The following is a 573,646-nucleotide window of genomic DNA, read 5'->3' on the forward strand; positions in this document are numbered from 1 at the left end:
ATGGTTTCAGCACCAGCAGGTTTGTCGCTGCAATAGCCAATTTGTAGTTTGTAGAAGTTGTCATCTTCTTTTTGCACATTCATTCTCCTTTTTCCTTGGTTATGTCAAACAAATCTTTCAATAAATCAAAGTTTTGTTTTTTTCTGTAGTGCGTTGTCTTTCAGAAGTTTTGTAAGTTTTGCACAAATGTCTTGATCTGATATATGCGGGAAGTTCAGTGTTTTGCTCGAAAAGAACTTAAGCTCTATAGCAATTAGATCGATCCTCTCTCTCCGTTCTTTGGTAGTGAAGTAAAGAAATTTGAAGCATCCAATGATGTGGTTTTTCAGGGGCGTGCGAATCCGTTCACTAACTGGTCCATCAACAATTGCCACGTGACATATTCGTAATGGTGCTTGATACTGGCTAGGTTCATTTTCCAGATTTCCTTGTTCTTCTTTGTGTTAAAAGAGCTCTTATTGAATGACATGTTGTATTGTATTGTATTGTATAGAGTACGAATATCCAGCGCTAGTCTATACTAAAACAGTGTGGATTTATGCCTGTCCAATTGATACCAATAGGCTCGGCATAGGGCAAGCAATACACTCGTCCGATGACCAAATCATTTTCCCCCCCTTGGCGCTCAAAATAATACGTTTTCCTCATATTTCTTTTACTAAATTCTAAAAATCAATTACAAACATGTCATTTTTGGGTATAATTTTTAAAGTTTATTCATATAATATTCAATAATTTATATATTTATATATATATATATATTGTAGGTTTTAAACTTTCCACTTCGTTCTCTTCGTTTGGTTTAAATTTGTTCTTAATTGTACATAGATCTACTAATATCGTTTCTAAAATAGAATATTCTTAATTCGTTTGTTTCATAGTATTTTGCAATGTTGTTGTTTTTTGTTTTTATTCATTATAATTACTATTATAATAATATTCTATATATATTTATATGGTATTTATAAATTAATCATTACCTTTTTGCATTTGTTTGCATTGTGTTACAAAGAACAATTCAATTTCTTTGTTTCGTGTGGTAGAAAAATTTTGCTTGGGTATGGATTTTCTTTGTCTTTGTAATACGAACAGTTGTTTTTTTTTTGGAAAAGTTTGCACAAATATTTGTTCTTCTTATATTTTATAGAAAGATTTACATGTAATGAGTATTGGGAAATAAATTAACGTAAAGAAAACTAAAAAATTTGTTTTTGATACTTTTTATGCTTAAAAATGTCTAACTCGATCAGTATCGAGAATTTGGTTTTTGCTTCTTCTCTTCTTGCTAGTGTTTGATGAAATTCATATGTTTGGTTTGCTTGGAAAATATATTTTTTGTATTATTTGAATTTTTTAAATATTTATATAGACAATACAGTATGGGGTTTTAGGTTGTTGTTTATTTTTGGGGGAAGAGGGGTCCTACATTTATTGTTGTATGTTTTTTTTTAATAATTATTTTTATAGCTAAATTATTATTGTTATATATTTATCAATTAATTCCTCTGTAATCTAAAGTTCCGTTTCTTGTAGGTTTTCTTTTTGGGTTTTAAATTTAAATATGTTTAAATTATATATATATATATATGGTATGTATATATATGTAAGTATATATAATTTAAAATCGTTACATTTATTAAGTTATTTTTTTTTTTTTTGGTTTCTTTTATATCCTAACTGGAAGTTATAGTATGTTTATTTAGTATTTTTTTTGTTCGTTTTCTTTAAAAACTATTTTCAAAATTCAAATATTTTTCTTTTTAATGTCTATTTCAAAATCTTCCTCTTGTTTTTGGTTATGAAAATGCATTCACCATGCATTTTCCCCCATATTAAAAATAACTTTGGCACTGTTTTTTGTTTTTTTCTTTTTTTTTCATAAATTATTATATTGTAATATGTTTGTATTTATCTTTTTGTTTGGTATCTAACATAATTTGTAAACAATTTAATTATTTTTGTTTTGTTTTTGTTTTTAGTAAACTTAACATTGTTGTATTTTCTCTAGAAATTAGGGAAAACATAAATTCGAAAAAATCCTTAGAAAAATAATCCTAACAAAAATAATTAAAGTTGGACTAAGGCTTTAATTGGGATAAATGATTTTTTTTTCTGTAATACACAACTTTTCTTAATTTTATTTAATTTAATTTTGTTGGTTTATTTTTGTCATACAAAATGAACCTAAGAAATTTTTTTGAGCAATTTTTCTCAAAACTTATGAAAAAACAAGCACCTGTTTATTTTTAAAAAAGAAACAGTTAACATTATAAATTTTTTTATTGTTTGTTTTTCTGCTGTTTTTGTCTGTTTTTTTTTCACTATATTTCCTATATTTATCTTTAAATCGTGTCTTATGTTAGCCCTACAGAAGACTTTCATTTCAGTAGTGGTCATGGCCATACATTAAAATTTCTTTAAAAAACATTTAGCCTTTCATTTAAAATAATCTTACATGTATTGCATTTAGCCCAGGCCAAACATGTTAATTTGGGTACTAATTACAATTATAATAATTTTTTATTTTTATATTACTATTCACAAATGATTTTTTGTAGTATATACAAAAAATCAGAAAATGTCTATTGGGAGACTCCTTTACAATTCTAAGGATTTTTAGAAACTTGGAATGAAAAGAATTTAATAAAGCATAGCCAACAATTATTGATCAACCCCGAAAAAAATGTAAGAGAAATTTTCAGATTTTTGACAATCCAAATATCTTGTTTAAGCCGTTAAGGGGAACCAATTTGTATTTAATTCGCTTCGTAAGAATATCTATGCACCTGTAATAGATAAGATTTTATTTGAAAAGTGGAAGAATCTAAAATGACATGTTTGCCAATTGGGGCAAAATGGGTATCAAATGAAAGGTTATTTGAAATACGAAACTTACATAAAATTTAGGGTCAAGTCCCAGGGGGGCCGCTCCAGGTTAATCAGTTTTTAAAAAGTACTTATTTTTTCACTATTTTTCAACTTTGACTGAAAATAAAAAATATACACTCGCCATTTTTTCTCTTTCTATAAGGCGTAGCACAATTTCAAAAATTAATTTCAGATGCTAAACATTTATCTATCATATGCCGTTCAATACAATTTTCTTATTCGGTTCAAAATATATGACTTTTGCAGCGTAAAAACTTAAGTCGCACCACTGTGTTACAGCTACCACCGCAAGTACTTATTCTCATGAGTCTCTTGTGTATGCGGTGGGTTAATGGGTGTTTTGTCAAAACAACGCAAATACCCACATTCTTTTTAAACATAATACAGTTGAAAAATAAATCATCAAAAATTATGAAAATTAAAAATAAAATAAATGCTAGCAATATTAAAATATATTTTTGTTAAAATACATGGGCTTTCTCTTCGTTGCAAAAGATATAGTGCAATTACGATTCGAGTCAATGTGTTGTGCGGTGTTTGCGTTGTTTACATTCTTGTCCTATATTCACTTTTAGCACAGCCATAGAAAAATACTATGTTAAAAGCGATGAAAATAAATGTACGAGTACTCATACAATCGCCGCTAATATGAGTGTGCTGAGCATAACAACGCATCAATTGTGGTGGCTATAGATGCTAACATCGAATTTTTATGAGTATACCGCAAATCAGATAAATACCACCGCTTGCAGTTCTCTGGTAGAGATGCATTTTTCTGAAAACGATAATGCAAATTGAAACAAGTAAGAGCCTGCTAAGTTCGGCCGGGCTAAATCTTATATGTCCTCCACCATGGATCGCATTTGTCGAGTTCTTTGCCCGGTATCTCTCGTTGTGTAAAATGTCAGTCAATTCGGGTAAGAATTGCGCCCTTTACAAGCTCAAGAAATAAAATCGGGGGACCAGTTTATATGGGAGCTGTATCAGGTTATCGACCGATTCAGACCATATTTGACACGTATGTTGAAGGTCATGGGAGAAGCCGTTGTACAAATTTAAGCCAAATCGAATAATAATTGTCGATTTAAAACAACAAATAAATCACCTATCCAAATCATATATCATAAGGAAAATCCAACCACAAATGCCTTTCGGAATCTTAAAATACAAAGCCTATGTCGGGCAAAATTAAAAAAAAGGCAAAAGTACCCAAGATCAATAGACATTGGAGTCCTAAAGCGAATTCTTTTGTAGGGATTTTCGACTAAGAATGTTGGAAATCGGACCATAAATGACGATATGGCAACAACAAGTTTTAGAAATGCCGTGGTAACCAAGTTTAGGGTCCTGTCGAGAGGTACATGGACCAACTAGTACCTTAGAATTTGGCATTTTATCTCGTTAATAGCTCAGCACTAACCACTTACAATTTCAAAAAGATATCTTTTCCAGTAGGATCAGTGTGGACTTTAATTTTATAACGATTGTTCCAAGAAATATCGTCTGAGATTAGAGCTGGCAAAATATCGGTGGTATTATCGATATCATCGTTACTTTATTTTTTGTCTCAATATCGATTTAAATTTTCCTATCGATACTATGGGCAAAGTTAAATTTTTTCCAAAATTAAACAAAAATAAGCAATACGCCACTGAATGTATAAGATACATTGCGCCTATAGAGGGCGCAATTTTCATAAAAATTTTGTACAATGATTTCTTTTGTGACTTCCAAATGACTTTGTTAAATTTGGTTTACTTCGGTCAAATTTTTTCCAAAATTAAACAAAAATAAGCGATACGCCACTGAATGTATAAGATACATTACGCCTATAGAGGGCGCAATTTTCATCAAAATGTTGTACAATGATTTCTTTTGTGACTTCCAAATGACTTTGTTAAATTTGGTTTACTTCGGTCTGGGCTTTGGTATTGCTTCTATTTAAATTAATCTCCAGATTTTCGCTTCTCACTTTCGTTTGAAATATAGGTACTAGGAAATTAAAGATAGTATCGATATTATCGATATTGATTATTAGAAATATTGAAAATATCGAATGTTGCTATTATCGATAGTTTGCCAGCTCTATCGCAGACAGGTAGCTATAAAACCTGTGTTAGAGTTAAATGATAAGGGGCCTAATTCTTATAGCCGTGTCCGAAAGGTTATACTTTTTACAGACATGTTTTGGATTGGTTCAATACCTCATGCCACTGTTTCCAATTTTTTTTTAGTTTCTCTTCAGCATGCGAATTACGGCGATTAACACCTCCTCAAAGCTTAAAGAAGGCAAGCAAATACTTTCTGCGAAAGTTGCCAAGAGGTCGATTAGGAGAAATCCTTTGCGCATTAGCACGTATATTGTGTCCAAAATAGTACGAATAGTTTGGCTATGAGCACCCCACGCGAACATTGAGCACAAATTTGCGTGGTATTCATCTTCATAACAAAAAGCTCTGCTAGGATCAACGGCGCGTCCACAGGCTGGCAGCAAGATTGACATCTTGGTAGAGATTGACACCTTAAAACTTGCAACACACAATGAGAAGAGACACGCAAGTCTTCTTCGCATATGAATAGTAACATAATTTGTTCTAATTCCTGGACCACTCTCTGAGTCCTTATAACGGGTGCCCGAAAAACTTAACCTTAACTTAGCAGTAAGGTCAATTCAATATTTATTCAACATATACATAACTCAATACTGAATTCTTTTGCATCTATATTAGGTTTATGAATGTCATAATAATCATTTTTAATAATCGAACTTCAATTTTCACCTGTGACCATTGGAAATACTTTAAAATCCTTTGAAATATTTTACTATGAAGTTCTGCACTCTGAGCAGAAGTTGTCCAAGGCTAACCACTAGAATGAAGCTATCCAATTCGTTGTAATAGTTGTTCTATATAAAATTATACAAACAAAAAAATTACATCCATATAATTATATAGTTTTTAATTTTTGTTTAAATCACGATTTAGTAAGACAATGAAAACGACGAACAACAATACAAATAAGCCCAATAAGAAGAAAACGATACGAAAAACTAATTCGTCATATCAAACATTTAAGTGTGCGTATTGTGGTGGAAATCAATTATTGCTAAAATATGATCTTTATGATGTCAATGGAATCTCTGTCAAAGGATTCCTCTCTAGATGTCTTAGTATAGCTAATTGGATTTCTTTTTCTTTCTTCATTTTGATTTTCTTTGTTTTTGTCATGTTATGAATTCCTAGGGTTATTTCTTTTTTGTCTCTTCAAAGACATTTGGAGTTATAAAAACTTTCCATTTCTGTTTGTTTCATTTGAGGAGTTCATTACAAAAAACACAGACAAGAGACATACGTAGTACATACTAAATTCCATAATGGCAGCTCATCGTTCCTTTAACAATCAGGTGTTGTAGTAGTATTAGCAAAAAGAGTGTTGTGGTTGTATCTGATTTTACCATGTATAGGTGTGTATGGTTTAGAAGGGGTTGGACCAGGCTCTGAGGGATAGGACAATTAATAGATGACTACAAATATTAATTTTCATTTTGTATCGAAAATTCCACATTGTCTTCTGCTCTTTGTGTCCCAAAACAGCAGATAACAAGTGTTAAGGGTTTTATTTTCTCAAGACTTTTAGTGGCTGTCTAGCTGTGACATTTTAATCGCACTCTACCGCGTGCTCAATTGCACCGATGTCGAGGACATCTCTACGCGTTGGCATTGGCGGCGTTCGACAATGACCGCCGTTGATATTGACTAATCCACTGTGGGTCATACGTTCATCGCATAATACACGGAGCCCTGAGCTGAGGTCTGTTGGACATTATTTTGAACTTGCTGCGACTGCTGCTGTTGCTGTGATGCCTGCTGTTGTTGTTGTTGTTGCAGTTGTTGCTGTTGCTGACAACTCATTTGTTGTTGTTGCTGCTGATGCTGCTGTTGTTGAGCCATTTGGGTATTTTGTTGCTGTTGCTGCGGCTGTGACTGTTGCTGTTGCTGTGTGATGGTCATGGGTTGGCCCGATGTGGGCGACACCATGCCACTGCTCGTACAATCACTGTGTGAGACGGCTGCCGCACCCTCGGGCACCCCACGCTCACTGAAACCGGCCATAGTGGCATCTTGTGCGAATTGATAACGTTGCGTCATAATGCGTTGATGTTGATGATGATGTGTAGCCGCCGCCGGTGCTGTGCCATATTGGGCAGTGGTATGTTGACCTCGGCCAGCGACTACATGCAACTGCATGCCTGGTAAGGCATAACCAATTGGTACACGTATGGTCTGTTGAGTTACCTGTTGGAAGGTTGCAAATGGTTGGGAATTCATATTAAAATATATAGACAATTGAGTTGAGTCGAACATAACAAGGTATGACAACATTCAGCTTATATAGGGCAAGGAGAAGGAACTTGGAGAATGTTCAATCGAAATGTATGTAATATTCGTTAGTATGAAAACATACAATAATTGTTTCAATATAATAAAATTACAAATTCAATTTAAATAAAAACTAAATAAAGTACCATTTCAACTAAAAACCAATAAGGAAGATCAAAGGTCGGGCGGTGCCAACTGTATAATACCCTGCACCTACCCTATAATTATAATGTGGGAGCAATATCCAATTTTTATGGACCTCGGCGGATGTTTTAGATTGTTAAACAATCCCTATCAAATTTCACAAGGGAATCCTGTGCCAATTTTCGTGTGAATCGGTTAAGAACTGACCAAATTATTGGAAAACTAGTCCAAATCGAAAGAACATATATATGAGAGCTATATCTAAATCTGAACCGATTTTTATGAAATTCACCAATTTTGAGACTTATAAGAGAATCCCTCGTGCAAAATTTCGTGAGAATCGGTTTACAAATCGGTTACTAAAATGCAATTTTAGTCCAAATCGGACGAACATATATATGGGAGCTATATTGAAATCTGAACCGATTTTTTCCAATTTCAGTAGGTTTTGTCTCTAGGCCCAAGAAAATGCTTGTGCCATATTAGATGACGATCGGATAAAGATTGCGTCCTGTACTTTGTACAAAAGTACTGTACTTTGTACAAAAGTACCGGAGTCGATCGGTATACTTATCAATGAGTTCATATTTCTTCATTCTGGGTGTTACAAACAAACTCACTAAGTAATAATACCCTGTACCACAGTAGTGGTGTAGGGTATCATTATGTTGAGCCTAATATTGAATTGAAAGTAAACTTAAATAATAAACGTGTAAGAACGTGCTAAGTTCGACTGCGCCGAATCTTGGGTAACTCACCGCCATGGACTCCACTAAAAATTAGCCTTTATTAACTCAGTTCGTATTGGGTTGCCCAAAAAGTAATTGCGGATTTTTTAAAAGAAAGTAATTGCATTTTTAATAAAACTTAGAATGAACTTTTTGGCATATTTCAATTATTTTACAACAATCAAATCGGAAAGTAGTTGCAGCTGCTAAGGTCTCAAGTAGTCATGTAGGGGAATCGGTATTAAAGGGGTTTATATTAGTTTATAAACCGAAGAGTATCATACTTGGTATGGACTCTGGAAGTCATAGCAGATGTCTTTGTGTTAAATTTCAGCCAAATCACGTGAAAATTGAAGCTTCAAGGAGCTCAGGAAGTCAAATTCGGGGATCGGTTTATATATAGAGGCTATACTAGTATATACACTGATTGGCATCATACTTGACATAGATGTTGAAAGTCATAGCAGAAGTCTTTGCGTCTAATTTCAACCAAATTAAATGAAAATTGAAGCTTCAAAGAAGTCAAATTTGCCAATGATGTTGGAAGTCAGAACAGAAGTTCTTGGGCCACGTTTCAGCCAAATCGGATGAAAACTGAATCTTCTAGGGGAATCTTCAAGACGTCAAACCCAAGCATCGGCTTATATATTAGTTTATAGACCGATACAAATGCTACCCGGCACTGAAGATGGAAGGCAGAATGGAAGTCCTTGTGCAAACTTTCAGCCAAATCGGATGAAAACTGAGACTTTAAGGGGCTCAAGACGTCAAATCCGAGAATTGGTTTATATATAAGTTTATAGACTGATTCAAATCACACCCGGCACTGATAATGAAAGCCAGAACGGAAGTCCTTGTGTTAAATTTCAGCCAACTCGTCCGATTGAAGCTTTTAGGGGCTAAGAAGCCAAATCCGGTGATCGGTTTGTAAGGGAGCTATATCCAAATCTGAAGCGATATGGCCCAGCGACCTACATCAATAAAAAGTCCCTTTCAAGCGGAAATCTTTATTCTTTTGGCCGCCATTGTGATTACGGCAGACGTAGGGAGGGACGGACGGACCGACATGACTAGATCGTCTTAAAATGTCAAGGCGATCCAGAATATATATATTTAATGGGGTCGCAGACCAATATTTCGAGATGTTACAAACTGAATGACTAGTTTAGTATACCTCTATCCTATGGTGATGGGTATAAAAACGCATTAAGTTCGACCGAGTCTACAGAATCTTATACCCTCCACCGTAGGATGGGGGTATATTCATTTTGTCATTCCGTTTGCTACACATCGAAAAATCCTTTTTCTACTCTACAAAGTAAAAAGTTAGGACGATCTAAAAATGTCTGTCCGTCCGTTTGTCTGTTGAAATCACGCTACAGTCTTTAAATATATATATTGAGCTGAATTTTTAAACAGATTCTTTTTTTGTCTATAGGAAGTTCGAAGATGGGCTATATCTTGATATAGCCCCCATGTATACCGATAAACCGATTTCAGGTCTTGGGCCCATAAAAGACGCACTTGGCACAACAAGTTCTGATAGGCTCTTCGGCGTTCATACCGAATATGGTTTAGATCGGGCTATATTTGGATATAGCTGCCATATAAACTAAGTTCCCGATTTAAGATATTAAGCCCATAAAAGCCGCATTTGTTGCTTTAAGCGTCTCGTCATTCGACCCGAACATTGTCTAAATCGGACTCGCAAAAGACCCATTTATTATCTTATTACGCTGTAATTTGAAACATTGGGTTTTATTAAGCCTACCGACATCCGACGCACATAGGACTATATTTAGATATAGCTGCCATAAAGTCCGATTTGCCGAATTAGGGTCTTAATTAGGGTCATAAATGCCTTATTTATTACCCGATTTAGTTGAAGTTTGAAACAGTAAGATATTTTAAGTCTTCCGTCGTTCGACCCGAATTCGTCCTACAAAAATGTATTGAATATCTCTAATGGTTTATGAGTTATTAAACTAAAAAATTTTTGAAAATTTTAGTCAAGGTATCGCCAGTATTTCTGAAATAGTGGGACTATTTGTGAACCGATTGACATGTTTTTACATCGTTTGAAAGGTTACAAAATTTTTGGGAGTTTAAAAAGTGATTCGCTTCAAAATCTAAAATTTCCAAAAAAATTGGATTTTATTATTTCCATCATAACTTTCTTTTCCGGTAGTGGTAATTTTCTAGTCAGAATGAGGTTCATGTAGCAATGACCGATTAAAAAAAAAAAACAAGAAAGCAGGAGCCAGCCAGCAAGGTTGCCAGCTGACCGGATGCGATATCTTGATGAGGCTAGAAGACCGCATATTCGATTATTGGAAATCCATCACACTTCGTCCCTTAAACAAGAGTGGATACAAGGTTGTGTATGCCAACTACAATGCAAATTTGCCCACCAACATCCCATTAAGGAACTGGGGCAAACTTCTTACATATCAATGAGTGCTGTCGAGTCGAGTCCGGACGGTAAATCGCTAATGAAAATTAAATAAAAACCAAAATAATTTCGTTTGAACATTTCCAAGTGAGTGTCCCTCCTTTGAAACCATCACCAATATAGTATGTACACCATAACACCAATTCACAAAGCCAATTCAGCATTCACCAATCACATTGATTACAAAAACACCAATACGAACAAATTTAGAAAAGAATTTCGTTGTGTCTTACTTGTGTCATCTCGCCTACCTGTTGGTATTCCAAAATATTCTGCCGCGGTGCCATGTGTGCCATTTTGGGATCTATGTTAGTCGCTGCGAATTGTGAATAGGTTTCCGCATTGTAGGGTATCAGTACCATGGTCTGATGATAGTTACGCAGAGGTGGTGGCGATTCGGGACGGCGCGTTGGACTACGGGCATAGTGCCCGTAATGGGGTTGCGGCGCCTGGGGTTCTAGCGTGGTGGCCATGGCTTGGCAATTTTGGGCATACATTAGGGCTTCGTCGGGACCCTGCTGTTGGTGTATCATTGTGTGACGGAACATGGCTCCCGCCGGCAATGTTTGATAGTAGGTCTGTTGCATAGCTGCGGCAGCAGTTTCGACTGGAAGACGTTGCGGTTCACCGCCGGCACCACCTGCCGTTTCCGTATAGAAACTCCAGGTGCGCTGCTCCGTTTGCTGTTGGGCAATTGTGGCATTAGCGGGCAATTGTATGGCATTTTGGGGCACAACTGCACTGCACAGTTGTTGCTGTTGCGGCAATTGGGTTTGAGCGTTAGCCACCATTGTGGGGTGGGGTACATTTTGGGGTGAGGGCTGTTGCTGCTGGGCGATCTGTTTGCTCATGGCACTGGTACTGGATTGCTTTGGCAGAGTGTAGCTTTTCATGGCTTGCGGCAGAGCTTGACTCTGGGCCACCGAGGGCATTTGTTGGGTAAGCTGTTCCTGCATTTGCTGCAGGATTTCATTGGTCGAACTGAATTTGGGTTTAATTCCTCGCACCGAGGGCCGTTTGTTAAAACCATAGTCGTTGCCCTCATCATCGTCGGAATTGTCTTGTCTCTCCTTCTCTTTTTCCTTCTCCTTGCTCTCTTTGGCATTGGTCGCTTCGTTGCCGTAGCGTTTTTTGATCTTCTCGGTTCGATTGGCCTCCTGTTGGGCAAAGGCAGCCAACTCATCCTGTGGCTCTTGGCCTGGGGTGCCGGCAATAACGTCGGGGGCCACCTTGCGCACCTCGTCGCCCACCCCTTGGCCCACAAGACCCGCTGAGTTTTGTTCACCCGCCACCAAGGCAGCAAGATTATATTCCGAGGCATGTATGTGTTGGGCGGCCTGATTGTGATGGGCCGCCGCCAGCGTATAATATGAGGATAGGTCATCTTTATTGCCGGCCACACAAGCCGTCAGGGGAGCCAAGGTGGAGAGGAATTGACGCTTTGGTTCTGTTTGTCGGGGAGGAGTTCGGTGAATTTGTGTATGCACTACAGGCACTTGAACGCCCATACCCAAATCTGGAGCTGCTGGACAGCGACATTCCTGCGAAAGAAACTCATTGTCATTTTCAAATCACAAATAGGTGATTAGTTCTCCTACTTTACCTGAGGTATTATAACAATAGGATTCTCTTCCATTTCCATGATTTTCTCTTGTGACTTTTTGTCACGATTGAAAATCTCTGTGATTTTCTTGTAAGCTGAAGAACCACTAGACGAGCTGGACACCGATGAGTTGGGAGAGAAACTCTTATCGCTGTTGTTTGCTGCCCCATTACCAGTGAATTTTTGGGGATTTTCTTCACCAGCTGGACTATCACGATGCGAAAAGTCTGTGCCATCTTCGCTTTTGCTAAAGTCATCATCGCCATTGTCGGCATTCGATTCGTCGTTGTCCTCGTCTATGCCACAGGTTAGTTGGCGTATGCGATCTTCCAGCGATATATCGGATTTCACGGCCTTTTTTCTAAAAAGAAATTCCAATATAAAGAGGGCCTAAATTTTAAGACAGTTCCACTTACTTGATTAGCGAACGTCTCAATATATTTCTTTCCATGCTACGCCTTAGAGTATCTGAATCACCAGCACCGGCACCTGGCAATGTGGATACCAATGAACCTGCCCGCTTCGATTCATCGAAAGCTCGCAAAGCTTCTGAGGTAAGAGTTTGATGGGCCACACTACTGGGAAATAGCTGTTGAACAGCTGAGTTGGGGCGTAAAGCATTCTTAAACAGTGTCGAATGTTTCTTAATCGGTATAAGTTCATTGATTTGATTATCGTTGACATCGTCCACGGAGGAAGAGGCCCCATCGATGTCGTCACAGCTATTATTCAAATCCTCTGTCACAAAACGCACTGAACGTTTAGTGCTTGTATTTGAGGTGGAACCAGCCTCATCTTCGGATGTGGTATTATTTTGATCATCAGACTGGCGGAACGGAAAAAGAAAAGAAAAAAGGGTTTTAATCAAGGGAAAATTTTAAAACAAAATCAGTTATTTTTCTTTGTCACCGTGGCAAGCTCTGCCTGCCGACAACAACATGCGTTAAACGGATTGTTAGTAGTTAGGATTTCATAAAATCTTTGAGCAACGAACAGCAGGCTGTGAAACTGTATGCCGGTCAGACGGACGGAAGTATAACGATTGTGCATGACAAAGATGACCTTACAACTCATCGAAACGCGTCCACCAGTGGTGTGGTATAGGTCCTGCTTTATCTGAAAAACTGACAATTTCCTTTCTTCAAAACTCATTTAAAAACAACGTCTCTTTTGTGTGTAACATTCGTTGGGTCATTCATCGCGACACAGAAGACACTTGCAAATATTTTTAATTACCAAAAAAATATAATGTTAATGGTAACCTTTGAGTGAACTGCCTATTACGCGAGGGGCTTTGCTAAGCCCGAGAAAGCAATCCGGGTCACGACGAAAGAGATTAAGTATTATGCCCCAGCAGCGTAATCGGGAGAACGTCAAGAATCATGATAGGGATAGAACTGATATTCCAACCAATTATACTAGAGCTGGAAAGAGAATCAGATATCCCGAAGTGCATAACACTGCTAAGACGCTGTAAAATATAAAGAGCTCCCTTCTTTGAGGTACTCAGGGAAGGCCAAGCCAGCCCTCCCGCAATGCAGGCTTCAGACAGTGTGCTGCGGAGGGAGATAAAGTCGGTACAGGTACAAAGGAAGCGCACCCGGCCCCTGAGCCTTCATGAAGGACTGTGTTTTTCATAAGGAAGCAACAGCCATCACGGAAGGGGAACATGGTCGCTGAAACAGGTAAGGAGAGGTTTGGCGTAAGAGACCTCTCCTTACCTGTTTCAGCGACCCAGGCAGGAAGCACAACAGAGGCATGCCGATTTATGAAATCAACAGTGCATCCGGTAAAATTCCACCAAATCATCAGTTCCATGTGGAGGATCTGGTTAACATCTGGTGAACCTCTTGATGCTAGGGGGAACATCTTGATGCTGCGCTTTGCGTCCGCAGAATGTATTGATACCATCAGTAAATACCTCATTTCATTGGAGGTATTTATACTGCCTGGGAGGGTGCAAATCTCGAACTGGTGACAAAGATGGACATCCCTCAGCTCACAAAGGCTTCGGTCTTCATCAAGGGTGGCGGCGGCAAATTCGCAACGGAACGAATGATGGAAGTATTAAACTAGCAAAACAAAAGTTTGGTCGCGGAGGAATGGTAGGTCTACCATAAGAAGGGGAAAGAGGAAGGAACTCACCTTGGGGTAGGCCTTACCTAGTCTCCATAACAAGTTTGGCTAAGGCTAAAGACCCATGGGTGTGATTTGGAAGATTGAAAGATTTATGAAGATTCGAAATACTAGGATAGGCATAGATCCGGAAGTTGAGGCCATCGTAGCGCAGAGGTTAGCATCTCCACCTATAGCTCTGTAAGCCAGGGTTCGAATTTTGGCGAGAAACAGAAAGAATTATCAGCGATGGTTATCTACTCCTAATGCCATTTATGAAGTAATTTGCCATCTAAAACTTGTTCTCAAAGAAGGCAAATTGGGTCGGCTTCAGAGAGTTCACCAATCGCCGCTTCAGAGAACTAAGGCAAGCTATGGTATACTGTTAAGTCACTCTCGAACCACGGCAGACGGGACGACAAGTCCCCAGTCACTTTTGACGATTTAACTGTAGGTGATCGGAAGAGATGCGCCAGGTTGCTTAACCGTCTATTTATGGGCATCCTGGATGTGACAGGGCTAGGAGGAGAGCCATTCATCGTATCTGTGGTCTTCGAGCCGCCGCACAGCTATCACAGTTTACGAATGATGCTAAAGTATCTGGATCTACCTGGAGTTGAGTACCTTACAACTATCCTCAACCTGTCTTTGAACACTCTTTTAGTACCCGATGTCTGGAGTATGGACAGAGTGATATCGCTACTGAAGCCTAGGAAGGACCCGATCAAGGGGGAGTCGTACAGACTCCCTTCTCTCACCAGTAACCAAGACGCTACCTCCTCCCGAGGCTCGTTGAAGAATTTCCATTCGCAGAGCATCACCATGGATTTCGAAGACTGAATTGCACAACAACTGCTTTACATGCCACCACTGCACACATTTGCCGTGACTTCAATCAGCCAAGGCCATGTGGTAAGACGTTCCTTGTGATACTGGACCTATCGAAGGCATTCCACATGGTTAGTCATGCCAAACTATTTGAGAACAATGTCAATACGTCCCTTCAGTCAGGTCTGAAAAGCTGGATTGCCCGTCATTTGTGGAATTTTGGTATAAGAAGTCAAAGCAACAGGGTGTTCCCCAAGGTACGGTGATAACTCCGGCACTGTTTAACCTCTACCTATCCTCCATTCCACCTCCCCAGATGGCATAGAGATAGCATCATAGGCGGATGATTGTACGATTGTACGATCATGGCATCATATTGACATCAGCGATTGGTTAAAAGTTTACCTCAAAGAACTTGCTTTATATTTCGCTGCAAGAAATCTCAAGATATCTGCCACCAAATCTACAGCCACATTATTCATTACATACACGCATGAGTTGCATAGGAAGCTGAAAGTGGTGGCCGGTGGGGTGACAATTCCGACCATCAAGTGTTCCAAAATACTTGGTGTCACATTTGACAGCTCTTACAAATTCTCCTCACATGCCACAGCACAAAGGTCCTCAAGTCACTTGCCGGCAGTACCTGGGGAGCTGAAAAAGAAACCTTTATGACCACATACAAAGCAATTGGCCGGTCTGTGGTAAGTTATGCAGAGCCAGTATGGTCTCGGCAGCTATGTGACACGCAGTGGAATGATACTCAGATCTGGCAGAATGCCGCCCTTCGAACTGCGGCGGGCTGTCTCCTAAGTTCTCACGTAAACCACTTCCATCCGGAGACAAAGATCCTACCCGTGCGAAGGTATAACTACACGCTGTCTAAGCAATACCTTCTGGGCTGTTATAGCAGAGATCATCCAAATCATCATCTTGTGCATAGGTATCCACCGACCAAAACTTTATGGTAGATCTACATGATCTAGAGCGTCCAGCGCTACAAGAGAGAACCTCTAGATCAAGCGGATCTAGACAACATTCATGTAGACACGGTAGCAGATGCGGTGAATTGCTACCGGGTGAATGTGGTCCTAGGAACCGCCTCCCATTGCACCCAAAGAAATTGAACACCCCCTTCAAACCAGAGTAGTCTTGACTCAATTACGATTCGACAGATGCAGTCGCATCAATTCCTACAGAGCAAGTATTGATGCCAACGTGGAGGATGTATTACGACCAGGGACCACACGTCGTCTGTTTAAATAGGTATGGCCTACTCGTCCCAGACCCAGATTCCTCTGGACGCAACCCATCTTAGTCGCAGAGTTTCTGGATCGGGTACTCAACGGAATCAAGCAGACGAAAGATAATTTTTCAAGAATTTACCATAAAAGATCTTACACTTTTGCCGTAAACGTTTTTTACAAGAGAAGTTTAGTTGTCGAAAATATCGTTTATGGTAAATTAAAGTTTTAATGATAAACAAATTCGGGTGGTATTCAATATTAAAAAATATATATGAAGAAACATTTGTTGTTTTTCACTTTTTTTCTTAAAACGAAAAAATATATAATATTAAATAATATTATTTCCAACTCACCTGTGAGATAGAATCCTGTTTCCAGAGTTTACCTCCTTTCAAAATGCCACTTATCTGGGTGGTCGGCGACGATTCCTTGGGTGGTATGGGTGGTGGCTTCTCTGAGTTGTCGCCACTGTTGTCCACATTATTTATCGATTGCATTGTAGCTGGTTTGGCAGGCAAGGCTGGTGGCACCAGATTTTCGTCATCATCGTCCAGTCCCGCTGCAACACCGCCTACATGGGGTATGGTCATATCCTCGGTAGCCTCACGCACTATTCGCCTCTCGGTCACTGTAGTGGTAGTCATAGTTATAGTTTCAACGACATATCTTTGATTGGTTTTTTGTACAGTTATAAATTTATTGTTGCTTGTATTTGCATCCTTTCTACTTGACTTGACTACAGATGGCGCCATATTTGCAATAGGTGGAGTGTTGTGGTGGATGGACAACGATTTGTCCCGAAACATTTGCAATGCATTGCCATGCCCATGTCATATTGATGGCAATGGCATCAACGATTGATGCCGACACATGGTGGGAGTGGGGCCACACACAAGTTATGTTAAATTGTCAGAACCAGTGATGGTTGGTAGGTAGGTAGATAGGTGGGTTGAGCATGGTGGTGGTGGTGGTGGTGGTGGTGGTGAAACCCATTAGGGCCGTAGGGCAGAAGTACATACACATACAGACAAATATTTATTTGCAGGAGTTGGGTATTTGCCACAATGCAAAGAATGTTAATACAGAACAGAATTAGCAAAGCCGGTCAACATGTTTATGGTCTACTTGTTTATAGACATACACAGTGCCTCAACCACACATCTATACACAGACACATGGTTTGAGTATTTATGTGTGTTAGACGTCGCATAGTGGGCCAAATAGGAAAAAAATTGGAAATAAGTCCACAACTTGTTATCTGTTGATCTCAGCGGTAGAAAATGTTTTAGACATTTGTAGAGGAGAATGCTCTCAGGAAATAAACTTTCTTTAATCCATGGTGAGATACATCGTGTCAAAGTTGACCACTTGTCACTTCTCCAACCTTCAAGAAGCTATAACTTTTGATCCACTGACTCCTTTCCAATTCTTTCGCCTGTTTGGCCCACTGTGCGATGTGTTTAAAATTGGCATTTGATATTACGCACACACGAAAAGAAACGTCAAAGCTCTATAAAATAGGAAAAATAGCACTAAAAAAAACGGAAACGGAAACCTAGGCATTACCAATCCCATGAACTTAGCTAGGAAGCCATTGCAATACAAACGCATACGCATTGATTTCAATTTGATGTGATGATTGGCGCTATTGAAATGCAATAAATCGAAAGCAATCAAAGGAATTGAGTAAGGCTGTAGCAAACGTAGCGGTAGGTCAGTGGTTTAGGAATTTGGCCATAGGTCAAAACTGGTTTGTGCTAAGCAAATGCTGGTGAAATCAAATCGAATGGTTTTGTTACACTTCCTTAGTCAAACGAAAAATCACAAAAAATGCGAATTTTTGGGACATCAATTAGCCAATGAATGAAACAAATAAAATTTTGCAATAAAGTGAGTTATAGTTAAACAATTTAAATATCAGGTGTACATATTTTACACACAAAAACAAATTTTGTACCCTCCAACCTAGGATTGGAAGTAAAGTAACTTCAATCAGAAAAATTAGTCTGCTGATATCAGCAAACACTGTCTGCTGATATTAAATTTAAAATGTTGATTTTTTCAATAAATCTATTCAAAATATCTCCACTTCGAAACAATAATTAAAGAATTTTTTATATATTAGGAAAAAAAAATGTAAAACTTCTCTCCAAAGAGGTGTCGCACTGCGGCACGCCGTTCGGACTCGGCTTTAAAAAGGAGGCCCCTTATCATTGAGCGTAAACTTGAATCGGACTGCACTCATTGATATATGAGAAGTTTGCCCCTGTTCCTTAGGGGAATGTTCATGGGCAAAATTTGCATTTACAAACGGAATGACTACATTTGTATACCCCCATCCTATAGTGGTGGGTATAAATTAAGAAATCAAAACCGGAGATCAGTTTACATGGGGGCTATATTCAAATCTGATCTAAGGTCAATATTCAATATATCGAGGTGGTGTTACACACTGAAAGACTAGATTAGTATACACCTATCCTATGGAGGTGGGAATAGAAATATGCTCATTGCTATCCTTTCCACCCATGCATACACTAAGTGGAATTTGTTAGTCAACACAACAAAAGATTTTGTTATGTGAGAAAATCTGGTAAAAGGAGGAAAACAGTAATTTTTGATAATTTGGCAGCTTGAAATTGGTTCCTCCAGAAGATAGTAAATTTTTATCATATATCAGCAGGCTGTTTGTGCTGATGACAGCAAACATAGTTCTTTTGGGTGTAAACCAATTTTCCTGAAATTTTCACACAATTTGGGATATAGACCACCATTGAGAATAGAGTACTACATTTTTTACCCTCTACCATATGATGACGGTATATTAATTTCGTCATTCCATTTGTAACACCTCAAAATATTCATGTAAGACCCCATAAAGTATATATTTATGATCGTCATGACGATTAAGCCATGTCCGGCCGTCTGTCCGTCTGAATAAAGTACCCTAACTTTCGAAAGAGTAAAGCTAAGCCCTTGAAATTTTACACAAATACTTCCTATTAGTGTGGATGTATTGTAAATGGGCCAAATCGACCCATGCTTTGATAAAGCTGTCATATCAACCGATCTCGGATCTTGACTTCTGGAGCTTCTAGAGGGCGCAGTTCTTATCCGGCTTGGCTGAAATTTTTGCACGTTGCGTTTTGTTTTGATTTCCAAAATCTTTGCAAATAGGCCTATAAACTGGTATAGCGGCCATACAAACCGATGTTCCGCTTTGACTTCTTGGGCCTCTGGAAAGCGCATTTACCACCCGATTGGATTGAAATTTTGCACAGTGACTTTTTCTGAGATGCTTAACATACGTGCCAAATAAGGCCTCGTACGGGTCATAACCTGCTATAGCTCCCATACAAGCCAATCTCCCGATTTTACTTCTTGAGCCTTGAGAGGGCGTAATTCTATTGCAAATTGGCTGTAACCTCTTTATAACCTCTTACATACGTGCAAAATAGGGTCTGAATCGCTCCATAAGCTGATATAGCTCCCATAAAAACCGATCTCCTGATTTTACTTCTTTAGCGTGCGGTGGGCAAAATTTTAATCCAATGTGGCTGAAGTGGCTTTAGAGAATTTTGCACAATAACTTTTGCTATGACATTCAACATACGTGACAAATGTGGTGTGAATCGGGTTATAACCAATAGCAATTCTTATCTATTATCCTTTGTTTGCCTATAAAGAGATACAGCGCAAAGATATTGACAAATGCGATACATGGTGGAGGGTATGTAAGATTCAGCCCGGCCGTACATAGCACCCTCTTACTTTTTTTTCAAATTCAAAAGAGGTCTGGTCCTCTTTCCAAGATGGTTGCACCGATCTAAGCGAAATTGTTAAACAAAAATTCCTCCCAGGACTATGGGACCACACACACACCTCATCCTGTGTGAACGCCCAACCCAAACGGACTTGTTTATGGATAGACATATTATGGGTATCAAATAAAAGGTATTTGGAAGTACAAAACGAATGTGATATAAAAATTTGGGAAATATATCTGGGAGTCCGCCCCCATCCAAAAAAAAAAAAATCCTAAATTGACATATTGGTCAGTAGGACAATCGAGAGTGAAAGGTATTTGAGAGTAGAGTACAAATTTCATATTCGTATTTAAGACCGTTTGGGACATTATGAAATCACAAATGAAAGGTATTTTGGGTGTGGAATTCGAATCTTTTACAAATATTTGGCACCAAGTATCTTGGGCGACGCCCAACCTCAAACACTCCCAACGAACATATTTGACTTCACAAAACCAATCATTGGTGACTGTTTTTGCTGAACTTGTGAACGCTGAACCCCCATGATGTAGTATTGCAAGATTACTCTGGCGCCGTTCAATTTAAGGCCGTGATTGGCTATGAGTTGTAAAAATACATATGGGTATTGCTCATCTTACTATTCCCCTGCGTGAGTTTATTGGTTTAGAGCCAAGGTCCTTTGGCCGTATGTGTCTCAGAGAAGGACGTCATTTGGTCTGCGACTGGCGAAGCAGGTCTAATGACTAGTCATTTCGACCTCAGGGTTTTGAAGTTTTGTCGGAGACCAGAGGAGAATTTGTAGTTATGAGGAGCATTTTAAAACGGAGGGTGGGGAAAGTCCTTTTCCCCTTTTTGTGTGCCTTGGTTTCCTTTCCCCTTCTTTTTTTGTTCGATTGCTACAAATTTATTTTCTTATCTTCTGGATCATAAACGAGGCACGGAAATTTTGTCTTTAGAGAAAATTTCATGGATATTTTGTCTTTAGAGAAAATTTCATGGAAATTTGGTCTTTAGTGAAAATTTCATGGAAATTTTGTCTTTAGTGAAAATTTCATGGAAATTTTGTCTTTAGTGAAAATTTCATGGAAATTTTGTCTTTAGAGGAAATTTCATGGAAATTTTGTCTTTAGAGAAATTTCACGGAAATTTTGTCTTTAGAGAAAATTTCATGGAAATTTTGTCTTTAGGGAAAATTTCATGGAAATTTTGCCTTTAGAGAAAATTTCATGGAAATTTTGTCTTTAGTGAAAATTTCATGGAAATTTTGTCTTTAGAGAAATTTCACGGAAATTTTGTCTTTAGAGAAAATTTCATGGAAATTTTGTCTTTAGAGAAAATTTCATGGAAATTTGTATTTATGGAAAATTTCATGGAAATTTTGTCTTTAGAGAAAATTTCATGGAAATTTTGTCTTTAGAGAAAATTTCATGGAAATTTTGTCTTTAGAGAAATTTTCATGGAAATTTTGTCTTTAGAGAAAATTTCATGGAAATTTTGTCTTTAGGGAAAATTTCATGGAAATTTTGTCTTTAGAGAAAATTTCATGGAAATTTTGTCTTTAGAGAAATTTTCATGGAAATTTTGTCTTTAGAGAAAATTTCATGGAAATTTTGTCTTTAGAGAAAAAAAAAGAAAAATTTCATGGAAAATTTGTCTTTAGAGAAAAATTTCATGGAAATTTTGTCTTTAGAGAAAAATTTCATGGAAATTTTATTCCTCTACCCTCCTTAACGAAACAATTAGGCCCTATTAGTTCGGCCTTAGACCTGTAAATCCAAATTGGGCCACGGGTACTTGCAAAAGAAAATGAGGCAGTACTTGGAGTGTTTCAGAGAAAGAACCTTCGTGAGATATATGGAGCAGTCTACGTTGATGAAGAATATAGGTGTTATATGAACCACAAGCTTTGTGGCGACAAAAGCTTAGTAATATAACATTTGCATTGGCTAAGTCATGTTGTTAAAATGAATAAAGAATTTAAACAAAGCCCAAAAGGAGACGACAAAACACCGATGGAGTGACAAAATGGAGAAAGACATTCCGAAACTGGGTGTCAAAGATTCGAGAAGCAGCGCAGATGAGAGTCAAAATCTATTTTATGATCGGCTAGATGAACAAATGACCAAAATGTCATGGCCAACTAAAGTAAAGTAAAGAATATATTTTTTTAAATTTTTGTTGTTTTCTTTTAAATTTATACATAATAATATCCCATAACAAGTGCTTGTACTACGAAACGGAAATCCAGCCGCTTTATCCTTTTCTCCAATTCCTTTCGCTTTGGTATTATCTCTTGGAAATTGGAAACAGGCAAAAAATATACTCAGTCATAACTTTTAAAATCCCCACCATCGCACACTCTGAACAAAGCTCCTCCACAATGGCACAAGTACATGTTGCACGTGTAACCCACACCATGCAATTAAATCGAGTTCAGTAAATTTCAATTGCGAAAAAATATGACTACCTTCTGTTCGCCATGAAATTCCACATCTGAAATGTAATTACTGCAAGTGAACGTGGGCTGACTGATATTCATACGAATGAGAAGTACAAAATATACCAAACCGGTTTACGGTATATGTACATATGTATGTGCTCAAATACAGAAGATATTAAGTATGCCTCTACACTATACAAAGTTGAGGAGGCTCTGCGTGATGTAAATACGGCAGTGTACAATTTGTATATAATGAATGACATTAATTCAGCGATGGTACTGCAGTGCAAGAAATGTCATTACATGCATTAAACAACAATCACAGTGGCTCAAAGCGAAGAAAATTTATTAAAATTGGAATGAATTTTAAAATGTTGAAGTTTTTCATAAAAATCTCATAGTGAAAATTTAATTTCTAAAAAAATTGCTATAAAAAAATTTTAATTTGACAAGATTTTCTGCTAAAATTCGAATGTGTATCAAAACCAAATTTTGACCAAATTTTTCTGAAATTCAAAATTTTATGATTTTTTTTGAAAATCGAATTTTGTTAAAATTTTTCTATGAAAGTAATTTTTTGATTGATATTTTTTACTAAATTACAATTTTGACTCGAAACCTATAAAAATCAAACTTCGACCAAATTTTTATAAAATTTAAGTTTTACCAAAATTTTCCAAGAAACTCAAAATTTGACAAATTGTTCCATGAAAAACCAATTTTTCGAAATTTTCTACCAAAAATCAATCCAATTTCAACAAAATTTTCATTACAATTTTTTTTCCTTCCTTGCAGATGGCTTGTGCTTTGAGCCATTGTCTGCGACAACTTGCTGTAGCTCATTTTTGAATGCCCTTACCAATAGGCTTCTTGGTCTGTCTATCTTTTGGTCCCACATAGTAGTACATCGTTGTTAGTATACATGCCAGTTGATGATTAAGCCCATTTTCACTTGGGTGTTTATTTTCTTTGTTTTTCTTCTACTCTCTGTTTAAGCTTTTTTTTTCACTCGCTTACTTTTCGTTTAGGCAATGCTTCTTAAGCACTACTATATGATTAAGTATTAGTTACAAGCCAATGTATATGAACGTACAAATCCTTCGTGGATATGGTGAGAATTTTTTTACATATTAACCCAGTTCTTGAAATCTCAAGGATATTGACTACATTATAGAGGTGTGTGTAGCTGCACATTTTTTTGGCATTCATTAGGTCGTTATGGGAAATGGGAAAACAGAGCATTATGCAAAATTTTAGACACTGCAGTGTTAAAAATAAGTTCAAGCTTAAATGCCATTTTATAAAGTAAAGTTGGTAGTAAGTTGTCACAGAAGGACTTAAAGTGCACAAAAAGTCTAAGGCTAAAAATTATTTACTTTGCTGTTCCAATACAAATTGTCCATGATATAAGTTCGTAAAAGGACATTGGTAATATGTTTAATAAAATTGAAAATTTTGAAGAAAATTTATTTGGGAACTCCAATTTTGGCGATATTTTACAAAAGTTTGTGTACACAACATCTTAGGTATTTATATTGACCACATATAGAAAAAATCCCATTAAAATGCAACATTAAGAACTCGTCCAACTATATCGAAATACGGTCCGATCTGGGCCAAACAGACAGCGATCGTGGCGCAACACAACTCATTCTTCAGCGAAGTTGGGTTAAAATGCAGCCATTAATGGGTGAAATCCGTGCGGAGTTTCCACGCTACATAACCCATTGGACGCTTTCCCAGGGGGTGGATTGGGGAAAGCTCGTCAGATATGACGGTTAACGCAGAAATAATATATGCGAGGCGAACCAAAAAATTATCATAAGCAGGACATGTCCCGCTTGCACGCATACGAATACGAATACGAACACGGTGGGTCCGTGCAAAAGGGTCGGCAGCGAATCAGCCACAGATATGGTCAACATTGGCGCTCTCAGATTTTCAGAAGATTTACCATCAAGAAAACTCGGCCTAAAGTGTCGCTGGGAACACTCGCACTATGTACCGACACAATGGCCCATTTAGCCATTAATCTTAAAATCACGATTACAGAAACATCAACAAGAAATAATGAAATTGAAACCACCCTTTGACGAGCTATTCAGAACACAATTGGAATATGGAACGTCAGAACTCTCTCAGAAGCATTGAGACATTACCAAGTTCAGAATGAGATGTCAAAACTAAATACATCCTCGGTTTAAGTGAAGTACGACGGCCGAAATCCGGAACCATGTATCTTTAAGGTGGCTACCACTTCATCTTTACAGGCGATGAAACCCATTAAATAAATGGGGTCGGTCTTTTACTGTCGCCGAAAGCAAAGCTAGAACTTCTATTAGACAATGTTATATCTGAACGCACCTAGACGGCAAGATTAAATTCACAACTCCGCAAAAGGGTGATTTTTTAAGAGCTATAGGAAATTTAATATTTGCAGATAATTTCATGCAAATGTTTACCGCGACTGCGCCTCAAATGGTCCACCCAATTTACAATATTTTGGGCGGTATATCACGAATAAATGCTTCAATGTTGCCTTGCAATGCGTCAATTGAAGAGGGTTTGCCTGTATAGACGTGAGCTTTAACATAGCCATACAATAAATAGTCTAAAGGCCTCCTAATGCTAATGCAACATTTGTGAGATACTATGCTATGTAAAAACTTCTCTCCAAAGAGGTGTCGCACTGCGGCACGCCGTCCGGACTCGGCTATAAAAAGGAGGCCCCTTATCATTGAGCTTAAACTTAAATCGGACAGCACTCATTGATATGTGAGAAGTTTGTCCCTGTTCCTTAATGGAATGTTCATGGGCAAATTTGCATTTGCAGTCTTATAGATGTACCCATCGTGTAGTGCCCTTGTGGCTTTGGCTCTGTTGAAGATTTTTCTCCAGTCCTTCCTCAGACCAACCAGATCTGGGGTCCAACTTGGACAAGCTGACACAAGCGAGTCATTCAGGGCCTTCATGATCCGCTTGACCATTATGTCTATATCCAGGGCAGTTGCCACTTCCTTTTTTTGATCTAGAAGGGATAGACGTACAGAATTTGTGTCGAAATTTATCCCGAGCCGAGGGACCACTTCTGCAATATTTCCCCCAAGGCTGAAACTCATATAGCCCAAGAAAGTCGTCAATTGCAAAGGTTCGCCAAATGGTGTAGATTATTACACCGACACAATAGGTTATTACTAGGCACATTCCGAATTTCGCTTTTTTCCCCTACTGGTTTTTTCCTTTTTACCACATCTGCGTATATTATCAGAGTACGTATTAGACTTGTTATGTAAAACATGACAATGTGTACAGAGAAAAAGCCAACACAAAGAGGAATTGATTTTCACAGAATCAAAAAAGAAAAGAAAAAAACAGCATAAGGAAATAAGAGGAAGGCTTTGGTGTCATTGGCGTCATCGATGGCAATGCACTTCAATTGCACTTCGACACGATGCGTTTGTGAAATTTTTTTGCGTTAGTTTCCTTTTTTCGTTGCCTTTATTTGAGATTCTGCTGATTTTCCGTTTCTTGGCCTTTTTCCATTTTATATTGGTAAGATGTGTTTAATTTCAATCACATGACAAGAATTTTCCTATAACTAAATGGATTGCACCGATGAAAGGCGACAGTTTTTTCGTAGTTTACCATTGCTGACATGGCAAAAGTGCCACATTGAATGCATTTGCATGGCAAGAAAATTAAAAAGAGAGATAGAAAGGGAATTGCTGAGCAGGGAGGTATAAAGGCAATGACGCCAGAGCACTATTTCAGCTCAAAAGATGAACTACAAGTGGTACTCGAAAAAAAATCAATAAGTCTTTTGAAGAATATTGGACAGTTGCACCAAATCGGTGCATTCGTTCACTTTGTTCTTTCCTCTCTCTGTCTAAATGTACAAACAAATTTTCTTAACAAAGACCAAATTTATCAGAAATAGAGGATGGGAGGTGTCTTTAGTACGAGTTACACTTTAGTCTTCCTATATAATAGAGTCAAAGTGTTGTTGTATGTTTGTTAATTTTAGACTCAAGTAAAAACCTGCTAAGTTCGACCGGGCCGAATCTTGCAAAACCACCACCATGGATTCTACAAAAAATTTACAGAAATGAGCATAGTTGAATGGCATATGTGTACTGTACGCAAATCTGCCCAAAATTAAAGGTTCTTGGGGGCAAATCAGGAGATCGGTTTATATGGCAGTTATTGGTTGCCCAAAAAGTAATTGCGGATTTTTTAAAAGAAAGTAAATGCAATTTTAAAAGAACTTAGAATGAACTTTAATCAAATATACTTTTTTACACTTTTTTTCTAAAGCAAGCTAAAAGTAACAGCTGATAACTGACAGAAGAAAGTATGCAATTACAGAGTCACCAGCTGTGAAAAAATTTGTCAACGCCGACTAGATGAAAAATCCGCAATTACTTTTTGGGCAACCCAATATATCACGTTACAAACCACGCATTTTGGAAATGATATCAGAATACTACGTACAAAATTTCAGCCAAATCGGATAGCAATTGCGGCTTCCAGAAGTTCAAAATCTCAAATCGGGAAGTCAGTTTAGATGGGAGCTTTATCGGGTTATAGACGGATAACGGAACACTATGTGCCAAATTTCAGCCAAATTAGAATTAATTGCGACTTTCAGAAGCTCGGGATCTTAAATCGGTGGACTGGTTTATATTGGAGCTGTACTTGGTATGGTTTTTGAAAATCGTAGCAGAACACTGCGTGCAAAATTTCAGCTGAATAGGATAACAATTGTGGCTTCTAGGGACTCAAGATGTCAAATCGAGAGATCGGAGTCCAAATCTGAACCGATATTGTCCATTTGCAATCCCCAATCACCTACATATTCGTTCGACCGATATCTTGATTTCGACAGACGGGCGGCGGACGGACGGACATGGTCAGAACGACTTGGAATGTTTTAGTGATTTTTCGAACATAATCTAGCTCGAGATTTTCGATGCTTTCCATTCACAAGAACTTATAAAAGTTGGCAAGTGTGCGATGTTTTCAAAACACTTTGACTGGCATGGTGGATCGCAATTTCTGATACGCCATGTATCTTCATCAACACCTTTGGCATATTGATTAAGGATCTCTACATCTATAGTCAGTAGGACGGTGAAAATCCTATGGGGTGATCCGGATCGTGAGAGGACGAGGCTATTACTGAAAGGAAGTAAGAAGGAGGGCAGTATGGTTTTAAGTATCATAACGGGGCACATAGGACTAGGAGCTCACTTATGCAAAATCAGTGCGGCAAGCATGTGTAGGGCATGTGGGGACGATGATGAGTCGTTGGATCATTTCCTATGTCATTGTCCGGCTTTCGCGGCTAACAGACACCGGTACTTAGGTGGGGACACCATACCAGACATGAACCAATTTAGGAAAGTGGTATGGAAAACAATTAAGGATTTTGTAAGTAGAACGGAATTCCTAACTTAGATTTTCTGTTTCGAGGTTACTTTTTTTGGTATTTAGAGCGCACAACAAGCCAATTACTTGCTTAGTTGTATGTCTATAGAAGCATGGGAAAGATTAATCTGCATCTTCTTTTCAACCTAACCCAAAGGTGCTCTACGTAACCAACGACTATTGAGTATCATGATAAAGAGTAGAACATCCTACGAACTGCTCAAATACAAACAGCATGCATAAGAAAAGGTCGGTGGAGACGAATCCTTCGATGCCAAGACGTGCACATTGGCGGTATGCATTGACATCGAGGGGGCTTTTAACAATGTGCGGATCGACACACTGATCCAATCCTTAGATAAACCATACGCTAAGGAACAGGTGGATAAATTGAGGGTGCCATGACGCAAATATAAAAAAGAAAGTGGCGTAGGCCACCCCTTTGTGTGACCAACGTCAATCACCTATTACGGATGCTGACTGAGCTGGGATTCGAACAGATGATGTTATAATACTTCTAAGAGGTAAAGATCCGAAGCAGCTATGCAGAAGGGCTGAAAGGGTCTAGCAGATGGCATACGACTGGGTTAGACCCAGGTGTTTCAATCTTATCCCAGGGAAGTCTGATATCTGCCTGTTCACGAGAAAGACAAAGCGCGAATTTGACGCACTACGCCACAGGTGGCATTCTTTCGTCACTCCTATGGGTGACCACCATAAATGACCTATTACGGCTGCTGACTGAGGTGGGATTTGAACAGACAATGTTTTAATAAATCTAAGGGGTAAGGATCCGAATCAGCTATGCAGAAGGGCCGAAAGGGTCTAGCAGACGGCATACAACTGGGCTAGACATTGGGGTCTCATTGGTAACCCAGGGAAGACTGAAACACGAGAATGACGAAAGTGGGCAAATTTGATCCACCAAGTTTCCTCAATAGAACGATTTCAATATCTGACAAGGTCAAATATTTAAGAGTGATCATGGACAGGAAACTGAATTGGAAGTGTTCAAGAGCGTACTGAGAAGGCTCACAGATGTTGGATACTATGTAGACGGGCCGTGAGCTCAAAAAGAGGTCTGCATCCAAGGATGGTTTACTCGACCTAGAGGAGCATGATTAGACCAATACTTAGTTACGCCTCAGTAGTTTGGTTGACTGCGATGGAGAAAAAGTGAAACATAAGAACCATACAAGAAGTTCAGAGAACATGTTGTCTTGCCATAAGCGGAGCAATGAGGACCACGTCCACTAGGGCAAATGGCAATTGCAAATTTTGCCCATGAACATTCCATTAAGGAACAGGGGCAAACTCATCACATATCAGTGAGTGCAATCCGATTCTAGTTTAAGCTCAATGATAAGAGCCCTCCTCTTTCTTAACGAGTCCGAACGGCCTTCCGCAGTACACCACCTTTTTGGAGATAAGTTTTTATATGGCATAGTACCTAACAAATGATACCAGTATTAGAAGGGGAAAACCACAAAAAAATTTTGTTTCTGATGATCTCGCAAGGATTCGAACACAACCGTTCAGCGTCATAAGCGGACATATTAACCTCTGCGCTACGGTGGCCTTCACTGGAGACTATTCTTGATATCGGACACATTGAAATACAGATTAAGTGTGAGGCAGCCACTGCGACTATAAGACTTAAGGCAATGGGAGAATGGATAGAGGGCAGGAGCAGGTGATGTATTAGAAGAGGTTCCCGATAGGATACCTGAGATGACACTTGAGGTCGAGTGCGAGTTACTGCTGCCAGAGGCACAGTCTGGGATTGACGAAACGTATTGCCATCTTGGGGATCATACAGATAGATCAAAGCTAGAGGGAAGAGTGAGCCTGGGGATCTACATTGAGAACCTGGGGACTGAAATCTATTTTCGACTCCCCGACTATAATCTATCCCGCAAGTAGAGATCCGGGCGATTACGAAATGCGTTAGGTGGTGTAGTGTTCACGCGATGACGTCGAGTGTGAACTTTTTTACGTACGTTAAACTAGCCATCAGGGCAATAACAACCACTCCGGTAATGTCGTGAACAGTCTTGGATTGTAAAAAGGAGATTAACGTCTTCTCTGAGAATGGCACAATCTGTATTGTTTGGACGCCGGGTCATAGCGGAGTGAGGGGGAATGAAAAAAACAGACGATTTGGCAATGAAGACCAGAGGACTGCCGTCAAGGCGTCAGGGTTATCACGGAATGCGTAAGGTGGTGCAGTGTTCACGCGAGGACATCAAGTGTGAACATCTTTACGGACAGTAACCTGGGCATTAGGGCAATAACAACCACGCCGGTAAAGTCACGAACAGTCTTGGAGCGTAAGAAGGAGATTAACGCCTTCTCTGAGAATGGCACAATCCGCATCGTTTAGGTGCTGGATCATAGAGGAGTAAGGAGGAATGAAAGAACAGACGATTTGGCAATGAAGACCAGAGGACTGCAGTCAATAAACTCGTTTACCTGAAGCCTTTCTGGTCGACGCAGTCTGAGTTATGGGCGTGGTCGACTAATGCGCATGTAAAACTGAGGAACAGCGAAATGGTCGGTACGTCGGCGCAATCCTATGGGAAGATCCGGATCGTGAGAAGACGAGGCTATTACGGAAAGGAAGTAAGAAGGAGGTCAGTACAGCTTTCGGTATATAAACTACGAGCTCACTTATGCAAAATCGGTGCGTCAACCGATAGTAAGTGGGGAAGATGATGAGACGACACCACTTAGTAGAGAAATTTTAATATGGCAGGATAGAAATGTAGCCAGAATAAGGAAGGGAATAACCACGCTGAAAATGTTTCAGATGTTCGCGCAGTGATTTGAAGTCAGTCGCTTGGCGTTGTGGTGTATCCACATTTATTATTCTCAATCGTTTAAATTATTTATTTTTTAACAAAGTAGGTTAAGTTTTCATTTTCTTTGTTAGTTTATAAAACACTTTTGAGTTTTAAAAAATATGTTAGATTGAGTAGGCATTGGATTGTCATTTTCTTTTCTTTTCATTGTACAGGAAAAATTGATTGATTCAAAAAAATATAAGTGACGTGTCAGGAAGCAAAATTAAAAATATTCATAAATTTGTTAATTTTTTGCGTTTTATTTCGTTTTCCACCTTAACCACGTCAGCGTCATAGGCGGACATACAAACTTCTGCGCCACGGTGGCCTCCGTGATAGGTCAATTTGGCCCAGATAGGTCTTTTTATTGTCTGATTTTGCCGAAATTTGGCACATTGAGTTGTGTTATTGTGTGCCATTGACATATTTTTCAATTTGGTTCAGATCGGTCCCGATTTGGATATAGCTGCAAAATATACCGACCTGCAGATTGAGGGTTTTAAGCCCATTAAAGCTGCAATTATTATCCGATTTCGCTAAAATTTGAAATAGTGAGTAGTTTTAACACTCCCGACATCAGACTAAAATATGGTTCAGATCGGACTATATTTAGGTATAGCTGCCATATAGACCGATCTGCCGATTTAGGGTCTTAAGCCCATAAAAGCCGCAATTATTATCCAATTTTGCAAACATTTTAAATAATGAGTTGACTAAAGCCTCCCGATATCCGACTCAAATATGGTTCAGATCGTTCTTTATTCAAATATAGCTGCCATATAGATCGATCGCCGTTTTAGAGCCTTAAGACCATATAGGCTGCAATTATTACCTGATTTTAGTGGAATTTGACACAGTGACTTGTATTAAGGCTCCCATCATCTAACCAGCATATGGTTCAGATCAGGTTATATTTATATATAACTGCCATATAGAGCGATTTCAATTTATGGTCTTAATCCCATAAAAAGTGCAATTGTTGCCCGATTTCGCTGAAACTGTGACTTGTATAAGAGTTCTCGGTATCTGGGATATTACTGTGAATATGGTAGTGGAGTTGTTATAAAAGACGATGGTTGATTTATCCACGGTGGTGGGTATCCAAAGTTCGCCACGGCCAAACTTCACATGTTTTTACTACTTTTTTTTTTGTTTGACTTCTAATAGTAATCACATGGACGGTCCTTCTACATCTGCATATGTTTCACTTATATATTTTTGAAAAAGAAGTTGTCAAATGCGAACCACGGTGGAGGATACATAAATTTCGGCCTTGCAGAAGTTAACGCGCTTCTACTTGTTATGATATCATTCTTACTTTTTTAACTTCAATCATGATCAAAGATACATTAATGATTAAGATACACCATTAATAGCTAAAATTCCACAAACTTTTACAAAAATTTCTCCAATAAAAATTTTACGTATTGAAAATGTCCTTAACACAGTTTTATTTCCTTTACAGCGTTTTCAACTATTTGGGAGAGAGATAAAATACGGATTGCAATATCTATGGACTTGTGCTACTAAATGAATTCTCGCCTACTGCAACCTTCGTCTACAACTGTAAGTGCAATACTTAATTGAAAATGAATTGAAATGGAAAGTGTTTGTTTTATATAAGAGGATTATTTTCCCCACTCCATTAGTTCTTTTATAATTCCCTTTTTTTATGAGAAAAAGTTTATCTTTAGAGTTAAGTTAAGCCAACTTGAATGTTGGAAAATTGATAAAAGAAGGATGGCTGATTGGATAAATTTATTCAGGGTATTGTATTTTTCAAATTTTTATTGGGTATAAACTTGGGAAGCAGTTCTCCATTTGGTAGTTGTTGCTAGTCTCAACAACAACACGCCCTTAGCAAGGGCAAGTACACAGAAACAAGTCACGACCTAGTTGAATACATAGAAGGCTCCCATACTGTTAAGGAATGTAAAGGGTGATTGTTTAGCTATTATCTTTTTGGAAACAGCTCACGCACGTTTCACTGTCAACCATCTTCAACTTAGACAGACACTTCCGTCCATTGGGACAGAAGATCGCTTTAAAAATTCCAACAACTTGCGAATGTTCACATCCGCTAGTCTACCAAAGACCTAAACAAAACCATTCATTGGTGACTATTTTTGCTGAAGTCGTGAACGCTGAACCCACATGATGTTGTCTTTCAAGACTACTAAAGAGTAAGACACTGAAGATAGAGTAAAACGAACAAGTTGTTGTTGAGTAGATAATTTTGAAAACAATCACCATTCAGTGTTTAGTATTATTTTTATCTCGAATTCATCGCCATTACAGTGAGATATGAGAAATTACTCTCTGTATTCCTGCCAACATTTTTGATCGCTAAATAATCTTCCGCGGATCTTCTAGAAGTAGATTACGATCGCGAATGAGCTAGTCTAAGAGTCGTAGAGGATTCCCCCGTCGTGAGGAGCTGTGTCTTCAAGGCGAATCTTCTGGAAGAGTGTTCCGCGAATCTTCCGGAAGAGTGTTCCTCGAATATTTCATATAAGTTGCTAAAGAGTAAGTCAAAAAAGTTTTGGAAAATCTTAAAATCGCGCAAGAATCGTGTGGGCGCATAACAAATGAGTGTTTTGGAGGATAAATGAAATACTCTTCTAGAAGAGTTGCGTATTACTCCCCTGGACGAGTAACAAATTAATGTTTTGGAATATTTATTCAATATTGCTCTAAAAGACTTGCGTGTTAATTGCTTAGAAGATCTAAAAACGCATACCAAGATTAGTTGTTCGTCAAAAACGTAACAACTTAAACAAAATTGTTTTGTACTACTCGTCATATTCGTCGCATAAGTATCAATCGTCATATAAGCCAAATGAGAATTCGGTTTGGTGTTGTGGAGGTTGTCTCTCTCAAAACAAAACATCGAATAATATACAGCGGTCAAAAAAAGTATTCATCATTAGCAAAATTGATAATAAATTCACTTATTTTGGGTAATTGAAGAAAATTTAAAGTAAACAAATAATGCAGTTTTATGCAATAATTTATTTTTCGTAATATGTTTTAAAATAAATTCAAAAAATAAATTTAATTAGCGCAAAAAATGCAATTTTATATAATAACACCAAAAACAGAACAAAAAAAGTATTCATCATTGATGTGCTATCATCAAAGTCAAATTCAAATATTATTTGGGAATCCCCCTTTTCTGTTTTATTTAGTAAAGGAGGCTTTGCCCTTGACAGCAAATATTTAATTTCATTGAAAATATAGTTTTTGTCAAAATGGGTCGTAAGCAAAACGAGGTTTCTGATGAGGTAAAAGTTTTGATAATAAAACACCACAGGAATGGTTTAACTCAAAAAACTATCAGTGAAATATTAAATAGACCACGATCTACTATACAATCCATCATCAGAAAGTGGACAGAAACGAAAACTGTTGACAATAAACCAAGATCTGGTCGACCAAAAGCACTTTCAGTTGGAGATGTGCGTTGGCTAGTGCGGCAAGTTCAGAAAACTCCGAAGACAAATGCGACCATTCTTCGTAAAAACACTATGGAATATTTAGGGAAGGAAGTTACTACACAGACAATTCGAAATACACTCAAAAGGCATAGTTACAGAGGAAGAACTGCACGTAAGAAGCCCTTTATAAATAAAATAAACCGAGTGAAAAGGCTAAACTTCGCAAAAATGTATGTAAAACAGCCCGAATCATTTTGGAAAACAGTCATTTTTGCAGACGAGAGCAAGTTTAATCTTTTTGGGTGCGATGAAAAGGTCATAGTGTACAGAAAACCAAATACAGAGCTTGAAGAACGAAACACAGTTGCTACTGTAAAACATGGTGGAGGTGGTTTAATGGTTTGGGGGTGTATGGCGGCTTCAGGAGCGGGAAATCTTGAAATTATTAATGGAGTAATGGATCATAAGTATTACATTGACATTTTAAAGAGGAATTTAAAAGATAGTGCTGTAAAACTTGGGCTTGGTAATAACTTTCAATGTTATCAAGATAATGACCCCAAACATTCTGCTTTAAATACCAAGATGTGGATGCTGTATAACTGCCCCAAAGTCATTAAAACTCCTCCTCAAAGTCCCGACTTGAACCCAATTGAACATCTTTGGGAACTTCTCGAACGCAAATTGAGAACGCGCAATTTTTCGAGCAAGAGTCAAATGCAACAGGTGATAATGGAGGAATGGACTAATATAGACCAAAATATAACCGCTAAATTAGTCCAATCGATGTCAAACCGTTTAAAAGAAGTTATAAGACGCGGTGGTCGAATAACAAAGTATTAATTTTTTTAAATTATGTTATTTATTTTTTTGTTTTTTTGCAATGATGAATACTTTTTTTGTTTAATTTTTTGTGTTCAGCTGTAAAATGGCCCTTTTTGTTCCAATAAATACTATTTTTTTCTTTAAAAACAATGAAATTGTGTACATATATATCACACAAGCACTACTGCATCATTAGTTTAATATGTTGTTATTCCAATTGTCTTTTGTAGACTTATTAAAAAAAAAAACATTGAATGATGAATACTTTTTTTGACCGCTGTAGTTCAATACAAGTCCTAAACGCATCAGTCTTGGAAATAAAAACAATCGCTAAAAGTTAATTTGCATGATTAATAAACAAATCTTCTGGAGTATATAGCGATGGGTTGTGTAATAATCGTCGCGAAGTGTTGCTAAAACTTCCACACACGCATTTGATTGCCCTATGATATCGTAAAAGAGTATGTTTTACGAGTCTACGGAAGATTATAACAATCCTCATGAATTGTAAGAGAATCGTCGCGAAGTGTTAATAAAACGTCCGCACATGGAATGGATTGTCTAATGGTAACCTAGAAGATTGTTTCACGACCTTAACTCATACTCATATGGGAGAACAATTGCGTAAAAATCTTCCAGAAGATTCTTAATACAATATACATACAACCTAAGGTCTCATACCAATCTTCCGATTTTACTTTTAGTTTACTTTGATTTGGCTGAAATTTTGCACTGATTTCTACTATGACCTTCAACATCCGAACCAAGTATTGCTCATAACCTAATATAGCTCCAATAAAAACCCTATAATGAGATACCGGGCAAACAACTTGACAAATGCGAACCATGGTGGAGGATATATATAATATTCGGCCCCACCGAACTTAGCACGCATTTGATTGTTATACTATAGGATGGGGGTGTACTAATATCGTCATTCCGTTCGTAATACATCGAAATATTCATCTAAGACCAAACATATATATTGTTGATCGTCTTGATATAGCTGTCATTTTAATCAGATTACCCGATATGACGTCAAAGGCCACTAGACGTCGCAAGTATCACCCTTAGAGAGAGCAATTTTTATCGGATGGGGTTAAAATTTAGCATGAAGTGTTTTCTTGTAATTTTCAAAAACTGTGCCAAGTATGGTCTTAATCAGTTCATAACGTGATAAAGGTTATGAACCTTCTTACGCCGCTAGATGGCGCAATTCTTATCAGATTTGGCTGAAGTTTTTCATGAAGTGTTCTGTTTTGACTTCCAACAACTGTACCAAGTATGGTCTAAATCGGTTCATAACCTGATATAGCTCGCATATAAACCGATCTCGCATCTTGATTTCTTGAGCCGCTGGTGGGCGCAATTATTACCCGATTTGGCTGACATTTTTCATGAGGTAATTTGTTTTGACTTCCAACAACTGTGCTAAATATGGTCCAAATCGGTTCATAGAAGTAGATCTAAATCGGTTCATAACCTGATATAGCTCCCATATAAACCGATTTCGAATCTTGACTTCTTGAGCCGCTAGAGGTCGCAATTATTATCCGTATAGGCTGAAATTTGACGTGAAGTGTTTAATTTTAATTTCCAGCATCTGTACCAAGTATGGTTTAAATCGGTTCATAACCTGATATAGCTCCCATATAAACCGATCTCGGATCTTGATTTCTTTAGCCGCTAGAGGGCGCAATTATTATCCGGATAGGCTCAAATATTGCATGAAGTGTTTTGTTTTAACTTCCAACAACTGTGCTAAATATGGTCTAAATCGGTTCATAACCTGAAATAGCTCCCATAAAAACCAATCTCGAGTCTTGTCTTCTTAAGCCGCTAGAGGGCGCAATCATTATGCGGCTAGGCTCAAATTTTGCATAAAATGTTTTGTTTTAACTTCCAACAACTGTGCTAAATATGGTCTAAACCGGTTCATAACCTGATATAGCTCCCATGTAAACCGATCTCGGATCTTGTCTTTTTAAGCCGCTAGAGGGCGCAATTATTAGCCGGATAGACTGAAATTTGACGTGAACTATTTAGTTTTCACTTCGAGCATCTGTGCAAAGTATAGTCTAAATCGGTTCATAACCTGATATAGCTCCCATATAAACCTATCGCAGTATTATACTTCTTGAACCTCTAGAGGGCGTAATTCTTATCTGATTTGGCCGCAATGAAATTTTGCGCAATGAACTCCACTCAAGTCTGCAACCGCCAAACCAAGTATGACCCCAATCGGTTTATAACTTGGTATAGCTCCAATGGCACAGCAATTCTTATCGATTATCCTTTGTTTGCCTGTAAGAGAGATATCGGCCGAAAAACTTGACAAATGCCATCCATCGTGAAGGGTATATAAGATTCGGCCCGGCTAAACTTAGGACGCTTTTACTTGTTTAAATTTAATTAGTTTAATATTATAAATGTCTTTTATAGAAATATATAGCCATTTGTTTTTCAATTTTTATATGTCTATATAAATTTGAAATGTAGTTTTGATTGAAATTATGAATTGAGTCCTTAATACAATTTTCTTGATAATGATTTATTCACTTTATATCATCTCCCATACCCCTTGAGAGTGACATATTGCGTAGGGGTAAAAGAAAAAAATCTCTGGGACTGTGAAAGAGAACAATGCGTCTGGCGTTAACAATCCCTCACAATATGCAAATGAAATCGCAAATGGCTTGATTAAACACGACAAGAACAGCAACTAAATGAAATAGAAAGAATTCATGCGTTTTCTATTCTCTCTGCCGTTTCTTTTGCCTGGTATGCTTAACAAAATTCATAGAAATTCAAAAGAAAACAAAAAAACGAAACGTAAAACAATTCATAGTCAGCCAGCTAGCTAATAAGTATTTACAGGCACGCACAAGGATCACATCCTTGAAAAAAGGAAGAGAAATGCATAAATCATGAACCGATTACCATACCAATTGTCTGATTGATTGATTGCATGATGCGATACTTGAAGCTATTAAAGGGGTTGGTAGAAAATTAAGTAGAAGGAGGAGGAGGGGAGGGAGAAGGGGGCATATTGCAAATATGGCGCTCGTGCTGTGGTGAGAAAAATCATATCCTTGCTAATATTTCTTTTTTCGATTTTTTCTTACTCTTCATCTAATAAATGATATTTACAATGGATTTGGGGAACAAGAATAAAATGAGATTACTAATTTTTTTTTATTAATTTTGAAAGTTTGGCAAAAAAGCCTTTTGTATTTCGCTGTTTATTTTTGTGTATAAAACTTAAGGATAACAATGTTATCCTTTGTTGTGGCAAAAGGGTGCAAATTTTTCTTAAGAAAAGCAAATTGAAACTGTAACAATACCACACAAACACACACACAAAGAATTTCTTTTGGTGGTTTTAGTTGGTGAAGGAGAGAAGTACATGTGTGTGTGTGTTTGCGTGTGTATGGCGTTTGAGTGTATACATACCTGGTGATGATTTATATTGAGCCTGCAGGACATAGCGGGGCCTCTCTTCGCCAGCTATAATTTCCTTTTGTGTAATGCGACGTTCTGGTGAACTGGTGTGCAATGGCAGTATGGCCACAGCCGGGACACCCAATGGTGCTGATGTCAAGTCCTCTTGGCATTGGGGCGAATGGCATTCTGCAAAGGCAAAAGGATAATAAAAAACCATCAAGAACAAATTGCATAAATTTCAGGGCAAAAAATGCAGTTAACCACACAAGGTACTGAAGTAAAATATTTTATGTGTTCCACCATGGAATTTATTTTGAACCTCTACTGCGAAACAAAATTCTTTTACACATTTCCCTTTGATTTTGTAAATCTTCCTTATGAAATATTTCATTAAGCAACCAAAGAGAACAAACAAAGTGTTTTTCAACACAGTTTTTCAACAGTCTCCTAGGTCCTGGCGATTTAAAACAAACCAAATTATCTTTTCATCGCCTTCAACTCACCTTTATATTCTCTTAACTCTGTCTTTTATACAACCCAGACCTGTTCAACCAGTTCAATCGACCCCCATGGTGGTCATTGTTTGTCCCTTGGTTTAGTTCAAATACATGCAGTCTTAACCAAGTCGCTCAGCGCGTTCGTGATCCGCTTGACCAACAGATCAAAGTCCTACAAAGTTTCCAATTTCTCAAGCCTACCCGTGTATATCACCTTAGAATGTGCTCCGAAACATATCTCAATCCTCCTTTCTTCTATTTGGCGATAGGACCAATTGTGCAATATTTTCACCAAGGTTGAAACTAATGTAACCATGAACAGAGCAACTCTTGCAATCCAATACTTCTTAGGCTAGGTTAGGTTAAAGTGGCAGTCGTCCATTGTGATACCACAGGAACTGGAGTAGGAAGATACCTTCTAGTTCCTATCGTTGAACCATCCAAATCGCTTTATAAAGCCCAACAACTTGCGAATGTCCACATCCGTTTCTCAAAGCAATTTTATCCTAAAGTGGAACTACTTCTGGCCGCCACTGCGGGACACACACACAGCAGATGTTCTATAGTCTCTTCTTCCTCGACATCCTCACAGCTTCAGCAAAAGTCGTTACTGGAAACCTTTCAGCATAGTGAACTATCATGACGGACACAATGACTGAGACGTCTGTTCTAGCCAGTGACAAACGGTAGACCTCTTCAAGTCTAGTTTATGCCACATAATTTTGGATTGCTCACCGCCCCCCCTTTGTGACCATTGGTTGTCCTTCGGACCTGACTCGGAAAACTTATCCTATATGTCGGGAAACTGGAATCTGTGGGTATACCTCTAACCCGCAGATTCCTGTTTCCCTAGAATGTGTAAGGTAGTTCTTAATCTCGCAATCTCGTCCGCTTTAAAATTCCCTGGAATTTCTATGTGGCACCCTGAACTGTTCAGCCATTTCGTTGAGAGATCTATATAACTTCTATTACCAGGGATATAGTTCCAATCGGTTCTGTCAGGTACTTTTTGTCAACAAGTGGCTCAGGCAGATTGTAATCCACACTGCCTGGAACATCGGACATTGTATCAAGGATAACACATTGTCCGTAGCCGCCACATGACCCAAGAGAAAGCTCCATAAGCCTCACAGCAGCGGTTGCAGCAATTTACCACGCCACAATGTCCGGAGGCATAAGGAGTAGCATAAAATTCAATGCATCAGATGGTGTCGTCCTCAGTGCGGCTGTGAAGTACAAACAAACCATCCTCTGGATCCGCTTCACTATTGACTAGTAGGTGGACTTTTGAAGCGCCGTCCACCAGACCACAACACCATATATCATTATAGGTCTAACAACTGCAGTATATACCCAGTGAATGGCACTCGGTTTAAACCCCCAACTTTTACCAATGGTTGTCTTGCAGGTGTATAGGGCAAAAGTTGCCTTCCTTCCCTTTCCAAAGTGTTGGATTTGAAGATCCATTTCCTGTCCAGCAAAACACCCAGGTATTTGTGCTTTCAGTAAATGGAACATTCTCTTCTCCCAAGTAGCCAGGTGCCACTGCAGGCAACTTGTATCTCCTGCTGAAAATAACAACATCTGTTTTGCACCGATTTACACCCAGACCACTTTCAGTAGCCCACTTTGCCGTGGCTCGTAGAGCTTCCTGAAGTATATCTCTTTGAGTTCTGGGAAACTTTCCCCTAACCGCAATAGCCACATCATCCGCATATGCGACTACTTTTACATCTTTTTCTTCCAGAGACAAAAATATATTGTTAATGGCTAAGTAGAGGAGACAGTATACCTACTTGAGGCGTTCCTCTCCTGACCCATCGTTTTGGATCCACAGATTCCAAGCCTATTATTAATAAACTTTCTTAGGGTAGAGTTGATGCCTAAAAACTCCAACTCCTTCATGATTGACGTCGGTTTAATATTATTGAAAGCACCTTCAATGTCAAGAAATGCTACTATTGTATATTCCTTGACAGCGAAAGAACTCTCTATGCAGCCGACTAGGTCGTGAAGGGCTGTTTCAGTAGACTTGCCTATATAATATGCATGCTGCTGCCGAGACAGGCGATCTCCAGGGATATTTGCCCTAAGATATGTTTCTATCAACTTCTCAAAGTCTTCAGCTTAAAGGATGACCGACTAATAGGACGAAAAGCTTTCGCTTTCGTTATGAAAATGACCTTTGTGTCCTTCCAGCCCACAGGTATCGCCCTTGTATTTTCTTAACTTAGCCTTATAAAGGATGATTTTTTTAAGAGCAATAGGAAAGTTTTTCAAAAAAAAAACGAATAAAATTCAGAAAAATGCATGAAATCTTTATTTGAATCGATAGTACGGTCCTGTAAATTAATGTTTGGTGATTATTTCATGCAAATGTTTACCATGACTGCGCTTTTAATGGTTCATCAAGCTTAGTATATTCTTTCCAACATTTCGTCCGCTAACTTACGAATAAATGCTTTAATGTTGTCTTCCAATGTGTCAAGTAAAGCGGGCTTGTCTGTATAGGCATGAGCTTGAACATAGCCACACAAAAAATAGTCTAAAGACGTTAAATCGCACGATCTAGGCGGCCAATTAACCGGTCCCGAACGTAAAATAAATAGTGCTGTGTGGCATGAGGCACTAGCCAGTAACGAGACTTATTTATTTCAAGGCTGGCTACTACTGAATCTTCAGTGCTTAGCGACGGAAAAGTATTTGGACTACACTTTGCAAGAATACAGGATTCTGTGTCTTCCATTCCCCATACCCTTGAGTACTTCAAATCCAGGAATTCTTATACCGAAAAAAATGTTGTCCTAATTTTGAAGATTCGATCCAAAGTTTAGCAAACTTAAGTCAAAGATGATCAATTTTCCAAATTTTTAAGGAAACAAACTCTTTGGTGAAAGATTTTTTCCTTCATTTTAAGGATTTCTTTTTTTAAATGGTAGGTTAATAAATCCTAAACATTGCGTTTTAATATTAAGGACAAAAATCTAAAATGAATGGTAAATATCGTTGAAAGCTAGGAAATTGACCTTGGGACAAGACAACAGTGAACTGTAGTCAAAGACGCAAAATAGCCTTGCAAATAGGAGCGTCTTTAAATGTTTCCTTTTTTGGGTTAAGATGCTAAGTCTAAGAAAAGAATTTTTCAAAAAATAATAATTGGAGAGTTATCTATGAAGTAAAATAAGAATCAATCAGCGATGAAAATATGAAACGGATGGTCATGTTCGTTAGTAAATAGGAAATTTAATTTAAAGATAGCTTCTTTATTTTAAAGTTTTGGTTCTCTGGCTTGTTTTCATTGCTAAAATGCTACGAACATGGAAAAATCTTAAATTTTGGGTCAATTTTTTTTAGTGTAGTCCACGAACCATTCCTCCTTCCATCAGAAAGACCTTTAATGTCGCCGAAGCGGCCTTACAATGGTGGGGACCGGACCATAGTTAGGATTCATAATTTCCACCACTGTTGCGTTAGCCTCGTCTTCTGAGTCTGCCTGGAGTTCATCCCCACAAGATTCGTTCGATCTTGTTAAGATGAGTTTCCTTATGCTTCCAGGGGCAGTTTAGAAAGCAGTGGAACCACTCTCCTCAGGACACTGAACACTTGCGGTTCTTATTATTCTGATGGAATATGAATATGATGAAATATTAGCTCAAATTTATTATATTTACCAAAAAGAAGCAAATGTTGACTTTGTGTTCATAGTACACATATATATCTTCTTATATATAAAAATCAATTTGTGTTTGTTTGTATGTTGGTTTATGTGTTCCTTATAGACACAAAAACGGTTGAAGCGATTTTCATGAAATTTTCACTGATGGTGCATAATGATCCCGTGGTGAAAATAGGAAACTAAATTTTTTGATATCTAAAGGGGGAGCGGACTCTTCCTCTTACCCTTTTTTCAGTAACGCCAAATCGCGGTGATGGGTGCTGCGATTTAAGCGAAATTTAGTGTGCTCTCTTTTAGTAACCTAAAAATAAAAATTTGGTATCGAAAATTCGGATGGGGTACCTAGGGGGGCCGCCCCACCCAAAACCTACCAAATTGATATTTAAACCAATCACGACAATATGGGATTCAAATGAAAGGTATTTAGCATTAGAAAACGTACCTGATATCCAATTGTTGGGTTAAGTGTTAGGGGGACCACCCCAACCCCCAAAACACCACTAAATCGGACATATTTACCGACCATGGCAATATGGGACTCAAATGGAAGGTATTTGCGAGTAGAATACAATGTGGGACCAAGTTTCTGGGGTCCACTCCTTCCCCAAAACACCCCCCAAACAGTACTTATTTACTGACCATGGCAATATGGGGCTTCAGTAAAAGGTATTTGAGTGTAGAATTCCAATCTGGCATCCAAATGTCAAGCCAAGTGTTTGGAGGGCCGCATATCCCAAAAACACCCTCCAAAGAGGACTAATTTACGACCATAGCAATATGGGGCTCAAATGAAAGGTCCGTGGGAGTTAAGCACGAATTTTATATCAATATTTAGCAAAAAGTGTCTATGGGGCCATCCTTCCCCCATAACACCACCCATATACGGCGTATTCGCTTACCATTTCAATATGTAATAAGTGGTACTTCAGAGCAGAAAACGAATCTGATATATATTTTCAAGGCCAAGTCACTGAACGGCCGCCCCATCCCCTAAAACACCCCCAAACCAGTCATGGAAATATGGGGCTCAAATGAAAAGTATTTGGGAGTAGACCACGAATTTGATATCAACATTCGGGACAAATTATCTAGGGGACGTCCCACTCCCATAACAACTCCCAAATAGGACGTATTTGCTCACCATGACAATTTGGAACTTAAAGAGAGTGCCACTCGATGTCCCGAAACGGGACATATTTGCTTACTTTTGCAGTAAGGGGTTTGAATGATAGGTATTTGGGCTTAGAAAACAAATTGGATATCCAATTTTTAGGCTAATGGCAATAAGGTTCAAATAAATTATATTTGAGAGAAGAGCAAGATGCTGATATATTTTCAGGACTAAGTGTCTGGCGGACAACCTCACTGCCCAAAACACTCCTAAATCGGGCATATTTACTGACCATGTCAATGTGGGGCTCATATAAAAGGTGTCGGGGAGTAGAGCACGAAATTGATACCCATTTTCGGGACCAATTTTCTGAGGGTCTACTTCTTCCCCAAAACGCCCCCCAAACAGCATTTATTTACTGACCATCGCAGTATGGGGTTCAAGTAAACGTATTTGGGAGTAGAATACGAATCTTATATCCACATGTGGGATCATGTATTTTTTGTCCAAGGGTTTGGGTGCCGCCACATCCCATAAATTCCTCTTGAACCAATGGCAATATGGGGTTTAAATTAATGGTATTTGAGAAAAGAGCACGGGCCAAGAGTCTGGGGGACCACCTCACCCCCGAAAAAAAGTGGAGTATATCTAACATCCAAACTTAAATAACCCTAAACCCACCAGGCGGATTCATAGACCAATAAGGATCATATGAGATTCAGATAAAGGCGTTTATATCGTTGTACTGCTAGTCAATCGATATACATTTACTATTTTCGTAACATGGTATTCACTTAAAACTCTTTTACTGTCGAAAATAAATATTCAAAGATAATTTTGACCCATATAGAGTAAAAGAAGGCGCAGCGGAGCGGGTCCCGTGCAGCTAGTATGACTTTTGTTATGACTTTCAACATTTATGGCAAGTATGATTAAAATCGGTTTAAAACCTGATTTAGTTCCCATGTAAATCATCTAATCTGCCTATGAAAATAATCGTTTAAACAATATGAATAATGCAATCTATTGGTGGAGAGTATATAAAATTCGCCCTTGCCGAACTTAACGCGTTCGTACTTGTTTTATTGCAACTTTTACTGATTATTTTTTCAGTAATTGCCTTCAATGGATTCAAATAATCGATAGATCAACTAGATACTCGAGTACAATGTTTTATGAGTTCCCTGGGAAACCCAATTTAATTTGACCCCCAATTGCTGGCTCACTCTTTAGGCCGTTTTTCTCTTTGATTTATTTCCCACCCTTGTAAACTATTCCATTACGAGTATCCAGCAAAAAGAACAATAAAAAATTTAATAAAATTTCACATTGTTACTCAACAAAAACTTGTTGATTGGCAGTGACGGTGGTGGAAGTGGCGATGGTGGAGGCAGAGATACGATGGGTATTGGTTATGGTTGGGCCAATACGGATTCATGGTTGAAGGATTTTATGGTATACGAAAATAAGTTCCACCACCGGCACAACTACAGTTACAGGCAACAACAATGCATGTCAACTGAAGTCATCATCATCATCATCGTCATCGTTGTCACCATCGACCCAAAAATTTGTTTGTTAATTTTTTATTTTAATGACAACGAAAATAGTTTCACGTTATTGTCACCAGATCACCTTTGCTCGTTGACCGGCCATTGATATGAGCGGGCATGTTTTTCTCGATTTTTAAACTCTTCAACGCACAAAAAATGGGTGGGGTCTCTTTCACTCCATATCACACTCGCACACACACACACACACACGTGTAAGTTTTTGTTTTAACAATTTCCAAGTTAATTTTTTTTCTGCCATTTTACATCAGTTTGCCACATTTATGGCAATTTTGGGGGATTGGCTCTTGGTGGTGGCAAATCGTAAATCTTCCACATCGAGTTTTTCCACTTTTGACTTATTAATAACAGCCGCAGCACCGTCACTCGTTGCCATTGGTGCAGAGCCTCAAGTCATATACCATTGACGTCATTTCGAGAGAACTGTTAAAGGGTATCTAGGGTAACGGAAGGGACAAAGTTCCTTCCTTCCTGCTTAGCTTTCGGCTTGGATGGATAGTCTTTTATTTATAAACTTTTCAGTTTCACTTATGATTTTCTAATTAATGTGAAAATGACGTGGAAGATAATTCTAAGAATTGGAATCAATTTGTAGATATTTACAGCTCAGTGAAGCGTTAATGTCGCTAAGCAAAGCGACGGCACCGATGGAAAAAAACTAGAAATATTTGTTTTTATTGTTTTGGGAATTTAACGTTGGGCTTTTAAAGGTGAAAAAAAATAATACGACCTGAAATTCTGCACAGATACTTTATATTAAAGAGATCATTGGGAATTGGGTCATATAGCTAGCATGCCAAAGGGAATGAAATCCAAAACTGTGGTAAAAAAAATCTGCAGTTCGACTACACATGAGGATGTGGCGTTCAAAAAAAAATTTTTAAAAGCATGAGGTGACCAACTTTAGACGCCTATTAAGAGACGCCCTGACCACCTATGGTAACACCTCAGCACTAACTACACAGAAAAAAATCAACTAAAAATTTTCGATTAAAAATTTAATTGAAAATGAATTTCTTTTCAATTAAAAAATTAATTGGTTCAGTCATTTTTAAACCCTCCACCTTAGGATGGGGGTATACTAATTTCGTCATTCTGTTTGTAAGGCCCCATAAAGCATATATATTCTTGATGACATGACATTTTAAGTCGATCTAGCCATGTCCGTCCGTCCGGACGGATAGCTTTACTACTTTCGAAGTAGTAAAGCTATCCGCTTGAAATTTGATCAATTTTTATCCGATTTGGCTGACATTTTGCATTAGGTGTTATGATATCCAACTACAAATGTGCTAAGTGTGGTTCAAATCGGTCCATAACCTGATATAGTTGTCATATAAACCTGAAACCTAAACCCTGACATAGTTGTCATATAAATTCTTGAGCCTATAGAGGGCGCAAGAGATACCGGACAAATAACTCTACAAATGTGATAAATGGTGGCGGCTATATAAGATTCGGCCCGGCCGAGGTTAGTAGGCTTTTGCTTGTTTTTCTTGACAATGGGAGGGGGGCCAACCCCGTGAGTCGGAAGTTAGGGTGGTTATTTCGATGACAGCCCAAGAAAAACTATTTAGATAGAAGTTCACAGTGGTGCTTAACCCTAAGGATCTTAGTCTCCTCGTGTAGATGGTCGGTGCTCGCCATTTGTCATACTGTGATGGTCCTTAGTGCTGCGTTTGCACACCCCTACGGTCTATACCTGTGCCTCATAGTTTACCACCGGTCGCCCTAGCGCCCATATAACCCGATCTCCGATTTTACTTCTTGAGCCCATAAAGAGAGCAATTCTTAGCCGAATTGGCTGAAATTTTATACAATGACTTCTACTATGGTCTCAAAAATTCAATTCAATTATGGTCCGAATGGGATCACAAGTTGATATTGCTCCATTATTCTTTGTTTGCCTAAAAAAAGATAACGGGCAAAGAACTCGACAAATGCGATCCATGGTGGAGGCTACATAAGATTCGGCTCGACCGAACTTAGTAGGCTTTTGCTTGTTTTTCTTGATTATGGAAGAGTCGGAAGTTTGGGTGGTTATCTCGATGGCATCCAAAGAAAAACTGTTTAGATAGAAGTTCACATTGGTCCTTAACCCTAAGGATTTTAGTCTCCTCGTGTAGATGGTCGGTGCTCGCAATTTGTCGTACTGTGATGGTCCTTAGTGCTGCGTTCTGCCTGATTTATAGGTTACACCAGTGTGTTTCGCACACCCCTACGGTCAATACCTGGGCCTCAACGTTTATCACGGGTCGCCCTAGAGCCTTATAGGTCATCAACATGGTTTCCTTGTTCATTCCCTAGGTACTGCTGGCCAAAGATTTGAGAATACTGCTCTTGTTGGAGGCCAACGTGGCGCAGAAGTCAGAATGTCCGCCTTGGTTCAAATCCCGGCGCGAACGTCAGAAAAAATTTCAGAGGTGGTTATCCTCTTACTAATGCCATCGAACTGCACTCATTGATATGAGAGAAGTATCCCCTGTTCCTTAATGGAATATTTATGGGAAAATAAGTAGAAGTAGTTCTTAATATTGAGAGGAAGTTGCCGAGGGTTAGTTCCAAGATTTCTGGGCACCTCACCGTTGGCATCGTTTGTCCATTGACCTGAATATCAAGCTCTCTAGTGTAATCAGTTGTCCATGTGGTGAGTAATGTTGCTGATGATTTTGTGGGGGAGATTTTTAGGTTACGGCTCTGCAAAATTCTGCCAGGTCCTGGGGGTAAATACTTATTTGCTCACACAGTCCGTTGGTGTTATTGTCTGTCGCCAGAACGGAGCAGTCATCTGAATTTGATTTTATCTCCTCGCCAGAGGGGAGTGGAGTGAGTTTTTTAAAAGGTAGAGCTAAAACAGGATTGGGAAGAGGACACCCCCTTGTGGGACTTCTTGTTTAACACTACGGCGCACAGTGAGAGAAATATGTTCCGATCTGTACCACATTTGACAGGAATGGGTAAGGGTCTACCAGAACACACTGTGACAAATTCGAATTCGGGTAATAAATGGATCTTTTATGGCTTCAACACTACATATCGGGATATCGGGTGGTCAGTATAAGGGCAGCTATATCCAAATATAGTCCGAGCTGAACCGCATTTCACAGAAAAGAATAGGGGTCTACCAGAACTCACTGTGCCAAATTTCATAAATTACCAGTTTATAGCCTCAAGACTTTAAGTCTGGAGATCGGTCTATATAACGGCTATTTATAACTAAGATACGATTTTATGAGATCAGAAGGTCAAGTTTATATACAAAGAATACAAAATCATTACAAATTTTTTGAAAAATTTTTTTTTAGATATCTGCAAAATTATAAATACCCAGCTTTTGGGTATAAATGGGTAAATACCCGGGTAACTACCCAATTTACCGGGTAAATACCTTTTAGGTATTTACCCATCGCCCATCTCTAGCTATGAATTATGGCACATAGGTACACAAGAGCAACCTAAGCTGAATAACTTAATGAGTTTTTGGACATTTGTACATTTAGGTACCAAAAAAGTACGAAAAAGGTACTAAATTAGTTAAAGATTAAGCTAAACTTCAAAATGTGTTTTAAATGATACAGTTGGAAAAAATTCCCGAAAACGTACTTTTAGTACAATTGGTACCATTTGGTACATTCTTAACGTATTGAACCTGAGCTCTGAAATTTGGCATACCAAAAATATTTTGGGTGAGAATTGGACATTTGTACATTTAGGTACTAAAAAGTACCAAAACGGTACTAAATTAGTTAAATTTGCACAACTCGAAACTTGGTTTAAATGATACTGTTGGAAAAAATTCCCGAAATAGTAGAAAACGTACTTTTAGTACCGCAATTGGTACCATTTGGTACTTTACTAACGGATTTAACCTGAGCTCTGAAATTTGGCATACCAAAAATATGTTGGGTGAGAAGTTTTTTTTTCAAAATTCGTAATTTTTGGTACCAAAAGGGCAAAATAGTACACGTACGATATGTCCTTACAAATCGTACCAAATTACAATTTTTTGTACTTTCTTTACCTGTACAGTATATTTTGGGTATATACAGTATATTGGAGGCCACCGTCGCGCAGAGGTTAGCATGTCCGTCTATGACGCTGCACGCCTAGATTAAAATCCTGGAGCGAAAACCAGAAAACATGTTCAGCGGAGTTAACCCCTCCTAATGCTGACGACAATCATAAGCCAGGGAACGATCTTCGGAGTCAGGCCCCTTTTAGAATCTGCAACCAGCCTACATAGTGCTCAACATCGTAGTTCAATTTCCTGTTCAATACCTCTCTCTAGCATTGTCGGTTATCAAAATCATTCTGTTTCAAACATGTGGCTCCTCCAAATGGTCATTCTTCATCTTTCTCGTAAACAGACATATTTCAGTCTTCTCTGGATTAACGATCAGACTGCAATGTCCAGTATGCTGTATTAAAGGCCCTTTCGGCATAGCTGATTCAGATTTCTAACCTATAGAAATATTATAAATGAAATCACTCCTCAGTCAGGATCAAAACTAAGCCATTCATGATGGTAGGCCATTCGTAAAGGACACTTGGTAAAGTGACCCCACTGTGACGCATAAAAGGATTTAGTTTGTATACATATTTGACAGATTACATGATAGCGCGTACCCACAGTACATCCCGGGCAAACATAGCTTTTTTATTTGTTTTTAATTTAAGGATTTGAAAAACTCTAAAATGTTGTCGCTTTCATTCATTTATTTGAAGTTTACATTTAAACGTTGACTTTTATTTTTAGCTCGAAATCTCTTTTACTCTTCCAACCTCTGGACAAAATCCCAATTAAATTAATAACTTAAAAGTGCCAAGCTCAATTTCGCTTACTCAACTAACTACTAAGGCTTCTGAACCCAAATTTAGGAACTCACTACTGTCGTTAATTTCTGTGTCAGTTCTGGTAACCATTGTGTGACACATTTACCTACCTTCACTAGCACTACTTGCTCTTCTCTCTCTCTCTTTTTGAGCTTTTCGCATTGGCATGGACATGACTACATTAGCATGTGGTCATTATGGCATGTTCACATTCTGTATGGAACAACGGGCCAACTCTCAATTAAACTTGGGGTTATCTGACAATGATGTAATTAGTCTGATGTGACTATAATGGCTTTTCACCAACAATTTGCTGTTGGTGGTGGTGATTTTTGTTTTGTTGCAGCAAAAGTTGTGGTGGCCAAGTAAAAGGGAGCAAGAAAAAAAAAATTAATGATACATGGAGAAAAACTACCCCGCAATGTAAGTGTTACAAAAAATTTTATCTAAAGACAAAATTTCGATGAAATTTTATCTAAAGACAAAATTTCGATGAAATTTTATCTAAAGACAAAATTTCGATGAAATTTTATCTAAAGACAAAATTTCAGTGAAATTTTATCTAAAGACAAAATTTCAGTGAAATTTTATCTAAAGACAAAATTTCAGTGAAATTTTATCTAAAGACAAAATTTCAGTGAAATTTTATCTAAAGACAAAATTTCAGTGAAATTTTATCTAAAGACAAAATTTCAGTGAAATTTTATCTAAAGACAAAATTTCAGTGAAATTTTATCTAAAGACAAAAATTCAGCGAAATTTTTTCTAAAGACAAAATTTCAGTGAAATTTTATCTAAAGACAAAATTTCAGTGAAATTTTTTCTAAAGACAAAATTTGAGTGAAATTTTATCTAAAGAAAAAATTTCAGTGAAATTTTATCTAAAGAAAAAATTTCAGTGAAATTTTATCTAAAGAAAAAATTTCAGTGAAATTTTATCTAAAGACAAAATTTCAGTGAAATTTTATCTAAAGACAAAATTTCAGTGAAATTTTATCTAAAGACAAAATTTCAGTGAAATTTTATCTAAAGACAAAATTTCAGTGAAATTTTATCTAAAGACAAAATTTCAGTGAAATTTTATCTAAAGACAAAATTTCAGTGAAATTTTATCTAAAGACAAAATTTCAGTGAAATTTTATCTAAAGACAAAATTTCAGTGAAATTTTATCTAAAGACAAAATTTCAGTGAAATTTTATCTAAAGACAAAATTTCAGTGAAATTTTATCTAAAGACAAAATTTCAGTGAAATTTTATCTAAAGACAAAATTTCAGTGAAATTTTATCTAAAGACAAAATTTCAGTGAAATTTTATCTAAAGACAAAATTTCAGTGAAATTTTATCTAAAGACAAAATTTCAGTGAAATTTTATCTAAAGACAAAATTTCAGTGAAATTTTATCTAAAGACAAAATTTCAGTGAAATTTTATCTAAAGACAAAATTTCAGTGAAATTTTATCTAAAGACAAAATTTCAGTGAAATTTTATCTAAAGACAAAATTTCAGTGAAATTTTATCTAAAGACAAAATTTCAGTGAAATTTTATCTAAAGACAAAATTTCAGTGAAATTTTATCTAAAGACAAAATTTCAGTGAAATTTTATCTAAAGACAAAATTTCAGTGAAATTTTATCTAAAGACAAAATTTCAGTGAAATTTTATCTAAAGACAAAATTTCAGTGAAATTTTATCTAAAGACAAAATTTCAGTGAAATTTTATCTAAAGACAAAATTTCAGTGAAATTTTATCTAAAGACAAAATTTCAGTGAAATTTTATCTAAAGACAAAATTTCAGTGAAATTTTATCTAAAGACAAAATTTCAGTGAAATTTTATCTAAAGACAAAATTTCAGTGAAATTTTATCTAAAGACAAAATTTCAGCGAAATTTTATCTAAAGACAAAATTTCAGTGAAATTTTATCTAAAGACAAAATTTCAGTGAAATTTTATCTAAAGACAAAATTTCAGTGAAATTTTATCTAAAGACAAAATTTCAGTAAAATTTTATCTAAAGACAAAATTTCAGTAAAATTTTATCTAAAGACAAAATTTCAGTGAAATTTTATCTAAAGACAAAATTTCAGTGAAATTTTATCTAAAGACAAAATTTCAGTGAAATTTTATCTAAAGACAAAATTTCAGTGAAATTTTATCTAAAGACAAAATTTCAATGAAATTTTATCTAAAGACAAAATTTCAGTGAAATTTTATCTAAAGACAAAATTTCAGTGAAATTTTATCTAAAGACAAAATTTCAGTGAAATTTTATCTAAAGACAAATTTTTAGTGAAATTTTATCTAAAGACAAAATTTTAGTGAAATTTTATCATTTCATTGAAATTTTATCTAAAGTCAAAATTTCGTTGATATTTTATCTAAAGTCAAAGTTCAGTGAAATTTTATCTACAAAGAAGATTTCACCTCCGCCGTTTGTAACACACCAAGATAATGGCCCATCAAGATTTGAACCCATAAAGTATATATGTTCTTGATCGTGACGACATTTCATGTCGATCGGGCTATGCCCGTCTGTCTGTTCGTCTGTGAAAAGCTCCCTAGCTTTCGAAGGAATAAAGATAATGGCTTGAAATTTTGCCCAAATACTTCCTATTAGTATAAGTCGATTGGCATTATAAATGGGCCATATCGGTCCATATTTAGATAAAGCTCCCATATAAACCTATCTCCAGATTATACTTCTTGAGCCTTTAGAGAGCGCAATTCTCACCGGATTTGTCTTAAATTTTGTACAGTGGCTATCATTTCTAATATACGTGCCAAGTAAGGTCCCAATCGGTTAAAAACTTGATATAGCTCTCATATAAACCGATCTCCCGATTATTCTTCTTGAGCCTCTAGAGATCGAAATATTTATCCGATTTGGACAGTAACTTTTACCATGACCTCTAACATGCGGATCAAGTGTGGTCTAAATTGGTCCATAACATGATGTAGTAACGGTCTCCCCATTTTACTTCTTGAGCCTCTAGAGGGCGCCATTCTTATCCGATTTGGCTGAAATTTTACATGCCAAGCATGGTCCCAATCGGTTCAAAACCTGATATAGCTCCCACATAAACTGATCTCGCGATTTAACTTCGCGAGCCTCTAGGGGGCGTAATTCTTATCCGATGTAGCTGAATTTTTTCACTACGTGCCAAATGAACCTTATGTAGCTCTAATATAAACCTATAACCCGATTTTACTTCTTCAGCGCCTACAGCGTGTAATTCCTAGCCAATTTGGCTGAAATTTTGCACAATGCCATCTACTATGGTCTTCAACACTCAAGCCAAGTATGGCTCCAATAGCATAGCCATTCTCATTCATTATCGTTTATTTGCCTAAAAAGATATACCGGATAAAGAACTTGGCAAATGCAAGCTGTGGTGGAAGGTATATAAGATTCGTCCCGGCCGAACTTAGCACGCTTTTATTTGTTTTTTTTTCTTCGTGTAGTAAATCCAATAAAGACCATTTTGTCAGTTTGAATCCAGAAAGTTGCCTTTTGTTATAGTCGGACTAACTTAAACAAACAAAAACGTACACCAACAAAATGCATTCATTTCCACAAATACCATTTGGACATTTTCAAACGACAATAGCAAACACAACCAATGCCCCCCCACACAGGAAAAGTTGTTGATGGTGTCGAAAACTTTGTGTCGTGTATTCATCTACGGAAAAGAATTCCACACTACGATCCTTGATGAGATGATAGCACATCAAGCGGTAGAATATTTGAAAAGTACGACGAATGTGTCGCAGAAGTTCAAATCAGGGCATCATTGGGGGGGTGTGGGGGACAAGGACTTTGGGCTAATTTGCATTTATGCCACATACACATTCGCACCATCCATCTATCAATTTTCATATGCATATGTGTTAGGGTCATTTCGCAAACACTCTTCGAGTTGTTTGAACAATTTTTGGTGTGGGAGGCGTGTGTATCCTTAACTGAGACATTTTGTAATGAAAAGAAATCGCACAAAAAATGCAAATGTTATTTAGGGGTCCGTCGTACAAAAGAAAAAACGAGCAAGAAAAGGAAGGGAAAATACATTTTGGTAAGACTGTTTAAATTATATACGCAGCTCCCACTGAAGAAAGGAAGGAAGGACGGAAGGATGGATTGATGAAAATGTAGTAGGTATAATGGATGAGTTTGTTATTTCTATATATGCATTGTTTCTTGTTTGCATAACATTTCCGACATGTTATCATTATTAGCTAAAGCTTTATCTAAACTTTGTGTATCAAAACTTAAAAATTAGATTTAAATTATCTTTTTTAAGAGGATGAGTCCTTTTAAAGTTCAATTCAAGTTAAATGTTCATACAAACGAAAGTTATCGTGCGTTCAACAGACATAGACGGCCTTGGAAAGGTTGATTCAGAATGTCATGATGATATCGCTCGTTTTCTTCTGCCAAATGCTTTTTTTTGTTTGAGTCACATATTGCCATAGCCGGTAAAAATGTTCCGTTTTTTAGGGTGGTATGTTCACCCATTCATTTAGCCCTGAAAATAAATTTAAAATGTTTGATCTACTCTGGAATAGTCTAATTTTATCCCCATATAACCAGTATCAGTAAATAAGTCCTGTTTGGGAGTTTTTTTTGGTGGTGGGATACAGAAACAGGATCCCAAAAATGTGTACCAATTTCGTTCTCTATCATTTCTAATAGCTTTCATTTGAGCCCCATATTGCTATCGTCGGTAAATAATCCGATTTGGGGTATATATATTTGACGAGTTTTGGGGGGTGTGCAGCCCTCTATGTACTTAACCTCAAATTTGGATACCAAATTCTTGTTTTTATACCCTCCACCATAGGATGGGGGGTATACTAATTTCGTCATTCTGTTTGTAACTACTCGAAATATTCGTCTGAGACCCCATAAAGTATATATATTCTTGATCGTCGCGACATTTTATGTCGATCTAGCCATGTCCGTCCGTCTGTCCGTCCGTCCGTCTGTCTGTCGAAAGCACGCTAACTTCCGAAGGAGTAAAGCTAGCCGCTTGAAATTTTGCGTAGGTCGGTTTTTTTTGTGTAGGTCGGTTGGTATTGTAAATGGGCCATATCGGTCCATTTTTTGATATAGCTGCCATATAAACCGATCTTGGGTCTTGACTTCTTGAGCCTCTAGAGGGCGCAATTCTCATCCGATTTGACTGAAATTTTGCACATAGTGTTTTAGTATCACTTCTAATAACTGTGCTAAGTGTGGTTCAAATCGGTCCATAACCTGGTATAGCTGTCATATAAACCGATCTTGGGTCTTGACTTCTTGAGCCTCTAGAGTGCGCAATTCTTATCCGATTAGAATGAAATTGCACGACGTGTTTTGTTATGATATCCAACAACGGTGCCAAGTATGGTTCAAATCGGTCCATAACCTGATATAGCTGCCATATAAACCGATCTTGGGTCTTGACTTCTTGAGCCTCTAGAGAGCGCAATTCTTATCCGATTTTACTGAAATTTTGCACGACATGTTTTGTTATGATATCCAACAACTGTGCCAAGTGTGATTCAAATCGGTTCATAACCTGATATAGCTGCCATATAAACCGATCTGGGATCTTGACTTCTTGAGCCTCTACAGGTTGCAATTATTATCCGATTTGCCTGAAATTTTGTACGACGGATCCTCTCATGACCATCAACATATGTGTTTATTATGGTCTGAATCGGTCTATAGACCGATACAGCTCCCATATAAATCGATCTCTCTATTTTACCTCTTGAGCCCCCAAAGGGCGCAATTCTTATTCGAATTGGCTGACATTTTACACAGGTCTCCAACATATAATTTAATTGTGGTCTAAACCGGATCATATCTTGATATCGCTCTAATAGCAGAGCAAATCTTTTCTTATATCATTTTTTGCCTAAGAAGATATGCCGGGAAAAGAACTCGACTAATTCGCTCCATGGTGGAGGGTATATAAGATTCGGCACGGCCGAACTTAGCACGCTTTTACTTGTTTTTTTTTTATTACTACTAGCATCCCGGTCGTCCGTTTCGCTACCCCCATTTTGGATACGCCCTTTTTGCGTAGGACTTCCGAAAACCTACATAGTCACTCAATTTATAAGAATATGAAGTGTTGTAATAATTGTGTATCAACTTTCAGAAATCTGCCCCCTTCTGTAAAGATAGTACCAAGAAAAACAATTCATGGGAAAATCATTAAGTCGTCTAATATATATTCTCAAGGTATAAATAAATCCCAATTTTGAATGCTTTTGCTCAATTCATGAAGAAAGTACCATTTAGTACCTTAATGTTCGATTTAAAAAAAATCTTCTGATCGCCCAAAGTTTAAAGTCAAAGCATAGCTGTATACAAATTTGGAGAGCTTAAGATCACTCTGTGAAGAAAGTACCATTTTGTATGTTTTAGTACCTAAATGCACGAACTAAAAACAAATCTTTCAACCGCCCAATATTAACTGTCTTTCAAGGTATCAATTGCACTACAATTAGTACGATGTTTGTCAAATTGCTTAGTTTTATCAGGCCCCGTTCGATGTATGTAGATAAACTATTTCGTACCAAAATGTACGAATTTTGAATGGAGTATTTAGTTACCCATTATATATTTCCTTCTTGTATCTACATCCTAAATGTCAGACCTCTAGCTCCATGTGTAAAGAAAGTACCAAATGGTGTCAACATTGGTACCAAAGTGTATAAATTTTTTATATATCATTTAGTCACCATATATATCATATCATATATTTCTTAGTTATTCCTAAATGCCAAATTTCAGACTTCTAGCTTCATCTATAAAGAAAGTAGCAATTGGTACCACAATTTAGGTACCAAAATCTGTGAATGGTGAAGAGATCATTTAGTTACCTATCACATATTTCTTAGTTATACCTAAATGCTACATTTCAGACCTCTAGCTCCATCTGAACAGAAAGTACAAAATGGTACCAAAATGTACGAATTTTTAGAGAACTTTTAGTCTCCCATCATATATTTCTTAGTTGTACCTACATACAAAATTTCAGACCCTTAGAATATGAATATGAAGAATATGCCAAAATGGTACCATATTTGGTACCAAATTTTATGAATTTTTAACAGATCATACATGCCAAACTGCGCACCTTTAGCTCTATTTATAAAGAAAGTACCAAATAATAACAATTTTAGTACCAAAATGTTCGAATTGTGAAAAAAACCAATTAGTCGCCCATCATTTATTTCTATGTTTTACCTACAAGCCAAATGTCAGACATCTAGCTCTATCTACAAAGCTAGTACGAAATGGTACCAATATTGGTACTAAATTGTACAAATTGTTAAAAGATCATAGTTACCCATTATATTTTTCCTAGTTGTACCTGCATGCCAAATTTTATATCTTCATCTCCATTTGTAAGGAAAGTACCAAATGGTACCAATATTGGTACTAAACGTACGTTTTATCCCCTTACCAGCACTATTTTCCCATGGTTTTTCAACCTTTTACCTTTTGCGCCAGTTATCTTTTAAGTCAAATTGCAAAATTCTACCCCTATCCATACGCCCTGTAGAGAGTTGATCCATTTCGCACCTTTTTGTCCTTTTTTTAGTACCTAAATGTACAAATTTCCAAAAGCTCTTAAAGTTACCCAATTAAGGTTGCCTAGTGCAACTAAGTTCCAAAAGCTCCCCACACCACTACTGTGGTACAGGGTATAATAACTTAGTGCATTTGTTTATAATACCCAGAAGAAAGAGAGGTAGACCCATAGATAAATATACTGATCGACTCAGAATCACGTTCCGATTAAGCTATGTTCGTCTGTCTGTCCGTCCGTCCGTCTGTCCATGTTAATTTGTGTACAAAGTAATAGGGTCGCAGTTTTCATCCGATCGTCTTCAAATTTGGTATGGGCATATCGTTCGGCCTAGAGACGAAGCCTATTGAAATTGGAAAAAAACGGTTCAGATTTGGATCCCATATATATATTTTCGTTCGATTTGCAGTAATACAGCAATAAAATGGTCGTTTGTTATCCGATTATCTCGAAATTCGACAGGAAGGATTTTCTTATGGCTCCCGACATTACCGGTGAGTTTCATAGAAATCGGTTCAGATTTGGATATAGCCCTCATATATATGTTCGTCCGATTTGCAGTAATACTGCAATAAAATGGTCATTTCTTATCCGATTCTCTCGACATTTGGCAGGAAGGTTTTTCTCTTAACTCCCGACACTACTAGTGAATTTCATGGAAGTCGGTTCAGATATAGATATAGCGTTCATATATATATATATATATATATATATATATATATATATATATATATATATATCTCCCGATTTTAACTTCTAGAGCCACAGCAAGCGCATTTATTGACCAATCTTGCCAAAATTTTGCACAAAGCCTTCCTCGACGATTACGACAATATCTGAGAAGTTTGCTCGAAATCGGTTCAGATTTAGACATTTAGATATAGGTCCCATATGTTGGGTTGCCCAAAAAGTAATTGCGGATTTTTTAAAAGAAAGTAAATGCACTTTTAATAAAACTTATAATGAACTTTAATCAAATATACTTTTTTTACACTTTTTTTTAAAGCAAGCTAAAAGTAACAGCTGTTAACTGACAGAAGAAAGAATGCAATTACAGAGTCACAAGCTGTGAAAAAATTTGTCAACGCCGACTATATGAAAAATCCGCAATTACTTTTTGGGCAACCCAATATATGTTCATCCGATTTGCAGTAATATTGCAATAAAATGTTCTTTTGTTAACCGATTCTCTCGAAATTCGGCAGGAAAGATTTTCTTATGACTCTCGATATTACTGGCGAATTTCATAGAAATCGGCTTAGATTTAGATATAGCTGTCTTTTTTATATATATATTGCCGCTGCAAGCGTATTATTTGACCAATCTTGCCAAAATTTTGTACCACGCTTTCCTCTACCACATTATCTGAGAAGTTTGCTTGAAATCGGTTCGGTTCGGTTCGTCAGACGTAGTTATTACAGTTTAAACATATTTGATCGCCGAGGTCTATCAAAATTGGTTCAGAATTGGATATTGTTCCCACATTGTACTTATGGGGTAGGTGTAGGGTATTATACAGTCGGCAACGCCCGACTTTTGCCCTTCCTTACTAGTTTTTATATATAAGAGAGGAAGTGCTTCGCATTCTACGTGGTCTCTGCTTGTCTTAGTACTTGAAATGTCACTTTAACGACGACAATCCCCTAGAACTCGACGTGTGATGATGCTCAAATGCGATACAAGTTTCCTATACCAACCTGAAGTAGACAGCTTTGCAGAGGTTTATTTATTCGCTTCTTTTGAGAAAACACACGAACCGACTCTTGGTATCAAATCCCATCAACGGGATTCCATGGTTCAATTCCATTTTTCTCGGAAATTTTACCTCAATTTAATTTACCTTCATGCGGGAGTGCAGTAGTCAGCGGTAGTCATGAAATCCTTTGCAGGCATGACTGTTGGCTCTGTAGGATGGGATGTGACGTTTCCCTCAGTTACTTGAACCTTATTTTAGATATCAGATTCGTGTTATTGGCGTTAGAGTGAAAAAATCTCCATGATCGAAAGCATTCAAGCAGCGTGGTAGACGATCGAGCAATCATTACCTTTGCATAGCCAAGGTTCCTACATTAAAGGTGCGTAGAAATATTCTATACTAGGTGCGCAGAAATATACTATCTGACTCAAGGATGCCGAAAGTCGCCAAACGCAACATATTGCAAGTTCATACTCCATTCGACTGACCCAATTGCATAAGGAAAGCGCTCTTGGTCCCGCTAATACAGCATCGCAATGGCTTTCCATTGCCCACTCCATAGAAGATTCCCCGAAGTTCGATGGGTAGCAAAAATCTCCTCCAAGTAACCCATGGTACCTGTTACTGGAGCCAAGAATGCGGCATACAGAACAAGCCTACAACCCCAACACCTAGCGTTTCTGGACAAAAGAAAGAAAGGATAAACTTCCTTTCGTGAGCAACAGAAGGGAAAATGGAAAGTCCTGATTGTATGAAAATCGAGATGTTCAGGGGCCAGAATGAAGTCTTGAAATTCTTCCACAGATTTTAACATCAAACGGATGGCTTAGGTACAGATACATTGTCTGGCAAAAACAACGGTGAAATTTGGTATTTAAAAAATAGATATAGAATTTTTTCCAGTTTTATATATACCATAGTGGTGAGGACGAGAATACCACAGAACCAAAACATTATGGAGGTATGGAACGTGCGCCAACTAGATAGAATGAGTCGGCGTAGCAATGAACCGGCTAAAGAACATCAAGGCAATAGGAGCCAATGGGTTATCTGCCGAACTATTTTAGACCGGAGGCGACGAGGCGAGTAATGACGATATAACCCGGCTTAAGAACAACAAGGCAGCAGGAACCAAGAGGTTACCTGCTAAACTATTATCGACTGGAGCCAACACTCTGATGAGGCTAATACCTGAAATATGCGGCAATGAGTGTCCCACAGAACTAGTAATGATTATTTAACACGGATTATTTCCCCATCGGAAAAGCAAAAGCTGTAGCACGTAGACGCTGTTCGTAAAGAAGCTTTTCTAGTCTAAGTACTTTGGCACACGAAGTTCTTGCCTGTTTGCGTAGCATATCGGTATTGACATCCTTCTTTAGACGCCAATTGCTAAATGCATCCTCTTTTGATCTGACAGCATCGCTGCATGCCCGGTTATACTTTTTTATAACCATCACCACGGTATGGAGGTTTACTAACCTAGTCACTGTGTCTGTAACACTTCGAAATAATGATGCGAAGCGGTCGAACAAATAAAGATAGCCGCTTGAAATTTTCCACAGAAACTTTTTATTGATATAGGTCGCTGGGGTCATATCGGTTCAGATTTGGATATATTGGGTTGCCCAAAAAGTAATTGCGAATTTTTTAAAAGAAAGTAAATGCATTTTTAATAAAACTTAGAATGAACTTTAATCAAATATATTTTTACACTTTTTTTCTAAAGCAAGCTAAAAGTCACAGCTGATAACTGACAGAAGAAAGAATGCAATTACAGAGTCACAAGCTGTGAAAAAATTTGTAAACGCCGACTATATGAAAAATCCGAAATTACTTTTTGGGCAACCCAATAGCTTACATGTAATCCAATCTCCCGATTTGATTTATTGAACCCCTGGAAGCCGCAATTGTTATCCGATTGTGCTGAAATTTTACACAAAGCGTTCTGTTATGACTTCCAAGCACGGTCCAAATCTGTCTTTAACCGGATATAGCTTATAAAAAGATATAACCATTTAAACCGATCCTCCGATTTGACTTCTTGAGCCCCTAGAAGCCACAATTGTTATCCAATTAATTTAGCACGAAGTGTGTTGTTATGACTTTCAACAATTATGCCGAGTATGGTCCAAAGCTGATAATAACCTGATATAGCTCCATTGTATAAACCGATCTCCCGATTTGACGTCTTTACCCCCTGGAAGCCGTAATTGCTAACGATATGCCTGACATTTTGCAAAGTGTGTTTTGTTATGACTTCCAACAACTGTGCCAAGGACGGTCTTAATCAGGCAATAAACTGATATAGCTCCCACATAAACCGATCTCCCTATTGAGCCCCTGGATGCCGCAATTGTTATCCGGATGGGCTGCAATTTTCCACGAAGTGTTTTGTTGATGTAGTTCCCATATAAAGCAATTTCCCAATTAGTCTTCTACGGCCCCTAAAAACTTTAATTTTAGCCTGATTTTTAGGAACTTGTTACCTTAAATACACATATGTCTTAAATTGAATTTATTTCTGGAAATTTTTTTGGAGATTCTATGATGTTGGGAGAATCTATGGTGTTCGGCCCGGCCGAACTTAGTACATTTTACTTATTTTTTTTATAATTCCCTCAATCTTCGCATTCATCTCAACCCTTTTTGATTTGTTCCTAATTCCCGCACTTGTTTCCTAAGTGAAGTCTATTTGCTTGTAGAACGTGTGCCCCATGTTAAGCAACATAATTGTTTATGTCACTTCCTTATTTACATTGAAATTATGGCTTGTGGCACTATATCCTTCAACCATGAAGTGTAGACTGTAGCTGCGCATCTCCCTAGACATTCGTTTACAAAAATTGCAGTAACTATTTCTTTGGTATTGTCATTAAATTATTTACATTCAAAAAGCCATCATCAAGACCCTTTGCTTCCTCGCACCCTCTCACCAAATATACATACATAAGCTGTGTTTCCACAGCTTCATTTGTGTCTACATGAGTATGATGAAGGAAATATTCGCTTGCCCATGTAATTTACCTGTGTCCTGTTGTAATTGCTTTGCCGCACATTCAGCACACTCTGCACACTCCGTGCACACACCTTGGGTATCATCGTCCGGAGAATGTTGCTGCAGTTGGATGGTGGTCACATTGGCATTGTTGGCAGCTCCCGTCCCACCAACACCAATTACACCGCCCACCGTTGTCGCTGACGCTGTGCTATTTGGTGTAGCGGTTGCTGCTCCAGCTCCTGCTGCTGCTGCAGATGCTGGCGATGACGGGTGTTGTTGGTTAACGGGTGGAGGTGGTGGCGGGATTTGTGTATTGTTGCGAGCTGCCAACATGGCAGCTCTTTGCTGTTGCAAACGTTGTATGACTTGCAATTGCTGCAGGTGCTGTGCACCAAAGATGTGGCCGCTTAGAGCGCCTCCAAGTGTATTTTTCAAACCATTATCCTTGTAGCCATCGGGTGGACTGAGTGCGGCCTCATCAACAAATTCAATGGGTGGTGCAAATTTAGGACTCTGTAAATGGTACAAACAAACAACAACATCAACAAATAATCATTAGAAATGTAATCTTCAAGGATGAAAAGTTGAAGCCATAAAAAGTGGATGTTTGTTGATAAAAATATGCTAAGGACGTATTGCCTATTTTTTATACCCAGCACCAAAGCACGGGGTATATTCATTTTGTTATTCGGTTTGTAAAATGTTCGAAATATTCATTTCCGTTGTAGATCTTTGTAAAATTCTAAGACCATCCAGCCGTGCGTTGTCTGATTAAATCTCGCTACAGTGTTTGAAAATTAAGGTATTGAGAACTTTCACAAATTCTTTTTCTGTCCATAGGAGGGTTAAGTTCGAAGATATAGCTATATCGGATCATATTTTGATATAGCCGCTATATAAACCGATCTTCTTACTTAAGGTCTAGTGAGTTGTATTGGGTCCCTCGACATCCGTGCCGAGTATGGTCATATATGCCAGGTAATAAAAGACGCAATTACGAGGTTTGCCTTTTATATTTAGGGATTAGAGAACACAAAAACAAATATGGTCCTATGGTCGTGGGTATAAAAAGGATAATGGATAGAAATTGCTGTGCTATGGGAGCTACATCAGGTTATAGACCGACCATACTCGGTTTGGATATTAGAGACCATAGCAGAAGTCTTTGTGATAAATGTCAGCCAAATCGAATAAGAATTGCGCCCTCTAGAGGCTTAAAAATTGCGCCGCCGAAGCTCAAGAAGTCAAGATTCCGAGATCGGTTTATATGACAGTTATATGAAAATATGGACCAATGTGGTCCATTTACAATCCCAACCGACCTTCACTAATTGGAAGTATTTGTACAAATTTGCCTCACAATTGTGGGGCAATGACACAGCAGGTGCTCGAACGCCTCCAACTCTTCCTTGTCATGGCAAATCCTTCAAAAATACGCCTCTGCTTGCGCCCAGTGCGACGTAAGAAACCTGATATTGTAATGAACAGTCAGGACCCTCATCAGCAGTCCTATGTCATGCGATACGCAAAGTCCTGTTTCGCTAAAAACTCGGCGCAGGGTCTTTGGACACTCTACAACCCACAGCACAAGACCCCGCCTTATTAGCGCGGTAATCGTCCACCGCACCAAAGCGTCCACCCTATTAAGAAGCACTCACAGTGGAGGTCTCACTAATTCCATTCAATCAGGATCTGTGCCAATCAGTGATCCATTCCTGGCCAGCTCATGGGCCCAGGACCCACAAGAGCCTGACAGCCTTTCCCGTGGTTCGAAGAAGCTCTTTGCATCTGCTTACAAGTTTAGAACTAACGCGGCCCGACGCCAGAGCCTTCAGTGCCGCCTAACTTTCCACGTATATCGTGATGGTCGGTCGGACCGCGAGATGAATGGCTGATCGTGCCGCCGCTTCCACATCAACATCGTCTCCAGTGCCTTCAGGATCGCGAAGACTTCGCGGGGCGAACCCGTTACCGGTCTTGCCTACGTGCCATTTGTCGAGCTACTGAACACAGTAGAAGAGATGGCCAAAGCGGCGTCGGTTGCAAAATGGGACTCGGCGTATGGTATCCCAACTGATAGACGCTCTGGCCTGTCATTGAACCTGGGAGGCAGTTATTATGCGATTTGGGTGATATTGCGAACGTTCCTCTCAGAGGCCTCCTAAAATTTGTTGACGGGACGGACCCTTTTTGAAGATTTTGATGTAAAATTTTTCACACAATTTCATTAACACCTCAGCTCTAACCATTTCACATTCCAATAAGATATTCCCCTTCCCTTTCTCACACGACATATTTTGTACTAGTTTTTTTTCGATTTTCTCCCACTGTGCAGCGTGTCGCAGTGCGACACCTCTTTGGAGGGAAGTTTTTACATGACTGTCATACCATTTTTTTTCAAATGACATGGTTCCTCCAGCCGCAAGCATTAGAAGGATAGGTTCTCGCCAGGATTTGAACCCAGGCGTTTGGCGTCATAGACGGACGTGCCAAACTCTGCGCTAGCGTGACCTCCAAATTTGGCTCAGCTAATTGCGTTAGGCTACTCTACATTCGTACCGAATATGATTCAGATCGGTCGATATATGGATATATCCGCCATATAGAAAGATGAGCCGATTAAAGGTCTTAGGCCACATTTATTGCCCGATTTTGCTAAAGATCAGCCGATTAAAGGTCTTAGGCCATTATCAGCCAAATGTATTGCCCGATTTTGCTAAAGTAGCCCATTGAGTTGTGTAATGGTTCCGATCAGTTTATATTTGACACCGATCTCACGATATATGTTTTTGGGTCCATAAAAAGTCACGTTTATCACCCAATTTGGCTAAAATGTTCCCCTTTTACGCATTTCGATGTTCGTGCTAAAAATGGCTGAGATGGGGCCATATTTGGATAAAGCGCCCCTATAGTCCGATCTCCCGATTAAAGGTCTTTCATTTTATTGGTGTATTAATTAGCCGATTATGTGCCCCGGTTGTTGGTAGCGTGCTCGGATAGACAGTGCGGAGGTCGTCGGTTCGATTCCCACCAGAGGCCTTGGTCCGTCGCCACTGTGGTATCACAAAAATACAAATTTTGCCCATGAACATTACACTAAGGACAGGGGCAAACTTCTCACATATCAATGGGTGCAGTCCAATTCAAGTTTTAAGCTCAATGATAAGGGGCCCCCCTTTTTATAGCCGAGTCCGAACAGTGTGCCGCAATGCGACACCTCTTTGGAGAGAAGTTTAACATGGCATAGGAGCTCACAAATGTTGCCAGCATTAGAGGGGAAAACCACCGCTAAAATTTTTTTGTGATGTTCGCGGCATGGTTCGAAGCCAGGCGTTCAGCGTCATAGGCGGACATGCTAACCTCTGTGCTACGGTGGCCTCCAACTGTGGTATCAAAAACAGTCCAAGTGAGTCTGTAAAGGATTACCACTCTTACCTAGTCTAACCTGATTATCCTGATTTTGCTGTAATTTTTTATAATAAACCCCTGCAAATCCTTTCCAAATCCTTGCCATATTCAGCGATATCCCTATTAACGGCCTTGCATCCATGTAAGGCCTATGTAGTACTCAATTTCTTGAAATTTGGAACATAGAGAGTTTTAGACCCCTCGAGATTCGTTCAGATCAGACCATAGTTCAATATAACTGCCATGGATGTATAAATGGTGCATTTTCATCCGAATTTGACGAAATGAAGTTATAACATGCATATATACATCCGATGTGATGGGTTTCCAAAGTTCGACCCTGCCGAATTTAATGTCTTTTTATATATTTGATTTTTGGATGGGCTGTATCGTATAAACCACAAGCTGTTATTAGCTACATGCCAGCTTTTTTTGGGATTACCACCGTTAACATTTATTCATGGCCTGCCCATTTTAGAATGGTGCAAAAAAAAGTGCACAAAACTAAAAACAACCACAAGTTGACAACTTTATCTTCAAAGATGATACTTAAATGGATATTCAAAACATGTGGGCGTTATTTAGAAAAGTTGCAAAAAAAAAAAAAATACCCACAGACTGTGGAAAAAGTATCCTTCTTAGTATCCTAATTTGTCGAGGGATAAAGATGTCCATTATGTATGCCCTTACATACTGCAAAAGGCAACATTCACTACTAAATGTTTAATGAAAGCTCTCAGACACTTAAACAAATTCAATTCCCTCCCCCTGCTGTTGACAAGGCGACATCTTCAAGTGTATCCCCAACCAAATGGTAGTAGATAAGAAGTTCTCGGTTTACACCATGTCTGAGATTTACTTGTCCAGAGGCTTTCAATCAAGTGGCGCCAATAGCTTCCATTAATCTTAATTTGAGGTTCATGGTCTAACAGTTTTCTTATTAATTACAGCGATTTGTTTTGCGCCACAAGCCAGCCACCCAGCCAGCCAGCAGTCACCAGTCACCAGTCTCTTAAGATGGTTGATGATGATGGTACCTTATGGTTTTGAAGGACATTCCTTTTTGCGGGGGCAATTTTTCTCTTCAAGGCCATCACCATCGACACATGGGTATAGTAGGAAAATCAACTTAACTTAAAATTGATTGACAAGTACACATCCTTCATTTGCTAATGGAAATTTTTTAAGAACTAAGCAAAATATTAGTCTGAGAAATATTTATAAGTAAATGAGATTAAACGAGTAGGCGACCAAAGAATTATGGTTAACAATGAAATAGAATAGAAGGTGTATAAAAAATTCTCAATGTTAAGTTTAACCAAAGCTTAGTGGAATAAAATTTACATATGATTTATTTTGTTGTGAAAACATTATTTACATAAATAAATTTTTATTGCGAAGATTTAGTGATGAGACAGGTGGGGATGTCTTATATAAATAAACACAGACTAAAGCGAACTCCCATTTAGCCTTGAATTAACTCGGGGAAGGAATATGTAAATGATGTACGTTACCCTGGTATTTGTTGTTACGATGCTCTGCTCCCTTATGCTTTAATAGGTCTTGAAGTTTTTATGTTTTTAAGATTATTTATATCCACTACCACAGGCAAAAAAAAAACACGTTTGCATCAATTTTAATATAAAGAAAATACTCTAATCACAAGGTTTTTCTTTTATTTCAACTGTGAAATGTTTCGTTTCAACATATCAAACGTTAGCCATAAACGTAGCATTAAGGAACGTAACCAACTTTCTTTATTGTAACTCTTTAACAGTTTCGCCTACGGTAAAATGACCTTGCTTTTGTTCTAAAACCAAAAACTCTTTTATGGCAAAGGTGTTTTGTCAACCGCAAACGATTATTCCTTTACCGAACCAATAATTATTCTCTTGGGCCTCTCCTACTACAGAGAAAGGGTGAGTATTTAAGCCTATAGACCAGTGATGGGCAAAAATACTCACACAATTGCACATTAATGTGTACGTCTACAAAAAACTAATAGAAAGCAAGTCCATGGGCTTTTACATAATCCCAATTGTGTGCTCTTCACGAGTATCGAAACACTCTCGCACACAAAATATTTTTCCTATATATTGACAGAGCAAATAGCAGTCGGCATATTGAGCAGGTCGGTCGAGAACGGATAGTAAACTCGGAAAGTTTTTCATTAGGTAGAAAAGTGCTGCTATGTCCAATGACAAAAATTATTAGAGTAAGAGACAAATAGCTGCCAGTTACAAGAAAATACAACATGAATTTCTAAGGCACATACGTTGTTTGATAATATTTATGCAATAAAGCAATACCATCCCAAAATAGATATTTAAATGTGCGAAACAACAACAACTCCCATAAGTATTTTTTTGTTCTATTTAAAGCAAAACGAGAACAGCAGAAAAAAACAGAGGGTTTTGGATATAATTCTGTATCATAACTTGTGTTACATTTGAAGAAAATTCTTTCCTTCCAAACTAGATATTTAAATGTGTGAAACAACAACAACCCCCATAAGTATTTTTTGTTCTATTTAAAGCAAAACGAGAACAGCAGAAAAACAGAGGGTTTTGGATATAATTTTGTATCATAACTTGTGTTACATTTGAAGAAAATTCTTTCCTTCCAAACTTTAACAAGGCCGGGCTTCGGCCGGGCCGAATCTTATATACCCTCCACCATGAATCGCATCTGTCGAGTTCTTTGCGCAGTATCTCTTTTTAGGCAAACAAAGAATAATGAATATGGACGGAGGAGGAGGAGGAGCTATATCAATTTATAGTCCGATTCGGGGCTCAAGAAGCAAAATCGGGAGATCGGTTTATATGGGAGCTGTGTCAAGCTATAGATCGATTCAGACCATATTGCACACGTATGTTGAAGGCCATGGGAGAAGCCGTTGTACAAAATTTGTGCCAAGTCGAATGAGTATTGCGCTCCCTAGAAGCTCAAGAACTCAAGATCTCTGATCGGTTTATATGGCAGCTATATCAGGGTATGGAGCGATTTGGACTTTACTTCGCATAAATATTGGAAGTGATATCAAAACACCACGTGCAAAATTACAGCCAAATCGGATAGGAATTGCGCCTTCTAAAAGCTCAAGAAGTCAAGACCCAACATCGGCTTATATGGTAGCTATACCAGGTTATGGACCGATTTGAACCATACTTAGCATAGTTGTTGGAAGTGACATCAAAACACTATGTGCAAAATTTCAGTAAAATCGGACGAGAATTGCGCCCTCTAGAGGCTTAAGAAGTTAAGACCCAAGATCGGTTTATATGGCAGCTATATCAAACCATGGATCGATTTGGCCCATTTACTATCCCAACCGACCTACACCTATAAGAAGTATTTGTGCAAAATTTCAAGCGGCTCCCCCTACTCCTTCAAAAGTTAGCGTGCTTTCGACAGACAGACGGACGGACGGATGGACGTACAGACGGACGGACATGGCTAGTTCGACTTAAAATGTCACGATGACCAAGAATATATAAACTTTATGGGGTCTTAGACGCATATTTCGAGGTGCTACAAACAGAATGACGAAATTTTTGGGTTGCCCAAAAAGTAATTGCGGATTTTTTAAAAGAAAGTAAATGCATTTTTAATAAAACTTGAATGAACGGTTGATTTTGGTATATTTAACTTCTCTATCTCACGCTCAGTTACATGACGTTCCAATTCGATTAATGCTTTGATTTGGTCATCATCAACTTTATTTGGCCGACCTGAACGTGGCTCATCTTTAAGTGAAAAATCTCCAGAACGGAATTTGCAAAACCAATTTTGACACTGTCTTCCTTTTAAGGCTTTATCACCATACACATCTCGTAACTTTTTAGCAACTTGCTCCGCGTTTTTTCCTTTACGGAAATAATTAAGTAAAATATGACGAAAATGCTCCTTTGTGGGCTCCAATTGACGCCAAACAAACAAATGTCAACAAAATTTCGCGCACTTTTTTTCTAAAGCAAGCTAAAGTAACAGCTGATAACTGACAGAAGAAAGAATGCAATTACCGAGTCACAAGCCGTAGAAAAAATTTGTCAACACCGGCTATACGAAAAATCCGCAATTACTCTTTGGGCAACCCAATAGTATACCCCCATCCTATGGTGGAAGGTGTAAAAAGAATCCTACCAAAACAGATCAAAACCTACCAAATTTTTTATAAGCAAGAAAATGCGGTGTATTTTTATACCCTCCACCATAGGACGGGGTAAACTAATTTCGTCATGCCGTTTGTAACACATCGAAATATTGATTTGAGATCCAATTCTTGATCGTCTTGACATTCTTAGTCGATTTAGCCATGTCCATCCGTCTAAGATTAGTGCAAGTCGGTTGGGACTGTGAATGGACCAAATAGGTCCATGTTTTGGTATAGCTGCCATATAAACCGATATCGGATCTTGACTTCTTGACACTTCCACCCTCTAGAGGGTGGAAATCTTATTCGATTGGCTGAAATTTTGCTGCAAGTGTTTTAATTTGACTTTCAACAAATCTGCCAAGCATGATCCAAATCGGTTCATAACCTGATATAGCTCCCATATAAACCGATCTCGGATTTTGACTTCTTGAACTTCTAGAGGGCGCAATTCCTATCTGATTAGACAGAAATTTTGCTCCAAGTGTTTTAATTTGACTTTCAACAAATCTGCCAAGCATGGTCCAAATCGGTTCATAACCTGATATAGCTCCCATATAAACCGATCTCGAATCTTGACTTCTTGAGCCGCTGAAATTGGCCCTACACTCGCACCAATTACCGTCAATATTGGACCATATACACTTGTCCCCAAAGTTTAAAAGAGCGACCTCTGGAATGGAGGCCACCATAGAGCAGAGGTTAGCATGACTGCCTATTACACTGAAATCCCGGGTTCGAATCCGGGAAAATCGAATCAGAAAAAATTTCAGCGGCGGTTATCCCCTCCTAATGCTGCCGACATTTGTGAGTTATATGCGATGTAAAAACTCCTCCCCCAAAAAGGTGTCGCACTGATGCACGCCGTTTGGACTCGACTATAAAAAAGAAGTCTCTTATCATTAATCTTAAACTTGAATTGGGCATTGCCCATTGATATGTGAGAAGTTTACCCCTGTTCCTTAATGGAAGGTTCAATGGCAAATTTAAGTTCTCGAAGGCGAATTAGACCACACGACATTCGTGTTGCGTATGGTACAGATTGGAAGATGTTTGAATGTAACTGACATATAAACTCATCAGCATTTTGGACTCATAGAGGCGCAACCTACCAAAATTGAGTTCTGCCTACCAAATAAACTCTGAAAGAATCCAACTGAAATCTGCATATAATTGGTAAACATTTGAGTTCGAATGTAAGGTTAGGTTAGGTTGAAAAGAGGTGCAGATATTAATCTGCCCCATGCCACTATGGACATACACCTAAGCCAGTAATCGGCTTGTTTTGCGCTCTAAAAACTATAAAGTAACCTCTTAAAAAATCCTTAATTGTTTTCAATACCACTCCCCTAAGTTGGTTCATGTCTGATATTGTGTCTCCACTTAAATACCGGTATCTGTTGGACGCGAAAGCCGGGCAATGATATAGGAAATGCACCAACGTCTCATCATCTTCCCCGCATACCATACACATGCTATTAGTTGCCGCACCGATTTTACATAAGTGAGCTCGTAGTCCTATGTCTCCCGATATAATACCAATAGCTCTACTACCCTCCTTCTTGCTTTCTTTCAGTAATTGCCTCGTCTTCTCACGATCTGGATCCCCCCATAGGATTTTCGCCATCCTACCGACCGTTTCGCTGTTCCACAATGTTGCATGCGCATTCGTCGCCCACTCCCTTAACACGGACTGCTTCGACCCGAAAGGCTTCGGGTTAACCAAGTTTATTGACGACAGTCCTCTGGCCTTCACCGCCAAATCGTCTGCCCTTTCATTTCCCCTTACTCCGTTATGGCCCGGCACCCAAACGATGCGAATTTTCCCATCCTCAGAGAAGGCGTTAATTTCCTTCTTACACTGCAAGACTGTGTGACCTTACCGTCCTGGTTGTCATTGCCATTGTGGCAATTTTACTGTCGATAAAGATGTTCACAATCGACGTCCTCGCGTTAGCACCACACCACTTCACGCATTCCGTAATCGCCCGGATCGAATTATATTACAAAAATAAATTGAACCTGGCATCCTTTTCAATATGGACAATCCCTTTTGGCAGAGGTACTCTTTGTATTGTTCACTAATTCTTTTTGAATTTTGTAGATTTCTACAAATTCCTGTTCTCTAATTATTGTTCTGGATATATATGGAAAGCAAAATAATTTTTCTTATGGTGTTCTACAACACCATTCATCTACGAGTAAAATAATTTAAAACATGTCTTTCCATGTTCATTTAACATTCATACTTGTACTCTGTGAATTCGAAAATATATTTCAATTTATTTTCTTCTTTTTTTTTTTGAACCACATACATAACGAAAGGGATGAAGAAAGGATGACTCTCTCCCCTGGGTGTAGTATCTTGAGATGGTTGATGATACAACCCCTATGCACATTGTCATTTACATTCGTTGCATACTTCTCTAGTATGCTGAGTTGTGCAGCATGAAACAATTGCAAAAACAACGTACTTAAGGACAATCAAACATTTAAAACAATGCACCACATTGATGCAAATCTCTACAAACATTTGATATATTTTTTACACATATAAACTACGTACAAATGAGAGAGTATGGCATACATTGTACATGTGCGTACAGTTACAAAAATGTATGAACTTGTTAAATTTGTACAACATTTACATTCTTCTTCTTACTTTTTGCAGAACATTTTACATGTACGTACCCCTGACACTTGAAAACAATGTTATGTGTTACGTGCTACTTATAGGTACGTATTACGTTTTCAACTGACAGTGGTTACAAATGGTCGATTAAGGTAATAAATAAAAGCTAGATCACCATATACACCAACCACTCGTCGGCCATATTAGGTGTGAAGGCTTCAAGGGCCGTACGTTTGTATGTTCTATTTATAGCGTTTTTATTGCGAAAAGCCTCTATGATATAAATACCACATTACCCACGCCCGACTACCCTGTCTAATAGTTGCTTTCCCAGAAGCTCCCCACATTCACAGTTACGATTAGCATCATCTTTGAAGAAGTACGGTCCAATGATCCAACCATCCCATAAGCCGCACCAAACTGTGAATTTCTGGATGCATTGGTAGTTCTTGCAATACTTCTGGCTGATCTTCACTTCAAAATCGACAATGCTTCTTATTTACGTACCCATTGAGTCAAAAATGAGCTCCGTCCTCATTAACAGTTGCGTTACGATTCGCATTATCTTTGAAGAAGTACGGTCCAATGATGCCACCAGCACATAAACCGCAGCAAACTGTGACTTTTTCTGGATGCAGTGGTAGTTCTTGCAATGCTTCTGGCTGATCTTCACTCCGAAATTGACAATTATACTTATTTAAGTACCCATTGAGCCAAAAATTAGCTTCGTCTTTGAAGAAGAAGAAGCGTGCGATGAACTTTCTTAACAGAGCACGCATTTTGATAATAAAATTCAAGAGCAAGCGTGGTTCGTTTGTAAGACGATTCATGGTTAAATTATAGACTAAACTGAAGATGCTTGACAATAAAACAAAACGAGAAACCTCCGTAAGCTGTTTAAACCAGTGTTTCCAAAAAGGTAATAGCTAAAAAATCATCCTTTATTAATTTTCCTGATTCAACTCCACTTATACCTTCTGTCACACATAATGGATCTAAGGGCTGTGAGTGGAGCGGCCAGTAACCGGGGTTGCTAGTCGCATGCACCTCAACCAAACCTAATTTGATCATTCCGTTTGTAACGGCTGGAAATATTGATTTGCGTCCCCATCAAGCATATAAATTCTTGATCATCTTGATCCAGCCATGTCGGTCTGTCGTTATCACAATAGCTGTCGAATTCTACTCCCCTTATACCTTCTGTCACACATAATGGATCTAAGGTCTGTGAGTGGAGTGGCCATTAACCGGGATTGCTAGTCGCATGCCCCTCAACCTAACATAATTCGATCATTCCGTTTGTAACGGCTGGAAATATTGGTTTACGTCCCCATCAAGCATATAAATACTTGATCATCTTGATCCAGCCATGTCCGTCTGTCGTTATCACAATAGCTACCGAATTCTACACCCCTTTTACCTTCTGTCACACATAATGGATCTAAGGTCTGTGAGTGGAGCGGCCAGTAACTGGGTTCCTAGTCGCATGCCCCTCAACCTAACCTTATTTGATCATTCCGTTTGTATCGGCTAGAAATATTGATTTGCGTCCCCATCAAGCATATAAATTCTTGATCATCTTAATCCAGCCAAGTCCGTCTGTCGTTATCACAATAGCTGTAGAATTCTACTCCACTTATACCTTCTGTCACACATAATGGATCTAAGGTCTGTGAGAGAAGTGGCCAATAACCGGGGTTGCTTGTCCCATGCCCTCTAACTTAATCTAGTTTGGTCATTCCGTTTGTAACGGCTGGAAATATTGATTTTCCTCCCCATCAAGCATATAAATTCTTAATTTTCTTTACATTCCAAATCGAGCTAGCCATTTCCGTCTGTCTGCTGGGCAAAATCGGTTTAGATTTAGACGCTATATAAAGCGGTCCTTCCATTTGTCATCCTGAGTCCATAGGTTAGGTTGAATTATGGACATACACCTTAGCCAGTATTAGGCTTGTTATACACTCTAAAAACTAACAAGCGTGCTAAGTTCGGCCGGCCCGAATCTTGGGAACCCACCACCATGGATTCTGATAAAAATTTATGAATAATAAGTCTGGTTAAAGTGTGTTCTACATACCAAACTTCTGTTAAACCAGCAAAAATTAAAGCTTCTAGGAACCGAATAAGGATGATCCGGAGACCGGTTTATATGGGAGCTATATCAGGTTATAGACTGATTTGGACCGTATTTGACACAGTTGTTGGAAGTCATAACAGAACACCACATACAAAATTTCAGCCAAATCGGATAAAAATTGCGCCTTCCAGGGGCTCAAGAAATCAAATCGGGAGATCGGTTTATATGCGAGCTATATCTTAATCGGAACCGATATTGCCCATTTGAAATGCCCAACGACCTACATCGATATTAAGTACCTGTGCAAAATTTCAAGCAGCTAGCTTTACATGTTCGACCTCTATCGTGGTTTCGAAAGACGTACAAACGGATATGGCTATATCGACTCAGAACGTCGAGCAGATCAAGAATATATATACTTTACGGGGTCTAAGACGAATATTTTGAGGTGTTACACACGGAATGACTAGATAAGTATACCCCCATCCTTTGGTGGTGGGTATAAGAAGTAACCTAGAAAAGTTGGTTCATATCTGGAATCGTGTCCCCATCTAAGTGCCAGTATCTGTTAGTCGCGAAAGCCAGGCAATGACAGGCGAATTGCTCCAACGCCTCATCATCTTCCCCACATGCCCCACACATGCTATCACTTGCCGCACCGATTTTGCATAAGTGAGCTCGTAGTCCTATGTGTCCCGTTATGACACCAAAAGCTGACCTGACCTCCTTCTTATTTCCTTTCAGTAATAGCCTCGTCCTCTCACAATCCGAATCACCCCATAAGATTTTCGCCGTCCTACTGACAGTTTCGCTGTCGCATTCGATGCCCACGCATTCGATGCCCACGCCCTTAAATCGGACTGCGTCGACCCGAAAGGCTTCGGGGTAACCAAGTTTATTGACCGCAGTTCTCTGGCCCTCACTGTCAATTCGTCTGCCATTTCATTTCCTCTTACCCCGTTAGGCCAGATAAGGCGTAAATCTCCTTCTTACACTGCCAGACTATTCGCGATCTTATCCTCCTGGTTGTTATAGCCCTTATGGCCACGTTACTGTCCCTGAAAATGTTCACACTCTACGTAATCGCGTTAGTACCAAACCACCTCACGCATTCCGTGATCGCCCGGATCTCCGCCGGCAGGTAACCGGGGTATGGTAAGTGTTGAATTGTCCTTCTCGGGTCTTTTCCAGGATTTGGCGCAGTATGAATATCTGGTCTATGGTGGATTTACCAGGTCTAAAGCCGCATTGATAGGGCCCAATTATCTCATTAAGTTTAGGTTTCAATCTTTCATGCAGTAGGCTCGAGAGTATCTTGTATGTGATGGGGAGAAGACTTATTTCTCTGTAGTTGGCACATTCCGTCTTGTTCCCTTTCTTGTGTACGGGACATGGTATGCTGAGATTCCAATCATCGGGTATGCGTTCTTCTGTCCAGATTGCGCAGACAAGCTGATGCATACACCTTATCAGCGCATCGCCTCCGGTCTTAAATAGTTCAGTGGGTAATCCGTCGGCTTCTGCTGCCTTGTTGTTCTTCAGTCGGGTCGCTGCTACTTGGAGCTCGTTCTGACTAGGAGGTAAACATTTTATACTATCATCATTGATTGATTATGCGGTATCCTCTTCGCCGCCAACATCGGACACTAGCAGTTGGGTAAAATGTTCTTTCAATATCCTCAGCATGCTATCTGTGTCAGTTACCAGATTTCATTCTTTGTCTCCGCAGGAGGATGTGCCTGCAGCAAAGCCATCGGTTTGATGTTTAATTCTTTGGTAGAATTCCCGGACTTCATTCTGACTCCTGTACATCTCAATTCACTCACACTTACGCCTTTCCATTTCATTTTTCTTTCTGCGGAATAGACGTTTCTCCTCACTCCGTTTCTCCCCATACCACTTCTTCATCTGGCGCGTTGCTACTATGCCGCAGGGTTGCTCTATATGCCGGATTCTTGGCTTGAGTGGTTTATTATCACTTCCAGTATCCATGGTAAGCATTGATCAAATTGGTATATACCCCATATAAAGTGATCACACGATTAATCTACTTCGGCCCCTAGAAGCTTAAATTTTTGACTGATTTGCCAGAAATTGGGTACTTTAAGTACATATATGCCCTCCAACTTAGTAAATTTGTGAATTTTTTTTTGCACAATCTAAGTTGGTGCGTTCCCAAAATTTGGCCCGCCCCACAGTGTGGCGGCAATCATTTTATTAAAGAAACCATCCTTATGTATGCACGTTGGCGGACAGATACTTATGGCACCGCTTAAAGCTCTTATTGAAGGGATGATGGAGAGAAACCAGCCATTGTTCTTCTTGTCACTGTATAGACGTAGACCCTCAATGGCTGAGATGGCATAAATGGTTGAATGTTGTGTGTGCATTAACTGTGTCCTACACTCATTTACAGAAGGCGTAGGGCGGTGCAACACACACCACTCACCAAAGGATGCTGCGGAGGCAAGCATAACAAGGATGAGTATTTTTAAGCAGTATCACACTGTTTGTGTGCGGATAAATCAGTTGATGATGATGATGAAAGAATGACAGAAAGAAACTTTTACGTTTCTTATGAAATTAGGTTTATGTGTTGCTTTTGATGTATAAACAGAAAAAGTGGATCTAGTAGAGCATGGCGCTGCTGCTTGTACGAAAAGGAAAAAAAAACACCCCTTTCAACGCAGCAACAGTGGCAAACATCCAAAACAAAGTGTTTCTTTTGCTTTGCAATGCAGTTTCCTTTTGTACTTCTTGTTGTTGTCGCTGAGCTATTGTCGCAACAAAACAGCGGCCCAGGATTCAGGGATAAGAGGCAATTTGGAACATGTGCACATTGACACAGCGACAACGCATGAACATTTGTGCATACATTTGATACTACGCTGGGTGAAAGGGGTGCTCGTGTTTCTTATAAACTTGTGAATAGTGTTACCACTTAGAAACATGTTTTCCTAACCCATTAACGAAGAATGGATGGAAAAATACCCAAAAGAAAAATGCTGTCTTAGAAAAATCCAAGTTTGGAAAGAGGTTTCCCAATGCTATTTTAAAGCTAGTAAAATAATATTTTGCTCATTATATAAGATCATGTTTTGGAAGAAAATTGACAGGTCAGAAGCTCTTCTTCAAACAAAAAATTTCCTGAAAATGAAAGTGAGATTCCTAGAATTGTTTTTTATTGCATTTGATGATTTCTACACAGAACGAAATAAATTTTTTCTCGTTCACGAAATTATTTGATCCAATTAATTTTTTAATTGAAACTGCTCCAATCACTAAAATCATAATATTATTCACCACTTTTGAAAAAGTAATTGGAATTTTTTTGCAATTAAAAAAGTTGCATTTTCTATTAAAAATATGATTGAAATTTTTGAAATTTTCAATAAATTTTTTAATTGATCCAATTGAAAAAATAATTGAAATTTTTGACATTTTCAATTAATTTTTTAATTGATCCAATAAAAAAATGATTGAAGTATTGTGAAAACTCCTATTAATTTCTATATTAGGTACATGGATGTTTACCTCCTGAAACATGAACTTGAGGTGCGTTGTTTATGCAAAGGTCCGTGAGCACACATATAAAAAAAACTCCCCCGCGGGGGTTCTCCAAATAATTTCAGATGTCGTGTAGTGGTGCCCTATAGATTTGTTGTTGATGTTGTAGCAGTGTTTTGTCCACAGAGGCGGCAGCCCTTGGCCGATGAAGGATCCCATCGAGTTAAACCGACAGGTAGAACCGGCTGCCATGGTATTGGTATAGATTTGTCGAAATGTGTGGCGTATGGACCTTTGAAATTTCCTTCCCTTTATATTGTGGGGGACAAAATAGCCTTTAACTAAATTTACTTAAGAGCCATATTTGAAACATTATTAAGATTCGATTAGAAAAATTATTGAATCAATTAATTTTTCAATTGAAAATAACAACATTTTCAATCACGATTGTGATTAAAAATTTGTTCAAATTCAATTAAAAGATTGATTGAAGCAATTAATTTCTTAATTGAAAATGGCAAAATTTTCAATCATGACTGTAATTGAATAAAAATGTTTTTTCAATTAAAAAATGATTGATTTTTTGATTAAAAAATTTTTAGCATTTTTTTGTGTAAATTGAAAAACATATTTGAGGCGATAAGCCTAATGCAACAAAACACGGAGTCTTATGAACTTAATAATAGCATCGGTGACCGGATGCAACTTAGCTTCACTGTTTTGTATGTATTTTTAATCGACGTCTATATCGGGTTATATAAACCGATCTCCTAGCGGAAATTTTGCAAATCAGTTTTTTTATCTCCAACATTTTTGTAAAGTACAGTCGCAATCGGCTCATAAACATTTGTAGCCCCCATATAGACCGATCTCCCGATGGTACTTCTTGAGCCCCTAGAGGGCTCAAATCTTATCCGATTTGAATGAAATTTTGCATAATTTCTCCCACGACCGCCAACTCCCGTATAATCCAAACTCCCGATTTTAATTCCCAAGCGTCTAAAGGGCGCAATTATTATTTGATTTGATTGAAATGTTGCATAATGATTTCTCCTTTAACCTTTAACATCCATCCGGGTCTATTGCTCCTATATAAACAGGTCATCCGACTTAAGTTCTTAGGCACATATCGGAAGCAATTCCTAACCAAATTAAAAACAAAAAGAAGTTATAACACATTAAGCCGAACATTGGATACCCATCACCATGGACATATTTTTTAAATGGGCCAAATCGGCCCATGTTTTGATATAGCTCCCTTATAAACCGATTTCCCGCTTAAATTTCTTGGGCTTCTAGAGGGCGCAATTTTTATTCGGTTTGTTTGAAATTTGCCACATGTCGTTTTGGTGCGACTTCCAACAAATGCGCTAAGTGCAGTCTAAATCAGTCCATAGCCTGATATAGCTGGCGTATAAACCGATCTCCCGATTTGACTTCTTGAGCCTCTAGAGGTTGTAATTATTATCCGATTTAGCTGAAATCTTGTGCCAACTATGTTCGAAATCAGTCTATGTCCTGATATAGCTGCCATATAAACCGATCTCCCGATTAGACTTCTTGGGCCTCTAGAGGTGGAAATTCTTTTTCAATTTAGTTGAAATTTTGAGTATGTCGTTTTGGTGTAACTCGCGAAACTAACTTAGCACGCTTTTACTTGTTTATCCTATTTTATTGTATATATGTTAATGTCCAAGTATGAGCCGATTTGGAACATATTCGGTTCAGTCACAGTTTAAAATTTCAAAAAAAATTACGTAATAAATGAGGATTTTATGACTTAAGATTCCAGATCTACAGATCGGTCAATGTCTTAGCTATATCTAAAAATAGCCTGATATGAACCATACGCGGTTCGTATATCGGGTGGCCTAGTGCAACTCAATGTTACAAATTTATATCTGGACCAAATTTGGTTCGGACAACGGGAAATCTAGTCCAACTCACTGTTATAAATTTCACCAAAATAAGAAAATACGCCTTTTTTAACGGCTTAAGACCATAAATCGAAATATCGGTCTATATAGCAGCTATATCAAAATACAGTTCGATCTGGACCAAACTCGTGGCGGATGTCGCCAGTACGTCGCTGTTCTAACTTTCTAAGAAATCGGGGAGTAAACGCACCCTTAAATCGGTAGGTTTGTCTATATGGAAGCTACATATATTTAAGGCCCGATATGGACCGTTTCCGGTTATGATATTGAGGGCTTTGGTACAAATAGCGGTTTAAAATTTCAACGAAATTTGACAATAAAAGCGGCTTTTATGGGCTCAAGACCCTCATCCGGAAGATCGGTCTATATGGCAGCTTTATCTAGATATGATCCGATTTTACTCGTTCAAGAACTTAACTTGCGTATATATAAAATACGCATCTATGCTAAATTTCAGCTCAATTTGTCATATTTTGAAAGTTGTAGCGTGATAACAACAGACGGCCGATTTCTATGAAATTCACCGGTAATGTCGAGATTCAAGATAAAATCCTTCCTACCAAAGAGAATCTGTTAACAAATGACCATTTTATTGCATTATTACTGTAAATCGAACGAACATATATATGGGAGCTATATCCAAATCCGAACCGATTTTTTCCAATTTTAATAGCCATCTTCTTTGGGCCGAAAAACATGGCTGTACCAAATTTGAAGACGATCGGACGAAAATTGCGACCTGTAGTTTGTACACAAATTAAATGGACAGATAGACAGACGGACATAGCTAAATCGAATCAGAAAGGGATTCTGAGTCGATCGGTAGACTTATCATGGGTCTATCTCTGTTGCTTCTGGGTTTTACAAACAAATGCATAAATATATATGTATCACAGTGGTGGTGTAAGGTATAAAAATCAGTTATAGGTCAGTCATCGGATATACTACATAAGTAAAAAAAAACATTTTGTTCATTCGAATAATGATTTCCAAATGTCTCAACCTTACTAGAATTTTAAAAAAGTAAGACAAAATATCTCCATTTTCTTAAATTTTTTGTTAAAAAATTTTGTTAAACAAATATTAAAAAATTTTGGCAAATCATATTTGCGTTTTCCAAAGATTTTCATGGAAATTTGTTTTAAAAAATATCCTTAAAGAAGCTGTAGGTCGTTATTGCAATAAAATTAACGATTTTAAATGTCCAAAAATGGTAACACTGCTCATGACCATGTTAAACTGCCATACATGTTTTCGTAACGAGCATTGGCAAGAGTTTTGTTTTTTATTTGAAACACCGCATGGCATGCAACATAACATCAATGAGAACAAAAATAAAAACATAATAAAGTGGGCTGGGTAACATAGTCCCATTGCTGAATTGAGTCTGACATGTACACATTGAGTGCTGCAGGGCTACTATACCCTCCTTCTTGATGAGGTCATGAGGGCACTTGACATTACATTCGTTGTTCATCATATTTTATTCAATACCAACAACCTCAGGAAAGCTCATCGAATGCTATTTCTCATAATGATGAAACATTCCCTGGCCCCCGTAAAAATGCAAAATAAATGCCAAGATTTTGCATCCCATACAACTTACTGCGAGCGTAGGAATTAGTGGTGCCCATGTTGCACCGCTTGTAATCTGATCGGATTACGAACGAGGAATACAAATACTTGAAATGTTATAAAATGAAATCTTTTCAGAATTATTTGTGCATTTAAGCAGAAATTACATTTTGGAGTTCAATGAACATAACCCAGCAAAAGAAATATATAAAGAAATGTTCTATTCAAAACAAATTTCAATGAAATTTAGGTTTGCTTAAAGAACACTGTAGCCAACTCAGATGAGTGTTTTACACCGTACCGCAGTGGATTAGGATAAAAAAAAAAAAACTAGTAAAATCTCTGCCGTTTGCGAACGGATAGGGATCTCTCTTCAAAAATTTATGTAAAGCTGACGTGTTAAGGAGATCATTTGCAAAATTTTAAGGGCCAGATGGTCCGAGCGTCTCTTGGCATTTCGAAAGCTTGTTCGGGATGACAAATCTTCATAGATAGTGCTGGAAAATCTCGGCAAAAATTTTGCTTGAAGTCTACAATAACTATTTTGTTCTCGGGAATTTTCGGGTTTTATTTCTTTTTTTTAGAATTTTGGCTGAGATATGCTTTGGATTTTGAGTTTTGCGAAAGAGTTTGTGGTTCTAATTGCATTTGGATTTAAGGCAAAATTTAAAACGACCTTGCCGCTAAGAGTGTTCAAATCCGATTATCCAGTTAAAAAAGAAGGTCAAAAAAAGTAATTTTATTGTTCAGTCTCTATTGAAACAAGTGAAAGCGTGCTTAGTTCGGTCGGGCCAAATCTTATATACCATCCGCCATGGATCGCATATGACAAGTTCTTTACGCGATATCTCTTTGTAAGCAAACAAAGGATAACAAATACAACTTGCTATTCTATTGGAGCTATATCAGATGATAGACCCATTCGGACCATACTCGGTTTGGATGTTGGACATCATAATAAATGATGATTTTGTAGCTATTATCTTTTTGGCAACACTGGTTTAAACAGCTCACGCAAGTTTCGTGTTTTCTTTCACTTTCAAACATCTTCAGTTAGGTCTACAATTGATTCGTGAATTGTCTTACAAACGAGCAAAGCCTTAAAATTATTGAATTTTATTATCAAAATGCGTGCTGTGCTGAGAAAGTTAATCGCATGTGTGTTCAGCGACTATGCTCATATTTGGCTCATTGAGTACGTAGATAAGCTGAATTGTCGATTTTGGAGTGAAGATCAGCCAGAAGCATTGCAAAAGCTACCAATGCATCCAGAAAAAGTCACAGTTTGGTGCAGTTTATGGGCTGGTAGCATCATTGGACCGTACTTCTATGAGATAAGATAATGTGAATCGCAATGTAACTGAATGGTGAACGCTATCGTGAGATGATATCCAACTTTTTTTTGGCCAAAATGCAAAAGCTTGACTTGCATGACATGTGGTTTTAACAACACGGTGCCACATGCCGCGTAACATTGGACTTATTGAGAGGCGAGTTCAGTGAACATTATATTTCACGTTCGGGACCGGTCAATTGGTCGCGTAGATCGTGCGATTTAACGCCTTTAGACTATTTTTTGTGGGGCTATGTTAAAGCTAATGTTCATACAGACAAGCCCGCTTGCATTGAAAGACAACATTGAAGCATTTATTCGTGAGATACCGGCCGAAATGTTGGAAGGTTAGGTTGAAAAGAGGGTGCATATACCAATTCCCCCATGCCACTATGGACATACACCTAAGCCAGTAATTGGCTTGCTGTGCACTCTAAAAACTTTGAAGTAAGTTAGGAATTCCATGCTACTTACAAAGTCCTTAATTGTTTTCAATACCACTCCCCTAAGTTGGTTCGTGGGCCTAAGTGCCGGTATTTGTTAGACGCGAAAGCCGGTGCTCCAACGTCTCATCATCTTCCCCACATGCTATCACTTGCCGCACCGACCCGAAAGGTTTCGGGTTAACCAAGTTTATTGACGGCAGTCCTCTGGCCTTCACCGCCAAATCGTCTGCCCTTTCATTCTCCTTATTCCTTTACGGCCCGTCACCCAAACGATGCGGAATTTGCCATCCTCTGTTCGTGACCTTACCGTCCTGGTTGTTATTGCCCTTATGGCCATTTTACTGTCGGTAAAGATGTTCACACTCGACGTCCTCGCGTTAGTGCAACATCACCTCACGCATTCCGTGATCGCCCGAATCTCCGCCTGTAGGACCGTATTATGGTCAGCCGGTCTAAAACAGATCTCAGTCCCTGGGTCCTCAATGTAGACCCCCAGGCCCACTCTGTCCTCTAGCTTTGATCCATCCGTGTAACATGATCTTCCAGATGGCAATACTAGGGTTCCGTCAATCCAGGACTGTGCCGATGGAAGCAGTGCCTCGCAATCGACCTCAAAGTTCATCTGAGGTATCCGATCGGAAGCCTCTTCTCTTCCTTTCAGGTTTCCTATCGTCGCCTCGATTATACCGCGATGGTATGAGCTGCTCTTATCCTCAATATATTCTCACATCGCCTTAAGTCATATAGCCGCAGTGGCTGCCTCACACTTAAGCTGTATGTCAATGGGTCGGGTATTTAGAAAAGTCTCCAGTGCCCCTCCTATGCCAAGACAACATGTTCTCTGACCCTGTTGTATTGTCCTTATGTTGCACTTTTTTTCCATAGCAGTCCACCAAACTACTGAGCCGTAAGTAAGTATTGGTCTTATCACGTTCCTGTAGAGCCAGTGGACTATCCTAGGATTCAGGCCCCGTTTCGAGCCTACGGCCCGTCTAGATAGCGCCCAACATCTGGGAGCCTGCTTAATACGCTCCTGAATGTGACACTTCCAATTCAGTTTCCTGTCCAAGATCACACCTAAGTATTTGACCTTGTCAGATATCGAAATCGTCGTATTGAGGAAACGAGGTGCGTTCAATTGGCCCACCTTCGTCTTCCTCAGATGGCTCCAAGATGGAGTCAGGGACTGGATTTGAGATCTACTCTGATGCACTCAATATAAGTATGTCTTTGAGACTGCCGGACGAGTGTACGGTCTTTCAGGCAAAGGTCTGTGCCATTAGACCTTTGCAAGAGAAATTCTGGTAATGGGCTTACCGCCCTCGAAACTCAGAATTTATGAGGACAGTATGACTGCGCTCAAGTCCTTGGGGTGGAGGATGATGATGTCGAGATGCGTGGTGGATTGTTTGGAATCCCTGGATAGGATCCGGGCCCACGTTGATATGGGTTCCTGGACATAAGAGTGCGCCAGGAGGGGTTCGTCTGCGCCGGGGGACCAGTCATCGCTCTCGCCTTCGTGCCATTTGTCGAGCTACTGAACACAGTAGATGAGATAGCCAGGGAGACGTCGGTGGCGAGGTGGGATTCCGTGGATAGTTGCCGGACTGCGAAGGCGCTATGGCCGGTCATCGACCGGAGGAGAACGATGAAGTTGCTGGCGTTCGATAAGAGGTCGATGAGTACTTTGACAGGGTTCATAAACGGATACAGTGCCATAGGGCGCATGGCGGCGCGTGTGGTGATACCGCACCTCATCATCGAGGATGAGGAGGAGAATATTGAGCACTTGCTGTGTTCCTGTCCGGGTCCGCAGATACGTAGGCTCTCCTTTCTGGGGAGCCGTTTCTTCTGTGATCTGGGTGAACTTGCGAAAGTACCTCTAGTATGCCTTCTGAGGTTTGTTGAGGGAACAGGATGGGGGCGACGTGGGATGCCACAAGCTTCGGCGTAGGTAGATGCTTGTGTAGGGACGGGCGGTTCTTCATCCCCCGCTCGGATTCTCCACTCCTCCTGTATTTTCTTTTATTCTTGTATATTCTCTAGTCCGAGGTTTTACATTTTCTTTCTCTAAGGGATCAACAATGGGCCAAACTGGCCTCCGAGTGAACTCATCTTTGGTGGGCAACCCATTCAACCTAACCTAACCTTTTCAATAAATCCATAAAGAGAATATTAATAATAATTAAAAAAAATATTACGTCTCAATTATAGGCTTTTTTTAAATCAAACAATTTAGGTTCAAAATTTCAAGTGTGTTCAATACATTTTAAGTGCTCATAAATATTTGGGTTTTGTTATTCGCTTTTTTCGTCTCAACACTAAATATGTGCTCAATTGCCCGCCTATTGTACCAAATTGTAATGGAATTATCCCACCTTCAAAGAATATCATGTGATTTCAAAAAGAAGAAAAGAAAAATGAAACACCATTCGACGGCAAAAACCAGCGATACGTATACCATGGAATTGTAATCAGAGATTTATTTGCCAAGGACAAACTTAAATCTAAGCCCATCGGCATAATAAAGTTTATTCGTTGAGCTCACAGCATCTCATATCCTGTAGACGCCAGTGGTTGGGTGGCCTGTGGTAAAGGTAGAGGAACGGACAAAGAGAAGGCGTTGACTTGTTGAAAAATTTAGAATGAACACGAGAAGTTTTTAGAAGGTCCCATTGTTTTTTTTTTTTATTTATTTTCTTTGGATGTAGAAAGAATGCCATTGTTTTTGTTTTATTGTGAAATCGTGTCTCATATTCTCCCACTCTCACAATTTAATGTGTGTGGGTGGCTGCTGGTTATGCATTTGGCTAAAAATATGTACATATGCATTTATGTGTATATATAGGTGTAACAGGGTTGCCATTATATGTAATTTTGCTTAGATTTATATTTACCAGCCACAATGGACTCGCGGATTTTATTCGCGAGTTTCTTCGACATATGAAAGTTGGAAAATAGACAAAGTCCTGACCATAAAAAAAAATTGGAACTCAGTTAAAATTTATTGCGATATCCACATTTAGGGCGAAACGGCTTGTCATCTATATGTGTGGAAACTATTGATAACATATGAACATCAGCAATATTAAGCTTGATTTAAACAACATTTTCGCAAAATTCTTCCTACCATTAAATTTTAGCTTTTTGTTGGCAACTCTGGTTTCCGAATACACGAATATATTTTCATATTGTTTTTCTTTCCAACAATGATGCTATGGTGGCGATATATGCCTGCGTGGGTGATGATGGTTTTGTGGGCGTCAAATATTCCTTGAAGGATGTGTTTTTCATAGGTTTTCGAAACTTAATCTTTAACTATCCCTTTGCATTGTTATAACAATGTTATTAAAGGTCCTTGTACTTTGCAGCTCAAATCTGCTCCGTTTTTGTGTCTTCTATTCTTTGCTCTGCTCTGTTTACATGACTTACACACCAAGTTTGAATTTATGCAGCGGGAGAAAGCTTTTGGGTGGTGGTGGGACGGGGAAAACGTAGGTGATATTCTAGCTGTTTATTGGTGCAGGCGGTTTATCCCTCCTTCATTAAAACAGTAGTTACTGCCGCAGCCATTCAGAGTATTTGTTTGTGTGTGTGTGTATGTATGTATAGATGCAGTAATGTGGTAATGTGTACTATGTATGTATGTGGTGCATTATAAGTATAATAAGTCCTTAAAATAATAATAACAATGAAATTTTCATTTCAGCACACAATAAGATGATGATGACGATGATGATGAAGACCATTATGGCGTTTTGACAAGGCAGTTGATGACAAAAACGTCACTAATGATGATGAAGACGAAAAAAGGAAACGAACATCATGGCATCATGATTAGAATATACAACAACGAAACAAAAGGAGTTGCTGCCAAACTAAGGATTCCACTCAAGTAAGTAGTCTTTTATATCAACTCTTAATTGTCATTATGCTTGGGTGGTTAACATGTTTTACGTCATACACACGTTCCAGAGTAGTGTGCAAAGTTTTCTAATTACATTTTATGCAGTTGGAAAATTTTAGATTAGTTTACAAAACGTTCTTAAAATATTTATAAAAAAATTTGTCAAGTGTTGATTGTAAAAAAATGTTGGGAATGTTTGTCATGGAAAATTTGGTACAAATTTAATTGTGGAAGAAATTTGGGCAAATTTTGATTTCATCGTAAATTTTTGTAAAAATTTTATTCTTACTGAAAATTTTACAGAAAATAAATTTTTCTAGAAATTGTTTGTTAAAATTTGATTTTCTAGAAATTATGCTAATCAGCATAAAACATTTTATAGAAATCCGATTTTTATAGAAGTTTGTGTCGAAAAGTGACGTTTTAGCAAACTTTACCTTTGTCAATTTTTACAACTTAACCCTGTCAATTTTATATAAAAAAGTTGGATATTTTCTTTATCAAAAAAAAAATGTTTTTCAGAGATTTTTTTTTTTTGAAAATTTCATTAAAACTAGAATTTCGTAAAAAATTATTTCAAAATTGGATTTTTTTTACAGAAAATTTTCATCGAAATTGTTTTCTATGCATTTTCCCGTTTTTTCTTTTCAAAGAAAAGCATACCAAAAGACTCTTAGAAGTTAGGCAAATGTATGCTGTTTTCAAAGCATTTAATTGACATCTCGAGTGGCGGTATTTAGTTCGTCAGGACCATCATCAACGAGATTTGTCAACCGGATTATATTGATGAGGTCAGCGGTTCCGGTGGTTTCGCTTTGCACTAAAATTATTTTTAAAATATATACAGTTCTTTGAATACCTTGAAGCTGGTGCCCTGCGGATCCAAACTTATTCAGAATCTTATTTGTTTAGAGTATTTAAAAGCTACTTTCATGATTCTATCAAAAAGGTGGCGTCATGACGAGACAAAGGCACTCCAACTTGAAAAAGGTAATAGACTCCAAATTTGGGTTCTTTTTGCATTATGAGAAATGTACCCTAAACAAATTAAACCCAAATGTACTCCAAAAATAAATGCAATTTCGACCACATATAAAATTGTGGGCAATTTCGTTTTTGAATTTGGGATGTATTTTCATAATTAAATTTCAGCTAAAAATATCAACACGCAAATCGACCCCAAAATTTGCATAATCACTATGCGCCGCAATCGAAAAATATTTTAAACGAGTGCGCAATTTTTCGAAAAGGTCAAAAGGTTAAACCCACTGCAGTTCCTGCCATTCATCATCCCTTCTTTAGCGGTATTCGTCAACAAATTATTCAGTTGTTGTTGTTGTTGTAGCAGTTTATTGTGTTCTATCTTTCGTTTGCTTGATTCTGTTGAGTGTGAAGACCCAGGAACTATGCGATCCATGGTGGAAGGTATATAAGAATCGGCCCGGCCCAACTTAGGACATTGAAAGATTTGGATCTGCCTATAAATAGTGTGCTGGCAAGCAGTATAAAGTTCAGCTCTAACTTTAACCAAATGTCACCCGCGGAAGGGTCAGTCCCTGCACCCAGTAGTGACAACAATTTTCGCAAAAAAAAGTTTGAGGTATCCTTACCAATTTCACAGAAAAAGAAGAATTTTGACAATTTTCGTCCCCGGCTCATGCAAGTTTCGTGTTTTGTTTCACTATCAAACGTATGCAGTTTGGTCTATAATTTAACCATGAATCGGCTTACAAACGAACAACGCTTGCAAATTATTGAATTTTATTATCAAAATGCGTGCTCTGTGAAGAAAGTTCATCGCGCATTTCTTCTTCTTCAGCGACGACGCACATTTTTGGTTCAATGGGTACGTAAATAAGCAGAATTGCCGATTTTAGATTGGAGATCAGCCAGGAGATGCATCCAGAAAAAGTCACAGTTTGGTGCGGTTTATGGGCTGGTGGCATCATTGGACTGTACTTCTTCAAAGACAATGCGAATCGTAACGTAACTGTGAATGGCTATCGCTACCGTGAGATGATATCCAATTTTTTTGCCCAAAATGGTAGAGCTTGACTTGCATGACATGTGGTTTCAACAAGACGGTGCGGTTTATGGGCTGGTGGCATCATTGGACTGTAGTTCTTCAAAGACAATGCGAATCGTAACGTAACTGTGAATGGTTATAGCTACCGTGAAATGATATCCAAATTTTTTTTCCCCAAAATGCAAAAGCTTGACTTGCATGACATGTGGTTTCAACCAGGGCTGCGGAGTCTAGTCCTCGACTCGGGTCGGAGTCGAAGTGTTAAGCCAGAGTCAAACTCCAAATCCGGCTCCGACTTCGATTCCTACCTTAAAAACTCGACTTCGCAACCCTGGTTTCAACAAGACGGTGCCACATGCCACACAGCACGCGTATGAATGGACTTATTGAGAGGCGAGTTCGGTGAACATTTTATGTCACGTTCGGGACCGGTCAATTGTCCGATCAGATCGTGCGATTTAACGCCTTTAGACTTTTTTTGTGGGGCTATGTTAAAGCTCATGTCTATACAAACAAGGCCTCTTCAAATGACGCATTGGAAGACAACATTGAAGCATTTATTCGTGAGATACCGACCGAAATGTTGTAAAGAGTATGCCAAAATTGGTCTAAGCGGATGGACCATTTGAGGCGCAGTCACGGTCAACCTATGAGGCTCATACTTGGCACTGATGAAGAAATAGCTAATACAATTCTTAACTTCGACGACAGCGGATGAAGACTAAGCCTACCAGAAATATTATAAAATGAGACAAAACTAATTTCTGTACCAAGTTTTAGTCCGAAAGCATTATTTGAGAAAACAGTAAAGTGCTCTAAACATATAGGCAGGAAGACACACAAATAAAAACACTGAAGTGATTGCAGTGGTTCCAATACACAAAATTACATAGTATAGCTACGTTCTATGCCTGACACCATCGTATCATCAGATTCGTTCAGTTTTTGTGTAACTTCCAAAAGTCGGAATTTTCCCATATTTTTCCTCAATAGTCAGGAGTTGGAGCAGCCACCGAAAGTCGGCATAATCCAGACCAATCCCGACCAACTGACAACCTTACTACAGCCACCGAAAGTCGTCATAATCCAAACCAATCCCGACCATCTGACAACCCTACTACCGCCTTATGATGGTCCAATTCGTAATTGGGGAATATCTGTATTAACACAACACTTTGTTCTCTTTCTCATATTCTTTTTCTTAAATAAATGACAAGAGAACTTGTAATATATGCTTCCATTACAAATTTTAGCAATCAGAAGATATTATTCATTTACATTTCAATAACTCGACTTTCCTATTATAATATGAAAACTTATAAATAACCTTCGCCTTGGGTATCGTCCTCCTAAAGGATACGGTTTTAGTAAACTTTCATTATTGCTGTTTTGAAGAATATGAAATGATTTGGCCCATAAGTTTAGTGTATACTCTACATTATGTATTGGGACCTTAAAATAAATGGATTTAATGTTTTGATTATAGCCTCAGAAAAAAAATTGTCCTTCCTACGCAGTTTATTGGTTATAATGGGTCATTTCGCATGTAAATACATACACATACACAAACATATATGTAAATATGAGATTATGAACAAAAACATGTTCGCTCCTTGTACCATCATCATGTTGTTGTATTTTTCCCAAACAACAACCAAACTGTGTAACATAATAACCATCTGTTGGCCCATAATAATAATAGGGTCTACAACAACAACAACAACTACAACAATTCTTTTTACTCCTTGTTTGCTGCTTCTAGCCCATTTAAAAAGAAGAAAACAAACGATTCCTTTAAGTGAAACAACCTTCAGCGACTGCTGCTTGATGTGCCACCAACAGACAGACATTCAGGCGGACAGATGAACGAAAGGACATTGTTGTTGTCACTAAAAAGTAGCAAAAAACAAAAATATCTGTATTCTAGATTTTGGTGTGAAAATCCTTTGAATATGGTCATCATAACATTCATTAGATTTTATGTTCTCTTAAATTCGAGCGACGGCAATGTAGGTCAATTTTTGTTACATCCTACTCCATTCTATTTTTTTCTCACCCTGCTTCCTTTCTCACCATGACATGGCCATACATTAACATAATGAAATTTGGTAAAAACAATTAGGAGTGGAGTTTCCTCGATACAAATTGTGAAAGTATCGCAGGGAAAAAGGGTTGGTTTCTTGCCCTAAGAAAATGTGGGTCACAGGACAATAAAATGTCACAGAATTCTTTATGGGAGAAACATTTTTCGTAAAAGGAATTTTAATGGTGGTTGTAAAATGGAGAGAAAATCAAATGGAGATGGAGAAAGGAGGCGCCAGTTGGGCCAACCGAAAAAAATGTAAATGGTTTTAAATCGTTTTTAGATTGTACTTGAAATATAATTGCGTTTTTTCCAAATTACCGTAGAAATTTAAACCATATTGTTTGTGTTGTTATACCCTCCACTATAGGCTGCGGGTATACTAATTTCGTTATTCCGTTTGCAACACATCGAAATATTGACCGGAGACCCAACAAGGTATATATATTCTTGATCGTCTTAACATTCTAAGTCGGATAAGCCATGTCCGTCCGTCTGCCGAAAGCACGCTAGCTTCCGAAGGAATAAAGCTAGGCGCTTGAAATTTTGCACTACTACTTCTTATAAGTGTAGGTTGGTTAGGTTTGTAAATGAGCGACATCGGTCCATATTTTGATATAGCTGCCATATAAACCGATTAAGAATCTTAACTTCCTGGTCCTCCTGAGCCTCCGATAAGTCTGAAATTTTGCATGAGGTTTTTGTAATGGCTTACAATGACTGAGCTGACTCACATAGACAATTTTAGGACCATTGTGATACCACAGTAGCGACAGACCAAGGCTTCTAGCGGGAATGAACCGTCTAAATCGGTTCCTAATCTGATATAGCAACCATATAAATCGATCTTGCCCTTGTCTTCTTGAGCCTCTGGAGTGCGCAATTATCATCCGTTTGTGTTGAAATTTTGTACAACTACTTCATCTGTGGCCTTTTGTACGGTAGTTATATCATGTCAGGGGCCTGATATAGCTCCCGTACAAACCGACCTCCCGAGATTATTTCTTAAACCCCTATTGGGCTCAATTCTTATCCGATTTGGCTGACATTTGCGCACTGACTTTCACTATGGTTTTCAACATCCAAACAATTCCAGACAATCCCATAGCAGCCGGTTTTACGCATCGGATTGACCCGATGGAATCCTTCATCGCCAAGGACTGCCACCTCAGTGTACGTGTTCGTGCTTTTTTCATCATGGGAGAGGCACATCCCGGAGTGCCTTCTCCGCGCGCTTCGTGTCGGGATTGAAAAGAACCCCGGACCCTGGCTCCGTTCGGTTTGCCAGAACCGCCTCTATCATCGGTCGGTGTTGGTGAGGTGTAATCGGTGCATGGAGTTGATACATTTCCGAACTTGCTCTGGCCTTACATCACTACTGGAGTATAGTCATACTGAATATGTTGCAACATAGACAGCAATGGGTCCCAAGCGTCGTCGACCTCTCCGTGGCAAGATCGACGAGATTGTGGATTTTATGAGTCGGAAGAACATATTGGTCGCAGCGATCCAGGAGACCAAGCTGATCAACACTACAATGTGTTACATAAGGATCACTCAAGGAATGGAGATGGCGGAGTGGCCTTCGTGATACACCATTCCGTGCAATATAGACCCATCTCGCCTGCGCATGGCGCTAGTGACCCTTACATGGAGTGCATGGGGATAGCAGTCACGTCCTGTACTGCCAAGATAGAGCTATACAACGTATATATGCCGCCGGTTGGTAGCTGTGTCCCAATTAATGGCCAAGCTTACAACAGCGACATAAGTGGGTTTCTATCTGCCCATAATGGTCTGGTTCTAGGGAACTTTAATGCGCATCACATTTCATGTAATTTTCTGCTAGGTAACTATCAATTGGCATAGCTTTGGCAGAGCAGATTGAAGGCTCCACGTCCATGAGGATGACCCTACTAGGATTACGAATAGGTGTAACAGCTCGTCAGACATTTCCATTGCATCCCCTGATCTCCTGAGTCACGTATGCTGGCAAGCCGTCTTCTCTTTGGGGTCAGACCACCTTTCCATAATTCTCACCATTGACCGACCACCCGACTTCAAAACCTCTGACCGCCGGACGTTTATCAATCAGAAAAAAGGCCGATTGGGCTGGCTTCAGAGAGTACACCAATCATGTACTGGCACCCCTCTCGGATGTGCTTCAGTGAACTGACACCCCCCTCGGATGTTCTAGTTGCCGCCGCTTGCTTTATACCAGCCGGTCGAATACACCAAGTGCGGCGCAATTTCCCGGCGTAGGCAGTGGTATTCGAAGACGAGCGTGATGTGATACGTTGTACGGACCCCACTAATCCCAGAATCAGCAAGCTGAATCTGGAAATAAACAGGGTGCTCAGCGAACATATGCGGAATTTGTGGCTGGAACACTTGGAGCAATGTAACTTAGCCACCGGTTTAGGAAAGCTGTGGTATACTGTCAAGTCACTCTCGAGCGCCGGTAGACGGGATGACAGGACTTCAGGCACTTTTGGCGACGTAACCGTGACTGATCCGAAGAGATGCGCCAGGTTGTTCAACCGTCAATTTCTTGTGCCACCCGAGAGTGACAGGGCAAGGGGGAGAGCCATTTACCATTTTCGTGGTCTCCGAGCCGATGGACAGCCATCACAATTTCCCGTGGATGAAGTTACGAATGTAATGCCATCTAAGACGTTGGGCCTCGACGGAATCTCTACACTGATGCTGAACAATCTGGATTTACCTGGAGTTGAGTACCTTACTACTGTCCTCAACCTGACTTTTAACACTCCTATAGTTCCCGAGGTCCGAAAAATGGGCAGAGTGATCCCGCTACTAAAGCTTGGAAAGGACCCGAGTTTGGGGGAGTCGTGCAGACCGATCTCCCTTCTCCCATCAGTAGCAAGGACGCTTTAGTCATTACTCCTCCCAAGCCTCGTAGGAGAATTTCGATTTGCCGAGCATCAACATGGATTTCGAAGACTGCATAGCACAACAACTGCTTTGCATGTCATCACCGCACACATTTGCCGTGACTTCAATCAGCCCAGGCCATGTGATAGTACGGTCCTCGTGGCTCTGGACCTATCGTAGGCATTCGGCGCGGTCAGCCATGCCAAACTATTTGAGGACATCCCCAATATGTCCCTCCAGACAGGCCTGAAACGCTGGGTCGCGAATTATCTGTGTGGTCGCCAGTCATTTGTGGAATTTAGGGATAAGAAATCGGGGCACCGTAGAGTGAAACAGGTAGTTCCCCAAGGCGGGGTAATGTCTCCGCCACAGTTTAACCTCTACCAATCCTCCATTCCGCCACCTCCAGACGGCATAGAGATCGTATCATATGCGGACCATTGTACGATCATGGCATCAGGCCCCACCACCCATTGTTGACATCTGCGATAGGTTGAATGTCTACCTCTACGAACTTGCCTCATATTTCGCTGCAAGAAATCTGAAGATATCCGCCACCAAATCGTCAGTCACATTGTTCACTACAAACACGCGTGAGGTGAATGCTGACTGTGATGGTCGACGGAGAAATGATTCCGACCATCAAGTGTCCCAAAATACTTGGCTTCACATTTGACAGCTCTTACCCATTCTCCCCACATGCCACAGCAATTTGCGATAAAGTCAAAATTAGAAGCAAGATCCTCAAGTCACTTGCCGGCAGCACTTGGGGAGCAGACAAAGAAACCTTGCAATTGGCCGGTCTGTGGTAAGTTATGCAGTACCGTGTGGTCTCGTCAGCTCTGTGACACACAGTGGAATAATATTCAGATCTATCAGAATGCCGCACTCCGAACTGCGCTATGCTGTCCCCTCAGTTCTCATGTGGACCACCTCTATTAGGAGACAAAGATCCTACCAATGCGAAGACATAACTACATGCTGTCTAGGCAATACCTTTTGGACTGTTATCGTAGAGACCATCCATATCATCGTCTTGTGGATAGATATCCACCGCCCAGAAGCCTTAACGTAGATCTAGAGCGTGAGGTTCAGAGTTACAACAGAGAACCTCTAGATTATGCGACATATCAAGCGGCTCTAGACAACATTCATGCAGACACGGTAGTCGATGCGGTAAGTGGCTACCGGGTGAATGTAGTCCTTGGAGAACGACCGCCTCATATTGCACCTGAAGAAATTGACCTCCCCCGGCAAACCAAAGTAGTTCTGGCTCAATTACGTTCTGGCAGAGGCAGCCGCCTCAACTACTACAGAACAAGGATTGATGCCGACGTGCAAGATGTATGTCCCGGTTGTGACCAGGGACCAAGCGATACACGTTACCTTATTAAACTGCCAGCCAGACCCACTCGACTCAGACCCAGATCCCTCTAGACGCCCCCCATTTAGCTCCAATAGCATAGCAATTCTTATCCATTATCCTTTGTCTACAAAGAAATACCGGACAAAGAACTTGACAAATGCGATCCATGCTAGAAGGTATGTATCATTCGGTCCGGCCGAAATTAACACGCATGTACTTGTTTTGTGTAAAACAGTGATGAACTTTGAATGAATATTGCTGAGAACATTTGGGAAGGGTCATAGAATTGTGAGGAAATATTTCTGCAATTTCACTTTTTTTATATTTTTCCGGGTCACAGATTTGTTATATTAAAATTTTTTGTTCAGGATTTTGGTAAGCAAAGCATACTTTTGGGCGGCATTTTTCATTGTAGATTTACATTACCTTACTCTAGCGTACAATAAACCACAAAAAAGGAATAGAAAAGAGAAGATTCTTCGAAATATTTGCAAACTTAAAATATGTTAATGGTGTTTGCCTTTCGGTAGAATTTTAAGCATAATGGTGTTATTGTAAATTACTTAGAGCTTGAAGGAAATTTGATTTTAATTAAAGGCAAATATTTGAGATATATTTAAAATGGTATGGTAATTTTTTCTCCTATATTCCATTATGGAACAGGCGATCCTAGGAAAATGTGTGCAAAAATGTCTCTTATTTTGACCTTGAAGCAATTGTGCGTATATTTGTTACACTCTTATTTTTTCTCTGGCAAAATGCAAATTTGCCCATGAACATTCCATTAAGAACCAAGGGCAAACTTCTCACATATCAATAAATGCTGTCTGATTCAAGTTTCAGCTCAATGATAAGGGACCTCCTTTTTTATAGTCGAGTCGGAACGGCGTGCCGCAGTACGACACCTCTTTTGTTTTCAAATGACGCAGTTCCTCACAAATGCCGCCAACATTAGGAGGGGATAATCACAGCTGAAAATTTTCATAGGTGGACATGCTAACCTTTGCGTTGCTGCAAAGCGACGCCGACAGAAGTTGTTACATGGCAAAATACCTCACAAATGTCGGCAGCATTAGGAGGGGATAACCACCGCAGAAATTTTTTTCTTATGTCACCGCCAGAATTCGAACCAAAACAGGGATTTCCCCAAGGTGGGTTATCAACCTTTATGTTGGTTCAAGTCTGGTACCTAACTGCTGGAGTCTGTTAGCCGCCTAGGCTGCACATTAAAATAGTAAAATTTCTAATGTCGCATCATCTTACTCACAATGCCCTACACACGCTGTTGTCGCACCTATTGTGCATAGGTGCGCCCGTAGTCCTATGTATACTGTAATGATCCCGAAAGCCATATTGATCTCCTGCTCACGTCCTTAATTCAGACTGCATCACCTGAAAAGCTTCTCATTCACTAAGTTTACTGATGGCAGTCCTCTGGCCCTCCGCCATCTCGGCACCCAAATGACCTCAAGGGTCATATCAGGTATGCTATCCGTAACCTCTTACAACCCATTACGGTTTCCTACCGTTGCTTTGACTTATCCCGATATGGTATAACCTGCTCCTATATTCTATAGACACTTTCATCTACTTAAGAAGTATGTACAGTGCTCTACTGTATACACCCCTGGCTCCCTGTTCCAACTTTTCCTTATCTCTTTATGTCATGAGACCCACAATTTATCCACCTGTTCCTTAGCAAATAACTTACCCAGTCCCTACACAGAAAAAATGAAAAACAGGTTTCAATCGCAAAATTAATTGATCCAATTAATTTTTTAATTGAAACTCCTTCAATCATGAAAATGATAATATCAATCACAGTTTTCGAAAGAGGTGATTAAAAAAAATTCAGTTAAAGAAATTGCATATACAGTCAATAAAAAAATTATTAAAAATTTTTCAAATATCCAATTACTATTTTAATAGATTCAATTTAAAAAGAGTTATTGAAGTTTTTCAATCAATTTCCAAATTCAATTACATTTTTAATTGATCCAATTAAAAATATGATTAAAATTTTTCAAAATTTTCAATTAATTTTTTAATTGATCCAACGGAAAAAGTAATTGAAATTTCGGGTGTCGGGTAGGGGTGCCCTATTTGATTTGTTGTTATTGTCGTCGCAGTGTGTCGTACACTGAAGCTAATGAGAAAACACTAGAACTATTCGTTGAAACACATTTCCCGGGAAACTCTGCAACGGAATACGTGGCGCCATAAGTGGTGGTTGCCACTGGTATACATTCGTCGGGGTTTATTGGGGAAATTGTGTCAGAGCTGAAAATCCTTTAAGCGGTAAAAAGTTTCGAATCCTTTAAGTAGCCAGGCCCTGATGATGTATCACCGGTTGCATTACTAGCTGTGTCTAATAGACTTAGTCCTTAGGGAGATGTACCCTGCTTGTATCAGCATGTCATATATACCTGCGGATTGGAGGGACACAAAGCTCATTTTCACTCCGAAAATAGGGAAACCTTACCACACCAAGGCGACAGATTTGCGTCCTATTAGTCTGTCTTCCTTTATACTGAAGATTCTTAAGAGGTTGATAGAAACATATCTTAGGGTAAAGATTCCAGGAGATCGCCTGTCACGGCAGCAGCATGCATATAGTAAGGGCAAGTTCACTGAAACAGCCCTTCACGACCACGACCTAGCTACATAGAGGATTCTCTCGCTGTCAGGGAATATATCATGGTAACATTTCTTGACATTGAAAATGCTTTCAACAATTTAAAACCGACATTAATCATGAAAGAGCTGGAGTTTCTAGGCATCAATACTACTGTAAGGCATCAATACTACTGCATTACGGCAGGCCTGGAATCTGTAGAACTGAAACTGTCTCCTCTACTTTTGAATATAAACATTGTCTTATTGTCTCTAGAAGAAAAATGTGTAAAAATGTTCGCTGATGATGTGGCAATTGTTGATAGGGAAAGTTTAACAGCACTCCAAGTGATATACTTCAGGAAGCTCTATGAGCGACAGCGATGTGGGCTGCCGAAAGTGGTCTAGGCGTAAATCCGTGCAAGACTTCTATTCAGCAGGATATACAACCTGCCTGCAGTGGCACCCGTCTCCTTGGGAGGAGAGAATGTTCCAATTACAGTAAGCGTAAAATACCTGGGAATTGCACCTGCAAGGGAACCATAGGCAAAATTGGGAGTTTTAACCGCACATCATGCAGTGGGTATATATTGGAGTTACGAGTCCTTTTATGCTATAAGGTGTTGTGGTCTGGTGGACGGCGCTTCAAAAGTCCACCTACTGTTCAATACTCAGCTGGATCCAAGGGATGGCTTGTTTGTGGGGCATCACAGCCACACTGAGGATGACACCATCTGCTGCCCTGAATTTAATGCTACATCTGGACATTGTGGCTAGACAAAATGCTACGACCACTGTCGTAAGGCTAAGAGAGCTTTCTCTTTGGTCATGTGGCTGCTACGGACACTGCGTTATCCTAGTTACAATGTCCGTTGTTCCAGGCAGTGTGGATTACACCCTGCCTAAGCCGCTTATTGATATAAATTACTGCACTATTATTCCTGATAGAACCGATTTGTAATGAAAGCTACATAGACTTCTATACGAATGGTTCCAAACTAGACGACCAGGTGAGTTTAGAGATGTACTCTGAAAATATAGATCTGAGGCCGAATTTCGGCATACGTGAACGAGTAAAATCGTTCTAAATCTTTCTATTGTGAATTATGTATCTTTTTATTGAACGGGACCCTGGTCATATCAAAAAGGTTACCCAATCACTGCAATGTATATCAAGCCGAGATCCTCGCAATTAAGGAATGGTGGAATGTCCTAGATATAATGTCATAACGACGATTGGCATAAATATCTTCTCAGACAGCCAGGCAGTCATTAAATCCCTGGAGAATATATTTCTGAACACAAAAACCGCCGTCGACTGTCGCAGATCTATCAACGAGATGGCTGAACAGTTCAAAATTCAACAGTTCTGGTTGCCGATCGATAAAGATATCCCAGGGAATGGTAAAGCGGATGATCTTGCGAAACTAGGAACTTCCTTACACATTCCAGGGGAACTGGAATCTGTGGGTATGCCTCTAGCGACATGTAAGCTAAGTTTCCAGGATCTGGCTTGAATGGCAACGAATGGCAGATGGTCGCAAAGAGGGCATTCCAAAACTATGTGGCCTAATCTAGACTTGAAGAGGTCTACCGCTTTGCTATCACTGGCTAGAACAGACGTCTCAGTCATTGTTTCCGTCATGACAGATTACCGTCTATTCGGAAAACATGCTGACAGACTGAAGGTTGCCGGTAACGACTTTTGCAGAAGCTGTGAGGACATCGAAGAAGTCGAGACTATATAAAACACCTTCTGTGTGTGTGTCCCTCACTGGCAGTCAGAAGGAGTTCCAGTTTAGGTTCTCATTTCTTTGAGAACATGTCTGTGAACGATTGCAAGTTTTTGGGCTTTTTAAAGCGATCTGGATGGTTCAACGGTAGGAACTAGAAGGCAGTTCTATATGCCTTTAAATTTGAAAGCAAATTTTATCTAATATATAAAAATGAATTTGTGTTTGTTTGTATGTATGTTCCGTATAGATCCAAACAAGGCTGAACCGATTTTCTTGAAATTTTCACAGCTGGTGCATTATGAACCCGTGGTGAAAATAGGGTACTTCGTTTATGATATTTTTTGATATCTGAAGGGGGGCCGGCCCTCCCCCTTACCCTGATTTTCAGAAATGCAGTACCTCGGAGATGGGTAGTGCGATTTTAGAGAAACTTTGTGTACTCTCTTATAGTAACCTAAAAACAAAAATTTGCTATCCGAATTTTGGGTGGGGTACATAGGGGGGCCGCACCACCGGCAAAACCTACCAAATAAATATATTGACCAATCACGACAATAAGGGATTTAAATGAAAGGTATTTAAGAGTAGTAAATGTGTCTGATATTCAATTGTGGGACCAAGTGTTAGTGGAACCAACCCAACCCCCCAAAACACCCCTAAATCGGACATATTTACTGATCATACCAATATGGGACTCAAATGAAAGGTATTTGCAAGTAGAATACGAATCTGATAAACAAATGTGGGACCAATTTTCTGGGGGTACATCCCTTCCCCAAAGCACCCCCAATCAGGCCTTATTTACTGACCACTGGCAATATGGAGCTCAAATAAAAGGTATTTGGGTGTAGAATGCGAATCTGATATCCAAATGTCGGACCAAGTGGTTGGGGGCCGTCCCTCCCCAACAACACCCCCAAAGAGGACAAATTTACGACCATAGCAATATGGGGCTCAAATAAATCACGAATCTGATATCAATATTCGGGACAAAGTGTCTGTGGGGCACCCTACCCCCCTAACACTACCCATATAGGACGTATTTGGTGACCATTGCAATATGGGGCTCAAATAAGAGGTATTTCAGAGTACAACACGAATCTAATATTTATTTTCAGGGCCAAGTCATTGAGTAACCGCCTCATGCTCCAAAACACCCCCAAACCGCACATGTTTGCCGACTATGAAATATGGGGCTCAAATAAAGGTATTTGAAAGTAGAATAGGAATCTGATATCCATATATTAAGGGCACCTTCCCTTCCCCAAAACACCCCTCAATGAGTACACATTTACCAACCATGGCAATATGTGGTTCCCATGAAAGGTATTTGAGATCAAAAAACGAATTCGATGACCAATTTCGAGGCCAAGTGTTTGGGGGACGCCCCATTCCATAAACTCACCATTAACCAATGACAATATGAGGTTTAAATGAATGGTATTTGAGAGTAGAGCACGAGTATGATATATTTTTCAGGTCTAAGTATCTGGGTGACCACCGCAACCCCAAAAAGCACTCCTAAATCGGACATATATATTTAGCGATCATGGCCAAGTGGAGCTCAAATAAAAAGTATTTGGGAGCACGAAATTCATATCCACTTTGGGGAGTCCACACCAACGGGGGGTCCTCACCACCCTGCCCTAAACCCTCTGAGCGCATTCATAGACCAATAAAGTTAATTTGGGATTCAGGTAAAGGCATTTATATTGTTATACTGTTAGTCAAGCGGTATACATGTACTATTTTCGTAGGATGTTATTTCACTAAAAGCTCTTTAATTGGCGAATATAAACATTCAAAGGATAATTTTTTTCCACATAAAGTTAAAAAGGTGCAGCGGAGAGGGCCCGGTTCAGCTAATATATTATGAAATCATTTATTGAATTTAACAAAGGGACCAAATGTTGTCCATCTTCATGATGAAATTGTTTTTTATCAGAATAAATACAATTAATGTTTTAGAAATGTAAAAAAAAAAACACAAATCAGTCTGTCTTGTATTTTTCTCATTACATAAGGATGCTGTCGACTTTGGCCTCACAACAAATTGTTTCTTATGACGCACACAACATATTCAAATATTTAATATTCCAAATAAATTTATCCCTTAGGATATTTGCTTCATGTTTTAGCGTAGCACACACTCCTTGTACAAATAACCTTCAGAAGTATAAACATTCATAAGGATATTTTGGAAAGCTTTGTCTGCTTGTCGAATATTGCATGTCGAAATATAATTTAATAGATGAATGCTTTTGATTTGTTTAATATTCTTAAGAAATTTGCCTCCTTACTCTTTTTTTCTCTTTCTCTTCATCAGCCATCTCCAGCATTCAAGGCTCCTCAATGCGAGCCAATGTAGCCATAACGACAGACGGAAAACAAGATGATATCTCTACATAAGATGTACATAATTTATTTGGGAAAAAATCTATTAGTGGTTATGCCATTATGGACATTAGGGTGGAACGTAAATGGAGTTGAAAAAAGGTAAGACTTTGTAAAACTTGTTATTTGAATGAAATTGTAGCTCTAGGGGTAATTTTTGTGGAAGTTTTATTTCAATAGCAAATTTCTTTTTTTCCAATTTTGATTTTCTTCGCAAATTTTATAAAAAAAATCTGCAAACTTTTAATTTAATTTATATTGTTCAAATTTGTATTTTTATTGATATAAAATTCATAGACAAATTTATCATTTTAATATAAATATTTTAATTGTATCCAAATTATTATTATTCGTTACACTCATTTAAACATTTTACACATCCTACTTGCATTCATGAAATTCCTCAAGATGTCAACAATTTATTTGGCTTTCACATACATCACATTTAATTAATTTGATTTTTAAAATACTTCTGAACACTCATTCTATTGAGGTTTTATGAGACTAAAATGAAAGCAGCAAGAAAAGGTGATAAGTCCTTAGCCTGTATATCTTCAATAAGGAATTTGCAATGTTTTCATTAGGAAATCCTTTACATCCGAAAGGCATTTAAAGGTTCAAACTATGTATGTAAAGATTGAAGTGATTTCAAGGGTCGATTAAAAGGAGCATAATGTGTTTTCAATAAAATTAAAATGCTGTAAAATAAGTCCCTTAGAAGATTACAAATTAACCAGTTAATGAATCCTGGCGATGACATCAACAACTTTTTTCAGATGAGGGGATACCCTTATTGGTTCTGGTGACGATTTTAAATGTTGGCACTTTGTAAGATTGCTCTGTATGAAGTGTTGTTCCTTATTGCGGTGAGGGTAATTAATTAATTAAATTAAAATCAAGTAAGCAGGCATAAAAATTGGCCAAGCTGAACACCACGGATGTGTATTATTCACATTTAAAATAAATCAAATGGAAATCCAGCTTTTACGAAGCTAAGAACTTTATTGGACCGAATTGGGTCACATTCACCAAGGATGTTGTTGTTGGCCAAAGAGCTTAAATCGGGAGATCGGTCCATACGGCAGCACCTGAATATGGTGTTCATACCAGGCACTGACGTCGAAGGATCTAGCAAAACTCACTGTTTCAAATTTCAGCCAAAACGGGGTGATAAATGAGTTTTATATGGGCCTAAGACTTTAAATTGGAAGATCAATCTGCATCGTTTTCAGAACTTTTATAGTTCTTATGCAATTAATTACAGCAAAATGGGATAATAAATGCGTATTTTATCGACTCAAGATCATAAATCAATCTATATGCACACAAAAAATAAAACCGTTTGGGTCATTTTTACGACAAACAAAATACTTTTATCGCGAAGTTTTTCTTTTATTGTAACTTAGTAACGTTTCGCTTCAACCTATCAAAAGTTAGCCATAAACGTAGTATTATTGAGAGTAACTAACTTTATATATTGTAAACCCTGAGATCAGCTTCGCTTACGGTAAAAGGAACTTTCGTTTGTTGTAAAACCAAAAACTCTTTCATTGCAAAAGTGCCTTGATAGACGCAAACGATTACTCGTGTAACGGACGAATAATTATTCTCTTGTGTCTCTCTTACTTGAGAGAAAGGGTGAGTGTTTCACCAGTGGTTGGCAAAATTATTCGCACTATTGCACATTACTTTGTACGCACAAAGAAAATAATCCCAAGCAAGCCCATTGGCTTGCAAATAATTGTAATTGTGTGCTCGTCACTGGTGCAGACACATTCTCAAACACATCATGTTGGCTTTTATGTTTTGACTGAGGAAAGAGCATTCAGTATATTGAGCAGCTCAGTCGAGTGCGGGTGATGGTAAACTCGGAAATTTAAAATTTTTAAAGTTTCTCCTTAGGTACAAAAATGCTGGTATGTCCAAGGCAAAAAATCATTAAAGCAAGAGACAAATGGCTGCCAGTTACAAGAAAACACCAGAATTTTTAAGGCACATACATTGTTTAGTAATATTTACAAGGTTAGAAAATATGCATTCCAAAGTAGGTATGTAAATTACAACAGTTCATAATACAAAACCATAATGAAATTGTGCTTATCATAACTAGAGTTCGGATTTTTAAACAAAATGGTATATTCCCATATATTTTTTTTTCATAAATAATTTATAAATTTTTGTAATTAATATTGATTTCAAAACTTCAATTCCGCTAGTAAATATGCAATATACCATCGCATTTGCCAAATAATGGATGGAAAAATTTCGATTTTGCATAAAAATCCGGAAATAAGCTCTGAAAAAATTTGCATTACCAACTGAGATCTGTTTATAATTGGTAAAAAACAGATGTTTCTTTTCCATACCATGCCCCTAAGTCGGTACATGTTTGGTATTCTGTCCCCATCTAAGTGAAAATAAAGCCACAACTTTTTACCTGTTGGCCTGAGCGATAAAGAAATGTACTAGACAATATTAGAGGAGGACATATTGGCTTTCAGGAAACTAATGTTGTTGGTCTATATCTTTAATAGAGGGTGAAATACAGGGTATCAAAGTTTTAAAGACGAAAACCCCCGAGACCACAATAGATTTTGTAGATCTCAAGTGGATTTTTTAAGGATTTTTTACACTATCCACCAATAAATGAAAATTTGGCAGCCCGAATAAGTTTCCGAAATGTCGAGGTGACTAACTTTAGAGGAAAATGAAATTTTCAAGTGATTTCCCATAAACTTCCTTTAAGGAACAGGGATGGTTCTCAAATTACTCATATAAAAACAATCCGATTAAAGTTTAAGATTAGTGATTAGGGCCCCCCTTTTTTATGCGGACTCCGAACGGCGTGTCGCATAGCAACACCACTTGGTAAAGAAGTTTAAACATAGTAGGATACGGCACAAATGAAGCCAACATTAGTAAGGGGATAACCACCGCTGAATTTTTTTCTGATGTCCACACCGGGATTTGAATCCAGGCATACGGCTTCATAGATGGACATGCTAACCTCTGCGCCGCGGTCGCCTCCAACCTCAACACCCCATCTCTAACCATTTTAAATTTCTCAATCTCTCTCACACGGCAGATTTCTTTCAATTATTTTTCGATTTTTGGTCTTCCTACATACATGCACTATCTTCCCCACATGCCGCATCTATTTTGCATTAATGAGCTCGTAGTTCTTTGTGTCCGGTTATGACACCGAAAGCTATGCTGACCTTCTTCTTACTACCTTTCTTCTCACGATCCGGATGTCCCTATAGGATTTTTGCGTTTGTCGCCAACGCCCTTAACTCGGACTGCGTCGCCCCGAAAGGCTTCCGTTTAACCAAGTTTATTGAAAGCAGTCCTTTAGCCTTTACTGCCATAACCTCCGTTCTTTCATTCCCCCATACCCCGCTATGCAATGCAAATGCAAATTTGCTCATGAACATTCCACTACAGAACTGGGGCAAACTTCTCACATATCAGTGAGTGCCTTTTTATAGCCTAGTCCGAACGGCGTGCGACACCTTTTTGGGGAGAAGTTTTAACAAGGCATAGTACCTCACAAATGTCACCAGCATTAGGAGGGGTTAACCCCCACTGAAATTTTATTTTCTGATGTTCTCGCCAGGATTCGAACCCTATGCCCATGCGTTACAGTGACATCCACTCCTGATATGGCACCCAAAAAATGGGGAACGTGCCATCCACAGCGAATGCCTTCTCCATCTTACACTCCAAGACCACTCTTGACCTTTTCCCCGAAAAGATGTCGCACTGCGGCAGGCCATTCGGACTCGGCTATAAAAAGGAGGACCCTTGTCATTGAGCTTAAGCTTGAATCGGATAGCACTCATTGATATATTAGTTCAATGGAATGTTTATGGGCAAATTTGCATTGCATTGAAAGTCTCAAGAATAATGAAAAAAAATTTCTGATATCTATGTCAAAATTTAAACCAAGGTTTTAGGGTAGTAGGTAGACCCTTAAAAATTATATACGTTATTAATATGAAATCGAGAAGTCAAGATCCAAGATCGTTTTATATGGCAGCTATATCAGGATGTGGACCGATTTGAACTATACTTAGCACAGTTGTTAAAGTCATATAAAAACACTTCATGCTAAATTTCAGCCAAATTGGATAAGAATTGCGCCCTCTAGAGGCCTAAGAAGTCAAGATCCCAGATCGGTTTATGTAGTTATGTATAGTTTGAACCATACTTAGCAAAGTTGTTGGAAGTCATAACAAAGCACCTCATTCAAAATTTCAGCCAAATTGGATGAGAATTGCGCTCTCTTTTGCTTAAGAAGTCAAGATCCAAGATCGGTTTATACCAGGTTATGGATCGCAAAAATCATGCAAAATTTCATCCAAATCGGATGAGAATTGCGCCCTCTAGAGGCTCAAGAAGTCAAGATCTAATACAGTTTTACGTGGCAGCTACATTAGGATCGATACCATACTTAGCACAGTAGTGCAAAATTTCAGCCAAATCGGATAAGAATTGCGCCCTCTAGTGGCTCAAGAAATCAAGATCCAAGACAGGTGGCTTGGCACGATTGGGACAATATGGGTATCAAATGAAAGGTATTTAAGAGAAGAGTACGAATTTGATATAACAACTTGGCCTCACGTGTCGGATAGCCCGCCCATCCCCGAAAACCGGTAAAAAATTACATGTTTACCAATTGACAATATGGATATCAAATAAATGGTAATTGGAAGTAGAAAACGAAACTTATATAAAAATTTGGGGTCAAGTCCCAGGGGGGCCGCCCACCACAAAAATCACTCCCAAACGAACATGTAGATCGATCGGGACAATATGGGATTCAAACGAAATGTACTTGAGAGAACAATACGAAATCTATAAAAATAGCTTCGGTTCTATTCCTAGGCGGGTCGTCTCAGCCCAAAATTATGCACCAAACGGGACAAGATGGAACGCAAACGAAAGGTATTAGAGAATAGAATACGCAAATGAGACAAAAATTTGGGTCAATTCCCGGGTAATCAGCCCACCCCAAAATTATGCCCAAATGGACATTTATAGCAGATCCCATGACAGCCGGTTCTTCGTATCGCATTGACCCGATGGAATTCTTCATCGGCAAGGACTGACGCCTAGAGCTGGCAAAATACTGATGGCACTTTCGATATTATCGATATTTTATTTTTTGTCTGAATATCAATTGATATTTTTCCTATCGATATTTTCGGCAAGCTATTTTTTTTTGCAAACTTGGACAAAAATAAGCGAATCGACACTGAATATATCCTATAACACACATTGCGCCTCTAGATGGTGCGATTTTCTTCCGACTAGGCTTAAATTTTGCTCAATGATTTCTCTTATGAATTCCAACTGACTTTATTAAAGTTGGTTTCATTCTGTCGGTGCATTGATATTGCTTCTATATAAATCGATCTCCTGATTTTTACTTCTGATTTTAGTTTGATATATAGGTGATGGGAAAATAATGATACTATCGATTCGATGGATATTTATAAGTAGAAATATCGAAAATATCGAATGTTGCGGCTATCGATTGTTTGCCAGCTCTAAGAGTTATGTCCTCTGTGAAAATGGTGTACTTAATTTTTTAATATCCGCGAAGGGGAAACCCCTCTCCCAAACCATAATTTTCGAAAACGCCAGATCTCAGAGATGGGTGCATCGATTTAAGTACAATTTGGTATGCCCTCTTATGTTAACCCAAAAATACAAAATTAGTATAAAACTTTGGGGTTAAATAACCAAGGGGGACGCCCTACCTCGAAACCCACCCAAACGGACAATTTTAGCGATTGGGACAATATGGGATTCAAACCAAATGCACTTGAGAGTAGAATACGAAATCTATAAAAAAAAGCTTCCGATCTATTCCCAGGCGGGTCGCCCCACCCCAAAATTATGCACCAAACGGGAAAAGATGGAACTTATCTGAGAGTAGAATTCGAAAATTATATACAAATTTGGGTCAATCACCCTACCCCAAAATGATGCCCCAAATGGACATCTATATCAAAAGTAACAATATGGAATTCTAATGAAAGTTATTTCAGGGTTAAATACGAATAAAAATAATATTCAAACTTGGACCATGTCAAAACAGGCCTGCAAACACTTATCGGTGTAGCGAAGCACATAGGGCCAGCTAGCCTTAAATCACTCTTCCAAATTCCTATGAAATCGGCTAATAAATGGATCTTATATATGTTCAGGACCGTAACCTGGGAGATCGATATTTATGGCAGCTACGTATATTCACATACGATCTTATTTGCGCGATATTAAGGGAGCATATGTAGGGGTTTAACATAGCTCAGTGTGCCAAATATCAGCAGAATCTGTTAATAAAAAGGTACGTTATGGGAGAAAGACCTTCAACCGGGAGTTCGTTGTATGTGGAGAAAAAAACCCAATTACTGACCTAAATTATACTTGCAAAGACGTCAAATAGCAAAACACAGCTGACTGTGTCAAATTTAGGAGAAATCGAGCAAAAAAATCGTCTTTTATGGGCCTTAAATCTGGAAGCGATCTTTATGAGAATTTAATATATAATCCAATCTAGATCATACCCCACGCGCATAGCACCACTCACTGTGCCAAATTTTAGCTCAATTTCTCAATTTTTAAAGGCTGTAGCGTGTTTACAACAAAATTAAGGATGGTCGAATGGTCATAGAATTTTACGACGATGAAGAAATGGATATTTTGATGTGTTGTAAACAGAACGACTAAATTTAATATAACCTCTATCCTATGGCGGTGGATATTAAAATACAATTTAACAAAAAATCTACCAAAATCGAAATGGGCCGTCCATCCGACCGAACCCTCCGCTCCGTTCTCTTCAAGGTTATGGAGAGCATGGTAAATCACCATAATGTGAGGTATTTAGAGTCTAATGGCCTTCTTAGCGACCAAAAGTATGGGTTCCGCAGAAATGGTGAGAGTAATGTTGTGGCTCTGAATATCTCCAAGGCATTTGATAGGGTCTGGCACGGTGCACTACTATCAAAGCTTGTCGCATTTGGTGTCGATAATGGTTTCGTTCGATTTACTTCGAGCTTTCTCAGATATCACACTATATATATGAGTCGTTATAGATGGGCATAAATTGACAGCAGGTGTCCCCCAGGGCTCTATCCTTTCTCGTTCTCTTTTTCTTATTTTCATCAACAATCTGTTGAGTCAGACATCGAATCCAATCTACACATTTGCGTACCAGTAATCACTGTCATTCGTACTCAATCGACCATAGTCCAAGTCTTCGAGAGATTAAGGACAAGAGACGGGCTATGGACGATACACTCTACCAGAATTTGCTAGCCATTTCTGAGTGGGTCGATTTTAATGCACCCAAGACTCATTTCTGTTTGTTGTCACACAAACGATTCGCTGACCCTTTACGATCATATATAGATGTTGAGCAATCAGAAGCTTTTGATGTTCTGATCATGAAAATACGATGTGATGTCCGTTGGGTTAAACATGTATTTGAAGTGGCGAAAGAATTATTCATGTGCTTAGGCTTCCTTAAACGGTGTAAGAATTACTTCACTCCTTCTGATCTTCTTACCATCTATACTACTTCCATAAGGCCGAAAATGGAGCTACTGGACCGTGTACAAAGGAGAGCGATGGCGTTGATTGGGGACAGTAGGTTATCCAACTCTATTGCCTCCCTTGAACATCGTCGCAATGCGGGTTGTTTGGCGCTATCGGTCTTCTTATTCCTGATGTAAGGATGCTTGTCAGAGATACTAGACATTCCAGGAACTCACACCCGTTTGTAATTGATTGGCCAATGCATTATAGAGAGAATTCTTATTTTGACCGAACCGTTCGCATGTGCAATCGGCTTCCGACTAATGTTTTCCAACCCACTATGATACCAGAGATTTAAAACAAATTTCAAAAAAACACTACACCTTGCCCACCCTCCAATTCCTTATTTCCATTCGCCTACGCAATGCACTGTATTCATAGTTAGTTGATAGAAAAAAAAATAAATTTTGGTAGAAAAAGCCCAAAACGGCAAAGCTGTTTGAGAGATTATGATCAATATGAGTTTAAATTTCCATATAATACTTAATTTTTTTTTGTCTGTGTACGATGACATTTTCTCAATTCAAATTAACGATCTCAATCGATTCATAGTAGGCCACCACCTGGTTGGGATCGTGACAATGATCATCACTCGCCTACCACAGTTCTTTTGTAGGTAAATAATTAAGGCTAATTATATATTAACCACATTCATGTGCTACATACCTGTGGTGTACGATTGTTTTCATCTGTGGTGGCCGGGGCCGTTGTCGAATAATTACATTGACAACCCTCCTCGCAGCACAAACGCACCAGCTCGTGTTCACCGCACGTGCAGGGCTCCTCATCCTCCTCGTCGTAGGCACAATCCTCACGTATCAAAATGATATAATCGGCTTCGAAAAATTCATTACGCGTCTCATCGAACACGACACGATTTTTACGCGCGGGCGGAGGACGATTGGGTTTTTTGAGTAAACCACGCAACTGACCGTTTACTTCACGCATTTTGAGAGTTTCCACGAGACCGTAGGTGGGGGTAACAAATTTTGGCGGCAAAGGAGGAGTATTGTTGTTGTTGTTGTTGTTGGTTAAGGGATCAGCAAACTGTTTTTTGTTGGCTTCGTCTTCTTCGAGTTGACAATTTAGGCAATCGCATGGAGAAGAGGTAGTAGAACTTATAGACTGATTATCCGCATCTGCATCATCATTAGCGGTATCAGCTTTTGCTGAAGCAACAGTTGAGCTGTTGGTCTCCAGAAATGCCCTCAGAGAGTTTTGGTTCAATTGCTGAGATTCTTGTTCCAGCAATAATTCATCATAACAATGATAGATAAGGGGTGGAGAGGAATAGTAAGCCTCACTATTGCTGCTGCCTACTACAACACTCGTTGCCAGGTGCTCAAGTTTCACGTGTGCTTTGTCTATTGGATTTCCACTTTGTTGCTGTAAAAATTCACTGAAGCGTTTTGTATCAAATTCGGCCGGACCCACAAGATCCGCTTGATGGCCTGTGATGGCGGAGAGAGTTTCGTTTGCTGTATTTCCGTTGCTGCGGCGGGGTATTAAGCGACTCTCTATTTCCGGTTTTGTTGGCACAAATGCACTTTTGTATATGAAGGGCCCCTGGGGGTTTTCCCTAATTGCTATCTCTTGTTGTTTGGCTTGCTGCGAGGATAGCTGCGTTTCTTGCTGTTGTTGCTGTTCCTCCTCCTGTTGCCTCAGCAATTCTCTGGTGTTGACAATATGTTGCAGATTAAGGTTGCAACGTTTAGTGGGCGATGTTGTTATGGCGTAGGTCTCTAAAGTGCTGTCGTTGTTATTTTTATCCTCTTCCAAGGGAAACCCTATATTTGCATTTGCATTGTCTAGTCTGCTGTTATAAGGGTGCTGGGGATGATGATAATGGTGGTGACAGTGTTCTATGGCTGTTGTCGTTGCAGTTGCAATTTCGCTGCCAATGCACAATTCTTGGGACTGTTGCTGCTGCTGCTGTTGCTGTTGCTGTAGCGTGGGCAGCTTTTCTCCCAAGTTAGGCTTGTTTTGGCGCAGCCGCACTACCTTGGCTGTGACATATGCCTGTGGTGAGTTGGTCCTTTGTAGCTCGCAACTCAATATATTATTTTTGAAATTTCCTTTTGTGTTTTCAATTTCTTCTACTTCTTTTTCTTGCTGTTCTTTGTTGTTTGTTTCGTTTGGTTTCTCTTTTGGTCTTTGTTTTACTTCATGTTCCTTTGGAGACTCATCACAGCTATTATGGCTGTTGGTATTTGGTGGTGTGTTGTTGGTGCCTTGGCTTTTATGTGTTAGTATCCCATGCCCCTCCTGCTGCTGCTGCTGGTGTTTGCATGAAAACGACCTTTCTAATGTTGTTTCACAGTCTGCCTGAAGTTTGTTAGCCTTCGTTGAGCTTAAGGCAATAGCATTCTTAACCACAATCACCACCCTATCTGAATCACTTGGTGGCAGTGACTGATGGTGTTGGTAGTCCTTAGCTGGGAGATATTGCCCTCCCCCCAACTCTAAAGCCTTGCCTTTGTCTTTGCCTTTGTTGTCCTTTTGCTCTATGTTCTGCCTTTTGATAACTAAATTCAAGGATTTTGGTGTCCTTGTCGGTGATGGTGTCCTTTCCCCACTGCCCTGCTGCTGTTGCTGCACTTCATCCACTTGTTTTATAGCTGATGTGTTGGTGGTGGTAGTAGTAGTTTCACTTGTTTGTTGCTGTTGTTGGAATTTTAAGGGTATAGTGTTTAGTAGTAAACGTTTCAAGCGTTGACTGGCCTCCACAAATTCCTCTGGATTTAAATCGACTTCATTATGGCGTGAGGCGACAATAAGTGGTGTAGGTGCTGCTGTATGAGATCCCAAGACCTTGGTGTTATCAACATTTGTTATTATGGCTGTGGGGTCTGTTGTTGTTTTTATAGTTGTTACTGCTGCTGATGATGATAATCCCTTAATACCCTGCTCATTGAGGTTATGTGTCAGCTTTTTGTTATCTTGCTGCTGGCACTGGTATTGAGAATGCTGTTGTGGTTGTCTTTGTTGCCGATGATTTTGATTACAATGATGATGTTGTGGCCCCAAAATGAGTTCTTCTCCTTTTGGCTTGGCTAACCATAAAGGATTATTACAAATATTCCTGTTAGTAGCTGGGGATTTGTTCAAATTGCTCTCAATTTCTGGGAATTTTTCATAGAAATGTTCATAATTGTCTTTTATGGGATTTTCTGGCTTTTCATCATGGGAGTCGGCAGGTGCATAAAATTCCTGGGCTTTTATTGTTTCTTTGGTACACAAATAATCTAGCTCAATGTTATTATTAGAAACGGGGGGTTGTTTTTTAAGCACTTGTTCACAATTTTGCTCCAAATTACATTTTTTTCTTAGATTTTCCAAATAAATTTCAAAATTTTCCAAGGCATTATCCTCAGTGACATTTAAACTTACTGAAGTGACTTCTGGCTGATTGTTATGATTTTTTTCATAAATTTTAGGAATTTTTTCATAAATTTCTACACTTTTTTCACTATTGTCTTCACTTATGATGTTTATATGGGAATTTTTGTTTTGTTTTTCTTGGTTTGTACGAATTTCTACACATTCTTGTGGATTTTTTTCATTTTCTTTATCTTTAAGAATTTCTGCATATATTTTGGGAATTTGTTCATAATCCTTTTGATATACTTGAGAATTATGAATTTCTGCACTTTTATCATGAATTTGTTCCTTTTCGGGTATTATATTCTTTGGCTTTTGGAGATTGGAAAATTTTTCACAATTTCCCTGAATTTCTTCAAAATTCTTAATTTTAGTTAAAATTTCTAGAATTTTGCCTTCCTTGTCACTTTGTTCACAATTTTCCTTAATTTTTTTAATTTTTTCATAAATTGTTTGAGAATTTTCACAAATTTCCTTTGTTTTGTCTTGCTGAGCTGTTGCTTTTTGCGATTCAATTAAATCTCCCCTACAAGAAACTTTTACATTTTCAGCCAAATCCTCCCCTGAGCCTCTGGGGCATTTGTCTTTATTGTTGTTGTTGTTGTTGCTGCTACAGTCTTCTTCATTTATTTGATCTATAAATATGTGGTTGCTTGGTAGAAATAAATTCTTATTCAATACATCATCATTATCAGTAGAATGTTGACAATTCTCTTTTTCTGCTTGGCAAATTTCTTGACGTAGGGATAATGCTAAGGACGAAGATGGAGGAGAACAGGTAGCAGAGGGAGCACCACCTTCATAACCTTCTACAGCCTTGGATTTCAAACAAATTCCATATGTTTTATTCAAACCACATTTATCATTATATGGCTCTTCAACAGCAGCATTTGTAGTGTGAGTATTGTTGTTGTTGCTGTAACAATGTCTGTTAAATATGTACCCTGTTTTTGTTGATTGTCCCTTCGTTTCGTTTTGCCTTTGCTTTGTCTCTTCGTAAGAGTTGACGTTGCAGACGTCAGCGTCGTAGCAGTCGTTGACAACGGCGTTGCCTTGTTTTGTTGTCGGCGTCGTCGTCACCTGCTGGCCTTCGTTTTTCGGCCATATATTATTTTCAAAATTCAAGCAAAGTCCTGCTGCTGCTGCTGCTGCGACTTCTCTTGCTGCTGCTGTTTCTACTGCCAACGGTGTTGTTGTTGTTGTTGCTGCTGTTTGTTGGGCCAAAGAGCTTGAAATATTTTTGTTGGTATAGATTTTTTCTTTAGGCTTTGGCAATGGAAAAATTTCACAATTTTCTACAAATTCTTTATTGAAATTTTCCCCAATCGCTGGAAATGCCCTAACATCACCACCAAAAGCCTTCACACAGAGTTTAGGCTCTTCTTTAGATTTTAGTAATGGCCAAAAGATCTGGGTATCCTGGAATTGTGTATCCTTTTTTGCTGATGCTATGCTGTTGGCCTCCTCAACTCCTTTGTTGTCTGTGCCAGATTTTTGGCAAATTTTATTTAAATCATTATCAACCTTTTCATTATGTTTTAATAAATCAAATTTCGCTTTTATAATATTTTCACTAGCTTTTGTTTCTTTTTGGTATTCTTTTTTCTTAGTATCATTTGCATTTGCAATTTTTAGTATATCATTACATAAAGGACTTTTTACACTTGCATATCCTTTTTCATTGCCTTTTACTTTTTCTAATTTTTTAACACCTTTTCGAATCACTTGATTTTCTTGGGTATTTTCTGTACACTTTTCTTTAAGCACTACTTCTGCCTTTGGCAGTGGCAATGATTTTATTTCAAAATTGGGTGTTGTTTTCTCTAGATCTAGGATTTTATGAAATTTTTGCAAATTTTCATTTTGTTTAGTGGCTATTGCAATTGTGTATGTATCGACGCCAGTGACTTCGACAATGTCCTCGTCTGATGATGGTTTCAGACATTTTGCAAATTCCCCAAACGTATACGCACTAGTGAACTGACAGTTGTGTAGCTGGTGCTGCTGCTGCTGCTCCTCTTCTCTATCTTTGTAATGGTTTTCTTCTTTATTCGCAGGCTCTTTGCTGTCAAAGGATATACCATCGAAGCAGGTGGTAGAAGTGGTGAGTTTTAATTCACTCCAAAGTGTAGGTGGTGAATTCTCTTCTACAGCATATGGTTCACATATGAGAGTACTGCCACCACAACTGTCTGTGGTAAGTGTTGATTTCGTTGTAAATCCAGTATTCCATACATCCACTGGTGGTTCTGCTGCTTCTGATACTGCCAAGCCAATTGTCACTTGTCTCACTGGCTGTGTTTTATTATTTTGACACGTCTCTATGGCTGCCAACTTGGCCAAAGCGCATGACTCTCTTTGCCATAGATTTATTGACTCTCCGCTAGTCTCTGTTGTCATCCCATGCAGAGCGTCAACCTCAAAAGCTCTGCCTCTGTCAATGTTTGCTTTGCCGTTAACTTCATCGCTTTGCCCATTATAGAAGGGAACATTTGTGCACGTAACTGGTGTTTTTGTTTCATTCACCTTCTCCTTCATGTCATCGTCTGCCCCCCTTGTTAGACCTGCCCTCATCATAGTTAAAAGCATTTGTAGTCTATCATTATTTTCACATACACCACCATGCATAGTGGTGGCCCCCTGGGCCTGAGACTTTGGCGACTCTGCTGCACTTTTTGCAGGTTCTGGTATCTCTTTGCTTTCCAAGAGATTTTGTTCTTCCAGTGTTTCATTCAAGTCACAGAATATGGTTACGTTTTCGAAATTGTATTGTGTAAGGTTCGGGGATTTTGGGATTTTTAGTTTATCCTCTGGGCAGGCTTCGAAATCGTTTAGCAGCAAATCATTTAACAGTTCATGGGGTGGCAGGGGAAAGTCAGGCATTTCAATTGATTCTAAAAAGTGAATTAGAGAACAGTTACGTTTTATTTGTATATGCTAAATAATGATTAAAAATAATAAAAAAAAATGAGCTTTTTAAGTATCTTAACTGAAGAACAAAAACCATATTTGGGACAAATTATAAGAATTTTTGCCAAAATACAATGGGAATCTTTGTTGAATCGTTAAATCTAACCGCCTAATATTTACTCTTAAGGTGTAACGGTATCCTAATTTTGAGTGCTTTAGCTCAGTTCATAAATAATGTACCATTTTGTACGTTTTAGTACCTAAATTTACGATATGAAATATTCTTCTGGTCGCCCAAAATGCATGTACTTGTATCTCAATTTTGAAAGTTTTAGCTCACTCCGTTGAGAAAGTACCATTTTGTACTTTTGAGTACCTAAATATACGAATAAAAATACCTTTTAGTTGCCCAATATTTTCTTTCATGGTAACAATTACACCATAATTAGTACGTTTTCTTCCACATGTCGTATTTTTGTCAAGACTGGAATAACTGTTAAATTTTAGCAGTCCCCTATCCCTGTAGTCAAAGACAAGCTGTTTCGTACTCTTCTTCACTTTTTGGTACCAAAATGCACAAATTTTGAATGGGTCACTAAGTCACCCATTACATATTTCCTTCTTGTACATACATGCCAAATCTCACACCTCTAGCTCCCTCTGTAAAGAAAGTACCAATTTTGGTATCAATATGTACTTACATATCAAATTTCAGACCTCTACCTCCATCTTTGAAGAAAGTACCAATTTTAGTACAAAATGTGCGAATGGTGAAAAGGTAATTTAGCCACCCATTACATATTTCTTAGTTGTACCTACATGCCAAATTTCAGACCTCTAGCCCCATCTATGAAGAAAGTACCAGATGGTATCAAAATGTGCGAATGGTACCAAAATGTGCGAATGGTAAAAAGCTAATTTAGCCACCCATCATATATTTCTTAGTTGTACCTACATGCCAAATTTCAGACGTCTAGCTCCATCTATGAAGAAAGTACCAGATTTTACCAAAATGTGCGAATGGTGAAAAGGTAATTTGGCCAACTATCATATATTTCTTAGTTGTACCTACATGGCAAATTTCAGACCTCAAGATCCATCTGAACAGAAAACACAAATCTGTACCGATTTCGGTACCAAGTTGTTCGAATTTTGAATAGATCATTTAGTCATCCATCATTCATTTCTTGGTTGTACCTACATCTCAAATTTCGGACCTCTAGTTCTATCTACAAAGAATGTACCAAATAGTACCAATTTTGGTACCATAATATTACAATTGTGAAAAAAAAATTATTTATTCGGGCATCATATATTTCTAAGTTTTACGTACCTACCAAATTTCAGCGTACATACCAAATGGTACCAATATTGGTGCCAAAATGTATGAACTGTAAAAATATCATAGTCACCCATCAGAAGAAAGAAAGTACTAAATGGCATCAATTTTGGTACCAAAATGTACTACAATAATATTGAATAGATACTAAATGATACCAACTGCGGTATTAATTCCGTTTCCTCCCGTAAATGTACAAAAAGTCTTATAGGCACCCAATTATGTACCTAAGTTCAAAAATTCAGGGCTCTAGTTCAATTTACATAGAAAGTACCAAATAGTACCAATTGTGGTACTAAACGTACTATTTCTCCCACTTACGGTATGATTTTCCAAAATTTGTTCACCATATCTTATTTTTCCGAGACGCTGTTTAATTTAAGCCTAAGTACATAATTCTAGCCCGTTCTATTCACGCTGGGCAAATATGTACCATTTCGTACTTTTTAGTACCTAAACGTACGAATATTACCAAATCCAGCCTATCCCGTGCCTATGATCTAAGACCAACATTTGTGCAAAATTTCATGATTCTAGCTTTAGCCGTTTGGGCTGGGTAATGATCAGTCAGCCTGTTACGCTACTCTTTTATACATATATAGAAATATCTTTGGAAAACTTCTTCCCTACCAATTACAGATTACACAATGTGTGATGGAAATTTAAGTAAAGGAAATTCCAAAAGGGTTTTGCTTCTCTGACCAAACTTTTTTAGTGTCATAAAACCCTAACCGAAGACGAAGGCGGCCATCGCTGCGCAGAGGTTTGCATATGTGTGAGGTAGCTAGCCAAATATCTCTACGAAGTGGTGTCACTATGCGTCTTGCCATTAGAACTCGGCACATAGTTGAGCTAAAACTTTTGTCGGACTGCACTCTGTAATAAGGGAGACGTATCCCTTGAACCTTAATGGAAGGCGAAGTCGAAAGGTTTGCGATATATCCAAGATATACATATATTGGAATTGTTAGAAAAATTTTTTTGCTTGAAAAGGTACTAAATCTCTCGTGGGGAGTACTAAGGTACTCCTTGGGTACTGAAAAAAGTACTAAAGTACTGATTCCTGGTCACTACGGGCGGAGTCACCTTTTCTGGAGAACATTGAGACGCTAAACAGGAGGATAGCCGCACATTATATTGAGCTTGACAAGCGTCTGATAAAGATGGGACCATGAGTCGTACACAAAATAGGCTTAGTGACCAGTTTCGGAGCCATAAAGTCAATTTTTAAGCTTGGCCTATGAGGGGGCGGAACTTTCCCCTAACCACAGTTTTCAAAAATGCCTGCTAGCCTATTATATAAAAATCAAATTGTTGCGCTTTATTTGTTTGTCTGTTTCGTATAGACCCAAAAACGGCTGAACCGATTTTCATGAAATATTCACAGATGGTAAAGTTTGAGGCTCCCGGTGAAATAGGGCACCCTCCCCTTTAACCCAATTTTCAAAAACGCCAGATCTCGGAGATGGGTGCACTGATTTTGAATGCCACCTTATGGTACCCCAAAAACACGAAATTGGTAGAAAATGTTGATGTCAAATAACCTGGAGGAACGCCCTACGCCAAAACCCACCTGAACAGACATGTATACCGATTAAGACAATATGGGTATAAAATAAAAGGCATTTAAGAGTAGAGTACGGACTTGGTATAGAAATTTCACCTAAGAGTTTAGGGGGTCCCCCACCCCCAAAACGCCAGGTCTCGGAGATGGGTGCACCCATTTAAACGAAATTTTTTATGTCACCTTATGGTTCCCCAAAAAAACGAAATTGGTATGAATTTTTGTGGTCAAATAACCTGAGGAGACGCTACATCCCAAAACCCAACTGAACGGACATATATACCGACTGGGACAATGTGGGTATCAAATGAAAGGTATTTAAGAGTAAAGTACGAACTTGGTATACAAATTTCACCTAAGTGTTCCGAGGGTCCCCCACCCCCAAAAGGACACGCTTTGGGCAATGGGGACCGCTTTGGCCAATATGAGTATCACATGAAAGGTATTTAAAATTAAAGTACAAATCTGAAAAAAAAATATTCCTCGGTGTCTGAGGGACCTACCCACTCCCCAAAACCCCCTAGCAGGCCATATTTACCAATTGGGACAATATGGATATCAAACCAAGGGTATTTACAAGTAGGGTAAGAATCTGGACATATATACCAATTGGGACAATATGGGTATCAAACGAAAGTATTTGGAAGTTGAATACACATCTGTTTGGTAAGGAGCCTGCGGAGCCTCCCAAACCTTAAAAACGCCCAAAATGGGCATGAATGTCCAACGTGACAAAATGGGTATCAACTATAAATTCTTTTGGGAGTTGACTACGAATCTGGTATACACAATTGGCAGAATCAGGGACCGGCCCACCCACTTAATACCCTTCAATAAGATGGGTAGTTCCATCGGGATAATATACGAATTAAAAGAAAGATCTATGACAGTAGAGTTCGCATCTAATGTTGATGTAAATATCCAAATATCTGAGTCACGTCCTGCCGTTCAGCAGGACATGTAGATCGCGACATAAAAGACTCAAATAAATGGTCCTTTGGATCTTAGTGTCGTAAAGCACAGCAATAAAAGGTATTTGATAGTAGAGTACACATTTTGCCCTCAAATTGGGATAGACGCAGGAAGGACCTGCGGATCTTAAAAATCACCAGCTTAAAAATGCTTTAAGAAAAATCCATTTACAAAAAGCCATTTTATGGTGTAGCCGGGCCAGCCAAATTTGCGTTTTTTTTGTGATAAAGTATTCTGCAAAAATAGGTCGAATGTATCAAAAAAACACAATATCACCAAATTTTTTTAAACCAAATTTTGAGAATTTTTTTCAATTATTTAAAAAAAATTCTTTGTTCGAAATATTTTCTGCAATTTGAAAATCATTGAACTTTATTCTAACGAAATAATCCTTCAAAATCTATTAGTTTAAAATATAAACAGTTTTTCTTTGTAAGAACAACATTCGAACAAAATCTTGTATTTATGTAAACTATTTTAATAGCTTTAAATAGTTACTAAGGTTACTACTTATGTTTACACACCCATCTTTTCTGGTATTTAAACAAAACACATCCATTATCATGCTTAAGTAACGTACGAAAATAATTCTTAATGCTTAAGAAAACAAATTTAGCGTTAATTACCTCTTTCACAAATTTTCAAATCCAAATTTGCCCCAACTCTGCCAGCAATCATCGTAGTATCTTTACCTTGGCAACATGTCTCCGAAGATGATAACACCAGGGGATCATTAATTATCTCAGTAAAATCCATTAGATCAACGGAACCATCACCCAAAGGTTGTTGGGTATGGCCATTAGAAGACTTTGCATTACTGTGGAATACATCATCATCATCATCGTTGCCATTGTCATTACAAGAAACATGGAAGTGCGATGGCATTGCATTTCCAACTGGGTCTTTGTTCTGCTGCTGCTCTGTGGCAGCGTAGTGACTGAGACCAGGCTGAGCAATGGAATTGGAATAGTGATTGTCTACAGGAACAACGGATGACGTTAATTCAGCCATGACAAATGTTAATGATGATGGTGGTGGAGGAATAACTGTTGTTCCTGCAGTATCGTCAGCAGTGACAGTGTTAGCCGCAGCGCTGTTATCAGCAACATTAGCTTTTGGTGATGCATTATTCCCTGTAGCACCTATGTTTTCATTTACCTCGCGTGTTGACAAAACGCACTGAACCGTTGCAACAATACCGTCAGCACCACCACCACCACTATCGTTATAGCCATGGCAATTTTCAGTTCGCTGAATAGTGGTGCTGGATTGCCCATTGTTTTCATTGCTGGTGGCATTATTTGTTGGGTGACAACCACCACCACAACTAACATCATCGGAACTGGGAATGCCACAGTCGAATTCATGGCTATTGCCTGCAGTGGCAACAGCTTTGGAATCCCAAGCATTTATATCACTATTTCCACTATCAGTATTTTGTTGCTTTCCGGCATTTTTGGTGTCTACATAGCCATGGAGATTTAGTGGAATTGATTGCCCCACCGTCACAGAATAGTCTGGGGTTTGGCTGCCAGTTGAGGGAGTAGCTTCGTTATCATTGGGTAAAATGGCCGAAACACCATGCCCCTCTCTAACACTGTCGGTATTGCTCACAACCATAGTGGGCCAGCTCTGATTGCGAGTGCTAGAATTTATTTTGCCATAGGTGTCACCAGATACTTTAGCCAAAACTTGGCAAGTTGTTGTTGCTACTACTGCTGGAGTTGTTTGAGCCAAGTTTAGTATATTTGGTTGCTGCTGTGGTTTGTCTTCATTGTTAGCAGCCTTGTCTATGCAGTCGTTAAGCGATTCTAATGTGTGGCAGAAGGAGTAAGAATGGGTTGTTGGGGGTTGTATTTTGCCACAGATACATTCCCTGTTGATAGTGGGAACGTTGCATTTGCATTCTGTAGTTGCTATTTGCAACAAATCCAACGACTTTTCAGGTTCACTCTGCTGTTGTTCTTGGGCCTCCATTGTCTTTGGGTTGCCGGTAATTGTTGTCACATTTGTTATTGTTGTATGCAAGCCTTTGTTGCTATTGTCATTGTTGGTGATGGTGTTTTCAATGGATCGTCGTTCTTCTTCGTCACTTGCAGTTGGAGTTGGGATGGGTGTAGGTGTAGGTGACTGCATTCTAATGACAACAACTTCATCAGCCACTTCCTCCAGGTATTGTTGTTGGCATTGTTGCTGCAACTGTTGTTGGCCTCCTGCAGGCTGTTTTTGTTGCTGCAGACATTTGTGGGTTGTCATCTCATTGGACTGCGATGATGATGACGATGAAGGAGGCAATAAGACAATGGTCGTCTTTTCGGGCAACAGCTCAGCAATTGTTGAATATGCCGATGTAGATTTGGTTAAAATTTGAGATTTAATGCTGGAAACCGTTGCTAAACTCAAAGAATCCAATATGAACATAGTTAACCAAAAAGAAAGCTGGCTATAGCATTACTCTGCTTTAAATGGCATTGTTATCTAAAAGAAAGAAATAAGCATATAAAAAACAACATTAATTTTAATGTATTTCCCTAAAAAAAAAGAAAATAAATAAATATTCTTAAATGTATTTCCCTCTTTTAAAAAGGGCGAGTCATTCTTAATTCCCCCCTTTTTTGCAACTCGCTGCTCATTCGTTAATCAATACAAATTGATGTGCCTTAAACGCTTCATTGATTATTTGTGCCTTTTTGATGTCAAGGTCCAATGATATCTACTTCGCGTTGTGTTTTTATCGTTACCCTCAAGCAGCCAGAAATGAAACGAAGGGTCATTAATTTTATTTCACAAAACACGAAAAACAAAAACCGTCTTCAAATATGTTCTCAAGTCAGTTTTCAACGCCACAAAATTCCTTTCAATGGCTTTATTAATCGATTGAGTTCATTGCACTGAAATGGAACGATTTTCAAATAGGTGTTTCGTATTTGTATCCGCTTCCTGTTTAATACCCCTCAACGGTAACTGCCGTGGGGAAGGATTTTGCATCCATGAATTCATGCTTCAATATTTGTCAATTAAAAATAAATGATTACAAAAACAAAAAACAAGTAAAAACGTGGCATGACCGAACTTTGGATACCCACCACCATGGATAAATTGACCATCATCTTTTATAAGAACTCTGCTGCTGGGGCTGCTCTGGATCATATTTGATTCGAGCCACAGTTTCAGCGAAATCGGAAAACACATCCGCTTTTTATGGGATTAAGACCCTAAATTCGAAGATGGGTCTATATGGCAGCTATATCCAAATAGAGTCTAATCTGCACCATATTTGAGTCGTATGTCGGAAGGCTTAATACAAGTCACTGTGTCAAATTCCAGCGAAATAGGGTAATAAATGCAACTTTTATGGGCTTAAGACCCTTAATCGGCAGATCGGTCTATATTACAGCCATATTTGAGCCAAATCCTGCAAAAGTTGCTCGCGCACGAAGTACTTCCAAGAAAATGATCACCTGTTTTGTCGGCAAAACTGGACATGTCGCAATCGTCCCACTACAACAATCAATTCTGAGTGGTACACAACCATTTGTTTGCCAGTTGTCTTCCAAGAAATCCGGAAAACCAACCGCCGATCACTCTTCGCCTTGACATTGCGAGATGAATCTCCAATCAACATTTCCCGAAATAACCAATGCGGTGAGCGTACGATCAAAGTTATGCGAGACTTATACAACTTACAACAACACTACGATTCATTCTCTCCCGGCATGGTATAACTATCAGCATCACACAAGCTGGAACTTTGAACTCCAATCGGTTCTTCGCTATCACGAAAAGCTTAGCTGCGAGCTACCGGGCGCGTCCACAGGTTGCGGACAGCTCCATGCGGAGTAGCTGCAATTGCAGTCATGGACAATCAGCGGTATCGAGCGGAGAGTTTCAGTGAGAGCCCGGGTGGCACCGGCTCTTGCATAAATACTGAGAGTCTATGATGATCAATATGACAAGGCGAATTATTGGCGACTTTAAATAACCAATGGTCACCCTGTTCCCGCGGCGATCGGTTCTTTGGACCGGAACGAGCTTGCTCATCTACAGGAGCTTGACGAACCCGAACAATGCCGTGTACTAGGGTGTGCCTCCTAGCCACCAACCCGTGTATTGTGCCGTATAACATGGTGTGCCTTCTTGCCACCGCGCCCGAAACCCCACTTTTATCAACGGAGTGCCCTCTGTCGCCTCCTCGTGCCGTCAGCTAGTGAACCCGAATAGTACCGTGTACTAGGTTGTGCCTCCTAGCCACCAACCTGGGTATTGTGCCATATAAAAGGGTGTGTCTTCTTGCCACCGCGCCCGAATCAACACTTTTATCAACAGAGTGCCCTCTATCGCTTCCTCGTGCCGTTAGCTAGTGAACTCGAACAGTGTCGTGTACTAGGGTGTGCCTCCTAGCCACCAACCAGGGTATTGTGTCGTATAAAAGGGTGTGTCTTCTTGCCACCGCGCCCGAAACCCAACTTTTATCAACGGAGTTCCCCTCCTTATACCGTCAGCTAGTTAACCCGAATCGTGCCGTGTACTAGGGTGTGCCTTCTAGCCACAATCCGGCGTATAGTGTCGTATAATAAGGTATGTATCCTTGCCACCGCGCCCGAAACCCCACTTTTATTAACGGTGTGTCCTCTCCCGCCATTCCCCTGTGGAACCGAACATTGCCTTGTATTAGGATGTGCCCCTGACACCAAATCCCGTGTCACCCATCGACTCTCGAACCCGAACCCCAGTGCCCAATCGTGTATTAGGGTGTGTCCGCTCGCAAGCCGACCTACCGAGCCCCTCAGCGACCGTGCCCTCGAAACACTTTCCTTACCTTTTAGTTTTGAGACTCCTTCCAGCAAATAAGACATATAAAACCAAATTCAAAAGCGTTTCACTCTGCCCCCGGTGAGTTGAACCTTGTTACAACGGATAGAAATATCTCTTTGAAATGATTAGGGATGAGGTGTTAGCGAAATAGTGTGCAAAAAATCAAGGCCTAGGTTGTCCGGTCGCCTTTTGGCAAGCCCCTAAAGTTGGTCACCTCGGTATTTCGAACAATTGTTCGGGCTGGCAAAAAAACATTTGTGGTCCGATTTACAAAATTCTTTTTTTTTTTGCGCAAGATATTTGAACAAGATATGTCAGCTTAAACGGGTGCTACATATGGGCATTTTTTTTTGTAAAAAAAAATGGAAAAACCCCTCGAGTTCAAAAATTCTTAGATTCTCCAATGACGCACACGTTATTTTACTCTACCGATATTTTACTCTACTCTACTTAGCGATAAAGGGTCTGAAGCCCACAAAAGCTTTATTTTTTATCCGATTTCGCTGAAATTTGAAAAAGTAAGTAATTTTTGGCTTCTCAACATAGGACCAAAATATGGTACAGATCGGACTATATTTAGATATAGCTGTCATATAGACCGATCTCCCGATTCTAGTTTCTGAATCCCCTATAAGCTTTAATTATAACCCGATTTCGCTGAAATTTGAAGCAGTGAGTATTTTTAGGCCTCCCAACGTAAGACCCAAATATGCCACAAATCGGACTATATTTAGACATAGCTGTCATATAGACCGATCTGCCGATAAGGGGTCTGAGGCCCATAAAAGCTTAATTTTTTACCCGATTTTGCTGGAATTTGAAACGGTGAGTTGTTTTGAGCCTACCGATAGCCGACCTTAATATAGTTCAGATCGGACTATATTTAGATATAGCTGTCATATAGACCGATCTCCCGATAAAGGGTCTGAAGCTCATAAAATTTTTATTTTTTAACAGATTTCGCTGAAATTTGAAGCAGTGAGTAGTTTTAGGCCTCCCAACGTAAGACCGAAATATGGTTCAAATCGGACTATGTTTCGATATAGCTGTCATATAGACCGATCTGCCGATAAGGGGTCTAAGGCTCATAAAAGTTTTATTTATAACCCGATTTTTGCTGAAATTTGATACGGTGAGTTATATTGAGCCTCCCGATATCCGACCTTAATATGGTTCAGATTGGACTATATTTAGATGTAGCTGCCATATAGACCGATTTGTCAAGCTCATACAAGCTTTACTTTTTATCCGATTTCGCTGAAATTTGAATCAGTGAGTTGTTTTAATTCACCCTCCATCTGAGCCCCAATATGGTAAATATCGGAATGTATTTAGATATAGCTGTCATAAAAGCTTTATTTATTACCCCATTTCGCTGAAATTTGAAATAATGAGTTGGTTTAAGCCTCCCGACATCCGACCCACTTATGAGTCAGATCATATAGCTGTCTTATAGACCGATCTTCCCATTTAGGGTCTTAATCCCATAAAAAGCATATTTATTGTCTGAAAGTTTTACTTGTAGATGAGATCTCGGGACCTGAATAAAATATGATCGGGACCAGCCACTAATAAGATATAACTATGGATATAGTAGTGGAGTTATAATAAACCAGGATGATTATTATATCCCTGTTTAATATGGTCCAGATCGGTCCAGATTTGGTCACAGGTGCCATATAGAACGATATCTCGATTTAAAGTCTTGGCCCTATAAAAGCGCATTTATTATCCGATTTCGTTGAAATTTGACGCAGTGATTTATGTTAAGATTTTCGACATCCGTGTCCTATATAGTTCAGATCGGTTTATATTTGGATTCAGCTGCCAAAAAAAAAAAAAAACAATATTTTGGTCTACAAAATTGAACAATGACTTGTATTTATTAGACCACTCAATGTCCGTGCCGAATTTAGGTGCTTAAGTTATCCAATTTTCACCGGATTGTGACGAAAGGGTGTTTACATGTATACCCGAGGTGGTGGTTCGGCCCGGCCGAACTTAATGCCTTTTTTCTTGATTTTAAATACACTTTTGTGTGAAAATTCTAAAAGAATTACTAAGATATCTTTATTTTTCTCTTAGAATTTTTGGGCCAAAAGGCGCCCGGTCCTTAACATTTTGCACACGATCTGGCTAACATCTCAGCTCTAACAATTTCAAAGAGATATCTACCCGTTCTCACACAACATTTTTTTTTTGTTTTTTTTTTCGATTTTCTCCCACTGTGCTTGGGTTACAAATTATCAATTCTAATACCAATAGATTATCCTAGTATTTTGACTGTATGGCAAGCAATTCAAAATTTAACATACTCTAGGTGACCAACTTTCAATACCCATGGGTAAGACTCTGAACCCACTGGGGCCCAAAATTTTGCATACTTTTTTTTGTAAAACACCTCAACATTGTCTATGTATCTCTATCCGTTCAAAAGTACCAGAATTACTTCCAAGATTTTTCGATTTGGCAACATTTTACTGCGCCTTTTTAACCGGCCAAAACGTCGAATCGAGGGGTTATCCGCCGTAGAATACTTTAAAAAACAATAATGCATTTTTTATGTTAAAAATGTATATTTAGTCCAGAAATTTATGTAGCAGCCCTCGCATACTTCTCATTCCCCAAAAAATAGTCTCGCAAAGCCTTAAACAACAAAACACTATAACGCTTTAACAAATCTGCTTGAGTTAATTTTATTTTTAAAATTTATATTTAAAATTTTCATTTTGCCACCTGACCCCTCACGAAGACTCTCTTCTCGAAATCGCCGACTGCCCGCTGCCGCATTTGCAGCTATTCCGCATAAAACGAAGCTTTCCATCATCCGGAAACGTCCGGGGGCTTTCATCTAAGCTTCCCGTGATAACGATGAACACCACACAAGGCGGAGCTCACCAGTCTGTGTGGTGCTCATAGTTATCCCGTGTCGACCGGTTCAACATAATTCAATACAAGTCCTTAACGCACCACGTATGGAAATAAAAGCAATCATGAAAAGTTAACTCAGTCGATTTATAAACAAATCTCCTCGGCGATTATAACGCAATGAGTTGTAAAAGAATCGTCGCGAAACTTTCGCACACGCAATGGATTGTCCAATGATATCCCAGAAGAGTGTTCCGCGACTCATACGGCCGATTAAAACGCAATGAGTTGTAAGAAAATCGTCGCGAAGAGTTGCTAAAACTTTCGCACACGCTATGGATTGCCCAATGATATACCAGAAGAATGTTTCGCGACTCATACGGTAGAACAATTATGTTTAAAATTTTCCAGAAGATTGTTTTATTCATCGCAGTGACGAACGCCCTTCCAAACCAGTAAGGAAAGACAAAAGTCGGGCGGTGGCGACTGTATAATACCCTACACCTACCCTATAAGTATAATGAGGGAGCTATATGCAATTCTGAACCGATTTTGATGGACCCCGGCAAATGTTTTCAGATGGGTTATGGGTTACAGTCCTAAATCCTAAGCAATTTCGAAAAAAAACTTCTCAGATATTGTGGTAGTTGTCGAGGAAAGCGAGTACAAAGTTTGACAAGATTGGTCAATAAATGCGCTGCCAGTGGCTTTGGGAGTGAAAATAGGGCGATATACATATATGGCAGCCATATCTAAATCAGAACCGATTTCTATCACCAGTAATGTCGAGAGTCAAGAGAAACTCCTTCGTGCTAAATTTCGAGAGAATTGGTTAACAAATGACCATTTTATTGCATTATTATTGCAAATCGAACGAACATAAATATGGGAGCTATAACTAAATCTGAACCGATTTTTTTCTTTGAGAACCTTTCTGATTTAGTGGATGTGAACATTAGCAAGTTAATGAACTTTTTAAAGCCATCTGGATGGTTCAAGGGTAGGAACTAAAGGGTGATTTTTTTGAGGTTAGGATTTTCATGCATTAGTATTTGACAGATCACGTGGGATTTCAGACATGGTGTCAAAGAGAAAGATGCTCAGTATGCTTTGACATTTCATCATGAATAGACTTACTAACGAGCAACGCTTGCAAATCATTGAATTTTATTACCAAAATCAGTGTTCGGTTCGAAATGTGTTCATTCACCGTAACGTTGCGTCCAACAGCATCTTTGAAAAAATACGGTCCAATGATTCCACCAGCGTACAAACCACACCAAACAGTGCATTTTTCGGGATGCATGGGCAGTTCTTGAACGGCTTCTGGTTGCTCTTCACTCCAAATGCGGCAATGCAACAAAATTTGTCAAAATTTGAACACATTTCGAACCGAACACTGATTTTGGTAATAAAATTCAATGATTTGCAAGCGTTGCTCGTTACTAAGTCTATTCATGATGAAATGTCAAAGCATACTGAGCATCTTTCTCTTTGACACCATGTCTGAAATCCCACGTGATCTGTCAAATACTAATGCATGAAAATCCTAACCTAAAAAAAATCACCCTTTAGAAGGCATCTTCCTTCTTCTGTTCCTGTGGTATTACAATGGACGAAAACGTCTAAGTAAGTCTGATGACAGGCTGCCACTTAAACCTAACCTAACATGAACAGACGAATAAATCGAATCAGAAAGTGATTCTGAGTCCATCGGTATATTTATCAATGGGTCGATCTCTCTTCACCGTAGCCACCGTAGCGCAGAGGTTAGCATGTCCGCATATGACGCTGAACGCCTGGGTTCGAATCCTGGCGAGACCATTAGAAAAAATTTTCAGCGGTGCTTTTTCCCCTCCTAATGCTGGCAACATTTGTGAGGTACTTTGCCATGTAAAACTTCTCTCCAAAAAGGTGTCGCTCTGCGCTCTCACGCCGTTCGGATTTGGCTATAAAAAAGAGGCCCCTTATCATTGACCTTAAACTGGAATCGGACTGCACTCATTGATATGTGAGAAGTTTGCCCGTGTTCCATAGTGGAAAGTTCATGGTCAAAATTTGCATTTCTCTTCCTTCTGGGTGTTACAAACAAATGCACTAAGTTATATTGGGTCGCCCAAAAAGTAATTGCGGATTTTTTTAAAATTAAATTTTTTTTAATAAAACTTAGAATGAACTTTAATCAAATTTACTTTTTTTACACTTTTTTTCTAAAGCATGCTAAAAGTAACAGCTGATAACTGACAGAAGAAAGAATGCAATTACAGAGTCACAAGCTGTGAAAAAATTTGTCAACGCTGACTATATGAAAAATCCGCACTTACTTTTTGGGCAACCCATTATACCTTATACCACAGTAGTGGTGTAGGGTATAAAAATGTAAAATTTAGAGCAATGAAGTCTTCTTATAGCCGCACATTAAGAAAAAAAGGCGTGGTCAATGATTTTCCTCGCCAAAAGATGCTGTTGAAGATTTAAGATAACCATGTTTTGGAGATGTCTTTATCGTAATGAAGAAAGCCCTTCCACAATTGATTTGAATGCAAGCAAAATTGTATAAATCATCTTGGAGAGTATTTTTAAAAACAATAATCCATTTTTAATGATAAAAATGTACATTTAGTTCAGAAATTTATGTAGCAGCCCTCGCATACTTCTCTTTCGAAAGAAACGGAAGTAAGAAAACATTTCCCAAACAAAAAAGTATCACAAAGCCTTATACAACAAAACACTATAACGCTTTCATCAATGTGCTTGAGTTAATTTTATTTTTCCTTTTCTTATCAAAAAAAAAGGGGGGAAATGTGTAAAAACAATTGACATAAATTATTTCTAATCTACTAAGTAGACATGTAACAGCAGTAGCTGCTTAATGCTTTTAATAACTTCACAGGATTAATTTAATCTAGGATCTAACAATGAAAATAAGCATAATTTATTCATTTGATTTCTTGCCTATGACAGCCTTCTAATTTAAATATGCCTCTGAACTGTTGCTTACCATTCATTCTGCGCTCTTTCACTTGGCCAGGATGGCTGCAATTAATTCCAAATTCCTGTAGGGAAAGACTTCACGTACACAAATAGAGAGAGAATAACCCTCCCTTTTTTCTCTTTGCTTGGTTTTCTCAACTTGGTCTAAAGTAAATTTTGGTTAAACATTTTCACAGACATAAATGCTCCTTTAGGCTCACTCACAAAAATGAATAACGAAAAGCTTATTTGCATATTAATGCGATTTTGCTAACAAACATGTTGGTGTTTTTTTTTTGGTTTCGGTTTTTTTTTTTCGTTCTTGGCTTTCTGTTTCCTCTTTTTTCTGGCCACACTCTTTATGTTGTACGTTTTGGGCGCCGCGTTTTCAACATTTCCTTCTTATCATGTTAGTTTGACTGTTGCTTGCCTTGTGTGGGGAGGGGAGGGCTTTAAGGGGTTTCCCTCACTTTGGCTTTGTTATTTGGTGGGAAAATATAAAAATTTCCAGGCATTATGCAAAACATTTCTCGTAAAACATTAACAACAATAAGAGCTCCACTCGCACAGTCAGACAGTCAGATAGACAGACAGACATACAGATGGATGAATATGTTTCTCAACGGTACACTTTTTTCATTCCCACAAAAAAATAAATTCAATTTTAATTTAAACCCCGAATGGGATGGTAGACCGACCATAACAGGTGCACACTTGTGTTTGCCAGTCCAAAACGAAACATAAACAAGGTTGCACGTGACCATAAACTGCCAGAAAAAGGACAGATGATGAAAGATGGGAGCGAAAACGGCCGAACTAGCAATGCCGCCTTTTTTGACAAATATCTCTCGCACACACAAACACTATGCTTAACTGACCTAACACACAGCACACAGGCCAGGACATAGGACACAGGTGATCGATTTTCCAAAATATCAGCAACAACAATTATCAAAACATCATGGACAATGTTGGTGCACATGCGCGCTTAGCTGTTCGTTCTATGTAAGTTGGTGTTTTTTGAGGGTTGTTACACTTCAGTGCACTACGCCTGCGCTCTAACATTAAATGCTCTACAATTTTGAGAGACAATGTATTGTCGTTATAATTTTTACGTTAGATTATTTCTCTCTTTGCGTTTGTTTCCGTTAATAAAAATACGAATACGCTTTAAAAGGAAACACGTCCGTTCTCGAAGACATTTCAAAGTAAACTGAAAACCATAATGCCAAGCCATGGTAAGTCTCTGGCAAGACACTAGCGCCCAGTTGTTGATGAAGAGCAGTAGCTCTGAGAAAATTCAACGACTAACCCTCACCAAAAGAAGGGGGACATTTGTCGTAGTAGCTTTATTATTAAAAGTCTTTTATTATGGTTATTTCTCAACTTTTTGTTTTGTTTTTATGAACAAGCCGAGCTTGTCATCGTGTGAAGTGAGCGTTCAGCAGTTACCGGGTTTGCTTGGTTTTCTGCATTACTCTACTAAACCGGCAATTTCTTGTCGGCCAACAAGAAGGTTACCGTGAAAATAATTTGGGGTTTATATCCATCATTCTTAGACAGACATTTGGCAGAAAATTTCCCAAGCGCAAAAAACGCAATTCTCTTCTTTGTTTCAAGGCAAAAAGTTCTCAGGGAATTTAGTTATCACCATATTGTCAGTGATATAAGAAAAAGAGTGGATCACACAACACGTTATTGAGTACGAGAGGCATTAATAATAAAAAAAAAACAGGAAGGGCAAAAGTTGGGCCCACATTGTCCCCTATAAATACAATGTGGTAGCTATATCCAATTCTGAAGCAATTTTGATGGACCTCGGCGGATGTTTTCAATTGGGTTATTAAACAATCCCTATCAAATTTCGAGCAAATATGTTCAAACTGTAATAACAACGGTTGACAAATGACAAAACTATTGCAAATTACCCCAAACCTGGCGAACATATATCTATGGGAGCTATATGTATCTAAATCTGAACCGATTTCGAACAAACTTCTCAGATATTGTGGCAATCGTCGAGGAAAGCGTTGTCCAAAATGTTGGCAAGATGGTCAATAAATGCGCTTGCAGTGGGCTCTTGGAGAGAAAATAGGGCGATATACATATATGACAGATATATCTAAATGTGGGCCGATTTCTTTTAAATTCCCCAGTAATGTCGAGAAGCATAAGAAATTCGTTCCTGCCCAATTTCGAGAGAATCGGTTAACAAATTAGCATTTTATTGCAATATTTCCCAAAATCGGACGAACATATATATGGGAGCTATATTTAAATCTGAAGCAATTTTGAGAAAACTTCTCAGATATTGTGGTAGTTGTCGAGGAAAACGTACAAAGTTTTGGCAAGATTGGTCAATAAATGCGCTTGCAGTGGCTCTAGGAGTGAAAATCGGGCGATATATATATATGAGAGCTATATCTAAATTTGGACCGACTTCTTTGAAATTCCCCAGTAATGTCGAGAGTCAAGAGAAAATCTAAGACGATCTAGACATGTCCGTCCGTCTGTCCGTCTGTCTGTTGAAATCACGGTACAGTCTTTAAAAATTTGGATAATGAGCTGAAATTTTGCACAGGTTCGTTTTTTGTCCATAAGCAGGTTAAGTTCGAAGATGGGCTATATCGGACTATATCTTGATATAGACCGATCGGCCGTTTTAGGGTATTAAGCCCATAAAAGCCACATTTATATTCCGATTTTGCTGAAATTTGGGACAGAGAGTTGTGTTAGACTCCCGAAAGTCTTTTGTTAATTTTGCTCAGATCGGTCCAGATTTGGATATAGCTGCCATATAAACCGATCCTCAGATTTAGGGTCTTAGTCCCATAAAAGCCACATTTATTATCCGATTTTGCTGGATTTTAAGACAGTGAGTTGTGTTAGGCCCTTTGACATCCTTCATCAATTTGGCCTAGATCGGTTCAGATTTGAATATAGCTGCCATATAGACCGATCCTCCGATTTAGGGTTTTAGGCCCATAAAAGCCACATTTATTATCCGATTTTGCTGAAATTTGGGACCGTGAGTTGTGTTAGGCCTTTCGGCATCATTCGTCAATTTGGCCCAGATCGGTCCAGATTTGAATATAGCTGCCATATAGACCGATCCTCCGATTTAGGGTCTTAGGCCCATAAAAGCCACAATTATTATCCGATTTTGCTTAAATATGGAACAGTGAGTTGTCTTAGGCCCTTTGACATATTTCTTCAAATTGGCCCTGATCGGTCCAGATTTGGATTTAAATCGACCTATTTCTCGATTTAAAGTCCTGGCCCCATAAAAGGCGCATTTAAAATCCGATTTCACTGAAATTCGACACAGTGACTTATGTTAGGTTTGTAGACATTCGTGTTGTATATAGTTCAGATCGGTTTATTTTTGATATATTTCGATATAACTGCTATGGGACAAAAGGTATACAATTTTCACCGGATTTTGATGAAAGGTGGTTTACATATATACACGAGGTGGTGGGTATCCAAAGTTCGGCCCGGCCGAACTTAACGCCTTTTTACTTGTTTCCAATTTCAATAGGCTTCGTCTCAAAGCCGAAAAACATGTCTGTACCAAATTTTGAGACGATCGGATGAAAACTACGACCTCTACTTTGTACACAAATTAACATAGACAGACGGACAGACAGACGGACAGACAGACAGACAGACAGCTAAATCGAATCAGAAAGTGATTCTGAGTCGATCGGTATGCTTATCAATGGGTCTCTCTCCCCTCCTTCGGTCTATTTTTGATGTTTTCGTATTCTTTATATATAAACCTGACCTTCTGATCTCATAAAATAGGATTTTAATTATATATTGCCGCTATATAGGCCGATCTCCAGACTTAGTCTTGAGGCAATAAAATTTCTTTGAAATTTGGCAAAATGTGTTCTGGTAGACCCCTACCCATTTCTGTGAAGTATGGTTCAGATCGGTCTATATTTGGATATAGCTGCCCTATAGACCGACCACCCGATCATCCAATATAGGATATTGAGGCCATAAAAGATCTATTTATTACCCGAATTCGATTAAATTTGGCACAGTGTGTCCTGGTAGACCCCTACCCATTCCTGTCAAATATGGTCCAGCTTGGACCATATTTGGATATAGCTGCCATATGGTTCCAAATGGTATCAAACAGCCCAATATATATTGTCAAGGTATTAATTAATCGCATTTTTGAGCACTTTAGCTCATTTGTAAAGAAAGTACCATTTTGTATGTTTTAGTACCTGTTTTGCACTTTTTGGAACCAATATGTATGCATTTTAAATGGATCATTCAATTACCTATTATATATTCTCTTTTCTTCCTACATGCCAAATTTCAGACCTCTAGCTTCATCTGCAAAGAAACTACCAGTTTTGGTACAAAATTTTATGAATTTTTCATAGATCATTTAGTCATCTATCATATATTTCTAAGTTGTACCTTCATGCTAAATTTCAGACCTCTAGCTCCATCTATGAAGAAAGTACCAAATGGTACCAATTTTGAAACCAAAATGTGCGAATGGTGAATAGATCATTTAGCCACTCAATATTTATTTCTTAATTGTACCCACATGCCAAATTTCAGACCTCAAATTTTGATACTAATGTAAAGGGTGATTTTTTTGAGGTTAGGATTTTCATGCATTAGTATTTGACAGATCACGTGGGATTTCAGACATGGTGTCAAAGAGAAAGATGCTCAGTATGCTTTGACATTTCATCATGAATAGACTTACTAACGAGCAACGCTTGCAAATCATTGAATTTTATTACCAAGAAAGTTCCAAAAAGTACCAATTTTGGTACTAACATTTTAGAATTGTGAAAAAATCATTTAGTCGGGTATTACATTCAATCACCTATTATATATTTCTCTTTTCTTCCTACATGCTAAATTTCAGACCTCTAGCTCCATCTGCAAAAAAAGTACCAGTTTTGGTACCAAAATGTATGAATTTTCAATAGATGATTTAGTCACCTATCATATATTTCTAAGTTGTACCTACATGCTAAATTTCAGACCTATAGCTTCATCTATGAAGAGAGAACCAAAATTGGTATAATTTTGGAACCAAAATGTGCGAATGGTGAATAGACCATTAAGCCACCCAAAATGTATTTCTTAATTTTACCCACAAGCCTAATTTCAGACCTCGGGATTCACCTTACCAGAAAGTACAAAATAGTACCAATTTCAGTACCAAAATGTACGAATTTTGAATAGGTTATTTAGTCATCAAACATTTATTTCTTATTTTTACCTACATGCCAAATTTTGGAACTCTAGCTCCATATACAAAGAAAGTTCCAAAAAAGTACCAATTTTGGTACCAACATTTTAGAATTCTGAAAAAAATCATTTAGTCAGGTATTACATATTTCTAAGTTTTACCTACATCCGAAATTTCAGTCCTCTAGCTCTATTTGCACAGAAAGTACCAAATGGTACAGATATTGGTACCAAAATGTAAGAATTGTAAAGAGATCATAGTCAGCCATTATATTTTTCCTAGTTGTACCTGCTTGCTAAATTTCAGACCTCTAGCTCCATCTGTAAAGAAAGTACTAAGTGGTACCAAAATGTACGAATTTTGAATAGATCTTTTAATTACCCATCATATATTTCCTAGTTGTACCTACAGGCCAAATTTCAGACCTCTAGCTCCATCTGTAATGAAAGTACTAAATGGTACCAATTGCGGTACTAAAGGTACGTTTCCTCCCCTTACCAGTACTATTTTTCCATTTTTTCTTTTTACTCTCACCCTTTTGACATCGTTAAAATACATCCTTTAAGTCAAATTTCAAAATTCTACCTCTATCCATCCGCCCTGTACATAGTTCACCTATTTCGTACCTTTTTGGTACTTTTTAGTACTATTTTCCAAAAAGTCTTATAGTCATCCAATTATGGTTGCCAAAGTGTACCTTAGTTCCAAAATTCAGAGCTCAATTTTTGCTCAATAAACAAAGAAAATACCAATTGCGGTACTAAACGTACCATTTCTCCCACTTCCGGTACGATTTTCCGATCGTTCGGGCAAATATGTACCATTTCGAACTTCTTAATACTTTTAGTAACTAAACGAACGAATATCACCATATCCAACCTTATCCCGTGCCTTTGACCCAAAACCAACATTCGTACAAAATTTCATGATTCTAGCTTTAGCCGTTTGGGCTGGGCGATGATCAGTCAGTCGGCAATCGGTCTGTCACGCAAATCTTTTATATAATTAGATAATTCGCCCGATTTACACTTACAAAAGTATAGTACAAAAATTTTTAACAGATTTGCATGAAATGGGGTATGGAGTGTTTTATTACTCATCTGAAAGCCTTTGCCAAATTTCATCAAAATCAGTTACGGGCATATTTAAACATATTTATTTTTAAATTAATACATATTTACAAGAACATTTCAATAGCGTATAACATTACTATAAACCTTAAAATAAAATTGCATTCGAGTCTCCAATTGGTAGGTATTGTCGAATCCTGAAAATATACAAAAAAATAAAAATTGTGCGATTACTAAGTATTTCCAAAAAAAAAAATTATTGGGTTCAAATTAACACGATTTCAATTGAAAAGGCATGTTATCAATTTTAAAAAACGTTTCGCCCCGTTTAGGGATAAAATAATGAGGAAATTATTAAACCTGCCCGGGTTATTTGGAACCAGATGCCGATTTTTGGGATCAGCTGTCGATTCTTTATGTGCCTTGCTGGTCCCCAAAAAACTAAAACCAAAAAAACACGGTATATAATTTCAAAAAACCGTAAGAGAAGTACTGGTGCCTAGTGCCAAGAAACCGGTAGTTGGGGCCCAAGAATCCCGTAGCTAAACCAAAACCGGCACCTGGACCTAAAAAAATTGGCAGCTGGGCCAAAAATGGTTGCTGGTGCCAAATAACCGGCAGTACTGAATGCTGAATCCGGCAACTTGGCCCAAAAAACGCGAAGCTAGCCTTAAAATCGGTAGCTGGTCCCAAAAAGCCGGTAGCAGTGTCCAAAAAAGTAGTAGCTGGCATCAGCACCCAAAATCCCGGCAACTGGTCCCGGTACTTTGGTACACAAACCCCAAATAACCGATAGCAGGTTCAAAAACCGCTAGCTAGCCCCAAAAAAACTTACCAAAACCGCTAGTAGCTGATCCCAAAAACCGGCTGCTGATTCGAAAAACCAGCAGCTGGGCCCAACAACCGGCAACTGGGCCCAAAAAACTGGACGCTGGGCCAAAAACTGGTTGCTGGTGCCAAATAACCGGAAGTACATGATCCCTAAACCGATGACTGGTTCCAAAAACCGAAACCAGGGCCCAAAAAACTGGCAGTTGGGCCAAAAGCTGGTTGCTCGTTCCAAAAAACTGGCAGTATTTGATTCCGAAACCGGTAACTGGGTCTAAAAAACATGCAGCTACCATTTAAGCCGAAAACAGGGTCCAAAACCGGTAGCTTAGTCTAAAAACCCGATGGCTGGGCCTAATAACAGGTGTTAGTACCCAAAACCCATTAGTTAGGCCCAAAAAAGAAGCTTACCCTAAAAACAGGCAACTGTTCCCACAATATTATACCTCATCTAAATAACCGGTAACTAGGCCCATGAATACGTATATGCCTAAAAACCTGTAGCCGATCCCTAGAATCAGGAACTGGCCAGTAGGAACAGTAGCTTGTCCCTAGAACCAGTAGATGTTACCATAAGCTGGCAGCCGATCCGAAAAACCGGTACTAGGCCCAAAATCCTAACAGAAGGACGCAAAAACAAGTTTCTAGTCCCAAAAAGAAAAAGCTGCTCCCAAAACCGGCAGCTGAGCCAAAAAAAGCGGCATCTGGTCCCGAAAACCGACACCAGAATGCAAAAACTAGTGTCTAGTCAAAAAAAAAAAAAAATAACGCTGGTCCCAAATACCGGCAACTGGGCCAGAAAAGCGGTAGCCTGTCCCAAAAGCCGGCAGCTGGTTACAAAATCTGTTGGCCCGAACTAGCCAAAACCGGTAGCTTGGCCAAAAAAGCGGCAGCTAGGCCAAAAATTCGGCAGCAGGTCCCAAAAACCGACAACAGGGTACAAAAACTAGTGTTTAGTCCAAAAAAATAACGCTGGTCCCAAATACAGGCAGCTGGTCTCAAAAATAAACCAGCTGGTCTCAAAAAACCAGTAGATGGTTTCAAAAACCCAGTTCCTGGTCCTTGCACCGACAGCTGGTACGAATATTTTGTAGTTCGTCAAAATAACTCGTTAACAAGCCCGAAAGACCGTAGCTGCCCAGAAACCAGGAGCCGGTTTCTAAAACCAGTAGCTAGCGCCTAGAAACAGTAGTCTCTAAAACCGGTAGATGGTCTCAGAAGCCCGCAGCCGGTCCAAAAAAAACGGCAGCCGGGCCGAAATACTGTTCCAAAAAACAGGGAGAAGAACGCTGGTGCCAAGAAACCGGCAGTTGGGACAAAAACATCCCGGAGCTGATCCCTTAAACGGACAGCTGGGCCGAAAGACCGGCAACTGAGATTAAAAACCGGTAGCTGGTTCTGACCAGGTACTGGTTTTTAAGACCAGCTACCGGTTTTTGCGTCCAGCTGTCCGTTTTAAGGTCAGCTACGGGATTTTTGGGCCTCCACTACCGGTTTCTTGGAACCAGTTCATTTCTCCATGTTTTTTGGGAGACGGTTTCGGCCTAGCTGACAGTGTTTTGATCCCAGCTGCCGTTTTGTAGACCCAGCTGCGGTGGTTTTTTGGCCCAGCTATCGCACTTTGGGACCAGCTGCGTTTTTTAGACCGGCTAACGATTGTTAGGCTGGTCCTACAACCTAAACCTAGTCCCAAAAACCCATAACTGCGCTCCAGAAATCAGTAGTCTGTCAAAAAAACTGGATGTAGCTCAAAAACCCGATAGCTAGTTGGTTCCAAGAAAGCGGCAGTTGGAGACCAAAAATCTCGAAGCCGAGCTCAAAAACAGACAGCTGGGCCTAAAGACCGACAACTAGGTCTACAGGTCTACTGGGTCTAGGGTTAAAAAACGGTAGCTTGGTTCAAAAAAACCGGTAGTAGGTCCCAAAAACCCGGTATCAGGGCGCACAAATTAGTGTCTAGTCCAGCTCTAGTAGTGCCTAGTCTAGCTCCAGAAACCAGTAGTCTGCCCAAAAAAACATGGATGTAGCTCAAAAAACCGATAGCTAGTCCGTAGAATAGAAAGTTGCTCCCAAACACCGCCAGTTGGTTCCAGAAAGCGACAGATGGAGACCAAAAACCGGCAGCTGGCCTAAAAAAACCTGCAGCTGGGCCCAATACGCAGCAACTGCGCAGGAATGCGGTCCCAAAAAACCGGCAGCTGCTCAGAAACCAGTAGCTGGCCTCTTGAAACAGTAATTGGTCCCTAGAACCAGTAGATGGTCCCAGAAGCCCGCAGCCGGTCCAAAAAACGGCAGCGGGGCCCAATAACCGGCAGCTGGGCCGAAATACTGTCCCAAAAATCTGGTGCCAAGAAAACGGCAGTTTGGGCCCAAAAATCCCGTAGCTAATCCCTAAAACGGACAGCTACTGGTACTAGGGACTAATAAACCGGCATCAGGGTCCAAAAACCGGCACCTGGACCCAAAAAATTGGTAGCTGGGCCAAAAGCTGGTTGCTCGTGCCAAATAACTGGCATTATCTGATTCCGAAACCGGTAACTGGGTCTAAAAAACATGTAGCTACCATTTTAACCGGTAGCTGGTCCCAAAAACCCGGTAGCAGGCCGCAAAAATTAGTGTCTAGTCCCAAGAAGAAGCTAGTCCCAAATACCGGGAGCTAGTCTAAAAAAGCTGGTAGCTGGCAGCTGGCCTGAGCTAAACCTGTAGCCCAATACGCAGCAACTGTGCCGAAATGCGGTCCCAAAAAACCGGCAGCTGCTCAGAAACCAGTAGCTGCCCTCTTGAAACAGTATTTGGTCCCTAGAACCAGTCGATGGTCCTAGAAGCCGTCAGTCGGTTCGAAAAAACGACAGCTCGGCAGATGGGCCGAAATCCTCTCCCAAAAAACCGCGATAAGTGTATTAGTGCCTAGTGCCAAGAAACCGGCAGTTGGGGCCCAAATATCCCGTAGCTGAACCCTAAAACTGACAGCTACTGGTGCAAAGAATCGTGGTGGCCCTAATTAACCGGTAGCAGGCAAACCGGGACCTGTACCCAAAAATTGGCAGCTGGGCCAAAAACTGGTTGCTGGTGCCAAATAACCGGCAGTATCTGATGCTGATGCTAGGCCCAAAAAACACGAAGCTAGCCCTAAAATCGGCAGCTGGTCCCAAAAAGCCGGTAACAGGGTCCAAAAAAGTAGTAGCTGGCATTAGCGCCCAAAATACCTGCAACAGGTCCGGGTACTTTTATAGATAGCAGGCCCAAAAAACAGTAGCTAGCCCCACCAAAACCTTACCCTAAAACAGGCAACTGTTCCTAAACTATTATAGCGCATCTGGTCCAAAAACCGCTAGTAGCTGATCCCAAAAATCGGCAGCTGGTTCCGAAAAACCAGCAGCTGGCCCCAAAAAACTGTAGCAAGGACCAAAATCGGTGGTATGGTCCAACAACCGCCAACGGGGCCCAAAACTGGCAACTGGGCCAAAAGCTGGTTGCTCGTGCCAAATTACTGGCAGTATCTGATTCCGAAACCGGTAACTGGTTCTAAAAAACATGTAGCTACCATTTTAACCGGTAGCTGGTCCCAAAAACCCGGTAGCAGGCCGCAAAAATTAGTGTCTAGTCCCAAGAAGAAGCTAGTCCCAAATACCGGAGCTGGTCTCTAAAAGCGGTAGCTGGTTCCAAAAACCGGCAACTGGCCCGAAATAAACCTGCAGCTGGGCCAATTCGCAGCAACTGCGCCGAAATGCGGTCCCAAAAAACCGGCAGCTGCTCAGAAACCAGTAACCGGTCCCTAGAACCAGTAGCTGGCCTCTTGAAACAGTAGTTAGTCCCTAGAACCAGTAGATGGTCCCAGAAGCCGGCAGTCGGTTCGAAAAAACGACAGCTGGGCCCAATAACCTGCAGATGGGCCGAAATCCTCTCCCAAAAAACCGTGAGAAGAGTACTGGTGCTTAGTGCCAAGAAACCGGCAGTTTGGGCCCAAAAATCTCGTAGCTAATCCCTAAAACGGACAGCTACTGGTACTAGGGACCGTGGTGGTCCTAATAAACCGGTAGCAAGGTCCAAAAACCGGCACCTGGGCCCAAAAAAATTGGCAGCTGGGCTAAAAGCTGGTTGCTCGTGCCAAATAACCGGCAGTACCTTATGCCGAATCCGGCAACTGGGCTCAAAAAACACGAAGCTAGCCCTAAAACCGGTAGCTGGTCCCAAAAAGCCGGTAGCTGGGTCCAAAAAAGTAGTAGATGGCATCAGCGCCCAAAATCCCGGCAACAGGTCTCGGTACTTTAGTGTACAAACCCGTTATTTGGCTGGGCCATATAATAGATAGCAGGTCCAAAAACCAGCACTTGCCCCAAACAAAAGCTTACCCTAAAAACAGGCAACTCTTCCCACAATATTATACCTCATCTGGTCCAAAAATCGCTAGTAGCCGATCCCAAAATTCGGCAGCTGGTTCCGAAAAACCAGCAGCTGGCCCCAAAAAACTGTAGCAAGGACCAAAATCGGTGGTATGGTCCAACAACCGCCAACGGGGCCCAAAAAACTGGCAACTGGGCCAAAAACTGGTTGCTTGTGCCAAATAACCGGAAGTACCTGAACCCAAAACCGATGGCTGGGTCCAAAACCGATGGCTGGGTCCAAAACCCGGAACCTGGGCCAAAAGCTGGTTGCTCGTGCCAAAAAACCAGCAGTATCTGATTCCGAAATGGGAAACTGGGTCTAAAAAACATGCAGATACCATTTTAACCGATAGCTGGTCCCAAAAGCCTAGAGCAGGGTCCAAAACCGGTAGCTTAGTCTAAAAACCCGGTGGATGGGCCTAATAACCAGTAGCAGTACCCAAACCCCATTGGATAGTCCCAAAAAAGAAGCTTACCCTAAAAACTGGCAACTGATCGTAAATATCATTGCTCATCTAAATAACCGGTAACTATGCCCATGAATCCGAATATACCTAAAAACCAGTAACCCATCTGTAGAATCAGAAGCTGACCCGTAGAAATAGAAGCTGGTCACTTGAACCAGTAGGTGTTCCCATAAGATGGCAGCCGATCCGAAAAACCGGTAGTAGTGTCAAGTGCCCAAACCCGGCAGCTAGGCCAAAATTGCGGCAGCTTGTCTCAACTTAAAAAAATAACGCTGGTCCCAAATACTGGCAGCTGGTCAGAAACAGTAGCTAGTCTCTAAAACCAGTAGATGGCCCCAGAATCCCGCAGCCGGTAAAAAAAAATGGCAGCCGAGCCAAAATACTGTCCCAAAAAACAGGGAGAAGAGCGCTGGTGCCAAGAAACCGGCAGTTAGGACCAAAACATCCCGGAGCTGATCACTTAATCGGACAGCTGGGCCTAAAGACTGGCAACTGAGTTTAAAACCCCGTAGCTGGTTCTGACCCGGTACTGGTTTTTAGGACCAGCTACCGGTTTTTGCGCCATTCCGCTTTCCGTTTTAAAGTCAGCTACGGGATTTTGGGTCCCAACTGCCGGTTTCTTGGAACCAGTTCATTTCTCCATGGGTTTCGGCCTAGCTGATGGTGTTTTGGTCCCAGCTGCCATTTTGTTGCGGTTATTTTTTTGGCCCAACTGTCGCCTTTTGGGACCAGCTGCGTTTTTTAGACCGGCTAACGATTGCTGGGCTGGTCCTAGAACCTAAACCTAGTCCCAAAAATCCATAACTGCGCTCCAGAGACCAGTAGTCTGTCCAAAAAAACTGGATGCAGCTCAAAAAACCGATAGCTAGTCGATAGAATAAGAAGCTACTCCCAAACACCGCCAGCTGGTTCCAAGAAAGCGGCAGTTGGAGACCAAAAATCTAGTAGCTGAGCTCAAAAACAGACTGTTGGGCCTAAAGACCGGGAACTGGATCAATAAACATGTGGCTTGCTGGTTCAAAAAACCCGGCAACAGGGTTAAAAAACTGTAGCATGGATCAAAAAAGCCGGTAGCATGTCCCAAAAACTCGGTAGCAGGGCGCAAAAATGAGTGTCTAGTCCCAAGAAGAAGAAGCTAGTCCCAAATACCGCTAGCTGGTCTAAAAAAGCGGTAGCTGGTTCCAAAAACCGGAAGCTGGCCCGAAATAAATCTGCAGCTGGGCCAATTCGCAGCAACTGCGCCGAAATGCGGTCCCAAAAAACCGGCAGCTGCTCAGAAACCAGTAACCGGTCCCTAGAACCAGTAGCTGGCCTCTTGAAACAGTAGTTGGTACCTAGAACCAGTAGATGGTCCCAGAAGCCGACAGTCGGTTCGAAAAAACGACAGCTGAAATCCTCTCCAAAAAACCGTCAGAAGAGTACTGGTGCCTAGTGTCAAGAAACCGGAAGTTTGGGCCCAAAAATCCCGTAGCTAATCCCTAAAACGGGCAGCTACTGATACTAGGGACCGTGGTAACCCTAGTAAACCGGTAGCAAGGTCCAAAAGCCGAAACCTGTGCCCAAAAAACTGGCAGCTGGTTGCTCGTGCCAAATAACCGGCAGTATCTGATGCCGAATCCGGCAACTGGGCCCAAAAAGCACGAAGCTAGCCCTAAAACCGGTAGCTGGTCCCAAAAAGCCGATAACAGGGTCCAAAAGTCGCGATTGGTCCAAAAAAAAGTAGTAGCTGGCGTCAGCACTCAAAATATCGGCAAAATATCGGCAACAGTTCCCTGTAATTTGGTGTATAAACCGGTGGCTGGGCCAAATAACCAATAGTAGGTCCAAAAACCAGTAGCTAGCCCAAAAAAAATATTATAGCTTATCTAAAAAGCTGGTAGCTTGGCCGATCAATACGTATCGACCCAGAAATCAGTAGCTGGTGCCTAGAACCGTAGCTGGTCCCTAGAACCAGTAGATGTCCACATAAGCCGGCAGCCGGTTTGATCTCCAACAACGGTGTCTTCGAACCCAGCTGACGGTGTTTTCGTCCCAACTGCCATTTTGCAGACCCAGCAGCCGCTTTTTTTTGGGCTGGTCCTACAACCAGTGGCCAGTCCCAAGCATCCATAGCTGCGCTCCAGAAACCAGTATACTGTCCCAAAAGCTGACTGCAGGCTCCAAAACCCGGTAGCTGGTCCATAGAATAAGAACCTGTTCCCAAACACCAGCTGGTTTCAACCGGCAACTGGGTATACAAACCAAGGTAAAAGAAGGGAGTTTGGACCACAAAAAACCGGTAGCAGGACGCAAACCTTAGTGTCTAGTCCCAAGAAGAAAATGCTAGTCTCAAATACCTGTAGTTGCGCCAAAAAATCTGCAGCTGGTCCCACAAACCGAGAGCAGGATGCAAAAACTAGTGTCTAATCATCTGGGCTAAAAAACTAGTGTCTAGTCTCAAAAAAAAAAAGGAAGCAGGTCCAAATACCGGCAGCTGGTTCCAAAAGCCGGCAGCTGGTTCTAAAATCCGGCTGTTGATCGAAACAAACCAGTAGCTCAAAACCGTCAGCTGACAGCCTAAAAATTGGCAACTGGTCCTAAAAAATTATAGCTTATCTGAATAACCATCCTAAAGGTCCCAAACAACCGGCAACAGAGTGTACAAACCTAGCTGATGGTATTTTAGTGCCAGCTGCCGCTTTATTTTTGGTCCAGCTGCCGCTTTTTGGGACCAGCTTCCGTCAGGGTCCAAAAAACAGTAGCTTCCAGTGTCCAAAAACCGGTGCTAGTCCACAAAATAAGAAGATGCTCCCAAACACCGCCAGCTGGTTCCAAGAAACCAACAGTTGGGGCCCAAAAATCTCGCAGCTGAGCACTAAATCAGACATCTGAGTCTAAAGACCGGTTATTGGTTCTAAAAACCGATAGCTGGCAAGTTCCGAAAACTCGTCAACAGGGTTAAAGAAGAAAAGAAGACCAAAAACCCGATAGTAGGTCCCAAAATCCCGACAGAAGTGCGCATATACTAGTGTCTAGTCCATAAAGAAGAAGCTGGTCCCAAAAACCGACAACAGGATGCAAAAACTAGTGTCTAGTCCAAAAATATAATGCTGGTCCCAAATACCTGGCTGGTCCCAGCTGGTCTCGCAAACCGTCTGTTGGCACGAACTAGCCAGCAGCTGGTCTCAAAAAACCAGTAGATGGTCTCAAAAACCCAGTTGCTGGTACGAACATTTTTTAGCTCGTCACAATATGCTCCTAAATCCAAAAAAAAACGTAGCTGCCCAGAAACCCGGAGACGATTCCTAGTACCAGTGGCTGGCCCCTAGAAACAGTTGCTAGTCCCTAGAACCAATAGATGGTTACAGAATCCCGCAGTCGGTCAAAAAAAAAAAAAAAAAACGGCAGCCGGGCCCAATAACCGGCAGCTGGGCCAAAATACTGTCCCAAAAAACAGGGAGAAGGGGCTGATGATATTTAACCGGCAGTTGGGGTCAAAATATACCGTAGCTGACCCTAAAACGTACTGCTGGACGCAAAAACTGGTAGCTGGCCCTAAAAACCAGTACTTGGTCAGAACCAGCAACAGGTTTTTAAACTCAGTTGCCAGCCTTTGGGTCCAGCTGTCCGTTTTAGGGATCAGCTAAGGGATTTGTTGGCCTCATCTGTCGGTTCCTTGGCACAAGCGCTCTTCTCCCGGTTTTTTGGGTCAGGATTTCGGCCCATCTACCGGTTATTGGGCCCAGCTGCCGTTTTTTGGGACCGGCTGCGTTCTTTTGGAACCATCTACTGGTTCTAGGGACTAGCTTCTGTTTCTAGGGGCCAGCTACTGGTTCTAGGAACAGGCTCCTGTATTCTGGGCAACAACGTTTTTTTTGGGTTTATTTACGACTATATTTTGACAAGCTACGAAATGTTCGTACGAACTGTCGGTTTTGGTATCAGCAACTGGGTTTTTGAGATCATCTACTGGTTTTTTGAGACCAGCTGCTGGTTAGTTCGTGCCAACAGACGGTTTGCGAGATCAGTTTTTACATCCTGTAGTCGGTTTTTGGGACCAGCTGACGCTTTTTTTGGCTGCCGGTATTTGGGACCAGCTTCTTTATGGACTATACACTAGTTTTTGCGTACTTCTGTCGAGATTTTGGGACCTACATACTATCGGGTTTTTGGTCCAAGCTTTCTTTCTTTAACACTGTTGATGGGTTTTCGGAACCTGCCAGCTATCGGTTTTTAGACCCAATAACCGGTCTTTAGACTCAGCTGTCTGATTTAGTGCTCAGCTGCGAGATTTTTGGGCCCAAACTGTTGGTTTCTTGGAACAAGCTGGCGGTGTTTGGGAGCATCTTCTTATTTTGTGGACTAGCACCGGTTTTTGGACACTGGAAGCTACTGTTTTTTGGAGCCTGGACCAAAAATAAAACGGCAGATGGCACCAAAATACCATTAGCTAGGTTTGTACACTCTGTTGCCGGTTGTTTGGGATCTTAAGGACGGTTATTCAGATAAGCTATAATTTTTTAGGACCAGTTGCCAATTTTTAGGCTGTCAGCTGACGGTTTTGAGCTACTGGTTTGTTTCGATCAACAGCCGGATTTTAGAACCAGCTGCCGGCTTTTGGAACCAGCTGCCGGTATTTGGACCTGCTTCCTTTTTTTTTTTGAGACTAGACACTAGTTTTTTAGCCCAGATGATTAGACACTAGTTTTTGTATCCTGCTCTCGGTTTGTGGGACCAGCTGCAGATATTTTGGCGCAACTACAGGTATTTGGGACTAGCATTTTCTTCTTGGGACTAGACACTAAGGTTTGCGTCCTGCTACCGGTTTTTTGTGGTCCAAACTCCCTTCTTTTACCTTGGTTTGTATACCCAGTTGCCGGTTGAAACCAGCTGGTGTTTGGGAACAGGTTCTTATTCTATGGACCAGCTACCGGGTTTTGGAGCCTGCAGTCAGCTTTTGGGACAGTATACTGGTTTCTGGAGCGCAGCTATGGATGCTTGGGACTGGCCACTGGTTGTAGGACCAGCCCAAAAAAAAGCGGCTGCTGGGTCTGCAAAATGGCAGTTGGGACGAAAACACCGTCAGCTGGGTTCGAAGACACCGTTGTTGGAGATCAAACCGGCTGCCGGCTTATGTGGACATCTACTGGTTCTAGGGACCAGCTACGGTTCTAGGCACCAGCTACTGATTTCTGGGTCGATACGTATTGATGGGCCAAGCTACCAGCTATTTAGATAAGCTATAATATTTTTTTTGGGCTAGCTACTGGTTTTTGGACCTACTATTGGTTATTTGGCCCAGCCACCGGTTTATACACCAAATTATAGGGAACTGTTGCCGATATTTTGCCGATATTTTGAGTGCTGACGCCAGCTACTACTTTTTTTTGGACCAATCGCGACTTTTGAACCCTGTTATCGGCTTTTTGGGACCAGCTACCGGTTTTAGGGCTAGCTTCGTGCTTTTTGGGCCCAGTTGCCGGATTCGGCATCAGATACTGCCGGTTATTTGGCACGAGCAACCAGCTGCCAGTTTTTTGGGCACAGGTTTCGGCTTTTGGACCTTGCTACCGGTTTACTAGGGTTACCACGGTCCCTAGTATCAGTAGCTGCCCGTTTTAGGGATTAGCTACGGGATTTTTGGGCCCAAACTTCCGGTTTCTTGACACTAGGCACCAGTACTCTTCTGACGGTTTTTTGGGAGAGGATTTCAGCTGTCGTTTTTTCGAACCGACTGTCGGCTTCTGGGACCATCTACTGGTTCTAGGTACCAACTACTGTTTCAAGAGGCCAGCTACTGGTTCTAGGGACCGGTTACTGGTTTCTGAGCAGCTGCCGGTTTTTTGGGACCGCATTTCGGCGCAGTTGCTGCGAATTGGCCCAGCTGCAGATTTATTTTGGGCCAGCTTCCGGTTTTTGGAACCAGCTACCGCTTTTTTAGACCAGCTAGCGGTATTTGGGACTAGCTTCTTCTTCTTGGGACTAGACACTCATTTTTGCGCCCTGCTACCGAGTTTTTGGGACATGCTACCGGCTTTTTTGATCCATGCTACCGGCTTTTTTGATCCATGCTACAGTTTTTTAACCCTGTTGCCGGGTTTTTTGAACCAGCAAGCCACATGTTTATTGATCCAGTTCCCGGTCTTTAGGCCCAACAGTCTGTTTTTGAGCTCAGCTACTAGATTTTTGGTCTCCAACTGCCGCTTTCTTGGAACCAGCTGGCGGTGTTTGGGAGTAGCTTCTTATTCTATCGACTAGCTATCGGTTTTTTGAGCTGCATCCAGTTTTTTTGGACAGACTACTGGTCTCTGGAGCGCAGTTATGGATTTTTGGGACTAGGTTTAGGTTCTAGGACCAGCCCAGCAATCGTTAGCCGGTCTAAAAAACGCAGCTGGTCCCAAAAGGCGACAGTTGGGCCAAAAAAATAACCGCAACAAAATGGCAGCTGGGACCAAAACACCATCAGCTAGGCCGAAACCCATGGAGAAATGAACTGGTTCCAAGAAACCGGCAGTTGGGGCCCAAAATCCCGTAGCTGACTTTAAAACGGAAAGCGGAATGGCGCAAAAACCGGTAGCTGGTCCTAAAAACCAGTACCGGGTCAGAACCAGCTACGGGGTTTTAAACTCAGTTGCCAGTCTTTAGGCCCAGCTGTCCGATTAAGTGATCAGCTCCGGGATGTTTTGGTCCTAACTGCCGGTTTCTTGGCACCAGCGCTCTTCTCCCTGTTTTTTGGGACAGTATTTTGGCTCGGCTGCCATTTTTTTTTACCGGCTGCGGGATTCTGGGGCCATCTACTGGTTTTAGAGACTAGCTACTGTTTCTGACCAGCTGCCAGTATTTGGGACCAGCGTTATTTTTTTAAGTTGAGACAAGCTGCCGCAATTTTGGCCTAGCTGCCGGGTTTGGGCACTTGACACTACTACCGGTTTTTCGGATCGGCTGCCATCTTATGGGAACACCTACTGGTTCAAGTGACCAGCTTCTATTTCTACGGGTCAGCTTCTGATTCTACAGATGGGTTACTGGTTTTTAGGTATATTCGGATTCATGGGCATAGTTACCGGTTATTTAGATGAGCAATGATATTTACGATCAGTTGCCAGTTTTTAGGGTAAGCTTCTTTTTTGGGACTATCCAATGGGGTTTGGGTACTGCTACTGGTTATTAGGCCCATCCACCGGGTTTTTAGACTAAGCTACCGGTTTTGGACCCTGCTCTAGGCTTTTGGGACCAGCTATCGGTTAAAATGGTATCTGCATGTTTTTTAGACCCAGTTTCCCATTTCGGAATCAGATACTGCTGGTTTTTTGGCACGAGCAACCAGCTTTTGGCCCAGGTTCCGGGTTTTGGACCCAGCCATCGGTTTTGGACCCAGCCATCGGTTTTGGGTTCAGGTACTTCCGGTTATTTGGCACAAGCAACCAGTTTTTGGCCCAGTTGCCAGTTTTTTGGGCCCCGTTGGCGGTTGTTGGACCATACCACCGATTTTGGTCCTTGCTACAGTTTTTTGGGGCCAGCTGCAGGTTTTTCGGAACCAGCTGCCGAATTTTGGGATCGGCTACTAGCGATTTTTGGACCAGATGAGGTATAATATTGTGGGAAGAGTTGCCTGTTTTTAGGGTAAGCTTTTGTTTGGGGCTAGGTGCTGGTTTTTGGACCTGCTATCTATTATATGGCCCAGCCAAATAACGGGTTTGTACACTAAAGTACCGAGACCTGTTGCCGGGATTTTGGGCGCTGATGCCATCTACTACTTTTCTGGACCCAGCTACCGGCTTTTTGGGACCAGCTACTGGTTTTAGGGCTAGCTTCGTGTTTTTTGAGCCCAGTTGCCGGATTCGGCATAAGGTACTGCCGGTTATTTGGCACGAGCAACCAGCTTTTAGCCCAGCTGCCAATTTTTTTGGGCCCAGGTGCCGGTTTTTGGACCTTGCTACCGGTTTATTAGGACCACCACGGTCCCTAGTACCAGTAGCTGTCCGTTTTAGGGATTAGCTACGAGATTTTTGGGCCCAAACTGCCGGTTTCTTGGCACTAAGCACCAGTACTCTTCTCACGGTTTTTTGGGAGAGGATTTCGGCCCATCTGCAGGTTATTGGGCCCAGCTGTCGTTTTTTCGAACCGACTGCCGGCTTCTGGGACCATCTACTGGTTCTAGGGACTAACTACTGTTTCAAGAGGCCAGCTACTGGTTCTAGGGACCGGTTACTGGTTTCTGAGCAGCTGCCGGTTTTTTGGGACCGCATTTCGGCGCAGTTGCTGCGAATTGGCCCAGCTGCAGGTTTATTTCGGGCCAGTTGCCGGTTTTTGGAACCAGCTACCGCTTTTAGAGACCAGCTCCGGTATTTGGGACTAGCTTCTTCTTGGGACTAGACACTAATTTTTGCGGCCTGCTACCGGGTTTTTGGGACCAGCTACCGGTTAAAATGGTAGCTACATGTTTTTTAGACCCAGTTACCGGTTTCGGAATCAGATACTGCCAGTTATTTGGCAAGATCAACCAGCTTTTGGCCCAGTTGCCAGTTTTGGGCCCCGTTGGCGGCTGTTGGACAATACCACCGATTATGGTCCTTGGTACAGTTTTTTGGGGCCAGCTGCTGGTTTTTCGGAACCAGCTGCCGATTTTTGAGATCAGCTACTAGCGGTTTTTGGACCAGATGCGCTATAATATTTTAGGAACAGTTGCCTGTTTTAGGGTAAGGTTTTGGTGGGGCTAGCTACTGTTTTTTGGGCCTGCTATCTATAAAAGTACCCAGACCTGTTGCAGGTATTTTGGGCGCTAATGCCAGCTACTACTTTTTTGGACCCTGTTACCGGCTTTTTGGGACCAGCTGCCGATTTTAGGGCTAGCTTCGTGTTTTTTGGGCCTAGCATCAGCATCAGATACTGCCGGTTATTTGGCACCAGCAACCAGTTTTTGGCCCAGCTGCCAATTTTTGGGTACAGGTCCCGGTTTGCCTGCTACCGGTTAATTAGGGCCACCACGATTCTTTGCACCAGTAGCTGTCAGTTTTAGGGTTCAGCTACGGGATATTTGGGCCCCAACTGCCGGTTTCTTGGCACTAGGCACTAATACACTTACCGAGCTGTCGTTTTTTCGAACCGACTGACGGCTTCTAGGACCATCGACTGGTTCTAGGGACCAAATACTGTTTCAAGAGGGCAGCTACTGGTTTCTGAGCAGCTGCCGGTTTTTTGGGACCGCATTTCGGCACAGTTGCTGCGTATTGGGCTACAGGTTTAGTTCAGGCCAGCTGCCAGCTACCAGCTTTTTTAGACTAGCTCCCGGTATTTGGGACTAGCTTCTTCTTGGGACTAGACACTAATTTTTGCGGCCTGCTACCGGGTTTTTGGGACCAGCTACCGGTTAAAATGGTAGCTACATGTTTTTTAGACCCAGTTACCGGTTTCGGAATCAGATAATGCCAGTTATTTGGCACGAGCAACCAGCTTTTGGCCCAGCTACCAATTTTTTGGGTCCAGGTGCCGGTTTTTGGACCCTGATGCCGGTTTTTGGACCCTGATGCCGGCTTATTAGTCCCTAGTACCAGTAGCTGTCCGTTTTAGGGATTAGCTACGGGATTTTTGGGCCCAAACTGCCGTTTTCTTGGCACCAGATTTTTGGGACAGTATTTCGGCCCAGCTGCCGGTTATTGGGCCCCGCTGCCGTTTTTTGGACCGGCTGCGGGCTTCTGGGACCATCTACTGGTTCTAGGGACCAATTACTGTTTCAAGAGGCCAGCTACTGGTTTCTGAGCAGCTGCCGGTTTTTTGGGACCGCATTCCTGCGCAGTTGCTGCGTATTGGGCCCAGCTGCAGGTTTTTTTAGGCCAGCTGCCGGTTTTTGGTCTCCATCTGTCGCTTTCTGGAACCAACTGGCGGTGTTTGGGAGCAACTTTCTATTCTACGGACTAGCTATCGGTTTTTTGAGCTACATCCATGGGCAGACTACTGGTTTCTGGAGCTAGACTAGGCACTACTAGAGCTGGACTAGACACTAATTTGTGCGCCCTGATACCGGGTTTTTGGGACCTACTACCGGTTTTTTTGAACCAAGCTACCGTTTTTTAACCCTAGACCCAGTAGACCTAGTTGTCGGTCTTTAGGCCCAGCTGTCTGTTTTTGAGCTCGGCTTCGAGATTTTTGGTCTCCAACTGCCGCTTTCTTGGAACCAACTAGCTATCGGGTTTTTGAGCTACATCCAGTTTTTTGACAGACTACTGATTTCTGGAGCGCAGTTATGGGTTTTTGGGACTAGGTTTAGGTTGTAGGACCAGCCTAACAATCGTTAGCCGGTCTAAAAAACGCAGCTGGTCCCAAAGTGCGATAGCTGTCTACAAAACAAAACAAAAAACGGCAGCTGGGATCAAAACACTGTCAGCTAGGCCGAAACCGTCTCCCAAAAAACATGGAGAAATGAACTGGTTCCAAGAAACCGGTAGTGGAGGCCCAAAAATCCCGTAGCTGACCTTAAAACGGACAGCTGGACGCAAAAACCGGTAGCTGGTCTTAAAAACCAGTACCTGGTCAGAACCAGCTACCGGTTTTTAATCTCAGTTGCCGGTCTTTCGGCCCAGCTGTCCGTTTAAGGGATCAGCTCCGGGATGTTTTTGTCCCAACTGCCGGTTTCTTGGCACCAGCGCTCTTCTCCCTGTTTTTTGGAACAGTATTTCGGCCCGGCTGCCGTTTTTTTTTTGGACCGGCTGCGGGCTTCTGAGACCATCTACCGGTTTTAGAGACTACTGTTTCTAGGCGCTAGCTACTGGTTTTAGAAACCGGCTCCTGGTTTCTGGGCAGCTACGGTCTTTCGGGTTTGTTAACGAGTTATTTTGACGAACTACAAAATATTCGTACCAGCTGTCGGTGCAAGGACCAGAAACTGGGTTTTTGAAACCATCTTACTGGTTTTTTGAGACCAGCTGGTTTATTTTTGAGACCAGCTGCCTGTATTTGGGACCAGCGTTATTTTTTTGGACTAAACACTAGTTTTTGTACCCTGTTGTCGGTTTTTGGGACCTGCTGCCGAATTTTTGGCCTAGCTGCCGCTTTTTTGGCCAAGCTACCGGTTTTGGCTAGTTCGGGCCAACAGATTTTGTAACCAGCTGCCGGCTTTTGGGACAGGCTACCGCTTTTCTGGCGCAGTTGCCGGTATTTGGGACCAGCGTTATTTTTTTTTTTTTTTTTGACTAGACACTAGTTTTTGCATTCTGGTGTCGGTTTTCGGGACCAGATGCCGCTTTTTTGGCTCAGCTGCCGGTTTTGGGAGCAGCTTTTTCTTTTTGGGACTAGGCACTAGTTTTTGCAGTCTGTTGTCGGTTTTTCGGACCAGATGCCGCTTTTTTTTTGGCTCAGCTGCCGGTTTTGGGAGCAGCTTTTTCTTTTTGGGACTAGAAACTTGTTTTTGCGTCCTTCTGTTAGGATTTTGGGCCTAGTACCGGTTTTTCGGATCGGCTGCCAGCTTATGGTAACATCTACTGGTTCTAGGGACAAGCTACTGTTCCTACTGGCCAGTTCCTGATTCTAGGGATCGGCTACAGGTTTTTAGGCATATACGTATTCATGGGCCTAGTTACTGGTTATTTAGATGAGGTATAATATTGTGGGAACAGTTGCCTGTTTTTAGGGTAAGCTTCTTTTTTGGGCCTAACTAATGGGTTTTGGGTACTGACACCTGTTATTAGGCCCAGCCATCGGGTTTTTAGACTAAGCTACCGGTTTTGGACCCTGCTTTCGGCTTAAATGGTAGCTGCATGTTTTTTAGACCCAGTTACCGGTTTCGGAATCAAATACTGCCAGCAACCAGCTTTTGGCCCAACTGCCAGTTTTTTGGGCCCTGGTTTCGGTTTTTGGAACCAGTCATCGGTTTAGGGATCATGTACTTCCGGTTATTTGGCACCAGCAACCAGTTTTTGGTCCAGCGTCCAGTTTTTTGGGCCCAGTTGCCGGTTGTTGGGCCCAGCTGCTGGTTTTTCGAATCAGCAGCCGGTTTTTGGGATCAGCTACTAGCGGTTTTGGTAAGTTTTTTTGGGGCTAGCTAGCGGTTTTTGAACCTGCTATCGGTTATTTGGGGTTTGTGTACCAAAGTACCGGGACCCGTTGCCGGGATTTTGGGTGCTGATGCCAGCTACTACTTTTTTGGACACTGCTACCGGCTTTTTGGGACCAGCTACCGATTTTAAGGCTAGCTTCGCGTTTTTTGGGCCAAGTTGCCGGATTCAGCATTCAGTACTGCCGGTTATTTGGCACCAGCAACCAAAATTGGCCCAGCTGCCAATTTTTTTAGGTCCAGGTGCCGGTTTTTGGTTTAGCTACGGGATTCTTGGGCCCCAACTACCGGTTTCTTGGCACTAGGCACCAGTACTTCTCTTACGGTTTTTTGGGAGAGGATTTCGGCCCATCTGCAGGTTATTGGGCCCAGCTGTCGTTTTTTCGAACCGACTGCCGGCTTCTGGGACCATCTACTGGTTCTAGGGACTAACTACTGTTTCAAGAGGCCAGCTACTGGTTCTAGGGACCGGTTACTGGTTTCTGAGCAGCTGCCGGTTTTTTGGGACCGCATTTCGGCGCAGTTGCTGCGAATTGGCCCAGCTGCAGGTTTATTTCGGGCCAGTTGCCGGTTTTTGGAACCAGCTACCGCTTTTAGAGACCAGCTCCGGTATTTGGGACTAGCTTCTTCTTGGGACTAGACACTAATTTTTGCGGCCTGCTACCGGGTTTTTGGGACCAGCTACCGGTTAAAATGGTAGCTACATGTTTTTTAGAACCAGTTACCGGTTTCGGAATCAGATACTGCCAGTAATTTGGCACGAGCAACCAGCTTTTGGCCCAGTTGCCAGTTTTGGGCCCCGTTGGCGGTTGTTGGACCATACCACCGATTTTGGTCCTTGCTACAGTTTTTTGGGGCCAGCTGCAGGTTTTTCGGAAACAGCTGCCGATTTTTGGGATCAGCTACTAGCGATTTTTGGACCAGATGGGCTATAATATTTTAGGAACAGTTGCCTGTTTTAGGGTGAGGCTTTTTTGGGGCTAGCTACTGATTTTTGGACCTGCTATCTGTAATTTGGCTCAGCCAAATAACGGGTTTGTACACCAAAGTACCGAGACATTTTGCGTGCTGATGCCATCTACTATTTTTTTGGACCCTGCTACCGGGTTTTTGGGAGCAGCTACTGGTTTTAGGGCTAGCTTCGTGTTTTTTGAACCCAGTTGCCGGATTCGGCATGAGGTACTGCCGGTTATTTGGCACCAGCAACCAGTTTTTGGCCCAGCTGCCAATTTTTGGGTACAGGTGCCGATTTTTGGACCCTGCTACCGGTTAATTAGGACCACCACGATTCTTTGCACCAGTAGCTGTCAGTTTTAGGGATTAGCTACGGGATATTTGGGCCCCAACTGCTGGTTTCTTGGCACCAGGCACTAGTACTCTTATCGCGGTTTTTTGGGAGAGGATTTCGGCCCATCTGCCGAGCTGTCGTTTTTTCGAACCGACTGACGGCTTCTAGGACCATCGACTGGTTCTAGGGACCAATTACTGTTTCAAGAGGCCAGCTACTAGTTTTTGAGCAGCTGCAGGTTTTTTGGGACCGCATTTCGGCGCAGTTGCTGCGTATTGGGCTGCAGGTTTAGTTCAGACCAGCTGCCGGTTTTTGGAACCAGCGACCGCTTTTTTAGACTAGCTCCCGGTATTTGGGACTATCTTCTTCTTGGGACTAGACACTAATTTTTGCGGCCTGCTACCGGGTTTTTGGGACCAGCTACCGGTTAAAATGGTAGCTACATGTTTTTTAGACCCAGTTACCGGTTTCGGAATCAGATACTGCCAGTTATTTGGCACGAGCAACCAGCTTTTGGACCAGCTACCAATTTTTTGGGTCTAGGTGCCGGTTTTTGGACCCTGATGCCGGTTTACCAGTACCAGTAGCTGTTCGTTTTAGGAATTAGCTACGGGATTTTTGGGCCCAAACTGCCGGTTTCTTGACACCAGGTTTTTTGGGACAGTATTTCGGCCCAGCTGCCGATTATTGGGCCCCGCTGCCGTTTTTTGGACCGGCTGCGGGCTTCTGCGACCATCTACTGGTTCTAGGGACCAATTACTGTTTCAAGAGGCCAGCTACTGGTTTCTGAGCAGCTGCCGGTTTTTTGGGACCGCATTCCTGCGCAGTTGCTGCGAATTGGACCCAGCTGCAGGTTTTTTTAGGCCAGCTACCGGTTTTTGGTCTCCAACTGTCGCTTTCTTGGAACCAACTGGCGGTGTCTGGGAGCAGCTTTTTATTCTACGGACTAGCTATCGGTTTCTTGAGCTGCATCCATGCTTTTTTGGGCAGACTACTGGTTTCTGGAGCGCAGTTATGGATTTTTGGGACTAGGTTTAAGCTCTAGGACCACCCCAACAATCGTTAGCCGGTCTTAAAAACGCAGCTAGTCCCAAAAGGCGACAGCTGGGCCTAAAAAACAACCTCAGCTGGGTCTGCAAAACGGCAGCTGTAACCAAAACACCGTCAGCTAGGCTGAAATCCTCTCCCAAAAAACCTGGAGAAGTGTACTGGTGCCAAGAAACCGGCAGTTGGGTCCCAAACATCAGGTAGCTGACCCTAGAAAGGGCATCTGGGCGCAAAAATCGGTAGCTGGTCCTCAAAACCAGTTGCCGGTTTTTAGGCCCAGCTGTCCGTTTAAGGAATCAGCTACGGGATGTTTTGGTCCCAACTGCCGGTTGGCACCAGGTTTTTTGGGACAGTAATTCGGCCCAGATGCCGGTTATTGGGCCCCGCTGTCGTTGTTTGGAACGGCTGCGGGCTTCTGGGACCATCTACTGGTTTTAGAGACTAGCTACTGTTTCTAGGTGCTAGCACTGGTTCTAAAAACCGGCTCCCGACCTCTGGGCAACTACGGTCTTTCAGCAGTTGGCAGTGTTTGGGAGCATCTCAACACCAGCTGGCAGAGTATGGGAGCATCTCTTATTATGTGGACTAGGACCGGTTTTTGGACCCTTCAAGCTACTGGTTTTTGGACCCTGACGGAAGCTGGTGGCAAAAAGCGACAACTGGACCAAAAAGAAAACGGCAGGTGGAGCTACGAAACGGCAGCTGGCACCAAAGCTAGATTTGTTGGTTTTTTGCCAATTTGCTGGGTCCAGGTGCCGGTTTTTGGACCCCGCTAACTGTTTATAAGGACCACCACGGTCCTTAGTACCAGTAGCTGTCCGTTTTAGGGATTAGCTTCGGGATTTTTGGGCCCCAATTGCCGGTTTTTTGGCACCAGAACTCTTCTCACGGGTTTTTGGGACAGTATTTCGGACCATCTGCCGGTTATTGGGCCCAGCTGTCGTTTTTTTGAACCGACTGCCGGCTTCTGGGACCATCTACTGGTTCTAGGGACCGACCACTGGTTTCAGAGCAGCTGCCGGTATTTTGGGACCGCATTTCGGCGCAGTTGCTGCGTATTGGCCCCAGCTGTAGGTTTTTTCAGGCCAGCTGCCGGTTTGTGGAACCAGCTACCGCTTTTTTAGACCAGCTCCCGATATTTGGGACTAGCTTCTTCTTCTTAGGACCAGACACTAATTTTACCAGGTTTTTAGGACCTGCTACCGGTTTTTTTGATCCAAGCTACCGTGTTTTAACCCTGTTGCCGGGTTTTTTGAACCAGCAAGCCGCACGAGATTTTTGGTCTCCAACTGTCGCTTTCTTGGAACCAGCTGGAGGTGTTTGGGAACAGCTTCTTATTCTATGGACTAGCTATCGGTATTTTGAGCTGCATCGTTTTTTTGGACAGACTACTGGTTTCTGGAGCGCAGTTATGGACCAGCACAACAATCGCTAGCTGGTCTGAAGAACGCAGCTGGTCCCAAAAGGCGACTGCTATTTGGGACCAGCTGCAGCTGGGTCTACAAAACGGCAGATGGGACCATAACACCGTCAGCTAGGCCGAAATCCTTTCCCAAAAAACATGAAGAAGTGTACTGGTTCCAAGAAACTGGCAGTTGGGGCCCAAAAATCTCGTAGCTGACCCTAAAACGGACAACTGGGCGCAAAAACCGGTAGCTGGTCCTAAAAACCAGTACCTGGTTAGAACCAGTTATCGGTTTTTAAACTCAGTTGCCAGTCTTTAGGTCCAGCTGTCCGTTTTTGGGATCAGCTACGGGACGTTTTGGCCCCAACTGCCGGTTTCTTGGCACCAGCGCTCTTCTCCCATTTTTTTGGGACAGTATTTCGGCTCAGCTGCCGGTTATTGGGCCCCGCTGCCGTTTTTTCTGGACCGGCTGCGGGCTTCTGGGACCATATACTGATTTTAGGGACTAGCTACTATTTCTAGGGGTTAGTTACTGGTTCTAGGAACCGGCTCCTGGCTTCTGGGCAGCTACGGTCTTTCGGGTTTATTAACGAGTTATTTTGACGAGCTACAAAATGTTCGTACCAGCTGTCGGTTTTGGGACCAGCAACTGGGTTTTTGAAACCATCTACTGGTTTTTTTTAGACCAGCTGGTTTGTTTTTGAGAGCAGACACTAGTTTTTGTACCCTGTTGTGGGTTTTTGGGACCAGCTGCCGCATTTTTGGCCTAGCTGCCTCTTTTTTGGCCTAACTACCGGGTTTGGCTTGTTCGGGCCAACAGACGGATGTTGAGATTAGCTGCCGGTTTTTTGGACCAGCTGGCGCGTTTCTGCACAGTTGCCGATATTTGGAAAGTGTTATTTTTTTTTTTTGGACTAGACACTAGTTTTTGCATCCTGTTGTCAGTTTTTAGGACCAGCTGCCGCTTTTTGTTTTGGCCTGATACCGGTTTGGGGACCAGCTTTTGGTCAGGATTTTGGGGCCTACTACCGGTTTTTCGAATCAGCTGTCAGCTTATGGGAACATCTACTGGTTCTAAGGACCAGCTACTGTTTCTACGGGCCAGGTTCTGATTCTAGCGACCGATTACTGGTTGTTAGGCAGATACGTATTTATGGGCCTATCCTTACCGGTTATTTAGATGAGCTATTATATATAAGACCAGTTGCCAGTTTTAAGGGTAAGCTTCCGTTTTGGGACTAGCTAATAAGTTTTGGGACTGCTATCGGTTATAAGGCCCAGCCTCCAGGATTTTGAATCCTGCTGCCAGTGAGGCTAGCTACTACTTTTTTAGCACCGATGGCGATTTTTGGACTCTGCTTCCGGCTTTTGGGACCAGCTATCAGTTTAAATGGTAGCTGCATGTTTTTTAGACCCAGTTACCGGTTTCGGAATCAGATACTGCCGGTTATTCGGCACGAGCAAGCAGCTGCCAATTTTTTTGGGCCCAGGTTCCGGTTTTTGGACCCAGCCATCGGTTTTGGGATCATGTACATTCGGTTATTTGGTACCAGCAACCAGTTTCTGGCTTAGCTGCTAATTTTGTGGGCCCTGCTGCCGGTTTTTGGACCATACCGCCGATTTGGCCCCTGCTACAGTTTTTTTTGGAGCCCAGCTGCTGAGAAGCTGGTCCTTTAAAACAGTACAGTAAACTGTAGCTGAGATTAAAAACGGCACATTGGTTGACCGAACAGCGCCAGCGGTTTTTCATAACTGGTGCCAGTTTTTTCGTAACTGGTGCCGGGTTTTGAGCAGCCAATAGAAAAAAAAACAGCTACAGTTTTTGTTTTGAGGGCCATCTACTGTTTTTGGGGACCAGCTACTTGTTTTTTAGGACCAGCTTTTGAATTTTGGACCCTTCTGCCGGTGTTTCGGAAACAGCTACCAGCATTTTGGTCCAGCAGCTGGTTTTTGGACTCAACCTTAAAATGAGCCTAAGTAAGAGTAGAGCTGCTGCACCGCAGCCTGATCTTACTAACCAATAGCAGTTCTACTCCACCACCGCAGTCCTTCAAAACCCCAAAGCCAACACTATGTTTGCAAATGCTTAAACTTAAATGCTTAAACTACTACAGTTCATCCTCGTATTTTCATGACAAAAATAATCATAATAAGAATCTTCAAACCATCTCTCTCTCTGGAAATTTTAAAACAATAGATGAACGAACGTCCAGTTATTTCTCATCGCTCTACTGTACCGATTCAAACAGCCCAAATTGTATTTTTACTCTACTCAAATTGGTGGAAGTAGAGGAAGTGTCACTCTGCTCTTCAATAGAGAGACATAATGGTAGCATTGCTGGCCGGTGTTGCCGCTTGCTTCTTTGTCATGACGACTATTTCCTTATAAATCTGTTTAATTACAATATTTTGTGTAAGTGTAAAATGACACCCAAAAACAAAACCGGAGCAGAAGACGATGACAAGGTCCGAACAAAAGTTTTGCGGTTTTGTTGTCATTCTCTGTTTAACTTTGTTTTACTAGTGCTTAGAGTACAGACAGCGTATAAAGTATACGTATATTAGCAATTGAAAAAAGAATCACTGTGGGCAGGTTTCAACACTTTTGAACATTAAGGTAAACCTGCCTGCAATTTTCAAAAACGACAAATCTCGGACATTGGTGCACCGATCTAAGCGAAATTTTGTATGCCACCTTATGGTACCCCAAATACCCCTAAATCGGTATAAAATGTTGGGGTCAAATAACCTGGGGGAACGCCCCATCCCAAAACCCACGCGGACGGACATGTTTACCGATTGTGACAATATGGATATCAAATAAAAGATATTTAAGAGTAGAGTATGAACTTGACATAAAAATGTCACACTAAGTGTCGGAGGGTTCCCCTACCCCCACAAACACCACCCAATCGGACACCTTTACCGCTTCGGGCAATATGGATTTCAAATGAAAGGTATTGAAAGTAGAGTACATCTGATATAAAAATGTATTCCTTGGTGTCAGAGGAGCCTTTCCACCCCTAAAAGCCTCCAGCAGGATATATTTACCGATTGGGACAATATGGGACTTAAATGAAAGGTAATTGGGGAGTTAAATACGAATATGGTATTAAACATTGGGTCCAAGTACCAAAGCCGCCCAAAATCAAAAGTGAAGCGATCGAGACAATATGACTCAAATGAAAGGTATATCAGAGTAGAATATGGATATGATATTTAAAATTGGGTCCAAGTACCTAGGGAGCAGTCCCAAACCGCCCAAAAATACTGCCAAAAATCGATCGGGACAATATGGGGCTTCAGTGAAAAGTTTTCGGGAGTAGAATACAAAGATGGTGTCCGAAATTAGATCCAAATAATTAATGGGTGGCCCCAAGAGTAACGCCTAAAATTAAAAGTGGACCGATCGGGACAATATAGGACCCCAATGAAAGGTTTTCGAGAGTACTGTATGACTATGATATTAAAAATTGGATCCAAGTGTCTAGGTCCTAAGCCCAAGACCGCCCAGAATCAAAAGTGGACCGATCGCGACCATATGGGACTCCAATGAAAGGTATTCGAGAGTAAAGTACGAATATAATTATAGAATATTAAAACTTTGAGGGTAATTACCTAGGGGGCCGGCCCAAAACCGTTCCAAGTGGGCATATTAGACCATCATGGCAATATGGGACTCAAATAAAAGGTTTTCGGGAGTAGATTACGAATATGATATTAAAATGAAGGTTCAAGTGATGCATTCTACCTCTCAAAACACTTTCCAAAATGTGAATATTTGTCAGTCATGGCTATATGGGGTTCAATAAAAGGAATTTTGTAGTAGATAAACAATTTTACTGGGGAGATACATATGGTAGTAAGTAAGAAACTTATTTTTTGTGTGGTGTTAATGAAGGCACAGCAGAGCCGGCCGGGAAGCAATAAACGCTAACTCGTTTTTTGTTACTTTACAGAAGAAGGAAAAAACTTGACTTTTTAAAATCGTTATAAATCTGCTATTTGCAATTGTTTCCATCTGAAGTTTGGAAGAAAGGTGCTTCTCACATTTGTCTTTCAGAATAATCAAAAAAAAATAATTATTTTGAAAAAAAGTGAGTTAGGCCCTTTTTATATTAAGGAATCGAGTTGTTAATGTTGTTTTAGTTCTCACTATTCCTATAAATTTTTTTCCAAATACTGTTAATGAAAATGTTTTTTTATTTGTTTCTTACAGTTCAGTTAAGGTATCTTCGGCGAATATGTCCTGGATTGCATTCTACATTCAACATCAGTGATAAAGACATACCGAATTCAACCACCACTAAGATATTTGTTAATGAAAAAACTACCATTTAAAAATAAAGTTTCAATAACTAAATTAATAAAAATTTCATATAGAAACAGAAATTACTAAATGTTACTGTTTGTATCACAAACACACAGGGAGGTAATAAAGTAAACGTCAATATATGAGGCCACCGTGGCGCAGAGGTTAGTAAGTCAACCTATGACACCGAACGCCTGGGTTCAAAACCCGGTGTGAAAATCAGAAAAATTTTCAGCGGTTGTTGTCCCCTTATTAATGCTGGCTACATTTGTGGGGTATCCTGCCATGTTAAAACTTCTGTACTAAGTGGTGGCGCAATGCGTTATGCCGTTGGGACTCGCCATAAAAAGGAGGCCCCTTATCATTGAGCTTAAACTTTAATAGGACTGCATTCATTGATATGAGAGAAGTGTCCCCTGTTCTTTAATGAAATGTTCATGGGAAATTTAGTAGGTTAGTTACAAAGGAGTAAGATAGTCAAAGGTGAAGCCACATTTAGCACTTAACTTTTTGTCTAATTGGAGGAATATATGCGTAGCACAATACCCTAAACGGCGGATCGATATGATCGAAATTAGACCTATGTATACCATTGATTTTACAGATGTGCGGGGATCTTATATAAAACACTACTAAAAATGTCATCATAATAAAATTTCGGAATAGAGGTGGGTTTTGGTTTATCTAGACCATATGAAAGTCAAACAAGTAAAAGCGTGCAAAGTTCGGCCGGGCCGAATCTTATATACCCTCCACCATGGATCGCATTTGTCGAGTTCTTTTCCCGGCATCTCTTCTTAGGCAAAAAAAAGGATATAAGAAAAGATTTGCTCTGCTATTAGAGCGATATCAAGATATGGTCCGGTTTGGACCACAATTAAATTATATGTTGGAGACCTGTGTAAAATGTCTGCCAATTCGAATAAGAATTGCGCCCTTTGTGGGATCAAGAAGTAAAATAGAGAGATCGATTTATATGGGAGCTGTATCGGGCTGTATACCGATTCAGACCATAATAAACACGTATGTTAATGGTCATGAGAGAATCCGTCGTACAAAATTTCAGGCAAATCGGATAATAATTGCGCACTCTAGAGGCTCAAGAAGTCAAAACCCCAGATCGGTGTATATGGCAGCTATATCAAAACATGGACCGATTTGAACCATACTAGGCACAGTTGTTGGATATAATAACAAAACACGTCGTGCAAAATTTCATTCCAATCGGATAAGAATTGCGCACTCTAGAGGCTCAAGAAGTCAAGACCCAAGATCGGTTTATATGGCAGCTATATCAGGTTATAAATTGAACCATACTTAGCACAGTTGTTGGATGTCATAACAAAACACGTCGTGCAAAATTTCATCCCCATCGGATAAGAATTGCGCACTCTAGAGGCTCAAGAAGTCAAGACCCAAGATCGGTTTATATGACAGCTATATCAAAACATGGACCGATATGGCCCATTTACAATACCAACCGACCTACACTAATAAGAAGTATTTGTGCAAAATTTCAAGCGGCTAGCTTTACTCCTTCGGAAGTTAGCGTGCTTTCGACAGACAGACGGACAGACGGACGGACATGGCTAGATCAACATAAAATTTCACGACGATCAAGAATATATATACTTTATGGAGTCTCAGACGAATATTTCGAGTAGTTACAATCAGAATGACGAAATTAGTATACCCCCCATCTTATGGTGGAGGGTATAAAAATGTAGCAGAGTGGGAGAAAATCGAAAAAAACTAGTAAACAAGTAAAAGCGTGCTAAGTTCAGCCGGGCCGAATCTTATATACCCTCCAACATGGATCGCATTTGTCAAGTTCTTTGAATTACTTTTTCAAATATATATGAGCTATATCAAGTTATTGACCGATGTATTGTAGAAAGTACTTGACATGTCGTACAAGTCGTAGAAAAATATCACTTCCAAAATATCAGGCAATTTGAGTAATAATTGCGCCCTCACGAGGCTCAGAAAGTCAAATTGGGAGATGGGTTTATATGGCAGCTATATCTGGACAAGAACTTAACACAGTTGTTGGAAGTCATAACAAAACACCTTACGCAAACTTTCAGTCCAAACGGTTAAGAATTGCGCCCTCTAAAAGCTCAAGAAATCAAAACCCAGGATCGGTTTATATGGCAGCTATGTCAAAACATGGACCGATTTGGGCCCATTTACAATCCCAGCCGACCCACACTAATAAGAAGTATTTGTGCAAAATTTCAAGCGTCTAGCTTTACTCCTTTGAATGTTAGCGAGCTTCCGAAGGACGGACGGACAAACTGACGGACATAGCTAGATCGACTTAATATGTCATGAAGATCAAGATTATATATATACTTTATTTATGGTCTTGGACGAATATTTTGAGCTGTTACAAACGGAATGACGAAATTAGTATAACCCCATTCTATGGTGGAGGGTTAAAAAATGTAAAAGTGTCTTTAAAAAACTAAAAATTATTTCTGCCTGAAATTTTTTAACAAAAATCCTAAAAATACCCATTTTGGGCAAAGATGGTACATATGACAGCCACAGTAGCACAGAAAAGTCTACATACATCTCTCAAAAAACACGTTTTAACAACGAAATTTAGGTAGAAAAATGTTGGGGTAAAATCTTATCCTAAGTACGTTACTGCCAGTTTACGTAACTGCTGTTTATGAAAAGGTATGTAGACATATCTGTGCCACTGTATATCGAAATCTGGACCGATCGGGGCCGTATTTAACTGGGATATCGAGGACCCTAGCACAACTCGATATACCTAATTTCTGCGAGAGCGGACAATAAATACGCCATTTATGGGCCAAAGAGAAATCAGAGATCGGTCTATATGGCAACTATATCCAAATTTGGACCGATCTGGGCCGTATTCAACAAGGATATCGAGAAGAATAACGCAACTCACTGTTATCGGGCAATAAATGTAGATTCAATGTTCCTAAGACCTTAAATCGGCAGATCAGTCTTTATGGGGGCTATATCAAGATATAGTCCGACAAAGCCCATCTGCAAAACTTAACCTGCCTATGGACAAAAAAGTCTCTATTTTTAGAGACAACTGCCAGACGGACAATGCTAGATCGTCTCAGATTTTTACGACGATCAAGAACATATTTCCTTATAGGGTTGGATATGGATATTTGTTTATGTTGCAAATGGAATGACAAAATGAATATACCCCCATTCTTCGGTGGTGAGTATAAAAAAAAGTTGTCAAGTCCTTTTTGGAAAACGCAATATAAGGCTTCTCGGCTCTTGAATCAAATTTTATTAAAATCGGCTTTTATTTCGATATTACTCGCCATATGGATATAATGGGTGGTTGAGGGTACCCAAAGAATTCAATGCATTTTTGATTGTTAACAACCAGAAAAGTCTTCTGATATCAGCAAACATTGTCTGCTGATTTAAGATTAAACAATTTTTTTAACTTTCAAGGAAACACTTTCAAGTCTGAACATTTGAACGACCGTTAAGGCTTATATATATACAAATTGCAAACTTTGTCCGTGAACATTCCGCTAAGGAACAGGGGCAAACTTCTCGCATATCAATGAATGCAGTCCGGTTCAAGTTTAAGCTCCTTTTTATAGCCAAGTCCGAACGGCATGCCGAACATGCGACACCTCTTTGGAGAGAAGTTTTTCCATGGCAAAGTACCTCACAAATGTTGGTAGAGTTTGGAGAGTTTAGATATTTTGAACCCTTTAAGACTAAAACAAATAAAAGCGTGCTAAGTTCGGCCGGGCCGAATCTTGGCAACCCACCACCATGTATTCTGCTAAAAATTTATACAAACTAAATTTGAATGACACACTGTTTTATTCTACATACCAAACTTCTGTCAAACCAGCAAAATTTAAGTTTCTAGGGACCGAACAATGATATTCGAGAGACCGGTTTATATGAGAGCTATATCAGGTTATAGACCAAATTGGACCGTACTTGGTACAGTTGTTGAAAGTTAAAACAGAACACCACATGCACAATTTCATGCGGTCCGATTTGGTCCTTTCTTAACACAGTTGTTGAAAGTTATAAGAGAATACCATGTTAAAATTTTCTGCCAAATCGTACAAAAAATGTGGCTTCCAGGGGCTTAAGACGTCAAATCGGGAGATAGGTTTATATAGGAGCTGTACCAGGTTATAGACTAAGCTGGACCGTACTTGACACAGTTATTGGAGGTCATAACAGAATGCTACGTGTAAAATTTCAGCCAAATCGAGTGAAAACTGCGGATTCCAGGGGCTCAGGAAGCCAAATCGGGAAATCGGTTTAAATGGGAGCTATATCAGGTTCTTGACCGATTTGGACCGTACTTGGCACAATTGTTGGAAGTCATAATAGAATATTATGTGAAAAGTGTCAGCTAAACCGGACAAAAATTGTGGCTTCCATAGGATCAAGAAGTCAAATCGGGAGATGGGTTTATATGGGAGATATATCCAAATCTCAACCGCTATGGCCCATTTGCAATCCTCAATGACCCACATCAATATTAAGTAGCTGTGCAAAATTTCAAGCGGCTAGCTCTACGCGTTCGACCGCTATCGTTATTTCGACAGACGGACGGACGGATATGACTAGTTCGAATCAGAATTTCGAGACAATCAAGAATATATATACTTTATGTAGTCCTAGATCAATATTTTAAGGTGTTACAAACGGAGTGACTGATTAGTATACCACCATCCTATAATGGTGGCTATAAAAAATAAGATGAAGTATTTTTTACATTTTGAGACTATAATCAAAATTTTTTTGTGTGATAACAGCAGAAAATGTTTGCTGTTTTAGCGTAGAAAATTCTGCTACTAACAAATTTCTCTCAGAAAAAATAAAGAGTTTGGTAACTTACTCCCTCAGATATCTAAAAATGGAGTATCATCTGCGAAAATTTCAAAAAAAATCAGTTGAGTTGTTATTCACACTGCAGTCAGTGTTGGACAAAAATTTCAGATATCTCCTGACTCTGGTGACACCAGATCAAAGTACTTCTGTAGAATTTGTGTAAGGAAATGTGCAAAATAAATGTGACACCACAAGTTAAATTTTCTGTAAAATTTTCAAATAGTTTTTTCTTTAAGAAATGCATCAACACTTTTAAGACTAACTGTAATAGGGTGCCATTGTCATTTGTCGCATGTTATTTGATCGGTATGACAAAACAGTGCGACATAATACTTTTATTTTGGCCTATCCACTGGACAAACGCAGCACAATCACTTTAACAACATTCAATTCACTATCATCCCCCTTTCCAAAGAAACAAAAACAAAACATACATCAACAACAGCGCATGCGTCACTTGCGTGCTGCTGAACCGCTGGATGAATTGATCCCCTTGTTGTTCATTTAGCCCTGGCTCTTGTTTAAGCATAACCATAATTATTTTATGAAGAAGGTTTTAATGTTTTTTATGTTTTGTTTTATCAGAAATAATAAAAACATGCAGAAGAACAACTTCATGTAGTTCGTAGCGTGTACATGTAGTATGTGCGTCTAAAAAGTTGTTAAAAAGATATTTTCTTAGCAGCAGCATATATTACATTTTACAGTCCTCAATTATAAATTAGTGTGTGCTTTTTTCAGATTCTTTTTATTTGAAATTATTTCATACAGTTTTTTCGACCCGTTCGCCATCTCATCCCATAAAGGAAGGATTACCTGCATATTAGGAATTTAGTTCATACTTAAAGACCAGACGTACATGTATAAAAGGTATTTAAATTGTTTAGGGTAGCGGTAATGGTCGTTGATTTTCTTTTGTATGACAGTGGCGTAGAGTAAAAACTTGAAGTTTGTTATAACAAAACATGGACCAAACTTGACCTCCCCCGGGCAAACCAGAGTAGTTCTGACTCAATTACGTTCCGGCAGATGCAGCCGCCTCAACTCCTTCAGAGCAAAGATTGATGCCGACGTGCACGGTGTATACCCCGATTATAACCAGGGACCGCACGATACACGTCAGCAGTTTAACTGCCCATCCAGACCCAGATCCCTGTGGACGCACCCCATCTTAGTCGCAGAGTTCCTGGGACTTGACACTCAACAGAATCAAGCAGACGAAAGATAGAACACAATAAACTGCTACAACTACAACAAAATGGACCAAACTTTTTATGAAAATATTCTGAGAACCAATATGGGACTCAAGTTAACGGCGAGGTAAGCTTAAAGAACAAATCAGGCAACCAAAGTTAATGCATTATTTAGGGACCTACCCCACAAGGGATCATGTAGACCTGAGGCAATATGGGTTTCAAATTAAAGGAATTTTAAGGTAGAGTAGGAATTCCCCATTAATAAATGTTCTGTTCTGTCTCTAATCCTCAAAACTCTCAAGCGGACAAGTACAACGATCGGGACAATATACGACTCAAATGAATGGTGTAAGAAAGAGCAGTACGAATCTGCTATCCAATTATGTGGTTTGGTCGTCCCACCTTGCATAAACCATTGCAGCATCTTGTAGACCGATCAGAACCACAAGTGACTCAAATGTCCAGTCTTAGTTCTTGAGAGCAGACTAAAAAATCTGCAAGGCTAGCAAGTCTGGAAAAAGCCGATTAAGATATTGCAGCTCCTATTGTATGGTAGTACAGTTTTTTTTTATTAAAGTAGGGATCAGACAATGAGTAGTCTTAGAATATCGGGCATTGTAACAAGGATTATGACCTTCACTATGTTTAGGAACAGGTCAAGTCAAATAATCTATTTTCAAAACCACTAAAGTCGATGCTTTTGGCGAAAACTCTCTTGGTGCTGGGTCTGTTATATGGTAACATAATTCGCTCCGTATATGGCTAAAAAAGAACAGACAATGTATCATCATTCCCGAATTCTACATACGAATGCAATTTTAACACCCTACTTAACATTATTTTAGTACAAAGTAATTTGTAATTAAAAACTCAGTTATTTGTTTAATAGACTTACGTTTACTAATAGAGAAAATCCAAAAGAAAAACCATAAGACTGCGAAGTCTAGTGTCTGATGACAAAAGGCGTTGCAAATTCATGCACCAATGGTGTTATTATCATAAACAGGCGTTGTTGAAAATATTGTCAATATAAGGTTTGATTTTGGGAAGGCTCGTCTTTGTCTCATGCACCGACCGTTGTGAACATCGTCCCTTCAAAATGTGTATGTATACCAACCTTAAGCTCAAATGACTCTTAAAACGTTGTTTGTGGAAAGGCGTTTGTAATCACGCAGTTATGGGATGGATGGAACACAGAACACAAAAACGTTTTGCATCTTTAAAAAAAACTGTGCATTGCATGTTGACAGAATATGAGCGCCTTTGGATGTTTCGTTTTCAAAAATTGTTGTTGATTTATGAACATTTGTGGTTGATCAGTTTACATCTATGTGTTGATTCATTGTTATGATTTGTTAACGCCGTGCTTGGTTTTTTCTATGGGTGTAGGAAATATTCTTGCTTATGATTTACCTAAAAATACCAATTTCGGGCAAAGATGGTTTCGAAATCAGCATTTTTACTAAATTGGCGGTTGAGGTTACAAAAATTGTTTGCATGAGTTTAGCGGGCATCTGAACAAAAACAAGTAAAAGCGTGCTATAGGGGCTCAAGAAGCATAATCGGGATATCAATTTATATGGGAGCTGTATCAAGTTTAAGACTGAATCGGACCACGTATATTGAAGGTCATAGAAGAAGTCGTTGTGCAAAATTTCAGCCAAGTCAGACAAGAACAAAGCCCTCTAGAGGCTCAAAAAGTGTAATCGGAAGATCGATTTATGTGGGAGCTAAATCAGGTTTTAAACCGATTCAAGCCATACTTGGCACGTATGCTACAGGTCATAGAAAAAGTCTGCCACATCGGATAAGAATTACACGCAAGTTGTGCATAAAAGTTCGTTCAAAAGTTCTAGAATTATTTCCAAGATTTTTTGATTTGCCAACAGTGTTCAAATGAAAGTACTTTAAGCTATTTATCAACTAATTTCACGGAAAATAGCGTGAGTACATAAAATAAAAAACTTTGAGATGAGTGGCAGGATGCTAAGCAAATTCTTTTCCAAAACAGGAGCGATTATTATTCACAGCTTTATCTAACCCTCCTACCTTCCACTGTTTTAGAAAAGCAACGATGGATGTAATAGATTGCCCCTTCCCATATATTTAAAAAATTTCAGGCTCTGCCCAACGGCAGACCTTCTATCTCACTGCTCTGGATTTTCAAGAAGAGTTCATCAAAGTGAATTTTCTTTACATTAAATTTAGATTATGGGAATTTTGTATAGCGCCGTGAGAAAATAATTAACGAAAATATGAAACTATTTAACACACAATGGCATCATTAAATAGTACAAACACCCAAACAGAGAGTATTTAAAGAGTGAAGCCTCTACGGACTTGGGCCACACGAAACAAACTGACAACAGCCATTCACACCGTACTTTTCGCCAGAGATATGGCATGATACTTAACCAACCACGAAAACATTAGGGGGGAGTACACTAGAAAACCAAAATACAAAACGAAAGGAAAATTTTCAATAGAAATAAAATTTTGACAAAATTGTCTACAAAAATAAAATTTTGAAAAAATTTTTCTTTACAAATAAAATTTTACCAAAATTTTTTCTATAAAAAAATTTGCCAAAATTTTCTACAAAAAAAAATTTCGCTTAAATTTTCTATAGAAAAAAATTTTGACAAAATTTTCTATAGAAATAAAATTTTGACAAAATTTTCTATAGAAACAAAATTTTGAAAAAAATTTTCTGTAGAAATAAAATTTTGAAAAAATTTTCTATAGAAATAACATTTTGACAAAATTTTCTATAGAAATAACATTTTGACAAAATTTTCTATAGAAATAAAATTTTGTTTGTTTCTCTTTCGAGACGAGCTCTATGATGGAAGATTTTCATTGCAAATGGAAAAGGAAAGCCAAAGATCGCAACACTATGGGACGCGTTTCGTCTTAGGTTAAAAGACCTTTCAACCATATTAGGTGTGATGGCTTCAAGGGCCGTGCGTTCGTATTTATTGCGAAAACGCCTCTATGATACAAATACCACATTAACGACGTTCGACAACCCTGTCTGTTGCTGAACTTTTCCCAATGCATGTGTTTTCGTGTAATGACAGATTTTTTTTCTGCGACAATTACACTACTACCATGCTACACATGATTAGGTGCATCTGTTGGAAATTATGCTGGCAGTGGAATGATTTTTAACAATCTTTAAAAAATTTTCTAAAGTTTTTTATTTTTTTAGGAAAATACATTGTATTTTCATCGATCCAACCTATCATACTAAAACGCAAACAAATAAAACCATACACACCCAGATATACAAGGAAAACTCAGCAAAAGAACAACTTATTTGTCGATGGTACTCCCTCTCAAGTCGTCATCAACTTTATTGGGATCAGTGAATAAGGAGCACAGTAGTTAAAAAGCCTTTTAACAGCGAATTTCAATGCTTCATATTTATAGCATTTTTCATTTAAATAAAATTTTACACAAAACCATAACATGCTTATTTACATTATTACTCCAGAAAAAGAAAGAGGCAATTTGACCATTAAATGTATATCATTAGAGTTAAGGCGTTTGGATGTCGCGTAGTCAGACCTATAATGCTGTATGGTGTTGTGGTCTGGTGGACGGCGTTTTAAAAGTCCACATTATGTTCAATACTCAGCCGGATCCAAAGAATGGCTAGTTTGTGAATGACAACCGCACTGAGGTTGACACCATCTCATGCACTAAATTCGATGCTACACCTATTGCCTTTGCACATTGTGGCTACACAAAAGCTGTGAGGATAAGGGAGCTTTCTCTTTGGCCATGCGGCAGCTACTGGCACTGTATTATCCTTGATACAATGTACGATGTGCCAGGCAGTTGCCTCAGCCGGTATTTGATAAGAACTTTCGTCGTCTTATATACGGATATTCTCAGACTAGACGACTAGGATGGCTTTAGGGTTTACCCGACCACTGTAGAGTATATCAAACGTAAATATTTTCAATTAAAAAAGTGGTGAAATGGCTTTAATTTGAATTTCTTATTGAGATGAACCTTCAATATGTCTTTTTTGGGCAGTTTTGAAGTTGGTGTGGCCCCCTGGGTACGTCGACCCAATTTTTAGTACTATATTCGTATTCTCCAATACCTTTCATTTGATACCAAAATTATCGCAATCGGTCCTATTTTGATTTTGGATGGTGTTTTTGGGGTAAGGAGGAGGCTCCGCCCCATTCGCATACGAGTATTAAAAAAGCAAAAGCATGCTAAGTTCAGCCAACCAGAATTTTGGGAACCCACCACGTTGGATTCTGCTAAAAATGTATACAAAAAAATTAATTGAAGGGCATAATTTTATTCTACATAACAAACTTCTGTCAAACCAGCAAAAATTAAAGCTTCTAAAACCGAACGAGGATGATCGAGAGACCGGTTTATATGGGAGCCATACCAGGTTATAGACCGATTTGGACCGTACTTAGCACAGTTGTTGGAAGTTACTGTATAACAGAATACTATGTGCAAAATTTTAACTAAATCGGACGAAAATTAAGTCTTCCGGGAGCTAAAGCAGTCAAATCGGGAGATTGGTTTGTATGGGAGCTATATCAGGTTATAGACCGATATGGCCCATTTGCAATACCAACCGACCTACACTAATAAGAAGTATTTGTGCAAAATTTCAAGCGGCTAGCTTTACTCCTTCGAAAGTTAGCGTGCTTTCGACAGACAGACGGACGGACACGGCTAGATCGTCATAAAATGTCGCTACGATCAAGAATATATATACAATACTTTATGGAGTCTCAGACGAATATTTCGAGTAGTTACAAACAGAATGACGAAATTAGTATCCTATGGTGGAGGGTATAACAAAATTACGAATTATGATGAAAATTTTAAAGGTTGAAAGAGTAAACGAAAGTAAAGGCTGTTTACGAACCTGGTTTATAAGTTTCGGGTCGACGCAATCCGTGTTAAGGGTGTGGGCGACGAAGACGCTTGTAACACTATGGAAGAGCGGTCTGTAGAAGACGAAAATCCTATAGGGAGATCCGGATCGTGAGAAGACGAGGATTGAAGATTTGTTTTCGACGTAAAGAAAAAAATCTTAAACAAGAAATAAAGACCCCAGATCGTTCTTGGCACAATTATTGATTATGAGTGTAGTCCGGTTCAAGTTTAAGCTCAATGATAAGGGGCCTACTTTTTGATAGCCGAGTCCGAACGGCGTGCCGCAGTGCGAAACCTCTTTGGAAAGAAGTTTTACATGGCTTAGTACCTCACAAATGTTGCCAGCATTAGGAGGGGAAAACCACCGCTGAATTCGAACCCAGGCGTTCAGCGTCATAGGCAAACATGCTAAACTCTGCGCTATGGTGGCCTCCTAACCGACCTATACCTATAAGAAGTATTTGTGCCAAATTTCAAGCGGCTAGCTTTAATCCTTCGAAAGTTAGCTTGCTTTCGACAGACAGACAGACGGACACGGCTAGATCGACATAAAATGTCATGACGACCAAGAAAATATTGGATTGCCCAAAAAGTAATTGCGGATTTTTCATGTAGTCGGCGTTGACAAATTTTTTCACAGCATGTGACTCTGTAATTGCATTCGTTCTTCTGTCAGTTATCAGCTGTTACTTTTAGCTTGCTTTAGAAAAAAGTGTAAAAAAAGTATATTTGATTAAAGTTCATTCCAAGTTTTATCAAAAATGCATTTACTTTCTTTTAAAATATTCGCAATTACTTTTTGAGCAACCCAATATATAGTTTATGGAGTTTGAGACGAATATTTCGAGGATTTACAAACAGAACGACGAAATTAGTATACTATGGTGGAGGGTATAAAAGTTATTCCACTTAGTAACCATTTTTCCACAAATAATTAAGCACCTAAAAGGCGTAGCACCCTTTTCAAACATTGATTTTGTAGACTGAACACTAATCTGTCATATGCCTTTTAAATCATTCATTGAGTTCAACTTGAGTGAAAATTTTTTGTCGGCTTACCTATCAGCTTGCATTACCGTCAGCCAATAGCGAGCACAATTATTATCCGCTAGAGGGCGCAATTTTCTGATTTGCCTGAAATTTTGCATGAAGTGGTTTGTTTTGACTGCCAATTACTGGGATATGTATGGTATTAACCGGTTTACAACCTGATATAGCTCCTATATAAACTGATCTCCTAATTAAACTTCTTGAGCCTCTAGAGAGAGCAATTCGTATCAGATTTTGCACAACGACTTCTTGTACAACGTTTATCAAACGTGTAAGTGAGACTCCTCAGACTGTTTTATAACCTAACCTAACATGACCTAGATGTTCTCATAAAATTGCGGCAAATTTTCCAAAAAGCCAAGATTTAATTCCAAATTTTAATTTTATAAAAAAATTACAAGCGGCTATTGTTGGCGAACTCAAACACGTCAAAGTGAACAAAATGTTTGTGTATCACACCATAAATCATTATAATGATAGTAGCATTGCCAAACTCCAAGGTAGTGATAAAAAAAACAGCAACAACCCCTGAAATCCATGCCGTATTGGCAATCAAAAGCTCAACATCTGAAAATATCCAATGAAAGGATTTAACATATATTTATAAACGAAGTCAAGGTTAAGCCTTACAAGTACCAATAGGTACACAATATTGCACCAAAGCGACAACAAAAGTTAGAATCCAAAGAGCAAAGGGAATTGCTGCGCTTGCACAAACTTGGTGAATTTCTGAAAATCGTGTTCTCTGACGCGAAAAATTTCCTAACTGAGCAATTCGTAAACTCCCAAAATTATGGTGTTAACCTAACCGAGCGGGCTTACGGCCACCCGAAGTAATTTCCCATCTCATGTGATGGTATCGGCAGCTATATCCACCGGTGGCCGATCTTCAATCGCTTTCATCGAGCCTGGCTGGGGCGTTGTTTTGCAAAGATTTCGGTCGCAGACAATGAATGTACCAACAAGGCACGGCACCGTGACATAAAGCACGTGTAAACCAAGAATAGCTTAAAAATCATGTTACACACTTCTTTCCGACTCGGTGCAGTAGTCAAGGCAGAAGGTGGTCGTATCGAGCAAAAGTAAATGGATTCATTTGAATTAATTAAAAATATTTTCATACAAGAAAAAAGTTGGACGTAACACTTGTGTCTGCTGCCCCACAATGTGTGTTAGGTTGTATCACTGTGCAAAGTCATTACTGCCATCCTTTCCCTTGCAAAAGTTCTTCACCAGCTGCTTTGAGTATAAATGAAAAAAAAAATTTTGATGATTTGGTATAAAAAGCTTCAAAAGAGATGAATAAAAGAAATCCACGCGACTCGGGGATGAATTGAACCTGTCTTGCCGTTCCCAAGATGAATATTTTGCTTAGGATTTTTTTATTGCACTCTGAAGCCATGGCCCGCAGGCGGCCTTCTGCTACCATTTTCTCAACAATCTGTTGCCGTTTGCGTGCCAAAGTTTGAAGATTTTTCCAGCCGCTGCTGTTAAATGGAAACTTAACAACCAGCAGCCATTCTGTCAGCTATCCTAAAAGCAAGTCGGCCAGGTGGCAGCAGTAAGCACTCATGAATTTTATATGAATTGCTTCTGAGATAGCCTTTGCTGCGTGTGTATGTGCGAGAGCTTGTTTTGCGTGGTAACAACTCTTTTTTTTTTGGCTGAGTTAAATTGCAATTATACAAAATGAATGCTTTAAAGCCTATTTTGAATTGGAAATATGTTTAAAGAAAATTATAAGAAAATCTCTTATCAGACTTTTGTTTTATGATGTGAACCAACGCATGTAAATCTTATGGGATTTATTTTTTTTGTTCAAGTCATTACGTTCGAACGTTATGACTTGAACGAACGCGTACGTAGAATAAATTAAAAATAACAAGAGCCTTAAGAAATGATTCCGTGAGCCAAAATGACGACAATTCTCATTGAATTTAGGTGATCTTATTTATTAAGATTTCAAATGCATGAAGGTTGTTCATAATGAGCCAGCTTTATATCGAGGGGTCGGAGATGAATTCTTTTAAACATTACAAAAACTTACATTGTGGAAATTTAAAAATTAAATTTGTCTGCTTGCGCTCTTTTATTTTGATTTTTAAAATATTTTTGTGATTTTCGAACATCTTGCAGTTCGAGATCATATTAGATGCTTTTTATTCATAGAATAGCATAGCAAAGAACTTATAAAAGTAGAGCAGGTATATGTTGTTATTCAAAACACTTTGACTGGTTAGTGTATCATGATTTCTGTTACGTCATGTAACTTCATCAGCACCTTTGTCAAATTGATTATGGTGCCCTACATACCCAACGACTTTTGAGTACGGTGTAGAGCACGCTCCAACTCTCCTTAGCGCAGCAAGAGAGAAGAAAGCCTAACTTTCCACAAAATTACGAAGAGTAACTCTGCAGGTGAGCAGCGGTCCTGTAACGTGAATTCACCCGAACCAACAGGTTCGGCAGGGACGTTATATCTGCATGTCCCAACCTCATGTTACACACAACAAACAGGCACACAACATACACTTAACCTAAACTTTACACAACGTTTACTGACCCGACAAGACAACATTGACTTACCCCCCCTGCGAGGATTCCTGCGATGGACTCTCGGGAGTTGGAGCGATCCAGCTTTATGAAACGCATGAAGAGGACGTCCAGATGTTCTCCTCAAAATCGACAGCAGCCGGAAAGGGGCTTCATCATCGGATGCGGTAATAAGAAAGCTCTAGATTTTCTTTAGACCATCATCGGTGGTCTGGACCCTCTTTGGCCTGGCATAAAGATAGAGCTGGTCCCGATTGATCAGATCCCTCGCCAGACGACGCTGCGAGTGTGGATTCCCCCTCCAGTACAGGCTATATACAGGCTGCTTAAAGGGCAGAATAAGCATCTGCTATCGGAGTGCTGGACAATTCTAAGAGTACGAGCGAGGTATAAAAGTAACGGCAAGGTCCTCTGGATCAGTGTTGGTTCAGAATCCTTGTCACTCCTGAAGTCCTGGGTGAGGTCAAGTTCGGCTTAAACCATGTGAGAATGGTCCTGCACGCCGATGAAGACGACGCCACCTAAGGTACTAAGGGGTATGGGCTGCCTGAAGCTAGTGCAGATTACCCTGCACCACTCGGAGGCAGCCACGGATGAGCTGCTGAGAGCTATGGGGAGAGATGTCACTGATGTAGCCCTTGTTCAAGAACCGTGGTTACGATGTAACAAGACCCTCCAATTCTGAACCTCATCTATTAGATTTTCCGAACATATCGTCACATCTAAATTACGCCCATAAATTACACTTTTTTTAAATCAAATTCACTGAAATTTTAAACAGTGAGTAACATTATACGCCTCATCATCGGTGTCAAATTTGATACAGACCAGACTATGTTTGGATATAGCTGACATATAGACCGATCTTACGATTTAAAGTTCTGGATCTACAAAAGGCGTATTTATTTCGGGATTTCTCTGAAATTTAACAAAGTGATCTCTCGACATTTTTGCTGAATTTGGTTTAAATTGGATCAAGTTTGGATATAGCTGCTATATAGACCGACCACCCGATTTAAAATTTTTGATCCATAAAAGGCTCATTTATTACTCGATTTGTGTGAAATTTTAAACACTGGGTGTTGAGAAAGGCAACCGTAGCCCAGAGGGTATCATGACCGCTATGATGCTGAACGTCTGGGTTCGAATCCTGGTGATACCATCAGACAAAATATTCAGTTATTGTTTTCCCCTCCTAATGCCTACAACATTTGTGAGGTTCTATGCCATGTAAAAGCTTCTCTCCAAAGAGGTGTCTTACTGCGGCATGACGTTTGGACTCGGTTATAAAAAGGAGACCCCTTATCATTGTGCTAAAACTTGAATCGGACTGCACTCATTGATATGTGTTGTGAGGTTCTATGCCATGTAAAAGCTTCTCTCCAAAGAAAGGTTCGAGAGTCAAGAGAAAATCTTTCCTGCCAAAATTCGTGAGAATAGGTTAACAAATAACCATTTCATTGCATTATTACTGCAAATCGGACGAACATATATATGGAAGCTATATCCAAATCTGAACCGTTTTTTTCCCACTTCAATAGGCTTCGTCTCTAGGCCCAAGAAAATGCTTGTACCAGCTTTGAAGACGATCGGATGAAAACTGCGAAATCGAATCAGAAAGTGATTCTGAGTCGATCGGTATACTTATCAATGGGTCTATCTCTTTTCCCTTTGGGTGTTACAAACAAATGCACAAAGTTATTATACCTTGTACCACAGTAGTGGTGTAGGGTTTAAATACAAGTAAGAGCGTGCTAAGTTCGGCCAAGCTGAAACTTATATACCCTCCACCATGGATCGCATTTGTCGAGTTCTTGGCGCGGTATCTCATTTTAGGCAAACAAAGGAAAGTGGATAAGAATTGTTATGCTATTGGAACTACATCAAGTTATAGTCCGATTCGGACCATAAATGAATTGAATTTTGAAGACCATTGTAGAAGTTGTGTGGGGTTTAAAAACAAGTAAGAGCGTGCTAAGTTCGACCAAGTCGTAACTTATATACCCTCTACCATGGATCGCATTTGTCGAGTTCTTGGCGTGGTATCTCATTTTAGGCAAAAAAAAGAAAAACTGAATAAGAATTGTTATGCTATTGGAACTACATCAAGTTATAGTCCGATTCGAACCATAAATTAATTGAATTTTGAAGACCATTGTAGAAGTCATTGTGTAATATTTCAGACCATTCGGATAAGAATTGAGCCTTGAAAGAGCTCAAGAAGCAAAATCAGGATATTGGTTTATATGGGAGCGGTATCAGACCATATTGAACACCCATGTTAAAGGTCATAGGAGAAGCCGTTGTACAAAATTTCAGGGAAATCAAATGGGAATTGCCCCCTCTAGAGGCTTAAGAAATCAAGATCCCAGATCGGTTTATATGGTCATGGCTATATCAGGTTATGTACCGATTTGCACTATATATAGCACAATCGTTGGGAGTCATAACGGAACACTTCATGCAAAATTTCGGTCAAATCGAATGAGAATTGAGCCCTCTAGTGACTCAAGAAGTCAAGATCCAAGATCGGTTTATATGGTAGCTATATCAGGTTATGAACCGATTTGAATCATAGTTAGCACAGTTGTTGGAAGTCATAACAAAATACTTCATGAAAAATTTCAGCCAAATCGGAAAAGAATTGTGCCCTCTAGAAGCGTATGAAGTCACTATCCCAGATTGATTTATATGGCAGCTATATCAGGTTATGGACCGATTTGAACCATACTAAGCACAGTTGTTGAAAGTCATAACAAAACACTCCATGCAAAATTTCAGCCAAATCGGATAAGAATTGCGCCCTCTAGAGGCGCAGATCGGTTAATATGGCCAGATCGTTTTATATAGAAGCTATATCAAAACATGGACCGATATGACCCATTTATAATCCAAACCGATCTACACTGATAAGAAGTATTTGTGCAAAATTTCAAGCGCCTAACTTTACCCCTTCGAAAGATAGCGTGCTTTCGGCAGACAGACGGAATATATAGGCGTTAGGGTTTTAGGCAAATTTTTCGAGGTGTTACAAACGGAATGACGAAATTAGTATACCTCCATCCTATGGTGGAGAATATATAAAAACTCATTAATTCCCTATGACCATATCTTATAACGTAATGTTTGCAGTAACTGTACTAGTCTATTTAAAAATTTATATGTGGGTGGCACATGCAGTAAACTCCTGAAGGTTACAAAACAACGCAGCAACTACTTTTGTTATTTTCATCATTCATTGTTTTAATGGCATTGAATAAAAATGTTTTATCCTTAAAGCAATGAAATCAACGTGCATTGCACCTAAACCATGCACATACATCCATATGAGCATCATCCAATGGGAACCTCAACAGCATGTGGGCCTATTTTGCACTCAAAACGGAAGTAGTTATTTGATATCCGCGTGATATAGTATGTATTATTCGTTATTCAGTGAAGGTTCCACATAAAAACGCAAAGCGGCGCGCATTAATGCTTCATAAAAAATATTTAAAGCTACCATACATATTATTAATGCTACTTGAACACGTACTTCACGCTTTAAGTTATGAGAGTAGTTTTAAATACAATGAGGGTTTGAAGTTGAGATAGCACATCCTCTTGCGCATATAATACAAGAAAATTTGAATTTAATTTACAAAAAAAATTAGTATGTATTATTTTTTAAGAGAATCAAGTTTTCCCAAACATTTCTAAGGAGATGGAATTTAAAAAGAAATATCAAAACCAAATATCGACAAAAATAAGGACAAAAATCAAAATTAACAAGTAAGAGCGTGGTAAGCTCGGCCGGGCCGAATCTTATTGTATTGTATATACCCTCCACCATTGATCGCACTTGTCAAGTTCAATGCGCGGTATCTCTTTTTAGACAAACATAGAATATTAAATAAGAACTGTTATGCTATTGGACCTATATCAAGTTATAGTCCGATTCAGACCATAAATGAATGCTGAACATTGTAGAAGGCATTGTGTAATATTTCAGTTCATTTGGATAAGAATTGCGCCTTGTAGGGGCTCAAGAAGCAAAATCGGGAGATAGGTTTATTGGGAGCTGTATCAAGCTATTGATCGATTCACACTATATTAGACACGTATGTTGAAGGCCATGAGAGAAGCCGGATGAGAATTGCGCCCACTAGAGGTTCAAGAAGTCAAGATCCCAAATCGGTTTATATGGCAGCTATATCAGGTTTTATACCGATTTACGCCATACTTAGCACCGTTATTGGAAGTCATAACAAAACACCTCATGCAAAATTTCAGCTAAATCGGATGAGAATTGCGCGCTCAAGAAGTCAAGATCCAAGATCGGTTTATATGACAGCTATACCAGATTATGAACCGATTTGAATCATACTTTGCACAGTTGTTGGAAGTGATACCAAAACACTACGTGCAAAATTTCAGTTAAAATCGGAAGAGAATTGCGCCCTCTAGAGGCTAAAGAAGTCAAGACCCAAGATCGGTTTATATGACAGCTATATCAAAACATAAACCGATTTAAACCATACTTAGCGTATTATTTACAAGTGCTACCAAAACACTAAGTGCGAAATTTTAATAAAATCGGACGAGAATTGCGCCCTCTAGAGGCTCAAGAAGTCAAGACCCAAGATCGGTTTATATGGCAGCTATATCAAAACATAAACCGATTTAAACCATACTTAGCGTATTATTTGCAAGTGCTACCAAAACACTACGTGCGAAATTTTAATAAAATCGGACGAGAATTGCGCCCTCTAGAGGCTCAAGAAGTCAAGACCCAAGATCGGTTTATATGGCAGCTATATCAAAACATAAACCGATTTAAACCATACTTAGCGTATTATTTGCAAGTGCTACCAAAACACTACGTGCGAAATTTTAATAAAATCGGATGAGAATTGCGCCTTGTAGAGGCTCAAGAAGTCAAGACCCAAGATCGGTTTATATGGCAGCTATATCAAAACATGGACCGATGTAATCAAACTTAGCGTAGTTGTTGGAAGCGATACCAAAACACTACGTGCAAAATTTCAATAAAATCGGACAAGAATTGCACCTTCTAGAGGCTTAAGAAGTCAAGACCCAAGATCGGTTTATATGGCAGCTATATCAAAACATGGACCGATTTGGCCCATTTACAATACCAACCGACCTACACTAAAAAAAAGTATGGTTGCCCAAAAAGTAATTACGGACTTTTCATATAGTCGGCGTTGACAAATTTTTTCACACCTTCTGGCTCTGTAATTGCATTCTTTCTTCTGTCAGTTATCAGCTGTTACTTTTAGCTTGCTTTAGAAAAAAGTGTAAAAAAAGTATATTTGTTTAAAGTTCATTCTAAGTTTTATTAAAAATGCATTTACTTTACTCCTTAGATACTACATGGCTAGATTGACTTAAAATGACATGACGATCAAGAATATATATACTTTATGGGGGCTTAGACGCATATTTCGAGGTGTTACAAACAGAATGACGAAATTAGTATACCCCCATCCTATGGTGGAGGGTTTAGGAACTTAAGCCTTTAAAAGCCGCTTTTATTTTCGAGTTGTACTAGGGCCCCCAATAACCGAAGCGAAAATAGTTCATATCAAACCATAATTAGACATTGCTGCCACATAGACCGGTCTGAAATTTAGAACAGTAAAAGATCGAAATATATATTTAGATATAGCCTCCATACAGACCGATCGACCAATTAAGGGTTTAAAACCCATATAAGCCCCATTTCTTACCCGATTTCGGTGAAATTTGTAACAGCAGTGTAGGCCCCCAGATCCACTCTGTCCTCTAGCTTTGGTCCCTATGTATAGCGCGATCTCTCAGATTGCAATCTCAGAGTTACGTCAAACGAAGACTGTGCCTCTGGCAGCAGTGTCTCGCACTCGACCTCAAGTGTCGTCTCAGATATTCTAATACCTTTTTAGATTCAAGCCCCATTCTACCCGGCCCGTCTACACAGTACCCAACATCTGTGAGCCTTCTAAGTTTCCTGTTCAAGATCACTCCCGGCCAACCTAGGGCCTTTAAATTTTGCAAATGATCTCAATAACACCTCAGCTTTAACAATTTCAAATTCCAAGGAGTTAGCTCTATCCTTTCTCAAATGGCATATATTTTACTACTTTTTTTTCAATTTTCTCTCACTGTGAGTCATAGGCGGACATGCTGACCTCTGCCCCACGGTGATAATAACATTTAGCAAAAATTGCTCCGCAGCCCTGGTTAGGACTCGGCTATAAAAAGGAGCTCCCTTATCATTGAGCTTTAAACTTTTATTGTACACCACTTATTAATATATGAGAAGTTTGTCCCTGGAAAAATAGGAAAATCATATCAATAAATTTGAAATTGTTGATAATCACTCAACAAAGTTCTATTTTTTATTTGGGAACCCTGAGAAGTTATCAACATTGAGTAACCAAATCGACTAAACGTATTAGAACTGCCATGAAATTAAGCCTATTCAAAATATGAGTAATTTATTTTAAGTAAAATCTAACCATGGAAAGACAAAACGTTTTTTGTTATGACATGCATTGTCGCCGAACTGTACAGTGAGCAACGAGACAACAACCGGCTACGACTACCTTCGACAACTACGAATCGCATCAGCAGCAACATCAACAGCAGCGCACAACGTTAAGAAACGGAGCAGTCGCCAAATTCACGTGTCTGAAATGCGTGACTGGCCCAACAAAACAAATGTGGCAGAGCACACTGGCACATAAGCCTCAGTCGAAAACTGAACTTTTTGCACTATGTCAAGTGTTGGCAAATGGTTATGAAATAATGGGAAATTTTTTTTTAATTCGAATCAATCGAAAAAGGGTCTAATTATCAAATACTGAAATATTATAAAGGATTTCTACCAGATGTTTGAGCTATAAAAAAAAACACCTATTGAAAAATAAAATTTTAACAAATGTAAAATAAAACAGTACTAAAGTGATTCCAATAAAATAAGGCCTTTGGTTAAATTTTAGACTAGCTGAACCGAACCCGCTCCACTGTGAGCTTGTTTCAGTCTCTATTATCTTACATTTGGACCATATATATACTGATAGAAAAAAGACACCGGTGTGGACACAATACCAGCCATGAACCAACCGATTCAAATGGTTCATTCGTAAGGCCCTATTTTGCACCACTTGTATTGAACGAATAACACGCATTATTTTTTGCATGAATATTCCATTATGGAACAGGGGTAAACTTCTCGCATGCCATTGAGTGCTGTCTAATTCAAGTTTAAGCTCAATGAAAAGAGACCTTCATTTTATAGCCGAACCCGATTGCGCAGCGTACTACGACACCTCTTTAGGAAGTTTTTTCGCTTTTCATTTTGAAATTTGTAGCAAAGTACCTAACTTTTTCGTTCAATATGACTTAAATATATAGAAAATAAGCATGGACCATAACTTTTGATCTTGTACCAAAAGATATTTGGTACAAGATCGCGAAAACGGGATGAAATTGAAAGCTTTGAGTTCCAAATATAAAATATCAGAATCTAGGGTCAGAAAAATGATTGCTTTGTATAAAATAAGGAAGTCTAATAAAAGTTTGAAAAAAATATGTGGCAGAAAACGTAAGACCACGAGGCTTGAGGATGATCATATTGCAATTCTAGTAAAAAGAAATTCTTTTACGACAACCAGAATTAAATATTTCGACTCGAACTGTTCAAAGAAGACTTAATGAAAAGGGTTTAGAAAGTGCCTTCGCTAAGAAAAAACCTCTCCTACGAGCAGCCAATAGAAAAAAATACGAATCAAAATATGAACTGAAAAATTTCAAAAATCCAAAAAGAGTGTGGTGTGATCTAACACAAAGGCTAGAATCGAAAAACCTTAGACATACTGTAAAACATGGCAGAGGAAGCCTCATGTTGTGGGGAGGTTTTTCCTCTGCAGGAGTTGGTAGGCTCGTAAAAATTGACTCTAAAATTACTGAAGAGCACTATGTAAATATTTTGAAAGAAAATCTTAATAGCAGTGCGGAGGAAATGGCGTTTTCTTTCAACAAGACAACGACCCCAAGCACACGAGTAAGGTCGCTAAAAAATATTTTGAAGAAAATAACATTGAGAAATTAGAATGGCCTGCTCAAAGCCCTGATCTAAACCCCATAGAGCATCTTTAGACTATCCTATATGACGAATTACCGATGGAATCCAAATCAAATCTTCAAACAATTTGGGAAAAAATGCAATTAAATGGAGGGCAATTCCAACAAATACTTTGAAAAAACTTGCTTTATGAATTTCGAAAAGATTGAGAGAAGTCATAAATAACAAAGCAGAAGCAACTTTGTACTAAATTTTAACGTTATTTAATTTCTTATAATATTTATTAGAGAAATGTTAATTTATTTTGTCACTGGAAATTCCTTATGTGCCATATAGTTTGTATTATAAATAGAAAATATAAAGTAAGAGTTCAATGTTATGTTCATTATTAGATAAAATATTAATCGAATTAAAAATAAAGCTATAATTTATAAATATTCTAAAACAACAAATATGTGTTTCATTCAAAAAATTAAAAATATTTAAAACCGCACTTTATTTTGTTCGACAGTGTATATATATTTATATATGAGAGCTATATCTAAATTTGAACCGATTTCTATGAAGTTCACCAGTAATATCAAGAGTCAAAATTCTTCCCGCCAAATTTCGAAAGAATCGGTTAACAAATGACCACATTATTGCAATATTAGTCCACATCGGACGAATATATATATGAGAGTTAAATCCAAGTCTGAACCGATTTTTTCCAGTTTCAATAGGATTGGTCTCTAGGCCGAAACATACGCCTGTACCAATTTGAGACGATAGGACGAAAATTGTGACCTGTAGTTTGCACACAGATTAATATGGACAGACAGACGGACATAGCTTAAACCAATCAGTAAGTGATTCTGAGTCGATCGGTTACAAACAAATGCACTAAGTTATAATACCCTGTACCACAGTAGTGGTGTAGGCTATACAAATTATATAGCCCAATACTCCTTCCAGACATTGTTATTTTCAAATTAAGTTTCTTCATATAATATTTATAAGATGCCGCGAAAATTCGCTTTCATTTATGTATTATTACTTAACACACACAAAATGCAAGTCTTAAATAATTTTGGGAGAAATAACATAGCTGCAAATGAATTTCACTTGTTCCAACTATGCTTATTTTAAAATTATGTATAAACCAAACCAACAAGATGAATATTTAACGTTTCACTAAACCGATTTCGACGGATGTATAATGGATGAATTGATAGACATATAAGGTATAAACAATTATAAAATAGATAAATTTGGTACTTACATGTAAGTAGGCTTTACGAATGAAACCTGTAGGGAAAAAAAACACAAGAAAGTAATTAATTAAAGTAAGTAATTGTAATTTAGATATTTCAAAAGAATTGGGAGATATGTCAATAAACCCTAAAATGATTTTAAAAATAAATTGTTCTTCACAATGTTTAGTTAAGATGGTGCCTAGATGACAAAGATATTTAGGCTCATGGATCCTTTTTAGATGCACATTATTTAATATGTTTAGCCTATTTGTTATCTACTAAATATCAGATTCGTATTCCAGAACCTTTTATTTAAGTATCATATTGTGCCGCTTGTTTTTAGGGGGTTTTACGGGTCGGTCGACTCACCAAGTACATGGTCCTCAATATTATTATCAAATGTGTACTCTTTTTCTAAAGAACTTCCAATCGGTGTAAATGTCCGTTTAGGATTCTTTGGGAGTGGGCCGTTATGAAATTTTCATATCAGATTGCAAATACATTTCTCTTAATCTGGCACCAAATTTCCCACTACGTTAACCAGTACAAAAAAATATTCGAAAGCTGTCAATTGTGACTTAAATATTTCTTTATTGAAGAAGTATTAATAAATAAAATAAAGAATTAATAAAATTAATTAATAAGATGAAATAATGATAACTAGCCCACCCAAGCACGCCCTCTTGTGCCTTCCCTGTGTCCCACAATGCACAGAATAAAAATCCACATTGTTCACATACACAACTTTCGGGAGCTATATATAGTTATAGACCAAATTGGAACGTACTTGGCGTAGAACACTATATTCAAAATTTCAGCCAAATCGGATAAAAATCGCCGCTTGTAAGGGCTTAAGAAGTCAAATCGGGAGATCGGTTTATATAGAAGCTATATCATATTCTTGACCGATTTAAACCATACTTTATACAGTTGTTGGGAGTCACAACAGAACACCATGTACAAAATTTCAGCCATATCATATGAAAATTGAGGCTTCCAGGGGCTCAAGAAGTCAAATCGGGAGATCGGTTTATATGGGAGCTATATCAGGTTCTTGACTGATTTGGACCTTACTTGGCAAAGTTGTTGGAAGTCGTAACAGAACAATATGTGGCCGATATGGTCCATTTGCAATCACCATTGACCTACATCAATATAAAGTATCCGTGCAAAATTTCAAGAAGGTAGCTTCGTTCGACCGCTATCGTGACTTCGACAGACGGATGGACGGACAGACAATGCTAGTTCGAATTAGAATTTCGAGACGATCAAGAATATATATACCTTATGGGGTCATAGATCAATATTTCGAGGTGCTACAAATGGAATGACTAGATTAGTATACCCCTATGCTATGTTGGTGGGTATTATAAAGGGTATGCGTCAGTAGGGTAAAAATTTGAGATTGTTGGCACAAAATTCCGATGCTACATTCCTACTCTATTCTCAAATACCTTGAATTTGAGCCCTATATTGTCATAGTAAGGCTACATGTATGTTGGTGAATTTTGGGTAAAAATCCCAGAAAGTTGAATCCTTATTTGGAAGTAAGATTCGTACTCTGCTTATAAAACCCTCATTTTCATTATAGGTCGTTTAAGGAAAAAGGATGACTTCCAAATACTTGACTTCATATTTTTATGCCAGATTCGTTCTGCCTTCCATTCGAGACCCCATATAGCGCTACAAGCCGTTTTGGATTGTTCAGTGGCGGGAAAATGCCTCACACAACACCCTTTCTGATATTGAAATATAAAGTGTACTTTTTTGTCACATGATCATTTTAAACTATCTGAATATTGCGAGTAAATCTAAGTCTATACCGACATGGAAACATACAAAAAGATATTAATTTTTTACCTTAAAACATATGCGACCCATACATTTCACTCTCTTTTCTATACTTGTTTTAACTCTCCACCAACTATTACATTCATTAAATTCATAGTGTGGCCACACAATTAGAAACGTTGACTCGTTTTAATGTTTACTTCAATTTTTAATAAGTGCGTTGCCAAAGTTGTATTTAGCCGTTGCCAACATATTAAACCACAAACGTCATTGTCCGTAGCCGCAGTTTAAGCTACTGACTAACCTCCATTCCAAAGAACACCAAGTAGGGCCAAACATCACACAACCACACACCCGCATCCCGATAGTGACCTCTGTTAGCATACTCTTTCTCTCGCACATACCAGTCATCTCTCGCACTCTCACCACTCATCTCCAAAGCCATAGATGCGCTTTGGATTCACACAAACAACAGATGCTTAAGTAATAAGCTACAACAACTTGCAATGCTTCTGCTTCTTCTTTTTTTATTGAAAATTAATTTCTTATTTTCATGGATTTGCTTTTCGGAATGTATATTTTCATAAATATTCTGCACATCTCTGGTAAAATATCTTTCAATTAATGGCAATTTTATTAAAATTCATTCATGATCGTAAGATGAAGCCCAAATTCGCTTTTAAAAACCCAGCTACCATCAAACAACAACAACAAAAATGCCTCGCACGCCGAAGCCGAGCCATACGGAATAAACCTACATATCAAGTAGGGCCACGCATATTACACCCCCACAACACATTCACCTTATAAATGGTGATACTCTTCCTGTCGCACCATTTGTTTCTCTTACTCTCCAAACTAATGCTCCCACATATGGCTTTGTATTCACACCCATAACGAATGCTTTAGGAAAAAACCAACAACAATTTGCTGTGCTTGGTTCATTAAAAACGAATTCCTTATTTTCATGGATTTTCTTTAAGGAATATTAATTTTCATATATATTCGTCGCCTATCTAGAAAAATTAAAATCCATTCAGCCGTTTGGCCGTAATATGTACCACAAATCGCCTTTATAAAACCCTTGGCCATTAAAAATTGTATATTTACGGCCTTAAAGTTTTGTAAATTAAAGTGATCAGGATATTAAAAAAAAGAATGAAGTAACTAATCTAAAAATATTCATGTGATATTGTCTTGCTATGAATGCAGTTCGATTCAAGTTCAACTCATTGAGAACCGAGATGAAAAGTGTATTTAAGCAATTCGTATGAAAATTTTACATGGCTGAAGGTGTTATAAATTTCGCATGCATTATTGAGGGGATAACTAAAACGATTCCTTAGGAACTAACACTTTCAAAAGTCCAATTCGCCCTTATTATTATTTTTGGATAATAGACACCAATACTCCCACATCAAATCTAGACAACAATATGCAAATATTTGTTAACATAAAACCCATTGTGCGCAATATAAGGTTACCAATCCACCGTTGCTGCTCTCAGCGGGTAAAGTTGTAAATAATGCTACATCTCTCCTCGCAGCTAAACACTTTTACTTTTATTATGAAACACAAGAGAACGACTGTGATAACAAGGGGAGGTGAGTTGTTGGCTTTGCACGTTTAAGGGGGAGAATAACATAGAAATGCAAACAAATCTCAATCAATAATATGGCACTTAAGCTGAGAGATAGACGAATAAAAAACAGATTCGCATACATACAGCCCCGTGAGTAAGTTGAATGCAGCTGAGCTCTACCGCCAGCCGTTTGACGAACTGCTGCACATGTTCACTCACCCCATGCATTCATTCGTTTGTTTGGTTTAATCAATTTTACAAAGATTGGCATACGCCGACTATTCGATGGAAATGGACGAATTTATCCAGAAACGCATGTACAGTGTACTAAGCAACTTTGTATGACTTTTTTCAGTCGACGCATTGTTGTCAAAACACAAAGCTACTTCATTTAGTTGATCGTTCGAGATGTACTGCCCTTGCAAACCTAAAAGTAAGTTTTTTAACTGGGTTAGTGTGCCCGTCACTGCTCTAAAAAAAATTATATTTTCCTATTTTATAACTTTATAGCCTATAGAAAAATATTCTAAGGTTCACGCTGAGAAGTGTATGATTCTACCAATGTGGAGCCTAGAACAATTTGACAAACTTAGAGAGTTGATTCAAATTTATTATCTTGTGCGCCACTAAAATTGGAATGTAATCAACTAAAAGATCTTTGAAGAATGATGTGCCGCGGTACAAAGTACGAATTGATAATTACTCAATAAGCACAACCGACATTACGGTTGTAGTATTTCCAAAGGTGACAACAATAAAATTTTTCCTTAGGACAAAATTTCAATGAAATTTTTCCACCGTGTTTGCCTTCAAAATACATTTCCATGGCCTGGGATGATTAAAGCCACGGCAAATGTGTGCGGTGATGGATTACAAAGCACTTGTTTGTGCTATGCAGTCTTCGGAATCCATTTTAATGCTCGGTGAATGGAACTTCTCCTACGAGGCTCGCGAGGAGTAATTGGTCAAGTCTGCGTGACAAGTTTGGCTAAGACTAAAGGCACGGCACTACGGGACCAAGGTTTACAAAAAACACACATATTCCGAAAAATGTATGATCTCTTAACTTGAATCGGTATACGGTCCATATAATTTTATGTTTGAATATTATTTGATGCAAATGTTGACCGTGACTGCGCCTCAAATGCTTCATTTGCTTTGTCCAATTTTGTCATACTCTTTCCAACATTTCAGGCGGTATCTCACGAATAAATGTTTCAATGTTGTCTTCCAATGTGTCAATTGAAACGAGCTTGCCTGTATAGACATGAACTTTAACATAGCCCCACAAAAAATAGTCTAAAGGCGTTAAATCGCACGATCTAGGCGGCCAATTGACCGGTTCTGAATGTGAAATAAAATTTTCACCGAATTCACCTCTCAATATGTCCGTTGTTACGTGTGCTGTGTGGCATGTGGCACCGTCTTCTTGCTACAACATCTCATACAAGTCGAGATCTTGCATTTTGAGCAAAAAAAGTTTGATATCACCTCACGATAGGGCTCACCATTCACAGTTACGTTACGATTCGCATCATCTTTGAAGAAGTACGTCCAATGACGCCACCAGCCTATAAACCGCACCAAACTGTGACTTTTTCTGGATGCATTGGTAGCTCTTGCAATGCTTTTGGCTGATCTTCACTCCAAAATTGACAATTCTGTTTATTTACGCACCCTTTGAGCCAAAAACGAGCTTTGTCGCTGAACACAAGAAGCGCGCGATGAGCTTTCTTTACAGAGCACGCATTTTGATAATAAAATTCAATAATTCACAAGCGTTGTTCATTTGTAAGACGATTCATGGTTAAATTATAGACTAAAGTGAAGATGTCTAACAGTAAACCAAAACACGAAACGTGCGTTTGCAGTTTAAACCAGTGTTGGCAAAAAGATAATAGCTAAAGAATAACCTTTTTAAACCCATGACACCAAGTTTCGAAGTATCTCCCACCACTTGTTCTTTCCATCGGGCTTTGGTCGTCCCGGTTTGCGTGTACCACCGTGTTTGCCTTCAAAATACTTCTTTGCTGGAGCGTCTTCATCCATTCTGGCAACTGGACATGGCAAGACACTCAATACCACCTAACGAACAGAGAACCGACGACGAGGTCATCACCGACTTTATCAGTAATGGCAAGACTAGGATAAGCAAATATCCTAATATTAAAACATCAGTCAGTACAGGGACGAGAGACTCAACACAGCCTAACGAACAGGGACGCGATGATAAGAACCAGCAACAACTTTCTCAAGATTAGGAATACTACTAGAATAGGTGAAGATCCTAATATTGAAGTATCAGGTAGTGCAGTGATAGGAAACTCTTTACACCCTAAGGAACAGGCAACCGAACAGGTAAGACCATACTCTACTCCCAAGATGCCCATTTACTCAAGATTTGGAAGACTAGGATAAGCAAAGATCCTAATATTAAAACATCAGCCAGTGTAGTGACGAGAGACTCAACACAGCCTAACGAACAGAGGCCCGATGATGAGAACCATCAACAACTTTCTCAAGATTAGTAATACTAGCATAGGTAAAAATCCAAATATTGAAACATCAGTCAGTGCAGTGACAGGAAACTCCTTGCACCCTAACGGACAGGAAGCCGACGATAAGACCATACCCTACTCCCAACACTAAACGACCAGGTGGGCTTTGGGGTGTACTCTAAAGATCTAGAACTGGTCATATCGAAAAGGTTACCCGACCACTGCAGTGTGTATCAAGCGGAGATCCTTGCAATTAAGGAAGTGGTGGAATGGCCAAGATATAATGTCATTACGACGATTGGCATAAATATCTTCTCAGACAGCCAGGCAGCCATTAAATCCCTGGAGAACGTATTTCGAAACACAAAAACCGCCTCGACTGTCGCAGATCTCTCGACGAGATGGCTGAACAGTTCAAAATTCACCTGTTCTGGGTGCCGGGCCACAGAGATATCCCAGGGAATTGTAAAGCAGATGAGCTTGCGAGACTAAGAAGTACCCTATACATTCCATGAGTACTGGAATCTGTGGGTATGCCTCTAGCGAAGGATAACGAATGACAGATGGTCACAAAGAGGGGACTGTAAGCATTCCAAAACTATATGTCCTAATCTGGACTTGAAAAGGTCTACTGATTTGCTGTCATTGGCTAGAACAGACGTCTCAGTCATTGTGTCCGTCATGACAGGTCACTGTCCAATCGGAAAACATGCTGACAGACTGAAGGTTGCCAGCAACGACTTTTGCAGAAGCTGTGAGGACATCGAAGAAGAAGAGACTATAGAACACCTTCTGTGTGTGTGTCCCGCACTAGCAGTCAGAAGGAGTTCCACTTTAGGTTCTCAGTTTTTTGAGAACCTATCTGATTTGGCGGATGTGAACATTTGCAAGTTATTGGGCTTTTTAAAGCAATCTGGATGGTTCAACGGTAGGCATCTAGAAGGCATCTTCCTTCTTCTGTTCCTGTGGTATGGTATCACAATGGACGAAAACGTCTAAGTGAGCCTGGTGGCAGACTGCCACTTAAACCTAACCTAACCTAGTTTATTCTTTTATTTTTAGTATATTTTTTTTTGTTCTATCGCTTTTATTTTCCTTGATTTAGTTTTTTTATTTTTCTACTTTCATCATTTAGTACTTTAGAAATTCGACTTGCACCTACCACCTCTATTTCAGTTGAGTTTATTAACACAATTTTTGTCGTGCTAGACTGAAGGCTATTTTTCTTTTCTCAATTTTATTTACGTCGCACAGTGGGCCAAATGGCAAAAAAATTGGAAATAAGTCTACAACTTTTTATCTGTTGATTTTAGCCATACAAAATGTTCTAGACATTTGTAGAGGAGGACATAGGCTTTCAGAAAAGTGCTGTTGTTGGTCCATATCTTTAATACAGGGTGAGCTACAGGGTGTCAAAGTTGACCACTTTTGACTTCTCCAAGCTTCTGGGGGCCATAACTTTTGATCTACTCAACCGATTTACATGATTTAGGACTCTAGAGAAAGAGCTTGACAAGATCTAAAAAACTTATGCATAAAGTACCATGCCATCGTGTACTGTTAAGGAGTTATGAATTGTTTAATTTTAAAATATGAAAATTTGGCCTTGGTTTTTTTCAGTGTTTTTTAAATAACTCCGTCAATTTTAAAGCTATAAACTTCATACTTCACACAAATTATGCCAGCATATGTGTGCATAAAATACAAAAGGAATCACGTGAATATCTTTGGCGGTTTAAAAATGGCATCGTTTTCAATATGAAAAATATTTTTTTTGTCAAAAAATTGCAAAATTTTTCAAAAAAGATACTCCCATTTCCTTTAAGTTTTCGCAAACTTTGGCCATCAAAGCATTATCATTTCTTTCCATTTTCACAAAGTCGAGGTATTAAGAAAAGTTTTAAGTGCTAATTTGGCTAATTTCGATATCAAACAACACCGTTATCTTAAGACCAAAATGGCCAATTTTTTTACTAAACTTCAAAAGTTTCTCACTGGAAAAAAAGTTCCACGGGGATTTTTTCGCTTTTTTTGAACTTAAATGAAAGCTTAAAATGTTCCCAACATTTTAAGGTATGTCTCGCCATATCCTAGCCATAAATGAGATCGTAGCGATCAAAATACTGAAAAAAGTCAATTTTCAAGTAGTGCTATATTCATTGCTAAAAAACAAGTATTACGTCACATTTTATTGCAAAGATGTTAAATAAACTTTTATTTGGTAACACTTCTTCTACAAAACACAAAAAGAATCATGGAAATATCTCTATTCTATTCCATTTTATGGAACCGGCAATAAAAAAGTCAATTTTTCAAAAAAGTCGAATTTCCCAAATTTTGTTTTTGTTGTCCTAATTGCACATGACACACTATAGCCATATTTACGCAACATACCTTATCGTAAAGGAAATTTTCATACCTTTCCAACGATGTATAAAACATTTCTCAACTCGGATTCTATCTACTCTAAAATTCATTTACACTTCATTAAACTCTATATAAAAATGTCTATTTGTGAAATGGAACCTTATATGGGGCCTACACTAAAACATTGATAGATTTGCCCAGGGTTTACAATACAAATGTGTTAGAATAAAAAAAGGTCTCCTGCCAAAGTTTAAAAAAATTGGAATAAAAATATGTGTTTTAGAGCGAAAACACTTCGCATCGGCGTGCGTTTATATGTATATTAGCTACTCCCAAAATAAAAAAGCATTTTAGTTTTGTATTATTTGATTTTATTCTCTACCAAATAATCTAAGGTATCAAAATTTAAAAGCTCTTTAATTTGAATGGCATCGGGATCGTCCTTATCTATATCGTCACATATTTTTGGTAGCCATTTAGTTCTGATGCTGTATAGTACCGGATCAGACGATAACAATAAATATTGAAGTAAATCATAATTTTGGTTAAATTTGGTGCTCTTTCGGGTATTGAAAAGCCGGAACTGTTTAACATCTCTATTACGGGATTCCTGAGCTTCTTCTGTAAGTTCTCCTAACGGAAGTATGTTGTATTCCACAATTTCCTTGCCATGATGTAAGACTTTATGTACTGTCGGTGTTAAAGCTTTCCACGAATATAAATCAGATAAAATGTTTTTTGTGTCATTACTATAAGCTTCAAATTTGGTTGAATTTATCATCTTTTTGCTATTGATTACAGCCAAAATCACTTTGAATCGTCTTAGCAAGTGTTCATCAAGACCGGTTATTTTAGATGTCGATACGGGGTCCTCAAAAAACCGCCTTGCCGAGTTGCCATCATTTGTGCTTCCGTATCCGTAAAGAGGTTTATCTATTATAAGTCCCTTTTGTTTAAACTCCAACTGGATTCGATTCTTCTCTTCCTGCCTCATTTTGTGAAGATCTTGGTTGTTTCTAGCAGAGACATCGCGGTTTCCAGGGCTAGTCCGATATTTAAGGTCATACGATAAATGCAAACAATACTCCATGAATCGAATTCTACAGTGCAGGGGCGAAATACCGAAATTGAGCGCATTTTCGTTTACTAAATTTTCATCAGACTTGTCCTCGAATTGCCCATTCTTCTTGGCACAAATATTGCATCTCCAATTGGACATAACGCCAGTTAATGCGTTTGCCACCTTTCCATCGATCATAGTGAGTTGTAGTTGAAACGAAACTTTTATATTTCTTCCCAATTGGTTTATAACAATCATGGGTAATGCAGCAATTTCTTCCTTTATTTCGTTCACCAAAGATCGTGTTGTGTTCCGGTCTTCCTTTGTATACTCAAACCGAATTGGGCGACATAAATATTTTGACCCAGGTGTTCTATTTATCCATATATCTTGAAATGCATTTTCTTTCGATGATGAAGATTGGTCCTTGTACAATCTCATTCTCAATGGTACTAATGATGCCATGAAAATTGATGCGAAGTTGGTATCTATTTCTGTTTGTTGCTTATATTCGGAAAATCCAGATGATCCATCACAACCCCATTTGCTGATCAAAACCACTTCGGAATTATTACATGTGTTCAACTGTTCTTCAGTAAAATTAGAAATAATTCTAACAGCTGTATTTTCAACAAGATCAGCAAGTTTCACTCTTGCTTTTAATTCGTCCACGTATATATTTGATGGCACCATTTTCGTCCTGGTGTTGTACAATTTATGTTTTGAGGGTAAACAACCCCATCCTTTTTCACGAAGAGCCTTCCTCATTGTTGAGTATTTGTTTCTTGAGAGGCCTAGGTTCAAAATCAGGGCCAGTGCATCTTCCTCCGTGAATTCTGTAGTCGATTTTGGAGTTGGAATACTTTCTACCATTCTCTTTACCCTTTTCGGAGATGCTAATGGTAAAACATCGACAATTCGTCCAACATTTTTTGGTTGTGTTTTTAACAATGCTGTTTTGAACGTATCTTTTATTAAATTTGGCGGATGTGCCGCCAATAGTTCCTCTTGTTTTTTCTTTTTGGTTTTCTCCGTAACTTCGTCGTATGCTTTGCTAGGCCGGCCGGGAATCAGCGGTTTAATTTCAATAAGTAGATCCGATTTCAGCCACTTCTCATACATTTTGAAAAACTTGATTTTTGCGAATGAACATTCTGGCAACCTTCTCTCAAATGATTTGTAGAATTTTTCAAGTTTGTCTAAAGCGTCTTTATTTAGCCTTATTCCATATATGTGGTCCAAAGTGTAAACAAGTTCCTTAAATGACTCCGTGTATGATTTGGAATCATTTTTGATGTCCCATACAATTTTCGAAAGAGTGGAATACTTCAGTATGACTTCCATAACTTATAAATGTCCTTTACGCCTCTACAAAATATAATGAAGAAAATTTGGATTTTGTTCAAATATTTATGCAATATATTCACAATTAATGACCCATTTCAGGTATCAGACGCAATCGTAAAAAGGGGTCCAAAGTGCCTCTTTTTACTTACTCTTCTATAATTATTTACCTGGACTCGAATTTGGTTAAAAAAAATGACAATGAATTTTTTATGGGTAGGTTTTTTCACATTCATTGATACGGTGGATTTCCTGGGAATTCGACATAGCGAAACAGGTAACATTTGTCTGCATCAAATCTTAACACAAATATATATATATATGCAGGTATATTTCTAGGTTACTTTTTATTCAAAAATCATCAGCTTACATTAAAAATAGATGTAGGTACTATACAAACGCACGCCGATGCGAAGTGTTTTCGCTCTAAAACACATATTTTTATTCCAATTTTTTTAAACTTTGGCAGGAGACCTTTTTTTATTCTAACACATTTGTATTGTAAACCCTGGGCAAATCTATCAATGTTTTAGTGTAGGCCCCATATAAGGTTCCATTTCACAAATAGACATTTTTATATAGAGTTTAATGAAGTGTAAATGAATTTTAGAGTAGATAGAATCCGAGTTGAGAAATGTTTTATACATCGTTGGAAAGGTATGAAAATTTCCTTTACGATAAGGTATGTTGCGTAAATATGGCTATAGTGTGTCATGTGCAATTAGGACAACAAAAACAAAATTTGGGAAATTCGACTTTTTTGAAAAATTGACTTTTTTATTGCCGGTTCCATAAAATGGAATAGAATAGAGATATTTCCATGATTCTTTTTGTGTTTTGTAGAAGAAGTGTTACCAAATAAAAGTTTATTTAACATCTTTGCAATAAAATGTGACGTAATACTTGTTTTTTAGCAATGAATATAGCACTACTTGAAAATTGACTTTTTTCAGTATTTTGATCGCTACGATCTCATTTATGGCTAGGATATGGCGAGACATACCTTAAAATGTTGGGAACATTTTAAGCTTTCATTTAAGTTCAAAAAAAGCGAAAAAATCCCCGTGGAACTTTTTTTCCAGTGAGAAACTTTTGAAGTTTAGTAAAAAAATTGGCCATTTTGGTCTTAAGATAACGGTGTTGTTTGATATCGAAATTAGCCAAATTAGCACTTAAAACTTTTCTTAATACCTCGACTTTGTGAAAATGGAAAGAAATGATAATGCTTTGACGGCCAAAGTTTGCGAAAACTTAAAGGAAATGGGAGTATCTTTTTTGAAAAATTTTGCAATTTTTTGACAAAAAAAATATTTTTCATATTGAAAACGATGCCATTTTTAAACCGCCAAAGATATTCACGTGATTCCTTTTGTATTTTATGCACACATATGCTGGCATAATTTGTGTGAAGTATGAAGTTTATAGCTTTAAAATTGACGGAGTTATTTAAAAAACACTGAAAAAAACCAAGGCCAAATTTTCATATTTTAAAATTAAACAATTCATAACTCCTTAACAGTACACGATGGCATGGTACTTTATGCATAAGTTTTTTAGATCTTGTCAAGCTCTTTCTCTAGAGTCCTAAATCATGTAAATCGGTTGAGTAGATCAAAAGTTATGGCCCCCAGAAGCTTGGAGAAGTCAAAAGTGGTCAACTTTCACACCCTGTAGCTCACCCTGTATTAAAGATATGGACCAACAACAGCACTTTTCTGAAAGCCTATGTCCTCCTCTACAAATGTCTAGAACATTTTGTATGGCTAAAATCAACAGATAAAAAGTTGTAGACTTATTTCCAATTTTTTTGCCATTTGGCCCACTGTGCGTCGGCGAATGGAATAAAACAACAGTCGCACCCAGCGCTCACGGATGGAGAATATTTTCTGGCAAACATTTGTGGCAGAATTGAGACAGAATTTATTTCATTTTCTTACTCTCAATCATTCAATCAGTTTATGTGTGAAATTGTCGGAGTGAGGACCTAAAAAACAACTTATCTCAGTGTAATTGTTGCAAATCGTTTCAAACCTGGCAAAAGATTTAAAAGAACAAAATAAAAAACCGAATAGAAGTATAATTTACAAGAAAATGTTCACAATCTATCATACCTATGTATATTCAAATGATTTTAAAGAAAATGGAAAAGTTATAATTGTCGGTTTTGTTAGCGCACATTAAAAATTCATAAAAGTGAAATAAAAATTTGCCTTTGAATATCAAGTGAATAGATTTACAACGGAAAATAAATACAGAATATTGAATTTACAAAACGAAAGAAAGGAGATTTTTCAATAACAAAAAACTATTTTTGAAATAATGTGTTAATTTGTGAAAAATTATTCTGAAGTATAAACTTAAATAAGGTATAAATCAATGAAAATTTTAATAAAAAAAAACACACACATGACAAGAAAAATTTGCATTTTGAAAGAAAATAAAATAAAAAAAACATGTAAATTACGAGGTTAACTATAGGCACTGCAAATCTGACAAGCTAATATATAGAAAAATAAAAAGGAACGAAACATATTAAAAATAAAAAAAAATTCATAATAATTATTTCAAACATTAAGAAAAAATTGTTCTCTTTAAATTTATGAAATAAATAAATAATAATATATAAATAAAATAAATGTGTAAAAAAAGAAAATCCCAATAGCAACAAGTAAGAGCGTGCTAAGATCGGCCGGGCCGAAACTTATATACCCTACACCATGGATCGCATTTGTCTAGTTCTATGCGCGGTATCTCTTTTTAGCCAAACAAAGAATATTGAATATGAACTGTTATGCTATTGGAGCTATATCAAGTTATGGTCCGATTCGGACCAATGATGAAAGCTGAACATTCTACAATGTTCAGCTTTCATCATTGTGTAATATTTCAGTTCATTCGGATAAGAATTGCGTCTTGTAAGGGCTCAAGAAGCAAAATCGGGAGATAGGTTTATATGGGAGCTGTATCAAGCCATTGATCGATTCAGACCATATTAGACACGTATGTTGAAAGTCATGAGAGAAGCCGTTGTACAAAATTTCTGACAAATCGGATGAGAAGTGCGCCCTCTAGAGGCACAAGAAGTCAAGATCCCACATCGATTTATATGGCAGCTGTATCAGGTTATATACCGATTTGCGCCATACTTAGCACATATATTGGAAGTCATAACAAAACACCTCATGCAAAATTTCAGCCAAATCGGATGAGAATTGCGCCTTCTAGAGGCTCAAGAAGTCAAGACCCAAGATCGATTTATATGGCAGCTATATCAAAACTTGGACCGATTGAAACCATACTTAGCGCAGTTGTCGGAAGTGATACCAAAACACCATGTGCAAAATTTCAGTCAAATCGGATGAGAATTGCGCCCTCTAGAGGCTCAAAAATCAAGATCCAAGATCGGTTTATATGGCAGCTATATCAAAACATGGACCGATTGGGCCCATTTACAATCCGAACCGACCTACACTAATAAAAAGGATTTGTGCAAAATATCAAGCGGCTAGCTTTACCCTTTCGAAAGTTAGCGTCCTTACGACAGACAGACGGACATGGCTAGATCGACTTAAAATGACATGACGATCAAGTATATATATACTTTATGGGGTCTCAAACGCATATTTCGAGGTGTTACCAACAGATGACGAAATTAGTATACCCCCATTCTATGGTGGAGGGTATAAAAATATTGAAATTTAGCACCACATTTAAAACCAAAATAAGTTTTATAAAAAAACTAAGTTTAAACAAGTAAAAACGTGTCGTACCTACATTTAGCTTCCCATCACTTCGGGAATATATGTAAACAAGATTTCTTTAAAATCCGGTGAAAATGCATGATTCTCGGCCTATAGCAGCTTTATCGAAATATGGACCGATCTAGACCAAACTCGCCATAATTCATTATTGAAAATTTCAGCACAAGCTGGTGCAAATGCAAATTTGTCCATAAACATTGCATTAAGGGACAGGGGCAAGCTGGTAATAAGTCACAAATGGGTTTTAGACTGTCAATCGGGAGATCGATATATAAGCAGCTATATCTAAATATAATCCTATCTGCAGCATATTCGGTAGGATGTGTATGGGTTTAACTTAGCTCTCTCTTTACTTAATGTCATGAAAAACGAGGAATAAATATGCTATTTATGGGTGAAAGACCTTCAATCGGGAGATCGGTCGATATGGGGGCTATACCCTAAAATGGTCCGATCTAAATCAAACTCAACATGGACGGGGGGCCCTACCTCTTACCCTAATTTTCAGAAACGCCAGATCTCGGAGATGGGATGTGCGATTCAAGCGAAAATTCGTGCGCTCTCTCTAGAAACCTAAAACCTAAAATTTGGTATCCAAATTTCGGATGGAGTACCTGGGGGGACCGTCCCACCCCAAAACCCATCATATATATTTATAGACCAATCACGACAATATGGGACCCGAATGAAAGGTATTAGCGAGTGGAATACGAATCTGATACCCAAATGTGGGACCAAGTGTTTGGGGGACCACCCCGACCCCCAAAACACCCCTTAATCGGACCTATTTACCGACCATGGCAATATGGGACCCAAATGAAAAGTACCCCAAAACCCACCAAATATATTTATAGACCAATCACGACAATATGGGACCCAAATGAAAGGTATTAGCGAGTGGAATACGAATCTGATATCCAAATGTGGGACCAAGTTTCTGGGGGTCCACCCCTTCCCCAAAGCACCGCCCAAACGAGACTTATTTATTGACCTTGGCAATATAGGGTTTAAATAAAAGGTATTTGAATGAAGAATACGAATCTAATATGCAAATGTGGGGCCAAGTGTTTAGGGGACGCCCCTCCCCAAAAACGTCCCCCAAAGAGGACAAATTTACGGCCATAGCAATATGGGGCTCAAATGAAAGGTCTTCGGGAGTAAAGCACGAATGTGATATCAATATTCGGGAAAGTGTCTATGGGGCCACCCCACCCTCATAACACCACGCATATAGGAAGTATTTGCTAACCATTGCAATATGGGGCTCAAATAAGAGGTATTTTAGAGTAAAACACAAATCTGATATATATAAGGGGTTTAAATGAAAGGTATTTGAGATTAGAAAACGAATTTGATATCCAATTTCGAGGCCAATGGCTAAATGGGGTTCAAATAAAGATATATGATAATAGAGCGCGATGTTGGTATATTTTCAGGGCTAAGTGTTTTCGAAGCCAATGGTTATATGGGGTTCAAATAAAGATATATAGATATATGAGAATAGAGCACGATGCTGGTATATTTTCAGGTTTAAGTGTTTGGGGAACCACACGATTCCCTAAAAAACCCATAAATCGGGCATATTTACCAACCATGTCAATGTTGGACTCATATGAAAGATATTGGGGAATAAACACAAAATTGATACCCACTTTCAGGACCAATTTTCTGGGAGTCTACCCCTTTCCCAAAATACCCCACAAAACCCAAAATCGGACATCATGAGAATATCAGGCTGAAATAAAGTTTTAAAGAATGAAGTACAGCTGACATCCAAACTTTAATGACATTAAACCTTCCCGTGAATTCGTACTCCAATAAAGATCAGATGGGATTCAAATAAAGGCACTTGTGTCTGAGGCAGCACCTCACCCCCGAAAAACCCCAAAATCGGACATCATGAGAATATCAGACTGAAATAAAGTTTTTTAAGAATGAAATACAGCTAACATCCAAACTTTAATGACATTAAACCCTCCCGTGATTTCGTACTCCAATAAAGATCAGATGGGATTCAAATAAAGGTACTTACATTGTTATACTTTTAGTTAAGCGACTCTCCTCAAAACAATGGCAGTATGAGGTTTAAATAAATGGTATTTGAGAGAAGAGCACATGCTGATATTTTTTAAGGCTAAGTGTCTGAGGGAGCACATTGCCCCCGAAAAACCCCAAAATCGGACATCATAAGAATATCAGACTGAAATAAAGTTTTTTAAGAATGAAATACAGCTAACATCCAAACTTTAATGACATTAAACCCTCCCGTGAATTCGTACTCCAAAAAAGATCGGATGGGATTCAAATAAAGGCACTTACATTGTTATACTGTTAGTTAAGCGATATGCATGTACTATTTTCGTAGCATGGTATTTCACTAAAAGCTCTTTAATTGTCGAAAATAAATATTCAAAGGATAATTTTGTTCCATATAAAGTAAAAGAGGCGCAGCGGAGCAGGCCCGATCCAGCTACTCGGGCAATAAATGCAACTTTAAAGAGCCTAAATCGGAAGTTTGATCTATATGGGGGCTATACCTAAAAATTGTCCGATCTAAATCATACCCGACATGGACGTTAAGGGGCTGAACATAGCTCACTGAGTTATATTTCAGCGAAATCAGCCAATAATTGTCTGCAATGCCCTGGGACCTTAAATCGGGAGATCATTCTATATAGGGGCTATATTAAGATATAGACCCATTTGAACCATATTCCTGAGCTTACAACCTTAAATCGGCAGATCGGTCTATATGGGGGCTATATCAAGATATAGTCAGACGAAATTTTTAATATTTCACTTTCCGAGTTTACCATCCGCACTCAGTTAAAACAAAAAAAGGGAAAAATATTGTACACAATTGCAATTTGCAAGCCCATGGGCCTGCTTGGGATTTCTTGAATACACGCAAAAAGTAAAACGTTTGAAATATCTTTAGAAAAACATATCTGCTTTATTGGGTTGAACGTTAGTCTTGAATTTACCATAGTTTGAAAAGTAAAACCTTAAACGACTTCACCAGTGATAAGGAATGGCTCTTTTACTCGTTAATTCAAACATTTTTTTAAGCCAAAAATGTTTTGCTTACAGCGAAAGATGCCTTGTTATACGAAAAATTGATTCGTTTATTTATTTTTCTCTTGTGTCTCTCCCATTTGGCAAAGAGTGTGAGAGCGTGATCGTAGGAATACGTACGCTCAAAAGATTTTTTCATTGAGTAACAGTCTTTCTGGCTGGCTGTCAGTAGCAAAGTGTACATTAGACCGTCCCATGCTATAAAGAAGAAATATTTGATTGGAAAGAAGTGCATACCCTCCATTTGTTATATTTTGATTCCAGTATGCAAAATACGAACTATTGTGGCGATCGGTTAACGATACATTTGCCGACACGTCGTCCAAAGTTAGGCGTAGTGCTATCTAAGGAATCCAGTTGAGTATTTTGGGTCCTAACCTAACATTTGGAGCTTATAAACGTACATTACATTCCAAATCGGAAGAGAAGTGAACTCGGGAGATTGTTTTATATTAAGCTTTTTTTGGTAAACCTATCTGGGCGGAGTTTGGTGTGAGTAATGGAAGGAAAAATGAAATTTACATACTTCTTCTTTGCATACAGGCTTCTAAGAGTTTATGAAGTCAAGTCGAAGAACCACTTTACATGGTATCTGTATCCAAATCTAAACCGATATTGCCCCAACGACCTATATCAGTAAGTAGTCTCTGTGCAAAATTTCAAGCAAATGCAAATTTCAGGTTTGCCCATGAACATTGGATTAAACAACAGGGGCAAACTTTGCACATATCAATGAGTGATGTCCGATTCCAGTTTAAGCTCAGTGATAAGGGACCTCCTTTTTTGTAGAAGTTTTTAAATGGCATAGTACCTCACATATGTCGCCAGCATATGTTAGGTGAACATTTTTTTCTACCATGTCCGCCTATGACGCCGAACGCCTGGATTCAAATCCCGGCGTGAACATCAACAAAATTTTCTGCGGTGGTTATCCCCTTACTAATGCTGGCACGCTATGCGGCACGCCGTTCAGACTCGGCATAAAAAAGGCCCGTTATCATTGAGCTTAAACTTTAATCGGACTGCACTCATTGATATGAGAGAAGTATCCCCGTTTCTTAATAGAATGTTCATGGGAAATTTAGTATTATATTTTAACAACATGTGATAGAAAATGTAGATGGAAACATTTTTTAAATCATATTTCTACAAATGAAATCAGTTTCCGACAAAATATGTAAGAAATTGTATTCCAGTTATTCTTAGTCGCTTTGCTGAAAAACGATTTCCTAACTGATATTGTGAATCATTCGTTATGACTGCTCACGTATACCCCACCCCCACTTTTACAAATAATTATGAGACCTGTGATTACCAGAAGTCACATGTACTGCGAGCATAAAACATGTGTAGAGTGAGCACACTGACATTCTAAAAACCATTGAAATAAGCACTCATCGTGACTTAGAAATCTATAAAGAGATGGGCAGAGAACTGTATGAACAAAAGCCAAGAGCACGCACTCTCATTCACTCACAAAGTTTACATATCGTTGCCTGATATAAAAATAAAATACAAAACAAAAGTGGCAAGTTGTACACTTTTTTTGTCCTCTTTACGTACTTTGTACACTTAACAATCAGGGTTGGAAAGTTATAATAACCGATAAAAATACTTGCAACTAAGTCCAATAAGATTACAACTCTCTAAGGTGGCAATAGGCATAGACTATTTTGATTTAAGACATTTGTGATGCGTAGAAATGTCATCAACATTTTATTTCAATTTCCTATTTCATGTTAGGACCTAAAATAATCAACTGGATTCATTAAATAGCACTTTATCCAACTTCGTACGTCGTGACGGCACGAGTTATCGTTAATGCATCGCCATAATATTTCGGATTGTATGCATTTCTCTATTTGCAAAAGCTATTTTTCTCCTTTATAGCATGTATTTCGAACGAGCAAAGCTGGCCGCTCGAAATTTTTAACAAATCTTATTGATGTACGTCAGGATTGTAAATGGGCCAAACCAGTCCATGTTTAGATATAACTCCCATGTTTATATAAAAACCGATCTCCCGATTATATTTCTTGAACCTCTAGAGTGTTATTCTTTTGCGATTTGGATGATTGGATTGGATTTGCACAATAACTTTTCCTATGACCTCTAATAGCGGAATCAAGTATAGTCCGGAATCGATCAAAAACCAATTTGACAGAAATTTAGAACGAGACGTATATAGCTCCTTTATAAACCGACCTCCCGATTTAACTCCTTATACAGCAACAGAATTATATACTTATATCAAAAATTCATGTGGATTTCTCCCATGATCCTTTTTTCAGCCTATAAAGAGAAACCGTGCAACAACTTGACAAATACGATCATTGGTGGAGGGTATATAAGGCTCGGCCCAGACGAACTTCAGACGCTTTAACTTGTTGAAACTACTACTCAATCGATCGGCCCTAAATTTCAGTCTGGGCCGTTTTTCATTTGGGATGGGGCGACTCATCTAACAATTAGCCCCACTATTTGGATATCTGATTCCGGCTCTACTCCTAAATAGCTTTCATTAGACATTTTCTTGATTGGTCTACATGTCCGTTTTGAGGTTTCTTTAGGGGTGAAACAGCCTCCAGACACTTTCATTTGATTTCCATATCGATCTTATTAACATACACGTCATTTCGAGGGGTTTTTTTGGAGATGATCCCAAAATTGGATATCAAATTCCTACTTTTATTTGACACTCATATTGCCTGATCATGTCAGTTTTAAATTTTCAGATTTTATAAAATCAAGTAGATTACCTTCAAACGATAGAAGGTCCATATGCTGACTTCTCAAAGTCTACTTTCATCAAAAGAAGTTCAACCGTTTTTGACTCTACAGGAAACAAAAACACTTTGAATTTTATATATAAAAAAATTTCGTCGAAAATTAGGTTTTATATAGAATTTCGTCAAATTTATCTAATATCCAATTGAGGACAAATACAGAAAAATTTCCATTAAGTAACCGCCATTCCCATCTCTGCCAACTTAAATACATGACAGACTATTGTAAACATGGTTATTGTAGTCGTCGTAACAGTGACTGCAGGCTCGCAGTTACAGAGCATATGTTCAATGCACGTGAATTTAACCGAATGGCATCGACTGCGAGAGTCATTCGAGTAACGTCATTGTTTATTTCTCTCGCGGAGGCATATGAATGCAATGCGTGCAAAGCAACTAGTATGTACACTGTGCAAAAACAACACGCAAATAACAATGTGCTGTAACAGGTGGTCCTACAAAGCCGGCAAGTAGTTAAGTCTGTATACACATCCAAAACACTAATTAAATGCAATGTTTATTTTAGTACAGATTGTCTTGAATAGGTAAATATGGAGCGATGTTATGAATTAAACCATTGAATACAGCATTGTAATTTGTGGTTTAGAAATAATAAATATGAAAATAAAATATAAATAAGACGATCTCGGATGGAAGTTAAAAATAATTTTTAGGGGAAATTTTTACTTATACAACACAATTTGAGTGAGCATTTCTGCAAGGTAATCTTTTAAGTGCCAAGGGGCCTTATTTATTTAAATTTGTATCGTGCTCGAGAGTGATATTTCACGCGAGTTCTCGGGCTCGAAGCGTAACGCATACTCACGCGCGTCTTTTTTCGAACTCACAAGCGAAAATAAATTTCGTACATCCTTCGGGCATTGCCGAAAGAAGGTATATCCCACTACAGAATTTCCGATGGTTGGGTTAGTATGAAAATTAATACACCCCATGTCACTTTTGACATTGACCTAAGCCAGTAATCGGCTTTTTGTGAGCTCTAGAATTTCAGATAAATCGATTAAATATTGCGGATTCTTCTATAGGCAGAAACTTAATGGAATAATGGGCGATTATAACAAGAACTTATCATGGGGTTTTTCATAAATTGGGCTAAGAGAATTGGTTTCGGTAGGTGCTCAAGATGTCAAATCGAGAGATCGATTTATAAGGAAGCTATATCAGGTTATGGACCGATTTGTGCCATACTTGGAATTATTATGGGAGGTCTTAGTAGAAGACATCGTGTAAATTTTCTGACGAATAGGGTAAGAATTGCGCCCACTTAAAGCTCAAGAAGTAAAATTGGGAGATCGATTTATATAAAAGGTATACCAGGTTGGCGATTGTTTAGAACCAGACATAGCTGTTCGAAGTCATAGAAAAAATCGTCAGCAAAATTTCAGCCAAATCAAAGATGTATAGTTGGAAGATTGGTTTATATGGGAACTGTCATTAGATATCAACTGATTCGGACTGAGATGGTCTCGGGCCCGGCTTAAACCAATGCTCTATGCACTTTTGAGAATTTGCTTCAATTACTTTTCCACGAACAATTTTCAAAGGATTTGGCCCGTCTTTGAAGACCTACACGGTTGATTGTTGTTCTGTTTCAGGCTTATACTTTTAGATCTACGATTCGCCATCTTTTACGGTCTTACAAACGTTTTTTGAAGCATCGCGAGCATATTTTTTCAACATTTCTTTGCACTAATCAACACGAACCTTTTTTGAACGATTTTCAAATTGGGCGGAATCCAACGAGAATAAACCTTTTTTAGGGCAAGGTGTTCATGTAATATCGAATGTATGCCGGTGAAATGGCCAAGGATGCCTCTGTCATTAACGCACTTTATCAATGTTCTCTGATACAATGGCAATTTTTGAACGACCTTTACGAAATTCGACTTTGAGCGAGCGTCGGTCACGACTGAATTCGTTAAATCAATTTTTCACAGGGTTGTAGGATGTTGCTTCATCTTCATACAAAAATTTAAGTTCATCAATGTACACTTCTCGTGTAATCCACGCCAAAAGGTGTTAAAAATGGTCGCACAAAAATGACGATTGAATTCAATTTTTTTTATCAATTTAATTTTTTCAAGCTATTGTCAACAACATAAATGATGGTCGTGCATCAAAGCGTTCCGGATACGATTATGTTAGAAAATGTAAAATTTTCCAATTAAAATGTCAGATTGCACCTGGCAACACTTGGTGTGTCCTGGGCCAAAAACTTATAGAGCAACCATCGTATTATCGAGAGATTGGTTAATATGGGAGCTATGTCAAGTGATGATCCGGTGATTCGGTGGGAGCTGAATCAGGTTATAGACCGACTACTTTCATGGTTGGTTTAGATTGAAGGGCACGGGACTAGTAACGTCGGTTACAAGCCGCTTCACTCGGAGACCTAAGGTCTATTGTGTTTATGATCCATTCAATCAATTCAGACCTCTAAGAACTCAAGAAAAACAATCCAGGAAATTGCTGGACAGTGACACAACAGGTGCTCGACTATCTACAACTTCTCCTCGTCATCGCAAATCCTGTAGACGTCTCCCTCTCCCTGCATTCAGCCCCACTTCAAGAACCGGACGTTTCAATGACCAGTCAGGACTTCTATTAGCAGTCCTAAGTCATGCTTAGGCCCCAGGATAAGCGTACTCGTCCACAGGGCCTTTGACACCCTAGAACCTACAGCACTAGGTCTCGCCTTATTTGCGCAGTCATCGTAAAAAGCGTCCACTTTAGCAAGAAGCTTGCACAGTGGAGGTCTCACGGATTCCATAGCAAGATGTGCGCCAATCAGCTATCTATTGCTGACTAACTCGTCTGCCGTTTCGTTCCCCGCCACACCTTGATGGCCTGGCACCCAGCAACGCCTGATATCCTTTCCCATGGTTCGAAGAAGCTCTTCGCATCTTCTAAAAAGTTTCGACCTCACGCGGCCCGATGCCAGAGCCTTCATCGCCGCCTGACTGTCCGTGTATGTCGTGACGGTCTGATCGGGTGGCCGCTTCCGCAGCAATATCGCATCCATTGTTTCAAGATCACGAACACCTAAACCTGAAAGAGACTGCACCCCTCCAGAAGTCTATAAGATTCCCTGGTTCGTGGTTTCAAGCGTAACACCGAGGCCATACCGAAAGTTGGGCTTATGTGACCCAACTTGGCCCTGATTTGGAAGGGGCTTTACAACTCATCGGTCTTAACTAAAAGGAAAACAGAACTGCACCAAGCGTGTGTGGAGCAAACAGACAGACACACGAGCGGATGTGACTTATAATTGTTTGTACAAAAGAAGTTACCTAGTATTTATACTTCCGATTCGTTCAATATTCGTGTTGGCTCCAAAAGTGAGGATTTTCTCATATTTTTGTCGAATAGTCGGGATAGCCAGAAAGTCGGAATAATACCGACCATCTGGCAAGCCTATATCTGACAAAGTCGTATACTTAGGTGTGATCTTGGACAGGAAACTCAATTGAAAGTGTCACATTCAGAAGCGTACCATGAAGGCTCAAAGATGGTGAGTATTATGTAGACGGGCCGTAGGATAGCCCACTAGCTCTACAGGAGCGTGACTAGAGCAATACTTACACCTCAGTAGTTTGATCGACTGCGATGAAGAAAAAATGCAATGTAAGGATAATACACCAGGTTCAGATAACATTGTGTATTGGCATAAGCGGTGTGATGAAGACCAAACCCACTGGGGCACCGAAGACTAGATATCCGATTCATAGGCATACAGATTAAGTGTGAGGCAGCCACTGCGGTATGAGACTTAAGAAGATGGGAGAATGGATAGAGGATAGGAGCAAGTCATACCATCGCGGCTGATAAAGCTCCCGAATAAACCGATCTCTAATTTGCTCTTGTACGCTTCCTAGAAGCTTTAATTTTTAAAAGTTTAGGTATGTAGAGTTAAATTATGCCCTTCAACTTTATTTATTTTGAGTAAATTTTTTGCAGAATCCATGGTGGTGGGTACCCGGGCGAATTTTTTTTACATTTTTACTTGTTAACGTTTCATTTATCCAGTTTCGACTGTACAATAAAATAGGATGATGAATATATCCATGGTGGTGGGTATCAAAAGTTCGTCACGGCCGAACTTAATACGTTTGTACTTGTTTAGTATTAGCCTTGTTTTCTCAAGATCCGGTTCTCCCCAAAGAATTCTCCTCGTCCTACCGAACTTTTCCACAATGCCACATTCGCTTTTCTCGCCCATGCCTTTATCTCGGACTGCATCGCTCAGAAGACTTTGAGAACCAAGTTTATTGACGGCAGTCCTCTGGACTTCACGGCCAAATAGTCTGCTCTTTCATTCCTCGTTACTCCGCTATGGCCCGGCAACAAAATACTGAGGATCGTGACATCCCCATAAAAGGTGTCAATCTTCTTCTTACATTACCAGGGTACCTATTTTTTCGATATCGGAAAGGGGATGGACCCTCTCCCTAACCCCGATAGTCAATAACACCAGATCTCGTAGATGGGTGGAGTGATTCAAGAGAATTTTCCTTTAGATCCTAATTATAACCCAAAAACACGAATCCGTCATATAACTTTTGGGTTGGGGTATCTGGGCGACCTCCCCAACCCAAATCCGTCCACACGGATCAAAGCGTCTAAGGATCCGCCCCAAACCAGACATATTTACCGACCATAGCAAAATGGGGCTCTAATGAAAGTTATTTGGCACTAGAGTATGTTACTGATATCCTCTTTTGGAGCCAAGGCATTAGCCTTCAATTTTAAATATAAATGAGTAATATAATATCCTGAACTTATTGTTCGCGAAATCTACTTGTAGTTTTTCGTGAAATCCAGCCGATTTGAATATTTTCACACATACCATGAATATTTCATAAAAACTAGTAGATATGTTAGTTTTTACCTCTTACATTTCTCTAAGATATGAATGGCCAGGAGAAAAATGGAAACCGAGAAACCAGAACGTTTGCAAACATACGAAACTTCTAGAAAGGGAAAATAAATTCGCAGCAATGCCATCTCTACCCCTTGCCACCATTTTGATGGAACATGGCATAAGGACCACATGGACATATCGCTTTCCTTTGCATGCTTTTGAGCACACAAAGCACATTGGCCACTGTCGTGATAGCAATGCCGCCTAGGGTAAGCTATGGTGATGCTAAGGGTGAACAAATGATGGTAGATTTGAGGCAAATTATGGTATTGGTGTAGGGTGGTATGTCTGCGCCGCACAGTACGCAATCACATAGATGTAAATATTCCATAGAACATGTGCTGCGACAGCAGCTCGAACATTGCCAGTGACACGTGAGCCGAGAGGGATACATGATACTTTGTGGCAGATATAATCAAATTGTTTTGATGCGAATGCTTTCAGTGTCAGACTTAATGGCAAGCAGTGAGAACAAAAATAATTTGCTATTGACACAAAAATAAAATCAAAAACACATATAAATACATATACGTACTTATAAACAAAACAAAACAATATCATATTACCATTTAAAGAGAAGGTAACATAAAATAATGTTCTACTTTGGTGTTTTGTGTAAAAATAGATAAAAACGGAGAGCAAACTAAAACGGATTAACGAAGTAATAAAAAACAACAAAAATAAAAATATATTTTTATAATCCAAAACTTAAAAATCATTGTTGTGAGTAAACCCTCAACATGGAAGGAGAATCTACAGAATCAACTCACAACACTAAGGTGTCTGATTCCGCATATTCAAACAGTTGCAGCAACAGTCAATCACAAAGAAGGTAAATATTTTATAGTTTATTTGTGCTGCGCTTATTACAAAGTTTAGTGTTGACAATTCGAAAGTTTATTTTCATTAAATACGAGCCACTATCCGCACCAATGTTTGCTATGTATTCTGGAATAAAATCTATCTAACAATAACAACTAAAAGAAATCCTCCTGGGAGTCAAAAAACTATTACGGAAGATCGGTTAATATGGGAGCTATTTATAACATAAAGCGGCCTATATCATTCATTCTCTTGGAAGATAGTGCACTTTCGAAACACGGGCGGACACGGCTTTATGTCAAGAAAAAGAATTTTTAACCAGAAAGCAATCGGATTTCCTGGTTTTAAACATAAATTTGAACAAGTTTAAACCTAGCGACTTGTAATTAAGGTAACTCTTCTCCAAGGACGGAGTAGAGTTACAGAAAGTTAACTGTGATTCGGATAATATAGCTGCAGCATGGTTTTCACAGGACCTGGGACATCTAAAAAGCTGAGTAGAAAAGAGTAAACAAGTAAGAGCGTGCTAAGTTTGGCCGGGCCGAATCTATATACACTCCACCATGGATCGCATTTGTTGAGTTCTATGCGCGATATCTCTCTTTAGGCAAACAAAGAATGTTGAATAAAACTGTTATGCTACTGGAACTATATCAAGTTATAGTCCGATTCGGACCATAAATGAAAGCTGAACATTGTAGAAATCATTGTGTAATATTTCAGTTCATTCGGATAAGAATTGCACCTTATAGGGGCTCAAGAAGCAAAATCGGGAGATAGGTTTATATGGGAGCTGTATCAAGCTATAGATCGATTCAGACCATATTAGACACGTATGTTAAAGGTCATGAGAAATCGGATGAGAATTGCACCCTCTAGAGGCTTAAGGGATCTTAAGAATTCGAGATCCCGGATCGGTTTATATGGCAGCTATATCAGGTTCTATACCTATTTACGCCAAACTTAGCACAATTATTGAAAGTCATAACAAAACACCTCATGCAAAATTTCATCCAAATCGGATGAGAATTGCGCGCTCTATTGGCTCAAAAAGTCAAGATCCAAGATCGGTTTACATGACAGCTATACCAGATTATAAACCGATTTGAATCATACTTAGCACAGTTGTTGGAAGTGAAAACACTACGTTTTAGTTAAATCGGACGAGAATTGCGCCCTCTAGAGGCTCAAGAAGTCAAGACCCAAGATCGGTTTATATGGCAACTATATCAAAACATGGACCGATTTGGCCAATTTACAATACCAACCGAACTACACTAATAAAAAGTATTTGTGCAAATTTCAAGCAGCTAGCTTTACTCCTTCGAAAGTAAGTGTGCTTTCGACAGGCAGACGGACATGGATAAATCGACTTAAATTACATGACGATCAAGAATATATATACTTTATGGGGTTTCAGACGCATATTTTGAGGTTTTACATACAGAATGACGAAATTAGTATATACCCATCTTATGGTGGAGGGTATAAAAAGGATCAATGGAGTTGAAAATGGCTCAAAACACAACCTGGATGGACTTGTGCAGCTCCATGTAAGACACATCCACGGCCCTAAGCTATGGAAGATTTCAGCCTTCACACCTGCTACAATAGGAACTCTGTGGTTGTTGTTGTTGTAGCAGTGTGTTATACACTGAGGCGGCAGCCCTTGCCGATGGATAACTCCATCGGGTCAATCCGGTACGTACAACCGGCTGCCATGGGATTGAGCTCTGTGGTCCAAGTTTACAATCGGTAACGATCACTGGGAGTGAATGCTATCTAGACCCGCATGAAACGCTGAATGGCATGCTGTAGGCTATTTTTCCTTGCAGAAGCCGCTTCTTAAGTCAACAACTTAAGGCTTGAAGGTGGCATCTTTGAATTGTTTGCCAGGGAAGCCAGCCAGTAATGGGACTTATTAATTTCAGGCTGGCTACTACTGAATCTTTTGTGCTTAAGAGCGAAAAAAAAGTACGTTTGAGTTTAAATCCAGAAGTTCTTAGCCCATGAACCATTCCTACACACATCCATGGTTCCTGGATTATACCAACTTCAAATTCTCCTGCCATCGCAAATGCAAATTTGCCCATGAACATTGCATTAAGAAACAGGGGCAAACTTCTGACATGCCAATGACTGCAGTCCGATTTAAGTTTAAGCCCAATAATAAGGGACCTCCTTTTTATAGCCAAGTTCGGACGGCGTGCCGCAGTGCGACACCTCTTTTGAGGAGAAGTTTTTACATGGCATAGTACCTCACGAATTTCGCCACATTAAGAGAGGATAACGACCGCTGAAAATTTTATGATGGTCTCGCCAGGATTTGAACCCAGGCGTTCAGCGTCATAGGGGGATATGCTAATCTCTGCGCTTCGGTGGTCTCCTCCTCCTGCCATTAGAAGGACTTTTAGTGCCACCGAAGCGGCCTTACAATGGTGGAGATTAATCTGCAACAACCGGACTGTAGTCAGGTTCCAGAATTTCTACCAACGTTGCGTTAGCCTCGTCTTCTGAATCTGACAGGAGTTAATCATAGGGTGGGGCGATTAGTATGAAAGGAAAATCTTAGGCCCTTCGCGATTCTGATTCTTGGGATTGCACTGAGTAAAAAGCACGGTGAAAATCGAGACTTTAGAGTTTGATTTGTCCGACTTTTGTCACGAAATAGTCAGAGCTAAATGCAAATACTCCATGTCTCCGATTGCTATCAGCCTCATCCAATCTACCAATCTTCCAGTCAGTGGTTGAAAGGTTTGAATTGCAGTCCCTTAGTTTTCCAAGTATGGTTTCAGGATCTGAGGGAATCCTTGGTAAAATTTCTTTAAATTTTCTCAAAAGACAAAATTCTTTAAAATTTTCTCTAAGGGCTAAATTTCAATGAAATTCTCTCTAAGGACAAATTTCAATGAATTTTTCATGACCTAGTGGCTACAGAGAAAAAGTTCATAGTCGGCTAGGCACAATTGGGGAAAAAAGTCTGTAATTTCTGAACAGAATTGTAGAATTTATCTGTAAAATTTCAGGGTCCAAGAAGGCAATTTTGAAAGCCTGCCTGTTGGTGGGCTTTCAAAATTGATTAGCTGACGTTATGTATGAACGTCATATGCGGACATGTTAACCTCTGCGCTCCATAAAGTATATATATTCTTGATCTTTTTGACATTCTAAGTCAATCTAGCCATGTACGTCCGTTTCCCGTCTGTCGAAATCAAGAAAGATTTTGCGCAGTCACTTCTTATTGATGTAGGCCATTGGGGATTGCAAATGGGCCATATCGGTTCAGATGGGGATATAGCTGGCATGTTAACCGATCTCCTGATTTGGCTTCTTCCAACAACTGTACCGAGAAAGGTCCAAAACGGTTTATAACCTGATATAGCTCTCATATAAGGCGAAGACCCGATTTGGAATTGTGCGACCCTTGAAGCCGCAATTGTAATCCGTTTCGGCTGAAATTTGCACGTAGGGCTTTGTTACGACTTTCAACAACTGTGCCAAGTACCGCCCAAACAGGCGTATTAACAAATATTGCTCCTATATAAACCGATTTCCCAATTAGTCATAAACGGCCCTATAAGCTCCAATTTGTGCCAGATTAGGTAGAAATTTGGTATATAAGCTCAATGATAAGATACCTCCTTTTTCTTACCGAGTTCAAATGGCGTGCCGTAGAACGAAACCAATTAGTAGAGAAGTTTAACACGGCTGAGTACCTCACAAGGGTAGCCAGCATTACTGATGATAATTTTTTTCTGAGAATTCTTCTGACAATTTTGTTATGATGTTCTCGGCTGGATTCGAATCTAAGTCTAAAACAAACTCACTGTTCGAAATTTCTGAGAAATTATAGTCACAGGATCTTAAATTTTTTTCGATTCATTCATAAACAGCAAGGATGCTCAGGTGTCTAATATTTCTGATTTTATGGGCGTAAGACCTTTCATCACGATCGGGTAATAAATGTGCCTTTTAAAGACCCAATATCCTTAACCGGAATATTGTTCTATATCCAAATAGAGTACGGTCTGAACTACAGTTAGTTTGAATCTCGAAAAGTCAAGTACAACTCACTGTTTCAAATTCAAACAAAATCGGATCAAAAATAGACTGTAGCGAGTGTAAAAAGTTCTCAAAACGCAAATCCCAGGAGATTCTTAAATTTTTACAAAAACTTTTTCAAAGATTGGGAATCTTACTAAAAACTGTTATGGCCGGTATGGGAATTAAAAGTATTTTTTCTACAAATGTGTGCAAAATGTATCCGACGGACACTTGGCTTAATCTGAGTCTGTCTTTTTCTCTCTTTGACTAATCAGAAATGCGGGCCTAATAAATAGCTGATAACAAATTCCAATGTACTTCTATGCCATTTAATATAGCCCTTTGTTTATAAAGGTAGTCTCGCATTTATTTTTTGAAATAACATATATACGGCATAGGAAAATTTGATGTTTTTCCTACTACAAAATTTTTTGAATAAAATCTTAAAGAATACTATTTTGTTTTTAATTTTAATTTAAAAATTATTCTTTCCTTTTTCACAGCGGCAGTTCGAAGTCCCGCCTTAGCGGTAGCCATTCCTCCGGAAGCAGTGGATATGGCGGCAAACCTTCTACACAAACAAGCAGGTTAAAACTAAAGCTTTCTAAATATTTTGATGAACCTAATTTAAGGTATTCTTCTTCTCCCGTCTCTTCTTAAAGTGAAATTCATCTCACCAAACGCGGTAAAGACAAAGGAAGAAAGAAAAAGAAGCAAAAATGCTCATCAACAACTGTGGGAAATACCCTGGACTCACAGGAGGATGTCACCAAAGCAAACGAGGCAAAGGTTGACGAAGATAATGATCTCAATGATATAACCATGAGTAAGAAATCCGAAAGAGCATATTTAACATATGGAGCTTATTTGGATGTACATGTATATTCTTAGGTCAAAATAATCGCCAAAAGGAGAATAAGGAAAATTTGGAAAAGGAAACTAGTGAACATAAATCCGAGAAATCACTGCAATCGCCTATGCCGTCTCCGTTGTCGGGTAAGCAGATAAAATTAGAATAACTAAACTTTAAAGGAAAGTAGCCTTTCCCATATTTTCAATAAAAAAAAAACTAAAAAGGCATTAAGTTCGGGCGGGCCAAATTTTAAATACCCACCTCCTCGGATATATTTAAGAAGTTTATTCGCGAAATTGACAGGTTTATATGACAGCTATATCCAAATATTATACGAGATGGAATACCCTTCACGGTTGTCGAAATGACTACCACAAGGGACTGGTCCAAATTTAAGCGAATTGGGCCTTCTATAGTTTCAAAATATAAAATCGGCAGATCGGTCTATATCGATACATCCAAGTATGGTCCTGTCTGCACTATATTCGGGGAGGGTGTGTAGCGGTCTACTAGTTAACTCACTGCAGCAAATTAAAAAAAAATCGGTAATAAAAACCTGTTCTATGACTTTGATCAGGAGATCGAACTAAATTCCAGCTATATCCAAATATAGTCCAATCTAGACCAAACTCAGCATGGAAGAGGAGGGTTCGGACACAACTCACTTTTCAAAATTTCGACGAAATCAAGCCTTATATGAGCATCTAATAAGGCAGAAATATGCAAATATGGTCCTATTTCCACCATATTCCCAAACTATGTGTAAGGGTCTAATTCACTGTACTGAATACTGCTTTTATAGATGAAAGACCTTCAATTGGAGACGGATCCATATGACATTATGGTCTGATCTAGATCAAATCTTGGTACGGATGTCGATGGGTCAAATACAACTTTCTATTCCAAATTTCAGCTAAGTCGAATAATAAATACGCGTTTTATAGAACTTAAATCGGCAGATCAGTTTATATGGGGGCTATATGAAGATATAGTCCGATCTAGCACATCTTCGAACTTACGGTGCCTATGGTAAAACAAGTAAAAAGGTGCTAAGTTCGGCCGGGCCGAATCTTAGAACCCCACCACCATGGATTCTCCTAAAAGTTTATACAAAATGGATTTAGTTGAAAGGCATAATCTTATGCTATCGTACATACTAAACTTCTGTCAAACCTTCTGTCGAACAAGGATAACCATCAGACCGGTTTATATGGGAGCTATATCAGGTTATATATATATGATGACTAAGAGCACCACATGGTTTGGATCCCTTAACTTCAATTTATGTGGTGTTCATCGTCATCACGAGAAGTTTAGCTGAGAGCTACCGGGCGCTTCCACAGGTTGCGGATAGTGGAATGCTCCATACGGAGTAGCTGCAATTGCAGTCGCGGACAATCAGCGGTATCGAGCGGTGAGTCTCAGTGAGAGACCAGGGGCGCAGGCTCATGTATAAATACTGAGTGCCTATGATGCTCGATATGAAAAGGCGAGTTTTTGGAGCCTTTAAATAACCACCGGCCACTTGGCATCGGACATTATATCAGACTTGAGACTGGTCTATATGTTCACACCGACAGGGACAACATGAGACTAATATGTAACTTTTTTGGGAAAAAATAGCAATCTGACATCCAACTTAAATGGACAAAGCGTCTAACCAAATAAATGAAAGAGATTCCTATTTTTCTTCTATGTGATTTTTTCAGCCCACACTAATCAGGGAGCCAAAACGGAAAAGACTTATGAATCTGCACCAGGAAAATTGGAGAGCTCAGGCAAAGCAGAAAAACTTAAGGAGGTAATTGTCGATCTAAAGAAACAAACCGTTCATTGAAAGACCATAACGCTAACCATTTCGTGGGAAACAACCCCGGCTTTTTTTTATTGTAGGATAGCTTTTGCTGTGTCATTTCTATGCATGATGGCATAGTATTATACACCACACCCAGTATTACGGATGTTCTCGGCTTTCCACGTGACATGTGGTTGGGACGATCTTTCATCGATTTCGTGCATCCCAAGGATAGGGCCACCTTTGCCAGTCAAATAACTACTGGAATACCAATTGCAGAGTCTCGCAGCAGCATACCCAAGGACGCGCGCAGTTCATGTTGTGTTATGTTAAGGCGTTATCGAGGCTTAAAATCGGGTGGTTATGGCGTCATAGGACGCTCCGTGAATTATGAACCATTTCGTTTGGGATTAACATTTCGCGAAGCTCCTGAAGAGGCCAGGTCAGATAATTCGCTGCCCAGTGGCACCAACATGCTCTTGGTCATATGCGCTACACCTATAAAAAGCGCCTATAAAGGTAAGGACTGCAGTATGGGATCATAGGTAACGTTTCGATTTTTTTCTTTTACAGTCTGCGATGAATTACTTTCGCGTAAAACTCCCAAATTTGCGATACGTCATACCAAAACTGGGGTTATATCGACTGTGGATAGTGGTGCCGTTTCGGCATTGGGTTATTTACCCCAGGATCTTATAGGTCGCTCCATATTAGATTTTTACCATCACGAGGACCTTATTGTGCTAAAGGAAATCTACGAGACGGTAATGAAGAAGGGTCAAACAGCAGGAGCTTCATTTTGCAGTAAGCCATACAGGTTCCTAGTACAAAATGGCTGCTTCGTTCTGTTGGATACTGAGTGGACAAGCTTTGTCAATCCCTGGTCAAGGAAGCTGGAATTTGTTATAGGACATCATCGAGTATTTCAAGGTAAATTTTCAAGTCCCCTAAGTTGACAAAACTAAAACCCAAAATTTTTTATGTTGCTCTCTTCTTCTTCAAAACAGGTCCCAAGAATTTGAATGTCTTTGATCCGCCACCTAATAATAAACCCAAACTGTCTGAAGAAGCCATGGCACGTATAGTTCGCCTTAAAGATGATATCGTTAAGCTTTTAGCCGAAACTATTTCACGTCCTTCCGATACCGTCAAACAAGAGGTCTCAAGACGCTGCCAGGCTTTGGCTTCATTCATGGAACCCCTTATGAACGAAGTTGCACGCAAGGATCTTAAATTGGAACTACCAAATGAAAATGAACTCACGGTATCCGAACGTGACTCGGTTATGTTGGGAGAAATCTCTCCACACCATGATTATTACGACAGTAAAAGTTCGATTGAAACTCCACCCTCGTACAACCAACTGAATTATAATGAGAATTTGCAGCGTTTTTTTAACAGCAAGCCTATTACAGCCCCCGTGGATTCGGAGCTACTGAAATTGGAACAATCCTATTGTACTCCGGCCGATACAAGCAGCAATCTCAGTCCCATGCAATGCTTTGAGGATAGCGGTGGCAGTGGCTCTTCAAGAAACTGCACTTCGGGCAGCAATTTGAATATGGGCAGTGTGACCAATACCAGCAATACAGGCACTGGCACATCCTCGGGCAGCACTCCTTTGGTCACTTTGACCGAATCATTACTTAAAAAGCATAACGATGAAATGGAAAAATGTATGCTGAAGAAACACCGCGAATCGAGGGGCCGAGGCTGTGGTGAAAAGAACAAAAAACCTGTGGACAAAGCCATGGAGTACAGTGGACCGGGTCATGGATTAAAGAGGGTGGGTTGCCACTCATGGGAAGGTGATGCCAATAGGCCTAAACAACAGCACACCAATCTGGTGGATATGCAGCGCGAATTTATTGAACATCACAGTGTGTCACAAGGTCCCTGCGTCAGCAACAACAACAAAGTATTCAATAATCGTCAAATTACTTTGGATAGTTCAGCGCTACGCATCCCCTACACTCCAGGTTTAAATTACACCAGAAATGTCAATTTATGGCCTCCATTTTCAGTAGGCCTACCCACCCATCCAACTCACACAGCTCCCATAGCCCAAAATAGTTTCACCCCAGCACAACACAGTATGTTCCCCGCCATTTATTATATACCAGCACCCACTCCAAACGCCGCCGCCGCAGCCGCTGTTCAAGCTAAACGCAACACAGCCGATATGCCCAGTACTTCAAGTCAAACTCTACCCCTACAGTATATGACCGGTGTCATGTATCCACATCCGCCATTGTTCTACACACATCCGGCTGCTGCCATGATGTATCAGCCAGTATCGTTTTCAAATGTGACCAGCAACATAAGTATGGCACCCGAAAGATCGAATCCTGCGGTTGAATATAGAACGGTATGTGGATAAATTCTTTGACTGGAATTAGAATTATGTTAACTTTCAGCCTGGATATATTTCATTTTTTCCAACACAGAATCCTAATATAATAATTGCACCCACACCAGCCAAACCTCAGCAGCAACCACCACTACAACAGGGAGCCTTTCACTCCATCACACCCGTACAAATACAACGTCCTTCGTCACAAGCAACTTCGGTAAAAGCCGAACCAGGTTCGAATATCGTAAGTACTGTGAGGTCATCTGCTTTATATAGCACTAAATCTAATAATTTCTTTTGTGAAAATTTCATAAAAAATTCTTAGAAAAAAAATTTCATAAAAATTCTCTGAGAAAATTACCTAGCATTTTTTCTTTAGACACAATTTCAGCTTCAGATAAAATTTAATGAAAATTTTATGTTTGGAGAAAATTTCATAGAAATTTTGTATTCATGGAAACTCTTCATAGAAAAATTCATGGAAATTTTGTCTTTAGAAAAAATTTCATGGAAATTTTGTCTTTAGAAAGAATTTCATGGAAATTTTGTCTTTAGAAAAAATTTCATTGAAATTTTGCCCTTAGAAAAAATTTCATGGAAATTTTGTCTTTAGAAAAAATTTCATGGAAATTTTCTCTTTAGAAAAAATTTCATGGAAATTTTGTCTTTAGAAAAAATTTCATGGAAATTTTGTCTTTAGAAAAAATTTCATGGAAATTTTGTCTTTAGAAAAAATTTCATGGAAATTTTGTCTTTAGAAAAAATTTCATGGAAATTTTGTCTTTAGAAAAAATTTCATGGAAATTTTGTCTTTAGAAAAAATTTCATGGAAATTTTGTCTTTAGAAAAAATTTCATGGAAATTTTGTCTTTAGAAAAAATTTCATGGAAATTTTGTCTTTAGAAAAAATTTCATGGAAATTTTGTCTTTAGAAAAAATTTCATGGAAATTTTGTCTTTAGAAAAAATTTCATGGAAATTTTGTCTTTAGAAAAAATTTCATGGAAATTTTGTCTTTAGAAAAAATTTCATGGAAATTTTGTCTTTAGAAAAATTTAATGGAAATTTTGCCTTTAGAAAAATTTAATGGAAATTTTGCCTTTAGAAAAAATTTCATGAAAATTTTGTCTTTAGAAAAAATTTCATGGAAATTTTGTCTTTAGAAAAAATTTCATGGAAATTTTGTCTTTAGAAAAAAATTCATGGAAATTTTGTCTTTAGAAAAAATTTCATGGAAATTTTGTCTTTAGAAAAAATTTCATGGAAATTTTGTCTTTAGAAAAAATTTCATGGAAATTTTGTCTTTAGAAAAAATTTCATGGAAATTTTGTCTTTAGAAAAAATTTCATGGAAATTTTGTCTTTAGAAAAAATTTCATGGAAATTTTGTGTTTAGAAAAAATTTCATGGAAATTTTGTCTTTAGAAAAAATTTAAGGAAATTTTGTCTTTAGAAAAAATTTAAGGAAATTTTGACTTTAAAAAAATTTTAAGGAAATTTTGTCTTTACAAAAAATTTAAGGAAATTTTGTCTTTAGAAAAAATTAAAGGAAATTTTGTCTTTAGAAAACATTTCTAGGAAATTTTGTCTTTCAAAATATTTCATGGCAATTTATTGTTATTTTTTCCCTAAAGGCACCTTCGGATTCCTCGAAAAAAGGTATAGCTGGCTCACCAATAGTATCTGTTATGGGCGATTATGTGTCAGATCAGCACAATGAAAACAATCTTAAGGTAGAAGTTACTTCCGTAGTAACTAAACCTATGAGACCTATCTCTAAATATCTTCTTTTCAATTTTTATATTTTGCAGCCCAATACCGACAGTAATGGTAATAGCGATGATATGGATGGTTCGAGTTTTTCCTCATTCTACTCATCATTTATTAAAACCACAGATGGCTCAGATAGTCCTCAGGAAAATGACAACAGCAAGGAAGCGCGAAAATTTAAAGTACATTTTTTTTTTTTAAATAAATTTTATGGTTCATAAAAACCATTTATGTTTTGTACAGGTACAGACTGAAGAAAAAATAATGGAAAATGCTGAAGAAGATGAAACACAGCATGGTGGCCTGTAAATAGTCGATTACACATGACTAAGGAGAGAATAAAATAAATGTGTTTATTACAAATGCGTTTATCATGTCGTGTATGCATCGCTCAAGTACAATACAACTGGGATTGAATACCGTAAGGTTCACTTCTTAATCATAATGTAACCTTTCATGTATTTAGGTTTTTCTTTTTATTTTTCTCCGTTTTAGTATAAAAACTAACCTTATGGACAAATGTATATGTAGCAGTTTTCTACTACAAATTGTTAACAGTCGGCTTTTTTGTTATACTATACTATAGAAGTAAACGAATGTTAACAAAATATTTAAGTAAAAGTAAGAATGACGAATATTACGCTGTTTAACAATTAAACGTAATTAAAAAAATATATATAAACTTACGTGTTGATAATTTCCTTTCATTTGTTACGTTTCTTTTTGGGTTTCGTTGGTGATTTTTCAGTTTGTTGATCGGTTTGAAATTGTCGTAGTTCGGAGCAAAATAGAACCTGGAAATAGTTCAATTCAAACTTCGAACAATTTTGGGTTTTGAATGTTTCATAGAAATTTTGGCTTTAGAGAAAATTTCATGGAAATTTTGTCTTTAGGGAAAATTTAATAGAAGTTTTGTCTTTAGAGAAAATTTAATGGAAGTTTTGTCTTTAGAGAAAATTTCATGGAAATTTTGTCTTTAGAGAAAATTTCATGGACATTTTGTCTTTAGAGAAAATTTCATGGACATTTTGTCTTTAGAGAAAATTTCATGGACATTTTGTCTTTAGAGAAAATTTCATGGAAATTTTGTCTTTAGAGAAAATTTCATGGAAATTTGTCTTTAGAGAAAATTTCATGAAAATTTTGTCTTTTGTCTTTAGAGAAAATTTCATAAAAATTTTGTCTGAGAAAATTTCATGAAAATTCTGTCTGAGAAAATTTCATGAAAATTTTGTCTGAGAAAATTTCATGGAAATTTTGTCTTTAGAGAAAATTTCATGGAAATTTTGTCTCTAGAGAAAATTTCATGGAAATTTTGTCTTTAGAGAAAATTTCATAGAAATTTTGTCTTTAGAGAAAATTTCATGGAAATTTTGTCTTTAGAGAAAATTTCATGGAAATTTTTGTCTTTAGAGAAAATTTTGTCTTTAGAGAAAATTTCATGGAAATTTTGTCTTTAGAGAAAATTTAATGGAAATTTTGTCTTAGAGAAAATTTCATGGAAATTTTGTCTTTAGAGAAAATTTCATGGAAATTTTGTCTTTAGAGAAAATTTCATGGAAATTTTGTCTTTAGAGAAAATTTCATGGAAATTTTGTCTTTAGAGAAAATTTCATGGAAATTTTGTCTTTAGAGAAAATTTTGTCTTTAGAGAAAATTTCATGGAAATTTTGTCTTTAGAGAAAATTTCATGGAAATTTTGTCTTTAGAGAAAATTTCATGGAATTTTTGTCTTTAGAGAAAATTTCATGGAAATTTTGTCTTTAGAGAAAATTTCATGGAAATTTTGTCTCTAGAGAAAATTTCATGGAAATTTTGTCTTTAGAGAAAATTTCATGGAAATTTTGCCTCTAGAGAAAATTTCATGGAAATTTTGTCTTTAGAGAAAATTTCATGGAAATTTTGTCTTTAGAGAAAATTTCATTGAAATTTTGTCTTTAGAGAAAATTTCATGGAAATTTTGTCTTTAGAGAAAATTTCATTGAAATTTTGTCTTTAGAGAAAATTTCATGGAAATTTTGTCTTTAGAGAAAATTTCATGGAAATTTTGTCTTTAGAGAAAATTTCATGGAAATTTTGTCTTTAGAGAAAATTTCATGGAAATTTTGTCTTTAGAGAAAATTTCATGGAAATTTTGTCTTAAAGGATGTGTCATGGTAATTTTGTCTTTAGAGAAAATTTGAAGAAAATTGCTTGTCTTTACAGAAAATTTTGTACAAATTGTGTCATGCGAGTTTTTTCAGAAATTTTATCTTGGAGAATGTTTCCTAGAAATTTTGCTTTACAACATTTTTTAAATATGTTGTCTTTAGAGAAATTTTGTCTTTCGAAAAAATAGCTTATAGATTAAATATATTTAGAGGAGATTTCATTAATTTTTTCTTTAGAAACAATTTGTTTATATCGAACTTACCGCCTGAGTCCAGCCCGCGTACGCTCCATATATCTGACGAAATTTTTCGGCTATCTCTTCGTAAATTTTTGGTGTGACTGCTTTAACTGCACGAAGTTGTGGCATATACACACTCTGAGCTATTTTAAAAATGTGTGTATCAATGGGCACTGATTCCAAGTGATTCAAAGACATTAGACAAATACAATCGGCTACTTTAAAACCTATGCCAGGTACCTTTGCAAGTTCGATGCGGGCTTCATTATAGGGAAGCGTTCGCAGTTTTTCAAACCAATCATAACCACCAAATTCATTAATTTTCATTACAGATTGAGCTATAAATTTGGCACGGTATCCAAATTTGGCAGAACGTAATCTCGATTCCAGCTAAAATATATACTTTATGTTAATAAAAACGTAATTTCTTTGTTTTAAATTCAACCAACCTCATTTTGGTGTTTGATTAAGGATTCCAGTGTAGGAAATGAGTATTCATCTTTTGAATGGAAGTTGCCGATTTTATTGCCATAATTTGAGCAAAGCCAGTTTATCATTGTTGAAATTCTAAAAATAATAAAAATTATTAATTAAAAAAAAATATAGGCCTTTAGCAATTCCTTATTACAACCGATCAACATAGTGTTTTGAACTCAAATAAATGTTAGTTGCCTTAGAATTATTTAGACATGGAAGGAACTAGCGGTTCATGAAAATTTTAGGACTTTACTTTTTGCTGTACGATTTTGTAGGGAAAAATTTATCTTTATTAAGTATTCACAGAAAATTCCTACTTACTACTGCTTCTCAACCAGGGCAAAGAGCGCCAATCGATTGTTCTCGAACCTTCGGAAGGCTTTTCATACGTTCAGTCATGCCAAGCTTTTTGAGGTAATTGCAAGACTGAAAAGCTGGCTCGCGAATTACTTGTGTGTAGCTTTAGGTCAACGCTTTAGACGTCTACCTCAACTGCCTTACCGACTATTTCGGTCACATTGTTTACTCAATGTACGGTGAAAGTGCTCTGAAAGCAGAATCTGAGTCGAAGGCGCAACTACTCTGAACACCAACTAACCTCAAATACCAGGTATCACAAACAAGGATGCCGGCACGGTATAACTATGAGCACCACACAGGATAGAACTTTGAGCTCCGATATACGTATGGTGTTCATAGTTATCACGAGAGCTTAACTGCGAACTACCGGGCGCGTCCACTGGTTGCGGATAGTGGAATGCTTCATACGGAGTAACTGCAATTGCAGTCAGGGACAACCAGCGGTATTGAGCGGGAAGTCTTAGGGAGAGGGCGCGCGGCACCAGCTGATGCATAAAAACTGAGTGCCAATGATGTTCGATAAGACAAGGCGAGTTATTGGCGCCTTAAAATAACGAACGACCATCATGTTCTTCCGGCGATAGGTCCTTTGGACCTGAACAAGCTTGCTCACCTATAAAAGCTAGACGAGGTTCGCCACCTACGCATATAGACATGTGGCTACAACAACAAACAAGGACTTCGATCGAGCACTTGGCGGTAAAACTTGGAGAGCAATAAGAGGACATTTCACTAAGGAACAGGGGCTAACTTCTCACATATCAATAAGTGCAGTCCGATTCAATTTTAAACTCGATGATAAGGGGCCTCCTTTTTATAGCCGAGTCCGAACGGTGTGCCGCAGTGCGACACCTCTTTAGAGAGAAGTTTTACATGGCATAGTACCTCACAAATGTTGCCAGCATTAGGAGGGGAAAACCACCGCTGAAAATTTTTTCTGGTCTCGCCAGGATTCGAACCCAGGCGTTCAGCTTCATAGGCGGAAATGCTAAATGCGCTACGGTGGCCTCCCGCCCCTAGCAACTGATGAAATTAAACAAACCCTTATACATAGTCATGTGTCCACTGGAATCCGGCCGATAAGCCGCCTCAATACAATTGTGATGGGATTAAAGCATATTTTTAGAAGCGTGTTTCGCTTGTTACTGAGGCCACACATAGTTCGTTTGTCTTGACAATCTAATTTGGGCAAAGCTGCCGCCTTACTTACCTTTTGATGTTGTTGTTTTGACTGCATATAAATGAGAGAATATTTTCCAATGGTTCTTGATCCAATACACGTACTGCTTTTAAATTGCCCGAAATTTCATGAAAATGTGGGTGCGACTTACGCCACTGTGTCACGTTTTTGTTCAAGTTGAAATCCAGTCGAAAATACCGTTTTAACAAATTCTCATAAAACACGTTGTCATGTTTGGTGCTCAATGGTTCCGAATAAACCTTGTAATGCAAATTCTTCGTATCTTGCTTCAGCTCCCAATAGGCATTACAGGCGACACCTTTCCACAAGTTTTCATTATCTGTAATCTGCAACTTTTCCCATCTTTCATAGAAAAAAAACTATAAGGAATACGCTATATCAAATCGAAGGCGAGTCTTACCTAAAACTTTGACCTCCTAATAATGTTAAGTCTAAATTTAATTCATTTTCGTTAACTGCAATACTGCCTTGTAATTCTAACATTTTATTTTAACATACAAAACGAAAACTAATTTTTAGATGTTGAAAAACGGACGCTTTTGAAAAGATTGCGAAAAAATTGCCCGCCATGAAATGTGATTTTTCAAACAGCTGATAACTTTGTAGTGTGACCGATTAGTCATACTGACGTAATGTGCACTTGTGACTAGAGCTGGCAAACTATCGATAAACGCAGCATTCGATAAATTTGGTATTTTTTTATAATAAACATCGACATAATCAATACTATCGTTAATATCTCATCACATATAGCAGAGTATTATGCTCAGCTTTCGAGATTGTTGCGAAAAAATTTAACCAATATCTCAAAATACTTGGCGTCACATTTAAAAGCTCGTACACATTCTTCCCACATATCACAGCAATTTGCGATAAAGTCAAAACGACGGGCTGTCTCCTCAGTTCTCATGTAGACCACTACCATCAGGAGACAAAGATCTTACCAGTGCGAAGACATAACTACATGCTGTCTAAGCAGTTCCTTTTTGGGATGTTATCGCAGAGACCAACCAAAATCATCATCTTGTGGATAGATATCCACCGCCCAGAAACCTTAAGGTAGATCTATATGATCTAGAGAGTGAGGTTCAGCGCTACACGAGAGAACCTCTAGATCAAGCGGCATATCAAGCGGGTCTAAACAACAACTACCGGGTTAATGTAGTCCTTGAAAAAATTGACCTCCTCCGGCAAACTAGAGTAGTTCGGCTCAATTACGTTCCGGCAGATGCCGCCGCCTCAACTCCTACAGAGCAAGGATTGATGTCGACGTCTAAGATGTATGTCCCGATTGTAACCAGGGACCTCACGAAATACGTCACCTGTTTAACTACCCAGCCAAACCGACTCGACTCATACCCAGATCCCTGTGGACGCACCCCATCTTAGTCGCAGAGTTCCTGGACCTTCACAGAATCAAGCAGACGAAAGATAGAACACAACCATGGCGAAACAATTAAAGGTGGTCTCATTTGTACAACAAAATCTGACATCTTAATACCATCAAACCTGGCCGCCTGTTAACAGCTGTTTGCGTGAGATCACCTTTTTAAATCCGCCTTGGAACACAACAAACTGCTATTACAAGAACATGGCTAAATTATTTAAGGGTTGTCTCATTTATACAACACATAAAAACCATATGGTATTGTTGTTAAAGTTGTGAGAAAGCTGGTTAAATCATAAATTTGTGAAACAATTTAATTTGGGTTTACTTTCATTCGACTAACAACAAAAACAGCTGATTTCTTTATGTTTTTGTCAGATGGAATAGAGCACTCTTTAATCGAAAGAAATTAAATGTGCTACTTTGAAAAGTGATTTTCATATGTCAGTTTCGTTTGTATCACACGACATGTACAACTCAACATGGGCTAAATTTGACATATCATAAGACAACTACATGCCGCGTAATAGAGCCTTTAATTATACCACATTGTACCATATTGTACTACAAATCTTCACGTTTGAACGACTTTTAAGGTATGCCAGTACTTTGTGGCGTCAACACCTGTGAAATGTTTTGTTGATAAACAATTATTTCTGCTTATGCGACATATTTGATAAAATATAAATTATTGATTAAAATGCCCCGAAATCTTTGGGGCGAGTTTAAGGAAGATGAAAAGACGCAACAGAATGAGTTGACCAAAATGGTCCCCGTAAGTGCAAAAAGGCTGAAATTATCCGAAGTTCAAAATCAACTACCGGCCGAAGTGAGCAAAAAGTAAGCATACAAAACTAATTTTATTTTGTTTTTATAAATTTTTGCGAATTTACGCTCATTTTCTTTCAAAGTGTAACAGTTAAAGTGAAAAATCCTTTGGTTACACAGACTATAGAGGTGATGAAGCAAACCGAGATGTTACAATCTCTGATTGACACCTATTCCAATAAATCCGTAAGATCATTACCGACATCAAAAAATCAAGTATAAAATCTGCAATGACCACTTTTGCATTTATAGGGTACTTCAAACTATCTATTGAATCCATGTCAAATGATACCAGAGGTTAATTTCCCACCCGAGAATGTGGCCAATTTTGTGACAGATGATAAATTTACTAAACCTATATGGTTTGTTCCACCACAAGATACCAACTTCGCCAAAGGTGTACCCCAACATTATCCTCAAATAACTTCAGATATATGTAGAGCATCTTTGCGTAAAGCAGTATGTGGTCAAATGCGAGTGGCTGGCTTTACAGATACCGCAGAATCTGCTCTCATACTGTTTGCCGATGCTTGTGAGGAATTTATATTGAATCTAATGCAAACTATTCGAGAAGTCCATGCAAATGATCAAAAATTGGAAACACAACGTGACATTGAAGTTAAAAATCTAGAGAAGGCTTATTATTCTATGACCAATAATTCCTTGACTCAAGTCCACAATTATTTCAAGCATCATTTGATAGCAAAGGTATGTTAAAAACATTTGACCACAAACACTCATAAGTAATTAAACATGAAAGCAGAAATATGTATGTTTTTGTTTCCTTATGGATATCTCTTGCAATAGAGCATTGGAATTGCAGTTTCCCACGAACATCCCATTAAGAAGCAGGAGGGAGGTTTCTATCATATGAACGAATGTTGTCCATTTAAGGTTTAAGCTCAACAATTAAAGGCTCTCACTTGATTTTGATAAGACATTAATTCTCCGCACCATTCCTTAATGTGATGTTCGGCAAAAAAATATGATGTTAAACCTTAAACCTTAAATGTTGTCCATTTAAGGTTTAAGCTCAACAATTAAAGGCCCTCACTTGATTTTGATAAGACATTAATTCTCCGCACCATTCCTTAATGTGATGTTCGGCGAAAAAATATGATGTTAATGTTACTTCATTAATAGCTTTATTTTAATTGATTGCATTTTTCTAGAATCGCTTGGAAATAGCAGAATTTAATGGTGTATTCCAGGAATACGATAAACTGATGAAAGAAAGTCAAAGTATGCAAAAAGAAGAATTTCAAGAGGGCGATTTTATGAATATTTTTGAAATGCCATCAACATCGGACGGCAATAATTTAGCTATGCAAGATTTTTCAAACACCACAACAGGAAATATATCCAACAACGTTAATATAGTCAATCAGAATACGCTGATAAACCTTTTAGATGGCCAAAATCAAATAACAATCCAGCAACAACCACAAGATGGAGGGACACAAACAACTGTTGATCTGCAGACATACACCACCGATATAAATACACATTTTCAACCACAAGAATAAAATTTCCAGTGAAATATGAAAAAAGGAGTTTTACTAAATATAAACATCCATGGAAAATGACGACAACATATAATTTTGTATGTTATGGTGTTGGTCTTGACTTCCCCTAAAAACAAAGTCCAACAATTAATTCCGTGTAATAACACAAGTTGTTTCAAGGGGTAAAGTGACGCCATGAACAGGCTTAAATGTCAATTTGATTTTCTTTTATATGTCGTTTATGTGCTTGAAGAATGGCATAACTTAAAAATTGCGTTGTTAGGTAATAATTTATAAATATGCTTTATACCAGAAAGAAAAATGGTATTCATGTTAATCAATTTTTCAAATGAAGAAAGATGCAGAAGAAAAATCACGAAAAGCTTTCAACAAATATAATTACACGGTCTCAAGACACAGCAATAGATTCTTGCGGTAAGTGTGGCTGGAGATATTAAACACTCTGACAGTGCTAGGAAGCATATTAAACAAACTGTCTATTCTAACTACGAAGGACTCATTAATATATAAACTAAACATTGCCTTAAATAAACATTTCTAATACATGTATTGTCAGCTTTTTTTTAATTTTCTTTTTTCCTTGAACCTACATTTCTATTAAAACATTAACCCATTACCGTCTGACCCTCGATTCCCTTGTCCGATTGAGGAAATTTCATATATACATTATTTGGTGCATAAGTAGCAAAAATTAAAAAAAAAAAATCTTTCCATCTCATTTGCCACTATGTTTTCACAACAAAAAATCTGTTTTCTGAATATTTTATGACCATCTAAGGAAAAAAGTGGATTTTAGGTTAGGTTGGGTTTAAGTGGCAGTCTGCCATCAGACTCACTTACACGTTTTCGTCCATTGTGATACCACAGGAACGGAAGAAGGAAGATGCCTTCGAGTTCCTACCGTTGAACCATCCAGATCGCTTTAAAAAGCCCAATAACTTGCGAAAGTTCATATCCGCTAAATCAGACAGGTTCTCAAAGAAATGAGAACCTAAAGTAGAACTCCTTCTGACTGCTAGTGCGGGACACACACACAGAAGGTGTTCTATAGTCTCGTCTTCTTCGATGTCCTCACAGCTCCTGCAAAAGTCGTTGCTGGCAACCTTTAGTCTGTCAGCATGTTTTCCGATTAGACAGTGACCTGTCATGACGGACACAATGACTAAACCGTCTGTTTTAGCCAATGACAGCAAAGCAATAGACCTCTTTGAGTCTAGATTAGGCCACATAGTTTTGGAATGCTCACAGCCCCCTCTTTGTGACCATCTATCATTCGTTGTCCGTCGGGCCTGGTCCTGAAAACTTAGCTTACATATCGCTAGAGGCATACCTACAGATTCCAGTATCCCTGGGATGTGTAGGGTAGTTCCTAGTACGGCAAGCTCGTCCGCTTACAGTTCCCTGGGATATCTCTGTGGCCCGGCAGCCAGAACAGATGACTTTTTAACTGGTCAGCCATCTCGTTGAGAGATCTGCGACAGTCGAGGGCGATTTTTATGTTCAGAAATACGTTTTCCAGGGATTTAATAGCCGCCTGGCCATCTGAAAAGATATTTATGCCAATCGTCGTAATGACATTATATCTTAGCCAGATAAGCCAGGCAGTGTAGTCCACACTGCCTGGAACATCGGATATTGTATCATAGGATATCATTGTATTCAATGAGAAAACTCCCTTAATCTTACGGCAGTGGTCGCTGCACTTTGGGTAGCCACAATGTCCAGAGGCATAATATGAAGCATTAAATTCAGTGCATCAGATGGTGTCGTCCTCAGTGCGGCTGTGATGCACAAATAGGCCATCCTTTGGATCCGGTTAAGTATTGAGCAGTAGGTTGACTTTTGAAGCGCCGTCCACTAGACCATAACACCATATAGCAATATATGTCTGACAATTGCAGTATATACCCAATGCATGACACGCGGTCTGCAGGCCACCGTAGCCCAGAGGTTAGCATGTCCGCCTATGACGCTGATCGCCTGGGTTCGGATCCTGACGAGACCATCAGAAAAAATTTTCAGCGGTGGTTTTCCCCTCCTAATGCTGGCAATATTTGTGAGGTACTATGCCATGTAAAACTCTCTCCAAAGAGGTGTCGCACTGCGCCACGCCGCTTTTGAGCTTAAACTTGAATCGGATAGCACTCATTGATATTGCCACTGTTCTTTAATGGAATGGAATGTTTGCCGCTGTTCTTTAATGGAATTTTCATGTCCATTTTTGCATTTGCACTTTTCTAATACATGAGTGATATGGATTAAAAAATTTGATTTGGTATATAAATTGACAATTTCTTTAAAATGTACTATGAGGCGACCCCATGGCTTTGACTTCCCTAACTTGACGATAATGCTGCAAAGCACAAGCTCAGCTTTAGGTGTTGTTCAGATAGGGGACGCCATGTTCATACGTGCCGGATAGGCGCTTGTTCCCTACTTTCGCCTTTCATTTCTCCATCTGCCTATCTCGGCTCTGGGTCTCAAACTTTTTTATTTAACTTCTCATTTTCTTCTCTCCTGGTAGGTTGTAATATTGGACCAATATTGGTTGTTGTTGTTGTAGCATTGTGTTTTTCACTGAGGTGGCAGCCTTTGTCGATGAAGGACTTCATCAATCCCAAGGCAGCTGGCTGTATGCACCAGATTAAGCCGATGGAGTTCTTTTTGTTGTATTCACATTTTCATGTGGAGCATTCCCCCATCCGTAGCCTGTGGTTGCACCCGTCACCACACAGATCGAACCTCAATATTCCAACCTGTGTGCTGCTCTAAACTATCCCGTACCAGGATGAAGTTCTTCATCGGCAAGGGCTGCCGCCTCGGTGTACAACACACTGCTACAGCAACAAGGACTTCATCGGGTCAATCCGGTACGTACAACTGGCTGTCATACGGTTGGGACCAATTTAAGCCGCAGAAAGAACTCAGATTTGCTACCCTTTTATCCTTATTAAACCACAAGTGGAGAGCCTGGCAGGCTTCAGTTTTCTTAAAAACTGCAAAAATAAAAAAAAAATTTTTTTAAACTGAAAATATTAATTTTTCAAGCAGTTTATTTCAATGATACAAGACGTATATGACAGCAAATAAGTATTTTTTCTTCTTAAAGAATGAAAATAACTAATCATGTTACGTTACAAAATATACGGCCCTATTCACAAAACTTAAAGAAGCCTTAAAATCTACATAAAGTTTTGTGAATAACAGTGATAACCTTTTATCATTTTAAATAATATCTAAAAAATAAATGTAGAACTTTCTACGTTTTTTGTTAATATTTGTATATGGAAATGTGTGTTTCATAAATTGTCCAATCTAAAATTCAAATTTGCGACACTTGGTTTTCAATAGTTTCTGTTGTAACGACCATGATTTTGGTTTCCACTACTAGTTGGTGAACTATCTCTATAACGCTTAGAGTCATTTCTTCGCTGGCGGGTGGGAGAACCATCTCTATATGAGCGAGGCGAACGATCTCTATATGAGCGAGGGGAACGATCTCTGTATGACCGAGAAGGCGAATGATCTCGATGTGAACGGGAAGGCGACCGATATCTGTGTGAACCCGAAGGCGAACGATCTCGGTACGACTTTGTAAAACGATTCTTATTTGCTCTAACAGGAGAACCATCCCGATAAGACCGTTGTGGTGAGCGTGAGCGTGAACGTTGTTTAGGTTGAATAGGTTCACTGATATAGTAGGGATCATCATCACAATTGTAAGTTGTGTTTGTTGGTCTACATCCCGGTGAGCGACGTAAATTAGAGCCATTACTGACAACTGCGTTGTTTCTTAAAGATTGGCCATCATTAATGCAATCTTCACCTCTAGCGTGTTCCTCCTCATCGCTGTCCGCATCTCCCAAACGTTTGCGTTCTTCCTTTATGAAGGCTTTACGCAAAGAGGGCGTAGGACCAAGGGGCTGCCTAATAACATCAGCTTTCTCTACGTATTTTGTTGGATCATAATCGGGCACATCAGTATCATCCCAGTTTTCTTCGCTTTGTATTGGTTCGTGTTTTGGATGTTCTTCTTCAATAACTTCATCGGGTGCATCATATTTGTACTGAGTTATTAGTTTACGATCTGAACAATTGGTCACATGGTGCTAATTTGATAAAAAAAATCAAATAAAATTTGGTGTGAAATGAAAACATTTAAATCTTATTACCGTAAATTCCGGCTCAGGTATCAAATGCGAGAGGTTAAATGGGCATTTTCTTAGCTCAACATCCGGATACTGAATGCGACATTTCAGCAGATGTGATTGCAAGCGCTTTCGAAGCATGCGATGTGAATTGTTGTAAGGACACTCCACCATATCGTCATCATTTGCAAACATCATTTCGTATAACGATTTTTGCTTTTTTTCTTTTTATTTTTCTTTGTTTTGATGGGTCTAAAAATGTGGTGCAAAACTCGCCGAATATGTTGGAATAGATTTTATTTTTGGATGGAAATATATTTTTTTTGGCTTACCTCGAGTGTGGTTAATTTGCCGCTCAGATGTTGGAAAATGCTTTCTGCACAACAAGTTATTCGTTAAAGTAAGCGTCGCTATTCACAATTATCAGAAAAATTACTTTGACAAAGGTCTAAGTTATCGTATACGATCTTTAAATTTGTTGATATCAGCTGATAATGGTTTCAAGCATATGTCAAGTTCACATCTTACGATATATGGAATTACAAACTGTTAACTGGAAAAGCAATTAGTTAAACCGTAGCAGCGTATCGTAGCAGGAAATAAAAAGTTTTGGGAATTATTATTAATTCCCAAAATCTGCACGAAATTTTCTTTGCATCGATGGGTTTGTAGCCACATACATATTTGCAAGTGAAGGTAACTATCCTTGTCAAGCTCCTGTAGGTGAGCAAGGTCGTTCAGGTATAAAGAAGCGATTGCCGCGAGAACGTAATATCAATTGAATGTTTTAAGGTGCTAATAACTCTCCTTGTGATATTGAGTATCATAGCCACACATGGCAAAACATTTAAAGGCGGTCTCATTTGTACAACAACCACAAATCATATTGTGCAATCCGCCATTTTGCCATCAAGCTGATCGACGTTTTGCCAACACACACAAAGAATTTTTAGTGCGTGTGTGTGTCCGCCTTGATAGCCACATTGCATTCAGGTCAAGACGGATTTAAAAAGGTGGTCTCACGCAAACAGCTGTTAAAAGCCGGCCAGGTTTGACGGTATTAAGATGTCCGATTTTTTGCATTCTCTTTGTTGTTATCTTCTTTGTCGCATATTCTCTGCTCATTTCTGCACACTTATACACACACACAAATTTCTTTGCGTGCGTTGGCAAAACCCCTATCAGCTTGATGACAAGATGACGGATTGCATCTTGTGATTTGTGGTTATTGTACAAATGAAATCATCTTTAATTGTTTCGCCAAGCATTCAGGTAAATATAAGCAGCGGTTACAGGCACTGTGTTATTCTTTATACGAGACCCAAAATACCAGGCAGGATTCACTATTGATTGAATATCCCAGGTAATAAGTGGAACAAAGGGATCTATAGGGATGGTTCCAGACTGGACGACAACGTGGGTATAGTGAGAATGTGTATCAGGCGGAGATATAATGGCTAAGATATAATCTATTAACGACAGTTGCTATAAATATCTTCTCAAACATCCAGGCAGCTTTAAAATCCTTGGAAATCCTTTGACTATCACAGATCTTTCAAATTGACAAACATGATGATTACAGAGATATCCAGATAATTGTAGAGCGGACGGACTTGTAAGACTAGAAACTACATTACAAATTCAAGCTAATTCTTTGATGTAAGGTCTAAAGAAGGACAATGGATAAAATATGGTCACGAATTGGTGGCTGTAAACTCAATAAGATTATGTAAAACAAACTAAATTTGAAAACTTTTATGGCTTTGTTGTTATTGTTGGCTAAAACAGATGAACGCTCATTGTGTACGTCATGATAGGTCACTGTCCGCTTGATAGAAAAAAGGTTGCAGTAATCATTTCTGCCAAATATGCTCTGACAAGAAGTTCTTTGAGGACTTGTCTTAATTAGCGGATGTGAACTTTCACATGTAGGCTTTCGTAAGCTATCTGACTGGTTCAACGGCATCGCAATGGACGAAAATGTTTGAGTCTGATTGCAGACTGTTCCTAAAACCTAAACTAAACCTAACTCTTGGACGCTTTTTTCATAAGTAGAAGTGTTAAAACATATATGCCTTGCCGAGTATGGTTCAGATCGTATCATATTTAAATATAGCTGCCATATACAGAAACATCTTTCCAGTTGCGGTCTCAGGTCTACAAAAGGTGCATCTGTTACCCGGTTTCGATTAAATTTCACATTGAGTTTTTAAGGCACCTCGAAAGCCGAATATATATAGTTCAGGTCCAACATATTTTGATATAGTTGCCAGATACACCAATTTCCAGATGTATGGTCTTGGGCCCTTAAATGATGAATTTGACAAAATGAATTCTGTTACTTCCTCGATGTCCTTGCCAATTAGGGTCCAGATAGAACCATATTTGGATATGGGCCGGCCCTTGTATGTTTGAACCCTTTTGATGAAATTTAGATAGTGACATGTGCAAAACCACTTTACATCCGTGCCGAGTATGGTTCAGACCAGACCCTATTTATATATAGATATCAAACGCAGCGATGCCCAAATGTTGGGACTTGATTTCGCAGAAAATTCGTACAGTGGGTATAACATCTAAATTAGAAATATGATGTTCTCGTGCAATTCAAAGAAAACCACAGTTTTACAGGCTAATATTGGTTGTTTTAATTAAATAAAAAAAACTAATTCAATCAAGTTTAAAGTACACAACTATTTAAACGTTAACTTAAACAAAATTTAACTCCATTAAATTAATATTATAGTAAAACGACAATGATTGAAGTATAACACTGGTACTTGATCAAAATATACTGATTAAAAACATCACTTCAGGGATTGCAAACGCTTACGTTCGGCCAAGCGAAAAGCAGAACGCTCAGATGGGGACAAACCCACTGGAATACGTAGAACATCAGATTTGGTGATATATTCCAAAGGATTATAACTGGGAACTTCTGGGTCATCGTCCCACGTTTCGGATGACTCTACAAATTCAGCGCCAACTATGGTAACATCATTTGCAGTATCGAACGATACACTAGAATTGGTGTCATTATTTACACAGAAAGTTCGATCAATTGATGATGACAATCCCACAACAGCAGCAGGACGATTTCTAAAACTTTCAAATGTTTTTCTTTCAAAACAAGTTGATAGATGCCACTGGAAATATTGATAATGCTTTAGACACGTTGTATATCACTTTGTAATATTGGAAAATTACCTCCAATTCGACTTTATTCACTCGATGTGTAACATTAAATGGACACGTTACGACTTCAGCCTTAGGATGAGACTTTCGGCATCGTATTAAATGGACTTGCATACGTTTACGCATTATCAAATGCGATACCTCGTAAGGACATTGGAGCAACTCGGTTTCAGATCCCACAGCGGTAATTGGAACATTCATTTTAACTTGCAAAGCTGAGAAACCGATTTGTAGAATAAAATGTTTAGAATGTATGCCGCAAAATGAAAACCAACGGTAAATAGAAAAAACTATTCGCTCATTTTAGACTTGCCAATGCATTATTTATAAACGTCAAAAGAATATAAAACTGTTTATGGGACGATCACACTTTAATATTTATACCTACACAAGTACTGTGGTAGAGCGTACTATCAATACCCCTATACTGTAACATATTGTATAACGAATATCGTATCCAATCCCATGGCAGCCGGTTGTACGTACCGGATTGACCCGATGGATTCCTTCATCGGCAAGGGCTGCCGCCTTAGTGTACGACACACTGCTACAACAACAACGAATATCGTTTAGTTAAATATGTCGAAAAAAATCGTTTGCACTAACGATTATGTTATTCTCTAATTTCTCCCATGGCGAAACAATTAAAGGCGGTCTCGTCTGTACAACGACCACAAATCATATGGTGCAATCCACCATCTTGCCGTCAAGCCGATCTTCGATTTGCCAACACACGCAAATAAATTTGAATGCGTGTGGGCATATGTGTGCATGAGCAGAGAATATGCGAAAGAAGATAACAGCAAAGAGAATGCAAACATAAATCTGACATCTTAATACTGTCAAATCTGGCCGGCTGTTAACCCCTTTTCGCGTCAGACCACCTGTTTAAATCCGCCTTGAACCATTCCTGAGTATTCTGTTCAGCTTTTCAGGCGGAATCCTGTCAAATTCCATTTAAAAAAGAAACACTCTACCACGCATATTGATTGTACACCAGGATTCCCTGAATAAGGTTAAGCCAAGCGATCAGCCGATCAGGCTTGAAGCTATTGTCATTTAGATTTACTACAAAAATAAAAAAAAATGTACTCAACTGTAAAGCCATTGTAAATACAAAATAAAAATCAAACTGGCAGCACTTAAAACTAAAGCGGGCATCATTTTTGTTTGTTTCAATGGTACATTTTCCATATTTATTTGCGAAAACAATAAGTGCAGATAAAGAAAAAGTTTGGGTATTGAAACAAAAAACATTTGATTGCTGTCAAATTTCAATCGCGGAACAATTAAAAAATTCAGCGACTATTCCGAAAGCAGAATAGATTACCATCCCCAACTTGTAAAGATCCCATTGAAACCTTAGCATGCAATGGCAACGATTTTAAAATAATACATTAGAGCTCTTGAAACTGTACATAGCGCCTCAAGATTTACTTCAAAAAATTGTCAAGTATCAAGTTAGTTTACTTTAATATAAAAAAAAGAAGTATATATATTACCTTAGTTGCAATTGAGAAAGTTTAATTAAGGAATAAATTCCAAACAAATTACAAATATTTTTTCTCAAAATTTCCTTTTTGAAATACTTTTTTTGTTTAGATTAACCTCATAGTGAAGTTAGTTGTAGTTGATTTTGACATATGTCACGTCATGTGAAGTTGGCTGTAATTGTTCTCTTTCTTGTGTCGCTCTTTCTTCTGTGGTCTTTCGATCCAAGATGGTAGGAATTTATTGAAAATTATGAAAAAGTTTTTAAATCTTGAATTTTCCCAGCCATCACAAGTGAAAATTTTGAGAAAATGAATGGTATATGTCAAACGTAAAATAAATTATGTTCTGCGTCCTAGGTTTTGCGAAAACATCGAAGTATGCATAAGCAAAATCGGTGTCAATGAAGTTAATGTTTACACAGTGATTTTTGTGGTGATGGATTTACGGTTCAGTCAAGATTTAAAATAGTTATTATTAAACAAAGGAAAGTGCAATAACAAACATAAATAACAACCATATTTTTCTAATTTTCCACAGACGAAAGGTACATCCAGCTTTGGTAAACGCCATAATAAGACGCACACTTTGTGCCGTCGTTGCGGTCGCTCTTCCTACCACATTCAAAAGTCAACTTGTGCCCAATGCGGCTATCCCGCTGCTAAGTTGCGTTCCTGTAAGTATAAATATAATTTTGTCAAGCAACCAATAACTGACATAATATTAGTGTATATATTAGACTAATTGGAATGTTTGGTTTCCACATTCATTGGTTTCTTAAGTGGTTTTGGAAATCTTCGCTGATTTTACCTATAACATATATGTCTGTGTTTTGAAGACTTTAGCTTCTTTGCCATAGCTTTGCGTCCCAAGCACACAGATAGAATAATTGAAGCACTTCATCATTAATGGGTTAAAAGGGTAATTTATCTCAGCGACCATATGATTGTTTTGAACATTTATTTGCTTAAAATATTTTGAATTTAGCACTTCATTTGTTTTATTTATACTTATTGTTGTTTTCTTCGCTTTTTTTTGCAGACAACTGGTCCATCAAGGCCAAGAGGAGGAAGACCACTGGTACCGGCCGCATGCGTCATTTGAAGGTTGTCCGTAGACGTTTCCGTAACGGATTCCGTGAAGGCACTCAAGCCAAACCCAAGAAGGCCACTCAAGCTAAATAGATGCTATGTATCTAAGTAGTCGACAGTAGGTTTGTGGGTTGTCGCCGGTAGAAACCTTTCTTTTTTTAATGACCATATTTTTTATGTTAACGTTTGTTTATTGAATGAACAACATCAATGATAATGTGAATACGTTGTGGAAAACAAAAATAAAAAACAAGATGATTTTTAAAAAAAGATAAGGTACATTTTGCACGGTGTTTTCAAATCTGAGAGAGTTACATGTGGGAGATTTTTAAATTTTAAACTAAAACAAAAAAGGGTCATCATGGGAATAAAATGGCAAGTGAGCTTCAATTAGTGATATGCGGCTTGATGTTTACCTCTCTTATAGTTTAAGCTTTTTGGAGAGAAGTGGTCCAGAATGACAGGAGCTAGCCCAAGCGCGGAAAGAAGTGTTCACATGGAGTGCATGGGGATAGCAGTCAAGTCCGGTACTGCCGAGAAAGAGCTATATAACGTGTGCATACCGCTGGTTGGTAGTTGTGACCCAGTTAATGGTCAGGCTAACAAGGCCGACATAAATGGTCTACTGTCTGGCCACAATCGTCTGGTTGTAGGAGACTTTAATTCGCATCACGTTTCATACATTCTCCCCTAGGTAGCAACCAGCGGATCTTGGCGATAGCAGCCAGTTGGTAGTTGTGACCCAGTTAATGGTCAAACCTTCAAGCGCGACATAAGTGGGCTACTATCTGGCCATAATCGTCTGGTTAACCTAGTTAACGATTAGCGGGTCTTAGCCTTGGTAGAGCATATTGAAGGCTGAGGATGCGACCACAACGATTATGAGGAGGTGCAGCAGCTCCTCACACATATCCATTGCATTCCCTGATCTCCTGATTGACGTAACCTGGCAAGCCGTATTGACCGACCACCCAACTTCATGAGCTCGTTTCCGGACGTTTATCAATTAAAAGAAGGCCAATTGGGCTGACTTCAGAGAGTACACCAATCGCCGCTCAAATGTGCTTGTTGCCGAGACGTCGGTCGAATACCGGCTGGAAATTCCGAGACGAGGGTTGAATACCGGCTGGTACTCACAAACGAGCGTGATGGGATTCGTTGTACGGACCCCACTAACCCCAGAATCAGCGAGCTTAATCTGGGAATTAACAGGGTAGTCAACGAACATAAGCGGAATTTGTGGCTGGAACACTAGGAGCAATATAACTTAGGTATCTGTTTGGGTAAGCTGTGGTCTACTGTTAAGTCAGTTTTGGCGACGTAACTGTGACTGATCCGAAGATGCGAGTCAGGTTGTTCAACCATCAATTTATTTTGCATGCTGAGAGAGACAGCAATGAAGAGTGACATTCATCGTATCCATGTCCTACCCGATGAACATCATCACAATTTGTCCATGCCGCCAAATCATCCAAGATGTTGGGCCCGACGGAATCTCTACAGTGATGCTGAATAATATGGATCAACCTGGAGTCGAGTAACTTACAACAGTCATCAACCTGTCTTTGAACACTCTTATAGTACCCAATGTCTGGAAGCCTGGAAAGGACCCGAGTAAGAGGGGAGTCGTATAGACCAATCTCAATACCCTCACCATTAGCCACGACGCTTGAGGTACTACTCCTCCCGAGCCTCGTTAGAGAATTTCCATTTACCGATCATCGTAATGTATTTTGAAGTCCGTATAGGACAACAACGGCTTTGCAAGCCATCACCACACACTTTTGCTGTGGCTTCTATCAGCCTAGGCCATGTGATAGGACGGTCCTCGTGGCACTGGACTTATTTGAGGAAATAGCCAATACGTCCCTCCAGCCAGGCCTGAAAGGCTGGGTTGCGAACTATCTATGTGGCCGCCAGTCATTTGTGGAATTTAGGGATACGAAATCAAAACGCCATTTGGTGTTTACGTATCCATTTAGCTAGAAATTAGACTTGCATGAGTGCATGGAAAAGCGTACACCAGTGGTGTGAATATTTATGACCTGATTTGTCAAAAAAATGGAAATTTTTTTCTTCCATGTATACATAGCCGTTAACCACTCATCATAACTCAAATGGAGCCAAACTTATTCTATGTGTTGCATTTTGTGTGCACGACTTTTACAACAACATCGATCAAATATGTGTTTAGGAACTAGTACTACAATCTTGTTTACATATTCAACATTAAATGGCTATACATTTAACATTTTTTTGAACAAATTTTTAATTTATGATTTGTATATCCGTATGTGTAATATTTTTATTTAATTGCAGGGTGACACACAAAAATGCAAATATGGCTGGATGCTTTGCTAAAGCTTTCCTACACCGTTGCATATTGTAGTATTATTTTGTGAATAAGCTATTGTGGATTTCATTTCAAAAAGATTTAATTTGTAATTTTATACAAAATAACATATTGTTAAAAACGAACAAATATATGGTTCCAAATATATTTTAACCACGTAATATAAAATAAAAGTATATAATTATAGAGTAAGTTATTAAGTTGTTGTTGTAGCAGTGTGTTGTACACTGAGGCGGCAGCCCTTGCCGATGAAGAACTCCATCGGGTCAATCAGGTACGTACAACCGGCTACCATGGGATTGAAGTTATTAAGTAATTCATAAATGTTATTAAAATTAATTGATCTTACAAATTATCCATTATATGTATATAAACGATATGATAAACTGTATATAAACGATATGACTATGCAATGAACCCCGAAGCGTCCGCTTTAGACGAGTGCTAAATGCAAAGTGATTGACAAATTTGCTCAATACATACTACGAAATACCGCCGGGACGGGATAACTATGAGCATCACACAGGCTGGAACTTTGGACTTCAATCTGTGTGTTGTTCTTCGTTATCAAGAGAAGCTTAGCTGGGAGCTACCGGGCATGTTCACAGGTTGCAACTGGAGTCGCGGACAATCAGTGGTATCGAGTGGAGAGTCTTAGTGTGAGGCCGGGTGGCAACGGATCTTGCTTAAATATTGAGTGCATATGATGTTCGATACGACAAGGCGAGTTATTGGCGTCTTAAAATAACCAATGGCCATCATGTTACCGCGGCAATCGGTAGTATAGACCGGAACGAGCTTGCTCGCCAATTCGAGCTTGACGAGGATCACCAACTCCACATGCAAACAAATACCTAACGATAGGGGGATAAACCAACTCCCTAAAACTACTACTAGATTATGCAACCATGTTTTAGAGCTTTTGCATAACAACAAAAATGAAAATTTGCGCCATATTTCAGTGTCAATAATAATCAAAGGAAGGAAAGGACAAAAAAGAAATGATTTGTTAAATTAAGTGTTAAGAAAGTGTAAAATGTACAAAAAAAGTCAAATAAAATATTGTATATATACAATAGATAGTGAAAATAAAATATCAAAGACTTTTGTTGGAATATCAACGTATAATTCTTCAAATTATCATTACAAGTGTTCCTGTTAGCCGTCATTTGTTTTCATTACAAGTCTTTTACAATAATTGCACTGGCATTTACGCGTCTTCGATTTGTTTATATATGCAGTGCATTTTATAATAATAGTGTAAACAAGTTAAGTGTAGTGCAATATTCCAAAAATTCTTGAGTATAGCGTGTGATATTACAACGAGAACAAATCTTTGGGCCCAAGTAAGCAAAGCGACTTATATAGGGCTTATAGTCGTCTGCCAGATGACTGGTGTGTGTGTATGGGTGTGTTTGTGATCTAATAGAACATAAGCCAAGTAAATGCAAAAGTAAGCAGGACATACTATCTTGAAAATCTAGTACAATGTACTCTTTGGTCACCCCCGTACGTCGATTACGATATAAGATATAACAAAAATAAGGATTAAAGCAATGGCTAGTTGCATTAGTTTGCAATCAAATAATTGCATATTTCCGGTTATTACACGACGGGAAACTTATAACTGATAAAGAGTAGTGCCATAAAGTGTTAAAATGTATTTGAAAATTTCATTTGATTTTGTAAAAACTGAAGGTAAACAACAACATAACCTCAAAAAATTGGCGACGTTGACGAAACAAAAAATGGTAAGTTAATTTTTTTACATTATATGGCTGTTTCGAAAGCATTTAAGACTTCGGAAGGTTTTTTGATTTGCTTTTAGAGTAGGTACATATCTCTGTATTAAAAATGCATTGCCTATTAAGATTAGATTATGTTTATCACTTTACAAACTTTTTCTTAGAATCACGTTTGAACGATGGGCAGGAATATGAGAAGTTTAGAAGATATCTTTTAGATAAATAACAAATGTCATAGCCTTTGTGGTTGTGTTGTAGTCACTGCATTTGGAGGTACCGATCCTCACCAAACTCCTACAGATGAGTCAGCTCGTTTTGGTCTATAAAACCGGTCGCTGCGGCAACGTTGTTGTTGTAGCAGTTTGTTGTGTTCTATCTTTCGTTTGCTTGATTCTGTTGAGTTTTAAGATCCAGGAACTCTGCGACTAAGATGGGTTGCGACTAGAGGGTTCTGGGTCTGAGTCGAGTGGGTCTGGCTGGGCAGTTAAAACAGTTGACGTGTAACGTGTGGTCCCTTGTCTTGTACGTCCGCATCAATCCTTGAGAACTGAGGAGACAGCCCGTCGCAGTTCGGAGGTCGGCATTCTGTAAGATCTGAATATTATTCCACTGCGTGTCACAGAACTGACAAGACCACACTGGCGGTGCATAAATTACCACAGACCTGCCAATTGCTTTGTACATGGTCAACAAGTTTTCCTTGTCTGTACCCCAAGTGCTGCCGGCAAGTGACTTGAGGACCTTACTATTTTGGACTTTATCGCAAATTACTGTGGCATGTAGGAAGAATGGGTAAGAGTTGTCAAATATGACGCAAATATGGGACACTTGATGGTCGGAATCATTTTTCCATCGACCATCACAGTCAGCTCGACATTCACCTCATGCGTAGTTGTAGTGAACAATGTGGCTGAAGATTTGGTGGCAGATATCTTCAGATTTCTTGCAGCGAAATATGAGGCAAGTTCGTTGAGGTAGACGTTCGACCCATCGTAGATCTCAACAATGGGTGGGAGGGCGTGATACAATGATCGTACAATTGTCCGCATATAAAACGATCTCTATGCCGTCTGGAGGGGGTGGAATGGAGGATAGGTAGAGGTTAAACAGTGCCGGAGATATCACCCCGCCTTGGGGAACTCCCTGTTCCACTCTACGGTGCTCCTCGCCATTACGGGGTCGAGGTCGTAGCATTGGTTTTGTTAAATATTCTGAGTCCGGAGGATGTGGTAGAGAGTCGAGTAGGATTGACGGGACAGATTAACATGCGAAGTGTAGTCCCACTTGGGACACACAACTATCACGTGAATCAATCTTAGGAATAGAGATGGCTGCATTTGCTGGATTGTAGTTGAGTTGCAACTACTCTGTTTTGCCGGGAGAGGTTAACCTCTTTATGTGCTATCGGTGGCGGTTGACCTCAAATGTTCACATCCACTCTGTAGCTATTCGCCGTTTCCGCCACCGTAACCTCCATTAGAAATTCCGTCACAGTACGTAGAATAGAAGTCTGGCAGGATGAATCTTATTACTCTGGCCAATTGCTTTATATGCAGTCAATAAGGTTTCATTATCAGCACCCCAAGTTCTGTCAGTAAGTGACTTTAGGACTTTGTTCCTACTTCTGACTTTGTCAAGATTTGCAGTAATATGTGCGAAGGACCTGTAAAGGTTGTTAAATGTAAAAAGAAGCATTTTGGTATAATTGATGTTGGGAAGTGTTACACCACCGACTGTCAAATCTAATTGCCAACATATTTCCGCTATCCATGTAGTGAACAGTGTGGCTCAAGATTTGGCCAATATTTAAAATTTCTAGCAGACGACGAAAATGCAAATTTTGCCCATGAACATTCCACTAAGGAACAGGGGCAAAATTCTCACGTATCAATGAGTTATATTTTATTCCGATTATATTTTAAGCTCAATGATTAGGGACCTCCTTTTTATGGCCGAGTCCGTACGGCGTGCCGCAGTGAGAGAAGTACCTTACCAATGTTGCCAGCATTAGGAGGGGAAAACCACCGCTGAACATTTTTTAGGTGGTCTCGCCAGGATTCGAACCTAGGAGTTTAGCGTCATAGGCGGACATGCTAACCTCTGCTCTACGGTGGCCTCATATGTATGTACTATCTTCAAATTTCCTACAGGAATTAAGTGGCAAATTAAGGTGAGGATGAGGTTCAACATATCACAGATGTCTTTAACGAGAGTTAAAAATTGCCGTTGGTATTACAAGGCTATTTCTTATTATTCCGAATTCTCCATACCAATGACGAGCATACGAATAACTCGCTGTCCAAAGTTTCAGGCCTGGATGGAGGGATGTGCTGGAGATCTCGTCAATAAGCGTGCCATGGCTGACTGCATCGAAAGCCTTCGATTGTTTTTAACCCACGAGGACCGCCCTATCGCATGGCCTGACTTGATTTAAGAGACTGTTAATATGTGTAGTAATGGCAAGCAAAGTAATCAACGTGCTGTACAATCTATGGAATCCGCGCTGATGTTCAGCAAATGTAACTTCTTTAACTAAGCTCGGGAGAAGAAATCACTCAAGCGCCATGGCTAATGGCGAGAAAATGGAAATCGTTACGTACGACTCTCCTTAACACGGCCCCTTTCCAGCTTTCAGTAGCGGGATCACTCTGCCCATTTTTCAGACATCAGAAATTATGAGAGTGCTCAGAAACAGGTTGAGGATTTGTATCATGTATGCAACTTCGGGTACATCCAAGTTCTTCAGCAACAGTGTAGAGTTTCCTTCTGCGCCCAGCGCCTTGGATAACTTGGCACTGCGAATGAAATTTGTAACTGTGATGTTTGTTTATTGGCCTAGAGATCAAAACTACGACGAATGACTCCCCATCTTACTCAATAAATAGACGGTTGAATAAACGGGCGCATCTCGTCGGGTCAGTCTAGTAAAAAACTGCGTTTGAACACGGGTACAGATATCTCTTTGGAATTTTAAATTTTTAATTTAAATTTAAATTTAAATTAATTTATATGCAAAATTTTATCGCCCTAGGTGATCCGCTTGCATCTTGGCAGGCCCCTAAAGTGGGTCACCTCGCCTTTTCGAAAATTTGTTCAGACTGCAAAATCTTTATTTGTGGTCTGATTTTCAAAATTCTTGTTATTGCTGGGTAGTGAGTAAGAAATGTCTGTTGAGGTCGACAATATCTACTCTGGTGTCGAGGATTTTAGACTTTTAATTTTTTTGAATTTTGGTTGCGATTGGCTTTGTATTCTGCGATTTGCCAAAGCATTTATGCTTCCATTTTCATTTTGATGCTAATAATCAATTCTGCCCGAATTTTTCTACAAAAATCCTCAATATCGGACCATTGCTGCGCTTTTGTCAGCTCGAACAAAATGTTGTTGGGCCGAGGGGGTCAACTTTAAGGGCCCACCAAGAGCTCTGGGCTTTGCAAAGCAATGACATTTTGCACATAGTCTGGTTGCTTAGCAGATCGTCCTTTATAAAGAACGCTGAGCAAAAATAAAGTTTCCGCTTTTATATAAAATATATTCAGACTGACCCAACTTTGGATACACATTACCTCGAGTACATGCATATGTAAACATATACACATGTTCCAATATGATTCTATCTGCGCGATATTTGGCGACCAGCGTACCAAATTTCAGCAAAATCGGATGACAAAGTTATGGGAGAAAGACCTTTAACCGGGAGATGGATCTGTATAGGGGATATTCCCAATCTAAACCATTTTCGGCACGGACTTCAAGAGCACAGGCAACTAACTGTGTAATATTCAGCGAAACAGGAAAATAAATGCGGCCTAAGGCCCTTGATCTAGGAATCGGTCTATATGGAGGCTGTATTAAGATATAATCCAATCTAGACCATACCTTACGCATTTATAGGGGGTCTTAACACCACTCAATATGCCAAATTTCACCAAAAGCGTATGTCGGGTATCTTAACACAATAAATGTGGCTTTTATGGGGCTAAGATCTTAAATCGGGAGATCGGTATATATGACAGCTATATCGAAATATAGTCCGATCTAGAATATATTCGGTACGAGTATTGATGTGCATCATATAACTCGCTGTGCCAAATTTCAGCGATATTGGGTTATAAATGCAATTATGAGTTCAATACCCTAAATCGGGCGACACGTCTATATGGGGGCTACAATAAGTAATAGTCCGATATAGCCCATCTTCGAACTTAAACTGCCTATCTACAAAAGAAGAATCTGTGCAAAGTTTCGGCTCAATATATTTATCTATGAAGACTGTAGCGTGATTTCAACAGGTAGACGGAAGGCGGAAGGGGGATGTGGCTATAGCCATGTTTTTGGATTTGGCGGACGATCTCTAGATTCAAAACCGAATTGGACATATCTATCGACCATGGTAATAAGGGGTTCAAACAAAGGTAAAAGGCAATAAGGCGCACTTCACCCTAAAAATACTCCCAAAAAGGACATATTTTCCATCCATGGCAATATGTGGTTTAAAGAAAGGCATTTAAGAGAAGAGCAGAAGAGCGAATTTTTGTAGGGTGTGTCCCACCCTCAAAACACCATCAAACAGGACTTTTTTTACGGAACATGCCAATAAGGGGCTCAAGGTATCAGAAAATGAAAGAAGGCGCTGTGGAGTAGACCGGTTCAGCTACCTAAAAATAAAAAAAGTTAGAGTTTTTTCTTTAAATTCTTTGTTTTTATATTTTATTTGGATTTTTTATCTCTCTACTTTTCTGTACAAATGTATGGCTTAATTGACAAACAAATGACTAAATAAAACTCTTTAGTTTCGAATGAATACAAATTAAAAAATAATACTACACATGAATGCAGGTGCGTGTATGTATGTATGTATGTACAGGAATAAAGTCGTTTAATGTAAAAAATTAATTTAGGACTTACATGAAAAAATGCGCTTAGATGAAGAAAAGTTTTAACGTTATATATATATAATCGAATTAAATAAGACTACAACTAGACTAAACTATTAAATACACAAATCACATGCCCGTAGACATGTGAATTTAGAATGGATGTAACTGACCCACCCCCCTATGCAGAATGAAGATGAAAGGGAGATCACATCATTCTCTGTTGCCCTTAGTCGGAGTGCAGATGCTGCGATGATTTATCTATTGTTGACGAAGACGAGGATGATGAAGACGGGGAGGGTGTAGAAGCTTCGCTAACATCACTTTGGTTGCTTTTGGTTGTGGAGGAGGAGTTTGTGATGGCATTTTCTGAGGTCGCTTTGGTTGGACGTTTCATAATTATTTTTCGTATATTTTGGAAGGGAGCATCAAAAAGGACAGTCAATGTCACCGAGGCCAAAAATATGCATATGAACTCATTGGTATCGATCTAGGGAGGACAAGGGAAAATTGTGTTAGTAAAAAATGTAAAACTTAAATTGAGACAAAAGTATAATCACCATCATTGAAACGAAGTTATAATAGTGATGCACATGACGACGACGTCCGACATTGAAGAAGTATGCAGGGAATTGTGTCAAATATATGGCATATGATAGTTTTGTGGTCACCTGGAAACCATGCCAAGAACTCAGTTTTGTTATGAAGTCTGAAAGGGCAAAAGAATATAGGATTAATAACAACTCAGCTGGAGAAGTATATCGGCAAATTGTAAAAAAATGGTGCAAAAAAAAAATTCATGGAAATTTCATAAAAATTTTGTTTGCAAAGAAAATTCAATGGAAATTTTGTAGAGAAAATCTTATAAACATTTTTGTTTTTACAGAAAGTCTGAAGGGAATTTTGTCTTTATAGAAAAATACTTTTTTGCTTTGCTCGGCTCGAGGTTATGAAAACAATTGTTAAAAAACTGATGACAATTGGCCCTGAAAAAAGATCAGCATCGCGCTCTTCTCTCAAAAATACATTTTTTTAACTCCACATTGCAATTAATTTCGAGGGGAGTTTACACGATGAGGCATCCCCTAAACACATGGCCCAAAATAGGTTATCAAATTCGTTTTCTAATCTTAATTGGTGAGCAAATACGTCCTTTTTTGGGGTTTTCCTGGTGGTAGGACGTTCCTTAGACAGTTGGTCCCTAATGTTGATATCAGATACGTGGCCTACTCCCAAATACCTTTAATTTGAATTCTAAAAACCCTTTTATTTGAGCCTCATATTTCAATAGTGAGCGAATACTTCCTATTTGGGTGGTGTTGTAGGGGTGGAGTGGCCCCATAGACACTTTTCTCAAATATTGATATCAGATTCGTGCTTCGATTCACGCATCTCCGAGATCTGGCGTTTCTGAAAATTAGGGTAAGGGGGAGGGTCCTAAAGAAATGTCGCATTGCGGCACGCAATTCGGACACGTCTATAAAAAAACTTCCTTATCAGTGAGTTTAAACTTAAATCAAAAAGCTTTCATTGAGGTGTGAGAAGTGTGCCCTCCCAAATACCTTTCTTTTGGTAAATACTTCCGGTTTAGAAAAACACTTGGCCTTTAATGTAAATAGACGCTTCGTACTCTTCTTTCAAATACATTTTATATGAGCCCCATAATGGCATGATCGGTTAATAAAATCTGTTTGAGGGTGGGATGAACCCCAGGGACTTTGTACCGAAAATGAGTATCAATTTCCCGAAAATCCATCAATTTAAATATCAAATAGCAGTTCCCCAAACACATGGCTCTTCAATTGGATATCAAATTGGTTTTTCCCTCAAGCACCTTTCGTTTGAGCTCTATATTGTCGTGATTGGTCTATATATCCATTTGGCGGGATTTGGACGGCGCCCGAGGCACCCGACCCCAACAAAAGAAACCATGTTTTGTTTTGACTGTGAGAGTGCAAGAAACATTTTCGAACGAATCGCATTACCAATCTCCGAGATCTGGTGATTTTGAAAATTAATGTAATGAGAAGTGCTTTTTGAGGGAGGGATGGCACTCAGATTCGTAATCTACTCCCTAATATCTTTCATTTGAGGACAGTATTGTCATGAACGCCCTATATTTCTGTTTGGGGGAATTTTAGGGTTCGGGAGGCTCGATGGGTACTTAGACCCCAATTTTAATACCATATTCATATTCTATTTACCAAAACCTTTCATTTGATAGCCATATTGTCCCGATTGATTTTGGGTGGTGTTCTTTGGTAAAGAGGGAGGGTCCGCCCCCATCCGAAATCAACAAATTATAAAGCCTATTTCTATTTCGTGGCCATATTCACAATCTACTCCCGAATACCTTTCATTTGTGTCCCATATTGTCATGATCGTCCAAAAGACCTATTTTAGGGGGTTTTGGGTTTAGGGCGGCCCCACGTTAATATGATTCGCACTCTACTCCTGAATACCTTTGATTTAAGTCCCATTTTGTCCCGGACGGTCCATTTTTATTTATGGGTAATAGTTTTGGGGTAAGGGGGAGGGTCCGCCCTCTTCCGATATAAAAAAATTATATAGCCTATGTTTCCTTCCAGACCAACCTACACAATCTGTAAAAATTTCAAGGAATCGGTTCAGCTGTTTTTTGAGTCTACACGGAACAAAAGTTTCTACGCCCTTAAGGTTTGGAATGTGTCCTGTCAAGCTGCAATGAGCGTCAAGTGCCGTCATTTGTTCTATATGTTTGTGAGACAGTTTTTGGTCCGATTTGTGGTCCGAAATTCGAGTTTTTAGTTTTGTACTTGTAGTGCCTACATATTCCATTGGGCATGAGTCAACCTCATTTCCATTCCATTGTATCTTATTAACTATATCAGACTTATCTTCTTTATATATTTTAGTCTTTGTCCTGCTATAGAGATTGCCTACGTTGTTGTTGCTTTAAATGGTAATCTGTAGTTATTTTTGATATATATATCCGAATTTTTTAAGCGTTCCGAAAAGCCGGAGATGTAAATTGTAGATTTGAATACCTTTGGCGATTTATCCTTTTCCGTGTTGGAAGATTTTTTCATTACGTGTTTGATAAGACTGTTTATGGCGTTGTTTGAAAAACCATTTGGAAATGCAAATTTTGCACACTTCTCACATATCAATGAGTGCTGTCCGATTCAAGTTTAAGCTCAACGATAAGGGGCCTCCTTTTTATAGCCGAGTCCGAACGGCGTGCCGCAGTGCGACACCTCTTTGGAGAGAAGTTTTACATGGCATAGTGCCTCAGAAATGTTGCCAGAATTAGGAGGGGAAAACCACCGCTGAAAATTTTTTCTGATGATTTCGCCAGGATTCGAACCCAGGCGTTCAGCGTGATAGGCGGACATGCTAACCTCTGCGCTACGGTGGCCTCCTTGAAAAACCATTTAATCAGAGGATTTGTCGTATTTTCTTCTCGTTCTCGTTGTAAAAAATGGTGTCACTGATTTTAATAACCCTCTCTATGAAATTTGTTGCTGTATTAATCTTTATCCGTCATGAATGTTTTCATTGGAAATTAATTTATCTCCCTGACGTCGTACCCTTTTGGTACCAGTTTAGTTTTAACTTGTATTCCTGTCTATAAACCATGGTGCCCAGGTATGGTAATTTGTTCTTCCTCTCGTGTTCCATTGTAAACTGGATTTGTTTGTCAAACGAATTCAGTTCTCGGAGTGTATTTTCCATATGGTCTACATATCTGTCAATAGTCTTGCCTCTTTTTGTTAAGTTCTTCCTTGTCGCATTTAGAAATTCTTCCATTATGATGTCTGCAATAATCGGTGAACAAAGAAAAGGCATTGGCATGCCTTTTCTTTGTTCATATATCCTGTCAATATATGTAAAATACCTGGAGTCCTTTATGCACAATTTACATATCTATTAATTTATCCATTGCGATCTTGGCAGACTTTTCCATGGTAGTCCACTTCTTTTTTATTACCCGAATAGCCTAATTTACTAGTACGATTGGAAATACGGAGATAACATCCAATGAAACGAGTATCTCCGTATTGTGGGTAGTTTGATCGTTGACCCCGTTTCTAAACTGAAGTCCATCCTTAATGTTAAACTATGAATCGGTTGTCAAGTTGTTTAAGTCAAATATTTAGATAGCCCATATGTGGGAGAATTCATGGAAGAGCAGAAAAGTCTTAGGGGCATTCCTGCTTTGTGGATTTTCGTTAGTCCATATATCCTAGGTGCCGTGGCCACACGGCTTGAGAGCCTGTTTTTATCCACCATGGTCAAAATATTAAGTTTGAATAATTTTTCCACGATTTTATTATTTTTGGCCTGAAGTCCTGAAATAGAAATTTTGTCTTTAGAGAAAATTTCATAGAAATTTTGTCTTTAGAGAAAATTTCATAGAAATTTTGTCTCTGAGAAAATTTCATAGAAATTTCATAGAAATTTTGTCTTTAGAGAAAATTTCATAGAAATTTTGTCTTTAGAGAAAATTTCATAGAAATTTTGTCTTTAGAGAAAATTTCATAGAAATTTTGTCTTTAGAGAAAATTTCGTAGAAATTTTGTCTTTAGAGAAAATTTCATAGAAATTTTGTCTTTAGAGAAAATTTCATAGAAATTTTGTCTTTAGAGAAAATTTCATAGAAATTTTGTCTTTAGAGAAAATTTCATAGAAATTTTGTCTTTAGAGAAAATTTCATAGAAATTTTGTCTTTAGAGAAAATTTCATAGAAATTTTGTCTTTAGAGAAAATTTCATAGAAATTTTGTCTTTAGAGAAAATTTCATAGAAATTTTGTCTTTAGAGAAAATTTCATAGAAATTTTGTCTTTAGAGAAAATTTCATAGAAATTTTGTCTTTAGAGAAAATTTCATAGAAATTTTGTCTTTAGAGAAAATTTCATAGAAATTTTGTCTTTAGAGAAAATTTCATAGAAATTTTGTCTTTAGAGAAAATTTCATAGAAATTTTGTCTTTAGAGAAAATTTCATAGAAATTTTGTCTTTAGAGAAAATTTCATAGAAATTTTGTCTTTAGAGAAAATTTCATAGAAATTTTGTCTTTAGAGAAAATTTCATAGAAATTTTGTCTTTAGAGAAAATTTCATAGAAATTTTGTCTTTAGAGAAAATTTCATAGAAATTTTGTCTTTAGAGAAAATTTCATAGAAATTTTGTCTTTAGAGAAAATTTCATAGAAATTTTGTCTTTAGAGAAAATTTCATAGAAATTTTGTCTTTAGAGAAAATTTCATAGAAATTTTGTCTTTAGAGAAAATTTCATAGAAATTTTGTCTTTAGAGAAAATTTCATAGAAATTTTGTCTTTAGAGAAAATTTCATAGAAATTTTGTCTTTAGAGAAAATTTCATAGAAATTTTGTCTTTAGAGAAAATTTCATAGAAATTTTGTCTTTAGAGAAAATTTCATAGAAATTTTGTCTTTAGAGAAAATTTCATAGAAATTTTGTCTTTAGAGAAAATTTCATAGAAATTTTGTCTTTAGAGAAAATTTCATAGAAATTTTGTCTTTAGAGAAAATTTCATAGAAATTTTGTCTTTAGAGAAAATTTCATAGAAATTTTGTCTTTAGAGAAAATTTCATAGAAATTTTGTCTTTAGAGAAAATTTCATAGAAATTTTGTCTTTAGAGAAAATTTCATAGAAATTTTGTCTTTAGAGAGAATTTCATAGAAATTTTGTCTTTAGAGAAAATTTCATAGAAATTTTGTCTTTAGAGAAAATTTCAGAGAAAGTTTGTCTTTAGAGAAAATTTCCTAGAAAATTTCATAGAATTTTTGTCTTTAGAGAAAGTTTTATAGAATTTTTGTTTTTAAAGAAAATTTCATAGAAATTTTATCGTTTTGTTGTTGAAAGTTTGATTTCGATTTCTTTATATATGCACTTTATTAGTCCTTGTTTATTCCAGGGCTGGGAAGTCTGACCCTAGGCTCCGAATCCGGGTTGGAGTCTAAGTCGGTGTCGGGGTATTAGCCTGAGTCGGAGAGTGGTTCAGAGTCGGGGCAGTTTCGAACCGAATTCCGACTGCGGCTCAATAGTTCGACTTCGACTTTGGCCACAAAACCTCGACACCGGTCGACTCCGCAGCCCTGGTTTATTCAACTTACTTGTATAGCCGTTGTGTGAAACAAACACCACCCAACAGAAGAATATACACCAGGTGATGGGTATAAATGCGGCATAGATAGCCGAGTGTGTACTATTATAGGTGTAACTCATAGCGCCCATAGGAGCTGGGCCCACAAGCGAAATCAATAGGCAAGCGATGGCCACAAACCAGCCCCAACGAAGTTGACTTCTTGACAATCGTATGCCACGGAATTTGCGTAAACCATAGCCCAGGAAAATGCCCATTATATAGACGGTTGAACGCAGTGGAGGGAATGAGTACATACGATCAGCAGTGCGGAACAAGCGTTTAATGCTAAATGAAGAAAAGGGGAATGAAAATAATAAAATAAAATTGTTTCCATTCTAAAAGTATTTAAAATCAACTTACTTTGTTCCAAAGTATATATAATTTGATAACTCATACAACACTGTAACATAGTAACGACCAATTGTGGCAATGAGGGCCAAGGCCATAAGGGCCATTGCTCCTCTACGTGGCCACTTCCACAGAGTGAAAATCATCAAAGGAGCCACAGTAAAGAGTTGCGTATCAATGCCCAAGTGATGCGTATGGGTGAGGCACATATTGCCAAAGCCAAAGTAGTTGTGAATGAATAGAAGATTACGCCACCAATTCTGTTTGCAAATATCAGCATGATGTCCAACTACCAGGTTCCATTGGGGTCCCGATCCCATCATAGGCAAGATGAAGGTACAGAAAAGAATCAGAGCGGCTAGAGGAGGGACGATGCTAGAAGTAAAAAAAATTATAAAAAATTATAAAATATTGCATAAAAAAATTGAACTAAACTTATAATCTGACTTATTCTGATGGTCTTGCCTGACTTATATTTCTGATGGTCTTGCCAGGATTCGAACCCAGGCATTCAGCGTCCTTGGCGGTACGGTGGCCCCCTAACTGAAGTTTTGCAAAATGACTTCTTCTATAACCTATGACATCTTCACCAAGTATAGTCCGAGTCGGTATATAATCTATGGTTGGTTTCCAATGGGGACTTGACAACTTTAATTTATGATCGCACTCTTATACGAATCATCGAACTATCACTGTCAATTTATTCTGTAAACTCAAAATTTTCGTCATGACAAAGTACACGAATGAACAACGTCTGCCAATCATAAAAATTTATTACCGAAATTCGGAGTCGGTGACCGCTACTTTAAGAACGTTAACTCTAATTTTGACAAAGCTCATTTTTGGCTTAATGGGTTCGTCAATAAGCAAAATTAGCGTTATTGGCCAGATAAGAATCCATGTCTCACGAATAAACACTTCATCCTCAAAAACAGTTTGGTGCGGTTTGCATTCCAGCGGCGTTATTGGAACATACTTCTTCGTCGAAGATGCTAATCTTCACGTCACCATGAATCGATAACGCTACCGCACTCTAACCACAGATAATTTAAGGTCTGAATTGGAAGATATGGACCTGGTTTCAACAGGACGGTGCCACAAGCCACACAACACACATTATAATCGATATATTGAAAAGTTCGTTTGATAAGCGTTTTATCTCAAGAAATGGCTCAGTTGATTGGCCGCCTCGTTCGTACGATTTGATAACTCTAGATTATTTTCTTTGGGGCTACTTCAAGACATTGGTATATGTCAACAAGCTTACGACGTTGGAATAGCTCAGAGCCAACATTGGATAGGAAATATCGACCGTTGTGGTTAAAATGTATGGCCGAGACATCGAAAATTGGGTCTTACGTATCCAACGTGTTGTACCCGCGTAGACTATTCGAAAGAAGTCGAGTCCCATTCACTCTACTAAAGAATTAAACATCGAAACGATGGCTTTGGTGCAGGGACATCCTCGTGCAGAGACAAAAATAGGAAATCTGGTAACTGATACAGATAGTGTGCTGAGGATATGGAAACAACATTTTACCCAACTGGTAGTGTCCGACGATGGCAGCCAAGAGAATACCGTAGAATCAATCCCTGATGATTGTATGGAATGTTCACCTTCTAGTCAGAATGAGGGCCAAGTTGCTGTGGCAACAAGGCAGCAGGAGCCGACGCTGATAAGGCGTATGCATCAGAAGAAAGCATACCCGAGGATTGGTACCTCAGCATACTATGAATACAGGTCAATAAGGAATACAGGTCAATAAGCCTCCCATCCTTCATTTTGAAAACTTTGGTGAGACTAATCGACACATGAATTAGGGACCGTCTCGACCCTTCACTGTTCGGTCGGTTGATAGTGCCCTTCATGATGTGGTTGGCTACATGGAGGGGAATTCGGGTATGGGCGACTTCACTTTGGATGTCTTCTTGAACAAAGAAGGGGTCTTTTAATAACGTGAAGTTGGACTCCATACATAACGCTCTGGTGGGCATGAAGGTCCCCCCTCTTTTAGTAAATAGGGTTGATATGATGCTGAAGGGCCGGATTATCAACGTGTCACTGGCAGAGGGTTCGATAAGGATGATTGTGACCAGTGGAACTATGCAAGGAGGAGTTTTATCTCCTTTATTCTGAGTTTTTGGTAATCAATGGGATTCTGAGATCTTTCGAGAGGATGAAAGTCGTTGCCTACGCGGACGACGTCGTCATCATGGTGGGTGGACCTCGTTCAGGGAGCTTTGAGTGAGCTGTCCGAACGGGCTTGCTATAAATCCCAGAAAGACTGAACTCGTCTTTTTCACCAGGAGGGGGAAGCTGGGTGCTTTTAAGGGACCTGCATTGGTTGGGGTGGAGCTGACGCTATTTTCTGAAGCCTTTGTATACACTGATGGGTATAAATTGAATAGTGGCACTGGAGCATAGAATTCCTTGAAATTAGGGAAACTTATAGATTTCTAGATGGCTATATCGTCTTTCGATCAGACCGTCACGATATACGTGGACAGTCAGGCGGCGCTGAAGGCTCTAGCGTCGGGCCGCGTGAGGTCGAAACTGGATAAAAGATGCAAAGTGCTTTCTGAACCATGGGAAATGCTATCAGGCCTGCTGGATCCCAGGCCATCAAGGTGTGGCGGGGAATGAAGCGACAAACGAGCTGGCCAAGAATGGATCGATGATTGCCGCAGATCTTGCTATGGAATCAGTGTAACCTCCACTGTGCGACCTTCTTGGTAGGGTGGGCGCCCACTACGACGACTGCGCGAATAAGGCGTGGGCAAGTGCTGTAAATTGTAGGGTGTCAAAGGCCCCGTGGCCGAGTATTTCAAGAAATAGGACGTCACTTAACCTGGAGCTTAGAAAGCATGACTAAGGACTGCTAATAGGAGTCCTGACTGATCATTGCAACGTCGCGCTGGGTGCAGGGAGAGGCAGACTTCTGCAGGATATGAGATGACGAGGAGGAGTTGCAGACGGTTGAGCACCTGTTGTGTCACTGCTCCGCAATTGCTAGGAGAAGAACACCTCTTTCTGAGCCTAGATTCCGTACGGCTTCTTAGCCCTCTTGTCATTCTTGAGTTTTGTAAAGGCCTGAATTGGCTGACTGGAACGTACTCCCGACGGTGATTATGATCCAGAAAAAAATAGTTTTTTGTATTTTTGTTCTTGTTTGCTGTCTCGTATCGTTCTGTGGTGTATAATTATCTTTTTTTATACCATGTACTCCACCATAGGATACGGGGAATTTTCAATTAGTCATTGCGTTTGTAACACATTGAAATATCCATTTCCGAGCCTACAAGGTTTATATATTTCTGATCGTCGTAAAAGACGATTTAATGCTGTCCGTGTGTTTTGCACAGTCTCGCATTTCTTCTATACGCAGGTTATGTTCTTGAATGGGTCACATTGGACTATATTTAGACGTAGATGCCATATAGACATATCTGCCATATATACCCGATTTAGCTGAAATTTGGAATATAGTTTTGTATCAACATCTGTTCTGAATATGGTCCAGATCGGGCTATATTTATATGTAGCTGCCATAGAGACTGATCTTCAGCCTTAGGGTCTAAAAATCATAAAAGACGCATTTATTCTCCGATTTTGCTGAAATTTGAAACAGTAAGTTGCACTAGGAGCCTCGACATCCGACCCGAATATGGTGTACATCGGATCATATTTACTTATACCTGTCATATAAACTAAAAAAGGCGCATTTATTAACTGATTTTTGCTGAATCTCAGAACAGTGAGTTTTATTAGGCCCGTCGGAACATATTTTGATATAGCTGTCTATCGATCGATCTTGAAGAGGTCTTCTGCTTTGCTACAGTTAGCTAGCACAAGTATTTCACTCTTTGTGACCATCACGACGGAATATAACATACTAGCTGTCCGGGTGAGCTTCGCTTCACCCTTAAGTTTTTGCGGCCTCCTTTTGACATGAACGAAATTTTACAATAATTCATATAGGTATTTAACTCTTAAATACTTTTTATTTGAAACCCATATTACCCTGTCTGGTATACATGCCCGTTTGGGGCATAATTATGGGGTGTGCCGACCCCGGGAAAGTGACCCAAGTTTTTATATAAGTTTTGTATTCTACTTGCAAACACCTTTCGTTTGAGCTCCATATTGTCCCGTTCGGTGTACATGTCCATTTGGGAGAAAATTTTGGTGTATGGGGTGGTTTTTGTAGGGCGGCACCTCTTGGACTTGACTCCAGGTTTCTAATAAGTTTTGTAATGCAAATTTGCCCATGAACATTTCATAAAAGAACAGGGGCAAACTTCTCACATATCTTTGAGTGATATTCTATTTAAGTTTAAGTTCAATGATAAGAGGTCTCTGTTTTATAGCCAAGTTCGAACGTTGTGGCAAAGTGCGGCATCTCTTTGGGGAGAAGTTTTCACATGGCATGGTATACCTCACAAATGTCGTCAGCATGAGGAAGGGATAACCACCGCTGAAAATATTCTTTGATGTTCACGCCAGGACTCGATCCCAGGCGTTCAGCGTCATTGGCGGAGATGGTAAAATCTGCGCTTCTGTGTTTAATAAGTTTCGCATAATGCTTCCAATTACTTACATTTGATACCCATATTGCCCCAATCGGTAAACATCTCATTTTTTGGCCGTTTTTGGGGGTGGGGGACGGGCTCCCCGACACTTTGGGTAAAATTGTTGTATGAAGCTCGTTCTCTGCCCTTAAAAACCTTTTATTTGATACCCACATTGTTCCAATCGGTAACATGTCCGTTTGGGTGGGTTTTGGGGTAGGGCGTTCCCCACGATTATTTGACCCCAAAGTTTTATACCAATTTTGTGTTTTTGGTTTACTATAAGGGTTGCATGCCCCCTAATAAGCTTAAACCGATGCATCTATCTCCGAGTTTTGTTGTTTTTGAAAATTGCGGTTAGGGGGAGTGTCCGTTCCCCCCGCGGACATTACAAAGTGAAGTGGCGGGGTGGCCAAACTCTACCATCTGTGAAAATTGCATGAAAATCGGTTCAGCCGTTTTTGAGCCTACTCGGAACAAACAAAGTGCAAGCATTTCATTCTTATATAATAGATAGATTATATAATAGTTTAAATTATCACCAATACGTTTATTTTTGCTATATGAAGGTGAAAAGTTAAAGACAAAATTTTCCGCTTATTACAAAAAAGGTGCAGCGAAGCGTGACTGTTATAGTAAGTAATATAATTAAAAGTCAGTATGAAACAATGATGCTTCTTTCATGCATTTGGTAAACAATAATTTATGTTGAAATAATAAATTAGGAACCAGGTTGTAACTCTCTGATCATATGTATACACGATTTTTTAACATTTCTAGCAAAATGTTTAAAATTTAAATATTTTTTCTAGAGATTTACAGTCTCTTATATTGTGTTAACGGTGTTTGCTTAAAGTGTTATAATTAATAATAATTTCATAAACATATAGCAACAAAATTCTAATGCGAAGGAGATTCTCTGATATGCATATAATGAAAAATAATTCTTTTAATCGCATTTAGTTTATTGGATTTGTAATTGCCTTTTAATTTTCTTCAAAAAAATTTATTCGAAACATGATATTTACTTTATTGTCTTTATTTTATCTTAATTGACCTTTCAAAGATCGTAGACAATTCTCTGGTATTTTACTGTTACTATGTATCTGTGTGTTTTGTTAGAAACCAATTAATCATTTGAATTTTATTGCTGGCCACATTATTATCAGCTAACAATTTTGCCAGTAATGGTCTTGTTTGGGAGTAGATTAGAAGTTAAACCACTTTTTTGATTAATGAAATAGATTAACGGCGCTTAAAATTGAAAAAGCCTGAAGATACTGCATTTAATGCGTAAAAGTAAAAAAAATGCGTTGTTCAATCAAGGCCATATAATGTGGGAGACATTTAAAACGGGACCAATTTTGAAATTGAAACTAAATTTCGAGGTATATCTGAAAAAAAAAAAAAATTTTGGTGAAAAAGTCGAAATTTGATCATTACCATGCATTTAAATATCAGCGGAGGGTTTCATTATGGAAAAATTTCCTGTGAAAATCAAACTTTGACGAATAACTTGATGAGTTGCAATAGAAATAAATTGCATAAAAAACTTTGAAGATTTCTAAGACAACTAAATCTAATTTCTAACCATTAACCGTTAACACACATCTGTAGCCCCATAATAACTGTATGGGAATCAAATAAAAAATATTTGACCATATCGAAAAATAAAATGTGATGGATAAAATATTGTATTTCACTCGCTTTCAAATTTATACTCACTTTCAAGTTCTCTTTTGCCTGTTAGGGCGAAGACCATTTTAATTTTACAATTGTCGTTTGTTTCGTTTTCGAGACGAGCTAAATGATCAGGGATTTTTCTCAATTTCTTTAAATGAGTTTGTCGACATCGGGAATATCCAACTAGACGACTCTGAAGTTCTTAAATCAATTTTTGAGTTAGATGTTAATAGGTGTGCGGGCTTTGACTATTCTCTCTATTCTTTCGTAACTGTGCGAGTTCTTTACATGTTGCTCGTACAATAATATTTAATAAGTCACTTTCTCAAGGTCTTTTCCTGGATGATTGGAAAATGGGTTTTATTGCACCAATTCTTAAATCCGGACGTAGAGATATGGCTGATAATAACCGCCCGATAGTTAAGCTTTCTACAATACCGAAACTTCGGGCCTTTCTTCGATATTTAGAAACTATATTTCTCCCAGTCAACATGGGTTTTATCACGGTAGGTCTTCTTGTTCGAATTTTGCTCTTTTAACTCACTTTTGTTCTGATTCCTTGGAGAAAGGAAAACAAGTAGACGTAGCAAAGCATTTGATAAATTTCCGCATAATATATTAATTGCTAAACTTAACTTGAAGTTAGGTATTCATTTAAATCTGTTGTCATGGATATCATTATACATTTGTCAGAGTGTTCTTTTTATTGAAGTTGTCGAATGTATGTCAGATTCCATTGATGTTGCATCTAGCGTTCCTCAAGGTAGCCATCTGGGCCTATTATTATTTTTATTATTTATAAATGACATTCATCTTTGTATTTATCGCTCTTAGTGTTTGTTCTACGCTGACGATTTGAAGATTTTTAACGAGATTCCTGCATATTCTAATTGCATAGACTTTCAAAACGACATCAACACCTTGATGAATTGGTGTCAAGTTAATCAGCTAGTTCTTAATCTATCTACAATAAATGCAAAGTTATGACTTGCACTCGTAAGCATTTAGCAATACTATGCAATTATACGGACCACTTTGGTAACAAGTTAAAGATCTTGGAATATTTTTTCATCCCATTTAAACATCATATTGAGTATATAATCTCAAACTAATTTTCAATTTGGATTTTTGAAAAGAAATTCAAAAGAGTTGTCTAGAAACACACTGAAAACCATTCATGAAAGCTTGGTTAGGCCTTATACTGAGTACCTGTGTATTATTTGGGATCCATTTCATAATGAAGGAATAAATAGAATAAAGTTCAAAAACGTTTTACAAGATTTGCTTTAAGAACTACAATTTAGAAGGACTCTCCTAGGTATTGTTTTTATAAAAGATTTGATTGACACTAACATTGACTGCTTAGATTTGTTGCCTCTTTTGCCATTCAATGGTCCTAATCGATTTTTAAGAGACCATCATTTGTTTGACATTCCTTTCCATAGAACTTACTACGGGATGAATGAACTTTTAGCGCGATGCCTCTGCTTATTTAACTCCATTGCAAACCAAATAGACTATCGCATAGAACGACACATTTTTAATAGAATGCTTAGAATTTTGCTTGATAATGATAATACATAACCATGTAAATTTGTATAGTTTTTGGCAATGATGTAATTTATAATTCTAGTATATTGTAATTAATTAATGAAATCTGTAAGAGCATAGCTCGGTAGATGAAATAAATAAATAATTTTTTTTTTGCAATTGAAAAGGAAAGCTTGGGATCATCACACACACCAACCACTATGGGACTCGTTTCGTCATTTGGTCAGAATGACACATCAGTCATATTAGGTGTGATGGCTTCAAGGTATGTTGTACTTATATCGTATTTATTGTGAAAACGTCTCTATGATATAAATACCACATTACCCACGCTCGACAAATCTGTCCGCTAGCTGTTCCTTTCCCAATACATGTGTTTGTGTAATGGCAGATTTTTTGTTTACACATTTACAATACTCCCATGGCATACACATGATTCTGTCGATCTTTTGGAAGTTGCATTGATGGCTTCGAACTCTAGAAAACGATAATGGCTCTCGTTGTTACTCCGTGTTCCCAGGTTCGAAACCTGGTCGGGCTCCTCCGAATTTTCACTTTCAAGTTTTCTTTTGCCTGTTAGGGCGAAGATCATTTTAATTTTTCAATATTCGTTTGTTTGTCTTTCGAAATGAGCTTATTGATCAGAGATTTTTTTGCAATGGAAAAGGAAAACCAGAAGTCACAAACACATCAATCACTATGGGATTATGGGAATCATTTGGTTAGAATAACTCATCGGCCTTCACACTAATATGGGCGATGGGTTGTTCTAACCAAATGACGAAACGCGTTCCATAGTGATTAGTATGTGTGGTGAACTCTGGCTTTCCTTTTCCATTGCAAAAAAAAAAACTAATCATTGAGCTCGTCTCGAAAAAGAAACAACCGAGAAGTTTATAATCATTTTGATAATTTTTGTCAATCTCTGTCCACCTTCTTTTGTTTGAGTTCCATATTTCCGATGGGTCGTTATATATGAATTGTAAACACTAGATTACACTTACCGTATTAAACGACTGAGGTATTCATTCTTCAGTTTAATAGGTTGTCCCTTGTTTAAACGGCCAAAGAAAGAATAAGCAGTTAACATGCCACTGAACAATAAAAAGGGATCGGTATACAAAGAAGCTGCACGTCCCACAACAGTCCAGGGTTGTCCCAATTGCTAAAGAAAAAATAAACAATTTCAATTTTCATTTAATTAAGTTTGTTCTAATCCAATAATTAGAATAATTTAACTATTACAAATCTTACCTGAGCCATTTCAGTACGATTGTCGTACGCATTGAAGAATAAAGCCATTGATTTATGCGATATCAGCAACATGACGGCATTCATAAAACGTAAACCATGAACGGCTTCTATGTCATCGGACGAAGAAGAAGTGCTAAAGAGCCATGTCAAATTCTTTTGTAAAGAGAAAGCAGTCAGCCATTCGCCTATGGGGTGAACAAAAAAATTTAAATAAGATTAATTCTAAATCTTTAAATTCCAAAAGAAACCAGTAAAAGCGTGATAAGTACGGCCGGGCCGAATCTTATATACCCTCCACCATGGATCGCATTTGTCAAGTTCTTTGGTCGATATTTCCTTATAGGCAAACAAAGGATAATGGATAAGAATTGCTGTGCTATTTGAGCTATGTCAAGTTATAAATCGATTGGGTTCATCCTTGCTTTCCAAAGTGGAATTCATTGTGCAAAATTGCAGCCAACTAGGAAAAGAATTGCGCCCTACAGTGGCTCATGCAATAAAATCGGGAGATCTGTTTATATGGTAGCTAAGCAGGTTATGGAACGATTCATGACATATTTAACACCTACGTTAAAGGTCGTAAAAGAAGTCGTTGTGCAAAATCGTATAAGAATTGCTCTCTTTAGAGGCTCAAGAATTATAATCGGGAGATCAGTTTATATGGGAGATATATCAGATTGTGAACCGATTTAGATCATACTTGGTACAATCATTGAAAGTCAAAACAAACCAATTCATGCAACTTTTCACCCAAATCAGTTAATAATTGCGCCCTCTGGCTGCTCAGGAAGTGAATATCCGAGATCGGTTTTATATGGGAACTATATCAGGTAATGAACCGGTTCGGACTGTACTAAGCACAGTTTTTGATGGTCAAACCAATACACTTCATGTAAAATTTCAGACAAATCGGATATTAACTGCGCCCTCTAGAGGCTCAAGGAGTCACGATCCGAAATCGGTTTATATGGGACCGTATTAAGCACAGTTTTTGATGGTCAAACCAAAACACTTAATGCAAAATTTCAGACAAATCGAATATTAACTGCGCCCTCTAGAGGCTCAAGGAGTCTCGATCCGAAATTGGTTAATATCGGTGCTGTATCAATTTAAAGGGTGATTTTTTTGAGGTTAGGATTTTCATGCATTAGTATTTGACAGATCACGTGGGATTTCAGACATGGTGTCAAAGAGAAAGATGCTCAGTATGCTTTGACATTTCATCATGAATAGACTTACTAACGAGCAACGCTTGCAAATCATTGAATTTTATTACCAAAATCAGTGTTCGGTTCGAAATGTGTTCAAATTTTGACAAATTTTGTTCAGCGATGAGGCTCATTTCTGGTTGAATGGCTACGTAAATAAGCAAAATTGCCGCATTTGGAGTGAAGAGCAACCAGAAGCCGTTCAAGAACTGCCCATGCATCCCGAAAAATGCACTGTTTGGTGTGGTTTGTACGCTGGTGGAATCATTGGACCGTATTTTTTCAAAGATGCTGTTGGACGCAACGTTACGGTGAATGAACACATTTCGAACCGAACACTGATTTTGGTAATAAAATTCAATGATTTGCAAGCGTTGCTCGTTAGTAAGTCTATTCATGATGAAATGTCAAAGCATACTGAGCATCTTTCTCTTTGACACCATGTCTGAAATCCCACGTGATCTGTCAAATACTAATGCATGAAAATCCTAACCTCAAAAAAATCACCCTTTATGAACCGATTTGAACATTACTTGGCGCAGTTGTCAGAAGTTAAAACAAAACATTTCATGCAAAATTTCAGCCAAATAGGATATTAATTGCGCCTCTAAGGCTCAAGAAGTCAAGATCCGAAATCGGTTTATATGGGAGCTATATTAGGTTATGAACCGATTGAGACCATACATGGCACAGTTGTTGATGGTCACACCAAAACACTTTATGCTAAATTTTCAGCCAAATCCGATAATAATTGCGCCCTCTGGAGGCTCAAGAACTCAAGATCCGAAATCGGTTTATATGGGAGCTATATCAGGTTATGAACCGACCATACTTGCCGTTGATTACCACACCAGAAAACTTCAAAAAATATCAGCCATATTGAATAGTAATTGGGCACTCTAGCGGCTTAAGAAGTCAAGAAATAACGATCCGCGATCGGTTAAAAGGAGAGCTTTAGTAAAACATGGATCGATATAGCCCATTTATAATCCCAGCCGACTTACATTAATAGGAAGTATTCCTCCAAAATTTCAAGCGCCTAGCTTTATTCCTTCGATAAAGTTAGAGTGCTTTTGAAAGTCGGACGGATATGGCTAAATCGACTTAGAATGCCAAGATGTTCAAGAATATATATACTTTATTGGGTCTCAGATCAATATTTCGATGTGATACAAACGGAATAACGAAATTAGTATACCCCCATACTATGGTGGTTTTTACAGGCTTACGGCCCTAAATCTTATGTCTTATGGAAGCTATATCTGAATATGGTCCGATCTGGACTATATTTGGGCGGGTGTCGAGAATCTTAATACAACTCAATTTTTCAAGTTCCAGCGAAATCGGATAACAAATGAGTCTTTAATGGGCCTAGGCCCAATGTCGGCAGATCGGTCCATATGGTCATATTCAAGTCAGATGACTGGATGCTTAAAAATACTCATTGTTTCAAATTCCAGCGAAATCGTATAATAAATGCGTCTTTTACGGACTTAAGAACCTACGTCAGTGAATCAGTCTATGTGATAGCTATATCTAAATAAGGTCCGATTTGTATCATTTGGGTCGGATGACCCTGCTTATGAATCGAAATCGGATAATAAATGCGACTTTTATGTGTTTAAGACCTTAAATTGCCAGATCGTTCTATATGACAGTTATATCTAAATATTGTCTGATCTGGCCCACAGTCGGGTCGGATGTCAAGAATCTTAAAACAATTCATAGTTTCAAATTCCAGCGAAATCGGATCATAAATGTGTTACGGGCTGTAGACCCCATGTCGGCAGATCGGTCTATATGGCAGCTATATCTAAATATCGTCCTATCTTGACCATATATGGATCGGATGACAGGCGCTTTAAAACTCACTGCTTAAAATTAAAGTGAAATCAGGTAATAAATGCGGCTTTTATGTGCTTAAGACCACAAATCGGCCGACCGGTCTAAATGGCAGCTATATCCAAATATGGTGCGATTTGTCCTTTTTAAGAACTTTACCTGCGTGTAGAAATTATATGGATCTGTGCCAAATTTCAGCTAATCTAATTTTTTAAAGGATGTAGCGTCATCACAATTAACGGATGGACGGACAAACAGACAGACAGAAAGACAGATTCATGGAAATCGTTGATTAGTCTAAGAGTTGTACGATGATCCAGAGTATATCTGATATGTTGGGTCGGAACTGGATATTTCGATGTGTTGCAAACGGAATGGCTAAATGAATATAACCTCCATCCCATAGAGGTAGGTATAAAAAAATTAAATTCTATGGTTATTTGAAACTATTTATATACACCACAATGGGATAGGTGGTATATTCATTAAGTCACTCCGTTTGCAACACATCGAAATACCGATTTCTGACCCTGTAAGTATATATATTCTTGATTCTTAGACGATTTAACGTTGCCCGCCCGTCTGTCAGCCCATCTGTTTTTATCGCGCTATACTTTTTATTAATTGAGGTGAAATTCGGCACAGATCGGTATTTTTTCTACAAGCAGGTTCAGTTCTTGAACGGGCCAAATTGGAACATATTTGGATATCGCTGCCATAGAGTCCATCAATTAATTAGACACAGTGAGTTGCTTTAAGCCTTCAGTCATTCCGAATATGGTCTAGATCGGACCTTATTAAGATATAGCTGGCATATAGACCATTATGCCGGCATAGGGTATAAAGCCTGTAAAAAGGCATTCATTATCAGATTTCGCTGGAATTGAAATAGTGAGTTTTATTAAGATTCTCGATATCCGACCCAAATATGGTCCAGATAATATAGAATTTCGACCCAAATACGAGCCCATAAACAGTGAGTTGTTTTAAGCCTCCCGTCATTCCACCCGAATATGGTCCAGATCAGACCATGCGAGGGTTGCCTTTTATATTTCGGGATTAGAGAACACAAAAACAAATAAAAATCATCAAAAGTCGCTTTATTGTTTTTCGAAATATTCCCCATTAAGATCAATACGTTTTGCATGCGTTGAACCAATTGTCAAAGCACTTTTTCCACTCTGGTTGAGGTATCTCCAAAAAACATGCATTCCGAACACATCAACCGATTCTTCAGATGTCGAAAAACGTTGACCTCTCATTTTATTTTTTACGTACGGGAATAAAATAAGTCATTCAGTGCCAAGAAAGGACTATACGGCGAATGACTTATCAAATCGATGTTTTGAGTGCCCCAGAATGCAGTTGTTTCGTATTTTTGGAGCATTTTTTTTCGACCAATCTACACGAGCCTTTTTTTGAGCGATTGACAAATTATGTGGGATCCAAGGCGAATAAATTTTTGACGATCAAATATTCCTGCAATTTCACTATACCATCGATAAACGCTGGTCCTTGATGGAGCTTCATCAACAAAAATTTAATCAAGTTCATGGATGCACTGTTGTTGAGTTAATCCACGTCGAAAGTTTTAAAAAATAATCGTATGAAAATGTTTACGATTCAATTCCATTTTTTGGGCGAGATGAATCTTTTAAGTTACTGTAAACAGCACAAATATCGCTCGTGTGTCAAAACGTTCTGAGTACGTATAACCTCAAAAATTTCAAGCTTTACGATAGAGCTGTCAGTTGGCAGATACAGATACAGACCGATCTTCCAATTTAAGGTGTTAGTCCCATAAAATTTATTGTCCGATATCGCTGAAACTGTAACTTGTATAAGAGTTATCGGGACCTGAATCAAATATGATCCAGACCAGCCCATGTTTGGACATTATTATGGATATGGTATTGGAGTTATATTTAATAAAATGGGATGACTATTCACTCGTTTTTACTTGTTTTCTTTCTTATAATATCATCACAATTTCTACTCACTTGGCTTTTGGTTTTTCGTGCAAACATGATATATCGTTGATAATATCGTTATTGACAGAATAATCGTGAAGAAACGCCTTTAAAATATTTAACAGAAAAATTATATAAGTATTGAATTTCGAACATGGAAATGTATGCATCATAACTCATCCAATTGAATAAATGACGATATCCTACTTACACAGCCCATGTGGTGCCATTATCCCATGGCTTATTCTCTTTGACTTGACACATTCTTGGTTCCACCCGCACTTTAAATGACACTCCAGTTGATAAGGTTAAGTTATTTAGGAATTCCTTGACGCTGTATTCGACATCTTTGTGGGAACATGATGAGGGAACGCAAATACCCCAATTAATGAGCGAGAAACGAGGTACACGATGTCCAGGCTATAAAGAAAAGAAAGAGGAAACACAAATGAGTATCAATGGTCTTCAAGAAAATTACAATACTTTATTTAAATGAGTATTTTGACTACATATTAAAGGAACAAGAAGTAATGGTAATTTTTCAAAGATAGACTTAAGTTAAGTAAGGTTTAGTTAAAAAAAAAGTCCCATGCCACTATGGACATACACCTAAACCAATAATCGGCGCCATGACAGTGGTCCTTAAAAAAAAACGCCCAAATTGAAAAGGCAAATAAACTCCAAATTTGGGGCGCTTTTGCATTATGGAAAATTACTCCAAAACAAATGCACCCCAAAACCAAATTCAATCAAAAATCGCGATTTTTTTTTTAATTATTAAAACATTTTTTGGGACGTGTCAGAAAGTGCGGCATGTAAAAATATATTTAAAAATAGCACTACTCTTTCAAAATAAATTTTCAACATGTAAAAGCGTCGGGTCGAATCTTATATATCCTCTATCATGGATAACATTTTCAAGTTCTTTGCTAGCTATATTTTTATAGGCAAAAATAATGGATATGAACTTCTTTGCTGTTGGAGCTTTATGAGGATATGGAGTGGTCCGGGCCATACTTGGTTTGGATGATGGATACTATAGTAAAAGCCATTGTGTAAAATTTCAAGTAGCCTTATAGGGGCTCAAGGAGTAAAATCAGGCGATCGATTTATATGGGAGCTATATCAGATTATGTACCAATTCAGACCTTATTTGGGGCGTAGGTTGAAGATCATAGGAGGAGTCGTTGTGCCAAATCAGGAAAATTAAATAAGAACTGCGCCCTTTAGTTCTTGTCTAATCGCGAGGTCGGCTTATAAGGGAGCTAAATCAGGTTTTTAACCGATTCAGGCCGTACTTGAAACGTATATTGGAGGTCATAGAAGAAGTCATCAAGTAAAATGAAAGGCAAATCAGGCAAGAACTGCGCCCTCTGGGTAATCAAGAAGTCAGATCGGGAGATCGGTTTATATGGGAGCTATATAAGGTTCTAGACTGATTCAGGCCATACTTGGGACGTATTGTGGATGTTGTAGAAGAAGTCATTGTGCAATTTCAGCAAAATCTGATAAGAATGGCGCCTCATATAGGCTCAAGAAGAATAATCAGTAGATCGGTTTATATAGGGCCTATATCAGTTTTTGAACCGTTTCAAACCATACTCACACTTGCGTTGTCTGCCATAGAAAACGTCATAATACAGTTTCAGGCAAATCGGATAATTATTGCGTCCTCCAGAGACTCAAAAAGTCAAATTGGTAACATTTAATGCACTCACACACTCTTGGGCCTACACACACGTTATGGCATTGTACCATTATATTTAATGACAAAAATCCTTTATGCTAAGTAAGACAATAACCATGAAATTCAGGAAGACATGGCAAATCTGTATGAAAGTCATTGTAAATGCACGTGTGAAAACCCGGATTTTCCTTTCACCTTAAAAACAATCACAGGAATAGTAAATTTTCGTTAAATTAATAGCTGATGGTGCTGATAGAAAGGCAATGTTGCCAAGTTGTTATAATAATTAAAGCTACATTAGGTTAGGTTAGGTAAGGTTTAAGTGGCAGACTGCCATCAGACTCACTTAGAAGTTTTCGTCCATTGTGACACCACAGGAACAGAAGAAGGAAGATGCCTTCTAGTTCCTACCGGCGAACCATCCAGATCGCTTTAAAATGACCAATAACTTGCGAATGTTTACATCCACTAAATATGACAAGTTCTCAAAGAAATGAGAACCTAAAGTGAAACTCCTTCTGACTGCTAGTGCGGGACACACACACAGAAGGTGTTCTATAGTTTCTTCTTCTTCGATGTCCCCACAGCTTCTGCAAAAGTTGTTGCTGGCAACGTTTAGTCTCTCAGCATGTTTTCCGATTAGACAGTGACTTGTCATGGCTGAGACGCCTGTTCTAGCCAATGACAGCAAAGCAGTAGACCTCTTCAAGTGTAGAATAGGCCACATAGTTTTGGAATGCTCACAGCCTCCTCTTTGTGACCATCTATCATTCGTTATCCTTCGGGGCTGGTTCTGCAAACTTGGGAAATTCCCTTAACATCACGACAGTGGTCGCTTCAATTTGGGTAGCCACAATGTTCAGAGGCATAATATGTAGCATTTAATTCAGTGTATCAGATGGTGTCGTCCTTAGTGCAGCTGTGATGCACAAACAAGCCATCCTATGGATCCGGTTAAGTATTGAGCAGTAGGTTGACTATTGCAGCGCCGTCCACCAGCGTATGGCAGCTATATAAAAACATGGACCGATGAGGTCCATTTACAATCTCAACCGAAGTAAGAAGTATTTGTACAAAATTTTAAGCATTTAGCTTTACTCCTTTGAAAGTTTGCGTTCTTTCGACAAACGGACGGACGGACATAGCTATATAGACTTAGAATGTCATGTTGGTCAAGATTGTACATGCTTTGTTGGGTCTCAGTTCCTCATTTTTATGAAAAACAAACGGAATAGCGATGTAAGTATACCCCATCCTATGATGGAGGGTATACAAATTGCGAGATTTCTTAAACAATTTTTTTAATGTTGCAGAATGTGCCAGAAAGCGGCGTAGGCAAAAAGAATATTTTAAAAAATTGCGCGATTTTTTGTTCTTGATCTTATTCAGCACGGACGTCGGAGATCTTAACACAAACGATTGTTTCAAATTTCAACGAAATCGGGTAATGAATACGTCTTTTATGGGTCTAGGACATTAAATCGGGAGTTCGGTCTATATGGAGGCTTTATTAAGATACAGACCGATCGTAACCATATTTAGCACGGATTTTCGGGATCTTAACACCAATCATTGTGACCAATTTCAACAAAATCGGGTAATAAATTGTGCTTTAATAGGCCTAGGACCTTAAATCTGGAGATCAGTCTATATGGGGTCTGTACCCTTAAATGGTTCGATCGAAACTATACTCGACACGGACGTCGTAGGGCTGAACACAACTCTATGTGTTAAATTTTAACGAAATCGGGTAATTAATGCAGGCCGGTCTAGACCATATTCGGCACGGATGTCGGGGATCTTACAGAAAATCATTGTGCCAAATTTCAGTCAAATCGGGTAATATATACCACTTTTATGAGCCTAAGACCCTAAATCGGAAGATTCGGCTCAATATCTCAATTTTTAAAGACTGCAGCGTGATTTCAACAGACAGACGGACAGGAAGACAGATGGACATAGCTAGATCTTGCTATATTCTAACGAGGTTCAAGAATATACTTTATACGATCAGAAATGAATCTTTCGATGTGTTGCAAACGGAATGACAAAATGAATATATCCCCATCCTTTGATGGGGGTATGTTTCAATTTCAATTTCACTCTGCAAGCAATTGCCCTTGTTTATTTAAATTTCAGAAAAAGCAAAATGAATACATTTTAGCACCAACAATAGTGAAATAAGGCTCGACAATAAAAGAACACCAAGTTGCAAAATGTGAGCCAAATAGGAAAAAATTTGCGCCTTCCAGGGGCTCAAGAAGTCAAATCGGGAGATCGGTTTATATAGGGGCTATATCAGGTTATAGACCGATTTGGACCGTACTTAAAAAAGTTGTTGGAAATCACAACAGAACACTACACTACACTACTACAAAATTTCAGCCAAATCGGGCAAAAATTGCGGTTTGTAACGGCTCAAGAAGTCAAATCGGGATATCGGTTTATATGGGGGTTATATCAGGTTATACACCGATTGGGACAGTAGAGGCACAGTTGTTGGAAGTCAAAACAGAACAATATGTGCAAAATTTTAGCCAAATCGGACAAAAGTGGAGGCTTCCAGGGGCTGAAGAAGTCAAATCGGGAGATCGGTTTATATGGGGGCTGTATCACGTTATAGACCGATTCGAACCGTACTTAGCACAGTTGTTAAAAGTCATAACAGAACACCACATGCAAAATTTCACCCAAATCGGACAAAAACTGCGGCTTCCTGGGGCTCAAGAAGTTAAATCTGGAGATTGGTTTATATGGGAGCTATATCTAAATCTGAACCGATATGGCGCCTTTGCCGTCCCCAACGACCTACATCAAAAGTAAATAATTGTGCAAAATTTCAAGCGACTAGCTTTACGCGTTCGACCGCTATCGTAATTTCGACAGACGGACGGACATGGCTAGATCGATTCAGAACGTCGAGACGATCAAGAATATATATACTTTATGAGGTCTTCGACGAATATTTCGAGGAGTTACAAACGGAATGGCTAAATTAGTACACCCCCATCCTATGGTGGTGGGTATGAAAACTCGCTGATTTCATTCAGTAGAACATTCTGTCAATACTTATGGTAAATTTTAATAAAATTTATCTTATCGTTGAAATTTGTGTAGTGTTTAAAAAAAGGAATTGCGAAAACACGGTGAGAAACGAACATAGTACTAGCCTTTAAGAGAAAATTCCATTGAAATTTTGTATTTAGAGTAAATTGCACTAAAATATTTTCTTTGGAGAAGTTTTCATGGAAATTTTTGCCTTTCTAATTTAAAACATTTGTTTTTTTATAAGTAATGTCGAGGTTGCCCCATCATAAGCCAAATTTTGCCTTTATAGAATTTTCAACTGAAATTTGGCCTCTGGAAAATTTTTCATTAAAATTTTGTCTTCAGAAAAAATTTAATTTCGTTCTGTGCTCAGAAAAAAATTTATGACAATTTTGTCGTTAGAAAAAATTTAGCGGGTCCCGGGCGTGAGCAAAAAAATTATATTTTCATTTTGAAAAAAATCAATGAAATTTTGTGTACTCAAAAAATATTTGAATTTTTCCTAAAAATTTGAAATTTGTGTAGTGTTTAAAAAAAGGAATTGCGAAAACACGGTGAGAAACGAACATAGTACTAGCCTTTAAGAGAAAATTCCATTGAAATTTTGTATTTAGAGGAAATTGCACTAAAATATTTTCTTTGGAGAAGTTTTCATGGAAATTTTTGCCTTTCTAATTTAAATTTTTTTTTTTTTAAGTAATGTCGAGGTTGCCCCATCGTAAGCCAAATTTTGCCTTTATAGAATTTTCAACTGAAATTTGGCCTCTGGAAAATTTTTCATTAAAATTTTGTCTTCAGAAAAAATTTAATTTCGTTCTGTGCTCAGAAACAAAATGTATGACAATTTTGTCGTCAGAAAAAATTTAGCGGGTCCCGGGCGAGAGCAAAAAAATTCAATTTTCATTTAGAAAAAAATCAATGAAATTTTGTCTACGCAAAAAATATTTGAATTTTTCCTAAAAAAATTAAATTCTTTGTAATTTTGGCGAAATTTTCATTGAAAATAGGTCTCTAGGAAATTTTGTCGTTTTGAAAAAATTTATTTGAAGTTTTGTGTTTAGAAAAATAATTAAGAGGATCCCGGGCCGGAGCCAAATTTTGTCTCTAGAGAATATTTGATTGAAATTTTCCCTTTACAGGCGATTTATTGAAATTTTGCCTTTGTAAAAAATTGCCCTCCCCCTGGCTACGTCCCTGCCTTTCTTATAAACCAATCTCCCGATTTGACATTTCGAACCCCTGGAAGCCACATTTTTTATCTGCTTCGACTGAAAGACCAGGCCAAACTTGGTACGTTTTGACTTCTTCTAATGTTTTTGACAGGATTCCAACCCAATCAATCAGCGTCATAGGTTGAGCATGCTCTAAGATGGTTCGATTTTAAAATATGTGTGACTCAAGCAATTTATATAAATTTCATGTCAATTATCTTAACGTCACATAACTTATAAATATTGGTTTATATAAGTTTTTTGTTTAGACCATATCAAAAGGGCGTGTTTGATGAAATTTACACTAATAAATAAACTTTATGGCAGGTTAAATGCCCGCAACAGTAGAATAAATTAAATTCAGGTTTTAAATGCTTGTAGTTTTGCTTAAGAAGATACCATTTTCCAGTATACAAAAAAAGCAATTCTTTTATGCTTGTTTCTTAAGTCTTTTGTTATGATTCTGGTGCATATTCATTTTTTCATGTTGACAGAGTTAATTTACATGCCTTGTTTTTTATCATTAAAGGCATTCACGTGATCTTTATGTGCGCATGTGTTTAGTTTTAAGAAGGCATTCTCATATTTCACACGTAGACCATGTTTTTTGTTTTTGTTATTTTGAATTATTAATGATCTGTCTCAAGAGTGCATTGAACTTTTTTGAAGATGCGATTTAAATTGATAATCTTTGGATATTTTGTTTTTGTGTTTATTTTTGTTCGTTTGTTATGATTTTTGTGTTTGACCACGCAGTCTCTTTAATGGTGCAAATTTTTGAGGTATTCATCGATTAAAAAAAAAACAACCAAATGAATGAAATGGTCTGTTGTTTGTTTCTTTGTTTTGCAAGATGCTAAAATCAAATGCTAAATAAGTGATTATAAAAAAGCTATTATTAAATATTTAATTTCGATAACGTTATAGTTTCAAGTTCAAGATTACTTTTGTATAATGTTTCATTTTTTTTTTTTGGAAATATGTGCATATTCTTTGAAGCTAATATTTACTAATTTAAGCATATATAAAGGAGGGTATGTATTTGGTTTTAACCTTCGAAGTTTTTAAATTTTTGACACAGTACCTATAAGAAGTTATCATGGAATTCTAATTCTTTAAGGCATTGAAGGAGAATCTTTCATCTGATTTTGATGAAATTTTGAAAAAAAATGAAATTTGGTAGACTATAGACAATGTAACTTTATATAGACCAATATCTTGACGTAAAAATCTCAACTCAACGGTATACTAGCGTCTTCACTTACAAACATACAAAAATGTTTGTCTGTTCCCCATAGACTCAAAAACGGCTGAACCAAGTTTTATGAAATTTTCACAGATGGTAGAGTTTGAGCCCCCGGTGAAAATAGCGTACTAAATTTTTTGATATCCGAAGGGGGGCGGACCCTCCCCCATAACCCAATTTTCAAAAACGTCAAATCTCGGAGATGCGTGCATCGATTTAAGCGAAATTGTAATTGTATGCTACCTTATGGTACCCAAAAAAAAATTGCTATAAAATTTTTGGGTAAAATAACCTGGGGGGATGCCCCATCCCAAAACCCATCCGGACGGGCATGTTTAACGATTGGGACAATATGGGTATCAAATGAAAGGTATTTAAGAGTAGAGTACGAATTTGGTATACAAATTTCGCCCAAAATTCTCAGGGGGTCCCCCACCTTCAAAATACCCCCCAGTAGGACTCTTTCACCGCTTTGGGCGATATGGATTTCAAATGAAAGGTATTTAAAAGTAGAATAGAAATCTGGGACTGGCCAACTCACTAAATAAAGAAAGTTCTATGTCAGTAGAGTTCGAATCTAATGGTGATATAAAGAATCAAGAATCTAGGTCACGTCCAGCCGTCCTGCCGTTCAACAGAACATGTATATCGCGACAATAAAAGACTGAAATAAATTGTATCTTATGTCTTAGAATCGGGGGGAGCGACCATCTCTTCCCAATAAAAACAACACCAAACTGTCATGTAGGACGACCGAGAATATATTGTACTCATATCAAAGGATGTGTGCCGATCATTATAGAATAGGACAGCAAAAAAGTCTCTGGTAGTAGAGTACCCTTTTTACCCCCAACTTGGGATAGAGAGAGGAGGACCTACGGATCTTTAAAAATATGGTATCCCAAGTGGTAGCTATGAAATATGATTTTAAATATAGATAACCAAAACAAAAAAAAAAAAACAAGTATAAGCGTACCAAGTTCGGCCGGGCCGAGTCTTATAAACCCTCCACCATGGATCGCATTTGTCGAATTTTTTTCCTCGGCATCTGTTCTTAGGCAAAAAAAGGCGATATCATGATATGGTCCGGTTTGGATCACAATTAAAGTTTATGTTGGAGACCTGTGTAAAATGTCAGCCAATTCGAATAAGAAGTAAAATAGAGAGATCGATTTATATGGGAGCTGTATCAGGCTATAGACCGATTCAGACCATAATTGATGGTCATGAGAGGATCCGTCGTAAAAAATTTCAGGCAAATCGGATAATAATTGCGACCTCTAGAGGCTCTAGAAGTCAAGATCTCAGATCGGTTTATATGGCAGCTATATCAGGTTATGAACCGATTTGAATCTTATGTGACACAGGTGTTAAAAGTCATAATAAAATACGTCAAGCAAAATTTCAGCCAATTCGGATAGGAATTGCGCCCTCTAGAAGCTCCCGAAATCAAGTCCTCAGATCGGTTTTTATGACAGCTACATCAGGTTAATTACCGATTTGAACCAAAATTGGCGCAGTTGTTGCATATCAAAACAAAATATTTCGTACAAAATTTCATTCAAGTCGGATAAGAATTGCGCCCTCTAGTGGCTCAAGAAGTCAAGATTAAAGATCGGTTTATATGGCAGCTTTATCAGGTTATGAACCGATTTGAACCTTACTTTGCACAGTTGTTGAAAGTCATAGCGAAACACGTCCTGCAAAATCTCATTCCAATCGCATAAGAATTGCGCCCTCTAGAGGCTCAAAAAGTCAAGACCCAAGATCGGTTATATGGCAGCTATATCAGGTTATGAATCGATTTAAACCATACTTGACAGTTGTTGGATATCATAACAAAACACGTCGTGCAAAATTTCATTCCAATCGCATGAGAATTGCGCCCTCTAGAGGCTCAAGAAGTCAAGACTCAAAATCGGTTTATAAGGCAGCTATATCAGGTTATGGACCGATTTAAACCATACTCTGCAGTTGTTTGATATCATAATAAAACACGTCGTGCAAAATTTCATTTCAATCGGATATGAATTACGCACTCTAGAGGCTCAAGAAATCAAGACCCAAGATCGGTTTATAGGGCAGCTTTATCAAAGCATGGAAAATGTCAAGCGGCTAGCTTTACTCCTTCGAAAGTTAGCGTGCTTTCGACGGACGGACGGACAGACAGACATATTAGTGTGGATCTTAACTAGACCCGTTGATCTAAATATCTTGAAAGCCACCTTCAAAATGCTTGACATAATAGGGTCAAACAAAATCGTGCTCTAGCTCGATGCAGGTATTATTTCGGGGTCCGCCGCCTAAACTCGCTTCAAACCGGCCATATTTGCCTACTATGGCAATAAATAATAGGTAAAATGCAAATTTTGCCCATGAACATTCCACTAAGGAACAGGGGCAAACTTCTCACATATCAATGAGTGCAGCCCGATTCAAGTTTTACGATCGATGATAAGGGACCTCCTTTTTATAGCCGAGGCCGAACGGCGTGCCGCAGTGCGACACCTCTTTGGAGAGAGTTTTACATGGCATAGTACCTCACAAATGTTGCCAGCATTAGGAGGGGATAAGCACCGCTGAAAATGTTTCCTGATGGTCTCGCCAGGATTCGAACCCAGGCGTTCAGCGTAATAGGCGGACATGCTAACCTCTGCGCTACGGTGGCCTCCTAATAATAGGTATTTGATAGTAAACACGAGTTTGATATCCAATTTTGTGGCCAAGTGTTTCAGACCGCCACACCTTAGATACCCCTTAAAGTGGACATAATTGTGGATTATGACTATAAGGGGCTCTAATCTGATAACTGTTTTATGGCCAAGTGTTTAAGGGACGCCTCACCTAAACTCCCCTTAAACCACACATATATACCGACTATAGCAATATGTAGCTCAAATGCGATTTTTGGGAGTATAGTTTGAATCCACTTTCCAGTTTCAGAGGAAAGGGTTTGGCTTCTCCAATCTAACCCCAAAACCAAGAGAATGAAGTAGATCTGACATCCAAACTATAATGGGCGGACTCCCCCTTATTTATTTTTAAAAACTACAGATCTCGGAGGTGGGTGGGGCAATATGATATCCACATTAAGGCGAAATATCTGAAAGGCCGTACCAGTATCCCCAAACAGGACTTTCCTGAATGTGCCAGTATAGAGCTCAGATAAAATAAGAGAGTGAAAGAAGGCGCAGCGGAGCGGACCCTGTCGAGCTAGTTAATATAATACACCAATAATTTTATTGATGTTGCCGAGGATCCTTGATAGTCGGTATATTGAAGTTTGACTAAGCCATAAATAATCATGTCATTCTGTTTGTATCACCTCGAAATATGCGCCTAAGACCCCATAAAGTATATATATTCTTGATCGTCGTGACATTTAAGTCGAACTAGCCATGTCCGTCCGTCCGTCTGTCTGTCGAAAGCACGCTAACTTTTGAAGGAGTAGAGCTAGCCGCTTGAAATTTTGCACAAATTCTTCTTATTGGTGTAGGTCGGTTGGGATTGTAAATGGGCCAAATCGGTCCATGTTTTCATATAGCTGCCATATAAACCGATCTTGGGTCTTGACTTCTTAAGCCTCTAGTGAGCGCAATTCTCGTCAGATTTGACTGAAATTTTGCACATAGTGTTTTGATATCACTTCCAACAACTGTGCGAAGTATGGTCCAAATCGGTCTATAACCTGATATAGCTGCCATATAAACCGATCTGGGGTCTTGACTTCTTGAGCCTCTAGAGGGCGCAATTCTCATCCAATTTGACTGAAATTTTGCACATAGTGTTTTGATATCACTTACAACATTTACACGAAGTACGGTCCAAATCGGTCCATACCCTGATATAGCTGGCATATAATCCGATCTGGGATCTTGGGTACTTGAGCTTCTAGAGAGTTCAATTCTCATCCGATTCTGTACAACGGCTTCTCCCATGGCCTTCAACATACGTGTGCAATATGGTCTGAACTGATCTATAGCTTGAACAACTCCCATATAAACCGATCTCCCGATTTTGCTTCTAGAGCACCGAATCGGGCTATAACTTGATATAGCTTCTCCTCCTCCTCCGTCCATATTCATTATTCTTTGTTTGCCTAAAAAGAGATACTGCGCAAAGAACTCGACAGATGCGATCCATGGTGGAAGGTATATAAGATTCGGCCCGGCCGAACTTAGCACGTTTGTATAACATTTTTTTGTATAACATTTATTGATATCATATCAGTTTCTCCTCAGTTCCTTAAAGGAATATCCGAGTGTGGGAAAACGTCTAAAAAGTAGATTAAAAAGAATTAACTGTGCTTTTTTTGTCTTAATTTTATTGAAATATACTCAATGCTCTCGGTTGTTATTTTACTTTGTTATCAAATCGTAACAAAATAAATGCAAACACGAGATATCAATAAAGTTTCTTTAAAGATGCCGTTTTTTTTTTGTAGAAATTGTTTTTATTGACTCTGTTTTAAATTTATAACTTTTAGCGGATTATAAGCTAGGTTTGATATTTAATCCAATGAAATGTGATATGTATTTAGCATATTTATTGTTCTTTTTTGTGCAAAAACTTTCGAAAGTTTTTTATGAGATAAGAGAGAACTAAGAAAATAAAAAAATAAAAATGGTAGTGAAATTGCTGTTTGCTCCAAATGATAACGATGAATATATGTATGATGTTCTTTCCAAAGTGATCAGTTGGATGTGTGAAAATCGGGTTTTTGGTCCGAGTATAGCAAACTGCCTTTTAAAAATTGTCGTTCTACCATTCGAATCATTGTTTGTTGGAGCAAAGCTGTGCAGCTGGCTAAACGTAGCGAGAAAGGTACGCTAAGCGCAACATAGTATACTGCACTCGATTGACTCAATTACTTGAAGACACCACCTTTTCGTCCCCATGGAAAATGCCGCAAAATGTAAAGAAATCGAAATCAGGACTGGAAATGTTACCACTCCGAACCTGACGAGACACTACTTGGCCTGTTTGAGAGTAAGATTTTTCGTAAATTGTATGGACCAATTTAGAATATCGAATAGAATCGGTGTTGTATGAATCACGTGCTGTATAAGTTGCATGACGACATTGTCATAGTCAAACATATCAAAATACAATGATTGCGTTCCATAAGTCATGTCAGAATGAATGAAGAAGCTCGAGCAAGAACCAATTTCTCATAGAAAAGGAAAGAACAAAATTTGATAAAAGATCAAGATGAGAAATACATCTCGAAAGTAAGTGTCAAAAAAATTGAGCAATAATTACGCCCTCAAGAGCCTCAGAAACTGAACTCGGGAGTTCGCTTTATATGGCAGCTATATCAGGTTATGGACTGATATGCACAATACTTACAGTTATTGTAAGGCGTAACAAAACTACTCATGCAAAATTTCAGCCAATGGGATAAGAATTGCGCCCTCTAGAAGCTCAAGAAGTCTAATCGAGAGATCGGTTTATATGGCGGCTATATCAGGTTATAGAGAGATTTAGATAATACATGGTACAGTTGTTAGAAGTCATACCAAAACGACATATGCAAAATTTCAATTAAATTGGATAACAATTGCGCCCTCTAGAGGTTTAAGAAGTCTAAGGGGGAGATCGGTTTATATCGCAGCTATATAAGGTTACGGGCTGATTTAGACCATACTTAACACAATTGTTGGAAGGAATACCAAAACGATATGTGGAAAATTTCATCCAAATCATAAAAGAATAGCGCCCTCTAGAAGCTCAAGAAGTCTAATCGGGAGATAGGTTTATATGGTGGCGATATCAGATTATGGACAGATTCAGATCCTACTTGGCACAGTCGTTGGATGTCATACCAAAACGACATATGCAAAATTTCAACCAAATCGGATAAGAATTGCGCCCTCTAGAGGCTAAATAAGTCTATAAGGGAGATCGTTTTATATTGCAGCTATATCAGGATATGGACTGATATAGACCATACTTAACATAGTTGTTGGAAATCATACCAAAATTATATGTGTAAAATTTCATCCAAATCAGATAAGAATAGCGTCCTCTACAACTCAAGAACTCTAATCGGGAGATCGGTTTATATGGCGGCTATATCAGATTATAGACAGATTAAGATCCTACTTGGCACAGTTATTGGATGTCATACCAAAACGACATATGCAAAATTTTAACAAAATTGGATAAGAATTGCGCCCTCTAGAAGCCCAAGAAGTCTAATCGAGAGATCAGTTTAGACCATATTTAGCATAGTTGTTAGAAGCCAGAACAAAACATCTCATGCAAAATTTAAGCCAAATCGGATAAGAATTGCGCCCACTACAAGCTGAAGAAGTCAAGACCCAAGATTGGTTTATATGGCAGCTATATCAAAATATGGACCGATTTGGCCCATTTACAATACCAGTATTTGTGCAAAATTACTAGCACCTAGCTTAACTCCTTCGAAAGTTAGAGTGCTTTCGGCAGACAGACGGACGGACATGGATAGAGCGACTTAAAATATCATGACGATCAAGAATATACGTATATACTTTATAGGGTCTTAGATGAATATTTCAATGTGTTACAAATGGAATGACGAAAGACAAAAAAACCGGTCTGTGATAGCCAAATAACTGCAAATTGCAAATTTTGCCCATGAACATTCCACTAAGGGACAGGGGCAAACTTCTCACATATCAATGAGTGCAGTCCGATTCAAGTTAAGCTCAATGATAAGGGACCTCCTTTTTATAGCCGAGTCCGAACGGTGAGCCGCAGTGCGACACCATTTGGAGAGAAGTGTTACATGGCATAGTACCTCACAAATGTCGCCAGCATTAGAAGGGGAAAACCACCGCTGAAAATTTTTTCAGGTGAGCTCGCCAGGATTCGAACCCAGGCGTTCAGCGTCATAGGCGGACATGCTAACCTCTGCGCTACGGTGGCTTCCAAATAACTACATAAAAAATTTTGAAGTAATTTTGTCTTTAGAGAAAATTTCATAGAAAATTTGTCTCATAGAAATTTTGTCTTTAGAGAATATTTCATTGAAATTTTGTCTTTGGAGGAAATTTCAAATAAATTTTGTCTTTGGAGGAAATTTCAAAGAAATTTTGTCTATGGAGGAAATTTTATAGAAATTTTGTCTTTGGAGGAAAATTCATATAAATTTTGTCTTAAAAGAATCTGGCCCGGAGCACTTCCTTACACCCTAAAATTGCTTTTTATACCCACCAGCATACGATGGGAGTATACAAATCTAGTCATTCCGTTTGTAACACCTCGAAATATTGATCTAAGACCCCATAAAGTATGTTTGTTCTTGATCGTCTCGACATCCTGAGTCGATCTAGCCATGTCCGTCCGTCCGTCTGTCTGTCGATAGCGGTCAAATGGGTAAAGCTAGTCGCTTGAAATCTTGTACAGATACTTAATATTGGTGTAGGTCGTTTGGGATTGCAAATGGGTAGAGATGGGGATAGCTAAATTTCCAAAAGGTATTCACCCGGTAAATTGGGTAAATACCCGGGTATTTACCCATTTATACCCAAAAGCTGGGTATTTATAATTTTGCAGATATCTTGGGTATAAAAACATTTTCCAAACAATTTTTGATGATTTCTTTTTTTATATAAACCTGACCTTCTAATCTGATGAAACCGGATTTTATATTTAGTTATATATAGCCCCTTCAACCTTAACAGATGTACAAAGTATGGCCTGAAGTGGTCTAATACCTGATATAGCTCCCATATAAACCGATTTTCCGATTGCACTTTTTGAGCCCCTGGAGGTCGCGGCGACACTTCTTATTGCCTTCAACAAATGTACTTAAAATGGTATGGTACGGTTCATAACCTGATATAGCTCCCATATAAACCAATCTCCTGATGTTTCTTCTTATCCTAATCTTTTTGCTAAAAACATACAAATGTGCCGATTCAAATGATTGTCTGGCTGTGGTTTCCTCACAAATATTCACCTCTAAGTCTGCTTGGTAGGATCGACCCATTATATTAAAATACGTTATCCCTGGCAAATGAGAACCACGCCAAACACCTGACATGAGCATTAGAAAACATTTTTAAGCGGTTTCTATCCCATTCTAATGTTGGCGGCAATTGTATGTCATTAAGCCAAAAAAATTTCTCTTCAAAGAGGTGTCGCTCTGCATTTCGATTAAGAATAAAATACTTTTCGCGCATTTTTCATCCGGTTAGGCTAAACTTGTTTACAATGACTTCTCTCATGACCAATTCCTACTGACTTTACTTAATTTGGTTTAATTCGGTCTCTGCATTGATTGTGATTCTATATAAATCGATTTTCTGGTTTTTACTTCCAATTTTCGTTTGAAATATAGGTGATGGGAAATTAGTGATATATAAATACCATCACTAATTTCCCTAAATTTCTACTAAATACTAAAATTCCATTAGGAACAGGGGATACTTCTCTCATATCAATGAGTGCAGTCTTTTTAATGTTTAAGCACAATGATAAGGGGCCTCCTTATTTAGAGAGAGAAGTTTTAACGTGGCAGGATACTTCACAAATGTAGAAAGAATTAGTAAGGGGATAACCACCGCTGAAAATTTTTCGTATGTTCGCGCCGGGATTTGAACCCAAGCGCTCGGCGTCATAGGAGGACATGCTAATCTCTGCACCACGGGGGCCTCCTAGTATCGATATTCATTATTAGAAATATCGATTATCGATAGTTTTCCATCTCTAATGGAAAATACGTTTTATAACCTGACGTATCTCCTATATTTTTATAAGAGTGATTCAAAGATCGTGTCAAATGCTATCCATGTTGGAGGGTAAATAAGAGTCGGCCTTGCCGAACCTAATTGTTTATTATACACCATGGGATAGGGGGTATATTAATTTAGTCATTCCGTTTGCAACACGTCCAAATATCCATTTCCGACCCTACAAATATTTCAGATCGTCGTAAAATTCTAAGGCGGTTTAACGATATCCGTGTGACTGTTGTTATCACTCTAAAGCCTTCAAAAATTGAGATATTGAGCTGATATTTGGTACAGATACGTCCTTTTGCAGCAAGAGGGTTAAGTTCTTGAACGGGACAAATCGGAGCATTGTTCTATATAGTTGCTATATAGACCGATCTGCCGATAAAGGGTCTAAAGCCCATAAAAGCTTTAATTATTACCGGATTCCGCTGATATTTGAAACAGTGACTTGTTTAAAGCCTTACGACAACTGACCCAAATATGGTTTAGATCGGACTATATTTCGATAAAGCTGTCATATAGACCGATCTACCGATTGAGGGTCTGAAATCCATCAAAACTTTATTTATTACCCGATTTCGCTAAAATTTTAATCACAGAGTTGTTTTAAGCCTCCCACAATCAAACCCAAATATTGTTAAGATCGGACTATATTTATCTGCCGGTTAAGGGTCTGAAGCCCATAAAAACTTTATTTATTACCCGATTTTGTTGACATTTGAATTGTGAGTTCGTTGAATGAGTTGTTTAAAGCCTCCCGACATCCCATCCAAATATGATCCAGATCAGACTATATAGATATAGCTTCCATATAGACCGATTTTGCAATTTAGGGTCTTAATCCCTTAAAAAGCGGATTTATTGCATGATTTCGCTGGAACTATTACTTGCAATTATAAGAGTTCTCGAGACCTGAATAAAATATGATCCAGACCAGCTCCTGTTGAGATGTAACTATGGATATGGTAGTGGAGTGATACTACAATAGGATGATTAATATATCTATGGTTGTTGATATCCAAATTTCAACATTGAAAAGATTCAAGTTTTTGCTGCAATACTGCCGAAGTTGGTTCACACCTTAAGGTGCTCAGCATTGTTCTACCGATCTACCGATTGAGGGTCTGAAATCCATCAAAACTTTATTTATTACCCGATTTCGCTCAAATTTTAATCACAGAGTTGTTTTAAGCCTCCCCCAATCTAACCCAAATATTGATAAGATCGGACTATATTTATCCGCGCGTTAAGAGTCTGAAGCCCATAAAAACTTTATTTGTTACCCGATTTTGAGAAATTTGAATAAAATATGATCCAGACCAGCTCCTGTTAAGATGTAACTATGGATATGGTAGTGGAGTGATACTACAATAGGATGATTAATATGTCTATGGTTGTTGTTATCCAAATTTCAACATTGAAAAGATTCAATTTTTTTCTGCAATACTGACGAAGTTGGTTCACACCTTAAAGTGCTTAGCTTTGTTCAATTTAATCGGAAGAGATATAAAATGTCAGAATAAAAAAGCGATCTACTAAAAATCACATAAAATAGAAAGCTACATTGTTTCTTAATTCTATTGTTCCCTCTTTTTGGGCAAAGAATTTTATCGCAATCTAGTTATATGCATAAATGTCTAACATACATTTGGAAATTAGGACTGGTTCTATGTGTTTCTATTTTCAAATTCTTATAGAATCTTCTAATCCATCCCATAATTAAGTTTCATACAGGATTTGAATCCAAAATCGCGGTTTAATCACCAAATTTTAAATAAAAAAATTGCAAATCATAATGGGGGATTTTTTTAAGAGAATTTTAAAGAACAATAAGAACAATAAAGAACAATAATAAGAAGTAAAAAAAGGTTTTTGTTTTAATAAAATTAAGAAGAAGTGAGTGTAGCCTTTATATAATAAAATTTAAACGTGTTTCTTCTTATTGTTTCCAAGGATAGACAACTCGATGATAGAATTTATGCTTATTTAAGATGCATAATATGCAAAAATTTATCTGCACTTAATGGACCAAATCAAAAGTCATAGTGACAGTCATAGATGAAAACATTATTAAAAATTTCTAAACGATTGGTTTAATGTTTAATGTATTTGCCATGGCTTTAGAAGTTGACATCGGGCGATACACATACATATATAGGAGCTTTATGTAAAAAGGGTGATTTTTTAAGAGCTATAGGAAAGATTATAATAAACAAAAAACACACACAAAAAATACAGAAAAATGCATGAAATCTCTATTTGAATCGATAGTACGGTCCATATAATTAAATATTTGAAGACTATTTCATGCTAATGTTGACCGCGACTGCGTCTCAAATGATCCACCCAAATTGCAAATGTTGCCCATGAACATTCCACTAAGGAACAGGGGCAAACTTCTCACATATCAATGAATGCAGTCCGTTTCATGATTTTAAGCTCAATGATAAGTGGCCTCCTTTTTATAGCCGAGTCCGAACAGCGTGCCGCAGTGCGACACCTTTTTGGAGATAAGTTTTACATGGCATAGTACCTCACAAATGTCGCCAGCATTAGGAGGGGAAAACCACCGCTGAACATTTTTTATGATGGTCTCGCCAGTATTCGAACCTAGGCGTTCAGCGTCATAGGCGGACATGCTAACCTCTGCGCTATGGTGGCCTCCCACAAATGATTCATCTGCTTAGTCAAATTTTGGCATACTCTTTCCAACATTTCGGCCGGTATTTCATGAATAAATGCTTTAATATTATATTCCAATGAGTCAATTGAAGCGGGCTTGTCTGTATAGACATGAGCTTTGACATAGCTCCACAAAAATAGTCTAAAAGCGTTAAATCGCACGATCTGGCAGCCTAGATCGACCAGTGAGGAACGTGAAATAAAATGTTCACCGAACTCGACTCTCTTGTTGAAACCACATGTCATGCAAGTCAGGCTCTTCCATTTTGTGCAAAAAAAAGTTGGATATCATCTCACGGTAGGGCTCACCATTCAAAGTTACGTTACGATTCGCATGATGTTTAGAGAAGTACGGTCCAATGATGATACCAACCCCTAAACCACACCAAACTGTGACTTTTTCTGGATATATTGGTAGCTCTTGCAATGCTTCTAGCTGATCTTCACTCCAAAATCGACAATTCTGCTTATTTACGTACCCATTGCACCAAAAATGAGCTCTCCTTACATGAAAGAAAATTAAAATTCAAGAATTTGCAAGCGTTGTTCGTTTGTAAACCGATTCATAGTTAAATTATAGACCATACTGAAGATGTTTGACAGTGAAACAAAACACGAAGCGTGAGTGTTGCCAAAAAGATAAACCGATTTTAATTAAATTTGGTTAAGGAAGATAACAATTCAGGCGTAATGGCAGGAGTAAGGCGGTTATCTTATGTGCAAAATTTCGTTGGATAGATTGACAAATGGCCACATTATTGAAATATTAGTCTAAATCGGACGTATATTAGTGTGTGCATATAACATTCAATTTCAATAAGCTACGTCTCTGGGTCTCAAAAGTCATCTGCTCCATATTTTAGGAGAATCCTATCAAAAATGGTTTCTTTCTTTCTTTCTTACTTTGAAGATAAATTAACATGGACAAACCGACGAGCGGACAGACTGACAGTCAGAAATATACATGGATTGCGTGTATTTGTCACACACGAAAAGATTGTCGAACAGATGGGGAACAAATAGAGGGACAGTCATAGGGACGGACAGAGGAAAGAGCAGAGATAAAATCAGTCAAAAGTTTCAAGTTTTCGTTAGTATTAGCTACTGTTAACTATTGATTCTATTCCACTGTACTTCAAACCTTTCGATTTTAAAAACAAGTCAAAGCGTGCTAAGTTCGGCCGGGGCGAATTTTATATACTCTCCAGCATGGATCGCATTTGTCGATTTTTTTTCCCGATTTCCCCTTTTGGGCAAACAAAAGATAAAAGAAAATAACTGCTATGCCATTGGAGCCTTATCAAGTTATGATCCGATTTATTGTGTGAAATTTCAGCCAATTTGAATAAGAATTGCCTCCTTTAGGGGTTCAAGAAATAGAATAGGGAGATCGGTTTATATGGGAGCTGTATCAGGCTATAAACCGAATCAGACCATATTTGACACGCATGTTTAAGGTCATGGGAGAAGCCGTTGTGCAAAATGTTAGCCCTATCGGATAGTAATTACGCCCTCTAGAGGTTCAAGAAGTCAAGATCCCAGATCGGTTTATATGACAGCTATATCAGGTTATGGACCGATTTCAACCACACTTAGCACAGTTATTGGAAGTCATAACACAACACGTCATGAAAAATTGCAACCAAAATTACAAGCGGCTAGATTTAATCCTTCGAAAGTTAGCCTGCTTTCGAAAGACAGACGTACGGACTGACGGTCATGGCTAGATCGACTTAAAATGTCGTGACTATCAAGAATATAGTTACTTTATGGGGTCGAATATTCGAGAACTTTGTATACCCCCATCCAATGATGGAGAAGGTATTACGACACCCATGCCGTAAATGGTCCAAATCGGACTATATCTGAATATAGCCTCCATATAGATCGATCTTCTCATTTAAAGTCTTAAGCCCATAAAAGGCGAATTTATTGCCTGATTAGACAATATTTTGCGTTTTAAGTCTCAGGCCCATAAAAGCCCAGTTTTTCAGCCGTTTTCAATGAAATTTAACACAGTGAGTTGTGTTAGGCATCCCTGCCGAGTATGGTTTAGATCGTTCCTTATTCGGTATAGCCCCCATAAGGACCGATCTCTCGGTTGAAGGTCTTTCTTCCATAAATAACGTATTGGGTTGCCCAAAAAGTAATTGCGGATTTTTCATATAGTCGGCGTTGACAAATTTTTTCACAGCTTGTGACTCTGTAATTGCATTCTTTCTTCTGTCAGTTATCAGCTGTTACTTTTAGCTTGCGTTAGAAAAAAAGTATATTTGATTAAAGTTCATTCTAAGTTTTATTAAAAATGCATTTACTTTCTTTTAAAAAATTCGCAATTACTTTTTGGGCAACCCAATATTTATTACCCAATTTTGCAGTACAGTAAGATATGTTAAACCCCTACATATCCTACCCGAATATGATGCAGATCGGATTACATTTGGATTAAACTGCTGTATATATATGTGGATTGATAAGACCCCCTTATTTTCTGATTTTATTGACATTTTGAAGAGTGAATTTTGGCGAGGTTGGTCCAGATGGGACCAGATGACAATATACACAGCTGTTTTGGTTCATATTAGTGCATATGTCACCGGATGTTCTTATTGTAGTCACGATTGAATGTGGAGATTAGGATCCTCGTCTAGATCCAAAGGTGAGCAAGCCTGTTCCAGTACATAGGATCGATTGCCGCGGGAACATTATGGCCATTGGTGATTTATAGGCTCCAATAACTCGTCGTGTCATATCGAGTATCACATGTACTAAGTATTTAAGCCAGTACCTCACGGCTTCTTCCATGTGACATCAATACCAAGACGTAAATGTCCCCAAGTGTGCAGTGGATTCAGAACCATATCAGAACATGATGATCCCAGTAGCTATGATCTCCTTCGATATCCTGGATATATAGGAAAGTACTCGAACTAGAACTAGCAAACTATCGACAGTTTTAAGCCATACCGATACTATCGGCAAAACTAAATTTTCTTTTTTTAAATGTTCCCTTCATAGATAAATAATATATTATTGGATAACCCTACATTTCCATAACTCATAAGCCAACTTTTGCTGTTTTTGATAACTTTGTGGCATCCGTAAATATATGCACTTTAGCAGAATAAAAAAAAACTCTCCATAAGTCGAATACGGTACTAACTCGGGTGAAACTGTAATATTAAAAAATTTTGTAAGTTTGACTTCTTGCGCGTCTAGAATCCACATTTGTTGCCCCTTGAAATATGGTATGGCTTTCTACACCTCAAATTGACTTTTTGACTTCTTAACCTTCAAGAAATATCAAGTTTCACTTCCTCAACCCTTAAAAACTGTAATCATAGACTCATTTACTTTCTTAATTAATCATCATGTGAACTGAGCTAATAACACTTTGAATCTTTTGTAAGGTGCTTCTAGTAAAACCTTTATAGGAGACGGGTATACCAATCTCGTATATGGCTGATTGGATGTTGTAAAGGTATTCAGGTATGTGGTGGATATTCGAAGCTCGGCTCGAACGAACTTACGCTTGTTTTTGAAAATAACCTTATTTTGTAACATGCAAGCTGAACATGACTTTCTTTGTTTGTACCTTTAGTTTGAGCCCTATATTGCCATAATAAGTCCCGTTTGGGGGTATTTTTGGGGTAGGATGTCCCCTTTGACATTTTGGCCCAAATTTGAGTACCAAATTTGTGCTCTTCTCCCAAATTCCTTTCTTAGAGTCCCATATTGCCATGGTCGATATGTTCGTTTTGGTGGGCAATTTAGGGGGGTCGCCACCTAGATACTTGGCTTTGAAATTATTTCAGCCCCATATTGTGATGTAAATAAGTTCTGTTTGGAGGATGTGTTGGGAGTGGGGTGCACCCCTAGATACATAGTTCCGAAAGTGAATATTAGATTCGTATTCTTCTTTCGAAGACCTTTCACTTGAGCGATTTATTGCCATGGTCGGAAAATAGTACCAATTTGGGCTTATTTTGGGTTGGGGCGGCCAACAATAAGCTATGCCTCACTATTTTTCCCACGGGATCATTTGGCACTATTTTATCTATTTCCACATTTTGTCTAAGATAGGCACTCAAATGGTCACATGAGTACGAATTGTCTAGGCTCGTAATCTTTGACCGCTATGCATTTTCTTTGTCGGTGTTGGCATTTTCATTTAATTGTATTAATCCAAATGTAAGCACTCTATAGATGGCGCTGAAGCGTATGTTACATCTATATAGTTGATAATCACCTGGTAGTGATTATCAATTACTACCAGTGATCTCCCTACACTACCACTATGGTATGTAACACCCAGAAGGAAGAGAGATAGACCCATAAATAAGTATATTGATCGACTCAGAATCACTGTCCATGTTAATTTGTTTACAAACTACAGGTTGCAATTTTCATCCGATCGTCTTCAAATTTGGTACAGGCATATTTTTCGGCCTAGAAACGAAGTTAATAGAAATTGGAAAAAATCGGTTCAGATTTGCATATAGGTCCCATATATATATTCGTCCGATTTGGACTAATATTGCAATATTGTAGTCATTTGTTAACCGATTCACTCCTAGAACCACTGCAAGCGCATTTATTGACCAATCTTCTCAAAATTTTGCTAAACGCTTTCCTCGGCGGTTACCGCAGTATCTCAGAAGTTTGCTGGAAATCGGTTCAGATTTAGATATAGCCCCCATATATATGTTTGTCCGATTTTGAGAGATATTACAATAAAGGGCACATTTGTTAATCGATTCTCTCGAAATTTGGCAAGAAGGATGACTCTTAATAGTACTGGTGAATTTCATGCAAATCGGTTCAGATTTAGATATAGCTGCCATATATGTATATCGCCCGATTTTCACTTAAAGAGCCACTGCAAGCGCATTTATTTACCAATCTGCCAAAATTTTGCGCAACGCTTTTTTTTTGACGACTACCACAATATCCATAGAGTTTGATCGAAATCCGTTCAGATTTAGATAAAGCTCCCATATACATGTTCTTCAGATTTTGGGTAATTTGCAATTATGTTGTCCTTTGTGATTACAGTTTGAACATATTTGCTCGAAATTTGATACGGATTGTTTATTAACCCATCTGAACATATCCGCCGGGGTTCATCAAAATTGGTTCAGAATTAGATTTAGTTCCCACTTTGTGTGTGTGTAGGGTATTATACAATCGTCATCGCCCGATTTTTGCCTTTCCTTATTGGTTTTTTAATCAAATCGAATAGCTATAAGAAGTCTAATTCTGTTTCACAAAATTGTCCAAACCACAGAACCTGGATATCTCTTTGCTCACTTAAAATTTGCACGATCTGATAGAGGGCTGAAACTTATACTACCCAGAATAAACTGCCTTAATTTGAAGAGATGATCTTTAATTTGCCGGTCTATATATTTGCTGACTACCATTCATTCGGACTCGGCTGGAAAAGAAAGTCTCTTATCGGTGAGATAAAACTCGAATCGAACTAAAGTGATTGATATATGAGATACATCCCTACTGTTACTGTGCTGACACCGTGGACTAGAGGTTAGACATGCTTAACGAACCTTCATCGAAATTTTTACCCTCGTACTATACTTTCAATTGCCTTTCATTTAAATCACACAGTGTATTGGTTGATTGGTCAATTGTTTTGGGGTGAGGTGGCCCCTACACATTTGATCAGAATATAGATATCAGATTCGTAGTCAACTCTCTCATACCTTTTGTTGGAGCCCCAATCATGATAGGTCTATACATCCATATGGGCGTCTATAGTTGGGTTGTATGCCACACCCCTTCTACTAATGTCGGACTTCACTCAAATATATCTACCACAGGATTAATACATTGTCATGTTGGAACAATTAACATATTTGAGGTGTTTTTAGGAGGTAAAGTGCCATCTAGGCATTTGAAAACGAATTTCTATGTCATATATGAATTATATCCCCAAATACCTTTCATTTGAATCCCATATAGCTAATTTGTCCATTTGGCAGAATTTTGGCGTGGGGCGATCTCTCACTTGGAACTCATTTTTTATGTCATATTTGTAATCTACTCTCTTACACCATTCATTTGAGTCCTATATTGACGTGAACGTCCAACATGTCCCCTATGTATTGGCAACAAATTTTAAAACCATATTCATACTCTATTACATACCTTTAATTTGATGGGCATGTTGCCCAGGTTGGTTCACTTTCGATTTTGGGGTCCGTCCCCTTCCGATATTAAATAAGTAAAATGGCATTAAGTTCGGCCGGGCCAAATTTGGGCAATTAATAAAGCTTTTATGGACTTTGGACCCTTTATCGGCAGATCGATTTATATGAGAGCTTTATCTAAATATAGGCCGATCTGAACTATATTTGGGTTAGATGTTGGTAGGCCTAAAAGTACTCACTGTTTCAAATTTCAGCGAAATCGGAAAAAATTAAGCTTTAATGGGCTTCAGATCCTTTATCGGGAGATCGGTCTATGTGGCAGCTATATCTAAATATAGTCCGATCTGAACCATACTTAGGTCAGATGTCGATTGGCTTAAAATAACCCACTGTTTCATATTTCAGCGAAATTGGGCAATAAATAAAGCTTTTATGGGCTTCAGACCGTTTATCGGGAGATCGGTCTATATGGCAGCTATATCTAAATTTAGTCCGATCTGAACCATATTTGGGTCAGCTGTCGGGAGGTCTAAAACTACTCACTGTTTAAAATTTCAGCAAAATCAGATAAAAACAGAAGCTTTTATGGGCATTAGACCCTTTATCGGAAAATCGATCTTTACAGCAGCTACTTCCAAATATGGTCCGATTTGGCCCGTTCAAGAACTTAACCAGCGTGCACCAAAAAGACATATCAGCTCAATATCTCAATTTTTGAAGCCTGTAGAGTGATTACAACATACGGACGGACAGACACACGGACATCGTTAAATCGTCTTAGAATTTTACGAGGATCCGAAATATATATACTTTGTAGGGTTTGAAATTAATATTTCGATGTGTTGCAAACGGAATGACTAAATGAATGTACCCCCTATCCTACGGTGGTGGGGATAAAAATTATATAGCCTATTGTCCTTTTAGAACAAACTACCCAATCTGTGAAAGTTTCAAAATAATCAATTCAGTTCAGCTGCCATGTATACCAAACCTATACGGAACAAACGAACATAAATTAATTTTTATATCCTCCAAACTAGGATGGGGGTATACTGACTTCGTCATTCGAAACATTGGTTTTAGACTCCATAAAGTACACATATATATTCCTGATCGCCATGATCAAGTCGATCTAATCCGTCCATCTGTGAAAAAGACGCTAACTTTCAAAGGAGTAAAGCTAGGAGCTTGAAATTTTGCACAAATAATTTCTATTAGTGAAGGTCGATTGGGATTTTAAAATGGCCATATCGGTCCATATTTATATGGATCATATAAAGCGATGTCCCGGTTATACTTCTTAAGCCTCTTGAGAGCGCATTTCTTATCCGATTTTGTACAAAAACGTATTTTATTATCCGAAAATTTGCACAATGGGGTGTACATTGGTCTCCAACATCCCAGTTAAGTACGGCTCCAAAAGCATAGCAATTCTTACTCATTATCCTTTGTTTGCTTACAAAGAGATACCGGGCAAAGATCTTGACAAATGTGATCCTTGGTGGAGAATATGTAAGATTCGGTCCGGCCGAATTTAGCTAACTTCAATTTAAATTTGGTGCATGGTATGTTTGATGCGTATTATTCTGTAGCTTTCAAGCTATTTTCGAGAAGAATGAACATATTAAGACGATTTTTGGTTTAAGATGATTTGTGTTTTTCTCACTCCCAGACTGTTCGGATCGGTCTACACTACTTTTGGTGAGTTCTAAGGAGAATTGGTCGCTTTCCTGATATTTGGTTCCTAACATCAATACTTGATTAATAACTTACTTTCAAACATCTTTCATTTGAGTCCAATATTGACCGAATCTGCTTAGGTGTCCATTTGGGGGTGAAACGACCCCTCAGATACTTAAGGCCTATTTTTACTTGCAAGATTCGTTTTCTCCTTCCAAATTCTTTCCATTTGATACCCATTTTGTCCCAATCGGTCAACTTGTCCTAACTTTGGATATCCGTGGTGGCTACAATTCGTCAAAATCCAGTGATATATGCATCACATATGAATCCACAGCAGCTATATCGAAATATGATCTGTTCTGAACCAATTACAAATTTGCCCATGAACATTCCATTAAGGAACAGGGGCAAATTTCTCACATATCGATGAGTGCTGCTCGATTCACGTTTAAGCTTAATGATAAGGGGCCTCATTTTATTGTCGAGTCCGAATGGCGTGCCGCAGTGCGACACTTTTTTGAAGAGAAGTTTTTACATGGCATAGTACCTCACAAATGTCGTCAGCATTAGGCTCCTAATAACCACAGCTAAAAATGTTTTCTGATGTTCTCGGCAAGATTCGAACCCAGGCGTTCAGCATCATAGGCTAACTTCAGTGCAACGGTGACCTCCAAACTCGCCAAAATTCACTGATACAAATGCCAGTGAAATCAGCTAGTAAATGGGTCTTATATGGGTTCAAGCTGATAAATCGATACATATGGCAGCTACATTCAAATAAGATCCTATTTGAGCGATTTTCGGCGAGGATATGTATTGTAGATGTTTTCCACAGCCCATTGCACCAAATTTCAGCAAAATCAATAGATCAGTTATGGGAGAAAGATCTTCAACCGTGAGATCGGTCTATACGGCGGATATGCCCAAAATTGGTGCAATCTAAACTATTTTCGGCACGGTTGCTAAAGTGAAACACACAGCTTATAGCGAAATTGGGCAATACATTTGTATGGGCCTAAGGTCTTAATTCTGGATATCAGTCTGTATGGGGACTATATTAAGATATGATCCTAACTAGACCACAACCGACGCGCATATTGTGGTCTTAACACCACTCACTGTGCCACGAAATTGGATAATAAATGCGACCTTGTTTGGTCTGAAACCTTAAATCAGGAGATCGGTCTATATGAGAGCTATATCAACATATATATTTATATCGACGGGCCTAATACAACTAATTGTGTCAAATTTCAGCTTAATCGGTTTATAAATGCGACTGTTATGAGCCTATGACCCTTAATCCGGAGATAGGTCTGTACGGAGGTTATATCAACATATAGTCCGATAAGGCCCATGTTCGAACTTAACCTCCCTATGGATAAAATATGAATCTGTGCAAAGTTTCAGCTCAATATCTTTATTTATGAAGACTGTAGCATGCTTTCAACAGACAGAAGGAAGTATGGACGGACGGATATGGCAAGATTGTCTTAGATTTTTACAACCTTTGCAGGGTCGGAAATAAGTACTTCGATGTGTTGCAAACGGAATGACCAATTAATATTTTCTTATTTTTCGGTGGTGGTATAAAAATTGGGTTATGGGAAGGGTCCGTCCCCCTTAAGATTTTGAAATATTTGAAATATTATATAGTGTAGGATGGTCTGGAAAGAATAATAGCTTTCCAGACCATCCTACACTTTGTGTGGAAAATAGTTTCAGTCGGTTTTGATTCTATGCGGAACAAACAAACACACTTTGACTTTTATGTATAAAAAGATAACATTTCATAAATAAATTTATTCACTGTTAAATATCTTATCACGTGCCACTGTCTCCTAAATAAAGTTTATGTCTTAAGTCTTTTGTATCATACTGCTCTGGGGTCTTGGCTATGACGCACGCTATTATCAACCAAACTTTCTTTTTTTTGGTTTTTATTCTTTACCACAAATTCTTAGCACGATATATCAAAAAGTTTGGTGACTTGGCTTAAACTGAATCTTTGGTGCCTTTTTTAATTGCATGATGACTAAGCTTTTTTCCTCATTCTAATTTCTTTTCGAAACTGGCAATTTCGAATATCCACCAGGTCTGCCAAGAATATGTCTGTCTTTTAATTTATGTTCATAGTTAGCCTCAAGTTGAAAAAAAAATATATATAATCTAAGCGTTAAAGGGCATTAATCACCCACCTTATCAACAAATTTGTTGATTTTTTGTGTTTCTTTGGTGAATGTTATTTCATTTTGCGTTAGCTCACATGTTTGCGACCATGTTTTTTCTTTTGATTTGTCTTCACACTATGGCAGTAATTCATTGAATAATTTCGTTTCAACAACAACGAAAAAAAACTCTCAACTCAATTATTTAACAAAATGTTGTCGTTGTATAGTCAAACTGCTTGGTTTGGCTTGGCTAGGCATTGCCATCCATTTGTAAAAAGATAAACAGATAATTGAATGTGTCGCGTGATTGTACGATTAATTGCCCATATTGTTAAGTTTGCCGGGCAGCCTCTGGTCTTTTTTTTGCATTTTTTTTCATTACATCACTTAATACGAGTAGTCAAAGGCATGACTTTGTATAATTTTTGTGTGGTACTTGTTTAGAAAATTTGAAATTGTTGCTGACATGCTTTACCGAAAACTGTGAATTCTTAATTTTTTCGCTTAGGTGAAAAATATGAAAAAAATCAAACGGCCACTTGAACATTTCATCATATTTAAATTCAGCTAATTTGTATTTGATTTGAAATTAAATAAACACTTATTTGTGGTTAATTTTTAATTTGCATATCTGGGGAATAGATTGCAGTAAGACAAATCTCAATAGCAGGGATTAGAACAAGTTTTTTTTTTTTGGATAAAGTTAATGCAAATTTTATGCTAATCGTTCTATACAAATGATTTATTTATTGTATCCCATCCTTTCATAGATTGGAATGTGATCTTCCCATTTCTACAAGGTAATGAGGATAATATATTTCGGATAATCATTGAATAATGGTTGAATATTTACTTAGTCATGGCTCGTGGACTTTTTGACTTTTAAATGTTGAAAAGTTGGTTACGACTTTTTTAGTTTTGCTGAATTAATTAATATATTCGTATGATCATGTTTGTTTAGTTTTGTTTCTTGTTTTTTTTATACTCTCCACCATATGATAGGATACTTATTTCGTCATTCTGTTTGTAAATCCACGAAATATTCGTCTAAGACCCCATATAGTCGATCTAGCCATGTCCGTCCGTCTGTCTGCCGAGAGCACGCTAACTTTCGAAGGAATAAAGCTAACCGTTTGAAATTTTGCACATATATATCTTATAAGTGTAGGTCAGTTGGGATTGTAAATGGGCCATATCGGTCTATGATTTGATTTAGCTGTCATATAAACCGATCTTAAATTTTGACTTCTTGAGCCTCTAGAGGGCGCAATTTCTATCCGATTTGTGTGAAATTTTGTATGACGTGTTTTGTTATGACTTCCAACAATTGTGCAAAATATGGTTCAAATCGGTCTATAACCTGATATAGTTGCCAAATAAACCGATCTTGAATCTTGACTTCTTGACCCGCAATTCTTATCCCAATTGGCTGAAATTTTGCACGGAGTGTTTCGTTATGACTTCCAACAACTGTGCCAAATATGGTTTAAATCGGTGCATAACCTGATATAGTTGCCAAATAAACCGATCTTGAATCTTGACTTTTTCAGCCTCTAGAGGGCGCAATTATTATCCGATTTGTCTGAAATTTTGTACAACGGCTTCTCCCATGACCTTGAACATACGTGTCTGAATCGGTCTTTAGACTGATACAGTTCCCATATAAACCGATCTCCCGTTTTGACTTCTTGAGTCCCTGGAAGCCTCAATTTTAGTCCGATTTGGCTGAAATTTTGCATTTCCCAACAACTGTGTTAAGTAAGGTCCAAATCGGCTTATAACCTTATGTAGCTCCCATATAAACCGATCTCCCGATTTGACTTCTAGAAGCCACAATTTTTATTCGATTTGGCTGAAATTTTGCACATAGTGTTCTGTTGTGATTTTCAAAAACTTTTTTAAGTACGGTCCAAATCGCTCTAAAACCGCAATTTTCGTCCGATTGGCTGAAATTTTGTATGCGGTGTTCTGTTACGACTTCCACCAAATGAGCCATATACGGTCCAAATCAGTCTATAACCTGATATAGCTCCCATGTAAAGCGGTCTCTCGATCATCCTTGTTCGGTTCCTAGAAGCTTTAATTTTTGCTGGTTTGACAGAAGTTTGGTATGTAGAATAAAATTATGCCCTACTATATTGATTTAGTATACATTTTTTGCAGAATCTATGGTGGTGGGTTCGCAAGATTCGGCCCGGCCGAACTTAGCAAGCCTTTACTTGTTTTAAAAAAAATACCTTTTTGCTCCTTCTAGATAATTTTAAATAGAAACGCTGGTTATCGGAGCACATCTTCATATTCCGTACGAATTATTTAATTTGTTGAAATGAGGCGCGCAATAGCTCAAAATAGCAGGAATTAAGTTATACTTAAATGCAAATATTATACTAATCATTTCATAACCTACACCACTACTGTCGTACAGGGTATTAATACTTAGTGTATTTATTTGTAACACCCAGAAGGAAGAGAGATAGACCCATTGATAAATATACCGATCGACTCACAATCACTTTCTGATTCAATGTAGCTATGTCCGTCTGTCTGTCTGTCCGTCCGTCTGTCCATGTTAAATTTTGTAGAAACTACAGGTCGCAGTTTTCATCCGATCGTCTTCAAATTCGGCTTAGAGACGAAGCCTTTTGAAATTGGGAAAAAATTGGTTCAGATTTAAATATAGCTCCCATATATATGTTCCTCATATTTGCAGTAATAATGCAATGAAATGGTAATTTGTTAACTGATTCTCTCGAAATTTGGCAGAAAGGATTTTCGTATTACTCTCGACATTACTTGTGAATTGCAGAGAAATCTGTTCAGATGTAGATATAGCTCTCATATGTATCGCCCGATTTTCACTCCTAGAGCCACTGCCAGCGTATTTATTGACCAATCTTTGTAGAACGCTTTCCTCGACGACTTTTGCAATATCTATAAAGTTGGCTAGAAATCGGTTCAGATTTAGATATAGCTCCCATATATATGTTTGTCCGATTTTGAGAAATATTGCAATAAAGGGCACATTTGTTAACCGATTCTCTCGAAATTTGGCAGGAAGGATTTTCTTCATAGAAATCGGTTCAGATTTGGATACACCACAAATTTGGACTAATATTGAAATAAAGGGTTCATTTGTTAACCGATTCTCTTTGGCAGGAAGGATTCTTTTATGTCTTTTAATATAACTGGTGAATTTCATAGAAATAGGTTCTGATTTGTATATAGCTGCCATATAGGTATTTCGCCCCATTTTCACTTCTAGGGTCACTACAAGCACATTATTGACTAATATTGCCAAAATTGTGCTTAACTCTTTCCTCAATGCCTATTATAATATATAGGAAGTTTGATCCAAATCGGCTCAGACTTAGATGTAGCTCCCATATATATGTTCGTCAGATTTTGACTAATTTGCTATAATGTTGTCTTTTGCTAACCATATTTATCACAGTTTGAACAAATTTGCTCGAAATTTGATACGGATAGTTTAATAACCCATCTGAAAACATCAGCCGGGGGCCATCAAATTGGATCAGAATTAAATATAGCTCCCACTTTGTACTTACAGTATATTATAAAGTCCACTTTTGCCTTTCCTTACTGGTTTTGTATATATTAATCTGTATATTCCAGTGTAAATGTAATCTGTTTTGTACAAACAAGATGGTTTTTTTTGTCATATTGAATACAACAACAAATATATTGATTTATAAATATTTGTCTATCAATATATGTAGCTATGTATGTATGTTAGATGGATACGTATGGTAATTTTCAAAAGAAACTGAAAGCAGCATCTAATGAATACAAATTTGCTAAGAGAAAGTCAAGCCTTCGGAAGAATTTCAGAAATTTCGATTTTGCTTTGTTTATCTAAAATTTTGCATATAATTATTAATTTAAGCTGATTTATTTTTTCCACCTACAGCAAAAGGAGATGTCTTCTTGTTCCTATAGTTGTACCACCCAGATCGCTTTGAAAAGCCTAACAACTTGTGAATTTTCACTTTCGCTAAATCAGACAAGTTCCACAAAAAAATGGGAACCTAAAGTAGAGCTGCTTGTGACTGCCAATGCAGAACACATACACAACAGATGTTCTATAGTCTCTTCTTCCTCGACCTCACAGCTTCTGCACAAACGTCGTTACTTTCAACCTGCAGCATATTTTCAGATCAGACAGTGACCTGTCAAAACGGACACAATGACTGAGACGTCCGTTCTTGCCAACGACAGCTAAGTGGTAGATATCTTCAAGTCTAGATAAGGCCATATAATTTTGGAATGTTCACAACCCCCCGCCTATATGACAATTCGTTTTTATACCCTCCACCATAGGGTGGGGGTATACAAATTTCGTCATTCTGTTTGTAACACCTCCAAATATTCGTCTAAGACCCAATAAAGTACATATATTCTTGATCGTAATGTCATTTTAAGTCGATCTAGACATGTCCGTCCGTCTGTCTGTCGAAAGCATGCTAACTTTCGAAGGAGTAAAGCTAGCGGCTTGAAATTTTGCATCGGTCCATTGTTTTGATATAGCTGCCATATAAACCGATCTCGGGTCTTGACTTCTTGAGCTCCTAGAGGACGCAATTCTCGTCCGATTCGACTGAAATATTGCACGTAGTGTTTTGGTATCACTTCCAACAACTGTATATAGCTTCCATATAAACCCATCTGGGATCTTAACTTCTTGAACCTCTAAAGGGCGCAATTCTTATTCGATTTGGCAGGAATTTTGTACAACGGCTTTTCTCATGACCTTCAACATACGTGTTCAATATGGTCTGAATCGATCAATAGCTTCAAATAGATCCTGATTTAGCTTCTTGAGCCCCTGCAAGGCGAAATTCTTATTCGTATGAACTGAAATATTACACAATGACTTCTACAATGTTCAGCATTCATTTATGGTCCGAATCTGACTATAACTTGATATAGCTCCATTAGAATAACAGTTATTGTTCAATACTCTTTGTTTGCCTAAAAAGAGATACCGCGCATAGAACTCGACCAAGGCGATCCATGGTGGAGGGTATACAGGATTCCGCCCGGTCGAACTTAGTACGCACTTACTTGGTTTTAATGATTTCATTGCCCCTCGGGTCTAGACCTAACCTACATGTCCATATAGGCATATCCAGCGACATGTAAGCTAGGTTTTTAGAATCAGGCCCGAAGGGCGATGAAATGATTAAACAACTTCTAAACTTCAGAACGATTGGTAACATTTTATTCTGCAAACCTCTATCACTATAGGATAAGATATAATATACAAGTTTTTGAAATATTTTTGACATTACGATGCTAAAATTAGAATTTGAATACCTGAGAACAGCAGAAAATGTTTGCTGATTCAGCAAAAAATTACTGCTGTCCTATTTTCAGCAGACTCTTTGCTGTTACAGCAAATTTTTAGCCGTTGCAGCAAACTTTTTTGCTGTTTCTACTAAAAAAAAATCTCTGAGTTCATCTTCTCTCAATAACTCGTCTCTACAAGATTTAGAAGAAAGAAGCACAATATACATGTTTGGGTTTTTAGATGATTTCATTTAATAGCAGGTCCTCATTTCAAATAGTCAACATCAGTGTTCTTTATCAATAGTTTAAGAAGCTAATTCTTACTGTAGCTAGTGCCATAATTCATTTGTCGTGTGGCTGCAGCAATTTGTATTCAATTCAAAATAAAATGCTCACTTTTTAATTATAATATTGTTTTGTCGCAATAACTCAAACTTAATTGGCAGGGATTAGAACAAGTGTTTACTTGTTAAGCATATTTTATGCAAATCATTTTAATGCTAGAATAAATTATAGTCATTACCATAAACTGAAAGTACACAGCATATACCAGTTCTGGCATTTCCGGATCGAAAAATTCATCTACGATAGAATTATATTGGAATTTTACGATGATCCTGAGATCGTCAATATCAAGGATGGACAAAGTAGGTCCCACGTTCTTTTTCGCTCAGCAGAGTACGATTATTTGGTGTGAGTGTGAGCTCTCCTTACATTAAGAGAAAAGAAAACAAAACATGAACATTATTCAGTGCAGCTGAGCCAACAGTTCGTTGAGGTCGGGTTATTGTTTGTTGTTATCACGATCAATAAAAGGGAAATCAGTTTCTTTCTTTGTAGAAAACTTTTTCTGTAGATTTAAATGCTGACTTCTTCAGTAAAAACTGTTCCGTTCAAGTTCTAAGGATTTTCACGACATATTTTTTCATGAAATCGCAATCAAGAAAATGTTGAAAACAACATTCGTCAAAAAGTCTTTAACTATTGAAGCCACAAATTAAACTCTTAGTCAATCCATATTTGAAATTAAGGTTTTATAAAAAAAGTTATTGACCATATATTGCGCATTGCAATTTTACTTCGCGAGTAGAGCAAAATAATTTTACTCATACATAGTCAAAAATTTTACCCATGCCTGGTCTCTATGGCAGCTACGTCTAAATATGGTTCGATCTGGATTTTATTCGCTACGTATGTATATTGCCGTAATGCAACTCTTTATTTCAAATTCAGCTAAATCATTTTATAAAAGCGCTTTTTATGACCCTTATGTCGGCAGATCGGTCTATATAACAGATGTATCCAAAACAATCCAATTTGGATCATATCGGTTGAAACATTGGAGGCAACTCACTGTTCCAAATTTTTGCGTAATTGGGTAATAAATCAGGTTTTATGGCTATAACCCATTAGTGCATGGCAAACGTTTCGTATCGGACATTTGTATACACATCACCAAAGTCAATTTCCGACCCTATAAAGTATACGTATATATGCTTGATCGTTGTAAAAATCCAAAGACGATCTATCAAGGTCCGTCCATCTGTCTGTTGAAATCACTCTACAGTCTTTGAAAATAGAGATAATAAACTGAAACTTTGCACAGATTCTTTTTTTTTTTTGTCCTTAGGCCGGTTAAGTTTGAAGATGGTTACATGGGACTATATATTGATATAGCGTCCATATAGGCCGACCTTCCGATTTATGGTCTGAGGCCAATAAAAGCCAAAATTTATTATCTTATTTCGCTGAAATTTGAGATTGTGAGTTATTTTGAACTCTCGACGTCTTTGTTCAATACGGCCCAGTTCGGTCCAGATTTGGATATAGCTGCCATATATAACGATCTCCCGATTTAGGGTTTTAGGACTATAAAATGTGAATTTATTGGGCACAATGACATGCGTTAGGCCGCTCGGCATTCATACCAAGTGTGGGTAAGATTGGCCTATATTTCGAAGTAACTGCCATTTAGCCCGTTCTCTCAATTTAAGGTCTTGGACCCATAGCAGGTGTGTTGTGTTATACTTCTCGACATCCATGTTCAGTACAGCTCAGATCGTTCCAGTTGTCATATATACCGATCATAAAAGAACTATGGTCCTTTTATGAAGGTGAATTTATTAACCGATTTATTAACGAATGAGTTCTTTTAGGACCTTCGACATTCGTAGCGAGTATGGTCAAGCATGATCGGGCCATATTTGGATATAGCTGGTTCTTGGGATAATAAAAGCACGTTTAAATACTCGATTTCTTTCAAATTTGACACAGTGGGCTGTTGGGCCAGGTCGATCTTAATGTCTTTTTACTTGTTATACCCACCACCGTAGGACCTAATCTTTAATTCGGTTTGTAACACCTCGATATTGATATTGATCTGCGACCCCATAAAGTAAATATATTCTGGATAGTTTCGACATTCTGAGTCTATCTAGCCAAGTACGCCCGACCGTCGGTCGAAATCACGATAGCAGTCGAATGCGTAGAGGTAGCCGCTTGAAATTTTGCACACATATTTCTTATTGATGTAAGTCGTTGGACCATATCAGTTCTGATTTCTATACAGCCCCCATACAAACAGATCCCCCGATTGTCTTCTTGAGCCCCTAGAAGCCATTAGTGCAATAAGAACCAGGACGATAAGGTCACGAACAATCTTAGAATGTAAGAAGGTATAGATTCGGGGGATCACGGAATGGGTGAGGTGGTGTTGTGTTCAGGAGAGGACGTCGAATGTGAATATCTTTACGGACAGTAAACTGGCCTTAAGGACAAAAACAACCAGGACGGTAATGTCACGAACAGTCTTGGAGTGTAAGAAGGAGATTAATGGCTTCTCAAGGATGGCACAATACGCATCGTTTGAGTGCTGGGTCATAGCGTAGTAAGGGAGAATGCCTTTCGATTGGACGCTTTCCGAGTTAACTGCGTGATCCACGAACGCTCGGTCGGTAGTACGGCGAAAATACTATGGGGAGATCCGGATAGTGAGAAGAGGAGGTTATAACTGAAAGGAATTAAAAAGGAGGTTAGTATAGCTCTCAGTATCATAACGGGATTCATAGGACTACGAGCTCACTTTACAAAATCGGTGCGGCAAGTGATAGCATATGTAGGGCCTGAGGAGAGCCCTAGAGCATTTCCTATGTCATTGCCCAACTTTCGCGGCTAACAGACCGGTACTTAGGTGGGGACACAATACCATAGATGAACCAACTTAGAGGCTTGGTATGGAAAACAATTAAGGATTTTGTAAGTAGCATGGAATTACTAACTTAGATTTACTTTTTCGAGCGCACAACAATCCACAACAAGTGATAGCATATGTAGGGCCTGAGGAGAGCCCTAGAGCATTTCCTATGTCATTGCCCAACTTTCGCGGCTAACAGACCGGTACTTAGGTGGGGACACAATACCATAGATGAACCAACTTAGAGGCTTGGTATGGAAAACAATTAAGGATTTTGTAAGTAGCATGGAATTACTAACTTAGATTTACTTTTTCGAGCGCACAACAATCCGATGACTGGCTTAGGTGTATGTCCATAGTGGCATAGGGAGGATTAATATTCACACCCTCTTTTCTACCTAACCTAATTCAGAAATAAACAAAAGTTCTAAATAAACGTTGCTTCTAAACTTCATTCATTAAATGTAAAGACCCTAAATCGGCATATCAATGTAAATGGCAGCTAGATGTAAATGTATTTTCATCAGGACTATATTCGGCATGAATATCGAAGGGTTTAGTACAACACACTTTTCATTTTTAAGCCGAAATCGAAATTATTTTAACACAATTTTCTTGTTCTCTTCCTTTCATTGCAGTCAGTGTCTTCTAGCGGTAAGTTAATTGTGTTTTAAACTATTTTTAATTTAAAAAAATGAACCGGGTTGGCCCCCTCACCAACGTGTTTTTATAACCACCACCAAAATTATAACCACCAGACAAAATTTCATTGAAATTTTCTCTAGGGGCAAAACAATTTTTACTGACATTTTCTCTAAAGACAAAATTACGTTGAAATTTTTTCTTAAGATATGTTTTTAATCTCACAACATAGCACACAATTTGTCAAAGCTTTTTCTTTTGAGCTCTATTTCATTGATTTGTGCTATATTTCAGGATGAAATTATTTTTTGCAATTTTTCCTCTTGCCATTTAATTTCGTTCTCTTCAAACGTTTGCTTAAATACACCAGCAATTGAAATTCAATTTAATCAATTCACAAATTGATTATTATCCTCATTCCCAAAGTGGGAACATTAAGAAAAAGCCACAGTTGAAATCACAATTTCACATGAAATAGATCGCAATTAAATCGATTTCCATCATAACTTGAATTTCGCGATAATAATTGCAAACTCTTGTAATGTGGAATAATTTTTTCAGTTATTTCTTCTTTTCTTTGAGCTTGTATTAGACAGATGAATAGACAGACTGGGAATATACAAGTGCTGCTTTCATGTACTTACATCATCGAATTCACTACGAAATGGTCCATGCGATTGCAGGAGATTGAAAAATGTTTGCAAACGTTTCGATTTGTGTGGCAATTCTGGTTGAGCATAAGCAAGACAATATTGTCCCTTGATTTCATCAATATCCCCAAGTGCACCATCTCCAGCTGCATTCAGTTTATTCATCACTCCCAGACATTGATCGAAATCGCCAATTTGATTTATGTTACCATTCAGGATGCCATGATTTAATTTGCCCGTGGAATCGTGCACTGTAATGAGACAAAAAAATATGTGAAAAGAGATGGTCAGAAAATTATTGAGGAAAAACATAAAATTGTTTTCGATAGCAGAGAGAATATGAAATAATTTATTAACCAACATTAGCATAATTTGAAAATATTTTATGGAGGTATTGTGTTTCATAGATTGGTAAGCCATTCACTATCAAGACTCTGGAAACAATGCAGTGAGTTCAAAACAATGAATCGTTGACGTTTACAATTCACATAAAATTTTTATACCCTATAGTGATATTGTGGTTTATTATTGTTTGTGAACATTACAATACTTTGTTTGTAATGTTCACAAAAGCAAAGTTGTAAAGTATATTTAATATAACTTAATATTTATTAAACTAGGCTAAGGGTGATAAAGTTTTCGACATCTGATTCCATTGATCAGTTTTTAGAAAATTTTATGTCTATTTTCATAAAAATTTTATTTCTATTAAATTTTTTTCTAAATTTTATATTTTATCTATTTCTGCAGATGGTTGATTCGTTGATGGTTGATAGCTCTGCATGATAAGAGAAAAGTTTAATACTTTAATTAATATATTGCTTGTGAGAATTAACATTTTTTTCAGATTCAATGAGTAACATGTAGTGTAGGGTATAAAATAGTCAGCTTTGTCCAGGTTTTTTTTTCTTTATTCTCTACTTTTTATCTCAAATCGTCAAAATTGCGATTGCATCTTCGATAAATTTACATGAGAATTGTTTTGTCAATAATATAAAAAAATGTATTAAGTTAGAGGTTGTTAAAGATTTAATCACATCACCAGACAATTTGTTGCACTGCCATTGTCAGCTGTTTGTATGTGTCATGAGTGCATGAATAAAAATTAAAAGCTGTGACTATTTGTCAACTTTGTGCTTTATTTTGACTATACTCGCCCTTCTCTTGGTGTGGCCAAAGTTTCTTTGATTATACAAAACAACTAAGGATGGGATAAATTCGAGAAAAGCCAACCTTTTGATACCCTACATCAGATTGGGTGTGCACGCAAAGCAGTCAAAATAAGAACTTTCATAAAATTTTAGAAAATAGAAATTGAAGAAATCGTTGGGCAACATTTTGTGATAGTTAAATCGATCGATACATATACAGCGGTCAAAAAAAGTATTCATCATTAGCAAAATTGATAATAAATTCACTTATTTTGGGTAATTGAAGAAAATTTAAAGTAAACAAATAATGCAGTTTTATGCAATAGTTTATTTTTCGTAATATGTTTTAAAATAAATTCAAAAAATAAATTTAATTAGCGCAAAAAATGCAATTTTATATAATAACACCAAAAACAGAACAAAAAAAGTATTCATCATTGATGTGCTATCATCAAAGTCAAATTCAAATATTATTTGGGAATCCCCCTTTTCTGTTTTATTTAGTAAAGGAGGCTTTGCCCTTGACAGCAAATATTTAATTTCATTGAAAATATAGTTTTTGTCAAAATGGGTCGTAAGCAAAACGAGGTTTCTGATGAGGTAAAAGTTTTGATAATAAAACACCACAGGAATGGTTTAACTCAAAAAACTATCAGTGAAATATTAAATAGACCACGATCTACTATACAATCCATCATCAGAAAGTGGACAGAAACGAAAACTGTTGACAATAAACCAAGATCTGGTCGACCAAAAGCACTTTCAGTTGGAGATGTGCGTTGGCTAGTGCGGCAAGTTCAGAAAACTCCGAAGACAAATGCGACCATTCTTCGTAAAAACACTATGGAATATTTAGGGAAGGAAGTTACTACACAAACAATTCGAAATACACTCAAAAGGCATAGTTACAGAGGAAGAACTGCACGTAAGAAGCCCTTTATAAATAAAATAAACCGAGTGAAAAGGCTAAACTTCGCAAAAATGTATGTAAAACAGCCCGAATCATTTTGGAAAACAGTCATTTTTGCAGACGAGAGCAAGTTTAATCTTTTTGAGTGCGATGGAAAGGTCATAGTGTACAGAAAACCAAATACAGAGCTTGAAGAACGAAACACAGTTGCTACTGTAAAACATGGTGGAGGTGGTTTAATGGTTTGGGGGTGTATGGCGGCTTCAGGAGCGGGAAATCTTTAAATTATTAATGGAGTAATGGATCATAAGTATTACATTGACATTTTAAAGAGGAATTTAAAAGATAGTGCTGTAAAACTTGGGCTTGGTAATAACTTTCAATATTATCAAGATAATGATCCCAAACATTCTGCTTTAAATACCAAGATGTGGATGCTGTATAACTGCCCCAAAGTCATTAAAACTCCTCCTCAAAGTCCCGACTTGAACCCAGTTGAACATCTTTGGGAACATCTCGAACGCAAATTGAGAACGCGCAATTTTTCGAGCAAGAGTCAAATGCAACAGGTGATAATGGAGGAATGGACTAATATAGACCAAAATATAACCGCTAAATTAGTCCAATCGATGTCAAACCGTTTAAAAGAAGTTATAAGACGCGGTGGTCGAATAACAAATTATTAATTTTTTTAAATTATGTTATTTATTTTTTTGTTTTTTTGCAATGATGAATACTTTTTTTGTTTAATTTTTTGTGTTCAGCTGTAAAATGGCCCTTTTTGTTCCAATAAATACTATTTTTTTCTTTAAAAACAATGAAATTGTGTACATATATATCACACAAGCACTACTGCATCATTAGTTTAATATGTTTTTATTCCAATTGTCTTTTGTAGACTTATTAAAAAAAAAACATTGAATGATGAATACTTTTTTTGACCGCTGTATATGAGGGTTATATCTGAATCTGATCCAATTACTAAGACATTCATTAGTGATCTTAAGAGACAAAAGAGAAACTATCGTGCAAAATTTTGGGAGGATCGGTTAACAAATGACCAAATTATTGAAGTACTACTCAACATTTGACGATAATATATACGAGGGTTGCCTTTTATATTTCGGGATTAGAGAACACAAAATCAAATATTAATCATTGAACATTGCGTAATTGTTTTTCAAAATATTCCCCATTAAGATCTATACATTTTGCATGCGTTTGAACCAATTGTCAAAGCACTTTTGCCACTCTGATTGAGGTATCTCCAAAACATCCATTCTGAACGCATCAATCGCTTCTTCAAGTGTCCAAAAACGTTGACCTCTCATTTTATTGTTTACGTACGTTGTCAATTCAGGAGGCCACCGTAGCGCAGAGGTTAGCATGTCCGCTTATGACGCCGAACGCCTGGGTTCGAATCCTGGCAGGAACATCAGAAAAATTTTCAGCGGTGGTTATCCCCTTCTAATGCTGGTGACATTTTTGAGGTACATTGTCTTGTAAAAACTGCCCCCCAAAGAGATGTCGCTCTGCAGCACGCCATTTGGATTCGGCTATAAAGAGGACGTCGCTTATCATTAAACCTAAAACTGAATCGGACAGCACTCATTGATTTGTGAGATGTTTTGCATTTGCAGTTTTGCCAATTCAGGACTATACGGCGGATGATTCATAAAATCCATGTTTTGAGTGCTCAAAAATACGGTTGTTTCGTATTTTTTGAGCAATCGACACTAGCCTTTTCTTGAGCGATTGACAAATTGTGTGGGATCCAACGCGAACAATTTTTTTTTGGCAGTCAAATGTTCATGCAATATTGAATGAATGCTGGTGCCACTAATGCCTAAGCTTGTCTCAATCTCACGATATGTCACATAGAGATCTTGCAATATCAGTTGGCGCACAGCATCAATGGTTTTTGGAACAACAACTGATTTTCGAGTTAACTACGACTTCCGTTGAAGTCACCATACCATGGATAAACCCTGGTCCTTGATGGAGCTCCATAAAAAATTGAATTTTGCTCCGTCAAAAATTGAATTAAGTTCATCCATGCAGTGTTGTTGAGTTAATCCACGTCGAAAGTTGTAAAGAATAATCGCACGAAAATGTTCACGATTTACTTCCATTTTTTGGGCGATATGAATCTTTTAAGTTACTGTAAATCACACAAATAACGCTCGTGTGTCAAAACTTTCCGAGTACGTATAACTTCAAAAATGTCAAGCTTTACGATAGAGCTGTCAGTTGGCAGATTGCAACACAAGGGTTTCCAATCCCGAAATATAAAAGGCTACCCTCCTATATGGAAGGTAAAAGAAAACACTGTACAAAATTTTGAGAAAATCTTGTAAGAAGAACGCTGACATAGGTTCAAAAAATTAAAATCGGGTGATACCTATATATGTATGGGAGGTATACCTCCATCTGAACTGATTTGTACGAAACTCTACAGCGATTCTGGGAGCCATAACAGAATTTGTTGTAGTGAATTTCTTGAGAATAGGTTTACAAATGAACACATTACTGCAATATAAGTCCGAACGAAAATACATATGATAGCTTTACGTAAATCTGAACTGATTTCGTCCAAAATCCTCACCTTTTGTGGCAGTAGGAGAAAAAAGCGTAGTGCAAAGTTTTGAGAAGAACGGTTGATGAATGTACTTGTAAAGGATATAAAGGTTTATTTTAGCTGACGCACGTTACGTATTGATGAATGTTCTTGTAAAGGATATAAAGGTTTACTTTAGCTGACGCACGTTTCGTGTTGATGAATGTTCTTGTAAAGGATATAAAGGTTTATTTAAACTGACGCACGTTTCGTGTTTTGTTTCACAGTCAAACATCTTCAATTTGGTCTATAATTTAACCATGAATCGTTTTACAAACGATAAAATCCATGTTTTGAGTGCTCAAAAATACGGTTGTTTCGTATTTTTTGAGCAATCGACACTAGCCTTTTCTTGAGCGATTGACAAATTGTGTGGGATCCAACGCGAACAATTTTTTTTGGCAGTCAAATGTTCATGCAATATTGAATGAATGCTGGTGCCACTAATGCCTAAGCTTGTCTCAATCTCACGATATGTCACATAGAGATCTTGCAATATCAGTTGGCGCACAGCATCAATGGTTTTTGGAACAACAACTGATTTTCGAGTTAACTACGACTTCCGTCGAAGTCACCATACCATCGATAAACCCTGGTCCTTGATGGAGCTCCATAAAAAATTGAATTTTGCTCCGTCAAAAATTGAATTAAGTTCATCCATGCAGTGTTGTTGAGTTAATCCACGTCGAAAGTTGTAAAGAATAATCGCACGAAAATTTTCACGATTTACTTCCATTTTTTGGGCGATATGAATCTTTTAAGTTACTGTAAATCACACAAATATCGCTCGTGTGTCAAAACTTTCCGAGTACGTATAACTTCAAAAATGTCAAGCTTTACGATAGAGCTGCAGTTGGCAGATTGCAACACAAGGGTTTCCAATCCCGAAATATAAAAGGCTACCCTCCTATATGGAAGGTAAAAGAAAACACTGTACAAAACTTTGAGAAAATCTTGTAAGAAGAACGCTGACATAGGTTCAAAAAATTAAAATCGGGTGATACCTATATATGTATGGGTGGTATACCTCCATCTGAACTGATTTGTACGAAACTCTACAGCGATTCTGGGAGCCATAACAGAATTTCTTGTAGTGAATTTTTTGAGAATAGGTTTACAAATGAACACATTACTGCAATATAAGTCCGAACGAAAATACATATGATAGCTTTACGTAAATCTGAACTGATTTCGTCCAAAATCCTCACCTTTTGTGGCAGTAGGAGAAAAAAGCGTAGTGCAAAGTTTTGAGAAGAACGGTTGATGAATGTACTTGTAAAGGATATAAAGGTTTATTTTAGTTGACGCACGTTACGTATTGATGAATGTTCTTGTAAAGGATATAAAGGTTTACTTTAGCTGACGCACGTTTCGTGTTGATGAATGTTCTTGTAAAGGATATAAAGGTTTATTTAAACTGACGCACGTTTCGTGTTTTGTTTCACAGTCAAACATCTTCAATTTGGTCTATAATTTAACCATGAATCGTTTTACAAACGAAAAACGCTTGCAAATTATTGCATTTTTTTTTATCAAAATGCGTGCTCTGTTAAGAAAGATCATCACGCCTGTTCCATTCAGCGATGAATCTCATTCTTGGCTCAATAGGTACGTCAATAAGCAGAATTGTCGATTTTGGAGTGAAGATCAGCCAGGAGCATTGCAAGAGCTACCAATGCATCCAGAAAAAGTCACAGTTTGGTGCGGTTTATGGGCTGGTGGCATCATTGGACCATACTTCTTCAAAGATGATGCAAATCGTAACGTAAGTGTGAATGGTGAGCCCTATCGTGAGATGATATCCAACTTTTTTTTTGCCAAAATACAAGAGCTTGACTTGCATGACATATGTTTTCAACAAGACTGTGGCATATGCAACACAGCACGCGTATCAATGGACTTATTGAGAGGCGAGTTCGGTGAACATTTTATAACACGTTCGGGACCTGTCAATTGGCTGCTTAGATCGTGAGATTTAATGCCTTAAGGCTATTTTTTGTGGGCCTATGCTAAAGCTCATGTCTATACAGACAAACAAACATTTGTTCGTGAGATACCTGGCGAAATGTTGGAAAGAGTATGCCAACATTGGACTAAGCGGATGGAACAAACGGATTGCAATCACGGTCAATATTTGCAGGTTTTTTTTTTTACTTTCCTATTGCTCTTTAAAAAATCACCTTTTATATTCTTGATCGTCTTGACATTCTAAGTCGATTTAGCAATGTCCGTCCGTCCGTCTGTCGAAAGCACACTAACTTTCCAAGGTGTAAAGATAGGTGCTTGAAAATTTGCATAAATAATTCTTATTAGGGCAGCTCAGTTTGGATTGTAAATGGGTCATGTTGGTCTATGTTTTGGTATAGCTGCCATATAAGCCGATCTCCCGATTTGAAATCTTGAGCCCTTGGAAGCCGCAATATTTGTTTCATTTTGCTGAAATTTTGCACGTAGTGTTCTGTTAAAAATTCCAACAACTGTGTCAAGTTCGGTCTAACTCGGGTAACCTGATATTTCAGGTTACCGATTTCACGTTTGAAGCTCCTGGAAGCCGCAAAATTTATTTTGCTTAAATTTTTAGCAGAATACATGGTGGTGGGTTCTTATCATCAGGCCCGGATGACCTTAGCACATTTTGACATGTTTTAATTGAACCAGAACGTTTTTAAATCAATGATTCAATAATTATTTTAAATAAATCTGAACACTACATTCTTTGAAGAATATCTGAATTTCTAATATTTACATTTCATAACAATTTTGTCCTCATCAGCATCAGAATCTCGAGAACGAAGAGATAGGTATACTTCTGGCTATTTAGCTACACAAAATGAATTTCTTTATTTTCTACAAGAATTTAAATTTCAATTTAATTAGAAATGCAAACTTTTCGGCATTTCTATGTGTTTAGATTTGCGTTGACAAGTTAGTGTAACAAAGTTGTATGCCAATTTTTTGTTGTTGAGTATCTGACCATACCTTGTATAATATTCGACCATGATTTAAATCATTAGTTCCTTCAATCATTTATATACTTCCTACCGAAAGTTGGAGGTATAAACATTTTGTCATTCCGTTTGCAACGCATGGAAATATTCATTTCCGACCCTATAAAGCATATATATTCTTGATCGTCGTAAAAATCAAAGACGATCTAGCCATGTCCGTCCGTCTGTCTGTTGAAATCTTGCTGCAGTCTTTACAAATAGAGATATTGGGATAAAGATTTACACAGATTCTTTTTTGTCCGTAGGCAGATTAAATTCTAAAATGGGCTATATCAGGCTGTATATTGATATAGCCCCCATATATACCGATTTCGCTTGTTGGGCTGTCCGACATCCGTCCCTTATATGGTTCATATCAGTCTTTATTTGGATTTAGCTGTAATATTGTATATACCGATCTCTCGATTTAAAGTTTTCGATCCACAAAAGGCTCATTTATTGTAAAATTTTGCTGGAATTTGGCACAATGAGTTGTGTTAGACCCCTCGACGTTAGTACCGACTATGGTTCTGATCGGGCTATATTTGGGTATAGCAGCCATAAACAACGATCTCCCGATTTAAGTTCTTGGTCGTATAAAAGGTGAATTTTTTAACCGGTTTTGCTGAAATTTAGCACCGTGAGCTGTATTAGGCTTTTCAACAGCACTGTTCTAGATCGGCCTTTATTTGGATGTATCTGTTACCGGAGAACACTGTAGCGCAGAGGTTAGCATGTTAGCATTAGCATGACGCTGAACGCCTGGCTTCGAATCCTGTCGAGACTATCTGAAAAATTTTTCATCGGTGGTTTTCCCCTCTTAATGCTGGCAACATTTGTGAGGTACATGACATAGTAAAACTTCTCTCCAAACAGGTATCGCTCTGCGGCACGCCGTTCGGACTCGGCTATAAAAAGGAGCCCCCTTATCATTTATCTTAAACTTGAATCGGACTGCACTCATTGATATGTGAGAAGTTTGCCCTGTTCCTTAGCTGCAGCTGCCATATATACCGTTTTCCCGATGTAAGGTCTTGAGCTATAAAAGGTGCATTTATTACCCGATTTCTCTGAAATTTTGCACAGTGAGTTATGTTAGGCCCCGCAACGTAACGTGGATCAAGGGATAGTCTCGTGATTGAAAGTGATTTAAATTTTTGTTTTGTGAAAGCAGTGGAGATTGTACACTTCCTTGAGGAGTACCTCTGTTGATCCTCCGTGCGGAATTTCCATGCTACTTCTCCCATCAGATGCTTTCCCTTGTCGTGGATGTGTACCGCAAAAATAAAATATGCGGGGCGAACCAAAAACTTAGGACAAGCAGGGTGTGTCCCGCTTGCATGGATACGAATACAATGGAACTGTGCAATAGGGTCGGCAGCGGATGAGCCAAAAGAGTGGGTATCGTTGCACAGTGGGAGCAAATCGAAAGAAACTAGTAAAAAATATGCCGTGTGTGAATGGGTAGAGATATCTCTTTGAAATGGTTAGAACTGAGGTGAGGACATCGTGTGCAAAATTTCAAGGCCCTAGGTTGTCCGGGCGCCTTTTGGAAGGCCCTAAAGTTGGTGACCTTGTTATTTCGAAAAATTCTTCGAGAAAAACGAATAAAGATATCTATGTATTTTTTTTTGAGTATTGCTGGGCTTTGGAAATTTAAAAATTTTAAATTGCCTTTTTTGAAGTACATATAGCACCTGTTTAAATGTCAACTTGTTCAAATTTAAACGCGTCTTCAATATGTTCTCTTCACCAACAAAAAAGAAAAGAATTATGGTACTGAAGCAAGTTTTTTCAATAAAGACTAGGTTAGGTAAGGTTGAAAAGAGGGTGCAGATTTTAAAATTTCAGCCAAATCGGACAGAAGTCTGGATTTCAGAGGCTCAAGAAATCAGATGTGGAGATCGGTTTAAATGGGAGCTACATCAGCTCATTTCCCGATTTGAACCGTACTTGCCACAGTTATTGGAAATAATAGTAGAACACTACGTGCAAAATGTCAGCTAAATCGGATAACAATTTCGGATTCCAGGGGCTTAAGAAATCAAATCGGGAGATCGGTTTATATTGGAGCTATATCCAAATCTGAACCGATATGGCCCATTTGCAATCCTCAACGACCAACGTCAATACGAAGTAAAATGCAAACTTTGCCCATGAACATTCCACTAAGGAACAAGGGCAAACTTCTCACATATCATTGAGTGCAGTCCGATTCAATGATAAGGGGCTTCCTTTTTATAGCCGAGTCCGAACAGCGTGCCACAGTGTGACACCTTTTTAGAGAGAAGTTTTACATGGCAGAGTAACTCAAAAATATTGCCAGCACTAGGAGCGAAAAACCACCGCTGAAAATTTTTTCTCATGGTCTATCAAAATCTCAAGCGGCTAACCTTAAGCCATCTGAAAGTTAATGCTTAAGCGATCGACCGCTAAATTGATTTCGGACTAGATGTCTCGGAACGAGTAATTCTGTCATATCAATGCCCGCTTCCTCCTCGGGCCTTAAAGGAATGACACTATTGAAAGTGTGGTGAAACTTATCCCAATCCGCCTTCCTTCTTTTATGCAGAGGGACCACTCTTAGAACTTTTCGGCCCAGTTATGGTGCACTCGAATGTATCTCTCCTTTTTCAAGCCTTTTCATACCTTCCTCAAAGTTTAGAGTCAAATTGTAGTGACGAATAGTTAATATTATGCCTTACGATTTTTCCACATTTAGTGAAGTGTAACATAAACAAACAAACAAACACAAAATATAAGCCCGAAATGAAAGCGTAAACGAAAAACCGGTAACATGTGAAAACAAAACTGTATGCTAAACCAAATGAAAAGCAAAAAAAAAAGAAAAGAAAAAATAGTAGTAAACAGATAAATATAGTAATCCACCTGAACGCTTGTTGATGGCGGCAATGTCAAGGTCAGCGGTATCCATAACCCAAAGATTTGTCTGTCGTACAATGAGTAACTTCCGCATATGGATTGTGTGTGGAGCCCCAGACACGCTCATCCATATGAAAAAAAAAAACTCAAAACTAAAAAAACCAATAAATGGATGGGATAGATGATTGTAGTTTATTTGCATGGGTAGCTAAAGAGCTTATAAATTGCCTGTGGATTTTTTTTGATATACAGGTGTTAACTCTTGCCCTACTCATGAAAAAATTGAAAAAAACACAAATCGATTCATTTCCCGCAAGGGCCAATGGCCATTAAAAAGATTTTAAATGATCGGTGTTTAAAAAACGCACCATTTTGTTTGAAATATAGGCTCATTTTGATGACTCTGAGTTTATAACATTTTATTTATGTTAATTCTGCATCGCTTGGGTGGGGAAAAATGTCCCATCAATTATATTTTAAATACATTAAAACACCTCTAACCAAAATTTTAGATTTGGATTTCGATTTCATTTTATTGACGTTTTGATGACGTCTTATTTGTCTGGGGCATCTTAGAGTTTTATGAATGAGAAAACCCCTAAACTGGATTTAAAAATTCCGTAGGTAGAGAGTTCCATATGCATGATATAGTAGGTCAGCTGGTCTTTAATGATTTATTGAAAATTGTACAAAATTAGTGAATGAATGAATGAATTAATATATTCAAATTATATATGCTGCAAATGGCGGAAACATTCATATATCGTATAAAATTAATTGTCATTGATACTGTCTTATGTAAATATCTTATTAAAAAAATGTAGACAACTTTTAAAATAAAATGAAAGAGAGAGAAATTTAGAATAATCAACAGCTCTGAAAAACATGGGACTGGGAGAAATTCAGAATAATCATAAACTCTGAAAAACATCGTTATGGCTTAATATTCAAATGGGAATTATTTTTAGAAGCAGACCAAAGCTTATTACCATACCATGTATATAAGGGTGAAAGCAATGAGAGAAGTTGCGGATTGGAAGCCATCTAAAAGTTCATGCTATACGAATGGATCAAAGCTAAAGGACAGAGAGGGCGTGGGGTTCTGCATTGAGAACCGAGGGATTGAAATCTGTTTTCGAACGCCTGACCATAATACGGTCCTGCGCCAGTTGGCGTGGTGTCAACTCGAAGACGTCGAGTGTACGGACAGTAAACTGGCCATCAAGTCAATAACAACCAGGACGTTAAGGGCATGATCCGCATGGCTTAGATGCCGGGCCATAAGGGGGTAAAGAGGAATAAAAAAGCAGACGATTTGGCACTGAAAGTCAGTCATACCATATATTGGGTTGCCCAAAAAGTAATTGTCGGTAATATATTGACAAATTTTTTCAACGGCTTGTGACTCTGTAATTGCATTCTTTCTTCTGTCAGTTATCAGGTTTTACTTTTAGCTTGCTTTAGAAAAAAAGTGCGCGAAATTTTGTTTACATTTGTTTGTTTGGCGTCAATTTTAATAAGGGTACCACATGTATTGAAAGAAATTCATTTAACAAACCGAATCAACGCTTGTGATATGCACCTTGAACGCAATGAATTCGATCCGTTTTTAAAACGAATCATAACTGGAGATGAAAAATGGATTGTTTACAACAACGTTAGTCGAAAACGATCATGGTCCAAGTATGGTGAACCAGCTCAAACCACTTCAAAGGCTGATATCCACCAAAAGAAGGTTATGCTGTCTGTTTGGTGGGATTGGAAGGGTGTGGTATATTTTGAGCTGCTTCCAAGGAACCAAACGATTAATTCGGATGTTTACTGTCAACAATTGGACAAATTGAATACAGCCATCAAGGAGAAGCGACCAGAATTGGTCAATCGTAAAGGTGTCATATTCCACCAGGACAACGCTAGACCGCACACATCTTTGGTCACTCGCCAAAAACTCAGTGAGCTTGGCTGGGAACTTTTGACACATCCACCATATTGTCCTGACCTTGCACCATCAGACTACCATTTATTTCGATCTTTGCAGAACTACTTAAATGGTAAAACTTTCGGCAATGATGAGGCTATAAAATCGCACTTGGTTCAGTTTTTTGCAGATAAAGGCCAGACATTCTATGAGCGTGGAATACTAAATTTGCCAGGAAGATGGCAAAAGGTTATCGAACAAAATGACAATTATATATTGGGTTGCCCAAAAAGTAATTGCGGATTTTTCATATAGTCGGCGTTGATAAATTTTTTCACAGCTTGTGACTCTGTAATTGCATTCTTTCTTCTGTCAGTTATCAGCTGTTACTTTTAGCTTGTTTTAGAAAAAATGTGTAAGAAATGTATATTTGATTAAAGTTCATTCTAAGTTTTATTAAAAATGCATTTACTTTCTTTTAAAAAATCCGCAATTACTTTTTAGGCAACCCAATATATACTATATTCGTGTCGAATGTCGAGGCCCCTAGGGCAAATCACTGTTTAAAATTTCAACAAAATCGGTGAATAAATGCGCTTTTTATGATCTTAAGACCCTAAAGCTGAAGATCGGTCTCTATGGCAGCTATATCTAAATATAGCTCGATCTGGACCATATTTGGGACAGATGTTAGGAGTCTTTACTTTAATTGGCTATGGCAGAATATTTGTTTCAATAGCCGAACGTAGAATAGCGTTCCAGGCGCCTCGATCTTCTGCGCTCATTCTAAAATCTCTGACACCAACTTTCGACGTGTCTCCCACAACTTGATCTTTCCATCGTTATTTTGGTCTTCCCGGTTTGCCTTCTTTGCTGGAGCTTCTTCATCCATTCCGACAACATGACCTAGCCAACGCAGCCGTTGTATTTTGATACGTTTAACTATGCTATCGTCGTTATACAGCTCGTGGTTCATACATCGCCTATATTCTCCATTAACGCAAACTGATCCATATATTTTACGAAGAATCTTTCTCTCAAATATTCCAAGCATTGCATCATTTGCTTTCACAAGTACCCATGCTTCAGAACCATACAACAACACGGGTAGTATCAGTGTCTTGTATAGTGTAATCTTCGTCTGTCGAGAGGTGGCCTTTGTTTCTAAACTGCTTACTTAGTCCAAAGTATTATTCTTCGCTTAATCTCAAAACTGGTGTCATTCGTTTCGGTTACGGCGGTGCCGAGGTAGATAAAGTTACTGACTGTATCAAAGCTGTGGTTCTCAACTTTCTCCATTTTCTTTATCTGCTCGGTTGTGCAAGGCTTTTTGGGAGTTGAAACCATCCATTTCGTCTTATCTCCATTTACTGCCAGACCCATTTTCACTGACACTCTTTCGATTCTTTCAAAGGTTGCAGTTACTACTTCCAGTGATCGACCTATGATATCTATGCATCTCACTGTTCCAAATTTCAGCGACATCGGGAAATAAATGCGCTTGTTATAGGCCTAAGGCACAAAATCGGCAGATCGGTTTAAATGGCACCTATATTTAAATATGTTCCCATCTATACCATTTTTGGTTCGGATATAGATGTGCCTAATAAAAGTCACTGTTCTGAATTTCAACGAAGTCTGGAAAAAATGCGCCTGTTATAGGCCTAAGGCCACCGTAGCGCAGAGGTTGGCATGTCCGCCTATGACACTGAATGCCTGGGTTCGAATCCTGGTAAGACCATAAAAAAACAAAATTTCAGCGATGGTTTTCCCCTCCTAATGCTGGAAACATTTGAGAGGTACTATGCCATGTAAAACTTCTCTCCAAAGAGGCGTCGCACTGCGGCACACCGTTCGGTCTCGGCTATAAAAAGGAGGCGCCTTATCATTGAGCTAAAACTTGAATCGGACTGCACTCATTGATATGTGAGAAGTTTGCCCCTATTCCTTAGTGGAATGGTCATGGACAAAATTTGCATATGGGTCTATATGACAGCTATATGTAAATATGTTCCAATATGAACCATATTCGGGACGGTGGTAGGGGTCCCTAGTGCAAATCACTGTTTAAAATTTCAGCAAAATCGGAGAATAAATAAGCCTCTTATGGTCTTTAGACCCTAAAGCTGAAGATCGGTCCAGATGGGGCTATATTTTAAGATAGCCCGATCTGGGCTATATTTAGGACAGATATTGGGAGTCTTAATACAACATACTTTTCCAAATTTCAGCAAAGTCGGATAATAAATGCGCCTGTTATAAGCCTAAGACCCAAAATCGTCAGATCTGTCTATATAGCAGCTATATCCAAATATGTTCCGATCTGGACCATTTTTGGTTCGGCGGGCCTAATAAAACTCCCTATTCCAATTTTCAGCGAAATCGAATGCCTATTTTATGCTTTAGACCCTTAATCGCCAGATCGGTCTATGTGACAGCTATTACCAAATATAGTCCGATGTGGCCCATTCAAGAACTTTACCTGCGTATAGAAGAAATACGAGTCTGTGCAAAATTTCACTCAATTTCTCAATTTTTAAAGACTGTAGCGTGATTACAACTGACGAACTGACACGGACATTGTTAAATCGTCTTTAAAAATGATCCGAAATAAATATACTTTGTATGGTCGGAAATGGATATTTTGATGTGTTACAAACGGAGTGACTAAATGATGGTGATGAGTATAAAATTTGGATGATACATATATATGGGGGCTTTATCTGAATATGAACCGATTTCTATGAAATTCAACAGCAAAGTTGGGAGTCATACGCAAATCCTTTGTGCCAAATTTTATATGAATCGGTAAACAAATGACCACGTTATTGCAATATTAGTCCAAATGGGACGAATATATATACGAGAGCGATATATGCAAATTTGAACCGATTTCGACCCAAATCTGCACCTTTTGTGGTAGTCGTAGAACAAAGCGTAGTGCAAAGTTTTATGAAGATCTTTTGATACATGCGCTTGAAAAGACTCTAGAAGTTGAAATCAGGCGATAGATATATATGGGAGCTATACCTGTGTCTGAACCGATTTCTATTAAAATCACCAGTCATGTCGAGACTCATTACAGACCATCTTGTGCCAAATTTCTTGAGAATCGGTTCACAAATGTCGATACTATTGCAGTAATAGTCTAAATCGGACGAAGATTTATATGGAAGCTATATCCAAATCTTAACCGATTTCTTTTAATTTTAATAGGCTTTGTCTCCAGGCCAAAAAAGATGCCTGTTCCAAATTTGAAAACGATCGGATGAAAACTGAGAACTATACTTTGTACACAAAATAACATGGACAGACTGAAAGTTAAATCGAATCAAATAATCGTGCAAAATTTCAGTCATATCATAGGCTCAAGAAATCAAGATCCGAGATCTGTTTATATGCCAGCTATATCAGGTTATGAACTGATTTGGACCATTCTTGGCACAGTTATTGGAAGTCAAAACAAAGCACTTCATGCAAAATTCCACCCAAATTGGTAAGAATTTCGCCCTTAAGAAGCTTAAGCAGTTAAGAACCGAGATCGGTTTATATGGCAGCTATATCACAACATGGACCGATGTGGCCCATTTACAATCCTAACCGACCTACTCTAATAGGGAGTGCAAATGCAAATTTTTCATTGAACATTTCATGAAGGAACAGGGTCAAACTTTTCACACATGAATGAGTGCTATCCGATTTGTTTGACGTCTTAATACATGTGCAAAATATCATCAAAATCGGTTCAGATTTAGATAAAGCTCCGATATATATCTTTCATCTGATATGACCTATTAAGACTGTAGAAGCCACAATTTTAGTCCTATGCTTAACATGAGATGTTTTGCTTAATGTCTTAATACGTGGGCAAAATTTCATCAAAATCGAATCTGATTTAGATACAGCTCCGGAATATGGTGCATATCGGGCCATATTTGCATTAGCTGCCATTTAGAGTCTGCCTATTTAGGGTCTTAAGTCCATAACAAGCGCATTTATAACCTAATTTTGCCGAAATTCGGTATAGTGAGTTTTATTAGTCCGACCAATGTCCGAACCAAATATGGTTCAGATCGGAACAGACTTGGATATAGTTGTCATATGGACCGATTAGCCGATTTTGGTCCTTAGGCCTATAACATATATGTCCCGATTTCCCTGAAATTTGGAACAATAAATTGTATCAAGACTCACGACATCTGTCCCGAATATGGTCCAGTTCGCGCTGTATGTAGTTGTAGCTGCCATATAGACCGATCTTCAGCTTTAGGGTCCAAAACTAGAAAAGGTGCGCATTTATTATCCGATTTTGCTGAAATTTTAAACGTTAAACGACATCCAACCCAAACATGGTCCATGATAGAAATCGGTTCAGATTTATATATAGCTACTATATATAGTTTCGTCCGATTTTGAATAATACTGCAATAATTTGGTCCTTTGTTAACCGATTCTCACAAAATTTTGCACGACAGTTTCAATATCGGGAAGCTCGATACAACTCATTGTTTCGGATCTAAGCGAAATCGGGTACTAAATGAGTCTTTTGTGGGCTTAAGGCCCTAAATCGCCAAACCGGACTATATGGCAGCTCTATCCAAATATAGTCCTATCTAAACTATAATCGGTTCGAATTTTGAGAGTTATAAACAACTTACTGTTCCAAAATTTCAGCGAAATCTATATGTAAAAATCAATTTGTGTTTGTTTGTCGGTTTGTTTGTTTGCTCCGTATAGTCTCAAAAATGGCTGAACCGATTATCCTGAAATTTTTACAGATTGCGTAGAAGGGGGGGGGGGGGGGGGGGCGGACCTTCCCCCTTACCCCTATCTATCCAAAAATCTATCCAAAAATAAAAGTGGACCGATTGGGACAATATGGGACTCAAATGAAATGTATTGAGGAGTAGAGTACGAATTCCTTATTAAAAATTGGGTCCAAGTAACTGAGGGCCGCCCCAACCCCAAAACCTCCTAAAATAGGTTTATTGGATGATAATGACAATATGGGTCTCCAATGATAGGTAATCGGGAATAGAAAGAGGCTTTATAATTTGTTGATTTCGGAAGGGGGACCCTCCCTCGTTACCTCAAAACACCACCCAAAATCAAAAGTGAACCGATCGAGACAGTATGGATATCAAATAAAAGGTATTGGAGTGTTGAATACGAATATAGTACTAAAATTTAAATCTAAATACCCATCGGGCCGCCCTAACACCAAAATTCCCCCAAACAGACATATTGGATGTTCATGTCAATATTGCGCTCAAATTAAAGGTATTTGGGAGTAGATTACGATTCTGGCATAAAAAATCATATTGAAGTATAGCGGGTCACCCTACCCCTAAAAACGGCATATAATCTGTGGGACTCGGTTTGTTTGATTATTCCGCAGAATCAAAAACGGCTGAACCGGTTTTCTTAAAATTTTCACAGATTGTGTGAGTTTGCCTGGAAGAAAACATTTAAGTCTATATAATTTTTAGATATCGGATGGGGGCGGACCTGCCCCCTTACCGCAAAAACGTCAAAAAAACTAAAAGTGAACCGATAGGCACAATATAGGTATCAAAGAAAGGTATTGGAGACTAGAAAACGAATATCGTATTGAAATTTAGGTCAGAGTACCCAGTGGGCCTTCCCAATTTAAAAACCCCTCTAAACAAATATATTTCACGTTCATGTCAATATGGGTCTCAAATGACAAGTATTCGACAGTAGATTACAAATATGGCATAAAAAATTAAGTCCAAGTAATGGGAGATCACCCCACCCCAAGTACGCCCAAATGAGCATATTAGCCGACCATCTCTATATGGGACTCAAATGAAAGGTATTTGGGAGTAGATTATGAATATGACATTAAAATTTTCGTTCAAGTATAGGTGGCGCTTTTTTTCCAAGAAATTTTCAAATAGATTGATTGACCCATTATGACAATATGGGACTCAAATGAAAGGTATTTCAAAGTAGAAAACGAATTAGATATCCAATTTTGGATCCAAACATCCCCTAAACCGAACTTCATTTCCGATTATGGCAATGTGGAGCTCAAATCAACGGTATTTGGGAGTAAGGAACGAATTTGATGTCTATTTTCAGGGCAAAGTGCCGGTGGCCGTCCCAGCCCCAAAACACCCCCGCCAAATGGTTCATATTTATCGACCATGGCAATAAGGGGCTCAAGTTAAACGGATCTGAGAGTGGATCCCGAATTTGATATCCATATTTGAGTCGAAATGTCTGAGGTACCATTCCTCCCCTAAAAAGCATCTTTCATTACCCAAATTTTTTAAAAACACTAGATCTCGGAGACTGGTAATGCGATTCGTTCGGTTTTTTTGCACTCTCACAGTCACCAAAAACAAATCATGGTTTCTATTGTTGGGGTCAGGTGATTCGGGGGCCGCCCAAAACCCGCCAAATGGGTATTTAGACCAATCGCGACAATATAGAGCTTAAACGAAAGGTGCTTGAGAAAAAAAAAAAACGGTTTTGAACGCCTGGGTTTTAATCCTGGCGAGACCATTAGAAAAAATTTTCAACGGTGGTTTTCACCTCCTAATGCTGGCAACATTTGTAAGGTACTATGGCATGTAAAACTTCTCTCGAAAGAGGTGTCGCACTGGGGCTCGCCGTTCAGACTCGGCTATAAAAAGGAGGCCCCTTATCATTGAGCTTAAACTTTGAATCGGACTGCACTTGATATTTGAGAAGTTTGGTCCTGTTCCTTAGTGGAATGTTCATGGGCAAAATTTGCATTTTGGTAATATGGGACTCAAAAGAAAGGCACATTTACCCAGGAACCGAGAAGGCGAAAACTTCTCACACACCAATGAAAGCTTTCTGATTCAAATATGAACTCAACGATAAGCCAATTTTTTGTTATTGCCGAGTTCAAATGGCGTGCCGCAGTGCGACACCTCATTGTTGTAAATTTTTTTCTCGACCATGCATGGCATAGTGCCTCGAAAATATGGCCAGTATTAAGAAGGGATAGCCACCGCTATAAATTTTGTCCGATGTTCTCGCCGGGAAGCGAACGCAGGCGTTCAGCGTGATAGGCGGACATAGGCTACAGTGGCACAAATTCGATATCCACATTCAGGGCGAAGTGTCCCCATCCTAAGAAGATATTAGAGAGTTAAAGAAGGCGCAGCGGAGCGGGCCCACTTCGGCTAGTCGGGTTATTAATGCGCCTGTTATGACCTTTTGTTCCTATATCGGGAGATCGATCTATATCGCATCGATATATAGTCCGATCGGGACCATACATACTTGGCAAGTATGTCGAGAGGCCTAAAAAATTTGACCTTTTGACATTTGAGCAAAGTAGGATAATAATTGCGTGTTTTATGGTATGAAGATCGTAAATCAGGACATCAGTCTATATGGCAGCTATATCTAAATATGGTACAATATGGATTATATTCGGCATGAATGTTAGGGGTTCCAGGACATCTTATCGGTTCAAACAATATGGCATGTGCCTTATATAGGTTCAAGACCCTAAATCGGCAGTTGGTCGATTTTTTGTCCTATTTGTCTCATATGTCCCATTGGTCCTATTTGTCCCATTAATTTGGTAAAAATATGGATCTGTGCAAAATTTGAGCTCAATTTCGCAATTTTTGAAGCCTGTAGGGTGATTTACCAGACGGGCACACTGAGGGACAGAGAGGCGGACTGACGGACAGACATCTATCAAAATTATATATACTTTGTAGGGTCGGGAATTGATATTTCGATGTATTGCATTGACTAAATGAATATACCTTTCTACTGTGATGGTGGGAATAAAAATAATCGCTAAAACTCCCCTTTGTGCTATTGGCGGCTTCTGCTTCTCCAAAACACATTAAAAGATTAAAAAATTAAATTGAAAATTTCTCTTTGAATTGCATTCATTTTTTCAAACATTTTGTTTAGTTTACATATTTTTCGAATTAATAAAAAAAATTATTAATTAAACTAAAATAATTGGCATTCTCAACTAGACTTAACTATGAAAATTAGCAGTTGAATATACAACAAGTCAACAGAGTATTGCACAAAACAAAAGCAATTTAAAATCAAAGTCTCTACAAGGTGGCCAGTCTCCGATCATGCAACATTAGAAGGTTAAACAACGAACTTTACCCACATTCGGTTGCACGCCAGAGAGTTATGCGAATCGACAACAACTACTGCAAGTTCAACATCTATGTCTCCCTCACCTATGCCCCGCTCCCCGGTCAGCATAGACAAGGTTCTTATGCACATAGCATTGTAACCAATTGCTCCATAAGTCAATGCCAACAACAGTTCAAAGCTCCAAAACAAAATTGCAAGTGCAGCAGCAGCAGCATTTTGTCAAGTTTTATGGCATTCGGCCAGCACGTTAGGCAGTCTGTCAGTCTATCAGTCAGTCAATGGCGTTTAGTTGCTAATGCAGAATCAGCTATTTTTATTTTTTTTTTTCAAGCCACATTTGGATGCCAACCACATGGCCGACTTACAACAACCACAACAAACTCAAGCCAAAAGTCAGTTTGGGGTTTTGTGAGCCATAGAAATAAACGCCGAGTCATTTAGTATTAAGAATGTTGTCAAGAACGAATTAATGCCGACTAAAACTAATTTTGTGATCTTTGCTCGATGCGTTTATGATGCCGCTCAATGGCCACAACATTGGCCTCCACTGATTCCAATTGGACTTGAATTGCAAAATCGTCAATTAGCACTTTTTTGTTTTAATTTAAGTTGTAAACGATCTGTAGGCCTTTAAAATATTTTTTTTTTTTTCAAAAGCAAGGGCTCATTCTTATTGGCAAAACATATCAAATAAATATCTTAAGGGAATTTTTGAAAATTATGATTTTCAAAAAAACAAATTATAATTTTTTATACCCACCACCTTTCCTATGGGGTATATTCATTTAGTCATTTTGTCTGCCACACATCGAAATATCCATTCCGGACCCTACAAAGAATTAATATTTCGGATCGTCGTCATATTGAATGATGCCGCTAAGTTCTCCTCCGAACTTTATTAAAATCGATCGAAAATTCTTTTTTGATAGAAAAAAATGTCCGTTAAAATTGCATAAATTGCATCATGTCTTTATAAGTCCTCAGGTTTTCCTAATTTATTGGAAATAAAATATGAAAAGGTGGTAGAACTAGAATTCTGAAATACGAAGACATTTCCACGTTATTGCAGTTGCCAACAAAGTTTTACTCGGTAGATGAGAAAGTAAATTTTAAAATTTTTTAAAAGTATTTCACTGTGTCCATCTCTACGGTCAATACCCACACAACTAATAAATTTCTACTAGAATCAACACTGCTTGCTATTGACTGATATTCGATTTTAACTCCCTAAAACATGAGTATCAATCATATAAATATTGTATTTTGAATTATGAAAATCCAAGGAAAAAACGAAGTGGTTTCATTTGAAATAATTATTTTAAAATAAAAATTAATCCGACTAATTCGGTCTTTAACGAAAATGTCAATAATCCATTACATATGAATGCCTCGAACTAGGAAAGAGGTATCCTAATGAGATTTGAATTGGCGTAAGGTGGACGACTACAACTAGTTAAAGTGATTTTCCGGTGATGTAAGGTCATGTTTTGGGGGAAATTAGCTTTTTAGGTTAGGTTAGGTTGAAAAGAGGGTGCCGATATTAAACTGCCCCATGCCACTATAGACATACACCTAAGCCAGTAATCGGCTTGTTGTGCGCTCTAAAAACTAAAAAGTAATCTCGAAAAAGAAAATTTTAAGTTAGGAATTCCTTGCTACTTACAAAATCTTTAATTGTTTTCCTTGCCACTCCTTTAAGTTGGTGCATGTATGGTATCATGTCCCCACCTAATTACCTGTGTCTGTGAGCCGCGAAAGCCTGCCAATGACATAGGAAATGCTCCAACGTCTCATCACCTTTCCCAAATGCCCCACATATGCCTCCGTCTTACTTCCTTTCAGAAATAGCCTCATCCTCTCACGATCTGGATCACCTCATACGATTTTAGCCGTCCTACCGACCGTTTCGCTGTTCTACAGTGTTACATGCGTGTTTGTCGCTCACGCCCTTAAATCGGACTGCGACGACCCGAAAGGCTTCGAGTTAACCAAGTTTATCGACGGCAGTTCTCTGGCCTTCACTGCCAAATCGTCTGCCCTTTTATTCCCCCGTACTTCGTTATGGCCCAGAACGGCCAGATTTACATCATACTTAACACAGTTGTTGGAACTCGAAATAAAACACTTCATGCAAAATTTCGGTCAAATCGGATAAGAATTGCGCCCTCTAGAGGCTCAAGAAGTCTATTCGAGAGATAGGTTTATCTGGCGGCTATATCACATTATAGACTGATATAGACTTTACTTTGCACAAATGTTAGAAGTCATACCATAACACTTCATGCTAATTTTCAGCCAAATCGGATAAGAATTGCGCCCTCTAGAAGCTCTAGAAGTCAAGACCCAAGGTCGGTTTATATGGCAGCTATAATGACCGATTTGGCCCATGTTTTGATATAGCTGCTTAGGCTCGGGCCTGAGGTCCCCCCTGGGTGATCTGCCGATTAAGGATCTGAAGACCATAAACTTAGCTTTATTAACCGATTTCGCTGATATTTGGTATGGTGAGTTGTTTTAAGATTCCCGACAGCCGACCCAAACATAGGTCAAATCGGACAATATTTAGATATAGCTGCCATATAGACCGATCTGCCATTTAAGGGTCCAAAACCCATAAACGCTGCATTTATTATGCGATTGTACTTAAATATTTTATACCTCAGGCGGACTTTTTTTGTTGTGATTTTTGAGCGCTTTTCAGCAAAAAGAAATTTTGAAAATCGGATCAGGACCACCTAGGGCCTTTTAATTTTGCACATGATCTCGATAACAGCTTCAACTATTAAAAATTTCAAAGATACATCATTACCCGTTCTCATACTGCATATTTTTTACAAGTTGTTTTCGATTTCTCCCATTGGGGCGTCGGGATTAGTTCAACGGCCCATCCTAGGCCCAGATCTATGGAACGTCAGCTGCGATGACATCCTAAGGATGGAATTGCCTGACGAGACTTTCCTTGTAAGCTACGCAGACGACGTTTGTGGCAGACATACCGACGAGAAACACGGAAGAGGCACAGCGTTAGCTAACGTAGATCATGATCCGCTCGAAATACTGGGTACACGTACGCGGACTAGAGCTGGCCACACACAAGACTGAATTAGTTCTGCTAACAACGTAGTAAGGAAAATGCCTCTCAGTTTGACTGGATTCTAAACTAATGTACGGTCCGCAGATAAAATTCTCTAATCACATGAGCGACACACTTGTTACCCGATTTCGCTGAAAATTCGAACAAAACACCTCGTGAAAATGGCAGCCCAATCGGATAAGAATTGCGCCCTCTAGCGGCTCAATAAGTCTGGCAGCTATATCAAAACATGGACGGATATGACCCCTTTACAATCCCAATGGACCTACACTGATAAGAAGTACTTTTGCAAAATTTCAAACGTCTAGCTTTACTCCTTAGCGTGCTTTCGGCATACAACCGGAAGGACGGACGGACATGGCTAGATCGACTTAAAATGTCATGACGACCAAGGATATATAGGGTGATTTTTTTGAGGTTAGGATCTTCATGCATTAGTATTTGACAGATCACGTGGGATTTCAGACATGGTGTCAAAGAGAAAGATGCTCAGTATGCTTTGACATTTCATCATGAATAGACTTACTAACGAGCAACGCTTGCAAATCATTGAATTTTATTACCAAAATCAGTGTTCGGTTCGAAATGTGTTCAAATTTTGACAAATTTTGTTCAGCGATGAGGCTCATTTCTGGTTGAATGGCTACGTAAATAAGCAAAATTGCCGCATTTGGAGTGAAGAGCAACCAGAAGCCGTTCAAGAACTGCCCATGCATCCCGAAAAATGCACTGTTTGGTGTGGTTTGTACGCTGGTGGAATCATTGGACCGTATTTTTTCAAAGATGCTGTTGGACGCAACGTTACGGTGAATGAACACATTTCGAACCGAACACTGATTTTGGTAATAAAATTCAATGATTTGCAAGCGTTGCTCGTTAGTAAGTCTACTTATGATGAAATGTCAAAGCATACTGAGCATCTTTCTCTTTGACACCATGTCTGAAATCCCACGTGATCTGTCAAATACTAATGCATGAAAATCCTAACCTCAAAAAAATCACCCTTTATATACTTTTTGGGTTCTTAGACGAGTTTTACGAGGAGTTACAAACAGAAGGGCGACATTAGTATACCCCCTATCCCATGGTGGAGGGTATAAAAATGGATTCTTCTTAAGAATTGTCTGTCAAAATTGAACTTGCCCCATTTGTGAATCTTTTGTTTTATAGCCGAATAGCGTTTTAGTTGCTAAATTAACCCTTCAAGGTCATCCATGCGCATAGTGCGGTGCAATAGATGGATAACCCAGATTCCTGTCACGTATTTGGTTGATTTTAGTATGTTTTGTCGTTTTTTCCCCAAGTATTTAATTTCTAGTGAAAAATTCCAAACATGTCAGTCACTTAACTTGACAAGTTTTGTGTTGCGTGGTCAATTACAAAATATTTGGAAGATTTGTGACAAAAGTACAAACCCTCCTTCAACCAGTTTGCTAATCTGCTCAAGAAAATTTGCCAACACTAATGAATTTAATTCAATCAACAAGCCGTCAAATATTTGCCTACAAATGAAAAGCAAACAACAGAAAAGACTGCAAGCAAATTTTGGCCTGCTTGCTTTTTGTGTTTCTGGGGCCAATTCTTGACTACGCGTATTGGCATTTAAGTCATCCAAATAAACACGCAGCGTAACATCGAACACTAAATAAAGTGAAGAATATATTCAAAATTATTTTTTTGTTTTTTCAGTTTTGTAAACGACTGAAAATCCCCAGTTAGTTTGGCAATAATACCACCAGTCATGAATTGTTTATTCTACGTGTGTAAACTTTAGTTTTTTTTTTTTGTTTTGTACACCTCCAAAGACTTTTGAAGAAGAACTCAGTCAGTCGTGTCTGTGGAGTGTGGCCTAAGATGCAATTTATTTGTCATTCATCGCCTTTGTCCCCCTGTTGAGCTGGATAGACATTTGACAGACAATTTGTCACCGACAACACCAATGACAGCAAATTATGCATAACAAATTTAAGTCTCACGTAGTTTTATCAAGCGAGCTCCAAGCTCCAAGGTCCTTGGACTTTGATTTGCTTTCTAAAAGTCGCGAATGGCCAACTACTTTTTGGTGGCCATTGGTGTAGAGTTTAATGCGTACTATAATGAAGTACGAGTTCGGATACGAAGGCGTATGAGTGTTATATGAAACTTATAAAATTAGTTCCGCCAACCAATAGGTCCGCAACAAAAGTTTCTTTGAAAGATCCATGTCTAAACTGTACTGCTTTTAGTCGACATAGGAGTAACAAGTAAAACCGTGCTAAGTTCGGCCGGGCCGAATCTTATATACCCTACACCATGGATCGCATTTGGCGAGTTATTTTCCCGGCATCTCTTCTTAGGCAAAAAAAAAAGGATATAAGAAAAGATTTGCTCTGCTATTAGAGCGATATCAAGATATGGTCCGGTTTAGACCACAATTAAATTATATGTTGGAGACCTGTGTAAAATGTCAGCCAATTCGAATAAGAATTGCGCCCTTTGGGGGCTCAAGAAGTAAAATAGAGAGATCGATTTATATGGGAGCTGTATCGGCCTATAGACCGATTCAGACCATAATAAACACGTATGTTAATGGTCATGAGAGAATCCGTCGTACATAAATTCAGGCAAATCGGATATTAATTGCGACCTCTAGAGGCTCAAGAAGTCAAGATCCCAGATCGGTTTATATGGCAGCTATATCAGGTTATGAACCGACTTGTAGTTTATTTGACATAGTTGTTGAAAGTAACAATAAAAAACGTCTTGCGAAATTCCAGCCAAATCGGATAGAAATTGCGCCCTCTAGAAGCTCAAGAAGTCAAGTCCTCAGATCTGCTTATATGACAGCTATATCAGGTTATGAACCGATTTGAACCATATTTGGCACAGTTGTTGGATATCAAAACAAAATACTACATGCCAAAATTGATTCAAATTGGATAAGAATTGCGCCCTCTAGAGGCTCAAGAAGTCAAGACCCAAAATCGGTTTATATGACAGCTATATAAGGTTATGGACCGATTTGAACCATACTTGGCACAGTTGTTGGATATCGTAACAAAACACGTCGTGCACAATTTTATTCCAATCGGATAAGAATTGCGCACTCTAGAGGCTCAAGAAGTCAAGACCCAAGATCGGTTTATATGGCAGCAATATCAAAACATGGACCGATATGGCCCATTTGCAATACCAACCGACCTACACTAATAAGAAGTATTTGTGCAAAATTTCAAGCGGTTAGCCTTACTCCTTCGTAAGTTAGCGTGCTTTCGACAGACGGACGGACAGACGGACGGACATGGCTAGATCGACATAAAATTTCACGACGATCAAGAATATATACATTTTATGGGGTCTCAGACGAATATTTCGAGTAGTTACAATCAGAATGACGAAATTAGTATACCCCCCATCTTATGGTGGAGGGTATAAAAACAGCTGCAACAGCAGATATGTTAAGGATCTAAACTCACATTTGGCATAGCATACGACGGACACACTAAGACGCCGGAGGGCTCATCACTACGGATGCTGTAGTAAGGGATGCCTTGAGGAGTTAACATAGACCTAAAGCTGGAACTGGAAGTCGGAACGCTATTCCGAAGAAACCAGAAATCTGGCTCTTTACTAAGAAGATTAGCCGATTCGAGGATCCACATTTCCTTAACAGAGTCAGTTCGATATACGACATGGATTTGACATGCCATGCAAATTTTCCCATGAACATTTTATTAAGGAACAAAGTCAAAATTGTCATTTATCAATGAGTGCTGCCCGATTCATGTTTAAGCTCAATGATAAGGGACCTCCTTTTTATGGCCGAGTCCGAACGGCGTGTCGCAGTGCGACACCTCTTTGGAAGTTTTTACATGGCATTGTACCTCACAAATGTCGGTGATGATAACCATGGCTGAAATTTTTTTTTGATATTCTCGCCAGGATTCGAACCCAGGGGTCCCAAGCATAATAGGCATGCTAACCTCTGCGCTGCGGTGGCCAACACGACAAGATCAAATACTTGATGGTGATAGAAAACTAAACTGGACTTGTAAGATCCAGAAGCGAACTTAGACATGATGCTTCCAGATATTGGATACTATTTGGTTGCCCGGATTTTTTAGAAGAAAGTAAATGCATTTTTAATAAAACTTAGAATGAACTTTAATCAAATATATAATTGCTATTTTGTTCGATAACCTTTTGCCATCTTCCTGGCAAATTTAGTATTCCACGCTCATAGCACTTCTGGCCTTTATCTGCAAAAAACTGAACCAAGTGCGAATTTATAGCCTCATCATTGCCGAAAGTTTTACCATTTAAGGAGTTCTGCAAAGATCGAAATAAATGGTAGTCTGATGGTGCAAGGTCAGGGCTATATGGTGGATGCATCAAAAGTTCCCAGCCAAGCTCACTCAGTTTTTGGCGAGTGACCAAAGATGTGTGCGGTCTAGCGTTGTCCTGGTGGAATATGACACCTTTACGATTGACCAATTCTGGTCGGTTCTCCTTGATGGCTGTATTCAATTTGTCCAATTGTTGACAGTAAACATCCGAATTAATCGTTTGGTTCCTTGGAAGCAGCTCAAAATATACCACACCCTTCCAATCCCACCAAACAGACAGCATAACCTTCTTTTGGTGGATATCAGCCTTTGAAGTGGTTTGAGCTGGTTCACCATGCTTGGACCATGATCGTTTTCGACTAAAGTTGTTGTAAACAATCCATTTTTCATCTCCAGTTATGATTCGTTTTAAAAACGGATCGAATTCATTGTGTTTAAGGTGCATATAGGTGCATAAGGTGCACAAGCGTTGATTCGGTTTGTTAAATGAATTTCTTTCAATACATGTGGTACCCATATTAAAATTGACGCCAAACAAACAAATGTAAACAAAATTTCGCGCACTTTTTTTCTAAAGCAAGCTAAAAGTAACAGCTGATAACTGACATAAGAAAGAATGCAATTACAGAGTCACAAGCCGTTGAAAAAATTTATCAACGCCGACAACTACTTTTTGGGCAACCCAATATTATTTACCGCACCGAATTTGTATAAGTGAGCTCGTAGTCCTATGTCTCCAGGTTTGAAACCGAAAGCTCTACTGACCTCCTGCTTACTTCCTTTCAGTAATAGCCCAGATTTCTCACAATCTGGATTTCACCATAGGATTTTCGTCGTCCTACCGACCGTTCGCTGTTAAATGCGGGTTCGAAGCACACGTCCTTAACTCGGACTGCGTCGACCCAACAGGCTTCGAGGCAACCAAGTTTATTGGCGGCAGTCCTTTGGCCTTCACTGCCAAATAGTCTGCTTTCTCATTCTCCCTTACTCCGCTATGTCTCGGTACCCATCCTCAGAGAAGGCGTAAATCTCCTTCTTGCACTGCAAGACTGTTAGTGACCTTACCCTCCTGGTTGTAATTGCCCTTATGGCCATTTTACTGTCCGTGAAGATGTTCATACTCGAGGTGCTCGCGTTAACGCAACACCACCTCACGCAATCCGTGATCGCCCGGATCTCCGATTGCAGGACATTATTATGGTCAGGTATCCCTGGGTTCTCAATGTAGATACCCAGGCCCACTCTGTCCTCTAGCTAGTATACCCCTATTCTCATGACGTTTAAAGTCGAACTAGCCATGTCCGTCCGTCTGTCTTTCTGTCGAACACACACTGTTTTTCGAAGGAGTAAAGCCAGCCGCTTGAAATTTTGCACAAATACTTTTTATTAGTGTAGGTCAGTTGGTATTGTAAATAGGCCAAATTGGTCCATATTTTGATATAGCTGCCATATAAACCGATTTTGGGTCTTAACTTCTTGAGCTTCTAGAGGACGCAATTCTTATCCGATTTTATTGAAATTTTGTACGTAGTGTTTTGGTAGCACTTCCAACAACTACGCAAGGTATGGTTTAAATCGGTCCATATTTTGATATAGCTGCCGATCATGGGTCTTGACTTCTTGAGCCTCTAGAGGGCGCAATTCTCCTCCGATTTAACTGAAATTTTGCACGTAGTGTTTTGGTAGCACTTTCAACAACTGCGATAAGTATGGTTTTAATCGGTCCATGTTTTGATATAGCTGCCATATAAACCGATCTTGGGTCTTGACTTCTTGAGCCTCTAGAGGGCGCAATTCTCATCCGATTTGGCTGAAATTTTGCATGAGGTGTTTTGTTATGACTTCCAATAACTGTGCTATGTATGGCGTAAATCGGTATAGAACCTGATAGAGATGCCATATTAACCGATCTGGGATCTTGACTTCTTGAGCCTCTAGAGGGCGCAATTTTTATCCGATTTGGCTGAAATTTTGTACAACAGTTTCTCTCGTGACCTTCAACATACGTGTCTAATATGGTCTGAATCGATCAATAGCTTGATGCAGCTCCCATATAAACCTATCTCCCGATTTTGCTTCTTGAGCCCCTACAAGGCGGAATTCTTATCCGAATGAACTGAAATATTACACAATGACTTCTGCAATGTTCAGCATTCATTTATGGTTCGAATCGGTCCATAACTTGATATAGCTCCAATAGCATAACAATTCTTATCCATTATTCTTTGTTTGCCTTAAAAGAGATGCCGCCAAAGAACTCGACAAATGCGATCTATGTCGGAGGGTATATAAGATTCGGCCTGGCCGAACTTAGCACGCTCTTACTTGTTTCCATTACTCTTAAAATAAAACTCTACTCTACTTACTTTTCAAAGCCCAAAAATCGAAATTATCCAATCCCTGTAGAAATAGTCTTGTGTGGAGACGGCACTTTTCCGAAGCATCTGGATTACGTGAGGCATCAAAGGGATTGGCAATGGAAATAAATTTCTGTCCAATGTTATAAAGATATTCTGAAATTTAAAATAAAAAAATATAATTAATAAATTGGAAATACCACAAAATTATCTTAAAGCAATGGGTAATTCTATGAATACACTAATGAAAAGTCTCGGCTCAAATCAAACCATTGTTAAGCTATTTAGAAAATACACTTGTTTTTTGGCCGTTGTTAGGCTTGGCATTGAAAATGCAATATGGATCAAATACCAAAAAACACGTTTTATTAAATAAATCTGTTAAGGCGATTGAGGCGATTTATTACTTCATAACATGAAACGGATTTATCTGCACTAACTGAAACTTTAAAATCTAATTAAAATGCACACATTGGTCGAGTAATTAAAATAGTTAACAACCAATTCAATTCAGTGTACAAAAAGAAGGTCATCGCTTCTTTGATATGACACTTAAAATTGAAATATAATCACTTAATTGAACTACAATAATAGCCCAGATACACTTGTCCACATGATGGATGTATGGATGGATGGTTAAATATGGATACCTTGGATATTCTGATATTGTGTTAATTTAGATGGCGATCCATTATTCAAGTTATCATGCGGCAATTTATATTGTTTTTCAATTTAAAATTAAAATAAGAGTAATTAAAATACATATACAATTGATTGCAGAGATCAGGTCTAATCTCTTGTAATTGTCAGCTAAAATTATTTAGAGCGAGTTTAATTTAGCTAAAATACATCATCCGAAGAAAAATACAAACATGATTGTACAAAAATTTCATTAAGCAGTAGCGATGATTTCCCATATTGTCTTAATTGCAATGCATTTTTATACCCCCACAATAGGATAAGGGGAATATTCATTTAGTTATTCCGTTTGCTACACATCGAAATATCCATTTCCGACCCTACGAAGCATATATATATATTGGGTTGCCCAAAAAGTAATTTTTCATATAGTCGGCGTAGACAAATTTTTTCACAGCTTGTGACTCTGTAATTGCATTCTTTCTTCTGTCAGTTATCAGCTGTTACTTTTAGCTTGCTTTAGAAAAAAAGTGTAAAAAAAGTTTATTTGATAAAAGTTCATTCTAAGTTTTATTAAAAATGCATTTACTTTCTTTTAAAAAATCCGCAATTACTTTTTGGGCAACCCAATATTTCTGATCGCCGTAAAATACTCCATGTGTCTGTCCATCTGTGTGTCCGTCTGGTGCAATCACTCTATCGTCTACTTTCATACGCAGGTTAAGTTCTTGATATAGAAATCCAATCTTGATCTTGATCGTTTTGAATAAAGCGATATCGTTAGCGCTGTAGAATCGATTAAGTCTAATGCCATTGGTTCTGATGGTGTTGACCCAAGATTTTTTAGGATAATTCTACCCTTTATTCTTCCGTATATGTGCCATCTTTTTAACAATATTATTTTAAGGAGTTGCTATCCACAGTCTTGGAAACAGGCAAGGATAGTCCCAATACCAAAGAATAACCAGGAATTTAGGCCAATAGCAATACTACCATACGTCTCTAAGATATTTGAGACTCTAGTCAACCGGAAAATATCAGAATATATTGCGAATGATTCGCTGCTAACAGATTTTCAATCTGGTTTCCGGCCAAAGCACAGTTGCACTACTGCACTTTTGAAAGTAGTTAAAGATGTAAGGAGTGCTATTGACAGCGATAAAGTTACATTTCTTGTTCTTTGAGATCATTCGAAGGCATTTGATTCCGTTGATCCCAATATACTTTGCCTTCAACCGAAACATTTATTTAAATTTTCTAAAAGAACAACGGATCTTATATTTTCCTATCTTTCAAATAGAAGCCAATCGGTATGTGTTGATAGCCGGTGTTCTAGTTATCTTCCAGTCTCAAGAGGTGTTCCACAGGGGTCTGTATTGGGCCCACTCCTTTTTTCCTTATATAGCAATGACCTTCCTGGAGAGTTGCGCAACTGTGGTATTCATATGTATGCCGACGACGTACAGCTGTATATGAGCTCCTCGCTGGAGAGGCTGATCAATGGCGTAGTTTGCCTTAATAGTGACTTGGATAGGATAAACACATAGGCAAACGCCAACGGACTAGTTTTAAATCCAACAAAGTTAAAGTGCCTTGTAATTGGTAGGAATCGGGTGACAATGCCGCTCAATCTTGATGTGGTAATTGCTGGAGCCCCAATTGAGATTGTTTCATCTGCGAGAAACCTTGGGTTGGAGTTTGATGATAGACTTTCATGGAAGAATCATGTCAGTATGACAGTGGGCAGGACCTACGGCGTTTTACGAAACTAATATATGAGTCGACAGTATACCTCTTTGTTAATAAGAATGCTTGTGGCTAGGACATTTATTCTGCCGAAACTGTTATATTCTTGCGAGTTTTTTATGGTTGTGATGTAACTCATAGGAATAAATTGCACGTGGCCTTTAACGATGTCGGCAGATACATTTTTGGTTTTCGTAGAAGAGACCGGGTATCTGAGTTTGCCAGACAAGTATATGGTGTCTCATTTAACTAGTTCCTTAGGATGCGCTCGTTGCAAATGATCCACAATATAACTTATACCAATGAACCATATCTGGCTTCCGTATTGCGTTTTGCCAACTCTACAAGAGGCAAACAAGTAATACAAATACGTCATCAATATCGTGTATCTGAACAACAGTTCTTTGTTAATGAACGACAGTTCAAATCTTTGATTTATGACCATTTTAATTAATTATTGGTTTTATTTTTTTATAACTATTTATTAATTTATTGTATCAGTAACTTTGCTTAAATTGTTAAATATTTTGTACTAATTATTGTTCTATTTGAATGAAAACTTGTTGAACTCATTGTATTTATCAATTTACCAACCCATACTTTATAAAAAACACTGTCTTTTATATGGGTTTTATCATAATAAAATACAAATACAAATACAACTCAGAAAGGGTGGCTCCCATGACCGGCTTCGACGCCCTTTCTGATTCCATTACAAATATTTTGGAGGATTATGAAAATTGTTGTCGCTTAGGATTTCAACGTCCACAACTCCGCCTGGCTTTCCCATTCGAGTCATTCGACTCCTGAGGGCCAATACGTTGAGCTTTTCGCTGCGCATAATGATTTGGCGCAACTAGTGACCGAACCGACACATATCGCAAGTGTCCAAGAGTGACTTTCCCACCTTCAAAATTCCCCCAAAAACTGTACATATTCACCGATCATGCCAATATAAGGCTTATATAAAAGTTATAAGGTCTTATAAGATGAGGAGCAGCCTGGTTCGGCTTGTTATCTATGAAACCTAGACTGCGTATCTCGTAAGAAATATTTAGGCTAGGTTGAAAAGAGGGCGCAGATATTAATCTGCCCCATGCCATTATAGACATACACCTAAGCCAGTAATCGGCTGGTTGTGAGCTCTAAAAACTAAGAACTAACCGGAAACGAGGTACTAATAGGGTGCCATGCGAACTCTCACCACATTTCGTGTGGTAATACCAACACTAATAAGCGGGGCCAAGCCAAATATTGGTAACACCGCTACCATTGCTAATAGGATTAGGGAGGAGGTATTAGATGTGACGATATGTTCGGAAAATCTAATCGAACCCTCCCCCTTACTCAAATTTTTAGAAACGCCAGATCTCAGAGATGGGTGGTGCGATTTAAGCGAAATTTTGTGTGCTCTCTTATAGTAACCTACAAACAAAAATTTGGCATCCAAATTTCGGATGGGGTACCTAGGGGGGCTGCCCCACCCAAAAACTTACCAAACATATATTTAGAACAATCACGACAATATGGGAGTCAAATTAAAGGTATTTATAATTAGAAAACGTATCTGATATCCAATTGGCGGACCAAGTGTTTGGGGCACCACCCCAACTCCCAAAACACCACTAAATCGGACATATTTACCGACCATGGCAATATGGGACTCAAATGAAGGTATTTGCGAGTAGAATACGAATCTGAAATCCAAATGTGGGGCCAAGTGTTTAGGGGGCCGCACCCCCAAAAACACCACCAAAAGAAGACAAATTTACGACCATAACAATATGGGGCTCAAATGAAAGGTCTTTGGGAGTAAAGCAGGAATCTATGGGGCCACACCAACACCATAACACCACCCATATAGGACGTATTTGCTGACCAATCCAATAAGGGATTGTAATAAGAGGTATTTTAGAGTAGAACACGAATTCGAAATATAATTTTAGAGCCAAGTCACTGAACCGTCGCCCCATCCCCCAAACCCGACATGTTTTCAGACTGTGGGAAAATGGGGCTCTAATGGAAGGTATTTGCGAGAAAACCACGAATCTGATATTAAAACCCGGCACAAACTACCTAGGGGACGTCCCACCCCCATAACAACCCCCAAATGGAACGGATTTGCTTACCATGACAGTTTTTAGGGCCGATACCCCAAACCGGACATATTTACCGACTTTTGCAATAAGGAGTTTAAATGAAAGGTCTTTGAGATTAGAAAACTAACTTGATATCAAATTTCGAGGTCAATGGGAATATGGGGTTCAAATCAATGATATTTGAGAGCATAGCACGATGCTGATATATTTTCAGGGCTAAGTGTTTGAGGGACCACCCCACTCCCCAAAACACCCCTAAATCGGGCAAATTTACCGACTACGTCAATGTAGGGCTCAAATGAAAGGTATTGGGGAGAAAAGTACGAAATTGATACCCATTTTCTGGAACAATTTTCTCCAAAACACTTCACAAATAGCAATTATGGAATATGGAATTCATATAAAGGCATTTATATTATTATATTGTATCTAAAGCTATTGGGTTGCCCAAAAAGTAATTGCGGATTTTTTAAAAGAAAGTAAATGCATTTTTAATAAAACTTAGAATGAACTTTAATCAAATAAACTTTTTTTTTACACTTTTTTTCTAAAGCAAGCTAAAAGAAACAGCTGATAACTGACAGAAGGAAGAAAGCAATTACAGAGTCACAAGCTGTAAAAAAATTGTCAACGCCGACTATATGAAAAATCCGCAATTACTTTTTGGGCAACCCAATATATAGACATAGTATTTTCGTATCATGGTATTTCACTAAAAGCTCGTTCATTGTCGAAAATAAACCCACAGTGTGTGGAGTATCTGGCTTTTCTATACCATTGCAATGCAAATCTTCGATTATTAAGCTCGCCTCAAATGAGAAACCAACGAAAAATTTTACGATTGTACAGAGCTGCTTATCAAAGTTCTCGTAATCTCACAGTAGTCATGATCAGCGTTGCGACTAAAGAAAATTATTTCCTACCAAAATTTAAGAAAAATCCTACCAAACTCGAGCAAAATCTACCAAATGTTCTATAAGTCAAAAATGCGGTATATATTTTTATAACCGCCACCTGAGACTAGGCCATTTTGCCATTCCATTTTAAACACATCAAATTATAAATTGTCAGTGCTACAAACCATCTAGTACCGTTGTTATTCATAAAGAATTTAGCCATTTCCGTCCGTTTGTTTGTTGAAATCACTCTGTAGCCTTACGTTCAATTGTGGCCTATATCTTGATATAATATCCTATATACCCCTATTTTTGCCCCGATTTCAGTGAGCAACCGCAACGAGTTTGGATAAAGCTGACTCCCGACTTAAATGTTTGGGCCCAGAAATGCGTTTTTACTACCAACTTGAGTCGTTACTGTGAGTTGCATCTACCCCTCAACATCTTTGAATGCGGCTGCCACATAGGCCTATTTTCCGATGGAACGCCGAAAGCCGCATTTCCTACCCAGAATTTAAGAAATTTGAAACAGATCCCTTAACACTCGTATCAGTTACAGTCAATATCAGAACTTTAGCCCTTTTTACCAAAGTTTAAAACAGTGAGACTCCTTGTAAAAGTATTGAGTCTCACGACATCTATGATCAAATAGTTTTGAGTTATCCCCTGCAATTTTTCAGTAATTAACTTGGTATTTATATGTTGGTAAAACCTACCAAAAATTGAGGTCAGCCTACCAACTTACTTACACTGGTCATGTATCACACTGTCTAGTTATTGAGTCCATTAGAACACAATATGGAGTTTACACTGAATATTCTGTCAAATGTGAATTATATATTTAATAAGGCACTGTATAAAATTGCGGAGTTGTAAAGTAATTATATTTAATTTTTCTTCCAAGAACTATTTCTTCTCTTTTCTAACTAATAATTAATGTACGACAAACATTCTTTCGTTAACCCAAATTGCTATGATTAAGATAATTATGTTGTTTATGTACATATAAAATTATGAATAGAAACTAGGTGATTGACAAGCTAACCAAACAAAATGCATTCCATATCGTTTGCTTGTCGTCCCGGTTTATTAGAGTCATTGGTAATATGACAACAATTTGCTCATTTTTCACAACATTATATTTGGATATACTACTTAGCCAAGTTTATGGCATATCTTACACATAATATACCGCCTTTATTGAAACTGCAAATTAACACATTCTAATACCACTCATAAAAGATTGAACAAATAAACAATCTGTGGCAGTGATGCGAAATATTTTTTGTTGTTATTGATGGGATTTTTCTGTTCTGAATGGCATGTTCTTATAAAATTTAATAATGTCAAGATGAGTAACAGATCACAGTTTAGCCGAATTACTCATTTCTGTTATAATTCGAAATGACTTGTGAATTTTTGTGAATATCTGTCAAGATTAAGTTTGTGATTTATATCATTGAGTTTAAAAATGAATTCTTATGTTTTAAGAATAACTCAGCTGGCAATCAATTTTTAATGTGTTTTTTTTTTGAATTGTGGAATTTGAGCTTGTCTGTAATCATTCATGAGGTTAAGCCATAATTTTGATTGATTTGTTTGATATTGTGTGAAAGAGTAAGCATTTGATGAACTCATTTTGAATTGAAATGTGTCACTTGATAAATTTTGAATAAATTTCAATTTCAAAAAAGCTAACAAAAGTAAATGTCTTACTATAAATGACTAGATAACTTGTAAGAAATAGAATTTTTAATTAGTTTAACCATATACTTTCATTTTCTTTTCAGTCTTTAATAAACCACATGATCTTGGTTTCTATGGTGAAGAATTTAAGGTAAGTAGATTTATTTTGTATTTTTTTACAATAATTGTTGTACTATAACTTAGTGCATTTGTTTAAAACATACCGAAGTTAGAGAGATGGACCCATTGAATAACTATACCCATCGACTAAGAATCACTTTCTGATTCTATCCAGCTATTTCTGTCTGTAAATGTTGAATTATAATCAAAGAACAGATCGCAATTGTTATTGAATCATCTTGAATATTTGCACAAACGTATTTTTTGGGCTAGAGACGAAGCTTATTGAAATTGGAAGCAATCTGCTCTGATTTGGATATTTCTCGTTCTCATAAATTTTTCCTGCGGGTGAATTTCGTAGAATCGATCTATTGTAGATATAGCTCCCATCTATCTATACATCTTATATATAAAATTCAATTTGTGTTTGTTTGTCGGTTTGTTTGTTTGTTCCGTATAGACTCAAATGAATTAACGAATCGGGATAATATGGGATTCAAATGAAAGGTATTCAAGAGAAGAGTACGTATTTCGTAATAAAAGTTTGGTTCAAGTACCTGGGGGGCCGCCCCAGTCCCAAAACCCCTTAACATTGGTTTATTTGACGATTAAGACAATATGGGACTTAAATGAAAGGTATTCGGGAGTAGATTACGAATATGGCCTGGAAGTAGGAATAGGCTTTATAATTTATTGATAGCGGAAGGGGGCGGACCCTCTACCGTTACCCCAAAAATACCATCCAAAAACAAAAGAGGACCGATAAGGACAATATGGGTGACAAATGAAAAGTATGGGGGAGTAGATAACGAATATGGCATATAAATTCATGTCGAAGTATAGGAGGTCACCCCACCCCCACAAAAACTGCCCAAAATGGGCACATTAGCTAATCACGGATATATGAGACTCGGTTTGTTTGTTGCGTATGTACTGAAAACCGGCAGAAGCGATTTTCTCGATACTTTCGCATATTATGTAGGTTGGTCTGGAACGAAACATAGGCTATATATTGGGTTGCCTAAAAAGTAATTGCGGATTTTTTAAAAGAAAGTAAATGCATTTTTAATAAAACTTAGAATGAACTTTAATCAAATATACTTTTTTTACACTTTTTTTCTAAAGCAAGCTAAAAGTAACAGCTGATAACTGACAGAAGAAAGAATGCAATTACAGAGTCACAAGCTGTGAAAAAATTTGTCAACGCCGACTATATGAAAAATCCGCAATTACTTTTTGGGCAACCCAATAATATCGAACGGGAGACGCCCAAAAACAACCCAAAATCAAAAGTGGACCGATCGGGACAATATAGGTATCAAATGTAAGGTATTGGAGAGTAGAATTCGAATATGGCATTAAAATTTGCGTCCAAGTACCCATCGGGCCGCCTCAACCCCAACACTCCCTCAAACAGACATATTGGATGTCATTTCAATATGGGGCTTAAATGTATTCGGGAGTAGATTTCGAATCTGGCATTCCAAATCAGATCGAAGTATAGGGGGTCACGCCACCCCACAAAAACACCATTAGAGCCTATATGATACTTTCCTCAACTGATTTTCTTAAAAATGTCATAGCTTGTGTACGTTTGTCTGGAAGGAAATATAGGCTTTATAATTTTAAGATATCGGGTGGAGGCAGATCCTCCGCTTAGATTACGAATATGACATTAAAATTTGCGTTATGTGGAGCTTTTCCTCCCATTTTGGAGCCAAGTGTTTTGGGGTAGGCCCTAAAGCACCCCCTACACTTAACTTCATTTCCCTTCCCTTTCAGTGCAAAGTGCCGGTGGCAGCCCCAGCGCAAAAACACCCCCCAAACGGTTCATATATACCGGGATTTGAAGTGCAGCACGAATTTGATATCCATATTTGAGTCGAAATGTCTGAGGTGCCATCTCTCCCCTAAAAAGCATTTCTCATTACCCTAATTTTTAAAAACACCAGAAACCGAGCAGGAGCAATCATCTCACACATCAATGAGTGCTTTCCGATTCAAGTTTAAACTCAATGATAAGGGACCTTTTTTATAGCCGAGTCCGAACGGCGTCCCGCAGTGCGACACCTCTTTGGGGAAAATTTTTTTTAAATTACCAGACATGGCATTGTACCTCGTAAATTGGATATCTATTTTCAGAACAAAGTGGCGGCGGGCGCCTCATCCCCAAAACACCCTCCAAACGGTTCATATTTCCGACCACGTCAATATGGGGCTCAAATTAAAGGGATTTGGGAGTGAAGCACAACTTTAATATCCATATTTGGGTCAAAATGTCTGAGGTGCCATTCCTCCCCTAAAAAGAAATTCCCATTACCCTAATGTTCAAAAAATTTACGAAATTGATACTAATTTTTGGGACAAAGAGCCTGGGGTCCACTCCACTCTCAAACAGAACTTTTTAATCGAACATGCCAATATGGGGCTCATGTGTCTGGGTGGCCACCCCACCTTCGAAATGCCCTGTAATTTAGGACTCAAAAGAAAAGCATTTGGGAGTAGAGTAAAATTTTGTCCATGAATCGAACAGGGGCAAACTTCTCACATATCAATGAGTGCTTTCCGATTCAAGTTTAAAATCAATGACCTTTTTTATAGCCAAGTCCGAACGTCGTGCCGCAGTGCAACACTTCATTGGAGAGAATTTATGACCATGCATGGCTTGGTACCTCGCAAATTTGCCGGCATTAAGAGAGGATAACCATCGCTTTAAATTTTTTTTCGATGTTCTCGCCATTACTCGAACGCAGTCGTTCAGCGTAATAAGGTGGACGGGGGCTACAGTTGCACAAATTAGATATCCACATTCAGGGCGAAGTGTCCTCACATTCAGGGTGAAGTGACCTCACCCTAAAAAGATATTAGAGATGTAAAGAAGGCGCAGCGGAGCGGGCCCGGCTCGGGTGGTTAATTAAAATTTTGCACAATGATTTCTGCTTTTGTGGTCTTCAACAAATATACCAGGTACATCAACAGTTTGATATAGCTCCCATATAAACCGGTCGCCCGATCAGACTTTTTTACCCTATAGAGGGCGCATTTCTTATCTGATTTGGCTGAAATTTTGGTTGTAGTATTCTGTAATGACTTCTAGCATCTGTAATAAGTATGGTCCAAATTGGTTTATAAAATTATATTGCTCTTAACATACCACCTAATCGGAAAACTGGATATACAAATTTCGGCTAGTCTTATTGTTTTTTTGATACACTTGATTTAAACATAAATTATGATGTCAAACTTAAATATTCACTTCACATGAGATAGAAACATATAACTCTTTTAAAGAATTTATAAATTTTTTATGCTTAAATAAAAAAGTCCACTTAAAATGTTTTATTCACAATATGTGTCATCCTGCCAATAACAAAGTGAATATATGAGATTTTTATTTTCATAGACATTCCTAAAATGGATACTTTCATCACCGTCACCATCGCCATCATCGTTATGCGCATCATCATAACAGCATAACATTCAGTTGACTGACTACTAATTTGCTACAATGACGGACATGTGTGGACTTTATTTTAGAATTTCAATATGGCATCAAGTGCTTGTAATTGACCATATTTTAAATATTTTAATCTTGAATGGAGCACATTTTCTGGAGATTATACATTCTAGGCACACCTTTGTACGCAAATGTATCTTTTGTGGCTTCTCCCTCCATCTCTATCGCCACCATCGTTTCTAGGCACTCTTACTGGTTGTTTAGTGTATAATGTGTTGTTTGAATTGATTTTCGCTTTTTTATTTTCTGTTCTTAATGCCTTAGGCAGTTGGTATGTTCGCAATAACATTTCTTTGGTAACACATCGTAATTGGAGGAACAGACGAAACATCATAACTGCAATACGCTTTAGTGAAAAATCTCGCTTAAGTGCAAGTTGATGGAAAGAACCATTCATTATTGTTTGTGTTATTCAATGCAATTGAATTCGTTTGACTGAAAATACCTCTATGATGAAAAGGTTGTTACACCGTAAATTTGGTTTTTATATGAAACTGATATCGCATAAGTGAAAAAGTTATTTCTATGGGAAATTATAAGTATTCATACGTCGCCTATACTCTCCATTAACGCAAACTGGTCCATATATTTTACGAAGAATCTTTCTCTAAAATAATCCAAGCACTGCCTCGTCTGCTTTCACAAGTACCCATGCTTCAGCACCATATTACAGTACGGGTAGATCAGTGTCTTGGATAGTGTAATCTTCGTCTGTTGAGGGGTGGCCTTGTTTCTAAACTGCTTACTTAGTCCAAAGTAGCATCTGTTTGCCAGTATTATTCTTCGCTTTATCTCAAAACTGGTGTCATTCGTTTCAGTTACAGCGGTGCCGAGGTAGATAAAATTGCTGTGTCTCAAAGTTGTGATTCCCAACTTTCTCCATTTTTTTTTATCTGATCGGTTGTGCAAGACTTTTTGGGAGTTGAAACTATCCATTTCGTCTTATCTTCATTTACTGCCAGACTCATTTTCACTGACTCTCTTTCAATTCTTTCAAAGGCTGCAGTTACTACTTCCGGTGACCGACCTATGATATCGATGTCGTCGGCATAGGCGAGTAGCATGTATTCTCTTGTGATTAGTGTGCCATATCTATTCACATCTGCATCTCGTATAATCTTCTCCAACAGGATATTAAAGAGATCACAAGATAGGCTGTCTCCTTGTCTGAAACCTTGTTTGGTATTAAATGGTTCGGTGAGATTCTTTCCTATGCCCTCTGAGGAACGCGTATTAGCAAGTGTCATATTACAGAGTCTTATTAATTTTGCAAGGATACCAAACTCAGACATGGCTTGAAATACCTTTGGACGTAATGGAGTATCGAAGGCGACTTTGTAGTAAACAAAAAAGGGATGGTAGGTGTTAATTTGTCCTTCTCGGGACTTTTCCAGTATTTGGCGCAGTGTGAATATCTGGTCTAGGGTGAATTTACCAGGTCTAAAGCCGCATTGATAAGGCCCAATTATCTCATTGACTTTAGGTTTTAATCTTTCACACAGTACACCCGAGAGTATCTTGTATGTGATGGGGAGGGGACTTATTCCTCTGTAGTTGGCACATTCCGTCTTGTCTCCTTTCTTGTGTACGGGACATAGTATGCTGAGGTTCCAACCATCTGGTATGCCTTCTTTGAGCCGGATTGCGCCTTATCAGCGCGTCGCCTCCGGTCTTAAATAGTTCAGTGGGTAACCCGTCGGCTCCTGCTGCCTTGTTGTTCTTAATTCGGGTCACTGCTACTTGGACCCCATTCTGACTAGAAGGTAAACATTGGTTTCTGGTTCTGGTTCTACGGAATCCTCTTTGCCGCCAACATCGGACACTTGCAGTTGGGTAAAATGTTCTTTCCATATCCTCAGCATATTATCTGTGTCAGTTACCAGATTTTCATCTTTGTCTCTGCAGGAGGATGTGCCTGCACCAAAGCTATCGGTTTGATGTTTAATTCTTTGGTCGAATTTCCGCACTTCATTCTGACTCCTGTACATCTCAATTCGCTCACACTCACGTCTTGTCACTTATCCTAATTTTGATCTGTGCCTGTACCAAAGCTATCGGTTTGATGTTTAATTCTTTGGTCGAATTTCCGAACTTCATTCTGACTCCTGTACATCTCAATTCGCTCACACTCACGTCTTTTCACTTATCCGTATTGTGATCTTTTCACTTATCCGGTTTCGACTGTATATCTTTTCATTCCGTTTGTAACATCTTTAAATATTGATCTGTGGCCTATGAAGTATACACATTCTTGATTGTCTCGACATTCTAAGTCGATCTAGCCATGTCCGTCCGTTTGATGTTTCACCAGTGATTGTCTTTGACTTTTAAAGAGTTCCACTAAGCATTTCTCTCTTTCAACTCAATTTATTTTAAAAATTCGATCTCACTTATGTTGAAATCACTTAACTGGAAATTAATGCCACTTATCCGAATTTTGATATTTTCTTTTATCCGGTTTCGACTGTATATCTTTTCATTTCGTCATTCCGTTTGTAACACCTCGAAAAATTGATCTTCAACCCTATAAAGTATACACATTCTTGATTGCCTCGACATTCTAAGCCGATCTAGCCATGTGCGGCGGTCCGTTTGAGGAATGTCATGATAGCGGTTGAGCGCGTTAAGTTAAAAATTTTTAACAGATACTTCTTATTGATCGTTGGGGATCGCAAGTGGGCTATATCCTTTCAGATTTGGATAAAGCTCCCATATAAAGTGGTCTGTTGGCTGAAATGTTGTTCTGTTATGATTGGCTGTTTTGTTCTGTTATGATTTCCAACAATCGTGCCAAGTATGTTCCAAATAGGTGTATAACCTGATTTAGCTCCCATATAAACTGATCTCTAGATTTTACTGCTTGAGCCTCTAAAAGTCACAATTGTGGCCGATTTGGCTGAAATTTTGAATGTTATGTTCTGTTACGACTTCCAACAATCGTGGCAAGTATGGCCCAAATCGGTCTGTAACCTTATATAGCTTCCATATATATACCAATATGACGTCTTGAGCCCCTGGAAACAGTACACCCAGAGAAACATTGATACCACATGTGCTAATTTCAGTACTATACGGTATTAGTAGTAAAGCATACCGTATAGTAAAGCAACATTGCATGGTACAACAACAATACCGGATGGTATGGATGAAACATAAAATGATTAGTACCGTTTGGTACTAAACTTATTACCGAACTGGTATTGGTTTTAATACCAATCTGTTATGTTATGTTATGTTTGAGCACCAGACCGTTATTGGTTTTAGTACCAAACCGTTATTGATTATTTAACCCCCAAATGAACCAAAAAAAAAATTGAAAATTTAATTTAATTATATTTCGATTATTTATGTTAATAATACCAAAAAGTAATGTTACACCGTGACCAACCTCAATTCTTTGTATTCAGCAATTGATTCCATATCCATTAATTCCCAGTATCGTTTTATACACAAGAGACTTATCATGTTTTTATGTAGAGTGTCCTTAGAATTTTTACTATTTCCATTTTCACAGACTATTTTAACAGGTTTTTACTCACTCAAATTGTACTAAAATTTTTTATTAATTTGTTAAACAAATATTTTATAATGGCTTCAATATTTTAAGTACAAAGATCAACAACGCGATGACAAGAATACAAATGTGATGCCGTAAATTCTTAACAGCCCTATTTGTCTGGTATTAAATTGATACCAAATGGTATTAAAAATCTTTGCCAATGACTGCAACAAAATAATACCAGGCGGTATTGGCAAAGTACCGTAATTTTTCCATCAGTGTAATTGTTGTCTGATTTGCCTGAAATTTTGCACAAAGTGTTTTCTTATGACTTCCAATATCCATGGAAAGTGTATAAAAACCGATCTCTAGATAAACCTTCAACGGTCCCTAGAAAAATATTTTTTTATATACAAAGCTAACGTTTTTCATACGCTCTCTTAATGGTGGGTACTCAAGGTTCGGCTTTATCCAAGTTTTGTCGTTATACTTTTTTTAAATGTATGCAAATAAATATAACGATCAAAAAACCCCCTTCAATTATGTCTTTGGCATACCAATAAGCCAGCAATGAAAATTTTCCAAACAGTTAATGTTGCTTACTGCCCATGATCAATTGCGTTTTGTGCTAAGAATTTTAATATTATTATTTTTTTTTAATATTGATTTCGAGTATTTTTGTTGCCGAAAAGAGATGCGGAAGATTAAACAATTGATGGAAAAGGAAATTTCAATGCTTTTCAATTCGATTTTAATGCAAGATTTACATATACACATATCACTATTCCCTCTAAACGTCCCATCTCTCTGAAAAAAAAGTAGAATAAATGACATCCTGTTAAAGATTGACGTATCGCTGTATGTATTGACCATTTTTGTGTCATCAATGGGATTAGTGTTGTTCAATAACGCTATGCCTCAACAATCGCAAATGGGGGCAAAGTCAAAAAGTAAGGGCTAAGGCTCGCGCAATATTTACATCCTAAAGATCCTTAAGGGTTAAGGATTTCTTAGTCAAATCATGTAAAAAAAAGTGTTGTTCTAAGTTAAGGTCATACTTATTTTAATCTTTGGTTCTTCGACACTATACGTCGTCCTGTAAACGTATTTTCTTTAGACCTTGTAAAAAAAGTTTATTTTGTAAAAACGTCGTAAGTCAGCTGGGCCAAATCTTGGGAAACCACTGCCATGAATTCTGCTAACACTTTACAAAATTTCTATCAAAGCAGGTAAAGATAGGGAAATCGGTTTACATGGGAGCTATTTCAGGTTAAATACAATGGTGTTCGAAAGTCATAACAAAAGACTAAGTGCAAAATTTCATCCAATTCGGATAACAATTGCGGCTTCCAGGCGTTCAAGTCGTCAAATTGGGAGATGGTTTATGTGGGAGCCATATCAGGTTATAAACTAATTTGAATCGTACTTTGCAGAGTTGTTGGACGTCGTTACAGAACACATCGTGCAAGATTTCAGTCGAATCGGATAACTATTGCGACTTCTAGAGGCTCATGATGTTAAATCGGCAGATCAGTTTATATGGGGGCTATATCAATTGCGAAATTTCAACCCAATCGGAAAAGAGCTGCAGCTTTAAGGGGCTTAATAGTTATGTCGAAGGACCACTTTATATGGCTATACCAGGTTATAGACCGATTTTGACTTTACTTAGTAAAGTTGTTGAAAGTCATAACAGAAAACTATGTGCAAAATTTTAGCCAAATCAGACCAAAATTGTGTCTTTCAGGGGCTCAAGAAGCCAATTCGGGAGGTCGGTTTATATGGGAGCTATATTTGGTTATAAATCGATTTAGACCGTACTTGGCACAGTTGTTAAAAGTCATAACAGAACATCGCGTGCGCAATTTCAGCCAAATCGGACAAACATTGCGGCTTGTAAGGGCTCAAGAAGTCAAATTTCCGATTCAGACAGTATTTGGCACGCATGTTGAAGGTCATAGGATAAGTCGTTATACAAATTTTAGCCAAATCGGATAAGAATTGCACCCTCTATAGGCTTAAGATGTATTATCGGGAGACCAGTTTATGTGGGACCTATATTAGGTTTTGAACCGATTTCAACCAGTAGTTGGAAATCATCACTAAACACGTCCTGCAAAATTTCAGCCAAATCGGGTAATAAGTGTGCTATCTAGTGGCTCAAGAAGCCAAGATCACAGATCAGTTTATATGGCAGCTATATCAAGTTATGAACCGATTTGAACCATACTTAACATAGTTGTTGGAAGTCATATCGAAACACGTCGTTCAAAATTTCAGCCAAATCAGATAAGAATTGCGCCCTCTAGAGGCTCAAGTGGTCAAGAGCCCAGATCAGTTATATGACAGCCATATCAGGTTATAAACCGATTTCAACCACACTTGGCACTGTTGTTGGAAATCATAACAAAACACCTCACCTCTGTTTCAGCCAAATCAGATAAGAATTGCGACCTCTTGTAGCTGAAGAAATCAAGATCCAAGATCAGTTTATATGGCAGCTATATCAGGTTATGGACCGATTGGAACCACACCCGGTACATACTTTAGAAGTCATGAAAAAAGTCCCCGTGCAATATTTCAGTCAAAGAATTACACCCTTTAGTTCTCAAGAAGTATATTCGGGAGATCGGTTTATATGGCTGCTATATCCATACTTGGTACATCTATTGAAGGTTTTAGGAAAAGTCATCTTGCAAAAATCCTCAGCTAAATCGGATAAGAATTGCGTCCTCAAGTGGCTCAAGAAGTATATTCGGAAGATCGGTTTATATAGCAGCTATATAATTAAATGTGGACCGAGTTGCGAAATTTCAATCTCAACTGACCTACATTAATAAGAAGTATTTGTACAAAATTTTAAGCGGCTAGCTCTACTCCTTCGAAAGTAAGACGGACAGACTGACGAACATGGCTAGATCGACTTAAAACGTCATGATGATTAAGAATGTATGTGCTTTGTTGAGTTTGAGAACAATATTTCGAAGAATTAAAAACGGAATTACTTAATTTATATGCCCCCATTCAATGGTGGAGGGTATAAAATTGGGCGAAGTTCGGCCGGGTGGAATGTCAGGTACCCACTGCCTCCGATGCTGGCAGAAATGTAAGTACTTAGTTTAGTCTAGTCTTAGTTCGGCCAAGCAGAGCTTTGGATACCCACCACCTCGGATATACATATGTACGTATTAGCCACCGTAGCGCAGATATTATCATGTCCGCCTATGACGCTGAATGCCTGGGTTCGAATCCTGGCGAGACCATCAGAAAAAAATTTTGGCGGTGGGTTTCCCTTCCCAATTCTGGCAACATTAGCGAGGTACTATGCCATGTAAAACTTCTCTCCAAAGAGGTGTCGCACTGCAGCACGCCGTTCGGACACGGCTATAAAAAGGAGGCCCCTTATCATTGAGCTTTAACTGGAATCGGACTGCACTCATTGATATGTGAGAAGTTTGCCCCTGTTCCTTAGGGGAATGTTCATAGGCAAAATTTGCATTTACGTATTAACATTATCATTACGTCAAGTCCGGTGAAAAATCCACCACCGGACTTGACGTAATGGCAGCTTTATCGTTATATGATCCGAACTCGCCAGAGTCGTCATGGGGTCTTACACAATTCACTTCCTATATGGTAACTATATCTAAATATAGTTCAATCTACACCATATTTAGGATGTGTAGAGGCCTAATGTAACACATTGGAGCAAAATTCGGGAAAATCCGTTAATAAATACGCCTTTTATGTTCTACAGACCTTAAATCGGGAGATTGGTATATATGATAGCTATATCCAAATATACAATAGATTAGAGCCTAACACAGCCCACTGTGTCAAATTTTACGGAACTCTGTTAATAAATGCGCTTTTTATGGATCTAAGAACTTAAATCGGGAGATCGATATAAATGGTAGCCCGATCTAGACCAAACTCGGTATGACCGCCGAGGGGTCTAACACGATTCATATTTTTAAATAAAAATGCGCCTTTTATATGCCCAAGAGCTTAAACCGGGACTCCGGTAAATTTGACAACTTTAAAACTTTGTCGATATCTAGGCTATATTAAATAGGATTATTGGGGAGTCTAATGCAGCTCACTGTGCCTTATGTATGCGAAAATAGAAAGAAAATAGATTCTTTATACGGTTGGAAGTAGATATTTCGATCTATTGCAAACGGAATGACAAAATGAATATATCTCCATCCTGCGGTGGTGGGAAAAAACGGTAAGGATTAAGGCTTATACCTTATATCGAGGGATCAGTTTAGATGAAAGCTATATTCATTTATTGACCTTTTGAATTGATATTTGGTGTGAGTATTGGAAGGTTTAATTCTACATATCAAGTTTCAGCCAAATCGGATTAAAATTGATGTGTCTATAGGTTCGATGTGTCAAACGGGGTAATCAGTTTATGTGGGACCTATATATGTTTAGTAGTTCTGGATCACACACCAAATTTGGTTGGATTTACAAATCCAGATCCTAAAGGCTCATTTAGTTAAGTCAAAAGACCATTTTAGGCTGGAGCTATATACAAAACTGAACCTATAACCTCTAACAACCTAAATCAATAAGAATTATGTGTACAAAATGTCAAGCGCATAGTTTCATTAGTACAAACTATGGTGTACATTCATTTGTATTTTTAGGTTATTCGATAATTGTTTATTTGAAAATCTGGCTTCAACGAAAAATCGAACAAGGCCAAAAGAAGTTGTCGATTAATCGATTAACCAAATAATTGATTAATCGAAACTATATATCTTAGAATATTTTTTTGGGTCTTATCCTTCAAATACATATTTTATTTTTCCTTCGTGATTATTCCAACATCTTCCAGCTTGAGATCATATTCTATATATCGAATAGCATAGCAAAGAACTTATAAAAGTTGAGCAAGTGTGTGTTGTTATTCAAAAAACTTTGACTGGCTAGTGCATCATGATATCTTTTACGCCTTCATCAGCACCTTTGTCAAATTGATTAGGTGCCCAACGACTATTGAGTATTTTTCATATATGTATGTTGAATGGGATTGTAAATAGGGCAAGATGATCCGATGAATTTGATCTTCCTTTTAGAACTAAAGCAAAATATTATCATTCCAATCGAATGAAATGTTGATCAGATACCCCCCAAATGATCGAAACTGCAGACAATTGAGACAATTCATATGATTTTAAACTTTTTTAACAGTCAAACGGTTAATCGATTAACCGTCATGAATTATTCGATTATTTGTTTATTTGAAAATGTATCATTTTCATTTGTTCGATTATTTTCAAGGTCACGATAATCGATTAATTGAATATCGAGACTACAAACGCTTTGTCGATTTCAGCTGACGTAGGGACAGACATAGCTGGTTTGGCTTAGATCATACTTGCCATGGTTTATGGATGTCTTGTACGCATGGACAAACGGATATTTTAATTTTGCTACTAATTGACTGCTTAAAAGAAGGCACCTCGAAGTATTAACATTATCTAAAATGTGCCCCCAAATGTCGGGATTTTCTCCTATTTTTTCCCCGAATGTCGGGATTTTCTCCTATTTTTTCCCCGAATAGTTGGTTGTAACTACAAAAGGTTTGAGATAACTCCGATCATCTGGCAAGGCTATCTGTGCAAAGAATCCCCTATAACCGCCACGAAACGATACCTGAGTTTGGCTATAGATTTTCGTTAGTAGAATTTTCAAACATTTTGTCTCCACATTTACTCTTTAACGACTGCCTCAAATGTGACCATGCTCCAATAGATGACAATGACATTTGCAAGACCACATGGCGTATCCCCTAATCAAAAACAGTAAACCAGATTCATCACATAGTGATATGTGAAAGGCATTCATCCAGTGTGTTCAACGTACAATCGAACCGAGGAGAGAACATCAATTCGGATCATTGCCTATTTGCAGTGAATGTTTTCACCAGTCTAAGTCTTAATTGATTTTTTAAATTTCCGGTATAATAATCAATTTTTGATTTAAGACAAAATTCGATGACTATATGCAAAAATACAGCAATATCTATCGATTACACCAATTTCTACGATTGCTCCAAAATGAAAATTTTTCAGTTTCCGGAAACATCCGTTCTGAGATATTTTAAACATACGTAGTTCTAGATGTAAACTAACTGTGTTCGTAAAAAATGCTGCAAATAGCAACGATATTCGATGAAATTTGGCTAACATATTGAGGCATCAAGAAGCACATCTCTTACCAAATTTGGTAATGAACGGACATAAATTGTGGCTACTGTAGCCACTATAAATATATATATCTAAATCACAACCGATTTTGTTGAAATTAAGCAGACATAGTAAGACACATAATAGAGCATCTCCTACCAAATTTTGTAAAGAACTGACCAAAATTGTAGATACAGCAGCCATAGAAGCGTATATCGGATGAGAAGTATATATGGGAACTACATCTAAATCTGAACAGATTTTGATGAAATTTGGCAGACATATTAAGACATTAAACAGAACTTTCTTTACCAAATTTGGTAATGCTCGGACTTAACATTTGGCTACCACAACCAAGTTTGGTCACTTACCAAATTTAGTAATAATCGGACATAAATTGTGGCTACTGCTGCCATAGAAGCACATTTCGGATGAAAGATATAAAAGGGAGCTATATCTAACTCTGAAACCTTTTTTTTTCAAACTTTAATAATTTTCATTCCCAGGTCATGAAAAACATTTTTGGTAGTTTTCATCAAGATTAGATGCTTCCCTGAATTGATCTCTGTTTTGAATGACAAATACCCCGCTGTGCGATGGGTTAACTGCTGAACTATTTAAGATAGGAGAAGACAATGCATAGAATCTGGCAATCGGGAAGTAAAACCGTAGACTACACGTTAATGAGGATCATGCGTCGGCTTGTCTGCGCAATCTGGCTATCTGATAATCCACATGGTACTGTATCACCTAATAATAGTCTATTGTCAAATTTGTTGATTCACCACATAATTTCTCTATTGGCTCTACAATGAACGAAATATCACAATACCCAATAACTCTGAACTCTGCGAGACATGAATGAAGGTTATTAACATAAGCGGAATCGGTAGAACCGTTTGAATTGCTTATTAAAATCATTTGTACGATCATAGATTTAACTAAACGACCAAAAGGTGTTCGTATCATATTTTCATTATACACACTATGTACAATGGTCATTGTACAATCTTTTGAAAATATTTTCTTGTTATTTCTTTGTTATTTTGTTCTTTGTAATTATATGCCAAATCCCCATACAAAATGTGCTTGTGTGAATATAATTGCGGTGCATTAGAACTCAAACACTTGGATAATTTTAATTTTACCATCAACATCAACAAATTATAAGTAATTATTTTGTCATTCACAACTTCATGCAATCGTTTATATGTTTTTAAACTTCTTTAATTGAGACGAGATTAAAACATTCAAAAAGTTCAGGGTATTGTTATATTGAGAACATCGTTTAATGTTGGATTAGAAGAAGATCTGTTGTGAACATTATATACATGAATGAAATTTCAATTTGGTTGAAAATGTTTATGAGAATCCAATATATATCAAAATCTTTTTAAAAATAAAATAGTACCAAATTCGCATTATAGAGTTATTGTATAATCTTAAATGTGTGTATAACGGACTGCCTCTTTTACCCAATGCACAGGGAAGGCAACCCAACTCAAAAATCATCCCGAAAGGGATATGCAGACCAATCGGAGCATTATGGCACTAATATGAACGGCAATTAAAGGTACCATTTTTATATTCAAATTATGTACCAAATTTGAGAAGGTCGCCTCTCCATCAAAAACCTCAATTTCTCCAAAATGAAAAAGTGGAGCGATCGGGACCACAAGGGACTCATAAGGAAGATATTTGGTAAAAGAATGAAAATTTGCTTATTAACATTCCATTAAGGAACATGGGCAAACTTCTCACATATCAATGAGTGCTGTCCGATTCCAGAAGATTTTACATGCCATAAACGTATTTGACTAACCCATTCTCAGCCAATTTTCTTATAGAAATTAAGGCCTCTATGTGACCATGATGTCAAATCGTAGGACAATTTTATATGGGCATATCCAAATCTTGCAGTCCCCAACGATTTACATCAATAAGAAGTGTCTGTGCCAAATGTCAAGCTTTTCATTCGATCAACTGTTCAATTCGGATGAAAGATGTATAGGGGAGCTATATCTAAAACTAAACTTCTTCTGATAAAATTATGTACCCATGTTGAAACATTAAAAAGAACATCTTGTGCAAAATTTTGTAAAGATCGAACTAAAATTGTGGCTACTAAAACCTAAAAATGTTATATCGGATGAAAGATATGTATGGGAGCTATATCTAAAACTGAACCGATTTTAATCAAAATTATTAGCTTTCGTCCTTGGATCAACAACAAACAAATGCGACCTGTACCTTGATTATAAAAAATAGTTTGAATCCTGGCGGGAACATCAGAAAATTTTTCAGCGGTGGTTTTCCCTTCTAATGCTGGCAACATTAGTGAGGTACTATGCCATGTAAAAACTTCTCTCTAAAGAGGTGTCGCACTGCGGTACGCCTTTCGGACTCTGCCATAAAAAGGAGGCCCCTTATCATTGAGCTTAAACTTGAGTCGGACTGTGCTCATTGACATGTGAAAAATTTGCCCCTGTTCCTTTCCGAACATTCCAATAGTTTATGGGCAATATTTCAATATGTATATCAGAACTCCTTTGGACCGTATTTGGCACAGTTGTTGGAAGTCATAACAGAACAAATCGGACAAAAATGGCCGCTTTTTAGTTCTCAAGAAATCAAATCGGGAGATCTGTTTATATTGGGGCTATATCAAGTTGTAGACCGATTTGGACCGTACAAGACACAGTTATTGGAAGTCATAACAGAACACTACATGCAAAATTTCAGCCAAATCGGACAAAAATTGCAGCTTGTAAAGGCTCAAGAAGTCAAATCGGGAGATCGGTTTATATGGAAGCTTTATCTAAATCTGAAGCGATATGGCCCATTTGCAATTTCCAACGACCTACATCAATATTAAGTATCTGTAAAAAGCGGCTAACTCTACGCCTTCGACCGCTATCGTGATTTCGACAGACGGACGGACGGGAATGGCTAAATCGACTCAGAACGTCGAGATGATCAAGAATATATACACTTTATGGGGTCTTAGACGAATATTTCGAGGTGTTACAAACGGAATGATGAAATTAGTATACCCCCATCCTATGATGGTGGGTATAGAAAAATGTAGAAGCGTGCTGAGCTCGGCCAGGCCGAATTTCGGGAGCTATATCAGGTTATAGACTGATTTGGAACGTATTTGGCACAGTTGTTGGAAGTTGGAAGAACACCGCATGCAAAATTTCAGCCAGATCGGACAAAAATTGGGCCTTGTAAGGACTGAGGAAGTCAAATCATGAGATCGGGAGCTATATCAGTTTATGAACCGATTTAGACCGTACTTGGCACAGTTGTTGAAAGTCATAACAAAATCGGACAAAAATTGCAGATTATAACGACTCAAGAAGTCAAATCGGGAGATCGGTTTATATGGGAGATATATCAGGTTATAGGCCGTTTTGGACCGTACTTCACACATTTTTTGGAAGGGAGATCGATTTATATGGGAGCTATATCAGGTTATAGACCGATTTAGACCGTACTTCGCTCAGTTGTTGGAAGTCATAACAAAAAACTACATGCAAAATTTCAGCCAAATCGTACAAAAATTGCGGCGTCCAGGGGCTCAAGAAGTCAAATCGGGAGATCGGTTTATATGGGAGCTATATCTAAATCTGAACCGATATAACCCATTTGCAATCCCCAACGACCTACATCAATTTTAAGTATCTGTGCAAAATTTCAAGCGGTTAACTTTACGCTATCGTGATTTCGACAGACGGACGGACATGACTAGATCGACTCAAAAGATCAAGAATATATATATTTTATGGGTCTTAGATCAATATTTTGCGATGTTACATACGGAATAGCGAAGTTACTATAGCCCTCTTCTATCCTGGAAGATATGAAAAAAATTTTAAAGGAACTTTTATTTTCAACCATCGTAATTTTGTAAAATTAGAAAACTTTCAATGAAAATCAAAAATAAATCAAAATTTTTTCGTAAACAATCTGGATGAGAGTGAACTTAAACAGAGTATTTGAACCTGATATAGCTCTAATATAATCCGACCTCCTTATTTGATTTCGTGAGCCTCTAGAGGGTGCAGTTATTATCGGATTTGTCTGAAATTTTGTACTATGGCGTTTTCTATGACATTTAATAGATGTCGAATCGACCTAAAACCTGATATAGCTCTCATATAAACCGATCTCTCGATTTTACTTCTTGAGCCTCTAGAGAGAGTAATTCTTATCCGATTTAGCTAAAATTTTGTACATTGACTTCTTCTATGCCCTCCAATATAAGTGCCAAACGGTCTGAGTTGCTCCTTAACCTGATATGTATGAAATTTTGCATAATTGGATCTACTATTGTCTTTAACATTCAAGCCACATATGGCCCAAACTGGTTTATAACCTTACATATCTCCAATAGCATAGCAATTCGTATCCATTATCTTTTCGTCAGGTTAGGTTGAAAACAGGGTGCAGATATTAATCCGCCTCATGTCACTATCGACATACACATTAGTCAGTAATCGGCTTGTTGTGCGCTCTAGAAACTAAAAAGTATCTTCGAAAAAGAAAATTTTAAGTTAGGAATTCCGTGCTACTTCCAAAATCCTTATTGTTTTCTATATCACTACCTCAAGTTGGTTCCAGTCTAGTATCGTTTCCCCACCTATGAACCGGTGTCTGTTTGCCGCGAATGCCAGGCAATGACATAGGAAATGCTCCAACGTCTCATCATCTTCCCCACATGCCCTACACATGCAATAACTTGTCACATCGAAAGAATGCAATTACAGAGTCACAAGCTGTGAAAAAATTTGTCAACGCCGACTATATGAAAAATCCGCAATTACTTTTTGGGCAAGTAGTGGATACGTTTTATTCGAAATATTCTAGCCCCAAGAGGGCTAGACTGCTTGGGGACTGCTTATCAAATTGCATGGATTTCTAAATTAAACTGGTTTATCACTTTCACATGAAGTTATCTATAAATTAATAAATTTAAAAAAAGAATAAACTGATCATTGATCATTTGAAGAAGATAATTTACGAATAAAAAGCTGTAGTAGTTTTAATTCTAATCTTGATTCTAAATTCTAACATTTTGTATTCTTCTTCACTGAATGAACACATTTCGCACCAACGAAGTAAATGTATGGGCGATTTCTTGTTTTGATGTTTTTATATGCTTGGGTTTTTTTTATAGTCTACTGTTTCTTGTTTTTTACTTTATTGATGCGTAGGCTTTCTTTACTGTCTACCTTGTTGTCTCATTTCATATTCACTTATTGATAGGCCTAAATAAACGACATCTGGCTTTCTCCCTAAACTTGTTATTAGAGCATATTTCTAAATATAAACACCCGAATATCTTTGATTTTATTAGCATAAATTAGAGTGATCAGTTCGGTTTTTGGAAACCGGTTTTTCAGTTTTTGGGGCCCATTATACTAATTGGTTTCATGAAAATTGGCATTTTCGGGCTTTTGGTGAATCAGTTTCTTGCCATAATTTACCGTTTTTTTGCTTATGCTTAATTTTTTACCTTTTCTGTGATATTTATCAACTCTTAATCAGTGATTTTGTCTTGAACAACATTTTTTTGATTTTTTTCTGAATTTCAAATCTAATAAATTATGGAATTCTATACTTTATTACAAATTTAATTAATCTTAAGATCATTTCATCGTTTTTTTCAATTAAGAGGACATTCAAAATTGTGTCTTCGAAAAAAAATTGTCTAAAAAAAATTTAGTCCTAAGAGAAAATTTCATATTTCTTCTTCTCACAAAATTTCATCAAATCTTTTTCTTCAGCTAAACTGAAAAAAGGATACGCTGGTCGATTTTGACTTCATATAAGATTTATTCATGGGCTTATTTAAAAACAAGTAAGAGCATGCTAAGTTCGGCCGGGCCGAATCTTATATACCTTCCACCATGGATCGCATTTGTCGAGTTCTATGCGCAGTATCTCTTTTTAAGCAAACAAAGAATATTGAATAAGAACTGTTATGCTATTGGATCTATGTCAAGTTATAGTCCGATTCGGACCATAAATGAATGCTGAACATTGTAGAAGTCATTGTTCCTTCGGATAAGAATTGCGCCTTGTAGGGGCTAAAGAAGCATAATCGGGAGATAGGTTTATATGGGAGCTGTATGAAGCTAATAATCAATTCAGACAATATTAGACATGTATGTTGAAGGTCATGAGAGAAGCCGTTGTACTAAATTTCAGCCGAATCGGATTAGAATTGCGCCTTTTAGAGGCTCAAGAACTCAAGATCCAAGATCAGGTAATGTACCGAGTTTCGCCATACCTCGCATTTATTGGAAGTCATAACAAAATACCTCATGCAAAATTTCAGCCAAATTGGTTGAGAATTGCGCGCTCTATTGGCTCAAGAAGTCAAAATCCCAGATCGATTTATATGACAGCTATATCAGATTATGAACCGATTTGAATCATATTTAGTACAGTTGTTGAAAGTGATACTAAAACACTTCGTGCAAAATTTCAGTCAAATTGGACGAGGCTTAAGAAGTCAAGATCTCAGATCGGTTTATATGACAGCTATATCAAAACATAGACCGATTTGAATTATACTTAGCGTAGTTGATGAAAGTGATACCAAAATCGGACGTGAATTGCGCCTGCTAGAAGCTTAAGAAATCAAGACCCAAGATCGGTTTATATGGCAGCTATATCAAAACATGGACCGATTTGGCCCATTTACAATCCCAACCGACCTTCACTAAAAGAAAGTATTTTTGCAAAATTTCAAGCGGCAAGCTTTACTCCTTCGAAAGTTAGCGTGCTTTCGACAGACAGACAGACGGACGGACAGACGGACGGGCGGACAGACTGACGGACAGACGAACGGTCGGACGGACGGACGAACGGTCGGACGGACGGACGGACAGACGGACAGATGGACGGACATGGCTAAATAGACTTAAAATGCCATGACGATCAAGAATATATATACTTTATGGGGTCCCAGACGCATATTTCGAGGTGTTACAAACAGAATGGCGAAATTAGTATACCCCCATCCTATGGTGGAGGGTATAAAACAAACAGTGTAGCCTGTTTTTTAAAAATATTAAAAAAACTTAAGCGGGTTTAAAAGTAATATCATTTTTATATCTACCACCGAAGGATGAGGGTATATTAATTTTGTCATTTCGTTTGCAACACATCGAAATATCCATTTCCGACTCTATAAAATATATATATTCTTGATCAGCGCAAAAATCCAAGACGATCTATCCATGTCCGTCCGTCTGTCTGTTGAAATTGAGCCGAAACTTTGCACAGATTCTTTTTTTTTTTTGTCCATAAGCAGGTTAAGTTCGAAGATGGGCTATATCGGACTATATCTTGATATAGCCCCCATATAGACGGATCCGTCGATTTATAGTCTTAGGCCCATAAATGCCACATTTATTATCCGATATCGCTGAAATTTGGGACGGTGAGCTATGTTAGGCCCATCGAAATCCGTCTTGAATTTGGTTCAGATTTGGATATAAAGGGTGATTTTTTTGAGGTTAGGATTTTCATGCATTAGTATTTGACAGATCACGTGGGATTTCAGACATGGTGTCAAAGAGAAAGATGCTCAGTATGCTTTGACATTTCATCATGAATAGACTTACTAACGAGCAACGCTTGCAAATCATTGAATTTTATTACCAAAATCAGTGTTCGGTTCGAAATGTGTTCATTCATTAGCCACCCATCATATATTCTAAATTGTACCCAAATGCCAAATTTCAGACCTCAAGATCCATTTGAACAGAAAGTACAAAATGGTACCAATTTTTGTACTAAAATGTATGAATTTTGAATAGATCATTTAGTCACCCATCATTTATTTCTTAGTTTAATCTACATCTCAAATTTCGGATCTGTATCTTCATCTGAACAGAAAGTACCACATTGTACGAAATTTTAGTAGAACATTTTGTCACCCATTATATATTTCTTAGCTGTATCTACATGCCAAAGTTCAGACCTCAAGATCCATCTGAACATAAAGTACAAAATGGTACCAAAATCTATGAATTTTGAATGAATCATTCATTTCCTAGTTGTACCTACATCCCCAATTTTAGACCTCTAGCTCCATCTACAAAAAAAGTTCCAATTTTGGTAACAAAATGTTAGAATAGTTAAAAAAAATCATTTAGTAGCCCATCATATATCTCTAAGCTTTACCTGCATGCCAAATTTGAAATCTCTATCTCCATCTGCACAGAAAGCCCCAAATGGTACCAATATTGGTACCAAAATGTACGAAATGTAAAAAGATCATAGTCACCCATCATATTTTTCCAAGTTGTTCCTACATGCCAAATTTCAGACCATCTGCGAAGAATGTACCAAATGGTACCAACTGCTTTACTAACGTACGTTTTGTATCATTACCGGTACTTTTTCTTCAGTTTTTCTTTTCACTCTCATCCTTTTGCACCAAATGTCTTGAGTCAAATTTCAAAATTCTACCTCTATCCATCCGCCCTGTACAAAGTTCACCAATTTCGCACCTGGTACTTTTCTTGGTACTTTTTTTAGTATCTAGATGTAAAAATTTCCAAAATTTCACCCAATTAAGGTTGCCATAGTGTACCTAAAAATTCGAAATTCTGGAGTCTAGTTAATTTACAAAGAACGTATCAAATTGTACCAACTACTGTACTAAACGTACTATTTCTCCCATTACCAGTACGATTTTCCAAAAATTTTCCTACCATACCTTATTTTTTCTAGGCGCTCTTCAATTCGAAGAACATTAATTGTAGGCCTTTCTGTACGCGCTGGGCAAATATGTACCATTTCGTACTTTTTAGTACCTGAATGTACGAATATCAGCATTTCATGTTTCTAGCTTTAGCCGTTTGTGCTGGGCGATGGTCACTCAGTCAGTCAGTCGGCAATCTGTTAGTCACGCAACTCTTTTATATATATATAGATTTTTGTATATCTGCAACAATGCGTATGTAACAGACTAATAATTGCTAACCTACACTATGACATGACAAGCCTTCCTCCAGAAATCCCAAAACCTCAAATTATGGTTAATGGCCAATAGAAAAAAGAAATACAAAAAAAAAAGAAACAAAAACGTCAACACTTGTAAGTATAATAGCCGTAGGTTTAGAGCTCTCCTGAAAGTGAATAACTGAAGGGGAAGCTCTCTTATTAGTCATAGCCTAAACAATTAAAAAAAAATGTTTTTTTTTCGTATGCAATTCAAACAAGGGTGTTTAAGTACACCGGGATGTACGAGACAGTTATGGTTAATTAAAGAAAATGCCTAAAAAAGGTAACTGAAGGTTTTCAATGAAAAATTTCATTGACATTTTATTTATGTAAAATATTTGGTCTAAATTTTTATATTTTTTTTTAGTTTTATTTCCATAGAAAATGCTGTGAGAATTTTATTTCTAAAAATATTTTGGTAAAAATGTTGTTTCTATGGCTACTATTGAATCTTCAGTAGTAGCCAGCCTGTTGAGTTAGTCTCGTCTTCTGAGTTCGCCAGGAATTCATCCTCACAAGATTCGTTCGATCTTGTCATGATGAGTGCTGTTAAGTCTAAAAAAGTTTGCAATAAAATTAAATAATAAAATTTTTGCAATAGTGTTACTGGAAGTCTTCCGCTTACTTTATTTGCCAGTAGAAGATAGCGGTTGAGTTTGACAATAGAGAGCTTGCAAATTTCTTCTGTAGGTATTTTTCCCCAGAAAAAAATTTGCAGCATCTAACATTAATTCAAATAAATAGCAAAAGAGAGTTTAGCCTAATCTTACTCTTCTGAAAATTTTTACTGGAAAAGTTCGCGTACAGTTCTAATGATTGAAAGATTTTAGCGCCAATTCAATGGCCAACCAGATACTTGACCCTTAAAGTTAATATAAACTTCGTGTTATACTCCCAAATACTTTTTATATGAGCCTCATATTACCATAGTAATAAATAAGTCCTGTTTGATTTGAGACCTATGTTGTCGTAATTGGTCTGCATATCCATTTGACGGGTAGTGCTTTTTGGGAGTGGGATAGCACCTCAGACATTTCGCCCAAATATGTATGTCCAATTCGTACCTTACTCCCAAATTTGGATGTTAGTTGTACTCCATTCTTAAAAGACTAATTTGAGCCCTAATTTGGTTGTCGTGTTTGAGGATGGTGTGGACCCCCAGAAACGTGATCCCCAAAGTAGGTATGTATTTCGTGCTCTACTCCCAAATACCTCTCATTTGAGCCCCATATTGCCATGATCGGAAAATATGTATGTCCGATTTAGGTCTGTTTGTTCAAACACTTAGCCCTGAAAAAATATCAGCATCGTGCTCTACTCTCAAATATCATTTATTTAAACCCCATATTGCCATTGGTTTAAGGGGAGTTTATGGGATGAGGCGTACCCTAAACACTTGGTCGCAAAATTGGTTATCAAATTCGTTTTCTAATCTCAAATACTTTTCATTTGAGCTACATTTTGTCATGGTCGGCAAATTTGTACTCTTTGGGGGTGTTTTTGGGGTGGGGTGGCCCCATAGACACATTTTCTCGAATATTGATATCAGATTCGGGGGTCCCCCAAATACTTGGTCCCGAAATTGGTTATCAAATTCGTTTTATAATCTCAAATACTTTTCATTTGAGCCCCATATTGCTATGGCCATAAATTTGTCCTCTTTGGGGCATGTTTTTGGGGAGGGGCGGTCCCTCAAACACTTGGTCCCATATTTGGATATCAGATTCGTATTTTACACTTTTATTGAAGCCTCATATTACCATGGTCAGTAAATAAGTCCTGTTTGGGGAGTGTTTTGGACAAGGGGTAGAACCACAGAAAATTGGTCCCAGATTTGGATATCAGATTTATATTTTATCAGATTTGTATTTCGATTTTCTGAAAAGGGGGCTGCCCCCCTTCAGATACCAAAAAAATGTTGTACCCTATTTTCACCATGGGGTCATTTTGCACTTTGTTTAAAAATTTGAAGAAAATCGGTTCAGCCGTTTTTGATGAAATACAAACAAACATGCAAACAAACAAACAAATTGATTTTTATATATAAGCTTTTAATTTACTGTTTTAGTGTGGATTGGAGAGTGGATTAATATTTGCACCCTCTTTTCAACCGAACCTAACATAACTCTCAAACAACTTTCATTAGAATCCCATTTTATCCAGTTTGGTATACATATCTTTTTGTGGCTTAACTTTAGGGTGGGGCGACCCCCCGTGAGTTGTGAAATTTTGTTCTCTACTCTTAAGTACCTTTCGTTTAAAGCCCATATTGTCCCGATCGGCCTAAATGTCCGTTTGGGGTGGGGCGCCCCCCTGGGACTCGACCACAATTTTTTGTATAAGTTTCCTATTTTACTTCCAATTGCCTTTCATTTAATACCTATATTGGCCCAAAAGGTAAGCATGTCACTAAGTGTTAAATTGTTATATCAAGTTCGTACTCTACTTTTAAATATCTTTCATTGGATGTCCATATTGTCCCAATCGGTAAACATGTCCGTTTGGGTGGGTTTTGAGGTAGGGCGTCCCCAAGGTTATTTGACCCCAACATTTTGTGTTTTTGGCTTACCATAAGAGGGCATCGCGTAGATCGATGCCACTTTCTCCGAGATCTGGGGTTTTTTGAAAATTGTGGTTAGGGTGAGGGTCCGCTCCGTCGATGATATCACAAAATGAAGTACCCTATTTTCACCGGGACCCAAATTCGACCATCTTTGAAAATATCATGAAAATCGGTTCAGTCGTTTTTGAGTCTACTCGGAACAAACAAAGCGTTACACTTTACACATCTTTTTATACCCTCCACCGTAGGATGGGGGCATACTAATTTAGTCATTCAGTTTGTAACACCACGAAATATTCGCCTAAGACCCCATAAATTATATATATTAAGTTAGACGCTCGAAATTCTGCACAAATACTTCTTATGAGTGTAGGTCGGCTGGGATTTTAAGTGGGCTATATCGGTCCATGTTTTGATATAGCTGTCATATCTTGATTTTTGACCGATCTTGATCTTGATTTTTGAGCTTCTAGAGGGCGCAATTCTCATCCAATTTGGCCGAAATTTTGTATTACGTGTTTCAATATGACTTCCAACAACTTAGCTGAGCATGGTTCAATTCGCTACATAACCTTATATAAAACCTTATATAAACCGATCTGGGATCTTGACTTTTTAGTCCTCTAGAAGGCCCAAATATTATCCAATTTGGCGGAAATTTAGCATAAAGTATTTTGTTATGACTTCCAACAACTGTGCTCAGTATGGTTCACTGATTTTGGTTCTTGACTTCTTGAGCCACTAGACGGCATAATTCTTATTCGATTTGGCTGAAATTTTGCATGAAGTGTTTTGTTATTACTTCCAACAACTCTGCTAATTAGGTTTAAACCGGCAAATAACCGGATATAGTTGCCATATAAGCCAATCTTGGATCTTGAGCCTCTAGAGAGCGCAATTCTCATTCAATATTACTGATATTGTGCGTGAAGTGTTTTGTTATGACTTCCAAAAACTGTGCAAAATATGGTTTAAATCGGTACATAACCTGATATTGCTGCCACATAAACCGATTTGGGAGATCTTGACTTCTTAAGCGCAATTTTCATCCGATTTGACTGAAATTTTGTACAACGGTTTCTCCAATGACCTTCAACATACGTGTCCAATATGGTCCGAATCGATCTATAGCCTGATACAGCTCACATATAAACCGATCTTCCGATAATGCTTCTTGAACCCATACAAGGCGCAATTCCTACCTAATGACTACTATGGTCTTCAACAGTCAATTCATTTGTGGTTCAAATCGGACTATAAGTTGAAATAGCTCCAATAGATTAACAATTCTTATCCATTATTCTTTGTTTGCTTAAAAAGAGATACCGCGCAAAAAAACTCGACAAATGCGATCCATGGTGGAGGGAATATAAGATTGTGCCCGGTCGAAATTAGCACGCTCTTACTAGCTCAATGATCGGAGATTTTCTTTGCAAATGAAAAAAAAATCAGAGATCGCAACACACCAATCACTATGAGACTCATTTCGTCTTTGGTTAGAAGACCTTTCAACCATATTAGGTGTAATGGCTTCAAGAGACGTACATTGGTATGTTGTATTTGAATCGTATTAATTGCGAAAACGCCTCTATGATAGAAACACCACATTAACCACGCTCGACAACCCTGTCTATTAGTTGTACTTTTCCCAATGCATGTGTTTTCGTCTAATGACAGATTTCTTTTCTGCGACAATTACACTACTTCCATGGTATACATGATTCTGTGCATCTGTTGGAAGTTGTATTGATGGCTTCGAATACCAGACAACGACAACGGCCCTCGCTGTTGCTCTGTGAGCCCAGGTTTGAATCCCGGCCTGGCTCTGCCGAATTTTTTCATTATAAAGTTTTTTGCTTGTTGGGGTGAAGGTCATTAAATTTCACAATTTTTGTATGTTTCTCTCTCGAGACGAGCTCAATGATTGGAGATTTTCTTTGCAAATGGAAAAGGAAAGCCAGAGATCGCTACACACCAACCACTATGGAATGCGTTTCGTTTTTGGTAAGAAGACTTTTCAACCATATTAGGTGTGATGGCTTCCCTTCTATTTGCAAAGAAAAACTCCGATCATTGAGCTCGTCTCGAAAGAGAAACATACAAAAATGGTGAAATTTCTATAGAAAATGGAGTCAACATTTTATTTCTGTAGAAATTTTTTTGTATTATTTTCCCCATCATTTCCACACCAACCTCTTTTTCAATGACCAATTCCAAATTAAGCGTGTAATACTTCTGCCCATTTGTTGTTGCAACGGGCTGCCTCCCATTATCATTACCATCACCATCACCATTTCCAAGAGACATGTGGACTTTTAGTATGTTAGGGGAGAAAAAAACCTTCCTACTTAAAAATAACTTTTATTACAAAGTGGTGAAATTTCATGAGTATTTAATGAATTTATTTTTTTTTGCTAAAAATTTAAAGTAAATACCACCAACACTTCATTAGCGAAAAAAGTAGCGGTAGTGGCGACTAACATGTTAAAGAGACGAAAAAAAAACTCAAAACAAAAACTGTATTATAAAAGACTCGATTTGCAGGTCTTATTTGAGACTCTTTCAATATTAAAAATTGAATTAAAAACATATTGACGTTAAATTTTTTTTTGGTAGTTTCATATATTTTGAACTTATAACGATAATTGTCTTTTTTTGGTCAATCTTTGCGTCTCGCACTGAGCTTTAGTTGCGTATGAAGGTTGCTATTGTCGTTGCAGGGAGGGCGATTGATTACATGGCAGACGGAATATCTTGAAATGGGCTTGCCATTGATACAAAAGAAAAAAAAATATAAATGTCGGTACAAATGACGTTTGTGGGATTTTGTTTTTACTATTTCGTTGATATGATATTTTTTGCCTTTAAATGTTGTAATGTTTAATGGAATGGGGTGAGATGAACACCTTAGGGCAATTTTAAAAATTTGTTATTTTGATGTTTATTGTTTTAGTATTTTTTTACTATATCGTGTGTTATTCGATTAGAAATAGACCTAAATTAAAGCAAATTTCAATAGATTTAATAGAAATGATATAGATGACCAAATTAGTTGTTAGGAAAATTTCATTGAAAAATGCGTGCAAATGGAAATTTTGCCCATGAACATTCCACTAAGGAACAGGAGCAAACTTCTCGCATATCAATGAGTGCAGTCCGATTCGAATGTAAGCTCAATGATAAGGGGCCTCCGCCCATATTATTAGAGTAGGCCTACTAGTTCCTGTCATTGTCACAATCCGTTTGGATTATATGTTAAAGTAACATACTCTGAAGGCTACATAAAAAGAAGCACAAAATGCATTCTGGAGTTTTTTTATACCCACGACCGAAGGATGGGGGCATATTCATTTTGTCATTCCATTTGTAAAACATCGAAATATCCATTTCCGACCCTATAAAGTATATATTTTCTTGACCGTCGTAAAAATCTTAGATGATCTAGCCATGTCAGTCTGTCTGTCTTTTGAAATCACGCAGGATATAGCTGCCATATAGACTGATCCCCTGATTTGGGGTCTTGCGCTCATAAAAGGCGCATTTATTACCTGATTTCGTTGAAATTTGCCACAACGATCTATGTTAGACTTCCTGACATCTGTTCCCTATATTAAGGAGGGTTATGATCGGGCTATATTTGGATATAGTAGCTGATATATAGACCGATCTCCCAATCTTATTATCTGGTTTCGCTGAAATTTTGCACAGTAGGCTGTGTTAGACCCGTCAACATCCGTGTTCAATATGGCCCCCATCGGCCTTATTTCGCCATAGCTGCCATATAGACCGATCTCACGATCTAAGGTCTTGAACCTATTAAAGTCGCATTTATTATCCGATTTCGCTGAAATTTTGCATAGTGAGCTATGTTAGGCTTTGCGACATCCGTGCCCTTTATGTTTCAGATCGGTCTATATGTAGATATAGCTACCATATAGACTAATCTCCCGAATTAAGGTCTTGGGCCCGCACAAGGCTCATTTATTACCTGCTTTCGCTAATCTGACATTCGTTCGCTATATGGTTGGTTCAGATTGGTCTACAGTTGGATATACCGATCTCCCAATTTTAGTCCTTAGACCTTGAACTGCGTGTATTATGTGACACAGTGAGCTGTGTTATGCCCTATGAGATCCGCATTCAATTTAGCCCCCATCGGTCTATATTGGATATAGCTGCCATATAGAGCGATATCTCGTTTTAAGATCTTGGACCCATGAAAAGCGCACTTAGGCTTTTCGACATCAGTACCCTATATGGTTCAGATCGGTCTATATATTGATGTCGCTAGCTTGATCAGTGTATTGTATTTATTAGACCACTTGACGTACGTGACGAGTTTGGTTCAAATTGAACCATATTTGCATATAGCTGCAATGGCTTCATAAATAATGAATTTTTCTACGGATTATAATGAAAAGTGGTTAACATATATCCCCGAGGTGGTGGGTATCCAAAGTTCGTCCCGGCCGAACTTAGTGGTCTTTTATATAAATTTTGATATCGTGTTTTTTTTTTTATATACAAATTTTGATGTCGTGTTCTGTTTTGACTTCCAACAACTGTACCAAGTACGGTTTAAAATAGTCTATAACCTGATATAGCTTCCATACATTCAGTCCAATCTCCCGATTTGACTTCTTGAGCCCCTCCCAGCCACAATTTTTGTTTGATTTATATTATATGCCAAATCAGGATTGGTTGGAAACAGAGCACAGATACATAATTAAAGACTTTTCCGCTATCGAAGGCATTTTTCCGTAATCGCTAGCCAAAGAAGCGAATTTGAAATAATACGATGCTTTCGTTCATGTTTAGTCACTATATATTGGGTTGCCCAAAAAGTAATTGCGGATTTTTAAAAAAAAAGTAAATGCATTTTTAATAAAACTTAGAATAAACAATAAAACTTAGAATAGACAAATCAAATATACTTTTTTACATTTTTTTCTAAAGCACGCTAAAAGTAACAGCTGATAACTGACAGAAGAAAGAATGCAATTACAGAGTCACAAGCTGTGGAAAAATTTGTCAACGCCGACTATATGAAAAATTCGCAATTACTTTTTGGGCAACCCAATAGTAACGTACAACAACATCCTTGTGCAATTTCGATCGCTGAATGATTCTCTTTTTAGTCTAAAGACGAGACTCATTTTCTTCAATTTCTGTCAATTTTTTTTAACTGAATTACAGCTATTCTTTAAAAAAAAAAAAGCGGGAGCCATCCCCTTACTTCAATTTTCCATAACCAAAGATTTAAAAAATTAATTGACTCAATTAATTTTTAAATTGAAAATGGCAAAAATTTCACTCACGGCTGTAATTAAAAAAAATCATATTCAACTAAAAACTGATTGAATCAATGAATTTTTTAATTAAAAAAGATTTTATTTTCAACAAAATTTTTAATTGAAAATTTTTTTGCTATTTTTTTCTGATCGTCTTGGAATTCGTTCTAGCTATGTCTGTCTGTATGTCTCCGTCTGTCGAAATCACGTTATTGTTCGAACATGCGAAGATATCCACTTGAAATTTTGCACAGAGAGTTTTATAAGCTTTAACGTTTAAAATTTTATTATAGCAATCCACAGTTTGGAATTCTTAAAATTTTGGCACAAGGACTTCAGTTTTGACTTCCAACATCCGTATCAATTATGATCTGAATTGGTCTACAAACTGATATGGTACCCATATAAACCCATGCCCTGATTTGACTTTTTGAGCCTCTGGAGGCTTCAATTTTCATTCGACTCGGAGAAATTTGGCGCAAGGGTTTCTATTTTGACTTCCCATGCCCGGATTTGACTTCTTGAGCCCCTAGAAACCTTAATTTTTACCTGATTCCTTTGAATTCTAGAACAAACACATTCTGTTCCGACTTTTAACATTCGTGCCAAGATTGATCCGGTGTTTAACCTGATACAGCCTTTATATCAACCTATCCCTGGATTTGACTTCATGCGGCTCAAGGCGCAAGGCGCAATCATTCGATTTGGATTAAATTTGGTGCAAGGACTTCTATTTAGACTTTCAACAATCGTGTCAAGCTTGATCTGAATCGGCCTATAAGCTGATATAGCCTTCATTTAAACACATGTCCAGGATTGGAGGCTACCGTAGCGCAGAGGTTAGCATGACCGCCAATGACGCTGAAAGCCTGGGTTCGAATCCTGGCAAGACCATCAGAAAAAATTTTCAGCGCTGGTTTTCCCCTTCTAATGCTGGCAACATTTGGGAGGTACTATGCCATATAAAAATTTCTCTTCTTAACAAAGTGGTGTCGCTCTGCGTTACGCCGTTCGGACTCGACTATAAAAAGGAGGCCCCTTATCATGGAACTTAAACTTGAATCGGACAGCATCCATTGATATGTGAGAAATTGTGAGGATGTTAGGCTGCAAGGCGGATGACCCATAAATTTGTGGTTTTGGTCGGTTAAAAGGGCGCTGGTTTGAGTCGATGTGTGGGTAAACGCATTGTCATGGTGAATAATCTTGTTCGTTTTTCGAAATTCTCCCAAGACTTCAGGCAATCAAATTTTGGTGTACCACTCAGAATTGATAGTTTTTATGCTCAAACAAAACAGTCATTACATGAGCAGTTTTGCCGAAGAAACATTCGACCATTTGCTACGAAGTTCTTCTTCCATGAACAACTTTCGTAGGATTTCGCTCGTCTTCAAAGACCCACACGGTCGATTGTTGTTTTGTTTCGTGCTCATACGCCTAGATCAACCATTCGCCACCTTGGACAATCTAATAAGCTTGTTTTGAAGCACCGCGATCGTATTTTTTCAACATTTCTTCACGAGCCTTGTGGAAGTCGTCGTCGTGGAAAGCGTTGCGTAAAATGTTGGCAAGATTGGTCAATATATGTGCTTGCGGTGGCTCTAGAATTGAAAATCCGGCGATATACACATATTGCAGCTATATCTTAATCTGAACCGATTTTTATGATATTTACCAGTAAAACTAAGAGTCATAAGAAAAATTTTCCTGCCAAGTTTCGAGAGAATCGGTTAACAAATGAGTACTTTATTGCAATATTTTTCAAAATCGGATTTACATATATATGAGAGCTCTATCTAAATCTGAACACATTTCGACCAAACTCTAGAGATATGGGGGAAGTTATAGAAGAGGGCGTTGTACAAACTTTTGGCAATATTGGTCAATAAATGCGCTTGCAGTGGCTCTAGGAGTGAAAATCGGGCGATATATTGGGTTGCCCAAAAAGTAATTGCGGATTTTTTAAAAGAAAGTAAATGCATTTTTAATAAAACTTAGAATGAATTTAATCAAATATACTTTTTTTACACTTTTTTTCTAAAGCAAGCTAAAAGTAACAGCTGATAACTGACAGAAGAAAGAATGCAATTACAGAGTGAAAAAATTTGTCAACGCCGACTATATGAAAAATCCACAATTACTTTTTGGGCAACCCAATATATATATGGCAGCTATATCTAAATCTGGACCGATTTCGTCCAAACTTCTTGAATATTGTTGTAGTCGTCGAGGAAAGCGTTGTGCAGGATTTTGGGAAGATTGGTCATTAAATGCGCTTGCAGTGGCTCTAGGAGTGAAAATCGGGTGCTATATATATGTGAGAGCTATATCTAAATCTGAACCGATTCCTATGAAATTCACCAGTAAGTTTCAAGAATCAAGAGAAAATCCTTCCTGCCAAATTTCGAGAGAATCGGTTGACAAATGACCATTTTATTGCATTATTACTGAAAATCGGACGAACATATATATATGTGAGCTATATCCAAATCTAAACCGATTTTTTCCAATTTCAATAGGCTACATTTCTACGCCAAAAAAAAATGTATGTGGTAAATTTAAAGAAGATCTGATGAAAATTGCCACCTGTAGTTTGTACACAAGTTAACACGGACGGACCTACAGACAGACAGAGGGACGGACATACCTAAATCGAATGAGAAAGTGATTCTGAGCAGTGTTGCCAAAAAAAAAATGCAAATTTTGCTCATGTACATTCCACTAAGGAACAAGGGCAAACTTCTCACATATCAATGAGTGCAGTCCGATTCAAGTTTAAGCTCAATGCTAAGGGACCTCCTTTTTATTGCCGAGTTGGAGAGAAGTTTTGCAGTGGCAGTGTTGCCTCTGAAGAAAATTATTTCCTACCAAAATTTAAGAAAAATCTTACCAAACCCTACCTGAACCTACTAAATTTTCTACAAGCCGAAAAAACGGTGTATGTTTCCATACCCTGCACCGAAGAGTTGCCCATTTAGCCATTCCATTTCGAACACATCATACACATTTTAACGCTACAAAGTACTGTTGTTGTATTCACATTGCATGTGGAGGTAGCGATCCTCGTCAAGCTCCTGTAGGTGAGCAAGCTCGTTCCAACGGACCTATCGCCGCCGGAACATGGTGGCCATTGATAATTTAAAGGCGCCTATAACTCGCCTTGCTATATTTAGCATCACTGGCACTCAGTATTTATGAAAGAGTCGGTGCCGCCCGACCTCTCACTGTGACTCTTCGCTCGATACCGCTTATTGTCCGCGACTGACGTTGTAGCTACTTCCTATGGAGCATTCCACTATCCGCAACTAGTGGATGCGCTCGGTAGCTCGCAGCTAAACTTCTCGTGACACCAATGAAAACCACACAGATCGGACCTCAATGTTTCAGCCGGTGTGGTGCTCTTGACTATGCCGTGCTGGAACAAAGTACTAGATATAGATCAGTTTATATGGAGCTATATAAGGTTAAAGACCGATTTGGACCGTACTTGGTACAGTTGTAACCAAACCTGACAAAAGTTGTGGCTTGGAGGGGCTAAAGAAGCCAAATAGGGAGATCGATTGATATGGGAGTTATGACAGGTTATATACAGATTTGAGCCGTACTTGGCCCAGTTATTGAAAATCATAACAGAACACTATCTGCAATAGACCGATTTGCACCGTTTTTAGCACAGTTGTTGAAGGTCATAACGGAACACTACAAATTTCAGCCAAATAGGACAAACATTGCTCCTTGTAAAGACGCAGTTTATATGGGAGTCATATCAGGTTATAGACCGATTTGGAACGTACTTGGCACAGTTGTTGGAAATCATAACAGAACACTATTTGCAAAAATTTAGCCATATCGGACAAAAATTGTGGCTTCCAGGAGTTCAAGAAGTCAAGTCGGGAGATCGGTTTATGTGGAAGCTACATCCAAATCTGCAATCCTCAACGATCTGCATCAATAGTAAGTATCTGTGCAAAATTTGAAGCGGCTAACTTTACGCGCTCGACCGCCATCGTGATTTCGGCAGATGGACGGACGACTCAGAATGTCGAGACGTTCAAGAATATGTATACTCTATGAGATCTTAGATCAATATTTCGAAGTGTTTCAAACGGAATGACTAGATTGGTATACCCCCATCCTATGATGGTGGGTATAAAAATACCTTTTTTTCTTATACATGGAGACCATAATAGATGTCATTGTTCAAAATTTCAGAATAGACCTATATCGGCTCAAAAAGTATACTAGGGAGATTAGTTTATATGGATGCTATTTCAAAACCGATTAGGATCATACTTGGCATATCTGTTGGATGGCAAAAGAAAACGTCGTAGTAAAAAATTTTAGCTTAATCGGACAATAATCGGGTCCCATGGCAGCCGGTTGTACGTACCGGATTGACCCGATGGAATCCTTTATCGGCAAGGGCTGCCGCGGCAACAACAACAACATAATAGGGTCCCTGTAGGTTCAAGAAGTAAAATCGGTAGATCGATTAATATTTGAGCTATAGCAGGTTATGAATCGATTCAGGCTAAATTTGGTACGTAAGTTGAAGGACATAACCAGCGTTGCCGTTTTGTGCTTTTTCTACCAAAATTGGTAGGATTTACTTAAAATTTCGATTTTGATAGACTTTTAGCGACATTCTATATCCACTGCCATAGGAGAGAGGGTATATTAAATTTTGTCGTTCTGTTTACATCATACTATCCATTTCTTGATCGTGGTAAATTTTCAAGATCATTCGACCATCCGTCCGACTGTTGTAGACACGCCAAAGCCTTCAAAAATTAAGATATGGAGCTAAAACTTAGCACAGTGAGTGCTGTTAAGATCCCCAACATGCGCGTGGGGTGTGGTCTAGATCGGATTGTATCTTAATTTGTTTTATAGATCGATACCTAGATTAAAGGCCTGAAGCCCACAAAAATTTAATTTATTGCTCGATTTCTCTGAAATTTGACACAGTGAGATGTGTTTTGCTCTTTGACGTCCTTTCAAATATTGTTTACATTGTCCATTTTAGGGATTTCCCTCACATAGAAAGAACTCCTGGTTGAAGGTCTTTCTCCCACAACTGGCCTATTTATTACTCGGTTATGCTGAAATATGGTACAGTGGGCTATCCCAACGAGAAATGTGTAGAGATGGGCGATGGGTAATACCCAAAAGGTATTTACCCGGTAAATTGGGTTAATACCTGGGTATTCACTCATTTATACCCAAAGCTGGGTATTTATAATTTTCCAGATATCTTGGGTATAAAAATATTTTCCAAACAATTTTTGATGATTTCTTATTCTTTGTATATAAACCTGATCTTCTGATCTCATAAAATCGGATTTTAGTTATATATAGCCGCTATATAGACAGATCTCCAGACTTAAAGTCTTGAGGCAATAAGTTGGTCATTTTTCATCCGATTTCGGTAGACTCCTACCCATTTCTGTAAAGTGTGGTTCAGATAGGACTACATTTGGATATCGTTGCCCTTAGACCGACCGCCTGATCTCCCGATATATGGGATTGAGGCCATAAAAGATCCATTTTTACCCGAATTCGATGAAATTTGGCACATTGTGTTTTGGTAGACACCTTCCCATTCCTGTCAAATGTGATCCAGATCGGACAATATTTGGATATAGCTGCCATATAGACCGATCTCCCGATATAGTATAATGAGCCTATAAAAGGATAATTTTTCATCCGATTTCAATAAAAATTGGCACAGCGAGTTCTGGTACCCCTCTAAAATTTTTCGTTGATTATCTTCAAATCGGACCATATTTGAATATAGTCGCCATATATTGTAGACCAATCTCCCGATATGGAGTATAGACCTCATAAAAGGAACATTTATCGTCCTGTATTGATATAGCTGCCATAAACAACCATCTCCCGGTCCTGAACACATATAAGACCCATTTAATACCCAATTTGGAACCGTTAATTGAGGCGAATTTGGTCTAGGTATAATCTGTTCTAGACCAAATTTGCCTCAATTGACGGTTCCAAATTGGGTAATAAATGGGTCTAATATGTGTCCAAGACCGGGAGATCGTTGTTTATGGCAGCATGAGAAATATACATACAGCGGTCAAAAAAAGTATTCATCATTAGCAAAATTGATAATAAATTCACTTATTTTGGGTAATTGAAGAAAATTTAAAGTAAACAAATAATGCAGTTTTATGCAATAGTTTATTTTTCGTAATATGTTTTAAAATAAATTCAAAAAATAAATTTAATTAGCGCAAAAAATGCAATTTTATATAATAACACCAAAAACAGAACAAAAAAAGTATTCATCATTGATGTGCTATCATCAAAGTCAAATTCAAATATTATTTGGGAATCCCCCTTTTCTGTTTTATTTAGTAAAGGAGGCTTTGCCCTTGACAGCAAATATTTAATTTCATTGAAAATATAGTTTTTGTCAAAATGGGTCGTAAGCAAAACGAGCTTTCTGATGAGGTAAAAGTTTTGATAATAAAACACCACAGGAATGGTTTAACTCAAAAAACTATCAGTGAAATATTAAATAGACCACGATCTACTATACAATCCATCATCAGAAAGTGGACAGAAACGAAAACTGTTGACAATAAACCAAGATCTGGTCGACCAAAAGCACTTTCAGTTGGAGATGTGCGTTGGCTAGTGCGGCAAGTTCAGAAAACTCCGAAGACAAATGCGACCATTCTTCGTAAAAACACTATGGAATATTTAGGGAAGGAAGTTACTACACAAACAATTCGAAATACACTCAAAAGGCATAGTTACAGAGGAAGAACTGCACGTAAGAAGCCCTTTATAAATAAAATAAACCGAGTGAAAAGGCTAAACTTCGCAAAAATGTATGTAAAACAGCCCGAATCATTTTGGAAAACAGTCATTTTTGCAGACGAGAGCAAGTTTAATCTTTTTGGGTGCGATGGAAAGGTCATAGTGTACAGAAAACCAAATACAGAGCTTGAAGAACGAAACACAGTTGCTACTGTAAAACATGGTGGAGGTGGTTTAATGGTTTGGGGGTGTATGGCGGCTTCAGGAGCGGGAAATCTTGAAATTATTAATGGAGTAATGGATCATAAGTATTACATTGACATTTTAAATAGGAATTTAAAAGATAGTGCTGTAAAACTTGGGCTTGGTAATAACTTTCAATATTATCAAGATAATGACCCCAAACATTCTGCTTTAAATACCAAGATGTGGATGCTGTATAACTGCCCCAAAGTCATTAAAACTCCTCCTCAAAGTCCCGACTTGAACCCAATTGAACATCTTTGGGAACATCTCGAACGCAAATTGAGAACGCGCAATTTTTCGAGCAAGAGTCAAATGCAACAGGTGATAATGGAGGAATGGACTAATATAGACCAAAATATAACCGCTAAATTAGTCCAATCGATGTCAAACCGTTTAAAAGAAGTTATAAGACGCGGTGGTCGAATAACAAAGTATTAATTTTTTTAAATTATGTTATTTATTTTTTTGTTTTTTTGCAATGATGAATACTTTTTTTGTTTAATTTTTTGTGTTCAGCTGTAAAATGGCCCTTTTTGTTCCAATAAATACTATTTTTTTCTTTAAAAACAATGAAATTGTGTACATATATATCACACAAGCACTACTGCATCATTAGTTTAATATGTTTTTATTCCAATTGTCTTTTGTAGACTTATTAAAAAAAAAACATTGAATGATGAATACTTTTTTTGACCGCTGTACATGATGAGAAATATTCCTTTTATGAGATCAACACTATTCGATCTACTACCAAAGTTCGACCTGGCTGAACCTACCTTTTATTACTTGTTTTATGTTACCTTATATATTGTTAATTAATAATAAATGTTACAAGAACATTGCGTGTATTTTGGTAAAGCTAAAAATTTTGGTCGGTTGGGAGGGAATTTGATAGGTGTTTTGAAAAATATTGGGCGTAAAAATTTTTTTTGTAGTGACAACGCTGGTCATATCACTCAGTCGCCTAGGCCAGAAATTTATATAGCAGCCCTCGTTAAACATATGACCCCAATACAAAAAACACCTTTTTTCTTAAACATTTTTTAATTATACGAGTAACATATCAGAGAAGTAAACCCCTCTCCACCTTAATACACCTGTACATATGACTTCAATAACAATACCGTTAAGAGCCATGTTAGCCTTTTATCTATCGACTTTATAGCACAGATAACTGACAAGTGTAATTGATATTTAATGTGAACCATGAACCACCAAATAAACAAAACAAAACAAAAGAGCCGAATCTTTTTCAATAATAAAATCAATAGCAACCACTTACCCATTTCACTTTCAATAACGTCATCCGCATCGCTGGCTTCTACACTGCGATCACCAACTCTTTTGATATCCTTTCCAATTTGTGTCAAAGTGATATTGGCTATTGTGGTGCCACTCAAATTTCCCTCTAGGGTATTGTACTCCAATATCGCGTCGTCCGCAAACAATTGCATGCTCAGATTGACTTTATCCTCAAATACAGAGGCAATTTTGCCTTCCAAATGTTTGGCATCACCCACCTTCTTCTCCCCACCCAAGAGATTGTCCTGAATGTCACAGTTATCCTTGAGTGTACAGGTGGCTGCAGGACTAGTGGCGGCATCTAAGGAGTGACAAAACTTGCGACCTCCACCGCTGAGTACAGCGATAAACAGGAATATTAGGGAAATACCCTTGTTACGCATTTTGCTGGTCGTTGTTATCCTTCACAATTGTCTTCGTTGCAAGTTTTTTTCTTGTTCACTTTTTTTTTCTGAAGTTTTCAATTAACAGCCTCTTTTGGCAATAAATATTTGTGTTGAGAGTAATTTATATTGCTTTTCATTCCCGTTCGTTTGTTTTTATTGGCATAACAGTTTTGTTATTGTTTTTTTTTTCAATATTTTATTTTTATTTCGTATAAGCACTTTTTTGTTGTATCGTTTTTTGTTTCAACTTTTTTTTTGCTGCAAAAGAGAAAAATTTTTTTATATGTCTCCAAATGTGGGTCAATTCTGCTTTGGTTTTTTTCCAAGATTTTTTTTTTTATTTTGATTTTGTCAATGATAAATATTCGCTGTTATGTGATTTAAAGCTCTAAATAATTATTATGTCAAATGTGTGTGCGCTGGTTAACGCTGTGAGGCAATATTTCCGAAAAAACCCGTCTTGCTATTCTTAAATTCTCAATATGGCAAGGCAGACTGGTCAATTTTTTTCTACTTTTTGCTACTTTCAAATCAGAACAAAATTTTTGTAGGCTTTGCAAATACCACAAAACAAAGAGAGATTAAAAACGTATAAACCAAAAGGTTTGAGTTTAAGATGATAGAAACTTTGAAAAATATAATATATCGAAGCTTAGTGTTACTAACTTAAATTTTTATACCCACCACCAAAGGATGGGGGTATATTCATTTTGTCATTCCGTTTGCAATGCATCAAAATATCCATTTCCGACACTATAAAGTCTATATATTCTTGAACGTCGTAATAATCTAAGACCATCTACCCATGCCCGTCCGTCTATCTGTCTGTCTGTCTGTCCGTATGTTGAAATCACGCTACAGTCTTTAAAATTAGAGATATTGAGTGGAAAATTTGTACAGATTCTACTTTTGTCCATAAGCAGGTTAAGTTCGCTATGTCTATGGGCTATATCACACTATATCTTGATATTGGCCCCATATAGACCGATATCTCGATTTAATATCTTAGGCCCATAAAGGCCACATTTATTATGCGACTAGCCGAACCGGGCCCGCTCCGCTGCGCCATCTTTAACTCTCTAATATCTTTTTAGGGTGGGGACATTTCGCCCTGAATCCGGATATCGAATTCGTGCCATTGTAGCCTATGACGCTGAATGCGTTCGAATTCTGGCGAGAACATCGAACAAAGCGATGTTAATCCCCTCTTAATGTTGGCGACATTTGCGAGGTACAATGCCATGCATGGTCATTTAAAAAATTTTCGCCAAAGAGGTGTCGCACTGCGGAACGCCGTTCGGACTCGGCTATAAAAAAAGGTCCCTTATCATTGAGTTTAAACTTGAATCAGAAAGCACTCATTGATGTGTGAGGATTCGCCCCTTCTCGTTTCCTGGTGTTTTTGAAAATTAGGGTAATGAGAAGTACTTTTTACGGGAGGGATGGCACATCAGATTTTTCGACTCAAATATGGATATCAAATTCGTGCTGCACTACCAAATCGCTTTAATTTGAGCCCCATATTGCCATGGCCGGTAAATATGAAACGCTTGGAGGGTGTTTTGGGGCTGGGGCGACCACCGGCACTTTTTACTGAAAATATTTATTCCCAACGGAAATGAAGTTCAGTTTAGGGGGTGCTTTAGGGCGTACCCCAAAACACTTGGCTCCAAAATCGAATATCAAATTCGTTTTCTATTCTCAAATAGCTTTCATTTGAGTCCCATATTGTCATAATGAGTCAAATAAACCATTTGACGTATCTTTAGGAGGAAAAGCGCCACCTAGACTTGAACGCGAATTTTAATGTCATATTCGTAATCTACTCCTTAATAGCTTTCTTTAGTCCCATATAACCATGGTCGGCTAATATGCCCATTTTGGGGTATTTGGGGGTGGGCGACCTCCCATTACTGGGACCTAATATTTTATGCCATATTTGTAATCTACTGCCTAATACTTTTCATGAGTCCCATATTGGCATGAACTTCGAATATAAATGTTTAGAGGAGTTTTGGGGTTGGGGGGCCCCGCTGATTACTTGAACCCAAATTTTACCTTTCATTTGTTACCCTTATTGTGCTTCTCGGACCACTTTCGGATATGGGTGGCGTTTTTGCGGTAAAGGGGAGGGTCCGCCTCCATCCGATATCTAAAAATTATATAGCCTATGTTTCCTTCGACACAAACGTACACAATCTATGAACATTTTAAGAAAATCGGTTCAGTTAAGTATCATATAGTCATAATGGGTCTAATTGCGTTTTTGAGGAGTGGAATGACCCCCTATACTTCGATCTGATTTTGAATGCCAGATTCGAAATCTACTCCCGAATACCTTTCATTTGAGCCGCATATTGAAATGAACGTCCACTATATCTGTTTGGGGCAGTTTTGGCGTTGGGGAGGCCCGTTGGGTACTTAGATTCAAATTTTAATACCATATTCGTATTCTACTCCAATACCCTTTATTTGATACCTATATTGCCCCGATCGGTTCACTTTTGATTTTGGGTTGTGTTTTTGGCATAAGGGGAAGGTTCCGTCCCCCTTCCGATACCGATAAATTGTGTAGCCTATGTTTCCTTCCAGACCATCCCACACAATATGCGAAAATTTCGAAAAAAATCGGTTCTGCCGTTTCTCATTTTATACGGAACAAACAAACCGAGTCCCATATATCCGTGATTGACTAATGTGCCCATTTTGGGCGTATTTGTGGGAATGGGGTAACCCCTATACTTCGACATGAATTTTTTATGCCAGATTCGTTATCTACTCCCGCATACTTTTCATTTGATACCCATATTGTCCTTATCGGTCCACTTTTGATTTTGGGTGGCGTTTTTGGGGTAACGGTCCGCCCCCTTCCGTTATCAATAAATCATAAAGTCTTTTCCTACTTCCTGACCATGTTCGTAATCTCCTCCCGAATACCTTTCATTTGAGTCCCATATTGTCATGATCGTCAAATATACCTATTTGAAGGGGTTTTGGGTCTGGGGCGGCCCCCCAGGTACTTAGATCCAACTTTTATTATACAATTCGTACTTTACTCTTGAATACCTTTCATTTGAATCCCAAATTGTCCGATCGGTACACTTTTATTTTTGGATAATACTTTTGGGTTAAGGGGAGGGTCCGCCCCCTCCCGGTATCAAGAAATTATATAGCCTATGTTTCCCTCCAGACCAACCTACACAATCGGTGAAAATTGCAAGGTAATCGGTTTAGCAGCGTTTGAGTCTATACGGAACAAACAAACAAACTGACAAACAAACAAACACAAATTAAATTTTATAGATAGGATTTTGTCAAAATTAATTTCGGAATTTTGTTTTATAGAAAAATTCGTAAATTTTTTTTGGTTTGTTTTTTTGAAAAAATTATATCGTTGTCAAATTTTGGTCAACAATTTATTTTGCATCAATTTTGGACAATTTATTTTGAATAAACAATTTAGTAAATTTTTTATTTAATACATTTTTTTTGGTTTATAAGATAACAATGTGACATACAATGAAAAAATTTTTTTTTGTGTTAAGCCCCTCTACAATTCCACATGAGCGATTTGTATAATAATGATTACATTCTTACTTAAGCCTCATCTTGGGAATCATGTAAATAGACGAAGTATATACGTGACATAGACTTTTAAAATTTGTTTTTGTTTTGTAATAAACTTAAATAACAGAGTCACTAAAAATTGATAATAGCTTCGTGATGTAAGATTTGCTTACATTTCCTTAAGTTTTTGAGATAAACCTTTTTTAAATCGCAAGAATTTCTATTCGTTGCATCTGGAAACTCAAAGCTATTTGTATTGATATTTTTATACCCTCCACCATAGGATGGGGGTATATTAATTTCGTCATTCATTCGTCTAAGACCCCATAAAGTATATATATTCTTGATCGTCATAACATTCTAAGACGATCTAGCCATGTCTGTCCGTCTGTCTGTCCGTCCGTCTGTCCGTCGAAAGCTCGCTAACTTTCGAAGGAGTATAGCTAGGCGCTTGGAATTTTGCACAAATACTTTTTATTAGCGTAGGTCGGTTGGGATTGTAAATGCACCAAATTGGTCCACGTTTTGATATAGCTGCCATATAAACCGATCTTGGGTCTTGACTTCTTGAGCCTTTAAGGGCGAAATTATCGTCCGATTTGAGTGAAATTTTGCACGCTTCCAACAACTGTGTTAATCATGGTTTTAATCGGTACATAACCTGATATAGCTGCCATATAAACCGATCTTGGATCATGACTTCCTGAGCCGCTGGAGGACGCAATTCTCATCCGATTTGGCTGAAATCGAGGTGTTTAGTTATGATTTCGAACAACTGCGCTTAGTATGACGCAAATCGGTAAATAACCTGGTATAGCTGCCATATAAACCGATCTGGGATCTTGATTTCTTGAGCCTCTAGAGGGCGCTATTCTCATCTGTTTTGGCACAAATTTTGTACAACGACTTCTCTCATGACCTTCAACATACGTGTCTAATTGGTCTGAATCGATCCATAGCTTGTTACAGCTCCCATATAAATCGATCTCCCGATTTTACTTCTTGAGCCCCTACAAGGCGCAATTCTTATCCGAATGGACAATGACTGCTACACTGTTCAGCATTCAATTCATTTATGGTCCGAATCAGACTATAACTTGATATAGCTCCACTAGCATAACAGTTCTTATTCATTATTTTTGTTTTTAATTATTTTTTTCTTAAATTCATAAAATACTTGAAATTTTTATCGTTTGTTTATTAATTTTTTTGTCTTTATTTTACATCTTGGTAATTGATGTCTTTGCTGTAATTTTCATGTGAAAAACTTTGAAAATTTAATTTCGTTAGTTAGTGTCAAGAACAACTGGTTGAAGCAGCCAAAGCCATATTTTGTTTAACTTTAGTAAGGTTTTGTTTACTTATTCACTGTTGATGTCAAGAACACAATTATTTCAATGTGATTTTTTTCCTGTCAAAATCTTGTACGAACGCACACAAAGTGTTCTTAATTTAATAAATACACAAATAAACATTTCTATTAACATAAACATAAACAAATATAAATTCAAAAAAAAAAAAAAAAAAACATTACTTTGATGTTTAAATTTTTGCTACTTTGTCTGAAATTGGTAAGAATTTCAATGCTATTGAAGCTATACCAGGGAATGGACCGATTCGGCCATACTTTGTTTGAATAACGGCGACCATGATAGATGACATTGTGCAAAATTACAGGATAGCCCCATATGGGCTCAAGATCGGGAGATCGGTTTATATGGGGACTATATACGTTTTTGGACTGATTCAAGCTATATTTGGCACGTAGGTTGCGCGTCAAAAATTCATGTAAATCGAATCGGAATGGCGCCCTCTAGAGGCTTACGAAGTATAATCAGAGATAGGTTTATATGAGAGCTATATCAGATTTCGGACCGATTCAAAACATACTTGGCACAACTTTTGGGCGTCATAGAAAACGTCATAGTACAAAAATTCAACCAATAATCGCGCTTTTTAGAAGCTCAAGAAGTCAAATCGTGAGATCGGTTTATACGGCAGCTATACCAGGTTCTTGATCAATTAAGGCCGTACTAGGCACGTATGTTAAAGGTCATAGAAGATATCATTGTGCAAAATTTCAGCAATATCGGATAATAATTGGCTCAAAAAGTATAATCGGGGATCGGTTTATATGGGAGCTATATCAGGTTTGGAATTGATGCAGACCATACTTGGAAGATCTATTGAAACGTCATAGTTCAAAATTTTAGCTAAATCGAATGATATCTATCTCTAGGGGCTCAAAAAGCCAAATCGGGAGATCGGTTTGTATGGGAGCTATATCAGATTCTTCACCGATGAAGGCCATACCTGGCATATATGTTGAAGGTTATAGAAGATGTAATTGTGCAAAATTTCAGCAAAATCGGGAGATCGGTTTCTATGGGCGCTATATCAGGTCTTATACCGATTCGAATCATACATGGCACATCTGTTGTATGTCTTTATATGAAATTTCATCCAAATCGGATAGTATTTGCCCCTTCTTAGGGCTCAAGAAGTAAAATCAAGAGATCGGTTTATACGATTATATGGGAGCTATACCAGGTTATTGACCGATTAAGGTCAAACTTGGCACGTATGTTGGAGGTCATAGAAGATGTCGTTGTGTGAAATTGAAGCAATATCGCGCAAGAATGCCCACCTCTAGAAGCTCTAGATGTTTAATCGGAAGACCGGTTACTATCGGAGCTATATCAGGTTTTAGACCAATTCACACCATTCTTGGTATATCTTTAGATATTAAAGAAATACGTCATAGTACAACATTTCAGCTAAATCGTATAATAATCGGATAAGAATTTATGCTTATATAGACTCAAAAAGTGTAGAGATCGCTTTATATGGGAGCTATATCAGGTTTGGCATCGATACAGACCATACTTGGTATATCTATAGATATCATCGAAAAAGTCATACTATAACATTTCAGCTAAATCGAATAATAATCGCTCCCTTTAGAGGCTCAAGAAGCCAAATCGGAGATCGGTTTATATGGGAGCTATACCAGGTTCTTGACCGATTCAGGCCATACTTAGCACTTATGTTGGAGGTCATAGAAAAAGTCATTTTGAAAAATTTCATCCAAATCGGATATGAATGGCGCCCTCTAGAGGGTCAAGAAGTATAATCGGGTAATATGTTTTTATGGGCGCTATATCAGGTCTTATACCGATTCGAACACTACACTCATAGAAATTTGTTAGTAAGAACTGCAAAAATGTTTGCCGAAACGAAACAGAAGAAAATCTGCTGAAAACGCGACAATTCTAATTTGCTGCTAAAACAGCAAATATTTTCTGCTATTTCAATGTTAAAAAAGCTCCAAAATGCAATAAATATTTATTTTTTTTTTGTTCCATCTTATTTTTCAATTTTACAAGCATATAATTAAAATTTTTTCAAATTTTGTACAATATGATAATTTTTGATCGAATTTGAAAAACAGTAGACAAAATAACAACTACTTTTATAATTATATTTTTAAACAAAAAATTAACGCCCAAATTTGGAATAAGTTTTATTAATTTCCAGGAAATACCTCAATTGTTGTTAAGAAGTTCAGAATTTTGATTGAATTTATTCAAAAGCTTAAAACTTTTAATTTAATATCAGCAGACAGTGTTTGTTGATACATCACACTAATTTTTCTGGGTGTACTTGGCACATCTGTTTTTTTTTTCATAGTAAACTTCATAGCACGAAATTTCAGCCAAATCGCTTTATAACTGCCCGCTCTAAAGAATCAAGAAGTCAATTCGGGAGAGCGGTTTATATGGCAGCCAGGGAGGTAGCCACGGCCCCTCACCCGAAAAAATTTTTTCATAGGCAAAATTTCAATGAATATCCTGTAAAGGGAAAATTTCAATAAAATATTCATGCCTTCGACCCTGTTAATAATTTTTCTAAAGACAAAACTTCAAAGAAATTTTTTGAGATTTTTGACATTTTTTTCTTAAGGCATAACTTAAATTATTTGTGATGACATAATTTCCAATTACAACATATTTAAATTTTTAAAAGACAAAAATACAAAAAAGGGCACAACTTCAATAAATTTGTTTCTATGTTAAAATTTAAAGAAATTCGCCCCAACAGGCCCCAAAAAAAATTTTAAATAAAAAAAAAAAATTCGGCAGAGCCTGGCCGGGATTCGAACCTGTACACACGGAGTAACAGCGAGAGTCGTTGCCATTGTCTAGCGTTCGAAGCCATCAATTTCCAACTGATGCATAGAATCGCTAATTGTTGCAGACAACAAATCTGTCATTAACATTCTTCTTATTAAATTTGGCCCAGATCGGTCCAGATTTGAATATAGCTGCCATATAGACCAATCTCTCGATTTATAGTTTTGGGCCCATAAAAGCTACATTTATTATGCGATTTTGCTGAAATTTGGGCAGTGAGCTGTGTTAGGCCAGTCGACATCCTTGTATAATTTGACTGAGATCGGTCCAGATTTGGATATAGTTGCCATATAGACCGATCTCTCGATATAAGGTTTTGGGCCCATAAATGGCGATCCGATTGGGACAGTGAGTTGCGTTAGGCTCTTTGACAACTTTTTCCAATTTGGCCCAGATAAGTCCAGATTTGGATATTGCTGCCATATATCCGTCCGTCTGTCCGTCTGTCTGTTGAAATCACGCTACAGTCTTTAAAAATTGAGATATTGAGCTGAAATTTTGCACAAATTCTTTTTTTGTCCATAAGCAGGTTAAGTTCGAAGATGGGCTATATCGGACTATATCTTCATATAGCCCCCATATAGACCGATCCGCCGATTTAGGGTCTTAGGCCCATAAAAGCCACATTTATTATCCGATTTTGCTGAAATTTGAAAAAGTGAGTTTTGTTAGGCCCTTCGACATCCTTCGTCAATTTGGCTCAGATCGGTCCAGATTTGGATATAGCTGCCATATAGACCGACCCTCCGATTTAGGGTCTAAGGGCCATAAAAGCCAAATCTTTTATCCGATTTCACTGAAATTCGGGACAGTGAGTTGTGTTAGGCCCTTCGACATCCTTTGTCAATTTGGCCCAGATCGGTTCAGATTTGGATATAGCTGCCATATAGACCGATCCTCCGATTTATGGTGTTAGGCCCATAAAAGCCACATTTATTACCCGATTTTGCTGAAATTTGGGACAGTGAGTTTTGTTAGGCCCTTCGACATCCTTCGTCAATTTGGCTCAGATCGGTCCAGATTTGGATATAGCTGCCATATAGACCGACCCTCCGATTTAGGGTCTAAGGGCCATAAAAGCCACATCTTTTATCCGATTCCACTGAAATTCGGGACAGTGAGTTGTGTTAGGCCCTTCGACATCCTTTGTCAATTTGGCCCAGATCGGTTCAGATTTGGATATAGCTGCCATATAGACCGATCCTCCGATTTATGGTGTTAGGCCCACAAAAGCCACATTTATTACCCGATTTTGCTGAAATTTGGGACAGTGAGTTGCGTTAGGCCCCTTGACATCTTTCTTCAATTTGGCCCAGATCGGTTCAGATTTGGATATAGCTGCTATATAGACCGAGTTCTTGATTTAATTTTTTGGGCCCATAAAATGCTCATTTATTGTCCGATGTCGCCGAAATTTGGGACAGTGAGTTAAGTTAAGCCCCTTGACATACATCTGCAATATCGCACAGATCGGTCCAAATGTAGATATAGCTGCCATATAGACCGATATCTAGGTTTTAGGTTTTGGGGCCATAAAGACGCATTTATTGTCCGATGTCGCTGAAATTTGAGACAGTGAGTTTAGTTAGGCTCTTCGACGTCCTTCTTCAATTTTGCCCAGATCGATCCAGATTTGAATATAGCTGCCATGTAGACCGATCTCTCGATTTAAAGTCTCTGCCCCATAAAAAGCGCATTTATAATCCAATTTCACTGAAATTTTACATAGTAACTTATGTTAGGCTTTTCAACATCCGTGTCGTATATGGTTCAGATCGGTTAATTTTTAGATATAGCTACTGTACTTATTACTATTTGGTCCAAATCGGAATGATATGGGTCATAAGGTATGAAATTTTCACCGAATTTTGATGAAAGGTGGTTTACATATATAACCGAGGTGGTGGGTATCCAAAGTTCGGCCCGGCCGAACTTAACTTAACTTACTTGTTAATGTTGTGTTTCCGTTTTTATACCCACCACCATAGGTTGGGGATATACTAATCTAGTCATTCCGTTTGTAACACATCAAAATATTCGTCTAAGACCCCATAATGTATATTCTTCATCAAATCGGTCTATAACCCGATATAGCTCCCATATAAACAGATCTCCCGATTTGACTTCTTGGGCCCTTGGAAGCCACACGTTTAGTCCGATTTGGCTGCAATTTTGCACGTGGTGTTCTGTTATGACTCCCAACAACTGTGCCTAGTACGGTTCAAATCTGTCTATAACCTGATGTAGCCCCCATATAAACCGATCTCCCGATTTGAGTTCTTAAGCAACTGGGAACCGCAATGTTTGTCCGATTTGGCTTAAATTTTGCGCATAGTGTTCTGTCATGACTTCCGACAACTGTGCCTGGCACAGTCCAAATCGGTCGATAACCTGATATTGCTGCCATATAAACAGATCTCCCGATTTGACTTCTTGTGCCCCAGGAATGCGCAACTTTTGTCCGATTTAGCTACAATTTTGCACGTAGTGTTCTGTTATGACTCCCAACAACTGTGCCTAGTACGGTCCAAATCGGTCTATAACTTGATGTAGCCCCCATATAAACCGATCTCCCTATTTGACTACTTGAGCCCCTGGGAATCGCAATGTTTGCCCGATTTGGCTTAAATTTTGCACGTAGTGTTTTGTTATGACGTCCAACAAGTTTGCCAAGTACGGTCCAAATCGGTCTATAACCTGATATAGCTCCCATATAAACCGTTGTGTCGATTTTTCTTCTGGAATCCTTACAAGCCGCACTTTTTGTCCGATTTTGATGAAATTTAGCATGCAGTATACGACTGCAGTTACGACTTCAAACAACTGTGGCAAGGACGGTCCAAATCAGTTTATAACCTGATATAGATTCTTTAAAAACCGGTCTCTCGATGTAAAATAAAATTATACCCTTCGACTAAATTTAGTTTGTATAAATTTTTAGCAGAATCCATGGTGGTGGATTCCCAAGATTCGGCCCAACCGAACTTAGCACGCTTTTACTTATTTTGGATTTTATTTATCTTATTATGATTTGATATATTTTCTTTATTTTTAATTTATTGTTTTTTTTCAGTTTTTTATTTTTCTTAATTTTTTCTTTTATGTACATATTTTTTTTAATTTTTGTTTTTTAAAAAAATTAACTTTTTTTTTTTTGGAAAAATTATTAATTTCTTAACAGCCGCTATATTGAAAAAAATGCACACACTTCTTTGTTTTTTTTTTTTTAATTATAAAAATTTTTGTAAAAATAATTTGTCTTTGAAGTCATACACAAATAAATGTTGTGGTAAATTCTGAATACAAGTTTCTTTTGCGTTTATGTCCTCAATATTAAAAATTAGAACACCTCACTAAGAGATATAACTTTTTTTTTATTCCCGTAAAGCTTCAAGAAACTGTTTTAAAAAAATGGTTTGTGTTTCAGCTTTTCCTATATGTTTTAGTTTTGATTTTTAAGTCTGTACATAAAAATCACTTTATTTTTTATTTTGGAATTTATTAATTTTTTTGGAAGTTTCTAATATTTTTTTTAACTCTTTTATTTATTAATTTTGTATTTTTTTTTTCCTACATTGTTTTATCATATATTTGTTATATATATTTTTTTCAAATTTTTATTCACTGTAACCGTTTTTTAAAATTTTTTTTCAGTTTAACACACCTTCACACTAGAATTTTTTTTTGTATTCAAAATCTTTGAGAATATTTCTATTTCTTTACTTTGGTTTTTTCTTATTCTCAATTTTTTTTTTAATTTTGAAACCGTTTTCCGAGTCGCTACAACCGCTTAGATGCGAATTTCAATTCGAACTAAACTCTTTGCATGCCCAAGCTTTGGCTAGAAACAGACAAAAGCCAAGTCAAAACCTAAAACCGATTTATTTTTGAATTATTCATATAAAGTGGTATGCGCGCGCCCGTTTGATTTGTTGAGCGATCAAAAAGCAAAAAAAAAAATTAGCGGGCAAAAATACCGCGACAAGCAAAAGCATTCAAAATCAAATCTCAAAACCCCCGCTGTCGTATTCGATCGACTAAGCCAATCGCCATAAACTCGGTTTAAGCTCAACGAGAAGAATACTAACAAAAGCCGCTTTAAGTTGGTTCATTACCAATACCAATGCATTTGCACCACCATAGCCCGTCCGTCACATATGGTAAAAACTCTAAACAGAATTTCAAAATTGTTTGAAAGAAAACAAAAGCAAAAACTTAGATTACAATTCGTCACTGTGGTAAGATCGACGATCTCAGCTGACAAACCAAAACAAAGCAAAACAACATTCACTCTCTCACACGCCTTCTCGCCAAACAGGTGGTGGTGGGCTAAAAAGTTGCAAACACACATTCATCGTCATTCGGGCTTCTGTGTCTGAGAAGACACCAACAGATTTTGAAGATGGTCAACAGCGATTTTGACAATTCGCTTTGTTAGGTGTCCGTTCTTACCTCATAAACATATGGACTTTTGGTCTCTGAGCCAAGAGAGTGAGAGCATTTTTGGCAACATACTCTCTAACACCAGCATTTAACTTTACTCGTAGGTTGTTATGAACGAGTATGTGTAATATTAACATTTGATTTTCTGTTAACTTTCGTTTTGTTTTCATTGGGGTAGCAGAAGCCGGTTGCGCATGCGAACAGACTTCTTGTCAATCAATCAAATTAGCACTATGCATTGTCACCGTGTGCGAGAGGTTTTATGGAAGTTTTGTTATGTTTGGGAAAACTAAGAAATGGAAATAAAAAAAAATTTTAAAAAAAATTAAAGACATGAATTATCTCTAAAGACAATATCTCAGTAAAATTTTCTCAAAAGACAAACTGTCAATGAAATTTCCATAAAATTTTCACTAAAGACAAAATTTTTATGAAATTTTCTCTAAAGACAAAATTTTTATGAAATTTTCTCTAAAGACAAAATTTCCATGAAATTTTCTCTAAAGACAAAATTTCCATGAAATTTTCTCTAAACACAAAATTTCCGTGAAATTTTCTCTAAAGACAAAATTTCCATGAAATTTTTTTCTAAAGACAAAATTTCCATGAAATTTTATCTAAAGACAAAATTTCCATGAAATTTTCTCTAAAGACAAAATTTCCATGAAATTTTCTCTAAAGACAAAATTTCCATGAAATTTTCTCTAAAGACAAAATTTCCATGAAATTTTCTCTAAAGACAAAATTTCCATGAAATTTTCTCTAAAGACAAAATTTCCATGAAATTTTCTCTAAAGACAAAATTTCCATGAAATTTTCTCTAAAGACAAAATTTCCATGAAATTTTCTCTAAAGACAAAATTTCCATGAAATTTTCTCTAAAGACAAAATTTCCATGAAATTTTCTCTAAAGTCAAAATTTCCATGAAATTTTCTCTAAAGACAAAATTTCCATGAAATTTTCTCTAAAGACAAAATTTCCATGAAATTTTCTCTAAAGACAAAATTTCCATGAAATTTTCTCAAAGACAAAATTTCCATGAAATTTTCTCTAAAGACAGAATTTCCATGAAATTTTCTCTAAAGACCAAATTTCCATGAAATTTTCTCTAAAGACAAAATTTCCATGAAATTTTATCCAAAGGCAAAATTTCCATGAAATTTTCTCTAAAGACAAAATTTCCATGAAATTTTCTCTAAAGACAGAATTTCCATGAAATTTTCTCTAAAGACAAAATTTCCATGAAATTTTCTCTAAAGACAAAATTTCCATGAAATTTTCTCTAAAGACAAAATTTCCATGAAATTTTCTCTAAAGACAAAATTTCCATGAAATTTTCTCTAAAGACAAAATTTCCATGAAATTTTATCTAAAGACAAAATTTCCATGAAATTTTATCTAAAGACAAAATTTCCATGAAATTTTATCTAAAGACAAAATTTCCATGAAATTTTATCTAAAGACAAAATTTCCATGAAATTTTATCTAAAGACAAAATTTCCATGAAATTTTATCTAAAGACAAAATTTCCATGAAATTTTATCTAAAGACAAAATTTCCATGAAATTTTATCTAAAGACAAAATTTCCATGAAATTTTATCTAAAGACAAAATTTCCATGAAATTTCCATGAAATTTTATCTAAAGACAAAATTTCCATGAAATTTTATCTAAAGACAAAATTTCCATGAAATTTTATCTAAAGACAAAATTTCCATGAAATTTTATCTAAAGACAAAATTTCCATGAAATTTTATCTAAAGACAAAATTTCCATGAAATTTTATCTAAAGACAAAATTTCCCTGAAATTTTATCTAAAGACAAAATTTCCATGAAATTTTATCTAAAGACAAAATTTCCATGAAATTTTATCTAAAGACAAAATTTCCATGAAATTTTATCTAAAGACAAAATTTCCATGAAATTTTCTCTAAAGACAAAGTTTCCATGAAATTTTCTTTTTTTCCACCATGGATCGCATTTGTCGAGTTCTTGCGTGGTAACACTTTTTTTAGGCAAAAAAAGAATAAAGGAAAAGAATTTTTATGCTATTGGAGATATTTCAAGTTATTGTCCGATTTGGACCATAAGTAAATTTAATGTTGAAGACCATAGTAGAAGTCATTGGGTAATATTTCAGTCCATTGGGATAAGAATTGTGCCTTATAGAGGCTCAAGAAGCATATTCGGGAGATCGGATTATATGAGAGCTGTATCAGGCTATAGATCGATTAAGACCATATTGGTCACGTATATTAAAGGTGATGGGAAAAGCCGTTTTAAAAAATTTCATCAAAGTCGGATGAGAATTGCGCCCTCTAAAGTCAAAATCCCAGATCGGTTTACATGGCAGCTCTATCAGGTTATGTATCGATTTAAACCATATATATTGCACTTGTTGGAATTCATAACAAAATACTTCATGCTAAATTTCAGCCAAATCGGATGAAAATTGCGCCCTCTATTGGCTCAAGAAGTCAAAATCCAAGATCGGTGTATATGACAGCTATATTAGGTTATGAACCGATTTCAACTACACCTAGCACAGTTGTTGGAAACCATAACAGATCACTTCATGCAAAATGTCAGCCAAATCGGGTGACAAATGAGCCCTCTAGTGGCTCAAGAAGTCAAGACCCAAGGTGTTGTCCAGCAGCACGTCTTTTGGACTTGTGTGGGAAGAAAGGCCCTTATCGATGAGCTAAAAATGGCGTCCACCTTGACGTTAAGATTTGCATCTTTTCCTATCACTCTGAACGAATCGTCATAATTTTGGGGGTATGACGGCCTACATTTATTTATGTCCCCAAATTAATTAAATCGCAGTGTCCTGTTAGGTCATAATGATTGATCGACTGTTTTGGGTGGTCCGCTAGATATATGAGGATAATAACGATATCACATTCGCAGCGCACAACCTTTAATATAACCCCATATTGTCATGATTGAAATGTACAGCCGATTGGTGGCGACCGTCTATAGGAGAGTTGTACGTCACACCCCATCTGCTATTTGAGCACAAATTCGAATGACGCACTCCACTCAAAAATATCTATCAGTTGATCGCCTATTTTTTTAATTAGTCAAATGACCTATTGGATGCGATTTTAGGAGGTAAAGCACCACCTAGACTTTTGGATACAAAAGTTTATATCATATTCGTAATCTGCTTCCCAATACCTTTCATGTGAGTCTCATATAGCTATGATCGATTAAAATTTCCATTTGGGGGGCTTTTTGGGGTTGGGGCGACCCGCAAATACTTGGAAATAATTTTTTATGCCATATTCGTAATCTTCTCCCGAATACCTTTCATTTGACTCCCATTTTGATATGTACGTCCAATATGTTATATATTGGCGTAGAGTGGCCCTTTGTTCCTTGGACTGATCTTTTAATACCATATTCGTAGTCTACTCTCCAATACCTTTCATTTTATACCCATATTGTCCCGATCGGTCAACCTTAATTTTGAATGTTGTTTTTTGGGTAACGGGGGAGGGTCCGTCCCCTTTCAATATCAATAAATTCTATATCATATTCCTCCTTACTTACCTTATTCATAATCTACTCCCGAATACCTTTCATTCGAGTCCCATATAGTCATTATCGTCCAATATGCCTATTTGAAGGGGTTTTGGGGTCGGGGCAGCCCTCTAGATACTTGGACCCAACTTTTGATATCATATTTGTATTCTACTCCCGAATACCTGTCATTTGAGTTCCATATTTTCCCAATTGGTCCACTTTTATTTTTGGGTGGTACTTTTTGGGTAAGGGGAGGGTCCTCTCCCTCTTGAGATATCTAAAAATTATATAGCTCCTTCCGGATCTTTCCCCACAATCTGGGAAAATTTCAAAGAAATCGGATTAGCCGTTTTTTGAGTCTATACGGAACAAACAAACACACCCACAAATAAACAAACAAACAATCATACACAAATTCATTTATATATATAGATATAAGATATATAGAAACTAAGACGATCTAGCTATGTCCGTCCGTCCGATTGTTCTTCTGTCTGGTGAAATCAAGCTACAGTCTTTAAAAATGAAGATATTGAGCATTGCACAGACTCTTTTTTTGTTCATTGGCCGAAATTTGATGCAATGATTTGTGTTTAGATCCACGAAATCGGTGCCGAATGTGTCCCAGATCGGTCTGTATTTGAATATACCCATATAGACCGATTAATCTCATAAAAGCTGCATTTATTACCCGATATGGCTGAAAATTTTAACCATGATTTGTGTTAGGATCCCCTATATCGGCACTGAATGTTATGCAAAGCGGCCTGTAGTTTAATAACGTCCCCACATAGACCTTTCTTCCGATTTACGATCTCAGGTCAATATAACCCGAATTAAATGCTTGATTTCGCTGAAATTTTACACAGTGAGTTGTGTTCGGCCCTTCGACGTCCGTGTCGAGTATAGTTTAGCTCGGCCCATTTTGGGTATATCCCACATATCGAACGATCTCCCCATTGAACGATCTCCCCCCTGATTTTACTGAAATTAAGTAGAGAGCGCTATGTTAAACCCCTACACATCCTGTTCGAATATCGTGCTGAACGGCTTATGTGTCCATAAGGTTCAACCGGATTCTAGCGAAATGTTGTTTATATATGTCTGAGGTGTTAGTTATCCAAAATTCTGCCCGACCGAACCATATGCCTATCTATTTGTTTCCGCTTAATGTAGTCTTCAAAATAGCATTTAGCTACATGATACCATGCTTCTCTGTAAGTCACACTCCTAGCAATAGTTGAAATTTTCACTTGTAGTTATAACATGACCAAACAGCATGCCTATGTCAAGGGAAGGTCGGTGGAGACTACCCTCTAAGAAGGTTGTGCATAAAATAGACGAATTCGTCGATGGCCAAAAGTACACACTAGCGGTATGCATTGACAATGTGCAGACCGACACTCTGATCCTATCCTTACACCAGTACTGGGTGGACCCGGTCCTTAGAGACTAGATAAACCATATGCTAAGGAAAAGGTGGATAAATTGTGTGTCCCATGTCATAAATATAAGGGAGAAAGTGACACAGGGCACGCCGCAGGGGGCCATTTTATCGTCACTCCAATGGGTGACCACCATAAATGACCTATTATGTTGGGAACTATGTAGACGGGGCGAGAAATGGGGCCTAAACCCGAGGATAGTCCACTGGCTCTACATGAGCATGATTAGACCAAAACTTACTTACGCCTCAGTAGTTTGGTGGACTGCTATGGAGAAAAGGTGCAACATAAGGACCATACAATAGGTTCAAAGAACATGTTGTCTTTGCATAGGCGGAACGATGAGGACCACGCCCACTAGAGCACTGGAGACTATTCTAGATATCCGACCCATTTGACATACAGATTAAGTGTGAGGCAGCCACTGCGGCTTTGAGACTTAAGGCGATGGGAGAATGGATTAAGGATGGGAGCAGCTCATACCATCGCGGTATAATCGAGGTGACGATAGGAAACCTTGAAACCAGTCTTGGATTGACGGAACCCTAGTATTGCCATCTGGAAGATCTTGTTACACGGATGGATCAAAGCTAAAGAACAGAGTGGGCCAGGGACTGAGATCTACTTTAGACTGCCTGACCATAATACGGTCCTGCAGGCGGAGATCCGGGCGAACACGGAATGCGTGAAGTGGTGCTAACGCGAGGACATCGAGTGTGAACATCTTTACCGATAAGGGCAATAACAACCAGGATGGTAAGGTCACGAACAGTCTTGCTGTGTAAGAAGGAGATTAACGCCTTGTCTGAGGATGGGAAAATCCGTATCGTTTGGGTGCCGGTCCATAACGGAGTTAGGGGAAATTAAAGGGCAGACGATTTGGCGGTGAAGGCCAGAGGACTGCCGTCAATAAATTTGGTTAACCCAAAGCCTTTCGGGTCGACGCAGTCTGAGTTAAGGGAGGAAAGGGGGGATACAGATCGTGAGAAGACGAAGCTATTACTAAAAGGAAGCAAGAAGGAAGTCAGTATAGCTTTTGGTATCATAACGGGACACATAGAACTACGAGCTCACTTATGTAAAATCGGTGCGGCAAGTGATAGCATGTGTAGAAGATTATGAGGCGTTGGAGCATTTCCTTTGCCATTGCCCGGCTTTCGCGTCCAACAGATACCGGCAATTAGGTGGAGACACAATATCAGACATCAACCAACTTAGGGGAGTGGTATTGAAAACAATTAAGGATTTTGTAAGTAGCACGGAATTCCTAACTTAAAATTTTCTTTTTAGAGGTTACTTTAGAGTTTTTAGAGCGCATAACAAGCCGATTACTGACTTAGGTATATGTCCATAGTGGCATGGGTGGATTAATATCTGCACCCTCTTTTCAACCTAACCTAACCTATACCATGATTTCTTTGGGTAATGCTTTTGGTAACCATATTTCGATTTTTTGGTATTTTCCATGGAGTGGGCTATGGTTTGCCCACTCCACATCGTATGTAAAATATGTTTGGGAGCTATATCTGAATTTGAACACATTTTTTCTAAAATAAATAATGTTTGTTCTTTAGCTAAAAAGTGCGAAGATTGTCAATGTGCGTCTGATTTTAGACTACCATTATAACCTAGCCAATTTCCGTGTTTTATTCTCCTATTTAAAAATTCAACTAAGGCTTAGTTATGCAGCGGTATTTTTTGTTTTATGCGAAATCATGTACAATGCATAACTCTTTTTTTTAGAAAAACAAAGTTTCCTTGTATGGAATTAAAAATATAATTTTTTATTTAAATTAGAATTACTTGGGAAAAAATGTTCAGAGGTATACCGTGTAGTTTCAGGGTCAATTGCAATGATGTAGAAGCTGAAAATTTATTTCTACTTATGCTTCGAGATGCCTCTTCAAATATTGCCAATAAAAACATCAACTGAAATCAATTCTTTGCGTAGACCCCACCTTTGAATGTCTTATTAAAAATTCTACAGACAAAATCAATAAGCCATCGTAAATAAAAGGAGACTTTGTGGACGGACAGTAAATCATGGACGTGAATGAAAAAACGTTTATTTTAGTTTTGCCGTTTTTTTTGTTTAATTTTTTAATAAGGCATGCACGTTCGATGGACGTAAGTTTGTATTGCATCAATTGCATCCAGGAATTTAATGGCTAGCCAACCAGATTTAAGCGAACGTGCACAAAATCACTACTGTATCTAAGCTTTCATTGCTTGCTGAGGGATTTATTTTTCTTTTGGTGGTAGCGATTTGTTACAGTGCTAGATTTTTAGCCTATATAAGTTATAGAGATATTAAATCAGAGTTTTTTTAAACTTTGCTATTTGAGAGTTGGGGTGCATTTTCTTCGGTATCTTGTATATAAACATGTAAAAGCGTGCTTAGTTCGGTGGGGCCGAAATTTGGATACCCACCACCTCGGATTTATATATGAGGGTTGCTATTTGTATTTGGGGATTAGAGAACAAAAACAAATATTAATCATCGAAAATCGCTTTATTTTTTTTTTCAAAATATTCCCCATCAAAATCTATACACTTTTGCATGCATTTGAACCAATTATGGAAGCACGTTTGCCACTCTGATTGAGATGCACCAAAAAATGCATTTTGAACGCATCAACCGCTTCATCAGGTGTCGAAAAACGTTGACCTCTTAGTTTATTGTTTACGTACGGGAATAAAATGAAGTCATTCGGAGCAAAGTCAGGACTATACGGCGGATGACTCATCACATCGATGTGCAGCTGTTTAAGCCGATGTGTGAGAGCTCGCATTATCGTGGGGAAGAGTGATCCGTCTTCGGTGGTTGGTTTTCCAGATTTCTTGAAAGACAACTGACAAAAAAATGGTTGTGTACCATTCAGAATTGACTGTTCTACTTTGTTCTAGTGGTACGATTGCTTTTCCGAAAAAACAGTCAATCATTTGCTTGGAAGTGCGAGGAACTTTTGTTGGATTTGGCCCACCTTAAAACACCCATAGAGTCGACTGTTGTTTACTTTCGGGCTCATACGCGTATATTCACTTTCCATCACCTGTCACTTTGTCATAGACGTGTTTCGAAGCACTGCGATCGTATTTTTGGGGCATTTCTTTCGACCAAACGCCACGAGCCTTTTTTGAGCGATTGACAAATCGCACGAAAATGTTCAAGAATAATTTCCATTTTTTGGGCGAGATGAATCTTTACTGTAAACAACACAAATAACGCTCGTATGTCAAAACTTTCTGAGTACGTAAAACATCAAAATACCAAGCTTTACGATAGAGCTGTCAGTTGGCAAATTGCAATACAAAGGTTGTCCAATCCCGAAATAAAAAAGGCAACCCACGTATTAACCACTTTTCGTCATAATACGGTGAAAAATACATCATTTATGAAACCATAGCAGCTATATCTAATATAGTTTAATTCACATTTTATGGGGCGAACAACTTAAATCGGGAGATCGGTATTTGTTTATGCCATCTTTATCCAAACATAGACCGATCTGAATCATATTGAACGCAAAAGTCAATGAGCCTAATACATCTCATTGTGTCAAATTTTAGCGAAAGCCAATAATAAACGTGATTTTATTGTCCCAAGAACTTAAATTGAGAGATCGGTATATTTGGCAGCTATATCCAAACCAGCCCGATCTTGACCATACTCGGAACGAATGTCGAAGGCCTAACTGAACTTATTGTATTTAATGTAAGCAAAATCGTTGTAATCAATCATTGTATTTAATGTCAGCAAAATGATAAATTCACATTTTATGGGTCCAAAACTAAAATCGGGAGAATAGGTATATATGGCAGCTACATCCAAATCTGGACCGATTTGGGTCGTATTGAAAAGGGATCTCGAGGTGCATATCACAACTCATTACACCACATTTCATCAAAATCGGAAAATAAATACCCCTGTTGTGGGCCCAAGACCTTAAATTGAGAAATCGGTCTATATGACTGTTATATCGTAATATAGACCGGTCTTAACCATACTCGGTACGAATGTTTAAAGGCTTAACACATTTAATTTAAGCGAAATCTGTTAAGAAATTCACCTTTTATGGGCCTAAAACTTTAAATCTGGAGATTGGTATATATTGCAGCTATATACAGATCTGGACCGATCTAGGCCGTATTGAACAGGGATGTTAAGGAGCACAACACAACTCACTATACCATATTTCATCGTAATCGGACAATAAATACGCCTGTTATGGGCCCAAGACCCTAAATTGAGAAATCGACCTACAAGTTATATCGAAGTATAGACCGATCCTGAACATACTCGGTACGAATGTCGAAGGGCCTAACGTAACTCAAAGTGCCTAATTTAAGCGAAATCGGTTGATAAATTCACATTTTATGGGCTTAAAACTTTAAATCGGGAGAGTCGGCATGTATGGCAGCTACATCCAAATCGTGATCGATCTGACCCGATCCGAGCAGTATTGAACAGCGATGTCGAGCAGCCTAACACAACTCGCTATACAAATCGGACAATTAATGCGTCTTCTATAGACCCAAGACTTTAATATAGCTGCCGTATACGTGGCAGCTATATCCAATTCTAAACCGATTTGGGTCAAACTAAACAAGGATGCCGAAGAGCCTAACATAATTTACTGTCCCAAATTTCAGCGAAATCGGACAATAAATGCGCCTTTTATAGGCCCAAGACCTTAAATCGGGAGATCTTTATATATGGCAGCTATATCCAAATCTAGACCGATTTGGGCCAAATTAAACAAGAATGTTGAATTACCTAACATAATTCACTGTCCCAAATTTCAGCGAAATCGGGCAATAAACCCTCCTTTTATGGGCCAAAGATCTTAAATCGTAAGACCCGTATATATGGCAGCTATATCCAAATCTACGACTTTTAAGGGCCCTATCGACTTTTAAGGGCCCAAGATCTTACATCAAGAGATCGGTCTATATGGCAGCTATATCTACATCTAGATCGATCTAGACCGTATTGAGACCTAACGTAAGTCATTGGAGTAGAGCAAAAATTTACACCCACTTTCGGGACCATTTTCTGTGGGGTCTACCCCTTTCCCACAATACTCCACAAACAGCAATTTTTTACAGACCATCGCAATATTGGGCTCAAATAAAGGTATTTGGGAGTAGAAAATTTAGGGCATCACCCCTTCCACAAAACACCCCCCAAAGGGTAATAATTTTTCCACCATGCCAATTGTCGCTCAAATGGGGCCATTTTGGGGCCGTGTGTTTGGGAGACGCCTCATCGTGTAAACTCCCCTAAACCAATGGCAATATGGTGTTTAAATAAATGGTATTTGAAAGATTTAAGAAGATTACTTTTTCAGGGCCAAGTGTCTGGGGGATCACCTCACCCCCGAAAACACCCCTAAATCAAGCGATATACTATTTTCGTAGCATGGTCTTTCACTAAAAGCTCTTAAATTGTCGAAAATAAATATTCCAAGGAAACGTTTGTTCCATATTAAGTAAAAGAAGGCGCAGCGGAGCGGGCCCGGGTCAGATAGTTGTCAATAAAAAAAAAATTCAATAATGCTTTTCTGTTTGCTTATAACCCTCTTTAGGAAGTATAAAGTTTTTGTAATCTTCTTTTGTTTGTTTATTTGTACACGAAAATAGTGAGAGGGAAGTACTTATAAAAATTTATTTGATGTTTAGATTCTTCAAAGCCCCTTTATTATTATTTTGCGTTATGTTAATAAAATTTAAACCATGAAGAATTTAATTATCCAAGACTTGAAATCAAACAACAGAGCTATTTAAACACTTTGACATTTTTATTCTCGAAACTGTGGACTGTGTTATTCTAGCCAATTATAAATGAAAAACACAAAGAAAAAAACACATTGTATGAGTGTCGTGCAAGAGTCTTGAATTTGTTGAGAATATTATTTTGTGTTATTACGAATGTGCTAACTACCGTCAAACTATTTATCTATCAACAAGGCGATATTTATCAAGTAAAACTGGATTGCAACATTTAAATATTTGTCTCGACTTAAAGGCGAAATTAGCACTTTTGGCGATGCTGTTAATTAGGCAAGAGATAAACCACACACAGGCGTCAGACACTTTATGACAATTCTTTTGAGATGCGATCAAATGAATGAAGAAGAAAGGCAACGACACACCCTTTTAACGGATATAACTAACGACTGTTTTTATGATGAACCATAATAATAAAAAAAAAATTTTAACTCTATACATTTCTTTAATTTGCCAAATCTTGAATCTCTTAATAGTGTTTGCATAAAATCTTAAATGACATAAAATTTGCAAAACAAGAATGAATGCTTAAGAATATGTTCCCAACTTTCTACATAGCAAGAAATTCTATAAAAATTTGAATTTGAATACGAATCTTATATAAGAATTTGGTACCAAGTCTCAGGGGGACGCTGCACCCAAAAAACCACGATTGGAACAATACGACAGTACGAGTCTTAAATAAAAGGCATTTGGGAGTATAAAACAATAAAAATTACCCCTCTAATGGAAAACTTGTCCGATCGGAGCAATATGGAACAATTAACAAGTAAAAACGTGCTAAGTTTGACCGGGCCGAATCTTGGGTACCCAACACCATGGATTCCGCTTATAACATGAATCAGTATTTGAATTACTTGGTACCAATCAAATCGAAAATTAAAACTTGGCACTGTACACCATCAGACATAAGATAGATAAATTAAGGTCAAATTTCAACCAAATCAGGTGAAAATTTAGGCTTTTAGGGGCTCAAGAATTTAAAACCGGGGATAGGTTTATATGGGGGCTATATCAGTTGATAGATCGATTCAATCTATACTCGGCGTGGATATTGAAAGCCATAACACAAGTCTTTGTGCCAAATTTCAGCCAAATCGGATGAAAATTGAGGCTTCTGGGGGCTCAAGAAGTCAAATCCGGGGATCGGCTTATATGGGGCTATATCAGTTTGTAGACCGACTAGGATCGTACTTGGCATGTATGTTGGAAGTCATAACACAAGTGTTTGTTCCAAATTTCAGCCAAATCGAATGAAAATTGGGCCTTCTAGGAGCTCAAGAAGTCAAAACCGGAGATCGGTTTATATAGGGACTATATCTGTTTATAGACCAATTCGGATTATACTTGACATGGATGGTGAGAGTCATAACACAAGTCGTTGTTCTAAATTTCAGCCAAATCGGATGAAAATTGTGACTTCTAGGGGCTCACTAATTCAAATCCCGGGATCTGTTTACATGGGGGCTATATCTGTTTATAGACAACTTCGGATTATACTTAGTATGGATGTTGAAAGTCATGACACAAGTCTTTGTTCCAAATTTCAGCCAAATCGGATAAAAATTGAAGCTTCTAGAGACTCAAGAAGTCAAAACCTGGGGTCGGGTTATACGGGGCCTATATCAGTTTATAGACCGACTAGGATCGTACTTGACATGCATGTTGGAAGTCATAACTCAAGTGTTTGTTCCAAATTTCTGCCAAAACAGATGAAAATTGGTGTTTATATAGGGGCTATATCTGTTTTTAGACCAATTCGGATTCTACTTGGCGTGGATGTCGAAAGTCATAACACAGGTCTTTTTTTCAAATTTCAGCGAAATCGGATGAAAATTGGGTCTTCTAGTTGCTCAAGAAATCAAATCCGGGGATCGCCTTATATGGGGTTTATATCAGTTTATTGACCGACTAGGATCATACTACTCATGGAAGTTGGAAGTCACCACTCAAGTTTTTGTTCCAATTGTCAGCCAAATCGGATGAAAATTGGGGCTTCTAGGAGCTCTAAAAGTCAAAACTGGGGATCGGTTTATTATATGGGGGCTATATCTGTTTATAGACCGATTTAGATCATATCTGGTTCCAAAGTTCAGCAAAATTGAATAAAAATTAAAGCTCCTAAGGGCTCAAGAAGACAAATTAGGAGATCTTTTTATATGGGGGCTATATTGAAATCTGAACCGATATGACCCATTTGCAATCCCCAACGACATGCATCAACATCAGTGTCCCATGGCAGCCGGTTGTACGCACCGGATTGTCGCGATGGAATCTTCATCGGCAAGGGCTGCCGCCTCAATGACCGTGTTCGTCCTTTTTTCGACATTAGAGTGGCATTTCCCGGAATGCTTTCTCCGCACGCTACTGGTTTATGCCGGAATTGAGAAGAACACCGGACCCTGATTTTGTACGCTTTGCCAAAAGCGCTTCCATCATCGGTCGGTGAGGTGTATTTTTTTTTTGCTATGGCCTAATGTCACTAAGGGAGTATAATTACACTGAATATGATCCAATGTGCTTTCCATGGGGATAGCAGCCAGGTCCGGTACTGCCGAGATAGAGCTATACAATATGTACATACCGCCTGTTGGTAGTTATATCCCATTTAATGGCCAGGCTTACAAGCCGGACATAAGTGGGCTACTGTCTGGCCATAATCGTCTGGTTCTAGGAGACTTTAATGTGCATCACATTTCGTGTCATTCTCTCCTAGGCAACGACCAGCGGGGTATAGCTTAGGCAGAGCAGATTGAAGGCTCCACGTTTTGAACGGTGAATGAGGATGCCCTCACTAGGATGGCGAGGAGGTGTAGCATCACGCCAGACATTTCCATTGTATCCCCTGATCTCCTGAGTGACGTATACTGGCAAGCCGTCATATTATTTTGGGATCAGACCACCTCCCCATAATTCTCATCATTGACCGACCACCCGATTTCATAACCTCTGAGCGCCGGACGTTTATCAATCAGAAGAAGGCCGATTAGGCTGTTTTCAGAGAGTACACCAATCGCCGATTCAGTGAACTGATACCCCCCTTAAATGTGCCGCGAACTCCAGAAACCAGCGAGCTGAATCTGGAAATAAACAGGGTAATCAACATAACATAAGCGGAATTTGTGTCTGGAACACTTGGAGCAATGTAACTTAGGCAACGTTTTAGGCAAGCTGTGGTCTACTGTTATGTCAATCTCGAACCCCGGTAGACAGGACCTCAGCCTCTTTTGACGAAGATGTGTCAGATTGTTCAACCGTCAATTAATTGTGCATCCCATGAGTGACAGGGCAAGGAGGAGAGCCATTCGTCATATCCGTGGTCTTCGAGCCGATGGACAGCCATCACAATTTACCGTGGGCGACGTTACGAACGTCATCCGTGGTGCCAAATCATCCAAGACGTTGGGCTCCGACGGAATCTCTATACTGAAGCTGAAAAACTATATCTACATGGAGTTGAGTATCTTAGGAGGAGGGCACCGTAGCGCAGAGATAAGCATGTCCGCCTATGACGCTGAACGCATGGGTTCGAATCCTGGCGAGACCATTAAAAAATTTTTTAGCGGTAGCTAAAAAATGCTGGCAATCTTTTTGTGAGGCACTATGCCATGTAAAACTTCTCTCCAAAGAGGTGTAGCAATGCGGACTCGGCTACAAAAAGAAAGTCTCTTATCATTGAGAATTTCACTGTCCTCAACCTGTCTTTGAACACTCTTATAGTTCCCGATGTCTGGAGTGGAGCCGAGTTTCTGGGAGTCGTACACACCGATCTCCCTTCTCTCACCAGTAGCCATGACGCTTGAGGCGTTACTCCTCCTGAGCCTCGTAGGAGAATTTCCATTCGCCGAGCATCAGCATTGATTTCGAAGACTGCATAGCACAACAACTGACATTTCGACACGGTCAGCAATGCAAAACTTTTTGAGAACATCGCCAACACGTTCCTCTAGCTAGGACTGAAAAGCTCGGTCGCGAATTATCTGTGTGGTCACCAGTCATTTGTGGAATTTATGGATAAGAAGTCGAAGCACCGTAGAGTGAAACAGGGAGTTCCTCAAGGCGGGGTGATATCTCCGGCGCTCACTGTTTAACCTCTACCTAAAGTCCAGTCCATAGATCCTACCCGTGCGAAGACATAACTACATGTCGTCTAAGCAATACCTTTTGGGCTGTTATCGCAGGGACCATCCAAATCATCGCCTTGTGGTAAGGTACCCACCGCTCAGAAGCCTTAAAGTAGATCTACATGATCGAGACTGTGAGGTTCAGCGCTACAAGAGAGAACCTCTAGATCAAGCGGCATATGGAGCGGGTCTAGACACATTCATGCACACAAGGTAGCAGATGGGGTAATGAGCTACCGGGTGAATGTAGTCCTTGGAGAACGACCGCCTCCCGTTGCACCTGAAGAAATTTATCTCCCCCTGCAAACCTTAATTACGTTCTGGCAGATGCCGCTGCCTCAACTCTTACAGAGCAAGGATTGATGCCGACGTGCAAGATGCATGTCCCGATAATTTTTTTGAATATTTGAATCGATAGTACGGTTCATATAATTTAATATTTGAAGATTATTTCATGATAATCTCGACCCTGACAGCGCCTCAAATGGTACAGCTCTTAGTCCAATTTTGGCATACTCTTTCCAAATTTCGGCCGGTATCTCACGAACCAATGATTCAATGCTTCATAGCTCCATGAAAAAATAGTCTAAAGACATTAAATCGCACGATCTATGAGGCCGATTGACCGGTCCGTACATGAAATAAAATGTTCACCTAACTCGGCTCTCAATATGTCTATTGTTACGCGTTCTGTTTAGCATGTGGCACCGTCTTGTTGAAAGCACATGTAATGCAAGGTAAGCTCTTGCATTTTGGATAAAAAAAGGTTGGATATCATCTAACGGTAGCGCTCACCATTTACAGTTACGTTACGATGCGCATCATCTTTGAAGAAGTACGGTCCAATGATGCCACCAGCCCATAAACCGCATCAAACTGTGCTTTTTTCTGGATTCATTGGTTTGATCTTCCCCAAAAATCGACAATTCTGCTAAAAATGAGCGCTCGATGAACTCTCTTAACAGAGCACGCATTTTAATAATAAAATTCAATAATTTGCAAGCGTTACTCGTTTGTAGGACGATTCATGTAGGTTTGACAGTAAAACAAAACACGAAATGTGCGTGTGCTGTTGAAGCCCATGTAGCCAAAAAGATAATAGCTAAAAAATCACCCTTTATTTTCGCTATTGTGCTTGGTGTTTTTCCATTGCCATTGATTTATATGCAGCTATTACTTTTGTGGGGCCCAGTGCCCTCTTGCATAAGAACCATTGTCCTAATTGAAAAAATATTTATCTAATACATCAGATATTTTGTGCTAATGCAGTTTCTTTTTATTTCCTTTCTTTAATCTGTTGCAGTTTTTTTTTGCGTTTCCACAATTTCTCGTTACTTTTTCTGCTGTAAATTTGATAGGCAAATAGAGACTGGGAGTTGTGAAATACAAATTCGTTCGAATCGTAAACTGTGAACTATTTAAATATTGACATTCCTTATTTATGGGTGTTAATTTTGTAAGAAAGGAGTATCTAAAGCTAATTTTAAGAGCCTACATCACCAGTTTTGTAAATTTAATTAATTTCTAAACTATTAACATTACGATGCATCTATAGTGTAGAATAAATTTGAGTTTCTAATTTAAACATGTGTGATTTGCATAGCGCAGTGGTACATATTCAGTCGTTAATTTTTTTTTTTTAATTTTTATTTAAATAGTTTTAAGGATTTTTTTTTAAAACTATAAGTCAAAATGGCACAGTGTGCCATTTTTGAAAATTTATCTACTTTATGCTTTTTTATACCCACCACCATAGGATGGGGATATACGAGGTATAGGGTACACTCGAACTAATTTAGTCATTCCGTTTGTAGCACCACGAAATATTGATCTACGACCCCATAAAGTATATATATATTCTGGATTGTCTCGACATTCTGAGTCGACATAGCCCCGTCCGTCCATCTGTCGAAATCAGGGTAATGGTCGAACGCGTATAGCTGGCAGCTTTAAATTTTCCACAGTTACTTTTAATTGATGCAGGTCATTGGGGATTGCAAATGGGCCATATCGGTTCAGCTTTGGATATAGCTCCCATATGAACCGATCCCCGATCATCCAATTTGGCTACAATTTTGAACAAAGACTTGTGTTATGATTTTCAACACAAATACCAAGTATGATCCGTATCGGTCAATAAACAGATATAGCCCGCAGATAAACCGATCCCCAGAAATTTTGCATAAGGTGTTTTGTTGTGATTTCCAACAACTGTGCTAAGAATAGTTCAAATCGTTCGATAACCTGATATAGCTGCCATATAAACCGATCTGGGGTCTTGACTTCTTGAGCCACTAGAGGGCACAATTATTATCTGATTTAGCTGAAACTTTGCATGAGGTGTTTTGTTATGACTTCCAACAATTATGTCAAGAATGGTTCAAATCGGTCCATATCCTGATATAGCTGCCATATAAACCGATCTGGGGTCTTGACTTCTTGAGCCACTAGAGGGCACAATTATTATCCGATTTAGCTGAAACTTTGCATGAGGTGTTTTGTTATGACTTCCAACAATTATGTCAAGAATAGTTCAAATCGGTCCATATCCTGATATAGCTGCCATATAAACCGATCTGGGGTCTTGACTTCTTGAGCCACTAGAGGGCGCAATTCCTATACGCTTTAGCTGAAATTTTGCATGAGGTGTTTTGTTTTGACTGTGCTAAGTATGGTTCAATTCGGTACATAACCTGATATAGCTGTCATATAAACTGATCTGGGATCTTGACTTCTTGAGCCTCCAAAGTGCGCAATTACTATCCGATTTGGCTGTAATTTTGTACAACGGCTTCTCGGATGTTCTCTAACATACGTGCCGAAAATGGTCAGAATCGGTTTAAAACCTAATACAGCTCCCCTATAAACCGATCTCCCTATTTTACTTTGTCAGCCCCTAAAGGGCGTAATTCTTACTAGATTTGGTTGAAAGTTTACACAGAGACTTCTACTAAAGTCTCCAATATTCAATTCAATTATGGTCCGAAATTAACAATAACTTGATATTGTTACAATAACATAGCAATTGTTTTCTTTAACCCTATGTTTGCCTAAAAGGATATACCGGGAAGAGAGCTCGACAAATGCGATTCAGGGTGGGGGGTATATAAGTTTCGGCCCGGCCGAACTTAGCACGCTTTTACTTGTTTTTTGCATAATAATTCATATTTTTCAAATCCATTTCTGAATATAAAACTTGTTAGTCAGCCGTTTTTATTTTTTTAAAAATTTTTTATAAGTTTTCACAATATTATTTTTGTATCTCTAAATGCTCCATTTTGATCAATTTATAAATTGTCTTTATAAAACTTTTCTATTTAAATATGGGGTCTAATCAATAATTTCTTAAATTTTGTTTATTCTTTCAGGTAATTCAGCTCATTTCTATTTAAAATTAGAGGTAAATCTGCAACATATAATTGATATATAAATATTTTGTGGCAAGTACGAAAATTATTAAACGGCAATGTATTTTATAAAGGAGATTTTGTGCTACATATTACGGCCAAACGGCAGAATGGATTTTTATGAAATTGCCATAAATTAAAATTTGCTTAAATATGCAGAATTTCGATTTAAATCCGTATAGTATAGTAGGAGCCATAGAGTAAATCGTTGTGCAAATTTTTTGAATGATCGATTGAAAAATGGGTTAGCAAAGGTCTTACAAATGAAAATCGGGGTATGCATATAAATCTGAACCGATTTCTATTAAATGCAATAGCATACCGGGAGTCACTGAGGAATCCTTTGTGCCAATTCTCGTGTGAAACGGTTAATAATAGACCAAATTATTGCAATACTAGTCCAAATCGGACGAACATGTATATGGGACCTATATCCAAATCTGAACCGATTTTACGAAATTCGCCAATAATATCGAGACCTATAAGAGAACCCCTTGTGCAAATTTCGTGAGAATCGGTTTACAAATGACGATATAATTGCAATTTTTGTCCAAATCGGACGAACATATATATTGGGTTGCCCAAAAAGTAATTGCGGATTTTTCATATAGTCGGCGTTGACAAATTTTTTCACAGCTTAGGACTCTGTAATTGCATTCTTTCTTATGTCAATTATCAGCTGTTACTTTTAGCTAGCTTTAGACAAAAGTGTAAAAAAAGTATATTTGATTAAAGTTCTTTCTAAGTTTTATTAAAAATGCATTTACTTTCTTTTAAAAAATCCGCAATTACTTTTTGGGCATCCCAATATTTACATATAGCTGCATATAGACCAATATGCCGATTTGGAGTCTTAAGCCTATAACAGGCGCATTTATTAACGGATTTCGCTGAAATTCATAACATTGAGATTTATTTGGCACGCCGATATCCAAACCAAAAACTGGTCTAGATCGGAACATATTTGGATATAGCTGCCATATAGAGCGATCTGGCGAATTTTGGTCTTAGGCTTATAACAGACGCATTTATTACCCGACTTCGTTGGAATTTGGAACAGTGATTTGTATTGAGACTTCCAATATATGTCCCGAATATGTTCCGGATCGGGCATCGGATGAAAATTGCGACCCGTACTTTGTACACAATTTAACGTGGATAGACAGACGGACATGGCTAAATCGAATCAGAAAGTGATTCTGAGACGATCGGTATACTTATCAACGGGTCTATCTCTCTTCCTTCTGGGTGTTACAAACACATTCACTAAGTTAAAATGCCCTGTACCTTAGTAGTGGTGTAGGGTATAAAAAGGCTTTAAGGGTGTAGCGAAGTACTCCGGGTCAGCTAAAAGCTCATATGAGCATTGTCTAACTCATCCATAATTTGCCACAAACGCATTTGTTCAGATTATGTCGCCCACATTAGTACTGATCAGAACCTCTATAATTTAAATAATCTAAGGTTTCTTACTGTTATTTGAGTTCTTTCGACACAAACAATTTAAGCGACAATGTTTCTTATTATCTTGTTTACCATTTCTGTATATGACGGTATTTAATTAAAGTTTTTATGAATAATTGCCGCTAAATGACACTTGTCATTGTCCATAAGAAATCAAATTTATGTATGCCGCAACTTCTGCCATTGCAAAATGCGACAGTAACATAGGTGACAATTTTATTTGGATCCTTTTATCATGGGGATTGCTATAGATTGCGTTAAACGGGAAACACATTTACAAAGAAGTGAGATTGTTTTGCAAAACAGAAAAAAAAAACAAGTAAAAAGGCATAAAGTTCGGCCGGGCCGAACTTTGGATACCCACCACCACGGGTATATATGAAAATCTCCTTTCGGCACAATCCGTTGAAAATTGGATAACTTATGCACCCAAATTCGACACGGATATTGAGTGGGCTAATAAATATAAGTCAGTGTTGAATTTTGCATTTAAAATTTCAATAAAATCGGGTAATAAATAAAGCTCTTATGAGCTTCAGACCCTTAAACGGCACATCGGTCTATATAACAGCTATATCTAAATCCAGTCCGATCTCTACCATATTTGGATCGGATAGAGGGTGGCCTAAAACCACTTACTGTTTCAAATTTCAACGAAATCGAATAAAAAATAAAGCTTTTATTCGTTTCAGACCCTTTATCGGGATATCGGTCTGTATGACAGCTATGTCTAAATATAGTTCGATCCGAACCATATTTGGGACGGATATCGGGAGAACTAAGACTACCCACTGTTTCAAAATTTCAGCGAAATCGGGTAATAAATATAGCTTTAATGGGCTTCAGACCCTTTATCGTCAGATCGGTCTATATTGCAGCTATATCTAAATATAGACCCATCTGAATCACATTTGGGTCCTATGTTAGGAGGCGTAAAACTACTCAATGTTTTAAATTTCAGTGAAATTGGTTAAAAAAATAAAGCTTTTATGGGCTTTAGACCTTTTATCTGGAGATCGGTCAATATTGCAGCTATATCTAAATATAGTCCCATCCGAACCACATTTGGGTCCAATGTTACGAGGCGTAAAACTACTCAATGTTTAAAATTTCAGTGAAATCGGTTAAAAAAATAAATCTTTTATGGGCTTTAGACCCTTTATCTGGAGATGGTTCTCTATGACAGCTATACCTTAATATAGTCCGATTTGATCCATATTTGGGTCAGATATCAGGAAGCTTAAGATAACCCTCTGTTTCAAATTTCAGCGAAATCGGGTAGTAAATAAAGCTTTTATGGGCTTTAGACCATTTATCTGGAGATCGGTCTATATTGCAGCTATATCTAAATATAGCCCGATCTGAAACATATTCGGGTCCAATGTTAGAAGGCGTTAAACTACTGAAAGTTTCAAATTTCAGTGAAGTTGGTTAAAAAATAAAGCTTTTATGGCCTTCGGTTCTTTTATCGGGAGATCGGTTTATATGAATGCTATATCTTAATGTGGCCCGATCTGAAACATATTAGGGTCCTATACTAGGAGGCGTAAAACTACTAACTGTTTCAAATTTCAGCGAAATTGATTAAAAAATTAAGCTTTTATGGGCTTTAGAACCTTTATCGGGAGATCGGTCTATATGGCAGCTGTACCTAAATGTAGCCCAATTTGATCCATATTTAGGTCAGATATCAGGAGGCTAAAGAGGCAAATTTCAGCGAAATTGGGTAATAAATAAAGCTTTTATGGGCTTCAGACCCTTTATAGGCCGATCGGTATATATGGCAGCTATATATAAATATAGTCCGATATGGACCATATTTGGGTCAAATGTCGGGAAGCCTAAAACTACTTACTGTTTCAAATTTCAGCGAAATCGGATGAAAAATAAAGCATTTATGGGCATTAGACCCTTTATCGGAAAATCGGTCTATATAGCAGCTATATCCAAATATTGTCCGATTTGGCCCGTTCAAGAATTTAACCAGCGTGCATTGAAAAGACGTATCTGTGCCAAATTTCAGCTCAATATCTCAATTTTTAAAAACTGGACAGACGGACAGACACACGAGCATCGTTAAATCTTCTTTAAATTTTACGACGATCCGAAATATATATACTTTATATGGTCGGAATGTTGATATTTCGATGTGTTGCAAACGGAATGACTAAATGAATATACCCCCTATGGTGGGTATAAAAACACTACTTGAACGTAATAAAAATTTAAAAAAAATGTTGTGAGCTTTATTTGACATTAAATCTGCAGCGTACTTGCTTTTAGAATTTTCTGATTCTGCACAATGCGTTAATAAAAAAGTATGGCTCATGTTACCTTTTTATGACCAAAAATCCGGTATCATTTGTCAATGTTTGAAATGAATCATCAGAATGGACTTCTTTTATTTGGAAATTCTTTTAATGTACAATGACTTTAAGTACCCTGAAATATGTGTGGGGTTTTATGATTTCTTTTATATAGTTGTTTATATGTTGTTTATACACGAGGCTCAATGAGGTATTGTTTGCTGTATTTTAGAGACCCATAATGATATGAAAGCGACTTTTGGTATGTTTTATTATTGTTTTAGATGTTTTTTGTTGCAAGCATATGGTGTGAAACATGAACATAGGTAGTTTCTTATGAAATACGAGCATGGGCAGTTTTTGCAAGCATGTAAGTTAAATTGATTTGGACCATGATTGGCACCTATTCTGTAAGTCATAATACAAGTTACCATACAAAAAGTTTACTCCAAATGTTGAAATCCTAAATTCTCCCCAAAGTCTTATCAAAGAAGGAAAAGAGACTGGTCGGCATAAAATCGTTGGCCGTACTTCCCTCTTTCGGTTTAAAACCACTCTGGTTAAGGTTAATGAGGTACATAAGCAAATTCTATATAAACTTTTAATAGCACGATAAACCTTCCCGAAATACACTTGTAGGCCTCCTTTGGCTAATAGTTTCCGTAATTTCGAAGTATCCTTCATATTTGAGAGTTCCTCGATCAACCTGACAAAGTCCTCTCGAAGTCCAAGTTAAGGGGTTGGGCGTAGAACGCGTATATACATATATAGGGTACGTATGTAGGGTATACGAATCTTTAAAGGAAAAAAAGTGATTATGGCTTGAGTGACTGTGGATATTGGAAACCAAGCAGCGGTTCTGATTGGTTCTGGTCCAGGCTTATCTTGGTCACCTCAACTATGGACACAAACCTCCCCGCCCTGTCCCATGGGTAGCTACCTTTAACATCCGTTAAAGGTAGTGAGCTAAAATGTGCCACGAGTTCACCTATAGAACGATAAAAAGATAGATTGGGGCGTCGGGCTAGTAGCCCATCACCCGAAAAACCTGAAGAAATTATTTTGAAAAAATAAGGAAGAAAAAAAATAAACGAATCCCCATTATGTTGACGGCCCCCCACAAACGTTTTAACAACCATGATTTGCGTAATTGCACCTAGAATGTCCGCACAAAATATAAAGAGGGTACAGTGTCCCAGTGCGGTAGATAAATTAGAGTAGTACAGGGCAGACATTACTGCCATACAGGATTGGCGATGGCTCGCGAAGGGCTCCACAGCAACAGAGAGTGGTGACGCTCTATATTATAGCTGCCATGAGACGAGACATGTTTACTTCGGTGAATGAGAGGTTAGCCACATTCCGCCAACATCAGCTTTATTTGCGCCCATGTCCCAACGAAAGACAAGGACGAACAGACCAAGGATATTATCTACGAGCGCCTAGAAAGGGAATATGACCGCTATCCCGCTCGTGATATTAAAATCGTTCTGGGAGATTTAAATGTGAAAATAGGACTGGAAAATATCTATGGCCCAACAGTCGAAAAAAATAGCCTACACGAAGAAATGTCCGATAATGGATTGAGGCTAATAGACGCTAATCGCCGCGGCAAAGAACATGGTAGTTAGCTGCACCAGATTACAACAGCGATGGGTTCAAACGGCCATATGGCTGTCACCCGATCAAAACATGAGAAACTACAATAAATAGATCATGTTGTGATAGATGGAAGGCATTAAACCAGCGTTTTAGATGTATGATCGATTCGAGGGAAGAACATTGATTCGGATCATTTCCATATTGTAGCAAAAGTTTTCAAACGCCTTAGAGTGGCGAGAAACATACGATCTTTACGGAACAGGAGTGCAGTACAGTCCGATTTAAGCTTAAGCTCAATGATAAGGGGCCTCCTTTTTATAGCCGAGTCTGAATGGCGTGCCGCAGTGCGACACCTCTTTAAAGAGAAAAGTTTTTACATAGCAAGTACAAGTGTTGCCAGCATTAGGAGGAGTAAACAACCGCAAATATTTTTTTTCTGATTGTTCCGCCAGTATTAGTACCCAGGCGTTCAGCGTTATTAGTGGACAGTTCCTTAGTTCAATTTTCATGGGCAGAATTTATAAATTTGCTTTTTTTTACACTTTCACGGAAGCTGGACTCTGAAAAGCTGCAAACACAACAGATGGCAACGTCATACACTGCTCAACTGAACCAACTGCTTGATGAAGGCACTGCTTGCCCGCTTATATAACGGCGCAGTGGCAATTCATTACCTACTCCATGGAAAATGCTGCGAAATCCGTACTTGGGTAGAGGAAGCCTACTCTAAAAACCCAGGGGACCACCAACAGTGTCGAAATGCTACTGAAGCCAAGAATGCGGCATACCCTCCAATGAGTAGCAACGCGCCGGGTGAAGGACATGTATCGAGAAAAAGGAGAGAGAAGAAACGTCAATTTAGCAGAAAGAAAAGGAAAATGAAAGACGGAAATGTGAGCGAATTGAGATATACATGGGGTTAGAATAAAGTCCGGAAATTCTAAAGAAGATTTAAACATCAAACCGATGAATTTGCTGCACAAGCACATCCTCCAGCAGAGACAAAGAAGGAAATCTGGTAACTGACACATATAGTATGCTGAGGATATGGAAAGAACATTTTACCCGGCTGCTAGTGTCCGACGATGGCGGCGAAGAGGATATGGCAAAACCAATCAATTATGATGATATGGTATGTTTACCTCCTAGTCAGAATGAGGTCCAGGTAGCAGTGACCCGACTAAAGAACAACAAGGCTGCAGGAGCCGACGGGTTACCCGCTGAACTTTTTATGACCGGAGGCGACACGCTGATAAGGTGTATGCATCATCTTATCTGCACAATCTGGCTAGAAGAACGCATACCCAATGATTGGAACCTCAGCATATTATGTCCCGTACACAAGAAAGGAGACAAGACGGAATGTGCCAACTACAGAGGAATAAAACAAACAAAATGGGTGGTAGCAACTCCCAAAACTCCTTGTACAACCGATCGGATAAAGAAACTGCAGAAAGTTGGGAACTTTGAGGTAGTCAGCAACTTTATTTACCTCGGCACCGCCGTAACCGAAACGAATGCCACCAGTTTTGAAATAAAGCTAAGAATAAAACTGGCTAACAAATGCTACATTGGATTAAGTAAGCAGTTTAGAAACAAGGCCACCTCCCGACATACGAAGATCATACCATACAAGACACTGATACTACCCGTATGGTTCTGAGGCATGGGCACTTGTGAAAGCGGACGAGAAAGGGCTTAGAGTATTTGAGAGAAATATCCTTTGTAAAATACTCGTATGTGGACTAGTTTGCGCTAGGAGAATATATACGTCGTAAGAATCACGAGCTGTGTAACGGCGATAGCAAAGTTACATTTACCAAAGCTCCAGCTTTGAATGACAAAGCTCCAGCTTTGAATGAAGAAGCTCCAGCAAAGAAATCCGACGGAAAGATAAAGTGTTGCGAAACACCTCGTAACTTGGTGTAAGAGATTTTAGAATGAGCGCAGAAGATTGAAGCGCTTGGAACGCTATTCTACGTTCGGTTAATGGGATAGGTGTTCTGTCATAGCCAATTAAAGAAAGGAAAGGAAAAAATCAGTATTGCTTTCAGCATCATCAGGAAAGACACAAGACTTTATGAAATGGACTGGGTGGACTGATTTAAGTGAATTATTGTTGTAGCTAAATAGTAACCCTAAAACACAAATCACACTTTTAAGTTCTGGGTTAAGTACTTATAAGGTACATCGCGGACCAAAACGCCTAAAGGGGCATATAAGAGCAGAGTAGAAATCTGATAATAAACTTATATATCCTTCCTTATGGATCGCATTTGAAATGAAAATATGAACTGCACTTGTCATGGATATAAGAACCATAACAACTAAATCGGATTACAATTGCTACCTCTAGAGGCTTAAGAAGTCAAATCAGGGAATCGGTTTATATACGATCTACATCAGGTTATTTGCACTATTGAAAGAAGTCGTAACTAAATGCCACTTTTAAAAGTTTTACCAAATCGAATAATAATTTCTCTCTTTAGAGGTTCAAAAAGTCAAACCTGGAAATTGGTTTATATGGGAACTATTGGGTTGCCCAAATAGTAATTGCGGATTTTTTAAAAGAGAGTAAATGCATTTTTAATAAAAGTTAGAATGAACTTTTATCAAATATACTTTTTTTACACTTTTTTTTCTAAAGCAAGCTAAAAGTAACAGCTGATAACTGCCAGAAGAAAGAATGCAACTACAGAGTCACAAGCTGTGAAAAAATATGTCAACGCCGACTATATGAAAAATCCGCAATTACTTTTTGGGCAACCCAATATATCAAACATGGAGCAATTATGTCCATTAACAATCCCAACAGACCTACACTAACAAGAAGAATATGTTCAAAATTTCAAGCCGGAAGTTTTACTTCTTCGAAAGCTCGCGAGCTCTCGACAGACAGACAGATGGACGGATATGCAGACGGACTAATGTCAAAGCGACGGAAAGATATACAATATATTTTTTAGGGTCTCAGCCAAACGTAGCTTAGGTACCAATAGAATAATGAAATTAGTATACCCCCTTTTTATTGTTCTTACGATGGTATTAACTACAAAAGTTGAATTTATAAAGAAAACCATGCTTACACATATAAGACTAAATACAAGCAAGCATTGCTATATTTGCTATAAAATTACCTTTTATTGTAGATTAGCCAAGAAGAATAAACAAAAACTTAAAATCATAGCCTGAGGCTTTACAAACAACAAAACACCCGTCATAACTTTGTTTGCTATGTGAACTGAAAACCATAAAGCATTCGACATTTGGGAAACTAATCGACTCGAGCTTGAGGAAAATTAGCAAATTGACTTAAAAACAATCAAAGCCTACAACACATAAATTCTTGTGGAAAACCAAAGGCCGCCTTTGCCCCCTCACTTAAGTTGCAAGACCTGAAATCCCATATTTGTTGCTAAGAGAGGTATGGTTTGGCGAGAATAAATGAGAAGTTTGGCGATCGAAATTGGAAATGCTCTAAAACCAGAAAACCACTACCACCACTCAGGACATTCTCTTTCAGTATAGCGTCTACCATACTTTTTCGTTGTTGCCGGTGCAGTTGGCCATAAAAATGCTTTACTCGCTTAGAGTACGCTCACTCATATCTTGTCCATAATTAGGCCGGCGTTTTGGACAAAAAAAAAACACCAAGTTGTCTCGACGTCTTTTTCGCGATTGGTGTTGAGCTTTTTTTTTGTGGCGGCGTTGATGGTTGCGAGCAACCGCAAATGCATGTAGCAATGAAATGGCATCTAAATTACAAACTCAAATGTACTAAAACGTTGAATAAATAAGCCACCGATAGTGCTGCATGACGAAATGATAATGCACTTGCACTACAACATTACACTGGAGGAAAAACAAGTAAATCCGTGCTAAGTTCGGTCAGGCATAATTTTGCCTTGGTGGGTTCACCACATGGATTCTACAAAAAATTTACACAAACCAACTCTATTAAAGCGCATAGTTGTACGTTATGTACCATATTTCAGCCAAAATAGGCAACAATGCAACCTTCTTGGACAAATAAAGCGTGATTTTTTAAGAGTTATAGGAAAGTTTTTCTAAAAAACCACATAAAATTCAGAACAATTCATGAAATCGCCCCAAATGGTCCATCCGTTTAGCCCAATTTTTGCATACTCTTTCCGAAAAATAGTTGACTGGTCCCGAACATGAAATAAAGTGTTCACCGTACTCGCCTCTCAATAAGTCCATTGTTACGCGTACTGTGTGGCATGTGGCACTATTTTTTTGAAACTACATGACATTCAAGTCAATCTATTTCATTTAAAGGCAAAACAAAAGTTGGATATCATCTCACAGATACGTTACGATTCGCATCATCTTTGCAGAAGTACGGTCCAATGATGGCACCAGCCCATAAACCGCTCCAAACTGTGTCTGGATGCATTCGTAGCTCTTGCTTCTGGCTGATCTTCATTCTAAAATCGACAATTCTGCTTATTTACGTACCCATTGAGTCAAAAATTAACTTCGTCGTAAAATGGAAGAAGCGCGCGTTAAACATTCTTAACAGAGCACTCATTTTGACAATAAAATTCAATTATTGGTTCTCGTTGTTTGATTGAAAGACGATTCATGGTTAAATTATAGACCAAACTGAAGATGTTTGACAGTGAAACGAAACACGAAACGTGCGTCAGCTGTTTACATCAGTGTTGCCAAAAAGATAATAGCTAAAAAAGCACCCTTTTTTTCGATAAGCAGTTCACCCCTTTCGTTGACATCCGAACTTCCCCATATCTGGTGATGTGCATTAGCATCACTTCCAACAATGAGGCTCTTTCTCTGCGGAAGCGGCTTCAACCAGCAACTTAAAATTCGAAGGCGGCATCTCTGAATCGTGTGCCATGTAAAGGGAAGCCAACCCGCAATGAGAGTTATTTTTCTCAAGGCTGGATACTACTGAATCTTCAGTGTTTAAAACCGGACCATAATCAAGATTCAGAACTTTCACAACTGTTGCGGTAGCCTCGTCTTCCGATTCCGCCAGTAGTTCATCCTCACAAAATGCATTAGATCTTACCATGATGAGCTTCTGTGCGTATCCAGGGGCAGGTGAGAAAGCAGTGGAACCACTCTTTCTCTGGAGACTGGACACTTGCGCAGTGGATGATTCCTCCTTAGATGCTTCACTAGTTGCTGCTGTCGAAGTACTTTTTGGATTCCGTCCTTTCCCGCTGACGCTCACCTTAAGTCCAGTCCTACCGGATGACCCACCCACATAGGGCTTGTCGGGTCCCGTTTCGATGGCTTCCCCTTCTATCTCAATCGTGGCAGGGGGATTTTCAGTCTCCTACAATCCGCCAGAGTTAAGCGATATGGTTGATAGTTCCTCAGCCAAGTGTTAATCAACAACTGCTGAGTCGTCTCCTGATGTTGCTGATAGTTCCTCAGGCAAGTGTTCCTCAGTAATTGCTGAGTCGTCTCCCGATTCCCCAACCCCACCGATTCTATCGACCTTCAGTTTCAACTTGTTGAATCCTTAGGATACAACTCCTTCAGACTTGTTCAGGTCTGCGAGACAGCTAGATTTTTGTACAAATACTTAATGTATGTCTCCGGTCACCATCAGCCATCTAATCTACCAAACTTCCGGTTGGTGGTGAAAAGTTTGGATTACACTCCCTCAGTCTTCGAAGTACGGATTCAGGATCTGAGGAAATCCTTGGTATCCAAGCATGCGCCATTGGTCGAGAAGGAATACCTTCCTTCTTGACAAAATCTAGTGCTGCGCCTGACCAGATCTTACCAATCTTTTTTTAGGGCGCAACTATACATTTCAACTGCGCGGAAATTAGTCTGTATCGGTCCTGATACCTCACAAACTGAAGGAGATCCAGAAAATTCCGCAAGAACATCGGAGTATACTGTTAACAGTCCATTGACTATCCCACTCCAATTATTCCTAGGTATACAGTCCGGTTCTTCTCCCTTGTGGACAACTGCCATCACCAAACTGTCCCTACTGACATAAGCAAAGGTTCTTGGACCCATCTTATTGTGTCCTAGTTTTTTTAGGTATGGGAAGCCCTCCAAGTGACCGCAGCTTTTTGTATGACTGCGGTGCAGTTTCCGAATCTAAAAGCCTAGTTTTTGGAGTAGCCTGGGCAGCGAATCCCCGAGCCCAATTTAGGGAGTCTCTCTCCCAATTAGTGAGGGTCTTAAGATCATTCGTAATTCTTTTGAATATTGCAGATAAAATTGTTCTTAAAAAACTAAAAATAAATTCAGCCCGATTTTTTTTCAAAAATCCCCAAAATACCTCTTTCAAGCAAAGATGGTTTCAATATCGACATTTTTTAGTGAATTTGCTGTGGAGCCTCCACAAATATTGTTAAGTGCAAATACTTTTTTTTTAACACTGAGTTCAAAGCAATTTTTGGTTTGATAAAAATTCGCTGAGTTATTAATGTCATGGAAATCAAAGATCCCACCCGGGAGGGCCATATAAACCCATCTCCCAATTATTACTTGTTGAGCTTCTAGAAGGTGCAATTTTTATTCGATTTGGCAGAAATTTCGCATATGGTATTTGCTATGACTTCCAGCAATCATACCTAGTATGGTCCAAATTGCTATGAGTTCTAATATAGCTGCCATATAAGCGGATCTTTACATTTGACTACCCAATTTGGCTTGACATGACATCTAATATCCATGCCAAGTATGGTCCTAAACGGTCTATAACCTGATATAACTCTCAGCCCGACACGGTATGAATATGAGCCCCACAGGTGTGGGAACTGTGAGCTCCGATTTGATGTGGTGATCGTCATCATAACGAGAAGCTAAGCTGACAGCTGCCGGGCGCGTCCGGTATCGAATAGTGGAATGCTTCGTATGCGAAGTAGCTGCAATTGCAGTTGCGCACAATTAGAGATATCGCGTGAATAGTCTTAGTGAGAATTCGGGCGGCACCGGCTCTTGCCCAAATATTGAGTGCCTACGATGCTCTATATGCGCCTTTAAATGAACAATCGCCATAATATTTCCGCGGCGATCGGTTTTATAGACCGGACCTTCACTTACGGCAATATGGCGACAACAACAACTGAGCTTCAATATAAACCTATCGCCCTATTTGACTTCTTGAACATCTAGAGGTCGCCATTATTATCCGTTTTGACTGAAATTTTTTTCGACTTCCAAACTCCACGGCAAGTATGGCCTAGATCAGTTCACAACTTGATATAGCTCCCACATAAGCCGATCGCCGATTTGACTTATTGAGGTTCTAGAGGGCGTAATTGCTTTCCGTTAGGTAAGGTTAGGTTAGAACGTAGTATATTTTATAACTTTTAATAGTCATAAAAAGTACGGTCCATACCTGTCAATAAGTTGATGTGTATCGTATATATTTCAAAAAATTATTCCAAGAAAGTGTCAAATGCGATCCATGCTTGAGGGTATATTAATTACGGCCCAGCCAAACTTAAAGCGTTTGTTGTATTATTTTTGCTTTGATTCATTTTTATTACTTCCATATTTTTTTGAGTTAGTAATCCCCTCTCGCCATTATATGATTTATAATATTTTTCATCATAGAAAAATATTGTAATAATAAACCAAATTCATATGAAAAGCGCTGGAAAAACTAACGTGCTGGGAAAAACAACAAAATCCAGCTGACAAATCTGTTTTATCCATAGACAACTAATCCTTTAGTCCAATCTTCTACTCTTGTGTTCGTCGGTCCGTCTGGTTGCCTCCTTGTGCGTTAATTCATTCTTGTTTTTATCTTCTAAAGCTACGATTTGTTTGCTTTGCTAGTCAATATTCCGTATTAACTCCACAATTGATAATTATGTCTACCATATCTCAAAATAGATGACAAAGTTGTAAACGTAGTACACTAACAAATCTGAATGAAATCAAATCCCGGTAAAGAATTTCAAAAAAACTCCTTTGCCACAAAATCAAATCTGCACAAATGTTGCAACCATCAGAATGCAATCTGTTGTATGACTGAAAGAAACAAGTAGAAGATACTTATTGTAACCCAATGATAGCTAACTTCCAACTTCATCAATTCATTTTTCACTCCTCCAAATACACAGTTGAATAAGTTCAGGGTTATGGGCTGGGGGATGGGAAATTCTAAGTTAGGGTGATAGTACAAGGGCTGCGGAGCAACTTTTACTCAAAATTTTTTAGATTTTCTTTAAGAGGCAAACAGTAGTCTCTCGTCCATCTATTGGATGGACCTCCCATCTATAATTTGCACAATTTGTAATTGTTTTTAACTAAATTTAAATTTGCTTGCAACAATTTTTTTCTTTTTATACGTGTCGTGCTCTTATAGATATTTAAAAACAAAACAAGTAAAAACATACTAATCTTGGGAACCCACCATCATTGATTCTGCTTAATATTTCTACAAATGAACTTACATAAAGGGCTTATGTTTTCTTTACGCTAAACAAGACAGAAATTCAAGTTTGCAATGGCCGTAGAAGACTAATTTGGATATCGGTGAAGCTATTCACTGATTGAACAATTCACACCATGGCTATTGGAAGTTATAACAAAGTATTATGTGAGAAATTTCAGCCAAATTGCGGATTCTAGGGGCTCAAGTGGTCAAATCGGGAGATCGGTTTATAAAGAAGCTATTGCAGGCTAAGAATCGATTTGGACCGTATTTGGCACAGTTGTTAGAAGTCGAGACTAAACACTACCTGCAAAATTTCAGTTCAATCGAATAAAAATTACGGCTTTTATGGGCTCAAGAAATCAAATCGGGAGATCGGTTTATGGAATTCCTTAATGGAATGTTCATGGGCAAATTTGCATTTTCATATCACATTATAGACCGATTCGAACCGTACTTGGTACAGTTGTTAGAAGTCATAACAGAACATCACGTGCAAAATTTGAGCCAAATCGGAAAAAATTGCGGCTTTCAGCGGCTCATGAAGTCAAATTGGGAGTTCGGTTTATATGGGAGCTATATCTAAATCTAAACCAATATGGCCCATTTGCAATCTGCAAAGACCTACATCAGTATTAAATATTTGTGCAAAATTTCACGCGGCTAGCTTTACGCTTTCGACCGCTATCATGATATCGACAGACGGACGGACGAGGTGTTACAAACGGAATAACTAGATTAGTATACCCCCGCCCTATGTTGGTGGGTATAAAAATTACCTATATCTTGATATTGAGTTTGGAAGAGATCCCTTAACACTCATACCAATTATAGTTAATATCAAAACTTACGCCCTTTTGCTGAAATTTGAACCAGTGAGACCCTTGTAACAGTAATATCCATGGTTTTATTCTGTCTCCTACCGAATACACCGAAACGACATGAAGTGAATTAGTTCTTAGTTATTCCCGGTTATTTATACCCTACACCACTACTGTGGTACAGGGTTTTATAACTATGTCCGTGAAGATAAAGTTAACTTTAACTAGCAGAGACACAAACCCATTCAATTAGCAGCACACTGTTACGAGCTTAGCAGAGCTATGCTAACAATTTAACAGAAAAGATCTAGAAATAAAATCAAGAAAAATAATGAAAAAATTCATAAGAAACGACAACAAGAGCACTAAAAGGACCACAAACATTGCGAATTTTGTAAAAAACTATCTAACAAAGTAATAAATGCATAAGAAACAAATCTTCAACACCAAAAAGTCCAAAGCGAAAAGTAGAAAAACTAAGAGGGGTGCCGGGTACGCACTTATAGTGAAGGAAGCTCTTGATGCCTAGGATCTAAATCAAAAAGCAAAATATGCAAAAAGCCGCCAGTATTTGAGATAATTGGCATTTAAAGTTAAAGTTAGAATTAACAGAATAGCCCACTGTGCAAAAACTAAGAGGGGTGCAGAGTACCCACTTATAGTGAAGGAAGCTCTTGATGCCTAGGATCTAAATCAAAAAGCAAAATATGCAAAAAGCCGCCAGTATTTGAGATAATTGGCATTTAAAGTTAAAGTTAGAATTAACAGAATGGCCCACTGTGCAAAAACTAAGAGGGGTGCAGAGTACCCACTTATAGTGAAGGAAGCTCTTGATGCCTAGGATCTAAATCAAAAAGCAAAATATGCAAAAAGCCGCCAGTATTTGAGATAATTGCCATTTAAAGTTAAAGTTAGAATTAACAGAATGGCCCACTGTGCAAAAACTAAGAGGGGTGCAGGGTACACACTTATAGTGAAGGAAGCTCTTGATGCCTAGGATCTAAATCAAAAAGCAAAATATGCAAAAAGCCGCCAGTATTTGAGATAATTGCCATTTAAAGTTAAAGTTAGAATTAACAGAATGGCCCACTGTGCAAAAACTAAGAGGGGTGCAGGGTACCCACTTATAGTGAAGGAAACTCTTGATGCCTAGAATCTAAATCAAAAAGCAAAATATGCAAAAAGCCGCCAGTATTTGAGATAATTGGCATTTAAAGTTAAAGTTAGAATTAACAGAATGGCCCACTGTGCAAAAACTAAGAGGGGTGCATGGTACCCACTTATAGTGAAGGAAGCTCTTGATGCCTATACTATACTTGCCTATACTTGATGCCTTCACTATAAGTGGGTACCATGCACCCCTCTTAGTTTTTGCACAGTGGGCCATTCTGTTAATTCTAACTTTAACTTTAAATGGCAATTATCTCAAATACTGGCGGCTTTTTGCATATTTTGCTTTTTGATTTAGATCCTAGGCATCAAGAGCTTCCTTCACTATAAGTGGGTACTCTGCACCCCTCTTAGTTTTTGCACAGTGGGCCATTCTGTTAATTCTAACTTTAACTTTAAATGGCAATTATCTCAAATACTGGCGGCTTTTTGCATATTTTGCTTTTTGATTTAGATCCTAGGCATCAAGAGCTTCCTTCACTATAAGTGGGTACCATGCACCCCTCTTAGTTTTTGCACAGTGGGCCATTCTGTTAATTCTAACTTTAACTTTAAATGGCAATTATCTCAAATACTGGCGGCTTTTTGCATATTTTGCTTTTTGATTTAGATCCTAGGCATCAAGAGCTTCCTTCACTTTAAGTGGGTACCCTGCACCCCTCTTAGTTTTTGCACAGTGGGCCATTCTGTTAATTCTAACTTTAACTTTAAATGCCAATTTTCTCAAATACTGGCGGCTTTTTGCATATTTTGCTTTTTGATTTAGATCCTAGGCATCAAGAGCTTCCTTCACTATAAGTGGGTACCATGCACCCCTCTTAGTTTTTGCACAGTGGGCCATTCTGTTAATTCTAACTTTAACTTTAAATGGCAATTATCTCAAATACTGGCGGCTTTTTGCATATTTTGCTTTTTGATTTAGATCCTAGGCATCAAGAGCTTCCTTCACTATAAGTGGGTACTCTGCACCCCTCTTAGTTTTTGCACAGTGGGCCATTCTGTTAATTCTAACTTTAACTTTAAATGGCAATTATCTCAAATACTGGCGGCTTTTTGCATATTTTGCTTTTTGATTTAGATCCTAGGCATCAAGAGCTTCCTTCACTATAAGTGGGTACCATGCACCCCTCTTAGTTTTTGCACAGTGGGCCATTCTGTTAATTCTAACTTTAACTTTAAATGGCAATTATCTCAAATACTGGCGGCTTTTTGCATATTTTGCTTTTTGATTTAGATCCTAGGCATCAAGAGCTTCCTTCACTTTAAGTGGGTACCCTGCACCCCTCTTAGTTTTTGCACAGTGGGCCATTCTGTTAATTCTAACTTTAACTTTAAATGCCAATTTTCTCAAATACTGGCGGCTTTTTGCATATTTTGCTTTTTGATTTAGATCCTAGGCATCAAGAGCTTCCTTCACTATATGTGGGTACTCTGCACCCCTCTTAGTTTTTGCACAGTGGGCCATTCTGTTAATTCTAACTTTAACTTTAAATGCCAATTATCTCAAATACTGGCGGCTTTTTGCATATTTTGCTTTTTGATTTAGATCCTAGGCATCAAGAGCTTCCTTCACTATAAGTGGGTACTCTGCACCCCTCTTAGTTTTTGCACAGTGGGCCATTCTGTTAATTCTAACTTTAACTTTAAATGCCAATTATCTCAAATACTGGCGGCTTTTTGCATATTTTGCTTTTTGATTTAGATTCTAGGCATCAAGAGTTTCCTTCACTATAAGTGGGTACCCTGCACCCCTCTTAGTTTTTGCACAGTGGGCCATTCTGTTAATTCCAACTTTAACTTTAAATGGCAATTATCTCAAATACTGGCGGCTTTTTGCATATTTTGCTTTTTGATTTAGATCCTAGGCATCAAGAGCTTCCTTCACTATAAGTGGGTACCCTGCACCCCTCTTAGTTTTTGCACAGTGGGCCATTCTGTTAATTCTAACTTTAACTTTAAATGGCAATTATCTCAAATACTGGCGGCTTTTTGCATATTTTGCTTTTTGATTTAGATCCTAGGCATCAAGAGCTTCCTTCACTATAAGTGGGTACCCTGAACCCCTCTTAGTTTTTGCACAGTGGGCCATTCTGTTAATTCTAACTTTAACTTTAAATGGCAATTATCTCAAATACTGGCGGCTTTTTGCATATTTTGCTTTTTGATTTAGATCCTAGGCATCAAGAGCTTCCTTCACTATAAGTGGGTACCATGCACCCCTCTTAGTTTTTGCACAGTGGGCCATTCTGTTAATTCTAACTTTAACTTTAAATGGCAATTATCTCAAATACTGGCGGCTTTTTGCATATTTTGCTTTTTGATTTAGATTCTAGGCATCAAGAGTTTCCTTCACTATAAGTGGGTACCCTGCACCCCTCTTAGTTTTTGCACAGTGGGCCATTCTGTTAATTCTAACTTTAACTTTAAATGGCAATTATCTCAAATACTGGCGGCTTTTTGCATATTTTGCTTTTTGATTTAGATCCTAGGCATCAAGAGCTTCCTTCACTATAAGTGGGTACCATGCACCCCTCTTAGTTTTTGCACAGTGGGCCATTCTGTTAATTCTAACTTTAACTTTAAATGGCAATTATCTCAAATACTGGGGGCTTTTTGCATATTTTGCTTTTTGATTTAGATTCTAGGCATCAAGAGTTTCCTTCACTATAAGTGGGTACCCTGCACCCCTCTTAGTTTTTGCACAGTGGGCCATTCTGTTAATTCTAACTTTAACTTTAAATGGCAATTATCTCAAATACTGGCGGCTTTTTGCATATTTTGCTTTTTGATTTAGATCCTAGGCATCAAGAGCTTCCTTCACTATAAGTGGGTACCATGCACCCCTCTTAGTTTTTGCACAGTGGGCCATTCTGTTAATTCTAACTTTAACTTTAAATGCCAATTATCTCAAATACTGGCGGCTTTTTGCATATTTTGCTTTTTGATTTAGATCCTAGGCATCAAGAGCTTCCTTCACTATAAGTGGGTACCCTGAACCCCTCTTAGTTTTTGCACAGTGGGCCATTCTGTTAATTCTAACTTTAACTTTAAATGGCAATTATCTCAAATACTGGCGGCTTTTTGCATATTTTGCTTTTTGATTTAGATCCTAGGCATCAAGAGCTTCCTTCACTATAAGTGGGTACTCTGCACCCCTCTTAGTTTTTGCACAGTGGGCCATTCTGTTAATTCTAACTTTAACTTTAAATGCCAATTATCTCAAATACTGGCGGCTTTTTGCATATTTTGCTTTTTGATTTAGATCCTAGGCATCAAGAGCTTCCTTCACTATAAGTGGGTACTCTGCACCCCTCTTAGTTTTTGCACAGTGGGCTATTCTGTTAATTCTAACTTTAACTTTAAATGCCAATTATCTCAAATACTGGCGGCTTTTTGCATATTTTGCTTTTTGATTTAGATCCTAGGCATCAAGAGCTTCCTTCACTATAAGTGCGTACCCGGCACCCCTCTTAGTTTTTCTACTTTTCGCTTTGGACTTTTTGGTGTTGAAGATTTGTTTCTTATGCATTTATTACTTTGTTAGATAGTTTTTTACAAAATTCGCAATGTTTGTGGTCCTTTTAGTGCTCTTGTTGTCGTTTCTTATGAATTTTTTCATTATTTTTCTTGATTTTATTTCTAGATCTTTTCTGTTAAATTGTTAGCATAGCTCTGCTAAGCTCGTAACAGTGTGCTGCTAATTGAATGGGTTTGTGTCTCTGCTAGTTAAAGTTAACTTTATCTTCACGGACATTTTATAACTTAGTGAATTAGTTTGTAACACCCAAAAGAAAGAGAGATAGACCCATTGATAAGCATACCGATCCATCCAGAATCACTTTCTGATTCGATTTAGCTATGTCCGTCTGTCTGTCCATGTTAATTTGTCTACAAACTACAGGTCGGAATTTTCATCCGATCGTCTTCAAATTTGGCACAGGCATGTTTTTCGGCCTAGAGACGAAGCCTATTGAAATTGGAAAAAATCGGTTCAGATTTGGATATAGCTCCCATATATATGTTCGTCTGATTTGCAGTAATAATGCAATAAAAAGGTCCAAAATTTTGTACAACACCTTCTTTGATGACTACCACAATATCTGAAAAATTAGCTTGAAATCGGTTCAGATATATATGTACGTCCGATTTGCAGAAATAATGCAATAAAACGATCATTCGTTAACCGATTCATAGAATTTCATAGAAATCGGTTCAGATTTAGATATAGCTCTTATATGTAGCCCGATTTTTACTCCAAGAGCCATTGCAAGCGCATTTATTGACCAATCTTTCCAAAATTTTGTACAACGCCTTCCTCAACGAATACCACAATATGAGAAGTTTGCTTGAAATCGGATCAGATTTAAATATAGCTCCCATATATATGTTCGCCCGATTTGCGGTTATAATCCAATAAAATGGTCACTTGTTAACCCATTCCCCCGAAATTTGGCGGGACGGATTTTCGTATGACTCTCGATATTATTTGTGAATTTCATAGAAATCGGTTTAAATTTAGATATAGCTCTCATATATATATATATATATATATATATATATATATATATATATACTTATATATATATATATACATATATCGCCCGATTTTCACTCCTAGAATCATTTCAATCGCATTTATTAACCAATTTTCCCAATACTTTGTACAACGCCTTGCTCGAAAACTTCCACATTATCTGAGAAGTTTGCTCAAAATCGGTTCAGAATTAAATATAGCTCCTATATATATGTTTGTCAGATTTTGGGCAATTTCCAATAATGTTGTCATTTCTCACCATAGTTATTACAGTTTGAACATATTTGCTCGCCGAGGTCGATCAAAATTGGTTCAGATTTGGATATAGCTCCCATATTGTACTTATAGGGTAGGTGTAGGATATTATACAGTCGGCACTGCCCGAATTTTGCCCTTCCTTACTGGTTTTTCTATAATTAACTTGGTATTTACGTATTGGTGGTATGATATTTATGTTGGCAAATCCTACCAAAAATTGAGGTCAACCTACCAAGAGGATAAAAACCTATCAATTTTGGTAGGAACCTACTAAAAACGGCAAAACTGCTTGGCACATCGTCGTTACAGAACACTACAGGCTCTGGAACGGAGGGACGGACATGGCTAGATGAACTTAGAATGTCAAGAAGACGAACTAGAATATGTATACACTTAATGGGGTCACAGATTAAAATTTCTATGTATTACAAACGGAATGACTAGATTAGTGTACCCGCCCTCCTTCTACGGTGTTGGGTATAACAACGCTTTGTCTATTAATTTCAATGCCATGATCGTTGACTATTGGAGTCTATTACATTATTTCAATGAAAGTGGTAACTTGTATTTACTTCCAAAGGCATCAGAGAGTGAAAAGAAAAGGAAAATATTTGGTTTTGAAAAGTCTTGTCTAAAACACATTTTTATTAGTGGAGTATGAAGAGGAACACTATATTACAAAGTTATTACAAATTTCAATGTTTCAATATTTTACAATAAGCAGGGAATGGTACTGATTTTTTTGTTGAAAATTTAATCACAAATTTAATGTAATACGAGTATATCTCCATTATTTAATTATAATTCTTTAAGTTTAAATTCAATTTGTTTGACCAATTCGCAGTATAACTATTTTCCTTGTGCTAAAATTTTTCTTTATACAAACATAAGTATAGCTTATTCTCAGAAACCTGTTCTTTAGCCTCTGCAACGCTGACACCATTACAATTCTTAGTCCATGTTTGTTCGTATACGATTCATTTCTTGTTTTCGATGTATGGTTTTGAATATCATGTAATTAAAATTAAATTTTTAATTCAAATTTGCGCCTCTTGTTAAATAGTGTCTTTCACATTGATATTTACTATACCCACAGACAAATAAAAAGCGGCTAACAATGCGGCTTACAGATAAAGCCATATATGAGGTGTTAAGGCAAAAATGAATAAGTCCAGTTGAATAAAAATAATTTGGGTAAAAGTGAAAACGACGAACCACATCAACACTTCCCAACCCCCCCTATCGAAATATAGGATTGAAATCAAATCTACCCAAGAAGACGTATAGACCGCACTAAGGAACGTTCAGGTAGTTTACTATAAATACTAAACTTCTACAATATGTATTATAATAAGAAATTCTGCTTTTGCTCTAATTTTTATTTTGGTTGTTTCACTTTATTGTTGTATTTCGTTGTCCAGCTGAAACCATTAGACTTTGATTCTATTTGGAATTGAAAGCACAATAATAACCCTTTAAAAAGTTGAATATGAGGTGTGCTTGAAATGCATTGGGCAGGTTACGGAGATGGCGATTTCGAAGCTGACCAAAGTTTCATCATCAGTCCGCCAAATCCGAAAAAGATTACAAGCTTCCACCTACTCACAAATTAGTGAGCTTTCCAATGGTAAAAGCATGCCTCTTTGTGATCAGGGTACCTTTCTGCGGGTGCAATAAGAAAACAAACCACAACCGCCAACAACTCTACTCAAAAAGAACATCTGGATAAGATATCCATACATAATGTTCCAATAATGCTAAGGCTAGCCAATAGTGCATGTGTAAACACAGGCAAGCATGCCAGCAAAAGCATCCTTTGACAACAGAGTGTTTTCTTCCTTCCCATTACGGTCGTGGCTATTCTATACTACCATTAGTAACGCAAGTAATAATAAATCCTATTATACAGGGAACGTATTGGGTTGCCCAAAAAGTAATTGCGGATTTTTTAAAAGAAAGTAAATACATTTTTAATAAAACTTAGAATGAACTTTAATCAAATATACTTTTTTTACACTTTTTTCTAAAGCAAGCTAAAAATAATAGCTGATAACTGACAGAAGAAAGAATGCAATTGCAGAGTCACAAGCTGTGAACAAATTTGTCAACGCCAACTATATGAAAAATCCGCAATTACTTTTTGGGCAACCCAATATAATGTCATAATATGCAGTATAGCAGTATACTCTCTGTAAAACAGGGCTTTACGTTTCTGATACAAAATCCGCCGTATCGATTCGTGGGTTGACGATTATATTATATAACATTGGGTGTTGGCGGCCCAGGACACTTGGTCACAAAAATTGAAATTGTAGAAAAAAATATCTCAGACATCTTGGATGAAGACTTTTTATTTTATTTATACCATACAGCTGCTATCGTGAAACATGTCCTTTTGGAGGTGGGACGACCCCAAAGACACTTAGGACCAAATTTTGAATCAAATTCGTACTCTTCTCTTGAATATCTTTCGTTTAATACACATATTGCAGCAAAAATTGCAAATTCTGCCCATGAACATTCCACTAAGGAACATGGGTAAACTTCTCACATATCAATGAGTGTAGTCCGATTCAAGTTTAAGCTCAATGATAAGGGGCCTCCTTTTTATAGCCGAGTCCGAACGGCGTGCCGCAGTGTGACACCTCTTTGGAGCGAAGTTTTACAAGGCATAGTACCTCACAAATGTTGCCGGCATTAGGTGGGGAAACCCACCGCTGAAAATTTTTTCTGATGGTCTCGCCAGGATTGGAAGCCAGGCGTTCAGCGTCATCGGCGGACATGCTAACCTCTGCGCTACGGTGGCCTCCACACATATATTGCAGCAATCGGCAGAAATATCTTGCTGGGGTTGCTTTGGGAGTAAGTCTACCCCAACCACTTGGGTCTAACTTAATGTATAAAAATCGTACACTTCTCTTACATAACTTTTATTTGATACCCATACTGATCCAATCGATAAATAAGTTCTATAAGGGTTTTATTAGGTGGTGTCACCACCCAGTTTGTATAACAAATTGGTACTAACTACTAAATTTCACATGAACGTTCCATTCCATTCGTTCTCTACTTTAAAATAGCTCTGATTTAGTACCCTATCCTTATTATCCTGATCGAGTTGCATGCCAGTTCAGTGAGTTGACCCCGAGGTTTAATATCATTTTCGTGTTTCGAAACTTACGTCAGTGCATCCTTCTGCGAGATAAAGCGTTTCTGAAAATTATGGTAAAGGGGGTGGGTGAGTTAGGGGGAGGGTAAGTTTAGGGCAGGCCACCGTGGCGCAAAGGTTAGCATGTCCGGATATGACGTCGAGCGCCTGGGTTCAAATCCCGGCACAAACATCAGAACATTTTTCAGCGGTGGTTATCCTCTTACTAATGCTGGATAAAAGTGAGAGGTATTCTGTGGTGTCGTTATGCGGCGCGGCTATACAAAGTAGGCCCCTTAGCATTGATCTTAAACATTAATTGATAATTCACCCATTGATATGAGAGAAGTATCCCCTGTTCCTTAATGGAATATTCATGGGGAATTTAGTAGTAGGGAAATTGACTTGCTCATCTTTTAAGTAAGAGGAGCAGCACATAACCATATGTACTGATCCAAAAAAATCGGTCTAACGCCTTTGGAGAGGATAAGGCGAAGTGTACCCTCGTGAGTACATGACAAATATTCGAACACGCCAAGATCATCCAAAAAATAACCCCAGAAGGTGCAATAATGCGGATCTGTCCAAACTGTGACTCAAATTAAAGGTTTTTTGAGGAATGAATGAACTTCAAACCCACCCGATGGATGGGTTTGATCATTATAATCTGAAACTCAAATGATACGTATTTGAAGTGAAATATGAATTTGCATCAAAAATTGAGGTCAAAAGTAGGAAGGCCAACTAAAAAAAAAACAGAAGTAGAAAGGCATTGAGTTCAGCCGGGCCGAACTTAATACCTACCACCACGGGTGTATATGTAAACCACCTTTCGTCATAATCCGGGGAAAATGCATTATTTATTTTTGCACCCATAGCAGCTATATCGAAATATGCTCCGATTCGGCAGGGATACCTCATAAATATAAGTCGCTGTTTAATTTTATCACCGTTTAAGCTCAATGATAAGGGGCCTACTTTGTATAGCCGAGTCCGAACAGCGTGCCTCAGTGCGACACCTCTTTTTGGAGTAGGTTTGACATGACTGCCATACCGAACGGTACAGTACCTCACAAAAGTCGCCAGTATTAGGAGGGTATAATAACCGCTGAAAATTTTTTCAGATGTTCCCGCCCGGATTCGTACCCAGGCGTTCAGCATCATGGGCGGACACGCTAACCGTATGGTGGGTTCCATCTATTGATATAGCTGTCATATAAATTGATCTCGTAGAATGGTCCACATCGGTTCATAATCCTGGTATAGCTGCCATATTAACCGTTAACGAATTATGACTTCTTGAGCCTCTAGAGGAATTGTTTTGGGAATTGGCAGGAATTTTTCTTGAGGTGTTTTGCTTTGACTTCCATTAACTGTACGAAGAATGGTTCATTGGTTCATTTACCTGATATAGCTGCCATATAAACCGATTTTCAGGTTTGAAATCTTGAGCCTCAAGAAGGCGCATTTACCACCCGATTTGACTGAAATTTTGCACGTTAAGTTTTGCTAAGTATAAGTATTTGCCAAGTATGATCCAAATAGGTTGGTATCCCGATATAGCTTCCATATAAACCGATCGCCCGATTGGACTTCTTGAGCCTGTAGGGGGCGCAATTATTTGTCGGAAATTTTAAACGTATACCACGTTTTTATACACACCACCGAAGGATGGGGGTATATGCATTTTGTCATTCTTTTAGCACAACATCGAAATATCCACTTCCGACCCTATAAACTATATATATTCCTGATCGGGCTATATCGGACTATATCTTGATAAAGCCCCCATATAGACCGATCGGCAGATTTAAGGACTTAGACCCATATTATTGTTATTATTCGATTTCGCTGAAATTTCGAAATCCCTCTTCAACTTGTCCCAGATCGGCTCGGATTTTAGGTCTTGGGTCCACAAAAGCGCTTTTTTTGTCCGATTTTGTGGAATTTTGGGAAAGTGAGTTGTGTTAGGCCCGTCGGCATCCTTCTTTAATTTGACCCAAATCGGTTAAGATTTGGATATAGCTGCCATATAAGACGATCTCTCGATTAAAGTCCTGTGCCCATATAACGCGCATTTATTGTCCGATTTCGCCAAAATTTGGGACAGTGAGTTGTGTTAGGGCCCACGATATCCTATGGCCTAGATCGGTCCAGATTTGAATATAGCTGCCATACAGACCGATCCGCCGATTTAGGGTCTTAGGCCCATAAAAGCCACATTCATTATCCGATTTTGCTAAATTTGGGACAGTAAGTTGTGTTCGGATCTTCGACATACTTCTTCAATTTGGCCCAAGTCGGTCCAGATTTGGATATAGTTGCCATATAGATCTATCTCTCGTTTTAAGGTTTTGGGCCCATAAAAGGCGCATTTATTGTCCGATGTCGCCGAAAATTGGGACAGTGTGTTAACTTAAGCCCTCCGACATACTTATGCAATGTGGCACAGATCGGTTCAGATGTGAATATAGCTGCCATATTGACCGATTTCTCAAATTTCAGGTTTTGGGTCCATAAGAGGGCCATTTATTGTCCGATGTCGCCGAAATTTGGGACAGTGAGTTCTATTAGGGCCTTCGGCATCCTTCTTCTCTTTGGCATAGATCGGTCAAGATGTGGATATATCGACATCGGTGTCGTATATGATTCAGATCGGTCTATATTTGGATATAGCTACCAAAGATACCAATATTTTGTTCTACAAAATTGAACAATGACTTGTACTTATTAGACCACAATGTCTTTACCGAATGTGGTCCAAATCGGACCATATTTCGATATAGCTGCTATGGAGGCATAAATTATGCATTTTTCACCGGATTATAACGATAGGTGGTTTACATATACACCCGAGGTGGTGGGTATCCAAAGTTCGGCCCGGCTGAACTTAACGCCTTTTTTACTTGTTTTGACTTCTGATAGTCATGACAAGTGCGGTCCATTTGTATATGTAGATATTGGGTTGCCCAAAAAGTAATTGCGGATTTTTTATATAGTCGGCGTTGACAAATTTTTTCACAGCTTGTGACTTTGTAATTGCATTCTTTCTTACGTCAGTTATCAGCTGTTACTTTTAGCTTGCTTTAGAAAAAAAGTGTAAAAAAAGGTATATTTGATTAAAGTTCATTCTAAGTTTTATTAAAAATGCATTTACTTTCTTTTAAAAAATCCGCAATTACTTTTTGGGCAACCCAATATATCAGCTACATATCTGAAAAATTCAAATGTCAAATGCGATGCACGTTAAAGGGTATATAAGATTCGGCTCTGCCGAACTAAGCACGCTTTTACTTGTTTTATGTTTATCTTGTGACACATATCATGGTAGAACCCAAAACATAAAGCGGAAAGACAATGTCGTCATATGTCTACAGATTTAAATTTGAATTCATACGCATGTTGAAGAAAACAAAACAAAAAAAAAAAGATTAAGCCTCATTTTTGTTAATATCATCATGAGTTTTGGCAATTACCTCAAATGACCAAGCAGTTTTCATACAGATTTTTTGACCTTTTTTGTTGGCGTCAATCGCCTGCGTAAAGTTAAAAATTTCCTCGGCTAATTTAATGTCAAGTGGACTTGGATATTTTTGATCGGCCATCCATCCATGGCATCGTGGCTGGTATTCTTCGAAATGCAGTTTCGTGCATTTGCCTAACAACACTTGGTGTGTTAGGTTTTTTGTGTGCAAATATTGCACAGCCAACTATTATGAGTATTGAGTAATCTTCTGCAAGCTTAAGACAATGTGGTGGGCATGCGCAAACTCCATGAAGCGTCTATTAGCTTAGACTTGACTGCACAAAGCTCACACTGCTTCGTATGCAACATGACAGACAAGACAAGTGCAGCAAGCAACTTGATGACGTTATCATGTTGCGTGGTGGCTTATTTCAATTTCATTGCAAGCAGCAAAAAACGCGTACCCCAAATAATGCAACAGCCACGAAACACGTTTCTCGAAATGTTTGCCACCTCTCTCATCAAGATGATGACGTCCAAGTTGAACATTTAGTCAACGACTGATTGAGTGCAACAAACCAAAACAAGCAGCTGTTTTTATGCATTTTCTTGGTCTAGTGCCTGCATTTTCTGCTATTGGGGGCATTAGCTGTGATTTGCGCAAACTCATCAATAGCATGCGGGCTTTGAAACTTGTATTGCATGTTGCCGCATAGTAACTCTGATAGTCATGGTGTTATCATTTTTTTTTTCTTCTTATTTCCTTTTGTAATGTCTAGTGTGACAATATTTCAGCAGCACTTTCAGCACAATAAAATGTTTATGAATGACAATTAATTGATTTGAGGGCAAAAAAAAATTTTGCATAGGCATAGGCGATTATTAACTTACTTACTTTAAGATGCATTACGGAAGGCTTGGGATCTGTGGATCTCTGGGTTGGGTCAGCAGAGGAACACCTTCAGGAGGTTTTACTGTCTCCTCCACTTTGGAATATAGCCATTAGCAATATATTATTGTCTCTGGAAGAAAAAGGTGCAAAAGTGGTCGCGTATGCTGATTATGTGGCAAATGCGGTTAGGGAAAAGTTTCCCAGCACTCTAAGAGATATACGCAAACGAAAAGAGGACCATGATTTGCGGATCTGCACTTGGAATGTCCGCACTCTTTATAGAGAAGGTGCAGTATACGCGCTGGCTGATGTATTAGCGAAGTATAAGGCAGATATTACCGCCTTACAGGAAGGACGATGGACTGGGAATGGCGTCACTATAAACCCCAAACGTGGACGAACTGTACTACAACTGCCATAACACAAGGCATGAATTTGGCTGTGGATTTGTGGTTAGTCGGAGACTGAAACACCTTGTCTCCAGCTTTACTTCGGTGGATGAGAGGCTAGCCACAATCCGCATAAAAGCCAAATTCTTCAAAATCAGCCATATTTGTGCCCAAGCCCCGACGGAAGACAAAGACGAGCAGACCAAGGATATTTCCTACGAGCGCCTAGAGAGAGAATATGACCGCTGCCCCGCCCATGATATTAAAATCGTTTTGGGAGATTTTAATGCGAAGATAGGGTCCAACAGTCGGAAAGTTTAGCCTCCACGAGATAACGTCCAGTAATGGGTTGAGGCTGATTGATTTCGCCGCGGCAAAAATCATGGTAGTTAGTAGCACCAGATTTCAACATAAAAAGACTCACAAACCCAAATTGATCACGTTGTGATAGATGGAAGGCATTCATCCAGCGTGTTAGATGTACGATCGATCCGTGGAGCGAATATAGATTCGGATCATTACCTTGTTGCAGCAAAGGTTCGCACCCGTTTGAACATGGCGAGGAAAGTATGATCTGACACTGCATGGAAGCTGGACATTGAAAAGCTGCAAACTCAACAAATGGCAGCGGCATACTCCACTCGACTGACCCAACGGCTTGATGAAATCACCCTTGTTCCGATGAAATAATGGCGCAGTGGCAAACTATTGCCCATTCCATGGAAAATGCCGCGAAATCCGTACTTGGGTACCGGAAGCCTCCTCCAAGAAACCCATGGTACGTCCAAGAGTGTCGAGATGCTACTGAAGCTAAGAATGCGCCATATAGAGCGACCCTGCAGTCAGTAGCAACGCGCTAGATGAAGGAGAGGTATCGGGAGAAAAGGAGAGAGGAGAAACGTCAATTCCGCAGAAAGAATGGGGAAATGGAAAGACGTGAGTGTGAGCGAATTGTGATGTACAGCAGTCAGAATGAAGTCCGGAATTTCTACCAAAGAATTAAACATCACACCGATGGCTTTGGTGCAGGCACATCCTCCTGCAGAAACAAAAAAAAACTCTGGTAATTGACACAGGTGACATGCTGAGGATATAGAAATAACACGTTACCCAACTGCTAGTGTCCGATGTTGGTGGCGAAGAGGATACCGCAGAACCAATCCCTGATGATGGTATAGAATGTTTACATCCTAGTCAGAATGAGGTCCAAGTAGCAGTGACCCGACTAAAGAACAACAAGGCAGTAGGAGCCGACGGGTTACCCGCTGAACTATTTAAGAACGGAGGCGACACGCTGATAAGGCGTATGCATCAGCTTATCTGCGCAATCTGGTTAGAAGAACGCATACCCAATGATTGGAACCTCATCATACTATGTCCCGTACACAAGAAAGGAGACAAGACGAAATGTGCCAACTACAGAGGAATAAGTCTCCTCGCCATGGCATACAAGATACTCTCGAGCGTACTGTGTGAAAGATTAAAACCTAAAGTCAATGAGATAATTGGGCCCTATCAATACGGCTTTAGACCTGGTAAATCCACCTTGGAGCAGATATTCACACTGCGCCAAATCCTTGAAAAGACCCGAGAAGGAAAAATCAACACCTACTACAGCGGTCAAAAAAAGTATTCATCATTAGCAAAATTGATAATAAATTCACTTATTTTGGGTAATTGAAGAAAATTTAAAGTAAACAAATAATGCAGTTTTATGCAATAGTTTATTTTTCGTAATATGTTTTAAAATAAATTCAAAAAATAAATTTAATTAGCGCAAAAAATGCAATTTTATATAATAACACCAAAAACAGAACAAAAAAAGTATTCATCATTGATGTGCTATCATCAAAGTCAAATTCAAATATTATTTGGGAATCCCCCTTTTCTGTTTTATTTAGTAAAGGAGGCTTTGCCCTTGACAGCAAATATTTAATTTCATTGAAAATATAGTTTTTGTCAAAATGGGTCGTAAGCAAAACGAGGTTTCTGATGAGGTAAAAGTTTTGATAATAAAACACCACAGGAATGGTTTAACTCAAAAAGCTATCAGTGAAATATTAAATAGACCACGATCTACTATACAATCCATCATCAGAAAGTGGACAGAAACGAAAACTGTTGACAATAAACCAAGATCTGGTCGACCAAAAGCACTTTCAGTTGGAGATGTGCGTTGGCTAGTGCGGCAAGTTCAGAAAACTCCGAAGACAAATGCGACCATTCTTCGTAAAAACACTATGGAATATTTAGGGAAGGAAGTTACTACACAAACAATTCGAAATACACTCAAAAGGCATAGTTACAGAGGAAGAACTGCACGTAAGAAGCCCTTTATAAATAAAATAAACCGAGTGAAAAGGCTAAACTTCGCAAAAATGTATGTAAAACAGCCCGAATCATTTTGGAAAACAGTCATTTTTGCAGACGAGAGCAAGTTTAATCTTTTTGGGTGCGATGGAAAGGTCATAGTGTACAGAAAACCAAATACAGAGCTTGAAGAACGAAACACAGTTGCTACTGTAAAACATGGTGGAGGTGGTTTAATGGTTTGGGGGTGTATGGCGGCTTCAGGAGCGGGAAATCTTGAAATTATTAATGGAGTAATGGATCATAAGTATTACATTGACATTTTAAAGAGGAATTTAAAAGATAGTGCTGTAAAACTTGGGCTTGGTAATAACTTTCAATATTATCAAGATAATGACCCCAAACATTCTGCTTTAAATACCAAGATGTGGATGCTGTATAACTGCCCCAAAGTCATTAAAACTCCTCCTCAAAGTCCCGACTTGAACCCAATTGAACATCTTTGGGAACATCTCGAACGCAAATTGAGAACGCGCAATTTTTCGAGCAAGAGTCAAATGCAACAGGTGATAATGGAGGAATAGACTAATATAGACCAAAATATAACCGCTAAATTAGTCCAATCGATGTCAAACCGTTTAAAAGAAGTTATAAGACGCGGTGGTCGAATAACAAAGTATTAATTTTTTTAAATTATGTTATTTATTTTTTTGTTTTTTTGCAATGATGAATACTTTTTTTGTTTAATTTTTTGTGTTCAGCTGTAAAATGGCCCTTTTTGTTCCAATAAATACTATTTTTTTCTTTAAAAACAATGAAATTGTGTACATATATATCACACAAGCACTACTGCATCATTAGTTTAATATGTTTTTATTCCAATTGTCTTTTGTAGACTTATTAAAAAAAAAACATTGAATGATGAATACTTTTTTTGACCGTTGTATCTCTTTTTTGACTACAAAGCCGCCTTCGATACTCCTTTACGTTCAAAGGTATTTCAAGCCATGTCTGAGTTTGGTATCCCTGCAAAATTAATAAGACTCTGCAGGATGACACTTGCTGATACGCGTTCCTCAGTAAGAATAGGAAAGAATCTCTCCGAACCATTTAATACCAAACGAGGTTTCAGACAAGGAGACAACCTATCGTGTGATCTCTTTAGTGTCCTATTGGAGAAGATTATACGAAATGCAGATGTGAATAGATATGGCACACTAATCACAAGAAATCATATGCTACTCGCCTCTGCCGACGACATCGATATCATAGGTCGGTCACCGGAAGTAGTAACTGCAGTCTTCGAAAGAATCGAAAGAGAGTCAGTGAAAATGGGTCTGGCAGGAAATGGAGATAAGACGAAATGGATGGCTTCAACTCCAAAAAAGCCTTCCACAACCGAGCAGATAAAAAAATGGAGAAAGTTGGGAACCACAACTTTGAGACTGTCAGTAACTTTATCTACCTCGGCACCGCCGTAACCGAAACGAATGACACCAGTTTTGAGATTAAGCGAAGAATAATACTGGCAAACAGATGCTACTTTGGACTAAGTAAGCAGTTTAGAAACAAGGCCACCTCCCGACAGACGAAGATTACACTATACAAGACACTGATACTACCCGTGTTGTTATATGGTTCTGAAGCATGTGTACTTGTGAAAGCAGATGAGGCAGTGCTTGGATTATTTGAGAGAAAGATTCTTCGTAAAATATATGGACCAGTTTGCGTTACTGGAGAATATAGGCGACGTATGAACCACGAGCTGTATGACGACCATAGCATAGTTACACGCATGAAAATACAACGGCTGCGTTGGTTATGTCATGTTGTCAGAATGGATGAAGAAGCTCCAGCAAAGAAGTCTTTTGAAGGCAAACACGGTGGTACACGCAACCCGGAAAGACCAAAAGCGCGATGGGAAGATCAAGTAGTGGGAGAGACCTCGAATCTTGGTGTGAGAGATTTTAGAATGATCGTAGAAGATCGAGGAGCTTGGAACGCCATTCTACGTTCGGCTAATGGAACAAATATTCTGTTATAGCCAATTAAAGTAAAGTAAGAAAGAGATATACTTCAGGAAGATCTAAGTGCAACAGCGAAGTGGGCTCCAGAAAGTGGTTTAGGTATAAATCCGTGCAAGACAGAAGTAGTTCTTCTCAGCAGGAGATACAAGTTGCTTACAGTGGCACCTGTCTCCTTGGCAGGAGAGAAAGTACCATTTACAGAAAGCCCAAAATACCTGTGCGTTTTGCTAGACAGGAAATTGAACTTCAAATCCAACATTTTGAAAAGGGCAAGAGTGGCCTTTCTTGCCTTATATATACACCTTCACCTATACACCCTCAAGAGTGTCATTGGCTAAAGTTGGGAATTTAGAACGCGTGTCCAGCATTGGATATATACTGCAGTTGTTAGGCCTATAATGTAATATGGTGTTATGGTCCGGTGGATGGTGCTCCAAAAGCACCAATACTTAACCGGATCGATAGGATGGCTTGTTGGTGCATCACAGCCGCGCTGAGGATGACACCATCTGATGCAATGAATTAAATGCTACACTTAATGCCTCTATACATTGTGGCTAGTAAACTTGCAGCGACCACTCCAGTGAGGCTAAGGAAGCTTTCTCTTTGGTCATGTGGGGGCTACGTATAATGTGTTATCCTTGATACAATATCTGATGTTCCAGACAGTGTGGATTACACCCTACCTGAGCCGATTTTTGATAAAAGTACTGTACTACTATTCCTGATGGAACTGCCTCTGGACATTGTGGCTAAAAAAATTGCTGATGGAACTGATTGGAACTACGATAGCCCTGGTAACCGGAGTTACATAGACTCCTATACAGATGGTTCCAAACAAGACGACCCGGTGGGCTTTGGGGTGTACTCTAATGATCTAGAACTGGTCATATTGAAAAGGTTACCCGACCACTGCTGTGTGTATCAAGCGGTGATCCTTGCTAAGAAAGTGGTGGAATGGCTAGATATATCATAACGACGATTGGGAAAAATATCTTCTCAGACAGACAGGCAGGTACTTCTGAACACAAAAATCGCCATCGACTGTCGCAGATCTCTCAACGAGATGGCTGAACAGTTCAAAATTCACCTGTTCTGAATGCCATGCTACAGAGATATCCCAGGGAATTGTAAAGTAGATGAGCTTGCGGGACTAGGAACTACCCTACAGGTTCCAGGGATACTGGAATCTGTGGGTATGTCTCTAGCGGCATGTAAGCTAAGTTTTCAGGATCAGGCCCGAAGGACAACGAATGCTAGATGGTCACAAAAATGGGGCTGTGAGCTTTCCAAAACTATGTGGCCTAATATAGTCTTGAAGAGGTCTACCGCCTTGCTGTCATTGGCTAGAACAGACGTCTCAGACATGGGATACGTCATGACAGGTCAATGTCTAATCGGAAAACATCCTGGTAGACCGAAGGTTGCCAGCAACGTCTATAGAGCACCTTTTGTGTATGTGTCCCGTACTAGCAGTCAGTAGGAGTTCCACTTTAGGTTCACATTTCTGTGAGAACTTATCTGATTTAATTGGACCACAAGTGAGGATTTGGCAGCCCCAACAATTTTTCGAAATGCCGAGGTGGCCATATTTAGCAGCTTGCCAAAAGGCGCCCGGACAACATAGTGCTTTGAAATTTTGAGCACGATCAAGCTAACACCTCAGCTCTAACAATTTCCAATTTCAAGGAGATATATGCACCCGTTCTCACACGGTATATTTTTTATCAGTTTTTTTTTTTGGATTTTCTGCCACTGTGCGACAGTTTGATATTTCATCAAAATTTATTTTTACATATAGGGATATTGCCACCACACTCTTTTCTTACATAAGTAGATCTTAACATGCCTTACCTTAAAACAATAAAATTCTGAGGATATGTTTGTAGTTGATAAACAAACAGTCTTTCTGGGGCCTTAAACAAACCTGCATTAACAGAGCTGGTGTATTTTTCTGCTTGGTTTACGCTATGCCAACTTCTTCAGACGTCAGAGTATGGCATAATCATTCTCCATGCATGAGTTCTGACAAGCCAGTGTCCGCTAATAAAAGCAACCAGATTAAGCAAATAAACATGTGAGAGGGGTTAATATTTGAAATTGTTTGATTATTTGTTTACCCAATATTGATCAAATCCGTTTTTTAATACGGCTGTACTTTAAGTCTTGTGAGTTGAATGGTATCATTTACCAGGCATTTTCCATATAGTGATCACTTTGGTTCTTTCAAACTAAATATGCAATCGCTTTCTTAAAACTACAAAACAACATCCACACTGGGAAAATGTTGGCCCAAAATTTAAGATTTTTTCTTATTCGCAGGATTTTAGCAATACATTTTAAATTTTGATCGCTGATTGATTCTTATCTTACTTCATAGGTGACTGTAAAATTTTTACTTGTTAAATTTTTTTTCATACCCTCCACTTACAAAATCATTAATTGTTTTCAATACCACTCCCCTAAGTTGGCTCATGTCTGGTATTGTGTCTCCACTTAAGTGCCGGTATCTGTTAGCCGCGTAAGCCGGGCAGTGACAAAGGAAATCTTCCCCATATGCCCTACACATGCCATCACTTGCCGCACCGATTTGACATAAGTAAGCTAGTAGACCTGTGGCCTCACACTTAATCTGTATGTCAATGGGTCGGATATCTAGAATAGTCTACATTTCCCTAGTGGGCGTGGTCCTTCTCGCTCCTCCTATGCCAAGACAACATGTCCTCTGAACCTGTTGTATGCTCCTTATGTTGCACTTTTGCTCCATACTAGTCCACCAAACTGCTGAGGCGTAAGTAAGTAGTGGTCTAATCACGCTCCTCTAGAGCCAGTGGACTATCCTCGGATTCAGGCCCCATTTCGAGCCTACGGCCCGTCTACTTAGTGTCCATCATCTGTAAGCGTTCTCAGAACTCTTCTGAATATGACACTTCCAATTCAGTTTCCTGTCCAAGATCACACCTAAGTATTTTACCTTGTCAGATATCGAAATCGTTTCGTTGAGGAAACGTGAACAGGCATATTTCAATCTTCTCAGGTTTAACATTGAGACCCCCGGGGCCTAGTCCAATCATATGCCATATGCAAAACCCTTTCGACCCTTCTGCTTTGCTGATGCGGATCCTTACCCCTTTGAAGTATTATAGCGTCGTCTCCATAGCAGACGGATTCAAATCCCTCCTCAGTCAGCATCCGTAATAGGTCATTTATGGTGGTCACCCATAGGAGTGGCGATAAAATGCCCCCCGTGGCGTACCCTGTGCCACTTTCTCCCTTATATTTATGCCACGGGAACCGCAATTTATCCACCTGTTCCTTAGCATATGGTTTTTCCAGTCTCTAAGGACCGGGTCCACCCGATCCTAGTCTAAGGATTGGATCAGTAAATACCCGGGTATTCACCCATATATACCCAAAAGCTTGGTATATATAATTTTGCAGATATTTTGAGTATAAAAACATTTTCCAAACAATTTTTTAATGATTGCGTATTCTTTATGTATAAATCAGTCCTTCTGAGCTCCAAAAATTGGAATTTGGTTACATATAGCCGCTATATAGAAGGATCTCCAGACTTAAAGTCTTAAGGCAATTAATTTACAAATTTTCATCCGATTTCGATGAGAGTGAGTTCTGGTAGACCCCTACCCATTTCTGTGAAGTGTGGTCCAGATCGGACCATATTTGAATATAGCTGCCCTATAGACCGACCGCCTGTTCACCCGATATAGGGTATTAGGGCCATAAGAAATCCATTTAGTACCTGTTTACGATGAAATTTGACACAGAGAGTTCTCGTAGAACCCTTCCCGTTTCTGTGAAGTGTGGTCTAGATCGGACCACATTTGGATATAGCTGCCACATAGACCGACCGCCTGATCACCCGATATAGGGTATTAAGGCCATAAAAGATCCATTTATTACCCGATTTCGATGGAAATTGGAACAATGAGTTCTGGTAGACCCCAACTCAATCCCGACAAATATGGTCCAGATTGGACTATATTAAAATGAAGCAGCCCTATAGACCGACCGCCCGATTCCCGGTATATTAAGTTCATAAAAAATCAATTTAGTACCCGATTTTGATGAAAATTGGCACAGAGACCCCTGGTAGAACCCTTCCCATTCCCGTCAAATGTAGTCCAGATCGGACCATATTTTAATGTAGCTCCCATATAGACCGATCTCCCGATATAGAGTATTGAGCCTATAAAAGGAGCATTTTTATCTGATTTTGATAAAATTTGAAACAGTGGTTGGGTTCTACCAGAATCTCAAGTCTATCCAGGAGTAGTTATCTATCTAAGAATATGGTAAAATTAAACATTTCTCACATCTCTATTGAATACTGCATTAATATCGGGCTTATAAAAACTTTTAAACAATATTTTTAGCTCGCACCTTCAGAAAGAAGAATGTCTTTTGCTTAAGAAAAACACTTTTTCTTATTTGAAATTCAAATATTTCATGAAAACGCGAAATGCTATATGAATTTAAAATTGGTTGTTCAAAAACTTTCTATAGAAACCGTTTTCAATATTCCCTCGAAATAAATTTAAAATTCTTCCATAGATATAATGCAAATATATGGATGATGACTGTCAAGTTTTTAGAAACACTGAATGTTTTTGTTATACTCTCTGATACACACGTTTTTTTTGTACCCTCCACCATAGGATGGGGGTATACTAATTTCGTCATTCTGTTTCTAGCACCTCGAAATATATGCGTCTAAGACCCCATAAAGTATATATATTCTTGATCGTCGTGATATTTTAAGTTAAACTAGCCATGTCCGTCCGTCCGTCTGCCTGTCGAAAGCACGCTAACTTTCGAAGGAGTAAAGCTAGCCGCTTGGAAGTTTGCACAAATGCTTCTTATTAATGTAGCTCGGTTGGGATTGTAAATGGGCCGAATCGGTCCATGTTTTGATATAGCTGCCATATAAACCGATCTTGAGTCTTGACTTCTTGAGCCTCTATAGGGCGCTATTCTCATCCGATTTGACTGAAATTTTGCATGTACTTCACTTCCAACATTTGTGCGAAGTATGGTCAAAATCGGTTTATAACCTGATATAGCTGCCATATAAATCGATCTTGGGTCTTGACTTCTTGAGCTGTTGGAAGGCGCAATTCTTATCCGTAATTTTGTATGTGGTGTTTTGGTATCGCTTCCAAAATTTGTGCGAAGTATGGTTCAAATCGGTTCATAACCTGATATAACTGCCATATAAACCGATCTTGGGTCTTGACTTGTTGAGATTTTAGTAGGCGCAATTGTTATCCGATTTGTCTAAAATTTTGCATGAGGTGTTCTGATATGACTTCCAATAACTGTGATAAGTATGGCGCAAATCAGTACATGACCTGATCTGGGATCTTGACTTCTTGAGCCTCTAGAGGGCGCAATTCTCATCCGATTTGGCAGAAATTTTGTACAACATCTTCTACCATTTCCTTCAACATACGTGTGCAATATGATCTGAATCGATCTATAGCTTGATACAGCTCCCATATAAACCTCTCTTCCGATTTTGTTTCTTGATCCCGGAAGCGGACTATAACTTGATATAGCTCCTCCTCCGTTCTTTTTCATTATTTTTTGTTTGCCTAAAAAGAGATACTGCGCAAAGAACTCGGCAGATGCGAACCTTGGTGGAGGGTATATAATATTCGGCCCGGCCAAACTTAGCGCGCTCTTGTTTAGTCTTCTAAATTTGTATCTAATAGAGATACATTCATGTTAAAATTTGTTTTATTGATTTTTTTGTTTCGATTGTTTTTATATGCGTAGATTTTTGCGTTCATCCATATCAGAGAATAAATTTTAACATATCTGAAAGTGATATTTTTTTTCGTATTTGTTCTTTTTGTTTTTGTTGTAGCTTTTGCCATGTTGTGTAGAAAATTCAATGCCATGCGCATAAATTCTATTTAAACACAAATCACACATCGTTTAGATATGGCAGAAAATTATCAAATAAAACTTCAAAACTCTTTGTAAGATGATATGACTTCGAATCTAACTAACCGAAGCACCAGCGGCAGCAGCAATCACGCACCACATCATCTGACGAACACTCAACATTAGATACGCATACGGCTATTTAACGTTTCAAAATGACCACAACACTGCTCAATTGAATAGGTTTGTGGTTTTGTTTATTGTTCGCTTTACCTTAACTCTTAGTTACGGCCAAGAATCATGTAAAGAAAAAAAAAAAAACAATTGATGTTACAAACGTTCCCCTTTTCCCAAAAAAGAGCATTCTAAATGATTAAGGGAGGGGTAGGTCCATAAAGTATAACCATTATCATCTTTTTTTTTTTTGAAGGTCAACTTCTTGGTAGATTGTAAAATGTTAGAACTGTAAGTTTTATTATTCTTTTAGCTTGGAATAAAAACTTATCGTCAACATGGTCCAAATCTATGGGTTATAAAGTACATATGAATGACTGGCAAAAAAATAAACTGCTGGTCTCTTTCAAGCCTTAATGGGGCAGTCGAACAATAACAAAGGTTATGATTGTCCCAAGAATTCTAGATTTAAGTGTTGTTTGTTTTGTGAACAGAATTGTCCATAACTAAACAAGTATTATACCCTTCACCATAGGAAGGGGGTATATGAACTTAGTCATATCGTTAATAACACATCGAAATATTTGACTGAGATCTCATAAAATATATATATTAGGGCGGGTTGATATGTGGGGCTGAAAAAAAAGTAAATAGGCGTTAAGTTCGGCCGGGCTAAACTTTGGATATCCACCACCTCGGTTATATATTGGGTTTACCCAATATATTCATATAGTCGGCGTTGACAAATTTTTTCACAGCTTGTGACTCTGTAATTGGATTCTTTCTTCTGTCAGTTATCAGCTGTTACTTTTAGCTTGTTTTAGAAAAAAAGTGTAAAAAAGTATATTTGATTAAAGTTCGTTCTAAGTTTTACTAAAAATGCATTTACTTTCTTTTAAAAAATTCGCAATTACTTTTTGGGCAACCCAATATTAAGATAAAGTCCGTTGTAACCCATCTTCGAACTTAACCTGCATATGGACAAAAAATTATCTGCGCAAAGTTTCAGCTAATTGTCTACATTTTTGAAGCCTGTAGCAGGATTTCAACAGACAGACAGACAGGCAGAAGGATGGACATAGCTAGATCGTCTTAGAATTTTATGACGATCACGAATATATATACTATATCGAGTCGTAAATGAATATTTCGATTTGGTGGTGGGTATAAAAATCACAAGTAAAAGCGTGCTAAGTTCGGCCGGGCCGAATCTTGGGTACCCACCACCATGGATTCCGCTAAAAATTAAAATTTAGGCTTCTAAAGGCTGAAGAAGTCAAATGCGGTAATCGGTTTATATGGGGGTTATATCTGTTTATAAACCGATGCGGGCCATACTGAGCATAGAGTTTAGAAGTCATAACTCAAGTCTTTGTTTCAAATTTCGGCCAAATCGAATGAAAATTGAGGCATCTAAGGGCTCGATAAGTCAAATCCTGGGATCTGCATTTGATTTGATCTCCAGATCATATCCAGGGATCGGTTTGCATGGGGGCTACATCTGTTTATTGGGAGGCCACCGTAGCGCAGAGGGTAGCATGTCCGCCTGAACACCTCGGCTCGAATCCTGACGAGACCATCATTAAAAATTTTTCAGCGATGGTGATCCCCTCCTAATGCTACCGACATTTATGAGGTACTGCGCCATGTAAAAACTTCTCCTCAAAAGAGTTATCGCTCTACGGTACGCCGTTCGGACCCGGCTACAAAAAAGGAGGCACCTTATCATTTATTATACCCACCATGGGGGGTATATTCATTTTGTCATTCCGTTTGCAGCACATCGAAATATCCATTTCCGACCCTATAAAGTATATATATTCTTGATCAGCGTAAAAATCTAAGACAATCTAGACAAGTCCGTCCGTCTGTCCGTCTATCTGTTGAAATCACGCTACAGTCTTTAAAAGTAGAGATGTTGAGCTGAAATTTTGCACAGATTCTTTTTTTTTTTGTCCATAAGCAGGTTAAGTTCGAAGATGGGCTATATCGGACTATATCTTGATATAGCCCCCATATAGACCGATCCGCCGATTTAGGGTCTTAGGCCCATAAAAGCCACATTTATTATCCGATTTTGCTGAAACTTGGGACAGTGAATTATGTTAAGCCCTTCGACATCCGTCTTCAATTTCACTAAGATCGGTTCAGATTTGGATATAGCTGCCATATATACCGATCCTCCGATTTATGGTGTTAGGCCCATAAAAGCCACATTTATTGGACATCTTTCTTCAATTTCGTCCATATCGGTTCAGATTTGGATATAGCTGCCATATAGACCGATTTTTTGATTTATGGTTTTGGGCCCATAAAATGCTCATTTATTGCCGAAATTCGGGACAGTGAGTTGCGTTAAGCCCCTTGACATACTTCTGCAACATCGCACAGATCGGTCCAGATGTGGATATAGCTGCCATATAGACCGATATCTAGGTTTTAGGTTTTGGTGCCATAAAAGACGCATTTATTGTCCGATGTCGCTGAAATTTGAGATAGTGAGTTTGGTTATTCTCTTCGACGTCCTTCTTCAATTTGGCCCAGATCGGTCCAGATTTGAACATAGCTGCCATATTGACCGATCTCTCGATTAAGGGTTTTGGGCCCATAAAAGAGGCATTTATTGTCCGATTTCGCCGAAATTTTGGATAGTGCTTTGTGTTAGGCTCTTCGACATTTTTATGCAACTTGGCCCAAATCGGTCCAGATTTGGGTATAGCTGCCATGTGGACCGATATCTCGATTTAAAGTCTTGGCCCCCTAAAAGGCGCATTTATAATCCGATTTCACTGAAATTTGACACAGTGACTTATGTTAGGCTTTCCAACATCCGTGTCGTATATAGTTCAGATCGGTTTATTTTTAGATATAGCTAGTGCACTTAATAATATTTGGTCCAAATCGGAACATATTTTGATATAACTGATATGGGACATAAAGTATGAAATTTTCACCGAATTTTGATGAAAGGTGGTTAAATATATACCCGAGGTGGTGGGTATCCAAAGTTCGACCCGACCGAACTTAACGCCTTTTTACTTGTTTTAAAGTTAAATCGGACTGCACTCATTGATATGTGTTTGCCCCTGTTCTTAAATGGAATGTTTATGTGCAAATTTGCATATCTTTTTATAGATTAATTCGGATCGTACTTGGCATGGAAGTTGAAAGTCATAACCCTAGTCTTTGTTCCAAATTTCAGCCAAATCTGATGATAATTGAGGTCTCAAGAAGTCATATCCAGGGATCGGTTAGTGGGGAGGCTATATCTATTTATCGATCAATTGTCATGGATATCGAGAGTCATAACGCAAGTCTTTGGTCCAAATTGCAGCCAAATCTGATGAAAATTGAGGTCTCTAAGGGCTCAAAAATTCAAATCCGTGGATCGGTTTATATGGGGGCTATATATGTTTTTAGACCGATTTGCAAAAGATCGAGGCGCTTGGAATGCCATTCTACATTCGGCTAATGGGGCAAATGTTCTATAATACCCAATTTGAATAAGTAAGTGAGTTGATCATCATGACATTTTAAGTCGATCTGGCCATGTCCTTCTAACTTTTGACTGAGTAAAGCTAGGTGCTTGGAATTTTCCCAAAAACTTCCTATAAGTGTAAGTCGTTGGTTTGGTTGGTTTCGTAAATGCGCCATATATCTCCTTGTTCGTTCTTAAACATTATACAGCTCTTATATAAACCGTCCTTCCGATTATAATTCTTGAGTCCTTAGATTTTAAGATAGCTACGTGTCAAGTATGGCTGTCTAAAACCTCTTAAATAAACTAATCCTTCGATTGCACTTATTCAACCCCTAGAGGGCGCAGTTCTTGTCTGACAGTTATTTTACTATGACCTTCAACGTGACAAATATGGCCTGTATCGGTCCATAGCCTCGTATAGCTCTCATATAAACGGATCTTCCGTTGTACTTCTTTTTTCTTCTTCTTTTGCTGACATTTTGCACAATGACTTCAACATTCGAATCCGTCCACAACCTAATATAGCTCCAATAGCATAACAATTCTTATCCATTATTCTTTGTTTCCCAATCAAAAGATACCGGGAAAAGAACTTGGCAAATGCTACCTATGGTGGAAGGTATGTAAGATTCGGCCCGGGCGAACTTGACGCGTTTTTAATTTTTGTTTTTTTTTGGTGGGGTGGCCTCTTGAAACCTTGATCAAAAATAGGATATCCGATTTCTACTCCAAAATGTTCTTTGATTAATCTCCATACTAATGATGTAAAAAAATTTCAATTCAGAAAGTTTTTGTTCCCTCAGGATATTTGATAAACATCTTTTCCCCACATTTCTAGATGTTCCTAAATATCAATATTACATTCGTATTCAATACTATTCACCTAAGTCACCACGCACGCTTCCATTGTGTCGAAATTTGTGTGTATTTGTCAAATGGAATGAAAGAGGGAAGAGCTTTTGTCTTATTTTCTGTATAAAATGTCAACAAGGTATAAGTCGGGTTTTAAGAATGTCAGCAAATATTCTAATTTTGTAATTTAGAACAAACGAGTTCACGGAACATCTTTTGGCATCGTTCGACCAAGTGTCTCGTTGTATCGATTCATGAGAATGTGCTAATTATATTCTATAGAGAATTTTAAAATTATATTTCTTAGATCTTGTGAATTACGCGTGCTGAACGTACGTCTCCTAACAAGTTTTTTTTTATAATTAAACCTGATGAAAAATTAACCTTTTTTTGGTTATTATGAACTTTGAATAACTTCTCTCGATAATGGAAATGTAGAAATTGTTTAAAAATTTTTACTTTAAAATGTTACTTTAAAATGTTTTGGTAGTTAAGCATAAATGATGCATAACCCTTTAGTCGATTTCCAGCACAAGCGTGGATACTCTCGTGGATTGTTATAAATATATTTTTATTTCCTATTGCACATTTGTCAACGTCGATTTTAAGCTACTGCCTATTAACAAAAAGTTGTAGCTTTTTTAGACCGCAAAATGAAAAATTGCAATTTCAAAACTTGTTTGTTGTATTTAAAAATAGTCGTTCGACAGAGTAAAAAAAGGAAACTTTAAATAGATGCCTACTTCGATTATGTTCATATTTGTTTTTAAGACTCCTGTTTCAAACTGGAATATCCCTAAAGCCTTTGATATCCTTTGATTTTGTGAGTACTATTAGACGTAATAAAAAGTTCCCTTAAACATTCCATTAAGGAACTTCTCTCATATCAATATGTGCAGTCGGATTAAATTTTAAACTCAATGGTATGGGACCTCCTTTCTTATACAGGGACCGATCGGTGTGCTGCATAGCTACACTTCTTGGTGGAGGAGTTTCAGCTCAAATATAGCCAGCATAAGTAAGGGTATAACCGGCGCCGCTAAATTTTGTATACCCTTCCGCATAGGATGTGGATATACTAACTCCTCTATTCCGTTTGTAACACCTCGATATATTGATCTAAGACCCCATAAAGTATATATTTTATTGATAGTTTTGACAAGTACTTCTTACTGGTGTAGTTCGGTTGGGATTGTAAATGGGCCAAATCGGTCCATGTTTAGATATGGCTCTCGTATAGACCAATCTGCCGATTATACTTTTTAAGTTTGTAGAGGGCGTAATTTTTATCTGATTTGAATGAAATTATGCACGTGACGTTTTGTTATGGGTCCCAACAACCGTGTCAAGTATTGTTCAAATCGATACGTCACTTGATATAGCTTCCACATACTTCCACATTATATTTCTTGAGATTCTAGAGGGCTCAATTATTATTCGCAATTATTCGTCCCGGCCGAACTTAACACGTTTTTACTTGTTTGGCCGATGCCCTGCATCCCATCATGGAGACAAATTATGACACTCGATCAACTCCAGTATACTATCTCTGCAGCGCTCAAACACCAGTTTTGCCTGACTGTCAATGGATATACAAATATTCCTGCGCTGCACTTGCAAGTACATATAATTTCGGCAGTAAAATATTGTCCACATTGTGCGTAGGAAGAGATACGTCGATATTAAAGTCGTGATGGTGGTCGAAGGGTCGTCATGGGACTATCAAATATGTTGTGCTGTATAGTGCTGTGGTTTGGTGGACGGCACTTCACAAATCAACATATTGATGGTCACTTAGCAGAATAAAGACACGGAGATAAAGTGTGAGGCAGCTACTGCTGCTAAGCGACTAAAAGCAATGAAAGAAATGGAAAGGATAGGAGCTAGTCACACCCTCGAGGTATAATCGCGGCGACGATAGGAAACTTGGAAGGAATGAAAGAGAATTTCGATCGGATACCTGAAACGATACTTGAAGTGGAGTGCAAGGCACTGCTGCCAGCGACACAGCATTGGATGGACCGAACTTTGTTTTTGCCATGTGGAACTTCATGCTATATGGATGGATCAAATCTAGAGGACAGAGTGGGCCTGGGATGTATATTGAGAACCCTGGTACTGAGATCTCTTTTTCCACTGTCTTACCATAATACTGTTCTGCGCGCGAAGGTTTGGATGATTACGGAATGTGTAAACTGACCATAAGGGCAATAACAACCAGGACAGTTAGATAGTGGACAGTGTAAGAAGGAGATTATTGCCTTTTCTGAGGATGGCACGATCCTCATTGTTTGGGTGTCGTGCCATAGCGGAGTTGGGGGAATGAAAGAGCAAATGATTTGTCATGAATTCCAGAGGACTGCCGTCAATAAACTTGGTTAAGGGCGTGGGCACTGAACTCGCATGCAACCCTGTGGAACAGTAAAGCGGTCAGTAGGACGATGGGAAGATCCAGATCGGGAAAATATGAGGAAGAAGTAAAAAGTAGGTCAGCACAGATTTCGGTATCATAACGGGACACATAGGACTATGAGCTCAAAACATTGCTAATTTTGTCCATGAACATTCGACTAAGGAACAGGGGCAAGCTTCTCACATATCAATGAGTGCAGTCCGATTCAAGTTAAAGCTTAATGAAAAAGCCGAGTTACGAACGGCGTGCCGCAGTGCGACACCCCTTTGGAGAGAAATTTTACATGGCATAGTACCTCACAAATGTTGCCAGCATTAGGAAGGGAAAACCACCTCTCACTCTCTTATTTTATCTGACCCTATACTGGCATGGTCAGGAAAAAAGTTATGTAGGGGGCCCCAGTATGGGCTTTCAGATATTTCGCCCCAATGTGGATATGATATTGGTGCTCTACTCCCAAATGTCTTTCATTGGAGCCTTATATTGCTATAAAGGTGAGGTGGACCCCCATGTATGAGATTCGTGCTCTATTCTCAAATACCTTTCATTTGAGCCTAATATTGTCGTTATTGGTTTAAATTTTCATTTGGCGGGCTTTGGAGGTGGGACGGCCGCCCTAGACATCTCACCTTAAATAAGTATACCAAATTTCGGATTTTAAATTATTATAAACAAACTAAATTCCTCATAAATCCTCCCAACCATCTCTGGTGTTTTAGAAAATAGGGTGAGGAGAGGCTACGTCCATCAAAGTTGGGATGTTAGATCTACTTCATTCTCTTGGTTTTGGTTGATATCCCCGAAAGTGGATATCAGATATCCCCGAAAGTGGATATCAGATATCCCCGAAAGTGGATATCAGATATCGCTGAAAGTGGATATCAGATATACCCGAAAATGGATATCAGATTTACACTTTACCCCCAAAATTCACATTTGTTCACTTTTTTCTATTATCGGTTTATCTGTGTGGATCAGGGGGAGTTTAAGAGATGAGGCGTTCCTGAAACACGTGGCCATAAAACTGATATTACATTTGAGCCTCTTTTTGCCATAATCCACAAATATGTCCAGTTTGAGCGGTATGCAGGATGGGGCGTCGTCCTACGCACTTGGCCCTGAAAAAATATCAGCATCTGTTTCTACTGTTAAATTTATTTTATTTGAAAGAACTCAAAATTAGATATCAGACACCAAGGAATACATTTTTATATCAGATTTGTACTCTACTTTGAAATACCTTTCATTTGATACCCATAATGCCCAAAGTGTCTTGTTGGGTGGTGGTTTTGGGGGTGGGGAACTCCGACACTTGAGGTGACATTTTTATGCCAAGTACGTACTTTACTCTTAAATACCTCTCATTTGATACCCATATTGTCCCAGTCCGTAGACATGTGTTGGTTCGGGTGAGATTTGTGATCCACCAGGTTAGTTGACCTAAGAAATGTTCACTAATTGCACTTAAATCGGTGCATCCATCTCCGAGATCTGGCGTTTTAGAAAATGGGGGACGGTACGCCCCCCTTCGGATATCAAAAAATGTAGTACCCTATTTTCAATGGGGACTCAAACTCGACCATCTGTGAAAATTTCATGAAAATCGGATCAACCGTTTTTGAGTCTATTTTGTCTGCCTGTACCCGTCCCGCTCTGCTGCGCCTTCATAAGCAGCACGGGAAAAATTAGTTTCTAACTTGCTACCATATGTATTTCCCCAGTACAATTTATTTATCTACTGCCAAATACCTTTTATTGAACCCCATGTAACCATGATATTCACAATGTGGGACGTATTCGAAATCTACACCCGAATACCCTTTATTTGAGTCGCATATTATAATGATAGTCTAATATGCACACTTGGGCGGTTTTAGTTTTGGGGCGGACCCCTTGGCAATTACACTCAATTTTTAATATTCAATAATCATATTCGTACTCTTCTCTCGAATACCTTTCATTGGAGTCCCATATTGTCCTGATCGGTCCACTTTTGATTTTGGGCGCTATTTTTGGAGAGTTTTTGGGCCTGGGCAGTCCTCTAGGTACTTGGACCGAATTTTGAAAGCCATATCCGTATTTAACTCTCAAATAATTTTCATTTGTATCCAATATTCTCCCGATCGGTCCACTTTTTATTTTGGGCGGTAATCTTGGGGTGATGCCCTAAGTATTTAGATCCAATTTTTGACACCATATTCGTATTCTTCTCACAAATCTTTGAATCCCATATTGTCCCGATTAGTCCAATTTTTCGCGCCTGGGGTGGCCTCTTAAGTACTTGGACCCAATTTTAAGTAACATATTCGTATTTTACTCCCAAATACCTTTCATTTGATATCCATATGGTCCCAATTGGTAAATATGCCCTGCTGGTGGGTTTTGGGGGGTGGGGAGGCCCCCCAGACACCAAGGAATAAACTTTTATGTCAGTTTTGTACTCTACTTTTAAATATCTGACATTTGATACCCATATTGCCCAAAGCGGTGAAAGTGTCCTGTTGAAGTTTTTTTTGGGGGTAGGGGACCCCCCAAACACTTAGAGTAAAAAAAAAATTTAAAAAAAATTGTTTACCAAATTCGTATTATACTCTTAAAAACCTTTCATTTGATACCCATATTGTCCCAAACAGTAAACATGTTCGTTCGGATAGGTTTTGGGATGGTGCGTCCCCCAGGTTTTTTACCCCAATATTTCATACCAATTTCGTGTTTTTGGATCCCATAATATGGCATAAGGTGTATCTAAATTGATGAACCCATCTCTGAGATCTGGCGTTTTTAAAAGTGGTGGTAAGGGGGGTCCGCCCCCCCAACTTTGATCGTTGAGTTGTCGAGGGTTATTATTAACCGATCGCCATTATGGTTAGTATCAGAAAGGAAAAAAATGGAGGGTATATATTTCAGTATTTGCGAATCAAACATGTTTCCCATATATATCATGGGACGGATATATAGTCATATCGATAACCATTCACAGTAACATGCCGGTTTTGATCATCACCAAAGAAGTACGGCCCAATGACGCCCGCAACCCCTAAACCGTACCAAACTTTTTTCGGGAGTGCGTCTGCTTATTGACCAACCCATTCAGCCAGAAATCAACCTCTTCGCTGAAGATGATTTTTCGATGAAAACGTTGAAGCCACTGACTCCGAATTTTGGTAGTAAATTTTAATAAATTCAACTCATTGTTGGCTCGTATATCTCTCCATCATGAAATGGCAAACCTGAAGAGAAATGCCAAAAGAGCGACAAAAAATATGGCGTCGTTTGCTATCTCTATCGGTCTACTTTTGTAGCACCCCTGAAAAAATACATATATAGCAGGTTTGGGGGTATGTAGTAGACTTTGAGGTAAATTGCAAAGAACTAGAACTGGTCATATCGAGAAGGTTACCTGAGAACTGTAGTGTTAATCAAGTGCAAATTCTTGCAAAAAAAGAAATGACGAAGTGGCTTAGACGTAATGTATTAACTATGGCTTCCCAAAATATCTTCTCAGATAACCAGGCAGTGGTTAAATTTCTGGAGAATGTATTCTAAACTGCTCTCTATTCCGGGGTCATACCTTTAGCAACATTTAAGCCATTTCTTCTAGATAAGGGTTGACAGATGGTCATAAATTTGGGATTGTGATCGCTCCATGATTATATGGCCCAATCTTAATTTGAAAAAATCCATCAGTTTTCTGTCGTTGGCTAAAATATAGGTCTCAGTTATTGTGTGCGCATCACAGGTCACTATCTGATTAGCAAATTTGCTGATGAAATGAAAGTTGCAAGTAACGATTTCTGCGGAAGCTGTTAGAACTTCGATAAAGAGGAAACTATAGAAGATCTGCTGTATGCGTGTGCCACACAAGCTAAATAGGTACCATTTTAGGTTCTTATACCTTTGAATACTGATGGGAAATAGCGGATGCTTACATTCGCAAGCTTTTGATGGTCATTTGATTGATTCTTCTTTAGTTCCTGTTGTACCACAATCCTCTACAATGACTTAGTAAGTCTGATTGTAGACTGTTATTACAGCCTAAACCCTAATCATGCCTATAGTTAAAGGGAAAATATACGCTGCATTCACCTTCTTTATATACTTCAGTTTATATGTTCAGTTTTTTGTTGTTTTTTGATAATTATACATATTGGCATGGAATAATGTCAAATTCTGTTTTAAAAATCTCAATTTTTGATTGATCTGTCAATTTGAATTGAACCCAAACATGCATCGCATGCAATTAACTTAAATCAAAAAGTTAGTGGCCATTCATTTTTTAACTAAAAGCATGTGTCATGCAAATTCACTTGAATAAAATCTTTTCTTTAAGAGATTTGAAATGAATCTGAATTAATATTCATGTTTTTCACTTTTTTTTTGTTTACTAACATCATCGTTGCTGTCCGCATTTGCCTCTGACATGGGTCAACGATCGTTTTCTTTGCCATTTATGTTTTTATTTTTTTTTTTTTGTATTGTGGTGGGCAAGCGCAAATATTCAATGTTTTAAAACATGTTTAAATTGCTTAGATCATAACTAATTTAAATATTAAGCTCGCGAATACATTAAAAAAAAACAACAACACAGAATTCTATTTCCCTTTTATGAAGATTTTCAAGATTCTCCCAGACAGGTCTTTCAATTCAAGTGCTGAGAGCATTTTTTTTAGCTGACGAGCTCTGTCGAAAATGTAATCTGATGAGTTGCAAGTGAGTGTGAGTATATATGAGGTTTTATTTTATAGGAAATATTTTTAAAAATTTACAAATTAAATAAAAACAAATAAGTAAATGAATAGAAAAAAAGGAAGACAATACAAAACGATTTCATAATCCATTACTCAATTGGCACTTGACAGCGCTTGTTTTTTCAAATCATCGATATGTCTCAAAAAAGTTTGTTTTCGGTGATTGACACGCGATCGCGATAAGTGATTAATAGTTAATCAATCATCCTCTGAGTATTTGGTCAATCAATAATTAGAGTTGGGTGTCATTAAATTAGAATAATTGTCTCCCTCACCCAGGGAGTAAAGGGGATTTCAAGATGTTTAATTTTAGAAGCTTATGTAAGTCATTATTTTCAAATGTGCTTAATTTATCAAAAACCCGGTTTTAAATTTTGATGAATAAAAAGTCTCTTTACTTTGATTATATATAATTCCAAGCAAAAGTCGGTGGATCCGACTATATAATAACCTACATCACCTAATTTATGTATTGGGTTGCCCAAAAAGTAATTGCGGATTTTTGATATAGTCGGCGTTGACAAATTTTTTCACAGCTTGTGACTCTGTAATTGCATTCTTTCTTCTTTCAGTTATCAGCTGGTACTTTTAGCTTCCACCGGTCGATACCGCTGACTGCCCGCGACTGCCGTTGCATCTACTCCCTATAGAGTATTCCACTATCCGCAACCACACAGATCGGCCCTCAATGTTCCAGCCTGTGTGGTGCTCCCTGCTATCCCCTGCCGGCAAAATTTGTTAATTATACCACAACAGACCGAAGCCTCTGGAGGGAAAATTTATAAATCGTGTCTGGTCCCAATGGTTTCTAATGATTATAAAGCCTATCATTCCAATGCAATTTTAAACCAAACTTTCCTTTCACAAGATCCGACCCTTCAGTTTTATCTATATCCTTAATTTCGATTTCTTATGAGTCAGCAAGTTGCCGAACAAACACTTGTTTACATTTTTTCCGCATACAGTTCCTCATCCCATGACCATTTAAATGGGAAAAATTATCACCAGTCGCTAATGTGAAAAGTCAAATATTTGGTAAAGGTAGTCTCTTAGCTTAACTACTCGTAAAAACTTTTATGACAAACATTTAAATTTGTTTAATTTATGTATGCAAATACGCCACTACTTATTCAAAGGGCAGTTATCTTCAATTTCAGTATAAGCAAAATTTAGCAATAAAATGAAATAAATGTGAGTATGTTATTAAACTAGCAATTATTTTAAAAATATGCTAAGAACGCAAATTCTCGCTAATGAATAGCTCATTAGATTAAAACATTAAACACAATATGTTAGCGAAAAACAAGTTTTAGTTTTTCCACAAAACATTTAACTGGAAATTTTGATATATATATATTTATATATTTATATTTAGGTTATCAAAAATCCGCTTAAACATTTTATGTATCTTCGAAATATGATGCTTATTAAAATTGTGATTTGGACAGGGTCCGGTCGCCCCTTGTTGTATCACATGCGTCATCCATTGTTGATTGTATGACATCTGGAAACTATTGAAAACTCATTTGTCTTGGAGTTGTGTCAAATTTCATAATCTTTACTCTTTCCCCTGGATCTTTTTTGAGTTGTATTATTATATATTAACAAATTCAAATTCTGGTTTAAAAATTAAATAATCATTTGTGTATGTGATTTTCAAGTTTTACTGTGATATTCAAGTTTTACTGGAAAAAGAATTAAAAAGTCTAGTTAGCGACTCCTACTAGGGAAGTGGGTGGCAATTATTCTTAACTATAAACTAATTTTTAGATCTGTATTTTGGTTAATTTTTAGTTTATTGGGGTATGGTGCCAATTATGCCGAACCTGAAATATTGAAATATTTTAAATTAAACATTCGTTTGTTGTCGATGAAAAGTTCAAAAATGACGTGAATCTAGTTTCAGAGGCACGCGAAAATATGATTATTAGACTAGAACTGGAGATGAGTAAGATAAAAAACAAAATTTAACTAAAAATTAAATATTATATTTTAAAATTTTATAATTTGATTGCAAAAAAATTCAAATAGAAATTAAAATATATTTTTAAAACAATTTTTTTTTTTAATACAAATAAAGATATTCTGTATATTTTTGATAAATTTAAGTATAAACATCGAAAAATTCAATTTAAAAATTCAAATTCCACATAAATTTCCATATATCGTGAAATTAGAATTTAACAAAATTTTTTATGAAAATGAAACTCCAGAAAAGACTAAAAGATCTTTTCTATCCCCTATAACGGAGATTTCCGGATAATCGAGGTCTGACTGGATATAAAAAATGTTTATAAAATATTGATAAAACTGTCATCCCGGTGGTCCGCTTCGCTGCCCCATTTTTGATAGTCCCTTTTTAGTACAGGACTTTCAAAAACCTAGGATTTCCAAAAACCTCGATTTATAAGATTATGAAGTTATGTAACAATTGCGTATAAAATTTAAGAAATCTGTCCCCTTCTGTACAGATAGTACCAAATAGTGCCTAGAATAACAATACATCGGAAAAATCATTAAGTCGCCCAATATATATATTGTCAGGGTATAAATGAATCTCAAATTTGAGTGCTTTTGCTCAATTCGTAAAGAAAGTATCATTTTGTATGTTTAAGTACCTTACTTTTCTTACTTTAATTGGCTATGACAGAATATTTGTTCCACTAGCCGAACGTAGAATAGCGTTCCAAGCGCTTCAACCAAGTCACCAAGTTTCGAGGTGTCTCCTATAACTTGAACTTTCCATCGGGCTTTTGGTCTTCCCGGTTTGCGTGTACCACCGTATTTGCCTTCAAAAGATTTCTTTGCTGGAGCTTCTTCATCCATTCTGACAACATAACCTAGCCAACGCAGCCGTTGTATTTTGATGCGTGTAACTATGCTATCGTCGTCATACAGCTCGTGGTTCATACGTCGTCTATATTCTCCGTTAACGCAATCTGGTCCATATATTTTACGAAGAATCTTTCTCTCAAATACCCCAAGCACTGCCTCATCTGCTTTCACAAGTACCCATGCTTCAGAACCATATAACAGCACGGGTAGTATCAGTGTCTTGTAAAGTGTAGCCTTCGTCTGTCGAGAGGTGGCCTTATTTCTAAACTGCTTACTTAGTCCGAAGTAGCATCTGTTTGCCAGTATTATTATTCGCTTTATCTCAAAACTGGTGTCAATCGTTTCGGTTACGGCGTTGCCGAGGTAGATAAAGTTACTGACTATCTCAAAGTTGTGGTTCCCAACTTTCTCCATTTTCTTTATCTGTTCGGTTGTGCAAGGCTTTTTGGGAGTTGAAACCATCCATTTCGTCTTATCTCCATTTACTTCCAAACCCATTTTCACTGACTCTCTTTCGATTCTTTCAAAGGCTGCAGTTACTACTTGCAGTGACCGACCTATGTTATAGATATCGTCGGCATAGACGAGTAGCATGTGCTCTCTTGGGATTAGTGTGCCATATCTATTCACATTTGCATCTCGTATAATCTTCTCCAGCAGGATGTAAAAGAGATCACACGATAGGCTGTCTCCTTGTCTGAAACCTCGTTTGATATTAAATTGTTCGGAGAGATTATTTCCTATTCTTACTGAGGAACACGTATCAGCAAGTGTCATCCTGCAGAGTCTTTTACATTTTTCAGGGATACCAAACTCAGACATGGCTTCAAATGCTTTGGACGTAAAGGAGTATCGAAGGCGGCTTTGTAGTCAACAAAGAGATTTGTAGTCAACAAAGAGATTTGTAGTCAACAAAGAGATGGGAGATGGTGATTTGTGCTTCTCGGGCCTTTTCTATGATTTGGCGCATTGTGAATATCTGGTCTAGGGTGAATTTACCAGGTCTAAAGCCGCATTGATAGAGCCAAATTATTTCATTGACTTTAGGTTTTAATCTTTCACACAGTACGCTCGAGAGTATCTTGTATGCAGATTCCGTCTTGTCTCCTTTCTTGTGTACGGGACATAGTATGCTGAGATACCAATCATCGGGTATGCGTGCGTTTTTCCTCAGATTCCATAAATTCATCAAGCAATGCCTTCTTCAAGACTTCGTATTTGTTGACCGCTGGAGGATTTTCCATAATATGGCTTACATGGTTCAAAATACCGCTTTCCATGGACCCAACTAGCGTATGGAACTTCGTTTCGTCGGAAGAAATTCCTGATGTAACAAACTGGGACTCCAATTGTATAAACCATAGCCGCGGATTTTGTCGCCAAAACGGAGGAACTCGAACCGCTACACGGGATAACTCCAATGCATTATTTTCATTTTCAGTAGCCATGCTTGAAAAAAAATAAAATCTGTATATTTTTCGTTCGGGGTCACCAATGTGGAATGGATAGATGTGTTCGTAATAAAAACTAATTCAAAACTAAACTTTATTATACAGAAATGAATTTCTTGTACATTGTCAAAATTATACTAAGCCTATGTGATAAATATTCAGAATAATAAACAAAGTTGTTTTTACGAAATAATAAAATTATTCTAAGGTTACTTTGATAAATATTTAAATTAAGAAACGAAGTTATTTTCACAAAGTGTGCCACCACACGTTCTTCTAGCCAGATTGCGCAGATAAGCTGATGCATTCGCCTTATCAGCGTGTCGTCTCCTGTCTTAAATAGTTCAGCGGGTAACCCGTCGACTACTGCTGCCTTGTTGTTCTTTAGTCGGGTTACTGCTACTTGGACCTCATTCTGACTAGGAGGTAAACATTCAATACCATCATCAAGGATTGGTTCTGCGGTATCCTCTTCGCCACCAACATCGGACACTAGCAGTTGGGTAAAATGTTCTTTTCATATACTCAGCATGTTATCTGTGTCAGTTACCAGACTTCCTTCTTTGTCTTTGCAGGAGGATGTGCCTGTACCAAAGCCATCGGTTTGATTTTTTAATTCTTTGGTAGTACCTAAATGTGGTACTTTGTTAAAGTACCTAAATGTACAAAACCGTCTGGTAGCCCAATTTGCAGAGCAAATTGCACTGCAAAGAAAGTAATATATTGTATGTTTTAGTACCAAAAATGCACGAATTAAAAACAAATCTTCTTACCATCCAATATTTACTGTCAAGGTGTAACCGTATCTTTATTTTGAGAGCTTTAGCTAAATTCGTTAAAAAAATTTACCATTTTGTACGTTTTGGTACCTAAATGTACGATTTTGAATAAAATTTATAGTCTGGCTGTACTTTTATCCCAATTTTGAAAGATTTAGTTCACTTCGTTAAGAAAGTACCATTTTGTGCGTTTGAGTACCTAAACATACCAATACAAATATCTTCTAATCGCCAAATATTGCTTCAATGTACCAATTACACCACAATTAGCAAGTTTTCTTTCACATGTCGTATTTTCTTTCACTGCTAAGCACTGAAGATTTAGTAGAGACCAGTCTTGAAATTAATGATCTTAATTATTGGCCGATTTCCCTATACATGATACGCGACTCAGAGATGGCGCCTTTACCATCTTTGGACATGTTCAAAAATTAACTAAAGGGGTGAGCTGCTTATCGAGTATTATCGATTGCCCATCCCCTTTGCGATACATAGTTTTAAAACTTAAGAAATTCTGCAGGAAAAACTCTTTGGGTGTTTTGAAAATAATTCAATTAAAAAGTTTGAATTTTGACACTGTGGCAGCCTCGCATTGCACGTACCTAAGCTCATGCTCTTTCTCTTAGTTCTTACATGTACTAAAATATATGTAGTTGCCAGAGAAATATGGGCACTTTTTTAAGTGGCTTCTTTTCAGAGAATGCCTCACATATAAAATTCCAAGACAATTTAATGATGCCAGTGTGTCTGTCCTTCCGTCGTCCATAACAATTGCGGCTTAAGAAGTCGAATCAGGCGATCGGTTTATTTGGGAGTTATATCAGGATATGGACCTATTTGGACCGTATTTGGCACGGCTGGTCCCGTCTATGACTTAATCCTGGGGCAGTCAGTGAGGACCGATGTCTTAACAAACTCAACAACAGCATTCCCCTTCCACTTCTTCCTTCCAGAAAAGCGAATCCGAAACAACCTCTCCCGAATCGGTCTCGGCGAGAGGTATTCTGAGACCCACCCTCCTCTGTCTACCACCAGTATTCTTGGCCTCCATAAAGAATCAGTGGCCGTTTCCACCTTCCCTCAACATGCCAAGTTCCTTTAGCCCAAACGCCACCTGATAAGCACAGCCCCAAACAATATATTTCCACTGGCTGTAAATTAGGTTCTAAATAAGTTTTATTCACGCTACAGCCGTCAAAAATTAAGATTTTAAGCTGAAATTTGGTATAGATCCATATTTTCCACACTCTGGTTTAGTCGTTAAACATGCTAAATAGGACCATATTTGACTTTGTACCCATAATAAGCCCCCGATGACTGCACCGAGTATAGTCTATATCGAACCATATTTAGATAGAGCTGTCATATAATCCAATCTGTGGATTCCCACTCCACACTCCCAATTTATTGCCTGATTTGGCTGAAACTTTGAATAGATATATGCAATAGGTCCAGCAATTTCCGATCCGATTATGGTCCACAACAGGCCATATTTAGATATACCTGCCTTATATTTAGGATCTTATGCCAATAACAGCCTTATATATTGCCCGATTTTTTCGAAATTTGGATTAGTGCGTTGCATTAGGCCCCCGATATTCGAACTGAATATAATTCATATCGGTTCTATATGCAGATGTAGCTATAATACGACCCATTTGCCGATTTAGGGTCTTAAGCCTATTAAAGGGGCGTTTGTTACCCGATTTTTATGAACACTTTATTCCATAAGATTTCATAAGTCCTCCTTGCAGTTACTTGACCGGTTTCAAGGCAGGGCGTTGGTGTTGATCGGCGATGGTGTTGATCGGCGATGGTATGGTATCTAACTCTATTGGTTCCCTTGAGCAGCATCTAAACCATCAATGTGGTACAGGATATTATATGTATCACATATCACTTTTTAGCCCAAGAACGAACGCTATTGATTTTGGTAAAAATCGGTTGAGATTAAGATATAGCTCCCATATATATGTAACGCCCGATTTGCACTACAATGGCTTTAGTAACTAAAATTTTTAACCGTTCTGCAAAAAAATTTGGCATGGATTGTTTTGCTACTGATCATAACATATAGGCAAGATTTCATCAAAATCGGTTCAGAGTTAGATATAGCTCCTATATATATGTACCGCCCAATTTACACTTAAATGGCTGTAGTTACTACAATTTTCAACCGATCTGCACGGAATTTGGCATGGATTGGTATGTTACTGTTCTTAATATATCTGCGAGTTTTCAAAATCGGTTCAGATTTGGATATAGCTCCCATATATATGTTTCGCCTGATTTGACTTATATGGCCTTAGTAACAACAATTTTCGACTGATCGGCATACATTTTGGCACATTGTTTTGATATTCATGTTAACATACGTACGAAACTTCACTATAATCGGCCCAGATTTGGATATAGTTCCTATGTATATTTCGCCCGATTTACACTTATAAGGCCGTAATAAACACAATTTTCAACCGATTCGTACAATTGTTTTGTTGTTTTATTACTGATCTTAACATATCTGCAAGATTTCATCAAAATCTGTTCAGATTTGGATACAACTCTCATATATATTTATCGCCGGATTTGCACTTTTATGGCCGTGGAAACAACAATCTTCAAACGATCTGTTCGACAAAAAATTCAGTTCAGATTTAGATATAGCTCTCATATACATATATAAAATTTATAATTGTGTTTATGCATTGATTTCTGGTGGCTTTTTAACTAGCCAATAAGAATCTCCCATCTTTTTTACATAGTGTTCTATAGTATTCCAAGTGTTTTATAGTCACCATTGCAACTGTTTATTATTCCACTGGAAACCCTATCAAAATTCAATATTAACTCAAAAGTTTTTGTTAACACAAAATCGATTTTTTTTTATTTCGTTTTGTTTGTTTCCCTAACGCCGCGTTTTTGTTTCTAATGCCCCATTGGCCTATTAACATAAAATCTCCCAATGACCCAAAAACTTTTGTTTGAATCTTAAACCAAATATCATACTAAAGCAACATTTCCTTTAAAACGTCAAGCTAAACCACCATTTGAAAATTTCATATATTGTATAAACCTGCTTCCTGCTAAATAGTATATAAGTTTTATTGAATTAGGAGGTAATTTAATGAACATTTGCCCTGTCATAAAACTTTTCCGCGTGCCGCAGAAAACCTGAAACACTCCACTTTTCAACTTTTTAACAATTAGAAAATTTAAATACTCCAACATACTGGGTTCATTGGACTCTCACTCGACATACTAGCTCCATAGCCCAGCTACGGAACCAAATTCCAAATAACAAGTCTAATCACTAACCTATTGTGGAGATCATCTGTTGTACTAACTTCCCTGGTGTATATCGTCATTTAGACCACTCATCGTTTTTTATTTCCGGTGTGTTTATGGAAAATGTCTATCCCTTACGCTTACTATGAGCGTAAACCAGAATTTAGATGTAAGCACAAAATATCTCCACACAGACAGTATGACACGAAAACAGGTGAACGAGATGGTAATTTATGGTTTGGCTTTAAAATTTTGAAATATTTATCATCTTACATGTTCGTCAGAAGAGGTTATAGGTGTAATGTAATTCTTCTTAAAAATAAAATGACAATTAAAATTTCCCATACAATTGGATATTGCCTGGCTGCCGATTATAGGGTAATCTGTTTCTATTACAAATAGAAAAACAACAAACCATTTTATTAAGGGTAAAAGAGGGCACGCTCGATATGTTAAATGTCATCATATATGTATATTACACCTTATCTTTTAATTTGCTGAGTCTCAAAATTCAGATTTATCAAATTTTCTAAAACAAAATATCTACGAAAATCATATTTAAGCTTTTAAATCAAAAATTTACTTCTTAAGTTATCACAAATGTACATAAATATCTAGGAAATGCGTTAACTATTGTTTAGAAGTTCAAAAAGTTGAAATTGTTTCCTGCAATGTTAAAAAATTTTATTATTAAATCAGCAAAGAGTATTTGCTGATATCAGTGAACTTATTTCTCTGTATTAAAGACTAAATATGTTCAAGCCTTGACAGGTTCTTTTTGGTCAACATCCTTATAATTTTCTTTATGGCAAATAGTAAACCACTTCTTGGAATTTGCATTCTACTGATACCTGATCTAAAATGTTTATGTCCTCACTTCTAAATGACTTTAATTGAAACCAAAATGTTGTGATCGGGTTAAAGGTCCGTTTTTTTAGTATTTTGAGGAGAGGTGGATGTCGAGGTACTTTACTCTATATGACCAATTTCAGTTCGTACACTACTCTTAAAACCCTTTTATTTGATGCCAAGATTGACGGCCCTTGGCATATTTGGCCCAAAAAGTTGTATATCAAATTCGTACACTGCTCTCAAATATTTTGAATTTGAACTCCATATTGTCATAATGAGGTTACATTTCCTTTAAGCCCTTTTGGAGTTAAGGCTCTCTGAAAGATTACTCCATATTTAAATGTTCGGTTGATACCATACTTCTAAAACCCTTGCAATTGAGGGTTACCTTATCATGATCGTTGGTTTTAGAGGCTGGGATGACCCCCAGGTACATGACGCCTTATTTTTATATCAGACTAGCTGACCCGGGCCCGCTCCGCTGCGCTTTCTTTTACTTTATATGGAACAAAAGTCTCCTTGGAATGTTTATTTTCGACAATTAAAGATCTTTTAGTGAAATACCATGCTAACTTGACTAACAGTTTAACAATATAAGTTCCTTTATCTGAATCCCATATGATCTGTATTGGTCTACGAAGTTAAGTTTGGATGTAAGGTGTACTCCATTCCTAAAATACTTCATTTAAGCCCGATATTCTCATGATGTCTGTTATGTGGTGTTTTTGGGGGAGAGGTGGTCCCCCAGATACTTGGCCCTGAAAAATTATCAGCATCGTGCTCTCTTCTCAAATACCAGGGAAGGGGTAACTCCTTAAAAAGATGGTCCTATATTTGGATATCAAATTCGTCTTCTACCCCCTTTATTTGAGCCCCATACTGCGATGGTCACATAAAAATTGCTGTTTGTTGGGTATTTTGGGAAAGGGGTAGACCCCAGAAATCTGGTCCCAAAAGTGGGTATCAATTCTTGCTCTATCCCCCAGTACCATATATTTAAGCTCCACATTGACATGGTGGGTAAATATGCCCTTTTTAGGGGTGTTTTGGGGATTGGAGTGGTGCCCCAAACACTAAGCCCGGAAAATATATCAGCAACGTGCTCTATTCTCATATATCTATATATCATTTATTTGAACCCCATATTGCCATTGGCCTCAAAATTGGATATCAAATTCGTTTTCTAATCTCATTTAAACTCCTTATTGCAAAAGTCAGCAAATATGTCCGGTTTGGCGTATTGGCGCTAAAAACTATGAACATTTAGTTCCACTCTCTTTAAGACCCAAATTGTCTTGGTGAGCAAATATGTCCTATTTGGGCGTTGGGAAATAGCACCTCAGACATTTCGACTCAAATATGGATATCAAATTCGTGCTGCACTTCCAAATCCCTTTAGATCCAAATTTGAACATTCGTATTCTGCTCTCCAATACCTTTCATTTGATACTTATATTGTCCCGATCAGTTCACTTTTGATTTTTGGTTGTGTTTTTGGCAAAAGGGGGAAGGGGGGTGGGGGCCGTCCCTCTTCCGATACCAACAAATTATATGGCCTTTATTCCTTCCAAAACCAACCTACAACATAAGCGAAATTTCCAGAAAATCAATTCTGCCGTTTTTAGTCTATACGGAACAAACAAACCGAGTCCCATATATCCGTGATTGGCTAATGTGCCCATTTTGGGCGTTTTGAGGGGGTGGGGTGACCCGCTATACTTCGACATGAATTTACATGCCAGATTCGTTATCTACTCCCGTATACTTTTCATTTGATACCCATATTGTCCATATCGGTCCACTTTAGATTTTGGATGGTGTTTTTGGGGTTACGATGGAGGGTCCGCCCCCTTCCGTTATCAATATATTATAAAGCCTATTCCTTCTTCCCGGCTATATTCTTAATCTACTCCCGTATGCCTTTCATTTGAGTCCCATATTGACATGATCGTCAAATAAACCTATTTTAAGGGGTTTTTGGACTGGGGCGACCCCCAGGTACTTGGACCCAACTTTCATTATGAAATTCGTACTCTACTCTTGATACCTTTCATTTGGTTCCCATATTGTCCCGATTGGTCCACTTTTATTTTTGGGTAGTACTTTTGGGGTTAGGGGGAGAGTCCGCCCCCTTCCCGATATCAACAAATTAAATAGCCTATGTTTCGGTTTCGGTTTATATGGGGACTATATCCAAATCGGAATCGATATGTCCCATTTGAATCCCCACCGAACTGCGTTAATAAAAGGTATCTGTGCAAAATTTCAAGCGGATAGCTTTGCGCGTTCGGCAGCTCTCGTGATTCCGACAGACGGACGGATATTTCTAGATAAACCTAGAATGTCGAGACCATTTAGAATATACATACTTTATGGGGTCACAGATCAATATTGCGAGATGGTACAAACGGAATGACTTGATTAGTATACCCCCATCTTATGGTGGTGGGTATAAAAAGTGACACCCACCCACATTCTGCATACGATCTGCACTGTAGTAAAAAATTTGTTGTCTTGTTGTGTAGACTCCCAATAGATATACATACAAACAACAACAAAATTGCAAATGCCACACGAAACCGAGTCTTTAGAAATTGGCTGACCAACATGCCGAGTAGTGTCATGCACATCACACCCCCAAAACCCCCTCACCTACTATTGAGTTGCCCAAAAAGTAATTGCGGATTTTTTAAAAGAAAGTAAATGCATTTTTAATAAAACTTAGAATGAACTTTAATCAAATATACTTTGTTTACACTTTTTTTCTAAAGCAAGCTAAAAGTAGCAGCTGATAACTGACAGAAGAAAGAATGCAATTACAGAGTCACAAGCTGTGAAAAAATTTGTCAACGCCGACTATTTGAAAAATCCGCAATTACTTTTTGGGCAACCCAATATAATTGATTATTTTGGTGATCGCTTCAGCTATGGGGTATACCCCATACCACAACAGATCAGCAGGTATATTATCAGGGCTTGCAGATTTGCCGTTTTTGAGTGATACCAGAACGGACTCAATTTCTTCGGAGGTTCGTAGGGCCGTAGATACATCCCTGCGTGGGTTTCGGCGCACAGGGGGACTAAGAAGGTCGAAACTTACGTCCTCGGTTGCCGGTCCTTCGGAGCTGAAGAAACCGCGCCATCGCTCTAACTGCTTTTCGGGTGTTGTTAATACCGATCCGTCCTGATCTTTTATTATTGCCGTTAGCCTTATATTGTTGCCGCTGATTTGTTTTACTGACTCGTAGACGCCACGTATGTTTCCTCAATTAGCTGCATTATCGTCTTGCTCTGCCAGCATATTAAAATACATTCGATTATATCTGCGAAATAGGCACTTGACCAGCGAGGCGGAGACGCGATATTTAGTCCTAGCCGCGATTCTAGCTACACTTGAGTTTGCCCATAGTAGAGCGTTGCGTAGACGTTTAAGGGATTTCATTTCCTTTATAGTTTCGTTGCTTTCAGATGTTGTAGAATAATTCAAAAAACGAGATGCGTTAATCAAGGCTATGTTTTAGCGGAATCCATGTTGGTGGGTACCCCAGATTCCGCTCGGCCGAATTTAGCACGTTATTACTTGCTAATTATTAAATCTTATGCTATTGCGTTGTACCCAAGAAAACCAATCCAAATTCTGGTTTGTTTTGTTTTGGAAGCGTGCGGGATAATCATTCTCGACTGTCACAGCGGAAAGAGAATTGAGAAATCACTTGGCGATGCATTCTAGGGAAATAGCGGATGCTTTAAGCAATAAATATACAATTAGATCAATAGTTTTTTTTAATGATTACGATATTGGGGTAGTGCGTCATGAGCCCGAGCGGCGGACAACTTTTAAAATGTTGTTTGTTTTTCACAGTTTATCGTTAATCGAGTTTTGGCGAACTTCGATAAACATTTAATGTTTTTTATGCATTAAGGAATGCTTCTAAAATTGAATAATACATATAGGTTAACAGGTTAAAAGGTTTACGACCTAATCCTATTGTTGTGAAAGTTGTGTTTGGTTCACGGTACTGCCCAATTTAACATTCAAGTTCTTTAACATTGAGAGAACAACAACAATGGGAGAGTAATGCAATAAATTGAAATATATAAATTTATTAAAATACCAAATAGTGGAAGGAAATGGAAAATGTATTATTATCAAATTTAAACAAGTAAAAGCGTGCTAAGATCGGCAGTGCTGATAAGAATAGGGCCCTTAAGGGCTCAAGAAGTTAAATAGGGAGATCGGGGAGCAGGGGAGCTTTATCCGGCTGTAGACTGATTCAGACCATATTCGACACGTATGTTAAAGGTCATAAGAAAAGACTTTGTGCAAATCGAGTAATAATTACACCCTCTAGAGGCTTAAGAAGTCAAGATCGCAGATCGGTTTATATGGCAGCTATATCAGGTTACGAACCGATTTGTTGGTCAGTCACAGCAAAATACGTCATGCAAAATTTCAGCCAAATCGTATAAGAATTGCGACCTGTAGTGGATTAAGAAGTCTAGGTTTAGGATCGGTTTATATGATAGCTGTATCAAATTATGGATCGATTTCAACCCTACTTAGCACAAATGTTGGAAATCATAACAAAACATCTAACGCAAAATATATCGCAGTTACATCAAAGCATGGACCGATATGGCCCATTTACAATCGAAACCGAACTACACTAATAGAAATTATTTCTGCAAAATTTCGAGCGCCTAACTTTACTCCTTCGAAAGTTTGCGTGCTTTCGACAGACAACTTAAAATGTCATGACGATCAAGAATTAATATACTTTATGGGATCCTAGATGAATATTTTGAGGAGTTACAAGCAGAATGACAAAATTAGAATGCCCCCATCCTATATTGGAGGGTATAACAAGTAAAGAGGCATTAAGTTCGACCGGGCAGAACTTTGGATACCAACCACCTCGGGTATATATATAAACCACCTTTCGTTATAATCCAGTGAAAATGCATAATTAATGCACCCATGGCAGCTTTATCGAAAAATAGTCCAAATTCGGCATGGATATTAAATAGTGTAATAAATTCAAGTCATTGTTCAATTTTGTTGAATAAAATATTGGTGTTTTTGGCAGCTATATCCTAATATAGACCAATCTGAATCATATAGGACACGGATGTCAAAAAGCCTAACACAACTCACTGTCCAAAATTTCAGCGAATCGGACAATAAATGCGTCTTTTATAGGGCTAAGACGTTAAATCAAGAGATCGGTCTTTATGGCAGCTTTATCCAAATCTGTACCGATCTGAGCCAAATTAAAAAAAAAAAAAAACGATCTCGGAGGGCTTAACACAACTTACTGTCCAAAATTTTGGCGAAATCGGATAATAAATGGGTCGAAGATCTTAAATCGAGAGATCGGTCATTATGGGGGCTATCTCCAGATCTGGACTGAGTTGGGCCAAATTGAAGAAGCATGTCGAAGGACCTAACACAACTCAATGTCCCAAATTTTGTCGAAATCGGATAATAAATGTGGCTTTTATGGGCCTTAGACCTTAAATCGAGAGATTGGTCTATATGGGGGATATATCAAGATATAGTCCGATATAGCCCATAGTCGAACTTATCCTGTTCATAGGCAAAAGTTTCAGCACAATATCTCTATTTTCAAAGACTGTAGCGTGTAACAGACAGACGGACATGGCTAGATCGTCTTTGATTTTTATGATGACCAAAAATATATATTCTTTATAGGGGCGGAAAAGTATATTTTGATGTTTCGGAATGACAAAATAAATAAATATCGAGTTAGCCATGTGCGTCCGTCCGTCCATGTGTCCAAATCACGATAGCGGTCGAACCCGTAAAGCTAGCCTCTTGAAATTTAGCACAGATACTTGCTATTGCTGTAGGTCCTAAAGGATTGCAAATGGGCCACATTGGTTCAGATTAAGATATAGCTCCCATGTAAACCGATCTCCCGATTTGACTTCTTGACCACTTACAAGCCACAATTTTTGTCCGATTTAGCAAAAATTTTCTGTTATGACTTTCAACAACTGTACTATGTAAAGTCCAAATCAATCTATAACCTGATATAGCTCCCATACACACTGTTCCTTATTTGACTTCTTCAGCCCTTATAAGCCGCAAATTTTGTTCGATTTGGCTCAAATTGATCCGATTTGACTTCTCGAGCCTCTGGTTTGGTTGGAATTTAGTGTTTAGTGTTCTGTTATGACTTCCAACAACTGTGCCAAGTACGGTATAAATCGGTCTATAACCTGTTATGACCATATAAACCGATCTCCCGATTTGATTTCTTGAGTTTCTGGAAGCCTCAATTTTTGTCCGATTTGGCTGAAATTGTCCATTTGGTGTTCCGTTATGACTTCCAACAATTGTACCAAGTACGGTCTAAATCGGTTCATTACCTGATATAGCTAATATTTACACCGATATCCCGATTTGACTTCTTGAGCCCCTGGAAGGCGCAATTTTTGTTCGATTTTGCTGAAATTTTGCATTCTGTGTTCTACACCACTCCCAACAATTGTGCCAAATACGGTCCAAATCAGTCTGTCAGTAGTGATATAGCTCCCATGTAAACCGTTCTGTCGATTTTTGCCCGATTTGGCTGAAATTGGGCATGTTGTATTTTGTAATGACTTTAAACAACTGTGCCAAGTACGGTGCAAATCGGTTTATAGCCTGATATAGCTAGCATTTAAACCGATATCCCGATTTGACTTCTTGAGCCCTGGAAACCGAAATTTTTGTCTGACTTGGCTAATATATTGCATGTAGTGATATGTGATGACTTTCAAAAACTGTACTTAGTAAAGTCCAAATCGGCCTCCCATATAAACCGATCTTCCGATTTGACTTCTAGAGTCCTTACAAAGCGCAATTTTTGTACGATTGGGCTTAAATTTAGCATGTGGTGTTCTGTCGATCGATCGATCATCCTTGTTCGGTTCCTAGAAGCTTTAATTTTTGCTGGTCTGACAGAATAAAATTATGCCCTAAGATTCTGTCCAGTCGAACTTAGCAAGCATTTACTTGTTTACAATAAAATGTTGATTATTAAATTCTCGACTTTTGTGTCAATTTTCAATATTATTGATCATAGTGCCGTTTTATGTCAATGTATCGATATGTGGTTGTCTGTCTGTAAAAAGTATGGTAATTTTTCAACGACTGAAGCTTATCTAGACTGAGAGTTTGAAATGAGGTTCATTTAGACAATTTTTAGTCATTGTGCTACCAGAGTAGCGACGTACCAAAGACTCTTTTCTCTTTTGAAAATCGAACCCATAGCCCCCAGTGCTAATAATCTTTCACTGGTATCAACTAAACTACTTCTAAAATAATTTATTTTGTGGCTACAAAGGCGCCCTGGCTCTTCGATATCTTGTCTCACAATATGCTAATATTACATAGTTTATTGAATTTCTTGATTTATATAAAGTCTAAAACTTCCTGGACAACTTTTTGATTGCATAAATTATTTGACATTTATTTACACTTGGTTTCGCAATCCACATTTTACCTTCTTGAACAGTCATCAATATCAACAAATAAAGGCTACTTAAACTAATCAAAGTGTGTGCAATATTTCATACATTTCAAAGAAATCAACAACCTTTGTTTTCATTTGTCTACACTTGGAGTAGCTATCAGACACTTAAATGGATCTTTGTCTCTGCCACAGACGCTAACAACAGTTAATGGTGTTAGAAGAATTTGCGTAATTTTTTCTAATTTCCATACTGTCGTTTCGCTGTAGAACTTCAAGGCCTCCCACTACTTTGATTCATTGGCTTATTTCGCAATATGTCTTTGAGGGGGGGTGTCACGTTGTAGTGCGTAATTCTGCCCCTTGTAAAACGCTTATCAAGAGAAAGATAGAAAAAACAAATCGCATTGAAAAAAAAATCCAAACACGATGTAAGTAAACTAAACCACTTTGATTGGCATTAAAACATTAAACAAATGGACGTGGAACGTGATTTGTAGTTGATGCACATAAACACGCCAACATACGCTCGCTAACACACGTCCACTTGCAGTGACTGCACTCCCAAATACAGTTAGCCACCACAAGTAAGCAGAGCATGGATGACCATCACTGCTGTCAGCCGTCCATCCATAATTCAGTTAACCAAATATGGTCTTACATAAGGCAAATGCTGCCTTAAACTGTTGACCTTGATTTTGTTTCTTGCAATAGTCTTTTGTGCTTTATGGATAATATCGTTGGCGGTAGCTGCCAACATTTTGGTAAAATAAACTTCACTACTGCAGAATATAAGGAGGATTTGTTTTACATGTTTTGCATATAAAAACTACTTCTATGGCAGTCATTCATTTCATGTGACCAGAAATTTCCCCTTTTTTTTAAAAAGTTCGTGAAATGCAGAGGTAGGTCTATGTGGACGTTTGTTGTTTAAGTCTTTTGTTTCTTATGTATGGCGGCAGTGGCAGCGCTATTGACTGTTTTATTGCAATAGGCTGGTGTCTGACAGAAGCCCTCAACTAAATTTTGTTCAATCAACTAGTTTTGAATGGTAAAATGCTTTTTTTTTTCTGGAAAATTCGAAAATTAAATTTTTTCCCAGATAACTTTGTCGAATTTTTAATTTAATCGGGTAGTAAATGTGATTTTTTGAGCCCACGACCTTTAAAAGACAGATCGGTCCGATCAGGATCATATTTAGCAAATAAGTCCAGGAGTCTAATACAACGGATGGACATGGCTAGATATTCGAATTCAAAGCAGACCATAAGTTAAAATAGGTGTATATAGGCTTATTGTGTTCATAAAGGCGCATTTTTCATCGGATTTTTACGTCAACGGGACTACAACTGCACACCTGCATCTTTAGAAGGAAGTTGTCTTCTTTGAAAAAGGAAATGAATGAATGAATGAATGAAATGAAAATTTGCTCAGGAACATACCATTCCAGGAACAGGTGCAAACTTCTCTCATATCAATAAGTGCTGTCCGATTCAAGTTAAAGCTCAATGACAAGGGGCCTCCTGTTTATAGACGAGTCCGAACTGCGTGCCGCAGTGCTACACCTCTTTGGGGAGAACTTTTTACATGTCATGGCATCTCACAAATGTCGCAAGCATTAGGAGGGGATGACCGCCGATGAAAATTTTTCTGATGTACTCTGCAGGATTTCAGCGTTATAGACGGACACGCTAACCTCTGCGCTACGGTGGATACGATGAAGAAAGGAGATCAGTCAAAAAAAAAATTCCTCTATGACCAGGGAGATTCGCAAATTGGAAACCTCGGCGCTACGGTGAATAAAGCAAATCAGTGAAAGAAAAATCCTGGATGACCGGTGAGATTCGCAAATTTGAAAGAGGTTCACAGACTAAATAACCGAGCACATCGTAAAAAAGGGGCAGTTTATTGGGATGCGTATCATATACGGCTTAAGTTATACAATAAACTGAAGAGAGCGGTAAAATGTGTTTTCTGCTGTGGACAGAAGGTGCATTACGGATACGGCGCTCCTCCAGGATTTGTTGGTCATTTCCGAGTGGAGTAGAATGAAAAGAGTAGACTTTAATGCACAGAAGACGCAGTACCGTTTCTTTTCTCACAAGCGATTCGCTGATCTACCTCAAACGTCGATATCTATCAACAGTATAGATATTGAGCAGTCAGATGCTCTTGATGTCCTGGGCATGAAGATACAATGTGATGTCCTTTGATCAAAACACGTATTCGAAGTGTCGAAATAAGCATTCAAGTGTTTAGGCTTTCTTAAGCGGTGCAGAAAGTATTTCACCTTTTCTGATCTTCATATCTATACTACCTACATCAGACCGAGGATGAAATATAACTCTCATATATGAGCAGGAGCTCCAAAATCATCCTGGGAGCTATTTGACCGGGTTCAACGGAGAGCGATGGTGTCGATTGGGGACAGATGAGTATCCAACTCTATTGCTTCTCTTGAACATCGTCACAATGTGGGTAGCGTTGTATTGCTCTATGGTTGTTTTCATGGCGTGTGTTCCAGAGATACTTACTATACTATTCCAGAAATACTATTGATTGGCCAGTCGACCGAATTATACATTACCAAGAAAATTAATTTTTCGCCCGAACCATTCGTATGTGGAATCGACTTCCGGCTAATGTCTTGACCACCGAAATAGGCGTTCAGAAATTTAAGGCGAATATCAAAAAAAAAAAAAAGCTACTCCCTCTTTCCCCCCTCCAACCCTTAACTAATAGCAAACGCAATGTACGGCATATATAGGGAACATACCTTGCGTTACGTGAAAAATACAAGATACGACGAAACTCACGGATACACCGAAATCTTGGAACAGTTCGGTTGATTGAATGCTTATCATTGCAGAAATTAAAGGAAGCCTTGAGGAACTTCAACTATTTAAGTCTCCTAAACCAGATGGACAACTTTCGACGTGACTACACAAATAAAAATAATTATGAAAAACAACAACTTTCATCGCAAAGCCAACGACGAAATTTGTGAATTTTCCTGCAACAATTTATTTCGAATCTCTACGACTCAAAGCAAAAATTTGTTATTGAAAGACACTCGCCTTGCAAGCCAACATATAACAACAACGGTAATATTCAAAAGCAATCCAAACAAGTTAAAGCGAATTTAGCTGGACCGAATCTTATATACCCTCCATAATGGATCACATTTGAAAAGTTCCCTGGCCGATATCTCTTTATAACTCATAATATAATCGGGAGATCGGTTTATATTTTGCAGTGGAATTTCCAATTTCTAGCTTTACTTCTTCGAAAGTTAACGTGTTTTCGACATAACTTAGTGCATTTGTTTGCAACACCCAGAAGGAAGAAAGATAAACCTATTGACAAATATACCGATCGACTCAGAATCACTTTCTGATTCGCTTTAACTATGTCTGTCTGTCCCTCTTTCCATATTAATTTGTGAACAAAGTGCAAGTCGCAATTTTCGTTTGATCTTCCTACAGGTTTGTTTTTTGGTCTAGAGAGGATATAGAGATAGATAGATAAATAGATTTAGCTATAGCTCCCATATATATTGGGTTGCCCAAAAAGTAATTGCGGATTTTTCATATAGTCGGCGTTGACAAATTTTTTCACATTTTGTGACTCCGTAATTGCATTCTTTCTTCTGTCAGTTATCAGCTGTTACTTTTAGCTTGCTTTAGAAAAAAAGTGTAAAAAAAGTATATTTGATTAAAGTTCATTCTAAGTTTTATTAATAATGCATTTACTTTCTTTTAAAAAATCCGCAATTACTTTTTGGGCAACCCATATGTTCGTCCGATTTCAGAAATATTGCAATAAAGTTCTCATTTGTTAATCGATTCCCTCGAAATTTTTTCTTATGACTCTTAAAATTACTGGTGAACTTCATAGAAATCGGTTTAGATTTAGATATAGCTGCCATATATGTATGTATATCGCCCTATTTTCACTCCAAGAGCCACTGCAAGCGCATTTATTGACTAATCTCACCAAAATTTTGTACAACGCTTATGTTGTCATTTGTCAACAGTTTAAACATATTTGCTTTGCTCGAAACTTGAAACGGATTGTTTAATAACCCATCTGAAAACATCCGCCGAGGTCCATCAAAATTGGTTCAGAATTAGATAAAGCTCCCACTTTGTACTTAAAGGGTAGGTGTAGGGTATTATAAAGACGGCACCGCCCGACTTTTGCCTTTCACTACAGGTTTTTATATGCAAATGCAAATTTTGCCCATGAACATTCCACTAAGGAACAGGGGAAAACTTCTCACATATCAATGAGTGCAGTCCGAAGTTTAATCTCAATGATAAGAGGCCTCCCTTTTATAGCCGAGTCCGAACGGCGTGTCGCAGTGTGACAACTCTTTGGAGAGAAGTTTTCAGGATTTGAACCCAGGCGTTCAGCGTCATAGGCGGACATGCTAACCTCTGCGCTACGGTGGTTTTTATATAGAAACCATCAAATGCAACAAGACACTAAAACGGGTTCCAGAAAATCTCACTGCTAGGAATTATGAGACAATTTTTCGTTTGATTTTTTTGAATATAAAAATTGCCGGCTTTCGACAAGCCAATTTCCCTCCAAAACTGACCATATGTGACGGGATTTTTTTTTTTTTGAAACAAGTTTCATTCGTCTAGTTTATGGCAATCCATATTTCATTAGGATACCTCGTGCTAGGTTAGGTTGTAAAGAGGGTGCAGATATTAATCCGCCCCATGCCACTATGGACATACACCTAAGCCAGTAATCGGCTTGTTGTGCGCTCTAAAAGCTATATAGTTACCTCTAATAAGAAAATATTAAGTTAGGAATTCCGTGCTGCTTACAAAATCCTTAATTGTTTTCAATACCACTCCCCTAAGTTGGTTCATGTCTGATATTGTGTCTCCACCTAAGTACTGGTATCTGTTGTACGCGAAAGCCGGGCAATGACAAAGGAAATGCTCCAAAGTCTTATCATCTTCCCCTCATGCCCTACACATGCTATCACTTGCCGCACTGATTTTACATAAGTGAGCTCGTAGTCCTATGTGTCCCGTTATGATACCAATAGCTATACTGATCTCCTTCTTGCTTCCTTTCAGTAATAGCCTCTCTTTTCACGATCTGGATCCCCCCATAGGATTTTCGCCGTCCTACCGACCGTTTCGCTGTTCCACAATGTTGCATGCACATTCGTCGCCCACTCCCTTAACTCGGAATGCGTCCAACCGAAGGGCTTCGGTTTAACCAAGTTTATTGACGGCAGTCTTCTGGCCTTCCCCGTTGTCTGCTCTTTCATTCCCCCTTACTCCGTTATGGCCCGGCACCCAAACGATGCGGATTTTGGCATCCTCAGAGATGGCGTTAATATCCTTCTTAAACTGCAAGACTGTTCGTGACCTTACCGTCCTGGTTGTTATTGCCCTTATGGCAATTTTACTGTCGGTAAAGATGTCCTCGCGTTAGCACTGCACCACTCTACGCATTCCGTGATCGCCCGGATCTCCGCCTGCAGGCAATCCAAAACAGATCTCAGTCCCTGGGTTCTCAATGTAAACCCCCAGGCTCACTCAGTCCTCTAGCTTTGATCCATCCGTGAAACATGATCTTCCAGATGGTAATACTATGGTTCCGTCAATCCAAGACTGTGCTGGTGACAGCAGTGCCTCGCACTCAACTTCAAGGTTCATCTCAGGCATACGATCGGAAAATTCTTCCCTTCCTTCCAGGTTTCCTATCGTCGCCTCGATTATACTGCTGCTCCCATCCTCAATCAATTCTCCCATCGCCTTTAAGTCTTATAACCGCAGTGGCTGCCTCACATGTAATCTGTCAATGTCAATGGATCGGATATCTGGAATAGTCTCCAGTCTCTCCTCATCGCTCCGCCTATGCCAAGACAACATGTTCTCTGAACCTATTGTATAGTCCTTATGTTGCACTTTTTCTCTATAGCAGTCCACCAAACTACTGAGGCGTAAGTAAGTATTGCTCTAAACACGCTTCTGTAGAGCTAGTGGACTATCCTAAGATTCAGGCCCCATTTCGAGCCTACGGCCTGTCTACACAATGCCGAACATCTGTGAGCCTTCTCAGTACGCTTCTGAATGTAGCACTTCAGTTTCCTGTCCAAGATCACACCTAAGTATTTGACCTTGTCAAATATCGAAATCGTCTTATTGAGAAAAGAAAAGATAGCTCTTGCTAACTTGAGCTAGAATTTTTCTAGGACAGCTCTATTCTTGGGTACTTTTCTACCCATTTGTCGTTAATGGGTTAAGTAAGACACTAATTGCTGAAAAAATGATGAATGTAAAAGTGCAAGACTTAAAACTTCTCCCCAAAGATGCCCCTTATCTTTGAGCTTAAAATTTGAATCTAACAGCACTCCGTGAAATGTGAGAAGTTTACCCCAGTTCCCTAGAGAAATGTTCAAACATAAGATCATGAATTCATATCTCCGCGGCGTCAGAATTAGTAAAATTGTTTTTAGGGTTATAGTAGAGAGAGTGGCAAAGAAAACCCTGAGATTAAGCAGTAAAAGAACGAGAGCAAGCAGCGCGAGCCGAACAGAGAAAATATAACAACCCCACCATCACCAACGAAGTTGTATACCACGGCACATTTGGTGTTTAATTTAAGGGTTTTGTTTTGCTTATGAATAATATTGTTGTTGTTATAAGTTGGCTTGCAAAGCGAGTGCCTTTCGATGACAATTTTTTACCTTGAGAATCAAAATAAATTGTTGCAGGAAAATTGACAAATTTTGTCGTCGTTTTTTCAACAAAAGTTGTTGATTTTCGAAACTATTTCTATCAGTGATTAATTTGAGACCATTGTTGCTCTTACATTTCAGCATGGCGGATTTTGGGCGTGGGAAGGTTCCTTGTCGCTTGGCTCCAAATTTATTGTTAGATGTTTTTTTCTTTAGATTTGTAGCAAAAATCTTCAGCAACTCCTTTTAGTAACTGTGACACTTTTTGTGCAAAAAACTATTGAATGAGTTGTTGACCCCAATTATTGCCAGTTCTATATAAGGTAAATGCTGTTTAATGAAGACCTTGACTTTGTTTCTTGCATAGCATGGATTTTTTTAAGCAGCAGGTTGAGGTGGGTCTAATATTTTTGGAAAACGAGACAATGCATCAAACATGGAGGATTTAATTTACATGTCGTGCATATTAAAAATACTACGTCGAGACGCGTGGACGTTGCCATTAGGTGACCAAAGAAAAAGTCACTTGTGTTCAAATAGAAATAAGTTCATGAAATGCGTAGGAAGGTCTGTTTATACTACGTTAGCTATCAATAGTAATCAATCGCGTTTGTTGCTTAAGTCTTTTGTTTTGATTTAGTGGTCTCACTATTTTTTTTTTTTTTGTCTATTCTTCTTGTGGTTTTCATGGCATATTGTTTTATTCATAACAGTTTGACATGGCAATTCATAGCAAAGCTACTATAAGACTTTTCAACATTTGGACAAATTTTGAATAGGCATGTGAGTGATGGAGATTAATGCTGTATTTTGTAAAAAAACAATAATGGTAAGATTTTTAAGAATATATCTCTAGAGATGACCTGGTTTTAGAGAACAAAAGTTAAATAGTTATCGCTAAGCTTTAGCTTAGCCGCACCTTTTTTTTAGGTGATTTCATTATGGCCACATTTTCTTTATGCTTTAAAATTGCGGCGCCAGCAACATTCTCTGAAACTTGAAATTTTTAACATAATTGCGTTATTCAAAGATAACTTCTGACGTGTGTCAGATATTCCATGTTCTATGGGGCTAGTTTTTGCATACCTTTTATTGTGTCAAAATGTTTCAGGTGTTTTTAAAAAAGTTTTGGTTAAAAATTATCCAATGCAGGCATCATTTAGTAGTCCCAGATGTTGATTTTTAAGTTTCCACATTTTATTGGTTTTTTGCATGTTTCTACTGTGTTTGTGGAAGGTGGGGGTATAAATTGCAATTAAAAAAATTTAAACATACAAAAAAGTCTGTTTGAATTTTATAAATCCTGAATTTAACTTTAGAGCAACCTGTATTAGGAATTGTTCTTCATTATCCGAAGGGTATTCAAGTTTTATCTGCTAGAAATTATTTCATACTATTCAGGAAATGTTTGTATAAGTTAAGAAAGAAAACGACTTAATTAGCCAAATGCCTTATTGACTAAAAATGACTATATGAGCTGGCACAAATATTAAGTTAAACGTTTGAAATCATGATCTAAATGAAAACAAGTAAAAACTCATTAAATTAGGTCGTTCCAGACTTTTCGCATCCCCACCTTGGATATAGTAAATATCTACTAGAGATGTGCGAGTGAGTGATTTTTCACTCACGCACGCTCACGAACAAAAATTTTTTGTCACGGTCGCTTCCGCACGTCTTTTTCATGTCGACTCACGAACATGCACTATCACAAAACGAAAATTATACTCACGCACACTCATGCACGATTTACGAAACACTCACGACGCACTCATAAGAAAATCACGACTCACGGGACACTCACGACACACAAAACACTCACGACACACAAAACACTCACGACACAGAAAACCCTCACGACACACAAAACACTCACGACACACAAAACACCCATGACACACAAAACACTCATGATACACAAAACACTAAGGACTCACGAGAAAATCATCATTAACGAAAATCACGAGTTCATGAGGCGAATAATATTTTTTTTTTCATGGGTATCAGCCCTGCATAACCTGTTATTTGATCTTTTAATTTGTATGCGTCTGTAAACAGATTCGTACGCTAAAATATCGTAGGAATTGGGAGCATGCAAAAAATTTTGTTTTTTTTATCTCTCCATCATCACCTCGAAATATTCGTCTAAGATCCCACAGATATATATAAACTTGATCGTCATGACTTTTTAAGTCGATCTAGCCATGTCCTCCGAAAGCACGCAAACTTTCCAAGGAGTAAAGCCAGGCGCTTTAAATTTTGCACAAATAATTCTTATTAGTGTAGGTCGGTTAGAATTGTAGATGGTATAGCTGCCATATAAACCGATCTTGAATCTTGACTTCTTGAGCAACTAGAGGGCGCAATTTTTATCCGATTTGCCTGAAATTGTGCATGGGGTGTTTTCTTATGATTCCCAACAACTGTGCTTAGTTAGGTGAGGTTAGGTTGAAAGAGGCTGACGCAAAGATTTTTATCTTAACATCCGCGTAGGGCATCGTGTGACCAATTGTGATTTCTCATGAACTATTTCTCTTCTCTCAGCGGTTATACCTGCCTGGGAGACAGGCTTCAACGCACTTTCTTGTAACACTTTGCCGCTTCGATGAAGGCCTTGTATTTTACCGGGTTAACGCCTCTGAGTTCTTCTAGTGCCTGCAAGAAAAAAGAACCATGTATCCTTTTTCTACCTTGAGATAGTGCAGGACATTGACATAGGAAATGAAAGCAATCCTCTATAGCGTCTATATCATGACACCAGCGGCAGATATCATTTCTAATTCCTATGCAAAACAAATGTTTACTTAGCTTATTGTGTCCAGTTATGATCCCAATGACCGCACTTTAATGCATCTTTTCCATTGACAATAGAGCGTCTATGTTCTGCTTCGAACGTTCGTCCCCCATCAGATTTGTTTGCTCACAATCTACGCTTGCATTCCAGCGATTCAACCAAGTTTCTTTGTAGCGCTCTTTGTAACCATAAAATAATTGCAAGAGTTGAGGATACACATCCATAACCGACACAAGGGGGAGATTCACTCCAAACATAGCGAGTACATCGGCTTTCTTATTTCCCTCTATGTCCTTGCCCCCCGGCACCCTGCATAGGGTCAATGCATGGCATTCCTGAAGACACATCAGTAACTTCCGACAGCGGCCCAGGGCCTTGGATCTCACATACGTATTATTTAACGCCTTCAATGTTGCTGGAATGTCGCCGAAGATATGAATTTCAGGTGGCTTGATATTCATAGACATAGTTCCGCTGCTACAGCCATCTCATATGCCTCAGCTTGAAAGATGCAATCATCCCTCATGCGCAAGGAGACATTGATATCGAGTTTGTTACAATAGATACCACACCCTGATCCATTTTCCTTCTTCGATCCATGTTAATTCCTGAAAACCTAACCAGCCTTTTCAGTCCCTCCGCCAGAATAGGTAACTTTATCCGCAATCCTTTATCGACCTCATTCATTCCCATATGGAGGTCTGTCTGAGAGATTGCCAAGATATTATCCAATATTTGCAAAGACTCGCCGGTGATTCGCGAAAGTCAAGTCAAGCTGCGTCAATCTGAGAAGAGTCCTCTCCGCTACCTCCCTTATAAACAAGTCCATAGGCTGAAATCCCAACATAACATAGCCCCAGACACAAATCTTAGTGCGACCCCATTTTACCGTTTAAGGTTTCGGGCATGTGACCCAAAGTCCCCCACCTTCAACCAGACGTGGCAGCCGAGAACAACCAGTACATAAGCCTGGGCCAATGCCGCCCCATGTTCAGCCTCCAATCCAATTTGCTGTCAAGAATCACCCCCAACTGTGCTAAGTATGGTCCGAAATGGCTCATAATCTGATATAGCTACCATATAAACCGATTTCGGATCTTGACTTCTTGAACCGCTAGAGGCCTCCAATCTTATCCGATTTGGCTGAAATTGTGCACTTACAACAACTCTGACAAATATGGTCCAAATCGGTTCATAACCTGATATAGCTCCCATTTAAGCCAATCTCCCGAAATTACTTCTTGAGCCTATACAGCAATTTTTATCCGATTTTGCTGAAATTTTGCACAATGACTTCCACTGTGGTCTCCAACAGCCAACCCAAGTATGGCTTCAATCGGGCAAAGAACGTGACAAATGCGATCCATAGTGGAGGGTATATAAGATTCGGCCCGGCCAAACTTAGCACACTTTTATTTTTCGTCTCGTCAGTCTTGAGTGTTTAGTGAGCATCTCATGAGTGTCGCGTGAGTCGAAGGTGTCACGTGAGTGTCTCGCAAGTGTCTCGCAAGCGTCTCGTGAGTCGTGATTTACTTGTTTAAACTAGAGTTAATTTTCTCGTGAGTCGTAAACGTGCAGTGAGTTGTGAGTGTCTAGTGAGCATCTCGTGAGTCGTAGGTGCCTCATGAATCGTGAATGTCTCGTCTCGATAACAATGACCGGATCGATACATTGATCTAAACCTAAGGCTATTACCAGGTGGACCAAGGAATCGGTTATGGCCTAGACACTGGATAAACCACATGCTAAGGAAATGGTGGATAAATTGTAGGTCTCATGACATACATATGAGGGAGAAAGTGGCACAGGTTACGCCACAGGGGTGACCACCATAAAAGCTATTACAGAGGCTGACGCAGATAGGATTTGAACCCGCGTGCTACGACGTTATAATACTTCTTATGGATAACGATCTGATTCAGAAATGTGTTTAGACCAATACTTACTTACGCCCCAGTAGTTTGGTGGACTACGATGGAGAACGAGTGAAACATAAGGAGAGTAAACAGGTTTGAGAACATGTTGTCTTGGTATAGGCGGAGTGATGAGAACCACACCCACTAAGGCACTGGAGGGTATTCTATATATCTGACCCATAGGCATATAGATTAAGTAAGAAAGGCAACCACTGCGGCTTTAAGACTTCAGGCGATGAGAAAATGGATAGATGATAGGAGCAGGTCAAACCATCGCGAAGAAGAAAAGGAAGACATTTGGGATCGGTTACCTGAGACGACAGTTGAAATCGAGTGCGAGGCACTGCTGCCAGCGGCAAAGTCTTGAATTGATGGAACTCTGGTATTGCGATCTGGAAGTTCATGCTACACGGATGGATGAAAGCTATAGGACGGAGTGGACCTGGGGGTCTACATTGAGAATCCAGGGACTGAGATCAATAACAACCAGTAGGGCAAGATGAGTATGACACCATCCGCATTGTTTTGTTGCCAGGCTATAGCGGAGTAAGAAGGAATGAAAGAGCACTATATTTGGTAAATTCGAAACCTTTCGGGGCGATGTAATCCGAATTACGTGCGTGGGTGACAAACATTGCTGAACTGTTGATAGGGCGTCGAAAATGCAAACCGCCAATTTGTGCGTCTTAACATCGAAGGATTCTTCTATTTTATGCACAATCTCGTGCAGGGCAGTCTCCACCGACCTTACCTTGACATAAGCATGCTGTTTTTTTGTCATTCTGTTTGTAACACCTCGAAATATGCGTCTAAGACCCCATAAAGCATATATTGGGTTGCCCAAAAAGTAATTGCGGATTTTTCATATAGTCGGCGTTGACAAATTTTTTCACAGCTTGTGACTCTGTAATTGCATTCTTTCTTCTGTCAGTTATCAGCTGTTACTTTTAGCTTGCTTTAGAAAAAAGTGTAAAAAAAATATATTTGATTAAAGTTCATTCTAAGTTTTATCAAAAATGCATTTACTTTCTTTTAAAAAATCCGCAATTACTTTTTGGGCAACCCAATATATTCTTGATCGTCATGTCATTTTAAGTCGATCTAGCCATGTCCGTCTGTCTGTCGAAAGCTCGTTAATTTTCGAAGGAATAAAGCTATCCGCTGGAAATTTTGCATAAATACTTTTTATTAGTGTAGATCGGTTGGGATTGTAAATAGTCTAAATCGGTCCATGTTTTGATATAGCTGCCATATAAACCGATCTTGGGTCTTGACTTCTTGAGCCTCTAGAGGGCGCAATTCTTATCCAATTTTATTGAAATTTTGCACGTAATGTTTTGGTAGCACTCCCAACAACTACGACAAGTATGGTTTTAAATCGGTTCATGTTTTGATGTAGCTGCCATATAAACCGATCTTGGGTCTTGACTTCTTGAGCCTCTAGAGGGCGCAATTCTCATCAGATTTTATTGAAATTTTGCACGTAGTGTTTTGGTAGCACTTCCAACAACTACGCTAAGTATGGTTTAAATCGGTTCATGTTTTGATATAGCTGCCATATAAACCGATCTTGGGTCTTGACTTCTTGGGCCTCTAGAGCGCGCAATTCTCATCCGATTTGGCTGAAATTTTGCATGAGATGTTTTGTTATGACTTCCAATAACTGTGCTAAGTATGGCGTAAATCGGTATAGAACTTGATATAGCTGCCACATAAACCGATCTGGGATATTGACTTCTTGATCCTTCTAGAGGGCGCAATTCTCATCCGATTTGGCTGAAATTTTGTACAACGGCTTCTTTTATGACCTTCAATATACGTGCTTAAAATGGTCTGAATCGATCAATAGATTGATACAGCTCCCATATAAACGTATCTCCCGATTTTGCTTCTTGAGCCCCTACAAGGCGCAATTCTTATTCGAATGAACTGAAATATTGCACAATGACTTCTACAATGTTCAGCATTCATTTGATATAGCTCCAATAGCATAACAGTTCTTATTCAATATTCTTTGTTTGTCTAAAAAGAGATACCGCGCATAGAACTCGACAAATGCGATCAATGGTGGAAGGTATATAAGATTCGGGCCGGCCGAACTTAGCACACTCTTACTTGTTTTCACTTTTTCTTTTGCTCTCAAATTATTTTTATGATTTTTTGTTAGAAATTACTCAGCTTAGACCAATTCTTTGGCAATCAACCCTGCAGATTTATGGTATTAAAATGCCTTGTCTTGATATCGCTATAGTTGTTTAAAATAACGCGGTCTAAAGCAAAATTTTAAATTGTATATCCCCAAAAAATTTAAGCTGTAATTTATAACAGGGAATTTTTTAATACTCAAGTCTAGACTTTATTGATTTTATAAGTCTAGTCTAAATCTAATACAGTGAACAAAGCCATGATGAAATCAGGTTCTACATAAAAGTACAATACCTGCCTTCTCTATTTGTTTTGCAAGAGCCAAACTTACTATGCAACTTTCCCAAATTTAAACTTTTTTGCCAAAAATAAATTTTTATTATCTTGGCCATTGTAAAGCTTTGCTAATTTATTATTTCACTTTGAATGAAATCATTTTGGCAAAAAAAAGATCAGCCATTCTTACTTATTATGGGAGTTTAGAAATTGGTGAACCAACTTTTTAATTTGCAATTTGATTGCTTTTGTCTGTCAGAACAAAAACCAAGTCCAAACGAGTTTTTTTTTTTTCAAATGCCTTGCTTTACTCTACTGTCACCTAAAAGAATCAGGAATTTTGCAACTTTTAAATATTTAACCGAACAAAGGTGGATTAGCCTATTTGTTCGAAGAGTAGAATTACTCTTGCTTTTTCTGTTTTGGCAATGGTATTTCAGTTAAGAATAAAGAAGCGTTTGTGTAGATTAGTGTAGGCTCAAGGCCATCTAAAAAAGTTGTAGAGTTGGTTTTATTTTTTCCAATGTACTTTATGCTTACTCTTTCATAATGGGATGGTTAGGAGATGACTGAATGACTGAAGTGTTGCAATAAAGAAACTACTTTTAAAAGAAAACGAAATTGATTCTATAGCTGCTTTGATTTTATTATTGTTTTTAAAATCGAGCAGTTATAAGATGAGGTTGTGGTATCCCAGAGAGAGAAAGGGAAGAAACAAGAAAATGTGATACCTCGTATTGGTCTACGAATTTAAGTTTGGATGTAAGGTGTACTCCATTCTTAAAATACTTTATTACAGCCCAATATTCTCATGATGTCTGATTTGTGGGTGTTTTCGGGGGTGAGGTTGTCCCCCAGACACTTGGTCCTGAAAAATATCAGCATCGAGCTCTTCTCTCAAATACCATTTATTTAAACCCCATATTGCCATTGGTTTAAGGCGTCCCCCCAAACACATGACCCCAAAATTGGTTATCAAATTCGTTTTCTAATCTCAAAAACCTTTCATTTGAGCCACATATTGGTATGGTCGAAAAATTTTTACCCTTTGGGGGGTGTTTTGGGGAAGGGGTGATGTCCTACATACAGGATCCTACATTTGGATATCAAATTCTTATTCTACTCCCAAATACCTTTTTTTGAGCCCCATATTGCTATTGCCAGTAAAAAATTGCTGTTTGTGGGGTATTTTAGGAAAGGGGTAGACCCCGAAAGTATTGGGTTGCCCAAAAAGTAATTGCGGATTTTTCATATAGTAGGCGTTGACAAAATTTTTCACAGCTTGTGACTCTGTAATTGCATTCTTTCTTCTGTCAGTTATCAGCTGTTACTTTTAGCTTGCTTTAGAAAAAAGTGTAAAACAAGTATATTTGATTAAAGTTCATTCTAAGTTTTATTAAAAATATATTTACTTTCTTTTAAAAAATCCGCAATTACTTTTTGGGCAACCCTAGTTATCAATTCTTGCTCTACCCATTGACATGGTCGGTATATATGGCCGATTTAGGGGTGTTTTGGGAAGTGGGGTGATCCGCCAAACACTAAGCCCAGAAAATATCTCAGCATCGTGCTCTATTCTCATATATCTATATATCATTTATATGAATCCCATATTGCCTTTGGCCTCGAAATTGGATATCAAATTTGTTTTCTAATCTCAAATATTATTTATTTAAACCCCTTATTGCAAAAGCCAGCAAATATATCCGGTTTGGGTTATGGGCCCTCAAAACTATGAATTGGTAACCAAAAAACGTCCTATTTTGGGGTAGTTATGGACTTGCGACGTCCCTTAGACAGTTGGGCTCGAATGTTGATACCAGATTCGTGGTCTACTCCCAAATACCTTTATTTGAGCCCCATGGACGGTTTGGGGGGTGTTTTGCGGGTGGGGTGTGAGCGACTTGGCCCTGAAAATATATGTCATATGTCAGATTCGTGTTCTTGTGAGGGTGGGGTGGCCCCATTGACACTTTTTCCGAATATTGATATTATATTCGTTCTTTACTTCAGATTCGTGTTCTTGTGAGGGTGGGGTGGCCCCATAGACACTTTTCCCGAATATTGATATTAGATTCGTTCTTTACTTCCAAAGACCTTTCATTTGAGCTCCATATTGCTATGGTCGTACATTTGTCCGATTTTGGGATATCAATTGGATATCAGATTCGTTTTCTAATCTTAAATACCTTTCATTTGAGTCCCATATTGTCATGATTAGTGTATATATATATATATTTGGTGGGTTTTAGGGGTGGGGCGCCCCCCCTAGGTATCCCATCCGAAATTTGGATACCAAGTTTTTTTTTGTAGGTTACTATAAGAGAGCAAACAAAATTTCGCTTAAATCGCACCACCTATCTCCGAGATTTGACGTTGCTGAAAATAAGAATAAAGGGGAGGGTCCGCCCCCCCTTCAGATATCAAAAAATTTAGTACCCGTTTTCACCACGGGATCATTATGCATCATCTGTGAAAATTTCAAGAAAATCGGTTCAATTGTTTCTTAGTCTATAAGGAACACACAAACTAACCTACAAACAAACACAAATTAATTTTTATGTTTAAGATGTATTTTATAAATTCATTGGAATATGGGGCATTCCACGACGAATTGATTAAAGTTAAATTTCATTAATTTTCAAAAATATTGATAAATATTTTGAAAACCTACAAACAAACACAAATTAATTTTTATATATAAGATGTATTTTATAAATTCTTTGGGAGGGGAGGGTCCGCCCCCCTTCAGATATCAAAAAATTTAGTACCCTATTTTCACTACTGGATCATTATGCACCATCTGTGAAAATTGTGAAATTGTTTCTGAGTCTATAAGAAACACACAAACAAACACAAATTAAATTTTATACATAAGATGTATTTTATAAATTCGTTGGAATATGGGGCATTCCACGACGAATTGATCGGGTAAAAGTTAAATTTCATTAATTTTCAAAAATATTGATAAATATTTTGAAAGCCTACAAACAAACACAAATTAATTTTTATATATAAGATGTATTTTATAAATTCGTTGGAATATGGGGCATTCCACGACGAATTGATTGGGTAAAAGTTAAATTTCATTAATTTACAAAAATATTGATAAATATTTTGTGGCTAAATTTTGGAAATATTTTTCAATTTGTTTGGAAATGGCTGAGAATGCCTCAGGTAAAAAAATCAGACGATTTTTCGAAAATATTTTCAGCTTTTGAAGCGCCTGAAAGCTGTTGAAAATATTTCCAGAGAATTGTTCGAGTACCCTGTGGTACAGGGTGTTAGTACATAGTGCATTTTTGTTTTAAACACCTTGAAGGAAAAGAGATATACCCATTGATAAGTATAGCGATCGACTCCGAATCACTCTCTGATATATATGTATATGCAAATGCAAATTTTGCCCATAAACATTCCACTAAGGAACAGGGGCAAACTTCTCACATGTCAATGAGTGCAGTCCGATTCAATTTTAAGCTCAATGATAAGGGATCTCCTTTTATAGCCGGGTCCTGTAGGTATACAGTATGGTATGAAGTAACCCTATGCAAGTCTCTGCTAAATTTCATTCAGATTTGGTTATAGCTGCCGTTACTGTTTTCATCCAACCAACTATTTTTATGTTGGACCTATACCTAAATCTGAACCGATTTAGGTGAAATTTAGCCCATTATCGTAATTTGTATAACAATAACTCATTTTTAACTCTGAAAAATCTTCTTAGGTTTTAACGACATTCAAGCATGTATGAATTTTATAGAGTCGCAGACATCACAATTAATGATGTTGGAAATGAGGAAATAACTACATAAGACTTCTAACGCTTTAACATGGAAAGCCTCATATGACTTTAAAACAAATCATACACCCTTTTAGTGATGCTTATTTCTTAAGTTTGTGTAGTTGTTTAGTTATAGTTTGATTTAATTAAAAAACAAAACAAGTTTTTGGCCACTTTTTACCACAGGCTTCTTTTAAAAGTTCACCACATCACCAGGTCAAAAACCTTTTTGGCTTTTCTACTCCCCTCCACCGGTTTGTTGCTTATTTTTGTTTTTGTTTCTTTCAATTTTAACTGCTATCAAGGTTGTCTATGTCTATTTCCGGATCAATGGATTCATCAATACGCTTGATAGTAACAGATAGTTATTTCTCTTTTTGTTTTGAGGGGGCATGGTTCTTATTTTGTAACCGGTGGCCAAAGCAAAAGAAGTTGGAAAAAACGTGTAACACATATGTATGGAAAATAATAGAACATGAAGTGATGAAAAGAAAAATAAAAGAAATTTTTAATTATACGTTTTTTTTTATAAAAAATTAATGGTTTAGAAATTATTAAAATTTTAAATGAAGTGTAAAATAATAGATATCTTATGTCTTAATTAACGGTTGTTGAAGCTTTTTTATACTGTTAGATTGGGGGTATTCTAACATCGTCATTCAGTTTTCAAAACATCGTAATATTGATCTATGATTCATAAAAATTTCTTCGCCAGATATTCTTAGTCAATCCGGCCATTTTCGTCAAAATTGCTTTATCTTCTCAATCTACTAAAAGTTTGCACAATAACTTTTATATACTGAAAAAATGGTATAGTATTAAGTGGTAAAAAACTTACCCCAAATTTTCTCTTCTGCAATGAAGATTCGCTAAATTACGGGAACATATCCTATTTTCAAAGAAATTGCAATTAGTTCATATACTTAATATGAGTATGGAAATTTCCTAAAAATTTTTCCTTATAAACAGTTAAAAAAAATTAACTCACATTCAAAAATATTCCCGGAAGGGAGAATTCCATGCTTTATTGTAATCTGTGACCATACTAAAAAAAAATTTGTATGGAAAAAAATTCTGTAGGAAACTTTTACTGAAGCTTATTACATTTGATTTTGCAGACTTGCTAATTTGAAGTTCATCACGCTGTAGAAGCAAGTAAAAGAATATTTAATACATAACTTTTTAGTTAGGTTAGGTTGAAAAGATGGTGCATGGACATACATGAACATACAACTAAGCCAGTAATCGGCTTCTTGTGCGCTCTAAAAACTAACAAGTAAAAGCGTGCCAAGTTCGGCCGGGCGAATCTTGGGAACCCACCACCATGGATTCTGCTTAAAATTTATACAAAATAAATTTTGTTGTAGGACTTCATTTTATTGTGCAAACCAAACTTCTGTCAAACCAGCAAAAATTAAAGCTTCTAGGAACCGAACAAGGATGATCGAGAGGCCGGTTTACATGGCAGTTATATCAGGTTATAGACTGATTTTGGCCGTATTTGGCACAGTTGTTGGAAGTTGTAACAGAACATCGCATGTAAACTTTCAGCCTTATCGCACAAAAATTGAGGCTTGTAAGGACTCAAGAAGTCAAATCTGGAAATCGGTTTATATGGGACCTATATCAGTTTATCGACCGATTTGCACCGTACTCGGCACGGTTTTTGAAAGTCATAACAAAACACTACATGCAAAATCTCAGGAAAATCGGACAAAGATTGTGGCTTCCAGGGGCTCAAGAAATCAAATCGGGCGGCCGGTTTATATAGGAGCTATTTCAGGTTATAGACCGATTTGGACTTTACTTAGTACAGTTCTTGGTAGTCATAACCGAACACCACATGCAAAATTTCAACCAAATCGGACGAAAATTGCAGTTTCCAGGGGCTCAAGAAGTCAAATCGGGAGATCGGTTTATACGGGAGCCATATCTAAATCTGAACCGATATGGCTCATTTGCAATCCTCAATGATCCACATCGATATTAAGTATCTGTGCAAATTTTCAAGCTGCTACTTTTACGCGTTCGAACTCTATCGTGATTTCAATAAACGGACAGACGGGCGGACATGTCTAGATCGAATCAGAACGTCGAGAAATCAAGAATATATGTAATTTATGGGGTCTTAGACGAATATTTCGAGGTGTTACAAACCCATCCTATGGTGGTGGGTATAAAAGTAACCTTTAAAAAGAAAAGTTTATGTTACGAATTCCGTGCTACTTGGTTCATATCTGGTATCGTGGTGCCGCGAAAACCGGCCAATGACATAGGAAATGCTCCAACTTCTCATCATCTTCCTTACATGCCCTACACATGCTATCACTTGCCTCACCGATTTTACATAACTGAGCTCGTAGTCCTTTGTGTCCCGTTATGACACCGAAAGCTATACTGACCTCCTTCTTACTTTCTTTTAGCAATAGCCTCGTCCTCTCACGATCCGGATCACCACATAGGATTTTCGCCCTCCTACCGGATTTTCGCCCTCGCTGTTCCACAGTGTTGCATGATTTAAGGGCGGTTCTCACCCACTTCCTTAAATCGGTCTGCGTCGACCCGAAAGGCTTCGGGTTATCCAATTTTATGGACGGCAGTTCTCTGGCCTTCACTTCAAAATCGTCTACCATTTCATTCCCCCTTACTCCGTTATGGCCCGACTTCCAAACGATGCGGATTGTGCTATCCTCAGAGGAGGAGTTAATCTCCTTCTTACACTGCAAGACTCATCGTGGCCTTACCCTCCTTGTTGTTATTGCCCTTATGGCCATTTTACTGTCCGTAAAGATGTTTACACTCGACGTCCTCGCATTTATTCCTCTTCTTCTTCACCTGACGCATTCCGTGATTGCCGGATCGCCGCCTGCAGGACCGTGTTATGGTCAGGCAGATCTCAGTTCCTGGGTTCTCCAGGCCCACTATGTCCCCTAGCTTTGATCCATCCGTGTAACATGATCTCCAGAAGGCAATACTTGGGTCCGTCAGTCAAGGCTGTGCCACTGGCAGCACAGGCGGATTGGATACCCACCACCTCGGGTGGTATATGTAAACCACCTTTCCACGTCATAATCCGGTGAAAAATGCTTAATTTATGCGCCCATAGAAACTATATCGAAATTTGATCCGATTTGGACCAAATTCGGCACTGAAATTGAGTGGTCCAATAAGTACAAATCATTGTTCAATTTCGTAGAACAAAATATTGGTCTTTTTGGTAGCAAATATATACCGATCTGAACCATATACAAGGGTTTCAAAATGTCCAAATTAAGTCACTGTGTCAAATTTCAGCTGATTCGAATTATCAATGCGCCTGTCATGGAGCCAAGACTTTAAGATCGTGAGATCAGTCTATATGGCAGCTATATCCAAATCTGAACCGATCTGGACCAAATTGAAGAGGAATGTCTGACATCGGACCATAAATGCGTCTTTTATGGACCCAAGACCTTAAATCGAGAGGTCGGTCTATATGGCAGCTATATCCAAACATGGGCCGATCTGGATCAAATTGACACAACCTAACACAACTCACTGTCGCAAATTTCGACGACATCGGACCATAAATGCTTCTTTAATGGGCCCAAAACTTTAAATCTAGAGATCGGTTTATATGTCAGCTATATCCAAACCTGGACCAATCTGGGCCAAATTGAAGATAGATGTCGAGCGACCTGTCACAACTCACTTTCCCAAATTTCAGCGAAATCGTACAATGAATGCGCCTTTTATGGGCCCAAGTCCTTAAATCGAACCAAATTGCAGAATGAATGATGATGTCCAGGTCTGGACCGATCTGGGCCAAATTGCAGAAAGATGTCGAGGGACCTAACACAACTCACTGTCCCCAATTTCAGAGACATCGGGCATATAGACCGTGCCAAAAACCTTAAATCGAGAGATCTGTCTATATGGCAGTTATTTATATCGAAATCTGGACCGATCTGGGCCAAATTAAAAAAGGATGTCGTCTAACACAACTCACTATCCCAAATTTCAGTACCACCTAAATTGGGTTGCCCAAAAGGTGATTGCGGATTTTTTAAAAGAAAGTAAATGCATTTTTAATAAAACTTAGAATGAACTTTAATCAAATATATAATTGCCATTTTGTTCGATAACCTTTTGCCATCTTCCTGGCAAATTTAGTATTCCACGCTCATAGAATGTCTGGCCTTTATCTGCAAAAAACTGAACCAAGTGCGATTTTATAGCCTCATCATTGCCGAAAGTTTTACCATTTAAGTAGTTCTGCAAAGATCGAAATAAATGGTAGTCTGATGGTGCAAGGTCAGGGCTATATGGTGGATGCATCAAAAGTTCCCAGCCAAGCTCACTCAGTTTTTGGCGAGTGACCAAAGATGTGTGCGGTGTAGCGTTGTCCTGGTGGAATATGACACCTTTACGATTGACCAATTCTGGTCGCTTCTCCTTGATGGCTGTATTCAATTTGTCCAATTGTTGACAGTAAACATCCGAATTAATCGTTTGGTTCCTTGGAAGCAGCTCAAAATATACCACATCCTTCCAATCCCACCAAACAGACAGCATAACCTTCTTTTGGTGGATATCAGCCTTTGAAGTGGTTTGAGCTGGTTCACCATGCTTGGACCATGATCGTTTTCGACTAACGTTGTTGTAAACAATCCATTTTTCGTTTTAAAAGCGGATCGAATTCATTGCGTTTAAGGTGCATATCACAAGCGTTGATTCGGTTTGTTAAATGAATTTCTTTTAATACATGTGGTACCCATATTAAAATTGACGCCAAACAAACAAATGTAAAATAAAATTTCGCGCACTTTTTTTCTAAAGCAAGTAACAGCTGATAACTGACAGAAGAAAGAATGCAATTACAGAGTCACAAGCCGTTGAAAAAATTTGTCAACGCCGACTATATTATTACTATATTACCGACAATTACATTTTGGGCAACCCAATAGAACACCGCATGGAATATTTAAGCCAAATCAGACAAAAATTGCGGCTTCCAGGGGCTCAAGAAATCAAATCGGGAGATTGTGTTTTATGGGAGCTATATCAGTTTATAAACCGTCTGGGACCGTTCTTGGCATAGTTGTTGGCAGTTGTAAAAGAACACTACGTGCTAAATTTCAGCCAAATCGGATAAAAATTGCGGCTTCCAGGGTCTCAAGAATTTCGACAGACGGGCGGACGGACATGGCTAGATCGACTCAGAGCATCGAAACGATCAAGAATATATATACTTTATGGGGTCTTAGAGGAATATTTCGAGGTGTTACAAACGGAATGACTAGATTAGTATACCCCCATCCTATGTTGGTGGATATAACAAAAAATGCGAGCCACATTTCGAAATAAATACCAATGGATGGATCAGGTAGCTTCTTTACAGTAATACTTCACAACTTATAATCATCTCTTCCAACAAAATTTCTAAAAAAAAATTCTAAAAAATGCCTTAAGTAATCAAAACAGGTTACATGAACCTTTAAAAGTAGAATTTTTTTTTTTTGAAATAGCAGTAAGAAATGTTTGCTAATACAGAAGCCTTCTGTTTGCTGAAACAGCAGTTATGCCTACTTTCCCATTTTCAGCAGACAAAAACAGCTGTTTTAGCAAACATTTTCACTGTTTTGAATAAAATATTTGGTTGAGTGCAGGAAGTCACCCTAGCCCAAAAACTCCTCTAAGCACATAAATTGAATATTCATATCAATATGGGGCTCAAATGAAAGGTAGTCTGGAGTAGATTGCGAATCGGGCATTCAAAGTCAGGTCAAAGTACATGGAATGGCACGTGTCCCTACCCCCAAAGTACCCCTAAATGGGCATATTAGCCCACCATGGGACTCAAATGAAAGATATATGGGAGTAGATTAGGAAAATTACATTAAAATTAATGTTAAAGTATCTGAGTGGCGCTTAACCCCCTTAAACCACCTCCAATTGGTTATTTGACCCATTTTGACAATATGGTACCCAAATTAAAGGTATTTAATAGCAGAAAATGAATACAGTTTTGGGGCCAAATGTTTGTGGGTAAGCCTCAAAGCAACTCCTAAACTGAATTTACATCCCGAACATATCAATATAGCACTCAAATGAAAAATTTTTGGGAGTAAAAAACGAATTTGTTAACTATTTTTATGGCAAAGAGGGGGAGTTTCACTCCCCAGAGGGGGAGTTTCAGCCAAAGCTTAAATGAAAGGTATTTGGGAGTAGAGCACGAATTTGACTACCATATTTAGCGAAATGTCTAAGGTGTCATCCCACACCCATAAAAAGCACTACCCGTCAAATGGATATGTAGACCAATCACGACAATATGGAGCTCAAATGAAAGCGAAAATAAGTCCTCCCAAAAAACACCCCAAGCCGGATGAAAATGCCGAGGGATTTAGCTTTGGAGGGAAAGTGGATGGTTTAATTGCTGGGGTTATGGAAAATATTTCTTAAAATAGAAATATTTCCCCACAAGGTAAGTTTGGCTGGAAAGAGCAAAAACAAATAAAAGCGTGCTAAGTTCGGCCGGGCCGAATCTTATATACCCTCTACCATGGATCGCATTTGTCGAGTTCTTTTCCCGGCATCTCTTCTTAGGCAAAAAAGGATATAAGAAAAGAGTTGCTCTGCTATTAAAACGATATCAAGATATGGTCCGGTTCGGACCACAATTAAATTATATGTTGGGGACCTGTGAAAATTTTCCGCCAATTCGTATAAGAATTGCGCCCATTGGGGCTCACGAAGTAAAATAGAGAGAACGATTTATATGGGATCTGCATCGGGCTATAGACCATTCAGACCATAATAAACACTTTTGTTGATGGCCATGAGAGGATCCGTCGTACAAAATTTCAGGCATATCGAATAATAATTGCGACCTCTAGGGGTCAAGAAGTCAAGATCCCAGATCGGTTTATATGACAGCTATATCAGGTTATGAAACGATTTGAACCATACTTGGCACAGTTGTTGGATATCATAACGAAATACTTCGTGCAAAAATTCATTCAAATCGGATAAGAATTGTACCCTCTAGAGGCTCAAGAAGTCAAGACCCAAGATCGGTTTATATGGCAGCTATATCAGGTTATAGACCGATTTAAACCATACTTGGCACAGTTGTTGGGTATCATAACAAACACGTCGTGCTAAATTCCATTCCAATCAGATAAGAATTGCGCCCTCTAGAGGCTCAAGAAGTCAAAACCCAAGATCGGTTTATATGACAGCTATATAAGGTTATGGACCGATTTAAACCATACTTGGCACAGTTCTTGGATATCGTAACAAAACACGTCGTGCAAAATTTCATTCCAATCGGATAAGAATTGCTCACTCTAGAGGCTCAAGACGTCAAGACCCCAGATCGGTTTATATGGCAGCTATATCAGGTTATGAACCGATTTGAACCATACTTGGCACAGTTGTTGGATATAATAACAAAACACGTCGTGCAAAATTTCATTCCAATCGGATAAGAATTGCGCACTCTAGAGGCTCAAGAAGTCAAGACCCAAGATCGGTTTATATGGCAGCTATATCAAAACATGGACCGATATGGCCCATTTACAATACCAACCGACCTACACTAATAAGAAGTATTTGTGCAAAATTTCAAGCGGCTAGCTTTACTCCTTCGGAAGTTAGCGTGCTTTCGACAGACAGACGGACGGACGGACGGACGGACAGACGGACGGACATGGCTAGATCGACATAAAATTTCACGACGATCAAGAATATGCATACTTTATGGGGTCTCAGACGAATATTTCGAGTAGTTACAATCAGAATGACGAAATTAGTATACCCCCCATCTTATGGTGGAGGGTATAAAAATGAAAATACAGCGGATAAGAATTCAAGAATTTACAAGTAACTCTTTATTGGATGAAAAAGGAAGCTCTGTAATGGAGATTGAAAGAAACTCTTACCAGGAACAACAGTAGTGGTTGAAGCTCAGATAACAAGTAAGTTTGTTTAAGGAAAAAGAAAAGAAAAAAGGCCGGCAGAGTACACAAGGCTACGTAAAGCATGACATCTTTAGAACAAAGAGAGAAACGTACACACGTAAAGTATTGAGCGGGAAAGCTGACGTATGCGGGTATATGCTAATAGTTGTGAAGCTTAGAAAGTAGATTAGGGTAACCAAGTAGGAAAATATTAGTTTGGCATTAACACCGGACATATTTACCCATTACATCATAGGAGTCCAAAGAGAAGTATTAGGGAGTAGAGCAAAAATTTGCCCATGAACATATCGTTAAAGAACAGGGGCAAACTTCTCACATATCAATGAATGCTGTCCAATTCAAGTTTAAGCTCATTAATAAAGGATCTCCTTTTTATAGCCAATTCCCAATAGCGTCACACGGTGTCACACCTCCTTTGGGGAGAAGTTTTTACATGACTTCTATACATGGCATAGTTCCTCACAAATGTCGCTAACATTAAAAGGGGATTATCACCACTTAAAATTTTTGCAATATTCTCGTTAGTATTTGAACCCACGCGTTTAGCATCATTGGCAGACTTGCTTACTTCTGCGCTTCAATGACACGAATTCGATATCCACATTGGGGGCGAAATGTGCCCATCTAAAAAGTGTACCAAAACAGGAGTTATATATCGACCATTGCAATATAGTGCTAATATAAGGGTATAAGAGCATTAAAGAAGGCGCTGCGGGACGGGCCCGATTCGGCTAGTTAGCATACATTGCAAATTTTGCCCATTAACATTCCACTAAGGAACAGGGGCAAACTTCTCACATATCAATGAGTGCAGTCCGATTCAAGTTAAAGCTCAATGACAAGGGGCCTCCTTTTTATAGCCGAGTCCGAACGGCGTGCCGCAGTGCGACACCTCTTAGAAGAGAAGTTTTACATGGCATAGTACCTCACAAATGTTGCCAGCATTAGGAGGTGAAAACCACCGATGAAAATTTTTTCTGATGGTTTCGCCAGGATTCGAACCAAGGCGTTTAGCGTCATAGGCGGACATGCTAACCTCTGCGCTACGGTGGCCTCCAAGCATACATACTCTTCACATTTTAAGTCGATCTAGCCATGTAAGTCTGTCCGTCCGTCTGTCGAAATCACGATAGCGGTCGAGCGAATAAAGATATCAGTTTGAAATTTTGAGCAGATTTTGCAAATGGACCATATAGATTCAGGTTTGGATATAATGAAAGCTATATCCCAATCTGAATTGATTTTTTTCAATTTCAATAGGCTTTGTCTCTAGGCCGAAAAACATGTCTGTACAAAAATTTAAGACGATCGGATGAAAATTGCGGCCTGTAGTTTGTACATAAATTAACATGACCAGATGGACGGACGGACAGACAGACAGACAGACGGACATAGCTAAATCGAAACAAAAAGTGATTCAGAGTCGATCGGTATACTTTACAATGGGTCTATCTCTCTTCCTTCTGGGTGTTACAAACAAATTCACCACAATTGTGGTGTAGGGTGTAATTATTTATAATTTCTACTTTTATAATTTCATTTAACAACGGTTTAAATATTAATATTTCTAACAACACTTTTAATATACAGGGTGGCTGATGAATATTGCTACAATGATGAATATTGCTACATTTTTTTTTCGGTGTATGGAATACATTTTTCTTTTATTCATGTTAAATTAAATTATTAAATTAATTATTAAATTATTATTAATTAAATTAATTAATTAATTAATTAAATTAATTATTAAATTATTATTATTAAATAGAAAAAAAGTTATTACATTTTTTTTTGGTAGCGGCTTTCATCAGCCACCCTGTATAATAATATAATATAATAATACTTATTTTACTGTCTTTTGATTTCTTTTTTAGGCGAATACTTTCTTCATTTCTTTCTTTTGGCTTAATACGGTAAGTCCATCTTTTTTATTTATGTTTTAAGTTGTTATATAAAAATATTTTAAAGTCATACCCTTGGTTCTGGGCCTGGGTTCGAATCCTGGCGAGACCATCAGAAAAAATTTTCAGCGTTAGCTCTCCCCTCCTAATGCTGCCAACATTTGTGAGGTAATATGCCATGTAAAACTTCTCTCCAAAAACTTCTCTCGGCTATAAAAAGGCCCCTTATCATTGAGCTTAAACTTGAATCGGACTGCACTCATTGGTAGGTGAGAAGTTTGCCCCTGTTCCTTAGTGGAATCTTCATGGGCAAAATTTGCAATTTTACCCTTGGTATCCAAATAAATATGTAGTGGAATTTTCCATGGAGTGGACAAGGTTTTTTTTATTGTTTTTATACTCTCTGTTTGTAAAACCTCGAAATAATCGTCTAAGACCCCTTAAAGTATATATTTTCGTGATCTTCATGACATTCTAAGTCCATCTAGCCATGTTCGTCTGTCTGCCAAAAGCACACTATCTTTCGAAGGAGTAAAGCTAGGTCCTTGAAATTTTTACACAAATACTTATAATTAGTGGTGGTCGATTGGGATTGTAAATGAGCCATGTTTTGATATAGCTCCCATATAAACCGATCTGCAGATTTGTCTTTTTGTGCTTCTAGGGGGCGCAATTCTTATCCGATTTGTCTGAAATTTTGCACATTTCAGTTATGTTATGATTTCCAACATCTGTGCCAAGTATGGTTCAAATCGGTCTACAATCTGATATGGCTGCCATAAAAACCTGATTAGATTTCTTCAGCTTCTAGAGGGCGCAATTCTTATCCAAATTGGCTAAAATTTAAACACTGCGTTCTGTTATGACTTCCAGCATCTGTGTCAAGAATGGTTCGAATCCGTACATAACCTCATATAGCTGCCAGGTAAACCGATCATTTGAGCTTCTAGAGGGCGCAAATTCGTATATCTACCACCAAAAAATGGGGGTGTACTGTCATTTCGTTTGTAACACCTCGAAATATTGGTCTAAGACCCCATACAGCATATATATTCTTGATCGTCTCGACGTTCTGAGTCGATTTAGCTAATTCTGTCCGTCCGTCTGTCGAAATCACGATGGCGATCGAACGCATAAAGCTAGCAGCTTGAAATTTAGCATAAATAACTAACATCGTTGTTGGTCATTGGCAATTGGAAGTGGGCCATATCGGTTCAGATTTAGATATAGCTCCCATATAAACCGATCTCCTGATTTGACTGCAAGCCGCAAATTTTTTCCTTTTTTGTTTAAATTTTACACATAATGTCCTGTTATGACTTCCAACAACTAAGCTGAGTACGGTCCAATTCGGTCTATATCCTGATATAGCACCCATATAAACCCGATTTAACTTCTTGAGCCCTTACAAGCCGCAATTTTTGTCCGATTTTGCTGAAGTTTTCCACGTAGTGTTCTTTTACGACTTCCAACAACTGTGCCAAGAACGGTCCGAATCAGTTTATAAACTGATATAGCTCTCATAAACACCGATCTCCCAATTTGACTTCTTGAGCCCCTGGAAGCCGCAGTTTTTATCCGTTTTGCCTGAAATTTGAACATAGTGTTCTGCTAAGACTTCCAACAACTGAGCTGAGTACGGTCTGAGTCGGTTTATAAACTGATATAGCTCTTATATAAACCGATTTCCCGATTTGACTTCTTGAGCCCTTACAAGCTGCAATTTTTGTCCGATTTGGCTGAAATTTTCCACGTAGTGTTCTTTTACGACTTCAAACAACTGTGCCAAAAACGTTTCGAGTCGGTTTATAAACTGATATAGCTCCCATATCAACTGATCTCCAGATTTGACCTCTTGAGTCCTTACAAGCCGCAATTTTTATCCGATTTGGATTAAACTTGGTATGTGGTGTTCCGTAATGACTTCCAACAACTGTACCAAGTACGGTTCAAATCCCGATCTCCCGATTCTTGAACCCTTACAATTTTTTTCCCTTACAATTTTTGTCCGTTTGGCTGATATTTTGCATGAAGTGTTCTGTTATGACTTCCAATAACTGTGCTTAGTATGGTCCGAATCGGTCTATATCCTGATATAGCTCCCATATAAATCCCGATTTGAATTCTTGAGCCCTCAAAAACTGCAACTTTTGTCTGATTTGGCTGAAATTTAGCATGTAGTGTTTTGTTATGGCGTACAACAACTGTGCCAAATACGGCCCGAATCGGTGTATAACTTGATATAGCTCCCTTATAAACCGATCTCCCGATGTTACTTCTTGAGTCTTTACAAGCCGCAATCTTCGTCCGATTTTGTTGAAATTTTGTATGCGGTGTTCTGTTACGACTTCCACCAACTGTGCCAAATACTGTCCAAATCGGTCTATAACCTGATATTGCGCCCGTGTAAACCGGTCTTTCATGTAATGAGACTAAATTTATTTTGTATAAACTTTTTCATAAATTACTAGCCGAATGGGGCCCGCTCCGCTTTGCCTTCTTTAACTTTCTAATATCTTTTTAGGATGGGAACCCTTCGTCCTGAGTGTGGATATAGAATTCGTGCCACTGTAGCACATGACGCCTATGACACTAAACCTGCGTTCAAATCCTGGCCAGAAGATCGGCAAAATTTTAGGGGATGGTTATCCCCCCTTAATTCTGGCGAAATTTGCGAGGTGCCATGCCATGCATGGTCCCCAAAGGGGTGTCGCACTTCGGCACGCCGTCCTTACTCGAGTATTTAAAAACTGTCCTGATCATTGAGTTTAAACTTGAATCGGAAATCACTCATTGATGTTTGGGACGTTTGCCCCTGCTCCGTTAATGAGTATCAATTTCGAACTCTACTACCAAATCGGTAAATACTTCCCATTAGGGAAATATTCTGGAGTGAGGCGGCTCCCCAAACACACGTCTCTTCAATTGGATATCAAATTCGGTTTTTTTCTCTCAAGCACCTTTCATTTAAGCTCTATATTGTCGTGATTGGTCTATATATTCATTTGGCGGATTTTGGGCGATCCACAAGTCACCCGACCCAAACAATAGAAACCATGTTTTGGTTTAGGTAACTGTAAGAGTGCAAAAAAAAATTCGAACGAATTGCATTACCCATCTCCGAGATCTAGTGTTTTTAAAAATTGGGATAGTGAGAAATATTTTTAGGGGAGGGATGGCTTATCGGACATTGCGCACAAATATAAACATCAAATTCGTGCCCTACTCCAAAATCCCTTTAATTTGAGCCCTATATTGCCATGGTCGGTAAATATGAACCATTTGGAGGGTGTTTTGAGGCTGGGGTGACCACTGGCACTTTGTCCTGAAAATAGATACCTTTATTTCCAAATACCGTTTGTTTGAGCTCCATTTTGCCATAGTCGGAAATGAAATTGACCCCCTAGTTTTGGGGCGTACCCCAAAATACTTGGCCCCCAAATTGGATATCAGATTCGTTTTCTACTCTCGAATACCTTTTATTTGAGTCCCATATTGCCATAATGAGTCAATTAACCTATTTGACGTATTTGTAAGAGAAAAAGCGCATCCAGACTTGAACGCAAATTTTAATGTCATATTTGTAATCTACTCCCAAATACCCTTCATTTGAGTCCCATATAGCCATGCTCGGCTTATATACCCATTTGGGGGTATTTGGTGGTGGGGCGACCTCCCATTACTTGGACCTAATTTTCTATGCCATACTTATAAAGGGATACAGGGCAAAGAACTTGACAAATACAATCCATGGTGGAGAGTATATAAGATTCGGCCCGGACGAACTCAGCGCACTTTTACTTGGTTTAGTTTATTTCATCCCATTGTTTGTGATCTTATCATTGCTCTTAACCATTGTCAAGAGTTTCTATATTGTTGGCATCTACTGTATTAAAAATTTTTTGTTGGCCCTAAAAGTATGCTTCAATGATGAAAAGTTTATACTCGGAGTAAAACAGTGTTTTTGTTACAGTATAACACTTAATTATGATTACAGTAGATCTGTTTTTCGACAATATGTTTATAGGCGATAATGAAATTGTTGTTTAAAAACAATCACATAGTAAAATGATTTCATAGTTAAATCATTTGTTTGTTAATGTGTTATGCCTTTCATTAAGTTGCACAAATAGAGTGAGTTGAAAAAAACATAATGGCTTTAAAAATTAAAAGCAATAAAATAAAAGCAATATGTATAGGGTTATACCACCATTGTGGTACAGGCTATTATAAGTTTATGTATATGTTTGCAACGCTATGAAGGAGGAGAGATAGACCCATTGATAAGTATACCGATCGACTCAGAATCACTTTTTGAATCGATTTAGCATTGTCCGTCTGTGACTCCATGTATTCGTGTAATCAAATTCCTGGTCGCATTTGACTTGTTGAGCCCCTGGAAACCGCAATTTTTGTCCGATTTGGCTGAAATTTTCAACGTAGTGTTCTGTTATGACTTCCAATAACTATATCAAGCTCAGTCTAAGTTAGTCTATAACCTGATATAGGTCCCATATAAACCGAACTCCAGATTTGATTTCTTGAGCCCTTACAAACCGCATTTTTTGTCCGATTTGGCTGAAATTTTGGATGTCGAGTTCTGTAAAGACTTCCAGCAACTATGTTAAGTACGGTCCGAATCGGTGTATAACCTGACATAGCTCCCATATAAACCAACCGGAAATTTTTGTCCGATTAGGCTTAAATTTTGCACATAGTGTTCTATTATGACTTCCAACAACTGTGCCTATTACGGTTCAAATCGGTCTATAACCTGATATAGCTCCCATATAAACCGATTTCCCGATTTGACTTGCTGAGCCCTTTCAAGTCGATTTGTCTGAAATACTGTAGGGACTGAGTACTCACCCACCCCTCCCTCAAAGTTCCTTTTTTTCCAACGTATAATATTATTTTGTAGTTCTAATATGAGCCCCCACCCCAGTTAAAATACTGGTTACGTACCTGTCCCATACAAAACTTACGTACATGGGCCTATCTGTATTAGCAAATTCATAAAAATTCGAAAACTAGGCGTATTTAAAGAAATTTAAATCAAAAATCGGCCAGAAACTTAAGCCCAAATTTGTATATACGTAGGTCTGGTGCAGCATTGTAGAACTGCAAATAATTAAAGATATTGCTTTGGTAAAATTGTATTTCATTTATGATACAGCTACGGAAAAATTATTTTTTCCTATATATAAATATTTAAACATTCATTCATTGAAATTCTTAAAACAGCCTTTTTCTTGTCTTAATCCATGTTAGCAAATTGCTGCAACTCAATTCCGATGTTTAATGCGAATTCTGATGCCATTTCCACTTCTCATAACCAATTCAGCCAAAGGATTTGGTTTAAAACCTTCCACAGGAAGAAATTCAAACTTACGCAATAGATAAGATAGGGAACACTTTAGTTCCAGCATGGCAAATTTTTGACCTAAAATACAAGAAATAGCATTTATCTCCAAAAAAAAATAATCTTCACTTCATTCTTTTCACCTACCTATACAATTCCTTGGCCCAGCGCTGAATGCCACAAAACTAAAGGGATGCATCTCCTTGTCTTTCTGCAAAAATCTTTGAGGATCAAATCTTTCGGGATCTGGAAAATATTTCTCATCACGGTGGGTCATATAGACCAGCAGAGAAATACTGGCACCTTTGGGTACGACCAATTTGCCCACTTGCAAATCTTCTTTAACAGCTCGCGCATATACCGGCACCGAGGGATACAAACGTAAAGTCTCTTTGATGATAGCTTCCAAATAAGGCATTGATTCCTTTTCTCTGCCTTCAAGAGCCAATGCCTCTTCATAGGCCAACTTTTGGGCTTGGGCATTTTGTGAGAGTAGATATATGGCAAATCCTATAGCTGAGCTGGTAGTGTCATGTCCTTCGAACATGAATGTATCGACTTCTTCTCTTATTTCGCGATCGGTCAAAGGCACTCCCTCCATTTGTGAAATCAGCAACATATCCAGAAAGGCTAAACGTTTTTTGCTGCCAATGCTATCGTATGATTTCTCAGCATCATCCATTGATTTAATTTTCGAATCTTGCAATAATTTGCGTCGTAGTTTTATAACGCGATTTGTTTCGCCATGCAAAATTTCAAGGCAAGCATCTCGCTGACGACCCGCTTCAGTGTATTTGAAAAATACGTTGTTTCTCTGCCAGAACGAGAAGGCCTTTTTTTGGAGAATGCTACAAATGCTGAAAAACAAAATGAAAATTTGATGTTTGAATGTGGAATGGTTTGACAATGATTTATTTTCAGAAAATGAGGCAGACGGTATCAGCCAGTTTTTTGGAATCTCAGACTATCTAGCCATGCCCGTTGGTCTTACTGTTGAAATCACGTCATATCGGACTGAAGCAGACAATTTCGGGGATCGGTTTATATGGGGGTTATATCTGTTTATAAACCGATTCGTATCGTACTTGCCATGATTGTTGGAAGTCATAGCTCAAGTCTTTGTTCCAAATTATAGCCAAATTGGAAATTGAAAATTGGAGCTTTTAGGGGCTCAAGGAGTCGATTCCGGGGATCGGTTTATATAGGGGCTAAATATGTTTACAGATCATACTTGGCATGGATGTTAAAAGTTATAACACAAGTCTTTATTCCAAATTGCAGTAAAATTGGATGAAAATTGAGGCTTGTAAGGGTTCAAGAATTGATATACGGGTATCGGATTATATGGCGGCTATGTCTGTTTTTATACCGATTCGGATCATACTTGCCATGGATGTTGAAAGTCATAACACAAGTCTTTTTTCCAAATTTTTTTGACCGATTCGGATCATACTTGGCATGGATGTTGGAAGTCGTAACTGAAGTCTTTGTTCCAAATTTTAGCCAAATCGAATGAAAATTGAGGAAGTCAAATCCGTGGATCGGTTTATATGGGACCTATATCTGTTTATAGACCAATTCGAATCATACTTGGCATGTATGTTGGAAGTCATAACAGAACTGCAACTTCGGCCAAATCGGACAAAAATTGTGGCTTCTAAAGGCTCAAAAAGTCAAATCGGGAGATCGGTTTATAAGAGAGCCATATCATTGTTGTAAGTCGTAACTGAACACTATGTGCAAAATTTCAGCCAAATCGGATAACAATTGTAGCTTCCAGGGGCTCAAGAAGTCATATGGGAGGGGCTCAAGAAGTCATTGAGAGATCGGTTATATGGGAGCTATATCAGATATTGATATAGCCCGATATATACCGATCTGATTTAAATCGGCAGATCGGTATTTATGGGGGCCATTAAAGCCACAGTTACTATTGGATTGAGGCCATCGTAGCGCAGAGGTTAGTATTTCCGCCTATGACGCTAAACGCTCGGGTTCGAATCCTGGCGAGACCATCAGAAAAGATTTTCAACGGTGGTTTTTCTCTCCTAATGCTGGCAACATTTGTGAGGTACTATGTCATGTAAAACTTCTCTCTAAAGAGGTGTCGCTCTGCGGCGCGTCGTTCGGACTCGGCTATAAAAAGCTCGGCTATTGAGCTTAAACTTGAATGAATTCCTTAGTGTAATATTCATGGGCAAAATTTGCAAATTTGCATTTACTATCGGATTTCACTGAAATTTGGCACAATGTGTTGGGTGAGGCTTCTCTGCGTTCATACCAAGTATGATGAAGATTGCGTTACATTTGGCTATATGTGCTATATACACCGATCTGCCGATTTAAGGCCTATTGCAGGCGCATTTATTATCCGATTTCGTTGAAATTTGGCAAAAAAAAAAGTTGCGCTAGGCTCCAGAACATTCGTACCGAGTGTGGTCAAAGCTGGACTATATTTGGATATAGCTGCCATATAATTCGATCACCCTATATATGGACTTTGGCCCATAAAAGGCGCATTTGTCATTCGATATATGTGATATATGGCACAGTGAAGTGTGTTTGGCTATTTAATATGTGTGTTCAATACGGCCCCGATCGTTCCATTTATGGATATACATTTGTGGATATATTTATATATATATATATATATATATATATATATATATATATATATATTGTTAACGTAGAAGAAGCCTATACGATTTTATAACTATAACCCTCATTAGATTGAAATGCAGAGGGCGTTCAAATGTATCGTTAAGTGCCATATTTACACTATCACCTATCTTAGCCTTTAAGAATATTATAAATAAAATGTTCACTTTGGATTCAACCTCGAACACAAGAACATTGGTAAGAGTTTCCTTTCCTCCAAGATTTTCCGCTTGTGGATAATTCGTAACTCCAATATTGTCTTCGACTTCTTGCATGACCATCTCTCCTCGAGATTTAATTGCAAGAAGTTATTTCGCTTCAGTTGCTTATGGTCGTGCTGTGATTTTAGTTCCATTTCTTCACCCCCCAAAGAGATCCAACATCCTACATATATTCATTTGGTCCTTCGAGCCGGATATCTGTACTGGGTACTCAATTACACAACAGCGATCATTGCAACAACTAAGTCATTCCTCGCAACAAAATCATTCTCGGATCATTCCTCCATTTCCATCATCCATTTCCATCATCCAGGTTCGCATTATTTCCATATTGGGTATGAACACTCGTTTTTGCATAACCAGTTTTAGTTTCTAACGAACTAATAAAGTGACAGTGCGATTAACCGGGAGAAGAAGAAGCTAAGAACGTGAACTTTTGTAGCAAAATGACTGGCGTTATTGTTTTTCTTTAAAAATCCATTTAATTATTAATTGTGAGACGTGGTTTTTAATATTAAATCGTGATTTTCTTATACATAAGTAGATGAGAGTATTTTAAGTGTTGGTCGCATATTTAGAGGTTAGGCCGTCTACCAAAAAAAAAAAAAAAAGAAATTAACACGATACCGCGATAAACATTTCTTGGAAATCCAAAAGTGAACAAATTTTATCCGCTGATATTTTTTCGAAGAGAAAGAAAAGATTCAGAATCTTTAGTGAAACTATAGGCTTCCAATTGAGTGTCAAAATTCAAAAAAAAGGAAGAAAAGAAAAAGATATTTGGAATACATAACCTCTTCTGAGACATGTGCTGAAATTTTATATATGTATATAGGCGAAGAAATGGATAATCTCCTATGTAAAACCTCATAGCCCTCAACTGTACAAAGTTTATATAAGCCTTATATGAAGCTGAAGCCGTTACATACATAACGTACGTACAGAACATATGTATGTACATATTTCTTTTTTTTTTTCTCCTCCTTTGTTATCCATATTTCGTTATTTATTGCTTGCCGATGAATTCAAATGAGAAGAAAGACAAAGAGTAATGAAAGTAACGAGCAATTTCCAGTGAGTTTTATCCATATATGCTTTACCAGCAGTCCAGCCTAGTAGAGTACTCTCAAGTTGTTTCAAGTTCCATTTGTTTCAATCATCTCACCCGCATCGATTTGATTTGCTTTTCTAGTGTATTTGCTATCCACTCATTATTAGGCTGTCTGCAGCACTGATGTTCTATTTTATTCTGACTGCGAGTACTCTCGACCGAAACTGGGAGTTTTTTTTTGTTTTTAATATATAGAAATGCAAAGAGATACTTGTGTAATCTTAAGAATTCCGATTCAGATTTTATGCTTTTGAAATAAAATAGTCTTTGACAGCCGTCTCTAAAATTTACAGTGTTTTCCCCCCTTTTAAGACATTTCAGACAATTCAAACGAATTTAACGCATACATCAACGCTTGATCAATATTTGTGATTGATTCCTATCCATTTGTTTTGGTTTCCAATTGGTTTTTATTTATTTTTTTTTCCTATTTTCCAAATAAATAAGTGTCTACTACACCTCTCCGAATAACGACATTGAAGTTCAGAGAAATATATAGCGAATTTTGTAAGAGATTGTTGCACAGATCTCACGACCAAGCCATGAGTACACTGGACCGATTTATACGCGCTAATATAAAGCTCGTTCACTTCGAACAGGAGCTTACCGATGCGTCCATAGAGAACTCTTCAGTTTTTGCTCTCGAGGTTCATCGAGAGGAGCTCAGGTCCATTTGGGGCTCAGTTAAGTCTCTTTACGAGAAATGTGTAGACGAAGTGGACCAAAAGGCCAAGAAAAAGGGCAAAGATGGGACAGATCCATTATCCTCTAGCGACGTCAGCGACGAGACTCATATGGAAAGCATTAATGCACGTTATCATGCATCATACGAAACGTATGTTAAGATAGTATCAAAAATCAGCGCTGGAATACATGACCGTGGCCGGAACACTTCTTCATTACCTCCCTCACCCTTTTCAATCACACCACACTCCAATTTCCATCTGCCTGCGTGTGATACTGAAACGTTTTGTGGGGACTATAAGTCCTGGCCTTCCTTTCGAGAATCTTCCTCGAAAGCAGCATCTGTCCGAAGACGATGAGTTTTGCGAGAAACTGTATAAGGAAACCACAACTAGGGATGAAAGTGGCAGATTCACAGTTGGCCTTCCCTTCAAACACACAATTTTGAATTCAACAATGCAATTGGGACAGTCCAGGACCATTGCAAAGGCACAGTTCTTGCGGAATGAGTCTCGCTTATTGAAGAATCTGGAGCGAAAAAATGAGTACGATGCCGTAGTCGAAGAATACCTGGATTTAGGGCACATGAAAAGCGTTCCAGCTCCCATTCATCAAAATTATCCGCAGCACTATTACCTTCCACATCATTCAGTCGTTAAACCGGAGAGCACCACCACGAAAGTTCGAGTGGTATTTAATGCCTCCTGTCCGACTTCCTCCGGAGTATCCTTGAACGATATCCTTCACACTGGACCTGCATTACAGAATGATCTGGTCCTGCTTCTTCTTAGGTGGCGCTTTTATCGCTTCGTCTTTTGTGCTGACATTCAGAAGATGTATCGGAAACTTTTCACTCCGTGGCCGGAACACTTCTTCATTACCTCCCTCACCCTTTTCAATCACACCACACTCCAATTTCCATCTGCCTGCGTGTGATACTGAAACGTTTTGTGGGGACTATAAGTCCTGGCCTTCCTTTCGAGACATGTTCTCGGCAATTTATGTCAATAATTCCAGCCTATCTAACGTCCAAAAGCTTTTTTATTTAATGAAGAAAACGGAAGGTGAAGCTCATGACATCGTGATGAAAGGTCCTTTGACGAACAGTGGTTTCGACACGGCTTGGGCAAATCTTGTAGATAGATTTGAGAACAAGCGAATGCTAGTTCATAGCCAGCTGCGCGTTTTGTTTAATCTCTCCCCAGTCAAATCCGAAAATGGCGAGGATATAAAATGCTTACAGAGAGACATCAATTCTTGTATCTCATCACTACAGATGTACCATATTGATATCTCGAGTTGGGATCCAATCTTTGTTTATATCTGTTCGACAAAATTGCCCCGCACAACTCTTTCCTTGTGGGAACATTCAATACAAAACAAAAAGGACATTTCCAACTGGTCCGATTTAAATAATTTTCTTTCCAGTAGGTTTCAGACTCTAGAGACTATTTCTGAAATCAATTGCCAGTCGTCCTCACACGATTCTAGACAAACTGGTTTGAGAAAATCCAGTCAAAACGTTTCGAAACAAATTAACTCCAACCACACTAACGTTTCTGCTACCCCAGCGAAACATCTTTGTAACCTATGCAGTTTAGAGACTCACATTATCCGCAAATGCCCAAAATTTATTCAGATGTGTCCAGAGGAGAGATTATCGTGCATCAGGAAATTGAATTTGTGTTTGAATTGCTTTGCTGGTGGCCATAGTGTAAAGGAGTGTAAAAGCTCACACAACTGCTTTACATGTAAGAAACGACACAACACGCTACTTCACCGTGATGCAACCATTCAAGTTGCGCAATATCCTAACACTAATGCGCATGCTGTGCTAACGGATTTTGACCAAGATACATCCATCATACAGTCCACTTCTCTTAACCCAACTGAAACCTATAACGCTGTTTCAGAATCCGTAGCATGTTCTCCGACCTCTTTAAACAGTGTTCAGTCATGCTTTGCCTCGCACACCCGCAATGTCCTTTTAGGTACAGCGTTGGTTCAAATCAGGCATTCAGGGTTGACATACATCGTTCGGGCTTTAATAGACTCAGGTTCACAAGGAACTTTTCTGTCTGAGAAGATATTCCATACGCTTAAAATTCCATTTCAACGCATTGATGCTGAAATTACGGGCCTTAACGGCGTTCCTTCAGCCACCGTTAGGAAACTGGCAAAATTTACAATAAGTCCGCGTTTCGATTCTCAACTGGAGATGAACGTAACTGCGTTAGTAATTCCCCAACTTTCAAGAGACCTTCCCTCTAGATCGATCAATCCTTCAATATTAAGTGAGTTTCCGAAAATACAACTCGCAGATCCTCAATTTTTTCAAAGCTCTCGTATTGACCTTTTACTTGGTGCAGACCTTTTTAACAATATATTGCTTGATGGAGTAAAACGTGATATTTGTGGGTCGCTGGTTGCTCAAGAGACTATTTTTGGCTGGATTGTGTCCGGTTCAGTCCAAAATACGGAGAATATTTCCTCTTTTTCATCTCTAGTTTCATTTCTTTCTGAAAAAAGTTTGGAAAAAACGCTAAGACGTTTTTGGGAGGTGGAGAATCTTCCTCGAAAGCAGCATCTGTCCGAAGACGATGAGTTTTGCGAGAAACTGTATAAGGAAACCACAACTAGGGATGAAAGTGGCAGATTCACAGTTGGCCTTCCCTTCAAACACACAATTTTGAATTCAACAATGCAATTGGGACAGTCCAGGACCATTGCAAAGGCACAGTTCTTGCGGAATGAGTCTCGCTTATTGAAGAATCTGGAGCGAAAAAATGAGTACGATGCCGTAGTCGAAGAATACCTGGATTTAGGGCACATGAAAAGCGTTCCAGCTCCCATTCATCAAAATTATCCGCAGCACTATTACCTTCCACATCATTCAGTCGTTAAACCGGAGAGCACCACCACGAAAGTTCGAGTGGTATTTAATGCCTCCTGTCCGACTTCCTCCGGAGTATCCTTGAACGATATCCTTCACACTGGACCTGCATTACAGAATGATCTGGTCCTGCTTCTTCTTAGGTGGCGCTTTTATCGCTTCGTCTTTTGTGCTGACATTCAGAAGATGTATCGGCAAATTAAAGTCCATCCCAAAGACACTTGCTACCAAAGAATTCTATTTCGCAGGGATCCGTGTGAGGAAATATCTGATTATGAGTTAACGACAGTAACATTTGGCGTCAACGCAGCTCCTTATCTGGCAATAAGAACCCTCCTACAATTGGCGGAAGAGTCCGAGAGGTCCCTTCCCATTGCCAGTGAAATTATTAGGGATTCCATGTATGTTGATGATGTTATAGCTGGGAGCCATCATATTCCTGACGCTCTCTCCGCAAGGACACAGTTGTTTATCGCGATGAGTTCGGCACATTTTCCTCTGCGTAAGTGGGCATCCAATTGTATTGAGATCCTTGCGGGTTTACCGAAAGATCATCTTCTGAAAGAGGACTTTTTAAGCTTCGACGATAGTAGCCACACTAAAACACTTGGTATCAGATGGAACGCCAAGTCAGATAACTTCTTCTTCAGGTGCATCGCAATTTCAGACAAATTATCCTATACAAAAAGGGAAGTGTTATCGGAGATTTCTAAAATCTTCGATCCAGCAGGCTGGCTAGCCCCCATTATAGTCCTGACCAAGATACTCATGCGAAAAATTTGGTTGTCTAATGTTGGTTGGGACGAATCCATTAATTCCGATTGCCTGCATGACTGGAAACGTTTCCTTAGCAGTTATTCATTGATAGACACCATTCAATTACCGAGATGGCTCTCATATTCCCCTTCCTGTCATGTTCAGTTCCATGCCTTCTGCGATGCATCGGAGAATGCATATGCGACAGTGATATACACCAGAATTCTTCTGGAGGACGACTCCGTTTATGTAGCACTATTAACCTCCAAGTCCAAAGTTGCTCCAGTCAATACGCTTTCCATACCCCGTCTGGAACTCTGCGGAGCCACACTTTTAGCTGAGTTAGTTGATTCTGTCATTCCATCCATGCACCTTCCAAGCTATGAAATATACAAGTGGACAGACTCTACTATAGTCCTGGCATGGCTTCGAAAGCCTTCATGTTATTGGAAAGTGTTTGTAGCGAACCGAGTATCTACAATTACCGAACTAGTTGGAATCGACAATTGGTTCCACGTTGAGTCTGAATCGAATCCAGCAGATTTAGTTAGTAGGGGAGTCTACCCCGAAGATCTAGTCGCCTGCAACCTTTGGTGGAATGGACCGCAATGGCTGCAGTTATCGCCAGAATTTTGGCCCGTAACTTCAGATACCGCCATGGATACACAACTGGAACAGAAACCAATAGCTGCCCATATTTCCATACTGCCAGAAGAACCTGATCTTCTGGAACGTTTTTCCTCTTTTAATAGGGCAATTCAGGTTCTCTGTTACATTTTTCGTTTTTTCCATCGGACACATCCAAATCACCGGCAGTGCAAACAATTTACTTCAACACTTTTGACTGCCTCAGAAGTGACTCATGTGAAAAGACGTCTTATAACCTTAGCTCAAACCAGACACTTTCCTGAGATTTTTAAAGCTATAGAGAAAAAGGTAGACATTCCTAAGACATGCAAGATTATTAGCCTCAATCCTTTCTTGGACAAAGACGGGATAATAAGGGCATTCGGCCGGCTCGCTTATTCGCCGTCTTTAAGCTATGATGAAAGGTATCCAATTATATTGCCATACAATTGCCAGTTCAGCCGTTTACTGGTTTGTTTTACCCACAAAATCTCCTTGCACGGGGGCAATCAGCTAGTGCTAAATTTAATTCGCCTTCAATATTGGATACCAAAACTAAAAAATTTAATAAAGAGCCTTATTCATAAATGCAAAGAATGTATTGTCCACAAGAAGAAAGTCCAAACTCAGCTTATGGCCGCTCTACCCCCAGAAAGGACCCTGCTTCGGCGACCGTTTCACTGTACGGGCATCGATTTTGCTGGGCCCTTCGATATTAGAAGTTTCAGCGGGAGAGGAGTCAAAACAACGAAAGGTTACACCTGCGTTTTTGTTTGCTTCGCAACGAAAGCGATTCATTTGGAAGCAGTATCTTCCTTATCCACTGACGCCTTCCTTGCCGCCTTTGATCGGTTCATTTCAAGACGAGGGTGCCCTTTGCACGTTTATTCCGATAATGGAACCAACTTTCAAGGTGCATCCAAACAAATTGAAAAACAGTTCTTAGTAGCTGCCAAATCCAACGTCCAATCCAAATATGTGCACCAAAATCTGTCCTGGCACTTTATCCCTCCTGGAGCCCCCCATATGGGAGGTCTTTGGGAAGCTGGAGTGAAAAGTTTCAAGACCCACTTCAAAAGGGTCTCAAATAACTTTAACTACACCTTCGAAGAGTTTTCCACACTTCTTTCAAAAATCGAAGCGTGTCTTAACTCACGACCAATTTCCACCATGTCCGAAGACTCCACGGATCTTAACCCTCTTACTCCAGGACATTTTCTGACCGGGGGTCCGATTCTTGCATTACCGGAGCCTACCTTTGACACAGACCCAGAATCGGTTGTTAATCGATGGCAACGCGTTAAGGTTCAGCAACACCATTTCTGCCAACGCTGGAAAATGGAGTATTTAAAAGAATTACACAAGCGCTATAAGTGGCAGCATCCTAAAAAGGAAATTAAAATAGACTCAGTAGTCATTATTAAGGAAGAAAACCAGCCTCCAAATGAGTGGAGATTAGGTAGAGTAATCCATCTTTACCCAGGGAAAGATAATAGAACTCGAGTCGCAGATATTTATACGCAGAAGGGAACAGTCACCCGTCCAATCGTTAAACTGGTTTTGCTTCCCACTGAGTGATCTATATATACATATTTGTTTTTGTTTATCTTACGATTTTAATACTTATGTACAGCATGCCAAGAATAATTCAAAACCGTTCCATCACCCCAGAAGATCCAATGAAACCAAAAAAAATCTACCGATGCCACGTGTGTAAAAGAGTTCATCCCTTACGTAGTTGCAGCAGATTTCTCAATATGGATGTCCATCAGCGGAGGAAAGTCGTCCACCGTTTCAAATATTGCCTTAATTGTCTGGCTCATAAACACTCACGAGGTAAATGCTTAAGCCGCTCTGGATGTCATATATGCAAGCGCCAACACCATACTCTTTTACACCACCGCGGTTCCCAACAGTACAGTCGCTCCGAACATGCTTCAACATCTCATCCAACGCACGCTATGCTACCACATCAAAGAATTACTGTACTACCCACGGCTATCATTAAAATTGCATGGAAAAACCGCTTATATCCAGTAAGGGCACTTATCGATACGGGTTCTGCTGTAAGCCGTATTGCAAAAGCCATTGTGACAAAACACCACTTACTGACCAGCCGCATGGGAGAGTCGGAAATGTGCCAAATTGTTTTTCGGGCTCATTCTGGAAACACCACCAAGATTTCAATGTGCGCTCGTGTTGATAACCGAATCTCCATGGTAACACCCATCTCAACGTTGTCAATGGCATTCAAAGAAAAATTTCTTAACTTGGTACTGGCAGACCCCGACTTTCTTGAAAGTAACCCGATTTCAATAGTCCTCGGGGCGGACATCTACCCTAAGCTCATACTCAGCGGTGTCATACCCACCGGCGAGGGATCTTTAATGGCGCAAAACTCAACACTCGGATGGCTAGTATCTGGCACTTGTGCAGCATAAAGTAAACATTAGCAAAGAAATACCCAGCAAACAACTTTATAATCATTATGTATTAATCTGTTCGAATACCGCAAAAATCCGAATTATGAATTATGATTTTTTATGCAAGTTCGATGAATTAATTTCTTATTTGATGGTACCCATCAAGGGGCCCGGAATGTTAACGTAGAAGAAGCCTATACGATTTTATAACTATAACCCTCATTAGATTGAAATGCAGAGGGCGTTCAAATGTATCGTTAAGTGCCATATTTACACTATCACCTATCTTAGCCTTTAAGAATATTATAAATAAAATGTTCACTTTGGATTCAACCTCGAACACAAGAACATTGGTAAGAGTTTCCTTTCCTCCAAGATTTTCCGCTTGTGGATAATTCGTAACTCCAATATTGTCTTCGACTTCTTGCATGACCATCTCTCCTCGAGATTTAATTGCAAGAAGTTATTTCGCTTCAGTTGCTTATGGTCGTGCTGTGATTTTAGTTCCATTTCTTCACCCCCCAAAGAGATCCAACATCCTACATATATTCATATATATATATATATATATATATATATATATATATATATATATATATATTGTGGCACAATATATTGCGCAGGCTCCGTATGGTCAAGATCGAGCTTTACCTGGATAAAACTGCCATATAGACCGATCTCCCTGTTCTTAGGCCCAAAAAAGGCGCATTTTTTATTGTATCTTAATTAGCTGAAATATGGGACAATGAAGTGTGTTAGGCTCTTCAATATCCCTGTCCAATATGGCCCTGTTCTTTCCATGTTTAGAGATAGCTTCCCTAGAGCCCGATCTTCTGATTTAAGTTCTTGAGCCCATAAAATCCCCCTGGAAGCCGCAATTGTTATACAATGTGGCTGAAATAGTGCACGCAGTGTCAGGTTATGGCCAAGTCAGTGTTATGACTCGCCAGATATGGTCCAAATCGATCCATAAAGTGATGTAGATACCGTATATACTGATCTCCCGATTTGACATATTATCTTTATAAAAAGTGTAATTATTATCCGATTTGGCTGAAATTTTATTGTATCGATATACTATGAAATTTTGAAAATAGGGTACCACATTTTATGATATCTGAAGGGGAGGAGGTCTTCCCCTTTACCCTAATTTGATGGACGGGGTACATTGGGCGGCCGCCCCACCCCAAAACTTACAAAATATATAGACCTATATAAAACCCTCCAAAACACCCCTAAATCTGACATATTTTTCGACCATGCCAACATGGGAGTCAAAGGAAGGTATTTGCGAGTAGAATACGAATCTGATATTGAAATGTGGGACCAAGTGTTTGGGGGCCCGCCCTCCAAAAAAAAAAACCCCCAAAAGAGGACATATTAACGACCACAGCAATATGGGCCAAATGGAAGGTCTTTGGGAGTCAAGCACGAATCAATATTCAGGAAAAAGTGTCTATGGGACCACTGCACCCCCATAAAACCACACAAATATGACATATTTGCTGACCATAGCAATATGGGGCTCAAATAAAAGGTATTTTAAAATAGAATACTAATCTGATATATATTTTCAAGGCCAACTGACTGAGTGGCCGCCCCATCCCCCAAAACACCCCCCAAGCCGGTCATGTTTGCCGACTATGGAAATATGGGGCTCAAATTAAAGGTATTTGGGAGTAGACCACGTATCTGATATCATCATTAGGGACCAGCTGTCCAGGGCACGTCCGACCACCATAACAACCCCCAAATAGGAAGTATTTGCTCAACAAAACAATTTGGGTCTTAAAGAGAGTGGAACTAGATATTTATAGTTTTTAAAGCCAATACCTGAAACCGGACATATTTAGTGACTTTTGCAATAAGGAGTTAAAATGAGATTAGAAATCGAATTCGATATCCAATTTTGAGGCCAATGGCAAAAAGGGGTTCAAATAAATGAGAATAGAGCACGTTGCTGATATATTTTCTGGGCGTAGTGTTTTGGGGGACCACCCCATTCCCCAAAACACCCCTAAATCGGGTAAATTTACCGACCATGTCAATGTGGAGCTTAAATGAAAGAGGAGAGGAGAGAAAGGTAGAGCAAGAATTGATACCCACCTTTGGGACAAATTTTCTGGGGGTCTACCCCTTTTCCAAAATACCCCACAAACAGCAATATTTTACGGGCCAAAGCAATATTGGGCTCAAATAAAGGTATTTGGGAGTAGAATAGAAATTTGATATCCAAATGTAGGACCATGTATTTAGGGGATCACTCCTTTCCCAAAACACCCCCAAAGGGAAAAAATTTTTCGACCATGCCAATATGTGGCTCAAATGAAAGGCATTTGAGATTAGAAAACGAATTTAATAACCTATTTTGGGGCCATGCGTTTGGGGGCCTCATCGTGTAAACTCCCTTAAGCCAATGGCAATATGGGGTTTAAATGAATGGTATTTGGGAGAAGAGCACGATGCTGATATCTTTTCCGGACCAAATATCTGGGGGACCACTTTTCCCTCGAAAACACCCCTAAATCAGACATCATGAGAATATCGGGCAGAAATGAAGTATTTTAAGAATGGAGTACACCTTACATCCAAACTTAAATTCGTAGACCAATAAAGATCATATGGGATTCAGATAAAGGCACTTATATTGTTACACTGTTAGTCAAGTTAGCATTATATTTCACTTAACGATCTTTAATTATCGAAAATAAATATTACAAGGAAACTTATGTTCCATATAAAGTAAAAGAAGACGCAGCGGAGCGGGCCCGGGTCAGCTTGTATATATATGACAATAATACAAATTGCAAATTTAAAACAAAATATTGAATCGCCCACTGTTTAAAGTAGGCGATCCATAGGTCATATAGACTGTAAATTTTTTCAGCGTCATTTTTCGTGTGCTCTAAAATCGATGGTTCAAGATTTTAGAGTTCTAGCTGCTTCCTAGGATTTGTTGCCTTTAAAATAGCTTATTAGGCCCCTCTTCCAGAACCCTATTAGTTTTGTTATTATCTTAAAGTCAAACAGACTGGCATTTATTTGTTTGTTGCTATTGTTGATTCGTTCTACAATCCCCACATATAGATTATTAGGCCAATACTTGTTGGAATAAGCACAAAAAATTGCAAATCACTACTTATAAAACTACCCACAACGTCTATCTGCTTATGAAATGTAGACGACTGTTAAGTTTATCTAATTATTCTCCACTGATTTGTTGATAACATTGTGATAAGCTTGAAGTAAAATTTTTGTTATCATTTTAGATTAGTTTTATAACATGAATAACAACGAGCGTTGCATTTTATTCGAAATTCATTCTGCATCAAATAACAAAAAAAGTTATGTTCTAAAAATGTTGTGGTAAAATGCTAGCCATTTTATTGGCTAATATTTTTAATCGAATTTTTAATTTGTTAGATAACATCGATTATATATTCTCACCCTAAAGTATTGGTAGTAAATTAAGTTTTAATGTTGTTTGAATTTATTGTTTATATGTAGCAATTCGATTGATTGGCAAAATGTTCCTTAAAATTAAGTTTTTGCTATATATTAATGTGGAGTTAAATTTGGTTCATATGTTGGGCGGTTTGTTATCTACTTTGAAAATGATGTGGAAATTCTACTGTACTACCAAAGACCTTCAGGGAAATCCTATTTTGTTCGGATTAACCTACATGTTCGTTTGTTGGGTGGACGACCCCTAGAAACTTGTCCCAAAATTGGATAATAGATTCGTAGTATTCTTCTATTTTCGATCAAACTATTATTTTTATATTATACTAGCCGAACTGGGCCCGCTCCGCTGCGCCTTCTTGGTGTTTGATATACCTTATTCTTAAAAGTCTTTATTTCAGCCCAATATTGTCATAATGTCAGGTTGGGGAGTGTTTTCGGGGGCAAAGTGGTCCCCTAGACACTTGGCCTTGGCATATGGCCATTGGTTTAAGGGAAGTTTATGGGATAAGGCGTCCTCAAACACTTATCCCCAAAATTTTTACTCTTTAAGAGGTGTTTTGGTAAAAGGGCTCTGCCCCCAATACATGATCCCACATTTGGATATCAGATTCGTTTTCTACTCCCAAATACCTTTATTTGAGCCCCATATTGGTCAGTTAATAATTGCTGTTTGTGGGGTGTTTTGGGAAAGGGGTAGACCCCAGAAAATTGGTCCCGAAAGTGGGTGTCAATCTCGTACTCTTCTCCCCAATACATTTCATTCGAGCCCCACGTTGATGTGGTCGGTAAATATGCTCGATTTAGGGGTCTTTTGGGCAGTGGGGTGGTCCCCACAAACACTTCGCCCTGAAAATATATCAGCATCGTTCTACACTCTCAAAAATCATTTATTTAAACCCCATAATGGTATTGGCCTCAAAATTGGATATCAAATTTGTTTTCTAATCTCAAATACCTTTCATTTAAAACCCTTATTGCAAAAGTCACGAAATATGTCCGGTTTGGGGTATGGGCCCAAAAACTATCAATATCGAGATTCACTCCCTTTAAGGCCCAAATTGTCTTGGTGGGCAAATACGTCCTATTTGGGGGTTGTTGTGGCGGTGGGACAGTTGGTACCGAATGTGGATATCAGATTCGTGGTCTACTCCTTATTACCTTTCATTTGAGCCCCAAATTTCCATAGATGGCAAACATGTTCGATTTGGGAGTGTTTTGGGGGATGGGGCGTCCACTCAGTGACTTGACTCTGAAAATATCTAACAGATTCGTGTTCTAGTCTACAATACCTCTTAATTGAGCCCCATATTGCAATTGTCAGCAAATTCGTCCTAATTAGGTGGTGTTATGGGGGTAGGGTGGCCCCATATACGCCTTTTCCCGAATATTGATATCAGATTCCTGCTTTACTCCCACAAACCTTTCATTTGAACCCCATATTGCTATGGTCGTAAATTTGTCCTGTATGGGGGTGCTTTGGGAAGGGTCCGCCCCAAACGCTTGTTTGCGAATTTGAATACCAGATTCGTATTCTACACTCAAATTCCTTTTATTTGAGACCCATATTGCTATGGTCAGTAAATAAGTCCTATTTGGGGGTGTTTTTTTAGGAATGGATGAACATCCAGAAACTTGGTCACACATTTGGATATCAGATTCGTATTCTATTCGCAAATCCCTTTCATTTGAGTCTCATATTGCCATGGTCGGTAAATATGTCCGATTTAGGGGTGTTTTGGGGGTTGGGGTGGTCCCCCTAACACTTGGTCCGACATTTGGATATCAGATACATTTTCTTATCCTAAATACCTTTCATTTGAGGCCCATATTGTCGTGATTGGTCTAAATATATGTTTGGTAGGTTTTAGGGTGGGGCGGCCCTCCTAGGTAGCCTATCCGAAATTTAGACACCAAATTTTTATACCCTCCACCATAAGATGGGGGGTATACTAATTTCGTCATTCTGTTTGTAACTACTCGAAATATTCGTCTGAGACCCCATAAAGTATATATATTCTTGATCGTCGCGACATTTTATGTCGATCTAGCCATGTCCGTCCGTCTGTCCGTCCGTCCGTCTGTCCGTCCGTCCGTCTGTCTGTCGAAAGCACGCTAACTTCCGAAGGAGTAAAGCTAGCCGCTTGAAATTTTGCACAAATACTTCTTATTAGTGTAGGTCGGTTGGTATTGTAAATGGGCCATATCGGTCCATGTTTTGATATAGCTGCCATATAAACCGATCTTGGGTCTTGACTTCTTGAGCCTCTAGAGTGCGCAATTCTTATCCGATCAGAATGAATTTTTGCACGACGTGTTTTCTAATTATATCCAACAACTGTGCCAAGTATGGTTGAAATCGGTCCATAACCTGATATAGCTGCCATATAAACCGATCTTGGGTCTTGACTTCTTGAGCCTCTAGCGTGCGCAATTCTTATCCGATCAGAATGAAATTTTGCACGACGTGTTTTGTTATGATACCCAACAACTGTGTCAAGTATGGTTCAAATCGGTTCATAACCTGATATAGCTGCCATATAAACCGATCTTGGGTCTTGACTTCTTGAGCCTCTAGAGTGCGCAATTCTTATCCGATTGGAATGAAATTTTGCACGACGTGTTTTGTTATTATATCCAACAACTTTGCCAAGTATGGTTCAAATCGGTTCATAACCTGATATAGCTGCCATATAAACCGATCTTGGGTCTTGACTTCTTGAGCCTCTAGAGGGCGCAATTTTTATCCGATTGGAATGGAATATCGCACGACGTGTTTTGTTATGATACCCAACAACTGTGCGAAGTATGGTTTAAATCGGTTCATAACCTGATATAGCTGCCATATAAACCGATCTTGGGTCTTGACTTCTTTAGCCTCTAGAGGGCACAATCCTTATCCGATTTGAATGAGTATGACGAAGTATTTCGTCATGATATCCAACAACTGTGCCAAGTATGGTTGAAATCGGTCCATAACCTGATATAGCTGTCATATAAACAGATCTGGGGATTTGACTTCTTGAGCTTCTAGAGGCCGCAATTCCTATCCGATTTGGCTGAAATTTTGCATGACGTATTTTATTTTTACTTTCAACAATTGCGTCAAATAAGGTTCAAATCGGTTCATAACCTGATATAGCTGCCATATAAACCGATCTGGGATCTTGACTTCTTGACCCCTAGAGGTCGCAATTATTATCCGATATGCCTGAAATTTTGTACGACGGATCCTCTCATGACCATCAACGAACGAACCGGCTGAAATTTTACACAGGTCTCCAACATATAATTTAATTGTGGTCCGAACCGGACCATATCTTGATATCGTTTTAATTAAAGCGGTGGTTATCCCCTCTTAATGCATGCGACATTTGCCATGCATGATCTTGTAAAAAATTCGGACTTGGCTATAAAAAAAGTGTGTCCCTTCTCGGTTACTGGGTAAATTTTTACTCCACTCCCAAATACCTTTCTTTTGAGTCCTATATTATCGTATTGGTAAATATTTCCGGTTTAGGGGGTATTTCGGGGGTGGAGTGGCATCCAAGACACTTGGCCCTTAATGTAAATATACGCTTCGTGCTCTACTTTCAAATATATTTTATATGAGCCCCTTAATGGCATGGTCGATAAATTAATTCTGTTTGAGGGTGGAATGAACCCCAGGGTTTTTGCCCCGAAAATGAGTATCAATTTCCCTAAAATCAATCAATTTAAACATCAAATAGCTTTTATATAATAGGGAGGTGTTTTCGGGAGGGGGCAGTTCCCCAAACACATGGCTCTTCAATTAGATATCAATTCGTTTTTTTTTCTCGAGCACCTTTCGTTTAAGCTCTACATTGTCGTGATTGGTCTATATACCCATTTGACGGGGTTTGGACGCAAATTTTAATGTCATATTCGTAATCTACTCCAAAATACCTTTCATTTGAGTTCCATATTGACATGGTCGGCTAATATGCCCATTTGGGGGTATTTCGGGTGGGGCGACCTCCTATTACTTGGACCTAATTTTGTATGACATATTTTTAATCTACTGTCGAATACTTTTCATTTGAGGCCCACATTGACATGAACGTCGAATATGTCTGTTTAGAGGAGTTTTTGGGTTGGGGAAGCCCGATGGTTACTTAAACCCAAATTTTAATACGATATCTAATAATTATGTAGCCTATGTTCCCTTCCAGACAAACTTACACCTCTATTTCCATCAGCACAAAAGTACAAAATGGTACCAATTTTGGTACCAAAATGTTCGACTTGCTAATAAATCATTTGGTCATCCCTCATATATTTCTTAATTGTACCAACGTGCCAAATTTCACACCTTTATCTCCATCTGCACAAAAGTGCCAAATGGTACCAATTTTGGTACTAAAATGTACGAATTGTGAATAAATCATTTGGTCACCCCTCATATATTTCTTAGATGTACGTACATGCAAAATTTCAGACCTCTAGCTCCATCTGAACAGAAAGTACCAAATAGTACCCATTTTGGTACCAAAATGTACGAATTTTGAATAGATCATTTAGTCATCCATCATATATTTCTTAGTTGCACCTGCATGCCAAATTTTCTGTTACGAATGTACCAAATGGTACCAGTGCGGTACTAAACGTACTTTTCTCTTGTTATCAGTACTATTTGTCCCTTTTTTCTTTTCACCTTCATCCGTTTGCACCAGATGTCTTTTAAGTCAAATTTCTAAATTCTACCTCTAACCATCCGCCCTGTACAAAGTTCACTCATTTCGTAGCTTTTTGTTACTTTTTTTAGTACCTAAATGTACAAATTTCCAGAAACTCTTATAATCGTCCAATTATGGTTGCCACAGTGTACCTAAGTTCCAAAATTCAGACCTCTAGTTCAATTTTCAAAGAAAGTTCCAAATAGTACCAATTGCGGTACTAAACGTACTATTTGTCCCACTTCCGGTACGATTTTCCAAAATTTTTATTTACCTTACCTTAATTTTTCGAGATTCTCTTTAATTTGTGCCCAAGAATATAATGCTAGACCTTTCTGTTCGTGCTGGGTAAATATATACCATTTCATACTATTTGGTACTTTTTAGTACCTTAACGTACAAATATCACTAAATCCCAAGACCAATATTCATGCAAAATTTCATGATTCTAGCTTTAGTCGTTTAGGCTGGGCAGTGATCAGTCAGGCAGTCAGTCAGTCACGCGATTGAACCTCCAGAGGGTGCGATTTTACACGTAATGGTTTACTATGACTCCCAACTACTGTACCAAGTTTGATCCAAATCGGTATATAACCTATAGCACGCGATTTGTCTAAAATTTTTAAGGTGGTATTTTTTATGACTTGTAACACCCATGACAGTTTCATATCGTTCCATAACTTGGTATATGTGGCTCATGAAAAAGTCATTCAATGAGCTCGTCACGTGCGATCCATGGTGAAGGTTGTTGTTGTTCATCTTCTAATTCGTTCAACAGATTTTCCATACCATTTCAATTTTCAAAATTTTCTCTACTTACGCTTGCACCGCTTTAACATATTCCGATTCGCTTTGCATTTGAGCATTTTTCTTAATACCCATGGCCGTCTCACATATCGCATCCAAGGCAAATAAGGTTATATAAGGATAGATATCAAATTCTTCGCCATTAGCCTTCTCCTCCAAACGTCGCACCAATATTTTACAATTTTCCTCCATGGGTTCCTTAAATTCACTTAAGATGCGAAAATGAAATGCCGGAGTCAAAAGCTTTCTTCTTCTGTGCCAATGATCACCACTGCTGGTTAAAAGACCTTTGCCTAACCAAGGGCTAATGCTGTCATAATTTTGTGATTTATGTGTCAAATTGTTGTTGCCTAACAATTGTTTGACATCTTGGGGATCAGTAAAGAAAACCATTAAATCTTTACCCATCCACATACAAAATGTGGGACCATGCCGCAGACGTAGCTCCTTGAACCAGGCGAGAATTTCTGGGGAGACAGAGAAAGACAAACAATTTCAATGAATGTTATAAAAAAATTATAAAATATAATTATAATTGACTACTTGTGCCTCTAGAGGGGGCAATGTTGATCTGATCTGGCTACAATTTTGGTACGACGATTTTCCTTATTTCGTCAAGTTTGATTCCAGTCCGCCCGTAATGTAATATCGTATGGCTCCAACAAAAACTGATTTTTCGATGTCTTGTTGTGACCTCCCATTATCTATCTTTAGCTTCTACTAATAAAAAGAAACCATGCAAAGAACTGGACAAATGGGATTCATGATGGAGGGTATATAAGATTCGGCGCTGCCCAACTAAAACCGCGTTCATTTGTCTTAATCTACCTTTATCTACACCAGTGATGGGCACACTAACAGTGTTGAAAAGACCAAACTGTGTTTGTGTGCGTAACATCAAGCAATCTAACGAAGCCACACGAAGTTCTTTACACTATCTGCATGCTTATATTCATTTATATGCGGATGTGTATGCTTCCCATCCATGATCTACACCATATTGGATTTTCCCTGCATATATTTTTGATCGCCAAATAATCTTCCCAGAATCTTCTAGATAAAGGTTATGATCGCGGACGAGCTCGTATTAAAGTTGTAGATGATTCCCCCTTCGTGAGAAGTTGGGTCCTCAAGACAACTCTTCGGGATGAAAGTTCTACGAATCTTCCATATGAGTTGCTAACGAGTATATTAGGTTAGGTTGAAAAGCGGGTGCAGATATTAATCCGCCCCATGCCACTATGGACATACACATAAGCTACAATCCCATGGTAGCCGGTTGTACGTACTGGCTTGACCCGATGAAGTCCTTCATAGGCAAGGGCTGCCGCCTCGGTGTACAACACACTGCTAGAACAACAACCTAATTTTAAGTTAGGAATTCCGTACTACTTACAAAATCCTTAATTTTTTTCCATACCATTCCCCTTAGTTGGTTCATGTCCGGTATCGTGTCCCCACCTAAGTACCGGTGTCTATTAGCCGCTAAGGCCGAGCAATGCCATAGGAAATGCTCCAACGTCTCATCATCTTCCTCACATGTCCTACAGATGCTAGCACTTGCCGTACCGATTTTTCATAAGTTAGTTTGTAGTCCTATATGTCCCGTTTTGACACCAAAAGCTATACTAATATCCTTCTTACTTCCGTTCACATAATACCCTCGTCCTCTCACGATTCGGATCACCCCATAGGATTTGCGCCGTCCTACCGACTGTTTCGCTATTTCACAGTTTTGCATGCGCATTCGTTGCACACGCTCTTTACTCGGACTGCGTCGACCCGAAAGGCTTCGGCTTGACCAAGATTTTTCGACAGCAATTCTCTGGCCTTCACCGCCAAATCATCTGTCCCTTCATTCCCTCTTAATCCATTATGGTCCGGCACCCAAACAATGCGGATTGTGCCATTCTCAGAGAAGGCGTTAATCTTCCTCTTACTCTGCAAGACTGTTCGTCACTTTATCCTCTTGGTTGTTATGGCCCTTATGGCCATTTTACACTCGACGTCCTCGCGTTAGCACCACACCACCTTACGTATTCCGTGATCGCCCGCATCACCGCCTGCAGGACCGTATTATGGTCAGGCTGTCTAAAACAGATATCCGTCCCTGGGTTATCAATGTGGACCCCAGGCAAACTTCGTCCCCTAGCTATGATCCATCCGTGTAACATGATCTTCCAGATGGCAATACTAGGGTTCCGTCAGTCCAAGACTTTGCCGCTGGCAGCCGTGCCTCGTACAGGACCTCAAGTGTCGTCTCAAGTATCCGATCGGAAACGTCTTCCCTTCCTTCCAGGTTTCCTATCGTCGCCAGGTTTCCTATCCTCAATCCATTCTCCCATCGCCTTAAGTCTCACAGCCACAGTGGCTGCCTCACATTTAATCTGTATGTCAATGGGTCGGATGTCTAGAATAGTCTTCAGTGCCATAGTGGGCCTGGTCCTCATCGCCACCCCTATGTCAAGACAACATGTTCTCTGAACTTGATTTATGGTCCTAACATTGCACTTTTTCTCCATAGCAGTCCACCAAACTACTGAGGCATAAGTAAGTATTGGTCTAATCACGCTTCTGTAGAGCTGGTGGACTGTGCTCGGATTCAGGACGCATTTCGAGCCCACGGCCCGTCTCCATAGTGCCCAACATCTGTGAGCCTTCTGAGTACACTCCTGAATGTTACACTTCCACTTAAGTTTCCTATCCAAGATCACTCCTAAGTGTTTTACCTTGTCAGATATCGAAATCGTTTTTTAAGGAAACGTGGCGCGTCAAATTGGCCCACCTTCGTCTTCCTCGTGAACAGGCATATTTCAGTCTTCAGGGCGCAATTCTTATCCGATTTGGGTGAAATTTTGCAAGGCGTGTATTGTTATGACTTGCAACAACTGTGCTAAGAATAGTTGAAATCGGTCCATAACCTGATATAGATCTTGAATCTTTGCATGAGGTGTTTCTTTATGATTTCCAACAACTTCTTCAAGTATGGTCCAATTCGGTGTATAACCTAATATAGCTGTCATATAAACCGATCTTGAATCTTGACTTCTTTAGCCTCTAGAGGGCTCAATTCTTATCCGATTTAGCTGAAATTTTGCATGGCGTGTTTTGTTAAGACTTCCAACAACTGTGCCAAATAGGGTTTAAATCCACGGTCTGTAATCTGATATAGCTACCATATAAACCGATCTGAGATATTGACTTATTGAGCCTCTAGAGGCCTCAATTTTTGTCCCATTTGGCTAAAATTGTAGACAACGCCTTCTCCCATTACCTTCAACATACGTGTTAAATATGGTCTGAATCGGTGTATAGGCTGATACAGCTCCCATATAAACCGATCTCCCTATTCTACTTCTTGAGCCCATAAAAGGCTCAATCCTTATTCGAATTGGATAAAATTTTGCACAATGATTTTTACTAAGGTCTCCAATATTTAATTCAATTATAGTCCGAATCGGACTATAACTTGATATGACTCTTATACCATAGCAATTATTTTCTTTTATCATTTGTTTGCCTACAAAGAGATACCGGGAAAAGAACTTGACAAATGCGATCCATGGTGGAGGGTATATTAGTTCAGCCTGGCCGAACTTAGCACGCTTTTATTTGTTTATACTAATACCAATCGTCATATACGCAAAATGAGAATTCTGCTTGGTGTTGTAAAAGTTGTCCACTCAAGAAAAAAAAAAAAAAAAACATCGAATAACATAATTCAATACAAATCCTGATATTAAAATTAAACCAATAGATAAAAGTTAATTCAGGCGATATATATTCGTCGCAAAGATTCGCTAAAACTTCCGTACACGCAATGGATTGACCAATGATATCTTAAAAAAGTGTTTCGCGACTCATACGCCCTATTAAAACGTAATGAGTTGAAAGAGAATCGTCGTCAAGAGTTGTTTAAACTTCTGCACACGCAATTGATTGCCAAATGATATCCAAGAAGCGTGATACGCGAATCATAAGGTTGATTAAAACATAATGAGTTGTAAAAGAAATGTCGCGAAGGGTTGCTTAAACTTCTGCACACGCAAAGGATTGCCAAATGATATCCCAGAAGAGTATTTTGCGACTCATACGGTCGATTTAAGAGCAATGAGTTGTAAGAGAAATGTCCCGAAGAGTTGCTTTAACTTCCGCACACGCAATATATTGTCAAATGATATCCAAGAAGAGTGTTTCCCGAATCATACAGAAGAACAATTGCGTAAAAATCTTCCAGAAGATTGTTTTATTGATCGCGGGTATGAACGCTCTTCCAAGATTATGAATAAAATTTGCAGGGTTAGCTTATCATCACAATTTCTGTCAACTCTTTTTAACAAAACTACATTTGTAACTAATTTATTAGATAAACACGTGACCATAATTTATTATTTGTTAATTTGTAACTTTGATTGCATTTTTCTTTGATCTTTGTTGCACTTGTTTGTTCTTCTTGCTAAAGTATTTAGAAGGGAAATACAATAACAATAAAATTATCTCTTGCGATTCGTTCGAGATGCACGGTCCATAATATGCGATGCCGGAAAGTTTTTTAGAATTTGCCAAGTATTGAACGCTCTTCAAATTAATGAAATAAAATATAATGAGCATATTTCTTCAATACCGTTTAAGGTAAACTATCCAACAATTTAAGCTTTTTTATGGGTTTGTGATTTTTGTCCCAAGCTTATTGACTGGACCATAACTACCGTTTTGGCTATATTTAAGCACGAAAGAGGTTGATAGAAACATATCTTAGGGCAAAGATCCCTGAAGATTGCCCGTCCACTCAAACAGCCCTTCACGTCCTAGTCGGCCACATAGAGGGTTCTCTCGCAGTCAAGGAATATACAATGATAGCATTTCTTGACATTGAAGGTGCTTTCAATTATGCAAAACCGACGTCAATCATGAAGAAGCTAGAGTTTCTAGGCGTCAACTCTAACGTAAAAAAGTTTATAAATAACTTACATATTAAAATATGCATTACGGCACGCTTGGGATCTGTGGATCTAAAGAGATGGGTCAGTAGAGGACCACCTCATGGAGGTGTACTGTCCCCTCTACTTTGGAATATAGCCATTAACAGTATATTATTATTGACTCTAGAAGAAAAAGGTGTAAAAATGTGAAAACGTCGCTATTGCGGTTAGAGTAAAGTTTCCCAGCACTCTTAGAGGTATATTTCAGGAAGCTCTAAGTGCGATAGCGAAGTGGGTTACCGATGGTGGTCTAGGCGTAAATCCGTGCAGGAAAGAAGTAGATCTTTTCAGCAAGAGATACAAGTTGCTTACAGTGACATCTGTCTCCTTGGGAGCAGAGAATGTTTCATTGACTAAAAGTGAAAAAGTGATTTGCTGAATAGGAAATTGAAATACAACATTTTGCAAAAGGAAAGAAAGGCAACTCCTATACACCTGCAAGAGAGCCATTGGCAAAAGTTGGGGGTTTAAACCGCGTGTCATGCACTGGGTATATACTGCAGTTGTCAATCCTATAATGCTATATGGTTTTTGTTGATGTTGTAGCAGTGTGTTATACACTGAGGCGGCAGCCCTTGCCAATGAAGAACTCCATCGGGTCAGTCCGGTACGTACAACCGGCTGCCATGGGATTGATGGCTATATGGTGTTGTGGTCTGATGGACGACTCTTCAAATGTGCCCTACCGTACAATAGTCAAGCGGATCAAAAGGATGGCTGGTTGGTGAATGCATGCATGAATGAATGCACTGAGTTTAATGCTACATCTAATGCCTCTAGATATTGGGGCTATATAAATTGCTGCGACCACTGCCGTGAGGCTAAGGGAGCTTTTTCTTCGGTCATGTGGTGGCTACGGACACTGCGTTATCCTTGATACAATGTCCGATGTTCCAGGCAGTGTGGATTACACCCTACTTTAGCTGCTTTTTGATAAAAAAAAAGTACTGTATCACTATTCCTGATAGAATCGGTTGAAACTATGATATCCCTGGTAATAGAAGTTACATAGATTTCTATACGGATGGTCCCAAACTAAACGACCACGTGGGTTTTGGGTTGTACTCTAAATACCTGGAACTGGTCATATCGAAAAGGTTACCCTAGGTAAATCACTGCAGTGTGTATCAAGCTGAGATCCTTGCAATTAAGGGAGTGGTGTAATGGCTAAGATATAATGTCATAACGACGATTGGCATCTTCTCAGACAGCCAGGCAGCCATTAAATCCCTGGAGAACGTATTTCTGAAGACAAAAACCCCCCTCAACTGTCGCAGATCCCTCAACGTGATGGCCGAACAGTTCAAAATTCTGTTCCTGAGATATCCCAGTGCAAAGTGGACGAGCTTGCGGGACTAGGAACTACCTTACACTTTCTAGGGAAACTGGAATCGGTGGGTATGCCAATAGCGACATGTAAGCAACGTTTTTTTAAGATCAGGCCCAAAGGACAACGAATAATAGATGGTAACAAAGAGGGGGCTGTGGGCATTCCAAAAATTATGGGGCCTAATCGAGACTCGAAGAGGTCTACCGTTTTGCTGTCATTGGGTAGAACAGATGTCTCAGTCGTTGTGTCCGTCAAGACAGGTCAGAGTCTAATCGGTAAACATGCTGACAGACTGAAGATTGCAAGCAAAGACTATAGCAGAAGCTGTGACGACATCGAAGAAGAAGAGACAATAGAACACCTTCTGTATGTGTATCCCTCACTAACAGTCAAAAGGAGTTCCAATTTAGGTTCTCATTTCTTTGAGGACCAGTCTGTTTAAGCGGATATGTTGAGCTTTTTAAAGCGATCTTGATGGTTCAACGGTAGGAACTGGAATTCACATTGCTTCTTCTGTTCCTGTTGTATCACAATGAATGAAAACGTCTAAGTGAGTCCGATGGCGGACTGCCACTTAAACCTAACCTAACATATACACGCAATAAAATAAAACGTTTGAAATACCTTTGCGGCCGAAAAAAATTACGGGGGAAGCATCGTAGCGCAGAGCTTAGCATGCACGCCTGTGACGATGAACGCCTGGGTTCGAATCCTGGGGCGACAATCAGAAAAATATGTTGTGAGGTACTATGCCATGTAAAAACTTCTCTCCAAAGAGATGTCGCACTGCGTCAAGCCGTTCGGACTTGGCTAAAAAAAAGATGTCCCTTATCATTGAGCTTAAACTTGAATCGAATTGCATTCATTGATATGTGAAAAGTTTGCCCCTGGTCCTTAGTGGGATATTCATGGCCATTAGACGTGTATTTGCCACATTTTCATATTAAAGTCAATTTGGTTATGGTAAAACTTTGTTGAACTTCGTCTGTGGTAAAGGAAGGATTCTGTGTACAACTATTTAAATTTTCTTTTAAGCCAAATATGCTTAGTTTTCAGCAAAAGACAATTTGTTACACAGAAAGATCATTCGTTTGGTTTTTTACATCCACCACCATAGGATGGGGGTGTACTAATATAGTCATTTCGTTTGTAACATCTCGAAATATTCCTCTAAGACCCCATAAAGTATATATATTCATAATCGTCTCGACGTTTTGAGTCGATCTAGCCATGCCCGTACGTCCATCTGTCGAAATCACGATAGCGGTCAAACGCTTAAAGCTATGAAATTTTGCACAGATACTTTATATTGATGTAGGTCGTTGAGGATTTCAAATGTGCCATATCGGTTCAGATTTAGGTATAGCTCCCATATAATCCGATATCCCGATTTGACTTCTAGAGCCCTTGCAAATGCAAAATTGCCCATGAACATTCCATTAAAGAGCAGGGGCAAGCTTGTCACATATCAAAGGGTGCAGTCCGATTCAAGTTTAACCTCAATGATAAGGGACCTCCTTTTTACAACCGAGTCCGGACGGGGTGCCGCAGTGTGACACCTCTTTTGGGGAGAAGTTTTTACATGGCATAATACCTCACGAATGTCGTCAGCATTAGGAGGGGATAACCACCGCCGAAAATTTCATGATGGTGTTGCCAGGATTTTTAAGAAGGCGTTCAGCATCATAGGTGGCCATGCTAACCTCTGCACTACTGTGGCCTCCACCCTTTCAATCCGCAATTTTTGTCCGATTTGGCTGAAATTTTCCATGTAGTGTTATGTTATGCCTCCCCATAACTGTGCCAAATACCGTCCAAATCGGTCTATAACCTGATATAGCTCCCATATAAACCGATCTCTCGATTTGACTGATTTGACTTCTTGAACCCTTACAAGCCGTAATTTTTGTCCGATTTGGCTGAAGTTTAGCATGTAGTGTTCGTTTATGACTTTCAACAAATTTGCTAAGTACGATCCAAATCGGTCTATTACCTGATATAGCTCCCATATAAGCCGATCTCTCGATTTGACTGCTTGAGCCCTTACAACACGTAATTATTGTTCGATTTGTCTGAACTATTGCATGTGTTGTTCTATTATGACTTTCAAGAACTGTGCTACGTACGGTACGAATCGGTATATAACCCGATATAGCTCCCATATAAACCGATCTCCGGATTTGACCCATGAACCCTTACAAGGCTCAATTTTTGTCCGATTTGGCTGAAATATTGCATGCGGTGTTCTGCTATGACTTCCAACAACTGTGCCTAATTCGGTCGAAATCAGTCTATAACATGATATAGCTCCCATGTAAACCAGTCTCTCGATTGTCCGTGGTCGGTTCCTAGAAGCTTTAATTTTTGCTGGTTTGAGAGAAGTTTGGGATGTAGAAGTGTCTGTCTGTCCATGTATTCTTGTAATCAAGGTACAGGTCGCATTTTTTGTCCGATTTTCACAAAATTGAGCATAAGTCTTTTTTTGATCCAAAGACAAACGCTATTGATTTTGAAAAAAATCGGTCCAGATTTAGATATAGCTACCATATATATCTTTCATCCGATGTGCCTTTTTAAAGCTGTAGAAGCCACAATTTTAGTCCGATCACTACAATATTTGGCACAAATTTTTTTTTTGGCGTCTTAATATGTTTGCAAAATTTCATTGAAATTGGTCCAGATTTAGATATAGCTTCCATATATATATTTCATCCGACGTGCCCTTTTAAAGCAATTTTTGGTCCGATGCTTAGCAAATTTGGCACGAATTGTTTTTTGTGACGTTTCAATATGTGTGCAAAATTTCATTGAAATCGGTTGAGATTTAGATATTGTTCCGATATATAACTTTTATTCGATGTGCCCTTTTAAAGCTGTGGAAGCCACAATTTTGGCCCGAACCTTACAAGATTTGGCACTAAGTTTTTTTTTTGACGTCTTAATATGTGTGCAAAGTTTCATTGAAATCGGTTCAGATTTAGATATAGCTCCCATATATAATATTCATCCGATTTGACCTATGAATTCTGTAGAAGGCACAATTTTTGGTCCGATCTTTACCAAATTTGGCACAAAGTGTTTTCTGTGACGTCTCAATATGTGTGCAAAATTTTATCAGAATCGGATCAGATTTATACATAGCTCCCATATATAACTTTCATCAGATTTGACCTATTAATTCTGTAAAAGGCACAATTTTTGGTCCGATCTTTACCAAATTTGGCACGAAGTGTTTTCTGTGACGTCTCAATATGTGTGCAAAATTTTATCAGAATCGGATCAGATTTATATATAGCTCCCATATATATCTTTCATCCGATATGGTCTTTTAAGGCTGTAGAAGGCACTATTTTGGTTCAATCCTTACCAAATTTGACACGAAGTGATTTTTTTGACGTCCTAGTATGTGTGCAAAATTTCATCAGAATCGGATCCGATTTATATGTATCTCTCATTCGATATGCCCTTTTAAAGCTGTAGTAGCCACAATTTTGGTGCCATCCTTGCAAACGTCGCACTACGTGCAAAAAATGTCATCAAAATCGAACTAGATTTAGGTAAAGTTCCATTATATATCTTTTATGCGTTTCTATTTTTAAGGCTCTTGTAGATACAATTTTGGTCCGATCTCCACAAAATTTTTCATGAGATGTTTTAATTCGCATCCCAATACGTGTGCAAAATTTCATCCAAATCGAATCTGATTTAGATAAAACTCCCATACATTTCCCATTTTGTACATTTCGACTTTTAAGGAAGCCACAATTTTCGTGCCATCGTAGGAAAATCGAAAAATAGATATGCAAAGGTATTAAAAGTATTATGTATACTCGGTGGTATAGGGTATTATATAGTCGGCTCCGCCCGACTTTTGCCTTTCCTTACTGATTTTATTTTATTTTGTAGGATGGGGGTATACATATTTTGTCATTCTGTTTGTAACTACTCGAAATATTTGTCTGATACCCTATAAGGTATACATATTCATGATATTCGTGACATTTTATTTCGATCTAGCCATGTCCGTCCGTCTGTCCATCCGAGCGTCCGTCCGTCTGTCTGTCGAAAGCACGGTAACTTTCGAACTAGCCGCTTGAAATTTTGCACAAATACTTTTTATTAGTGTAGGTCGGTTGGGATTGTAAAGGGCCAAATCGGTCCATGGTTTGATATAGCTGCCATATAAACCGATCTTGGGTCTTGACTTCTCGAGCCTCTAGAAGGCGTAATTATTATCCTATTGGAATGAAATTTTGCACGACGTGTTTTGTTATGATATCCGACAAATGTGCCAAGTATGGGTTAAATCGGCCCATAACCTGATATGGCTGCAATATAAACCGATCTTGGGTCGTAACTTCTTGAGCTTCTAGAGGGCGCAAATCTTATCCGAGTGGAATGAAATTTTGCACGACGTGTTTGTTATGATGTCCAACATCTGTGCCAAGTATGGTTTCAATCGGCTCATATCCTCATATAGCTGCCATATAAACCGATAAATCGATTCTCCCTACAATGCGCAATTCTTATTCAATGTTCTTTGTTTGCCTAAAAAGAGATACCGCGCATAGAACTCGACAAATGCGATTCATGGTGGAGCGTATATAAGATTCGGCTCGGCCGAACTTAGCACGCTCTTACATGTTTTATTTTATTTTTTAACTTTTTTATTTACTCTACTTTTCTTTGAATTTGGTTTGTTTAAGTACGCCAAAATTTGTTAGCGTATATAAATTGTCTGGCGATATGATTGATAAGATGAAGTTAACAGTAAAAAGGTATCAGAGTCCGTCGAAAGATAATCCAAAAGTGATTTCCTTTTTTAAGCCGTTACTAACTGTCCAACAGCTTTTCATACATTTAAAGTTTTTTATTGGTTTTCACTTCCCTTTAAACTTACGTCCTTTTTTAACATTTTCAATGAATTCTGCAATTGTTGGACCCGGCAATGTCTTAGACCAGCTAACTAAACGTAAAAACTCCAAAATCTTGGGAAAAAATAAATGCAGCAGAAGAGCCCATAAGGCGAGGGCAGCCAGTAACCACGTGTTCATTTTTACACGAAACCGTTTATATACTTAATAGCGATATTTTCTTTTTTGATCATCAAATTTTCTAATATTTGTAACACTCTTCAATACTATCTGCCTTACAACCATCTAAAATTCCACATCCGTTCGCGATCGCATTTAGTGAGAAACTGCTGTCTACCTGAGAAATTCTTAATCCATTATAACTGACCTGACGTTATGTTAATCTAAGTGAGTATTTTTCGAAATGTATTTTCAATTGCAACGAAATGAAAACTGAGCACAAAACTGCTTTCTCTTTTTCTCTTATTTTTTTGTTTGTTTGTTTATGATGTTCTGTGCAAAGAGAGACCAATACCAAGAGGTAATCTTTTTATAGCCAAGAAGCCAACCAGTTTTAAAGTGATTTATAAACAACAATAACAGCATAAGGTCATTGAATTAGGTTACGTCTACAAAATTTTTTAAATTGCAAGCGTATATTCAAAGAATTTTAATTTTAATGGAACTTTTGATACATTGTGATCACTTGAGAACACACTATTGTCTAAATTAATTTTCAAAGCAGGTATGCTAGTCATCGTATAATTCCATGTATTTGTGCTTCTATCCGTCAGTTGGTTAATTTGTCTGTGACTTGTTATCAACAGTTTTTGTCCGCTGGGAAAGCAAACATGACAGCTGTTTTAGCAAACATATCAATGATGTTTCAGCAAATATAGGGCTGTTGTTTTAGCAAACATTTGACACATAAAGAGTGATTTTTTAAAAGCTATAGGAAAGATTATCTAAAATAAAAAATAATCCAGAAAAATGCATGAAATCTTTACTTGAGACGATAGTATGGTCCATATAATTTAATGTTTGCGGATTATGTCATGCAAATGTTGACCGTGAATGCGCCTCAAATGGTCCATCCGCTTAGTCCAATTTTGGCATACTCTTTCCAACATGTCAGGCGGTATCTCACGAATAAATGCTACAAAGCAGACTTGTCTGTATGGACATGATCTTTAACATAGCTCCATAAAAAATAGTCTTAAGGCGTTAAATCGCACGATCTAAACGGTCAATTGATCGGTCCCGATCGTGAAATAAAATGTTCACCAACTCGCCTCTCAATAACTGCATTGTTACGCGTGCTATGTGGCATGTGACATCGTCTTGTTGAAACCACATGTCATGCAAGTCAGGCTCTTGCATTTTGGGCAAAAAAAAAGTTGGATATCAGCTCACGGTAGCGCTCACCATTCACGGTTACATTACGATTCACATCATCTTTGAAGAAGTACGGTCCAATGATGCCACCAGCCCATAAACTGCACCAAACCGTGACTTTTCTGGATGCATTGGTAGCTCTTGCAATGCTTCTGGCTTTCACTCCAAAATCGACAAATCTCGTTATTTACGAACCCATTGAGCCAAAGATGAGCTTCGTCGTAAAATGAAAGAAGCGCACGATGAACTTTCTTAACAGAGCACGCATTTTGATAACAAAATTTGCAAGCGTTGTTCGTTTGTAAGAAGATTCATGGTATAATTAAAGACCAAATGGAAGTTGATTGACTGTGAAACACAGCACGAAACGTGCGTGAGCTGTTTAAACCAGTGTTGCTAAAAAGATAATAGGTAAAAAATTGCCCTTTATATGGCCATGTATTTTTATACTCACCGCCTCACGAATATTGTGTTTAACGCAGATGTCTGCCATCGTGGCCCAAATCTGCGAGGCACAAGCCCCAAGGGTAAATACAATGCGTCTACCAAAGCCCCCACATGTGGTAACCCACACATGAGTACCAATTTGATCAAACATATTTGGACGTGTTCTCCTCCTTGGTTAGGAGCGGAGCACTACCTAAAACTCCATCGGATCTATGGGTCACGGCACCCGGTAGAAAACGCAACTCCTTGCCGAGCTCTTGCTCTACCCGCGATTTGAGTACAAACCACAACAACCACGGCCTCACCATTGCCAAGCTGGAATCGAAGTTCCAGGGGCTCCTCTGACACCTGTGGTACCAGATTAAAGTCTCCGGTCAGACTTCGTAGACTTAAAAGATTACTACCAGTTGAACCCCAAACAGTTTCGAAGTGGTCACCTGGGAGAAAGAAATCGCTCTATGTCACCTGGGAGAAAGAAATCGCTCTATGTCAGCATACAAGAGTATGCACCAAAACAATGTACATTAGGGCGATATACACAAACAGGACACGGCAGCCCTGGCGGGCAACGCCATACGTATAAGCTCCAACATAAGACTCAACAATGAATGCGGCTAACCTCACGGTTGAACGAATCGACCACAAAAGCTTCGGGAAACAACGATGGAGAAACTCCGCAGCATAAACATGGGCAAGGCTGTTGTCAGACCATATCATGCCCAGCACCAAATCTCCCTGTTGCGCCAGTACAGCAACACCTCGTCATGAATCACTAGAGTGTAATCCTGCCTCCACTAAGTCTTGTGCGTCTCCTAATAAATACGTCCCGGCAGAATTTGGCCAGTCTTGTAACAGTCTTCTGATCACTCACCTCCTCTCAGTGCGATTGAATCTAAAGAAATTTTGCACATGGTGTTTGGGTATCACAACTGTGGTTCAAATCGATTCATAACCTGATATTGCTGCCATATTAGCCGGTCTCCCGATTAGGCTTCTTGAGCTTCTAGAGGTCGCAATTCTTATCCGATTTGGCTGAAATTTTGCCAATTTGAATTTTTTGAACAACTGGTTCAAATCGGTTAATAATCTGTTATAGCTGCCATATAAACCGATCTCTCGATTAGACTCTTTCGTCCTGCTCCGGTCTATAACCGGCCATATCGCCTTTACAGCCCGGCAACCATCCATCGAGTCCCATCGCCTCCCTGGCCAACCTGTGTTGAGTAGCTCCACAAATGGCACGTAGGCAAGACCGATGACTAGTCCGCCCAGCGCAGACTAAGCCCTCATGGCGCACTCGTCCGCGCTCAAATTCCCTGGAATCCTCTCATGCCCAGAAACCCATGTCAGCGTAACATCGTGGGCCTGAACCCTATCCAGGGACTCTAAACAATCCGTCACGCATCTCGACCTCACCATCCTCGACCCCAAGGTCTTGAGCGCCGCCATACTGTTCACATAAATTTTGAATTTCGAGAGCGGCCACTGCAGAATTTCTCTTGCGGCCACTGCAATGGCACAGACCTCTGCCTGAAAGACTGTACACCCGTCCGGCAGGCTCAGAGACATAGTGATATTGAGTGCATCAGAGTAGACCCCCAATCCAGTCACCGACTACATCTTGGAGCCATCTATGTAGATCGAGGTCTCATCCTCCTCAAGTACAGCATTCGCCCCCCTTTTATCCCTCTTAGGCAATCGAATCGCAAATGCCCTCACTCCAATCGGCACTGGTGCCAGGTGGTCGAAGAACCTCCTCAGCCTACCCTCCGCATCTATAAAACCCAGAATCGAACTGTGGCCGCAACCATCCTCCTTTAGCATGCTGAGCTCCTTCAGCCTATGCGCGAACGCCTCCAGGCCTTGTCTGCGGTGCGGATCTCAGTGCCCCTGTGATCGCGACGAAGGCCACTCTCTCGACCTTCTCGAACTCCCTCGCACGCGTCCTTTTCTCTACGGCATTCCACCATACCAGTGCTCCATAGGTCAGTACTGGTCTCACGATGACCGTATACTTCCAACAAATCATCTTGGGCGTTACCCCCTCTTCCTACCCAACATTTTCCTGCAGGAGAAAAAAGCGCACAGGACTTCTTTCCTCGGTGTTCCACTTCCAGGACAGTTTTGAATCCTTCGTCGGCCACAGGGCGACGCCGTCCAATGGCGGGAGTCTGAACTCCGGTATCTTATATCTCCGAGTGAAGAGCTCCTGCTCCGTCTTCCCTTGGTCCCTTCCCTTGGTTGGTCCTCATCCCATTTCTGGTAGCCAATTGCGACAAACTCCTCAGTGACACTTCCATAATCTCACTGATTGTCGACAGAAACCTGCATCCCCACCGAGATCCAACAAAATTTCATTAATCACGAAGTTCCATATAATCGGCAACGACACCCCTCCTTGGGGCATTCCTCCGCTCAACCGTCTTCTGACCACACTATCTCCCAGGTTTGCATTAATAATCCTGCCATAAAGCACATTATTGATCCAGTGGGAGATTATGGGGTGCGGTCCAGTGCGACGACTTTCCGCACCTAATATCCAAGAAGGCCGCCTAAGTGTGCTTCTGTCCGAGAGTCGTCTTGACCTCCTATACCATCTCGTGAAGGGTCGTCTCCACCGACCTGCCTTTGAGGTATGCGTGTTGTGCCCCACTGATGTTTTCCGGCGTCAGTTCCCTTCTCACCTTCAGGTCAATCAGTGTTTTCAGCAAAAACGATGACAGACTAATAGGCCTATAATCCTCCCCGCCTTGGGGATAAAGACCACCCTGAACTCCCTTCATGCCCTCGGTATGTAGTACCTTGCCAGGCTCGCTCGGAAGCCGCTCAAGGGATGGCAGGGTGACTCCAAGAGACTCCTGCAGCAATGCTGTGATAATTCCAACAGGTTTGGCCGACTTAAATGGCCGGAAGGTGAGGATCGCCCACCCTATCTTCTCCTCGTCAACGATGTCCTTGATGAGGTCATCCATTAGGGCCACGTAAGCAGGTATTACAATATCTAGATTGCCGACCTCTTCCTGGCCATCTGCGAAATGAGCCTCCATCAAATGTTCCACCGTCCCCTGCCCACTGTCAGTGCCCTTCCTCCCTCCTCAGGGAGCTAGGCGTGATGGGATCCTTCGAGAGCACTTTATGCAACCTAGATTCCTCACTATTGCTTTCCAATTCCCCACAGAATTTCTCCCAGGTACTCCTCTTTGGCTTCCTCGTCTCCTTCCGGAATTTGACAAGAGTGTCGCACCTTAATAAAAAGCCTTCTGCTCTCTCTCCTGAGAACCTTCAGTTCAGGTGACCACCATGACTGGCTCGTTTTACGTGGCGGTACTCTTTCGGGACCATACGGAAGGTGAGGACCGCCCACGCTATCTTCTCCTCGTCAACGATGTCCTTGATGAGGTCATCCATTAGGGCCACGTAAGCAGGTATTACAATATCTAGATTGCCGACCTCTTCCTGGCCATCTGCGAAATGAGCCTCCATCAAATGTTCCACCGTCTCCTGCCCACTCTCAGTGCCCTTCCTCCCTCCTCAGGGAGCTAGGCGTGATGGGATCCTTCGAGAGCACTTTACACAACCTAGATTCCTCACTATTGCTTTCCAATTCCCCACAGAATTCCTCCTAGGTACTCCTCTTTGGCTTCCTCGTCTCCTTCCTGAATTTGACAAGGGTGTCGCGCCTTATTAAAAAGCCTTTTGCTCTCCCTCCTGAGAACCTTCAGCTCAGGTGACCACCATGACTGGCTGGTTTTATGTGGCGGTATTCTTTCGGTACTCTTACAACTGTGCATAGTATGGTATAAATCAGTCCATAACCTGATGTAGCCGCCATATAAACCAATCTCCCGATGAAACTTCTTGAGCTTCTAGACAAACAAAACTAAGGACCGACCTTCTGATCCTTAGTTTTGACTTCATGAACCCCTAAAAGCCCTAATTATACCCTACACCACTACTGTGGTACAGGGTATTATAACTTAGTGCATTTGTTTGTAACCAGAGATAGACCCACTTTCTGATTTCATTTAGATATGTCCGTCTGTTAGTCTGTCCGTCTGTCCATGCAACTTTGTGTACAAAAAACAGGTCGCAGTTTTAATCCGATATTCTCAAAATTTGGTACAGGCATGTTTACAACCATTTATCAACCAATCTTCATAAAATTTTTTACAACGCTTCCATATTATCTATGAAGTTTGCTAGAAATCGGGTCTGATTTAGATATAGCTCCCTATATATGTTCCTCAAATTTTGGGTAATTTGCAATAATGTCGTTTGTCAACCGTAGTTAATATAGTTAGAACATACTTGCTTGAAATTTTATAGGGATTGTTTAATAACCCATCTGAAAACATCCGCCGATGTCCATCAAAATTGGTTCAGAATTATATATAGCTCCCAATTTGTACTGTAGGGTAGGTGTAAGGTATTAGACAGTCGGCAGCGCCTAACTAACTTATACCTTTCCATATTGGTTTTTCTTTGACTTGTCTGAAATTTGGTTATTAAGTATGTGTATGGCTTCCAACAGCCACACAATAAGCCTCCCAAATAGGTCCATAAATAGATTACTAAATTTCTTATGAACATTCCATTAAGGAAGAGGGGAGGCGTCCGTTATATCAATGAGTGCAGCTTTATTAAAATTTTGAGTTCAATGACAAGGGGACCCTTTTTACGCTAAGGCCGAATGGCGTGCCGTCTAGTGACACCACTTGTTCGAAATTTTTTATCATGGAGGGATAGCTCACAGCATTGCAAATTTGCCCATGAACATTCCATTAAGGAACTGAGGGAAACTTCTCACAAATCAATGAGTGCTGTCCGATTCAATGTTATGCTCAATGATAGGGGACCTCCATTTTATAGCCGAGTCCGAACAGCGTGCCGCAGAGTGAAACCTCTTTGGGGAGAAGTTTTCACATGGCAAAATACCTCAAAAATGTCGCCAGCATTTGGAGGGGATAATCACCGCTGAACAATTTTCTGATGTTCCTGCCAGGATTCGAACCCAGGCGTTTGGCGTCATAGGCGAACATGCTTACCTCTGCGCTGCGGTGGCCTCAGCATTAGTTAGGGGATAACAGCATTAGTTAGGGGATAACCGCATCAGTTAGGGGATAACAGCATTAATTAGGGGTTAACCAACTCTGAAATTTTTTTCTTATGTTCACGCCAGGAATTGAATCCAGGCGTTCGGCCTTATGGGCGAACAAGGTAACCTCGGTGGTCTATATATAAATAATTTAGCCTCCATATAAGTCGATAATTCACTTTGACCTTATAACCCCTAAATTCCTCAATCATAACCTTTAAAACTATTATCCCCCAATTTTGAAGTAATTATGGAAGGGGAAGCTTTCTCAACAGTGGAAAAAAGTTTCCAAGTGTGATTCGATTTAACCTTAATTTTATTGAAAAATGTTTAAATATATATAAATCATGTCAAACAATATTATTTCCAGTGTATATAAGGAACTCTTTACAAAATGCATACCATTTTACTAAATATTTAAATTAATTTTTTCTTGGCTTAATACGAATTTTAATGCCATTTGAACTCTTCATTACAAAGTCAGCAAAGGGATGAGGTTTAAATCCTTGTACTGGTAGAAATTCAAAATTTCGCAAAAGACACGACAAAGTGCATTTCAGCTCTAGCATGGCGAATTTTTGACCTGAAAAAATTAAAAAAAAGAGAGAAAAGATTGGCAGTGATTAATAAAATCAAGGACTAGAATTCAAAAAATTTTAAACTAAAAACAAAATCTCAATAACTTTTAATAAAATTTCCTTTAAAAAAATCTTTTTTTAGCTAAAATTTCCATGATATTTAAATGACATTTTACCAAAAAAAATATTAATGAAATTTTCCCTGCTAGCATAATCTCAATGATATTTTCTCTAAAGAAAAGAAATAGCTTTAATGTTAAATAGATTTTTTTTTTAATCTCATTTTGTTGCCATTATTTTTCTTAGTTGTTTAGACTTACCAATACAATTCCTTGGTCCCGCACTGAAGGCCACAAAACTAAACGGATGCACTTCCTTGTTGTTTTGTAAAAACCTTTCGGGCTTGAATACTTCTGGCTCAGGGTAACAATTTTCATTACGATGTACCATATATGACAAAACTGTAACACTGGCTCCTTTTGGCACTGTCAATTTATCCATTTTCATATCTTCGGTTAAAAGTCTCGAGTAAAATGGCACTGAGGGATATATGCGCAAAGTCTCTTTGATAACCGCCTCTAAATAGGGCATAGGTTCTTTTTCACGACCCTCCAGGGCTATGGCTTCCTCGTAGGCTAGCTGCTGAACCTCAGCATGTTGTGAGAAAAGATAAATGGCAAATCCAATAGCTGAACTTGTGGTATCATGCCCTTCAAACATAAAAGTATCGACTTCTTCGCGTATATCCCGATCACTAAGAGGTATGCCCTCCATTTGAGAGATGAGCAACATGTCCAGAAAGGCAAAACGTCTTTTTTGACCAATGCTGTCATAGGATGCCTCAGCATCTTTAAGACTGTGAATCTTTGAGTCTTGCAATAATTTTCTTCTTAACTTTATGACGCGATTCGTTTCGCCATGTAAGATTTTCAAATTTGCCAACATTTCGCGACCCAATGAGGTGTAATTGAAGAATATGTTATTTCTATGCCAAATTGAGAAGGAGCGTTGGGATAAAACGCGCAAAATGCTAAAATGAAAGCAAAACAAAACAATTATAAAATAATTTGGAAAAAAGATTTCCTTTACTAAATACTTTTTCACTGCTTTCACATATTCTGACTCGCTTTGCATTTGGGCATTTTTCTTAATACCCATTGCTGTCTCACAGATAACGTCCAAGGTCAAGAGCGTTATATAGGGAAACACATCGAATTCCTCTTCGTTGGCCTTCTTCTGCAAGTGATCAACCAAAAGTTTACAATTCTCCTCCATGGGCTCTTTAAATTCACTCAAAATGCGGAAATGAAAGGCTGGGGTCAGCAATTTTCTACGTGAATGCCATGATTCGCCACTATTGGTCAGTAGGCCATTACCCAACCAGGGCGAGAATAGCTTATAATTGTTGGATTTATGCAGCAAAGTATTGTCACTTAGCAATTGTTTCACATCATCTGGATCGGTGAAAAATACCACCAAGTCCTTACCGAGCCAAATTCTGAATGGGGAGCCATGTTTCTCGCGTAGTTCCTTAAACCAGAAGAGAATTTCTGAAATAGGAAAAAAGTGATTCTGTAAGAAGAATAAATGAAAGCGTACCAAGTTCGACCGTGCCGAATCTTATATACCCTCCACCATGGAGAGCATTTGTCAAGTTTTTGCCCGGTACCTCTTTATAGGCAAACGAAGGATAACGGATAAGAATTGCTATACTATTGTAGCTATCAGGTTATGAACCCATTCGGGGTATACCTGGTTTGGATGTTAAAGACCGTAGTAGAAGTCTTTGTTGAAAACTTCAGCCAAATCGGATAAGAATTAAGGGCTCAAGAAGTAAAATCCGGATATCGCTTTATATGGAAGCTATATCAGGCTATGGGCCGATTCAGACCATATTTGGCATAGTTCTTGAAAGTCAACACAAAACACTGCATGCATAAGTTCATAGAAAGTCGTTGTACAAAATTTCAGCTAAATTGGATAAGAACAGCACCCTCTAGAGGTTAATGAAGTATTTTCCGGAGATCGGTTTGTATGGAAGCTAAATCACTATATAAAACTATTTAGACCATACTTGTAAGGCGGTAATATCTGCCTTGCACTTTTGCAATAAATCCACCAGTGTGTATACTGAACCTTCTCCTTAAAAAGCTGCCTTTTCAGGTGCAGGTTCGCAGATCATGGCCCTTTTTATACCCACCAACGAAGGATGAGGTATATTCATTATACCCTACACCACTACTGTGGTACAGGGTATTATAACTTAGTACATTTGTTTGAAACACCAGGAAGAAAGAGAGATAGACCTATTGATAAGTATACCGATCGACTCAAAATCACTTTCTAATTCGATTAAGCTATGCCCGTTTGTCTGTCCGTCTGTTTATTTTGTGTACAAAGTAGAGGTCGTAATTTTCATCCGATCTTCTTAAAATTTGATACAGGCAAGTTTTTCGGCCTAGAGACGAAGCGTATTGAAATTGGAATAAATCGGTTCAGATTTGGATATAGCTCCCATATCTATGTTCGTCCGATTTGAAGTAATAATGCAATAAAATGGTCATTTGTTAACCGATTTCCTCGAAATTTGGCAGGAGGGATTCTAATGGCTCTCGACATTACTGGTGAATTTCATGGAAATCGGTTCAGATTTAGATATAGCTCCTATATATATGTTCGTCAGATATTGGGTAATTTGCAATAATGTTGTCATTTGTCAACCGTAGTTATTAGAGTTTGAACATATTTGCCAGAAATTTGATACTGATTATTTAATAACCCATCTGAAAACATCCGCTGATATCCATCAAAATTGGTTCAGAGTTGGATATTGTTCCCGCATTGTGCTTATAGGTTAGTTGTAAGGTATAATACAGTCGGCGCCGCCCGACTTTTGCCCTTCCTTACTGGTTTTATCATATATTCTTGATCGTCGTAAAAATCTAAGACGATCTAGACATGACCGTCTGTTTGTCCGTCCGTCTGTTTGGCAGTCTGTTGAAAACACGCTACAGCCTTTGAAAATAGAGATGTTGAGCAGATTCTTTTTTTGTCCCTAGGCAGGTTAAGTTTGAAGATAGGCTATATCGGACTATATCTTGATATAGCCCCCATATAGTGCGAACTGCCGATTTAAGGTCTTAGGCCTATAAAAGCCACATTTATTATCCGATTTTTGTAATGCCTCTCGACATCCTCGTTTGACATGGCCCAGAGCGATCCAAATGTGGATATAGTTGCCACATAGACCGATCTCTCGATCTAAGGTCTTGGGCCCACAACAGGCTCATTTATTGTCCAATTTCGCCGTTGTGTTAGGCCCCTCGGCATCCTTGTTTGATTTGGCCCAGATCGATTATAGACCGATTTCTCGATTTAAAGTCTTGGGTCCATAAAAAGCGCATTTAGTGTCTGATTTCGCCGAAATTTGGGACAGTGTGTTGTGTTAGGCCCTTCCACAACTTTTTCAATTTGGTTCAGATCGGTCAAGATGTGGATATACACTGCCGGGCAAAATAAAGCGCCGTTTCGTACCGTTCTTCATTTATCCTCAATATTTTTTATCTACGTGTATTATTAACTGTTTTTTATTGTCCCGTTATTTGTTGGGGTGCCTCAATTATTTCCATAAACATTTGAAATTTTTAAACTCGTCCGTTCAGGTTTCTCATGTAAAAGTATTGTAGTGTAAATTCGAATTCGTGCTACTGTAGCATATAAGCCAAGGACGCTGAACACCTGCGTTCGAATCCTGGCGAGAACTTCGGACAAATTTTAAAGCGGTGGTTATCAACTCTTAATACTAGCGACATTTTCCATGTACATGCATATTCATGTAAAAAATTCTCCCCAAATCGTTGATAAACTCATCTTGAATCTGGGTGGGTGACCGCCCTCTGTCAACAAATTATAAAGAATATTCCTTCTTCCTGACTATATTCGTAATCTTTTCAGGAATACCTTTCATTTGAGTTCCATATCGTCATGCTCGTCCAATATTTTGGGGTGTTTTGGGGGTGTTTTGGGGTTGGGTCGGCCCCCCATTTACGTGAACCCAATTTTTATTATAAAATTCGCGCTCTACTTTAATTTTAATCCCTTATTGTCCCGATCGGTCCACTTTTAATTTTGGCTAGTACTTTTGGGGTAAGGGAGAGGGTCCGCCCCCCTCCCGATATCAAAAAATTATACAGCCTATGTTTCCTTCCAGACCAACCTACACAATCTGTGAAAATTTCAAGATCTTTGCTTCAGCCGTTTTTGAGTCTATACGGAACAAACAAACAAACCGAATTTAATTTTTATATATAAGAAAATTTGACGAAATTTCATACATTCAGTTAAAAAGTTTTTCGGGAAATAAAGTCTGCTCTCTTAAGCAATGTTTTGAACTTTTTTCTCATCTGCATTGCACATTGCTTTTGAAATTTTCGATTGTTTTGTTTTTTTTAAACGTTCGTCTGCACTTTTCTAGTCCAAAGTTCTATTGCCAATAACTATAAGGCAATTGCCTAAAATCATTGTTATTGATGATATAAATGAAAACTGATATAGGGCTCCATAAATAAAAAAAAAAAAGCAAATAATGTTATTTTAATATACCAGATAAGGCTGAAGCCTTAAAGCCTTTCTAAATGTGCTATTATGGTCATTTAAAGAAATCTATTGCAGAGTTTAATAATAAAAACTATTAACATTTATGTTTATCAAATAATTATTTCTTTAACATAGGTGATTCCAAGAACTTACGTCGTTTTTTAGCATTTTCGATAAGTTCTCCAATTGTCGGTCCGGGCAACTTTCTTGACCACAATACCAATTTTATAAATTGTATCAACTTTGGAAGAAATCTCCCAAATAATGCAATGAGCGCCAATGCAATCAACGTAAAAGTATTCATTGCTCCAATTAAGTTGGCGGCAAATGTTAAATATTTATAGAATTCTAAATTTGTGCGAAATTCCAATGCGTGCTGCTTTGATCGTATTCGAAAAAGAACTAAATCATCTTTCTGCAAATAAAGTGGAAGTGAGCGAATATTGAATGCGAGCACCAATAACTTTTTGTTTAGAGCTAACACTGCGTTGAGGTATGAGCTCAGAGTTTCTTGTTGCAAGTGAAGAGATTTTTAAGGTTTTTCTTCTCTTCAAATTTTTGAAATACTAAGATAAGAGAACCGGTAAAAACATAATTGTATCGTGCGGCTTTCTTAAACTAAACAAACAGGTTTTGGAGTATTTGCTTTCATTTAAAGAAGTACAGCCTGCGGTCAATGCATTGGAAACATTTTAAGATTTTTATACCCTCCACTCCAGGATGGGGGTATACTAATTTCGTCATTCTGATTGTAAATATTCGTCTGAGACCCCAGTAAGCATATATATTCTTGATAGTCGTAACATTTTATGTCGATCTAGCCATGTCCGTCCGTCTGTCCGTCTGCCTGTCGAAAGCACTCTAACTTTCGATAAATACTTGGGATTGTAAATGGGCCATATCGATCCATGTTTTGATATAGCTGCCATATAAACCGATTTTGGGTCCTGACATCTTGAGCCTCTAGAGGGCGCAATTCTTATACGATTGGAATGAAATTTTGCACGACGTGTTATGTTATGATATCCAACAACTGTACCAAGTACGGTTCAAATCGGTCCATAACCGATCTGGTATGTTGACTTCTTGAGCCTCTAGAGGGCGCAATTCTTATCCAATTGGAATGAAATTTTGCATGACGTGTTACGCTATGACTTCCAACAACTGTGCCAAGAATGGTTCAAATCGGTCCATAACCTGATATAGCTGCCATATAAACCGATCTTGGTTCTTGACTTCTTCAGCCTCTAGAGGTCGCAATTATTATCCGATTGGTATAAAATTTTGTGCGACGTGTTTTGTGATGATATCCAACAACTGTGCAAAGAATGGATCAAATCGGTTCATAGCTTGATATAGCTGTCATATAAATCGATCTGGGATCTTGACTTCTTGAGCCTCTCGAGGTCGCAATTATTATCCGATTTGCCTGAAATTTTGTACGACGGATCCTCTCATGACCATCAACATACGTGTTTATTATGGTCTGAATCGGTCTATAGCCTGATACAGCTCCCATATAAATCGATGTCTCTATATTTTGGGGGCTCAAGACCCAAAGGGCGCAATTCGAATTGGCTGTAATTTCCGAACCAGACCATGTATTGATATCGCTCTTATAGCAAAGCAAATCTTTTCTTTTATATTTTTTTTGCCTAAGAAGAGATGCCGGGAAAAGAACTCGGCAAATGCTACATTACTAAAATTACTAAAATACATAAAAGGAAAAAGTTTAAACTTACCTTATCAACCCAAAAACTGAACAGAGGTAATTTTTCTTTATATTTGTATTCTCAATAAACTTAACTATTAGGGCGGCCATTAACTGAGTCTTTATTGTAAATGCCACTGGACGGCTATAAAGTGAGTAATAATTGTAAATGTAACTGAAATCAGATAAAAATTAGCTTTCTGTCAAAACGTCAAATCAAAACGTTCTGAGTACATATAACCTCAATAATATCAACCTTACGATGGAGCAGTCAGGTGGCTGATTGCAACACAAGGGTTGTCCAGGTTGTCCCGAAAAATAAAAGGCAACCTGGGGGTCTACATTGAGAACCCAGGAACTGAGATCTGTTTCAGACTGCCTATCCATAATACGGTCCTGCAGGCGAAGGTCACTGAATGCGTGAGGTGGTGTGGTGTTAACGCGAGGACGTCGACAGGCCATAAGGGCAATATTAACCAGGACGGTAAGACCACGTACAGGCTTGGAATATAAGAAGCAAATTAACGCCTTCTCTGAGGATTGCACGATCCGTATCGTTTGGATCTCCCCATAGGATGGCGAAATTCCTATGGGGAGATCCAGATCGTGCGAAGAAGGTCAGTATAGCTTTCGGTATTATAGCAGGACATTGGACTACGATCTCGCTTATGTAAAATTGGTGCGGCAAGTGATAGCATGTGTGGGGCATGTGGGGAAGATAATGAGACTTTGGAGCATTTCCCATGTCATTGCCTGGCTTTCGAGTCTAACATATAACGGCACTTAGGTGGGGACACAATACCAGACATGAACCAACTTAGGGGCGCGGAATGGAAAACAATGAAGGATTTTGCGAGTGACATGGAATTCCTTACTTAGATTTTCTTTTTCGAGGTTACTTTTTTTTAGTGTTTAGAGCGCACAACAAGCCAAATTTTTGCGTAGGTGTGTGTCCATAGTGGCATGGCATCTGCACCCTCTTTTCAACATAACCTAACCCAACCTTACCTTACCTACCCGATTTGTCTGAAATATACTATGAGGTGTTTTGTTATGACTTCCATGAACTTTGCTGAGTATGATCAAAATTAGTTCATAACCTGATATAGCTGCCATATAAGCCGATCTGGGATCTTGAGTTCTTGAGACACTAGAAGGTGCATTTATTATCCGATTTGGTTGAATTATTCCATGAAGTGTTCTGTTTCTACTTCAAACTATTGGGTTGCCCAAAAAGTAATTGCGGATTTTTCATATAGTAGGCGTTGACAAATTTTTTCACAGCTTGTGACTCTGTAATTGCATTCTTTCCTCTGTCAGTTATCAGCTGTTACTTTTAGCTTGCTTTAGAAAAAAAGTGTAAAAAAAGTATATTTGATTAAAGTTCATTCTTAGTTTTATTAAAAATGCATTTACTTTCTTTTAAAAAATCCGCAATTACTTTTTGGGCAACCCAATACAATGCCTAGTATGGTCGAAATCAGTTAATAGCCTAATAGAGCTCCCTTTTAAACCGATACATTTTAAGACTTATAGGGTGAAATTCTTATCCGATTTAGCTAAAATTTTGTACAACGACTTCTTCTATGAGCTTTAACATACGTGCCGTATATGGTCTAAATCAGTCCATAACCTGATATGGCTCCCATATAAACCGATCTCGGATCTTGACATCTTGAGCTATTAGAGGGCGCAATTATTATCCGATTCGGCTGAAATTTTGCATTAAGCCTTTTATTTCGACTTCGACAATTACGTTAAGTATAAGTCAAATCGCTTCATAACCTGATATAGCTCCCATATAAACCGATTTCCCGATAATACTTCTTAAGCCCCTATGGGGCTCAAGTTTCATCCGATTTGCCTGAAATTTGCACAATGACTTCTACTATGTTCTTCAACGTCCAAATGTTTCGAATAGGATCATAACTTCATGTATCTCCAATAGCATTGCAATTCCTTTCTGTTATGCTTTATTTGCCAATAAAGAGATACCGGGCAAAGAACTTTACAAATGTGATCCATGGCGGAGGAAATATAAGATTCTGCCCGGCGAAACTAATCACACGTTTACTTATTTTTTTTATTTTTTTTTTTAATTTACCTATTTGTTCATGGGCAAACTTGTAATTTGCCGAATAATTTTACGAGGTGTAACCAACGGAATGATTAGAACAACAGTTTTGTTGAAATGCTAATTTTCCCTTGAACATTCCGTTAAGAAAAGGGGGCAAAATTCTCACATTTCAATGAATGCTGTCCGATTCATGTTTCAAGATTCAAGTTGATAAGGGGTCTCCTTTTTTTAGCCGAGTACAAACGGCGTGGATCAGTGCGATACCTCTTTGGAGAGAAGTTTTAAAATGGTGAAGTACCTCACAAATATCGCAAGCACGCAACACACTTAACCATACTTCCGTCCTTCGGTGGATATAAAATAAATTGATCAGGTAATCAATAGTTAAGCCTTAAAATTTTTAGCTGTTTGCTGGTATTTCAAACCTATGAAATTCTAATATGGATTCAAATCACATGTTTGCCATCTATTTTTATCTATACAATGTCTTGGACCAGCACGTAAAGCCAAAGCTAAAGTGATGCATGCCTTTGTCTTTACAATTACCGTCATGATTGAAATTTTTGCCATTTTCAATTAAAAATTAATAGATTCAATTAATTTTGTAATTGAATTGTTATCTGCAATAAAAAAATTAATTGATTCAATTATTTTTTTAATCAAATAGGGTGCTTAAGTATATTCAACTAAATGCTATTTTGTCCCCTAAAAAAAACGAAAATCAGATTTCAAAAAACCGTATCCCACATTTCGACAAATCTATAGCAATACCATAACAGCCAATTCCATTTGCCTTGGCCAAGAGTTGACGCCTCAGTGCATAACACACTGCTACGACAACAACATTTAATCTATAGGGCACCCCAACCGACACACGAAATTTTTTGGAAAACCCCCGCGCGTGATTTTTTTTATACGGGTGTACACGGACCCTTGCCCAAACTCATAAGTTCTATTGACTTAAGCTGACGTGTTCAATTTGAGCTACATTCAATCTCTCTAAGTTTTGTTTTTTAAAGCCTTATTTAAAAAAAAAAAACTAGCTAAAATAATATATATTATTACTAAAATAATGCAGTCAAATACAACTCATAAATACTTGGAAAGAAATTTGGGGCAATTGTCCCAGTTGCCCAGCCAGTAACCAGTTGACACTATCATCTAGTTCAGTATCTAACTTTTAAAGTCAATCTTATCTCTGCAGTTCAATTTTACGCAAAATTCTAAGAAATGTAGTTATTTGTGCTCTTGGCTCTCAAATACTATTTACCAAACTAGCAGCAGGAACTGCTGATAGGGGTCGGTTTAAAAAATGATTGTGCTTCTTGCTTGTGAGTGAGAAATTGCACCACCAAAAGTTCACATGCCACTGTTAGATTCGCAAGTTCGAATCCTCCTGCCGACAATTTTTTTTTATTATGTTTTTCTTTAAACTTAATTTAGAAAATTCGGCGAAACTTATTGCTGTGCGGTAATGCTTATTGCGTTATTGCATCATTAACAAAGTGATGTTGGTCGACTGGAGGATGCGTGGAAGACTACTTAACATAAATTAACAAATCTCCTCGTCGACCACAGACAAAACTTATAAAATTCTTTAATTAGAGAGAGTGACAGAAAAAAAAAACGAAAGCAACATTGATAAATGTCAAAAAATTTCCGTTTACGGAACTAGTTTGTTGGAATTAGCTGTTGGAAGAACTAGTTCCAGGGTCAAATAGTTACTCCAATGACAAACCCATGTTAAATTCACCAGCTGTTTACACTGAATGCAAACAAAAGTGGAACTAGTCCTGATTACTTTGGAACTAGTGAATATACAGGTTTTAAACTAGTGACCAGGGCTACTGGGGGGTTTATGCTTTCGTCCATAACACAAAAATTTGTTCTCAAATTAATATACAACAACAAAAGTACAATCAAAACATCTACAATAAGTGGTTTGAGAGATCTTAGTAAGCGTGTCAGTGTCAATTGTATGAAAGGAAAACGTCAAACATTGAATAAAGCTCTTTTATGATAAAACTCAGGCAACAAGATCAGCTTTTAGTAAGAGAAACTCAACTGTTTTTAATACGCCCCTTAAAGTGCGCAACATCTTAACAATCTATTAAACTGTTAAACAAGCGAATCACCCTGTGATCATGACACAAACAATAAAAATACGTTATTTGCAAGATGCTTGAACAAAACTAAATTGATAAAATTCTGACATAAGGGATTCGCGAGCACCAAAAAGGGACAGCGTTCGTCTGATTCTCTGCTCAGAATAATGCAAATGCTTGATGATCGTTTTACCAAACTTAGTAATCGACAGACGGATCAATTTAAGTCTTTGCTTAAAGAAACGAAGAATCGTAAGGCACTGATCGCGTGGCAAATGTTAAACAAGCCGCAGATGATGTTGATGAAATGAAATCAGAGATAAACGATTTAAGAATCCAGCTTATTAGGCAAGAAAACTCGCACGTTGCCTGTGAAATACGGGTTAATGGTATCCCCAATAATGCGCACGAAAATCCTTTAGAAGTTTTCGGGAGTATTTGCGGATCTATAAACGAGGTTGCTCCATATCTATACATCGAAAGAAAGACCGAAACAATACAAAGGAAACAGACTCTCTAGACGGTGTTATAGTAGTTAAATTTTTGTCGCCACATGACAAAAACTTCTTCCTCATGTCACTGACCAGCTATAAAACTCCGACATTGTCTGTTGAAGTTCAGTTGCGGCGTGATTTGATGAAAGATATTCCAGTAAAGGATACGGGATTCAATTTTGGTAGTGTCGACTTTGATCTGCTGTGTTCGATTTTATTCGGCATTAGTTGGGTTTCTGATTGCGACTTGGATTTGCGAATTTGAGATGATGCATTTAAAATATCTGTTCTCACTGTGAGGCCTAATTCTGAAAGTGGACCAGAATGGTCTACCCTACATGGTCTACATTTTTAGAAATTTAAGAAATGTAATACTTCATTGAATTATACCACTTATTCGAGAACGAGGGCTCAGTACAACACTGAGAATATAAGATGATATTCTGATTATCTTGTCAGCATGAGGAATTGTCTTTACAGTAGTCCCGGTAGCCTTTATTAGTTTGTGAATTCTAAGATCCCGAACCTTCCGGGAATTCTCTAGAGTTGCATGAAGTTTGATTGTGGGGAATCGTCTGGCGATTCAGAGATATGCGATATGTTTGCAGACTTTTTCCAAAGTAGTCAAAGCAAATTGTTGTCCTGTTCCATATATGCTTATGACAATAATAGGTTGAATTATTTCCAGCGGGTTATTCATACTGAGGATGAGGTGCTGAATGTTCCATTACTCCATTGGTGTTTGTTCTTTACTTGAATGATCTTCCATCAGTTATTCAGTCTTCAAGCATTTTAATGTTCGCAGATGATGTGAAGCTGTTTTGTAATTTGGATTCTCTAGATCGATCACTGTTCATGCGGAGCGATCTGCACTCTCTGGTGGACTTGGGCATTGTTAGTAGCATGGCGCTTACTCTTAAGAAGTGCAAGAAATTATCTCTTTTCAGGGTTAGACTTATTCTAGGTGACTATTATATAGGTTCTTATAAATTGGATAACGTAGATTCCTTTACTGATCTTGGTGTTATTTTGAATGGTTTTATTATGTTTTATTTGTATATATTTATTTTATAATTTGCACATTGGCTCGTGCATCAATAAGGCAAAGTTGTTGTTGGGTTTTACAAAACGGTGGTCCATGGAGTTTGATGACCCCTTTGTGTCCAAGCGTTTGTTTACCGGCCTAAATTGGATTACGGTAGTGTGGTTTGGAACCCATTCTACAAATGCTACTCAAATGGGATTGAATCAGTCCATGTACAATTTCTTCTTTTTGCGCTATTATGGATTGATTCCCAATTCTTAACTGGCGAATTAAATTTTAATGTTCCTGTTCGAAATACTCGGTATTACATACCTCTTAGACTACCTTGAGTAAGAAATAAACACGAATTAAACAATCCGTTTCCCTCTTTGTGTGATGTGTATAATAAATTGTATAGTATTGGGTTGCCCGAAAAGTAATTGCGGATTTTTTAAAAGAAAGTAAATGCATTTTTAATAAAATTTAGAATTAACTTTAATCAAATATACTTTTTTTACACTTTTTTTCTAAAGCAAACTAAAAGTAACAGCTGATAACTGACAGAAGAAAGAAGAGTCACAAGCTGTAAAAAAATTTTTCAACGCCGACTATATGAAAAATCCTCAATTACTTTTTGGGCAACCCAATAGTATATCCTTCACTGATCCTAATTATGTAATAAAGAATTCTATCCTTCGTCTGGAGTTTATTGTAGAAGTTGCCAGAGAAAACTGTTCATCTGTTTGTCCTTTCATTGTTGTGTAATATCTATATTGCTTTAGATGTTGATCTAACTATAGTGGTTAACTGCCTGTAAAATTTCTGTAGCCACCAGACTATGGGGTGTACGCATCCCTATGTAATGGGAGGTGGCCCCCTCGGTCGGCAGAGGCGGGTGTGAGCGGCGTGGGAACGAGCGAAAAACAAATAAAAGACATTAAGTTGGGCCAGGCCGAACTTTAGATACCCCCACCTCGGATTTATATGTAAACCACCTTCCTTTCGTTGTAATCCGGTGAAAAAAGCATTATTTATGCACCCAAAGCAGCTATATCCAAATATGATCCGATTTGGACCAAATTCGGCACGGACATTGAGTGGTTTAATAAATACCTAGTTCAATTTTGATTCAATATTGGTCTTTTTGGCAGTTCTATCCAAATATACACCGATCTGAACCATATAGAACACGGATGTCGAAAAGCCTACATTAAGTCTCTGTGTCAAATTTCAACGAAATCGGATAATAAATGTAACTTTTATGGGTCTAAGAACTTAAATCGAGAGATCGGTCTATATGGCAGTTATATCCAAATCTGGGCCTATCTGGGCCAATTTGAAAAAAAGATGTCTAAGGGCCTAACACAACTCACTGTCCCAAATTTCAGCGAAATCGGATAGTAAATGTGGCTTTTATGGGTCTAAGAACATAAACCTGCAGATCGGTATATATGCAGCAATATCCAAATCTGGATCGATCTGGACCAAATTGTAAAGAGATGTCGAAGGGCCTAACACACCTCACTGTCACAAATTTCAGCAAAATCGGATTATAAATGTGGCATTTATGGTTCTAAGACCTAAAATCGAGAAATCGGTATATACGGCAGCTATATCGAAATCGGGGCAAACAAAAGAAGGATGTCGATGGCCCTAACACAACTCACTGTCCCAAATTTCAGCGAAATCGGATAATAAATGTGGTCTTTATGGGTCTAAGAACTTAAATCGGCAGATCGGTCTATATGGGGGGTATATAAAGATATATTCCGATATAGCCATCTTTGAACATAATCTGCATATGGAATTAAAAAAAGAATCTGTACAAAGTTTAAGCTCAATATTTCTATTTTTATACCCTCCACCATTGGATGGTGGTATACTAATTTCGTCATTCTGTTTGTATCTCTGTTTTTATACCCTCCACCATTGAATAGTATACTAATTTCGTCATTATGTTTGTAACACCTCGAAATATGCGTCTAAGACCCCGTGAGGTATATATATTCTTGAATGTCATGACATTTTGAGTCGATCTAGCCATTTCCGTCCGTCCGTCTGTCTGTCGAAAGCACGCTACCTTTCGAAGGAGTAAAGCTAGGCGCTTGAAATTTTGCACATATACTTTTTATTAGTGTAGGTCGATTGGGATTGTAAATGGGCCAAATCGGTCCTCTAGAGGGCGCAATTCTCGTCCGATTAGTTTGAAATTTTGCACGTGATGTTTTGATGTCACTTCTAATAAATGTGCTAAGTACGGTTCAAACCTGTCTAAAACCAGGTATAGCTGCCAAATAAACCGATCTTGGGTCTTGACTTCTTGAGCCGCTAGAGGGCGGAATTCTCACCCGATTTGGCTAAAATTTTAAATGTGATGTTTTGTTATGACTTCCAACAACTGTTCTAAGTATGGTGCAAATCGGTGCATAACTTGATATAGCTGCCATATAAACGGATCTGGGATCTTGATTTTCTGAGCCTCTAGAGGGCGCAATTTTCATCCGATTTACCTAAAATTTTGTAAAACGGCTTCCCCCATGACTTTCAACATACGTGTTCAATATGGTCTGAATCAATTTATAACTTGATACAGCTCCCATATAAACCGATCTCCTGATTTTGCTTCTTGAGTCCCTACAAGGCGCAAATCTTATCCGAATGGACTGAAATATAACACAACGACTTCTACAATGTTCAGCATTCAATTGCTTGCCTAAAGCATTGTTTTCCAAAAAAGAGATATCGCGCAAAGAACTCGTCTGCGATCCATGGTGGAGGGTATATAAGATTCGTCCCGGCCGAACTTAGCATGCTCTTACTTGTTAAAGAGTGTAGCGTGTATTCAACAGATAGATAGACGGACGGACCGACGGATAGAGAGATGGTTTTAGATTTTTACGACGATCAAGAATATATGTACTTTTTAGGCTTAGGGACAGATATTTCGGTGTGTTACAAACGGAATGACAAAATGAATATACCCCCTTCCATTGGTGGTGTGTATTACAAAATGGAGGAAATGCATTAAAAATAAACTTTTTGTTTTTTTTGGGACACTCTAATATATATTGGGTTTCCCAAAAAGTAATTGCGGATTTTTCATATAGTCGGCGTTGACAAATTTTTTCACAGCTTGTGACTCTGTAATTGCATTCTTTCTTCTCTCAGTTATCAGCTGTTACTTTTAGCTTGCTTTAGAAAAAAAGTGTAAAAAAAGTCTATTTGATTAAAATTCATTCTAAGTTTTATTAAAAATGCATTTACGTTCTTTTAAAAAATCCGCATTTACTTTTTGGGAAACCCAATATTTATACTCTGTGGGGTCGTAAATCAATAATTCGATGTGTTACAAACAGAGTGACTAGATTCGAATACCCCCATCGTATGGTGGAGGTTATAAAAACACCTTTATAACATTAAAAAGTTTTTTTTTCGGATTTGTCAATATTAAAATTAAAATGAATAATTTTTTTTTTCGAGTGTCAGAAATGTTTACCTGCTAAATGAACTAACATAATAATGGAGGCATTTTAAAATTGCACTATATATATAACTTCCATACACTTTTTTGTTATCAAAATACGATAAGATAATCATATAACCATGCATTAGTACTCTTATTTAGGTTTATAATCTTTGTGTACAAGTAGATGTTGAATTATATGTTAGATTTTTTTGATTTATTTCCTGAGGCCACATAATTATCATACTTCATTCATTTTTATTAAAACTTAGAACGATAAATTGTACCAAGTTTAAGTATGCAAATCGAACCTATAATGTCTAGCCATACCATAAATAAGGTACCACTTTTAGTAGATAACGGCAATAGAATTTTTATACCCACAACCGAAGAATGGGGTATATTCATTTTGTCATTACGTTTGCAACACATCGTTATATACAGTTCCGACCTTATAAGGTATATCAATTCTTCTGTCCGAACTTACACCACAGTCTTAAAAATTAGAGATATTGAGCTGAAACTTTGCACAGATTATTTTCTTGTCCTTAGGCAGGTCAAGTTCGAACGGACTATATCCTCATAAATCCCCCATGTAGACCGTTCTGCGATATAAGGTCTTAGGGCCATTTAGGCCACACTTATCATTCGACATCCTTTTGGCCCCGATCGGTCCAGATTTGGATATAGCTGATATATATTGCCCAAAAAGTAATTGCGGATTTTTCATATAGTCGGCGTTGACAAATTTTTTCACAGCTTGTGACTCTGTAATTGCATTCTTTCTTCTGTCAGTTATCAGCTGTTACTTTTAGCTTGCTTTAGAAAAAAAGTGTAAAAAAAGTATATTTGATTAAAGTTCATTCTATGTTTTATTAAAATTGGCAATTTGGCAATTTGGCCCAGATCGGTACAGATTTGGATATAGCTACCATATTGACCGATCTCTCGATTAAATATCTTGTGCCCATAAAAGGCGCATTTATTGTCCGATTTCGCCTTAGTTTGGGACAGTGAGTTGTGTTACGCCCTTCGACATCCTTCTTCAATTTGGCCCAGATCTGTCTAGATTTAGATGTGGCGTCCATATAGACCGATCTCTGTATTTAAGGTCTTGGGCCCATCAAAGGCGCATGTATTGTCCGATTTTGTTGAAATTTGGGACAGTGAGTTGTGTTAGGTGCCTCGACATCCTTGTTTAATTTGGCCTAGATCGATCCAGATTTAGATGTAGTTCCCATATATATGTTCGTTCGATTTTTAAAAATTTTACAATAAAATGCTCATTTGTTAACCGATTCTCTCGAAATTTGCCAGGAAGAAGTTTCTTATGACTCTTAATATTAGTGGTGAATTTCATAGTAATCGGTTCAGTTTTAGATATAGCTGCCATATATGTATATCGCCCGATTTTCACTTTTAGAGCCCCTGCAAGCGCAACATTTTTTGAACATTCTACTAAGGAACCGATGCAAACTTCTCACATATCAAGAAGTGCAGTCCGAACGGAGTGCCGCAGAGCGATACCTTTTTGGAGAGAAGTTTTTACATGGCATAATAGCTCACAAATGTTGCCACCATTAGGAGGGAAAAACCTCCTCTGAAAATTTTTTCTCAATGCCTCGCCAGCTTTCATAACCAAGCATTAAGCGACATATGAGGACATGCTAATCTCTGCGCTACGGTGGCCTCCGCCACTGCAAGCGCAAAATGCCAAAATTTTGCACAACGCATTCCTCGACGACTACCACAATATCTAAGAAAGTTTGGTCGAAATCTGTTCAGATTTAGACATAGCTCCCATATCTATGTCAGATTTTGGGTAATTTGCAATAATGTCGTCATTTGTCAACCGTTGTTATTACAGTTTGAACATATTTTCTCAAAATTTGATGCGAATTATTGGTTGCCCAAAAAGTAATTGCGGATTTTTTAAAACAAAGTAAATGCATTTTTAATGAAACTTAGAATGAACTTTAATCAAATATACTTTTTTTTTTACACTTTTTTTCTAAAGCACGCTAAAAGTAACAGCTGATAACTGACAGAAGAAAGAATGCAATTACAGAGTCACAAGCTGTGAAGAAATTTGTCAACGCCGACTATATGAAAAATCCGCAATTACTTTTTGGGCAACCCAATACTTAATATATTCACTCGCATATGTCCTTTATTGACAATTCGAGTATATTAAATATATTACAATTAAATATAGCCAATACTAAACTGTTCAGTGTTAACATGGGGCATCAACAAGCTCTCTCCTACGAACTCTATCGTTGGCCAAAGCCTTGGCTTGATTCCACGATACTTGGGTTGATTCCAACTCTTTTTTCGTGCAGCGGATCCATGTGTTTTTCGGGCGTCCCTTCCCTCGCTGTCCTTGAGGGTTCCATTCTAGGGCATTTCTCGCTATATCATCACGTGGTCGGCGTAGGATATGATCCAACAAAGTC

The 573,646-nt window shown here is 38.4% G+C and overlaps 10 protein-coding genes and 1 long non-coding RNA gene across 14 annotated transcripts; 4 read left to right on the plus strand and 7 right to left on the minus strand.

The window, feature by feature from the left end:
- Nucleotides 1–1,609: 1,609 nt before the first annotated feature.
- On the minus strand, nucleotides 1,610–131,358 carry LOC106082615 (uncharacterized). Its single transcript, XM_059367270.1, has 10 exons — nucleotides 131,090–131,358; nucleotides 121,032–122,883; nucleotides 110,906–116,514; nucleotides 62,567–63,053; nucleotides 38,578–38,754; nucleotides 16,739–17,013; nucleotides 12,612–13,021; nucleotides 12,196–12,556; nucleotides 10,826–12,133; nucleotides 1,610–7,184 (listed from the first exon to the last, which is right to left on the minus strand). The coding sequence occupies exons 2-10, from the start codon at nucleotides 122,824–122,826 to the stop codon at nucleotides 6,660–6,662; spliced, it is 10,947 nt and encodes a 3,648-aa protein (XP_059223253.1). The 5' UTR covers nucleotides 122,827–122,883; nucleotides 131,090–131,358; the 3' UTR covers nucleotides 1,610–6,659.
- A 6,078-nt stretch (nucleotides 131,359–137,436) lies between these two features.
- LOC106082626 (N-glycosylase/DNA lyase) lies at nucleotides 137,437–228,842 on the minus strand. Of its 3 annotated transcripts, XM_059366984.1 has the most exons (7): nucleotides 228,690–228,842; nucleotides 228,299–228,631; nucleotides 226,701–226,818; nucleotides 226,276–226,641; nucleotides 224,550–224,656; nucleotides 187,048–187,073; nucleotides 137,509–137,561 (listed from the first exon to the last, which is right to left on the minus strand). In XM_059366984.1, exons 1-5 carry the CDS (start codon nucleotides 228,770–228,772, stop codon nucleotides 224,567–224,569), a joined length of 990 nt encoding a protein of 329 aa, XP_059222967.1. In that variant the 5' UTR covers nucleotides 228,773–228,842; the 3' UTR covers nucleotides 137,509–137,561; nucleotides 187,048–187,073; nucleotides 224,550–224,566. The 3 variants fall into 3 exon arrangements, with proteins under 3 accessions (XP_059222969.1, XP_059222967.1, XP_059222968.1); XM_059366986.1 differs by lacking the exon at nucleotides 224,550–224,656 and having other exon boundaries at nucleotides 137,437–137,561; XM_059366985.1 differs by lacking the exons at nucleotides 137,509–137,561; nucleotides 187,048–187,073 and having other exon boundaries at nucleotides 224,451–224,656.
- On the plus strand, nucleotides 212,853–224,569 carry LOC106082624 (period circadian protein). 2 transcript variants are annotated; one of them, XM_013245246.2, is made up of 13 exons: nucleotides 212,853–213,059; nucleotides 217,597–217,680; nucleotides 217,756–217,919; nucleotides 217,985–218,089; nucleotides 219,656–219,747; nucleotides 219,840–220,260; nucleotides 220,315–220,671; nucleotides 220,749–222,109; nucleotides 222,189–222,338; nucleotides 223,727–223,825; nucleotides 223,904–224,044; nucleotides 224,106–224,283; nucleotides 224,358–224,569. In XM_013245246.2, exons 1-12 carry the CDS (start codon nucleotides 212,968–212,970, stop codon nucleotides 224,169–224,171), a joined length of 3,132 nt encoding a protein of 1,043 aa, XP_013100700.1. In that variant the 5' UTR covers nucleotides 212,853–212,967; the 3' UTR covers nucleotides 224,172–224,283; nucleotides 224,358–224,569. The 2 variants fall into 2 exon arrangements, with proteins under 2 accessions (XP_013100700.1, XP_013100698.1); XM_013245244.2 differs by having other exon boundaries at nucleotides 223,727–224,044.
- Nucleotides 228,843–230,287: 1,445 nt separating the features above from the next.
- On the plus strand, nucleotides 230,288–232,096 carry LOC106082628 (uncharacterized). The gene is made up of 4 exons (XM_013245250.2): nucleotides 230,288–230,516; nucleotides 230,588–230,690; nucleotides 230,757–231,212; nucleotides 231,677–232,096. The coding sequence occupies exons 1-4, from the start codon at nucleotides 230,377–230,379 to the stop codon at nucleotides 232,028–232,030; spliced, it is 1,053 nt and encodes a 350-aa protein (XP_013100704.1). The 5' UTR covers nucleotides 230,288–230,376; the 3' UTR covers nucleotides 232,031–232,096.
- A 3,051-nt stretch (nucleotides 232,097–235,147) lies between these two features.
- On the minus strand, nucleotides 235,148–236,645 carry LOC106082629 (uncharacterized protein DDB_G0283697-like). Its single transcript, XM_013245252.2, has 2 exons — nucleotides 236,203–236,645; nucleotides 235,148–236,139 (listed from the first exon to the last, which is right to left on the minus strand). Exons 1-2 carry the CDS (start codon nucleotides 236,374–236,376, stop codon nucleotides 235,375–235,377), a joined length of 939 nt encoding a protein of 312 aa, XP_013100706.2. The 5' UTR covers nucleotides 236,377–236,645; the 3' UTR covers nucleotides 235,148–235,374.
- A 2,167-nt stretch (nucleotides 236,646–238,812) lies between these two features.
- Nucleotides 238,813–239,664, minus strand: LOC106082630 (gametocyte-specific factor 1 homolog). The gene is made up of 2 exons (XM_013245254.2): nucleotides 239,386–239,664; nucleotides 238,813–239,324 (listed from the first exon to the last, which is right to left on the minus strand). Exons 1-2 carry the CDS (start codon nucleotides 239,572–239,574, stop codon nucleotides 238,986–238,988), a joined length of 528 nt encoding a protein of 175 aa, XP_013100708.2. The 5' UTR covers nucleotides 239,575–239,664; the 3' UTR covers nucleotides 238,813–238,985.
- A 1,349-nt stretch (nucleotides 239,665–241,013) lies between these two features.
- On the plus strand, nucleotides 241,014–242,234 carry LOC106082622 (large ribosomal subunit protein eL37A). The gene is made up of 3 exons (XM_013245241.2): nucleotides 241,014–241,096; nucleotides 241,405–241,540; nucleotides 241,906–242,234. Exons 1-3 carry the CDS (start codon nucleotides 241,094–241,096, stop codon nucleotides 242,046–242,048), a joined length of 282 nt encoding a protein of 93 aa, XP_013100695.1. The 5' UTR covers nucleotides 241,014–241,093; the 3' UTR covers nucleotides 242,049–242,234.
- Nucleotides 242,235–245,569: 3,335 nt separating this feature from the next.
- LOC131997385 (uncharacterized) lies at nucleotides 245,570–347,509 on the plus strand. Its single transcript, XR_009398229.1, has 3 exons — nucleotides 245,570–246,059; nucleotides 309,265–309,280; nucleotides 347,467–347,509. It is a non-coding gene; the product is annotated as an uncharacterized LOC131997385 (long non-coding RNA).
- On the minus strand, nucleotides 250,807–397,933 carry LOC106082638 (nose resistant to fluoxetine protein 6). Its single transcript, XM_013245266.2, has 12 exons — nucleotides 397,727–397,933; nucleotides 385,897–386,560; nucleotides 340,306–340,452; nucleotides 309,913–310,169; nucleotides 271,717–271,925; nucleotides 271,536–271,612; nucleotides 266,486–266,670; nucleotides 266,236–266,396; nucleotides 257,441–257,803; nucleotides 257,049–257,365; nucleotides 251,491–251,639; nucleotides 250,807–251,420 (listed from the first exon to the last, which is right to left on the minus strand). Exons 2-12 carry the CDS (start codon nucleotides 386,297–386,299, stop codon nucleotides 251,160–251,162), a joined length of 2,529 nt encoding a protein of 842 aa, XP_013100720.2. The 5' UTR covers nucleotides 386,300–386,560; nucleotides 397,727–397,933; the 3' UTR covers nucleotides 250,807–251,159.
- A 118,546-nt stretch (nucleotides 397,934–516,479) lies between these two features.
- LOC106082619 (probable cytochrome P450 4s3) lies at nucleotides 516,480–548,541 on the minus strand. The gene is made up of 4 exons (XM_013245239.2): nucleotides 548,253–548,541; nucleotides 537,054–537,507; nucleotides 516,849–517,558; nucleotides 516,480–516,782 (listed from the first exon to the last, which is right to left on the minus strand). Exons 1-4 carry the CDS (start codon nucleotides 548,404–548,406, stop codon nucleotides 516,625–516,627), a joined length of 1,476 nt encoding a protein of 491 aa, XP_013100693.2. The 5' UTR covers nucleotides 548,407–548,541; the 3' UTR covers nucleotides 516,480–516,624.
- A 6,986-nt stretch (nucleotides 548,542–555,527) lies between these two features.
- LOC106082621 (probable cytochrome P450 4s3) lies at nucleotides 555,528–560,670 on the minus strand. The gene is made up of 4 exons (XM_013245240.2): nucleotides 560,470–560,670; nucleotides 556,817–557,270; nucleotides 556,041–556,750; nucleotides 555,528–555,725 (listed from the first exon to the last, which is right to left on the minus strand). Exons 1-4 carry the CDS (start codon nucleotides 560,618–560,620, stop codon nucleotides 555,565–555,567), a joined length of 1,476 nt encoding a protein of 491 aa, XP_013100694.2. The 5' UTR covers nucleotides 560,621–560,670; the 3' UTR covers nucleotides 555,528–555,564.
- Nucleotides 560,671–573,646: the final 12,976 nt, after the last annotated feature.

Source organism: Stomoxys calcitrans, chromosome 4 (assembly GCF_963082655.1).
Source record: "Stomoxys calcitrans chromosome 4, idStoCalc2.1, whole genome shotgun sequence".
NCBI classification, from domain to species: domain Eukaryota; kingdom Metazoa; phylum Arthropoda; class Insecta; order Diptera; family Muscidae; genus Stomoxys; species Stomoxys calcitrans.

Coding starts and splice junctions, on each gene's coding strand:
- LOC106082615 (XM_059367270.1), bottom strand. CDS start 122,826: ATGTTCATATTGGATTCTTTGAGTTTAGCAACGGTTTCCAGCATTAAA. Junction 116,515..121,031: donor TTTGAAAATTTGTGAAAGAG/GTAATTAACGCT, acceptor TTCACTTTTTAG/AATCAATTGAAATGCCTGAC. Junction 17,014..38,577: donor TCAATATAAATCATCACCAG/GTATGTATACAC, acceptor CTACCACTACAG/TGACCGAGAGGCGAATAGTG.
- LOC106082624 (XM_013245244.2), top strand. CDS start 212,968: ATGGAAGGAGAATCTACAGAATCAACTCACAACACTAAGGTGTCTGAT. Junction 219,748..219,839: donor AAGCAGAAAAACTTAAGGAG/GTAATTGTCGAT, acceptor TTTTTATTGTAG/GATAGCTTTTGCTGTGTCAT. Junction 220,261..220,314: donor TATAAAAAGCGCCTATAAAG/GTAAGGACTGCA, acceptor TTTCTTTTACAG/TCTGCGATGAATTACTTTCG.
- LOC106082626 (XM_059366984.1), bottom strand. CDS start 228,772: ATGTTAGAATTACAAGGCAGTATTGCAGTTAACGAAAATGAATTAAAT. Junction 228,632..228,689: donor TTAGGAGGTCAAAGTTTTAG/GTAAGACTCGCC, acceptor TTTCTATGAAAG/ATGGGAAAAGTTGCAGATTA. Junction 226,819..228,298: donor CAAAACAACAACATCAAAAG/GTAAGTAAGGCG, acceptor TATTATTTTTAG/AATTTCAACAATGATAAACT.
- LOC106082628 (XM_013245250.2), top strand. CDS start 230,377: ATGCCCCGAAATCTTTGGGGCGAGTTTAAGGAAGATGAAAAGACGCAA. Junction 230,691..230,756: donor ACACCTATTCCAATAAATCC/GTAAGATCATTA, acceptor TTGCATTTATAG/GGTACTTCAAACTATCTATT. Junction 231,213..231,676: donor AGCATCATTTGATAGCAAAG/GTATGTTAAAAA, acceptor GCATTTTTCTAG/AATCGCTTGGAAATAGCAGA.
- LOC106082629 (XM_013245252.2), bottom strand. CDS start 236,376: ATGATGTTTGCAAATGATGACGATATGGTGGAGTGTCCTTACAACAAT. Junction 236,140..236,202: donor TACCTGAGCCGGAATTTACG/GTAATAAGATTT, acceptor TTATCAAATTAG/CACCATGTGACCAATTGTTC.
- LOC106082630 (XM_013245254.2), bottom strand. CDS start 239,574: ATGAATGTTCCAATTACCGCTGTGGGATCTGAAACCGAGTTGCTCCAA. Junction 239,325..239,385: donor TGAATAAAGTCGAATTGGAG/GTAATTTTCCAA, acceptor CAATATTTCCAG/TGGCATCTATCAACTTGTTT.
- LOC106082622 (XM_013245241.2), top strand. Junction 241,541..241,905: donor CGCTGCTAAGTTGCGTTCCT/GTAAGTATAAAT, acceptor TTTTTTTTGCAG/ACAACTGGTCCATCAAGGCC.
- LOC106082638 (XM_013245266.2), bottom strand. CDS start 386,299: ATGCGTAACAAGGGTATTTCCCTAATATTCCTGTTTATCGCTGTACTC. Junction 271,926..309,912: donor TTCGTAGTGAATTCGATGAT/GTAAGTACATGA, acceptor TTTTCTTTATAG/CCTGGACATCGTGTACCTCG. Junction 271,613..271,716: donor AATGGCACCACATGGGCTGT/GTAAGTAGGATA, acceptor AATATTTTAAAG/GCGTTTCTTCACGATTATTC.
- LOC106082619 (XM_013245239.2), bottom strand. CDS start 548,406: ATGAACACGTGGTTACTGGCTGCCCTCGCCTTATGGGCTCTTCTGCTG. Junction 537,508..548,252: donor TGAAAATGTTAAAAAAGGAC/GTAAGTTTAAAG, acceptor CTGTCTCCCCAG/AAATTCTCGCCTGGTTCAAG. Junction 517,559..537,053: donor TATGTTAAAGCGGTGCAAGC/GTAAGTAGAGAA, acceptor TTTGTTTTTCAG/CATTTGTAGCATTCTCCAAA.
- LOC106082621 (XM_013245240.2), bottom strand. CDS start 560,620: ATGAATACTTTTACGTTGATTGCATTGGCGCTCATTGCATTATTTGGG. Junction 557,271..560,469: donor CGAAAATGCTAAAAAACGAC/GTAAGTTCTTGG, acceptor TTCCTATTTCAG/AAATTCTCTTCTGGTTTAAG. Junction 555,726..556,040: donor GGGACCAAGGAATTGTATTG/GTAAGTCTAAAC, acceptor TAATTTTTTCAG/GTCAAAAATTCGCCATGCTA.